Source organism: Taudactylus pleione, unplaced genomic scaffold (assembly GCF_031769625.1).
Source record: "Taudactylus pleione unplaced genomic scaffold, aTauple2 ptg000121l, whole genome shotgun sequence".
In the NCBI taxonomy this organism is placed as follows: domain Eukaryota; kingdom Metazoa; phylum Chordata; class Amphibia; order Anura; family Myobatrachidae; genus Taudactylus; species Taudactylus pleione.
The window spans coordinates 17,802,629-18,353,591 of NW_028284523.1; the positions used below are offsets into that span (position 1 = coordinate 17,802,629).

Genomic DNA, 550,963 nt, shown 5'->3' on the forward strand with positions numbered 1-550,963 from the left:
CACTTATTGAGTACTGCTACCCGTCGGCGACAGAACTCATTATTGTGTCTGCCAATGGTGGGGGTGTTCCTCACCCGGAATCCACGTGGGATCTTCTTTTCTCTCTGATATTCCGATAATGTTATCCCATGCATAAGAAAGTCTGTTTCCTTTTTCTTCATTTTAAGTAATTTAATATAAATATCCTCCGCAGTCATGTCATATTCCGAGTCATTAAGTCTTTCCTTGAACCATAGTGCCTCTGTTTCACTCTCTGAGAAGCTGAGTGTCTCTCCCAGAGGTAAATTTATTCTGTTGAACCCACTCGGTTCTTCAATTGGTACTTGGGACATAATGACAGGGTGTTGATTGCCCATAAATATATGTTAAAAAGTGCAACATCCAGTAAGGAAGTGAAAAACCAAAAGTGATACGTGTATAAAAAAATATATATAATAATTATGTCTTAAACTCCAAAAGAAATAAATACAAAGGAATTAAGACAATGTGCACACCTAAAAACTGTGTGAACCACACAGGCAAGTTCTAATCAAGGCCCTCATTCAGAGCTGCTCACTATTTGCGGTCGTTCGTTTTCTAAAAAGGGGTGGCTATTCACAAGAACCGTTCGCACTTTGTGGTCTGTTCACGCCTCTAAGTCTGAACGAGTGAGCAAAACATGCGAACGTAAATTTGAAAAATACGCCCCCTGGCCGCTCGCACCATACGTCATGTCCGCTATTTATTAGATTAATCGAGTACATCGACCAGCGTATGAACTGCTCGCTAATCTTGTTGTTGGTTTTTTCAACCACTATTTTGCGAGCAGTTCTGAGTTAAAAAAAACCAAGTGACGTGGTCAATGACGCCACTGGATTAATTATGCACTCCCTTAAAACGCCCGTTTTGACCTTTAAGCACGCCTGCGATCGGATTTCCACTCCCCGTTTTCAAGCACCTTCCCCTGTTACCACCCACATATGCCTCATTCTGTCACTCAAATTATCAGGCATTCGCTATTTTGCGAGCACATGAATTTCGACCGCACTGACTGGTTTGCGCATGTGTATAACGATCCGTACACATGCGCAGTTGGGCAAACATCGCTCGGAGCGAACGAGCTGCCGCTTACGAGTGGCTCTGAATCAGGCCCCAAGGCAGCAATCAAAAGAGATCCTGGACAAATGAGTCTCTTGGAGGTATATGGAGGTATTATGTGATACATCACTAATTGATAATAACACTTAGGGAACTATATCGTTACTTGATGCTGTTGAGCTGACAGAGCAGTACACTTTGCTGAACAGAGACATAGTCTATCCAGTCTTAGACATACTATAATAGATCATGTACCTGAGAGTCCCCGGGGAGGAGATAGACACAAGAAGCTCCTACAAAGTGAGGCTAAGTGGATATTTATGTTAGATACGGTCAAACCTAGAGGACTTAATGACCATCTATCTTTTGGTGTATTTTTGTGAGATGTCTGCTGTTAGACATCATTCGACTACTTTGATCTGACATGTGGGTATTTTGTGATACATCACTAATTGATAATAACACTTAGGGAACTATATCGTTACTTGATGCTGTTGAGGTGACAGAGCAATATATGGTATTGTTTAGGATTTTGATGAGACAATAGGATGGTGCATTTACTAGACAGATTTAATATGATAACAGTGAATTAGCACTCTTTGATGTTATCGGCATGATCTTTGCTTATGATTATGACTTAGGTACCTTTTCAATAGTGTACTGTGATTTTGATATATATATTTATAAATGCTGTAACTTTTGTACTAAGCATACTCAAATTTGGATGTAACAGTTTGTAGCTATATGTTGATGCTTGTAGGGATTAATGTGCTATTTGATGTTGTTACACGTAGGGCATTTCTAATTATGAGACGCCGTGGTGTAGCCATGATAACATAAACAGTGCCAGGACAACCTTTTTCTACTAACACCGGTAGTCCTGGGGGTGTTTTACGACACAGGGGACACACTTTTTGTACGTACACCGGTAATCCTGTGAGTGCTTTACGGCACCGGGGACACACATTCCGGAGTAACACCGGAAGTCCTGCGGTTGCGTGTGGAAGGAGTCCAGGTGATCCCGGCGTCTCATTATGTTTCTGGGGTATTTAAGGTATGACTAATATATATATTCAAAGGAGGAGAGAATTGGGTGATGAAGTCAACACAGTGTGAATTGTCATTAAATATTAAAAACTTTGGGGAGATTTATCAAAGCTTGGAGAGAGAAAAAATGGGGAGAGATAAAGTATTAACCAATCAGCTGCTGTCATTTTACAAACTGTGTTAGGAGCTGATTTTTTTGTATTTTACCTCTCTCGAAGCTCTGATAAATCTTCCCCTTAGGTTTTTGATCTTGAATAGTCTTTTAAACTTGCTCAAGGATGATATATAACTTTGTTTATCTATCTAGCTATCTATCAATCTATCTATCACTGAAGAGTGATAAAAATGTCATCATTATGTTGGAATGTAATGTCTCACCCTTCCCACCAGTGTCAGTAATGAGTCTTCCAGAGAGCTCTGGAATAGCATACATTAATAGTCTACAAACCTATATTATTTCCTATATTTATTCATCAAACAACACCTCATGATGAAAACATAGACACTACTGAAAAACAACTTCACAACATTTTTTACAACCAAAATTGTCATACAGTATATAAGAAAGGAAAAAGTCAAACAGGGATGAACAGGCCACACACAAAAAGACAAAAAAAACACTCTGTAGGGGAGAAAAGGTGTTGACGTAAAAAAATTTACAATATAGTAAAGAAAAGAAGCATTAAGGAATTTTTATGCATAACTTATTTAATAAAGTGCTGGTAAAATAAATAGACAGTTAAGGGGGGAGATAAATTATGTAAAAGGAGGTAAAAGAGGAGGGAACAAAAGATTAGGGGGAAAGATGAACAGAGAAAAGAGGAGAGAGAGAGAGAGAGAGAGAGAGAAAGACAGAACCTTCCCCTAGACTATGAGGTAGCAGACCTCAAACAATGAAAAAGCATAGTTTGTTTATAAAATCTGTGTGTTACCTGATGGCAAAATGATGCAGAGCACTTATCATATTTTTGTAAGTCAGTGTAGGGACTGGCCAGAAGGGAAGACTTTGGCGTATTTGGTTTGCTTGGCAAAATATTGCAATGTTTTGGAACAAACATTCAATGAATCACTCCATGACATGAATACATAATACATCATACATTGGTGACCACACATGATATATACATCATATGATATATGATGTATATATAATTCGACAGAACAGGAAAGCACTTATAGAGTAGTAATTCAATACTCGATGATTGGTGAAATATATGGTAATAATTATGTATATTTAAAAGTAGATTTTGTGAAGCTGATCTGAATCATATGACGTTTATGGTGTAGTCCTCTCTCAGGATTCCCATAAACCATTACAGAACCAATTATAAAAAAATAACTTGACACAAACCATATAAATAAGATATAATGGTTCACCCAGGTCTTTATTAAGAGTATCCAAGAGACAACTGGAACCATGGTATACAGTCTTCTTTGGTGAGCGAAACATGATCATCAAAAGTGTTTTGCTTGGAAACAAATTTCCTATTCCTATGGATAAATTTACTAAAGTGAGAGTTTTTAGAAGTGGAGATGTTGCCCGTAGCAACCAGATTCTTGATTTTATCTTCTAGATGGTGCTAGTTAATTGTTAAGTAGAATCTAATTGGTTGCTATGGGCAACATCTCCACTTCTAAAAACTCTCACTTTAGCAAATATACCCCGTAGAGTGGAAGAATGGAGGATGACAGACACATACAAATTATGTAAAGGGTGTTTTCACATTCAAATGACAGATTGCACTTATGAGTCTGCCAGGAGATATTTCTCTTGCAGATGCCTGACTCCTGGTAAAGAATATGCACTGATGATGATGAGGAGGATTGGCAGCCATTTTTGATTGTCTCAGAAAGTCTGATACTGTCACGATAATTGCTGTGGCTGCCACAATGTATTCACATTACTTAATTTATATTTACAATCAGACTATGATATGGTATATTTGATTTTTTGACAGCATAAGAAAATGGATGTCCTTAATTTTATTTAACATTGTAAATGTGCCTTAGTATTTATTAATGACTCTGTCCTAACACAGATTTATGGATATAACATTTCATTAAAGTACAAAATATTGTACTATTTGTGTACTGGCACTGTACCATATAATACTTACACTGTCAAACTACATATTCTGGTTTCATATACAGAATTTGTATTCTTTGTACCTGGGCTTTTTATCTTCCTAAAGAGGTATCGAAGTTCCATTTGAATAAAGAGATTGTCATTCCGGCCTTCCAGTCCTCAGACCTCTTTGCAGGTGAAGCCTCTCTGGATGTAGTTTGTGCTATTCGGATATACGTGTATCGTACAAACTCCTTTAGGAAATCAGATTATCTTTGTGTTGTATGGCTTTCACAAGTGAGGCTGGCCAGCTAACAAACAGACTGACTTGATGGCTCCGCATGACAATCTTTCAGACCTACACACAAGCTGATCTTCCTGTTCCAAACAGGGTTACAGTACATTCTACTCAGTCTGTTGGACCCTCGTAGGTGGTTTAACATGGCGCTTATGCTTAATAATTGTGCACCATTATCTACAAAGGCGTTTCATCTGTAACCATGGTGGATGGTCTCCCAAAATGTACTTCATCAGTTACTCGCATATTACCCTCTTTGAAGTGTTTCCACCACTGAAATACTGCAGCATGGCTAATTGTTTCTCCACCGTTTGCTTGATGCAACATTTCATGAGTTTCATTACCACTTTTTCCAAGTTCAACACAAAATACAATCATAGATCTCTGACATAATTTCACAGACACGTCTTCTTCATCTATCATGATGAAATGTATGAAGATCATTACAGTGAGTGTAATGATCTTCATACATTTCATCATGGTAGATGAAGAAGACGTGTCTGTGAAATTATGTCCCTCACTGTGACCAAATAAAGAAGACTACGGCAGTCCAACCACAGGTTCAGACACATCGATGTATGAACTTCACAATAACCAGTAAAGCATTGTCACATCTAACTATGGAACAGAAAAACAAGGGCAGTCATTTCAATCAGCCCTTGTATCTAAATAGATATGTATGCAAGCACACGAAATTCAGGACTCACAGATACCGCTATATCCAGGTGCAATAAGTGATCTGACAAAATGCTTTTATCCACCTCCAATTTCTTTCAGTAGTTTCCTCAGGAGCTAACATAAGCAACTTTACTGAAAGAGAGTGTTTTTGTTTTTTCTTTTTAGGATATCAGATTGGATTCAGTGAGTTTGCACTGTAGACTTGTTATGGAAACCCCTCTGGAATAACACAAAATCACAAGGACATGAAATATTAAACACAAAAATATTAATTAAGGGTTGGAAATAATGGCAGGATAATGCAGATTAATTTGAAAACAGTGAATAAGCAGGGTACACAGCAACCATGCTGGAAATAAAGAGCTAGCATGAATAAATTACTGCAGACCGGTAAGTAAAAAACACAGGTTTCTAAATTGTGATTAAGATAAATGGTTCAGATATGCAAATAAGTCCATAAACTTTTAGGCTGGAGACACAGAGCTTGTAGGCAAGGCAGACACCTGTTGGACCTCTGGCAAGGCATACTCCTCTTGGACCTCTGGCAAGGCAGACCGCTCATTGACCTCTGGCAAGGCAGACCCCTCTTGGACCTCTGGCAAGACAGACCCCTATTGGACCTCTGGCAAGGCAGACTCCTCTCGGACCTCTGGCATGGCAGACCCCTCTTGGACTACTGGCAAGGTTGACCCCACTTGGACCTCTGGCAAAGCGAACACCTCTTGGACCCCTGGCAAGTCAGACACCTCTGACAAGGCAGACACCTCTTGGACCTCTGGCAAGGCAGACCCCTCTTGGACTACTGGCAAGGCAGACCCCTTTTGGACAACTGGCAAGGTGGACCCCTCTCGGACCTCTGGCAAGGCAGGCACCACCTGGACCTCTGGCAATTTGGAAGTGTTTGGTGACTGAACAACCCTAAAAGAAAACACACCTGAACTGGCGGCAGCACGGTCCTTAGGCCTGGAGGCCTGGGCATTAGGGTCCTAAGTCCTGAAGACCAGGACATTAGAGTCCTCAGGCCAGGGTATTAGGGTCCTCAGGCCCTGAGGCTAAGGCATTAGGGTCCTCAGGCCTGGAGGCTAGGGCATTTGGGTCTTCAGGCCTGGAGGCCAGGACATTAGTGTCAGTTTACTGATAACTCAACACCTTTTCAGGAATAAGTAGGAGACTTGAAACCCCTCCTTGAGGCAAAATACTTGGCAATATATTCCAAACCCCTTTCTGGGGCATGATACTCACAGACCACTCCTGAGGTGGAATGTTCTGAGACCCTTCTTGAACTGAGGCACTGGCAACCTCTACTGGGTCTGTGGCTCTGTGAGTATACTTCGGCTGGGCAGCACTGTGAGAAAACTCCAGCTGGGCAGCACTGTGAAGAAACTCCGGCTGGGCAGCACTGTGAGAAAACTCCAGCTGAGCAGCACTGTGAAGAAATTCCCACTGGGCAGCACTGTGAAGAAATTCCCACTGGGCAGCACTGTGAAGAAACTCCAGCTGGGCAGCACTGTGAAGAAACTCCAGCTGGGCAGCTCTGTGAAGAAACTCTGGCTGGGCAGCTCTGTGAAGAAATACCAGCTGGGCAGCTCTATGAAGAAACTCTGGCTGGGCAGCTCTGTGAAGAGACTCTGGCTGGGCAGCTCTGTAAAGAGACTCTGGCTGGGCAGCTCTGTAAAGAGACTCTGGCTGGGCAGCTCTGTGAAGAGACTCTGGCTGGGCAGCTCTGCGAAGAAACTCTGGCTGGGCAGCTCTGCGAAGAAACTCTGGCTGGGCAGCTCTGCGAAGAAACACTGGCTGGGCAGCTCTGCGAAGAAACTCCGGCTGGGCAGCTCTGTGAAGAAACTCTGGCTGGGCAGCTCTGTGAAGAAACTCAGGCTGGGCAGTTCTGTGGAGAATCTCCACCTGGGCAGCTCTGTGAAGAAACCCTGGCTGGGCAGCTCTGTTTAAATTTACAAACAGTCCCTCCTTGGGACCAGCAGACAAGACACAATGTCCCTCCTTGGGACCAGCACACAAGACATGAAGTCCCTCCTTGGGACCAGCAGACATAATGGCTTCTTCTGGAACTGTGCAGAGAAATCTCTTCAAATAGAAGAATGGCATAATTGAGTATTCCAGGGAGTTCCGTTTTATTAGATAATCCATAATAACAGTAGTATCTTGTTTGTTTGGGCTGGTCATTCTGTTATGGAATCCCCTCTGGAATAACACAAAATCACAAGGGCATGAAATATTAAACACAAAAATATTTATTGAAGGTTGGAAATGATGGCAGCATAATGCAGATTAATTTGAAAAAAGTGAATAAGCAGGGTACACAGGTACCGTGCTGGAAATACAGAGCTAGCATGAATAAATGACTGCAGACTGGTTAGTAAACACAGGTTTCTAAATTGTGATTAAGATAAATGGTTCAGATATGTAAAAAAGTCCATAAACACAGAGCTTGTATAGGTAATACCTTGATATTGCAGGCAGGAAGATCCAAATGAAAAAGACAGACTACCAAATACTTCCATAGGCTGGAAACATGGCATGGCCGGCGGTTCTAATGCTGACAGCGGTATCCTCGCAGAGGAGGAAATCCCGATCATCAAAAGTAAGAATTTACTAACCTAATTCTACACCCTAATGCTCCCTTAGGGGTGCCTAACCCTAACCTCCCCCCCAAGTGCCTAACAATAATCCCCCCTCTAAGTGCCTAAACCTAAGTCCCCCTTCCCCGCCACCTAATCCTAAATCCCCCGGGAGGATGCCTAACCCTAACCTCCCCCTGGGGGTGCCTAAACCTAACCCCGGCTTCCCCTAGCCTAAATCTGACCTCACGTGGGGGTGCCTAACCCTGAGACCCCCGGATCCATAAACCTAACCCTCTCCCCGTGACTGTCCTTTGATCGGTAAGCCAGGTGTCGTGCTCCCGGCGTAGGTAAAATGACAGGGTTCGGGATTTCGACGCCTGTCATTTAATCCCTCACCGGGATTAGTCAATCAGGAAGCCGACGGTCGGGATTCCGTCCATTGGCTTCCCAATGCTTGTATGGGTAATACTTTGGTATTGCAGGCAGGAAGAATCCAATAAAAAAGACAGACTACTAAACTGGACCACAGACCAAGTGAAATGCAAGGCTAACACACAAACAGGCAAACAATGACCAGCACTCATTGCTGGTTGCAGACTGCCTATAAGAATGGCAGACAGGTGTGACTCAAGGTGTAATAATCACAGACTCACCAGAGAGCAGCATCTCAGGTCAGGACAAGAACATATCTGATAGATCTGGTGAAAAGGCAAACAAAACAGAAAATACAAACAGACAATACTAACAAGACTATACTAAATGTTTAATTATATTTATATCATAATGTTGGCATCTAATAGGTTTAATATGTTTATTTGATTTAATACAATTTATTAGTTGTTTATACTGAAATTATTAAAATAATTAGAGATTTGCGGGTTTGGCTTTATTCGGTTCTTATCACCAAATTTTTGCAAGTTCTCATATTTCTCTTATTGGCTATCCAGAACACGTGACAGCAGGATAGCCAATATGATGCTGTTTTTGAGATCCGATCATATCCGAGTAAAAGTGAACCACACATCTCTAAAAATAAACCTTTAAGCACATTTATACATACTGTAAACACTGGAAAAATGTGTAAAAGTGCATAACTTTTGCAAACTTTTCATTTGTTGCACTTAAATTTACAATCTATCATACTGGTAAAGCATGATAACTCATGCAAGATGGGTTATGTTGGCGCATAAATTTTAATTCAGCAATTAAAAATGTAAGAACTCAGTGGAGGTAACAATGTCTCTTTATAGTTTTAGGATTGAAACTTGCTCTGAGCAAAAAACTTGTCTCATGAGAGGCCAATCCTATATAAAACTCTAAAACTACAATGTGCACACACAAAACATAAATAATTGTGGATGTTGTGCAAAATAGTAGGTGTGTCTTCATGTAAGTTACATGTCCTTTCAATGCTCGGAGTATCACCCCCAGCAAAGACAAGCAAATCACATTTAATAATAACACACAATATTATACCCAGCATATGACTGACATGCTAAAGCAATACTAAATGATTAGCTTGTTATACACAGCAAATAAAATGACCATCATTGTCATACATAGAGTATCCAACAAATAAAAGAAATCGATCAACTATGGCAGAGCCATGAAGAAAACCTTCAACGCCCAAGCACCAATTTTGACCAAATATTTATTCCCTGCTCCCCATTTTAGAACCCTACAGAGGTGTTCTCACCTATTCTCTTTCTGCCATAGCCATATGTTGAGACTGCCCTTCCCCAGCCGGAAATACCAGAAACAAGCCACGGCCGAAATGGGGTGGCCCAGCCACCAGAAGTGACGCACTCAAAACAGGCAGCCCTCCAGCACTAGTCATAACCAGGGGCGGATTTACTGTTAGGCAACCTAGGTGTCCGCCTAGGGCCGGGTGGGAACAAAGGGCCCATGTATGAAATTCTGCCCTGACTATCACAAATGCAGGCTTCTCTTCTTCTTTTTGTAATGTTCTACAGAGGCTCCATTACTGTGCCTCTGCAAAACATGTCCCAGAGGAGCACCGCGTGACATACTGATGTCACGTTGCCCCGCCTCACTCTTTTGCACTCTCAGTGCACAAGCCCAGGCTCAGCCCATCCCCAGCAGTGAAGTGAGAACCGAAGTAAAGCAACTGCAATTACAGTGATGAGACGCAGGGCTTCCCACATGGCCTTCCAGCACCTGTAAACATTGGTATCGCCTTAATGCTGTCTTCATAACAGTCCAAGGACACTGACAGGAGATACTGGGGAGCAGAGAGGAGCAGAAGAGTGAGGAGCTGAGGTTAGTTTTAGTGCTACAAGTGTCCCAAGAAAAAGGGGAAGGTGGGTGGGGGGTTGTTTGGAGGGAACTGGTGAGATGAGAAATGTCTACATTGCTATTTTTTTTCTAATGGTGACAGTGACATAGGGGAAGATTTATTAGCCTTTAGACACTTGTGCCAATATATGATTATACATTGTATAGTATAACCAGGCTCAGTATAGTATACCCAGGCTCAGACTGTCTATTGAAATTTCTTGCACAGGGGAGAGGGGTTGTTTGATGCTTTCCACTCCCATCTGCTCCTACGGGGGATGTGGGGGGAAGGCTTGTGTGGGGGGAGGTGAGAGGGGTCTGCGGGCAGGGGATGGGGTTTGTTTGTTGCAAGCATATGAAGACTGTGTCTTGTGCTGTGTTAATGTATAAAAAATGAATACGTCTGTGTCAGTAAGAAGTGTCAGTAAGTGTGTGTGTCAGTAGGTGGTGTCAGTGTCAATAAGTGTGTGTCATTAATACCCCTTTCAGACAGAAAAACAAATTATTACTGTAGGTCAAACATTTCTACCCAGTAATTTGCTTATCAACACGGGTCCTTTTTTTGTCAGAAAGGGACAACCCTTCTCGAAATTCCCAGGACTTTAAACCAGGAATTTACCAGGGTCAGAGCCCAGGAATTTCAAACTTGGTTGACCCTTTCATACAGTAAATTACCCATGTTAATCAGCAAATTATCGGGTTGAAATGTTTGACCAGGTAATTTGCTCTTTTGTCCAAACAGGGGTACAGGCTGGGACCGGCAAAACGACCCGGCATGCAAATCCCGGGTAAAAGCTGGCTTTTCAGCTTTTTTTTGTCTGAAAGTGGCATAAGTGGTGTCAGTAAGTGTGTGTGCCAGTAAGGGTTATTGGTCAGGAAGTGGTGTCTGTATCAGTAAGTGGTATCTGTGTCAGTATGTGTTTGTGTCTGTAAGGGGTATCTGTGTCAGTAAGGTGTGTTTGTCAGTAAGTATGTATTTTAATGTGCCAATCAGTGGCATCAGAGGTATCTTTCAGTATGTGGTATCTGTGCCAATAAGTGTGTGTCAGTGTTTGTATTAGTGTGTATTTTGTCTGTAAGTGTTATCTGTCAATAAGGGGTGTCTGTGTCATTAAGAGGTTTTTGTGTAGGTGTGTCTGTAATTGGTGTCTGTCAGTAAGTATATTTGTGTCAGTAAGTGGTGTCTTTGTCAATGAGTGTGTTAGTAAGGTGCATCAGTAACTTTGTATGTGTCAGTAAGTGTGTCTGTATCAGTGTCAGGGCTCTGTGTCAGAAAGGGGTGTCTGTGTCAGTAAAGCAGTGTGTGTGTGCATGCAGCTACTGAAGGGGGCAGTGCATGTATGTATGTGGCTATGGGGGCAGTGTGTGTGCGCAGCTATGGGGGCGTGTGTCTGTGTGTAAAATTGCATGCACTTGAGGGAGTGGGGCCCCAAACTGATAGCTTGCTTAGGGCCCCATGAGGTCTAAATCCACCTCTGGTCATAACCATTTCAAGCAGAGCAGCTCATAGAGAATCTCTTGCACCGTAAGTGCAACCACTACTGCTGAAGTTGGGGGTGTGGCTCACACAGTGCGATCCTCGGCCATTGCCTAAATGATGTATAAAGGTGATACAGAGGACAGGATGGTCCCTAGCTCATGTCTACAGGCTCCTCTACCTGCTGTGTGCTGCAGTGGGATTCCAACCTGACTGTCCCACTGCAGTGGAGTTGGTGTCTCCAACAAACAGCAGCAGCCTGTGGAATACCAGGGGATACAGGAGATCACTGCTCTGGGTAAGGCACACTGCAGGAAACTGGGGCTAAATAAAATTATTGTGTTGGTACTAATGCTGAAACTGGGATTGGGTGCCTGATGCTGCAGATTCTGCCCATCTGATAATGTCTGGACAATGAGGGGGTGGGCAGCTGCGGGCACAGAGAGGTAACTGCAGAGACCAATGGTTCAGAGAACCACTGCTAGATTATAGGCAAATGGTTATAACTTGCAGTTCAGTCATTAAATAGTATAGAGATAATCCTCACTAGCAATCATTTAGCTCAGCAGCTGCAGAAAATGTTCTCAGGCAGTACTGAAAATAGTTCTAGAAGTTATTTGGAACCATGTCCTAGAGTTCTCAAATAAGTTCAGCAGCAGCTTGCCTAGCCCCCATTTGAGAAATCATGGACATGCTAAGAAGTAAAGCTGGGTATATCTGTCTAATCTGTCTGGTGGGAAGGAAAATCTGGTAATGTATGGGAGCAAATCCCTGGAAGACAGACCAGATCTTCCTTTCCACCAGAGAGATTGGACAAATATATCTGTCAGTGTGTATCCAGCTTAAGTGGTTACATTGATGTTGGTGTTACATGAAAGTCAACATAGTATTATTTGATGAGAACTATTAGCCCTATTGCATGCAACATTGATTTAGTCTTCTAATACAAAACACCAGGGCCGTAGCTAAGGTAGTGCAGCCAGTGCCATCGCACAGGGCACCACAGGTCAGGGGTTTGGGCCTGTCAAATTTCTGTTTACTATCATTCTTGCTTGTAGCTTCCTCTTATTTCATCCCCAGCATCTCCTGGCCTCTCCTATCTCTTCTCTGGCCCTTCCCGATGAAGCCATGGCCCTTTTTTGGGTGCAATATGTCCCTTTGAAAAATGAGGGGGGTGCCAATGCTCTTTCTGGCACAGGGCACCAAGAAGTCTAGTTACGGCTCTGCAAAACACCTGGATATATGTCACTTATGAATTGTCATACTCTATGTACTCCACTGCACTGCTGGTATTGATTTTGATTTAGGCAAAATGTACATGCAATGCTCTAGGATGTATAACCAAAACTGCTCTCCATGCATTATTCAAATATCTGACTGATCTACCATATATTGTGCATGTACTGCCGCAGCTGAGTGACTGTTACTTCCTCTGTTTCTTCACAGGAGATGAATGGACAAATGTCTCCTTCCGAGGGGAGGAACCCATATATTGAGTTGCCATACACTGACATTTCTCACAGTCAGTGGCGTAACTAGGGCAGGGCGGGCGTGGTTCATGCCCTGGGCGCCGTCGGACCGGCGGCGCGGGGGGGCGCCGCCGGCTACGGTACCGGCCCGCCCACCCTAGTTAGCCGGTGTAGCGCCGACCGCAATGAGAGCGGTCAGCGCTACACATTTACACAGGACCGACGCTAGGCTTCCAGCGCCGGTCCTGTGCTGCACGCCTGAGCCCGTTCCCTCAGGCTGTGCATAACACAAGCATCGCCGCCAACGCTGGCGGCGAAGCATGTGTTAAACAGCAGCCAATGAGAGTCAGATAGACTCTCATTGACTGCTGCAGCACCCACTGCAAGAGCCGGACTTCCATCCAGCTCCTGCAGTGGGTAATGGGACTGACGTCATGACGTCTGTCCCATAATGCTGAGCGCGCCCGCCTGGGCGGGAGCAGCGTCACCAGCAGGAGCAGGAGCAGAGATTCAGGTAAGTATATTTTTATAGATATATATATATATTGTTTTTTTTAACCTATCTGCACAATGGGGGAGGGGGATGGCTACGACTGGGGGACCTCTACTGGGGGAGGGGTGGCTACTACTGGGGGGACCTCTACTGGAGGGGGTGGCTACTACTGGGGGGACCTCTACTGGGGGAGGGGTGGCTACTACTGGGGGGACCTCTACTGGGGGAGGGGTGGCTACTACTGGGGGCACCATTGGGAGGACCTACTCTACTGGGGACTACTACTTGAGGGGAACTACCACTGGGTGCATTATAAAAGGGGCCTACTAGAGGCACTGCACTCAGGGGACCACTACTGGGGGAAATAATAGGAAGGGCCACTACAGGGGGCACTGTATAGGGGGGATCACTACAGGGTGCCTGCATAAGGGGACCACTACTGGGAAAACTGCATGGGGGGGACTACTGCTGGGGGCACTATATAAAGGGCACTGCATAGGGGGGGGACTACTACTGGGGGCACCACATAAAGGGCACTGCATAAGGGGATACTGCTACTGTGCGCACTGCATTGTGGGGACTGCTACTGGGGGCACTGCATAAGGGGGAACATTATGTGAGGCACTGCATTTGGGGGGCCACTACTGGGTGTACTGAGTAAGGGGAGCTAATTGGGGGCTGTATAAGGGGGACCACTACTGGGGATACTGTATTAGGGGCACTACTATGGGCCTGCATAAGAGGGACCACAACTGCATACTGGGGGTACTGTCTAAGGGGTACTACTGGGGTTAAGGTGCATATGGCAAGGAATGTTCAGCGTGAAAATAAAGGGGTGTGTCATGTTGATATGCCCCATTTTAAGTGACCGCGCACATATCGGTATGTTGGGGGGGAGGGGCTCCATTTTCAAATTTGCCCTGGGCTCCAAATACCCTAGTTACGCCACTGCTCACAGTGTATGCCTATATCATCTACTGGGTGTCAGGCTGCCAGATGAAATGTCTGTGCTGTGTATGCCCAGCATTAGAACCATTATAAAGACCCTGGGTGACTTTGGACAATTTATTTTGTACTTGTACCAGACATCAAATTATAATGTAAGCTTCCCAGGCTTATATAGAAAGTCAGAGAGAATTGTGTATGTACAGTATTACAAATTAATATTTTGTTAGGGCAAGTGCATCCGTGTCTTGCTTGTCGTGTGCAGATACAGTATGTGTCAGTACTTTCCTGCCTACATATTTGTTTAGTTGTCATTTTCTATTATATTTGCAGCAGTATTTTCTAGAGATGAGTGGGTCTGGTTCCCTGAGTTCAGGACGCACACAAAATTCATGATTCGGGCCAGGATCGGAGTCCGGCTCGGGTTTTCCCACCTGACTCAGATTCAAAAACAAGGCAAAACATCATACCGCTGTCAGATTCTTGTGGATTTTGGATACTATAAAGGTACCCAGTCATCTGTGCCATTTCACAGAGTGAAGTAAACAGACATTCTGGGGGGTATTCAATTAGGCTGCGAAAAGTCAAAATCGGAGATAAATTATTGCCGATGATGTCATTTTCGCATGTTTCAATTATCCCCATATTCAATTTCAAAGACTTTTTGCAGGTTTTAAAAGGCCTTGAAAAAAAATGGGCATAAGTTTTCACCATGTTTTACATGGTGAAAAAAAGTGCAGAATTGGGGTTTAGGGGTGCAGGCTTAAAAAAATAGCCTGCACCCCTGGGAATGTAATTTCAAAATAAACTGTGTCAAAAAAAGTGAAAAAAAAAATAGGGACACCCCAAAAAAATGAATGAAAAACTTGGGGTGAAAAAAAAATGTGGAAACTTTGTTTAAAAATAGGGAAATAGTTTCAGGTGTGTTCTGCAAATATGCGGCAGGTGTTTTCTAAAATAGGCTATTAGCGGCAGGTGCATTTTTGCTGAATTTAAAAAAAAATTACTTTAGGGACTTAAAAATATGCTAGTACCCATTTTCATGTACCCCAAATTTGATGGGACCACTTAAAAAAAAAAACCCCAAGTACTCTCCTGCATCACTTCTTCAATGTCGGGAAAAAATACTTGCCAGGCTTTTTAAAACCCTGACTTTCATTTGCAGACAAAAACAGGGGTACCCATAGTTATCCACCATGTCTGGACATCTTTAGGGGGGTCCTACAATTAATTCCCGAAAATTACCATTTTTTTTCGTAGCTCCCAATTCGCCGGGTCCCATTTTTGCTGATTTTAAATTGAATACAGGGATAAAGCAGGCACGCACCCGATACTTTATCCCTGGAAAATCTCCGTTGTAGAGCGAAAAGTCCAGCACAGACTTTTCGCTCCCATATTGAATATGACTCTCTGTGTCTATCCAGGGGTGTTGTGTCTGTCCAGGGCAGGGGTTGCTGTGTCCATCAGGGGTGTCTGTGACCATCCAGGGGCAGTGGCTGCTGTGTCCATCCAGGGGCTGCAGTGTCTATCCAAATGCAGTGGCTGCTGTGTACACTCTGGATCAGTGGCTGCTTTTTCCATCCAGGGGCTGCTCTCCATCCAGGGGCAGTGACTGCTGTGTCCATCCAGGGGCTGTTGTGTCCATCCAGGGCAGGGGCTGGTGTGTCCATCCACGGGTTGCTGTGTCCATCCAGGGACAGTAGCTGCTGTCTCCATCCAGGGGTGCTCTGTCCGTCCAAGGGTGCCCAGTGTACCGTATCCCAGTGTACTATATTATTATATTTTTGATTGTGTCGCTGCTAGTCAGACCGCAGTATAATATTTATTTTAAACACATACTGTGACATTGCAAGTGGAACCGCAGTGTAATATACACGTATTGTGACCCTGTAAGTGTAACCGCAGTGTAATATACACGTATTGTGACACTGTAAGTGGAAACACAGTGTAATATTCAACACATTTGGTGGCACTGTAACTAGTAGCACAGTGTATTCATACAAAATATTGTGACACTGTTAGTGGTAGCACAGTTTTATTCATAAAAAGTATTGTGACACTATAAGTGGTAGCGCAGTGTTTTATTCATAAAAAATATTTTGACACTAAGTGGAAACAGTGTAATATTCAACAGCATCCAGGGGTGCTCTGTCCGTCCAAGGGTGCCCAGTGTACCGTATCCCAGTGTACTATATTATTATATTTTTGATTGTGTCGCTGCCAGTCAGACCGCAGTATAATATTTATTTTAAACACATACTGTGACATTGCAAGTGTAACCGCAGTGTAATATACACATATTGTGACACTGTAAGTGTAACCGCAGTGTAATATACACGTATTGTGACCCTGTAAGTGTAACCGCAGTGTAATATACACGTATTGTGACACTGTAAGTGGAAACACAGTGTAATATTCAACACATTTGGTGGCACTGTAACTAGTAGCACAGTGTATTCATACAAAATATTGTGACACTGTTAGTGGTAGCACAGTTTTATTCATAAAGAATATTGTGGCACTGTAAGTTGTAGCGCAGTGTTTTATTTATAAAAATATTGTGACTAAGTGGAAACACAGTGTAATAGTCAACATGTATTGTGACACTAAGTGGTAGCGCAGTGTTTAATTCATAAAAATATTGTGACACTGTAAGTCATTGATATTGCAGTGTAATAATGAAAAAGTGGTACAAATTGATGTGCGTGCTGTACCCCAATTTGTTCGTGTTTGTTGATGATGTGGAGAACGATCAGTTGAGAGGAGAGAAAGAATCACATACTAGTGCTGGAGCTGCTGCCAGTCATGATGATACTAGTCCATATACATCTACATCATCTACTAAAGCCAATGCCCACAGGCATACAGGGCTTACATCAGGGCATCTAAAATTAAAGAAGCTATCTTTTACACTGGTAAAGAAAAACATCAAAGGGAAAGTTAGCTGCAGAAAGAAATAAAATTGGCAATATGCCTTTCACCACATGAAGTGGCAAGGAAAGGCTAAGGCCTTAGGCTTTATTTATGTTGGTTCTGCCTCTTATGATGATGTAAGCACAAGTAAACATGCTGACAGAAAACGAGGATGTTTCTGTGGAAGTGCACTAGGATGAGGAGGATATTTGTATAGCTGATGCTAATAAGGATGTTAATGATGAGGATGTTGATGATCATGTTGTTGATGAGGATGTTGTTTGTGTAAATCAAGTACAAGTGGAATAAACAGTTGTTGCCCAAGATAAGGAAAAGCCCATTGTCTATCTGGGTATAAGACAAAAATCAACTTCTTATTTCTACACAAATCCGGACAACAATTTTCAAGCCATCCCTACCCTTTGTAAAGCCAGAGAAAGTAGAGGTAGGGACCTTAAACATCTAGGAACCTCCTCCCTGTTAAGTCATCTGCAGTGCATCCATCCAAAAAGTTTTTGTAAAATTCAGAAACTTTGGCTAAAAAAGTAACAAGCAGTCCAGTGTCATCTAGCTCCCTTATCTCTGCTAGATCCAAGCACCTGCCATCTTTTCCACCAATACCTTCATCAACAATATCCTCAATCATGAAGCGATTGGTTTGTTTGGCCCCCAGAAGACAAGCTACTAATGGGCAGCTGATATTGCTGGCAATGATCACTACATGCACAAACTGGCTTTACAGAGGCAAGATGTTGTCACCATCATCATCTGATTTCTCACCCTCATCAGTGTCTACATCATAGTTCTTCAAAAAATATTAATTTGTCCCCGCTGGAATCCACCATTACAGGTGCCTCTGTAATTTTTGGATGTAACTGTTGATAAAGGTCTTCCTCGTGGAATTTGTAGTTTATTTTGATGAACATAATCTTTTCCACATTTTGAGGAAGTAGCATACTATGCTGACAAGGTACCTGACTGTGCTGAAACTCTCAATACAAACTGAAGGGTGGGCAGATCAAGTGAAGCAGTTTTTGCATGGGTCTCCAATTTGCCTTTTTTTTCTGCTAGTAGTGAAACATACTGTCTGACATGCCTATTTGGACACAATCATTAAAAATAGCCCTCAACCATTCTTTGAATGGTGACCATATCAGATGATGTCATGGTAGAGGTCTCATTCATTTAATTGTAGGTAATTCCTTTAGACCTGACCAGATGTCAAAACTTGGTTGTGTTGACTCATCTACATCACCAGAGGGTCTTTTGAGAAAATTTAGTTTTTCCTTGGCAGCTGCATTTGCTGGAAAAACTGAAGTAGGAGCCATCATTGCATCATGTGCCACTAGACTGACAGTTTGCTTACCAACAGGTCTTTGCATCTTTTAAGATCTGTGTCCATTGGGAAGAAAGACACAATGTATGACTTAAAACTAGGATCGAGCATGATTGCCAAAATGTATTAATCCAATTGGATGGTCCTGACAACCCTTGGTTCCTGGTGAAACCAACAAAGGACTTGATCTACAATTCCAACGTACTTTGCAGAATCGCTTCATTTCAGATCCTCAATCAGTTTCTCAAGTAGCTTTTCCAACAGTCTAATTAGGAGAATTACCTGACTCAAGCTGGCAGAATCTGAAGTCACTTCACATATGAATACTTTGAAGGGTTTCAGCACTTTGTACAACACGGAAAGTATTTTTGTCTGTGCTTGAGTAAGGTGCCTTCCTCCTCCTCCTCTTCCTCTGTCTTAGGGCCTGAATCAGACCCACTCGCGAGCGGCTGTCCGCTCGTGAGTGGGTCGATGTTATGCACTGAGCATGCGCACGACGGAGGGAGCTCCGTCGTGCCCATGCGCCAGACGCGACGAGCGAAGGAAAGTCCTTCGCTCGTTGTGTCCGATCAAAGGGGGCGTGCTGTCAATGTTTATTGACAGCACGCCCCCTTTGGTGGGCGTGCCTCCCTGATGGGGGCGTTCCCACGGGAACGCCTCCCGTCAGAAGCCGGCCCACTGACATCACTAGTGATGTCAGTGGGAGTGATTTTGGCTCTGATAGAGCCAAAATCACTCCGGAGCTTGCGGTTGAAAACCTCAACCGCAGGCTCCAGCTCGCAAATTCGATGGTCGCGATGGTCTCGACCATCGCGGCCATCACAAAGCACGCTCGTATAGCCTGTGGGTGGTGACCCACAGCTATACGAGTGTCCAGGAGGACGCTCCATGAAAATGGAGCCCGGCCCTCATTCAGAGCGTGCCCTCTGCTCAGAGCGTACGGCTCTGAATGAGGGCCATAGTTCGCTATGTAGCTTTGGATGGATTTTGCTGTTCCTCCATCTGCTGAAGCATATAAAGGGTGGAGTTCCACCTTGTAACTACCTCTTACTTCAGCTGTTGGCAGGACAAATTCAACATTTCTTGCAGGTGCTTCAATCTTCTACCTGCACCTGCTGAATGGCAAAAATGTATAGAAATTTTTTGGGCCCCAGAGAGCAGCTCCTGCATGGACTTGTCATTTAAAAAAACCTCCACAACCAAGTTGATTGCTTGAGAGAAACATAGGACGTGTTCGAATTCACCGAGCTTTAATGCTCTCGCAATGGTGGCATTGTCAGAAATTAGAAATCCTAAGGATTGGGTTTGCAATGACTTCACTGAGTTTTTTAAAAAACTTGTCAGCAATGTGCTTCTTAGTGAAACCTGTGATATGCAGAGTAGCCTGTCTCTGAATTAGATGCTGTTTCTTAGATGCTGCTGCTGCTGCTGTTTATGGCACTGAAGGCAATACATCCACCCAGGGGGCTGTTACATTCATGTAGTCTTGCATTTGTTCTGTTCCACTTGTCCACATATTTGAGGTTAAGTGGACAATGGGCACAACTGCATTTTTTTAGGACACTAAAGAAGTTTTTTTTACTGTCCCTATATAGGCTGGGAATTTATTTTCTAGTGAAGTGGAATCTAGATGGGATTTGGTAGAGGGCACACAGGAGCTCAATTAACTGTCTAAAGCCCACTGCATTATTGGTGGATATTGGATGCACATCTAAACCAGCATAGATTTTATGGCATCAGTGATTCGCTGTGCAACTGGGTGACTGCTGTCATACTTGCTCCCCCTTGCAAAGGATTGTCCAACAGTCAATTGTTTTTTTTTAAATACTATTAGTAATCTTCATGGTCCCCTTCTGGGATGAAGAGCCACGCTCGGCAGCAGCAGGCGTAGCACTTAAGGATTCTTCTGTGGCAAGGACTGATGTGAATTATTTAAATATTTTTTGTAATGCCTCCCCTCTGTCAGGATCTGCAGCTTCCAGCCTGAGGTACTGCATTAATTACTGCCTATCTGTGGGCAGGGTCAGATGCATGCTGATTAATTCTCCTCTCTGTGAACAGCACAGCTGCACACTGGTCTATCATTAAGGGACTCTTGCTCTGGTTGGGCCTTTTTCCTGTTAAAGTCCAGCCAGCCCTGCAATCCATGCCGGTTATAGAAGTGTTTTAATTCTTCCAGTTCCTGTCTCCTGCATGTCAGTCGAGTTCCTGAGTCAGTCTTGCTGTGTTTCATGTGTGCAGTTTATTCCATCCAGGCGGCTCCACCTGCATCTCATCCACACGTGCTGCTTGTTCCATCTGGGCAGCATAGAGCACTTCCTACCTCAGAAGCATCTGTCACCATCTGGTGGCTTGTGTCAAAACGACAGCACCAGATGCAGTTTAGCGTTCCAGGTGTGCACTGTTGCACAGAGTCGCAAGTGTCATCCTGGCGGCACTGGTAACTGCTCTGCATTCCAGGTGCGCAACTTAGCACACCATTGCCAGTGTCATCCTGGCGGCGCTGGCAGCAAATTTGCATTCCAGGTGTGCAATCTAGCACACAGTCTCCAGTGTCATCCCCGGCAACACTGGAAGCCACTCTGCATTCCAGGTGTGCAGATCAGCACACAGTCGCCAGTGTCATCCCGGCGGCACTGGAAGCAACTCTGCATTCCAGGTGCACTATTAAGAACACCGTCGCCAGTGTCATCCCGGTGTCAATGGTAGCAGCCCATTGTTTTTGTTGCATACATCACCTGAGTCTCATCAGCCCAAAGACTGCAATGGTCCTGGGGCCCCAGGTCACTATCAGCCCTCAAGGCTGCTGCAACAGCCCAAAGGCAGCTTCACACCATTAGTCCCTTGGCCACAACTATAAAGGCTACAACCAGCCCTCAAGGCTGCTCCAACAGCCCAATGGCTGCTTCACACCATCAGTTCCTTGGCCACAACTATAAAGGCCACAACCAGCCCTAAAGGCTGCTCCTACAGCCCACAGGCTGCATCACACCTCTTGCCCTCGGCACAACTAGTCAAAACAAAAAATCCCCAAGGCAACATCGACAGCCCAATGGCTGCAACCAAATACTTAACCCTTGGCCATGACTAGCACAATACTTTCCAGCCCTCAAGGCTGTCATCAGTTGGCTCTACATTAATACCGTCAATTCCCTCCAGGGAATCACAACACCCTCCACCTGAATAAATATGCTTTGGAATAAAAAAATTAAATTAAATTTACTACTAATCAAATTTTCCTTTCCCTGAATTCAACTACATATGTACTCCAGGCCACTTGAACTAATAAAATCATTTGTTCCCTGATGTGCCATGTTGGAAGTTGAAATGCTACAGCTGCTGCAATCTTTGATATGCGGTTGCTGAATTCAGAAATTGTCCAGAAATGTTTATGGCCACAGACAGCATCTCCTGCATGCCCCTTTAATTTAAAAAATATTCTGAACCACCAAGTTGATTTTGTGGGCAAACAAAGGACATATTGATCACTCATGCTCTCCCCTCCTCCCTCATAAATTTGCTTTGGAATAAAAAAATATTTAAATTTATTACAAATCAACCCTTCCTTTCCATGCCTTCAACTACATACATACTCCATCTCCCTCAGGCCTCTTGATTAGGGCAAACATATATTTCCTCATGTGCCATGTTGGGCGTTGAACTGCCACATGTTTGTGCCACCCACTGCAACCGCTTAGCTTAGTCAGCCAGCTAGCTTGGTACAACTTTTGGGCCTAAACTGGATGAAAACTCTATTGAGAGCTGTGGGGTGGTCAAAATTGACGGGAAACAAGTGGAAATTAATGTTTTTGAGGTTAATAATGCCATAGGAACAAATAAAAGCCACATGTTGTAACTTTAGCAATTTTTATCTGTTTTTGAATGAAAATACAGATCTGGCAAAACATGGGTCACTCGGCACACATCCATAGTATTTTCTACATTGCTACATTTTGTTGTAATCATTGCTGGGCTTATGTTTGTGAAACATCTTTTTAAGACACTTTAGGATTAATTATGACGTGGGAAATCCACTTTTACATGTTTGTGATTTAAGTGTAGTTCATTCTGCTTTTGCATGTGCATACATTCTCTGTACAGGGATGTGTTTATAAATAATATGGTAGATTAGTGAGAATGGAGTCTTTGGTGGTGCCCCAAACTAGTAGATATTAGTTGGGTAATACATAACTAGGTAGGTATATGGTCTGCACATGGCACACAGGAAAAAAATATCAGAATAGGGTTCATGTCAGTCTCATATATAATTGGGCAAGAGGGAGTGGTGACTCAGAGACCTGGAATTTGATTGTGAAGGGTCACAGAATGTAAACAGGCAACAGTTTTATGCATAGACAGTAGAGGTGTCATTTTTAATGGGATACACATCTGCTTTGTTCTTTCACTGAACTGAATTGTTTAATCATAATGGGACTGATGCAGAGTGCAATGCAAGTTGGCAGTAATAGCTCCCGCATTGTGTGTTTGGAACTAAAAACAGATATTTGCCCTCATGTAGACTTGTACTATATTCATCATTCCGACTGGACTGCCACAATCCGTATGCTTGGCTTCATAGCCATCATTATTATCTGTGCGCACTTGCTTCAGCTATAAGCATGGTGCAAGAGATCCTCCTGAATATACAGGCATATTTATACTTATGTGAAACCCTGCATAGGGTTGTACATCTTTATAAGTATAATGTGTACTATGTCTACTTGTTATTCATAGAGGAAACAATTCCCTGTAAGATGTACTGTCATAGGTCCAGGGAGTATTTTAAATGTCAATACCCTGGAGCCACAACAGACTGGAGCACATAACATTAATGAAATACGTGGCCCATCCATTGTTGTTTGTCCCACCCACATGAGGCCACTTCTGAAAATATTTGCAGGGCCACTTGAAAACCTTTGAGTAACCTCCAGGTTAATCATGATGTCCAGTGAAACCACACTGCCAGAGGTAGTGAAGCTGCATCAAAGGACACAGCCACTGGCATCTACACACCCAGCAAATGGGGCCATCACATCCCCATTTCTGTAATGCTGCTCTTAACCACCCCCAAATGCCAACAGCATTTCAAACATGCTGTGACTTTTGGGGCACTGCAAGTGACATCTTAGTACCAGATATGCACACACGCAGTGCAGCTCCTGAGCATGCACAGATCTGCCAATACTGGCAGATTGCATTAAGATCAATTTGGTGACCAACACTGAATCAGCTCCAATATGCTGTGGTAATTCAGCAACCTTATCACTTTTCATTGCAACATAGTAACTGGGGGGGAAACCCACTCTGTGATAATGAGTTATTATGTAAAACTGCAACCTGCGCTGTAACAGGGCTTAACGGCCCCCTGTACTGCTCCCCCACACTGCATAACATCATGACATTATGCCAAGGGAGCGTTGCCACCAGAGAAAAACACCATGCGCTGTGTATGGCGGCACTGCACGCACACCCGAAGTTACGGACCTGACTGCCAATACTACATGAACTCATTTAAAAAATGTTTCAGGAATAATTGAGTTTAACAAATTGTATTGAAACACAGTTAAACGTCATATTTAATTTTCTATTCCCTTCTGATAAACTAACTATATTTTAATATACATTATTGAAGGCAAACTAAATGATCATCCTAATTGTACTCACTTATCTTCAGGCTGAGCCCTTATTTTACATTTGTCTGTAGGCTAAAAGATACATTTTAATAATGTGATGTCAGCCTTGCATTACAATTCTCATATCTGAATGAAAGAATTAAGTATTTTTATCTATTATGTGCCATACCACGTGCATAGTTTGACAATTTATGAAGAACAATTATATTGAATTGCAGTACAAGTTCTTTTTAACCTCAGTTCTGAATATGGTAACGTTGGCATTTTCATGTAGTATATTTTTATACTTAATGTTAATAATTATGCTCAATGTATGCTTTAATCTTCTTTCCAATATTGCAATGTACAAAAATGTGGAAGCAAATGAATTGATCCTGGAGCGTGTGTGCATTCAAATATTCTTTCTTCTGCAGTCTATGGCATCTCCTCACTTTTTTACTTTTGGCTTTTCCAAAAAGCAGGAAACAACCATTTTCTTTCCAATTCATCTGAGTGCATATGTACCAAAAATCAGTTAATTTTAAATTACAGATGTGTCTTCATACACCTAGCATGTATATGCAATATGACAAGAGACACACATTGTGACTGATACACTCTGAGAGGAGTAGAGTACAGTATATGTAGTCAAAGTTTGCATATTATATACATCGGAAAATCATCAAAAAGCTGTAGTGTATTAGAGACACTAGGATGCAACCGCAGAGTTGGTTTCATACACATACAAATTGGTAGATTAAGCACAACAGAATGGGACTGTGGAAAGCTGTGGCTATTCACATTGGAGCCCTATTTGACAGATTCAGACATAGGGCCGTATTCAATTTGAAGCGCTCAGTCCGGATTCACGGTTATTTACCGCCGATGATGTCATTATCGCCTGTTTCAGTTTTCCTCCGTATTCAATTTGAAAGACTTTCCGCCTAGGTGGAAAGTTAATGCAATGTAATAGGCAGAAAAGTATCGCCTATGAATAGCAGGCGTTAAAAAGTGCAGAACTGAGGTTTTGGGGTGCAACATTGCGGGACCCCCCATGTAGCCTTCAGATAGTCCCCCAAAGGTAATCTGTGTCAAAAAATTTTTGAAAAACACTTTTGGACACCCCAAAAAAATCACTTTAATTTTGGGGGTGACAAAAAAAAAATTGAGTGACAAAGTTATAAACTAGCGAACTTTACTCTGGGGGGGGGCCCAAGTATGCCCCAAGTGTTTTTTCATTGCAGCTGCTTGCGGCAGGTGGGTTTTTCACTTTTTTTTCAACTCACTTTAGCAACTGTAAAATATGCTGACCCCCATTTTCAAGTACTCCAAACCTGATGGGCATAGTTATTTTTCCCCAAAAAAATGTCTAAATGCTCTTCTGCAGCACTTTCTTCCAAGCCGCATTTATGCACCTGCTGCGGCTATTACAAACCCCGACTTCCTTCAAGAAATAATAATGGGGGTACCCATAGTAATCTCCTATGTCTAAACATCTTTAGGGTGTCCCCTGGAATATATTCCAAAAATTCACGTTATGTTTCTACCTGTAAAAAAACGGGATAAAAGTTTTAAAAAAAATGACATAAGGTCCCCCTCCAAAAGCCAAACCAGCCCCAGGCTTGACAACCAGTGGTGGTTTCTAAAAATATGGGGAACAAAATGTGTAGGGTTCCACTGTATTTTAGAAACCTACACTAGGCTGCAGGGACTAGTGCTGGTTTTAAATAAAGGGGGCAAAAAAGACATGGGGTACCCCCTATATTTTAGACCAGCACCAGACCCAACCGACTGGGGTGTAATGCCACAGCCCGGAGACCCAATCACCAGGGTTCCAGGTCTAAAGCATTAGCACCCCAAGTCATTCAGCGCAAGCCGGTGATCCTGCTGGAGGCAGAGGACCCCCCAAAGAAGCCAACCCCCTCCTGAGCACCCCAGGCTTATGCTGAAGCCTCGGGGCTCTTCCCCATACCCCTGGAGTGGTGGGTATGGGGGCAATGGGGGGCCAAATAATGTTAGACTATTGTACTTTACAGTGGAACTACAAGTGCCAGCATGCCTGCCATTTTGCACTTGTGGAACTACAAGTGCCAGCAGGCATGTGGCACCTGTAACTTCACTGTAAAATAAATAGTAAAAAAAAAACACAACACACACACCGTCATTAGTATAACTTTATTTCACACACCTACCCATTCACACATACTTACGTATACCAGATGGAATATCCATAATGAATGGCCCTGCAAATAAGAATTCATACACACCTATATCCTTGCGCTGGTCTCCGTAGCATCACTGTGACTTGGCAAAAAAAAAACCTACTCTATTGACCACATGGACACAGGATGTGTATGTGTGTTGCCACACATACACATCCCTCCCGAATGCCAGCTGACGGTACTGACCAGGGCATTGCAGTCCCATCAGCCAATCAGCGGCCGCACTGACTGTAGAGCGCCGCTTACTGGCACCAGCAACTGACAGTTCCCATGTGGGCTGACTTGCCCATGTGGGAGCTGTCAGTTTCGCCGGAGCCAATCAGTGAGCACTCTACAGTCAGCGCGGCCGCTGATTGGTTCTCAGGACTGTTAGCTCCGTGCATGTTCCGGCAGCTGGCATTCGGGAGTTATGGTTATGTGTGGCAACACACATACTGATAGCTAGTGCGTGGATTGGGTTAACTCATTTATTTGTTTTGCCAAGTCCCAGGGATGCTGCGGAGACCAGCGCCAGGATATAGGTGAGTATGAATTCTTCTTTACAGTGCCATGTTTTTGGATATTCTACTGGAGAAGAGGACAGATTCATCTGGTAAAGGTAAGTATGTGTGAATGGGTAGGTTTGTGTAATAAAGTTATACGGTCATGGTGTGTGTGTTTTGTCTTTTTTTAACTATTTATTTTCCAGTGAAGTTACAGGTGCCACATGTCTGCTAGCACTTGTTGTTCCACAAGTGCAAAATGGCAGGCATGCTGGCACTTGTATTTCCACTGTAAAACACAATAGTTTTACATTATTTGCCCCCCCATTATCTCCATACCGACCAAGCCAGGGGTATGGGGAAGAACCCCGGTCTTCAGCGTAAGCCTGTGGTGTTCAGGAGGGGGGAACCCTTATTTGGGTGGTCCCCAACTCCCCCGAGATCACCGGCTTGCGCTGATCGATTTGGGATGCTAATGCTTTGGACCTGGAGCCCTGGTGATTTGGTCTCTGGGCTGTGGCAATACACCCCGGTCGGTTGGGTCTGGTGCTGGTCTTAAATATAGGGGTTACCCACATCTTTTTTGCCCCCTATATTTGAAACCAGCACTAGTCCCTGCAGCCTGGTGTTGGTTTCTAAAATACGGTGGAACCCTACACTTTTTGTTCACCATATTTTTAGAAACCACCACTGGCTGGCAAGCCTGGGGCTGGTTTGGCTTTTGGGGGGGGGACCTTATGTCATTTTTTTTGTACATTTTGACTACTTTTTTTACAGGTTAAACAAAACAGAAATTTTTGGGAAATATTCTAGGGCCTCCCCTAAACCTGTGTAGACATGGGGGATCACTAACTCCTGAAGGAAGTTGGGGTTTCAAATAGCCGTGGCAGGTGCATTTTTGCAGAATTTTTTAAAAAATGCGTTTTGGGACTTAAAAATATGCTGGTACCCATTTTCATTTACCCCAAATTTGATGGGACCATTTTTAAAAAAGAAAAAAATAAGCTAAATGCTCTTCTGCATCTCTTCTTCAAAGTCAGGAAAAAAAAAACACCTGCCGCAGCTATTTAAAAACACGACTTTCTTTTGCAGCCAAAAGATCCCCCATATTTGGACATCTTTAGGGGGTCCTAGGATTATTTTCCGAAAATTCAAGTTTTTTTTACCGCCGATCCAAGTATCGCTGGGTCCCGTTTTCGCCTACTTTCAAATTGAATTCGGGGATATGCGGGCAAGCGCACAATACTTTAACGCCTGGAAAACAGGCGAAGTCAGCGTTAAGTCTGGGCCGCGTTAAGTTAACGTGGCTCGGCTCAAATTGAATACGGGCCTTAGTTGCACACAGATGTACAGTGGCGTCCTTACCTTTGGTTGCACCCGGTGTGGGTGTACAAAAGTGAGTGCGGTGCAGCCGCATGCGCCGGGGAAAAGGGGTGGGGCCTGGAAAGTGGGAATGGCCTCATGTGTGGGGGCAGGGTCATGCACCCGAACCCCAGGTTTAGTGTCTCCGGGGGTCCAGGAGGTGAGGACTGCACCCGGGGACCAGAGTGCTTGTAGTGCTGGCTGCCTCACTGTGAGAAGAGTCGAGTGCTGCACATAATTCTACAGTGCAGAACCTAGCTCCTGTCACCAGTGGGGAGTCTGCACTTTGGTGTCACCCTTCTGCGGGTGATACTCGGGTGCGGCCTGCACCCCCCACAAACCCTTGTGTCGCCATTGCAGATGTACAAATCACAGTAGTTTGTGTACACTAGCAATACAGTTTTGTCACTTCCGGTAGTTTTATGTATGCCAATAAGATGCACATTTTGAATTGTCCAGGCCCTGGTGCACCAAGATTGGTTATTTGGCATGACTTGAGCAACAGTCTATGAGGACACATGTATGCTGATATCTAAACTTGTATCATCACTAGCCTCAAAATCCTACACATGTATATATAATGTACTATATGAATATTAGATGTACAAATGAGTGAAATGATTGAATGATTTCTTAATAATTCAATAGATCTTACTTTATTATGTGGTCTCAAATTTTTGACAGAAATACTTGAAGCTCATTTGTAATAAAATTGGATTAGTAAATAATATGACCAAATTCTACAGACTATTAAATTATAAGTAAAATGTGACACCATTCTAGTAACTCCTACCTGAGTAATGCATTGACGCTATATATTTTTTTATTTTTCCAGTTATGTCCAACCATTTTACACTCCATTATTGTTTTCCAATATATACAATAATTGTGACACACAAACTACAGAAAAGGTAAAAACAGCACTGTATTTGTCATGCTCATTTGTGAAAGTGGCGCAGTTATAGGCAGGGAAGGGGACATTACATCACTGGGCAACATAGTAAATTATAGGTCAAACAATAATGATTATTTCTCTCATGACCTTCTGAACTGAAAGAGGGTTGATGCAAATATAGTGGGTCACATTGAGCCTGCTCTTTGCTGATAGGACATGAACATGGGTGCAGTTAGTGTTGGAATTTCAATACACTATGGAAGTTCTAGGAGATAAACTGTAGGCCAGGTGGAAAGAATGGGTAAAACAGTTACTGTAAATGACTGTATAATCCTGTTTTTCAAAGGCCTGGATAAAATTGATTCAGTTAGAGACAGAGTGGCTGTATATGTAAGAGCTACATTAACCCTTTATTGGTGCTGTAACTGCCCTCAAAAGTTTTCAGTTGTGACAATTTCTAAAGGTGCCAGTGTGCCACCATTATTATAAGCACAGTGAGTAGCAGCAGTGTTTAATTTTTTTTATAAATAAAGAAATAAAAAAACTTGTGTGTGTTGTTCAGGCACTGTGTTGTAAAATAACAACATTTATTAGGTGCCAGTGATTCACAGCAGTGTGTAAATAAAAACAGAAAAAGTTTATGTTCAAGGTCAGGGAGTGGCACTGTGTTACAATAATGCTCAGTAGGTGCCATGCCACCACGTTAGTAATATACTGTAAGAGTTGTGTGAGTCAAAGTGTGAAGTTGTCATAATTTGTTAAAAAATAGAATTAAAAAAATTCTAAAACTTGTGTGTGTTCAGGGCCAAGTAGTGACACTGTTACAATAATGCTAAAGTAGGTGCTGTGCCACCTTGTTAATAAAATATGCACTGTGAGTCAATAGGAATCACAATCAGTCTATAGAGGAGCTGGAGCAAAAACTAAATACTAGTGCTGTGGCTGCTGCCAGTCACATAACACTAGTTTTTCAACATCTTCTAAAGCCGGTGCCCAAGGGCATAGGCAATTTAAGAATTGGCACCTGAAATCAAAACAATATTTCACAATGTTAAAGAAAAATACCACCTCTAATACAGGGAAAGTTTACTGCTGGAAAACATAAAATTGCCAACTTGCTATACACCACAAGCAGTAGCAAGGGAAGGCTTAGGCCTTGACCTTTATTTGCAATTGGTTCTAGAACTGCTGACAGTCAGGCATCTTCTTCTGTAGCCTCACAAGTAAATGCAATACCTTCACACTCAGGGGTAAATTTACTAAAAATCGAGTCTGGGAGAGTTTGATTTTTTTTCAACTCGATTAGCTTCACCTAAACTTGGGTGATTTGAAGCTCCTGAGACTCACAAATTTACAAAGAAGTGAGCTTAGCTGAGAGTGAGATGGCCGATGGTGAAGTAGAACGAGATTTCTTTCCTGAGTAGCAGGTTTTTCAGGAGATTTCTCTCCCGAGTAGCAGGTTTTGCAGAAGATGACTCACTCAAGATTGCAGTGTCTTCTCACTCCAACCTCTCCCAAGCAAGCAGCCTGCACATATCAGTGAGATATGTGTAAGCTGCTTATGTTGTATGTGTAAAATAACAGGTTAAAAGTGTAAATTATAAAATGACATGCCCTCCCCCCCTAAAGGTTAACCAACCCCGGACTTGCCAGCCTGTCCTGGTTTCCAAAATTACAGGGAACAAAATGTGTAGGGTTCCACCGTAATTTAGAAACCAACACCAGCCTGCAGGGTCAGTCCTGGTTTTAAATATAGGTGTGAAAAAATTGTGTAGGGTTCCCCCTTATATTTAAAACCAGCACCAGACCCAAAAATGGCCAGGCTGTAATGCCACAGCCCGGAGACCAGGGCTCCAGGGCCAAAGCATTATCAGTCCAGACCGGGGAACTCAGAGGAGGTGGGGACCCCCCCCAGGAAGGGGTCCCCCTCCCTGAAAACTCCAGGCTTGGACTGAAGCTCAGGGCTCTTCCCTGCACCCCTGGAGTATTGGGTATGGGATAGTAAAGTGGGGAAATAGAAGTAAACTATTGAATTTTACAGTGGGACTACAGGTGCCAGCATGCCTGCCCTTTGGCACTTGTGGAACTACAAGTGCCAGCAGACGGGCGGCACCTGTACCCCCACTGTAAAATAAATAGTTAAATAAAGACAAAACACACATGTCAAGTATAAAACTTTATTACATACACTTACCTATTCACACATACTTACCTATACCAGATGCTTCTATCCTCTTCTCCAGTAGAATCCATAATGACTGGCCCTGCTAAAAAGATTGCATACTCGCCTATATCCTGGCACTGGTATCCGCAGTAATCCATGGACTTTGGAAAAAAAAGACGAGCTTACTGATCCACGCACCAGGTATCAGTATGTGTGTTGCTACACATACTGATACCTCCTGAATGCCAGCTGATGGGACTGCATGGGCTTTGCAGTCCCGCCAGCCACTCAGCAGTTCTTGAGTTTTGCCAATGGTGAAGTGAAGAGAGTTTGCTAACTCTCCCGTATTTTCCCGTAGCAAAGGAGATCTCTCTCCTGAGATTGACATTAGTAAATTTGAGAGTGGGAAAAAATGCCCAAACTCGCTACAGTTTGCAAACTCTCCCAAACTCTCAGCTTAGTAAATTTACCCCTCAGAGTCTAGAAAAGGTGTAAAATTCAAAACAGGCAAGTCAATGAAGAAAAGAACACTAAGGCTGAAGAAAAAACTGTGGGCATGATTTAAGAGTGGATGGAATTGCAAACTCACAAAAGAGGCTTTGCAGTTCTGTCCTGCTAAAACTCAAATACTGCAGGAGGCGTCTGAAGTGAAAAGATGCCTCCTGTCAGCATATTCGATCCCAGCACTGTGAGTGAGTTTACAGCCTTAGATCACCATTGGTTAGCTGAATAAGCATGTTTTTTATCAATGGATGTTGACCATGTCATTGTTAATCCCAGAAAATGGGGGCATATCCGTTTTTGGGAATGCAGACCATCCCTGTCCCTGTCAACCAGACAGAGGCAAAGGGGAGCCTGAGAGCGATCTCAAAGGACCCATTCTGCACACACACAGAATGTGTACTGCGAATGCTCAGATTCCAGATAATTTGGAATTTGCATGAATATTCCAATTTCCGTCTTCAGACTCAGTATGTTCAGAAACATCACAAATCCCTGAGGGTTTCTAATGCCATCCATATTAGCTATGTGTGAGTCTGATGTTTATTATACTGTACTCGTAGAGAAGATTTCTTTCACCATTTCCTTACCTGATGCAAATGTGGAGATGAGCAGCACAAGTATAGATGGTGACAGAGAAATCGAGGATGCTTTTGTTCAAGTGCAACAGGATGAGGAGGATATTTGCGTTGCTGATGCCAGTGCTAATGATGATGTTGATGATGAGAATGTTGATGATGAGGATGTTGTTTGTGTAAGTCAAGCACCAGTGGCAGCAGTTCTTGCACATAAGAAGAAGGCCATTGTCATGCCTGGGCATAAGACCAAAAAATCCACATCATACAGTACAGTATGTGTGTAATTATTTTTACCCTAACATCAAAAGTCAAGCCATCTGCAGCATTTGTAAAGTCAAAAAAAGTAGAGGTATGGACCATAAACATCTAGGAACCTCCTCACTGTTATGTCATTTGCAGTGAGTTCATTCAAAGTTTTTGTCAAAATCTTCTGAAATAATACCAAGCAGTCCTGCATCAGCTAGCTCTCATCTCTTAGCTAGATCCCAGCACATGCAATCTCCACTACCAACACCTTCATCATCAATCTCCTCATAGAGGTAGTACTCTTGCATCCAATTTTATAAGGCTGACTCCTCTCTTACCCATGATTTCTCAGAATAATCCTTGAGCACTAGTCCTGCTGCTGCTGGGAGTGATTCTTCATTCCAGAAGGTGACCAAGAAGACTACTTGCAGTTTCAAACAACAATTGACTGTGAACCAGAAAGCTACCATGCAGTTGCACAGCAGATCACTGAAGCCATGATAGCTATGCTAGTATTAGATCTGTGCCCAATATCTGCCATTAATGCTTCTAGTTTTAGACAGTTAATTGAAGTCATGTGTCCCTGCCATTTTACCAGTAAAGCAATTCCTCATCTGAAACAGGATGTTAAAAAAAATGTATTGGCCTACAAAATACCATTGAACCCACTGTCCTCTTAACCACAGATATATAGACAAGTTGTAGTGGTCAAAACTAAATATTACATGACTGTGGCAGCTCACTGGTTGGGTGTATCATCTTCACCAACAGCAGCAGTATGTAACACAAGACTCCAGCTCATTCACTGGCTTCAATAAGAAGCATACCGGTGTCAACCTGATAGAAAAGCTAAGGGATGTCATAGCAAAATGGACTCTCCTAAGGATTTATTATTTCTGATAATGCAAAAAATATTGTGAGAACATTACAAATAAATGAATTTTAACATGTTCCATGTTTTGCAGACAAAATCAACTGGGTGGCACATAATTTTTGTCTGTGGCTCAAAGAATTGCAGGACATTTTTGGCATTCAGGAACAGCATGTAGAAGATTGCAGCTGCTGCAAGAGCAGTACAGTTTGCTGTGCCACCAACTAAAGCAAAAGGAAGTAACAAGGTGGATTTTCACCATTTATATACTTCGTCAAATGAAAGTACAGCAACATGCCATCAAAAAAGGTAAGTGAGTAAGCGCTCCAACTGTTGGGGTAAAAAGTCTAAAAGATGCTACAAAAATCCTTTTTATCTTGTTTCAAGACAGTGAACATGCCATCAAAACCTACACAACAAGCCATGACATAATGAGTGGAGGGGGAATGTACCATAGTCCATCACAGTATAAAATACTTTCTATTTCATGCAAGGTACTGAAACCATTTGAAATAGTCATGTGTGAATGAGTTCAGACTCTGCCAACTTGAGTCAGGCAATTCCCTTTATTAGACTAATGGAAAGTCAGCTTTAGAAACTGTAGAAGGAAATGAAAAGAAGCAAAATCTGCTAAGTATGTTGGACTGGTAGATCAAGTTCTTTATTTGTATCACCAGGACCAAAGGGTTGTCAACATCTTGAAATTGCATTACTACATTTTGGCTACCATAATTGATTCTAGGTTTAAGTTGAACATAATGTCTTTCTTTCCAACTGACAGATTTTAAGAGCTTCCAATAGGTTCTTGTAAGCAAGTTGGCAGCTTAAGTGGCACATGACACAACAATGTCTCCTCCTTCAGTTTTTCCTGCAACTGCCAGAAAAAAACTGAGCTTTCGCAAGAGACTCACTGGTGATGAGAATGAGTCAACTCAGCATAACACAACATTTTAAAATCTGATCAGGTCGAAAAGACTTGTCCAAAAGTAGTGACACATCTACAGTGACTCAAACTTATAAAGCAACAGTGTACAAATAAGCATGGCAGACAGTCCCTTTGACTACTGGGAAAAAATGGCAATTTGGAGCCCCTTGTACCAACTCGCTATGCTTTATTTTAGCTGCCCACCCTCCATAGTGTATTTGGAAAGAGTATTTAGCAAAGCTGGCAACCTTGTGAGCAATCAGAGTAGGAGCCTACTTCCTCAAAATGGGGAAAAGATGATGTTCAAAAAAATGAATTACAAATCCGATGAGGAAGACCTTTTCCACCAATTATGTCAAAGTAAAGATAATTCTGTAGAGATTAGTTAATACTGTGTGAAGATGATGTTAAGACTGATGATGAGGATGTGTCACACGCTGGCCTGGAGACCCCAGAATCAGACCCCGTCGCTTACCTGTGCGTGCGCTGACCCACGCTATCTTCCGGCTCCCGCGCTGTACGCTCCTTCCTCTTCTCCCAAGGCAGTCTCCGCTGTTGTCCTCTGGAGGGTCCCGCTGCTGTGCTGCTCCCATGCCGGCTCCTGCTGACCGCTGGTCCCCGCTGACTACCTCCAGGAAGCGCTGTCCTCCGGTCCATGGGCACGGCCATCTTGGATTGCCCATGTGACCCCACTACCACCAATGAGGAGCCTTCTCCTTCTCTCTCAGCCTGTCAGCTCCCAGTATCCACTATAAAGGATCCCCAATGCTCACACAAGTTGCCAGTGCAACTAGTTTCTTAGTTTAGCTAAGCAAGCCTTCCCACTGTGCTCCAGCCACTCCACGTAGCCACTCAGCTACCAACGGCTATCCAGCCGCTCCACGTAGCCACTCAGCTACCAATGTCTACCCACGGCTATCCAGCTGCTCCACGTAGCCACTCAGCTACCAACGTCTACCCACGGCTATACAGCCTCTCCACGTAGCCACTCAGCTACCAACATCTACCCACGGCTATCCAGCCACTCCACGTAGCCACTCAGCTACCAACGTCTACCCACGGCTATCCAGCCGCTCCACGTAGCCACTCAGCTACCAACGTCTACCCACGGTTATCCAGCCACTCCACGTAGCCACTCAGCTACCAACGTCTACCCACGGCTATCCAGCCGCTCCACGTAGCCACTCAGCTACCAACGTCTACCCACGGTTATCCAGCCACTCCACGTAGCCACTCAGCTACCAACGTCTACCCACGGCTATCCAGCCGCTCCATGTAGCCACTCAGCTACCAACATCTACCCACAGCTATCCAGCCGCTCCACGTAGCCACTCAGCTACCAACGTCTACCCTCGGCTATCCAGCCGCTCCACGTAGCCACTCAGCTACCAACGTCTACCCACGGCTATCCAGCTGCTCCACGTAGCTTCCTAGCTACCACGTTACAGCTGCATTCCTCAAACTCCTGTCAGTTCGCTGCACCCTCTCATGTGGAGAAACTTCATTAAGCCAAGTCTCCTCCAGCGAGCGTCTGCGCCAAGTAATACAGATCCAAGGCCCAGTCCAGGAACACAGCTCCTAAATTCCACGTTTGTGACACTTTGCCCTGGCCAGATGGACTCGGCAAGTGGTCAAGGATCTGGGGTAGAAGCCTTGCAGGATGTACTATCCCGTCTGGAAAGACAGGAGACCTCTCAGGCTCAGCTGATCCAATTTATCCAAGATATGTCGTCACGCCTGGACAACATTCAGTCCTTACTGGCTCATACCGCTCCCGCTGGCTCCCAAGCCGCCTCTCCTCCTGTGGTGTCACCTGCTCCTCCGGTTCTACCTCCTGCTCGTCTTCAGCTCTCCCCTCCGAGCAAGTTCGATGTCAACCCCAAATTATGCAGGGGTTTCTTAAACCAATGCGAAATCCAATTCGAGCTACAATCCGCCAACTTTCCGATGGCCTGAACCAGGGTGGCATATATCATCTCTCTACCCTCTGGCCAAGCACTCGATTGGGTCTTGCCCCTTTGGGAGAAGTCGGATCCCCTGCTCTCCAACTACCCCGAATTTGTTGCTACATTTCACAAAATCTTTGATGAACCCGGAAGAACCACTTCTGCATCAGCTGATATTCTACGCCTCCGTCAGGGCAGCAGGACCGTCGGCCAATACGTAGTCCAGTTCCAGACTCTGGCTTCAGATCTCAATTGGAACGAGGATGCCCTCATCGCTGCCTTCTGGAGTGGCCTTTCTGAAAGGCTCAAAGACGACCTAGCTTCCCGTGACCTTCCAACCAGTTTGGATGGGTTAATCTCTCTCTGCAACAAGGTGGATCTCCGTCACAGGGAGCGCGCCTTTGAAAGAGGCAGATTTGATCGTGGAAGGCCACGTCCAGTTTCCCGCTTACCCTCTCCTCCTCTGGCCGAAGAACCCATGCAGGTCAACCGCTCTCATTTATCTGCTGAGGAGTGGCAGAAAAGGCAGAGGCAGAACCTCTGTATGTACTGCGGATCTCCTCAACATTTAGTTAAAACTTGTCCCATTCGTCCGGGAAATGCCTCCCCCTAACTTATGAAAGAGAGGTTAAGTAAGGAGTTGCCATTGAATCACAAAGGAAGTCTGATTCCACCATCCAGGCTCATTTAAAGTGTCCTCGAGGTTCCAAAGCTGTATTAGCTCTCCTGGATTCCGGAGCGGCAGAGAACTTTGTCACTACTGACTTTGTCCAGAAGCATCAAATCCCCATGGAAGCATTGCCTCGAGTCATCACTTTAACCGCCATCGATGGTAGTCGCATTTCTAGAGGAACCATCACCCATCGTACAACACCACTTAAACTTACCATTGGGGTTCTCCATTTCCGAACAACTATCCTTCCTAGTGATTCCCAAAGCCTCTCATTCTTCAGTCCTCGGATTACCCTGGCTACAGAGACATTCACCACAAATTGATTGGACCACCATGCAAATAACCTCCTGGGGTTCCAATTGCTTCAAAGGCTGCCTTCAGCGGATAATACCTATCAGATCTTCCATTGTACGGGATTCTACAGACCTGCCCAAAGCCTACGATGGGTTTCAGGACATCTTTAGCAAACAGAGCGCAGACCTGTTACCTCCCCATCGTGATTGGGACTGTCCCATAGATCTGATTCCCGGGAAGAATCCTCCTAGAGGCCGAACCTACCCTCTATCTCTCCCTGAGACTCAGGCCATGTCGGAGTACATTATGGAAAACTTAAGTAAAGGCTTCATTCGACCTTCCACGTCTCCAGCAGGGGCTGGATTTTTCTTCGTAAAAAAGAAAGATGGTGGCTTGCGCCCATGTATTGACTACCGGGGTCTTAATGAAATAACTATTAAGAATCGCTACCCTCTTCCTCTCATTACAGAGTTATTTGATAGAGTCAAGGGAGCCACAGTTTTTTCCAAACTCGACCTAAGAGGAGCCTATAATTTAATTTGTTTCCATCCAGGCGATGAATGGAAAACGGCCTTCAACACCAGGGATGGGCACTACGAGTATCTTGTTATGCCCTTCGGCCTCTGTAATGCTCCGGCCGTCTTCCAGGTTTTCGTCAATGAAATCTTCCGGGACCTCTTGTACAAGTGTGTGGTCGTTTACTTAGACGACATTTTGATTTTTTCTCAAGACCTCCAAACTCATCGAGACCAGGTCAAACAAGTCCTTCTGAGGTTGCGGTCCAATCAACCGTTTTGCAAATTAGAGAAGTGTCTGTTTGAGGTCTCAAGTGTACCATTCCTGGGATACATCATCTCCGGAACAGGCCTTCAAATGGATTCGTCAAAACGACAAGCCATTCTCGATTGGTCTCTTCCTTCTTCCATAAAATCCATACAAAGATTCCTAGGATTTGCCAACTATTATCGCAACTTTGTAAAAGGTTTCTCGACTCTGGTAGCTCCGATTACAGCCCTCACCCGCAAGGGAGCAGATCCAACTATATGGCCCGTCGAAGCTACCTCTGCATTTCAACTTCTTATGCAAGCCTTCATCTCCGCTCCCATCTTAAAGCAACCAGACTCCACCTGGTCCTTTATCCTGGAGGTGGACGCATCCTCTGAAGGTGTCGGTGCAGTGCTCTCCCAGCGATTTAAAGATGAATAACTTCATCCCTGTGGTTTCTTTTCCCGGAAGTTTTTGCCTGCAGAAAAGAACTACACCATTGGAGATCAAGAGTTACTCGCCATGAAACTAGCCCTCGAAGAATGGCGACATCTTCTAGAAGGAGCTCATTACCCCATTACCAATTTTACTGACCATAAGAACCTCCTTTATCTTAAATCTGCAAATTGCTTGAACCCTCGTCAAGCCCGGTGGGCAATGTATTTCTCAAGATTTAACTTCAAAGTCTCCTATCGCCCCGGTTCACAAAGCCTCAAAGCCGACGCACTCTCCCGTTCCATGACGAGTGACCCTGATCTACCCATGGAACAGCCCCAACCAATCTTGAATTCAGCTTTCTTCGCCTCTACCCAATTATCTTCTATACCCCCGGTTGGGAAGACTTTCGTCGCTCCGGAACTCCACAAGAGGTTACTGCATTGGGCTCATGCTTCCCGGTTCTCTGGTCACTTGGGTATGGATAAAACCCTAGAATTTATCCAGCGGTCCTATTGGTGGTCTTCGATGAAAAAGGACGTCAGGTCTTATGTGTCTTCATGCATCAAATGTGCCCAACACAAGATACCTTGGCGGGTTCCACACAGTCAACTCCAACATCTTGCAATTCCATCTAAGCCATGGACTCACCTATCTATGGATTTCATCTCTGATCTTCCTCCATCTCGGGGCCACAACACAATTTGGGTTATCGTGGATCATTTTTCTAAAATGGCTCATTTCATACCACTTACTGGGCTTCCGTCTGCACCTCTACTCGCCCAGAGCTTTATAAAAGAGATCTTCAAGCTCCACGGCCTTCCTCAAGAGATCATCTCCGACAGGGGAGTACAGTTCGTAGCGAAGTTCTGGAGGTCACTCTGCTCAGCCCTTCAGGTAAAACTCAAATTTTCTACCGCTTCTCATCCCCAGACCAACGGTCAGACCGAAAGGGTCAATCAAGACCTGGAACAGTTCCTGCGCACTTTTGTCTCATCCTCCCAAGATGACTGGATTGAACTTATTCCTTGGGCCGAATTTGCCCACAATAATCATTATCACACGTCCACCAGCTCAACTCCTTTTTTTACAGTTTTTGGTCAACATCCTCGAGTGCCAGATTTCCCTCTTCTTCCAACATTAGATGTGCCTGCGGCCAAAATGTCCCTTCAACGGTTCTCCAACATCTGGGAAAAGGTTCGTTCCTCTCTGACTAAAACGTCAGCCCGGTACAAGAGATTTGCTGACCGCCAAAGACGAGCGGTTCCAAATTTCCAACCTGGGGATATGGTCTGGCTCTCTACCCGAAACCTAAGACTCCGAGTACCCTCGATGAAATTTGCTCCGCGATTCATTGGTCCATTCCCAATCATCAAAGTCTTGAATCCTGTGGCTTACAAGTTAAAGCTTCCTCCATTTCTTCGCATTCCAAGTTCTTTCCATATTTCTCTTTTAAAGCCACTAGTCTTAAATCGATTTCAGAAGGTCCTGCCTAAAGCTTCTAGTGTTCAAACACAGCAGGGAGAGGAGTTCGAAGTTGACAGAATCTTAGATTCCCGTTGTCGATACAACCATCTTCAATACCTCATCGACTGGAAGAATTATGGTCCGTAGGAACGAATCTGGATAAATGCCTCCGATGTCCATGCACCCCGTCTGGTCAAAGCGTTCCATATGAAATTTCCTCATAAACCAAGGAAGTGTCCGGTGGCCACTCTTGAAGAAGGGGGTACTGTCACACGCCGGCCTGGAGACCCCAGAATCAGACCCCGTCGCTTACCTGTGCGGGCGCTGACCCACGCTGTCTTCCGGCTCCCGCACTGTACGCTCCTTCCTCTTCTCCCAAGGCAGTCTCCGCTGTTGTCCTCTGGAGGGTCCCGCTGCTGTGCTGCTCCCATGCCGGCTCCTGCTGACCGCTGGTCCCCGCTGACTACCTCCAGGAAGCGCTGTCCTCCGGTCCATGGGCGCGGCCATCTTGGATTGCCCATGTGACCCCACTACCACCAATGAGGAGCCTTCTCCTTCTCTCTCAGCCTGTCAGCTCCCAGTGTCCACTATAAAAGGATCCCCAATGCTCACACAAGTTGCCAGTGCAACTAGTTTCTTAGTTTAGCTAAGCAAGCCTTCCCACTGCACTCCAGCCACTCCACGTAGCCACTCAGCTACCAACGTCTACCCACGGCTATCCAGCCACTCCACGTAGCCACTCAGCTACCAACGTCTACCCACGGCTATCCAGCCGCTCCACGTAGCCACTCAGCTACCAACGTCTACCCACGGCTATCCAGCCACTCCACGTAGCCACTCAGCTACCAACGTCTACCCATGGCTATCCAGCCGCTCCACGTAGCCACTCAGCTATCAATGTCTACCCACTGCTATCCAGCCGCTCCACATAGCCACTCAGCTACCAACGTCTACCCACGGCTATCCAGCCACTCCACGTAGCCACTCAGCTACCAACGTCTACCCACGGCTATCCAGCCGCTCCACGTAGCCACTCAGCTACCAATGTCTACCCTCGGCTATACAGCCGCTCCACGTAGCCACTCAGCTACCAACGTTTACCCACGGCTATCCAGCCGCTCCACGTAGCTTCCTAGCTACCACGTTACTGCCGCATTCCTCAAACTCCTGTCAGTTCGCTGCACCCTCTCATGTGGAGAAACTTCATTAAGCCAAGTCTCCTCCAGCGAGCGTCTGCGCCAATTAATACAGATCCAAGGCCCAGTCCGGGAATACAGCTCCTAAATTCCACGTTTGTGACAGGATGATAATGATGTCATCTTCCCACTGTAGAGAAAAGATCATTAAAAAAACAACAGTTAGCTGCCTTATGCCCATTGGTAGTTTGTTTTGTGGGGGCCCAAACAAATCAAGCACTTGAGCCACAAAAGTGGCATTCCCTGTAGTTTGTTAAACTGTGAGTGTCCTTTTTAATATACAACATATGTGTGGCAATGTTTCATAGATTTGCTATATTCTTTTAAAATGCTGTGTGCTTGTGCCGCTGCTCCATTATTTAGTAGCCAGCCAGCTCACTGCAGCCTTTGGCCAATATTGGTGAACAATATTGTAAGGTGGTCAAAATTGAATGGAATGTTATTGAGGTTACTACTGTAAGGACAAAAACAAGCCCAAGATACATAATTTTTGCTGTTTTAAGCATAATTTTTAAAATACAGATCCAAAGCCAAAACATGTGAGAGTGGTTTTGCAAAACCAAAATATTAAAGTTAATATAGATCAAAAATTAAAACACAGAATCAGTGAACATCTCTAGTTTAAGAAGAGGAGCATGAAACACATTGTGCATCTTCTAACTCCACTTGCAGAAAAGAAACTATAGTAGCTTGCATGAGCCTGTAGGAATCTTTTGCTCTTCTGTGGGGTGATGCTTTCACTCATAAAATTTTAACTTGTGGTAGATGGGTCGGAGGAACCTGTGCATTTTAGAGGACCTCAACTGATAGCTACAGAAAATATAACCCTACTATACATTGTTAATTCATTATTTAAGTATTAATAATAGGCCTTGAAATGTATTATACTATATAATGGCCAGGGGGACTGTATGGTTTTATTAAATGGTATAGTTCCATTATTCAGACATAAGTTGACCAAATGTAGTTGTCGAATGTGTGCTGGGGCATTGCTTTATTACTATCAAGGGTCCATTATAATCTTTATACACCACTGAATTGTAATCTTATTACTCCAACATTGAAACTGCATTTGATACTAGTAGTACAATAATTTAATTATAATGTAGAACAAAGCTTATTTATTCAAGAGATTAAACAGCGCTGTTCCTACAGAGTAACAAAATATTTCACGCTCTTGCCAATGTAGAGCATTTCAGAAAATAAAATATATTTTTTTAAATTCTAATTATGGATTCTCTTCTATACAGCTAATATATACACAGGTAGTAGTAAACCAATAAATTAATTAACCGAGTAAATGATCTTGCTAAAATCCAAAATGTAAACTATTCAAGCTAATAGGTGCTTTAGGTGCCATCATGAATATTTTGTTACTACTTAGAATAATATTTGGTCTACAATTACATTTTTTATGTAATAGCATACCACTAATATATTGTATAATAAACTATGTATTTAGTAAAAGACTCTCCACATTTAAAATTATTGCAGCATCACTATTATAAATCATAAATAACAGCAGCTATAGAATATGGATTTATCCTTAGCTGGAAACCTGCAGTACAGTAAATATGCCTCAAAGACTAAGTGAAAAGGAGCACTGAAAGCAATTTCACTGCATGACCAAATAACATTTACTTTATCTAGTATACTGTACCTTACTTTAATTTGATAATGTTGTCACACAAATACTGGCACACTACTGTTTATACATAACCATATAAAGAATATAGAAAATATATTGACACATTAACAGATTTTATTTTGTCATTCACTCCTCTTCAAATGCCTGTTTATCATTTACAGAGATGTAGGAAAAATCCTAAAGTATTTTGGTTCTGTTTGGTTTTGGATTTCTTAAAAATACTGTAGGAACAAAAACAGACTTTACCTGTTTAACATCTTAAACATTTAAAATTTTTTAAACATTTCTGGTCACCATCTCACTGTAGTGACCTGGCTGGCTAAACTAAGTGAAAGAGTAGTGATAAAAAAACAAATCACATCAAGGAAACATAGTGTCACACCAGTGGCAGACAAGATGTCAGTATAAAAACTAGACGACCCAATAGAATGTGTTAAATTTAATCTATTAAGAACTAGCAAGGGAATATTTATTAAAGAGTGGGTTTATAGAGGAAGATCTTGCTCATAGCAACCAATCTAGAAGGTGCTAACTAATGATGAGTAGAATCTGGTTGCTATGGGCAACAACTCCACTTATAAAAACTGACACTTTAGTACATATACCTATGGCCTAAAAGTAAAAACCTAATAGAAAAAAATATAATATATTACCAACAGACTTCTTTAACCAGCAAAACTGAAATCACAGGCCTCAGGCCAATACAAGCAATTCAAGCCAGAGTAACAGGCTAGTACAAGAGATTGATAATTGATAGTTAATTATTAACTATCAATTAAACCAAGCAACATAGCAGCACAAAAATGCATGGCAGTTTAAAAGAATATAGTACATTTTGAAACATAGTGACTCAGCAGTGGCAGACATGATGGCAGTTTAATAAACAATACAACCATATTCTGTATAATCTTTTCATTAATCAAGAACTAATAACCTAAAGTTAAAAGCCTAGTAGAAAATATAGTATATTATCAATGCACTTCTCCTAAGCCGCTAGTTTGGATTCTGCTTGTGGTAGCAAAATAGTTGCATTAAAAATTATATGGCATCCCCCCAACAAATCAACAACCAGCCCTGGATCTATGACCCTGGTCTGGTATTGAAAACTATCAGGATCCTCATTGGCCAGTGAAAATCACCAAGAATTCATTGAAATGAATGGCCATTGCACACAAAGTACAGTAAAGCTGGGTACACACTGATAGATATATTGCCCATCCGTTTGAAAGGTGCATTGCTGGCTGTGTACAGCAGATATGTCTTGTTCACAGACATTTTCATCTACTGTGCAGAACAGCAGGTGGCTGACATATCTGAAAGATATTTTGGCCATCTGCTGGTGTGTACAAGGTACCGCCGATTGCCCATACACATGCTGCAGCACCTATTGATGATTGACAGCTGAACTGAGCGTGCAATAAATGCCCGCCCATTTTAGCTCTCAAGCACGGCACATCAGGCTGATGAAATGGTAAGTGTGTATACACTTACCAATTGTCAAATAGGTAAAATGTTGTTTTGATACAATAAAACAATAATTTTTTTGCAATTAACATAAGTTTTATCCTTGTCTGTTCCCTGCTTGATCTGGTGAGTGTTTTGAATGATTTATTTTGAGAACATGGCACATATACACATCAGGAGTCCCCACCTCTAATTTTAAAATATATTTTTATAATAATGTGAAATGGAAAAAAAATTGAAGTCCACTTAATGTCAATAAGACAAATTACCGTCAGAAAAAAATATATACTCAATATAGTGTTGCAGCCTTGTGGTGCGGTAGGTGCCAATGGTTTTCCTGGCTTTCTACTTTATTGAAGACGAAACCTATTTCTATGTTATTTGTTTAACAGAGAAATAGAGGTGCATCTATTAACATGTCTCAACATTTCCTGAAGCATAGTGTACAGTACTTTGTTGTTAATGATTGTTCACATATAACTCAACTGTATTTTATAGATCTTTATCACTTTAAATAGTGTAGGAAACTCAGAATTCATGCAAAGCTAATAGTATGCATAAACAGATTCATTTTGGACTCTAAATATCATAGAGCATTTAATAGGCTTTTGAAATGCGTATAATAAATGCCTATATGTATAAGTTCTCAAATACACATACTGTATAACTATTATGGCTTGATGCTTCCTATGAAGCAGTCCCAGATGCTCAACATGTTGTAAAAACACACAAATTGCAGTTGTGTACAAATGTTGTTTTCAATACTCAAGGGTCTAGGGATGTACAGTTTTGTATTAGAATTTTTAAAATATATTTTTATAAGTATTAATTATATCAATAATTATATTGATTTTTATAATAATTGTGAGAATGGATATTAACTCATTAAGCCCTGCAGCCAAAAAGGAAATAATTTTTAAATTATAATAAAATAAGTGATGGGTGGATTGGAAAAAATTCTAAATGGCAGTAATAGCAATTACTGCATAATCTAAGAATACATTTCTGGGGGGTTACATTTCAAGAGTGGGACAACTGACTGAGGTTTATTCAGGGCCCCAAATGGAAATGGAAAAAAATGTCAAAACACATTAGGCAAATAGGTGCATAGGGTAGTCATTGAAGTAATTTTGATCTGGGTTGGGACTATAATTAAATGTATATGATAATTAAAATTATCTTATTAATTAAGAAAAGAAGTGGCAGCTCTATATTAATTATATTGTTAGGCAGTCATTCATTATGTATTCTAAAGACAATATAGTAAAGTCAGAAGGCAGATAGTAGGCTAGGGTGCATGTATCACAATACCTTTGATATTGTGTCACTGTCAAAACAAGTGACTGGCTGCCACTCAAAAGTTGCCCACCACTTGACCAAACCTCATTGATTCTATTAGCTGAATAGAAAAGAAGACACTCACCAGTTTTTAAATTATTATTTTTTTACTGTATCATAATTGCATCAAGACAACAATGTTGAACAGGTCACTTTTTTGTTTCAACAGGAACCACTATAAAGACATTACACTTATCTCAAAGAACAAAAAGCATTTTGACCCTGGGGCCAGTTTATATAATCAGAAAATCAATGCCACATGTTGGAATCTTGATAGAGAACTGGAAGTGAGTGGATTTCAAGAATGTATTAACAATACTGCCTTTGAACCTCTATATACCCTGCTTATACCTTCTAATATACTGCCTATAAACCTCTAAGGATGACGCTACTTTGTGTACGCAGTCATACAGTAAATAAATTATACAGACCCAAGTACAATTGTACATACGCAGCGCTCTCTGGTCGAGATGTAGGTATCAGCAAGAAACCCCTCGTCAATCAGCATTCAGCATGAAGACTAGGAACCCAGGGTCAGAGCACACATATTTATACCCCCCAGGAATAAACAACACAATAGAGAAGTTTGTTGCTAATACCATTGGTCCTAAAGGAGAGGGCATATGTTACAAGGCATTTAACAGGTTGGTTCAAATAGACACAATCCAGCCTCTAACAACTGGTGGTCTCTGGTTTCCCGCCTCATGCAAATCCTAACAGTTGTTCATATAATGTACATTTTGTTGCTTGAAGTCTCTGCAGTCCATAAGTTGAGAATGCATGTTGCGATCTCTCCATTGATATTACCGGAATACTGTTGAGAGAGTACACATCAGTACAATACCAAACATGGCTTATTTATCATGTATAAAACCTTAGTTACGAAATAACCTTTATTTCCTAGCAATGATAATAAATGTGCATACTCGAATCTTATACCTTAAAGCTTATGGAACCTTGTATGTGAATATGTAATGTGTGAGTAAGTGGGGTTTGATGTAAAGTTAACTTGCGGCAGATGCGTGTGCATGGAGCTAATATTCAGCATTTTCATACAGGGTCTTATGCATTCGCTAATATGCAACTAGTTAACAGCGCAATTGTGCATATTAATGTGTGTATGAGAAATTATGAAAGATGCAATCGCATGATGCTAATAGTAATATCGCCACATGTACTAAAGTGTGAGTTTATCTAAAATGGCGCTTAGGCGGCCAATCGCAAAATGGCATCTTGCGATCTCATTTTAAACGGATCTTGCCTCAGCCAATTATCCAGCTTTGACAGTATCCAAATGTACACAGTTAGAAACAAGAACTGGAAGAACTCAGACTTCAAGTCTGAGTGCATCAACAAATATAGTAGAGCAACAGTTTTGAAAAAACAGATCATAATGCCACACATCAGCATCTTGAACCTGGAGCCTAAGGTGGGTGGACTTTTGCTTTGTCTCCATGTGTACAGAGATTCAGAAACTGTAAATGTTTTTCTTCCAGTCTGAGTGCATAAACAAAGCTTTATAGCATCAGGGGTCTATTGTACAGGCTATAATGCAAAATATGAAAAGATTAATGTAGTAACAGTAATAAATTAATAACAAAGACCATGAACAGAACTGTTCTGTTGGCAGGAAGTAGATACATACCATGTGACCTACTTAATGCTTGGTGACAACTATGGCCCTCATTCAGAGCCATACGCTCTGAGCAGAGAGCACGCTCTGAATGAGGGCCGGGCTCCATTTTCATGGAGCGTCCTCCTGGACGCTCGTATAGCTGTGGGTCACCACCCACAGGCTATACGAGCGTGCTTTGTGATGGCCGCGATGGTCGAGACCATCGCGACCATCGAAATTGCGAGCCGGAGCCTGCGGTTGAGGTTTTCAACCGCAAGCTCCGGAGTGATTTTGGCTCTATCAGAGCCAAAATCACTCCCACTGACATCACTAGTGATGTCAGTGGGCCGGCTTCCGACGGGAGGCGTTCCCGTGGGAACGCCCCCGGCAGGGAGGCACGCCCCCGGCACGCCCACCAAAGGGGGCGTGCTGTCAATCAACATTGACAGCACGCCCCCTTTGATCGGACACAACGAGCGAAGGACTTTCCTTCGCTCGTCGCGTCTGGCGCATGCGCACGACGGAGCTCCCTCCGTCGTGCGCATGCTCAGTGCATAACATCGACCCACTTGCGAGCGGACAGCCGCTCGCAAGTGGGTCTGAATCAGGCCCTATGTCTCTTTAATATAGTGTTTCAGGCGTACCATGCAGAGGTGGCCCATTAAACATAGCTGGAAATGCTTTGTTGAAGGCAAGGGAATCTCTACCACTAAATGCATAAAATAACCCTAAAGCATCTTCACATTAAGATGTTTCCCATCTTTTTTCTACCGGTTTTTGCTTTCAGTGTTTCTTGTTGTTTTCCTCATATTATACTTTGCTTTTTTTCCTTTACCATGCTGTTTCACACATATAGATTCTCAAAATAAGTTCTTAGATACCCCAATAACTACCCTCCACAGCCCTTGGACTAAATGGGATCAAGTTTTCTTATGTTGTGTGTTTGATGACAACTGGAAATGAGAGACTACATATAGAATGAGGGTAAATACTTTTAGATTTTATTTATTAAAAAATTAAGCTTGAAGTTACTGAACAGTATATGAACCTATTGAAAAATTAACCTAAGGAGGGCTGAGTTAATAATGGGACTGATAGGACTGCAGCCCCTGGCTTCCATATAGAAATAGGTCCAGCAAAATGCTGCTGCCCATCTGGCCGAATGGCATCCCACCAGCTGTTGCAACTTGTCTATGTCACATCACTGGAGTTTTGTAGATTCAGATTGCAACCCTTCAAATTATCTTTAGCAGTAGGAAATTAGATGAAGCTTGATGCATTTATTAATCTCCTTCTCACGGGAACCAGTTCTTTAGATGGTGTTAAGACATTTAAACTGAATAAATGTGGGTATCAGAACAGCCTTAGCAGTAGTGTAGTCTGAACGTAAACTGCAGAGAGTGACAAATACAGTCTTATTGGGAATGCTGGTCTCAGGATGTAAAACAGTGGAAGCCAGCCATAGGTGGAATAGGAGTGCCTGTAGTACCTGTGACAGCTAGCAGAGGGTGCAGATACTGGATGCTGCACATGGCTTTAAGAAAGCAGCAGGGGATATTGAACCTGCATGCTATTTGACACCCACTAGGATAGGTGTGAAGTGTATGAGCAGTACAGATAAGATAACTGCTTGAAGACTGAATCTGATGAAGATTATATTTGGCACTCAAGCAGGGGAGTAGGGAGGGTGGTTCCAGTGGAGCATGAGCTCCAGGCGCCAAAAAGACAGAGGGCACCATTCAAGTTTCTGGAATTCATGTGGCACTGCACAGTATGACGGCCATCTGTTTTCTCTCGGTTTGTTTGCTCTATAACCTAAATAAATTACGGATCTGAGATTCATTTCTATATTTCATGCTCCCTCAAACTGCCCAGATTGCCTTCCCTCCGGCCCCCCTCTTCTGTGATCATCTTCTGTCACCTTCCCTTTCCTGTCAGATTGATTACATTCACTTCACACCTCTTTAATTCCCTCCTCTATATACCATGGGATTGGTTCTTTGTCCCGTACACTCCTTTCTTTTTGGCTTCTGTCACCACCCATCTCTGATCAATTCTTTGTTCATCCCCTCTCCTTTCTTTGTGACTTCTGTCACCACCCCTCTCTGATCAACTCTTTGTCCCTCCCCTCTCCTTTTTTATTGGCTTCTGTCACTACCCCTCCTCCTCTCCTTTTCTGATTGGCAGTTATGAGTTTAAAAAAAGTCACTACTTTGCTATGTAAAGTAATGAGGTGTTCCCAGGCATGACCACAAAGTGTTGTTTGAAAGGTCTTTTAAAAAAAATATTGTATTAGGAGACCTGAAATAATAATAATGGTGATAGACAGAACATGATTAGTAGTACTCACATTAATATAGGTGCAATGTATATTTGTGAAGTAGGAGCATAGCTGAGAAGGAAGCTTTCCATAGGTGCTCCACTCCAGGGAAAGCGGCTTGGGGCAGTAATCATAGTCATAAGCTGTACACCCTGTTGAATTTCACTCTAGCACATGTATTCTGTCAATTTAAGTTAAAATATATAATACAATCTGCTCTATTGACTAATAACAATGATTCAAATGAGATAAAAGTCAGATCCTAGGTGCTATACATAAATAAAGAAGTGCCAAAGCAGCTACTCCTTAATGTCAGATAGTGTGTCACCCAAGCATTCTATTCCCCCAATGGGACCTCAATGACCAGCATGATACTGCCACTGTTTGCTGTTTTTCTCTTACTTTCAGTATTACCCCTCAGGCTGGCCATACCCCACTGGCACAGTTGAGTACAGGGAGGGGGTGCTACAACATGCACTTTCTTTGGACGCCATGTTTCCACGCTAATCCTCTGCACTCAAAGTGACTGAAGACCGAGACAGATGCAGGTAACTGGATACTGAGTCAGACACATAATGAACTTAGTAATGCAATTAGCTGGAAAGCGAGTGCCTGATGGATGCAATTGCAGACCCACACACTAGCCATTGTGCAAATCCATCCATCTAAAATTCTAATGCAGCAGGAGGCATCTGTAGGAAACAGACACCTCTTTGCTGCATCTGCATTCCAAGCACCTACCGAGGTTGCAGCCTGGGATCACCAATGCAGCCATTTTGACAGATGAGCACAATGGTTGCTCCTTTGGCCAGGCTGTGGATGTTAAAGCTTACCACAGCCTGGCCAGTTCCTAGTCACTTGGGAATCTGGGAAAACTGAACCCAGTGATGCAAACTCTGGGCCTGATTCAGAGCCGCTCGTAAGCGGCCGCTTGTTCGTTCCGGCTCGTAATATGCATGCGTGAACCAGTCAGTGTGGTCGAAATTCATGTGCTCACAAAATAGCGAATGCCTGATAATTTGAGTGACAGAATGAGGCATTTGTGGGTGGTAACAGGGGAAGGTGCTTGAAAATGGGCAGTGGAGATCTGAACACAGGCGTGCCAAAAGGTCAAAATGGGCGTTTTAAGGGTGTGCATAATTAACAAAGCAGCATCATCGACCACGTCACTTGGTTGTTTCTTAGCCTGAACTGCTCATATGATTGTGGTAGGAAAATCCAACCACAAGCACTGTGAGCAGTTCAGACACCTTTCGATGTACTCAATTAATCAAATAAATGGCGGAGATGGCGTAGGATGCAAGCGGCCAGGGGGCGTTTTTATCAAAATAGCGGCCACAGGTTTTGTTCACTCGTTCAGACTTAGAAGCGTCAACAGACCGCAAAGAGTGAGCACTTCATTTAAATAGCCAGCCCCTTTTTCAGAACGACCGTCCACAAATAGCGTATGGCTCTGAATCAGGCCCTCTGGCCCCAGCCCTTCCGGAAAATGGATATGACATGCCCCCATTTCCATGAACATTGACCAGCTATGCCCTTGCTCCAGCCCCCAAATGCTGCAGTATGTCAATCATGGTGCAGCTTGGGAGGGTCTGTAGGCAAGATGTGCAGACCACTCACCATCGGAGATAAATTCTAACCATCAAGTCAGCCTACATCTCTATATCAGGCCCTGAGTTAGATGCAAGGGGTGTAGTTAGCATCCCGATGCACTGATTGCTAGTGCTCACATGCCGAGTGCCGAAATACTGACAGGGGTCGGAATCCAGGCTCAACAATACCAATGGCAGTGATCCCAAAAGTAAGTTTTAGGGTTAGGAGTTAGGGTTAGGCACTAGGGGGAGGGTTAGGGTTAGACTGCAGGAGGAGATGGATAGGGTTAGGCTGCAGGGGGAGGGTCAGGGTTAGGCTGCATTGTGCAAATGGGTTGCCTGTTGCTGTCAAGTCTCTTCAATTCTATAATTCTGCAAAATTGTGCACTACACCAAAGGGCTATCTACTATCTGTGTATATTTTTACACGTTTTCCTTCATCTAATAGGCTTGCCTTTGGTAGTGCCTTTAGTTCTGCTAACTGTGCTGGAAAAAAAACGGATTGAATAAAGTTTTTTGTCATATACCAAAGAATACCCTGATTTTGGTTCCCAGTGTCTTTCTGCCTATGGCAGCTACCATCAGCATAATAAACCATGTCATGGTTATGAAGTGGTACCTCTTACAAATCTTCCCTTGGAGTTCATCTACACACATTAAGCAATCATGTTGGGTTATTATTTTCCTCTCCTGTTCCTCTCTCTGAAATGCATCAGTTTCTTTAACAGATAGTAGAATAGCTGGGTTCAGAAGCATTACATTTGATCATAGTAATGTAAGTAGGCATAATGAGGTCTAGATCCTATTTTTTTAGGCATGCAGCAGTCACATGTCAAGTTTTCTTACAATTTAGTAGAGCTGCTTCTGCATGTGGGAGATACACTTTAAGACTGCAATTCAAAACAATGTTTGCAGATTTGTCGACAAGCATAGTGCAGCTGTTGCTTTTGCCCTAAGACACGTGAGTAATTCCTTTGCTACTGGGTCTAATTGATCTTGCATACTGGAAATATGGATCTATTTGCTGGTCTTGTGTTTTAACCAATAGTTCCTGAATTACTATAAAGCATTCACTTTTCTGCTTCTGGTTTTAATTTAATTATATTGAATCAAACATAAGTATCTACTGAGCATGTAGATCACCATAAAGATAGCAAACACATATGTCTCAAAAGGATCCAAGATAATAGCATATGATAATAATGCTAGGGATTCAATTAGTGAAGGTATAATGCAGCATCGCATATAAAAAAACACTTCACTGATTGAATCTCTAGAATTAATGCCATATGATATTCTCTTGGATCCTTCTAAAGAAGTGGTGGGATTTAACATAATGAAATGCATTAAGGCAACTACCTACCTAAGAAAGCCACCTACCTGGACACTTTGGTCCCTTTCACTCTTTTATCTAGACCAGAGATATTGTACCTAGTTATTTCCGTCACCACTCACTGCCAGCCATCCACCATACTGTTAGGAGATCTTGTTTAAGGTGACTGGATGGACAATCTGGTTTATTTCAAGCTAGTAATGCCTAATATTATTTGCTGGTTATTAATCTGGATTTTACTTTTTGTACACATTAGACTATTCATTTACTTAGAATGTGACTAGTTACTAATTGACTATTTGAATTATTAATGGTGTTGGACTCCTCTTAGGTGATGTATGTTTACTATTAATAGTTATTTTTGTACTCATAGTTGGTTATTTTATTATCTGTTTAGCATTTACATAAACAGTATTTTAACCAATCTTTATTTATATCTATTTATTAACAATATTATTATTTTAGGTACAGTATATATTATTTTGAAACCATTATTGAAAATTTTAATTAATTTGTAGCCTATTTCAATTCTAGTACTTCATCTCCTTTTGATGCTTTATCACAGTTGAAGGTCATCTCTGACACTATGCAGTATATGGGAGTTTAATCGTAGCCTCTCCATTACACCAAACCCTTTCATAATGCAGCATCACATAAAAAATAACACTTCACTGATTGAATCTCTAGCATTATTGCCATATGTTTTTCTCTTGGATCCTTCTGAAGAAGTTGTGGGACGTACCATGATGAAATGCATTAGACGCCATCAAGGCCTGGCCATTCACACAAACAATTTCTCATAGAAACATTCTCAAAATATGGCTGAATAAATATCCTCAAATGTAAACTCTAAAATATCAATAATAATAGAACTTAAGTTAAATTGATTATTTAACAAGAACAAGCCAACAATGACACACAAAGGCAGATGACCAGACATGGAGTAAATAGAGTTAATTAAAAAAAAAGCTCTTGCCACAGTTGATCCAGGTACCCCAGCTCAAAAGTCCTCCTTCCTTCTTTGTGTGTCAATGGTGGGTTAATCTCGGTAGGTACCTCCACAAAAAATATTATGGAAGAACAATGGTACACAATGAAGTCATTTTAATATTTATGTACATCTGTACAGTACAAGCAAAATCAGATATGCAAGATATTTGTCATACAGTCTGTTATAGCAGGTTTGTTTAAAACATATTGTATATTAATAAAAGTTTCTAATATACACCCCTAATGGCAATCTCCCAATCTCATGGTTATGACTAAGATATCAAAAATAGGGCTAACTCCTCTATTTATTCTAAACGTTCCCAACCACAAACTATCATAGGTCTATTATTCTCAAACAGCTGGTGTTTGTTTCCAAATATATTTATACAAGACAATCAAAAACAAAACATTGGTGCAAACTTAGTTTTCAGTGTTATACCTACAATACCATAATTTTCTGGATCATTTAGCTTCCTTTTTGTATTAATTTATCCATATCAAAATACCTGGAGACTGAGAGGGTATTTATCAAAGTTAGGAGAGAGAAAAATTGTGAGAGATAAAGTACTAACCAATCAGCTTCCAATTTACATTTTGCAGGCTGTGTTTATAAAATGATTGTTGGGAGCTAATTGATTGATAATTTATTCTGTACTGTTTTATCTCTCTCCCATCTATGATAAATACACCCCTGAGTCATATGCATGTAACAGAAGCAGGAAGCAACTAAAGTCAAGAACCAGGATACTGATTTCTAGGAGAGATGTGTTGTTCTGGCAATGCGCATAGTGCCAGACATTGTTTAAGTGGGGCACTGCTTGAGCTGTAGGCAAGGCAGATCATGTGGGAACCTGGTTGCTGAATGCAGTGATGTGAATAAAATCCAAAGTGGAGATGCCCCTACACCACAGCCACAGGAACCACCAGAAAGACTTCCATACCCAGATGCAAATGTGCAAGTCTAGCTGCAACCAGGGGGGCACGTATGGTTGTGAGATGGCACTACTGGACCTGTTAAGGGGGGTTTAGACCATGATGCATGAAAGCCAGCTTGTTAATTTCTTCAGTTATTATTAGAATGACCACTAAATTAAAATTTTAACTTTAATGACATACTGTATGAACCATATACAGAATTTAAAAAAAAAATGATACAATGGTGGTGGGTGAATCTAATCTAACTATATATGTTGCCATTAGAGATATTTAATACAACTTTTGAAATATGTTTTTTTTAAATACTATATCTAATTAAGAATTAATACACATTTATTCACAAATTAGCTACACACATTAAAAGGAATGATGATACAATGATGATGCATGAACAAGTGGATCATATGTCTGTTTTGAAAGAGAATATAAAAGGAAGTTGTAAGTGGTTAGAGGGTGGTACAAGTCCATATGGCCCCCTTAATATGGAACTGGTTGATAGGCAAGGGGTGGAACAATTAACTAACATATTAGAAGGAGCATACTTATTTGCTTCTACCAACTAAATTGCAAATAGGTATAGAAGTTACAGCAATTCATTAACAAATGCATAAATGACCCATGAGAGACAAAATTGCTAGTCACAAAGATGTGGAATATGTGGCTTCAGGGAGGTCACTCTGTGCTAGAATGTGATGTCAGCTTGCCATTTAAATTGTATTTTACAATGACATACAGCAACATGAGCAAACAGAAATATATTGTACTGCTCTATCAACACTGACAAATTAACACCTGGTGCACCCATAGACACTTATGTTAAATTATTAGATTTAAATATCACATACTTAGCAAGAGGTTAAATGTTAATGTACGCAAATATGCACAATTCTAATACAAATTTTTCATTCATGCCAATTTCATGGATCATTTTCTGCCAACGTTTAGTGTCTAGTCTGAAAATATTCTGAGAAAAATCTCCCTTTTATTTTTTGCTCTATCTTAAAATTTGCTGAACAGATTCCTCTGAAAGTTTCCAAAAAATCACCTTGCCAATATTGCTTTGCATGCCAATTTCATGCAGATCTGTAGTACTATTCAAATATTATTACATCTGGAAATAGAGGAATATAATTGAAGGCTCAGTCAAATGTTCATTATACTGATGGCTACCATGTCGAGTGTAATATCTGTTAGTAAAATGTATCCGATTAATCAGTGTGAAATTGTTATTTAAAAAGTTATATAACAATGTGCTGTTAGCATATTTTATAAAATAATTTTCATTTTTTTATACATTTTTATTAGATTTTCAAAGTTATAACTGGGAATGTACAGCAAATGTGAGGATGTAAATTATCATTTCCACCAAAAAATAAATGGGAAAGTGAATATACAAATATAAACAACCAACCAAAATAGAAACCCAGCACTAGAACTCCTGAATGAGCCAAATGACCATCTAAAGCACTAAAACACTACCTGTGATGACTGCTGCTCAATTGCTAGTAGGGAAATAACTGAAACCCTAAAACTAGAGAAAACAAGGAAATAATTATAGGCAGCACTGTCAGTCACTTGATATTTATTAAATAACACACATTAAAAGCATACAATAATAATCACACGGCCGGTCTATATATAAAAAATAATAGCACATGAAAACACAAAAAAATTAGGACTATCATATTATAATATACATTAGCATTAGAAACTGACTTTCTTTATTTTGTTTTTTATTATTTTACTTTAAAGCACAAATAGGAACTCTGAAATTATCAGTCATCTACAGATATATAAATAGTTGTTAGTAATATCTAATCAATGTTGTATTTCAGGGGCTACATCATGTATTTACTAACAGATTATTTTTTTAATGTTAATAAATCAGCAATTTAGCCTCTGAAACACATCAAATAAAAATTGGATAATATTGACCTTCAGTAAAATTAGCCCTAGTTCATCTAACAATGCCTATAAAAGTTAGTCATTCAGTTTTTCCTCAAGTAGTCAATAATTATTGGGCTTTTTCCAGCTAATCAGACATAAATTGAAATTGTGCTCCAGGTTTTTATTAGAGTAAGAGAGAAAAGAGTGAGTGTTAGGAATAACTTGGCAATGTAGCTTCCACTATTTAGAAAACACAATCAATCCCTTAATAATTCCCACCAATCTCTTGTTGCTCTACTGCCACAATAAGCAGGAGCAAGGTCTTATTCCACAGTATTAGCTCACCACTCTTTAGATACAGTGTGGGATCCCACACTGTCTTGCAATGACATCCTAGTTTCAGTCCAATACAGGGGGCTCATTGCGTTTTCCCACCTATAGCATTCAGCTGCTTCATCAGAAAATATAAACATATAGCTTACATATCAGAAGTTGAGATATGGAAAGGATTAGATATCACAAGGGCAGATGAAAGTTGGGTGGACTTTGAACCTTTGAAAGAGGGAGAAGGCAGTATATGCAAAAACAGAAAGAAGAGAAATGTTAGTACTGGAGTGGAAGGGGATATGGAAAGAGGGGACTGCTGGTAAAATATGCAGAGCACCAAAAAAGGTGAAAGCCTAAATAAAGTTAATTAAAAACCTCCGTATGAGTGATCAAGGCAGACCAAATACCATTGATTTTTTTGGGAATATTCATGGTGATAACTAGTGATATACTCTAAGTGATAGGTGTGCTAAATGGTGTTGTGTAGTGTGGAGGAAGAAGGGGGAGTGACTTATAGTGCCCGATTCTGATCACTTATCGTCCATACATAGACTGGACTAAATAATAAGAGAAATAAACTTTTACGGGCATATAGGGCAACTTACTAATGTGAGTTTTATCATATTATTTTTCTGGTTACAAAGATTGTATGTATGTATATATATATATATATATATATATATATATATTCCTGGTAATCCGGATCGTATAAAGAGACCTTTACATGCTTATAGAGCATTTTTCATATGAAAGCGGGCAACTTGATTTGCATAGACCTCTGCAAACAAAAATAAATACAGTAGAAAAAATAGAGACTTTGATACTGAAAGGTTTACCTTTGGAACCCTAATTACTGAATGTTTGTATGTAAACATCAGTTTTGTTTTAAGTATCCTAGCGCTGAGGTCCACTATATATTTCAATTAATAGACTTAGGGCCATATCCAATTAGAGGCGAAAAGTCCGTTATTGGTAATAATTTATTGCCAAGGACATCATTTTTGCCTATTTCAATTATCCCCGTATTCAATTTCTAAGACTTTTCGCAGGTGCGAAAAGTCTTTGTTAAAAATCGGGGATAAGTTTTCACCATGTAATACATGGTGAAAAAAAGTGCAGAATTGGGGTTTAGGAATAAAAATAAAAATAAAAAAATAGCCTGCAGCCCTGAGAGGGTCCCCTAAAAGTAATCTGTGTCAAAACATTTTTTTTAAAAATCCTCAGGACACCCCAAAAAATGTACTTGAATTTTAGGGTTAGAAAAGTGGAGGACAAACTTCTAACCTAGCAAAATTGATTCCTGAGGGGTTCCAAAGTATGCTGCAGGTGTTTTCAAGAATGCGGCTGGTAGAGAGAGGTGCATTTTTGAAGAATTTTAAACAATGAGCTTTGGGACTTAAAAATATGCTTGCACCCATTTTCACGTACCCCAAATTTGATGGGACAAGTTATTTTTCCCCAAAAAAAACCCTAAGTGCTGTTCTTCACCCCTTCTTCAAAAGCTGCATTTATGTACCTGCTGCGGCTATTAAAAAACCCTGACTACCTTCAGCAGCCCAAATCACCCCCGATTTTGCCCCCATAGTGATCCCCCATGTCTGTACATCTTTAGGGGGGTGCCAGGAGGATTTCCCAAAAATTCCCTGAACTTTTCCATACTTACCTTTCCGCTGGGTCCCGGTTTCACCGGATCCTAATTGAATACTGGGATAAAGTGGGCACGCGCCCCGATACTTTATCCCAGAAAAAATGGTGATGATGGCAAAAAGTATGACCTCAGACTTTTCGCCTGTAATTGAATACCCCCCTTATATGGTATTTGATGTATTCCAATAGAGGAACCAGCTGCTGAGAAGAATTGTGGTGCTTGCAAGGATTGGAACACATTTTCTTGTAATTATATTATAATGTTTGTTTGGATGTAAAGTAAGTCTTTTGAATTCATAATCACCATATCCTTATGGTAACAGTTTGTGTTACTTCCCAATAACCTCTTCTATATAGCATCAACATCCTGCTGCCATACTAGCTCTTCTCTTCTGCCTCTGTTGCACCATCTGTCAAGAATTTAAAGTAAGTTTATCAACACAATCCCCCAACTAGTTTGCCAATTGTCATGCCCTGGTAGTAATTGTATTATCTTATATAAACAAAGTATATTTAGCAAATAAATGTTGTAGATACTTTCCAACAAAATATTTGATCATTTTCAGTTGTTTCTCAACACTAATACACATAAGAATGTGTAAACTACTGTAACATTACACATTATTTTAAGCAATGAAAACATACAAGGATTTTGGATATTGTCAGGCAAACAGCAATATACCAGTAGAATTTAATTTTTTTTGCAAACAAACATGTTGCTGGATTGTCAACAAACATTGTGGCTTTCACCAAAAACTTTGCTTTACACTGTTGACTTATTTGACTTAGGCAGAATGCACAATCCTGGGCATTTTGGTTTAGGCATTAGTCAATATAGTTGGACCTTTATTTTCAAGGCATGCATTGGCAATTTATTCATAATCTGAAATATATGTAACATGTTCCAGGCTCTATTGTGTATGAATTATCAAATGAAAGCCGATTTTCTGTACTAGCAACAAAATGCTTAGCACATCATAAGCTTTATGCAAAGAGGAGGGTGCATTTAAGCCTGGGTATAATGATTGGGTATAAACATGAAAACAATAAATTGATGCATTACTACCCTCACCTCACCAAATTCATCATGTTATTTTTTTTTTAATTTATGCAGATGTATGTTTTGTCTACCACAATATAATTATAATTAGTTAAGAAAAATCAGAATGATTGTATTACTGGAACCTACACAATTTTGCAGCTATTTAACTCTTATTTATAATTATTAAGTAGCATTTTCTACTTTGGTTTACAGAAAAAGCTACATGTCAAGAATTATGTCACAAGTGGAGTCAAATCTTGAAGAAGTGTGGAAATCTTTAGAACACTTGAAACTATTTCAGAATTGACAATGAATGTGAGTCCATATACCAGAGAGATATATCAAGATTGAACACTAGTAGTAGGATATCAGAAACTCAAGATTGTACTTGAGTAATAGAATGTCAAAATTCAAGATTGCCCGCTAGTAGCAGGATACCAAGAATTCAGGTTTGCACACTAGTTGAAGAGTGCCAGAAACTCAAAATTGTACACTAGTAACAAAATTCTAAGAACTCAGTATTGCAAATTAGTGACAGTGTGCAAGGATCTTGGGATTGCACACTGGCAGCAGTGTTCCGAAAACTCTGGATCATTCACTATGTTGAGCATAGGCAATCAAGCTCATGTGTGTGAGAAAGGAATGATGTGAGAACAGAATGTATAAAATAAATAATTTTACTAATATTGGGTACATAACACATACATATTAAAAAATATGGAAAACACAATAGTGTTATAATACAAAGGTTGTTTTGGTGGCCAATTGTACAGTATATGAAATTTTATATATTAAAGTTAATTGGTGTGTAAGATATGGTACAAGTGAATATTCATTGTACTTTACATACAGTACAATTTCAGTACCATTTCCCTTTAAACTATTGTTTATTTCATAATGTTAATATCAGGTGACTATTAGGTTATGAAGCCAATATAAGTAAAGTTATCTATTTACATTATGTGCATATGATACATTATGTGCATATATAATTCCTTTTTCTTCTTCATCCACTAGGGGACACTCAGTACAATGGGGTATAGAAGTGGGTTAACAGGGTCCTGGAACCTTTAATAAAAAAACTTGAATGATGGCTAGCCCCTCCCCCTCTATGCCCCTCCCCAGGTCAGTCTAAAAATTGTGCCCTGTGTGCTGTACCTATGCTCCTTTAGTCACACTTAAAAACATAATTTAGATCTTCAATAAAATGAGGATACAGACAGACAGCCCACTACCCCTGCCTGTCTGCACCGATGGAGCTGCCGGGTAGACCTCCCCACTACTGCCTGCAGTCTGCGCTGAGGTCTCCAGCTATAGAGACCTCAGTCTCTGGGGAGCCCTAGACGCCCTGCATGCGGTGCACATTGCGGGCTTCCCCCAGCTAAAACCCCACTGCCGGCAGCTATGGCAGATGTCAGGTTAGTGCTCCTGCCTCCCAGCAACCCCAGTGCTTCTTCAGTAGACACATGGGGCCATTTTAGAAGGGCTGCTCGTGGAGGCTGCACAGAAACGGCTACAATAAGGCCAGTATAAGTTTTTTTCAGGCTCTTTATAGCTCTATTAACTAGAGCTGCATATTGTGCATAGCAATCTCCCTCTCTGCCCCCCCCTTTTATACTGTGTTGTCTCTGTACTGTCCCCTCACCTACTGTGTGTGTGTGTGTGACAGAGTGCTGCAGCATGGCTACCAAGGGATCAAAAGCTGCACAAAAATCCTTTTCATGCAAAAAATGTGCAGAAAAGTTCACACAAGAACAATCTAACTCTTCTCTGCTGTGTGAAAAGTGTGTGTCTCAGCCTCAGGTTGCTGACACACCATCCCAACCGTTATGGTCTGATCAAATAACTTCTGTTATGACAAAACTGTCTGAAGAGCTTGCAGCGACAGGGAAGTGATCAGTCATAGATCACCTGAACCAGATTGGCACATTCTTTAGCCAAATCTGTGGAGGGTCTTACTAAAGCTATGTCTCAGGCCCCTCCTGCTGCCTCATCATATAATGTCCCTAAAAAGAGACTTATCCAGAATCCCTTACATTGGGATGATTCAGATGATGATGAGGTGCAGGACCCAGAAGAGGGCAAGGTTCAAGATGAGGTTCAGTTTCATGATGAATCAGAACCTATATCACAGGGCGTAGATGCATTGATCACTGCAGTATGCCAAGCCTTAAATATAGAAGACTCAGAGGTGACTTCAAAACCATCTATTTTTGGTAAGAGATTTAGACATGCTGTCACTTTCCCAGCTTCAGAAGAGTTGGATGATATACTAGCCTCAGCGTGGAAACACCCTGATAAGAGGTTTCAAATTTCTAAGAAACTTTTATCTCATTATCCATTTCCACCAGATAGTAGGAAATTATGCAAAACACCACCAGCTGTAGATCCCTCAGTATTCCGTCTTTCTAAAAAGACAGTGCTTCCTGTACCCGGGGCTGTTTCCTTAAAGGAGTTCTCCGACAGAAAGCTGGAAAACATGCTAAAGTCCATATATACAGTGGCAGGAGTATAATTGCGTCCTGCAATGGTTAGCTGTTGGGTAAATAAGGCTGTGGAAGCCTGGGCTACACAGCTCGCAGAAGGTCTCAGGACCGGAACACAGACTGAAGATCTTATTCAACAGATTGAAGAATCAGACACTTTCCTTGGGGAAGCTTCTAATGACATATGTGGTCTTTCTGCTAGATCTTCGGCTTTAGCTATATCAGCCAGGAGAGCATTTTGGCTGTGTCAATGGCATGCAGATGCAGAGTCCAAGAGAGCAGTAGAAGCTCTTCCTTTTACCGGGGATGTTCTTTCGGAACGGAGTTAGATAAGTGGGTCTCACAGGCTACAGGTGGGAAATCGACTTATCTACCAACTGCGGCTCCTCCCCCTAGATTTCCTACAGCAGGACCCTCCTTTTGGTCCTTTCGTGCCCTGGTAGGTTTAGGGGATGCTCCAGAGGAGCTCCGGCTTTCACCCATGAGTCAAGAGGCCTCGGTAGAAATGCAACATCCTCTACATCCGGGTCCCTGCAGCACAAAGCAGCAGCAAAACCCTCCGCATGACTCTCTCCCTTCTCAGTTCGGGGATCACAGGGTGGGAGCTCATCTTCTACACTTCAGGGAAGAGTGGATCAAGTCTTGCCAGGACACCTGGGTCAGGGACATCATTACCTATGGTCTGAAGTTAGACTTCAGAACAGATATGCCTTCTCGTTTTTTCACAACCAGTTTACCACTGGTATCAGAAAAGTGAGGGGTTATTCTAGATGCAATGCAGAAGCTGTTATTGTTCCAAGTGGTAGTGAATGTTCTGACCCATCAGAGAGTTCAGGGTTTTTATTCCAGCTTGTTTGTGGTGCCCAAGCTGGACGGCTCAATGAGACCCATTCTAAATATCAAGGATCTAAACCCTTATCTTCGAACCTTCAATCTGTTATAGCAGGACTCAAAAAAGACGAGTTTCTTGTGTCCCTAGACATAAAGGATGCCTATCTCCACATCCACATCTGGCCTTCTCATCAGGCATTTCTTCGATTTGCGGTCCTAGACTCGCATTTGCAATTTCAGGCCCTACCTTTTGGTCTTTCATCGGCTCCAAGAGTATTCACAAAAGTCATGGCCGTCATGATGGCCCTGCTGCAACTTCAGGGGGTAGTCATCGTCCCATACTTAGACAACCTCCTGATCAAGGCCCCGTCGGTAGCTTGATTGTTAATAGACATTGAAATAACACAGTGGCCCTGATTCAGAGCGAGACGCTCTGACAGAGCACTCACTCTGAATCAGGGCCGTCCCTCCTCCTTTTTGGAGGAGCCTCCTGGCCACTCGCATAGCTGTGGGTGACCACCCACAGCTATAGCAAGCGGTCAAAATGATGGTCGCAATGGTCAAGACCATCACAACCACCGGCTTGCGAAGAGACCCTTGCGGTAGGGTCTCGCTGACGCAAGCCCTGGAGTGCTTTTGGCTCTATCAGAGCCAAAAGCACTCCCACTGACATCAGTAGTGATGTCAGTGGGGCCGGCCCCAGATGGTAGGTATTCCCATGGGAATGCCTCAGTCTGGGCAGCCACGCCCCCAGCACACCCACCAAAGGGGGCATGCTGTCACTCACCATCGACAGCACGCACCCTTTGGTGCGAGACCCATAATGACAGCTTGGCCATCGTTATTCGGGTCTCGCGCATGTGCACAACGGAGCAGCCACCGTCGTGCGCATGCGCACTTGGTCAACATCGACCCACTGGAATATCAAAAAAACTGAAGACAGGAACTGAAATGTCCAAAAGGTGGTGCACTAGAGAATCCTTATATTACATTAAAACATAACTTTTATTATTATTCAATAATATCAAAAAATTAATAGCGAAAATTAGTTAATAACATAAAGAGTGTGACAGGAAAATAGAGTATTTGTGTTAAAATAAATGCAGCGTCCTCGATACACTCCCAAATTTTTTATTATCAATTATATGTCGTTATTAATTTCTATCTATGTTTACAAATGTTGTATATCTTCTACATTTGGCATGAGACTATTTGTCATGTCTCAAATGACAGGTTTTATAGGTTAGAGAAATAACGTCATTTAATAGATCAGCTAGTATCTGGTATATTATATTCAAACGTGACAACTAGGCAAAAGTAGTTTCTAATGAAATACTTGGTTCTATATAGTTCTTTACATTGAATAACAGGGATCTGTTTTCCAATACAGAGTATATAAAACTAAACAGTTTTTTGTATTAAGAGTATATCTATTTTTGTACACACTATTGTCAGTAAAGAGTTGATAAGTGGTTCTGCTGGAACATTATTATCCTAATAGTGAATAATTTCTTAAGTGTAATTGGTGCTTTCACATATCAGTTTATATTAATTAGAAGTAAATGTTACCATATATTCTATAAACTGTTTACTCAGATTTGCACAGACTTTTATTCACTATAGTGTATACTGTCTGGTTTCTAGTAGCAATGCCTCCTGGGAAATGAGTATGCAAATCCTTATCAAGTATTCTATCTTAATGCCTCCATCTTTCACACTGGCAATGGAGGTCCTGTAGAAACGATTATACATGGTTAAATATATTGTTATATTATTGTCTCCTGTTTATGTACAGGGTAATAGAGTGCTCCTATAATAGGTCTGTCATATATTTAATTGGACAGCAGTTCACAAATAACAGTATTACATGTGTAGCCTAGCGTGGCTTACAATGTCAGTAGAGGTTTAATACTATAGCCCTCTCAGGAAGTCTGGCAAAAATTGTACTATCAGGTACAAGTTACATATAAATCTTTTCCAATTCTAACTGGCTATCATCTCATTTAAGTATATCTTGTATATTATAACAAGGTGGGAGAAGCGAGGCGTGCCGCACAACCAACGCGGCATTTCGCTAAAAGCTTTTTCAAGGCAAACCGAGTAACATGCCGGACCTGCCCTATATGCACACAGTGATAGTATTGGACCAATCGGGGACAGGGTCATTATTGCCAACCAATCCTGTTAGGGTATCTCCATAAGTCTCGGCTGTGCATCATGATGGATTTTCACGGGTTTTAATCACATATACTATACAATTGGGCTCTTTTCACAGTGTCTGATTTTTTTTATTAGGTGTATAGAATATATATGTATATATGCATGTATACATATGTACATTGGTGTATCAACTTGAAATATAATTTTTTAGATTACTTATAATATAATATCCATTTTATAGGTGTAGACAAAGATTGATATTATAAACTATATGCACTTTAACACAATTAGGAGCAATTTCACAAAATAGGTATATTAGAACTTATACATATTTAAATTAATACAATAGAATTACTGTGGCGTGAAGATATATTATTTATGAGTGGAATTTCTAAAAGTATTAGATCTAATACATCACATTTACGTTATAATAATTATATGTGAGAAATCATGTATTCTTAATAAATAGATATTTACTTACACAATAGGCACAGCAGCACAATAGAAATAGATTTGATTTAAATCTTTTGTATAATATTCATAATAATATTTTTATATATATTCTTTCATTATTATATTTTATTATATACAAAATATTAAATATCTTTATAGAATATAGGTGTTTGATTGGGTCTGTCTGTTCCCTTTATTTATAAATAGTGAAGGATCTATTTATCGATTATTGATTAGTGAACCTTAAATTTTGGGTTTTATGTAATAACTCAATATATTGTACCTAATGAATACATAGGCATTTTGGATAGTAATAAAACGAGGTTATATTATCCTCATGTCTCAAAGGATATACATTTAGTAAACATCAAATGCTATTAAGAGATTATAATATGAATACGAATCTACTATCGATTGTCTCAGTCTGGACACAATCAATAGTTCAGGGTTCTATTAAACTCTCCACTACTTACACTACACAGCCTTAGGCATGAAGGTACCCGTCCATCATGATGCACGGGCGGGACTTATGGAAATACCCTAACTGGATTGGTTGGCAATAATGGCCCTGTCCCCGATTGGTCCAATACTATCACTGTGTGCATATAGGGCAGGTCCGGAATGTCGCTCAGCTTGCCTTGAAAATCTTTCAGCGAAACACTGCGTCGGTCATGCGGCACGCCTCGCTTCTCCCACCATGTTATAATATACAAGATATAATTAAATGAGATGATAGCCAGTTAGAATTGGAAAAGATTTATATGTAACTTGTACCTGATAGTACAATTTTTGCCAGACTTCCTGAGAAGGCTATAGTATTAAACCTCTACTGACATTGTAAGCCACGCTAGGCTACACATGTAATACTGTTATTTGTGAACTGATGTCCAATTAAATATATGACAGACCTATTATAGGAGCACTCTATTACCCTGTACATAAACAGGAGACAATAATATAACAATATATTTAACCATGTATAATCGTTTCTACAGGACCTCCATTGCCAGTGTGAAAGATGGAGGCATGTAGATAGAATACTTGATAAGGATTTGCATACTCATTTCCCAGGAGGCATTGCTACTAGAAACCAGACAGTATACACTATAATGAATAAAAGTCTGTGCAAATCTGAGTAAACGTTTTATAGAATATATGGTAACATTTACTTCTAATTAATATAAACTGATATGTGAAAGCACCAATTACACTTAAGTAATTATTCACTATTAGAATAATAATGTTCCAGCAGAACCACTTATCAACTCTTTACTGACAATAGTGTGTACAAAAATAGATATACTGTTAATACAAAAAACTGTTTAGTTTTATATACTCTGTATTGGAAAACAGATCCCTGTTATTCAATGTAAAGAACTATATAGAACCAAGTATTTCATTAGAAACTACTTTTGCCTAGTTGTCACGTTTGAATATAATATACCAGATACTAGCTGATCGTTTAAATGATGTTATTTCTCTAACCTATAAAACCTGTCATTTGAGACATGACAAATAGTCTCATGCCAAATGTAGAAGATATACAACATTTGTAAATATAGATAGAAATTAATAACAACATATAATTGATAGTAAGAAATTTGGGAGCGTAACGAGGATGCTGCATTTATTTTAACACACATACTCTATTTTCCTGTCACACTCTTTATGTTTTTAACCAATTTTAGCTATTCATTTTTTGATATTATTGAATAATAATAAAGTTATGTTTTTATCTAATATAAGGATTCTCTAGCACCACCTTTTGGACATTTCAGTTCCTTTCTTCAGTTTGTTTGGGTCTGAATCAGGCCCAGAATCTTCTCTTGCAACACGGGTGGATTCTAAATTTCAAGAAATCTTCCCTGATTCCAACACAGCGTATGCTATTCCTGGGCATGATATTGGACACAGTGGAACAGAAGGTGTTTCTGCCCCAGGACAAGGTCTCCTCCATTCAAAACATGGTGCGCCTGATTTTGCGGCATCGCAGAGTGTCAGTACATCTCTGTATCCACCTGCTAGGGAAGATGGTGGCGACTTTCGAGGTGATTCAGTATATGAGGTTTCACGCCCACCCCTTTCAGTTGGACCTTCTTTCCCAGTGGTCAGGATCCCACCTATTCCTCCACCAGCGAGTACTTTTTTCTCCCCATACGCGTACATCTCTCATTTGGTGGTTGAATCCATCGCACCTGCTGACAGGATGACGATTCACAGTATGGAATTGGATTCTCCTCACCACAGACGCACGTCTAAGAGGGTGGGGAGCAGTGACCCAGGGAAGACATTTTCAGGGGCACTGGACTCAGAGGGAGGCAGGTCTGCCCATAAATATTCTAGAGCTAAGAGCAGTATTTTATGCTCTTCAGCTAGCGCATCCTCTGTTACAAGGTCAGGCATCCGAGTACTGTCGGACAATGCAACAGCGGTCGCTTATATAAACAGACAAGGCGGCACCAAGAGCAGAGCCACCATGAAGGAAGTAAGCAGAATCCTGCTTTGGGCAGAGGAATTTGCAGTGGCGATCTCTGCTATCTTCATCCCAGGAGTGGAAAACTGGGAAGCCGATTATCTCAGTCAGCAGGACATTCATCCGGGGAATGGCCGCTCAATCCTCAGGTATTTCAAAATTAACTCTCAGGTGGGGTCATCCACAGGCTGATCTCATGGCATCGAGGATGAACCACAAACTACCAATTTGCTGTTCCTGGACCAGGGACCCACAGGCAGCAGCAGTGGATGCACTGACAACACTGTGGAGGTTCCACTACGTATACTTATTCCCTCCTTTCCCACTAATTCCTCGCTTACTTCAGAGAATCACACGCGAGAATGTCAGAGTGCTATTCATAGCACCAGATTGGCCCAGATGAGCATGGTACTCGCAGATAAGGTATCTGTTGGTAGACGAGCAGTGGCCGCTTCCTCTTCAAGACAACCTCCTTCTTCAGGGGCCGTTTATTTATCAGGACTTAAGGCGGCTTTGTTTGATGGCATGGCTACTGAAAGGGCTGTCCTCAGACAGAAAGGAATCCCATCAAGCATAATTCCTACCATGATTAGGGCTCGCAAGGAGGTTTCGTCTCAGCAATACTATCGAATATGGAAAGCTTATGTCACTTGGTGTGAAAGACGCAATTCACCTCCATCAGTATTTAAGGTATCACGTCTCCTTCTTTTCCTTCAGGCAGGCTTAACAGCGGGGCTTCGTCTGGGTTCCATTAAGGTACAGATATCCATGTTATCCATTTTCTTTCAGAAGAAATTGGCCTTATTGCCGGATATGCAGACTTTTCTGCAAGGAGTAGTCAGGCTTCCGCCTCCTTTTGTGCCTCCTATGGGACTTAGATTTGGTATTGGCTTTTCTCCAGTCTGAAACCTCCGAGCCGCTACAGAGGGTGGAGATAAAGTACTTAACTTGGAAGGTGGTTCTCCTTTTGGCACTTGCCTCAGTGAGGCGTGTGTCTGAACTGGGTGCTTTATCATGCCGCCCTCCTTATCCACGAAGATAGGGCAGTATTACGTACACAAAAATCCTTCCTTCCAAAGGTAGTATCTGCCTTTCATATCAATCAACCAATTGTGGTCCCTGTGTTTAAGGAGGAGTCTCCAGCTTCTAAATCCAAGACGTAGTCAGAGCCCTCCGGATTTATGTCAACAGGACTGCTTCGCTCCGTAAATCGGATGTTTAGTTTGTTCGTTTTGATTTGGCCCGACCAGGTTGGTAGGCTTTCAAACAAACTATTTCCAGACGGATACATCTGACTATCAGACAGGCAGATGTGGTGGCTTCCAGACAACCACAGGCTTCCATTACAGCACATTCTACGTGCTCGGTAGGACCTACATGGGTGGCTGCTCATGGGGTTTCTTTAAACCAGCTTTGTTGAGCAGCCATTTGGTCCGGCAAGCACACGTTTCTAAGATTCTACCATTTTGATACTTTTGTGGTCCCTGCTTCAGAGTTTGGCCATGCAGTTTTGCAGGGTTTTCAGCACTCTCCCACCCGGGATGTGAGCTCTGGGATGTCTCCATTGTACTGAGTCTCCAGTGTCCCCTAGTGGATGAAGGAGAAATTAGGATTTTGGTACTTACCGATAAATCCCTTTCTTTGATTCCACAGGGGACACTGGACTCCCCACCCTGCACTGCTCTACCTGCATTTGTTATTATTTCCAGATTCAGACAGTTGTTTATGTTCCTGTTATCTGATTGGAATGTTGGTTTGTTTTTTATTAACCTTCTTTATATATGAATGCTGTGGCTTCTCTGTCTCCTTCTCTTTACTTTTCAGCTCCCCTTGGGCACAGTTTTTTAGACTGACCTGAGGGGAAGAGCTAGCCACCACTCAAGTTTTTTTATTAAAAGGTGCCAGCTCCCGGTTAACCCACGTCTATACCCCATTGTACTGAGGCTCCTGTGTCCCCTGTTATCGGCAGGTACCAAAATCCTAATTTCACACTCATGAGCTTAAGCACTAAATCACCTCATTCTACTTGTATTGATGTTTCATAGGGCCAGACACCATATCAGGGAGAGCCGCTCACCTACACCTAACTTTAGATTCTGCCACCTCCTTGCACAGGCATCTACTGTATGTTTTTATACTATAAACAGTATACCAGTAACTCAGGAATATGCACTAGGAAAAATACTAGGAACTCAGAATAGCACAGTAGAAACAGGGTACCAGTATTGCACACCAGATGTCAAGAACTCAAGACTGTGCAGTGGGTAAAAGGTGCTAGGAGTTTATGGGTGCACACTGGGAATAGATTGCTAGGATTTAAGAATTGTACAATGGGAAATAAATGCCAGTAACTCAAGATGGATTTGGGGGGGAGAGAGTACAAGAAATGCAGGATTACAAAAAAATGGGAACAGGGTTCAAGGTACTTGTGGTAAGCATATTCAGAATGTTAAAGACATGTATACTATAGCTCATTCAATGTTAGGGAATTGTACAGGATTGATTAACCACTGAATTACTGGAATATTAGAAATTCAAGATACAGCATTATTTATTGCTTGTGTATGTTTTAGCAATTATAAAATATATACTCAGGAGTTAGAAGAGCTTCAAGTCATGGCAAATAGCTGCAGATGATAAAGCTGTAGTCACATTACCAAACAGTATTCATCTACCTTGTAACCTGCTACGAAAATTATGTAGTAAGAAGCTTTTATCTAGATTTACTAGTTTTACTGTTTGCCCTTCCAAATTCTGCATACACTTATATATTTATTAAATATAGTTATTATAGGGTCTGATTTAAAATTGCACACTATTGCAAATCCTTTGCGACTTTGTATGCAGCAGCTGTGCAGTAATATGCTAATGTGACAGGAGGTGTCTTGCTTCTGTGATCCATTGCTGCATCTGAGGAACATTGTCCATCTGAGTAATCCTCGTGTTACTCAGGATGGTTGTGAAATTCATGCTTCTGGGGTTGATGAATCTGCATCAGACACTGACCCTGACATGCCAAGAAAACATGGTTGAATCTCCAACATTTTATGGAATCCCCCTTCCCTACACTCATATGGAAAGCAATAACAACATGGAGAAGCCTAGGTAATATCTGCATGGCAGGTCTACCAGGCTGCCGGCCACTCCATAGAAATTAATGGGGAAGCAATGATTGGCTGAGAGTACTGCTCCTACTCTCTAAGCCAATCAGCACTTTCCCATTCATTTTAATGGACTGAGCAGGGGGGACTCTATCACATTTGTTGAGGCTATGCTGCACACTGTGCACAGAGTCAGTCTGTGTGGATTTTTTCTGTTTTGCCAAATGTCGGGATGCTACAGTGAACAAAGAGGAAACTATCACCGCATTTTACAAGTAAAAAAATGGTCAAAAGGGATGAGTAGGGATTTTTTTTAAATAAATGTATACAAATATTCTGTCTATCTTTTATTTAATATTTTTTTACAGGTGGACTACAGGTGCCAGGGGCACTTAATGTCTGAGCATGCTGGCACTTGCCATTTTACAAGTGTCATCAGGGCTTATGTATAGCCATGGCAATATTTCTTAACAGGTATATAATCTGCTACCTAGATAGTGAGAGGCTGACTATGGAGACTGTCATACCCTTTGCCAGCCTCTCACAGGTGGTCTGCAATCAAGGCTGCTAATCAGCTTCTGTCTACCAGACAGCAGCTAATAACCTAGTACATTTATATTTCTATTTAACAATTTCCAACATTTTGTCACAAAATATACATATATGTAATGGAGAGGCCTCAGCGCACATACACACAAAAATAATTTATCAAATGTATGTTCATCACCTTATTATGTACCAGGTTGAACTGAATACAAAGTAAAATCCAATATATTGACCTTTCATACAAATTGATCTTACAGTTTTATTGCATTAAAAACTGTTTCAGTATTTTATCAAGTGTATCATTTAATGAGAAAGCATGACAATAATTTCTCAACATGTCAAGGTTTTTATTGGTTCTTTATAAAAAAAAAAGAACCATACTATTAAATTATTTGATTCCAAAGAAGATGAAATTTTTTCTTCCACTATCTTCAGATGATCACATTTATTACATTAATATACCTTTAGCGAGAAGTAAAATAATCTGTGGCTTTATTGAGTTGTCAGTCTCTGATCCTGACAGATTTGTGGAATATTTTACACCATTGAATGCAATACTAGATATCTATCTATGCATCATTTATTCAGGTATAAGACAAGCTTTTATCTCTGTCTTGGCGTTACACAATGGAAAACTACAAGGCTAGATTCATTGATTTTGGAAAAATTGATGCATAAAAACTCCATTTTGGAATAAATTATTTTCACTGTTATTGATACAAGATCTGTTATGTTTCTACATTGTTCGGTATAAAGAAAATACAAGTAAATGTGTCTTATTGACTAAACCATTCAAAGGAAGCTGCAATAGAGAACTCTACTTTGATTACAGTCAGCATATAAAGTCAGCAAAGAAAATTTTCAATCTGCATCTTACTATATATCTAAGGGGTAAATTTACTAAGATTCAAGTTTGGTCGAGATGACAATCTCAGGTGAGTTTAGGCATGTTTTTAATCTTGCAAATTTACTAAAGACAAACTCAGGTGAATTTGGGAGGGAGTTCTCTCTTCTCACTCGTAAAACTCGGGTGAGATTGCAACTCGAAACAACTCACCATTTACAAATTTACCCTTTACAGTTTGTACATAGTGGTGGCAATAAGTTTGTATACTTTACCGATATTCAGAATAATAATGCCTATCAATTTTCTCTTTTTTTTTTTTACAGCAATAATGCATTTTGTGCCCAATCTCTTAGTGACTTCAATCAGCTGCATTATGAAAAATAATGGAACAGCCCACAAAATGGTTGTCTCTTTTATGGGTGCATTTTAAACAAAATGTAACAATTAAAACAATGATAATGTAAAGCATCAAACTTCTAATTGCCTTATTAATGGCAGAAACAATTTTTTTAATTTGAAAACCTAACACCCTACATTTTGATTTGCTTTGCTATAAATAAATAAATAATAATAATAATAATAATAATAATAATAATAATAATAATAATACTAATACAATAAAAATAATATGTATAATTAATAAATAATACATTATTTACATACTAGAGTAAACAAATTAATGTTAAGTTCTTTGCAGAGCATCTAATGTAATGATATTTCAAATAGTCTAATCAAGAAACATGGGTAACATCGTAGGTGCACTGAGAAAAAAACACATCAATCACACAATAAATATGTGTAGCAAACCTCACTCTCCAGTCACACCTGTTTGTCTACCACAGGCCCGCCAATGTACACCTTTCCCTATATGTGCCCACCTGGATCATTGTTTCTATAACTGGTGCATCCAGTGACATAGTAGTCAAGATTGCGATCATCAAAAGAGTCTTTTCAAGGGCTCACCACCAACTATAAAATCTCAAAACATAAATAGCATATAGAAGTAAGGCATCTCTGACACAATTTCAATTTATAAAATGGATTTTATTTTCTTAAGTATATAGGGTAAATAATGAATCTCTGACAATACCATAAATAACAAGAAAGTATAGGTGGTCTAAAATGCGTAGTAGTTCCTAATACCAGTATGCTTAAAACAACATGAAAGTACAAAACAAAATGGACAACATAAAAATTGTATTCCAATTGGGATCTGTGCAAATGATATGCTCTGTAACAGCGACTTATTGTATTAGCATTTGATTCAATCTTGCAAAGTATATGGAAGTATATAGAATGGGTGCAATCAATTGACCTGTGTGATCCTCCCCAATCTTCAAGTTAGGTTCAAGTTTGAGATCATGTCTGGATGTTACTCGACTGGCTATCTTATCTTGTTCTGTGTGAGCTTCTGTGCTTGAACAATATGATCTGTACCAAGGCTTTTATGCTATATTATTTCTTTATGGCTATATTAATTAAGCTTGTTCTGAATTTATTTGCTTGTTAGAGACCTTGGGCTTGTTTCACATTCCAATTCTGCCAGCCCTACCTTCACAAGTGCTTTCATTTTCCCTTTTGTTAGTCAGGTATTGGCCGGTGAAAGAGCCACAAGCTGCGATTCCCCAAAGCAAAGCCTGTTGTCTTGTGGGGATCTCAGGTGAATATCAGAGTTCACATTAGATTACGCTATCCAGGTTAGTTAGAGGCATTCAATATAAAAATTTATTTGCACCCCTTGCATTGCAACATGGACATGGTTTGTTCCAGATACAAAGGGCCTGATTCAGAGGTGGACACAGTATAAATTTCACACGCAAGTTGCAGATGCTTTCAGTCTATGCATGCACCTGAGCTGCATCACACGTGTCCCAATGTTTACCACTGGTGGACGCAAAACAAATTTGGGCATAGATAAAGCCCAGTTAGTTGCGGCATTGTCACAAGCGTGTCACAGCCAATGGCCATCTATTTTTGCAATTGCCTAGGTACCGTTGACCATGTTCAGACAGACATTCTGAACAACCATAGGGATGCTCTAATGCCCAATGATATGACCAATGTGCATCTAATGGTGTGACTTGTTACGTAAAGTGGCGGATTAGTGATGCAGCCGGTGAGCATCTATGTACAAATCCCATCGTCTGTGCCATTAGCGTAGAAAGATGCAGTTGAAAGAAATGCATAATAATTGTTAAATTATCTAACAAAGCCACCATTATACAGTACTAAGATGTGGTCGAAAACTGGTAGAAAAAAAACTTTACCTAAAATCCAAGAAAAGATCAGAGAATATTATTTTTAAATGAGGTGAGTTCTGCATTGCTAGTCAAGGTGACCTTAGAAGTCTTACAGTAGGACTACATGTCAAGCCAGAATTATGGTTGAGGATAACATTCATTTTTCAATATTTGATCACTATAGTACATTAGCCTTTGAACGAGAGATGATGAAATCCATTTTCACTGAAAATTCTAATAATTTTTCACATTTAGCACTGTTAAATAAATTCATGAATCAGCCTTGATCCAAACAAAATATGGAAAATAAAGATTTCTACAGTAAAATCAAACAAATTGCAGTTAAAGAAAAATGAGCCATTCCCATACTAACATCATCTCATTCTCATAACCTAAAACAAATACATTGTAGCCAGTTTAATATTATTAATTCTTATTGTATGCTTGCTAAAAAAAAAATTAACAGTCATTTTACATCTTCAACACAGTTTTGCAATTTGATTTGCTAGATAAACAATTAATGGACTAATTTTCTATTTTCCAAGAACTTCGATTACATCATGATATATTTTATTTTGGCCATCCTTTCACATTTGTTTTTTCAAATACATCAAAATGTGTTTCAAACAATTGTATTAAACTTGATAATGATTACGACTGAAACTTGTTACTCTTGTAAAAGGCTTATTCAGTCAAATATCCAAACAGATGGTTTACATAGTTGTCACATATCGTACACTAATTGTTACATATCATTGTCTAAATACCTTTTATTCAGTCAAACTGTGCAATAGGTGATACAATTAAAACTAAATACTGGAACTCTAGTCATTAATTAGAACCACAATATATACTTAGTAAAATAGTAATTAATGAACAAAAATGCAAATATTTACATTTAATTTCAGCATTGTACATTATAAGCTCTGAAGAAATCATAACATCTAAGAGCAACAAGTATAGAGAAAGAGTACCCAGATGGGCTGCTTTCGCTACACTTGTTGCAGAAAAGAAACGTAATATTTGTATTTAATTACTATGTGGAATTGGGAAGCTTAAATTGGTTGTGAATAATTGTTTGCATAGGTGATACAATTTATTGTAATAAATATTTCATTAATGTTATACCAACAGCCACTGGAAATTGTTCTGTGTGATATAGCAGGTGAAAGACTTAACAGCACTTTTTTACAGAGTAATGGATAGGTGTATAAATGACAGATATATTTTTATAAAAAGTATCTAAAGTTTACAGCAAGAAAAAAAACACATACCACCCAATCATGTTTAACAAAATAGATAGGAGAGAACATCTTTAAGGGTCAAAGTAACCTACCTAGAGTATACACTAAAACATTGTGTGAAATAACTTTCTCCAGCCAGTTGCCAAATCAGAATTACAAACTTTATGGTCTACTAAGATTTATAACATGTCAAGCAGTTCTTGTCTTTACGAGGTCCGGGATGTCCTTTGTGTTAGCTGCAGTGGGGGGTTAGGTTTAGGTTACATAGTGGGGTCAGTGTTAGGTTTTGGGGAGGGAGGGTTAGGCACCACTGGGGGGTAAAGTTTAGGCACTAAGGGGGGAGGGTTAGGTTTAGGCACAAAGGGGGAGAGTTAGGGTGCATAGGGTTAGGGTTAGGCTACAAGAGAGGAGGGTTAGGGGGATAAGGGGGGAAGGTAATTATACTCACCCGACCCCTGTCGGGATACAAGCCATCAGGATGCCGCTATCAGTATTGTGACAGGAGGCTTCCTGACAGCCGGCATTACATACTGATTCCATACTTAAGTGTGTAAAATGAGACAATGTTTTCCAATTAAACTACAATGTTAAATAAACAGTAAAAATGTGTTATTGCTGCAAGTTAGTATACACAAGAGGTAGCATTTTGATCATCACTGATTGTATGATGTTATTAGTCTTGAATTTGTTTTAATGGCTCTCCTCTTCATAGCATCGCATAAATTGTACAATGACATTTGTTATTCATGTGACTTACAAGATTTATAAAGGACTCTGCACCATTAAGGTACAACTAAATTAAAATCTCCCCAGTTTTTTTATATTTCTCAAAAATGCTTAAAATTTCAGAAAAGTATTTTATGAATGTCTATCAAAAGCTGCAAAACAATCATTCCACCTCTTCTCAATAGTGGCCAAGACTGTGCAGAGATAAAGAAAATATATTTAATACCAAATCACACTATGATAGCCATTTGTAATATGAATGAATATTAACAGCTATTTCATTAAATTGTTCAGTGTATTTCTGTTACCCGGGAAATCTAATATTAGTTGCTCTGACTCTATCATTCACAATGATTCAGAGTGTTGCAAGATAAAGAAGTAGCATGATCCATCCTCCTCCTAAGCAGCTTCTCCAAGATTACAGCTTTAATAAGGGGGGTGAGGGGCATAGACACAGAAATTAGAACATTACTACATATTACTTGGGCTGTCTAAGGTACAGTATATTTAGCTCACAGCATATCTATACATTCACTTGCTCTTTAAGCAAATTCAGCTCAAATGATCAAAGTTCTCCCTTCCAAATATACTGCAATAATAACCAATTACAAAGAAAAAAGATCTTTATACAAGTGCAAGATAAAATTACATAAGCCCATTTTTCTTTGACTTGCAGATAACAAGCACAGCTTGTTATTGTTCTGCAAAGATGCCATGTCAATATAACCAGCATGCAGCATTTTATTTTTCTTCTTTTCTTCTTCAATGTAGTGATTAAATCAGCACTGGAATGACTTAAAAAATACTTAATGTAATAGTAGTAAATAAAAGATTTTCAATATAAAAAAAATATATAAAAACTTGTGGAATTACTATAATCGTGATTATATTTCCATTTATATTTGGGGCCAGCCTTGACAAGTTTTGAAAAAATATAATAATAAAATAACCCCAAAGAAGCAGGTGTTGGAGGCAAGCCCCCAATGTGGATGGGGCAGAACCATCTGCTCCTACCATAATGTACCACTGGACTCACATCAGGTAGTAGGCCATTAGCAGAGCACTAGTCATTCCTATACTAGCCCCAATCCCCCTCACTCCCTGCACATATGACATCATGCTGTCTCAGAAGTGAGCCTAGTACAGTGTATCAGGCAGATCTGCAGACTGCAGGGTGACACTCCAGTTACACTGGAAGCCAAATACAAGTGCCATTGCCTTGCACAATTGCACAATGGCACCTGTCACTTACTCCTAGTTACAGACCTGCCATTGAGTCTTTTTTATATAGGGGTTATACTTGTGCACTGAATATTGGTGATGTTAATAAGGCGAGCTACAGCACAGATAGGTGAGGAGCTCAAGTCCGTACCTCCTGGGTATACTCCAGTATCCCAGCTCCTGGCCCCACAGAAGATACCCCGTGCACTGTGATGCAAAGACATTTGTTCATCAATACACTAGTGAGCAGCTAAGTACAATATCTCCAAGATCAGCAGGATGCTGCAGTCTGTACCTGACTTTAGCGAGACTTATAAACTGAGCTACACTTCACCACAGTGTGGATATTATTATCATTAATATTATCCAGACGTGTCACTTGCACTGATTAGTGACACCACCTTTTCCTGAAACACAGTCAATAATTCTGGATCTGCAGTCTGTGGTACCATCACATACAGGGGTCTATTTACTAAGCAGTGTTAGGAGATAAAGTGACAAGTGATAAGGTGCCAGCCAATCAGCTCCCAACTGACAGTTGGGAGATGATTGGATGGAACCTTATCACTTTACACTCTGTCTCCTAACACTGCTTAGTAAATAGACCCCACAGTATCATTGTTTATTACCTATTTCATATCACTTATGGATGTACTCAATTGTACATGCATTCACATGATTACAGTATATCTATATTAGTGTTGTTGGACAACTTTGATCTGAATATTGATACACAGTAAACATATATTCTCTTCATCTGGAACATTGATCAGTTGGTCATTTTTCATACAGGTTGATATATTATCCTCCTGCCCATATTGTCCTGCAGAACACACAGGGATCATTAGTATCGGTGCACATCACTGCATTACAACTCAAACACATACCTCTACTACACTGCCATTTGAGTCTGTCTGGCATAATTTGGAGCCAATCCCACCCCAAAGAGCACATAAAAGTATTTCCAAGTGAAAGCAGTCAGAAAATAAACAAGTGATTTTGTGGAACCATCATTTTCAGCATGCCCTGTAAACCATTGGCTGTGACATACCAGAAATTATATAAATACAAGCTATGCATGGGGCTTGTCAAGTCTTGTAAATGTTGGACCCCAGTTAAAGAAACATTTGGGATGGGCAGTGACAAACACAGCATTTTGAAAGGGGGGTTTCCAAATCCTTGGTTACCGAACCAATGAAAAAACATCTAGCCACAAATAAATAGATAAACAGACAGATAGATAGATAGAAACAGCTTACACAGGATTAAGGCCCACTACAGTAAAATATGCCACTCAGCCTATGACGGGGTACTCACACACTGACTGACACAGACACCTCTATCACTAAAAAACATGAATGCAGCAGACAAATAAATCCCCCCAGTAGTGGTCCCCCTTTGCAGAGCCCACAGTACTAGTCCCCCTTATGCAGTGTCCCCAGTAGTACCCCTTATATAGTGCCCCCAGTAGTAGTCCCCCCTATGCAAGGCCCCCCAGTAGTGCCCCTTTTTATAGTGCCTCCTGTAGTGGTCCCCCCTATGCCATGCCCCTTGTATAGTAGTCCCGCTATGCAGTGCCCCCAGTAGTGCACCTTATATAGTGTCCCAAGTAGTAGTCCCCCTATTCAGTGCCCCCAGTAGCGCCCCCCTATGCAGTGCCAGTGCTCCTTACATATACACAAACACAAAAAAAAATCCCGCTCCTGCCACTGTCAGCTCCTCCCGACCCGCTCTGCACTATGAGAGAGATGTCATGACATCTCTCCCATCACCCACTGCGGGGGATCCAGAAGGTGGAGCTCATGAGTGAGCTCCCTCCGTGGACACAGCAGCCAATGAGAGTTCTGTCTGACTCTCATTGGCTGCTAAAATAAGCACACTGCCGCCGGGTAGCACGAGCGCGTACTGCCCGGTGCTGGTGGTGGTGTTCTTGTTAGTGTGTAGTGTGACCATACTCACTGTGGTCCACACTACACTTAGTGATCGGAGGGCAGGGGGGTACTCAGACACCCCCCTCTGTGCGCGCCTGATGGGGTATAACTTGTGATATTAAACCAAACACAACAAACAAGTGAAGTTAAAGCTTTAGAAAATATAACAGAATCAGGGTAAAGACTACAATATCATTTTCAAGAGATTTGAGTTAGTTTTAAAAAAAAAAAAAAAAAAAAACACTATCAATGTATAAGCATTTTTTAGGACATTTTCAAACTTTTAAACCAATTTACCTTCAAACAGAGACCCTACTTTCTGAAAGGGAGAAAAGAGAGAAACTGAGGTTGAAGGTTTCCACCTACAGTTTTGTAAGGTTTTGCTCTCCTGTTACCAGCACAATGACTGAAAGATAAAAATCAATTCTTAGCAGTGTGTCTGGAGTGAGCGGAGGTCACACCTGACAGAGATAAACAGAGCCCAGGCAGATGTGAGGTGGCACACATCATTATCTTAGTGATCTGATTACAGCATTGAAATCAGAACTCTAAAATGTGATTTACAATACCTTATTTTTATTTAATATATTGTATATTTAAATGATACCACTACAATGCTGTACAAATAAAAAAGGTAGCAAATGTTTGCAATTTATTTCACCCCATTAACTTATAGGTGTATCACTTAGAAAACTTGACTACAAGCTGCCAAGTAATAAAGGTTTTCAAACAGTAACAAATAAAAATGTTTCAACACTACCACAATGTACAGTACATTAAGAAACACAATATAGACCCTTTGCTCGAGCTACTAAGCTACAACCCAGATTTGCATGAGGTGTATGATATTTGACACAGAAATAACCTATGGAGGTACTGTAACTCTTCGAACAGCCATCAAGAAAGTGCCAGGTTCAACTGCAAAACCATGTCTCAAAAGCCCACTTTCAGGGTGTCACAACCGGCAATATAGACCACAGACTCAGGGCCCGATTCAGAGCCAGACGCTATTTGCGCTCGCTCGTTCAGATAAAGGGGCCGGATATTTAAATTGAGCGCTCGCTCTTTGCGGTCTGTTGACGCCTCTATGTCGCTATTTTGTAAAGGCGCCCCTGGCTGCTCGCATCCTACGTCATCTCCGCTATTTATTAGATTAATTGAGTACATCGAAAGGCATCTGAACTGCTCGCAGTGCTTGTGGTTGGACTTTCCTACCGCAATCATGCGAACAGTTCAGGCTAAGAAACAACCAAGTGATGTGGTCAATGATGCTGCTTTGTTAATTATGCACACCCTTAAAACGCCCGTTTTGACCATTTGGCATGCCTGCGTTCGGATCTCCACTCCCGTTTTCAAGCACCTTCCCCTGTTACCACCCACAAACGCCTCATCCTGTCACTCAAATTATCAGGCACTCACTGTTTTGCGAGTGCTCAATTTCCGACCGCAGTGACTGGTTGGCGCATGTGCATTACGACCCATACGCATGCGCAGTTGTGCGAACATCGCTCGGAGCTTACGAGCGGCTCTGAATCAGACCCTCAGACCCCATCACTTATATGTGCTGGTGCTGACAGGCTGTCCACATCTAGTATCACACTTCCTCTGGTCAACGTCCTTCATCACTGTTCAACTTTGGATATCTTTTGCTGGGGCAACTAGTTCTCCTTGTCCCTACCAGTGCCTGCATGCTGTCTGAGCAGGCTGTTCCAGCATCCCATGTGGAAGATCTCCTGCCGACTCCGGTGATTGACGCCACCATGTTCAGTTGAGTCAGCTGAATACTCTACCATCAACAGCAAGTTCCCTCCTGATTCTGTGGCCAATCATCTCCTAGCCAGTGGTATAAAGGGTAATGCTGGCAAACTACCAGTGCAATGTCTCTCTATGCTGTTTATTAGAGTTGAAGTCATGTGGTCCCCAGTGTCAGTTTTCTCAGGTGATCATGCGTTCCAGTCAACAAACCTTGTGTTCTCCATCAGAATTTAACCTTAGTACAGCTGTTCCAGCAGCATCCAGAACCACCTGTACCAGTCTGGTGTCCAGCCTCAGTACCGCTGCTCCATCAGCATCTAGAACCATTGGTACCAGCCCAGTGTTCAGTCTTGGTACATCTGTTCCATCAGTGTCCAGAGCCACAGGTACCAGCTCGGTGTCCAGCTTCAGTACCACTGCTCAATCAGTGTCCAGAACCACCAGTACCAGCCTGGTATCCAGCTAAAGAACTGTTTCTCCATCAGCTTCCAGAACTACTGGTAGAAGCCTGGTATCCTGTCTCAGAATAGCTGCTCTGTCAGCATCCATAACCATGAGTATAAGCTTGGTGTCCTTCTACAGAACCACTGCTCAATCAGCTTCTGGAATCTCTGGTACCAGCCTCAGTATCACTGTTCTTAGTGTACAGTACCATCTATACCTGTCCACTGATCAGATACAGAACCATTGCTACCACTGGGCTCAGTACTACTAGACCCAGACAAGAGACTAGTATTTATCCTCAGTGACAATTCCTAATATACAATTATTTTGCAGCTATCTATGAATCTAGTCCTAGTTTAGCCTTGTCATAATTCTTTACCCTGCTCATGCACAGGAATTTAATCAAACTGCCCCTGGCTTTCTCCTCACAGCTTCCACTTCCACTCCATACCTCGAATGGGAACACAAGCCAACCTAGTCCCAGCTGTGACAGTTTGCACTGGCCAGATGGACTCAGCAAGTAGTCAGATTCTAGGAGCATACTCAATGCAGAATTTAATGAGTCGCATGGAGAGTCAAGAAGTATCATAGAGACAGCTGGTACAATTTATTCAAGAGATGTCAACTTGTTTGTATTCCATTCAAGCTACTCTTAATGGAAATGTTACACAGCTCCTCCTCATTTAGATTCTGCTTTTATTTTGCTGGTTCATTCTCATTTGGCTATTCCACCATCTAATATTCAGTTTTCACTGCTTACTGAACTTGACAGAAACCCTGAGTTATGTTGAGGGTTCCTAAAGCAGTATGAGATTCATTTTGTGTTACAAGCAGCAAATTTTCCCTGAGCAGGACTCGAGTGGCATATATAATTTGCCTACTCTCTGGACAGGCCCTAGATTGGGCTTCACTGCTTTGGGAGAGGTTCAATCTACTCCTGTTTAATTACACCAATTTTGCAGCTGTGTTTTGTAGAATATTTCATGAGACTGGTAGAACCAGGTCTGCTTCAACTGATATTCTTCATTTACATGAGGGTAGCAGGACTGTTGCATAATATGGAATTCAATATCATATCCTGGATTCCATAGTATTTTGTAATAAAGACGCACTCATTTCAACATTCTGGAGTAGACTTTCTGAAAGATTAAAGGATGATCTGGCAACTTGAGATTTTCCTTCTAAATTAGATAAACTCACTTCCCTCTGTAATAATGTTGACCTCCATTTCAGATAACAAGTCTTAAGGAACATATCCACTACACGATAGAAATGGATGATTGAATGATAATGACATTGTTATTGTTCAATCATTCATTAATCATGCAGTGAATATGCTGGCAATGACCACTGATGTGCACTTCTGCTGGTCATTGTCAGCATTTGTCATTGCCTGAACATACTGCCCAACCCGACGGTATTGTCAGGTTGTGCATGTTTGGGGATGAGGGAGGGTGCCTGCACTGAATGACATATTGTTCAGTGTGGGCACAATATCCACTGCACAGTATAATGAACGATTGAATGATAATGATGTTGTTATCGTTCAGTTGTTCATTAGTCGTGTAGTGGATAAGCACCTTTAGAAAAAGGCTGGAATGATCGCTTCAAGTCTTGACCAGTTACTTACCCAAATCCGCTTTCAACTTCAAGAGAAGAACCAATGCAGATAAATAAATTTTAAACTTCTGAAGAACAACAATTTTAATGTTGAGAGAATCTATATCTGTACTGCGGCTCTTCTGAGCATTTGGTAAAATCATGTTCTCTGCAGCTGGAAAACTCCAAGAGATCAGACTGTACCATTTTGGTGTCCCTAGAGCATCCTTGTTCTCTCAATTTTTTTTAGCCATTTTGGAATCTGGTGTTGTGGCAAATTTTATCACCTTAGACTACTTACAACTTCTAACCCAAGACTTGTTGCAAACTGTTTCACTTTCAGCAGTAGATAGGAAGCTCCAAGTAGAGGTTCTTCAGTCAGAAGAAATCATTTTCCTGATAATTCCAAAAGCTTCCCATGTTCTGTATCTTGGGCTACCCTGGTTACAGAAGCATAACCATCAACTGGATTGAATAAAGCTTCAAATTACCTTTTGGAGTCCACCCTTTTTTTAAACTTGTCTTCAGTGAGTTGTTAAAGTGCATCCATTTGAGATTTGTCATCTAGAACAAATACCCCTGGCTTACTAATCCTTTTTGGATGTCTTCAGCAAGTAGGGAGTCAATACTGTACCTCACCATCAAGAATGGAACTTTCCAATGGATTTGATACCAGGGAAGGCTCCTCCAAAGAGATTGCTACCTGAAACTCAGACTATATCAAATTTACAAAAAAGGCTTCATTAGATCTTAAACTTCTCTCTACTGGAAGAAAGATGGAGGACTATGACCATGCATTGATTACAGGGGTCTCAATGGCATACAAGTGAAAACTTTGTATCCTTTACCATTAATTACATAGTTGTTTATTCAGTTGAAATTTGCTTCAGTCTTCACCAAACTTGATTTGAGAGGTGCATACAATCTCATCAGAATATGTCCCGAAGATAAGTGGAAAACCACAGGGATGGACATTATGAATATCTAGTGATGCCCTTCAGTCTGTCCAATGCTCCAGGTAGGGTCCAGCACTGTATTAATGAGATATTTTGAGATTTTATCTACAGATGTGTCTGTCTACTAAGACAATATTTTGACTTTCTCTCAGGATCTGGAAACTCACTGTAAACAAGTGAAGGAAGTTCTCATCTGATTACCTACCAACCAATTGTTCTTCAAATTAGAGAAATGTGTCTTTGAAGTAACCTCCATACTTTCCTTGGGATACATTATTTCCAGGTCTGGTCTTCAAATCGATCCCAAGAAACCTCAAACAATATTAGATTGGTCCTTACCTACTTCTCTTAAGCAGTCCAAATATTCTTTGGTTATGCCAACTACTACAGGAAAATTTTCAAATGCTTTTCCAAGCTCACAGCTTCCATTACTGACTTATTGGTCCGTAGAAGCCTGTTCAGCCTTCCAGCTCTTAAAACAAGCCTTCATTTACATTCTGGTGTTGAGACAACCCAACACACTAGTCCCTTCATTCCTGAGGTGGATGTCTGCACTGAGGGGGTTGGAGGCATACTCTTTCAGATATGAAGATGAGAAACTACATTCATGTGGCTACTACTCTCATACATTAATTCCAGCAGAAAATATCTACTCAATTGATGAACAGGAGTTGCTTGCAATCAAATTGGTTCTGGAGGAGTGGTAATAATTTCTCAAAGCTGCTAAGTTTTTTGTAACAGTATTCACTGATCACAAAACTGTGTTGTTTCAAAAAACAGCACAATGTCTAAATCCCAGACAAGCCCGATTGGCAATGCTCTTTCATCTAGGGGCACAAAATTGTAAGACAGACATCGTATCTCACTCTATTTTCATTGAAAATGGTTCTCAAGCTCTGGAAAAGAATCTGATCCTTGATGCAGCCACCTTTGCCTCAGATAAGTTGTTACCTACACTGCCTCCCAGGAATTCCTTTGTCACTATATAGAACTATGAAAAATACTTCTTCATTGGGCCCTCACCTCATATTTCTCTAGACATGCAAGAGTCCAGAAAACTACATATTTTGTTCAATGTTCCTATTGGTGGCTCACATTGAAATCAGACATACAGGAATCATCTTGAGTCAAATGTGCCCAACAAGGTAGTCTCCCGCAGGTTAGCTGCATCCTATTTCCATCCCACATTGTCCTTGGACCCATCTTTCAATTAACTTCATTACAGATCTTCCCTCAGCTAAAGGTCACAAAACTATCTAGGTCATTGTGGATCATTTTTCAAAAATGGCATATCTTGTTTCACTTATCAGACTGCCATCTACACCACAATTAGCTGAATTGTTAATTCTGGAAATCTTCAAACTCCATGGCCTGCCTACTGAAATACTCTCAGACAGGAGAGTTCAATTTGTGGCAAAATTCTGGAAGTCTCTTTGCTCAATGTTGCAAGTGAAACTTAAGTAGTCTTATGCCAATCACCCCCAGGCCAATGGGCAAACTGAATAGTTGAATCAGGATTTAGTGACTTTCCTATGTTATATTGGGAGAAAGATGTATTTCCTGCACTGGATAGAAAGATCAATTTATAGTATATTGATAGGAACCAGAAATTCTATCATATTGTATAGATAATGAATCTCTTAACTGGAGGTGCTCCCAGGAATTGAATATCAGGTACTCAATACAAAATAGTAATTAGCCAAGACCAATTTGCAGCAAGAGATTTCTGTGTGGGGAACTCTTTTATTACATCAGTAATGTGATATGAAAAAATATATATTTTAAAACATTCATTTTAAATACTTTTTCCCTTAAAAAAAATGGGGTATAATGACTCTGTTTCGATCAAATGTGGTGGAGTCACTCCAGGATAAACATGTGCATATACAAATTTTTCACATTGTAATTTTCAGTATATGTTAGTAGTCCCTCTCAGAAGAAAACATACCAATGTATCAAATCTCAGTTTATAATATAGTAGATAGGAACTTACATAATTGACGAATCCTTCTGTTACCATTAGGTTGCTAGTGATTCAATAATATTCCAGAACATTAGTTATATCAAAGCACAGTTATGCACAGAGGCATCATCAAACATTATGCATGTTGAACATATATATTAGCCCATGTAAATTAAAGTAAATATTAGCAGACTGCAGTGTACTGTACACACATCACACTCCAATACATAGCATTCCTAATTGACATATATTCTCTTCAAGAGATAATATCTGGATTAGAGGAATGGCCTGGTGACCGGTAACATAAAAATATTAAAAAAGGATAAGAAAAGTACAGTACCTTAATTCCGGACCATTCTTTTTTCAGAGGTCATCGTGGAGCGTACCAGAGATTAGAGAGGGTCCAAGATCAGTGCTGATTAAAACAACAGTAAGCGTGGGAGATTTAGAGCCCATAAGTGGTGTTAGGTGGTCCCTGATGCCATGAGCGCTGGGAATGGTCTCAGCACACCATAGTGGATATTCCAGAGATACCAGTGAGTCTGGGAGGATTGCTGACTCGAAAGACCTGCCGTTTATGGTTCTCTTCTGCAGTCGGGACGGTGACAGTGAAAATGACAGTGTGAATAATAGAAGAACACACACGCCAAAGATTAATTTATTATACCCTTTACTCATTATAGTAAGAGAAGGCTCACATGTGTATGTTGTTTAATACACTGCAGTCTGCTACTATTTATTTCAAGTTACTTGGGACAATGCATAAACCTACAGTATATATGTATTATCTGATTATGTCTCTATGCATAACTGTTGAACATATTATGTCACAAAATAACTAATGTTTTGGAATGTCATCACATCACTAGTGGGCTAATGGTAACGGAAGGATTTGGAAACTATGTATTTTTTGTCAAACAACATTTTAGACTATCTGGATATGTCTTTTTTCTAATTGAGATAATTGATGGTACTGAGGTTGCAGTGCAAATGATAAAAGGACACACACACCAGATATTTATTTATTACTTAACCAAGTGAAGAAACATTTACACAGATTTTTGTAATATACAATCTGCTGACACCTAAATTGGTTATAAAAATACACATTAAGTTTGATGAATCACTATAGATGATCTATACCAAACCTGCCTCTACTCATTGAAAAGATTTTTTCAGTATTAATATTTTCACCACTTGTAAATGTATTTATATTTAATACGATATCTCTTTTATATATTTTTGTTTATGCACATGCATATGCTTATCTAGGGATGACTCTACCACATTTGTATATGCACATGCATATGTTTATATTGGGGTGACTCTAAAACATTTGATCGAAACAGAGTCATTATACACCATTTTTTTAAGGGAAAAACTATTAAAAGTCATGTTTTAAAGTATTTTTTTTTTCATATCACATTGCAGATGTCATTAAAGAGTGCCCCACACACGAGTCTCTTGCTGTAAATTGGCCTTGGATAATTATTATTTTGTTTTGGATATTTTCCTATGTTTATAAGTCTCTTCATTTTAAGACTATTGGTAGGAACAGACTTTGCCCATAACAACTGCTACCACTCTTTCACCAATTCAAGCCCATTCCTGACAGTTTATGGACTTCATCCATGAGTGCTAGAATTTCCATCTCTGCTTGATTTTGGCCATCCATCAGTAATTCTTCACTCCAGTGCTTCACAAAAATCTTGAAGGATGTGCATAGAGCATTAGAAAAGTCATCTGCTTGGTGCAAATTTTCTGCAGATCGGAGGCTCTGAGCTGTCCCAAGCTTTAAACCAGGGAATTGTGTATGGTTGTTAACCCTTAAGCTGCATCTACAAGTGCCCTCAATTAAGTTCATCCCACACTTTATTGAACCCTCTGGCTTACAAACTTAATTTGACAGCTTTCCTCTGCATTCCAAAATCCTCTCTCATCTCTCTTCTAAGGCCATTAGCCCTGCATCAATTATAGTCATCTCTTTCACCAGCACCCAAAGTTCGAAGCCAGTAAGGAGTAAAGTTTGAGATAGAGAGAATCCTGGACTCTCACTGTCATTAGGGATGACTACAATATTTGATTGACAGGAAGGGATACTGGGCCTGATTCAGAGCTGAACGCTCGGACTAGAGCGCTTGCTCTGAAACCGGGCCCTCCTACCTTTTTTTGGAGCGTCCTCATGGACGCTCGCATAGCTGTGGGTTACCAGCCACAGCTATAGTGAGCGTCCATGATGATGGTCGCGATGGTCTTGACCATCATGACCATCGGGCTTGCGATGGAGACCCTGCGGTAGGGTCTCGCTGCCGCAAGCCCTGGAGTAATTTTGGCTCTATCAAAGCCAAAATCACTCCCACTGACATCACTAGTGATGTCAGTGGGGCCGGCTTGAGATGGTAGGTGTTCCCATGGGAACACCTCCATCTGGCAGACACGCCCCCGGCACGCCCACCAAAGGGGGCGTGCTGTCAATCAACATCGACAGCACGCCCCCTTTGGTGCGAGACCCAGAGCGATGGAGAGCCCGTTGCTTGCCGGGTCTCGCGCATGCGCACGACAGAGCTCCCTCGTGCACATGCGCACTGGACAAACATCGAGGCAGCCATGCGGTCGTAGACCGTACGGCCGCCTCTGAATGAAGCCCTATATCCCGCACTGTATCCAACCCGCAATGTTTCTGACCTGCAGGTATGGAATGTTATTTTTATGTTTGGGGAGATTTTGAGGAACTGCTCAACAAAAAGGCTGATTGATCGGGGCTTTACATGGGCACAGAATGCAAGTCATCAGTGGCCCAGTGCCCCTGGAGGGAAATACAGCTTGAACACTGAGAATAGGCATGTTCTGGGGGCATGTGCACTAGTGTAGGAGGCATTCACATCTGCTATTGCTGCTTAACTATGACTACTTTTGTTTTGAGCATGGATGATCCACGCACGATTCTTAGTAGATTTCTGTGATGTATTGTTATCTATTGAAAGTACTTGCAAGTTACTTTGATTGGTTATTGCTAATTCATTACTAATTTGCAAAACATTTTTAGACAGAAATAACTGCTGTGTGTTTGTGCCGCTGGTCTGTTGCTTAGTTTAGCCAGCCAGCCTGTGGCCTAAGTTGGTGAACATTATTGTGAGCTGTGAGGTGGTCAAAATTGACTGTAAATGAATGAAAATTAATATTAGAGATTAATAATACTGTAGGAAGAAAAATTATGTGATTTTAGCAGTTTTTACCAATTTAAAAAAAAAATACAGATCCAAAACATGTGAGGGTGGTTTAGCAAAACCAGAACTAAAACATAAAAACATGACATTTAATCCAGAAACAAAACACATGTGTCAGAACTTCTCTAGTCCAGAACCACCAGTACCAGCCCAGTGTACAGCCTCAATACTTCTACTCCATCAGGGTCCACAACCACCAGTACCAACCCACAATTAAGCCTTAGTACTGCTGGTCTAACAGTGTCCAGAACCATTGGTACCAACCCAGTGTTCAGCCATAGAATCACTGCTCCATCAGCATCCAGAAACAAAACACGGGGGTCAGCGCACATCTCTAGTCCAGAACCAACCAAGTGTTCAGCCTCAGTACTGCTGCTCCATCAGCATCCAAAACCACCAGTACAAGCCCGGCATCCAGCTTCAGTAACGCTGCTTTGTCAGTGTCCAGAACCACCGGAACCATCCTGGTGTCCAGCTAGGGAACCGCTCCTCTCTCAGTGTCCAAAACTACCATTAACAGCCTGGTGTCCATCCTCTGTACTGCTGCTCCTTCAGCATCCAGAACCTATGGTATCAGCCCAGTGTCCAGCTACAGAAATGCTGCTCCATCAGCATCTGGATTCTCCAGTATCAGCCCAGGGTTCTGCCTTTGTACCGCTGTTCCTACAGTGTCCTGAACCATCTATACCTGTTTATCACTAGAACAGGAACACAAGTCAACCTACTCCCAGCTGTGACACAGGGTAATGACTCATATGATGTGTGGCCCTAAAAGATCAGTCACCCATATGTGGGGTGGGCTGTAAATAAGGAACCTCAAAAAAATGCAAAGAGGAAAGCATAGTCTTCCAGTATTCTGACACCCAATGAATAAAATGTATTCGTAAAGAACTTTATTTTGTCCCTATGAATGGCTTTGATGCATTGACGGGCAAAATTGTAAACTGAACCAACAACCTAATTAGAAGCTTTTATGGAGCACAGTCTACAGGACCTGATACTGAAATGGCTACATAAGCACCTATAAAAAACACTCAAGTTTTGATCCTGTATCACAAAGTTCTCTATCAATTTGCTTCCGTTGAATGCTTGATAGTTATATACTGTAAATGAATGTTCCAATAAAGCAATCAAATATTTCTCAAATATAAGGTGTGAGATGGCAGTACTTAAACACCTAAGTCAATAACTGACATAGTGATACACCCCACTGTTAAGGGAAGCAGAATTATAATCCTTGATACTATAGTCTATAAACAGATTTACTGTACAACCAATTATGTATAGAGATCCTACTACAGTATTTAAACAGCAATTGGATGGGCTTCTGAAAGCAATTGGATGGGCTTCTGGTATATACTGTAAAAAAAAACAATAATTCACTCAAACAGGCAAGCACACATTCAGGGCTGGCTCATAATGCCATTCCTGTTTAAACTTCTTTAGATTCATAAAGACCACATTTGGCTGCCAGGCCGGCCTATTCTATCACTCTATTATGGAGTTTCACAGTACTTGGATTAGAGATATGCGGTCTTGGTTTTCTGAAAACCAAGCCCACCCAAACTTCCAGGATTCAAGTGAATCAAAGCAGCAGTTCAGGTTTATCTGCCTTGCTCGTATTCTAAATTGAGGCAAAACATCATCAACCCGGCGTTGGATTCTTGAGTGTTTTGGATTTTATACAAGTTCCTCCTGAGATGATTCAGGTGCAATTTCATACTGACTACAGTCTGCATAGCTGTGCTGAGCAATGTGTCCATCCTCTCCACTTCCAGTGGCTACTGATATTCTGTGTCCACTCCAGTCCTTGTGTCCAGTGGCTGCTGCTGTGCCCATCCAGTCCCTGTGTCCAGTAGTGGCTGTGCTGCTGAGTCCATCCTCTCCACCTCCAGGGCTGCTGCTGTGCTGTGTCCACTCCAGACCCTTAGTGTTAAACTGTTAATATTGACCAAGCTAGATTTACAGTATAGGCAGATATCAAATCATTGTTTATTATTTTTTATAGTGCAGGAATTATTATTAATATTAGTAGTCTTATTGTCACACAGTGGTGCTGAACTGTGACTCAACAGGCCATACTCCACTTTGAAATAAGCAATGTTATTCTGCAGTTGTCATTTGCAGAAAATTTTAATAAAAAATAAATATTTATACAACCTGTGTGCACTGTCCCACAGTTCATTTGTTCACCTACATATAAACGCGCTGTGTCTCTAACTCTCTACATGCAGTGTGAGCAGAGATTGTACTTCATCTGTGTGCTGTCCCCAGTTTTTTGTTCACATACATATAAGTGCTGTGACTACATGCAGTTTTAGCTGATCTGCAAATTAAAAAAGTAGAACAAAAATTTCTTCTATTGCTTGTACTATGTCTGTGCATTGTCCCAATTGCATTTTTGTTGACATACATATAAGCGCTGTGACTGCATGCAGCTTCAGCTGAATTGTGAATTAAAAATATTTGAAAAACATTGATTCCTACTATTGTTTGTACTATGTCTGTGCCCAGTGTGTTTTTTGTTCACCTACATATAAGCACTGAGACTGCACGCAGTGTCAGCTGAGCTGCAAATTAAAAGAAAGAGTTGAAAACAATGTTTTCCTATTGTTTGTACTATGTCCATGTGCTGTCGCTAGTGCAATTTTTGTTCACGTATATATAAGTACTGTTACTGCACGCAGTCTCAGATGAGCTGTGAATTAAAAAAAGTATTACATTTTTTTGTCCTATTGTTTATACTACATCTGTGTGCTGTCCTCCAGTGCATTTTTTGTTCATGTAAGCATGGTGACTGCAGTGCCAGCTGAGCTGCAAATTGAAAAAAGTTAAAAAATATATTTTTTTCTATTGTTGTTTGTACTACATCTGTGTATTCATTGATAACTCAATATTGATAATGATCATTTTAGAGAAGAGCAGAACAGCAACCAAATACTAGCACTGCAGCTGCTGCCACCAGTCATCATGACTAATCTGATACTAGTCCTTCAATGTCATCTACTAAAATGTCAGGGCATCTGAAATAAAAAAAAATCAATATAACAGTCATAAAGAAAAATCACCTCTAATAAAGAGAATGGCCCTCATTCAGAGCCGTATGCTCTGAGCAGAGCGCACGCTCTGCATGAGGGCCGGGCTCCATTTTCATGGAGCGTCCTCCTGGACGCTCGTATAGCTGTGGGTCACCACCCACAGGCTATACAAACGTACATTTTGATGGCCGCGATGGTCGTGACCATCGCGACCATCGAATTTGCGAGCCGGAGCCTGCGGTTGAGGTTTTCAACTGCAAGCTCCGGAGTGATTTTGGCTCTATCAGAGCCAAAATCACTCCCACTGACATCACTAGTGATGTCAGTGGGCCGGCTTCTGACGGGAGGCGTTCCCGTGGGAACGCCCCCGTCAGGGAGGCACGCCCCCGGCACGCCCCCACCAAAGGGGGCGTGCTGTCAATCAACATTGACAGCACGCCCCCTTTGATCGGACACAACGAGCGAAGGAAAGTCCTTCGCTCGTCGTGTCTGGCGCATGCGCACGACGGAGCTCCCTCCATCGTGCGCATGCTCAGTGCAGACCATCGACCCACTTGCGAGCGGACAGCCGCTCGCGAGTGGGTCTGAATCAGGCCCAAAGATTTTTGCAGAAAAATCTAAAATTGCCAACATGCCTTTCACCACATACAGTGGCAAGGAAAGTCTCAGGCCATGGCCTTTATTTTTGAATGGTAGTTTTGAAACTGCTGTCAGTGAGTAATCATTTATCTCTCATAATGATGCAAGCCATCCTTACTTAGAGTGTAGGAAGAGGTGTCAAAGAATTAAAGCCAGAAAATCACAGCTAAAAAGTAAAACCACTAGAAGTAAGCCAGAAGAACAAATTATGTGTTCAGAAATGTCACAAAACCCTGAGGAGAGACTAAGTGTGTCTGTTAGTGCTATGTGTAAGTCTAATCTTTCTGTACTCATATAGAAGCCTCCTTCCTCCATTTCTGCACACTCTGCCAATGTGGGGATGAGCAGTAAAAGTCAAGAATTTGCTGACCTAGACATTGAAGATGCTACAGTAGAAGTGCAACAGGATGAAGGGATATGTGTGCAGCTGATGCATGCGCTAATGAGGATGTTGATGATGTTGATAATGAAGATGTTCTTTGTGTAAGTGAGGCACCAGTGGATGCAGTTCTAACCCATGATAAGAAGAAGGCCATTGTCATGCCTGTGTATAAGTTGAAAAAAAATATTTTTACCCAAATCCAGACAACAATTGTCTTGCCACCTGTAGCATTAGTATAGCCACAAAGAGTAAAGGTAGAGAACCTCCTCCCTGTTACATAATTTTCAGTGCATGCATGAAAAGTTTTTGTCAAAATCAGAAACTTATGCTAAAAAAGTAACAAGTAGTCCAAGATCAGCTAGCTCCCTTCTCTCTGCTAGATTCAAGCAACTGCAATCTCCACCACCAACACCTTCATCATCAATATCCTCAATTATGATCAGAACTAGTTCTGCATCCAAATTTGACAAGGCTGACTCCTCCCCTATCCTGGATTACTCAGAAGAATCTTTGAGAGGTAGGCCTGCTGCTGCTGGGGGTGGTTCTTTTTTCCCAGAAGGGGATCAAGAAGAATAATATTCGTAGTAGTTTAAAAAAACAATAGACTGTAAATCTTTTATAGAGGAATCAAGTATGACAACTGTTACCCAGTTGCACAACGTATGATGCCATAACAGCGGGTATTACGTAATTTGCAGTGAATGCATGAAAAGTTTTTTGTAAAAATCAGAAACTTATGCTAAAAAAGTAACAAGTAGTCCAAGATCAGCTAACTCCCTTCTCTCTGCTAGATTCAAGCACCTGCAATCTCCACCACCAACACCTTCATCATCAATATCCTCAATTATGATCAGAACTAGTTCTTTGATAGAGGAATCAAGTATGACAATTGTCACCCAGTTGCACAGTGTATGATGCCATAACAGCGGGTATTAGTTCTGCATCCAATATCCACCATTAACCACTTGCCTGGCACGGTCGTATCAGATACGACCATACCAGACTGGGCTTTCCCTGACATGGTCGTATCTGATACGACCAGTCAGAAATGGCCACTAGGCAGCTATGGGAAGTTAATATTCTCACTGCCACCTATATCAGAGGGACCTTCTGGTCACTCTACACCTGTGGCTCCCCCTCCTTTGTGTCCCGATCACTGCTGGCCACAGTGATTGGGCACCGCCAGCATCCCACTCCCAGCGAACTTCCATGGGCTAGCAACAGTGACCCGATCACTGTGGCCAGCAGTGATCGGGCAGCCATACCCACCACTTCAATAAGAAGCAGCAGCGGCGGCTCTGGTAGCCGCCGCTCTGCTCTGTACCCGGGCCGCAAGTGGGACATCCTCCAGCTGCGGCTTCGGCTGTACAATGATCACATAGTGATCACTGTTGTGTAGGAGCAGCAGCGGCGGCTCTGGTAGCCGCCGCTCTGCTCTGTACCCGGGCTGCCAGCGGGACATCCTCCCGCTGCAGCTCCGGCTGTACAGTGATCACATAGTGTCACAGTGATCACAGTATCCGGGCTGCCAGCGGGACATCCTCCCACTGCGGCTCCGGCTCTACAGTGATCACTATGTGATCACTTCTGTGTAGAAGCAGCACCGGCGGCTCTGGTAGCAGCCGCTCTGCTATGTTCAGGGCCACTCCCTCTGGCCTCTGCAGCTCCTCCTCCTCCCTAATTATGCCCTTGTGTATAAGGGCCAGGCAATAATATATGTGTATATATATGTGTATATATATATATATATATATATATATATACACACAAATATGTGAGTGTGTGTGTATATATATATATATCTATATATATATACACGTGTGAGTGTATATATATATATATATATATATATACACACGTGTATATATATACACGTGTATATATATATATATATATATATATATATATTAGGGGTGAGCGGGTTCGGATTTCTGAAATCCGAACCCCCCCGATCCGAGGCCGATCCGAGTCAGGCTCAACTTTTCCCGCCTGACTCAGATCTGAAATCGAGGCAAAACGTCATCATCCCGCCTTCCGGGTCTCGCGGGATTTGGATCCTATATAAGGTACCCACGTCGGCGCCATTTTCTCACTCGGCTGTGGACAGTGAAGAGGGAGGGTGGGAGTTAGGGCTGGCTGGGCTGTGTAGTGTAGTGAAGTGTAGTGCAGAGTAGTGTTGTGCTGCGCTGTGCTGCTGTTGTCCATAGGGGCTGTGTCCATTACTTCAAAGTCCATAGGGGCTGGCTGTGTTGTGCTGTGCTGCTGTTGTCCATAGGGGCTGTGTCCACTCCAAAGTCCTGTGCAGTGTCCCAGTCCTAAAGGGGTGCTGTAGTGTTGTACTGTGGGTGCTCTGTCCATCAGGGGTGCTCCCCCCAAGTGCTAAAAAAAAAATATTTTTTCTGTGTTTGTGAATTGTGTGCACAGTAGCCGCATGTGCATCAACAAAGTAGTGCCAAGCATGCGCCTGTTTCATAAGTAAAGGGCCGGCTGGCTTGACCGTTAAAGGGTGCAGTAACCCCCAAAGTACACTCCAAACCAAATAAAAAAATATTTTCTGTGTTTGTGAATTGTGTGCGCAGTAGCCGCACGTGCATCAACAAAGTAGTGCCAAGCGTGCGCCTGTGTCATAAATAAAGGGCCAGCTGGCTTGACCGTTAAAGGGTGCTGTAACCCCCAAAGTACACTCCAAACCAAATAAAAAAATATTTTCTGTTTGTGAATTGTGTGCCCAGTAAACATAAAACTGGGTCCTGCCTTAAAGAGACAGGACCACACCCAGGGCTATCAGTTAATAAGCACCTGGAAAAAGAAAAAAGTTTGTCTTACATTTGAAAAACAGGGTGCCCTAGCAAGTGTGACCACAAAATCTAAATAAATGACAGTTTTATGTTTAAAATGTATGCAAGCTTGAGGCCAAGATGGCAGATCAAGTTCATTTATCTGAGAATCAGTGTAGGGACTTCAGTCGCTCAGCGGGGCTCACGCACACGCCGGACGCAGCACATGTGCAGTGCACAATCATCAAGCTGCTTGCGAGCAGCTCTGAATGAGCTCCAATGTACCTTACTTCAGCACAGTGGAGAATACTTTCCATGTTGTGCAAGGTGCTGAAACCCTTCAAAGTTGTCAAATATAAAGTGAGTTTAGACACTGCCAGCTTGAGACAGGTTATTCCCTTAATTAGACCTTTGGAAAATCAGCTTGAGGAACTGAAGGAAGAGCTGAAATTAATTGATTCTACTACATATGTCGGATTTGTAGATCAAGTCCTTTATATGCTTCAACAGTTGTTGTCAGGGTTGTTAGAATCTTTAAATCAAATCAATACATTTTGGAAACTGTGCTTAATCCTAGGTTTAAGTCATACATTGTGTCTTTTTTCCAGTGGACAAAGATCTGAAGAGTTGCAAAGAGCTGTTGGTGAGCAAGTTGTCAGCTCAAGCTGAATGTGACATGACATCTCTTCCTTCAGTTTCTTGGGCAACTGCGGATGCCAGGAAAAAACTCAGCTTTCCTAAGAGACCCACTGGTGATGCACATGAGACAACACAACAATTAGAGATCTTGTCAGGTCTAAAAGACTTGACCTAAAATTTGTGACACAGTTACCTCGACCATGACTCAATCTGATACGGTCACCATTCAAAGAATGGATAAAAGCTATTTTAATGACAGCATCCAAGTAAGCACGTCAGATGGTCCGTTTGACTACTGGCAGGAAAGAAAAGCTAATTTGGAGGCCCTTGTACAAACTGGTTGTGCTTTACGTAACCTGCCCACCCTCTAGTGTGTACTCAGAAAGATGTTTTCAGCACAGCTGGGATCTTTGTCAGCGATCGGGGCAGGAGGTTACTTCCTCAAAAGGTGGAAAAGATGATGTTCATCAGAATTAACTACAAATTCCATTAGGAAGACCCTTACCGGCAATCACATCAAAGTCCAGGCACCTGTAATGGTGACTTCCAGTGGGGACAAATTAGATGATGTCCACACTGAAGATGAGGGTGAGGATGAAAATGGTGACAACAATCTTTCCTCTGTAGATCCAGTTTGTATGTGGAGATCATTGCCAGCTGCCTGTTGGTAGCTTGTTTTGTGGGGTCCAAAATATACCAATCACTTCAGCCACAAGTGGCAGTCCTTGTTGCGGAAGTGATTGGTTTGTTAAACTGTGCATATCCTGTTTAATATGCAACTTAAGGGTGGGAGAGCCCAAGAACAATTCCATCTTGAACCTCTTTTCTTTGCATTATGCCTTGTTTGGGGCATTGCTTATTACATAGACAACAAACATATTTCTAGTTTACTTAAATTGCCATCCTGTCTGCCACTGCAGTGCCATTATTTTTCCTAGACATGCCATGTTTTAAGTTAAACTGCTACATGTTGGTACCACCCACTTTATAACCAGAAAAGAAAACAATGTTAATAGCCAAGGACTCCTCACAAGAATTGACAAGAAATCAAGAAAATTAATAGTTGCACTGCAGAGCTGGAAACCCAAAATCAGCTCATCTTACATGAACAAATGAAAAAAAAAATATTATGCATCAAATAATTTAGGAGGCTGACCTGCTGGCCATACTCTACCCCCCCCCCCCCCCCACGTGCCTTTAACTTTGCTTCAGAATCGAATGACTAATTTTCAAAAAGATCATTCACACACCCTCCCAAAATCCTGCAACCTTTGACCTACAGACTCAGGTCTGAACAAAGCATGCTGGCCTGTACTTCTGACATTAGAGGAGGAGCAAGGGTTGGGGAACTCATCTGCTAACATTAAAAAAAATCCTGAAAATGTTTGCAAATGAGATGTACTTATTGCAGAACAAAAGTGAATGTGCAGGGATACATACATTGCCAATTCATTGCATTGGGTACCCTTTTTGACATCACATATTTCATGTATTGCCATGAAATAGGTACATCTTGTTAAACTGCTTCTAAAACTAAATGAAACAAACTGCTAGTTGATGTAATTTAATAATTTTGTTTTCTACAATATTAAATTTAATTTAAGTTTACTTCTAGATTCTTCCCCTTCATTGACCTAATTTAATTTTCTCATTACTAAATATAATATTCTAAAGTTATGATTTATTACATAGTAAATCCATTACAAAAACAAAATCAGGCATTAATGATGCAGTTCATAGAAAAGTTTACATTTCTAAAGAGATAGCTAGCATCATTTAGCAATAATTAATGAATTGTAATCTAAGTTTCACAGTTTGAATAGAATTAATTAACACATTTATACAAAAAAAATATTGAACATGAAAAACTGTAACCCAGCAGACTCTCTGATGTTAGTTTAGGTTATTTAGTAAACATTCATTTCAAGTTTTTATTTTCTGTGTGATGGTAATTATGCTACAATCATCACTGCAGGGTTTATTCTAGAGTGGGTTGTACATCTATTTCCATTTGTACTACAAATGTGCACATCATACACTTACAACTCTATATGACTAAAGAGGTGAAATAGGGAAAGGAAAAGGTTAAAGCTGGCCACATATCTAAAAATTATCTGTCCAACCAGCCAACTGCCCAACCGTCCAACTTGTCTGTCCAACTAAAATGCTTCCCCACACATCTAACCAACTTTTCATCCAACCAGGCAACCTGCCAACTTTTTCAACAGACTAGCCAACTTCTGTCCAACTTGTGATATCACAGAAGTAGGCAGAGACTGCCTGCCTACTTCTGCATCTTTTGAATAAATATATTGAACACACACACATATATGTGTGTGTATATATATATATATATATATATAAAAACACACACACAAAATATATTTCTATATATACATATAAAATATATATATATATATATATATATGTGTGTCACACTGGACAGTGCCGAATGAGGGGAGGAGAGTTGGGATGGATAGGCGGGTATGTAGCCATGATGATCAGGGGGAGGGTGGCCAGGTGCAGTAGAAGTCATATGGTCATAAAATATATATGGGCCCATTTATCATTCAATATTTGCACTGTATTCCTACGAAAAACATTTTCGGGGGATAGCCGCAAATATTAAGTATTCTCCAATATCTGTTGCTGTCCCTCCATTTCCGTTGGCAACGCAACCCCCATTAGTTTCTATAGGGGATGCAATGTTGACAGATTTATTAAGTTTCGGAATGCGAAACATTCCAAAACCTTGATGTGCGCGGCATGAGCCTTCTGAAGATGGTGTAAGCCACTGTGATACACATCACAGTGTTCCATAGGAAAAATCCCTTGGCAATGGCTGCAGCACATGCGTGGTCTGCAGACCGCACATGCACAGGATCCAAGCCCAGGAGTGAATTGACCACTGTCTCTGCAGGTGGAACTTCATACATCCAGGCAGTATGATCGCATCCTGCAATGCAATCATGGGCGCTAATATGGTGCATTGCAAATCCGATCATTACTAAATGGGCTACACACACATATATATATATATATATATATATATATATATGTATATATATATATACATACATATGATCCATAGGGATGTTATTATGAGACCAGTAGTCTCAATTCCAACTGCGGAATCCCAGCAAGAGATTTAACATAGGCATCAAAATTCTGACGCCTATGTTAATCCCGACACCGGACCGATCGCCCTCCTGCCGGTTAAGTACAACACTTAGACCGAGGATGGGGGGGTTAGGTTTAAGAATCACCGGGGGGACTTAAGGTGCCTACACACTAGGCGATGTGGTTACGATCCGATATTGTTTCCGATTTCCCTTGAACTTTTCCCGACACTCCAGGACACAATGTGCAGCAAAAGCTGCATGATGTGTCACAAAATCTATCATGCATGATCTAAAGATTTGTCAATCTTTAGATTGTGCAGGATAGCAAACAGATGCTTGCACGGATCAGGGATATCTGTGATGCATGTATCTGTCTGTAAAAAAAAAAACCACAGATGCATGGACGGGGACAGTTAGACCTGTCTGTGCTGCTGTTTAAAAAAATGAAGACCTGTGTAAAAAAAATAAATGGCGTGACCCCTCCCCCAAAAGATCAACCAGCCCCTGGGTTTTAGTGACCCAGTGCTGGTTGTGCAAAATATGGTGGATAAATGACGTAGGGGTCCCCCATATTCTGTGCAACCAGCACTGGGCTCTGATCCGGTCCTGGTTCTGGAAATATAAGGGGAAAAATGAGTAGGGTCCCCTTATCCAGAACCAGCACTGGACTTTTTCTAGCGGGGGGCTAATGCCACAGCCAGGGGAGCCCTTTCACTGGGCCACCCAGCCAAAGCATTAGCCCTGACCGCTAGTCAGCCCAATAAAGGGGCACCTCAGGCACAAGATGATAGTCTGGGGCGATCCACAGTACCCCTGGGCGGTGGGTGCCAGGTTGATTGTGTATAGTTTGTGTAAAAAATAGATGAACTAATATTGTCTTTTGCTGTGGAACTGCAGGTCCCAGCAAGCCTCCTCAGCATGCTGGTAATTGGAGAACCAAAAGTACCAGCATTCGGGTCATTACGAGCCCCACTCGTACCTGTAGTTCCACTGCAAAAGCAATATTAAAATAAACACATCATACAAAGTATAAGTTTATTAAACATACATGCACTCACATGTACACACACATGCACAGACACATGTACTCATACTCACCTATGTATCCCTGTAGCATCGGTCCACTTGTCCAGTAGGGTATCCATAGGGGACTTGTTAAAAAAAATACACTCACCGTCTTCTATGCGAAGTTCGGTCCACCGTCTTCTATGCGAAGTTCGGTCCACCGTCTTCTATGCGAAGTTCGGTCATCTTAGTTCCAAAGTAGGCATTACAGAAATCGCGGCGCCACGAACGAAAGTACTTTTCTTTAGGAATGGTACTTCCCGAATGAGAGCTTAGCAGTGGGATTTCACCATGGAAACCCCGCCGCTGAGTGTTCATTGGCTGAGACGTGAGCCCTCCGCCTCTCAGCCAATGAACAGCTCTCACCATTGAAGTCAATGGTGAGAACCGCAATGGTAATTCAAGGTTAGGGTAGGCACCCCCCCGGGCAAGATTAGGGTTAGGTACCCCCCGGGAGGGTTAGGGTGCAGGGTGGGGGGGTTAGGTTTATGCACCCATGGGGGGAGGTTAGAGTTAGGCAATAGGGGGAAGGTTAGGGTTACGCACCCATAAGGGAGAGTTAGGGGGAGGGTTAGTATACTTATCTACCCCAGTCGGGATCTCCTCCATTGGACACATGCTGCCAGGATTTCAGCTGCCGGCATTTCAATCCCATTCCGATCCATTATATATATATATATATATATATATATATAGAAAAAGGGTACTGTTAATAGCGCTACACCAAGAATTATCTGTGTTTAAGTCCTTTAAAATGAATTCTTCCAAAAATACACTCCCCGTGTGACAGGTGGCCGCCAATTTTCTCCTGAGAGACTGTTGCTGTATTGTCTCAAATAGTAGTAGAGTATCTAAAAAAGGAGGTGAGAAAAGGCACTCTCTGGTGTAGTATTTTAGAAATATTTCAATTTTCAAGATAAGTATTTCAAGTACCTTCATCAATTAAAAAACAGGCACATCAGGGGTCTTAGTGTGGAGCCAGCGTGTACTCGTTCTCCAAAAGAATTCCAGAATCGACAGATAACTTTATCAAGTGTGCCCTCGGAATTCTGAAACAATCACTTTGGTTCCACTCCTCCCCGTACATTCAATGGTGGAGCCTCCTCACACCTCCTCTCGCCCTGCCACTACTGCATCCAAAAACATCAAAAAACATCCCTTTTTGGATGCAGCAGCGGCAGGCAAGAGGAGGTGTGAGGAGGTTCCACCATTGAATGTACGGGGAGGAGCGGAACCAAAGTGATTGTTTCAGAATTCCGAGGGCACACTTGATAAAGTTATCTGTCGATTCTGGGATTCTTTTTGAGAACAAGTACACGCTGGCTCCACACTAAGGGGGTCATTCAGACCCACTCGCAAGTGGCAGTACGCTCGCAAGTGGGTCGATGTTCCCCACTGCGCATGCACATGACGGAGGGAGCTCCATCGTGCGCATGCGCGATACCCAGACTGTGACAGCCAAGCTGTCACTCCGGGTCTTGCACCAAAGGGGGCGTGCTGTCGATGGTGACTGACAGCATGCCTCCTTTGGTGGGCGTGCCGGGGGCGTGCCTGCCAGATGGAGGCGTTCCCATGGGAACGCCTACCGTCTGAAGCCGGCCCCACTGACATCACTAGTGATGTCAGTGGGAGTGATTTTGGCTCTGATAGAGCCAAAATCACTCCAGGGCTTGTGGCAGGGAGACCCTACTGCAGGGTCTCCGTCGCAAGTCTGATGGTTGCGATGGTCAAGACCATTGCGACCATCTTTTTGGACGCTCGTATATGCTGTGGGTGGTCACCCACAGCTATACGAGCGTCCAGGAGGATGCTCCATTTTAATGGAGGAGGGCCCTGATTCAGAGCGAGCGCTCTGGTCAGAGCATCCGGCTCTGAATCAGGCCCTAAGACCCCTTATGTGCCTGTTTTTTAATTGATGAAGGTACTTGAAATACTTATCTTGAAAATTCAAATATTTCTAAAATACTACACCAGAGAGCGCCTTTTCTCACCTCCTTTTATATATATATATATATATATATATAGATAGATAGATCTCTATATATACGGATAGATATAATATAGACACACACACAATATGGTACCAACGGGCAGCAGGTCCAACAACCTGAAGAGGGAGGCCATCCACAGCACCCCAGTGGCTGTACTACAGGGATCGGAGGTTGGTCAGTCAGCACCTCAGAAAGTGTCACAGAAGTGGCAGGAGGAAGGTCCAACACGCACTGGCTTCATCCATGCATCGGAGGATTGGGGCGGTGAGGTACCAAGAGCAGCAGTGCCACCTCTAGGGGAGGTCAGGGGTCAGTGCCACTTGTACTGGGGAGGGGAGGTCAGTGCCACTTGTACTTGGGGAGGGTCGGTGGTCAGTAGCACTCATACTGAGGGAGTCGGGGGAGTGTGCTCGTGGGGGAGTTGATAACGGGCTGGCAGGGGAGACTGAAGGTGCTGTGGAGAGGTGTGCTACCGACTTCGATCCATCGCTGCTGCTACATGTTCCAGCCGGCTCCTGCATCTCCTGACAAGTCCGGTGCTGAAAACACAGGACCCACTGCTGAGGACTGAGGACCCGCTACTGCCGGCGCTAGACACACAGGACCCAGCGCTGATGACGGAGGACCCTACCGAACTGAAGACAAGGGAGACAGGACTCTCTTCTGCTAAAATGTGAGTGTGATAAAAGTAGGTGGACACTGCCAGCCAGTGTCCACCTACACTAGAACATGTTTGATTTTCACCAACTAGTTGGAATGACCGTTTCTGGACATTTTTCAGTGTGTGGGAGCAAACGGCTGACTATCGTTTGCTCCCACACACATGACGATTATCATTTCCAACAAGCCAACTAGTTGGCTGGTTGGAACGATATAGTTCTGATGTGTGGGGGTCTTGATGGCCCTGTTAACCCCTTAACTGGCAAATATTTGCTCCCAAATTTGTATTTTTGTTTATTATATGTAAACAATTGCCATTTGGGTCTAATTCAGTAAATAATTATAAACCCATACATTTATACAGTTATAAAAATTATGGTAATAAATATATACATATATATATATATATATATATATACTAGGGGTGAGCGGGTTCGGATTTCTGAAATCCGAACCCCCCCGAGCCCCCCCGATCCGAGTCCGATCCGAGTCAGGCTCGACTTTTCCCGCCTGACTCGGATCTGAAATCGAGGCAAAACGTCATCATCCCGCCTTCCGAGTCTCGCGGGTTTTGGATCCTATATAAGGTACCCGCGTCGGCGCCATTTTCTCACTCGGCTGTGGACAGTGAAGAGGGAGGGTGGGAGTTAGGGCTGTGTAGTGTAGTGTAGTGTAGTGTAGTGCTGCTGTTGTCCACTACTTCAAAGTCCATAGGGGCTGGCTGTGTTGTGCTGTGCTGCTGTTGTTAATAGGGGCTGTGTCCACTACTTCAAAGTCCATAGGGGCTGGCTGGACTGTGTTGTGCAGTCAGTTCTCCATAGGGGCTGTGTCCACTCCAAAGTCCTGTGCAGTGTCCCAGTCCTAAAGGAGTGCTGTAGTGTTGTCCAGGGGGTGCTCTGTCCATCAGGGGTGCTCCCCCCAAGTGCTAAAAAAATAATATATTTTCTGTGTTTGTGAATTGTGTGCGCAGTAGCCGCACGTGCATCAACAAAGTAGTGCCAAGCGTGCACCTGTGTCATAAGTAAAGGGCCGGCTGGCTTGACCGTTAAAGGGTGCTGTAACCCCCAAAGTACACTCCAGTCCAAACCAAAAAAAAAATTATTTTCTGTGTTTGTGAATTGTGTGCGCAGTAGCCGCACGTGCATCAACAAAGTAGTGCCAAGCGTGCGCCTGTGTCATAAGTAAAGGGCCGGCTGGCTTGACCGTTAAAGGGTGCTGTAACCCCCGAAAGTACACTCCAGTCCAAACCAAAAAAAAATTATTTTCTGTGTTTGTGAATTGTGTGCGCAGTAGCCGCACGTGCATCAACAAAGTAGTGCGAAGCGTGCACCTGTGTCATAAGTAAAGGGCCGGCTGGCTTGACCGTTAAAGGGTGCTGTAACCCCCGAAAGTACACTCCAGTCCAAACCCAAAAAAAATTATTTTCTGTGTTTGTGAATTGTGTGCGCAGTAGCCGCACGTGCATCAACAAAGTAGTGCCAAGCGTGCGCCTGTGTCATAAGTAAAGGGCCGGCTGGCTTGACCGTTAAAGGGTGCTGTAACCCCCGAAAGTACACTCCAGTCCAAACCAAAAAAAAATTATTTTCTGTGTTTGTGAATTGTGTGCGCAGTAGCCGCACGTGCATCAACAAAGTAGTGCCAAGCGTGCGCCTGTGTCATAAGTAAAGGGCCGGCTGGCTTGACCGTTAAAGGGTGCTGTAACCCCCGAAAGTACACTCCAGTCCAAACCAAAAAAAAATTAATTTTCTGTGTTTGTGAATTGTGTGCGCAGTAGCCGCACGTGCATCAACAAAGTAGTGCCAAGCGTGCGCCTGTGTCATAAGTAAAGGGCCGGCTGGCTTGACCGTTAAAGGGTGCTGTAACCCCCGAAAGTACACTCCAGTCCAAACCAAAAAAAAATTATTTTCTGTGTTTGTGAATTGTGTGCGCAGTAGCCGCACGTGCATCAACAAAGTAGTGCCAAGCGTGCGCCTGTGTCATAAGTAAAGGGCCGGCTGGCTTGACCGTTAAGGGTGCTGTAACCCCCGAAAGTACACTCCAGTCCAAACCAAAAAAAAAATTATTTTCTGTGTTTAGCCGCACGTATATATCAAATCGATATAACATAAATGGAGGACCAAACTTTCTCCGATAAAAATAAAATAGAGAAAGATCAAGAACCACTTCCTCCTAGTGCTGAAGCTGCTGCCACTAGTCATGACATAGACGATAACATGCCATCAACGTCGTCTGCCAAGGCCGATGCCCAATGTCATAGTAGAGGGCACATACAATCCCAAATGGCAAAGTTCAGGAAAATGACCTTGAAAAAGACATTTAAATCAGCTGAAGAGAAACGTAAACTTGCCAATATGCCATTTACGACACGGAGTGGCAAGGAACGGCTAAGGTCGATCCCTAGTATGTTCATGACTAGTGGTTCAGCTTCACATGACGATGGAAGCCCTCCTCCCACTAAAAAAATCAAAAGAGTTAAGCTGGCAAAAGCACAGCGAAGAACTGTGCTTTCTAAGAAGATATCACAAATCCCCAAGGAGAGTCCAAGTGTGGTGGTGGTTGCGATGCCTGACCTTCCCAGCACTGGACGGGAAGAGGTGGCTCTTTCCACCATTTGCACGCCCCCTGCAAGTGCTGAAAGGAGCACCCACAGTCCACTTGCTGATATGCAAATTGAAGATGTCACTGTTGAAGTACAACAGGATGAGGATACTGGTGTAGCTGGCGCTGAGGAGGAAGTTGGCGAGGAGGATTCTGATGGTGATGTGGTTTGTTTAAATCAGGCTCCGGGGGAGACAGTTGTTGTCCGTGGGATGAAAAAGCCCATCACGGTCATGCCTGGGCAGAAGACCAAACATTCCACCTCTTTGGTCTGGCAATATTTCTATCCAAATCCGGACAACAACTGTCTTGCCATATGTACCATATGTAAAGGTGAAATAAGTAGGGGTAGGGACGTCAACCACCTAGGAACATCCTCCCTTATACGGCACCTGCAGCGCGTTCATAAAAAGTTACTGTCAAGTTCAGAAACTTTGGCTAAGACCGTAAGCAGTCCAGGGACACCTAAATCCCGTTGTCCTGTTGTATCCAAGCGCCTGCAAACCACACCGTCAACTCCCTCCTCGTCAATTTCCTCCTTAGTCAGGATCGGAAGTAGTCCTGCAGGCCATGTCACTGGCATGACTGACTCTCCTATCCGGGATTCCTCTGGAGGATCCTGCATTGCTACGCCTACTGCTGCCGCTGCTGCTGTTGCTGCTGCTGGGAGGCGTTCATCATCCCAGAGAGGAAGTAGGAACACCACTACTTTTACTAAACAATTGACCCTCCAACAGTCCTTAGCGAGGAGGATGAAGTACGACAGCAGTCATCCTGAAGCAAAACGTATAACTGAGGCCTTGACTGCTATGTTGGTGTTAGACGTGCGTCCGGTATCCGCCATTAGTGCAGTGGGATTTAGACAATTGATGGAGGTAGTGTGTCCCCGGTTCCAAATCCCGTCTAGATTCCACTTCACTAGGCAGGCGATACCGAGACTGTACAGAAACGTCAGAAAAAGTGTCCTCAGTGTCCTGAAAAATGCCGTTGTACACAATGTCCACTTAACCACGGACATGTGGACAAGTGGAACAGGGCAGACTAAGGACTATATGACTGTGACAGCCCACTGGGTAGATGTATCACCTTACGCAGCAACAGCAGCAGCGTCACCAGTAGCAGCATCTCAGAAATGCCAGCTCGTTACAAGGCAGGCTACGCTGTGTATCACCGGTTTCAGTAAGAGGCACACCGGCGACAACCTCTTAGAGAAGCTGAGGGAAATCATCGCCCAGTGGCTTACCCCACTTAGACTCTCCTGGGGTTTTTTGATATCTGACAACGCCACCAATATTGTGCGGGCATTACATCTGGGCAAATTCCAGCACGTCCCATGTTTTGCTCACACAATAAACTTGGTGGTGCAGAATTTTCTGAAAAGCGACAGGGGCGTGCAGGAGACGCTTTGGGTGGCCCGAAAAATTTCTGGCCACTTTCGCCATTCAGCGACTGCGTGCCGAAGACTGGAGCGCCAGCAAACACTCTTGAACCTGCCCCGCCATCACCTGAAGCAAGAGGTTGTGACGCGGTGGAACTCAACCCTCTATATGCTTCAGAGGATGGAGGAGCAGCAAAAGGCCATACAAGCCTATACATCCACCTATGACATAGGCAAAGGAGGGGGTATGCACCTGACTCAAGCGCAGTGGAGAATGATTTCCGTGTTGTGCAAGGTTCTCCAGCCCTTCGAACTTGCCACACGTGAAGTCAGTTCAGACACTGCCAGCTTGAGTCAGGTCATTCCCCTCATCAGGCTTTTGCAGAAGCAGCTGGAGAAAGTGAAGGAGGAGCTAAGACGGAGCGATTCCGCTCGGCATGTGGGACTTGTGGATGAAGCCCTTCATTCGCTTTGCCAGGATTCCAGGGTGATCAATCTGTTGAAATCAGACCACTACGTTTTGGCCACCGTGCTCGATCCTAGGTTTAAAGCCTATGTGGTGTCTCTCTTTCTGGCCGACACAAGCCTGCAGAGGTGCAAAGACCTGCTGGTGAACACACTGTCAGCTGAAGCGGAACGTGACACGTCAACGGCTCCTTCTTCATTTTCTCCTGCAACTGGGGCTGCCAGGAAAAAACTTAGGTATCCTAAGCAACCCGCTGGCGGTGATGCAGGGCAGGCAGGACCAAGTTTGGACATCTGGTCCGGACTGAAGGACCTGGCAACAATTTCTGACATGACTACTGTCACTGCATATGATACTGTCACCATTGACAGAATGGTGGAGGATTACATCGGTGACAGCATCCAAGTAGGCATGGCAGACAGTCCATACCTGTACTGGCAGGAAAAAGAGGCAATTTGGAGGCCCCTGTACAAACTGGCTCTATTTTACCTGAGTTGCCCCCCCTCCAGTGTGTACTCCGAAAGAGTGTTTAGTGCAGCCGGGAACCTTGTCAGCGAAAGGCGTAGGAGGTTGCTTCCACAGAATGTGGAGAAGATGATGTTCATCAAAATGAATTATCAGCTCTTCCAGGGAGACCAGCCTCCAGAAGGTACAGAGGGACCTGTGGTGGTGGATTCAAGTGGGGACGAGTTAATACTTTGTGAGGATGAGGATGTACACACTGAAGAGGGTGAGGAATCGGTGGATGAGGAGGATGAGGATGACATCTTGCCTCCATAGAGCCAGTTTGTGCAGGGACACATTAATTGCCAGCTTGTTTTGTGGGGGCCCAAACGAACCAATCATTTCAGCCACAGTTGTGTGGCAGACCCTGGCGCTGAAATGATTGGTTTGTTAAAGTGTGCATGTCCTGTTTATACAACATAAGGGTGGGTGGGAGGGCCCAAGGACAATTCCATCTTGCACCTCTTTTTTTTCTTTGCATTATGTACAGTTTGGGGCCTAGTTTTTCAAACTGCCATCCTGTCTGCCACTGCAGTTTCACGCCTAGATGGGTCACGTGTTTGTGCCGCCCACTCGTGTCGCTTAGCATAGTCATCCAGCTACCTCGGTGCAACATTTTGGACATAAAAACACTATTGTGAGGTGTGAGGTGTTCAGAATAGACTGGAAATGAGTGGAAATTAAGGTTATTGAGGTTAATAATAGCATAGGAGCAGAAAAACCTACAAATTCTGTGATTTTAGCTGTTTTTATGCTTTTTTAAAAAAAAATACAGATCCAAAACACAAAACCCAGAACCCAAAACACGGAAGGGTGGTTTTGGCAAAACCAATCCAGATCCAAAACACGAAGAAAGATCCAGATCCAAAACCAAAACACAAAACACGAAAAGTGGCCGGTGCACACCCCTAATATATACTAATGTACATACTAATATACATACATCATAAAAAAATGTGTAACTGTATAAAACAAGGGTTGGAAGGGAGAGGTGTGGTGACAATATATGGCCATACAGGGTATCAAGGCGCTAGGGGCGGATTGGCCGTAAACTTCAGTGGGAACTTTCCCGGTGGGCCGATGGCTCAGGGGGCTGCTGGCTGCACATTTAGTATTTTTATACATATTTGTATTAAACTTTTTTCACTGGCCCTGATCGGCACTTCCGGGTACAGCGGCAGATGCGGGGCGTGCCATAACACAGCAGGGGAAAGCAGTCTGGCCAGAGTACAGGAGGAGGGTGAGGGTGGCCACTGCCCCGCCTCTCTCCCTCCCTCCCCCACCCTCCCCCTCTTACCTCCTCCTCTCTGCTTGATGCCGGGGCTTTGACGTCACAATCTAGTGACCAGCCCCAGCGGCGGCACGAACACCTGAAGAGAAGGAGGACCTGGCCTGCTGCTGCCTGCTGTGCTGTTACTGATCACAACAGGATCGGTGACTGGGTGAGTCACTCACAACAGTCCCTCTCTCTTCTCCCTGTCTCTCTCTCACTCTGCTCCCAGTCAGTCTCTCACTCTGCTCCCTGTCAGTCTCTCACTTTGCTCCCTGTCAGTCTCTCACTCTGCTCCCTGTCAGTCTCTCACTCTGCTCCCTGTCAGTCTCTCACTCTGCTCCCTGACTCTCTCTCACTGCTCCCTGACTCTGGACCTGATTCAGACCTGCTAGCAAGCACTGAGCACTCACAATCGGGTCGATGTTTGGCCACTGGGCATGCGCACGACGGAGCCGGCTCCGTCGTGCGCATGCGCGAGAACTGGCTAGCGACGGTTGCTCCATCGCTCCGGGTCTCGCACCAAAGGGGGCGAGCTGTTGATGGTGAGTGACAGTGATGTCAGTGGGAGAGCTTCCGGCTTTGTTAGAGCCGAAAGCTCTCTGGGGCTTGCGGCCACAAGACCCTACACAAGGGTCTCATCGCAAGCCCGATGGACGCTATGGTCTTGTCCATCGCGACCCATCAACCTGGCCACTTGCTATAGCTGTTGGTGGTCACCCACAGCTATGCGAGTGGCCAGGAGGCCGCTCCAAAATAAAAACACCCCGATTCAGAGCAAGCGCTCTTTCAGAGCATCTGGCTCTGAATTAGGGCCTCTGTCTCACTCTGCTCCCTGTCTCTCTCTCTCACACTGCTCTACACTGATGTACTATAAGGGAAAATCTGGTAAAACTACAGAAAATGCTGTTTTCGGCAGTTTTACCACATTCCCCATATGTACAAAGCACCGGAATGCGGTGCATTCTAAATCTTTGTCCCGATGGGTAACGCCATCTTCAGGTGGCATTACCCAATAGCAGCCTATGGGCATCTTATCGAGATATTTCACCTTGGGAGGGATCCAATCAGATCCCTCCCATCACCCCCCACAGTCCGTGTCCTTCTGCACATGCGCAGATGGAGGGCAGAGGGAATTCTGGGAGTTAAACCCGGAAGTCCCTCTGTCTGGAGCCATCTCAAAGGACAACTGTTATCGGGAGAGCAGTCCTTTGTGATACTCCAGGTATATACTGCGGTAATCAACCACAGTATGTACGGGATGTGCCACATCGCAGATGCAATGCTAATGCATCCCACCCCTTGTCTCTTTATTTTCTCCCTGTCTCTCTCCATACTCACCTTCCAGACCTCCAGCATCTCATGGTACCCTCCTCTTCCTTAATTGAACATTGACTTTATAGCCACTACATGTTGATGACATTGGCTTTATTCCTACATAAACAGGTGGCTTCCAGACCATGTGATCTCCTGCATGAGTAGTGAATACCGACTTAAGATGCTGCCTGTCCAGAAAGGATCAATTTCTTCAGATGTTCCGTGTTGTAGAGAAACCATACAGGTAAGAAAATGCTCATTCACATGCTCGCTCTGTTTTTTCACTGGAGAGAGGGACTAGGGACATGCCCATCAGCTCCCGGTGCAGTGGGCATGCCCCAGCATGACAAAATGGGGGAAGAATGGCCCGGAAGCACAAAGCCACACCCCTTGTCACAAAACCACGCGCCTACGGCGCGCGCACATAGGGCCACTTTAACTGGATTTTCCATGGTCACTTTCATTTCCCATTCCACCCCTGCAAGGCGCTATATGAGTTTGATTCAGAGATGGATGGCAATGCAAACACAACTGGATACTCTCACGGATCACAGCTGCTAAAATTTCTAATGCCTTCCAAAGCATACCCCAGCATAGGGATGTCCAATGCTGCCTTCTCATATCCATATGACAGTGTAAACATCGATGCACATCAGGCAGTCATGCAGCGTGTAGGTCAAGTCTGACCAGCCACAAACACTGCAGCTCTCCTGACACACTGGGGGAGATGTATGAAGCCCAGAAGCGGTATCAGCGCATGTTATGTGCGCTGATACTTCTTCTCTACGATGTATGATCTGGGGTCTGGGCAGTAAATGACAGGGGCGATATGCGCCTCTGTCCTTATCGGCGCTGCGATCTACAAGATAGCAGCGCCAATAGCCTGGGCAAACGGTCAGATCACCTTATCATTCGACCCGCTGTAGCTGTTGTTATCGACAGCTACAGCCCAGCGCTAGCCCCACAGCAGGGACAGCGCTGTCCCTGCTGTGGCTGCTGCCAGCTCCAGGCTGCATGTGGGGATCTCGCGATACTTGCGAGAATCTGTGCATGCTCAGTGGAGCGGGCCGGGATTGAGACACAGCGCATCAGCACTAGGCTAATATGCTGTGGTCTCTGGTGGGAAGCGTCGGAGGGGGGAGTTAATGCTCCCCCTCTCCAGCCGATGAGATGTTCTTACATCTCATTGGTAGTGCTTCCTGCTTCGCCTTGGTAAAGAGGCGAAGCGGGAAACGTTATAGCGGCACGATAAGTGCCACTATCATACATCTACCCCAATGAGAGGTCTCATGCTGCACAGGAGATCACAATAGTTAATCTATGCATGCACACAAAACAGCATTTTCTAACCACCCCCCCTTTCCATCCCAAATGCTGACTACGTCAGTTTGTGCATGGTCCCTGTGCGTGTGTGATATCGTTGCAATAGCTGCGTGTGTGCAGTGATGTGTTCGCACATGTGCAGTAGCAAACAGTCGCTGAATCTGCGTAAAAATTGCCATTGGAGCTGTCTCTGAATCAGGCATACAGGGTAACAGGAAAGAGTGTCATGTGTGCCCAGGTGACGTTAGGTGGTGACAGGTACTATATGGGTGCACAGGGTGACAGGGGAGAGAAGATGGGTACTTTATGGGCACACAGGGTGACAGGGGAGAGGAGTCATGTACTATATGGACACAGGGTGATGGGAGAGGAGTCGGGTACTATATGGGCACACAGGGTGACGGGAGAGGAGTCGGGTACTATATGGACACACAGCATCATAGGGGTCAGGTATTATATGGGTGCGCACCTTGGGGACACATTGGGTAATCAGCTCATTCCCCATCTCTGACCCCAGCTTTCCCCGGAAAATGGTTTCATCTATAAAAAAAATATGAATACTATAAATATAAAATATTTTAATAGTTTATCCCTGGGTTTGAACCCTGGACCATTGCATCAAGTTACCTGCACTGTAACCACTAGCCCAACACGTCAGCTGCTATTTATATACTAAAAGAAGAAAAAGGCTCATCCATCCAGGTGCCATCAGGAGGGGAGGTGGGTGAGGATAGAGCACATAGCCAGGCCAGGAGTTGTTTGCCGCTTGTGGGAAGGGAGGTGGGAGTAGTCTAGATCACCACCTATACTGGGTTGGAGCCCTGTTTGTACTGGGGGGAGGGGGAAGGGGAATTGGAGGAGTCGAGGGTCAGTGGGTGAGGGGCCACAGGGCAAAGTGTGATCGCGAGGGGGGGCAGGTGTGATTAAGGAGGGGAGGGGGTGAAGTGTGATCATGAGGGGTGAAGTGCGATCGCGGGGGGGTGGGAAGAGTGTGATTGTGGGGGGGTAGAGTGTGATCGTGGGGGGAGAGGGGTAGAGTGTGATTGAGGGGGGTAGAGTTTGATTGTGCGGGGTGGAGGAGGGGTAGAGTGTTTTTGCAGGAGGTGGCGGGTGGGAAGAGTGTGATCACGGAGGGGGTAGAGTGTGACCGCGGGGAAGAAGGAGTGTGATCACAGTCACCCGAGGGAGACTGCAGAACCCAGCAGCACTGACCAGAGGGAGGAGGAGGCTTCCTTCATGTCCCTTGTGGCCAAAGAACTCTATGCGCCGAGGGGCAGAGACCTGGTTGTGTGCACCGGGGAGACAGCAGGGGCGAAGAGCGGGTTGGTAGTTGTGCAGTTCCGTGATGCACAAGGTGATTGTGTAAATGCTCCTGGGGGTGATCGCAGGGGTGGGTCTGTGAGCAGTGAAGGTGTCTAGTGAAGGGGACTTGTGCTGCTGCCGGGAAGGAGGGGGTGAGGGGGTTGGTCCTACTGACTGAAGTAGACACCCCTGCAGACTGGTGAGAGACTGGTACAACCAATCAACTAGTTGGGTGGTTGGACAGAAAATCTTTACATGTGTATGCAGCTTAAGTTGCGTCCCTAGTGGATGTTCACGTGGTCGCTGCACGCTGTGCAGTTCCTGGCTTCTTGACCTTTGTTCCTGTGTCCAGTATCCTGCCATTGTATCCCTTTGCTCCCAGTCTCAGTCCACTGTGTCCTCCTGGATTCTGCCCAGTTCCTATGTCCATCCTTACTCTGCCTGTGTCTTGCCAAGACCCTCCAGCTTACCTTTTGTGCCACCTCCAGTTTGTGTCTAGTCCAGCGTGTACCTGTGGATTTATCCTGCCTGTTCAACTACATCAAGTACTGGTTCTGCTACAAACTCCAACCTGCATCTGTTTGCCAGTTCAACCATTTCAAGTACAGATTCTGCTACAAACTCCAACCTGCATTCACCTGTCAGTTTATCCATATCAAGTACTGGTTCTGTTACAATCTCCAACCTACATTCACCTGTCGGTTCAACAATATCAAGTACTGGTTCTGTTACAAACACCCACCTGCATCCTGAGTAACTGATCTGCCACTATCAAACCCATTTCCAGCATTGCAGGTTTAACAGTGTTCCCACCTGCATCTTGAGTAACTGGCCTGCCACAATCAAATCCATTTCCAGCATTGCAAGTTCTACAGTATTCCCACCTGCATCCTCAGTAGCTGGCATGCCATAATCAAATCCATATCCAGCATTGCAGCTTCAACACAATTCCTACCTGCATCCTGAGTAGCTGGACTGCTACTATCCAGATCTACATCCTGTCTGTTTCTGTGCTTTTCCACCTGTGCCAGTTGATGCACACTCCTGCATCAGCTATTAACCCCTACCTTGCTTGCTGCTTTACTCCAGGTAAATTATTCTCTGTGGATCCCTGCCTATTGCATAAGCCCCATCAGCGAGCTCTAGGGGTCTCATGCAAATAGTGCAGGTACTTTCATAACACTTTATGCCTATATCAGAAGCTGGTGATGGATGGCATTGCAAGATAAAAGAGGGTATAAACCCCGAGTAAAGGACAGTAATATACACTGCCTGTCAAACAAACACAATCTGGCAAAGCCCATAATGAAAATTGTTTTATGACCCTCCCACTCACATGTTGAATATTAAAAAAGACATGCAAAGTTTAAAAAACATGCACTTTAGCAACATAGACTGCCAATTTTGTACAAGGGGTTACAAATTGCCTCTTTCTCCTCCCAGGATTCAAATTGCGTGACATACTAATTTGTACATTTTCATTAAAATAATCCTTCACCATTCTATTGATGCTTACTGTATCAGATTGAGTCATGGCAGAGGTGTCCATAATTGTGGACAATTCTATTAAGCCTGACCAGATGTCATAATGTTGTTTCACTCTGGTGCATTGAGTTGACTTATCATCATCAACAGTGAGCATCTTGGAAAAGGTCAGTTTGTTCCTGGCAGCAGCATTTGCAGGATAAACTAAAGCAGGAGATGTGTCATGTGCCATTTCAGCTGACAACTAGCTCAAAAGGAACTCTCTGCATCTCTCAAGATCTGTGTCAGTTGGAAAGAAAGACATAGAGGGGTATTCAATATGAAACGTTAACTTCACTGTCGAAGTTAACGTTTCATATTGTAGTTTTTTTCTGTGTTAAGGTATGGTGCACGCTCCCGCTTATCCCCGTATTCAATATAAAATTAATGAAAACGGGAAACTCTAAAGTTGGATTTGCGTAAAGTTACGAATTTTTCCTTAAAATAATTGTAAGACCCCCTAAAGTTGTAAAAACAAGGGGGAACACTATGGATACCCCCGTTTTAGCCTTTAATTGAAAGTCGGGGATTTAAATAGCCGCAGCAGGTGCTTTTTTCCTGACATTGAAGAAGTGATGCAGAAGAGCACTTAGGTTATTTTTTTCGTTTTTTTAAGTGGTCCCATCAAATTTGGGGTACATGAAAATGGGAACTAGCATATTTTTAAGTCCCTAAAGTAAGTTTTTAAAAATTCTGCATTTGTGCACCTGCCGCTATAATTCTATTCTAGAAAACACCTGCCGCATACTTGCAGAATAGCCATGAACCTATTTCCCTATTGTTAAACAATTTTTTCCCATTTTTTTTTTCACCCCAATTTTTAAATAAATTTTTTGGGGTGTCCCTATTTTTTTTTCCAACTTTTTTTGACACAGTTCCTTTTTAAATGTCATTCCCAGGGGTTCAGGCTATTTTTTTAAAACCTACACCCCTAAACCCCAATTCTGCACTTTTTTTCGACACCGATTCAATGGTGAAAAGTTATCCCCGTTTTTTATCAAAGACTTTACAAAACTGCGATAAGTCTTTGAAATTGAATACGGTGTAAAAGTAAAACCTGCAATAATGACGTCCTACCTCCGATATTAACGCAAAAACGATGTTATCGCACCCATATTGAATACCCCTGATAATGTACAACTTAAATGTACTATTCACAGGGTGTAATACAATTTGTTCTTTGACAGGTATGTATGTATATATGGTTTTAAATGAAAGTGATTTCATCTTTCATCCTGCTTACTGCATCTACACTCTGCATAGAACTTCATGCAATCATGTGCAGTTTTAAATGTATGTGATTTCATCTTTTGCATATATATGTTATTACCATGTATAGGCTATATTGTTCAGTAAAGCATAGTTTATGGTAGATATTTGACCTGGTTTTTGCTCCAACTTAGAGCAAGTTATCTCCTTTGATCAGCAGACCAGTTGACTCAATGTACAGTAGCCTGTCTTAATTAAGGATACTATTCCTTTAGATTCAGTCTAGGGGCAGCTGTGGCTGTTTTGCAGCTGTGGTTAAATGCATGTAGTGTTGAATCACAAAGGGCTCTATTTACTACAATCCGCATATTGAATGCGGATTGTAGTGTGATATTACCGAGTGAATTCGCATTGCAAATTCAGGCATTATCACAGGAATTTACTATAAATCCCTTGCAGGGACAGAGCTTGCGATAAAGCTCTGTCCCTGCGGATCCCATCCGCACTCTAGTCGCGGTATTTTCGGAAAAAATACCACGACTAAGAGCCCGCGCATGCGCCGACCCACTGTCGCTGCTACCCCCCACCGATGCTAAGCCCCGCCCCCCGCGATCGCGGACCACCATGACCCCCCCTCCCCTCCTCCCTTCATTACACTTACCTGCATCCTCCTGGCCTCCGGTGATCTTCTCCGTGCTTCCCGATCAGGTGATCTCCCATACTGCACTGGGACCTGATCACCTGATGACCGGGCCGCAGTTCACTATGGGAGACCAGCTAACCGGAGAGGAGCCATCACCGGAGGCCCAATCGCCGGTCCCTGGATTCAGGTAAGTAAAAAAAAAATGTTTAAATTTTTTTTTTCTTTTTTTTACAGCAATCAGCTTGCGGTCTGTTTAGACCACATAGCTGATTACTGGTACCGGCTCCAGCCTCTGCTCTCCCCGTTAGAGCAGAGTGGGAGCCCGGTAACCATGGGAGACCCTGGATAACACCTCCTCCAGGTGGCGTTATTATCACAGAGCTTCCCCCGGTATTTTTTTACAATGTATTTTTAGTAACTCTGGTCGGATCACATTTCCCATTACAATTATGGGAAATGCGATCTGCTTTACTAAAAATAAGTTATACTAGGGGTTGGAGTAGAATTGTCCTGTAATAACTACAGGTGAAACTAAAATAATGTGAAAAGGGTGTGAAAACACCCTTTTTCACTTTATTTTAGTAAAAATAATGTTAATAAATAGAGCCCAAAGTGTGCTAACATAACAGTAATTAAACAGTTGAGCAAACATTGACCAACATCTAAGGTAATTTAAGATTAAAAAATGAATTTCTTTAAATTTTGTCTAAAAATAACTTACCTAAAACTCACCACATTTACACACTTCTTTTCATCAAAACACTCCTTTGTATTTTCTTTAAGGATACAACATCTTGAATACTCCCTGCATCACACTCCTCTGTGCTCATTGCAGCCCTATTGATTCACTGCCTTCCTCTAAGAACTCATGTGCTTTATTCTTTTTATCATACCATGGGGTAGATGTATTATAGTGGCACGTTAAGTGCCACTATAACGCTTCCTGCTTCACCTCTTTACCAAGGCGAAGCAGGAAGCACTGCCGGTGAGATGCGTGAACATCTCATCGGCCGGAGAGGGGGAGCGTTAACTCCCCCCTCCGGCGCTACCCACTACAGACCACATTGCATCAGCCTAGTGCTGATGCGATGTGTGCCAGGCCCGGCCAGCTTCATTGAGCATGCGCGGGATCTCGCAAGTATCGCGAGATCCCCGCATGGAGCCGGCAGCCGCTGCAGCAGGGACAGCACTGTCCCTGCTGTGGGGTTAGGCTAGCGGCATGCTGTAGCTTCGATAACGACAGCTACAGCCAGCCAAATGGTCATGTGGTATGACCGTTTGTACATGGCCCTGCCGCTCGGCGCTGCTATCTTGTAGATAGCAGCGCCGATAATGACAGGGGTGTGTAGCGCCCCTCTCATTTACCACCCAGACCCCCGATCATACATTGGGGAGAAGCGGTATCAGCACACATAACGTGCGCTGATACCGCTTCTGGGCTTCATACATCTCCCCCATTGACTATTACAACCTCATTGTGTCACCATAACAAGCTTTTACATAACTCCTACAACTATATTTACTTCTCTCTTCTTCTGCTTTTACTAGATGGTAACATATCACTAAATCCAGGCCCCACACACCTATAGCTGATTTTCTATGGAAAATATATCCTGCAAACCTCACATGTCCCCCATCACCCTCAAAATCATTAAATGTGCTTTATGGAATCCACACTCATCATTATTTTACATCTGATCATCTCTTTACAATAACTATTTTCACCAATTTCTACATTTACATGAGACTGCTGGTTCACACCTTAACCAAACTCTTTAAATAGCCCTTGATGAAATGGCTTCAGCTACCCATCAAACTTCACATAAACTGAAATAACATCCATGGCTTTCCACAGACAGCTACAAAAACTGTTGCGTAAAGTAGAATGTCAGTGGCGTAAATCTCTTACTACAAATTACTTCTTCACATACTGTAAAATAGGAATCCAACAATCTCTCGTCCTAACCCTCTGACCCACGGTCTTTGTCTACCCCATCTGTGTCACCCCTGTCTGTCTACCCCTCCCCTTTAGAATGTAAGCTCTCACGAGCAGGGCCCTCTTCCCTCATGTGCTTTTCCTTTCTTTACTTACAGTGCCTTGCAAACGTATTCACACCCTTTGCATTTTTCATGTTTTGTTGCCTCACAACCTGGAATTAAAAGGGATTGTTTGAAGGTGTGCATTATTTCATTCATAGAACATGCCTACAACTGTGAAGTTGTGTTTTTTTTAAATCAACATTTAGCACAACATAACGGAAAACTTCAGCGTGCATAACTATTCAACCCCCTATGAGCTTGCCACATCTTGTCCCTGGGATTTTTGCCCATTTCTCAAAGCAAAACTGCTCCAGCTCCTTCATGTTGGATGGTTTCCACTTGTGAACAGTAATCTTCAAGTCTGACCACAGATTCTCAATTGGATTGAGATCTGGGCTTTGACTAGGCCATTCCAACACATTTAAATGTTTCCCCTTAAACCACTCGAGTGTTGCTTTAGCAGTATGCTTCGGGTCATTTTCCTGCTGGAAGGTGAACATCTGTCCCGGTCTCAAATCACAAGGCAGACTGAAACAGGTTTTGCTCAAGAATATCACTGTATTTAGCACCATCCATTTTTCCCTCAACTCAAAACAGTTTCCCAGTCCCTGCTGCTGAAAAACATCCCCACAGCATGATGCTGCCACCACCATGTTTCACTGTGGGGATGGTGTTCTTGGGGTGATGGGATGTGTTGGGTTTGCGCCAGGCATAGCATTTTCCTTGGTGGCCGAAAAGGTCAATTTTAGTCTCATCTGACCAGAGCACCTTCCTCCATACATTTGGGGAGTCACACACATGACTTTTGGCAAACTCAAATCGTGTCTTCTTATTTTTATCACTAAGTAATGGCTTTTTTCTGGCCACTCTTCCATAAAGCCCAGCTCTATGGAGTGTATGGCTTATTGTGGTCACATGCACAGATACACCAGACTCTGCTGTGGCACTCTGCAGCTCCTTCAGGGTTACCTTTTGGTCTCTTTGCTGCCTCTCTGATTAATGCCCTCCTTGCCCAGTCTGTGTGTTTTGGTGGGCGGCCCTCTCTTGGCAGGTTTGCTGTGGTAACATATTCTTTCCATTTGATGATGATGGATTTTATGATGCTCCGGGGGATCATCAAAGATTTGTATATTTTTTTATAACATAACCCAGAATTGTACTTCTCAACAACTTTGTCCCTGACTTGCTTGGAGAGCTCCTTGGTCTTCATGGTGTGATGCCTCTTGCTTAGTGGTGTTGCAGCCTCTGGGGCCTTTCAGAAAAGGTGTGTTTATATTTACAGATCATGTGACACTTAGATTTCACACAGGTGGACTTTATTTCACTAATTATGTGACTTCTGAAGGTAATTGGTTGCACCAGAACTTTTGAGGGGCTTCATAGCAAATGGGGTGATTACATATGCACATGCCAATTTTCAGAATTTTATTTATAAAGATTCTTTTTTATATATATATTTTTCTCATTTCACTTCACCAAATTAGACTATTTTGTGCAGATCCATCATATTAAATTCAGATAAAAAAAAAAATTACAAGTTATAATGTAACAAAAAAGGCAAAAAGCCAAGAGGGGTGAATACTTTTGCAAGGCACTGTATATTGATATCTACTCTTAACTCATTACAATAGCACCTAACCCTTGACAATGTCATCCTGCTACTGTTGCAGTAATGTTTATATACCATGTACTTGTCCTGCAATGTCTTGAACTGTACGAATGTCACTATTTTCTTGTTCTGTTTAACTGTTTATGTACTTTGTTATGTGCTGCGGAACCCTTGTGGTGCTATATAAAGGATAATAAAAATAATAATAATAATACTCATGTAGCAAATCAGATACATGTGATTTGATAAACTCTTTATATCTTAAAAAATAAAAGTACATTACATCCTAAACACATTCACAATTATCCCATGATAAACAGTGTTAAAGACACAGAAAACAATAACTTTCCTGCTTCATAATAGCTGCAGCGTTGATCATTTCTTCAAAATCTGCAGTATGAGTCATACACTGTATTGTTCATAGCACCACAGCTGTATGTATTTGTTTGCTTAGAAGGGCATTTAAATGCATACAGTAGTTGTTTCTTAATTCATGATGCAGACCTATTGTTTGCATGTGCTTTGTGCAAGTGCATTATTATTAATAATAATAATAATAATATTTAATTATAATATCTTTAAAATCTATAATTTAAATATGTGTAAACTTAGTAATGTGCATAAATACATACAGTACATAAGTCACTATCATCAGCTAACAAAAATTACAACTTGCTTCATGTAGTATTAAATCTAGCATTAGAAAATGAACTATGTCCAGATGCATTCAAGACTAAATAGAGCACATCTCAAATTAACTTGCTTACTTTGCACATGCACATCCTTACTACTGATCTTGTGTTGGTCTGTAGCAACAGCTGCTGACTGAGTAATGCTTGAGTAGCCGTACTAGGGACTGTAGGTGGCACTATAATGTACAGTCTCTAAATTTGTGCAAAGTAGTCAGATGTACTGTGCACTAAATTATACAGATATCGCTTTTATATTTGGCAACGTCTATTAGTCTTTGTCTACTCCTCATCCTTTTCCAAGCTGCTGAAGACAACCCAGTGAAACAATAAAGGAGCAGTATAATTTAAAATGTTAGACTAGATCTATAATAAACCATAAAAAAAAACACAAAAATCCAATTTACAGATGTGTCCACATACATTCTTGCTGTAGTCGTGTCAAACAGCCCCTCTTGGCTCACCAGGTCCCATTCGACTCTGCTAGGCCGGGCATCTTTTTCACCTGAAAATGCATCTTAGTTGAGTGTGATGTAAGGGGAAATTCAATGCATTTCAGCCTATGATGCTAGCAATAAAAACAAATCACCCTATACAGTAAGTGATCTTTTTGAGAAGTGACAACTGCAGCGTAATAAGGAGACTGTTATTCCTTTAATTAGCAAAGTGAACAGTGTTATATTTCACTTAATGCATTATATATTCATAAAATCTTACAGATAGGCTAATAACCGGCTTGTTTTTAAACAGTTATTTTTATTTTACAAAGCAAATTTCAAAATCAATACAAATCTCAGCATTGGCATAGGTATTCCTATAAACAACATAAGAATAACATATCTTCTATATCATATTTTCACTTTGGAGAATAATTAGTATTTAGAAGCATAGATTAACCAATTTTACTCACTTGAATTCACAAGTTTATCATAAATGCACTCAGACTTTAATTAGGAATGTTTGCTCTTATTAGCATCCATTCTGTCAGATTCTATTAATAAATAATGGGATGTAGTCAGGAAGCCTTCCCAACACTGAAAGCCCAGCATGGGACTAAAGGTAGGCATCTAAATACCGTCTCCTATCATTATCCCTACGCCAAAATCCAGACGCCTGGCATACTGAACGTAGGAAAGCCGGGCATTGGAAGTTGTTAGTCTCAGTGGGGAGGGTTAGGTTTAGGGACTCCCTGGGGGACTTAGGGTAGGGGAAGGGGGGGTTAGGATTAGGCATCCCCAGGGAGAGGTTAGGGTTAGGCACCACTAAGGGAGGGTTAGGGGGGGAAGAGGGGTAGGGATAGACGACTTACCTCCCTTGTCGGGAGCTTCATCTGCCGGCCTTCCGGCGACAGGATTTCAACTGTCGGGCTTCCATCCGGCGGTATTACATACCCAACCCATAAATAATATATTTAAGTGCAATAGAGTTCTGTTTTTGTTTTCTGATACTCACAAGGGGTGGCCATTCCTTATTGAAAATACAATATATGAAGGGAGTACTATTAGGTGCAATGAGATTTTTTTTTTGTCTAAATTGACCTAAAATAAAAAACACAATTGTATGAGATTTTACAGTCCGTAAAAAGTAATAATATACTTAAGGAATTAGCAGAAAGATATTCAGTGCTTGAACCTTAGACCAAATATCTGAGTTTTAGTTCTAGGTCCTAGATACAGCATTTCATTTTATATTATTTTATTCCAATTATCCTAAACTCTAGGACTGCTGGAATAAAATTAAATGAAACTGAGACATAAGAATGTACTATCATGTTTATTTTATCCAGGTTCCCACCAGCCAAATTGAAGAGTAATGTCTTTGACAAACACACTCCTTAAAGCCTAAATAGGATGCATCATTATATAGAATCATTATTGCCCACCCTGGCCTGATCTTTTTGCAAGTGCCTTCATGTAAGTTGCATGTTTTCTGGGTTCATTCATAGCTTTCAGTGCCTCTCTGCGATCAGAATCTCGGTGGAATGTGCTGGGTGCATTGCTAACCATACAAGTAGGATGGGCATGGTCCCTGAACAGGTAACTGGTCAAACATATTGGTGGCTTTCACAAGGAAACTCCTCAAGGTGGCTTAGGCTGCGCTGCACCTAATATGCAGGTCATGGCCCTCTAAGTGTGTTTGGGTTTTTTGGACACTGGAGGAACTGAAGGCAGGCCACAAAATGGGCACCGTGAGGCATATTGAAGAGCGGTCACCAGGCAGGCAGTGCAGTACCAGGAGTTGGGAAAAATCAGGTCAGAGGGAAGCCAAATTCAGAATAAGGAAGTCACTAGAAGCAGTACCAAGGAGCAGCAAGGAGATTGATCAGATGACCAGATAAGAACACAGGTAAGTATGCAGGGAGTTCAAGCAGAAGAAATACAGACAGTGAGCCTAATACTCTGGCAGATACTTCTTTATATAGTGAGAAGATTCAATTTGGTGCCACTGTGATGTCATATTCTGGCATGCAGCACTTTGAGTAAAGGATCCACTTGCATCAGTGAAGCATCACAGTGGCAGGTGCCCGCTAGCAGAAGGCCAGAACCCACCCATAACAAAAGTATTGCTGACACAGGGGGACCACAGCCTTCACACCCAATAACAAGGGGCCAGACTCTGGTACAATGTAACAGGTGCTTGTATGCTAAAAGACTCAGGAACCTCTAAACAGCATTTGCTAAAGCACTGGGAGATAGTTAAGACAAATCTATTGGTACTAACCCTGCCCCTTTCCAGAGGTAAGCTCAATGACAGACTGTAGGAGAAACTGCAAATCCCACTTGCCAACATTTAGATTGCATACTCCAATCACATCATCGTGGGCCCTGCTCCTGCTAAACAAACCTCAATTTTCAGCTTGTAAATTCCAGGGTGAGGCACAATAATAGAGTTAAACACAAGTCCTGTCTTCAAACCACTGGCTGCTCACCACTTGGGAAGTGGGAAACATGTGGATACTAGCTTTCTAGCATTGAAGGCCAGGGAGAGCTCACCTAAATTTGCAAATTCTCAGGACATTCCAGGAGAGTAGGTAAGTATGCTGCAAATGTGCCTGTAACCACTTTTACAAGTTAATGTGTTATGTATAACAGTTATGATGTGACTAGGTTGTCTTGTTGATAATCTGGAAATGGCTTTGATAAAAACATGTTGCAGCTTCTGTTTCTTTCACTAAACAGACAGTTAGAGCCATTTGCTGCATTTGGTATTGAAAGGAAAGAATGAGGCGACACTTGCATCTGAATGTCCAGGCTTTCTCTTCCAAAATGATGAGAGCTCTAGCTCCTTGTATAGTTATCAGAATGGATCCTGGGAGGGCACAGCTAAGGATAGTAATTCCCATTGTTAGTGTTATGGCTATTTGGGGAGGTTGTGTGATTGCAAATTGCTAAGCAATTAGTGTGACATTCAGATATGGAATTAAATTTTTCAGGTCCTAATTACGTAAACCATCAATATGTAATATCTACTTATTACCAGAAAGAAAAAAACGGTCTTAGCCTTTTTTTTTTTTTTAATGCTGGCAGATTTCTGTGCCCCAATACTCATATTCATCCACCCATAGTAGGAATACAGAAAGTATCTTGTTTTATCTTTCCTACAGATCTTCTAACTGGCAACAAAAAGTCACCATACATAAGGAATTAAATTGAGCTAATCCTGCTTCTCTACACATGAGCCTTTGTGGCCTTTGCACAAATCCTGGCCTTATGACATTCACGCTTCAGAGTGAGAGCATTATTATATATGAAAGCATGATTATTATGCTAATTACATGACATTTGCCATGGCTGGGTATCATTATTGTCCTTGTTTTTTTCTGGTGATTGCATGCTTTCATATATTTAAGCACTGCCTAAATTGTTACATGCTGATATTCATTTACTTGACTGTGAACTGCCGCCGCTGCTGGAATTTCTGCAAGTCTTCCCATATTTTTAAAGTGGCAATCAATTTAAAGGCAGAAACAAGCTGGTTTTGTCTTTAAAATGATTAGCACTTTAAAAATAAGACTCACAGAAGTTCCCAAAGCAGCAGTAGATCGCAACCTAGTACATTAACCCGTGTGAGACTGCCTGATGTTTTAAAATAGCAGTCATTTAAAAGGCAAATCAACCTGGTTTTGCCTTTTAAATGACTGCTACTTTAAAATATTGGGCAGTCTTGAACTGGAATCAACAATGCTTGAAGTCCACAGCCTATTACATATACTGCAAGGGGATTTATGTAATAGGTTGCAATCTGCAGCTGCGAGTTTTCCAGTATTTTTAAAGTGCCAATAATTTTAAAAGCAAAACCAGCTTGTTTTTTTATTTTAAAACAACTGCCACTTTAAAAATATGGGAAGACTCACAGGAGTTCCCACCGCGATGGCAGATCGCAACCTATTGCATAGGCCACAAAGTGTCTATTTTGAAATTTGTTTCTGTATATTGTTTCTATCTTCAGACCATTACAATCATCAGAGTAGTATATGCTCCTGGACACATTTATTGTCACTTTATATACAACAAATATGGGTGTATTTCTAAAACTTAATCAGAATATTGTGTGTGTTATTTTAACTAACAGCCTTGTGGAATAATCAAAAGGCACCTAACTTAATGATCCTGCTGATAATTAGTGCCAGGCTTTCTGGAACTATCATATAATGATGAAAGAACCTAAGTAAAGATGTTCTAAAACGTTGAAAGCACCTTGGGGTCTTGTATAATATATCACAGTCGCCAGAGTGCCGTCTTCACTGGAAAGTATATAGTGTTACCAATTCATCTTGAGAGATGACAATTAAGGAGGGCACTGAAAGAAGGTACTCTAAACAACATGGGAGTGCCAGCAACGAGAAAGAGTATAAATATATATATATATATATATATATATATACATATGTATATATATACATACATACATACATACACATACCCACACAAAATACCCCAAATGTATTCAGCAGCTAGACATCAATCCCAAACATACAGCCAATATCACTAAGAACTATCTTCAGTGTAAAGATGACTGAGAAGTCCTCAAAGTGATGATATGGCCCCCCACAGAGCCCTGATCTCAACATCATCTAGTCTGTCTAGGATTACATAAAGTGACAGAAGGAATTGAGGAAGCCTATATCCACAGAAGAAATGTGGTTAGTTCTACAAGATGTTTGGAACAACCTGCCTGCCAATCCTTTCAAAAACAGTGTGCAAGTGTACCTAGAAGAATTGATGCTGTGTTGAAGGCAAAGGGCGGTTACACAAAATATAATTTGATTTAGATTTCTCTTCTGTTTATTCTCTTGCTATCATGCAGCTAGCTGGGGCCCAGCTACTGGGATTTGCTTGAAGGGCAGGAGGATCATGGATGAGAGATTTGTAATGGGGCTACTGTAAGCATTAACAGCAACATGTTCCCAGGGCTGGGGCAACATTGCATTTTTTTTGCAGCCTCCATGCAACCCCTCCCCAGCTGCTGAACATGGAAATGTCCTCTTTGCACAATGAACCATGTATTTCCTGGGCTTACTGTTGAGCTTCCTCACTGTGGTATGCCTGTCCGAGAACAGCACTGATTTCCATGGGAGGTGCCTCCTGTTCACCGAGGGTGTGTGGCTGAGCAGGAATATCAAACTGGAGAGGGAGCACTTCACGATGGAGGAGTGGTGGCTGGAGTCAGCCTGCAGGTTCAGAGTAAGGATGGACATCGAAATTTAATGATTAATAACCATCATTGTTTTTGTTCCGATGGTAGTGTTTTACCATTTAATGGTGTTACCATTTGTTTGCGACCATCAAATGGAAATCATTCAATGGTGTTCCAATGGCTGTTTGTTTTTTATAAAATTCCTGACAGCTATGCCACCCCTGGCTCCTTCCTGGCTACTGTGTCTGCATCAGGACATCTTCATGGTTTCATTGGAGGTGGTCCCTTACTCTTTGTCTGCCTCATACATGACCCTGCTCATTCCCTGACTCTCCCCAACCCTCTCTAGGCTTCTGCTAAGCAACAAGGCACATGCTATATCTGTTTGCCTCTCACAATCTCAGTGAGCAAATCAGAGCACAGCCCTTGGCCCTGCAGCAGCCTCTCACACAGCACAACAGTTTTTTATGTGACTAGTTTCATTTCAAGCTTCAGTTTCAGATGCTCTCTTGCTTTTTCAGTGCCTTGGCCAGCTACTATAAAGCAGATGGTGCAAGATTAAACACTGCATGACTACCTTTTGTCAAAGATTAATGGTTCATACACCAAAACATTCATCAACTAATTCTTTATAAAATAGGAAAAACCCCATCAAACTCTGGACCTCATTCAGACCAGCTCACTAGATGCGTATGCTCGCACCACGCATATGCAAATTTCGTCAGGTAGGTGATCAAACAGCAAGGCATAAGCACCACCCACTGTGTCTTGGCGTGCGATCACTTTGTGTATGTAGACGCCCACTGGCCTGTCTTAAGATGCCCACTTGCGCATGTCATCTCCAGGAAGTGTATGCAACCATTGGTACATCGGTTACCATCGGATGCGATTGCAGTGCTTGAGGTTGACCATACCCTTCTTCAAGCACTGTGAGCATTCAGTGTAAAAACAAGCCTGGTGACGCATACAATAACACTCCCTCTGAATTTTGCATGCCTCTAAAATGGCATTAGGACGCTCAGGCATGCCTGCATTCACACATCCACTCCCCCGTTATTAATGGCCACCCCCTGTCTCCACCCACAAACGGTTTCGCCTGTCAATCACTCTCCTGGGCTGTCTATGCGCAGTGAGCGAATGCATTCTGATCTTTCATAGTAGTTCACGCACATGCTCTGTGATGCGTATATATGCGCAGAATGTGAAAATTGGCCAGCTACAAGCGAATGCATCCTAGTGAGTGGGTCTGACTCAGGTCCTCTGTCCCGTGTTTCAAGAGATTAGCCTGAACAAACAGACAGACCGCTACACCAGGGACTTTATTTTACATATATAGAGATGATGAAAAACAACAAATGTAAATTGCATTATTATATATAGTAAATATAGCTTTGTAAGATCCAGTATGCCACACAAACAAAGGTAGTGCTCACTCTACATCATCTCCAGTATAAATTGAAGAACTTTAAGCATTTAATTTTTCAGACTTCTGAACTTAAAGAAAAAAAGGTGATTACATTTTAGACATCAAAGGTTTTCATACATCAAAATATTGGTTTATATTAGGGATGAGCGGGTTCGGTTCCCTGAGAACCGAACCCACCCGAACTTCGGGGATCCGGGGCGATCCGAGCCCAAGCTCGGATCTCCCTGTCTGCCCCGGATCCCTCTCCCGAGGCAAAACCTCGAGATCTGCTGTCGGATCTCGAGGTTTTGCCTCGAGCGGCCATTTAAAAAAAAATGCCTTTGCCTTTAATGGGCAAAGTGCTGATTGGCTGACAGAGCCGTCTGTCACGGCTCTCAGCCAATCAGCATTATGGTGCTCATTTGCATGTAGCACGGACTCGTGAGATCCGTGCTACATGCATCTGTGTGATTGACAGTGACACAGAGCACAGATGGGTCAGTGAGACCCGTCTGTGCTGCTGTGTATTTCAATGACACAGATGCACGCACGGACCAGGAGATCCGTGCTACTTGCATCTGTGTCATTGACACAGAGCACTAACGGGTCCGTGAGACCCGTCTGTGCTGCTGTGGTAAATAAAAAAAAAAAAACCTGTGTAAAAAGAGAAAAAAATGGCGTCCTCCCCCCCAAAAAAAGAGCAACCAGCCCCGGGCATTAGTGACCCAGTGCTGGGTGTGCTTAAATACAGGGGACAAACGACATAGGGGTCCCCTGTACTTAAACACAACCAGCACCGGGCTAGTCAGAACCAGAGCTGGTTGCCAAAATACGGGGGACAAACGACGTAGGGGTCCCCCGTATTCTGCGCAACCAGCTCTGGGCTCTGATCCGGTCCTGGTTCTGGAAATATAGGGGACAAAAAATGAGTAGGGTTCCCCTGTATGTTCCAGAACCAGCACTGGACTTTTTCTAGCGGGGGGCTGATGCCACAGCCAGGGGAGCCCTTTCACCGGGCCCCCCAGCCGCAGCATCAGCTCTGACCGCTAGTCAGCCCAGGCCGGGGATCCCTGGAGAGCTGGGGACCCCCCCAATAAAGGGGTCACCCTCTCCAGGGCACCCCAGGCCCAGGCTGATAGCCCGGGGCTATCCCCGCCACCCCTGGTGGCGGTGGGTGGCGGGTTGATTGTGTGGTGTGGTGTAAATAAAGAATATCAAACATTGTCTTTACAAGTAGAACTGCAAGTCCCAGCTAGCCTGCCCCGCATGCTGGTACTTGGAGAACCACAAGTACCAGCATGCAGGGCATTAAGGGCCCACTAGTACCTGTAGTTCACCTGTAAAAAAAATGTTTAAAAAAACACAGGACACACACACCGTGACAGTATAAGTTTATTAAACATACATACACACACACACATGTACACATACTCACCTATGTAACCCTGTAGCATCGGTCCACTTGTCCGGTAAAGTATCCATAGGGGACCTGTGAAAAAAAACATACTCACCATCTCCTATGCGAGGTTCTGTCCTCTTCGTTCCAAAGTAGGCATCCCCGGACTTGGCAAAAAAAAAAAACGAAAACGCGATCCACGAACTTAGTACCGTTCTATAGAACGGTACTTCCCGAATGAGAGCTTAGCGGCGGGGTATCACCATGGAAACCCCGCTGCTAAGCGTTCATTGGCTGAGAGAGGCCATCTCCCGTCTCTCTCAGCCAATGAACGGCTCCCTCCATTGTAGTCAATGCTGGGAGCCGCAAGGTTATTAAAGTTTACCCTGCGGTTCCCACCATTGACTACAATGGAGGGAGCCGTTCATTGGCTGAGAGACGGGAGATGACCTCTCACAGCCAATGAACGCTTAGCAGCGGGGTTTCCATGGTGATACCCCGCCGCTAAGCTCTCATTCGGGAAGTACCGTTCTATAGAACGGTACTAAGTTCGTGGATCGCGTTTTCGTTTTTTTTTTTTTGCCAAGTCCGGGGATGCCTACTTTGGAACGAAGAGGACAGAACCTCGCATAGGAGATGGTGAGTATGTTTTTTTTCACAGGTCCCCTATGGATACTTTACCGGACAAGTGGACCGATGCTACAGGGTTACATAGGTGAGTATGTGTACATGTGTGTGTGTGTATGTATGTTTAATAAACTTATACTGTCACGGTGTGTGTGTCCTGTGTTTTTTTAAACATTTTTTTTACAGGTGAACTACAGGTACTAGTGGGCCCTTAATGCCCTGCATGCTGGTACTTGTGGTTCTCCAAGTACCAGCATGCAGGGCAGGCTAGCTGGGACTTGCAGTTCTACTTGTAAAGACAATGTTTGATATTCTTTATTTACACCACACCACACAATCAACCCGCCACCCACCGCCACCAGGGGTGGCGGGGATAGCCCCGGGCTATCAGCCTGGGCCTGGGGTGCCCTGGAGAGGGTGACCCCTTTATTGGGGGGGTCCCCAGCTCTCCAGGGATCCCCGGCCTGGGCTGACTAGCGGTCAGGGTTGATGCTGCGGCTGGGGGGCCCGGTGAAAGGGCTCCCCTGGCTGTGGCATCAGCCCCCCGCTAGAAAAAGTCCAGTGCTGGTTCTGGAACATACAGGGGAACCCTACTCATTTTTTGTCCCCTATATTTCCAGAACCAGGACCGGATCAGAGCCCAGAGCTGGTTGCGCAGAATACAGGGGACCCCTACGTCGTTTGTCCCCCGTATTTTGGCAACCAGCGCTGGTTCTGACTAGCCCGGTGCTGGTTGTGCTTAAGTACAGGGGACCCCTACGTCGTTTGTCCCCTGTATTTAAGCACACCCAGCACTGGGTTACTAATGCCCGGGGCTGGTTGCTCTTTTTTGGGGGGGTGCACGCCATTTTTTTCTTTTTTTACACAGGTTTTTTTTTTTTTTTTTACCACAGCAGCACAGACGGGTCTCACGGACCTGTCATTGCTCTGTGCCAATCACACAGATGCATGTAGCACGGATCTCCCGGGTTCGTGCTACATGCAAATGGGCACCATAACGCTGATTGGCTTCCTGTCTGCCACTGCAGTGCCACTCCTAGATGGGCCACGTGTTTGTGCCGCCCCCTTGTGTCGCTTAGCATAGTCATCCAGCTTCCTCGGTACAACCTTTTGGCCTAAAAACAATATTGTGAGGTGTGAGGTGTTCAGAATAGAGTGGAAATGAGTGGAAATTAATGTTATTGGGGTTATTAATAGCGTAGGAACAAAAAAAGGCCCATTTATGTGATTTTAGCGTTTTTTTTTTATTTTTTAAGAAAAAATCCAGATCCAAAACACAAAACCCAGAACCCAAAACACGGAAGGGTGGTTTTGGCAAAACCAATCCAGATCCAAAACACGAAGAAAGATCCAGATCCAAAACCAAAACACAAAACACGAAAAGTGTCCGGTGCACACCCCTAGTTTATATTGACTGCTCTTTCAGACCCTAATATGTTCCTTGTATAATATGTTCAGTTCTAAAAGAAAAAAGGAATAAATGCCCTAAATCTGGCAACAACAGGTGTTTTCACAGGAGATAGGGATTTACCCTATTTATGAATCCCCCCCAGCCAGCCATAGCAATCACTGGCTACCTCTGGCGATAGCTTCCCCATACATATTTAACAATGGAAGCAGTGGCACACGTGCATCTGGATGTCCTCCTTTCTGACTCTGGAAGTCATAGTCCATCCTTCCAGTGCAGTGCTTATCTGTTACTCAGAGACAGTGCATGATGCATAGGCATGAGAACAAGGTGGAAAAGCCATGTTTCCTTATTTTTGCCAGCCAGAATTTTTGGGGAACTGTGCATATCCCAGCCATCCTAATCAACTTTTATACGTAAATTGTGAAAAAAAAAACATTATTATTGCTGAAAATTTACAAATAGACGCCTAAGTATTTGCTTTGTTAGATAAAGATAACTAGTAGTTAGTTGCTCCCCATTTGTCTCAAATAGCTTGAATTTGTTAGAGAATGAGCTCAACAAGATGTGTAACCGAGTTGTTGACCCAAATCATCTTGATTGAATATAATAGTTCTTCTAAATAAGCTGTTGTCAGATCTTTAATCTACTGTACTCCCCCATCTAGTTCCATCAAGGCTGGATTGAATGGAGACAGGGCCACAGAGGGGGAGGGAGAGGATACTCTTTACCTGAGCCTGTTGGAGAGGCCAGGTGGGGGCCAAGGTCCTACAATCCTGCCCCCAACCCATGTAAAAAAATGCAGCCACTTAGGGCAGGGAGAGAGAAGAGGCTGCTGCTGCAGCAGCCTCTCTCCCCAGCCCAGCACACACTGCTGTGTTCTGGGCTGGGGAGAGAGGTTTCTGGAGCAGCAGTCAGTACTCTCTCTCCCTCTGAGTGATCACACTTGCGCCCCCCACACCTACAGGGTAAGACACCGATGCCTCCTTGTATGTGCATACTGTTTTCTTTTTATGATTTGGGAGGGGGCCTGGCCACTCCTTCATGAGTTGGCCATGCCCCCTCCCAGTACTGAGGCCAGGTGATGTTGTTGGCAGCCCTGGAAAAAGATGGAGTAACTGAGGCGGCTTCTGCTATTCTTTTTCACTTTTGAATGTTTGCTTTGCATTTTCAGAAATACATTTAAACTGTACACTAATCACACTTATAATAAAGTAATGGCTGATATAATTTTCCCATGATTAAAACATAAAATAAGGCTGTAGTTATTCTGTATACATGTACTTTTTTACCTGGACCAGCAATTTACCATCAGGCACAGACTAATTTTCCAGGGACGCCTCAAATAAATGGAACATGGAAGTGCACCTATGCATAAAAGTAGGTACATATACACAAAATGAAGTTCCTTTCTGGGGAACTTCTGCACACTGGCTGCAAAATCAAGCCAGTAGCAGATGATATTATGGGCAAATGAGTTGACTGCATGGGGCACAGTAGCTGTGCCCAAGGCTTCAACAATGGGGCAGATGATTTATTGCTTTTGGCTGTTGAAAAAATGGTGGCATTGCCTAAAACAACAATTTCTCTAGACCATTCTAGAAAATGATAGCTAGAAGAACCTGATTGGTTACTTTGGGCAACACCTCCACTTTTCCATTTTAGAAGTTTAGTAAATTATCTCTGTTCTTATGCAGTATGTAAGAACAGGCATTACACTTACATTGATAGGCATTGGACTTGGTCCCATTATAAAGCACAAGTGTCATACAATGACACCTTTTATATACTGTACACTGACACAATTAATGAAAATAACATCAACATGAACATTTACTAGAAATAAACTTTAAATAGTATAAAGCTGGGCATCCACTATACACTTTTCTGTCAGATATCTGTCCAATATGGCTGGTTGGAATGAATACCTGGTAATGTATGGGAGCAAATGACAGTCAATCATATGGTTTTACACACTGAAAAAAAGACCAAAAAAAATTGTTCAAATTGGTTATATTTCTGTGTTTTAACCGATTTGTCTGAACAACCATTTTTGACTATTTTCCAGTGTTTGTGAGCAAATGGACGATTGTCATTACCAGGTTTTCATTCCAACCAGCCAGATTGGACAGATATCTGACAGAAAATTATATAGTGGAAGCCCAGCTTAACTAACCTTACACCTCACAAGAACAAAAAATAAGAAAAAAGACAAATATGCCTTTGTCGGGGCACTCTTGAAAAGGATATGATATGTAAATGATTAGTTGAAATGATTAAACTTGACGTTTAATAAAGAACCTTAAAATAAGTTCTCTCCTCAGGGAAATTTACTGTATATACAATAATATCATAAATAATAAACAATCAAACAAAAGGTAAAAAACTGATAAAGTAACAGTTGTGACCAAAAAAGGGTAAAAAACTGACAAAGTAACAGTTGTGACCATTCAGGATCAAGTTATTAAATAATAAATACTATAAACCTTGCATATAGGGACAGAGGGTTGCAAATAATATGGTAGCAGCCTGATCTCAGTGTTAGAATTTGAAAAGAATACAACACTTATTATCATAGGCATATGTTCCCAATCATTCAATGATCAGAGTTAGCAACAAAACAATTAGTATCTATCAACATATGTGTTCCCATAAAAGGACAGTTAATACTACAGTGATAATCCAAAAAATGAACAGTGTATACGGGCGCCTAGCACTCTACCTTTGCTGCAAACGACTAGTCACAAACGGTACCACCCTTCAGTACTAAAACATATATTATAGAATAACAAATAGTGACTTGTCAAGTGTGCACGGTGCTATGTAAGAAAAACAATAATAACGGTACTTCCCAAATAATTTCCTGTCGGGGTTCTGTGTGTAGTTGTCAAATCTCACCAATGGAATTTTCATTAATATGAAAAATATAAAAATCGTCCAAACATAGTGTAATAAAATCAAAACTCCAAATGTATTCACAATATTTTCCAAAAAAATAATAAAACCAGGTTAATATACTTTCTGTGTTTCCACGTGTACACAGCAATATCTGCATCCAGTACAAGAAATAATTCTTTTATAAAAAAATAATTCACATATGAGGGTTGCTGCTCCTCATTTTAATAATAAATGGGGAATTACCGGAAGTCCCTAAATTTAGGGCTTGTAGTTTTAAAGGTGGAGGTCTCTGGATGGCCTCTCCCTTTTAAGTCCTTATTCGGGGAACTTCCTTCCGCAATTCCACTCCAGTTGATAACCCTGTCACAGCTCTGCCAACGCGTTTCAGGAGACCACTGCTCCCTTCCTCAAGGCAATGTGACACTCACTAAAAATGGGTCATCTTATATACCCTCTCTTGTATTAACTTCCGTGTCATAGGTCATCAATAATTAACTATTCATATAATCCAAATAGTCCTTTAATTATACTCTCTCTATACTCCCGAGTAGTATGCCCTTACTATAATATTAAAATACAAACTTCATATAGTTTATCACAATACTATTCAATTATTTCTTTTGATGTTACCGCCGAACCGGAAGTGTATCTTCCCGACTTCCGGTATCCGCAATCCCTTGTACATCAGTAATTTAGTCCATCTGTGCTGTCTCTCAAGCGGCGATGATCCTGTCTTTATGCCTTCCGGAGGTCCAGTCCACTGCTCCCTCCTGAATCAGCCGCGTCCCCACTTCCTGCCTGTGAAGTGCACACCTGATATGCAGAACTTCCGATCTCTTCAGCCATCTTTTGTTTGGCAAATGCGTTACTGATTAGGAGGATCAGCTGCCATTTTAATAGCAAAAAGATTGTCTTGTTGTAAAATCCTTGCACCTTATTTATTATACAGTTAGATGGTCAATTCATATAGTTTATCTCGAACTAGCTTCTGTTTCCTCTCTTTTCAGAGGATATCTCACTTTATAACTGGTGATTTTCATATTATCTGCATTCCCACCATTCTTTTATAAGGAGAAAAGAGATAGATTAATAGAGGAGGGGGGATCAATAATTTTTCCATCATATTTATAGTCAAATATGTCACCTAAATGACAATAATAATGGAAATATAGATATCCATAAGAGAAAGTGACTAGTGCAAATATAAAGTGACAAAGAGATACATTATACTATAAATTAGTAAGGTTATAAAATGCGAAAATATAAGAATAAAGGATCTCAGGGCCTGATTCAGACCCGCTCGCGAGCGCACAGCACTCGCAAGTGGGTTGATGGTCCCCCACTCTCGCGCATGCCGGTGTGCGCATGCACGAGACTGGCCAGTGATGAGCACTCCATCACTATGGGTCTCGCAATAAAAATAGGGTGACTGTCAATTGTGATTGACAGCTCGCCCCATTTTGGAGGCGGGCAGGGGGTTGGCTGGCCAAATGGAGGCGTTCCCAAAGGAACACCTGCTGTTTGGGGGCAGCCTCAGTAGTGAGCTTTCAGCTCTATTAGAGCCGGAAGCTCACTGGGGCTTGCGGCAGACAATACCCTACCACAAGGGTCTCGTCGCAAGCCCGATGGTTGCGACCATCGCGACCATCACCTGGCCGCTCGCAAAAGCTGTGGGTGCTCACCCACATCTTAGCGAGCGGCTAGGAGGCCGGTCCAAAAAAAAATGCCGCCCTGATTCAGAGCGAGTGCTCTGAAAGAGCATCCGGCTCTGAATCAGGCCCTCAGTCCCTAAACACTCTGTTGAAATCACAGAGGGCTGGGGAAAACACACCAATGATGAGCCCGAATTGCTTGTGCTCGTATATAATCTTAGAAGCACAAAATATTCTGTAAATTCTGTCGGCTTGCTGCAGCAAAATGGTCTGGAGTAGCTATCATTAATAATAATGAAGCTGGTAAGGATAGTTAATCAATATGCATTATGCAATGAGGCAGAAGTTTAAAAAAATAAAAGTGACTGTTGATCCCAAGCAACAGGCAAGTAAAAAATGATGATCATACATTACCACAGATGATGCAAGATATCGCAATGAAAAAGCATTAATAATGTGTACAGTAAAAAAATCTATCACCTAGATAGGGATATTTAGGAAGCACTGCTGAAGAAAGTGAGGCCTGGGGTAGAAGAACATGGAGTCACCTCTGTTTTCCCCTGTCTACATCAAACAAGGGATGAGCGAGTGAGTGCGACATTTTAACCCAGGTGAAACAACAGACAGCACTTCTGCTGTCTGACATAGTAGCTGCGTCTCTCCCCTGTTACAAACTGGCATTGCAGGGTGAGTCATCCGCTAGGCACTCAGATGAGAGAGCACTTAAGAGAGATAGAGAAAGTACCTGTTAGGTAGATCGATAGACCAGGCCTGCAGTGCGGTGTGTTAGGAGATCCTATTGCTGTATGCAAATGAGAGGATGCTCGTTTCACCGGGAAGGCTTGGTCACCTGATCAATAAGTAACATTTGTCTGTGTCATATAAAGGACTAGATACAATAACCCTAATCGCAAGAAATTCTGATGGGAGACACCAATAATCCTGGCAGAAGACACTCACACATTAAGGGTTTTGTAGCAAAACATACATGAAGCAGAAAAATAACAATGGCTAAATGTGTAGTTACAGCTCTGGCCCCATGTATGACTGTCTATCTGTGCATCTCCTGTATGTTTGTGATGTGGAGGCAGGTGGATGTCAGAATCATCATTGTAGTGCAAAAATTAAAATTAATTTAAACCTATCAAAATTCATGATGTGCAAGGGCCAGGCAGCCTTGCGGCCATTCAGGTACATTTCCATAAAGTACCTCCACATCTAAATTCTCATTTCAGCCACTACACATACATATATAACAGATATCACTAGTTCTTTTTCATATGAAAACTTATAAGGTAGGTTTACCTGGAAATTCAGTCAATACAATAATAAACTGTTTGTAGATACTGTATGCATGTAAACGGAAAATTAAAAAGGTATATAGGCCATTTCTGAAATTCAAAAATGCCTGCTCTCACATACTGTACATTTTATGAGCATATTTGTATACTAATTGCACTGCAAGATGCATGCTCACTCCTATGTCCTTGGCACTGCACAGGCAAAAGGAGTATCTGTCTACATTTGCAGGATTGCGGGTCCATCTACAGACATGCATTCCTACTCTGACATTGCTAGGCTTACTGATTACCTCAGCTTGTCTGTGAGCATGAAACTGGAATGTGGGAGATGGATCATATCAGCTATACTGGGAGCTACAGAGATTGCTACAGAAGAGTCCCTCTTTACAGGCCAGGACAATTTGCCTGACCAATTTCTTAGCAGTCAATTTGGTAGACAAATATATTAGCTGGGTCTGAGCCCCCCTAAATCTCTGGACCCATAGCAATGGCACCCCTTGCACCCGCTATAGCTACACCCGTGGTCTAGATCCATGGTCAAAGCAACAGGAATAAGCACTTAATATATAGCTGACTATGGTCAAGATGATGTTTTTTGGGATATATACTGTACCTCGTGCAATTAGGCATTTTAATTATTTTCCTGAATGTAGGTTAAAGGATAGGAGAGCAATTTATGAAACAGATGGGTATTTTGTAGAACTATCAAGAAAGTTACAGATTATTCACAGTGCCATAACAACAAAAGTTAGCAATGCATCTATAAGTTATTAGACAATATCACTGCGGAAAGGTGATACAATTAGAACTGTGAGTTTATGCTATCCAGTAAAGGGGATATGTGATATCGAATTGTCAAATAATTATTTGCTTATATTCTGGATAACGTACAGTAGACATTAAGGCTGAACACTTTAGAATACAAAATTAGCATCAAGATGATAATTGCATTTACCGTATTTGGTTATGTGCTCTAAGGAAATAATTATTTTATGCAGTGGTGTAACTAAACATTTGTGGGTCTCATAGCTTTTTTTGTTAGGACTCCCATGTATTAAAAAATTAACATAACAATGGACTTTGACAGAAGGACATGTCCACCAGCTGCAGGTCCAGATAATATTAAAGTTCTGTATTTGATTTTAAGGATACATACTAATTGTTTTCTAATACAGTATACAGTAATTGCTTATCAAATACTGTCAATCACGTGTGCATGTGGTACCACTTAAATTTAAGTAAAGTATGTTCTTTGACTAAGAGGTGTAGATGGAATAATAATAATAATAATAATAATAATAATAATAATAATAATAACAATAATAATAAGCTGAAAAAGGCTCCAGAAATGGGAATGTGGAAGTAGACCTTTATAGCAAGACCAGCAAATTTAATTGGATTTATGTATAGAACTTACAGAATGTCCTAGAAGAAATTAAAATAAAGAAATAGAGAATAATAATAAAGTGCAACTGCAATGATAACAGTAATTTAATCTGTAATAAAAAAAATAAAGTTTTTTATAGGATTATGTTTAATTGTTGATGGCCATAAAAACAGGTTAGGCCTGACAGACAAAAATCTTGTGTACAGTACTGCACATGCATAATAGGTTTGCTCTTTTTTCTCTCACTGGTGAAAGATATAAATAACCGTATACGGTAATCCTCCAGAAAGAGGAACATCTACGGTAATGGCATGGTAAATCTATGCTCTTTTGAATACTTTCCAAAATACATAATTGACTTTCACACTTTATAGAAGCCTCTGGATCGTATTTTTCCCTCTAATGAAAGTGATTCTTATGACATATTTAAATGTTTTATACATTGAAACAATTTAAGATATTGAAAAATAGCCATGTTAACTAACAAACGTATGGAATTTTCTTCTGCAGCATTTGGATCACATAACAATAATAGTACAATATATATTTTAAAAATATATTCAAAACACAATTTTTACACTTTCTTCAGCAAAACAACTATTGTTTAAAATAGGTTTAATTCATTAATAATCTGGAAATCTGAAAATTTTGGGTGTCACTAATAAACCTCAAAATAGCATGAGCACACAATATGTATGAGCAAAGGCCCTCATTCAGAGCCGCACGCTATTTGCGGTCGTTCGTTTAAAATCAAGGGGTGGCTATGTAAATGATCCGTACGCACATTGCAGTGTGTTCACACCTCTAAGTCTGAACGAACGAGCAAAACATACGCTCGTTTATTTGTTAAAAACGCCCCCTGGCCGCACGCATCCTACTTCATGTCCGCTATTTATTAGATTAATCGAGTACATCGACCAGCGTATGAACTGCTCGCTATTCTTGTGGTTGGTGTTTGCTACCACAAATTTGCGTGCAGTTCTGGCTATAAAATAACCCAGTAACGTGGTTAATGACGCTGCTGTTTTAAATATATATATATACCCATAAAACGCCCGTTTTGACCTTTAAGCACGCCTGCGTTCGGATCTCCACTCCCCATTTTCAAGCACCTTCCCCTGTTACCACCCACATACGCCTCATTCTGTCACTCAAAATAGCAGGCACTCGCTATATAGCGTACAAAGGATTTTCGGCCGCACTGACTGGTTCGCGCATGCGTACTAAAAAGCGTACGCATGCGCAGATGTGCAAACATCGCTCGGAACGAGCGTACTGCCGCTAACGAGCGGCTCTGAATGAGGGCCAAAGTTCCTTACAAGGCACCCATTCTGAAATTTGATGCAAAGTTTGTGCTTTTTTTATATGATTTTATAGCAGTCAGTATGGTATGAGAGTTAAATTAACTTGTTGGAAAACATTAATAAGTCACCTTTAAGTACAATCTTCTACCAGGTTAGAGACAAGCAAGTACAATCTATTCTTTTTATCTCCTTAATTACTTCTTTTATATAGCTCATTTATGCATTAAATAACAGTAAGGGGGACAAAGAAAAGTTTTTATTTTACAGGTCACATTTGATATTTACATTTTATGGTTACACTGGTTGATCATCACATAATCAAGAGCTTACCTTGCAATTTGTGTCTCCACTGCAACAGATATCCCATTAAAAGTACCATATTAGTTGTGTAATTATCACTGACATGAGCAAGGTGGTGGCAACTGTGTGTATATTTTGATCATATTATTTGTGTTACAACAAAGCCATAATACCCACCCTCCATTTCATATGATTTCTGGGAGCATTCAATGCCACTTTGTTGTTTTGATTCTTAGTATTCTCAGTGCTTAGAGTTTGCACCTGCATTTTCTTTTTTAGGCATATCACTACAAGTCTCAGTATGGTAGCACCTTCACCCCCGCTTTTCCTCTGTATTTGTGTATATAAAGTACACTTGAAGGTAGAGACTCCATCTGCCTGGTACTAGCACCCCTTCCATCTGCCCTTAGGTGATTTTAATTAGTACAGGTCTTTGCATTGCTGTCCCTCCATTAATATGGACACTATTATAGGTAAATCCTGGATAATTTGATATAATGTTTTTAGTATTAGGGATGTTAGGGACCCATCTGATGGAGTTTACCATGATGTGGTAGGTTGGTATGCATTTTTGGCCAAACGTGCTAAGAACCTTACAAATACTCCATGTTAATTGTAGACTTTATTATAATCATTTTGATTTGATTATCAGTATTCTTAGTGCTTACAGTGTGCACCTGCATTTTTATTTTCCTGCATGACACTTTGATAGATGCGATATCATGATCAAGAAAGGACATGTGCATTGCAGTGGCAAACGCAGGATTTCTAGAGGGGAGTTTCCAAATGCTTGATTTTAGAGCAAATGTGGCCAGTCCATGAAGAGGGCAGAATTAGTACTCAACCAGTTTTATTATGTGTCATACAAAGTGTATTGTGTATCCTAATTCCAGCATATACAGGACCAGCGATCACAATAAGCCATTAGATGTGGCAGTAGGGCCATCCTTCCTGAGCTGGATGTTTTTATTTTAGATGTGGGCACCATTCCAGATTATTGGAGCAAGTCCGGGAGACTGGAGGAGCAGCAGAATAACCTAGCACTGCCTTGGACATATATGTACATATTGGGCTCTATAGCAGTGCATCCCTAATAGTACATGTTTTCCAGATCTCCTAGTTGGCGCACAGGTTATTTATTATTGTCTGATACATGTTAAAAGATCCACAGGTGGTGCTAATTATTTAATTTGTGATACTGAGAAGAACATGCTACACTAGCATAATTTTGTTATAGTACTATTTCTACTGTGGTCATGTGTATGCCGGGGAGGGGGGTTTCCATGCAGATGTAAACCCCCCCTGCGTTTGCCTATGCATTGTGCATCCATTTTCTGTCACATTTGCAAGTAACCCTTATAAGAGAAAGCAAAATAAGTACTTTTGTGGGGTAGATTCACTAAAACTTAAAAAAATGGAAAAAGGGTGATGTTGCCCATAAGAACCGGATTCTAGCTATAATTTTCTAGAATGTACTATAAAATGATAGCGCCAATCTGCTTGGATAAGGGCAACATCCACATTTCCTTTCATGAAGCATTAATAAATATACCCCTGAGTATCAATACTCACTATATATATATATATATATATATATATATATTTATGTGAGAGCAGTGTGGTTAGGTCAGAGCGCCTTAAAGTGCTTTGAAGTGCAGAAAATGTGCAAACATCACTGATTAAATAAATAAATAACGCAGTGAAACAATAAAATCGTCTATAAAATAGATCTAGACCATAAGAGAGTAATTAAAAATATACAAATTTTATAAGAACAACCAACATAAAAACATGAAAGGGAAGACATGAATGACATTGGTAAAAAGACTATACAAAAAGAAATAAAAAATATAAAAAATAGAGATAAATACACAGTTTGAAAAAAATGAAAAGCTTATCTTATTTCATATATATGGAGGATATGGTCAGGTGGGGTGCAAGCTCCCAACCTTGCACCCCATATAACACATCAACATTTTCCTCAGCAAATATATTTGTAATGGGGCTATTGTAATGAAATTTGTATCAAATGTCAGCAACAATACATGCAATCCACACATGCAAAGAAATCAAACCATTGATCCATAAATTAAGTTATGTGCAATAATGTGAAATGACACAGGGAAAAATTATTGAACACATAAAGAAAAGGAGGTGCAAAAAGTCATGGAAAGCCAAGACACCAGCTGAAATCTATCAGTAGTTAGACAACAATCACGCCCCTTGTCAGTGCACATTAATATAAGCTGGTTCAGTCACAATTTATGGCCTATAAAAAGATGTATGATTACCAAGGTGTCACACAAGAAAAATGTTATGATGGGTAAAAGCAAAGAATTCTCTCATGACCTTCACAGCCTTATTGTTGCAAAACATACTGATGGCATTGGCTACAGAAGATTTCTAAACTTTTGAATGATCCAGTGAGCACTGTTGCGGTAATAATCCGGAAGTGGAAACAACATCATTTCAACATAAACTGGCCACAAGGTGCTCCTCGCAAGATTTCTGACAGAGGAGTGAAAAGATTTATCAGAAGAGCTGTCCAAGAGCCAACGACCACTTGTGGAGAGCTTCAGAAAGACCTGGAATAAGCATGTACAATTGTTTCAAAGAAAACAATAAATAAAGCACTCAACCGCCATGGGCTGTATGCATGCTCACCACCCAAGACTCCATTGCTGAAGAAAAAGCATGTTGAAGCTCTTTTAAAGTTTTCTACACAACACTTGGACAAGCCTGTGAAATACTGGGAGAATATAGTTTGGTCAGATGAGACCAAAATTTAACTCTTTGGATGCCATAATACACACCATGTTTGGAAAAGAAATGGCACTGCACATCACCCCAAAAACACCATAACAACAGTGAAGTTTAGAGGTGGGAACATCATGGTGTGTGGCTGTTTTTCAGCATATGGTAATGGCATACTTCATTTAACTGAAGGAAATATGAGTGGAAAAATGTACGAAGACATTCTTGTTAAAAATCTGATACCATCTACCAGGATGATGAAGATGAATGAGGGTGGACATTTCAGCAAGACAATGATCCCAAACACACAGCCAAGGACACTCTCAATTGGTTCATGGAAAGAAAATAAAACTGCTAGAATGGCCCAGCCAATCACTTGATTTTAATCAAATTGAAAATCTATGGAAAGAATTAAAGGTTAGAGTTCATAGAAGAGGCCAATGTAACCTTCAAGTTTTGAAGACTGTTTGTGTGGAAGAATGGGCCAAAATCACACCTGAGCAATGCATGCAACTAGTTTCTCCATACAGGAAGCACCTTGAAGCTGTCATTACCAACAATGGCTTTTGTACGAAGTATTAAATAAATTTCAGTAAGCTTGTTCAATACATTTTCCCTGTGTCATTTCACATTATTACACATAATTTAATGTATGGACATCTATGGTCTCCCAGGACAGGTATCCATGTGTTTTGAGGTGTCAGCAGAGGTAAGTGGAAGTGAGGCAGGGGTTCCAATGCGTTTCACCTTGATAAAAGCTTCCTTGGGGCAGTATTCAATGTATGTCAGAGAGAGCCCTTATATACCCTATTTAGCTCCCTTAGGAGTAAAAGGGGCCAAACTCATCTACTTCCAGTCCGCATTACTCGCGGACCAGATGTATGCGTCACTTCCACTTCGTGGCCACTCAAAACTGGAAGTGCGCATCATTTCTGGTGGTCCATGATGCTGGAAGTGTATAGCCATGCGGTCTCCACTCTTGAAGCTAGTGGAGACCCATAGGCCAGTGAGACACGATGTCTCAATGCTAAACTGTGATTGGCCCTTATTGGTCAGGTACAAATATGTTTCCACATTCTCCATTTTGTTGGAGTACACTGGCAATATTATAAATAAATAATTAAAATAATTATAAAAAAGGTATATAAGGGTTGGGACTATGACTAATAATATGGGAATAGATTACATATTAAAGTGTATCTAAAATATATATAAGATATAACAACATTAATACCAGAGAGCAATACTTAAAAAACCGTGATTGATATATACGCTAAAATGATTATTACACTAAGACAATTAATATGCTAAAAAACAATTACAAACAATTAATACGCAAAAAAGATGCTAAAAAGTAATATAAACCACCGTTACTTTCGTAAACATACTTTCAACAGACATTTTGACGTATTTATATTTAGAGACCAACATTTCTCTTTGTGACAGAAGTTTCATGAGGTCTCCACCTCTGGGGCCCAAGGTGACCTGATGAAACTTCTGTCACAGAGAAATGTTTTGGATATATGAACTAAATACACTGTCCCCATTGGGTCACAATGAAGGTTATGAGATAGCGCCCTTTTTGCGACCCCCTTCAAAGTAACTTTCTAATATTTTATAATACTTGATTTACTTTTCAGTTTTGTATATGTGTATCTTTTTAAAGTCTTTTTTAATTATATTAGTGGGATTGGTCTCTAAATATAATATACGTCATGTTGCCTGTTGAAAGCATGTTTACGAAAGTAAAGGTGTTTTTTTTACTTTTTATCGTCTTTTATGAGTATGACATTTTTTTAGCTTTTTTGTTTTTCTAGCATATTCATTTTTTTTAGCGTATTAATTGTCTTTTTAGCGTAATAATCAACATTTTAGCATATCTATCAATCACGATTTCTTAAGAATTGCTCTCTGGTATTAGTGTTGTTATATCTTTTATATATATATATATATATATATATATTAGATACATTTTAATATGTAATCTATGCCGATATTATTAGTCATAGTCCCAACCCTTATATACCCCTTTTATAATTATTTTAATTATTTATTTATAATATTGCCAGTATACTCCAATGAATTGGAGAATGTGGAGACATATTTGTACCTGACCAATAAGGGCCAATCACAGTTTAGCGTTGAGGCATCGTGTCTCACAGCCTGTGGGTCTCCACTAGCTTCTAGAGTGGAGACCGCATGGCTATACACTTCCGGTGGCTATACACTTCCGCTGTAAATGACGTGCACTTCCGATTTTGAGTGGCCGCGAACAGGAAGTGATGCATACATCCGGTCCGCAAGTAATACAGACTGGAAGTAGATGAGTTTGGCGCCTTTTACTCCTAAGAAAGGAGCTAAATAGGGTATATAAGGGCTCTCCCTGACATACATTGAATACTACCCCCGAGGAAGCCTTTATCAAGGTGAAACGTATTGGGACCCCTGCCTCACCTCCACTTACCTCTGCTGACACCTCAAAACACCTGGATACCTGTCCTGGGAGACCAGCCACAGAGATCTTTATAAGATAAGCACTTTTCTACATTATGTCAATTTTAAATGTTTATTGTATAAATAAATTTCAGTTAAAACTTACTACACTATGGTAGCAAATCCTTTGCATTATTAAGTTGCCAGAATATTGTATCTGTGACATACATTGAGTCCAGGACAGAGGTGTTACAGGAGTGAAATGTATAGATGTGGAGTCTGGTGATTGCCGCAAATGTTATATGATATGCTAACATAACAACTCTACTGAACACAGGCGCCCAAGATGGCTGCCCCACCTTTTACATGCTCCTGAACATCACCATAAAATAGCTTAAATTCTACAAAAGTGACATTAGAAGCACAAGAAATATCCAAGGACTTACCTTTATCTTGTACTGCACTACATGGACATCTCTCCAAAAACAACAGATTGCATCCATGCACTGAGATTCACATTGGATTGGATTGAAACCTCTGCCCTCTCCACCAGTACCCAGACTGGCATTACCTCTGCAGTGGACACCCCATTGCAAGGTACTGTGGAATACAAATTATCTTTGGCTCCAGCTCCCCCCTAAGACATAATTCAGCTGTGTCTGCTCAGCAAATAGCTCTGATTTCTTGCATTAATAATCTAAAATACAGTATCTCCAGTGTCTGAAATCTGGAAGTCTGGTCATTTTAAAACACAAGATCCCATTTTTTTCCCCTGGAGACATGTTATCTTTACCCTTGCACAGAATATCTACTTCAAAAGGAGTCTCACACTGGGATTTTCACACCTATACAATAGGAATGGCTTCTAACACCTGTCCACAAGCCTGCTTTGCCCTGGAATACTTTGTGTAACTAAATCATCAACTGAAAAGACAAGTTAGCTTAAAAACAGAAAAAAAACTACTTGATCTTCTCTCATCATTAAATGCAATTCATGCTCTCTCATCGATGACCCAATGTATTTTTACACCTCCAGCTTTATGCTTTCACTCCGCCCACCATGAGCAGCAGTTCCTATTGATCCAGCACAGGCATCCATTCTTAAATCCCTTGGCATTTTCAAAAAAACTCAACGGGGCAGTCATGGAAAGCAAGGACGAAAATCTCTTATCCACTGTAACCACGTAAGTTCCTTGCCTTCAGGTTCACCAGCTTCATATAGAAGACAAATCGAAGTGGTACTTATCAAATGGCCCTGTGCTTGGAAGAACAGATCATTAAACTCCCGCTCTGTGACTGACATCCCCAGAGCTCCCACACTCAATATAAAGAAAACTACAGGCACTCCGGGATGCCCAATCAGGTCTGTCCTTTGTAATGCCAGATCTATAAGAAACAAGACTGCCACAATTGCTGACCTTATTGAATCTGCAGATCTTGCCTGTATTACAGAGACCTGGCAAGACGCACATGCAGCACCTATCTTGGAAGCTGCAGTTCCAACAAATTACTCTGTCATTCACAACCCAAGACTTAACCGCAGGGGAGGGGGAGTGGCCATCTACTTTAGAAAAGCACTTAAACATAGGGTCCACCCATTGGAAATGACTCACTCACTTGAGTGCATCGCTGCTCTGAGTTCTACAGAATTAGGATTCAGAGTACTTCTCATTTACTGCCCCCCTGGAGATGGAAAGATATTTCTACAAGAATTTACAGATATTGTTGCTGTACTAGTTCTGGAGCATCAAAGATGGCTGATCCTTGGGGATTTCAATGCATGGGTTGATGATGAGCTCTCACACCTTGGCCAAGATCTCCTATGCACAATGAATGCTCTGGGCCTCTCACAAGTCATTCCTTCGGCTACTCATATAAGTGGTCACACTCTTGATCTTGTCTTCCAGATTGGATTAGATGTCTCTGACCTAAATATAAACCCAGTCACATGGTCATACCACCACTCAATTCACTTCTCAGTTGCAACCCCGCAAAATGGAACTTTACCCATGGAGTTGACAAGGTATCATCCAAGGAGGTGCATGACTCCCCAGGCTCTTGAAGCAAACATGGATCTTTCTGCAGTAATGGGGGCCTGTGAAGTTCCTTGTTCCCTTGTCCATTACTATAACAGGGATGTGACAGCTGCAATGGATATTATTGCCCCTGTGCATATACGGCCCCTCATGCCACACTGTCAAGCCCCTTGGTTTGACAATAGTGTTAGTGAACTCAAGAAAAGGGGGCATAGACTTGAAAGATGATGGAGGAAGACGAACCTGGTAGAGGACAAGTTAACACTAATCAAGCCTATACGAGAATATCAATCAACAATCACCTGTAAGAAAACAGAGTTCCTTTCAAATGAGATCAAGGTAGCAAACAATAGGCTGGCTCAGCTTTTTGTACAGTGGAGATGCTTTGCAAACCAGCATGCCTGCAGCATGATGAAACCCTCTCCCAGTCAAGATGCAATGAGTTTGCAAAATTCTTTTCAGATAAAGTATCCTCCATCCAGGCTGGAATTCCCACAGTGCCATCAAAGGAGTGCCACACTACCAAGCCTGCCAAGGTAAGCCACCTGTCTCCCTGGAACAGCTTTGACATAATGGATGTAAAAGACATTGCTAAAATTATCAGAATGTTGTGACCCACCACCTGTGATCTGGACCTTGCCTCAACCAAGCCTCTCATAGGGTGTATAGACATTACTGGCCCTGTAATTGAAAAAATAGTTCAATGCTCTTTGCAAACAGCCATTTTTCCAGAACCACTAAAGGAAGCAATTGTTAGACCACTTCTTAAAAAAACTAATTTAGACCCCGACTGCATGACCAACTATAGACCAGTATCAAACCTTCCATTTCTAGGAAAGGTCATTGAGAAAGTGGTGGCAATGCAACTGGAAACCCACCTGTCTACCCAAGATATTTATGATCCATTCCAGTCAGGATTCAAGAGAAGACATAGCACTGAAACAGCCCTGGTATGTGTGCTTAATGATCTTCTGATGGCAAGAGACAGAGGTGATTGTTCAATCTTAATCCTTCTCGATCTCTCAGCAGCATTTGATACTGTGGACCATGGAATTCTAATTGAGTGCCTGAAAAGTTTCTGTGGACTGAATGGCACAGTCCTTAGATGGTTCAAATCATTTCTCACTGGCAGGTCACAGAGAGTTTCTTCTGAAGTAAATTCTTCATCACCAGTGTAACTTCCATGAGGTGTCCCAAAGGGTTCTATACTATCTCCCATGCTTTTGCAGTATACAAGCTACCATTGGCTGAAATAATCAGACATCATGGCCTGGTCTACCACTGCTATGCAGATGATACACAGATGTACCTGTCCTTTGCTCCAAGTACAAAGGACCCAATAACAACCCTAAATGTCTGCCTAGCTGAGCTTCAGGAATGGATGAGTGCCAGTTGGCTGTGACTGAACCCTGATAAAACAGAGGTTCTTATGATAGGTCATAGGACAGGGCTACAGCATAGCCAACCAACAGGACTTACGCTTGGGGGTTCAGAATTACAAAACACTAAACATGTGCGGAATCTTGGTGTTGTCCTGGATAGTGGCTTGACAATTAAACATAAGGTATCAGCCACAATCAAATCCTCATTCTTTCATCTGAGGAACATAGCCAGAATCAAGCACTTAATTCCCTCAGAAGATCTGCCTAAAGTCATACATGTATTTATATCATCACGCCTAGACTACTGCAACGCCCTCTACCTCGGTCTCCCAGCAAAAGAATTACACCGCTTGCAGATGGTACAAAACGCAGCTGCCAGGCTATTAACCAACCAGCCCCGTTCCAGCCACATAACACCCATTCTCTACTCCCTTCACTGGCTTCCTGTCAGATGGCAAATTGCTTTCAAGATTGGATTAATAACTTACAAAGCCCTTCATGACCATGGCCCAGGGTACCTGAAGCAGCTTCTGATTCCTTACTGTGCCACTCGATTACTGCGATCCGTTGCCGAAGGACTATTAACAGTACCTAGAATCTCACAGAATTCGTCTGGGGGTCGAGCTTTCAGTTTTGTGGCTCCAACCATTTGGAACTCACTTCCACGCACAGTTTGAGAGGCCTCCACTCTAGAATCCTTCAAAAATAGACTCAAGACTCACCTATCCACCCAAACATTTCACTAATCCCTTGTTTAAGCTTATTTTGTATTTTGTACTGTAAATGTAAAGCACTTTGAGTCCTTTAAGAGAAAAGTGCTATATAAATAAAATTATTATTATTATTAACAAGCGTATACAGGGTAAACATAAATATTGGAATCAAACATTATTCTGATTGGTTATCTTAACTACTACACTATCAGGTGCTTGCTTTTTCTCTTTTTCCATACATATATATATATATATATATATATATATATGTATATATATATATATATATATATATATATATATATAATTTTAGAAGCAAAATATAAGAATAGACCTTTTATATAACCTTCTAAATCAATGGGGCATGCTGCACTATCAATAAAAGCCCTTAGAAAATTTAATATTTCTGTAAATTGAATTCGACTAAATTAGAAAATACAGGCTTTTATTTTCCATCTCAAAAATACAATCTACATATTTTCTAATGTTCAGGATGTTGTCAGTTTTGAAAATCAGCCCTCAGAGATCAACCTTTGCAGATATCATATGCTGAACTGTTCATAATAAAATTTATTTAATATTAAGTATGTAAATAAACATGTACAAGGTCTTAACTCTGGTGCAAAATTCTATTGCAATTCTCAGATCAGTTTTAAGAGACATTGGGGGAGATTTATCAAACCTTGGAGAGAGATAAAGTGCCAACTAATCAGCTCCTAACTGTCATTTTTCAAACACATATTCAAAGAAGAAGAAAAGAAAACCCTTGCTGGGGGCACTCTTATGGGATAATTGATTTAAATTACAGCATAACCTTTATTAGTATCCACATTAAAATAATTTGTTGAAAGGGCTTTCAAAAACGGTACATACAACGCAAAACACTGATATGTACGAATAAGTACAAAGAACAAAAAAAATTATAATTGAGCTCCTCTTGGCAGTTTCATCAATTCCAAAGTATCACAAGAGTAACTAATCTCTGGATTAATTCTGATACATTGATTGTGACCATACTGTCATGAATTGGTGCCAAATTCTTACATAAAAATAGGTATGGAAGGCATCCGTAAAACAATAAATAGTAGTCACATTTGTACACTGTTTTTTAAATTAGTGCATTGCAGTACATATCATGTAGTTAATACTAATTTGCTAAATACCATTTGAAAATAAGTGTCCTTAGCAGGAACGCATCAGAGTATTTCTCAATAGACAATCTAAATTATCCTAACATCATGCAACATGTTTTACTCTGTGCTGCTGAATAATGAATTCCAAACCGCTTGGGTAGGTCATGCCCCTCAATTTAGAGAGTGCTGAACCACCTACTTGATAATGTGGACACACTGTTGGTAAAGTTGGTACATACATACATATTAGGCTATAAATAACATATCACTGTAGTGTGTCTTATCATCACACAGCCTGTCTCATATCTGTGTACAACAAAAAAAGAGCCTGGGCACCTTTATCTATATACTTTACTTTGTTTATACAACTGCCATCTTTTGTAATTTTGATGTTGACAAGATATGTGTGCAATGACAGGCCTCTATGGAATGTGAGAAGTAACCGTGCTGGTTTAAATTACTGTATTGATAAATATGCAAAGCTGCCTCTGAGGAATTAACCTGATGAATATATGGAGATCTGGAAATATTATTCTAAGATATCTCCAAATTTAGCAATATCCATGCTATTTTCTTGTTGTAGACAGACATGAGACAGGCTGTGTGATGATAAGATACACTACAGTGATATGTTATTTATATCCTTATATGTATGTATGTACAAACTTTACCAGCAGTGTGTCCACATGATCAAAGGAGGGCATGACCTACCCAAGCGGTTTGGAATTATTTATTCAGTAGCACAGAGTAAAACATGTTGCATGATGTTAGGATCATTTAGATTGTCTATTGAGAAATACTCTGATGCGTTCCTGCTAAGGACACTTATTTTCAAATGGTATTTAGAAAATTAGTATTAACTATGTGATATGTACTGCCACGCACTCATTTAAAATACATTATACAAATGTGACTATTTATTGTTTTATGAATGGCTTCCATACTTATTTTTTTGTAAACATTTGCCACCAATTTGTGACAGTATGGTCCCAATCAATGTATCAGAATTAATCCAGAGATTAGTTACTCTTGGGATACTTTGGAATTGATGAAACTGCCAATAGGAGCTCAATTATAATATATATTTTTTTATTCTGTGTACATATCAGTGTTTTGTGTTGTATGTACTGTATTTGTAAGCCCTTTGAACCAATTATTTTAATGTGGATACTAATAAAGGTTATGTTTTAATTTAGATCAATTATCCAATAAGAGTGCTCCCAGCAAAGAGCCTTCTTTTTCTTCTTCTTTGAATATATGTATCTCTGACTCAATGGAGCACCACCAACCGAATACACTTATCACAATTGTGTGATTATACTGCATGTACAGTAGTTGGTACAATATCAATTATCACTATCCCATTTTTTTTGTCACTTTACGACAATTCAGAATAGTCATTGTTCTGTACCCTGTGCGAGCCCCTAATTCTGGATTTCTTATTTTTAAAACAGCCTGTAAACTGGCAGTTAGGAGCTGATTGGTTGGTACTTTATCTGTCTCAAAGGTTTGATACATGTCCCATATTAAAAAGCAGCACATTGGCATCAGAAGACAGTATAAAGTGGAAACAATTATAAAAGAACAATACAGATTTCATCAGAGCTATATAAATCAGATGAGTCCTATGTAAATCCATATCAATCTTTTAAAAGGTATACTGTATTTTACAAACAGAAAACAATACAATGAGATTCATATGCATAACTATATACATGGATTAAAATAACCCAGTTAGGTTTGTCCACAGACACTTGTAATACATTTTGAAAAGCATGATGTAAGAAACTAATTAGCCATGTGAAGAATAACTCATTGTGATTTCTTAGAAAAATTTTTTTCATGTACACATATTTAATTGTAATAAAGTCTATGCTGAGAAATATAGATTTCAATATCATCTCAACAATTTATAAAATCCCAGTGTTATTTAAATTTCATTGATGTATAAAACTATATTGTTAACAGGACAGCTGAGTTATGATTAAGTTTTGAACCAATATTTTAAAAGTAAGTTTAGCTCCCTGCACTGGCATTAAATCCTTTACTTGTAAACCCTCCTAATACATACAGTATATAGCTCATTATGTATTAAAATTTCTACAATTTCGAACCTCCCATTGTATTTGGGCTAATAAACACCCTCAGATTAAACTAATACTATTGCAGCGTACCTCTTGGGGTGATGAGTTGGGCCTTTCTATTGTGTCCTCCCTACTCTGGCTTAAAATGGCTCGCCATCCCTGGACCATGGTGTCCCACCTGATAGCTTCCCATTTCTTGTTAATTTGGGACAAAATTAATAGAAAGTTTAACTTGGCCCCAGGCCCATCTCCCCTATTTCACAATCCCGATTTCCCTTCAGGCAAAAGTAGATAGTTTTTCTGGTTATGGAGAGAGAAGAAGATTCTGTATCTTAATGCAAGAGCATAGAGAGCTGTCACTGGCTTGCGGGAAAGAAGGGGGTATGACCTAAGTGTGGGCCACACCCCCTTCAAAATAAAATCTAAAAAAATATTTTTTCAGTGTTGCGAAGCTGCACTTTGCAGCTTGCTGGGAAGAGGGTGCTGTAGGCCCCTCAGCCAGGTGCAAATCCAGGGGGGTGTGGTCAGTGTGATCATTCCCCCCACAGGCAGAGGAGAGTACTGCAGCTGTTCAGCAGTAGTGAGTAGTCTCCCACTGCAGTACAGCTCACAGCAGAATGTGATGGGCTGCTGACAGATAAGAGGGAGGAGGTGGTGTTGTCGGACACGGGTCCCCGCCTGGTCCCTCCAGGTACCTGGCCCAGGTAATTAGTACCTGCTCCCCCACCATCTTGGCACCCCTGCCTTAACAACATTACCAATTACACTAATTTTCCCCAGTTCTCTCAGATCCAGGCACACATGACAGTTCCAGGATTTCTTCCGCTTTCTGCAGCTAAGGCACTTTCACTCTAAGGTGAAAACTCTTCTTGTTAGCAGGCCTCTCACTATTTTAGAGGCTCTTTGCTGGAGATGCTGCTTAACAAAAAGTTTCCTCTCTGACATATATGCATTGCTTGCTGAGGAGATACCTCCTATCACCCACAGTGCAACTTTCATAGTGCGCCCACCATGGCTGCCTCACCTGGTACACTCGTGGATGGGATGAAAAATACTTGGACCTGACTAATATGTTGAGACCCTACTCCTAGCATCAGGATGCTGCAACCACCCATTTTGTGTCATCTCTTCTAGGCATAACCTATTCCACCCAGGGTAATCCTACGCAGTGCGCCCAAGATGGCTGCCTCATTTGGTACCTTTGTGGGTGGAATATATAACCCATGGAAGTTATTTCCCAAAATGTCTGCACCAACCCTGCAATATGCTTATTGTGCTCACTAGGTTTCTGTTGATTTTAATTATCTCGGTGTGGTTTTCTATTTTTTAGCAACACCAAATCCTTGTACAATGTACCATGTTTTCTGATGTCTGTAAAGCGACTTTGAGTCCTATGGGAGAAAAGTGCTATATAAATAAAATTATTATTATTATTACTGTATACGGGATTCCCATAAATCAGGCAGGGAGACAGAGTTAGGATCAAGCCTGGTTGCTGAGGAGTGGTCTAAGATCTGGGATAATGTTGTCTCCAGCTCAAATTTTATTAAAATATAAGAGAATGTATAGAAACTGTTGTATAGGTGGTGCTATGTACATTCCTGGCTGTGAGCAATGCACCCTGATACTTCAGATAAATGTTGGAAAGGGTGTTCTCAAGAAGGCACCTTTATTCACATGATGTGATCTACTTAATAAAATGTATTTAAAAAGAAGAAAATATCCTATTTATACTGTACTTTAACAATTCAACTTTACTATACAACAACTATAGAAAAAATTATGGATAATCATGACAACAGTTAATATAAACAAAGCAATTTATTTTTGGGCATATGTAAACTTATCTATTGATTGTTCCTTTCTTTTAGTATGCTTTTCTTTGTTAATTTTTTTCCGTACCATGTTTGTTTTTGCCATCTAAGTAATAATTGGCAATAGACAGATTTTGCCCAATAACATATCTCATATATATATTAGGCTTCAGATTCTGATATTCAGAGCAGACAATGCATAGCATCCAGATACTGTTAAAACCTCATCATTCCAATATCTTTCTCAATTGAAATCATGCAGCTAAACAAAAAATAGATGGATTTGTCAGTGTAAGAATCCATGATCAACATACCAGTAAATAAATCATAATCAGCAGAGAGAAGACATGGTAATATTAGCATAGTATAAAATAATATTAGCTACATCAATGATCTATGGAAAATGCTAACAAATTGTTGATAGCCAAATCATTAACAATGAAAGTCCCAATAATATTTATGCTGAGATGAAACAATAACTAAATATTTCAATTACTGACATCCAACACATGCTGTAAAATATAATAAAACACTAAGGCACTAACTCTTCATTTGAGACAATGACAATTAAATTGACAGAATTGTGAAGCGTTAACTAAGGGATTTTTTTAATATATATTATTTTCTTAGATACAACTGTAAAAATATATATGTAACAATGTAATACATATTATTAACATATGGTAATCAGGAAAATCTTGGATTACTTTTGATTTCCAGAGAATACTAGATACTTTACCTGCACTGCAAATTGTGATTTTGTTTACTAGAGGTATAGGCAAATTCAGGAAGGGGGGTTCTGGATGCCTGGAAACTACCCTCCTCAGTTCACATCATGATGACCACAGAACAATTAGCATATATTAGTAATGAAAATTACAAATGAAATAATTAGCACCACCTGTTGATCTCTTAAAATGTGTGAGCCAGTAATGAATACACTTGTGCACTTTCTAGGAGATCTGGTGCACTGATAGAGATGATCTATATGGTCAATTATCAATACTTTATAATAATTCACTATCCAGTGCAAAGGAGACTAATCTGTACATATATGTCCAGTGCAGTGCAAGGTTTTTTGCTGTTCTCCTAGAGTCACAATCTTGCTCAAATGATCTGGAATGGAGCCCACATCTGAAATAAAAACATTCAACTCAGGGAGGATGGTCCTACTTCTGCATATAATGGCATACTGTGATCGCTGGGCCTGTATATGTCAGAATTATTACATACTGTACAGTATATTTCATATGATGTATATTATAGCTGGTTAAGTACTAATTATGGCCTCTTCATGGAGTGGCCACATTCGCTTTAAAATCAATCATTTGCCCCTGAAAGAGTCCTATTAACGAACAGAAAATCAAAACTAAACTTAAGAAATCAGAACTCTCTGCATTAGTATTTCAGCAATGCTAGAAATAAACAATATTGCAATTACTGCATGTTTATCAAAATGAGACATTTTTATTATAACTATGTCTTTTTTCTTTAAATAATGAACATATACCACTGTCATACATCCTCTTTTAGCCTAAACACTCTGCAACTTCCACTTCTATACTAGTAATGTAATTAACAGTGGGTGTGATATATTAACATAGTTCTATTTACTGTATGTAACTATGCACAACAGAGCTACCATTGTGACAATTGTAGTGTACAGTAAAATTTCCATCTAGGTTATAAAACTAAAGCAGGGTACTTTTTTAAATTTCCTGGGTCTTTCAATATAATTTATTACTAATTCCTATTAACATTACAACTATGAATTTCACATTTAAGTTTTGTTGTTTTACAGCATTTCTCAACTCACTTTAATCTAAAGAAATCCCAGATGTATATGTGAATCTTGGAGGTAACTTCAGTTTCAAGTGAATACACCAGCTAAATAAAAATCATTAATCGTGCATCAGCATTAATAAGATATAGGGGGAGGTGTAGCAAACACTAAAGATAGATAAAGTGGAAAGAGTTAAAGCATCGGCCAATCAACTTCTAACTGCCATTTTAGAAGCTGTTTGTGTAAAATGAAAGAAGCTAATCGGTTGGTACTTTATCTCTTTCTACTTTATCTTTCTCCAAGGTTTGATACATCTCCCCCACAAAGAGAAAATGTTTGCTGGGAAAACTGTGGCTTGCTGATTTACATAATAACAAAACAAAATATTTAAAAACAGAACACTTCATAATTAGACTTCTTGTAGAATACATTCAAAATGTTAACACTGTTTGTATTGTATGACTCATATGTCAAATTCAGAATACCTGAAAATACTACAGATTTACCTGAATAAAGATGGTTACATCAAATATAACATGAACATAGAGTAAAATACAAATATCAGATACTGTATAACATAACCTTTGATTTCATTTTATAATTGGGCACCTACAGTGTAAGTAACCACTCAATTACCTGTTCAAAACAGGAATTGTTTTATTAAACTTTGAAATTTCAGTACATTTTAATCTAAAAACTGTTTCAGATAGTATTTTATCTATCAAAAAATAGACTGATCTAATATTTACATGTATTAAGGATTATTTACAGTAACTTGCCAATAACAGTGTCTGCATTATCCTGCTAAAATGTATGATATAATTTCAAATGGAAACTTTGAACTGCTCAAAGCCCATGGATATACATTGTTTACACATTAAGCAGGACCCTGTACAGCTAATGAATTAATAAATGTAAGAAAAATAATAATTGTAGTTTTTATTTATAAGGCGTATGTATGCAAATGTATGTTACTAACCATCAAAACAAAATATACTCATATCTGACACTGAGTTGGGTTGAGGGGAGAGCCATTGCTCTGAACCTTTCCTTTAGTGCTCAAATACAAGAACTGCCAGTAAGGACTGTACAACAAAGGCAAGGTGAGAGATGATTTGGCTTAAGTACAATACCTCCTGGCTGTATCTGCAGTGCACATAGGAAAATTGAGATGAGGGAAGAGGGGGGGGCACGGGGCGGGGGGAGTCAAGTATGTCTGGTTGCCTACAATTACCAAGGTGGCACTAACAGGCTCAACAAGTTGTTGCAGTTATGCTTCCTCACATGGTGCTCTAGCTGATTAGATAGATAGATAGATAGATAGATAGATAGATAGATAGATAGATAGATAGATAGATAGATAGATGTAGCAAACTGGACAGCTCTCAGGAAATATTCAGCAAAGTATAAACACTGACACTGCAGTGTGTGTATATATATATATATATATATATATATATATATATACATACACACACATATAAAAAGGTGCTTGCCCTCATCCCCACCACATATGTCCCTGTCAAGACCCTATACGTACTAGGGTTTTCTTCATGTCCCTAAATACACTGGTCATAGTGTGACTTTTCAATCCATGCTAGAAATAGATAAAAAAAAATATTAGAAAGTAAAGCAATAAAGGTATGCCAAAACATATTTTGACATATCTGAAATCATTATTTTGTGGATGCTACATTTCTATGAATGTATTGTTAAGCAATAATTCACCATGTACTGTAAAATACATGGTGATTGGTCTCAACTGTGACTTCTAATATCCTTACAGTTCACAAAAAGATTGCATTATCCAATATACCATGAATCTCTATAGGGGTAATCACCCAGCTGCACCGGTATTCTTGGCTTCTGTGGAAGAAAATTCCCCATTAGACTGAATACTGAACATTAAAGTGGTTTTCTACTCTTGGATGGTTTAAATTACTGGCTTGTATATGCTCTCTAACAAGAATTACTACTATGATTTCTGGCTTCCTTTGTGCTTTTAGCAATGTATTAGGTCACCAGGCAGTGTGCTTTCTGCAGTGGAGAAGAAAATCGTGTCCATAGAATATACTTTTGTTGTATAATGTCATTTTAATGAAAATTAACAATTCAGAATGTATATCAATGTCAGAGTAAAATGAACAGAAAGTGGTTTTAATAAATGTTGAAGGGAACATATAAATATCAAAAATATAATTGATCTAAAGGTGATAATATCCCTTAAATCATGGTTATACTGTAACTATATATAACTTTTGACTTTGCCCTCTGAATGTGTCAGTTTCCTAGCAATGGGTTCACAGCAGACAGCAACTTAATACACAGAAATGACTTAACCCAATTTAACACATAAAATATAAACATGTCTATGATGTAAGAAAAATTGCAAAACTATAATTATAATAATTATCATTTAATGAAAATATAGTAAAAGCTGTCACTCACAAATCTCTGGTGTTGTTTTCTGATTCAAAATGCAAGAATAGTGCTTTATATTTGTTTTAATAAGTGTCAATTAAATTTATGTACATAATTTTCCAAAACTGCATTAATGGCACATTCGAGTGCAAAATCAATTGTAACAAAAAAAAAATCTACAAATAAAAACAAGTTAATATTTTTCAGATTTTTTCCAGTATATTTGTTATCTTGTTTTTAATTACAGTACATGATAGTTAAAGCCAGAATAGGGATAATAAAAATTGATTCTATAACTTATCTATTGAGAAAGTTTTACTCAGTAGCTTGTAACACACTTTAAAGCTCAGAACACAGACTATGTTTTCTATCAACAAACTTTATTTCCCATTTATAAATCATTGGTACCAACCAACCTTTCATTGTACGTGCCACAAAAAGATGATTACAGGTTTCAGTGAACAGATTTTTCTTCTCACCTCTAACCTCTCCATTTCCCACGAAAGATATCATAGATCCTGCCAATTGTAAAGGTTAAATCAAAAGGCCACAGAGCACAGTACACATAAAAAACAATTTAATAAACCAGTGCTTTAACCTATAAATTTTTGTGGGAATTCAATCCCAAAAGCTTGTTAGAAGGAAACATTTCAGGTGTAATTTAATGGACACTTTCCATTTTGTTTAAGAACATACACTAATGCTGGCCTGTAAACTTTTTCAGCCTATATTAAAATGAAATGCCACGCAGTGACTAAACTGTTGTTTGTAAAATGTGATAGTCTAAGCAATAATGAACCCAACTGAAAAATAAAATGTGTTGAAGGACCGATGGCCTTCTGTCCCAGTCACAGGTCTTCTTTGGCACTTGAGAAGGGTCACAAGTAAGTTGCTGTTTTATTCATATAGAACAAAATTTACAAAGCCATTCATACATTTTTTGTTTGTTTTACTGACTTCAAAAAATGGGAATATTCAAAATACACTTTTACCCCACTTCATTCTTTTGTTATTTACAGATATATACAAGAAAAATGTAAGAGTTTTTTTTATTTTTTTTAGTTGTATTAAAAATCTCTGCATGTTTTTTTTAAACTATATAGATGTTCCATGAGAAGGCTCAATGGCTTCTGGAATGGGTCCCCCTGGCATGGACTGGAATGACATTGGCATGGGTGTTTTCACTGGACTTTGACGAAATAGTCCTCCATTTGGCGATCTGTGTTTACATTGTATAGAGGGCATGGTGGCTGAGCTGCTAAGGGGCAAGGGTAAGTTACTGCCTGATACAGAGGTAAGTGTCCTAACACCACCGTGACCAGATTGTTCAGGTAAAAATGTGGTGACTGAAAGCTGAGTGTTCTGGTATTCTCGAACTTGCTCCAAGGTTTGACCAGATGACATTCCTCCAATCTCCAGTGCTGATATTTCGATTGATGCAGTAGAGATTTGCTTGTGGGCCATATCTTCATCAATTAAGCTGTTCATACGTCTGTGTACTTGTTCCAAATTAACTTCTTTATCCTACAGAGAAAAGTCAGAACCAAAAGCATAAGGTACAATAACAAAAATATATATATTTATTAAAAATAGTAATGAATGAATATACTTAAAATTATATAGGGTTAGTAATTAAGTATTTTGTCCTATAATAAATTTCTTTAAAAAGTCAAATATTTTTTTAATAACAATGTTTTTTGCACAATAAAGATGTACTTTAAAATAAATAAGAAGAATTTAATGCTAAAGTGAGTGGATATTCCCTACAATTTACAGGAAGCAATGTTAGCACACCTGTGTGTTGATATGAAATTGGTGGCAAGTATTGGTTGAATTTGTTGCAATGATTTATTTCATTCGCTTCAGATTCTAAATCTATTTTTTGTTTACATATATGGCCTGATTCAGAGGTGGACATGGTGTTGGTGTCTGTTGCAAGCATACAAACAATTTTTGTCAGTCTGCACATGGGTCTGAGTTGTACTGTGAATGGTCACTGCTGAAAGCCACAGAACAAATTTGGATGTAGAAAGATGCAATTTCAGTGGGCATTCATGGGTGGTAACATGGGTGTAGTTGGTCAGACACTGGCATGTTGCAGGCAGAGGCACTTTAGGAGAGGTAAGGGCTCGTATGCAGGCACTTATCGGGCCCCCTCCTCTCTGCAGTGCAGTAGACTTTTGCACACATGGTGCATTCCCGGGACATCTCTACTGCGCATGCACAAATCACCAGGGAAATGGCTGTGGTGGCCATTTACCCAGTGACTTCTGCAGTGCTGCAGCCAGCGTCAAGCCGAAGGAGAGGTAAGTGTGTGACCCCCCCCCTAGACCCAGGGACCCATGTGCACCACACACCATGCACCCATGATAGATATGCCTCTGGTTGCAGGCCTGCCATCGTCAGCAACTGCTGCTTTTGTCGCAGTTGCACTGATTTCAGTGACCACGTTCGAGTGGACATTTTGCTTCTCCATAGGGGTGGTGCAATGTTTGATGATACAACAGATGTGTGGTCAATGGTTAGTTTTAATACACAAAGTGGTGGATTAGTGCTGCAGCCAGTAAGCATCTTTGTATAAATCCCATCGACTCTGGCATTAGGATGAAGACACAGTCATGTTACAGAAAAAGATGAAGTCCACCTCTGAAGCAGGTCCATAGTAATTATTTGGTAGCAAATTGGAATATATACAATCTTCTATGTCAAAACACATTATCAAGAAAGCTTCCAAAACCAGAAATAAAAAAAAAAAGTGCATCAATGCTGCTATTAATTTTGCCACACTGATACAGCACACGGATAGGATCACTAGGTGTTTCTTCCTAAAGTTACTGAGTTTTATTATATTTTGGGAATAGTATTCAAGATGTTGGAAAAACTCAATTTCTAGAAAGCATTCTAGATAATTGAACGCACACTCTTTTACTTTATGGGAAACAATGAAAAACTAGAAATCCCAAAATGCTAATTTTTTCATAAAACTTCCAATAACTCTATAAAGTTATAAGTAACTATTCCAGATAATGGTGATGTCATTTTTCTTTCTAGGTTTCCTTGAGAGTATAGTGAAAGCAAACATGAATGTTATTGTAGGTCTGTAGGAACATAAACTGGAGACTGATTTTACTTTTTTTTTTTAAATTGCAACATTTTATTTTATAAAGAAAATCTAAAAATTATTGGATCATTAGAGACAGCAATAATATTGCTCAGTAATAGATCAGGTATCAAGAAGACCAAATAGTAACATAAATATTAGTTACTAATGAGATTTAGGTCTTGTCTGAGAAATTCAGACAGCCCATGAATGGACCTACTTTAGGCCCCCTACCAGGAGGAAGTCACTTGCGTTATCACTGTGACAGTATCTTACAATGATTAAGTGCCATGTCATTGAAAATATATTGTTAAAAATCTGAATTGATCAATATGGGGGCTTAACAGAAACCAGACAAAACAATTTGGAACCTGTTACATGATGCTAGAGCTGAAATTATCAGCAGGAACACAGCAACTGCAGAGCTAATGAAATTAAATAAGCAGACATCAAGCATTTGGTCACTCGTCAAATAAAATGTCTACTATCGTGATTCTTAATTCAGGGCTCTCACATATAAATATCAGGAGCTTGATGTAATTCCATCAAATGAATAAATAAGAATGATAAAACTAAAAGCATTAAAAAAATAATCTATGGTATATATAATTCTTTATGTATACATTCAACAGCTCAAATACAAGTGCAACACAAAATGTAACCAGGCACTGATTCGTGTAACCCATTTAGAGTATGCATTGAAACTGCTGACTGTTACAGCACAAACATTGAAGTCACTTGTCAACCTCCATCATGAAATGTTTGAAATATGTAAATCTATGCATTGTCAAGACAGTTTAGCAAATAATATTGATGGTTTACTCTATGGGCATTCGAACTATGAACAAACCAGTAAAAGATTCAAATCTTACACAAAATAAGTCTCTAATGTTGGGCACACACATGTAAATGGTTGGCCAGTTTGTCACAATTCAAAACACTAATAGCACGCTATTGGCTCAGAGGAATTAATGTGCCGGATGCTCACAGACAGGGTACACATAGCCAAGAATAATCCCAAGAACTACGCAAGACACAGGTAAATTTGAATATGGAGGTAGATAATTGGTAAACATAAGAGTGGTCTCTTTGCAGTAAATGGCTGGTATTGGTGGATCTCTATACAGAGTCAAATTTAAAATGGGTGCAGCGTGTGCGGGGCACATGGGCCCCTGGGTCCAGGGGGGCCTGCACCGCACACCCTGTACCCGTATTATACTTACCTGAAATTCCACGTCGGCACCGGTGTCCATTTTAAAAAACATCTGGAAAATGACCACCACGGCCATTTTCCCATTGACCTGTGCATGCGCTATAGACTCTGGGCACACTCTAGTGCTCAGAGTCTATAAGTGCGGTGCTGGGTGCGCACCGCTCAGTACACTGCCGGCTGCCAGATGGAGAGGAGGAGGCCCATGATGCAGACTGCACACGGGCCCCCTCCTCTCTAGAAATGCCCCTGTCTCTATATAATGAATTGCTTGCAATGTGTGTATTCTCTCTCCCAATATTAGCTACAGGATGACTCCTCATACTCCTAGTCTAAGAATATATTTATTTTTCAGATTATAGATCAAAAAACATAATTGTAAAGGTTGATAGTCATGTGGAATAACATGATTTAAACAAGCTGTTCCCACAATTGTGATTTTGAGACTATTTCAGTTCAATATTCTTATTAAAGAAGAGAACAGTAAAGAAAAAGACTTGTCTCTGAGTAGATTCTAACTAGGTCTAAGGTCACTTATTTAGTACAAGTGTACTGTACATGTAACTCAGTTTTGGTCACTAACATTATGAGAATAACATTAATTTGTTACAGTATTACATAATTGTGAATTTCAAATTTCAAATAGGTTAAGTGAAGAGTGTCAATGCAAGATTCATTCATTTCTTCAATCTCCAACTTTACCTGACAATTTAATGAAGAGCATAGTACACAATTCAGAAAAAAAGATGACCTTTTTTTTAGAAGAAAAAAAAATTGAAGAGTTCTCATAGTGTATTCTTTAATCTTCTTGTTGTGAGATTTGGGATACATCAAAATACCTTTTTTATGCTATTTCAAATGTTATTTGTTGAAATTGACAGTTATCTATGATAACTTATATTTTTTAAATCATATTATAAATTAACTTTGCCCCAATAGAGTCCAAAAGGTAAACTAAGACTAGTCTCAAATTATTATTTTTTTTACAGAACTAGTTACTGTTCTTAAAATATTCTTATTAATTATTGGATATCCATACAAAATAATGATAGTGTAAAAAGAATTTAATAAAATCAATAAACAATTTTAGCATGCGCTGTACAGATACCTGTGTCAAGCAGTTCACATTTGAATGCTCTGCCCATTCAAGCAGGCTAAAACTTTTGTATGTAATCAAACAAGTAGTGTTACAAATTATTTTTTCTAGTATCTTTAAATTTCCATTTGTTCAGTAATCTTGGTGACAGTTTATTGGGTGTATCCATGCGCTTGCCATCAGTCAGGGGCATAACTAGGTATATGAAGGCCCCATAGCAAAAGTTTGTAAGGGCCCCTATGTACCATCCAATGGTGAAAATTTATAACACACATGTAACTTTGACAAGGAAGATGGGCCGCTCTAAGCCCCATAGCAGCTGACCCCCTTACACCTATGGTAGTTATGCCCTTGTTGTCAGTCTAATTGCATCCTAAGCTATTAATATGCCCTTCAGAGGGATTCTCTTTGTTTGGCACTGAAACTGATTCCATATGTCCTTTTAAGAAAACATTTCCCTTCTGGTTACTTATAAAAATACATGTAATTGTATATATTTTAAACTACTTCCACTATGAAATGAATATGAACATTTTTCTATCTAACAATATGTAGAACCAAAGTTGGTTAGCTTCATTCAAATCTGATTTATCAATGTATTGTACCAAAATGCAAAAACAGAATTTAGTGTTGAGTGAGCAGATAATTAAATGTACTTAAAAAGGTACAGGAGCTCCGCCATTACAGTCCAGGTTTTAAAGGACATCCATGCTTGAGTCCAGATTGTTAAATCAAATTGACTGAGGTACTAATTAAGTCACCTGTGCTCAAGCATGGATATGTTTAATACCTGGACTGTTATGGCAGAGTTTGGGAACCACTGATTTAAGTGGTTGTGCACAATTTAGTAGGTGGACACAGTGCTTTTTTATTCCTGTAAATGAGATGACAGAGATCCAACACTTTTAATGGTAATAATTTTGTACATATCAACATTCATACATGCGAGATAAAGCTGTAACAAGTCCAGTATCTGGCCTGCCCAAACACTCCCCCCAGTATACTGCAAAGCACAAACACTAGGACAAAACTCCACCTATACACAAAACCCCCACTTTCAAAATCTGCAGTTTGGGGGGTATGCATCCAAGTGCACTTTATACAGGAAAGCACATATAGGTGAACATGTACAGTACAAATCAATAAAAACACTACAATTTGACCCTGGCTTTAAAGACCATTCCAATGGTTATATTTACTGAAGTGAGTTTTTAAAAGTGGAGATGTTACCCATAGCAACCAATCAAATTCTAGCTATTATCTTCTAGAAGGTGCTACATAAATGTTAAGTAGAATCTGATTGGTTGCTATGGGCAACATCTCCATTTCTAAAAAACTCTCTCTTTAGTAAATATACCCCTTAATCTCATGACATTAAATATTTACATGAGTTTTTTAGGAAGAAAATAGAAAGTTTTACATCAAATAAGTTGGTGAGCCAATAGTGATAAATAGGCAAGAATGCAAGCTTGGGTGGTCCCGCCAGGATTGGATCCCCAGCCAAGGCTGAACATAAACTTCTCGGAGTCGGATTCTCACGGGACTTGGACTCTATATAAAGGCGCCATGACCATGGCTCAGTGCCTTTTCACTGCACACTGCTGTATGCTGCGCGTACTCTGCTGTGTTCGGGGTTGTGTTAAACGTCAGGCGGGCTGTGTAAAGGAGGCACACTACTATTTGCTGTGCTGACTCTGCATATAACATTTAACAACTGTGCTGCTGTGTCCAGAGTCTCACAAGGGACTGTGCTGTAGCCAGTGTGTATAGGGAGCACGCTGCTGTATTCTGTGCTGACTCTGCTATATATATATATATATATTCAGTTATTAACTGTGCTGTATCCAGAGTACCCCACTGTATATACAGTACAAGTACTGTGACTCTGCTGGCCGTACCCCACTGTGTATACAAGTACTGTGACTCTGCTGGCCATACCCCACTGTGTATAAAAGCACTGTGACTCCTTGAGCCGTACCCCATTGTGTATACAAGCACTGTGACTCTGCTGGCCATACCCCACTGTGTATAAAAGCACTGTGACTCCTTGAGCCGTACCCCATTGTGAATACAAGCACTGTGACTCCTTGGGCCATAGCCCACTGGGTATACAAGTACTGTAACTCTGTTGGCCATACCCAACTGTGTATACAAGTACTGTGACTCTGTTGCCTGTACCCCACTATGTATAAAAGCACTGTGACTCCTTGGGCCATACCACACTGAGTGGGTATGAGGACCCAAGAGAATTCCATCTTGCACTACCTTTCATTTCTGCCACTGCTGTGTGGCAATGGGGGATATGTATTATAGCGGCACTTAATGTGCTGCTATAATGCTTCCTGCTTCGCCTCTTTACCGAGGCAAAGCAGGAAGCACTAACAATGAAATGTATTAACATCTCATCAGCTGAAGTGGGGGAGTGATAACTCCCCCCTTTGGTGAGCCCCGCTAGAGACCACAGTGCATCAACCTAGTGCTGATGCGCTCTGTCTCAGTCCCGACTGGCTCCACTGAGCATGCGTGGGATCTGTCAAGTATCAGGAGATCCCACATGCAGCCCTGGAGCCAGCAGCCCCCGCAGCAAGGAAAGAGATGTCCCTGCTGTGGGGATAGGGCATCGCCAGGCTGCAGCTGTCGATAGCGCTAGCTGCAGCAGGTGGAACGGTCAGGCGAAATTACCAGCCCAGGCTATGTGCCCATCATTATCGATGCTGCTATCTACAAGGTAGCAGTGCCGATAATGACAAGGGTGCATAGCGCCCCTGTCATTAACCACCCAAAACCCCCAATCATACATGTGGAAGAGGCGGTATCAACGCAAATAATATGTGATGATGTTGCTTTGGCAGTTCATACATCTCCCCCAATATTTCATAGATGTGCTTTAAACTGCGGTGTCGGTGCCGCTGCTCTGTCACTTCGTAATCAGCCAGCTCACTGCAGCCTTTGGCCAATAATGGTGAAAACTATTTTGGAAGCGGAAGGGTGGTCTAAATTGACTGTAAATGAGTGGAAATTATTGTTATTGAGGTTAGTAATACTCTAGGAACAAAAGAAGTGCAAATTATGTGATTTTAGCTTTTTGTAAATGTAAAAAAAAAATCCAAATCCAGTCATAGCTGTTTGGCAAATCCAAATATGGACGACAAATCAGAGCCAAATCCAAATCCAGCCAAAATTATACAGCGCACATTTCTATTAGAATGTGGCATGCACAAACAGTATTTACAAAAACCACAGTAAAGGTGACATCTTTGCACAAAAATTATGAGCCGCACTTCTACATTTTTTCAGGGTCTTCAAACATGTTGGGAGATTTTGTTCAATTTGAAGCCACCAATCACAGTTTTTATTTTATGTTTTTTACATATTTTTTAACACAGAGGCAGGCTACTTTTTCTGTTTTAATTGATAACTCAGATGTTCCACAGCATCTTGAACTACCATTTCAATAAAATTCAGATGGTACTGTACATGATGCAACAGTGAACAAAGATTATTTTATATTAAACACTCACTTGTTCGATACACTAACTGTCAAAAGCCGGCATGTCTCTGGACTGGAATCCCGGCAAATGGGACTTAAACACACTAGCCGCAGCTAATAGCAATGAGAGCACAGCTGACAGATCCCTGTACCTGGATGTATGTATACTAACCAGTTACCAGGTTTCTGAGGTTAGGAGACCTAGAATAGCCACGTTGCTGATTACCTGCTGCGTTCCCAGGCACACATCATCTAGATATACAGTCTTGGGAGATAGAGGCAGATCTGAACTATAGCAGTGGCACCCTGCGGGTAATTATATGTATTGGAACTTTCTCTGTAAGAACATCACTGTACTGAGACATTGGGGTAACACTCAGTTACTATAGTGACTAAGTAGGTCAACTCCATGTGAGAACTATTGATGTTACCAATCACAGAGTTTGATCCAGATACTGAGGATCTGTTCTATTTTACCAATGGTACTGTTTCACCTAAATCTTTGTGACTGTAGCCAAAGTAATATAATATATATAGTGAAATAATACAGTTATACTTAGCATCATGTTGACACTCTGAAGAATTTGGCTGTTGTTACATATTACAATGTTACTAACATTAATTATAGGCAATGCTGATTTTTAAATGTGGTTATGTATAGTATTTTAGTCTAATATTAATAAATATGCATATTCACTGATGAAAGCTATTATTGTCTTGACTGAGACACACCAGTACAGTTATTTATTGCTTTTTATGCTGACAAGTCTGAAGAGTCTGTCTGGTTAGTAGGTGGACAGTCTCTTTCTAACAAAGTATAAAGCAAAAATTACACCTTGGGGCACTTCTGACAAAAGCTGCCATCCCGTACCTGGTCCAAAAGTAAAGATGGTGTGGTGACTGGCACTAATGTAGTGAAAATAATATGAAAAAGTAACTTCCCCGAAGGATTAGAAACTTCAGATATATCCTTACAAGAGTCATAAGGATGACTCAGATATACAGGAATATTATAGCAATGTTAGGCAAGGAGAACCCCCTAAGATGTGCTGCTCACAAAGTATATACTTGTTTGATGGAGTTCAGTACCACCATTGCCTCTCCATGAATATGTAAACGATGATAAACTCCAAACAGCGGAGGGAAAATCGCACTAATTATGGGATACGTGGTATAACAATTTATTTCAAAAGCCAATAGTTAAGAACAGAATAATGAAAGCAAACAATAAAAACAAAATAATAATATCCCAGACCACTGCAGTTAGATCCATATTGTATGAAAATGGTTACTGGGCAGAATATAATGGAAATTTCGGACCCTCAGCGTAACTAGAAACTGTTCCGCAACTGGCAGAAGTTACTTTTTCATATTATTTTCACTACATTAGCAGCATTCACAACACCATATTTGCTTTACTATGGTGTCTTTCTGGTCAATGCTTTTGGTGTCTGCACTGTGCACTGACATCATCCCTCTTTTTATGGCTCATCTGCATCACATGACATGCCAAGAGCCAGGGCCATAATTAGGGGTTTGCAAGACATGTCATCACCCAGGGTGCAGGGCCCTGGAAGTGGCACCTGAATTTTGCTGGCAGGGTACCTGGAACAGCATCCTCCAGCCTGTTGTGCTGTTACAAAAGTGCCCAGTGCATCCTTTGGATGCTCCAGGCAGGCACCCTGCAGTCTGTACAGCCACTGGGAGAGTTCTAAGGATGCTCTAGGAGCTGTTCCCCATGGCCAGCCAACATGGTCCACTTGCTGGGCGCCCACTGAGATTTTGTTACCAGTGGACAGAAGAGCAGCCAGGCAGAGTGGAGGCAGCAGATGCAGCAGCGGGGTTTAAGGTAAGTAGAATTTTTTTTTTGTAGGTGGCAATACTGCTAGGGGGCATTATATTAGGGGCACTACTACTAGAGGTCATTTCTATTAGGAGCACTACTACTAGGGGGCATTTCTATTAAGGGCACTAGTACTAGGGGCATTACTATTGGGGGGACTGCTGCTAGGGGGCATTTCTATTAGGGGCACTAATACTAGGGGGCATTATTATTAGGGGCACTAGTCCTTGGGGGCATTACTATTGGGGGCACAAATACTGGGGCATTGCATGGGGGCACTGCATAAGAGGCACCACTCCTGGGGGCACTACATAAGGGGCACTAGCACTACTGGGGAAAAGTGCATAAGGGGCATTACCACTGTGAACACTGCATAATGGGCAGCACTACAGGGGGCACTGAATAAGGGGTACTACCACTACTGGGGCCACTGCATAAGGGGCACTACTACAGTGGGCATTGCATTAGGGGCACTACCGCTGTGGGCATTATGTGTAAGAGGCACTACTGTTGTGGGCATTGTATAAGGGGTACAAATATGGGCATTGTGTAAAAGGGGCACTGCTGTGTGTCATACATGGATAAGAGACACGACTATGTGGTGTAATGTGAATTGGTTGAATCAAAATTGTGCTATTGTGTGGCGTATAGCTTAGTGGCCCTCGGGCTTCGTTGAATTTTTTAATGTGACCCACACTGTGTAAAAGGTTGAAGACCCCTGCTCTAGGCAGTGCTTTACTTCCTGGTTCTGGCAGCACAACCCCTCTCATACAAAATCGACCTGCTACATCACTGCCAAGAGTTGTGAGCCATTACAGAGAAGCTTTAAAAAGTTGATAATAATCTGTAGGAGAATAGCTAAAGAACAATAACAATAAGGTGTGCGCTCAAAATGGTAATTAACTTGCTATTAAAAGATAAATATAAACACATTTGTGGTCTACTGTTTATCTGCATGGGAATGCAGACAAAGCTCAACCTAAAATATACCTTCATCCGAAAACTCTAGTATTCAACAATTTAAAATATTAGCACATTTGTTCACTGAAATACTACAAAATTAAGAACTAATTATATATAGAAAACTATTGCTCTAGTTATCTCCAGCTGGATTAAGATGTGGCAGTTGAGGAAACAATGATGAAATGTATAATAGCCAAGGAATTATGGCCTTATTTGTTCCCAGTAATACTACAACTATACAGCAGAATAAATTGATCATCAGATTCATAATCCCCTCTATTCAAAGGTTATACATTTGGTAAAATCCAAGTTTTCATACAGTATATAGTGGTCTATATACTAAACCTTGGAGAGAGATAAAGTGGAGAGAGATAAAGTACCAACCAATCAGCTCCTGTCACTTTATAGGCGGTGTTTGAAAAATAACAGTTACAGTATGAGCTGATTGGTAGGAACTTTGGGCCTGATTCAGACCCGCTCGCGAGCACTCGCAAGCGGGTCGATGGTGCCCTAGTGCGCATGCGCATGATGGAGGGAGCTCCATCGTGCGCATGCGCGAGACCCGCATAGCGGCGGCCAGCCGTCGCTTTGGGTCTCGCACCAAAGGGGGCGTGCTGTCGATGGTGAGTGACAGCACACCCCCATCATCACTAGTGATGTCAGTGGGAGTGCTTTTGGCTCTGATAGAGCCGAAAGCACTCCTGGGCTTGCGGCAGCGAGACCCTACCACAGGGTCTCGTCGCAAGCCCGTTGGTCGTGATGGTCTTGACCATGGCGGCCATCATTTTCACTCGCATAAGCTGTGGGTGGTCAGGGAGGCCGCTCCAATTTTAGGTAGGAGTGCCCTGATTCAGAGCGAGCGCTCTTGTCAGAGCGTCCGGCTCTGAATCAGGTTCTTTATCTCAATTCACTTTACCTCTCTCCAAGGCTTAGTACAGTGGTTCGCAGAACTGTGCGCTGTGGCACCCTTGGGTGCTTCGGGACACTTGCAGGGGTGCCTCAGGTTGGTGGTCCAGCACCAAATCAAATTATTTATGGTCAGTGTAATGTAAATATGTGGACAAACAGAAGTGCAAACCTGTCCACCACCACAAAACTGAACCTAACGATGACAGGTAAGCACAATTTACTTCACTTTATTACACTTTTTTCTGAATTTCTCAATAACAAACTTAAATTTACGGATGCCGTGAAAACAATGGTAATACTCAAGTGTGCCGTGATTCAAAAAAGTTTGGAAACCACTGGCTTAGTACATAGACCCCAAAGTGTGGAAAGTCCTTCTGCAAAATAGTTAGAGGAAAAAAGAAACTTGAACAATGTATCATTAGAACTGCATGCTTCAACTCTAGGTTATGTATGTTATGCTGGCTAGAGTGCAGAATTTATTGTAATGTTTACATAAAACAGTAGCATTGTATTAATGAGCAACATGAAGCAGGATACTTCAATGGTAATAGAGGCATACACTTGTATAAAATTATAATCAATTAGATAATACTGAGCATTTATGCTTTATTTAGCATCATTTATATAAATGATGTAGAGATAAAACACATTTCAAGTACCTACAGAATACAAAATCATTACATTCTTATTAACCTGAAAGTAAAGCAATTAGTATATTATTCATTAATTGCTTTATTATTACATTGACAATGTGAGAATTTAAAACTAAAAATAAATTATGTACATTAAGATAATTGTAGAGATTTTCAACCAATTATCTACAAACAAACTTCACAGTACTCATTTCTGTGCATGAATATAAATACAATGTTTTGCTCAGTTTATGGTATAACTTTAACTAAACATTACTGATGTATTTTATCTCCAATTACAATCAGCTCTATTAAACTAGAAAGAAAATAGGTGACATTACAAAAAATACAAGCATATTTTTAGCAAGGGTCATTAAGCTATGACTGGAGCCTGAAGACAGTTTATGCCTGATATTTAAAAGGGCAGTGCTTTTACTAGCCATATATTGCTAGTAAAAGCACTGCCCTTTTAAATATTGGGCATAATCAATTAGTTCAATTCTGTGCAATGGGGGGGGTTCTACAAAATACATTAATGCAGATTTTCCCAAATGCAGTCCTCAAGGCTCCCCAACAGAACAGGATTTAGAGATATCCATGGTTGAGCACAGGTGACTTAATTAGTACCTCAGTCGATTTGATTTAACCACCTGAGCTCAACCATGGATATCTCTAAAACCTGAACTGTTGGGGAGCCTTAGGGACCACGTTTGGGAACCTATGAATTAATGCACTCATGGAAAATATTACGGAAGCTGTTGAAACTATCATTTTTGCACACTATTATTTAATATATGTATAGTTATTCTTTCTTATAAGAATGGACATGTGTATATTACCTCATATTTATAATAAGTTGAATATTCAGCTTACCCAATACATCTTGTTAATTGATTTAAAGCTTAGTGCTAAATATACCAAACTGTCTCTGAAAACATTACTAATAATTTATGCTTTTTTTCTCTTCATATCCTTATCTCATAGATATCACTTCTGATCTGTGATTATTATTTGTATTAAGAAGTTCATGTGACATTCTTATATGGATTTCCAGCCATCTATTGGCTAATGTCATAATGGTTTATGTTCCTTTGAAACTATTCATGATGTGGAAAAGATGCAAACCAGTTTTGTAATCGTTTCTTGTAAGAAAATATTTAGAACAAATATGTAACTGTTTATTTATCTATATATTTTTGTTATATATACAAAAACTTTTCTGACTTTGCACTCACAGCATCCAATGTTTAGCTTGTTCCAATGCCTTCACAATGAGACACCAGTCTCTATGCATTATGCATACAAACAAATCCAGTGCAGCACTCAGAAAACTTGAACCAGGCTTAGACAGCAGGTAAGCTCAATTGACATTTCAATATTTATTCATATTTTAATCAGGATATAAATACACAATAAAAAAACATCTGATCTTTTATCCCCCCAACACCACAAGTGAGCACGTCTGCCACACACAGCATCCCTGCCAGCTTCCAAATGCTTTTGGATATATATATTAATATATATATATATATATATATATATATATAATTATATATAAACTACAAAAACCCGGCACTTTTTAAAATAAACCAGCAGCTGGTCCAGGTGCCCGAGGCAGGTGAATGATGAGATGGCATATGCAGGAGCAACACTCCGAGCACTTTCATTAAACCACTGCTACACAGTAAATCAGGTCAATGTATCAATCCCCTAGTTGTCCTGATGAAAGGGGATTGAAGGTTCCCTGAAATGTTGACCTGACTCACTGTTTAACGGTGGTTTATATATATATATATATATATATATACATATACACATGGATATACTGTGTATATATATATATATATATATATATATATATAAATAAAATAAGCAGGGAGTTGCTCTTTACACACATTAACACATAGATGATTCCTCTTATTGCTGTTCTTGGTATTTCTGTTCCAAGCTTATATATTATGATCTATCCACTTTTTATTGTTTGCAGGGAGCAATACTTGCTGTGTTTACTAATTAAAGATGATCTTGAGCTTTCTTGCTAGAACAAAACCTTAAATAGCACATAAGAAAGACTACCACATGTCTATAGCATATTTAATTTTTTTTCCATAAATCTGTTTTACTAATATTTAAAATGGATTGTGGAAAGATACAATAAAGAGAACTCTGCATTCTGCAATGCCAACTTTAACTGCATTTATTCCTGGCTCAAGCTGGACTCATCACTGAAAATTACTGCATAACTGACACTGGCTGTGACACCAACATAAAACATTTGTGTTGTTAAAAATACATAAAATATCAGCATTCAATTCATATAAAATTTCTGTTTTATGGCATCTTGCATTGTCACCCACAGAAGTCAGTTGTTTAGATTTATTGCATGACAAGTTCTTCAAGGTTGTTGCTAGCTGACTGTGCTCAACCTAGTAAATGTAAAACCCCATTTGTTATATTCTGCCTTACTGTAGTGAGGAAAATACATTGTCAGTAATCATTAATGATGGCTGCGAGTTGTACAGGCTTATACACAAGCCAGCTGGATGGAAAGCTGGGATCCAGATGCTACAGTAGAATGTTATTGTTCAGTTAATGGTGCAACTGGGTTACATTCTTGCCAATTCTAACAGTACCATTGAAGTACAGGAAGGGTCAGTGCAATCATTAATGCTAAACCAAAGCCAACAGTTGTAATACAGTGAATGCAAGTAGAGTTTCTACTTTAAACATTCAATTACACGGACTATAAGATTGTTTTATGCTTTAATTATTGAAGAGATTTTTTTCTTATAATGATCTAGCTGTATACCTCAGCATATGCACTCTTTGAATTTCCAAGTGCATAGACATATTTTTTTAAGCATTGTTAGATAGAAAACATTTAATGTTTACTATATGTCAATTTATAGTTGTGGGTGGGGGGGCGTGGTATCATGTGCTATACAATATCTTTGCACTTTATGTGCTTGTTTAAAATTCAATTTATATTCTATGCTAATGGAAATAGTATTTTACAGGCGAGATACAGTTAACAGCCAGAAATTGAAACAATATGGATAGAGAAGCAGGAGTATCGCTTACCAGCAAGACCTGTCTGACATCTGAGTCTTGCCGCTGCACCCTTCCTGGCCTCCAGCACTGTGATTCATCACTCAGATCTATAAAGGGGTTTGGTACAGTACTGTTGTGGATTCCTCTATGGTCAGGATTCGGGTCTGCAGTGAATTGTTGTGCTGCATGGGGACCTGGCCAGTGACATCATCCTGTCCAGATGGCTCCCTCCCTTTGAAGTGCCATGGATATTAGCAGTAAACAGTGTGCATTTGCAAGCATTAACCCCGCTCTACATCTTTTAGAAGTACTAAGTGGCTTGACATCTTGTCTGTGCCTCTGGGCTGGAGCTAGAGCCACTCCTGCCTTGATAAATTCCCTGAAACATCCTGTTGTGACACAGCATTCTTTCCTCTCTTAGTTCCGATGGAAGCAAGGCCCATCACGTCTCCTCTTAGGCAATAGGGAAAAACAACCAGCAGGAGGAGCTGCTCTTACTAGACTGAGTTATCCAGGATATCAGGCTGCCCAGGCCTTCAGCCTACTGCCCCAGCAAAGATAGCTGTTGGTCATAGCAGAACATCTCACGTCTAATGAATCTGTCTTGTTCTTATCAGTGCCATCAAGCATCTGACTATCTGCTTCCTGTAAACATCACATTTGACCTTCTAACAAATGTCTATGGCCTAGTCACAATGTGACATATACTTTAGCCATGATTAGAGGGGGCAGTGGCGAACATCTGTGGTCTTCATCCACTCTCTGGACTTATGTGATGGAGAAAGACAGTGTTTATGCAACCTGTTTGTTTTTCAATGGACATTTATTATGGCTCTTAAGAGGGATACAGTGAAGGTAAAAGATATTTCCACTCTTAAATCTTCCCCAGTTCCTGAAGCATGCTAACTTTGACCCTGATCCCATATGACAATTGACTACACTTCCATCTAAGGAGTAAATTTATTAAGAATTGAGTTTGTCGCAATTTTGCTGGTGAACAAACTCTCGCACATTTACAAAGGATCGAGTATCGAGTGTATACAGTTCTCAGATGGTGAATTAAATATTGTTTTCTCTGGCGAGTTCCCAGGGTCTGACTGCAGCCAAATTCTTCCGAACAAGCAGCCCACACATCAGTAGATATGTGCAGGCTGCTTGTGTGTTTTAAAAGGATCTAAATGGTTAATGTAAAAAAAATAGATTCCCCCCCAAAAAAAAAGCATAACCAGCCCCTGAGAAAGTACTGGTTCTAAAAATAAGGGGATAAAAAAAGAATAGGGTTCCCCCATATTTATGGAACCAGCACAGGGCACCCTGAGCCAGTCTTGGTTTTAAAAGTATGGGGAAAAATGCGTGGAGTTCCCCCTATTTTTGAAACCAGCACCCGACACAATTCGAGCCAGGGTGTAATGCCACAACCAGGTATCCTTTCACTGGGTCACCCACGCCAAAACATTGACACCCTAAGCTAGTCAGCACAAGCTGGGGATCTCAGGGGAGGTGGGGATCCCCCAAATAATGGGGTCCCCCCTCATCAGAGCACCCCAGGCTTATGATGAAGCCTAGGTCTCTTTCCTGCACCCCTGGCTGGTGGGTGCATAGGTAATAGTGGTGAAAATAGAATTAAACTATTGTTTTTTTTTACAGTGGAACTACAGGTGCCAGCATTCCTGCCCATTGGCACTTGTGGAATCACAAGTGCCAGCAGGCAGCCAGCACCCATACCTCCACTGTAAAAAAAAATAGTCCAAAAAACACAGTACACCCAAACACTGTAAATTTTTAAAGTTTATTACACACCTAATACACTCACACATCCTTACTTTCTGCCAGATGTTTGGTCCTCTTGTCCAAGTAGAATTCCCATGGCTTTACCAGTGAAAAAAAAACAATACTCACCAACCTCCTGGAGTCTATCTCTGTCCCCTTGGCCATTAGGGTCCAGGGGTCTTGGCAAAAAAACAGACTACCCATACCTGGTCGGACATGTATAGATGTATGTATTATGACATTCATCTATACAGTGAAGAATGACAGAAGACACGAAGCTTCTGTTATTCTCCCGGCCGCCAGCCAATCAGAGGCTGCTCTATATTTAGCACATGCTGATTGGCTGTGACCCACATGCTGTTGACTGACAGCCATGTGGGTCACAGCCAATCTGTAAACAGCTATGGTCTCACAACCCAGTGATGCAGATCCTTATAAACAAAGCTCATCAAGCCTCATGCCCCAATACAGGTTCTGCATATGTGAAAGTTTGCTGCATCTCTTTTGCTATTATGCAGCCAAAATGACAATTTATTTATTACCATTTATTTACATCACGCACACATTTTGCACAGAGCCTACTTGGCCAGTTCCTGCCACAGTGGGTATAACAATCTATGGGCCTGATTCAGACCCGGACGCTATTTGCGGACGTCGTTCCAAAAATGGGGCCGGCTATTTAAATTGAGTGTTCACTCTTTGCGGTTTGTTGACACCTCTATGTCTGAGCGAGCGAGCGAAAAATGCGCTCGCTATTTTGTAAAGATGCCCCTTTGCCATTCACAACACACGTCATCTCCGGTATTTATTAGATTAATCGGGAACATCGAAAGGCATCAGAACTGCTCACAGTGGTTGTGGTAGGATTTTCCTACCGCAATCACTGCGAGCAGTTCAGGCTAAAAGACAACCAAGTGACGTGGTCAATGATGCTCCTTTACTAATTATGCACTCCCATTAAACGCCCTTTTTACCGTTGGGCACGCCTGCTTTCGGATCTCCCCTCCCCCTTTTACCACCCACAAACGGTACATTCTGTCAATCAAATTAGCAGCCCCTCGCTGTTTTGCGAGCGCACGATTTCCGACCGCAATGACTGGTTTGCGCATGCGCATTACGACCCATACGCATGTGCAGTTGTGCGAACATCACTCAGAGCGAACGAGCGGCCGCTTACGAGTGGCTCTGAATCAGGCCCAATGTTCCCTACCACATGCACACACTTACACACTAGGGTTAATTTTGTTGTCGGGAGCTAATTAACCCACCAGTATATTTTTGGATTATGGGATGAAAACGGAGTACCTGGTGGAAACCCATGCAAGCACATGGAGAAAATACAAAATCCACACAGTTAAGTTCATGATGGGAATCAAACCCATGGCCTCAGTGCTGTGAGTCAGTAATACTAATCATTACACCATCCATGCTGCCCTAAAAGAAAATATTTCTGGAATAGATAGCAAAACATATTCTACAGGTATGTGCCAGTTTCTGGTTGCAGGGGGTATTCAGAGGTCAAATCAATCTTCACAGAATAGTGTTCCGAAATGACCTTGGACAGATATTCAATACTGCTAGTGTAGACAATTCATTGCAGCAAAGACTAGCATTAGATGTATGCCTAAGGGGTCTATTTACTAAGCAGTGTTAGGAGACAGAGTGAAAAGTGATAAGGAAGTGATAAGGTGCCAGTCAATCAGCTCCCAACTGTCATCTCACAGGCTGTGTTTGAAAATTGATAGTTGGGAGCTGATTGGCTGGAACCTTATCACTTTCCTATCACTTTTCACTCTGTCTCCTAACACTGCTTAGTAAATAGACCCCTGTGAATGGTACCGAGTTGCTATATGGCATGAGTATGTCCAACCTTTGGCTTTCTAGCTCTCCAAACATCTATAATTTGTAAATCCACCAAAATAGACATGAGAGAGTTGGTGGCTGTTTAGTTTCCAATAATAGAGCAATAATTGTATAAAAAAATGACCAACACATACAGTATAATTTGAACATCTGGGGCTTCTGCCACAAATTGCATACAAGTATTTATTATAGGATAGGGAAGAGATAAAATGGAATACACAGTGCCCTTCTTGGTCTGTATAGACCTAATCAACTTGTATGTCAGATATAACTTAATCATGCTTAATTATAGACACTTGGAGTATAGAGACAATGGTACATTTGGCTTAAACGTGGCTGTTTAAAAGTCCCAACAGTATGCTGTAACTGTATATGCTGGTATGCAAATTAAAAGCATTAAAAAAAGTGTTTTTAAACTTTCACTATTTTAAATTACATGTTAAATGTAGATAACCATTATAACAAATATGTACTACTGTAGTTTCTAATAAAATAAATTCAGAATTGTATAATTTATTTTGTTATCAAATATCATGAAAATAGCACAGAAAGTACCTACATGCTTACAGTATACTTTCGCACGTGACTGCACAAACTATATAAATACTCCAGGGGCTATTTTTCAAGGCGATAAAAAAGAAAATAAGGTTTTAAAAATGGATTTGAACAAACAAAGATTCCTGGAATTAACCTTGATAGAGCCAAAATCACTCCGGACCCACAGCTATATGAGCGTCCAGGAGGACGCTCCATTTTCATGGAGGCCGGCCCTCATTCAGAGCGTGCGCTCTGCTTAGAGCGTACGGCTCTGAATGAGGGCCATAGAGGGCAATTTGGGATCAGATATGATGGTATGGTAAGGTGATCTGAAAAGACCTCAAATGCACTTCACTGTAAATCTAAGAACCTACAGTACTTAATACAAAAGTTATTGACATGCCTCTGCTATATAGAGGAATTGCTTACATTCCAATAGGTTTAGCAATGATGGAGGAGAATGGAGGACCAGCATGGTAAAGCTTTAGATCAACAGTATGTCTACACATACAATTTATATCTGTTTTTAAAAAGAAAATAAGCACATTGGTCCAATCATGTCAAATGTCCTGGCAGCCTTGTTATCCTCATGTGTCCCTATTTGAAAAACAAAATAAATGCCCATAGGTACTGTATTTATTAACATTTAAGAATTCCATTCAAGTAAATGGAGGGGCATTTAAGAAGAACATCTAGGTCATCCAAAAAACATTGCTCTGGTCTCCCCCTTTAGACTTTTTATGGAATGCACTTCCAAATTCGGAGAACTCATGGTAACAGCACATCAATCACTTAAAATGCAAACCAATCTGGGTTTCAGTTTAAAGAGCAATCAAAATATTGATTGCTTTAATTGTATAAGAGAGAAAACTATTCAATATTTTTACATGCACAATATTTGAAAATACTATCTTCATTTGTATGTTAGTGCTTTGTTTAGAAACAGCTGCTGCACAAAAGAAAAACTCTGAAAGGTTAGCTTGTTAAGAAGTTTAATTGATGGAAATGTATGTTTGCTTTATGCATGACAACATTCAGCATTGCTGTGCTCAGAATAAGATTTTTTTCTGTTTGTTAGTTTTTTGCTTTGCTCTGCTTTTTAGCAATGCAAAACGATCGCCAATTGTCACATACGTTTAAACAAAACAAAAAAAACCTCTGTAATTACTGTATTGTGATGAGATCCATAACAAATTTCTGTTATATATTTGAATTACATTGAGCCACCAAATCTGCATATCACCGGACAGGAGTTTTCAAAATAAGATCACAAAGTTAATCCAGTGATTTCAATTATCCCCTTGATTTGCAATCTATTAATCATTCTGCATATGGCAGACTTATTTTAAGTGCACTGGTGTGAAAAGCATGAAATGCTTAATCATTTTTTAAATGGGGAAGTGTATCGTGAATCTGCTTACACTTCTAAGCATGAAACACCTACACCTTTTGCATTTATAACTGTCATAGCACAGTTCTATTTGCTGTGCAGGGATATGCATTATTGGTGCATATACTCTATGCTTATACTATACCTCTGGCCGAAAGACCTTTTAGAATGGTGCTGTAGGTTGTCACTGCATAACTAATCTACTAATTGGGTTATTGCTTCTAATGATACATGTCCCTAAGGTACCTTTTATATAATAAGAATAGTAGTTATGGACCTCTTTTGGTGAATCCTGCCGACAGCGATTGCTGTTCCACCATAATTCCAGTGCAGCTACCAGGCAAGCAAGAAGCAATCCTATTGCTAGAATGCAGAAGACTCCAGCAAAACTGTGCAGCTTTAGTGCCTTTCCATCCGTTTGTGCATTATTATGACTGTTTAAATCACATCGTCCCATCCGTGGCCACCACTTTTGTTTAAGAACATCTAAATAACCAGTGTCTTGAAATTCAAGAATTCTGAAAAACAAAGAGAATATATTGTACAAAGCGGTAAGTTATGTGCATGATTTGGTACAACTATCTTAATGCTTTTTAAATTAGTTGATTTTGGCATCCTTTCCACAGTGAACCACTATACTGCAAATACTGTAGGCAGAATATATTCTGAAAACATAGCTGATAGCAACCCTATTACAATACTGGTATGCCCTTCAATTGACTAAAGCCCCATAAACAGTTCAGTTACAGTTCATAACTGTAACAAGAAATTCTGTTATAGACAGACTAATCAGACACAGTCTTACACTAAAATCATGTCAATGTATCAGCCAAAATTTGTACTTAAAAATTATTCTCTACATTATTGCAAATAGCTTATACGACCTATAGCACTGTATCAATTAGGTAATACTCACTGATTGTGCTCACTTTACACTGTATTGTATATTATACTAACTGATGTACATTGTAATCAAAGTTAGCTTCTTACATTATATCCACAGTCAGTGCTTATGCAACCAAATGCCCAGCTTCCCATTACACTCTACAGACACTGTAGTCACTATACCCAAACTTATAAACATACAACACAAACTCCCAGTAAATGACCCAGAAGTGTTTAAGATAGTAAGTGAGCACAACAGTTGCTGCCATGTTCAATCAGCCTGCTACCTAAGCATCAGTAGCTTATGTGGGGGTCCCCAAATATTAATTGTTGTGAACTCCTCTATACTATATTTATATATTTATCAGCGAAATATACAGTGGATGTCTTTGGATCCGCGATCTATCAATCAGATGACATGACAGTGTTTGGGGACAATTGCACAGCAGCAGTTTCGACACTAATGAGACCAGTGAAAGCCTACATTGCTGGGTTCTGTCCCGGCAATGTTACTGTGCTTGCATGACTTAAGATTGTGCATACTCATGGTGAAAGCCAGAATATGACTTTAGTTATTGGAGTCCATCTCCAAAAGCTTGATAAATAGGACAAATACAAAGGTAGTATACTCCTGCCATTAACATGATATCTGAGAGGATATTTACCTAATTTAGTTTTAATCATGTGGAAACTGTTATTTCTGTAAGAATGTCAGGACCAAAAGCACTAGATAATTAGGCCCCTTAAAACATCAAAATAAGATGATAAAACAAAAAATTGAGGAGAGGAATATCTACATGCCTCTTTGCATCTGTAAAAGTCAGTTCTTGTGCAACCAAATGCCCAGCTTCCCATTACACTCTGCATTATTGCAAATAGCTTATACCACCTATTATAGCACTGGTCTCAGATATCATGTTAATGGCAGGAGTGCACTACCTTTGTATTTGTCCTATTTATCAAGCTTTTGGAGATGGACTCCAATAACTAATGTCATATTCTGGCTTTCACCATGAGTATGCAAAACCTTAAGTCATGCAAACACAGTAACATTGCCGGGACAGAACCCAGCAATGTAGGCTTTCACAGGTCTCATTAGTGGCAACCAAATGCCCAGCGACATTAGTGGCAACCAAAGGCCCAGCTTTCCATTACACTCTACAGACATTGTAGTCACTATACCCAAACTTATAAACATACTACACAAACTCCCAGTCAGTGACCAAGAAGTGTTTAAGATAGTAAGTGAAAAGAACAGTTGCTGCCATGTTCAATCAGCCTGCTACCTAAGCATCAGCAGCTTATGTGGGGGTCCCCAAATATTAATTGTTGTGAACTCCTCTATACTAGATTTATATATTTATCAGAGAAATATACAGTGGATGTCTTTGGATCCTCAATCTATCAATCAGATGACATGACAGTGGGCATGATTCAGACTGGTCGCAAGTGCTGAGCGCTCGCAACCGGGTCGATGGTGGCCCAGAGCGCATGCTCACGACGGTGCCGGCTCCGTCGTGTGCATGCGCGAGACCCGGATAGCGATGGGCAATCCGTTGCACTGGGTCTCACACCAAAGGGGACGTGCTGTCAATGTTGAGTGACAGCACGCCCCCTTTGGTGGGCGGGCTGGGGGGGTGGCTGCCCAGACGGAGGCATTCCAATGAGAACGCCTACCATTTGGGGGTGGCCCCACTGACATCACAAGTGAGAGCTTTCGGCTCTGTTTGAGCTGAATGCTCTCTGGGGCTTGCGGCCTCGAGACCCTACCACATGGGTCTCGTCGCAAGCCCGATGGTCGCGATTGTCTTGACCATCGCGACCATCATCCTGGCTGCTCCCATTAGCTGTGGGTGGCAACCTATAGCAATGCGAGCGGCCAGGAGGCAGCTCCATAAAAAAATTAAAAAAACGCCCTTATTCAGAGCGAGCGCTCTGTCAGAGCGTCCGGCTCTGAATTAGGGCCAGTGTCAGATAATTATTCCCCTTAAAACATCAAAATAAGATGATAAATAAGATGATAGAACAAAAAATTGAGAAGGAGAGGAATGTCTACATATCTCTTTGCATCTGTAAAAAAATGTATATTTAAAAAACAACATTTGCTTGGATCAGCACTGCAAATTCTAAACCATATCTAAACAGCAGAGAAGTAAACAAGAGGAGAATGTGCTCATAGCAACTTAGCAACTGGCTCTCGTCTTCTCCACTACACACAAAATGCCCTTACTAAAGTCAGCAATGACTTGCTTGCTGCCAAATCTAAGGGCCACTACTTTCTGCTCATTTTCCTTGACCTCTCTGCTGCATTTACTGTGGATCTCCATCTCCTTCTGCAAATCCTTCACTCCCTTGGTCTGCATGATAATGTCCTCTCATGGCTGTCCTCCTATCTCTCTGGCCATTCTTTCTTAGTCTTCTCTCATGACAATACTTCTCTCCCACTTCCTCTACCAGTAGATGTTCACCAAAGTTCTGTTCTAGGAACTCTCCTATTCTCCCTTCAAACATCCTCTTTAGGTGAACTTTAATCTGTCCTCAATGCTGCTGCCCAGCTCATCTTCCTCTCCAAATGTACTACATCTGCCTCCCCTTTACTGCAAGCCCTTCACTGGCTCCCCCACCCCTTCAGAAACAAATTAAAAATGATCACACTCAATTACAAAGCCCTCACCCAATACTCTCCAATTTACATCTATGACCTTTTCTCCCTTCACATTCCAGGCACACTTCTTTATCAAAGCCTTCCAGCTCCCTTCCTAACCAACTGCCCCATGCTCACTGACTTTCCCCTCTGTGTCTCCCCTGTCTGTCTGACTGTTCCCATTAGACTGTCAACTCTCACTAGCAGAGCCCTCTCCCCTCATGTGTTTTTCCTTCCCTCACTTATAACACCATCTCCACCCCACTGACTACAAAGGCACATATCCCTTGGGTTCTACCATCCTGCTGGTCATTTGGGTATTATGACTGCTGATGCAGCAATGTTTATAAACCATGTCTATGTTCTGAAATGGTCTGTACTGTAAGTCACTTTTTTCTTGTTTTTATCATGCTGCATCTATTTATGTACATTGTAAGGCATTGAGGAGCCCATGTGGTACCATGTATGTATATAAATAATAATAGCAACCAATCAGCTTTGAGGTAGCATTTATCAAGTACATTCTATAGAATAAGGAGACTCTGATTGGTTGCTATAGGCAACTTCTCCACTCTTTAGAAGGTTAAATACATCTTCCACTGACCCAATGCTGATCCAAGCAAACACCTTATGAAGAAATGGGCATTGGTACACACTATTGTTTAAAGGTAATGATAGATAGACATAGGCATGCTGCATTTTTGTCCTATAGTCATTCTTTGAACAATTGTTAAACTTTCATCATGGCTTTCCATGAAAACCATTTGTACATAAATGAGTGGCAGTTACGTGTGAGGTATCATTGAAGCAGGGAAAGTACCTGTATGCACATGCCCTAAATCACATGACTGATGTATGATAAAAATGAAAAGACAGAAAGTAATGTAATTCCACTAAAAAGAAAAATGCCTGAACTATAGGGTCAGTTTTATGGCTCTACAAAACCCATTTATTTCAATCTATGGTGGCTGTGACTGTTTGTGGTTGGACTAGAATATGAAAAATATGCCTACTTGACCTTTCTTTGAGCTTCAGCAATTTTTTTTCTTTTTCCACTCAGCATTACAGCAGATGTGTATTTGACATTTGAATGCATTTTTTAACAAGCATGTTGTGTCAGATGGTTCACTTTTATAACAAGAGCAGGTAACATATTTACAAGGAGAAGGTGACCACAATAAGACAAATAAAGCAGCTGTTAGAAAAATTGTAACATGGAGAATTGAGAGAACAAACTCTAATTGCCAAATTGTTTCCATTAGTGGACCATGAAACTGCCTGTGCTTAAGAAATGGACCATGACTAATTTGTTTGAGTTTTGTATAATATATATATATTTACAAAGACACAGTTGGGTAAATCAGCTGTATGTCAATGTTTAGTGCTTGGATGGAGTATGTAGCTTGAGGTTGGTGTGACCGGCTACAGTTAATGGCTGATGTCTAGTCTACCTAGCTGGTCTATTTCTAGCAAGAGACAGGGACACAGGAATTTCTTGATGTTTTTCAGTTTGGTAATAAACAACTGTGCTGTCTGTATTATCATCCTGATGAACACATCTATCGACGTGAGATGTTGTTATATGGGACCACCTTTATCATATCTATATATATATATATATATATATATATATATATACATACATATACACACACACACACACTATATATATTTTTTTATTTTTTTTTATCATACTATCCCTTTAAACTGGGACATTCATAAATTACACAGGTTATTTGGCTGATTAAAACAAGATAGAATGCCAGCTAGAGCTGTATTCAGTTTGAGCCGCGATATTTTTTCGCGTCCTGGACTTTTCGCCTGTTTTGTAGGCGGAAAAGTATCGCGCGTGCCCACTTTACCTCGTATTCTATTTGAAAGTACGTGAAAACGGGACCTGGCGAAACTTTAACAGGCGGAAAGTACTGTCCGATTTGAGGAAATCAGCCTGACACCCCCCAAAAGATGCTCTGACATGGGGGTTCACTATGGTACCCCACCGATTTGGCTTGCTGAAGGTATTTGGTGTTTTTTTAAACGGGTTCAATAGCTGCTAAATAGCGTTTTTCTATGCGTGGTTCAGAATAGTATTCAGGAGTATTTTTTCCAGAAAATAACTTATCCCAGCAAATTTGGGGTACTTGAAAATGGGGGTCAGCATATTTAAAAGTTGCTCAAGTGAAGATGAAAAACCATGAAAAATCCAACTGCCGCAAGAACCTGCAATCAAAACAACACTTGGGGCATACTTGGGGACCCCCCCCAGAGTCAAGTTCGCTGGTTTTTAACTTTGTACCCCAACTTTTTTTGTTTCTCCCCCTTTTTCAAAGTCATTTTTTGGGGAATCCTTAAAGTGTTTCTTTAAAACATTTTGAGACAATTTACCTTTGTGAGACTGTCTGAAGGCTGCAGTGGGGGTTCCCGCAACGTTGCACCCCAAAACCCCAATTCTGCACTTTTTTCGCCTGCTATTCATAGGCAAAACTTTTTCGCCTACTAAATTGCATTGACTTTCCGTCTAGGCGGAAAGTCTTTCAAATTGAATATGGGGTAAAAGCAAAACAGGCGAAAATGACGTCATCGGCGAAAAAGTATCGCTGATCCGGACATTCGTCTCAAATTGAATACGGGCCTTAAAGTCAGCCAGCACCTGTGTAATTCATATAAAGGGGTCTACTTACGAATAATCGCAGACCAGCCACGATTATTATGTACACAGGGTTTTTTTTTTTATTTTTAATGAAAATATCCCCGCTATGCACAAATGGGAACTCGCTGGGACAGCAGTTTCTGCATAATTTTATGCAAAAACCAGCTTGATACATATGCCCCATAATGTTTTTTTTTCTTTTTTCATAAATTAATGGTGTATGATTATTAGTGCACAGAAATTCAGAATTAATATAATTCTACATTTAAGTGTCAGAGATTTTTCTTTAATATTACAAACAAAATAAAATTAGAAATCAAGTTCTATTATTGCAAGGAGATAAGTTGAAAAACAATGTGATGTTTTAGAGCACATACTGTAGTACAGTGATGCACTAGCACCTGGTTTTTATTTAATATAGGAAGTTATATTCCAGGAGTTTGGTGGGAGAGTAGTTGAAAACATTCAGCAGAGGGGTTAGTGGTTGCTTGAAATAGCCACTGACCAATCTAAAGCTAGACTTTTACATTAAATCAAGATAATTGAAAAGGATGTTACTGCATCAGGTTATTTCAGTCTGGCATGTGCCTATGTACACAGGGCCTGATTCAGACTTAGATAATATATAACAATATACCTACTGTTGCACTACAGTACACATTTAATATACATGTTTTCATTTTGTTCTAATGAGTGACCCATAACACTAGCTAGCATTATGATACTTAAGCTACAAAGTTTTAATGACACTTGGTATCTATGTTATATATTTCAAGATCATTGTTGTTGGGTTATTTGGTCATGGAGTACATAATATAAACTAACAGTAAATTAAAGTGTCAAACATTAAATGAATTGCAAGTTTGCAGAAACAGCACTGAACTCGGTTAATCTATCATTGAGCAATTGTAGCTTTAACCTTGTCTTGCTATTAGTGTTCATAGTGTTTAAGTGCTAGCTATTTATTTGACAGTAATGTAGGATTTTTATACTATTTAAAGATGTAAAATTTCAACCACTCTACTTCAGTAAGATGACAAGAACAAAGTTGATAATTTTCATGTTTAAAATGAACTAAAATTTGCCTTGGGCTAATATGGAGACATGGTACATATTACAGCAGCTGTTGACCTAATGGAATTGAAGTGGAGCTGAGCCAAGAGTTGAGGGAAACCTGGACACAAAAAGTTACCATTCTCATTTTAGTATTACAATTAAGAGAGCTATTATCCAAAAATAGACCAGGATTTAGGGAATTTGAAATGTTGGAAAGCAAAACAAAAAAATGGCACATTTTTGAATGGTAATACCTACAAATAGGTGAAGGAACACCTGTATAGAAACTAAGTAAAATTTAACAAGGATATTTCATTATAAATACGAGGGTAGTTCAATAAGTAAAGTAACAAGACATCTCACATGTGTAATGTTCTCTATTTTATTCTAATGTTCTGCTAGGCCAGAGCAGGTAGACCACTGCATCCCCTGACATCCATTAGGTTGCTCCTCATATCAGTCACACTGTCCCAACATCAGTTTATAAGATTGTGGGACTGGCGGAAACATGGTCAAACATTGACATGCATAGTGTGATATCTTATGAGCACATCAGTAGCTGAATTTCATTACCAACTAGTCGTGGTGTATGGTGATATCATGTCACAGAAATAGGTTTGGGTTGGGTGTACTGCCATTGATAACAGCAGGACAGATATTCAAGATGAGCGATTTGTGTTGCATTGAAAGTCTAATTCAGGAGGACAGATGAATTCAAGTTAGTGATACTGCTGACAAACTGAATATCTCAGTGGGTTCTGTGCATCTTGTGACACTGGAGACAAAGCTAGCTTCCATGGGAAATTGTCATCTGTGTTGGATGTGCTGGGCCGGCCAGATTGCTGCTCATCTTGAACATCCATCAGCTATTATCAAAGGCAGGGCACCAAAACCAAACCTGTTTCCGTGACATGATGGTGGTGATGAATTTCAACTGTTGATGTGCCCTTTAGGCAAATAAATCTAATCACACTACGCACCGCAATGATTGACCATGTTTCCGCCAGCCCCGCCATCTTACAACTGATGTTGGGACAGTATAACTGATATAAGTCACAGTCTAATGGCCGTGAGGGGAATCAGTGTTCTACATGCTCTGGCCTGGAAGGAAATTAGAATGAAATAGAGAATATTACACACGTATTTTTGAACCAACCTTGTGTATCTCATCTTTAACATAAGACATAAGAGTGTATTTTATTTATTTATTCTGATTAATCATTTCAATCATTTGCCCATTGCTCACTTTCAGCTATGTAAACTGCCTGAACAATGGTATTCTCTTTAAATTCAGGTATTGGTGCTGACAATGTGAGTTCTGCTTTTTGCACATTTTATTTTCCCCACAAGGCCTCAATTTTTATTTACCTTCAACAAGTTTAGCAGCTCTTTATCAAGCAGCAATAAAAAAAGTTCATTTCTGGGCTGCCAAACACATTCTCTCTCACCATAGAGGTCATTTGGCAAATGTAATTAGGAATCAGCAAGATTAAACTTGCTCTAGAACACTCAGCAAGCATTTCACTTAATATATTTATGTATCATGGCAATACTTTAGCAAGTTTGTCCCTCACTTAAAAAGATTATTGTTTGCCAATTTAACTTTTTCATTTATTTTAATTAAGCAAGGACATAAAATTTAGTTTCACAATGCATTAACGAAAAGTAAACATGGTAGGCTTAATTGTATTACCAACCCAATTTGGGAACTCAAGGTCCTCATAAGAGTTGAATTCTAAAACCATCTAAATTTTAAGTGATCAACAATTTCTAAGTTTATACTGCCAAGTGGCAGTGTTTTCCAAGGTAATAAACATTTCATAATTCAAGGTTAAACATTTTGGGGGTTTTTTTGTAAGTAATTTCCTATAACAAATGAACAGTATACTTAAAATCTATTAAAACACACTTAAATAGAAATAGGACTTATATTTTTCCGCTGCTCTCATCTTCGTCTCCTCATATCTTACCACAGTGACTGTGGTAAGAAATACCCAGCAACCATGTTGTGTATCTGAGATTTTTACTGTAGCACCAAGGCAATTATTGTCATATACTGTACATAAAAAATATCATATCTGTGTATTTTAAATATATGCAATTTTAATTATACCCTTATTTTGATAAACTGTAAATAAATTTGAGTGCTACTAGATTTAATTTTCTTGAACTACAGTCAATTAAATATTGTATTATTTAATTAGCACTTAGGTCCTGGGTTCATATACCTCCATGGCACTGTGTGTTGTTTGTATATCAGCCCCATGCTTGCGTGGGTTCCTATGGTTTTCTCCCACAATCCAAAAATATACTTGCAGGTTAATTGGCTCCTGACAAAAAAAAAAATAACCCTAGTGTGTTTGTGTGTGTACATGTAGTATGGAACATAGACTGTAAACTTTGCTAGGACAGGGATTGATGTCAATGTGTGCATGTAAAGAACTGGTAATAAATAATAAATAAAAATTTTACACACAAAGTTTTGGTCAGATTTTATTTAAGCGAGTTGTACTGTACAGCATGTACAAACTTTGTTTCACTCACCTCACTGTACTTTTTAGAAACCTGCCCCTTCCAATGGGTTGGGTACGGGATGCCGGTGGTCAGAATACTGACACCAGTATCCAGAATCCTGGCCTTATTAGGTAACTATCCTATAACGCTCCCTCTAACCCACTTTTCCTGCAGCCTATCCATAGCCCCTCAACTCCCGCAGCCTAACTCTAAGCTCCCTCTGCAGCCTAATCCTAACCTTAAACCTAACCCTCCCCCTAATACTTACCATAGGGATGTCAGTGGTTAGGATTCTCAAGCCAGTATTCAAATTATCGCAGGTTTTTTATTTTATATAAGGTGCCACAGATGGGACACGGTGCAATTTCCTTGTTAGGCACACTGCTGTATGCTGTGCTTTACTCTGTTGTATAGGTTGTGCTGTGTCCAGACTCACAAGTGGCTGTGCTGTTTAGTGAATGTATATAGGGGGTGCACGCTTCTGTATGCTGCACTGTACTCTGCTGTATAGGCTGCTGTGTCCAGACTAACAAGTGTCTGTGCTGCTTTGTCAATGTGTATAAGGGGTGCAAGCTGCTGTATGCTGTGCTGTACTCTGCTGTATATAGGTAGTGCTGTGTCCACCAGATTAAGACATTCACGTGCATATATAAGTCATGTGACTCCAAGCAGTTTGAATAGAGCTAGACATAAAAAAAAAAAAACTGTTGTACAGCTTGGTGTGCTTTGTTCACATGCATGTAAAAGCCCTGTGGATCCAGTCCATGCAGGAATAGAGCTGTGGCATCAAAAAATGTATTAAATAATTGTATTGTTTGTACTGTATGGTGCGCTTTGTTCACATGCATAAATAAACCCGCTGGCATCAGTCCAAGCAGGAACAGAGCTGCAACATAAAGCAGAAGTAATTGTATAGTTTAAACTGTTTTGTGCACTTTGCTCACATCCATATATAAGTCCAGTGGCTCCAGTCCACACAGGAATAGAGCTGCAACATCAAAAAATGTAATTCAATAATTGTACTGTTTGGTGTGCTTTGTTCACATGCATATACTGTATAAGGCAAGACAGTGAGGATAAGGATGTTGATGATGCTGTTTGTGTAAGTCAATCACCAGTGGCTTCAGTTCTTGCCCGCAATAAAAAGAAAGTGATTGTGATGCCTGGGCAAAAGATAAAAAAAGCCACCTCTTGGATTATTTTTACCCAAATCCTGACAATGTTAATGAAGGCAACTACTCCATGAGGTAGGGACATTAACCATCTAGGAACCTCCTCCATGTTTCAGTATCTGCGGCAAGTTCATGAAATTTATTTTACATGATTATAATGTAATTAACACCCTCCTCATCAACCTCCTTATTAGTGATTAAAGGTAGTCCTTCCAAAAAAATTGGTTTGTGGGGGCCCAAGTAAACCAAGCACTTCAGCCACAAAAGTGGCATTCCCTGTCGCTGAAGTGCTTGGTTATATAAACTGCGCATGTCCTAATTTTTAAAATCCAGCACAAAGGTGTTTGGGAGGGCCCAAGGATAATTCCATATTGCACCACTTTTAATAATGGGCTGTATTCTTGGGGTGCATTGGGGATGGTCTATTTTGCATAGACAAACATCACCTCTAATAATTGGAAAGTTTACTGTTGAAAAATATGAAATTGCCAACTCTGGAATCCACTATTACAGAAGTCTCTGTACTTTGCTGCATTGGGTGGCAAAGGTCTTCCTCACACATTTCATTAGTTGATCCTTCAAATGTTTTTTTTTTAGTAGTTTGCATAAAACAGAGAGTATTATTCAGTGAACACCATCCTCTCCCTATATTATAGCATCTTCTTCTGTAGGTTTTGATGGCTTGTTGCTGTTACTTCATTCGCTGAAGCATATAAAGGGTGCAATTCCACCTGGTAACGACCTCTTGCTTCAGTTGGTAGCATGGAAAATGGAACTGTTCTTGCAGCCGCAGCAAACTTCTACATGCGGTTGCTGAATAATTGCAGAAAATGTCCAGAAATCTTTCAGGCCACAGACAGTATCTCCAGCATGCCCCTGTCATTTTTATAAAATTCTGATCCACCAAGTTTATCATGAGGGCAAAACATAGGACTTGTTCAAATTCACCCAGCCGTAATGCTCTCATGATATAAAATGCATAATCGGAAATGGCGAATCCTGAGGAGAGTCTTAGCAGAGTAAGCCATCTTGCTATGAGTTTTTTTAACAGATTAACACTGGTATGGTTCTTAATTAAGCCAGTGATACAGAGAGCATGAATGAGCTGGTGAATGAGCTAGTGTTTGATGTTACATACTGCTGCTCCTGAAGACAATACATCCACCCAGTGGGCTGTCACAGTCATGTAAACTTTATTTTGACCACTACCACTTGTCCACATATCTGTGTTTAAGTAGATAGTGGATGAAATGGCATTTCTAGGCCAAGAATTATGTTTGTTTAAGGTCCAGGAACAGGCAAAAAATTTAATGTTTTGGTCAAATGGAATGGAGATTGGATTTGGTAGCAGGGACAAAATTAAAGTAAGTTACCCCCCCACACTTCATACATTTTCTCAGTCAATCAAACAGTTAAATTAATTAACTAATCAATCAATCCTTTTTTCTTACTTTTACAGGAACTAAGGCAGTATGGATGGTGTAATGGCTAACATTACTATCTCACAGCTTTGAGGTCATGGGTTTGATTTCACCATGGCCCTAACTGTGTGCAGTTTGTATGTTCTCCCCATGCTTGTGATGGTTTCCTCCAGGTGCTCCAGTTTCATCCCACAATCCAAAAACATACTGGGAGGTTGATTGCTAACAACAAAAAGATTAACCCAATTGTACATTAGATGGTACAAGTGGTTCTTATCTGCCATCAAATTCTGAGCTAATTCTTCTTTCTTTCTTTTCAGTACCTCAGAAGAGAAAAGGCAATAAAAGAAGAATGTTTGATCATTACAGTCCTCCTATGCCCTCCTTGATTAACAGATTTGGAAATAAAGAATTAAATTAACTTATGAATCAATCCTTCCTTCCTTCTGATCTAGTACTTAATTTATAAAAAAATTATTGGTTACTTTTTATGGGGTCATACAGTTTACTAAACTGCCATCCTGTCTGCCACTGCAGTGTCACTCTGATTCCTAGATGTGTCATGTTTAAAGTAGGGGTGAGCGGGTTCGGATTTCTGAAATCCGAACCCCCCCGAGCCCCCCCGATCCGAGCCCGATCCGAGTCAGGCTCGACTTTTCCCGCCTGACTCGGATCCTGAAATCGAGGCAAAACGTCATCATCCCGTTTCCGAGTCTCGCGGGTTTTGGATCCTATATAAGGTACCCGCGTCGGCGCCATTTTCTCACTCGGCTGTGGACAGTGAATAGGGAGGGTGGGAGTTAGGGCTGTGTAGTGTAGTGTAGTGTAGTGCTGCTGTTGTCCACTACTTCAAAGTCCATAGGGGCTGGCTGTGTTGTGCTGTGCTGCTGTTGTTAATAGGGGCTGTGTCCACTACTTCAAAGTCCATAGGGGCTGGCTGGACTGTGTTGTGCAGTCAGTTCTCCATAGGGGCTGTGTCCACTCCAAAGTCCTGTGCAGTGTCCCAGTCCTAAAGGAGTGCTGTAGTGTTGTCCAGGGGGTGCTCTGTCCATCAGGGGTGCTCCCCCCAAGTGCTAAAAAAATAATATATTTTCTGTGTTTGTGAATTGTGTGCGCAGTAGCCGCACGTGCATCAACAAAGTAGTGCCAAGCGTGCGCCTGTGTCATAAGTAAAGGGCCGGCTGGCTTGACCGTTAAGGGTGCTGTAACCCCCGAAAGTACACTCCAGTCCAAACCAAAAAAAAAATTATTTTCTGTGTTTGTGAATTGTGTGCGCAGTAGCCGCACGTGCATCAACAAAGTAGTGCCAAGCGTGCGCCTGTGTCATAAGTAAAGGGCCGGCTGGCTTGACCGTTAAGGGTGCTGTAACCCCCGAAAGTACACTCCAGTCCAAACCAAAAAAAAAATTATTTTCTGTGTTTGTGAATTGTGTGCGCAGTAGCCGCACGTGCATCAACAAAGTAGTGCCAAGCGTGCACCTGTGTCATAAGTAAAGGGCCGGCTGGCTTGACCGTTAAGGGTGCTGTAACCCCCGAAAGTACACTCCAGTCCAAACCAAAAAAAAAATTATTTTCTGTGTTTGTGAATTGTGTGCGCAGTAGCCGCACGTGCATCAACAAAGTAGTGCCAAGCGTGCGCCTGTGTCATAAGTAAAGGGCCGGCTGGCTTGACCGTTAAAGGGTGCTGTAACCCCCAAAGTACACTCCAGTCCAAACCAAAAAAAAAATTATTTTCTGTGTTTGTGAATTGTGTGCGCAGAAGCCGCACGTGCATCAACAAAGTAGTGCCAAGCGTGCGCCTGTGTCATAAGTAAAGGGCCGGCTGGCTTGACCGTTAAGGGTGCTGTAACCCCCGAAAGTACACTCCAGTCCAAACCAAAAAAAAAATTATTTTCTGTGTTTGTGAATTGTGTGCGCAGTAGCCGCACGTGCATCAACAAAGTAGTGCCAAGCGTGCGCCTGTGTCATAAGTAAAGGGCCGGCTGGCTTGACCGTTAAGGGTGCTGTAACCCCCGAAAGTACACTCCAGTCCAAACCAAAAAAAAATTTATTTTCTGTGTTTGTGAATTGTGTGCGCAGTAGCCACACGTGCATCAACAAAGTAGTGCTAAGCGTGCGCCTGTGTCATAAGTAAAGGGCCGGCTGGCTTGACCGTTAAGGGTGCTGTAACCCCCGAAAGTACACTCCAGTCCAAACCAAAAAAAAAATTATTTTCTGTGTTTGTGAATTGTGTGCGCTGTAGCCGCACGTGCATCAACAAAGTAGTGCCAAGCGTGCGCCTGTGTCATAAGTAAAGGGCCGGCTGGCTTGACCGTTAAGGGTGCTGTAACCCCCGAAAGTACACTCCAGTCCAAACCAAAAAAAAAATTATTTTCTGTGTTTGTGAATTGTGTGCGCAGTAGCCGCACGTGCATCAACAAAGTAGTGCCAAGCGTGCGCCTGTGTCATAAGTAAAGGGCCGGCTGGCTTGACCGTTAAGGGTGCTGTAACCCCCGAAAGTACACTCCAGTCCAAACCAAAAAAAAAATTATTTTCTGTGTTTGTGAATTGTGTGCGCAGTAGCCGCACGTGCATCAACAAAGTAGTGCCAAGCGTGCACCTGTGTCATAAGTAAAGGGCCGGCTGGCTTGACCGTTAAAGGGTGCTGTAACCCCCAAAGTACACTCCAGTCCAAACCAAAAAAAAATTTATTTTCTGTGTTTGTGAATTGTGTGCGCAGTAGCCGCACGTGCATCAACAAAGTAGTGCCAAGCGTGCGCCTGTGTCATAAGTAAAGGGCCGGCTGGCTTGACCGTTAAGGGTGCTGTAACCCCCGAAAGTACACTCCAGTCCAAACCAAAAAAAAATTATTTTCTGTGTTTGTGAATTGTGTGCGCAGTAGCCGCACGTGCATCAACAAAGTAGTGCCAAGCGTGCGCCTGTGTCATAAGTAAAGGGCCGGCTGGCTTGACCGTTAAAGGGTGCTGTAACCCCCAAAGTACACTCCAGTCCAAACCAAAAAAAAAATTATTTTCTGTGTTTGTGAATTGTGTGCGCAGTAGCCGCACGTGCATCAACAAAGTAGTGCCAAGCGTGCGCCTGTGTCATAAGTAAAGGGCCGGCTGGCTTGACCGTTAAAGGGTGCTGTAACCCCCAAAGTACACTCCAGTCCAAACCAAAAAAAAAATTATTTTCTGTGTTTAGCCGCACGTATATATCAAATCGATATAACATAAATGGAGGACCAAACTTTCTCCGATAAAAATAAAATAGAGAAAGATCAAGAACCACTTCCTCCTAGTGCTGAAGCTGCTGCCACTAGTCATGACATAGACGATAACATGCCATCAACGTCGTCTGCCAAGGCCGATGCCCAATGTCATAGTAGAGGGCACATACAATCCCAAATGGCAAAGTTCAGGAAAATGACCTTGAAAAAGACATTTAAATCAGCTGAAGAGAAACGTAAACTTGCCAATATGCCATTTACGACACGGAGTGGCAAGGAACGGCTAAGGTCGATCCCTAGTATGTTCATGACTAGTGGTTCAGCTTCACATGACGATGGAAGCCCTCCTCCCACTAAAAAAATCAAAAGAGTTAAGCTGGCAAAAGCACAGCGAAGAACTGTGCTTTCTAAGAAGATATCACAAATCCCCAAGGAGAGTCCAAGTGTGGTGGTGGTTGCGATGCCTGACCTTCCCAGCACTGGACGGGAAGAGGTGGCTCTTTCCACCATTTGCACGCCCCCTGCAAGTGCTGAAAGGAGCACCCACAGTCCACTTGCTGATATGCAAATTGAAGATGTCACTGTTGAAGTACAACAGGATGAGGATACTGGTGTAGCTGGCGCTGAGGAGGAAGTTGGCAAGGAGGATTCTGATGGTGATGTGGTTTGTTTAAATCAGGCTCCGGGGGAGACAGTTGTTGTCCGTGGGATGACAAAGCCCATCACGGTCATGCCTGGGCAGAAGACCAAACATTCCACCTCTTTGGTCTGGCAATATTTCTATCCAAATCCGGACAACAACTGTCTTGCCATATGTACCATATGTAAAGGTGAAATAAGTAGGGGTAGGGACGTCAACCACCTAGGAACATCCTCCCTTATACGGCACCTGCAGCGCGTTCATAAAAAGTTACTGTCAAGTTCAGAAACTTTGGCTAAGACCGTAAGCAGTCCAGGGACACCTAAATCCCGTTGTCCTGTTGTATCCAAGCGCCTGCAAACCACACCGTCAACTCCCTCCTCGTCAATTTCCTCCTTAGTCAGGATCGGAAGTAGTCCTGTAGGCCATGTCACTGGCATGACTGACTCTCCTATCCGGGATTCCTCCGGAGGATCCTGCATTGCTACGCCTACTGCTGCCGCTGCTGCTGTTGCTGCTGCTGGGAGTCGTTCATCATCCCAGAGAGGAAGTAGGAACACCACTACTTTTACTAAACAATTGACCCTCCAACAGTCCTTAGCGAGGAGGATGAAGTACGACAGCAGTCATCCTGAAGCAAAACGTATAACTGAGGCCTTGACTGCTATGTTGGTGTTAGATGTGCGTCCGGTATCCGCCATTAGTGCAGTGGGATTTAGACAAATGATGGAGGTAGTGTGTCCCCGGTTCCAAATCCCGTCTAGATTCCACTTCACTAGGCAGGCGATACCGAGACTGTACAGAAACGTCAGAAAAAGTGTCCTCAGTGTCCTGAAAAATGCCGTTGTACACAATGTCCACTTAACCACGGACATGTGGACAAGTGGAACAGGGCAGACTAAGGACTATATGACTGTGACAGCCCACTGGGTAGACGTATCACCTTACGCAGCAACAGCAGCAGCGTCACCAGTAGCAGCATCTCAGAAACGCCAGCTCGTTCCAAGGCAGGCTACGCTGTGTATCACCGGTTTCAGTAAGAGGGACACTGCCGACAACCTCTTAGAGAAACTGAGGGAAATCATCGCCCAGTGGCTTACCCCACTTAGACTCTCCTGGGGATTTGTGATATCTGACAACGCCACCAATATTGTGCGGGCATTACATCTGGGCAAATTCCAGCACGTCCCATGTTTTGCTCACACAATAAACTTGGTGGTGCAGAATTTTCTGAAAAGCGATAGGGGCGTGCAGGAGACGCTTTGGGTGGCCCGAAAAATTTCTGGCCACTTTCGCCATTCAGCGACTGCGTGCCGAAGACTGGAGCGCCAGCAAACACTCTTGAACCTGCCCCGCCATCACCTGAAGCAAGAGGTTGTGACGCGGTGGAACTCAACCCTCTATATGCTTCAGAGGATGGAGGAGCAGCAAAAGGCCATACAAGCCTATACATCCACCTATGACATAGGCAAAGGAGGGGGTATGCACCTGACTCAAGCGCAGTGGAGAATGATTTCCGTGTTGTGCAAGGTTCTCCAGCCCTTTGAACTTGCCACACGTGAAGTCAGTTCAGACACTGCCAGCTTGAGTCTGGTCATTCCCCTCATCAGGCTTTTGCAGAAGCAGCTGGAGAAAGTGAAGGAGGAGCTAAGACGGAGCGATTCCGCTCGGCATGTGGGACTTGTGGATGAAGCCCTTCATTCACTTTGCCAGGATTCCAGGGTGGTCAATCTGTTGAAATCAGACCACTACATTTTGGCCACCGTGCTCGATCCTAGGTTTAAAGCCTATGTGGTGTCTCTCTTTCCGGCCGACACAAGCCTGCAGAGGTGCAAAGACCTGCTGGTGAACACACTGTCAGCTGAAGCGGAACGTGACACGTCAACGGCTCCTTCTTCATTTTCTCCCGCAACTGGGGCTGCCAGGAAAAAACTTAGGTATCCTAAGCAACCCGCTGGTGGTGATGCAGGGCAGGCAGGACCAAGTTTGGACATCTGGTCCGGACTGAAGGACCTGGCAACAATTTCTGACATGTCTACTGTCACTACATATGATACTGTCACCATTGACAGAATGGTGGAGGATTACATCGGTGACAGCTTCCAAGTAGGCATGTCAGACAGTCCATACCTGTACTGGCAGGAAAAAGAGGCAATTTGGAGGCCCCTGTACAAACTGGCTCTATTTTACCTGAGTTGCCCCCCCTCCAGTGTGTACTCCGAAAGAGTGTTTAGTGCAGCCGGGAACCTTGTCAGCGAAAGGCGTAGGAGGTTGCTTCCACAGAATGTGGAGAAGATGATGTTCATCAAAATGAATTATCAGCTCTTCCAGGGAGACCAGCCTCCAGAAGGTATAGAGGGACCGGTGGTGGTGGATTCAAGTGGGGACGAGTTAATACTTTGTGAGGATGAGGATGTACACACTGAAGAGGGTGAGGAATCGGTGGATGAGGAGGATGAGGATGACATCTTGCCTCCGTAGAGCCAGTTTGTGCAGGGACACATTAATTGCCAGCTTGTTTTGTGGGGGCCCAAACGAACCAATCATTTCAGCCACAGTTGTGTGGCAGACCCTGGCGCTGAAATGATTGATTTGTTAAAGTGTGCATGTCCTGTTTATACAACATAAGGGTGGGTGGGAGGGCCCAAGGACAATTCCATCTTGCACTTCTTTTTTTTTCTTTGCATTATGTACAGTTTGGGGCCTAGTTTTTCTAACTGCCATCCTGTCTGCCACTGCAGTGTCACTCCTAGATGGGTCACGTGTTTGTGCCGCCCACTCGTGTAGCTTAGCATAGTCATCCAGCTACCTCGGTGCATTCTTTTGGCCATAAAAACACTATTGTGAGGTGTTCAGAATAGACTGGAAATGAGTGGAAATTAAGGTTATTGAGGTTAATAATAGCATAGGAGCAGAAAAACCTACAAATTCTGTGATTTTAGCTGTTTTTATGCTTTTTTTCAAAAAAATACAGATCCAAAACACAAAACCCAGAACCCAAAACACGGAAGGGTGGTTTTGGCAAAACCAATCCAGATCCAAAACACGAAGAAAGATCCAGATCCAAAACCAAAACACAAAACACGAAAAGTGGCCGGTGCACACCCCTAGTTTAAAGTTGAACTGCCAGATGTTTATGCTACCCACTGCTGTCACTTAGCTTAGTCAGGCAGCTAGCTTGGTGCAACCTTTTGGCCTAAACTGGATGAAAACAATTGTGAGCTGGGAGGTGGTCAAAATTGACTGGAAAGTAGTGGAAATTAATGTTATTGAGGCTAATTATTCTCTAGGAACAAAAAAGGCTCAAATTATTAGCTTTTTTGTACATTTTTTGAAAAAAAAATTAAAACCAGTCTCTATACCGTTTTGGCAAATCCACACATCTCTAATAAACATATATTATTTGAAATTTTACTGTAAACCATTGTAACAGGATTTAATTGTGTTTCATGTCTATTCTAGACCAACACTGCATTTTGTATGTGTTATATATATTATAAAAAGAAACTACAGTCTAAGAAAGAAAAAAATATATATCATACAAAAAATAATATAAATATTCTCTTAGAAAGCTTTAAAAATTGTAACATACCATATCTGCCTGATATATAATCAATAGGACAAGATATCAAGAGCTGCACAGATGCCAGATATAGTAAACAAAAATTAATTTGATACTTGTGATGTGATTTTAATGTCACGTGGACTGGGCAATCTTAAGAGATTGCTATATATGGATGTCAGCACTATCCCACACTTTCTAATTAAATGTTCTTGTTGAAACATGATACTGGTAATTAACAGTCAACTTTGTTGTCAAGTGATTCAAATCAGTGGCAGTGCCTGCGAAGTGCAGTTGGAAGGTCAATTTTCCCTCACACCCCATGAAGGTGAGCAGGGAAATTAGGGATGTTAGATGCCATATTCTACCATGACGTGCACAACTGAATTTCACAACCACATATTGCAGAGAACAGAATATGGCCCAGTAAATGCTGCATTTTTTTGTACTTCACTGTCTGGAATGTTAGAACATATAAAAATGAGAGATGTGCGGGTCCGGTTCTCAGAGCACCGACAACAACCAAATATAGGGACTTCTGAGTTGAACAGAGTCCGAATTCGGATTCACTTTGGGGTACCGAGTTGAAAAGAGTCCCGGGATAGGATCTTCCTGTGGTTCAGAACTCAGATTTAAAAACCGAACTTGGGTTTTGGATTGTATGCTAATAGGTCAAAATGACATCACTTTAGCTGTTTTTTTATTTTTGTTTAAAAAATACAGATCCAAAACCAAAATCTAAACGTGAAGATGAATCCGGATCCAAAACCAAAAACCCGGAGGTCAGCGAATATCTCTAATAAAAATCCTGATAACATATTAATCAGGCTAAAATAATCTTAGTCTTATGATAGCATAGCACTACTACAGCAAATGACATGTCCAATCCAAGAAGTAAATATTTTTTATATATATATATATATATATATATACACATACACTCCAAAAATATACTAGTAGGTTAATTGGGTCCCAACAAAATTAACCCTAGTGTAGGGAATTTAGATTGTAAGCTCCACTGGGGCAGGTACTGATGTGAATGGACAAATATTCTCTGTAAAGTGCTGCGGATTATGTGTGCGCTATATAAATAACTGGTAATAAATAAATACACAGGATTGTGTCTGATTCAATGTCAATTCATTCCTTCTCTGAGCAGAGTGAGCAAGCTGTCCCACATATGCTCCATGTCTCATACTCATCAGTACTACCTGTTCAACTCAAGATTTCAATCTGAAAGTCCCAGGTCTCTCATAATGATCCCACATGTACCTCAACTGCCACAGAGTGCACACATTCTATAAACAGCAAGCTCTGAATAAAGCACAATGAGCTCAGTCCTTGTGTCTGATTCGAGCTGACACTCTGCAACAAGGAAGAGAACATGCAGTTGAATAATTGGGAGCTCAGTGTGTTTTATTTCAAATTCACCACTGATCACAGTAGGGCTGTTTTAAACATATAGGGTGAGACATAAGACAGCATTATTCAAAGGTCACCATACTGTAGCAATAGATTTATATTACTTAGATTTTTGCTTTTATAATTTTGTAACTCAAACTTTTGTAACTTGGCTATAAAAGCTATATAAACAATGTGACATGAATATGTAACTTACATATTTAGAGGATCATTTAGAGTTGGACATGCATCTTTTGTTGTGTAAGACATGCATTTCAGCACCAGAATGAGCATGTGCACATCATGTATTTATTTTTGCACATCAAAAAGCCTTGATAGGGGTAATTGGGAATAGCATGGGTGGACAAGGGTAGACTGAATACAGTATGTGTATGTTCACATAATTGGTACTCAATTAAATGTAGATACAGCCATAGAATGCCTATTAGGATGCATTTCCCTTGCGGGGTCTGGAGGGCTGGTGCAATGACTCCTAATGATGATGATGATGACTATTGCTTATTGACCCCTCCCAGCTGAGTACTTTATGCTGAAATGTGGTTTGCACATTTATTGACAACTGTCAAAGCAATATTCATTCTTGTGTGTAGGACACTTTATTACATTGTTATATTGTGTGCAAATAGGGTAATGCTGCTTTAGCATTTACAACTAACACACCAAGCCAAATATCTCCACTACTGTGGGGCATAATATGCACACTTATATTTCTGACAAAAGTCTCAAACAAATTCAAATATTTTACACAAAATTTAATCTTAGTAACTTAACATTATGCTACAATTTTGGGGAGAAGCAAACCATAATAATTAAACTTTAGTAAGGGATAGATGTATAATGCACCATTGTTGTTGAGTTAATTCATTTAATAAATTAGGTTTTATTCACTGATAATTAACTAGTCAAATATGTACTCAGTTAATCTTTGTACAGAGTGCTGTATCTGAGCAGAGTATTGGCTTATTTTGATAGTGAATCAGTCAAATATTTCTACAGTTTTTAGCAGAATGATTTAAGCATGAATTGCAATTGGATAAAGTAGCAACATATATTTGACTACTGAATCTAATTATTTATGAATCTGTGAAGCACTGATCCACAAGAGCAGACACAGTCATACTAGAGTTTCTCATCTTTATAACTTATATATTCAACTTTATAATGGGTACAGGTTGTGTGGTGCACATTAGGGTGGGTGGAAAACACCAATATTGCGAGTTTGAAATTCCAATAGTGCAGAAAAGTTGTGGGTCCATAACAGTAACTTGTGTGCAAAATTACAACTTAGTTGGATAATTTTTACTATCCCTAGCGAGCACTTGAAGAAAATAACCATTGCATTGTAAGTATTCGATGGTAAAAACTATTTAAATGATTTGCATATATAATCTTTGCCGGTGTCTGAATCACTTTTAGATTCACTACAAGAATGTTGCAGCTTGCAAGTGCCAGCCCATGGAATCATACACTTACTGTACAACAAGTCAAGAAAGGTTCTTCTTTCTGAACGAGAGTTTTTGAACAACCAACGAACTTCCAGGATTATGTTTAAAGGATGATAGATGTTAAGGCAACTGAAGCACTCAGAGAGCATCTAAACAGGAAAGACACACATGTACCAGCACAGACTGATGACTTAGCTCTTGGATCTTTCACTGCATTCATCTGTTATTCAACTTTCACACGTAGGTTATATCACACAGCATTCTTCTTGTGAATCTAAAAGTGATTCAAATACCAGCAAAGATGATTTTAAGCCAAGAAAGCTTGAAAGCTCCACATCACAAATGCGCATTAGTAGTTAGTTATCATTGCATCAAAAGTTTCAATGGTGGAAGTCCTGCCAGCATTCGATGGTGAGCTTCCGTTGTCCATACCTGAAATAGTGCCAGTTGTTCTCTGGAGCACACGCAGCAAAGATGGCATATTGTGGAAAATTGCCCTATTTTGGCCTTTTTTCGGGGGGAGGGGGCACGGACACCCTCTTAAATGTCAATTCCAAAGATTTGTATCTGACTGAGTTCAAGTGAAGCATTTTCACCTAAAACAACTTCTTTGTTAAAAATATGTGCCCCAAAACTGCTTTCACCTGATTACAAAATATTCTAATCTGTGTCAATTTTTTTTCTACCCACCCTAGTGCACATGAACCTCTGAGGAAAGGAGGGGGCCACACCACTCAGCCTGACTATACTTACCTTTCCGGTATCCTGCAGAAATCACTGGAATTATGGTATTTGTGTCATTTTCCTGGAGAGATGTGCATGTACATTAGACTCTGGCCCAGTGCACGCACAAGCATGAGGAGGAGGGACCTGTATGAATAGTGCACACAGGCCTTCTCCTCTGTTTAAAATGTTTCATAGCCATAAGCCTCATGTAAGTCTGTAAAATTGAAAGACTTGTTTAGAATGCTGTAAAACCACAGAAAATGCAGACACTGTGGTTATAGCTGTATTTGTATTATTATTCAGTGAATAGACTGCACCCAACCTCGAGAACATTTACTAAATAATCGATAGCAGACGTGGTAGACATACAGTACATTGATATTATCTCTCTTTTGTCATAGATGTTCCCCATTCACGATTAGACATGGTCTAGACTCCTGTCAGCAAGGAGCATCATCTCCTTTGTTACAGTACAAAAGATGTTAACTTGAGAACAAATGGACGAAGACTTCTATTACCTCTGGGAGAAAATATCTCTATACGGACTGCCATGTTGGAGAGCTATCCCATAGCCTTTGCTACTAATGCTGTTTCCGATGACAGTCACTGAGCATTCATCATCTGTGAGGGCTGCGTACTCTACTACTGTCACATCCCATAAGAATGCATAGTTCCCTTTCTTTGCCTGAAAGTAAGCAAAAATAGACAGGAAAGGAAAACAAACAAACAAGATTTATTGTACATTGTGATAAGTAGATAAACATTAATAACACAAAATGCACAAAAGCGAGGGTATTTTATATTACATGTTTAAAAGGAAGTAGGGACCTGTTTTGACATAGAAAAAATGTTGGGCTCTTAATTGACTACTTTCTTACATTTATTTTCAATTTTAACATATTAAACTTTATTCACATGAGTATGGTGTGTATTGCATGCTGTTCTGTTTATAGCAAGTATTCAGGACTTTATTGGAGTATTACTTTTTTCATATTTGTATATAAATAATAAACACAGAGCAACAGATGGCTCAAGGATTAAGCAGAAGAGAATGTGAAGTTGCAGGCCCTGGTTTTATTTAGTGTATATTTGCATAAATAATGCATGAACATGAATTCATCAGTGGCATGATTTACTTGAATGTATAGGCTGCTTTATCAAACCAGAGAATCTGTTCCAGAAAACATGAAAGTACAGCACCAAATGAAGCAAGCCTATTCTGTTTAGCACATATCTTATTACTTCAGAAAAAATATGCAGGGCAACCAACATTAAATTAAAATTACAGTTACACTTCTTAGCAAGTATTTACTTTGTGAAATATCATTTAGACTAACATGCACAAATGCTATGTTATTCCATGCTGTTACAGAATTTATTTTCATATTGTGACCTTGTACAGCAATGTAGAATAGGGAGCATATTATTACATGCAAATTATAATAGCTTAGTAATGTTAATATACTGTACATAGAATCTCCTTGCAAATGATGTCTTACTGTGAATAATGATTTTTTTACGTCATTGCTTAAAATTGATGAGTTCTGATATCATCACATCAATGAATGAACAGAAGAAAAATAATGCAGCCCCTACTATAAATTATCATGGATAGCAGAAGTGACTTTGATACAGGTCACAGAAATCCAAAGCATTATGGCCAATACCCTAGTGCTTTTATATGGCTACAGAACTTCCAATAATAGCTACTGACTTCTGAAGTATGCATTACATTACTCTGAAGGTTTTTCTACAGCCCAGATACAGTTGGTGTGATTTTTATAGTTGGCCCAAATTCTAAACACTACTATGTAAAAAGATACCATCTTATAGTGATTATCCAGCTTAAAATAAGCACTATCAGTGCTAGTTCCTTTGTAAGAACATTTTAAATGTAAAGTACAATTCTTGCACACGGATACCATTCGAGATCCTACAATGTTCTTCCCAGGCCATTCAATTGTCTACATTGTATGGTTCTTTTTAGAACAAAAGCACTCTTAGTGGCATATTTATTATAAGTAGAATATGTATGAGTGAATCCAAAAAACATAAGCATAAGATCCAACAGGTGTATTACTTCACTTGAAATAGTGCCCCTTAGCTTTCTTAAAATAACAGGCTCTGTTAGAAAATTAATTTCCAGTACCCCAGAACCTTATTTCATAATGGAACACACACACAGAAAAAACTATTTGCAGTCTGGGGAGGGAGGTGCTATGAGCCCGTCAGCCTGGCGTAAATGCAATAGTGTGATCTCTCACCACCACGCAGAGGAGAGGAGACTGCTGCTGCTGCTCAGTGGCAGCAGTCTCAATGCTCCCACTGCAGCCCAGCACACAGCAGCATGTGCTGGGCTGCTGACAGGTAAGAGGGAGGGCCCCTCCAACTAGCCTGGGACCAGGTAATTAGTACTCGCTCCTCCCCTCTCGATGCCCATGGGTGCAAGTCATCCATCAGAAACAGCCTTGTATTCTCCATACCCAAAACTCAGAATCGCAAACAGTCATGAGACAGGGCTCTTGTGTATTGTCCACCAGTTTTCAGCCCATTTCCCAAAAAACAAGATCTGGCAGAGATCATCGCTACTTAAATATTACATACACTCACTTCTACGCATGAGCTGTGCGATAACAATCACTTTTTGTGTCTGTGAGAAGAGAGCCATCAGGCCCAATGAGTAATGTTTTTGAGTAGTTTTGTCTGTAGTTTATAAGGAATGGACACCTACACAACAGAGGTTATTTTAGTCTTTGGCAAAATTGAGAACATTTTTTTTCAGTTCCTTAATATTACAACCAATATATTCCTTTTACTTTTCACATGAAGAGGGGTATTCAATATGAAACGTAAACTTTGCTGTCGAAGTTTACGTTTCATATCAGAGTTTTTACCTGCGTTAAAGTATCGGGCGCGCGCCCGCTTATCCCCGTATTCAATATGTAATTAACGAAAACGGGAGACTCCGAAGTTGGATTTGCGTAAAGTTACGAATTTTTCCTTAAAAAAAATCGTAGAACCCCCTAAAGTTGTAAAAACATGGGGGATCACTATGGTACCCCCGTTTTAGCCTGTAATTGAAAGTCAGGGATTTAAATAGACGCAGCAGGTGTTTTTTCCCGACATTGAAGAAGTGATGCAGAAAAGCACTTAGGTTTTGTTTTTCGTTTTTTTAAGTGGTCCCATCAAATTTGGGGTACATGAAAATGGGTACTAGCATATTTTGATGTCCCTAAAGTAAGTTTTCAAAAATTCTGCAATTGTGCACCTGCCGCTATAATTCTATTCTAGAAAACACCTGCTGCATACTTGTAGAATAGCCCTATTGTTAAACAATTTTTTCCCATTTTTTTTTTTTCACCCCAATTTTTTAATTAATTTTTTGGGGTGTCCCTATTTTTTTTGTAAAACTTTTTTTGACACAGTTCTTTTTTAAATGTCATTCCCAGGGGTGCAGGCTATTTTTTTTAAGCCTGCACCCCTAAACCCCAATTCTGCACTTTTTTTAGACACCTATTCAATGGTGAAAACTTATCCCAATTTTTTATCAAAGACTTTTCGAACCTGTGATAAGTCTTTAAAATTGAATACGGTGTAAAAGTCAAAAGTGCGATATTAACGCAAAAACTATGTTTTCGCTCCCATATTGAATACCCCTAGAAGTGTTTTAAAAATACATTTGAAGTATTACAGGAGATGAAACATTACTGAAAAAATTCACCACATTTATAAAAGCAGTCTCATACAGTTATATTGTCAACAATTTTTAACATCTGTGTAATTTTCATTTGCATTATCCCCCCACTTGTCAGATTAGATCTATTAACTTAATGAAATATTGGTTATTATAAGTTATATCATTTAGCATTTTGTCTCTGACAATTTCACTATACAATAATAAGAACCTTTTTATCATAACATAAATATTAACATGCATTATAGACAATACAATCTGAATGTATATGTTATATTCTAATTGTAATACAATCCAACAAGATGTTGCATGACAATAGAAAGTAAAAATTGGGATGGTTTTATACTTTTAATAAAACCTAAATGTCTTCCCACCCCCATATTAAATACAGTAGGAGAATGTTTTATGGCTAATAATATTTAAATGGTCTTAACCACTTAACTGACGTGGTCATATGGGATGTGAACACGGCCAGCTATGATTCAGCTGACAAGGTGCTACTGCACCACCCCACTGTGTTTTTGAAGAGCAAATTTGTTCTACACATGTGCAGAACGGATCTCCTCTGACTCCCCAGGCTTTCCTGCAGACCCCACAATTTCTGACCGGTTTTACTAAAAAAAAACATCAGTTAAGTGGTTAATAAAGTTGAAATCATGAATTCACTAATTCAACAATATATTGTTATTATTGACTTAACCAATAGGTGTTGATATAAGGGACAGCAGTTTGTAATGTTCATTCAATGAATAATTAACCAAACTCTGGTTTATTAAGGCAAAAGGCAGCAGAACAGGTTGCAGGATAACAAAGGGTTAATACAGGTGTGCAGTAGGTACACAATGCAGGTATACATCAGGTACAAAAAATTTAATTTAGTTAAAATTGTTTATATGGTGCTGTGTATCTTTTTTCTTATGAACATTATCAGAGATGCTAAATCAAAAGACTGCAATGGTTTTAAAAACTAAATTTCAGTGGTTGCAACTCATTGGGTTTATTTGAAACTCTTCTGTATATTCTAAATTTGTTATCAACTTTCAGACAATTTAATTTTCTTCTAAAATCAAAGGTTCTTTGCTTGATTCATATTTGAAAATAAACACTGAGTGGGAAAAGATATCACCAATTAAAGCCCAATTTAGAGCCAATCTACTGTATGGGATGAATTCAGTTACACCCGATAAGTTTTCACGGGTGAAAAAGGGAGGCAAGCCTCACGTATTATTGCCCAAGGCTATTAAATTAGACTCCCTTTTTCACCCGATACCTTTGTTAACAGAATCCGTGAAAAGTTCACGGATTCCTGCATTATCAGGGTCATGGCACCTGTTAACCACTTAGTTATTGCGGATTTGTTTTCACTACTTGTGCATGGGTGAAAAAAAAATCCCCTATAAGTGCTGCAATTTGGGGCTAATTTAATATCCCCCTAAATGACACATAACTAAAAAGAACTGATCATATTATAGATAAATTAGCAAATTAGTTTTCTTTTTGTTTACTGGAACATACAATATTGCATTATTGCAAATACTCTGAAAGGAATAAATTTGATTTGGTCCACAAATCAGGATAAATTGGAAAAATACTAGCTACAATTAGAGAAATTAGTTGATTTGATGTAAACCATGTAATGAATAAATTGGACACTTTTATTGGTTAATTATTTTTCTTCTACTATTTGTATTATACAGCCAGATAAAAACTGAGATACTGTAGAAGCAAGAAAGTAGAACTAAACATGTTTACAGATTTGTGAACAACTAATGATTTATTAAACAAATTTAATTAGAGCAATTGGCCAGATAGTATGAAACATGGAAACAATTATTTGTCAAGTGGAAACTTTATTTATTTTTTAATGTTGATTAACTTTTTACTGTACATTCATTTTTATTCACAGGTGTTTGGTGCATGTCTTACATATTCCCCGCATATGTGCTATTTAGGGGGTCCTGTCAGTTTGAAACAGAAAACCAGAATTCAAATGAAGTTTGCCTTGCATATTACTGCTAACATTTATTTTATTTACGGCACAAAATGTAGTGAGACTGTAATGACGGTAATTCATATGACACAGTAGCAGGGCCAAATTAAGGTCTGTGGGGGCCCCTGGGCAACAAACTTTCGAGGGCCCCATTAGTAAAATTAACAAAGTACGTATGTGTGTGTATATGTTTTGTTCTATATTGCAGTATTTTACATTCCAAAGCATATAATGAACTTGTATTTTTAGGTTTTATATAATATATATATATATATATATATATTCCATAGACAAAAAAACCTTACTTCACATGTCCTACTAAGGCTGCTTAGACATGATCTGAAAATTCACAAAACCTATTGATTTTCTGCAACTCAAACTTCAAAAAGCAATGAAATTATGATCATTAAGGCTGACGCCTTCATGGATGTGTTCCTTGCGCAATACAGATATGGTATGCCATCACACCCTGTGGTTAAGTGCAGATGCAGCACTCTCACAGAATGAGGTTGCTGTCACTCACAAAATGGTGAAGCTGCTAATTCACAGAATTGTGTGCTCATTCTAATACATCTAAGCAGCCTTAATGGAACATGTGAAACCATAAGGTTTTTAGTCTATGGAATTTCTTAGCTTTTTTAAAATGTATTAACTATCAGGGTTTGGATGAGCAAACCAGGCCATCTGCAGGGGAGAAGGGCAACAAAATGGTACACTAACACAGGAGGTTGGTTTGGGAGGTGCAGAGTGCGAGATGACTGTAGGCGTGTGGGGTAGCAGCAGCAGCGGTGGTGCAGAGCAGTGGCAGCAGTGCAGTGCAAAGGGAGAATCAGTGGGTGACAGAGGGCTCACTGTTAGTTTGTATGCACCTGAGAAAATCAAATCAATAAGTCACAGATGCACGAATGCAGCAGTGAAATCGATCTACGCATGTTAAAAATTGAATGTGTAAATAAATAAAAAAGGCGTAGCCCTGTCCTCCTAGAAGACAACCAGCACCCGGCTTTGGAGCCAAAATATGGGTGACAAATGATGCTAGAAAGAGTCTGATGCTGGTTCTGGTAAATACAGGGGAACCCAATGCATTTTTCCCCCCTGTATTTCCAGAACCAGGTCTGGCTCAGAGCCCTGTGCTGGTTGCACTAAATACGGGGGACCCCCTACAACATTTATCCCCCATATTTTGGCAAACAGGACTGGTTTTGAATAGCCTGGTGCTGGTTGTGCTTAATATGGGGGACTCCTATGTAATTTGTCCCCTGTATTTAGCACAACCAGTACTGGGGCTCCAAAGCCTGGTGCTGGTTGTTTCCTGGGGGGCGGGGCCACAACATTTTTTTATTAAACACAAAAGCAGGTATTATGGATCTACCAGATCCGAGCCTGCATTCTGTGTGCTACTACCTCCCCCAGGTCCTAAAGCCTGCTCCACCGCCGTCCACACTGCCACCTGCACTGCCGCCGCTAAAGCCCACTACTGTTCCCGGGTTCTGGCAGCAGCTAACACCCGCTACCCCCCCGCGCCTTTCTACCAGCTCCCACTGTAACTAACGCCAGCTTCTAATAGCTTTTGAGGTGTAGCCCCTTGAACACCCTGCACCCCTCCGGAATTATCTATGGAGAAATAAAATTTTTTAGAGGCAGCCTTAATATAAGGGCACGACTGTGGTCTGACTAGTCAAAGTCTCACAAGATTTGACATCATAAACTCACAAGACTGTGCCACTCACTGTAATGATTAGTGAAGCTCCTTGGCGGCAGTTGACAGAAGGATTGTAGCAGAGATAGTGAAGCAGGGGCAGATTGAGATGGAAAACCAGCCAGGGAAACTTTTGGAAGCAGCCCTAATGGGGACAAGTCTGTTGAAGGGGTTGGGTCTGTGGAGGGGGTACATTCTCCTCATAGGGTCTGATCAGGCCTGATTTGTAGTCAGAGGCAGCTGCAGCCTTCCTTGCATCTTTTTTTGCAGTTGCGTCTGACTCTATGCTAACATAGCTATTAAACTGGCATATCAGGGGCAAACAAGCCTGTGAGTAGAAAGCACTGTGGCTCCATATTCAAACAAGGAACCAGCTTCTGATATCCTTTGGACATACTTTCTTCTATCATGCTTGCTTGCCACTGATATGCCAGCTTGTAACTTTTGTGAGATACATGTCATTTATCTAAAGTGAGAGTCTTCCTTATCTATGTGGTGGTTTCACTGATAGGGAACCTATGAAGAAATTGATCCTACCCAGATGGTGACTTCAGTTGATATTCTTTATTCACATAAGAGTTCATATGGTCTGGAAGACTCCTGTTTGCAAAGGAATATAACCAAATTCATAATCAGTAACAGCTGCTACTGCAATTCTGCAAATGCAGCAGGAGGAGTCTTTTGCTTCAATAATGCTTCTGTGATCTGCTGTTGCATCCGAGGATGCACCATCGGATCACTTGCATGAACACTGACCATCTGAGTAACACTAAGGTTAATCAGATTGGTCGGGATGTTAACACTGCCGAGGTCCCCATATTGTAGAATGCTGCCCCTCCCTTAAACAGCTGCAGCCCATCAATCAATTGATTGGCTGCATCTTAGGGGGCACTGAATGTGAGGACATAGGACCCATTCTGCACATCGCAGAATGGGTTCTGAGTATTCATATACATCCCATCAGAGATGTATGCAAACCATCAGGTTTCCATATATCCCTGAATGACCCTCTAAGTATTTAGCTGTTCTTTAGATATATCCTAACTTTACAACCCACAGTACAGAGGTAAGAGGCACAGGACAGTAGGGACAAAAAAGTAAAGAGGACATAGAAATTAGGACAGGACAGCAGTGACAGTTGACAGTGGCAGGATAGAGGTGACAGGGCCAGGACAGAACAGAGCGACAGGGGTGCAGGTACAGGACAGAGGTGACAGGACCAGGACAGAGGGGACATGGAAAGGACAGGGGTGACAGGGCCAGGACAGAACAGAGGGGACAAGAGATAGGGGGTGACAGGGACAGAAAAGAGGTGACAGGGCCAGGACAGAGGGGACAGGGAAAGGATGGTAGTGATGGGGCTAGGACATAACAGAGGGAACAGGAGAGAGGGGGGACAGAACAGAGGTAACAGGGTCAGCATAGAGATGACAGAACCAGTAAAGAAGTGACAAGACAAGTAAAGACTTGGCAGGACCAGTCAAGAAGTGACAGGCCCAGGGCACAATCCTTAATTCAGCAATGGTGGAAGTGGTTAAGTCGAAAGTCAACTAGGTTAAAGGACCTCTGATGTCACAACCATGTGACCTGAAGCGGAGCAAGGTCAGCTCAAGATGGACTCAACTTTACCCTTGTGGGCTTGATTTGGGTGCATTGATCACTCCACGTGGATAGTAAAACTGCTAGCCAACTGACTTTACCCCTCCCCCTGCCATTGTGGGTCACATGGTTGTGGCATCAGAAGTCCTTCAGCTCAGCTTGCACACTTAATATCTTTGACATTGCCTAGTCTTTGGGAAGCTGCCTTTGTGCCCTCCCCCTCCTCTTAATCTGGCCCAGCAATCAACATGGTAACTAGATAGTTAGTCACATACAACAGTAATAGAGTATGGGATAGAGTACTTTGTTGTTGTCATATGTGATGGCTTGTCAGACGGCATGCCTGAGCCTTTGAGAGTATCCCAGCAGGCTCACACACACATGTCCCTACAAGCCCAGCAGCACACTGTGCAGTAGCCTCACCATACTCAGGGACCCCCTTATGCTCCTCTTTAGCAGCTCCTCTCCGGCAGTCTCTCTGCATGGCATGATGTCATGACCGCAGCACCAAAATATACAAAAATAACTATATTGCAGTGGCTAATGTTACAGTGGGCTCCTCTGAACGGCGAACTCTGCCTGATTGGAGCTGAGCTCCGAATGCGGCAGCCAGCTCCACAACAGTGTGAGGCAGGCTGGCGGCAAGCCGCAGGGGTCCGGCCCTGAGTGAGCTCTCCATAGTTCCCACTGGTCCAATCCCCTGCTGCAGCGAAGTGCTGTACTCCAAATTTAGTTAGTAGTAGGGGCTGGGGACAGTGTGTGGGGGCCCCAAATTGTGTGGGCCCCAGGACGACCGCCCCTGTCACCCCGCATATAATCCCAACCTGCACAATAGTCTACATTTTATTTAAATAAGCAGACCTAGTTTAAGAGGACCTTTATTCCTTTCATCCAATAAGCTACATTAAATATGCATTTTGATGAATGTGTTAAAGGGCTCTAAATTAAAGTATAAGTAGAATGTCCTCATTTTATGGATAATTAGTATGAACTCCTATTGCTTCTTCTAAATAGTCAAGTGGTATAACCACAAGTGCAATAAACAATGACCAATTATGACCCCTATCACTGAAATACAATAATAAGGCTCTAAAATGACTTATAATAAACATCATGTAAATCTTCTATATACAAATATAGAAGATTTACATGAATATTTATGCTAATGACAAAATAAGAAGTCTCCATCCCTCTTATTTTGATAACAGAAAGTACAAGTTGTAGCATATACAGTAGCATAGCAAATAAAATAAAACAAAAAAAAGGTAAAAATTAAAATAAAGAGATAAATTACAGTTTGGTTTGTTAATTAACTGAATGAAGAATAAGGGACGTATGCAAAACAGTTATAATGGCTAGTTACTGCCCCATCAGTTCATGCCTTAATACAGTCAATGAACAAATATAGATTTGCCAGTAAGTCCTCAAAGGGTAATTAGCACTAAATCAAACCAGTTTATGTCCAGTTAAATTAATACTAAAGAGAGTGTGTGTGTGTGTGTAGTAATTAGAAATTAACTATTCCCCTTCTCTAAATGAAATGTCTCAAACAACAGCATAGGTTCCACACGAAATGTATTCTAACAAAACATATTACCTGAAAAAGTAAATTCACTACCTTTAAAAAGTCACTCACAGAGCATCCAGTTCTAATCGGGCTCTTCAAAATGTATATAATGTAAACTAACAGACCACTTCAGTGGAGTCCACATTGGAAGTGAATGAATGCATGATGGCCTTGCCGTTACTGTGATGTGAATCTGGTTGATTTCGTCCCCAGTTGTACTGCAGGAATATATGACTATAATATAAAGACAGGTGCTATAACTCCTCCTTTTAGCCCAAATAGGCAGCTTGTAGTCAGTGGTCGCATCCTTCCCTGCTCTTACACTATTCATCAGCTAAAGAGCTTGTCTGGAAAATGTTTTATATGCTACAACACACACTTTCTGCATTCAAAATGGAGAGACAGAGACTCCTTACATTGTCATTAGCATAAATCTTAATGAAACTCGTATTTATAATATACATACATAATTTTTACACAAATATTTTAGCACCATACTATTGTTTGTCCCTTATAGTGGGTTATTATAGTTGATTGCTTACTGCTCTTGGGGTTATACCACTTGGCTATTATCTAACAAGGGAGCAGGAAGTTTCTTTCCATATACCCCTGACAGCTGCAACTAACACATTCTTCGAGTATAGCACATGTAGACAATCTCCATTCTATAGATCCATTAAATCATTACAAGCTGGTAAACAAAAGGTCAACTATTATTTTTAAAATTTAATTAGGGTACATAATTGATTTAATAATGTTGGTAATTTCTCTCAGCACCTTAAAATAGAGAGGAGGGGGACGAGAGCAGCTTACTACATGAATTACAGTCATCAGGAAACTAACAAAGCAGCACTGACCACTAATATTGTTGTTGTCCAAATGTTTTTATTCATTTGTGAAACCTATATTATAGTAAATGACAAGTTGGAATTAACACGTATTTTTAAATATTGTATTGATATTATGATTCAACATTTTCATTATCCCTTAATTCCCCGCAATAAAGTTCCCAGTTTGGCAGATAACACTTTGGAAACTAGTACCAACTTTACTCCATTATGCGGGCGGAAACTGACATTTTGGCATTAAATATATATTACAATAAAGACCATCCATCCATGCTGTTAGTTTAAGAGTGGTAACAGGCTCCAATATGAAATATGAAAATTTAAAATGGCACCCGCAGTCAGTGTAAAGCATGCTGGGAATGCAAATGCCATTTTAAATTTTTATCTGCAACCCATTGGGAAACAGTGGCTTACAAATGCCACTGCTTCATAAATAAAGCCATGTGTATTCTACACTTTGAGATACTTCTAACAGCTGATTGTATAAAAAGTGAGGGGAAAGGGGGAATTGAGGGGAAACCCCAAGCACTGGTACCAATATTGGTATTATTATGAGACAGCAGAGAGAAAAACTCCTTAATCATGAAGTCATAATTGGGAAGTAGTACCCAATATGTGATAGGAGGTGCACCCAAAGAGTAAACTACATAGTGAAAGAAAGGAAAAAGAAAGTACTCTATATTGTAGGGGCACAGTTCTCTGCTTTAATAAATAAAACTTAATGTTTATTTAGAAATATAGATAAAATAAAATTCAGGACAGACAAAATGGAGGACAAACAACATATATATAGTTAAGCAGGGTATTAGAGAATATACCAAATTAAATAACCATCGGATGGTTACCTGCTAGTGATTGGGTATGAAAACAAAGTCTCTTCTTAATACAAATGAGATAAATAGAAGTCTCATATAAGGATATACAACATACAAGAGACCAAAAAATAGTCACAAATGATTTATATTGTGTAACCAAATACAATGAAGATAGGTTTTAAGACATCACATATGGTCTCTAATAGTTGCAAAAACATGATACATTATAGCATACCCATAATAAAATCTGAAAATAGCCTGGGTGAAAAATCTAATGAAATAACAATAAGTTTGATAATCAGAATAATATATATCAAATATTGAAACAAAACGCTGCTACATCTAAATATTGTGGTGGAATATGTCCACCCACCAAATACCCTCTGTATGTCCCTAAATCAATTGCTCAGAAAGCATATATTGCCCAGCAAAAATTGCGGCATAATACATCATACATGTCCAGATAAATGAGTCGTTCGTACAATGCTGAATTATGAAGACCACAGCACAAAAATATTCACATATTCAAAATTTCATATAAATCATAAAGATATAGTGAAAGTTAAGGACATGAAGGAACATACAAAAAATCAGGTATTATACTAAAATAGAAATAGAAAAGTAACCGCTCACTTATTAGTAAGGGATAGGTTGCTGCTATACTCCATGTACATAATGTAGTGAATGGAGCATGAGCGGACCTAACTCATATACCATGAGGGTATGAAATATAGTCAGATAGATGTCCAAAGTGACTACCCTGTCAACTCCATAGATAGCCTGCTGTGTGAAGCGCAGGCTACCCAGCGGAACAGTGAGAGAATATGATACACCTGGAGAACAGATAAGAGTGTTCAGTGGTAATAGTTAAGTGATATAATATTCCTGGTGCCAGAATAAATGAGAGATTTCCCAATCGTTGGCTCCCCGGCACCGCTAACACTCCACTTGAACCCAAAGGATTGAGAAAAAAGGAGAAAACATCACTGGGTCAGCAAATGACACGACTCACCCCTCTGATATGAGATCACAGTGCAGGGGGAACATTAAATGAGACTGTGCTGCCCGGGTGTCCCTCGAAAAGAGTAAATACCTGATACCAATAGTGGCTGTGTAGCAGCAATGTTGTCCCGACAGCGTGAGTCTCCACGTGCACTCCGGAGACTACCCGGAAGCAAGACGCGCGTTTCACCTGACACGGCTTCGTCAGTTGGATCCCTGATTGTATAGCCTACCAGTGATACTACAGAGCTGCCAATCAATTGCACCAAGTGAGCCACAATCTTTCTTTTTTGTCATAACTCAGTCCTCTTAAGCACTATGTGCTTGTGTGATCACACTATAATGGGCATTGGAAAAACAATGCTAGTTGAAAAAAGTCAAGAACTTGCCTTTTGCCTCATCTTAAAGAGATTGTGATCTGAACGTGTGCCAGCTGAATAGTGTACTTCATGAGCTCTTTCATAGAACTCCATTATATTTTGACTGAATGCTTGAAAAATATAAATTGACACAAAGTGAAAGCTTGTTAGAATGCATGAATTTAAGGGTACATTCACTTATTCTATAATGTCAGGGTTCAAAAAAATAACATATCAACTAGCTTTTGTTTACACTTTAAACATTTGAGAGTCAATGCCAGTGTGAAAATGGCCTTATTCTTGGTACACACTTGTTGATATATCATTTGTTCGATCAATGAACGATATATCGTGAGTGCATCATCGGGAGTGTACACCCAATATGTTTGTGAATAACATCATTCACAGACATATCAGGTTGACCCTGCAGCACAGCCAATGCCGATATATTTGAAAGATCATGTGTGTGCAGGCAACCCGCCGACTACCCGTACACTTGCTAGAGAGACCAATAACACGGGCATCTCAAATGGGTGGGCAAATTCTAAATGCCTCAGAAAAAAAAGAAAAAAAAAGATTCCCTCCAGCTCACTGCAGCAATATCAACAAAAAATACTTAAATCCTATATGATAATAGAGATTCAGAGGTATTAGTTACATACATTTGCAAATATATGAATAAGCACCAGGCCATCGTAAAGGCTCCTCTATAATGGCGTCCCTAACATTAAGGGGTTCATGTCCGAGACGCAAGGTACCCCAAAAAAATTCCAGCCAATGACCATCCCCAGGCCATCACACGAAAAGGGGAAAAAATGTGATAGTGAAGTGTAAAGAATAGATGTGTAAAGATAAATCAATAAGTGTTAATGAAATGAGAAAGAATTAAAATGACATAAATAATAAACAAACTATTTATTTTTCTGTGGTTCAGTGTAAACCCTACCCTTTACAAGCACCTGTGCTATGTCATTAAGCTGATATGAGCGACCACCATATTTTTTGGTTAAATTCTAAAATGCCCGTCCAGTTGTTATGGATTATATTAGGCCAGACATACTGATTCGAGTTTCCAATTGATAAGTGTGTATGTAACTTACCAATAGGCCATTCGGACAGTGGATCGGTCTGCTAACTGATCCTTCGTTGTAGTGTGTACCCAGCATAGACAAGATTTTATAAATATACATATGTAAATACTTGTAACACATGCTCCATAAATAAAACAAATGAATGGACTGTTGGATAGAGCTCAAGACAGGGTTGGGAATCACAAATTAATATCATTGTCTACTAATCATCTTTGGCTAGGAATATCTTTAATTTCTCTACAGGAGTAAAGATGGAACATTTATATTCCACTGAACAGAAACTAAACTTCAAATTATGAGTCGGTAGTGTTAATATTTTATTTTGTTTGAACAGAGTCTTCTGTATATACTGTTCGTTAAAAAAAATGTGTTATCAAGTCTACAGCAGAAAGATAAACTTCTCATTATAGCTCCCAGCAATTATACCTTTTTAATGATGTACGCTATGTACTGTACTTCTTCACAAAGGAATGGTCTTCCATCATGTTAACAGACTTTATTGAAGTTCATCACTGCTTCCTAGCTTGGGATTTTTATTTGGCCTCTCCTGTACTTCTCTGATATGCGTTCTGTTCAAATCTTGAATATTCATCTGATATTTTTCTATTCCATGTACGGAATGAATTTTATGAAACGTTTGAAATTACTGTCAGTAGTTTGTAAAATTGAAGTTTTGCTTCTGTGAAAATATTTAGCCCTGTGTGGGTTAGGGGCTGGTCAATAATAAATAAATATATTTCTATTAAAATATTGATGCCGCTTCTTCACAGTATGCAGAATATATAATTACAGAAAATTACTCCCAAGCTGGGTACACATTATATGATATATTGTACTATATATTGTTCCGACGTGGATCAGAACGATATATCATACACATTTTGTAGTGTTTACGCCCATGATGTCATATATCATATAATGTGTAGCCAGAACATGCAGTGTGTATGGCATGCACAAAGTATCATTAAATCACATTGCACCATCAGCTGGGTCAGCTGTGTACCAAGATTTACATAACTGTTTTTACACAATAATATTACTACCTTCCACCAAATAGGGTTCTATATAATTCATCTCTGTTATAACAAGGAATTGCAGTCATAGGTAATGGAGGTAAAAAGAGAATATGGGCAATACTGACTAAGCGGCAATTTCAAAACTGCCATGTCTATCTCTGATTTTGTATTTAATAATATTGCCCCTTTAAATCCAGTGCCTCAAAACTTAGTGGCTTTTAAAATTGCAATTTACTACATTTAGCCCTGCGTCTCACAGTAACAAAACAAGTTAAATAATTTAAAGAGATGACATATTTGTGTCTATTGATGGTACAGTATATGTACCATCAAGGGTACAGTATATGCATGTCCAACACCCTGCATTCAAAAGAGTTGACAGTATTTCTTCTTCATTAAGATTCTGACCATTCCCCAAATTGGAACAGTTACTCAGTAGCAGCCTGAAATCCCCACATCAGCCAGTAACCATGAAAACAGATGCCATCAGTTACAACCTCAAGGCACAGCATGCTGAGCCATATAACTGGGGTAAACCTGCAAACGATGTCTATGTTCTAATGACCCAGATATAAGCTTTCCAACTATTAAAGCCATGAGAGATTAAATAAAAAATAGACATTGAAATGAGTGTCATTATACCATATTTTATCCCTAGTCATAAAAATAAGCATTTGTTTTGAGAGATGCTTATCTGTTTTGCAACTGAACAATTACATATTAAGTAGTTTATTAAGAAATACATGTTTATTGAAAACTCTGCTTAAACTGCATAGACTGTATAGACTGCATGTATGTATTCCAATGAGCACACAATTCTGTGAATTAGCAGCTCCACCATTTTGTGAGTAACAGCAATCTCACTCTGAGAGTGCTGATTCTGCAGTTAACCACAGGGTGTGATAGCATACCATATCTGTATTGTGCAAAGAACACATTCATTAAGGCATCAGCCTTAATGATCAGAATTTCATTGCTTTTTTAAGCTTGAGTGACAGAAATTGAGTAGATTTTGTGAAATTTCAGATCATGTCTAAGAAGCCCTAATAGGACATGTGAAACTGTAAGGTTTTTTGTCTATGGAATTTCATTGCATTTTCATCATTAACCATCAGGGAGCACCAAACCAGGCCACCTGCATGGGAGAAGAGCAACAAAATGGTACAGTAGCGCTGGTGGAGGAGGGGACAGCACACAGGAGGTGTTTCAGGGGTGCAGAGGGAGAGATAGCTGAGAGGGCAGGCTGCAGGTGTGTGGGGCAGTGGCAGCAATGGGGCAGTAGCGGGGGTGTGGAGTAGTGGCAGCAGCAGGGCAGTTCACAGGGGCAGCAGTGGGGGAGAGAGAGGCTCACTGGAACTGATGGTTCCAGTCCTGAACAGTTTTCTTAAGGATTCTACAGATGGAACGGTGTGTTCACGATGCAATATTGTGAATGATTTCCCTTGAACACTCCACGACACTCCAGGACATGATATGGTGCTTAAACAGCACATTTTTACTTAAGAACTATCGTGCAAGATCAGTGAGATCTGTGATGCAGGCATCTGTGTAAAATAAATTATTAAGAGATGCACAAATGGATCAGTGCAAACTGTGTGGCTTGCATTTTAAAAAAAAATCAATAAGACACAGATGCATGGACGGATCAGTGAGATCCGTCCAGGCACCCATATGAAAAAATAAATTTTATATATATATATATATATATATATATATATATATATATATAAAACGTGTGCCCCCCACCCCAAAGAAACAACCAGCCACGGCTCTGGAGACCAAGTACTGGTTGTGCTAAATGCAGGTAACAAATGATGTAGGGGTCCCCCATATGAAGCACAACCAGCACCAGGCTTTTAAGAACCAGTCCTGGTTGCCAAAATACAGGGGATAAATGACATATGGGTCCCACCAGCACTGGGCTCTGAGCCCGTCCTGTTTCTGGAAATACAGGGGAAAAAATGGATAGGGTTCTCCTGTTTAAACCATAACGAGCACCGGATCCTTTCTAGTGGGGGGCTAATGCCATTGCCAAGGGAACCCTTTCACCATGTCCCATAGACCACTAGTTGGACCAGGCCGGTGGGATCTGTGGGGAGGTGGGGACCCCCCTAATAAATGGGTCCCCCTCTACATGGCACCTCAGGCCTAGGCTGATAGCCCAGGGCTATCCCCATCACCCCTGGGTGGTGGGTGCCGAGATGATAGTGTATTGTGTTGTATATGAAAGGTAAAATATTGTCTTTTGCAGTAGGACTACAGGTACCAGCAAGTCTCCCTCGCATGCTGGTACTTGGAGAACCACAAGTACCAGCAAGTGGGGGATTAAGGGCCCGCTGGTACCTATAGTACGCCTGTAAAATAAATATTTAAATAAAACAGGAACACACGATTGTTTTAATATTTTATTTTCCTGCACCTTCACCTGGGGGGTGGCAGCCTTTGAACTTTTACATGGCTGCCACCCCCTCAGAACTTCCACAGCATCTTCACCTGAAGAATGCCACCCATCCAGGACTTCCCTGGTGTTTTCTGTCTTCTCTGCTACTTCCCCGCCATCGGACGGCCATGCTGTTGCTTCGTGCTGGCTTATATAAGCCAGCCGAGAGTCGGGGTGAGTTGTGATTGGCTAGCGGTTGCCATTTTTACATTTCAAAAATGCAGCTGAGACGCCATTTTTGAAATTGACACGGAAATAACCTAAAGTTACATTTGTGGTTCTCACCATTGAAGTCAATGTTGTCAACCATTCATTGGCTGAGAGGCAGAAGGCTCATTTCTCTCATCCAATTGGCACTCAGCACCAGGATTTCTATAGTGAAATCCCACTACAAAGCCATCATTCGGGTAGTACTGTCCTTATAGGACAGTACTAATGTCCGTGGCTCGCGAAATTCATTATTTTGTTTTGCCAAGACCCTGGATTGCCTACTTTGGAATGAAGAGGACTGATCCACACATAGGAAGAGCAGAGTATGGATTTTTTTATTACAGGTACCTATGGATAATCTACTGGAGAAGAACACAGATGGGCTACAGGGATACTAGGTGAGTATGTAAGATAGAATGCGTACATGTGTGTGTGCATGTATGTGTTAATAAAATTTTACTGTCTATGGTGTGCGTGTCCTGTCTTTCCTTTAATATTTCTTTTGCAGTGGAACTACAGGTACCAGTGAGCCCGTAATGCCCCGCATGCTGGTACTTGTGGTTCTCCAAGTACCAGCATGTGGGGGAGGTGGGGGTGGTCCTGCAGTTCCACAGCAATAGACAATATTTTTACTACAACAAATGCACCACACTACACAATCATATGGCACCCACCACCCAGGGGTGCAGGGGATAGCCCCGGGCTCTCAGCCTGGGCCTGGGGTGCCCTGGAGAGGGTGACCCCTTTATTGGGGGCCCCTAGCTCCCCAGGGATCCCTGGCCTGTGATGACTAGTGGTCATGGGTGATGCTTTGGCTGGGAGACCTGGTGAAAGGGCTCCCCTTGCTGTGGCATTACCCCCCCCTACAGCTAGGAAAGGTCTGGTGCTGGTTCTGGATAATACAGGGGAATGCTACACATTTTTTCCCTGTATTTCTAGAGCTGGCTCAGAGCCCAGTGCTGGTTGCGCTTAATACAGGGTACCCCTTTGTCATTTGTCCCCTGTATTTTGGCAACCAGAACTGGTTCAGAAAAGCTCGATGCTGTTTGTGCTTCATATAGGAGATTCCTATGTAATTTGTCCCCTGTATTGAGCAAAACCAGTACTGGGTCTCCAAAGCCCGGGGCTGGTTGTTCATTTTTGGGGGAGGGTGCAGGCATTTTTATTTTTACACAGGTTTTAATTTTTTTTTTAAACACAGCACAGACGGATCTCACTGATCCTGTCCATGCTTCTGAGTTTTATTCATACACAGATGCAGGCATCACAGATCTTCCTGAACCAAGCCTGCATCTGTCTGCACTAATGCCCGCTATCTCCTCCAGGTCCTGCAGTCTGCACCACCGCCACCCACACCGCCGCTAATGCCCACACCACCGCTAATGCCCACCACCTCCCCCGGGTTCTGCAGCCTACACTGCCGCAGCTACCGCCAGTTACTTTCCCTGAGTCCCACCGCCACTACTGCCCACAAAAGAAAGCCATCTTGTTGCACCTAAGTGAAGCCACTTTGAGTACAACCCCTGCTGTGGCTGTGCAACAAGTTGAAGCTTCCTATCTGTATAATGGCGCAATTGTGAAGTAATAGTTTAAAAACTGTAACTTTCTAGTTTACCTGTAACCCAAAAGCACCTACCCTGGAACAATAGCTACCTATTAAAACAAACCACAAGTCTAAATTCGCCCCATACCCTGACTTCCCAAAATCCTCCATAAAGAACAGCAAAAAATTGTTCAGAAAAAACTGACAGTTGGAACTTTAGATTACTCCAAAATCCTAATTTTTTATTTTTTTAACCTGAAATTTGGCATGCAGCACCAAGCTCCAGTTCAATGCCAAATTTCAGCTTGGTATCTCTAAAAGCTTTTGAGGTGTAGCACCTTAAACACTATGACCCCCCTCGGGAGTTCTCTATGAGAGAATGCAGTTTTTTTTATTCTGCCTTAATATAAGGGCACTACTGTGCCTTTATAATCATACTCACAAGACTTTGTTGTCAGTTTGTATACAGTATATACCTCCAAAACTAATTAACAAACATCTTGTAAGCTTCCCCACTCATCCACTTACACTCTGACACAACGTACTCCTTTTTAATAACCTCTGCTATTCAAAAAATATTCACATACTCCCCTTTAATTTTTTAATGCATAGTCACCAAACAACAGTGGTATTAGCACACTATACCCATCTCACCTCCCTAGCCCATGGCCAAAATGAATGTGGACCTTGTCCTTACAGTTGGCCCATTTACTTTTGCCAACCATATGCCTATGGAACACAGAAAACACTGAAATTGAAGCATTAATTGCAAGCTATGTAGGCAAAGAAAGGTAGAAACTAGGATATCCAGATTTTTTTGGTTTGGAAAAGTTATATGCTATGGTGATTATAAAATATTTTGCTTTATCCATTATGCTAGTAAAATTATTAATAGTGTACTGGAGATGAGATATTAGTACACCAGTATTTACAAAATGTCAGTGGTACATTAATACATACAAGATGCATAGAGATCCCAATCTTGACATAAGAGAAATAGATTTAATTTGAAAGGGCTCTATTTATCACAATCTGCATCTAAGATGGGAATGGGTTGTGATAATATCACCCATATATTTGAATACATCTCAAAGATGTAACAAATTTTGAATGCAGGGACAGGGCTTGCGAGAAAGCTTTGTCCCTGTGAATCCTCGCCGTACATTTTCCGATGTGTTTTTTGCAAAAATACCCTGACGTGCGCGCCTCCAGCAAAATCCACCCCCCCCCCCATCATACAAGCCTTAACAGGTCATGTAGAGAAACAGCTAAATGAAGTGTAATTTCTACAAAGCATGGACATTACCTGGTACTCATCATATTTTTCACTGATAAAGTAGGTAAATAAATAGGTCTAGTTTTAGTGCACCAGATAATTTAAATCATGTCTTTATAGATGTGGTTATGTTTTACAAGCTTAAGTGGTCTATATACTAATAATCGCAGATCATCAGTTATTTTAATTTTGAATAAAAATATCCCGGCTATGTACAAATGGGAACTTGCAGGGACAGTAGTTGAACATAGTGTCAGCTTCTGGTGTCAGCCAGGTGGTTGCGAAAGAGAGATGGAAAGATCTCTCTCCTGCATCAGGCGCTTCCATAGGCTTATAGTAGTTTACATGATCTAAAGATGGTCTAAACTACAGGGGATAACTCTGAAAAGCTTTGCTTTTGGAGTTTAGTACATAGGGGTCAGATCGTAGCACCTATAGATAATAATGGGGACTGCGATCTGAAGTGCTAATTAGCACTTTGCTGGAGATATCTGGGAAATTTCCTGCATTATGCCATTAGTACATGGGAACGATACATAAAATTATTCAGAAACTACAAATTCTGCATTATTTTATGTAAAAATCATCTTGATACATACTGTAAGTCCATAAATCTTTTAGACATTGCAATTTATTTTTCAGCTACGTTATAGGTGGAATAAAATAGTTTATCAGCTACATAGCAGCAAGGAATAACTGTTTTGCAAAATGGAAAGCTAAAAGAAGTCCAGTTTGTATGGTATGATGAGGTTAGAAGCAATGAGAGAGGGAATAAAGAGACTAGAACATTGATAAGCACAATACAGTAATGCTGCCCAAAGAATTTTTCAGGATGATACAGTAAGTGCTGGTCCTCAAGGCCACCATCAGGGGGGATTGCCGTGACTGGAGCCCAGGCCAGGAGTGAGTTGACTGACAGGCTCAGGCTCAGGATGCCTGCCTGCTACTAATACTGTCCACTGCCCACTACTACTATCATCTTTGCTCCTACCAGCGCCACGCTCACTACTGCCCCCAAGCCGCCAAATAATAGAAGTGCCTCGTGTGTCACTTCTCACCCAGCTGCCCAGGGCCACCCTCCTGCTCTGCCTCCTACCTACGTCACAGCCAGCCCGTACAAAGTTCTTCTTCTTAGCCATTGTTGCATGACATCATGCTGCACCTCTGAATGAGGGAGGAGCTGTGGTGTGTGAGGATTGAGGAGCAGCCAGAACAGAAGAAGAGTGAGGTAACTAAGGTAAGTGTCTGGGGTTGTGGGGAGGCCAGGGCAGGGGGACCCTGCCTATTTTGGTAGTCCCAGGCCCAATAATTTCTGATGGCAACTCTGCTGGTCCATAATAGCGGTGCTTCCATACATTGAACATTGCATGGGTATGATGTATAGTTCACTGCTTGGAATCAGCATCATGACAGTTGGGAAAATCAAACATGTTTGATATTAAAATTTTAAAAAATTTTGATTTATAAGTGTTGGACGATTATTGGTTCTGTACGGGATGCTGGCACTCGGGATCCCGGTGGTCAAAATCCCAATGCCGGCATCTCGACCAGTTTAGAATGCTGATGCCCCCAGTTAAGAAATCCTAACCAAATCCCTATCCTTAACCATAACCCTCCCTCCCTGCAGCCTAAACCTACCCCCCAGCTGCCTAACCTTAACCCCTTACCTTGCCCCCAACCCGAGTACTTACCTGCAGGATTCCAGTGGTTGGTATGGTGGCACCAGTATTCTGGCAAGTGTCAGAATTCCAGCGTTGGCATTCTGACTGCCGGATTCCAAACAGTTGGCATTCTGATTGCATCCCATTCTGTACATTAAATGTTCAGAATGGATTGGATACAGAATGCCGGTGCTTGGGATCTCAGCAGTCAGAATCCTGATGTCACCATCTTGACAGGGTTAGGAAACTGTCACTTGTCGGTCAGTATCCTAACTCTACCCCTCCCTCATTGGTGCCTAAACCTCACCTCCCCATCCAGGCAACCCTAAACCTAACCCTCCCCCATTAGTGCCTAACCCTAACCCTCCCCCTAACCCCAGTATTTAACATCAGGATTCTGGCGCTGGGATTCTGACATGTGTCAGGATTCTTGCGCCGGCATTCTAAGTCCAAGCGTCACAACTATTTGAATTTTGACCGGATCCCGTTCAGAACTTTCATGCATCAGAGGATCTGAATGATAATGTATTCTAGTTGTTTCTAAAAGACGGCAGACAAAATAGGATTATTACAATCCTATTTCAGCTGCCGTCTTTTAGAAGCAACTATAATGGGGAAATGCATGTATGGGAAAAAGCAAACTATAAGATATATAAAATTTGATGTTCGGAGTTCATAAAATGTGGTCTGTAGGCCCAGAGCTGTAGACTTTTTGGTGCCCTGTGCCAGAAAGAGCTTTGGTGCCCCCCTAATTTTTCAAAGGGACATAATGCACCCAAATAAGAGCCATGGCTTCATGGGGAAGGGCCAGGGAAGAGATTGGATAGGCCAGGAGATGCTGGGGATGAAATAAGAGGAAGCTACAAGCAAGATTGATAATAAAACAGAAATTTGACAGGCCCAAACAGTGCCCCTTGACCTATGGTGCCCTGTGCGATGGCACCGGCCACACTACCCTAGCTACGGCCCTGTGTAGGCCAAATGCTATTATACAGGCCAGAGCTATTTGAGATGACTTCTAATATTCATAATAATTTAAAGTTAAGGGTCCATTATTCTTTATAATACACTAGTTTGTACCTAACTAACTTTGGAGAACTCACAGTTAATACAGTACAAATATTATTTACAGGAGCTTAGACATTACTTTTTTCTAACAATAAAAGCAGTTTATGTGAAATGTGAATAATAATTTGTGGAGTTACATTTAAGAAACAATCTAAATATATTTAATGTGTGGGAGTTTTGCTATTCAATTGGGTGCAGGGTTTTTAATTTTTTCAGCAAAGGAGATTTTTTTCTTGCAGCCCCAGAGCACAACCAATTTTTCCAAAAATCCGTATTTTTAGGAAAAAATGGTCAAGAATTACTCTGGGACCCTTGTGGCACCCATCCCCCTAAAGACTAATTAAGCAATTTGAAGTTTCCAATTAGTTTAATTAGTCAATAATTACTCTCCTTCCAAAGCTCTGTCTTCATTCAAGTTGTCGGTATCTGGTCTTCTGCAGCAGTGTGTGGTAAGCATGTGTAAGTATGTGTGAGTGTGTGTGACCCCCCCACATCCATGTGTGCAAGCCCCCCCTGAATCAGTAGCAGGGAGAACTACATCTCCCAGCAGCCACCTTCCCTCCCAGCAGCGACCCCCATAGTACAAAAATGTAGGGTAGTTGACTAGGAGCGTGGAGACTACCAGACTGGTAAGTTGCTTTTTATTCTTTTTCCTCACACCGCCGGGTTTCCTAAGCAGAAAACCTAGCATGCATCTCTTTTTAATTGGATACCACGGGTATTGGAGCGCGCATGCCCATAGTAAACCAAAATTGGGTGTAAGGTCTGCAAGACTTTTTGTGGTTCAAACCTAATTGAATTTTGCCCCATAGTGCATTCATATGTAATATTCTGTAGCACTGAACTTACTATTAAAATTAGGTAAAAATATTGTAATATTTGCTTTTTCTACAGCACTAGAATAGGCTTAGGGCTTAATAATAATTTCATCGAACGAAAGTCAATCACTTCCTATCTAACTGCAAGAACGCTCTATATTAAAAGTTAGATATTCCCTGCAAATTATTGATGCTATAAACCATTGATAAACGCCTACACAGCAGGGAAGAATCAATGCAGTTCTCATAACAACAGCTGCAAAAAAACTTTAGCAGTGATAATTAGCTAACATTTTTTTGCAATTGCCTCATACTGTTTTAAAGCCACAAAACATTTAGTGAAAGAATTAAAACACTGTGTCTTAATCAAAGTTCTAATAAAAAGCAATATTTGTTTCCTGAACAGTCTCCATCTGCTTATCCAGTATAATGGAGAGAATCTCCAGCTATAAGGAAGAAGATGAATGGGATCTGTCATTCCTTGTCTTACATTCTAAAGATCTCACCTACAAACATTTTGAAGCTGTCTGCCCTTACATTAAAAATATCATTATGACTGATAATCTTTGGCTTTTAAGTTGAATAATTCTCTGTGCACTTTTTAAAAAGCCAACCTTGAAATGTTCTGCCAGAAAGCATGTTCTCATGTCAGGATGTTCTATTAGAGTCTATGTTTAGCAAACGGCAGCCTTTTATCTATAGACATATCTAGACAAGATAATTGTAATAATTCCATCAGAACAAAATGAAAGCTTTGAGAAGATTACATTCTAAATAAAAAATGCTTATTTATTTGGATTGTAATGTCACCTGTGCCCACTACTCACTTTCCTAACTAGCCTTACTCATTGAAGAAGCTATTTTATACTTAAAGAAAAAACATTCATCCGTATCTACAATTTCTCGTCTCCTTTTCTTGCCTTCTGTAAAACGTTCTAGAATCTTGAAATAAGACAGGAAACTCCAAGCTTCTTCTCTGTAGCCACAGAGCAATTAAGACAATAGCACACCAAGGGCTTCAATAAAACTACAAGCACTTTACAGAAATGGTTTTGGTCTCAGACCACATAACATTTGAAAAAAAGCGTCTACTAACAAAATGTGACACACTGTAAAGAACATTTTTCATTCTATTATTCAAATCACAATGCATAAAACCACATACTAATCTTCATGCTTTTCTCTCAAAATATAAATATATATTGTTTAATCATGAAACAATGTAAATTGAAATAAGCTCTATTTAAATATAAGAAAGACCACAAAAAGTGTGTCTTTAATCCCTTTATTCCCTTCATCCCAAATAGCACTGCAAATAATACTTAGATGTACCCGGTACAGCTATATCTATAAAACGCTACCATAAAACTACAATGTACCATACTATTACACATTATATTTCAAAGACATACTATGTTGATGTTTTAGGGGTGATTTAGTTGAATGTAAACATCATTTTGTGTATGTGCAAATATTCATTTTCATATTAACATATCCATGTATCTTCAGGTACATGGATTATAACTAATGCTAATAATGTTTGGGTTCAGAATGATCATGTTTATATGTGGGTGCAGAAATTATGCTTGATAATAATGTATTTTAAAGATGTGTTTAACACAAAATACGACACATCTCAAGGGAGCATCCTTAACTTGTATTGCCCTTTACCATGATTATGGCTTAATAATAACATATAATTGTTGTCATCCTAATATATGAGTTCTTTATCCTGTGGTTACCATATCTTGAGAATACTAGTTCTCGACACCTGGCTTGAATGATTTTATGCAGAGATGCCAGTGCGCAGATGACTAATCAACCATGGTTTATGGCTCAGCCATCTATACTTTAAATATTGGCAAAACATGTATTAATGAATATTTACTGTAAGAAATATTAAACAAAACTATGTTTTATAATCCATATATGGGAGTACTGCAGTATATATTTGTAAGTACGGAAACACGTGTCATCTACAAATAACAGCACTATAGAAAAAATAGAGGAATTACATCTTTTTCTAAGGACCATATTTCAAAAATATATTTCTTATGTATATGTGCATAAACTCATTCTGTGTACTGCATGTAGAATTATATCTATATTATGTTCTCAAAGAAAAATATTATAATTATAAACTTTCTAACCAGAAGTACTGTAATTTTCTACACAAGGCAACAACAGTATCATAATACAGATTAGAATGCCACACTCCTCTTTGAGCGACCTCACAGTAAAGGAGGCTTTTTGGGAAAGAAGTGAATGTTTAAAAATTATGTATAATGGTTACTTTTTGGGGTTAGCCTCCTACTGAGAAGCTGTTCTCATTCTAACGGTCCCCCTAGCAACATGTTATATAAAAAATAAGCTAGATTTCAGTGTTTCATTCTGTTTATTTTAGGAACAGATTTGTATTTGCATTTCTGTATGTAATTTTTATATTGTAGTATATAAATAAGAATTGTTCTAAACTCAATTTACTAACATTCTTTATTTGTGTTTTTAACAAATTAATGTTCCAGAGAGGCATAGTGTTTAGAACACTATAGTTAGGTCAGGTAATGGTTTGGTTATCAGTCATTCTCATTAAATTAGGTTGAAATTGTGTTTTGAGATATGCCAGGGAGTAATTGAAGACTTTGTCACATTGCCAGCTTGAAACCATATTTACTGATTGGATAACTGGTAAGTTAAGATTGAGTGTGAGAATTCTTTTGGGAGAATTTAATAACTTTAGACAGATCAGTTAGTTTTGTTTTGATTAACCCTTTCACAATTCACTCACCATGCATTCCCAGGAGGGTCTTGTCTCGATGAATTGACATTTGCCATCTGAATGCTACAAACCAGCCTCCTAGAATGTAAGCTTATGAGCAGGGCCCCCTTACCTCTTTTTATGTCTGTTATTACCCAGACTCATCTTATTACTTTTTTCTTCCCAATTGTAAAGCATAAGAATATGCTGGCACTAATAAATAAATTAGTCCAAGGTGTTGCTATTGTTTGATTACTGAAAAACACAATATTAGTACATAGTGTGTGTGCTACATATTTAAGTAGTATAAATGTATTTGCATCCAACTCTAAAACTAACCCTTTGTGTTATTTGGTTTTGAAGATGTGGTTTTTGGTTTGTGTTTTTATAAATCATTTAGTTACATATCTGGGGAAGTTGTTTAAAAGTTATTTAAAGCAAACTCTTTTCTTCATATGCAAATTTTTTCCTACAGTATTTTTAGTTTTTTATCAATCTGGGACCCAGAGTCTGGGTAATTATTTTATTGTATGGTTATGAATTAAAACATTTTGCATACCTTCCTAATGCCCTCAGTAGGGCTGGAAACACAATTGTCAGCGCCATTGTTTCTGCTAATAGTCCTCCATAGTTCTGCAAATGTGCTGTCTTGCTCCAAAGTGTTTGTTCCTTTTGCTTTAAAATATTCATATACAGCTGAATCTTTAACTGTACCATATGATAAATCCATTTGTTTGGCCAAGTCTTGAAATGTTCTACAAAAATATCATAAATAAGAGACAAAAAGGTTAATTTTTTCTACAACAATAGTGAAGCAAGTCATGACGTCAAGCAGTGAAGTAATTTAGGGCACAATGCAGAAAAAGTCAGTGTTATATCCAGGCAAAGGGATCAATCATTTAAATTCTAACTTCAAGAAGAATTCATCTGTAAACTACAACAAGAGGTTGCAGCCATTGTGTACGCCCAACAACCATTCATGACAATTGTAATAAGTTCTTAGGGAAATGATACTTTGATTTTGGTTATTTTGTGCTAGTTAGATGTAATTGCAGGAGCTGCTGACCATGGAAGGTGGGTGCAATGCTACACCTGAGGAAGTATGTGGGTGTAATTCAATTTAGGGAGTATGACGGTGCAACGCTACAACTGAGGTGCTGTTTAAAGCATAACTGGTGAGTAGTTAGATGGGGTTGCTCTATTGTTAGTGTGTGTGTACAGATAGTTATGTTCCTTAGTGTGCTATGTTTTGTGATGAGTTATGTGTTGTATGTAGTGAAGGAATATTTTGTGTCTGTTTGTAATGATAAAAAAGACAACTTTGTCTTTTAAGCATTACAAACACACACAACATATTCATTCACTACAGACAACACATTACAAAACATAGCATACAGGCATACAGTGCTAATAACCATCACCATTTATCTGTATGCACACAAACAATACACCAACCCCATTAACCATTCATCAATAATACTTAAGGGGATTGATGGCCTGCATTTTAATGAAAATTATTTCAGACAACAAAAATGGCTGCCTCCTCTGACTATAAGTGATGGGTCAATTTTAAAATTTGAAATCATATTTAAAAAGTTTATTTCTGTAATAAAATATGATAATAAAATAAGTATTTTTTCACCCACTTCACATACAGTAGTAGGAAATTTTTTTTCCTTTTGTCATTCTTTTTAGTCTGAAAACAAATACAAATTCTTATCCATATTTAATTTTTACAATTTCAACTAAACAAGTTATGTTACCAAGGTACATTAAACAAAAGGTACATTAAGCAAAAATCCTGCTTAAGAAAGATTTGTATAAATAAAAAAGCATAATGTTCATTTGTGAATATGGCTATTGAGTTCTAATTAGATTTTATTAAACAAATTAATCACTTTAAGAATAATCATTAGCTCATCTTTGGGATTGACTAAAGAATAGGTTATTAATAGGTCTCTTGAAAATACAATAGGCAGACAGTAACCAAAAGGCTAATGAACCAAGTATAATTTTTTTTAGAAAGGTTTTCTCTTTAACACAGTCCATAACACATTTAAGGTAAAGATTTATAATTATCCCATTTAAATTACTTGTTGTAAAGTTGATAATAAACATCACAATGAAGCACCATGGCACACAGCCCAGTACATGAAGGGCCCACCGGGAGAATGAAGTGATAGGGTCCCAGATTTAAGGGTGTGACCAGCCTCTAAAGGGGCTGTGGATATCCTCCACAGAGGCTTGGCTAACCACTGGACTGGGCTCCTTAAAACTGTATATATAGTTAATACTGCTGGTACATGCATGATAATGTACAAGATTAATAACAGCAATGCATTGTACAAAATGCACCATAGTCCTGTGCAGTATAATGTAACATATGTATAATGCTTAGTTCAAGTGCACAGTCTTGAACCTGATCTCTAGAGTAGGCATTGGGGCTCACCAGGGGATTCCTATGTACCCCTGTGGGCCAGTCCAACCCTGAAACAGATGGTTTAGGTCACTAGTATTCCAATATTTTGTGACCATTGTGTATATTTTGAATCTACTTTTAATGAAGAGATTTTTGGTATGGATCAGCATAATTTTGTATACCAAGGCCCTCATTCAGAGCCACTCGCTAGCGGCAGTACACTCGTTCCAAGCGATGTTCGCACATCTGCGCATGCGTACAGTTTTTAGTACGCATGCGCGAACCAGTCAGTGCGGCCGAAAATCGTTGGTACGCAATATAGCGAGGGCCTGCTATTTTGAGTGACAGAATGAGGCGTATGTGGGTGGTAACAGGGGAAGGTGCTTGAAAACGGGGAGTGGAGATCCGAACGCAGGCGTGCTTAAAGGTCAAAACGGGCGTTTTAAGGGAGTGCATAATTAATACAGCAGCGTCATTGACCACGTCACTTGGTTTTTTTTAACTCAGAACTGCTCGCAAAATAGCGGTTGAAAACACCAACCACAAGAATAGCGAGCAGTTCATACGCTGTACGATGTACTCGATTAATCTAATAAATAGCGGACATGACGTATGGTGCGTGCGGCCAGGGGGCGTTTTTATCAAATAAACGAGTGTATGTTTTGCTCGCTCGTTCAGACTTAGAGGTGGGAACAGACTGCAATTTGCGAACGGATCATTTGAATAGCCACCCCTTGTTTTTGAACGAACGACCACAAATAGCGAACGGCTCTGAATCAGGCCCCATGATTTTATGAGGATCCTTTGGAAGTACAGGTTGAGTCTCCCATATCCAAAATGCTTGGGACCAGGGATATTTTGGATATTGGAATATTCCATATTTTGGAATAATTGCATACCATATTGAAATGTCTTAGGTATAGGGCCCAAATCTATACACAGAATGCATTTATGTATTATATACACCGTATACACACAGCCTGAAGGTAGTTTTATACAATATTTTCAATAATTTTGTGCCTCAAACAAAGTGTGTGTACATACATGAAATTCATTTGTGTCATATACACCTTACACACACAGCCTATAGGTCATTTTATACTTTAGTTTTAATAATTTTGTGCCTTAAACAAAGTTTGTATACATTGAACCATCAAAAATCAAAGTTTTCACTATCTCATTTATGCTAAAAATATTCTGTATTTCGGAATATTCCGTATTTTGGAATATTTGGTTATGGGAGACTCAACCTGTACATGTTTTACATCTGCTAGGAGATATTACTTTATTATTATTATTATTTAGTGACCTCAACATCGGTTGGTCTGATCACATGGGATTGCTTCTCCTTCCCTACGGATGACAGTCCGGGGATTGTTGAGGTGGCAATAATTAATATCACATGTTTATAGTATTAGCATAGTTCATCTAAGGCTCCCTTTTTTATCAATTGTAATGCCCTCTGGGTGACATTAATTGTGATGACTATTGAAATTTGGACCTGTGCAATATTTTCATGATACTGAATGGCGAATGTGATATAGTTTGAGGGTACTGTGCTGGGGGATGTATCTTACCATGCAGTGCATCATTAATTTTGATTTGTATTTTATATTAAGATTTATATCTCCTGAATTCTAATATGAAAACAGTGGTTAGTTTGTTATTACTGTGGTTTATTGATTATGTGTGTCTTTTTTGCCATTATTATAATGTACACCATTCTTGACTTTCTGTATATGCCTTTTGTTTTTAGTCACACATAGTCACTGCGGCTAAGGGTCGCCATCAGTGGGCGCCGCCGGACTGGACCCGGAAACCGCAGTCATGCACATGGGGTGGTGAAGATATAAAGTAAGTGTCTGTTTTTAACATATTGTGTATCCTGATAACGATGTATTAAACATCAAAATTTGAAGCATCTGTCCTTCTGCTTGTGTGATTATTACATCAGAGTGCCGCCGGTTTGTGTTGTGCTTTTAGAAATATATATATATATATATATATATATATATATATATATATATTAGGGGTGTGCACCGGCCACTTTTCATGTTTTGTGTTTTGGCTTTGGATCTGGATCTTTCTTTGTGTTTTGGATATGGGTTCTGGGTTTTGTGTTTTGGATCTATGTTTATTTGGAAAAAAGCATAAAATCACAGAATTTGTGGGTTTTCTGCTCCTATGCTATTATTAACCTCAATAACATTAATTTCCACTCATTTCCAGTACTGTATATCCTGAACACCTCACAATATTGTTTTTAGTCAAAAAGGGTGCACCAAGGTAACTGGATGACTATGCTAAGCGACACAAGAGGGCGGCACAAACACGTGGCCCATCTAGGAGTGACACTGCAGTGGCAGACAGGATGGCAGTTTGAAAAACTAGGCACCAAACAATACATAATGCAAAGAAAAAAAAAGAGGTGCAAGATGGAATTGTCCTTGGGCCCTACGACCCACCCTTATGTTGTATAAACAGGACATGCACACTTTAACAAACCAATCATTTCAGTGCCAGGGTCTGCCACACAACTGAGGCTGAAATGATTGGTTCGTTTGGGCCCCCACAAAACAAGCTGCCAATTAATCTGTCCCTGCACAAACTGGCTCTACAGAGGCAAGATGTCTTCCTCATCCACCGATTCCTCACCCTCTTCAGTGTTGTGTACATCCTCATCCTCACAGAGTATTAATTCATCCCCGCTAGAATCCACCACCACAGGTCCCTCTGTACGTTCTGGAGGCTGGTCTCCCTGGAAGAATTGATAATTCATTTTGATGAACATCATCTTCTCCACATTTTGTGGAATCAACCTCCTACGCCTTTCGCTGACAAGGTTCCCGGCTGCACTAAACACTCATTCACAGTACACACTGGAGGGGGGCAACTCAGGTAAAATAGAGCCAGTTTGTACAGGGGGCTCCAAATTGCCTCTTTTTCCTGTCAGTACAGGTACGGACTGTCTGACATGCCTACTTGGATACTGCCACCGATATAATCCTCCACCTTTAAGTAAATGGTGACAGTATCATATGCAGTGACAGTAGACATGTCAGAAATTGTTGCCAGGTCCTTCAGTCCGGACCAGATGTCCAAACTTGGTCCTGTCTGCCCTGCATCACCGCCAGCAGGTTGCTTAGGATACTTAAGATGTTTCCTGGCAGCCCCAGTTGCGGGAGAAAATGAAGAAGGAGCTGTTGACGTGTCATGTTCCGCTTCAGCTGACAGTGTTTTCACCAGCAGGTCTTTGCACCTCTGCAGGCTTGTGTCGGCCGAAAAGAGAGACACCACATAGTCTATAAACCTAGGAACGAGCACGGTGGCCAAAATGTAGGGGTCTGATTTCAAATCCTGGCAAAGCAAATGAAGGGCTTCATCCACAAGTCTCACATGCTGAGCGGAATCGCTCCATCTTAGCTCCTCCTTCACTTTCTCAAGCTGCTTCTGCAAAAGCCTGATGAGGGGAATGACTTGACTCAAGCTGGCAGTGCCTGAACTGACTTCACGTGTGGTAAGTTCGAAGGGCTGGAAAACCATGCACAACATGGAAATCATTCTCCACTGCACTTGAGTCAGGTGCATACCTCCTAATTTGCCTATGTTATAGGTGTATGTATAGGCTTGAATGGCCTTTTGCTGCTCCTCCATCCTCTGAAGCATATAGAGGGTTGAGTTCCACTGCGTCACAACCTCTTGCTTCAGGTGATGGCAGGGCAGGTTCAAGACTGTTTGCTGGTGCTCCAGTCTTTGGCACGCAGTCACTGAATGGCAAAAGTGGCCAGATATTTTTTGGGCCACCCAAAGCGTCTCCTGCACGTCCTTCTTGTGTTTCAGAAAATTCTGCACCACCAAATTTATTGTGCGAGCAAAACATGGGATGTGTTGGAATTTGCCCAGATGTAATGCCCGCACAATATTGGTGGCGTTGTCAGATATCACAAATTCCCAGGAGAGACTAAGTGGGGTAAGCCACGATGATTTCCCTCAGTTTCTCTAAGAGGTTGTTGGTGGTGTGCCTCTTACTGAAACCGGTGATACACAGTGTAGCCTGCCTTGGAATGAGCTGGCCTTTCTGAGATGCTGCTACTGGTGACTCTGCTGTTGTTGCTGCATAAGGCGATACATCTACCCAGTGGGAAGTCACAGTCATATAATCCTTAGTCTGCCCTGTTCCACTTGTCCACATGTCCATGGTTAAGTGGAAATTGGGTACAACTGCATTTTTAAGGACATTGAGGGCACTTTTTCTGACGTCTCCGTACATTCTCGGTATCGCCTGCCTAGTGAAGTGGAATCTAGATGGGATTTGGTACTGGGGATACACTACCTCCATCAATTGTCTAAATCCCACTGCACTAATGGTGGATACCGGATGCACGTCTAACACCAACATAGCAGTCAAGGCCTCAGTTATCCGCTTTGCTTCAAGATGACTGCTGTCATACTTCATCCTCCACATTAAGGACTGTTGGAGGGTCAATTGTTTAGCAAAAGTGTTCCTACTTCCTCTCTGGGATGGTGAACGACTCCCATCAGCAACAGCAGCAGCAGTAGGTGTAGCAATGCTGGATCCTCCGGAGGAATCGGGGATAGGAGAGTCAGTCATGCCAGTGACATGACCTGCAGGACTACTTCCGATTCTGACTAAGGAGGAAATTGACGATGAGGGAGTTGATGGTGTGGTTTGCAGGTGCTTGGATACAACAGGACAAAGGGATTTAAGTGTCCCTGGACTGCTTACAGTCTTAGCCAAAGTTTCTGAACTTGATAGTAACTTTTTATGAATGCACTGCAGGTGACGTATAAGGGAGGATGTTCCTAGGTGGTTAACGTCCCAACCCATGCTTGAGAAGTGTTATTAATTCTATTCTATTCTATTAAAATCAACCCAAAAGCAACTTGAGAGCTTGCCCCTTGTATGCAAGTTTGTTGATAATGTTGTTGTTATATCCATGTTCTCAAGTGCCTGCCGTTAATTTTTGGTGAGATAATTTGTGTTAACAGTCCTATGCTTCATGTTTTTATTGTCCAGTATGTCTACATCTTGTGCTACTATGTATATGAATGTGGAGATGCAATTACACTTCAATATATCTGAGGTAAAATTTAGATTTGCAGTTGTGTTCTATGTGTATAATTTGACCTTGTGTGGTGAATGTTGAGCTGTTAGCAATTATTACAGTATTTATTTGTTAAAGTATTTCTTGAGAGTGAGTTTTCTTACAAAATATTTTAAGACCTAATAAACATCAAATGTGTTAGGTTGTTTGGGGGGTGCAAACTTTCGTCCTTATATAAGATAGCTGTGTGTCTTTCTTCAAGTGTGGGGTCACTAAAGGTGGGTACACACCTAGCAGATATATCTGCAGATTGAGTGAAATGCAGATATATCTGTAGATGATGATCATTCATATACACTGAATAACTATCATTTTCCAGGCAGCTGTGGGTCCCGCTGGCCAGAGGCGGGTCCGCCGCCCTCCCTGTGGCTGCCGCTGCATGTGTACGGGCGGGTAGGCAGACCAACCGTACACACTTGCCGATGGACAGATATATCTGCAGATATATCTGTCCATCAGGTGTGCAGCACAGCTGATGTGATATGTCTGTGAACGACGTTGTTCACTTACATATCTCTGGTACACACTGGCCGACAGGCACCACATATAGTGTATTGGCCAATCAATTGATAGGCCAAAATATCTGTCAGTGTGTACCCAACTTTAGGCTAAGATAACATGTTTGTTAGGGCAGGTGTAGTCTACTGTCGGGTGACTTGTCCTTATTCTTTTGTTGTGTTGCCCTCATCTACATTCTTATCTTGTTTTGAAGCTTTTCTGTTCTGTGTTTGTGTTGGGTTGGTGGGCAAGTGACAGCCAGCAAGCTTGCCTTGAGATCTTAAAAATCCTCTCCCCATGATTTGTTGTATGCATTAATGGTGTCATGTATGGGGATTTCTCTCATTGATTTGTTAGCTCTGTTATTTGATGATGTTTTGGATCTCTTGGTTATTGTCTGTGCTTGAAGGTTTTGCTTATTTATGCATTGCTGTTTGTTGGTATTCTCCTACAGTAGATTCGGTAAATTGGTGTAGTGTACTACAAAATACTGAGAAGGATGTGTCGGTGGATGTAGCATTATCAGAGGTGTCTGTGACTTTATTGTGGTGAGATTATATCAGGAGTGTTGGTGTCACATTCTCTTATAAAATTTTGTTGGTATTTGAGGCATTGTTGTTTTTATATTGGTATATGATTAGGTCTGAGTTTTGAGTGTTAGTGTCAGTCTTTTAATGCCTATGTGATAATGAGTTGGTGAATGAGGAATATCTTCATTGTGTGCTTGCCTATGTTGTGTTGCTCCACTTGTCTCTATAAACTAAACACGAATAGTGTCAAACTAATAGGCACAATACAAACTACATTAACCACATCACAAACAACCATGAGCTGTGGCCCTGCAAGTGAATTCCAGAGGTATGAGAAATGAATGTTGCAATTGCATTCTAAGTGGCAGGGAAGGATGCACACTGCTACCCAATCATACTTCCAAGCAGGAACGAGTCAGTGTGGACTCTGGTGGTGATTAGCAATACTGGTAAGCTTATCCAACATTCATGTGGGATGCTGACACAATCTGGCTTCTTTCCACCACTAGGATTTTCCACATATGAACATTGGTGCACCACTCCTGGGTACCACACCTCCCCAATTGTAGAACTACATTGAACATAGCGGTGTATAGCTAATATGCATATTACAGGTGTTACCTGTAGGAATCATCCCAATTCCCTCACAAGGGGTCCTCTAGATAGATCAAATAGGAGTATACTAGTTTCTTATTGGTATACAAGCATAAAGGTGCTCCTTGAAGAATCAACCCAAAAGCAACTTGAGAGTATTGTGTTTTACACAGTCACACACCGCCTGAAAACAATGCCATTATTAACATAGAATACTACAGTGCATTCTCAACTCAACTTTTCCCAGTCAAAAGTTAAATCATTTAATTACAATTAATGTTGAAAAGTCGATACTGAGTGTCAACTTGTAGCATGTCATCATTGCAAGAATGTTGACATAGAATTTTCCATTCTTTTAAGCCATAACACCAATCCTAACCTCAGACTAAACCTAATTTAAGATGTTAACATTGTGACTGTCGACATTCTGGTGTCAACATTTTGAATGCCAACATATTGACTACATACCCTTGAAAAGTTTCTGAGACTTCCGCGCAGAGTTTGTGCTACTTCAGTCTTTGCATTAAAAGCAAGAAATTAACATATATAGTGATGTGATATGCTATTATTCTTTTTCTGTGAAAACAATGTTTTACTGGAGAGAAAGTGTTAACTTTTTGTAGGTTTTGAGCTTTAATTATACAACTTGGCAAACATGTCCACATTATGTTCTTTAAAACTTTAAAAGTAGTTTAAAAATACTTTCAACCCACTATAATTGTAACTGTACAGTAGCTTCAAATGCCAGTCTGCGTACTAAATAAAACATTGGTATGGAACCTGTATTTAAATAGAAGCAGATGTTTCAAGGGGCTTAAACATTTCAAAATAGAAACAGCTTGTGTATCATGGTTACTTGCTGTCTCTGAAATCAGGTCTTATTGTAAAGTTTAGTTACAGAATTATCTTAATGGGGAAATGGCAATTATAAAATACCATACAGAGATTATAGCAACAAAGTCAAGCATATACATTACTGCATAACATTACTATTAGATAATATATAGAATGATACTGTTATAATCATGTATCCACTCTTTAGAGACATGTACTTTTCTTTTCCTTAAAGAACTTCTGCACTGTTCAGTTACACAAAAATTGTTTTTGACATATAACACAATGAGAAGAGCATATGCTCTGCCCAGTTCTCCTCTTCCACCTTCTTGTATTGAGTAGTTATGTGCTCTCATCTCCCATCAAGTACTCGCATGTTCAAAAGTGAGACTGGTTCCTGCTCAGCTGAATTCTCTCCTGACTGTTTGGCCACATATGTTAGAGGACAGAAAAACATCCTCTGTATCAAGGTACTCTTACATTATACACAATAATGTATATGGAATAGAGTAGTGGGTTGTGTTCTAAAGGGACGGGTGATGATTTGTGGAAGAGCCACAGAAGTTCCAGCCTAGAGAGCAGGTATGAAGGGAATAAGAATTGCAATCATTTAATTATTTACATACTGTAAGCACTCCACCTTGTGAGCAGATTAAAGTACAGTAATAATGCAATATATACATATGGCAGGCATTTATCCATGAGCTGAATTATTTCAATGTACATTTTATTGTACAGTATCTTCTAAATATTTTAGATGGTTCTCTGGTTGAGATCATAGAACAGGTTGTGGTAAGGTGCTCTGAAAGGAAAAGAAAAAAATTTGAAATGGTACAGGAGTAGGTGATCTATTTAATAGTGAGCCATAACCCCTTTATCACTCATTAAAGGGGTTATGAGCTCTGCTATGTAAGCTTAGATTGCCTCTGATTGTGACTGCAACAATGACTCACTTGCACATGGAGTAAGCTTACTTCCAGTCTTTGCAGAGTCCCTGCTGCGAGAAAATGTAATATGCATGCACAGATAGCTGTAGTGTATGTAGAGAGCTGTATGCATTGCTCAGCAGCCCGTCGCCGTCAGTGGTAGGCTGCCAGAAACACAGCGGAGTACACAGCCAAAAGTAGGGACTTCATGGGATCTTGTCAGAGAGGTAAGTTATGCTAAATACCAGCTGCATATGCATTAGTATCACTGTCATACTAAGCACAATATGCTGCCAAGAATAAGGATCATTATTAATGGAACCATATATATGGCAGTAATATTGCAGCATGCTCTGTCACTGTTATAGTTCACTTATTTTTCCAAATTGAAGCTTGCACTGTTAGAAAGAATGGGCTCCCTTTGTTAATGCTATTACAGTGACCAAATACATAGTACTAGTACACAGTTGTGTATATACTATAGATCTATGGGATTTTTTATGGATTTCATTGGTCCATGTTGGCCCCTATACAACATTATGTAACACAAAACCTAAAATAGAATAACTGTAACCATTATTATCCTACAACTGTACAGTTAATTGCTAATAATGGGTTTCTTCCCACAAGACCTTAATATTGGAAACCTGAGATCGTGCTGTCAGCTCTGGGCCACTTGCTCCCAAGGCTGTATGTTGTTGCCCTTCTGAGATCATGGAGAGAGCACTCCAATGAAACCTAATTTTTGATGTCAATGTATATTTGATGCAATTATATCATTTCCCCTCTACACTGGTATTTTATTTGATTAAGAACTTGATAATTAATGTAAATGAGTAGAAATGTAAATTGTATATGATATGGCTTAATTCTTCACATCTCATACTTTCATTAAAACAGTTTTATGAATCAGGTTTCAGAACTGCAACACAAACAGAGCACATGAAAGGAGTGTGAAGTAAAACACATCAATGAAAGGCTGTCATAGTTACCATCCAGTTTATGTTTAAAGGATTGTTTTTGATTAATGTCTAAGAAAGCTAATTGGTAGAGATATACACGATTACATTTTCTCAAGCACTATACAGTACATTTCTAAAAATACTTTGTGTCGGTTACTAACATCAAACCTGCTAATGCTAATTAACTATTTGCAAGATGACAATTATTCAATGGTGATTTGAAACTTCATTATTCTGATTAGTCACAGATTAAATTCAGCATTGAAACTGTACATCAGTGAGGTAGATCTTGTTACTCCACTTAATACTGAACTGTGGTACGTCAGCTATAGTATATATACACCTTACAGCACTTGTGATTTACATTGTGATATTTATAGTTGGTTCAGGGACTATTTTAAGGAAGTTCCCATGTACGGTTTCAATGCACACTACAAAAGAATTGTCCCAAGTTCATGATACAGTAAGATACTTAACAAGAAAAATCAATACTTCAACAGGATGCGCTGTTAACCCCCCTATTGATTTTATTGGATCTTGAAGCCAAAGCAAGGGCTGCATTTAAGTGTGATTAGACCTAAATTCAGTGGAGCAGCAAGTTACAATAGCTCTTGTTTTATCTGTGAAGATATAGACAAGCAAGGATTTGTCACACTGGCATTGATCATGTGTAGCAGCAGAACAATAGTGGAATCTCTACATTTACCAAGTATAGTTTATTAATGTAGATTCTCACATAAAGTACCCAATTACCCACTGCATTGTTTAACTTGGCAATTTGTGTATTGAAAAAGTATAATGAGAAAAAAAGCAATAATTCACAGAAAAACGTGAGTTGTTTACCAGTTGAGCTGCCTATAGTGTACTTTCAAATGGTGTAGAGATCTATATGATAATTTGTACAACTTCTATCAAAATAACAATAATAAATATTTTTGGAATTGTGCACTCTGCAGGAAATCATTGTAATTTCCAACCTGGAATTAATTTATAATAGTCCATTGTTCACCCTTCATTTTGACTTTGATTATGGCTTTGCTAATATTGTAAGAGTGCTTTAGAATAAAACAAGTTTTCAGGTTATTAAAGTAAACTACAAAATGCCTCTTACATCCAAAAATATTTATTGTAGTTCTATTCAAGACTGACTTTGTAGATGGCCACATATATGCCCAGAATGACTATGGTAGCAATGGCACAATCCTTCTTTATGATCATTTTTTTGGATTTGCTTATTCAATGCATCAAATAGGATATTTCAGTTCTCTTCATGTAGCAAAACATCATTGCAATAAAACTAAAAACAGTATTTTCAGTATGTCTGATGCATTTAATATAAATTATATATTGGTAATGAGCAATGATTATTTAAAAGTTTCTGTAGCTGTTGAGACAACATATATACATAGGTCACACCATTTACAGAGATGGGTGTTGCTCTCCTAGCAGGAAAAATAAATAAATACAGTATTAGAAACACTCATACATTGGTAAAAGTATCATAGAGCATGGTAAAATAGGTTTGGCTTTACCATGAAAATGTATCTATTTTGTAAAAATGATAAAACCAAAAATATGTTGCTGTTAAATTATTATTCAGGATTATAACTTTTTAGTACACAGTAGAGAGGAATAACATTTTCAAAACTGTTCTAAGACATATTTGCCATGTTCTGAATTTGGCAACAATACATTGCAGAATTATATTATGTGAAGCTGAAACCATCTATTTACATTACTTTACTGATATTTGCATTTGCATTATGGCAGTTAAGAATATTCACATTTAATATTTAAAGGGAAAGACAACTGATTGTATACAATAGAAATTAATTTCTAGTCCTATTTTGTATTTGTGTCTGTATTTAATCATATTATACATGGAATTTGTAATTTTCAATTTACTAATAACTGTCCAGACACTTCATTATGGTATTTGTTGTGTACAATTTAGGTAATGTGAATTTAGCATGTACTAATTACACTGTTAAGCCATATACCTATACTTTTGTGATGCCTGGCATAAAATGCAGTGAGAACTGCATTTTATTTTTGGATACATTATACACCTGCACTTTGATGGAAAGCGCCACCAACTCTATATGAGCCCTAGAGTGTAGAATGGTAAAGCAAATCAGAACATCATGCCAGACTGTCATAATTCTGAGAAACATCCTATTCCACCATGAATTAGAGTGACATTTTGTGGCAAGTCCACTTATCTCTAGTGCACATTATTGACAATCATTTTGAGAGTTGAGCTCAAGAATACAGCTTATTAAATCACTAGAAAACAGTGTTAACACTGAGAATCTGTATCTCATTAAATTAGGGGTGAGCGGGTTCGGATTTCAGAAATCCAAACCCCCCCGATCCGAGGCCGATCCGAGTCAGGCTCGACTTTTCCCGCCTGACTCGGATCTGAAATCGAGGCAAAACATCATCATCCCGCCTTCCGGGTCCCGTGGGTTTTGGATCCTATATAAGGTACCCGCGTCGGCGCCATTTTCTCACTCGGCTGTGGACAGTGAAGAGGGAGGGTGGGAGTTAGGGTTGGCTGGGCTGTGTAGTGTAGTGTAGTGCAGTGTAGTGTTGTGCTGTGCTGTGCTGCGCTGTGCTGCGGTTGTCCATAGGGGCTGTATCCACTCCTCCAAAGTCCATAGGGGCTGGCTGGACTGTGTTGTGCAGTCAGTTGTCCATAGGGGTTGTGTCCACTCCAAAGTCCTGTGCAGTGTACCAGTCCTAAAGGAGGGCTGTAGTGTTGTCCAAGGGGTGCTCTGTCAATCAGGGGTGCTCCCCCCAAGTGCAAAAAAAATATTTTTTTTTCTGTGTTTGTGAATTGTGTGCACTGTGGCTGCACATGCATCAACAAAGGAGCAGCGCCAAGCGTGCGCTTGTGTACCATTAGTAAAGGAAGGCTGGCTTGTCCCTTAAAGGGTGCTGTAACCCCCAAAGAACACTCCAAACAAAAAAAATATATATTTTCTGTGTTTGTGAATTGTGTGCACTGTAGCCGCACGTGCATCAACAAAGTAGTGCCAAGTGTGCGCCTGTGTCCCATTAGTAAAGGGCCGGTTGGCTTGTCCGTTAAAGGGTGCTGTAACCCCCAAAGTACACTCCAAACAAAATAAAAAAATATTTTCTGTTTGTGAATTGTGTGCACTGTGGCTGCACGTGCATCAACAAAGGAGCAGCACCAAGCGTGCGCCTGTGTCCCAAAAGTAAAGGGCCGGCTGGCTTGTCTGTTAAAGGGTGCTGTAACCCCAAAGTACACTCCAAACAAAATAAAAAAATATTTTCTGTTTGTGAATTGTGTGGGCTGTAGCTGCACGTGCATCAACAATGCACGTGCATCAACAAAATAAAAAATAATTTTCTGTGTTTGTGTGCACCTTAGCTGCACGTATATATCAATATAACATAAATGGAGGACCAAACTTTCTCTGATAAAAATAAAATAGGGAAAGATCAAGAACCACTTCCTCCTAGTGCTGAAGCTGCTGCCACTAGTCATGACATAGACGATAACATGCCATCAACGTCATCTGCCAAGGCCGATGCCCAATGTCATAGTAGAGGGCACATACAATCCCAAATGACAAAGTTCAGGAAAATGACCTTGAAAAAAAACATTTAAATCATCTGAAGAGAAACATAAACTTGCCAATATGCCATTTACGACACGGAGTGGCAAGGAACGGCTAACGTCTTTCCCTATGTTCATGACTAGTGGTTCAGCTTCATATGATGATGGAAGCCCTCCTCCCGCTAAAAAAATCAAACGAGTTAAGCTGGCAAAAGCACAGTGAAGAACTGTGTGTTCTAAGAAGATATCACAAATCCCCAAGGAGAGTCCAAGTGTGGTGGCGGCTGCGTTGCCTGAACTTCCCAGCACTGGACGGGAAGAGGTGGCTCTTTCCACCATTTACATGCCCCCTGCAAGTGCTGAAAGGAGCACCCACAGTCCACTTGTTGATATGCAAATTGAAGATGTCACTGTTGAAGTACAACAGGATGAGGATATTGGTGTAGCTGGCAGAGGAGGAAGTTGGCGAGGAGGATTCTGATGGTGTTGTGGTTTGTTTAAATCAGGCTCCGGGGAGACAGTTGTTGTCCGTGGGATGAAAAAGCCCATCACGGTCATGCCTGGGCAGAAGACCAAACATTACACCTATTTCTATCCAAATCCGGACAACAACTGTCTTGCCATATGTAAAGGTGAAATAAGTAGGGGTAGGGACGTTAACCACCTAGGAACATCCTCCCTTATACGGCACCTGCAGCGCGTTCATAAAAAGTTACTGTCAAGAACACTGTCAGCTGAAGCGGAACGTGACACGTCAACAGCTCCTTCTTCATTTTCTCCCGCAACTGGGGCTGCCAGGAAAAAACTTAGGTATCCTAAGCAACCCGCTGGCAGTGATGCAGGACCAAGTTTGGACATCTTGTCCAGACTGAAGGACCTGGCAACAATTTCTGACATGTCTACTGTCACTGCATATGATACTGTCACCATTGACAGAATGGTGGAGGATTACATCGGTGATGGCATCCAAGTAGGCATGTCAGACAGTCCATACCTGTACTGACAGTAAAGAGAGACAATTTGGAGGCCCCTGTACAAACTGGCTCTATTTTACCTGAGTTGCCCCCCCTCCAGTGTGTACTCCGAAAGAGTGTTTAGTGCAGCTGGGAACCTTGTCAGCGAAAGGCATAGGTGGTTGCTTCCACAAAATGTGGAGAAGATGATGTTCATAAAAATGAATTATCAACTCTTCCAGGGAGACCAGCCTCCATAACGTACAGAGGGACCTGTGGTGGTGGATTCCAGTGGGGACAAATTAATACTCTGTGAGGATGTGGATGTACACAACACTGAAAAGGGTGAGGAATCGGCGGATGAGGAAGATGAGGATGACATCTTGCCTCCATAGAGCCAGTTTGTGCAGGGACAGATTAATTTCCAGCTTGTTTTGTGGGGGCCCAAATGAACCAATCATTTCAGCCATAGTTGTGTGGCAGACCCTGGCGCTGAATGTATTGCTTTGTTAAAGTGTGCATGTCCTGTTTATACAACATAAGGGTGGGTGGGAGGGCCCAAGGACAAGTCCATCTTGCACCTCTTTTTTTTCTTTGCAATATGTACTGTTTGGGGCCTAGTTTTTCAAACTGCCATCCTGTCTGCCACTGCAGTGTCACTCCTAGATGGGCCACGTGTTAGTGCCGCCCACTCGTGTCGCTTAGCATAGTCATCCAGCTTCCTCGGTGCAACCTTTTGGACATAAAAACACTATTGTTAGGTGTGAGGTGTTCAGAATAGACTGGAAATGAGTGGAAATTAAGGTTATTGAGGTTAATAATAGCATAGGAGCTGTTTTTATGCTTTTTAAAAAAAAAAATACAGATCCAAAACACAAAACCCAGAACCCAAAACACGGAATTGTGGTTTTGGCAAAACCAATCCAGATCCAAAACATGAAGATCCAGATCCAAAACACGAAAAGTGGCTGGTGCACACCCCTAATATATATATATATATATATATATATATATATATATATATAGTGGCAGAGTAAATCTCACCAGAGGTTAATTTGTCAAGCAAGGCTAAGACATTTTAATCCTTTGCTTTATTAATTACAGTAGAACCTGCAGATGGTGTTTAATAACTGACTGGTCCCAACAGCAGGTTTCAGTCACTTTACCTTAATCAAACTCCTCGTAAAGTTGCCATGGCAATCATATAGCCTGAATCAAACACATCTGGTTGGTGACTCTTTCCTTAATTTGCTGTAGTAATAAAATAACAAACTTCTTTAACTATTTATGCAGATATGTTACTTTTCATGCCAGCTACATAATTTCTCATACTTTGGGAAGTTCTATTCTCAATATCACTTGATAGAACAAAGAAAACTTTATTTATTTAAATAATCCAATCAAGTTTGCATATTGTGCATTCCCTATAACTTCACTGATTGGTGGATTTAAAGCATCTTTTCAATTAAATAGATTTTATTATTCATAAATGTTTTATTCATAAAAGTTAATGAAAACTTTTGTTGTAATTCATGGCCGCATGTTAAAATTTTAGACATCTCAATCACATATTTAATTTTTTTCCTTATGGTTACTAAGCTTATTAACCACTTGACGGATATTTTTTTTTAATAACAAATGGCCCTCAAAAACTGATATTTTTGTTTTTTTATGGTGCCACACCTCCCTCCATGTCCATAGGCCCCCATTATACTGCTCAGCCCCCTTTAATAATAGACCCCCCATTGTCAATGAAACTCCTTTAACATTACCCCAGTGGTAATAGATCTCCAGTTGTATCCAGTAATATTACACTGGGATCTCCTGCTCCCAGTGTAATATTATCTAATTTTTGAACCCCTTCACCTCCCCTTTGACTGGTGTAAGTATTTATGCTATTTCACCCCCCCCTCCAAACAAATCTACTGGGGCGTTATTCCCCCCATGCTCCACCCACAGTGCCAATGAAGTCATGCCCCCACCCCTATGAGGCATTACCCTTCCCCCACCACCACATGCAGACTGCAGCAGAGTGTGTATAAGGAGGGATAGATTACCTGTCAAGAGATCAGTGCAGAGATCAGCCAAATAGTACTCGATGAGAACGAAGTTCCCCTTTGAGCACTTTTGTCCCTAGCACATGCGCTTGGCATTCACATGGCAATCAGGGGTGCAATTCCAGCAGTGATATCGGTGGTCATGGACACTACATCACTGCCTGGGGTTTGGGGTGCCAGACGAAATCCATTTGGCATACAGTATGTGCAAAATAGATATCCTGTTTAAAAGCCGGGGGATGCAGCAGACATGTGAAAAGATGTGACCATGTCAACTAAAGCCCAGCTCGTTGCTGTCACATTCCAGTTAAGTGGTTAATAGAGAAGATTGCATAATTAAGTGATCAGTGTTACTATGTGCAGTGTTCTGATATTTTTTTACTAATTACCTGTACACTGGTAGTTTATGAAAGGGAAACTTCAACTAAAATTAAATTTCTCACCCAACCAATCTACTTTATTTGATTGTTTCAACTTTATATAATGAACATCATAAAAACCCATTAAGGCTTATGTAAATTTATTTTTACAAAACGGTCAAGTGACGTGTATGGGTATGTATGATAAATGTGTTTGTATGTATATATGTATGAAGGAGGCTGCTTTGTATCTATCTTTTATGAACTTGCCAGCTTTTACTCAGATACGCATTTAGTACTTTTTTACTCTTTATTCAATGTGAGGTGCTTTTATGCATGTTGCATAGTCCAAATAGGACTAAAGATTTGTTACATGCATTGTAGTTTTATATGCACTTTTCTTTTTATACAGTATGTAGTCAATGTCTAATTAAAAAAATTGTATGCATTCGATAGTCATATGAAATGTTTATTTATAATCAATTGCTGTGATTTTGCTGTGATTTTGCACAAAAACAAGCACTTTCCTATATATAATATTGCTGTTGAACCATATCTTTGCACTTTATTTAACTACCTCATTCTATAATTAGCACTTTAACTAATTACAACATCATTTTCTATTTGTTATCTGGTATATTTAAGCACAGAGGGCGCTGTAATACAGTTTAACATTTTTGATATATATACAGTCAGGTGCATAAATATTGGGACAGAATTTTCATATTTTGGCCTCTATTCACCACCACAATGATTTTGAAATGAAACAAACAAGATGTGATTTAACTGCAGACTTTCAGATTTAATTTGAGGGTAATTACATCCAAATCAAGTGAACGGTGTAGGAATTACTACTATATGTGCCTCCCACTTTTTAAGGGGCCAAAAGTAATGGGACAAACTAAACAATCCTAAATCTAACTTTCACTTTTTAATACTTTGTTGCAAATCCTTTGCAGGCAATTACAGCCTGAAGTCTGGAATGCATAAACATCACCAGACGCTGGGTTTCATCCCTGGTGATGCTCTGCCAGGGCTCTACTGCAAATGTCTTCAGTTCCTGCTTGTTCTTGGGGCATTTTCCCTTCAGTTTTGTCTTCATCAAGTGAAATGCATGCTCAATCGGATTCAGGTCAGGGGATTGACTTGTTCATTGCATAACATTCCACTTTTTAGCCTTAAAAAATTCTTTGGTTGCTTTTGCAGTATGCTTCGGGTCATTCTCCATCTGCTCTGTAAAGCGCCGTCCAATGAGTTCTGAAGCACTTGACTGAATATGAGCATATAATATTGCCCGAAACACTTCAGAATTCATTCTGCTGCTTTTGTCAGCAGTCACATCATCAATAAATACAAGGGAACCAGTTCCATTGGCAGCCATACATGCCCATGCCATGACACTACCACCACCATGCTTCACTGGTAAGGTGGTATGTTTTGCAGTTCCTTTCCTTCTCTTCTCTTCCCATCACTCTGGTACAAGTTGATCTTTGTCTCATCTGTCCATAGGATGTTGTTCCAGAACTGTAATGGCTTTTTAGATGTCGTTTGGCAATTTGTAATCTGGTCTTCCTGTTTTTGAGGCTCACCAATGGTTTTTATCTTGTGGTGAACCCTCTATATTCACTCTTGTGAAGTCTTCTCTTGATTGTTGACTTTGACACATATACATCTACCCTCCTGGAGAGTGTTCTTGATTTGGCCAACTGTTGTGAAGGGGTTTTTCTTTACCAGGGAAAGAATTCTTCTGTCATCTACCACAGTTGTTTTCCGTGGTCTTCTGGGTCTTTTGGTGTTGCTGAGCTCTCCGGTGCATTCTTTCTTTTTAAGAATGTTCCAAACAGTTGATTTGGCCACACCTAATGTTTTTGCTATCTCTCTGGTTTGTTTTGATTTTTCAGCCTAATGATGGCTTGCTTCACTGATAGTGACAGCTCTTTGGATCTCATATTGAGAGTTGACAGCAACTGATTCCAAATGCAAATGTCACACCTAGAATCAACTCCAGACCTTTTACCTGCTTAATTGATAATGAAATAACGAGGGAATAGCCCACACCTGTCCATGAAATAGCTTTTGAGTTGATAGTCCCATTACTTTTGGCCCCTTAAAAAGTGGGAGGCACATATTGAAACTGTTGTAATTCCTACACCGTTCACCCGATTTGGATGTAATTACCCTCAAATTAAATCTGAAAGTCTGCAGTTAAAGCACATCTTGTTTATATCATTTCAAAACCATTGTGGTGGTGAGTAGAGACCAAAATCTGAAAATTCTGTCAATGTCCCAATATTTATGGACATTACTGTATATATATATACATATATAATATATATCTGCATGCAAATATATATATATATATATATACACATTTTACACAATCCTAATGGTCCACACTGACTCCATTTTTATTAGCATCTGCTGGGGTGCTGCTCCAATTCCTTGTTGTCAAGGGTTCCGTACGATTCTCAGAAATAAGGGGTGCACTCACCAGGCTTGAAGTAGGCAAAACATCTTTATTCCAAAATCACAGGGCACAATTAGTTCAACGATATTTCGATCCCCCTATGGATCTTTGTCAAGATGCTGATTCAATGACCCTCTATACCCTTAATATACCCCATCAGTATTAAATAGCCCATCCCTAATTAGATTATAAACCCACCCACATTAAAACACAGACCCTATCATATGTTAACTCGATTGACACATACTGTACACACCAGCTCCACTCCACTGCCGCGCTCCACACAGACGCTAACTACACAGTAACCATGGTGTAATAGGCATGCCACCATGTCAGTAATCCCGCGATTACATGCAGATCCTGCAGTCACACGATCGTGGCTGTTGCCGCCGATCTAGTAACAACCACAGTATAATGTTGCCAGGCAACTGATGCCATACACATTGGGTCAGTGCAATAGGGCATATTTCATCACAGGAATCTGTGTTCATATTCTTTTTACTGGTTATGACATTATCAAAATAAGTGAAACCCATCAACTCACCGCTGTGCACTCTAATAATGAAGTTTATTATCACTATGCTTGAACCATATATACAATATGCCATAATCGAGCTCCAGTTGTAATGTGTTCACAGGTGAAATTTTTCATCATCCACACTTTGGCCACAAGATGAAAATTAAGCATAGGTTAACTTGCAAAAAATGTATATAGAAAATATAGAGTGCACCTCTTTATGCATGTGAATTTTATATATATATATATATATATATATATATACATACATATTATACACACACACACTGTATACTGCAGTTGGGCAGCACTCACAATATGCATGTAATCATAACAGCCCTGGTGCTTTCTGTAGATTCATGAGGCTAGGTGGCCAGGGAACATGCTTGAGGCAGGCAGGCCGACCACCATTGCTAAGAGGAAATAGTATTTAATCTGTCTTCTTGTCAATTAACAGCAGCAGAAAGCAAAGTATCAAGTTGTGGTTTAGCTTTTGTCCCTACATTACAGTTTGATGGATTACAGTGGGAAGTGGAAAAGTATCCGTTAAGCAAGCAATTACGTTTACATGAACACTTTAATGGGCGTAAGGCGCAATCTATATCACCAATGTCTGAAAATCTGGTTCCATTGTCATTGCACAAGTTGCAAAGAAAAGCAGTGTTTGAAACCACTGTACCGTACCTCTGGCAGTTCTACTCTTAAGACTTTTTCTATGATGTTAGAACATAATGTTGCCAAGGTTGATTCTCCACTTGCCTTACAACAGAAACAATGTATGAATTTATCTGAATCTGAATATCAGGCATTACGTGATTTGTCCTAGTACACTGACATCATTATATGTCCCACTGATTAGGACGGGGCTATAGTGGTGCAATATTTGAGTGTATATAAGAATGAAATAGAAAGACAATTAGCGGATGTATACAGGCGGTTAGGTGAGGATCCTATCAATACATTCAGTAAAGATTTATATAATAGATTAACTTTGGCAGTTGATGAGGGGATGATTTTGCAAGCTTTAAGTGATGTATTATTCATTAAAAATCCTGTGCCATCTCTGCTCTACACACTGCCAAAAATATGCAAATCCTTACAAGATCCACCGGGGGGTCCAATAAGTGAGGCCCAGTGATCTCTTTTCCAGCCTATATCAATGTATTTGGATACACAATTGCAGCCATGCATAATGGGACATCCTTGATTTTTGCTTGACACCACTGCTTTTTTAAAATAAATTGATGCAATTGGGTGACATTCCTATAGGTAGCTATGTTTGCACTATCGACATTTATAAATTGTATACAGAAATTCCTAATTCTTTGGGGCTGTCTGCGGTATGCAAATTGATTGAAGGGAATCCATTGTATTCTGGTCCTCCTAGCAGCCTCATTTGTGATTTGTTAAAGATGGTTTTAACCAGCAATTTTTTTTCTTTATGATGAAAGATTTTATTTTCAATAGGCAGGGTGTATGATGGGGTCAGTTGTGGCCCCATCATATGCCAATGCCTTCATGTTTTGAGCAGAGAATGATATATTCTTTTCCAACACTGATGTATCTGGCATGATACTGTTTTATGCCCGGTACATGGACTATTTATTTTTGATTTGGACATGGACTAAGGTCCAGTTTGCGGCCTTTATTGAAAAAAATAATTCCAGTAAGAGTCCGATTAAGTTCACATATAACATTGATCCTGCACCAGTGAATTTTTGGGATATGCAGGTGATTCTGTCAGGGGGTAAGATCTCTACTTCATTATATAGTAAACACACTGATAGTTACTCTGCTACATTGTGCAATTTTCATTCCAGACCTTTGAAGTATGGATTGCCACATTCCAAATTCATATGTGTAAGATTAATTTGCAGTGGCTTAGCTTCAGCAAATCACCATATTGATATCATGGTTACAAAATTTGGTGATACAATCTATCAGCTCTATTAAAAAAAAAAAAAAACATGCTATATCAATGCCTACTGAATGGTTGTTGACATCTAGGGAGAGGCAGGATGGTGGTACATGCATGCCCTGGGTACAAAAGTACAATGTGGTTAGTGATGACATTAGGGGAATATCAAAGAAATTGTGGCCTATTCTTCAATCTGATTTTGATTTGAATTTGAGTAACACAACAATGATGCCATGTTACAGTAGGGGTTGTAATATAGGTAAATAAATAATGAAGACTGATGTAACAGGTTTAGGCAAAGATGTATCTTCACAATTTGAAGGCTGCTTCAGATGTCTAAACCATCTTACATGTCGTTATCTTACAGTGGGTGATAGTTTTTGTCACCTACATAGTGGTAAGAGGTATTCTATACGTCACAGGGTAACCTGTAGTACTAAGTACATAGTGTATATGCTTTCATGTCCCTGTGAGTTGTTATGTCGGTAAGACTGACAGAACCGTCAGGTAACTTCTAATGGCACTACATCGTAGTGCCATTAGAAGTGCTTTGAATACAAGGCAGAGTGACCAGCCTATAGCGCAGCACTTTGCCCAGGCGGGACACAGCTTGGCAGCTTTATGCTATATCATAATTGACCACATTCCCTTCTCACTAAGAGGAGGTGACCGTTCCCTTAGGCTTTTGAGATGCGAATCCCAGTGAATTTTTAGATTAGGGACATTATCCCCTAATAGGTTAAATGAGTCTCTGGGTTTGCATTGTTTTATGTGAGGTCTTACATTCAGAGTATGCTGCTTTTTGCATAATGATACATTATATGTGTGATTGATCCCTATTGCTAGATTATGTATAACATATAATACGCTTATATTTCTGCGGTTTGCGATTAGTTTATTTATGGTTAATTCTGGATTATATGCAATGCACTTATATAATATTGTCATACTTCTTCTGTTTGTAAGTAAGCTTTATTTGTGACTTATGCTTTTCCTGCTGGTGGATCCACTTTGTATATTTGCATGTTTTGTTAATGGTTTCCATGGTAACGAGCTACAGAAGCTACGTCATCGGTAGGTGTCTAGTTCTGGGTCCTGGATGCCGTCGATGCAATCAGTGATGGTATGTAAGGTACAGATGTGCTCTCTTGCATCTTTGCTGATCGCGTTGCAAATGTGCACACGCATCATGCCATGCGATTAGCCGTGGGCACCACACTACACCATGCCACACGCTGCAATCCTATGGAGTCACACAATCGGAAAAGATGCAAGAGGACACATCTGTAAGCAGATTTTAGCGTTTGTATCCCTGACGACGATGTAGTAAACATCGACACATCAGAACAGTGGTGCGTCCTGTGTTATTTTCATTACCTGACTGCCGCAGTCATTGTTATATATATATATATATATATATATATATATATATAATATATATATATATATATAATATATTTTAACTGAAGAAACTAAAAACAAGTGATGTGGAGTACAAACAAGTTCCCCCGAATTTTGTCTGCTTTACAAATGGTTGTGTCAGAACATAACAAAGAGATAATGACTTTCCTCGAAGTCTCAAGGGCCAATAAATCTTTACACAGATGAAAAATGAAAGCCAAATTTGTTCTACATAGGATATGAAGACAGGAGTGGTATACAGTATGCAATATATAGGGCAAAATAACTGAAAATTAATCCCTTTTGCTACGAAGCAATATTAGCATTTAAAGCTTAAAATCCCAATTAATTTTATAGCATGTGTCTTGAAACATCTAAATGATGTAAGTATTTGTACATAAATATTATGAATTGTTTATGTAATCTTATAGAGGTGCAATGCAATGAGAGAATAATTTTAAGAGGATGGCATATTGCTTGGTTTTATTATTTTAATAAATAGTTTCAAGAGTTTATTAGGAATTTCTATTCTAGCACTTTCATTGAAGACTCCCAAAGTGCATATAGCATATAAATAGCTATTTTCTGTTTTGTGTATAATGTAAGCACCAGATGTATAATTTTACTTTAGGTCTCTTTAACCACATAATGATCATATATCACATCCTGTAAAATTAAAATTCTCTTACTCTCAGTAGCGAGGAATACTCATTCCATAATGGATGCTATTTTGCACAGCAAAAACATGGACATTGCCAAATAAAATAGGCCCACTTGTTTGGCATTGCAATATCATTTGCAAGTCTGTTATGCTGGAATCCCAGTTCATAATTATTCCATAGTATCTTGCTTTATACTTAGAAATATCACTGTACAATGCAATATCATTTAATTATGATTTTTAAATCTCTATAATATCAATACCTATAACAGCGCAAATGCCTAAAAGCAGCTGATGAAAAAGGTGAAATGTTAAACACTAAACACTACAATTTAAATGTCACAATATTTAAAAAACATTTCTTATTTTAATGCAAAAGTTACCAAGTACAAGTTTCAATTTTAAATTCACCATTCACATTGACAGTTACTGTACCATGCTCTATAATCATTTAAGCTTAAACAAGCTTGAATATGTATGTGTGGATTACTTGAATTTAACTAGAATATTTTGGACTAAAGATGAGAATTTGTCACAAATTTGCAAACTTTGGACTTTGTTCAATGAAACCATTTGAAAACTACTTTTGAACAGAGGTAAAACTAATGGCGGTGCAGTCGGTGCAGTGCACCAGGGCCCCTGACATGTAAGGGGCCAGCAGATCCCCTGGACAGATCAGATCATCATCATCATTGTTGATCCACAGTGCCGGCAGCTGGTAGCAAGTGAGGATTGGCCACAGGCTGCAGGTTTTTTTCAATCTATATATAGTAGGGGCAGCCAGGGACAATCCATTAATAAATTGGAGGCTGTGCCATCATAGATATACTTCCTGATGGCTGGCCCTTCCCTCGGGCCAGCTACCTTACAACGAGCAGTCCAAATCAGCATAGGCTTGATCCATCACTTCTTTTTCGCCAGCACCCAGCTCAACCAACTACTCAGACTCCTCCACTTGTAACAGGCAGCAGTGAGCGTCCCACATCACTTTACGGGATGCCTTACCCAAGTGTAAGGAAGCAACAGCAAATGAGGACGAGTGGATACTCGGAGAAGCCAGTGAATGAGGACTCTGCGTGGAGTGACATCTTAGTCAGCCTGATTCACTTGCTATGGAACCCTAGGTTTCAGCATGCTTGGCCAGCCTTTGTAGCTCTGGATGATGCTGGAACTTGTAGTTCCACAACAGAATGAGATGCACATTAGTCAGGTTACACAGCGGATGTCATGTGACACAATATTACCACTGAGAGGGGAATGGGGAGCACTGAGAGTCAGAGGGGAATATGGGGGATCACTTAGAAACAGAGGGGAATATGTGGCCTGAGAGAATGAGGAGAATGTGAGGGAAATCACTGAAACAGAGGGGAGAATGTAGGGGGGGGGGGAGTTACTGACAGACGAATGTGGGAGGATCACTGACACACAGAGAAAGGTGTGAGGGGGATATTACTGAGGATAGTGGGGAATGTGGGAGGATCGCTGAGAGAGGTATGTATAAAATATATGACAATTAGTTTTGCACTGTCAGGGTATTTCATTATAGTACAAAGCATGGGACACTGTAGGTTTCACTCTACCTTTACTTGGCTAGTCAGCCACACAAACCCCTCCCACCTAAGGAAGTACTTTCCAACTTTAAATAAACAGGACTGGCATCACGAGCTTCATCCAAATGTCATTATATAGTGGTACTTTTATTTTAAAATGCTTCTGTTAATTTACTTTCTTAAGCTGCATACACACCGTACGATATCTATGACCGATATCTATATCGTTCAACGATATATCGTTCATATCATTAATTTTCATGCAGTGAACGACCAACAATGCACGCTCCAGCATGAACGATTATGATATCTATGATCGTCCGTACATGCAGGCCAACTTGCGCGATATTGTCAACTTTGCCTGTTCAGAGATGTGACAGGATGACTTCACTGAAAGATATCTTTCAAGTCATTGGTGGTACAGATCGTTCCGTGTGTATGCAGTCCTAATAGTACAGCTTGTTTAGTTTAAAGGGATAATAGAATATTAGTTGATTATTATTTGATTAGAAGGGACACAGATTATTATTATTATTAGATTGATGGGATACAGATTATTATTATACACTGGGATGCTGTCTGTATTGTTTGGCAGTCATATTGAGCACTACAGTGGGGCCTAGAAGACATAGGCCCCAAAGCATATTTTTGCACCTGGGTCAACCACTTACAAATGCCACCACTGAGCGGGACTCTCAATTCTATTAACCTGTTAAATTCTAATGGAGCCCATACATCTTTCCTGTATCAGGTTCATTCCCCATTCTGGGTCAGGGGATCGGAAGAAATACAAAATTTTGGACAATCTAAATTCCCTGATTCTGACCCAAAAATGGTTGGAATCGGTGAGTGGTGCATATTCAACATGTTGAATTTCCCCAATTCTCAGACGAATTGCTGATCATTGATGTTTGCCGATCGGCTGACTGGATCGTGGTGGCCACATGTGGAATAGGGCCATAGATGTATGGCCCGTTTAAGTGTGGGGAGAACAGTTCAGTCTTGAGAAAGATCACTATGTGATTGAAACATGTAGATTGTGTAACTTTTTTCCTTTAGTCTTAGCACAATCCCAAACAGAGTTCATACTAGGTGCAAGCCATCGAATTCCCAGATATATCTGACATACTTACAAGATTCACACGGTATGTCTGTTTTTTATGGTAGGGCCAATTGCTACACATGTGGATCCATTTTTACTGTATTGATGTTTACATTTTAATCTGACAAATAAAATGATTAAGTTTAATGCACTAGAACAGTGTTACATTGTTCTTTCTGTATAACTCTACATGTGAGGTTTTATGGAACCAGGAGGAAAAACATGAAAATGTCAGGCTAGATTTTTAAATGTATTTAGAGAATCATCTTAAAGAAACACATCAGGCTTTCATGTGATATTCTGATCCCTCACTGACTTTTTGTAAGTATAATAACAAGACAGTTGCTACTTTGAAGTTATTGCTTTTGAAGATTAACCCAGAAGGGATTCTCAAGCCTACTGGACTTTTAGTATATGGTTGTTATCATTACAGTATTGCTTAGCTAGGTACTGACTCAGACTTCGTGGGCAGCAAACTCAGGGCGGGATGTATCAAGCAATGCATATTGCATGTGATACATCTCGCCACTTACCGCATGCATCGCACGCACGCATGCACAACTTAACCGACAAGCGAACAAAAGCCATTTATGTGCAATATGTCTTATACTGTGCAGAGACAAATATCCTATTAGTTACTACATGCAATATGCATGTAGATTTGTATTAAAGCCGCCAAGAACAGCTCTCCCAATAAGAGCTTCACTTTGCGATGTGTCAGTTTTATGACCCGGTAGACCTTCTGCACATTCAGGGATGTCAGCCGACGCATGTGTGAGCCGAAAGTGACCCTGGGAGGACCCTATATGACCACTCTCAGAGAATGAAATGAAAAAGAGGCCCATAGGCTTCTATTAGGCATCGCCATCTGTAGATGGCGTCGCCTATCAGGTACAAGCTCTGAAAACAGTAACTAAGAGGTTTGTTTACTAGGCAGTGGCTTACAAAAGCCACCTCTTTCTGGTTTGCATAGGCATAAAATTTTGGGCCTAAACACACAGGGAATAACTAGCATTGATCCCCCAGGAGCTATTCAATTAGCCTCGAAGCCACCAGTCATCTGAGGCAAGAGAACAAAAATCTTCAGTAATCATCCCCTTTATCATGATCGCTGCCACAAAAACACATAGGTCTGTGACCTTTTTATGGATTCTTTGTGTTTTCATGCAAAAATAGATATTTTTTCATCTCAAAAATCGGGGGCTAATTGAATAGCATGAAAATAAAACATTGCAAAAAGTGAAGAAAAATCGCAAAAATTTCCCTTTTTTCGCACACCAAAAACCTATGGGGCCTACTTGAATTCCCCCCTAAATCTTGAAAAGTATGTTGTATCAGTAAGTAGACTAAACAATACCACTTTGTATAATCTCTACATGATGAGTGACACTGCAGTGAAATGATTACCCAATCATAGTTTAGAGTAAGACAGGCTGTTTTGTGTGATACAATATTTAAGTTACACATTTGCTTCACAATTCTGCAGTATAGTAGTGAATTTACTGTACATTTTGCAGAATTTATAGCCTGGAAAAAGAGCAGTTGTGGAAATGGGAAATTCAATCTGCTGTGTTGTGTGTTTGGGGCAGCATTGGGAACAGTTAATATATCATTAGTGAATCATGATTAACTTTGCAATGAAAAGTGGAATGAGGGAAATATTTCATTCTAGAGATTTGAAACTGTTACAGGTCTCTAGACACATAGGATACAATTAGAAACGAGTTCTATGACCATATTAAAGCAGAAGTGCTTTTATACAGAACTCCAAGGAAATGTAGGGGGCGCTTTGTTCCTTAGAATGAATGAACATAGCTTCTGACAAGTGAAATTGATGGACCCAAATCTGGATGCCCTTTTTCAGTGTTTATTTCTGTTATTACATTATTGTAGGATGCCAGAGCCCAATTCCACCCTCCTCAAAGTCAAGCAGCCAGCCACAAAGAGAAACCATATAGATGCCATCCACTACATTATTTGAATAGCAAAGCTAAAAACACAATGTAAATTCACTAAGACAGGATCAACTTTGTTCGACTATGCTTCTTGAAAAGATTAACAACAATAACAATTAACAGTAACAATTTCCACAGATTAGGGGGTCTATTTATTACAACGGTTCCCAAGTGTGCACCATGGCTACCAGGGCTGCAGGTGGACGGTCTGACAGCAAGTCAACTGATCGAGCCATGCAATGCCCTCTCTAAGCAGCCCACGGCCCTATATACAGCACAGCCGGCCCCATGCTGTGATGCTAAATCTCACTGATTGTCAGAGTTGTGCTGCCCCGCTTCCTCCTACTCTTCCCAGACTTTCTTCTTCCCGAACTCTCTATTTTACACCTTTTTTTATCATTACAATTTTGATAGTTAAATAAGCTGTATATTTAGCACTGGTGTAGGGTGGAAGGGTATATTGCAGACCATAGATATTTTAAGTAGAGATAATGGTCCTCATTCAGAGGCGCTCGCATAATGCGAGCACTCGTTCTGAATGTGGGCGGCCGCTTCTCTTTTAAAGTACGGCCTCCTGGTCGCTAGCTAAGCTGTGGGTTACCACCCACAGTTTTAGCGACCGACCAGGTTGATGGGTGTGATGGGCAAAACCATCGCGACCATCGGGGCTTGCAACGAGACCCTAAGGTTGGGTCTCGGCAACCGCAAGCCCCAGGGAGCTTCCTGCTCTGTTCGAGCAGGAAGCTGCCCACTGACATCACTGCTGATGTCAGTGTGGCCACCCACAAAATGGCATGTGTTCCTTAAGGAACACCTCCGATTGTGAAACCACCACCCCCGCCACGCCTACAAAACGGGGCGAGCTGTCAATCACCATTGACAGCCGCCCCTTTTGTAGTGAGCTCCGAGCGAGAGAATTTCTCTCTCGCTCCGGGGCTTGCGCACACGCAGTGAAGCCGCTGCGCATGCGCAGGGCCTGAACATTGATCTGCTTGCAAGCGCTCAGCGTTTGCGAGCGGGTCTGAATGAGGTCCAAAGTGCATAAGACTTATCCATTTTTTTCTTATGCAGTTTATCTTTAATTAAAATATCTAACAATGAAATAATATTACTACCATGGCCCTCAATATTACCGTCCACCAGTAAGCCAGTGCTAAATATACTGTAGTCAGAAACAGTTGGGGAAGTTGTAAGAGGAGGTGATATGTGCCAAATGTGCTATATCCAGCACTATTTGACACAACCAACCTCAGTAAGGGCTAGATGTACTAAGCCCTAAGCCTTCGAGAGTGATTAAGTGGAGATAAATAAAGTACCAACCTATCAGCTCCTGTCATTTTTCAAACACAGGCTGTGACATGACAGTTAGGAGCTGATTGGCTGGTACTTTATCGCTCTCCACTTTATCACTTTCCACGGCTTAGAACATCTCCCCCCCATTCAGATAATGTAGAGAAAAATCACTTTTAAATCTCTCAGCTGCTAACATCTAATGATTCTGACATAATCATTCAGATAAAATGATCATCACACTTTTGTGGCTTATTGTTTTTCACATATCAGCAGGATTACCTTTTGGCTTGCAGTTTGCAGGCATTTGATTATTTCTGTGGCACATATAGGAACCAAATGTATGCCACTATTTTCTGTTACTAAGATTGTGATGCTCATTGCTTGCGAAATGCTGTCTCTGGGCCTGATTCAGCTATGAATGTTTTCGCACAGATGCTGCTTCTTTATGCAGTGGGTGCACTAAAATATTCAAAAGCAGCAGGAGGAGTTTTGTTTAAAGATGCCCATGCCGGCTTCTGTGATCCGATGCTGCACCTAAAGATGCAACATCAGGTCAGCTGTGTGTACATCGGATATCTGAGTAAGACTCAGGTCACTTAGGATGTCTGGCAATTCACACTGTCGTGGCCTGTAAAGATGCATCCAACAACACAGCCACTGACTTCGGCATGCCCAGAAAACAGAGCCGACAGTTTTCTGCAAAACTGACCATTGCTGTCCCCAAATGCCATGCAATGCACATGAGCAGATTTATAATCAATGGACATGTGTGCATAAACATCAAGTTTACGCACGTCACTGAAATAGGCCCTCTGTATTCATGTTTAATGACAATTCCTGCTTGTATTTGACCATTTGTAAACCAAATAAAGTTATTAAAATGAGTTAAAAATAAAGTTTTTCTTTTTGTTTTCCAATGTACTCATTTATGTAAGTCTTTATAATGTCTACTTAGATGTTGTGATAGAATATTAGGTATTTCTTTTGGTTTCAACTGCTTAACTCCATCCCCATAGAGGTCTACAGGCAGGGCTGCCATCAGGGAGGGACTCTAGAGGGAGGGGAGAGAGAAGGGGGCCTGGCCCGGGTGGCAGTGGTGCTGCACCAGTAGTCAGGGATGGATACAATCCTGCCGGCCGCAAGCTAAACTGAGATAGCAGAACAGCAGCCAATCAGGAGTGGCCATAGCGACCGCTCCTGATTGTCTGCCATCCGGTGCCATATTTGAAATGTCTTGCAGCATTTTAAGTCAATTCACCCTGCCATCCCTGGAGCTTGGCTGCCGATGCAGCACCGTTTCCACCCGGGCCCCCATCTCTCTCCATATTTGAAAAGCCAGCTGAACAAACCACTAAACAAGGTACCCAAATCCCTAACCTTCACATGTAATCCTCACCCTTGTTCCTGTCAGCTTTTCCTGCTTTATGTCTCCCCCCTTGCCCAGTCAGCCTTCCCTGCCTTATGCCTCCCCGTCTGTTACAGCCTTATCTGCCCTGTGCCCCCCCCCCTAGTCCAGCCAGCCTTCCCAGTCCCCCCCAGTCTAGCCAGTCTTCTCTGCCCTGTGCCCCCCCTTTGTTCAGCCAGCCTTTCCTGTCCCCCTCCCAGGGGGGCCCTGCCTATTTTGTCAGTACTGGGCCACACAATTTCTGATGGCAGCCCTGTCCTAGGTATGGAACTATACTTCGACATAGACTTTAGTTTTCACCCCAAGGTATTGCCAAGATTGTCATTTTAAGATGAAAAAAAGATGCAAAACAAAAGTGTAGTTTTTATATATGTTGAGTCAAAAGTGTCTCAAGATGAATTTAAAAAAACATTAGTGCTTGCACAATTAGTATGTTCACTCCACAAAAGTGGAGAAATGTGATTTGAAAAAGTGCCTAGTAAAAGGTAGTAACATTATCCAGTGTTTAAACACCACAAAATGTAATGAATGTTATATAGAGAAGACAGAATAGCATTTAGAAAGTTATTACCAAACACGAAAGTCACATTTTCTATGTAAAATGCAATTAATTGCAGACACAATTACATCTATTGTTTCCTCCTTGAAATATTCAAATGCTAATCTCATTTACTGCAGTAGTTCAAATGAAAACGTCAATTAAGGTTATACAGGTCAACGACATGCAAAAAAATTACATATGCGTGCTTACCAAAAAGAAGTATACAAAAGAATGTATGCCCTGCAGCTGTAAATGAGTATTTATTCAGCAGTCTTGATAAAGTCATGCTCTCTTGTTTGTTAGTATGTTGGTTTGCAAATGTATTACCAGCCAGCTCAGCCTGAACTACAGAATCATTCGATGATGGTTACTAATGCAGCTAGGCAGAATGGAAAATATCTAAATGTTTGGCAAAGAGGCCAACAAGCTTGATCTTTTCTGGCATTATTGGTAGGGCAGGCTAGAGAAAACCATAGTCAAGCGGGTAGCTGTCTTTCAACTTTGGGTTCGGTATACCGGCGCTCAGGAACATGGTGGTGAGAATCCTGATGCCAACAACCCAATAGGGTTAGAATACTGACACCTGCCATAAGTACCCTTACCCTACCTCTAAACCTAACTCTCCCTCCCCGCATCCTAACTCTAACCCAACCCCACAGTCTAACCCTAACACTCCCCCTAGTGCCTAACCCTAAAACTAACCCTCCGCCCCACCCCAATACTTACTGTTGGGATGTCAGCATCGGGATTCTGACTGGTGTTGGGATTCCGGCTCCGGTATTCTGAGCGCCGGCATCCCGCCTACATTCCCCTTCAACATATCTGGTAATAATTCTATTATACGAATGCAAATAATGAATGCTTTCAAATACATTACAAGATGCACAGCCACAGTATAGTCTTAGGAAAACCCATTAATATCAATCTGCACCTAATTTTTTTGGACTGAGAAGAAATGGCATCAGTAAAAACATGAAAAGCTAAATTATCATGTGTAATAAACATTTATAAAGAAATGCCTTCACCTCATCAAACTCCTCTCAATGATCTTTCCACCTACAAATTCTGCTAGCTTGACCTTAAAGTGTAGGCATGTAATTTCACAAAATAGCATTTGTCCTGCAGTCTTCCGTTTATTTTTCATTTGTAAACAGCTTTAGTGCTTTTAATCTATCAAAGTCTAAACTGTCTCAATAATTTAAAAGCTCTGTGTTAGTAGAAAGTTTTAATACAGGTTATTTGCAGGCAAATTGTACAGATTTCAGAGTTGACCATTACATTGTTATGGATTACTCTATTCTTATCAAGGATTACGTGAATGCTCTTACTTAGGTAGAGTATATTGTGGGGCATATCCAATTGAAGGCAAATTTTTCATTTTTCCTGCGGTGCAAGGTATTTCCCACCAATACCCTATATACTTACATGTTGGAAAACATCCACACACATATAATATAGACAGCAGAATTAGACCAACTCATGCAAAATCAATAGACCTTGCTTGGAAAATATAAACAACACTTAAAACTATCTGCACAGAAACCACTGGTTCTAAAGATAAGAAATGGAGGGAGAAAGCAGGGTGGTTGGTGATGCCATTGAGGATATCAGGTATTCCTATCCTGTGTGATAGTGTCCTGCACTTGAGGAACAACTGCCACTTGCATGTGAAATGCCTCACACACCCAGAGTAACAATATACTGTAATAATATATTGTACCAATCAGTTTGTCATGCCAGAGAACAGGTGTGGGAGGCTGAAGAGGAGATTTGAGAGGCCTGAAGGAATTTAAGTGGCTTGAGCCAGGAATTCCTCATGTATTGATGTGAGGAGGTAGAGACATGGCAGTGGATAATGGGCCCAAAGACGGAGGACAGGAATAAAATGTATTTATTTAACAACAAGTTGGAATGAGACTGGATATATAATACTGAAGGAATAGGCAGAATTGGATTGGGACCAATGATGCTGGATTGAGAGCTGGATTGGTTTGCAACCGATATTGAAGAACTTAATTGATATGAGTCCGATGATAATGAATTTATGAACTTGATCGGTTAGGACTGATGTTCATAAATTGAAAAACTTGATCAGTTGGGAACAATGTTGAAGAATTTATAAGAGTCCGATGTTGGAGGCATCGGTTAGAACTGATGAAGGCTGTAAGAACAAGTCTCAGTGATAAAACCAGACTTGTGTGCAAGATGGGATAGGAGACTTGTTTACCAGATTTAGGAACTGGATATAACGGACTGTGGGACTAATTCTGCAAGGAATGCACGGATGCAGATGCATGCAATCGGCCGATGTTCGCGATCTGCGCATGCGTCTGGGTCGCAGTGTGTTAACTGCTCACTGCATCTGCAATAGTGAGCGCAGAGAACACTCAAACCCAGGGAAAAGTGATTGACAGGAAGTGCCGTTTGTGGGTGCATATGAGGAGTGGTCAGCCGAATGAAGGCGTGCCAGTGCGTTCGCACCCCGTTACAGGGGCGTGTATAAATTATCCACTGAGATGCCGGTTGCAGCCTGGCATCCCTCTGTGTGCAGGAAGTCTCAACTCCTGCAGCAGGGTCAGGTCTACCTTTAGTCTGCGTGCTGAATCAGGCCTTGTGACAGTTCAGATACAGAATACCTGGGAGCTCAGCACAGAGCTGTAGCTTCAGCAGAAGCGATGTTGTACTGGCAACAGAGACCAGTCAGGAAATGCAATATATAGGGAGGATCCCCAGGGATTGGATGCTGCAATCAGCTGGTCTGGGAGCAGCACTCTGAGTAGATAAAGACCGTCAGGTGACAGAGTCCAACATGGCAGCGCCCATACTGTGATTTTGGAGGTAACTCTGGCTTGCAGCTTGTGTGCCATCATGCTGGGAAGACACGCTGTAAGCAAGGAGATGCAGAGAGCCATCTCAATGCTCAGTGACAGGGCTCTGAGCGGACGGGGCTGGAGCAGCACAGACAGACCTCAGTAGCAGCTGGGAGTGATGTGCAATGTGAGCGGGCCTCTGTGCTATCCATGAGTGATGTACAGCGTGAGCGGACCTCAGCGCTAGTCTGGACAGGAACCGGAGAGGTAAGATAGTGGTTTTTAAGGGCAGGAGCATGACACAGTTGTGTATAGGTTAACTGTTGGTGACCAAAATCCAGTTCTTGTTAACATAAATTACAAAATATCTTTACAGTATTTATTGACAAATATTTTAATGGCATGAATATCATGAATTAGGAGCAAAAAATAAATTATATTTACATTTTGCAGGTTATACTTTGCAGGTGGTCGTCAAGTTACTATTAAATAATTAAGTGGATAATTCTATATACAGTATGCTTCACCATTATTGATTGTCCCAACAGACAGACAGATAGATTATTTTAAAACATAAGAGACATGTGAAACATTGCTTTATTTGCAATAACAGAACAGTGTACATTAAAATGTCTCTCCTTCCACATGACAAATACTGCATTTAGTTTTATAACCATTGCCAAAGAGGAGTGTTTTGTTTTTTATATCAGTATTCCTGTTTACCTCCAAAGCTTTACAAGTAAAGACAACATAATCTTAGTACTGAATCTCATAATAACATAGTAACATGGTACAAAATCCAAGTCAATACCTGCAACAAACACTCAAAGCAGTAGTGTATATTATGTAGCAAAATGGAAGTCTTTCTAGAGAATGAATCCATTTTCTCAGTTACTGCTATGAGTCATTCAATATAAAAGTGTCATTTCAACCATTACCTCTAAGCTGCTATTAAATGGAATCATGGAAATTATGATTGGTTTACTGCACCTGAACTGCTGAGATTATTCTTGCTCCTATTCTGAACCCTAGCTGTACTGTGCTTTCTTTATGAATAATATAGCAGGTTAGCATCAACATTACATATAGATATGTGTTAGAAGTTAGGCATCCTAAATAATATTAACAGTGCAATCTCAACCCACCAAAAACTGTGTTTATATTCGTAATCCACATAAAAATACCTGCATTGTATAGAGCTGAAGTGTGTTGTTATCGAAAGAGGAAGCTATAACAGGACAGCGAAGATATAGGACAGAGGAGTAGAGTTGAGATGAGCTGCTTTGGATGATTATTTGCATATTGTCACTGTGTACTTGTGGATTTCAGGGGAGGAGAGGTGCATGCAGTAACGTGGGAATGAAAGTTGGAGTATGGCAAGGCAAGGGTGCGTCCATCACGGTGGGTGGGGATTTAGGAAATTTAACTTATGTGGCAAGAGAGTAGGAATGACTGTTAATGGGAGTGTTGAAATGACTCAATATGAGAGTAGCTAAATCAAATGATAATAACTAAGTGAGCCAGGAACAAAGTTGTCATGGACCTTGGAAATTGTACCTGACAGCAATATGAGGGTTTAATAGACAGAATTGATGGCTGCGTGGGTGGCAAATAGTATTTTTGTGGTACAGTAGTATGCAACATTTTGCAGGAGCAATTCCAATTGGTAATTCAGCACCGTGCTGACTGTGTTAGGGCTGGTGTCACATTATAACCAGGGGACAAATGCTGCAGGTCTACAATTTACAGAGAAACCAACCATATCCTGACTGCCTCCAACCATGCTCATGTCTTCTCTTTGGAAGCAACCATTCACTGTATTTTAGTTGAACATATAGTAAAATATTTATTTATTTCAAAAGTAATTGGCTTTGCCTCCCAATTATGATAGAGTTCATTCTAGCACCCAACACCTGTCAGAACCCCTGTAGTTCCTCTTTACTGCCTGTGGTGTCGCTCTCTGCTCTGGTGCTTCTAAGCACACTCAACTGATGCATCAAACTGCTAAGATACAGACCAGAGTATGCTAGAAGCTCCAGTGCAGAGAGACACACCCCAGTCAGGAAAGATGAACTGCATGGGTTATGACAGGCGCAGGGTGCTAGATTTAACACTATATGAAGTATAGAAGGTAAGATACACATTCATGGTGTCACCCCCCTCCCCTCCATTTGGGATGTTGCATGTCTGTGAGGCACATATTCTGAAGTATTGAAATCATTATGCTTAACAGATATTTTGTATTGAAAGGAATATATTTGAATTATTGTATCAGTCACCTTGGAGTTCTATGCCGTATATGGCCCCCAGAATCATTCGGTCTGGCTCTCTGAGCCTTTTTCTGCTAGCATCCTCTGGCTAGCAGGGGGCCTATAATGGTGCCCTGCAGCCAGATTCTATGCAGCAGTGCCGCCTGAAGCATCCTTAGGACGCTCCAGACAGTCACACTACTACCCATACAGCTCCCAGGAGCATCCTCAGGATACTCCGGGCATTGAGAAATTACCAGTGATTGTGGCCCCACCCCTATGTTACATCACACAGAGGGGGCGTGGTCTGCAACTGGCCCGCAAATAATATTAAATATATCAAAGTGGCCCGCGGGAGAAAAAAGTTTCCCATCCCTGTTTTACATTAACACAACTGGATTTATTCACCAATACAGTATCTTTCTTATTTACATTGAGGTTATTTCAACCTTAAGTCCTTATGGAGAAAAGCAGTATATATAAAAAATATGATTATATACTAGATACAATGGCCTCATTTAGAGTTAAATCAGGTTAAATGTTGTATAATTGCACATTGAAAACCATGCTGGATTGAAAGGGGGACCAATGCAATGTATTTATTGTTTTGGCATGCAGGTACAATTGTGCCTGATTTTGCATACAGAAATACTGGGCTGCTTAATTTTTGACACTGTGAGTTATGGGGCATATTTATCAATTTGCAGATAAATGCCCCAAAACCTAATGTTCTCAGAGAACCAACAACAACAACCAAATTTAAGGGTCGAACTTAGGGCCTGATTCAGAGTTGGGAATAGAGAGAGAGAGAGCACTTAACTGTGTACCTGGACAAACCATGTTGCAATGCAAGGGGTGTAAATACATACATTTTTTGCATGTAGTGTAAATATTGACTGCTTTTGCATGTAGCCCACAAATACTGCACAGCTTTATTATTACACTGCACTTTAGTTGTCAGTTTGGACACGTCCCTCCCAAATCTAAATCTCTCTGCACATTTTAAATCTGCCCCACCTGCAGTGCAGCATGGTTTCACCAAGATGATCAGTTGAGAGAAAGATCTCTCTCTATTCCCAACTCTGAATCAGGCCCATAGTCCCAGTTCAAATCATCCCATGGTTCTGAACTCTGATTTAAAAAACAAACTTGGGTTTTGGATTGCATGCTAACAGGTCAAAATGACATAAGTTTAGCGGTTTTTATTTTTTTTTAAAGAATAGAAATCCAAAACCAAAACAAGTAAGTGGGGTTTTGCAAAACCAAATCCAATCATGAAGATGAGTCCGGATCCAAAACACAGGGGTTGTTGGTGCACATCTCTAGCCAAAATAGAAACTGATTTAGGGGCTATAAGGTCCCCCATCCTGGGGTAGCTGTTCCAATAAGCTAACTTTCACTATTAGATGCAAAAGATTAAATTGGTAGGTTTCATACTGGCAGTATAACTACGTATGTGCCCTGTGAGGACAGCAGGACGATCCACATATATCCATCTTCGTGTTACAGTCAGTCTTCCCAGTCAATCTTCCCACAGGTAGTAGCAGGCTAACACCATCTGAAGATGGTGTTTGTTCAACAGTCAAGCTCTGAAAATGTTCCCTTTTTAAGATTGATATCACAGTCTCCATACATTGTATAGATATTGCAGTGTACTCTCATACGCAGGAGATATTTGAGCTATCTTTTGCTTTAGCAGCTTAATAAATAGCCTCCTTATTTAAATCAGTGGTAATCAAGCAGACACTACTGTATCTCCATAATTAATAGGGTAAGTAGGACCTCTAGACCCTAAATCATTGTGCACATTTTATATTTGCCACATAGTGTTGTTTTACCAACACGAGAAATTGCAACTTCTCACCTAGTTTATGCCTAACTCTATATTAGCCGCAATTTGTATAGGCTAGCACTGAACAAATGCATTCAGCAGGGCTTAGAGACTCACATTTCGACTGTGGATATTTAGGCATAAATGTCATTCATAACATTATTTTGGGTATCAATTAGAGAAATAGGATATAATAGCTCGGTGCCAGAGAAGGGAAATTTTGCACCCTGTGCCAGCCACTAAACATGTAACATCAATATGTAACACTGAAGTATAGCACTGCTTGGAGCTTCTTTAGGCTTTTAAGGCTGCAGGGAGCCCTTTCAAGCACTCTGCCAGCCAAATGCTCAAACACCCATAGTCATGGCTCTGTAGAAGTCTATATTTTAACATAATATTTATTGAAAGTCCAATGTTGATAGGAAATACGATTTTAAATCTTGATAATTAAATGGGAATAGAAATTCAATTCTTCTTAAATAATAAGTAAAACGTACCTAAAGGAAAAAGACAGGTAAACACAGGACTGATGCAAGCCCTGAGAAAGCACCCTCCCCCTCATAGTTACCATCGGTAACTGCCTAGGTTTTGCTAAATGTAAAAAACCAGCCCTTGTTAAGTACTGCAATTATTCACCTACACAATTTAACAGTTTTCAGCTAGGAGAGTTTTGAAAAGGAAAGTTACTGTCATAGATTGCAGTACATGATAAATTATGATAAATGTCACATTCCTAGTCTATTTTTGCTGCTCCATCTTCAAAACACTTGTGGCCAAAGCTAGTTAAATATCCTTTCAATATGCTACAACTTTAGTTCATATTAAGGCTAAATTAAAAAAAAATTCTAGTATTTTGCACTTCAATAAATTGAGCTCTACATATGCTTATATACAAGAACTGCCAAAATGTAATTCAATATATTCTCCAGTTAATTTACAGTATTTCTTTGCTGAATATGAACTTTGAACAGATTCTAATCAAAAATTCAAAAAGTTCAAGAACAAAGCTTTATCTGGCAAACGCTTCGATTTAAACTTCTTTAAAACTTTTGAAAATTCCTTTTATCTGCCCTCATTTCACAGTATGCTGCTTAATTAACAGTGAGAATGATCTAACAGTCTGAGCTCCATAAAGTTTGCTGCTTCTGTACATAGCATGTTTGATGGCCAGGAGCAACAATATATTCAATTCAGCAGTTTAACCTTATATAAAATGGTCATGGGCTATAATTTGCTCTGTGAAGTAGAGCCATTAATAGGCAAGGTAAAAGAAAGCTAAGGACCATTTACAGTGGCTTAACACAGATTTACAGTGTGTAACACATTAGCTGTTGTACACTGGAAAGAACATTCAAAGACTACAGTACATTGGTTCATACCAGTCACGGCTTAAATTGATCTTCAAGTGTGTTGTGGGCTCTAACCTTAAATGTGTGTTCCACTTTTGGAAAACACTTCTTCAGTGTTTACTGATTACTACTTTATCTTCCTAGCATTTCCATAATGAATATATGTTAATTTAGTTGTTTGTTTTTTGCTTAACTGACTTATGTGGTTGGTGAAATTTTAATAGTTACACTGATGGACAATGGCAGCAGGTGGCCATTGTACAGAACATGTCTTTGGGCCTATTGATCCATGTTTCATAGGAATAACCTGGTTGGATATACTGAACAAATCCGGACACATATGAATTACACATGGACCATGCACTGTACTGCAATTAGTCCACAACATGCATGTGGAATAATAAAAGTACAGCCATGCACCATATGTAATTCATATTGTATGTGTCTGTTCTATTAAACCTACTTTTGTTGATAGCAAAAATTTTATCAGGAATATGCTTTTCATCTTACCTCCTTTCTGCATACCCAATATGCTGTTATTTTCAGTTTTTGTTATATCATTAAATCACTATAAAAAAAGCGGAATTAACTGTATGAGCAGAGATGTGCTATAACCGTTAGTGGCCAACCAACGGTTTTAATTTACTGTGGTTGGCATAGACAACAGGGGTTGCCATAGACAACAGCACCTATGTAGATATTTGCACCATGTTATTCAAAATTCTGCACAGTGCAAATGGAAGAATGCAGCTTACAGAGACAAATGCAGCTATTCATATACATTATGGTTTGAGTGCACTCTTGGAATACCCAATGTGCCTTTACCAAATGAAAATATAATTGTATTCCTTTTTTTTAGAAAAAAATTATATTGAAAAAATAAAATGAAACAAAGATATTTTGCAGCATACAGAAAAATAGGGGTGTTTGCATGCAATTTTCAATAGGATCAATGATTTATCTCACAGCTTTGGGAACCTTTGGATATGTGTATGTGCTAAATAGATATATTGAGGGTTTACATAACCTGAACCACCAGATTTATATGATAATTGAGGTGGACACATAAGAAAATTATATGTCAAGTAGTTCCTGATTAACATGGTTTAAATCTTTTTTAGGTTAGGGAAAACAGCAGATATTACATGACAAATGTGGTCTGGGACAAATGTGCTGCAGCTTGAATGTCTGTACGGAGAATAATTAATTGCCTGTGAAAGATTTATAAATGGTGGTCCCAAGCAAGGTTATTGGTTAAAATGCAATTAGCTGTTAGGTGTAGGAACAACTTTATCTATTGCCAAAGATATAATAAAAGGCTCTGAAACTGCAAAATGTCAAATCTCCCATGTGGCATTTATCCCAAAAACTGCAGATGAGTACTGTGTCTGTGGGCCTTTTCACATTACAATTCATACGATGTTATGGTTTCTCAATGTGATTAGAACATAGGCCCTGATTCAGATCCGCTCGCTGCCGGAGGCGTTTTTTTTTCTTCTTGTGACTGGCCTCCTAGCCGCTCGCTAAGCTGTGGGTTACCACCCACAGCTTTAGCGAGCGGCCGGGTGATGGTCGCGATGATCGTGACCATCGGGGCTTGCGACGAGATCCTTGTGGTAGGGTCTCGTCTGCCGCAAGCCCCAGTGAGCTTCCGGCTCTAATAGAGCCGGAAGCTCACCACTGACATCACTCGTGATGTCAGTGGGGCCGCCCCCAAATGGCAGGTGTTTCTATGGGAACGCCTCCGTTTTTTGCCAGCCACCCCCCCGACCCGCCTACCAAACAGGGCAAGCTGTTGATCAACATCGACAGCCGCCCCTTTTGGATGCGAGCACCAGAGCGAGTGATTTCTCGCTCACTTCGGGGCTCACGCACGCCGCACTTGCGCACTGCCCGGCCATCGACCCTCTTGCGAGCGGGTCTGAATCAGGCCCATAGTCCATAAGACACAGGTACTGATTACAGATACAGCAAAAAATATTCAACTACATGGTACCTTACACTTAAACTTTTAGCCAATCAGAAAACAGGTAAAGATGAAAACTGCCTGCTGATTGGTACGGGCTTGCTGTGTAACACTATTAGTTTATTTGATTATATCTGTATCCTAGTTTATTATGTGTTTATATTTTACCAGCCTTGCTCTGCATGCTGTACAAATGGCAGCGGGTACCAGGGATTACCTGCTATGCCGGAGGGATGGGAGGGATTCCTAGGAATAATTCCTATGAATCAAAGATATTTATAGTTATACCACAGAGTATACTTTCCTCCTGACTTTCAGGAGAAATTGACATCTACTCTACTTACCAGGCAAAAATGGAAGGATATATCTTCTAACACATGCCATGTACTCTGATACAATTAAATATAGTTAATACTACACAGTAGTTTAGAGTGACATAGTGCCAACAACAGAGAGAATGGTAAGGATACAGAGATTACAACATGTTGAGCTGCCTGCTGTCCATCTTTCTGCTCATCATAACATCACTGACCTTTACTCCTCCGTGGGCTTTATTTAACAAGAAATACTAAATACCAGCAGCATATTTAGTTTAGTGTCACTGTGATACTTCCGAATATGCTGCAAGCATTTAATATCACTTACCTGTCTGGTGAGGTCCAGTGCTGTCTTCCTCTTCTGCGGAATCCTCTGCTGAGTTGCCAGCAGCCTAATGCTGCCAGTGACTGGTTACTGACTAATGCACATGTGCGATAACAATCTGTGCATGTGGGACACAGCAAAGTCTGGATAGCTTGAGACTGGAGAGGTTTTGCTGGTAAATAAGGACAATACAATTTATAGCATGTATAGCTGGATCAAATGGTAAAGTCATAAAGCTTAGCTTACAGTTCCACTGTTTGCCAAATACTGAATGGGTGTCTAACCCCTTATAGCATCATAGAAAAGTGCTATTGGGGTTTGACTCATTTCTTAATGGAGCCCCTAGTAAAATATGGAGCAGTGTGAATCCATGAACAGCCACAGATCCCCACACATGCAATACACTGTACATGTATGTGTCCTGCTGACCAGCCGTCATTTAAAGCAAGAGCGGCCCAGTAGGAAAATACCACATTGCCTTCTTTGGCAGCCTTCTCCCGTAATAAATATAAGCAACCTATTGTTTTTGTTGGTCTAGAATTTGTTTCTTTTAACTGTTATATGATAACATATTTTAATCACTACAGTCAGTAGAAGATAATTTAATACTTTTGATTAAATCTTTCATCACAGGATTCATAATTGCTTAAACTTTATCTTTGGACATAAGCACTTATTTTATATACTGTAACCTCAAGAAGTAGTGTAATTACATGTTTAACTGAGATGAAAAATCAATTTATGTCAACAGTTAGAAACATATAAAAGATAGCTCAGTACAGTTTTTTTTATCTACAACCATTTCCTATTTAATCCCTGATACAGAATATGAGCAGAATGCCAGCAATAAATAACTATTCAGAGTTGTACGCTACTGCACAGCCGCTGTGACTTTTTACACAGTGGCTGTTCAATAATATGCTAATGCTGAAGCATGTAGGAGTCATCTTGTGCAAATAGACACCTCCTGCTGGCTTCTGTGATCCATTGCTGCATCCAAGGACGCAGCCATCGGATAACTTGCCTGAACATTGAACATCTGAGTTACCCTCAGGTTACTGAGATTGGCCATGAAATCTACAAAGAAGATGCAGTCACTGGCTTCTGCGAGCCCAGAAAATCGAGCCGACATGCCGCCGTTTTCAAGAATGCTAACCGTTGCCGATTTTCTCTGCTCTCAAAAAGCCGCAGCTTTTCAATCATGCTGTGTCTTAGGGGACACTGCAACCATCGTCGCAGACACTGATCGGCACTTGTGCAGTACATATCCTGCACATGCGCCGATCGGCCACCATCACAGTTGTACGCAAATCATCAGGCCCTATTTCACCTACTATTATGTATGTTAGGGTTAACGAGTCATACCTTAATGAGCAGAGTAATACAATTGTAACTGATCTTATACTTCAATTATTCAAATAGACATAATGTGGCAAGTGATTGAAATAGAAGACATGTACCATCTTGCATCTCAAATTTACAATATGGCATATAAGTTCATCATAAAATTATGCCTACTTGTATTATACACACGTACTGTAGGTGGTTCTAAATTCAAGGCCATAAAAGTGTACTTGTGGATCACAAAATCATCATCTTGGGAATCTTTGGTCAATCTATATATATGCTCTTTGTCTACATGAATACAGTACACATATAGACACTTTGGTTATTTAGATGAGCAAGCATGAAATATCTTTGATATATAGAAATGTAAGAATAGTTAAATACTAATTTCATTTTAAACAAAAAATTTGTTTTTGTTGGAATTAGGGAAAATAAATAAAAGCATTGTTTTCCTGCAATACTCAGAAGCACTCAGCCCAATTAAGCTGCCTATTCACCCAAATCAGAGGGCAGAAAAAAGCAGAACATACAGAGTTTATTTTAGATTACTTAATTCCACTTAATATTGCCCTTTTAAGTGGAGAGAGATAAAGTACCAAAAATCAGTGCCTGTCATTTTTCAAACACAGCCTGTAAAGTGAGTTAGGAGATGATTGGTTGGTACTTTATTACTCTCCACTTTATCACTTTCAAGGCTTAGTACATCTCCCTAATATGAAAATTCACCCATATGACGAGTTACACACAACTAGGTGACTGCACTGTCCCTACATAAATGCTGGCGCCTGGCAGAAATAGCAATCCTCATTATCTGCATGCATTTGTACCAGCCCTGTACTAGGTGCAAGATATGCATCTAAATTCTGTTGGATTTGTGTGTATGCACAATTCTGCATAGCTTCCAATTGCATCTACACACCCTTGTCACACATTCAGTTCACTTAACCCAAGTGGAGATGCATGTGACTCATACTCTCGGCTATAAGGCAATCACAGTGCTAAAAATGTCAAGATTCATATGCAAAATGGACCAGCATTCAACTGTGAATCTGTTCCTTGCCGCCCGATTCAATGGTGCACGTAATGTCGGTGCCGCACGCAAGTGGCCAATGTTTTCAGCCTGCGCATGCAACAAAGTTGCACTGCACATGTGTCCTGATGGTTACCGCTCTAAGACACAGATCGAAATTACAAGTAGAGAGACACCATTTCAGTGGGCTTTGCAGGGAGGTAACAAGGGGTGGCTAGCCAGACGTGGGCGAGATTGTCTAAAGACGCAGTTGCACTGACACTAGAGGCTATGTTCAGATGGCAAAATTGCACCTGCCATACGGAAAGTGTAATTTTTAATGTTGCAACTGATGGTGCAACGATTGTGTGTCTTTGTACGTGTGGCGACAAAATACCTCCGCTGCCAATGTGCATATCAGTAGGTCGAGAATAGGTTGCGGCATTTGCCTAAAGATGCAGATGCAGTTGCATAAAAAGACTGCATCCACCTATGAATCAGTCTTTAAGGAGATACACAAGATCCGGTTTTTAGATTCAAGTTCCGAATTTGGCAAGAAGACCTGAGTCAGGACTCTGTTCTACTCAGAACACCAAAATTCGGGTGTGTTCAGTTTTCAGCAAAACCGAACTGCTCAACGCTAATTTAGGGTTAAAGCCGCCTTAGGTATCAGAAATTATTCTACCCAACAATATTGATTATGCACCCCCCTGTGCTCCCTTTCCTCTATACACCAGCTGCGTGTTGTCCATTATTTTTACTGTGCAAATAAGTTACTCCCTGAGCAATGTCTAGTTTGCATAAATGGTAAAATGCAGCCACAGGTTCATTTTAAGCAAAACTGTAAATGTACAGTCACAGCAACCAATCAGCTTTTATTGTTTTACTTCAACTATAGCAGTCAAGTGGTATTAGGAAATACTAAAATCACCAGAATGCTACAGCTGCTGATCTGTACAAATATATTCCTTCTATGACAACCATATTTGTTCTGTCTATGAAGCACAGTGGTCTATGGGCATATTAATCAAAGCGGTTAATAGGGCTGCACCATGAAGCATAGTGTTACAGTTTGTCCCTCTGTTAAGTCCTCAACTAGCTGGATTCACAAGGAGAGGAGTGTTGCCTAGCAACATCATAACATTTCCTGCTGCATGATTTTTTTTTTTTAGTACAGGAGTTTGTACAGTGGGTGAGAAGCAGCCTTTTATATCAATTCATTATGTCCAGGTTAATTGAGGAAGAGAGTCAAATGTAAGTTTATGAACAGACAAAGATCACCCACATGAAATAAACCAAGCTGACGTCTATGGAGAATGGAAGAGTGTAAATTGAGATAATTGAAATATCTGCTTTGTCAACCTATCTAATGAAAGGAAGTCTCTCTCTGCCAGCTCTTTATCTTGTTTTTAAATGATATATTTTCCTTTAAGTCCTTCTTCCAAATTTGAAGCATGGTTACTAGTTAAACGCAATTTACTACTTAAATACAATTAAAACGCTGGCAAGATTCATTTAGTGTACTTGGTTCTTAAAAATCATGTAGTCAATATATAGCATCTGAGAAAAATCGAAACATAAAATGCTCTTCATGATACATCACTTAGCTGAAACTGTCAGGTCTTCGTATTTCTTTTTTTAAACAGTGAGGAATAGTAAATGATGTAAAAAAGTTACAACCCTGTACGGATTCTTATTGCTTCCAGCAGCACTGATGTACCTGTAGCTGTGGCACAGCAGTGGTGTAAAAGCTGTATGTAAGTCAGCCCTGTGGGATATCTGATTCCTCTGTCTCCAGACTCGCGCCTCTCCAATCACAGATTGCTTTCTGACAGTAAACCTGAGTTTCTTGTGCTTGGACTCCAATTCTGATGCTTCTTTATCACTGTGTTATTGAAGTCATATTACCTAACACATTATCAGCCAACCTCTTTTCTGAGGAACTGGCATTACCAGTTAAGCTATCTGTTCTATTTAATACTAATACGGCATTAATTAAAGAATAAAAACAGACGTAAAATATACAAGTATATTTTTCCCTGAGTCCTGTAGAGAAGAGATGTTTACAAATCTAATTATTCTCAGACACTTGAAAAATATAAAAAATCTAAGTTATAATAAATATATAAATTCTAAAAAATATAATATTTTGTCCTTAAATTAAGCTAAGATGGATGAAAAATGTGTACCTATTATAAGTTGGTGAAGATAAGCTGTACAGTAAAACATAAAGCTATTCCTCACAACAGTCAGAGACTGATATGGTTAATTCACATGCTTACAATGGTCTCCTGTCCAGTCTGTTCTCTTGTTCCATAGATCAATGATCTCTATGTATGTATCTACTGTATCTCTCTGCTGTTCTCATGTCAAAAAGCGGATCAAGGTACAAACAGATAGGACGACAAGCATGCACATATGCAGTCTGATTTATAGTTGAATAAACAAGCAACTACAGTACGTGGTACATTTAAATGCACTTTTCTATACTGTATATACATTAAAAAAAAGTCACATTCTAGTTTATGGAAACTTATTCTTGTAACACCTGGAGGTGGTTACTGCTTTTCCATATATTAATATAATTCAGAATATGTGAAATCAATGCAATGTTTACCACTTTGTTTTTTGTATCTTATATTTTTCCCCAGGGTCCTGCTCTCCAGCTTATTTATGCAATAATATGCATGGAAATGGAAAGGAGTCTATAAGGGACAATATAAGGCGTAATAGATGTAATTATGGAAGTTATCAGGATTCAGGGGACTTAGAAAAGCAGCAGAGAACAGGTAAAAGGAAAGCAGTCACAGGTCCGTACGTTTACATTTACAGTATTTTGCTCCAAGAAATAGCATAACTCTATGACTAGGATAAGTTTCCTCTCTACTAGGAACATTACGAAGAAAAGTAGATGTTTTAATGTTTTGAGATTAGAGGGAATTCAGAAGTGGATGCAGTGCAGACGTTTGGGTGGTTGAGCTATAAATTGCAACTGCGCATCCGCGAAAAATCCAAGAAACCCATACCACACATGACTGATGGTGTGTCCATGGTGGAGTGCTCTTAGCCACCAGTGGAATTGCACTGCGCTTGGATAATTGTAGTGGTCATCTCAGGGTTTACTCAGTCTATCCACGCTATTACAGAACGTGAATGCCAAGTCTGGATTTGCATATTTTCACTAATGAGAATCCGTATCACAGCCGCACAGGAATTGTAAGCACCTCTAAATCAGGCCCTAAGTCTGCAATAGGGCTATTGCAGACTTAGGGCCTGATTCAGACATGCTCGCAAGCGGGTCGATGGTGCACCATTGCACACGCACGGCATGCGCACCGCATGTGCTCGAACCCCTGGAGCGAGTGAGAAATCACTCGCTCTGGGGCTCACTACAAGACGGGGCGGCTGTCGTTGTTGATAGACAGCTCGCCCCGTTTTGTAGGCAGGGAGGGGGGGTGGCTACACAAACGGAGGCGTTCCAAAAGAAATGCCTGCCGTTTGTGGGCGGCCCTACTGACATCACTAATGATGTCAGTAGTGGACTTCCTGCTCTACTAGAGCAGGAAGTCCACTCGGGCTTGCGAGACCTGAGACCCTACCACAGGTTCTCCTCGCAAGCCCGATGGTCACGATAATCGTGACCATCGCCAGGCCGCACGCACACGCTGTGAGGCCGGTCAAAAAAAAAAAAGGGACGCCCTGATTCAGAGCGAGCGCATGCAAATTGCATGCGCCTCTGAATCGGGCCCTTAGCCTGGGTCTGTTTGGAATGGGGTATATCAGGGGCAGACTGACTTACAGAACAGAAATCAGTATAGCTTCCAAAATCACTTGGTTTTCAGAGATCAATCAGCTGCAAATGGATATGCTATTGCAGCTGCTAACATGTTAGCAGCTATGATAGCTGTAATGTGGTAATGCAGCAGGAAGAATCACGCCTCCTGCATGCATTACTGATCTGAGCTGCATCCAAGACCGCAGCATCGGATCATCTGCGATCCTTTTTGCTGGCTAAGTGACCATGGGGTCACTCAAGCTGGCCACCCCAGATGAGTTAAAGAGGCCAGGAAATCTCCATCAGCCGACAGAGCTCTTGGCATCACCACTCCCCCCCAATGGCAATGACACGCCTATGTTTTGGGAAACAGAGGTCATTGTTTCCCCCTCTCCACCCAGAAATGACAGAAGACTGTCAATCACCGACAGTCTGCTACCACACTGCATGAAGGCTTGCAGACCCATACTGCACATGCGCAGTATGGTTGAGGTGCATGCAAATGTGCAGATTCCCGATAGTCAGGAATCTATGTGATCCCTGTCACTGCATCTGCAGCTAAATCACCCTGCGGACCAACATTGAAGACCATGTCTAGCAGGGCTACAATCAGGGAGGGGAATGCACATTTCCAAACAGAAGTGGGCTCACCCGCAGTGGTGCTGTGTGACTGCAATCAATCTGCCCTGCGGTTTGTAATCTCCATATGCTAAACTTTTCTGGGATCAACAATTGTGGATTGATTATGCTGTCTGCCTCAGTCTAAATGTATTGAGCGCTGAGCTGCTCATGAGCATTCCAGACACTATGATAAGATGGGGTGGCTGCTGTAAGATGAGACAGTGAATAAAATGCTAAAAATGCACACTGTTTAATGTCAATCATGCAAACACAGAGGGCTGACTAACTCCATATTTCATGTTTGCTACTGTTGGAAAAATGATATGACACAGCAATTTGGAAGAGATGAGAGTGTGACAGTGTGTGTATGAAGCCAGCTCCTCTACCCTAGAACCTGTATAATTTAAGTGTCCCAGTTTTATGGGATTGTGTGACAGCGTGTGGCCCTGATGAAGTTCAAACCTAGGTAAAGCCTAAGCCTGGTCAAACTACACCACCATGCTAATTTTGATGAAGCTATGTACAAAAATGTTTCTGTGCATAAAGACCACATAGACAGACACATATACTTTCCACACATTATATATATATATATATATATATATATATATCCATACTCAGCAGCACTCAGTGCATAATAAAGAGATCAGGCAGCAAGAACTATACCGCTGTTTCAATACTCAGTCAGACATTTTTGTCAGGGTGCACCACAATGTCCTATTGAACATTGAAACGTTGGTATACTTCTTGCTGCCTGGTCTCTTTATTATAAGTTGTTCAGTTTTTAAGAAAACCGAGCACACCCAAGTCCCAGTTCAGAATCACTTTGGAGTTCTGAGTCCTGATTCAGGTCTTCTTGCAATTCGGATTTAAAAAACAGATCTCGTGTGTTTTGGATTGTATTAAAAGTTCCTCCATTGTGATTTCAGGTGCTGTGATGTGGTCAAAATTTACTAGCAATGACTAGAAATGAATGTGATTGATATTAATAATAGTACAGAAAAAAAACAGGTCCAAGTTATATGGTTTTATTCATTTTTATCAATATTTAAAGAAATCCAAAATCAAAAGTGAATCCGAACCAAAACACTTCAGGGTGATTTTGGCAAAACCAAAACCTTTGTGGGTGGTTTTGTCAAAACCAAAATCTTTGACGGTGGTTGTGGTAAAACCAAAACACAGGGGTCCACACACATTGCCATTTATTATGCACTGAGGACCTCATTCAGAGTCGGTCGTTGCGGCCGCATGGTCGTACGCCACCGATGTTCGCTAAACTGCTCATATGTAAAGTTCGCAATGCGCGTGCGCAAACTAGCTGCTATGATCAGAAATTTCTCTCTCCTTGAACATAGCCAGGTCGGTAGTTTGAGTGACAGAATGAGTCGTTTGTGGGTGGTAACAGGGGAAGGTGCTTGAAAACGGGGGAGTGGAGATCCGAACGCAGGCGTGCCTAATTATGCGAACGGCATTTTATGGGAGTGCATAATTAACAAAGTAGTGTCATGGCACACGTGACATGGGTGGTTTGTACACTGACCTGATCGTAGTGCTTAAGAGAGGGTATGGTCAACCTTAACCTCTACGATCAGTTCCGATGGTTACCGATGGTCTTGATTAATCCTTATATGGCCGGAGATGACGTGTAATGCGTACGAGAATGGGGCGTATTTTTTGTCTTACGGCCGCATCCTCCCCTTGGTCGGCCAGCTAATGATCCGATCTTAAGGACGCAACTTGCGAGTGCATCATTTGCATATCCGTCCCCTATTCCCTTACGACCGTGCGGCCGCAACGACCGACTCTGAATGAGGTTCTGAGTGCCGTAGATTTTTCTATGTACCTGTTCCCCATGTGTGAAAATTGGCTGGAGGGCACCTGCATTTACATGGACTATGTTATACTACGGTGATTAAGAGGACGGCTGAATATATATATATATATATATATATAATGAATTTAAAAATACTTTGTACATTTTAAAAAGCATATCATTATGATGTACAGTTAGATAATCATATTTGTTCAGCTCTGATAGAGATGACAGTGACAAAAATGGTTTCAATTTACACGTTTCCAAATACTATGATAGACAAAGGCCTGTCTAACAAACTAATTTACTACTCCATTTCATTCCACCTTTTATTCCCAGGTACACTGTGGTTCATTAATACACAAAAGACAAATACAATTTATCTAACACCATCAAAGAAAGCAAAAAGAAGGTACATTAATTTCTCACCTCCCTGACAACACTGCAATGCAGTGGTTCCCAAACTCTGTCCTCAAGGCACTCTAACAGTCCAGGTTTTTAAGGGATATGGTCAGCATCCAGGAAGTTTGGATGCCAGTCTCAGAATCCCGGCTCCAGAATTCCAGCAGTTGACACCCCGACGGTAAGTATTAGGGTTAGGTTCAGGGTTTGGCACTAGGAGGTGGGTAAGTCTTAAGCTATGGGGAAGAGGGTTAGTGTTAGGCTGTGGGGGGGGAGAGTTCGGGTTAGGCTGGAGAGGGGAGGGTTAGGGTTAGGATACTTTCAAAATTCTGTATGATGACCGCCGGCATCCTAACAGCTGGGATCCCATACCCAACCTGTTTTTAGGATATCTATACTGAAGCACAGGTGACTTAATTAGTACCTCAGTCAGTTAGATTATACCATCTATGCACAAGCATGGATATCCTTAAAACCTGAACTGTTAGGATGCCTCAAGGATCGAGTTTGGGGACCCCTGCTATAATGGCTGCTGGTTGTACAGTACTTCAAGAGAACTCTAAAAACACACTATGGTGATTCAGTTAATTTTTCTCAACTATGCAATTAACACAACAACTCGTTGAATCAAAACAAGCAGATGCTGGCCATGCCTGTTATTTGATGTGCCCCATGCATTAATATGCTCAAATACTCCCCAGATGGTTAACAATGTCATTATTGTAGGCAGTAGAAAATGGAGGACAAAGTATGTTTAAAAGTATTTCAGAGTGTGATGATTCCATTATATGAAAAGAAGACAAATCCAGTAAAATATAAATGTGGTTGGCTAAAAAATTCTATTAAAAGGTAATCAATATATTTATTTTATGTTGAACAGCAGGATTGTAAACCATATTTAAGATATGATACTTTTAGTTCTGCTGCTACTAAATTTACTCTGACTAATAATAATTGTATTATTCATAAGGTAAATAATAAGAATGTGGTTACATTTTTGCAGATTGCCATTATTTTACTTTGTACATACATTTGTATTGAACCAATTTCTGAATAAAATATATTAGTTGATCAGTGCCTGTAGACACATTCATGGAAATATATAATATTATGTTTGGTAAATATTTGAATGTGAATAATAAAAGCATTTTATAGATCCAGTGTGAAAAGTAAGTTCTAACTTTGCTCCATATGCAAGCCAATTACATCAAATGTTATAGGCTGAAAGCAAAGCTGAAGTCATCCACAATACTACTATTTATTAATTATAGTTGTATTGATGTTCCCTTTTTAAATAGTGATGGACTAAACCCAATTATTCTATTTTATGGATTAATTTATTTCATTAAAGCCAAACCTATACACTAATTTGCATATACAATTGGCAGCAAAGATGGTGTAATGGTAGCATTACTGCCTCACAGCACTGAGGTCGTGGGTTCAACTCCCACCACGGCTGTGTGGAGTTTGTATATTCTCCCTGTGCTTGCGTGGGTTTCCTCCGGGTACTCTGGTTTTCTCCCACACTCCAAAAATATATACTGGTAGGTTAATTGGCTCCCAACATAAATTAACCCTAGTGTGTATGTGCATGTGATAGAGAACATAGATTGTAAGCTCCACTGGGGCAGGGACTGATGTGAATGGCCAACTATTCTCTGTAAAGCGCTCCGGAATATGTGTGCGCTATATAAATAACTGGTAATAAATAATATAAAATTTAAGAATAGGTGCCACAATGATAAACTCAGTAAAATCCTAACCTGGCTAAAAACAATGCTTACTGGATGAAATTATATATTTTTCTTAGATTGCAGATTTGATGCAATCATAATTTTCAGACTAGCTAAAGAGACCTAAACAGAAAATTATTAAGTACAGTGAGACCTAAACAGAAATGCTGTGCAAACAGAAATCTACATTGTACTTTAAATGTTCAACTTTAATATTTAGTGAAGCAACTAAAGTTAAGAGGATACATTTTTTTTCATATTAGCTATATGTTTTTTTGTGTTTTTCTAAATACAATTAATCTCATAACATCAACTGTACCTTATGGGGTTGTCCATTCTTGACACAGTTAAAAATGCTGCCAGGTTTGCTGTGTAAGAAGAACATACAATAAGGGTAAACAGCCACCAGCTCCCCATCACGATTCGCATTGCCACTGAATTTGCAATGGATTCGCCACCTAAAGAAGTACAGGTGAGAATATTTTAATTCAATTAGTAGTAATAGAGGTTTCTTTGTAACATATATAAATAAATAAGACAATTAGAAAGAATTGCTGAGAGCCATAAATACACTTGTTCCAGTTAATGAGAGTAACATGTTTTATAACAAAGGTCATCTCTCATTGGGTTGTACATTGTGACCCCAAAGACATTTGTGCTCAATGAAGCATGGAATGAAACATCTGCACATGAGATGATGGAGGCCACAAGGTTATAAGCAAGGTATAGAAGGAACACACATTTTATATTTTTTACTGCAACAATTGTTTTGGAACAATAGGGTTTTAGTGAAAAAAGATAAAATCAAATCTGAAAAGCAGTAACATTCTAAGCAAAACACCCAGAAATCTGCTCATTTTCAATAATTGGTAAAAGCAGATTAAGTGTTATTAGATACAGAAAATATGGGTTTTTCTAGTAATCTTTATAAACCATCTATTTGCACAGCCTATGGAAAGGTAATATTCTGAACACAGTAAATGACAGGAGATAAGTCCTATGAATGGGGCACTCTACTTCTTCTATTCTGTATTTTGATCTTAATGTGCATCAATAACATCAACTGTTTTGATTCTTTTTATAGGGAAAGCCCAAAATAGATTGAAAGCTTGTAATAATGGTCATCTATGAGTTATTGATTTCCAACAGTAGTTGTACAGGATAAGAATCATTCAAGGCAATGAAAAAGGCTTAAGCTTTGTGAAAAGCATTGTAATAAAGAGGAAGGTTTGAATAGCAAAAGATTTAGTAAGGAAGAGAGCGGAGAATGGGAGAAATGGGAAGAAAGTAGTATAATTATTTGAAGATTACTCACAGTAAATATAAGAGATCTTACTGGCACTACTATTCTCCACTTCAGGTCATGACCACATCAGTGACATAGACCTGTGTAGATTTGCATTTCTGTGAACAATATTTTTCTAAATACTAATATAACCTTTTTCCTCCTAAATTTTTGTACAACATTCACCATTGCAAAACTTGTATATGTTAGTGATTGTTCTGAGCTGCCCAAATTGCATTTACCATGTAGAGTTTAGTTAATATTTTCCCAACACACACACGTAAGTATGTATAGATATTTATATATTTGTTTTGAGAACGTTATTAGTTGCTTTTATGAAAGGCAACCTATATTTTGGGTTTTCTGTTCTATAACTTTATTTCAAGAATACGAAATGTCCAAAATTAAAAATTTCGCTTTCGCTGTAGATGATATAATAGTAATATATATATATATATATATATATATATATATATATACACACAGTAAATTAAAGGAAACTTACCTCACTAGCATATAAGACCACGTCTCTCATGATGATGATGAACAGTGGCTGGTGGTGTGTCATTGTTTTGTTTTTAGTTTAACACTTTAATTGTTACCCAAAAGTAACTTTGTATTGTGTGGAGTATTGCAGAAGTAAAATGTACACCGAAGAAAGGAGGGGAATCTACTAGAACTGTGAAATGTTTTCTTTTTGGGGGACAGAAGATGCAACATTTCAAGATGGTGATATTTAGGTATGAGAAACAGAAATATAATTAGCAGAGTATTAAAATTATTAAGTTGAAATGTAACATTAGTAATTGTTAAGTTTAGCACAACCTACAAGTGCTATTAAAAAGGCAACAAAAACAATAACAAAAACTAATAAAGGGAGTAGTTTTATATAATAATAACATAATTTAAAAACATTTTATTTGAAAATTTTTATCATACTTTTCCATTCTAGGAAAAGGAAGTTCTGGTAGCACCAATAAATGGAATTATTAATGTACCTTGTTGAACAAATGCCCCATACACAATCCATATGGCACTATGCAGAGTAGATGAGGTAGATGGACTGGCTTGGGATGAAGTTTGTGCTCTCACTGCCTGGATACGATTCAAAACAAATATCAGCACCCCAACCACTGGTATGACTGCTGCAATGCAGGCCCAGACGGCAAAGTCAAAGGGAGCAAAGAGTGAGAAAATGTTTATTCTTTCTTCTGGTTTTTTTATGAGGATTCCTACTGAATAATCCAAGTAACGCTTGCTGAAATCCACAACGCTTTCCCGTTCTGGTGTAATGGTGATTGCCGATACTGCAATATCTGCCCTCTATGGAAATAGGGAGAAACATGCATCCACAAGCATCAATATTCTACTCACTTAACCAATATAATTTATTTAGTAACATGGCTAAGAAAATAAAGATATGCTCTAAAGATGGCCATGCATTTTGGTTGCTTAATTTGATCATTGTGCTGTATGTAGTCTCATCCTTTATGACAAAAAAAGACAATCCTGTAAGTGTAGATGAATTTTCTTTGCACAGCAATCGGCTTTAGTGCACGGTACCAGAACAACCAGATCAGTGCAAGTTGACCACTCAAATATGCAGCTGAATTCCTTACATATGTAGTTGTTTAGAGGCCTGTGTATTAATAATGACAAAACTGTTATAATTGTAATATAATTGTTCATAATGAAAATATCCCCGTTATGTACAAAGGGGAACTCAAAGAGACAGCTGTTGCAGTATTCGCTGTGCCTGTGAGTTATATCCCCGGAATATAGTAGAAGTATTTCATGGTTGTTAAAAAATCTTCTCCTCGGGAAGCTGACACTATGCATGTGCATAGTGTCAAGTTTTGGCTGTCGGAGGAGGCTGCAGGAGGGAGATCGGTAGGAAGAACTCTCTCCTGCTCCTGAAGCTACATAGGCTTACAGCAGTTTACACCATCTTAAGATGGTGTAGACTAATGGAGTCAAACTAATTAGCACTCTGCCAGAGATTTATGTGAAATCTTCTGCATTGTGTTATTAGTTCATAACAATAATTCATAAAATGATGCAGTAACTGCAATTTCTACATAATTTTCTGAAAAAAAAGGTTTGATACATGGGCACCTTAGTGATTGTGCCATATCATTTAGTGTAGGCAGGTTAGGCCATAGAAACCAATTAGCTATTGCCATTTGCAGTTTCCATAAGCACATTTTATTTACTAGATATTATAAATTGTGGGAACAGAGATGACACCCTTTTTCACATTTGTAAATATAATACAGACAGAATATATACACAAATGTCATAGAAATTATATTTTTTTGTAGTCAATGGTTTATGTGCGATAGCACACAACAGATACACAAATACAGCATATAGCCATTAAAAGAGAACTATACCTCATAACTAAAAAATCTATACCATAAGTGATTCACTGTTACAGAATTTTACTTATGTGGAAATAGTCCAGGCATGCTGTCTTCAGTCTTTCCAGAAGACTGTGGTCAAGTGAAAATACTGTAGGCATCTTTGCTGGAGCTAGGAGAGTATTGTCAGAATGCAACAGACTTCAAGGGAGCTGCTGGTTCAGGTGTAACATCTGACCCCAGTTAGTATTTTATTATAGTGTACAACTTTTGGAATTCTATTGAACAATTAATTTTAATTCAGGTTGGAATTGACCAATGATAGGCTGTCAGATTTTTTAAATAGAAAAGTTTTATCACTATACAGCAAATTAACAACACCTCTAAGGAATCAAAGTATCAAAAACATATGAAATAATGCTTGTTTTGTGTTGCTACATTAAGGGATCCTGACACTCTTTCTAATTGCTGCCCGCTGCCCAATCTCTCTCCCTCCATGCCACCTTTCTTTCCTCCCACTCCCTGATTGTCCCATTTCAGTCTAGCTCTCATCCTCTTTACTCCACAGAAGCCAAATCCAAGGGCCATCACTCACTGCTCATTCTCCTTGACCTCGCTGCTGCTTTACACTGTGAACTACCCACTCCTCCTGCAAATTCTTCACTCCCTTGGTCTGCATGATACTGCCTTCTCCTGGCTCTCCTCCTACCTCTCTGACCATTCTCTATTTCCTCTCATGATTCCACATCTCACCCACTGCCTCTACCAGTATGTGTACTCCAATGTTCCTGTTCTTAAACCTCTTCAATTCTACCTTTTATACATCCTATTTAGGTAAGCTCATCAGCTCATTCACCTAATATCATCTCTATGCTGATGACACTCCTATCTACCTCTCCTTCACTGATATTTCGCCCTCTCTCCTAACTCATATCTCCAGTTGACTCTCTGCTATTTCCTCCTGGATGTCCCAGCACCTTCTTAAACTTAACTTTGTTTAAGACTGAGCTGATAATCTTTCCACCCACCCAAATAACCTCACATCCCACAATTTATTTATCTATTGACAGCACCACCATCTCATCAAGTGTGCTGTTTTCGAGGACTTCTTGACTCCTCCCTGTCCTTCAAACCACTCATTCAGTTACTTTAACAGCCTGCCATTTCAATCTCAAAATTATATCCAGGATCAGATCCTTTCTGACACTGGAGGCAACTAAGACCCTCATCCACTAACTGGTCATCTGTACAATGGACTACTGTAACCTCATATTATCTGGCCTCCCTGTCTTCCACCTGTCTCTACTCCAATCTGTCCTCAATGCTGCTCCCTAGCTCATCATTTTCTCCAAATATACTACATCTGCCTCCCCCTCTCCTACAAGCCCTACACTGGCTCCCATTCCCTTTCAGACCCCAATTTAAACCACTCACAGCAACTTACAAATAGTTGCAACATATATCACATATAAAAAAGTATAATTATTGGAGAAAATAAAAGTATTACTGTACAGGTGGACAATTGATTTTAATTTTAATTCACAGTTCCCTAATATCACTACTATATTTTATAGTTTCACTGCTTAATATTAAAATTATATTTTAGGGTATATAATACAATAAAATTTATGTTCTAAATTAAACATTCACTTTTTGATGCTTTAATTAGACAATAAAATGAGTAAGTACTGTATGTTAAAGAGGAGTAATGTGCACTGAGTAAAGAAACCCCTACTTTTCTATTTTCTCTAAAAAGCCCTCACCTAATCCTCTCTTATTTACATCTCTGACTTTATCTCCCTTCACACTCCCACCTGCCCATTTTGCTCTACAAATGAATCCCACCTCTCCTCCCAACTGATTACTGCCACCTAGGGAGAAAATAAAGCATTATCCACTCCATGCAACTATTTTTACCAATGCTTTGAAATTTGAGGCTGAAATGACAGCTGTGTTCATAGCCCGTTTAAAGTTGATTAAACCGCCTCAGGACACTAATCCTAAGTACCTACTGTAGTTCACTATAAGAAAACTAAGAAGCATAAATGAGGAAAAAGTATCACAATGGAGGAAAAAGCAGCAAAACTGAGGAAACATAACGCAGTCTGTGTAAAAAGACAATAGACAGGTTGGATATGAGTGACCCTCGCCGTGCATTATTATGCTTAATCTGCAACTGTATATAAATTATGTTGCTACAAAAATACTACTCCTAAGTACTCAGCACACAATAAGCAAAGTAAGAGGAAAAATTGAGGAAAAAGTAGCAAAATTTAAGAAAACGTAGCAAAATTGAGGAAGAGGTGTACAGCACGGGAATCATGCCAGATGTTTTGCACCATATGGTGCAAAAAAAGATAGTTGTATGGAGGCACATTTGTAGCTTTGGAGGGGGGTGAGTGGGAGAACCGGTGATAAGTTACAATCATAAATATATATTATGTTCATCACTTAACTGGTTTTGAATCTTTAACCAAAGAAACACTTTGTTGTAATTAATGTTGTCTTAGTTGTTTATTACCTTATTTATGAGCTCTCCAATCATACCATTCCAAGAACCATTGGCAAGTGGGTGTCCATACTTTCCATCAGGAACCTGGTAAATTTCATACTTAAAGCCAAGGTTCTGAGATAAGGCATCCAAAACATCGATAGAAAAACCTTTATATTTCTTTGGCTGTCCGAGTATGTTTTCTGCAACCATTACAAAAGGTTCTTCCTAAAAAAAAAAGATAAGAAAATGCATTGAGTTCACAATGAGGGATTTACTAAAAAATAATGTACTGTTAAACAAGATGCCCACCAATGACAAGATGCAAGCATTGTTTTGCATCTCTCTGCCTCTGTATGGTTGAAATAAAAGAGTCATCAGCATTTCCGCAACATTATTGAAAGAAAATGATGTGTCTCTGCACATAGTTTTCTTCTGCTTCTTTCATACCTTTTAGTTTTTTCAAAAAAGCAAATAAAAAAAATCATACAATCGGCTATGTTGAAAACAGCAGCAATGCACATGGACAGTTGTATTTTTGCATGTGACTGCTTTTAATATGCATTTTAAATCCATTATGTTGCACAGTTAATGTGCAGTTTACATGTAGATATGCACAGAAACAATATTTTAAAACAGGTATATGACTGATATAAGAAATGCACCATACTTAAGAAAAACTGTAATTTAAGAAAATAAAATACATATATACACTAAACAGAACACTTTTTTTTAATTGCAGAAATAATTGTTTGCACAGACTGTACTCTACCCTAATATTGGTGGCTGACCAACAAATTCTGCAGAATGTGACATGGAATGAGATGAGCATACTATCTTTATAAACTCACTTAATAAAGATGGGAAGTAGTCAACATTCATGTCATAATTCATAATGCAAAATGGTCAGAATGTCAACATTAAAAATGTTGACATTCAACATGTCGTTATATTTAACATGTCGACAGTGACAAAATGTTCACATGTTCAAAATGTCAACAGTGTGTGTCAACACATTAGGGTTAGGCAGCAGTTAGGGATATCTGCAATTACAGTTAGGCTAAAATTTGAATGCTGACATTCTGACGGTCGACAATTATAATGCCAACCTTTTGAATGTCGATATTCTGACCATGTCAATATTATGGGGTCAACATAATGAATACTGACATAACATACTGAGCCCATACATCCAGCTGATGTCTCCCAGTTGATAGGTTAGATACAACTGCCGGAAAAATATAACAGTAATATGCAAATAATTTATGAAACAAACAGAGGGATATGGATTAAAAAAAATATGTCCTTTGCTTAGAGGTAAACTGCTGTATATGAAGTGCTTTCAAACAATATCCTTATTTGTCAATTCAATGTATTGTCTTGCAGCCACTGCTTTTGATCTACTAGAGATTTTCTGACTTTTCTACTCCTGACATTTTTATTTCTTTGCCAGCTCATCTGTATGCATTCCATCCATGATAAAAAAAAACTATTTAGCTCTAGTTTCAAATTAAAAATATTTATAATATTTAAATAATTCAAATACAATATGTAAAGCAACAATAAGAGCAGTCACGTGCAGCATTGATCCGGAGACTTTCTAATGCTAGGCCCAGTGTATGTGGCATGTCCACAAAGACCTGTTTGCTAGGGAAACTTAGGGGTGTATGTACTAAAGTGCCGGTTTTTAGAAGTGGATTTGTTGCCCATAGCAACCAATCAGATTCTGCTTAAAATTTGTCCAGCACCTTCTAGAAGATAATAGCTAGAATCTGAATGATTGCTATGGGCAACATCTCCATTTCTAAAAACCCACATTTTAGTAAATATAACCACTAGAGTTACTGTAGGACAAGGTCACACAAAACAGCTAAAGCACTCTATTGTCATAAAGGTGGAATGCTTCCCCTGTCACTTGAAAGCAATTAATCTAAGAGCAACCTGCATGCACCGTTTTCTGAGATAAGTCATGTAAAGGAGGAGAACTTACCTATAGCTTCATAACACTGATCAAGCTTTTGTGAATGCTACAACTTACTAGATGGAGAAATGCACCATTCATGCTCTCAGGTGTAACACCCCTTCCTAAGTTATTAATCAAAAGGTACATCAATGCTATATCTACCAGTCATTTCCTTTGGTAAAGTGAATTTAAGGTGAAATGATGGAGCATATGTAATTATGTAGCTAAGGTCATTTTCAATTTTCCTCTCTACTGTACTTTTCAACAGAGAGAATGTCTGGATTAAAAAAAACAAAACTAATTTAAAAAAGCTTAAAAGTCTGTTCCATGCCTGTTTTGTGTGATAAAGGCAAATCTTTTGTGAAATGAATTTTGAATTTTAAAATGGTTCGTTTTTCATTCGCAGCTAAACAGTTAACAATGAAGATATATTGTAGGGCCTGATTCAGTAAGGATCGCAAAAATGATCGTGGCTGCGATTACACACGCAGTCTCACTGCGATGATATGCTAATTCATTGCAATCGCTATGCCATCGCAGCACTACATACGGATGCCCACCTTACCTAACACTCGTCCGTAATGTTTAGCAACACTGAGAAACCATAGGTAACATCGAGTACCATCGTAGCCTTACGCACACTTGCACAAGGTCAGACCTTACTCAGGAATTGCTAACCTCATCTCACACAGTGAAAGGCCAAGCTGCATATGGCATCGCAGTGGTTAATTTATGTATGCCCCTGCAATTGCATATAAATGCACTGGTATGCCTGTGTTTCTCTGACCACCAGGAGCGGATTGGCCGTTGAAGTCAGCGGGTAGATTCCCGGTGGGCCGATGCACTTGTGGGGCCGCTTCACGGCCAGCAGGTTTTTCTTTTATTTTTTGAATACATTTCCATTCTGAAAGTGACTCAGTCAGCCTGCGGGGCTGAGAGGCCAGGAAGACAGGCGAGGCAGGCGGAGCTAAGGCAGTCAGCTGACTGGGCTGAGACTCCAGGCCAGGCAGAGCAGACTGGAGAGGCGGGCAGCGCCAGCGTAGCAGATGGAGCTGAGGGGCATAAAGGTAGGTACAGGAAGCGCAAGGGCACTGCACAGATCTAACAGAGGGACCCGTTGATGCTGATGGTCATGGCTGCAGCCTGCTTCTCACTCATAGACACATGTTCTGCCTGTGAGTCAGAAGCAGTTTGGGCTGGAATCATCAGCACCAACGGGCTCTCTGTCAGTTTTCATCAGATCCAGCCAGGTTTTATATGGGGGCATTGGTGGTGTGTGCTCCCCTCCCCCACTCTTGCAAGGGACTTCAGGCTCTGAGTTTCACTTTCCTTTCCTCTCCTGACTCCACTACACATTGCCGTCTCCTACAGCACCTCCTTCCCCTGCTTACCCTGGCTGGGATACACAGGCAATCAGTTGTACCTCTGCTCCTGCACTCCCCATGTGTGCTTCTAAACCCCCCCCATGTGTGCCTCTGCCCCTCCATGTGTGCCTCTGTCCCTCCCCCCTCCATGTGTGCCTCTGCCCCTCCCCCCCATGTGTGCCTCTGCCCCTCCATGTGTGCCTCTGCCCCTCCCCCCTCCATGTGTGCCTCTGCCCCTCCCCTCTTCTATGCCTTATTCCTTTTTGCATCTATACCTTTGCCTCATACTCCATCTGTCCACCCCAATATGTACCTGTGATACTTCTCCCTGCTGGGCCTTTGCCATCTATACCTTTGTCCCTCTGCTTGATTCCCCATCCAGTACCTCTGCTACCTCATCATGTATGCATATTCCATCCCCCTCCTCCATGGCTGGTGACTGCCATCAGAAGCGGCGCAGAGCACAGAAGCAAGTCCGTGTACAGCACCACATCATTCATCTAAAGGTTGGGCAGGTAAGCACAATTTTATGTTAATAATTTTATGTTTCTAGTTTATGTATTTATATTTTATATGTGAAGATAAACTTCTATACTATATTTATACTTATTATTATAAAATTGAACCCAGATATAAATGAATTGTGGCACCTAACATACACGGCCAGTGTCCCTGCTCCAACTGCACGTGCGATGCACATTAGGTGTTTGCCGCATCAATGGGAATATAGAGGACCAGGAACTAGGGGGGAAAGTATAATGGGAGAGGACAGGAGAAGCAGACTGGCTGATGTGACCAGCAGATGCCGGGTTCATTTAGTCACTGTGCGTGTGTGTATATTTATATATATATATATATATATATATATATATATGTGTGTGTGTGTGTGTGTATATATATATATATATATATATATATTAGGGGTGAGCGGGTTCGGTTTTACTCGGATTTACTCGGATCTTTAAATGGCATTTTATTGGCTATCGCCTATCATGTGTTTTGGATAGCCAATATAATAAATCCGAATTTGCGGTAAAGTAGCGATAAGAACCGAGTAAATCCGAGTAAAACCGAGCCTGCACATCCCTAATATATATATAAAATCACACATGCATGCAAAAAAAATAGATATGGATAGGGAATGTGGCATGTCGGTGGGCATGTAGGTAGATTTGGGGGTATGTGGTGAGGTCTGAGGAGCATCTGACGCATGTCAGTACTATGGGGAGTGCATGACACTCACTCTGGGTACCAGGGCCCCATGGAATACCTCTGCATCCACTGGATCAGTAGTGGGGGGGACAGGACACTGATTCATCTGTACTGGGCCCATCATGTCTGATGAGAGCCCATGATGCAGGGGATGCCGTTACTATGTGGCCCAAACTGCTGCTGGGGCCCCGCATCCCCTGCACACGTCATGCTGATAAACAAGGGAAAAAACTGGCAGTGATCGCATTAAGTGCATGGCGGCAAGGGACTCTTCACTAAAAGCTGAGTGGGTCCTCCAGAATAATTACTGTAATGCTGCCCCAGTGCTGGGGTGAACATCCTCCAAGGGGTAGTAATTACAGTGAGGGGTAATACTGACAGAACATTAATTAGTGAGAAAGTGTGACATATTAACAAGGGGAATCTGTACTCCCCTCTCTATATACCACCCCCTATCTCTCTCTAACTCTCCTGTCTCTCTTTCTCTTCTTAGGTATTTTCCCTTTACCTCTTTTCCTATCTCTGGGTCTCATTCAGACCCACTCGCGAGCGCAGGACGCTCGATGGTACCCAAATGCGCATGCGGGGAAGCCGGGAAATGCGCATGCGGGGAAGCCGTTGCTCGGGGTCTCACAGCAAAGGGGGCGTGCTGTCGATGGTGAGTGACAGCACGCCCCCTTTGGTGGGCGTGCCAGGGGCGTGGCTGCCAGACGGAGGCGTTCCCATGGGAACGCCTACTGTCTGGGGCCGGCCCCACTGACATCACTAGTGATGTAAGTGGGAGTGATTTTGGCTCTGATAGAGCCAAAATTACTCCAGGGCTTGCGGCAGCGAGACCCTACCGCAGGGTCTCGTCGCTAGCCTAATGGTCACGATGGTCTTGACCATCGCGACCATCATCATGGACGCTCGCTATAGCTGTGGGTGGTAACCCACAGCTATGCGAGCGTCCAGGAGGACGCTCCTAAAAAAAAACCCCCAAAAAACGCCCTGATTCAGAGCGGGCGCTCGTTCAGAGCGTCCGGCTCTGAATCAGGCCCTCTGTCTCTTTCTCTCTAGCTCACATACTGTACACACTCTGTCACTTTGTTTCAATAAATGTTCCTGTCACTTATGTAGCGTAACTGCTCCTTTCTGTCATTCCCATCCCACTGAGGGGGAAAGAGTGTCATCACCTGCCCTAGTATATGTGTACTGTAAATAAAGTGTATGCCCTGTCACTATGTGTAGCACCTGTGAGGTGTCAGTGTGTCTAAACAAATATTTATTCAAAACCTGCAGACATTTTCCGCCTACTTCTGTGACTTCAAAAGTTAGAGAGAAGTTGGCTGCACTATTTTAGTTGGACAGTTGAATTGTTGGAACAGAGGGGTTGGGTACAGGATCCCGGCGGTCAGGATCCCGGCAGTCAAAATCCCAACATCGGCATCCCAACAAGGTTAGGATGACAACACCTTTCGGTAGGTATCCTGACCCTCCCCCTTCCCCTAGCCCTCCCTCCCCGATGCCTCAACCTAGTCTCCCCCTCAAACACCATAAACCTAACCCAACCCCCTTAGTGCCTAACCTTAACCCTTCTCCTAGTACTTAAGCCCCAACCATCCCCCTAGCCCTGCTACTTACCTTCAGGATGCCATTGGTCGGGATGCTGGTGCCGGGATTCTGACAGGTGTTGGGATTCCGGTGCTGGTATTCTAAGCCGGCATCCCCTGTGCCGGGGTACTTAACGTATTCCAGAGAAAAGTTGGTCTGGTGTATGGCCAGCTTTAGCCTTGCCTATCAATGATACCACCAGGTATAGTGATGTAATAATCCCGCCTACTTTGGTGTTTTGGTTCTGCCTACAGTTGATTTGGTGCCGCCCATGTGAGGCCACTTCCAGAAAATATTTCCAGGGCCACTTTTAGTTCCCAATCCGCCCCTGCTGACCACCCCCCTGTCACCTCCCACAAATAGCACTTCCTGTCAATCACTGTGCAATGGCTCTGCATAGTCACTGCTGTGACTACATATGCAGAACACAACAATCAGCCAATTGTGTGCATTATCGCAGTTGCGATCCTTGCTGAATCAGGCCCCTGGTCCATTGGAGGGAAACATAGGCCTTTCAAAGGTACATTGGACTGTTCATCTTCTAGAACAAGGGTGATCAACATGCAGCCTTCCAGCTGTGGACTTACACATCCCAGCATGCCCTGTCACAGTTTTGCTATTAGGGCATGCTAAAACTGTGGCAGGTCATGCTGGCTTGTGTAGCTCCACAGCATCTGGAGGGCAGAATGTTGAATACCCCTGTTTTTGCAACAAAAAATGTCCCAATCATAAAATATGTGAATATGATACCCTAAACACATTCTTACTTTAAAAAAATGGATACTTTCACTGCTAAAGTCAGAAAATGCAATGGAAACAAAAACGTTGTTTTTAACGCTCCAAAAATGTTTGGCTCTCCCTTTTCCTAAATTACCCAAATACAGCACACTTAGACCTTTTTCTTGCCTCCTTGGCATGGCCATACTGTCATCAGGAGACCGGGAGTAGGAATTCCCAATAATGACAGTATTGTATTGATTATTTTTCCTGATTTACAGTAGTGAATGCCAATTGGCATTCACTAAATCTTAGCTGCCCATGTATATTGGAATGAAAAGCATCAAATGCAGCCTAGCACTTAAGGATTCTTCTGCGGAATCCTGGTTAGGGAAGGATTCAGTTAGTCTTATCAAAAGTGAATACAGGGCTATTCTGATCATGATTGAGGATATTGATAATGAAGGTGTTGGTGGTGGAGATTGCAGGTGCTTGGATCTAGCAGAGAGAAGGGAGCTAGCTGACGCTGGACTGCTTGTTGTTACTTTTTTATAGCGATGGCTCTTTTTAAACATGGTACAATTAGGGTTAGGCATAGAAAGTGGAGGAGATGTTAGAGGTTCAGGGTGAGCAATCTCATCAGCATTTTTGACTGGCCAACAGTGCTGGGTTCTGCTTTGTATACTGGTCTTTAGATGATAGAGCTTTGCATTCTATATCTAACAATAGCTTGCATAAATTATATATATTTAAGCAATAAAGACTTCACTCTCTGAATAAAACAAAGACAGGATTGAAACTCATACCCATAAACGGGCATAGCACAAGGCTCCTACTTTCTTCACCCAGTGCATGATATTGCTGGAGACATTTTCACATAGAAAAAAAAGTTCTTGAAATCAAATATTTACATAAATTCCCTTACACTAGAACAGCAGCATGATAATAAGGATTCTGAAGTTATGTATTAGATGTAAAAAGGAACATGTTGTTTTGTACTTAGCAGATGCGTACCAAGATAGTCACCACTTTCAGCGTTAATCCTTGCAGGTCATTGTCAAGTCGTTTCTCTTGCAAGCTTCCATTAAGGCCTCTTAAAGAATCCCAGGTTGCCAGCTATAACAATAGAAGACATTTTAAAATAGCATTACTTAGTTCCTAAATGATTCTGATGCAGCTGGAGAAAGGTAAATAGATGCAGGCACATGTCACCTCAAATTATCTGTGTTGTTTCTGTGTCATATTCAGCAAAAGAAAGAAATAAACTATTGAAGATATAACAATTATATTTGTACATCAATACACAGTGAAGCAAATTCTCACATATAATAACAGGTTAAATGACTGTAGGCCATGGCTAGTGTAATAGCTTCAGTGTAAAGATAGGTTTAAAAATTTAAAATAAGTGCCAATATTTAAATTCAAACTTTAAAAGGCAGTGTACATTATTCTTCTTTGTTTGAAAATGTTATATTATACAGTATGGCTCATGTTATTTTATATGGCAGATTTAATACAGTAGTTACATGCACTTAACCCACCAGTAACTGCAATTGTTATTTCTCCACCTTATTTATCAATTGTTCTTAGGCTGTAAGCTCACTTGGGTAGAATATGTTTATATTCTTTTTCATTGTTTTATTTGTATCAACGGGATGCAGTTTATATCCTGGGGGTCGGGATGCTGGCTCTCAGAATGCCAGCGCTGGAATCCCAACACCAGTCACAATCCCAGTGCCAGCATCCCGATGGTCAGTAGTGGGGTTAGGGGGAGGGATAGGCACTAGGGGGAGGGTTAGGTTTAAGCTGCGGGGGGAGAGGAGGTTAGATTTAGGCTGCAGGAGGGGAGGGTTAGGTTTGGGCTGTTGGGGGAAGGATTAGGTTTAGGGGTAGGATACTTGCCGACAAGTGTCAATATCTTAACCCTGTCAGGATGCTGGAATCGGGATTCTGACGCCATTCCATACCCAACCCGTATCAACATGGGAATGCACTAAATGTATATTCATATTGTAGACTATGATTCAATATCAAACACTTGCAAAGTCATATTAAGATGCATGGGACTAAAGTGTAATGACCTGTTTCTCATTTTGGATCTGAATGAGAGATGCATGCTATTTTGATGTCTCACGCAAGCAAGTAATGAGTTCAAAGATAGCTGTGGTGAACTGCGCACATCCAGGGTGTGGTGTTGGTGGAGAATGATGTGGAAGGGGTTTAAAGTGGGGTAGGGGAATGGGGTACTGTGTCCAGATGGTTAGATGGTGTGGGGAGGTGAGGGGTTAGGCGGGAGGTAGGGGGGTGTGGGGGTTTGGGAAAGCTGGGAGGAGGGTGGGAGAGTTTGTGTGGTGCGGGTGGGTGGGGTAAAGGGGTTGAGTGTGTGGAGTGCTGCTCTGTCTTACTGTAGTAACAGGTCCTGTTATTGGCAGAGTTGATAGTTGTTGGGCAGGAGCGCTCTCCTGTGGATAGTGGATTAGCTGGGTGATGGGTTGTAATGTACTGGGGGTGGTGGTTGTGTGTGTGGGTGTTAGCGAAGAATGTGGTGTGTTGTACCATAAAGGATGACAGACAAACAGACAACAGATGATGGGGCCAAATCGTTTATTGAGAGGCACAGTACTTCTCCGATAAGGTCTGGGGTGGGGGGGTTGAGATGTGGATCTGGTGGAATGGGTGATAGACTTTGCTTTATTTTTAGTCTGTGCATGCATCTGAGTTGCACTGTGCTGGCAATTTCAGTGGGTGTATCTGAGTGATAACAGGGGGTGACCAGCCAGATGCGGGGTGATGCTGCCATGTCGTGGTCAGCAACTGCTTCTTTTGCCATTGCTGACCACGGCAGCCGATGGTGCATCTTAATACACAAAGCGGCAGATTAGCACCAAAGACGATGGGTGTCTGTGCAAATATCCCATTGACTGTGGCATTAGCATAACAACGCAGAAGCATTGTGGCAAAAGACGCCATCACGGCAGCTTTACACCTTTGACTCCTAAAAGTGATAAGAAAGATGCACAGAAATTTGTTCTTGGATTAGTGTGGTAGGATCCCAAGGATGGCAGTTTCCTCAATATTGTGCTAAATATCTAATAAATAAATAGGATTGCCTTATATTCGTATTTCATACTGACTGTATATGTAATACACATGATCACTGCTTTTTGTGATGGAACGCAATGGTAATGAGTAGCAGCACCGTTGTTTTTTTCTAGAAAAAAAGTTCTTCTATTGTCATTGTATATTTTAGCATCCCTGCTTGGTACTTGTATCACCAGATTCTTCCATTCCAGCTATTTTATAGACCAGGTAGACACTTACATGGCCACAGGACCTTTAGACTGACAGAGGTGAGGTTAGGTAAGTACTGCATGCTTCATTACTGTGTAGTAAACATTTGAGACAGGCAGCACATACTGTAGCTAAACTGACTGAATAGAATCAGAAGGCTGTACATTATGCTTAAAGACAATTAAACTCTAAGGCAGAGGTGGCCAAACCGGTCCTCAAAAACCCCTAACAGAGCATGTTTTCCAGACCACCTGTGGATCTGTAAAATGTGTCAAATAGGAATGAATGCATTTTTTAAAATGTGACCATACTCACTACACATGTGAACCAGCTAGGTTATCTAGAAAATATGAACTGTTAGGGGTCCTTTAGGACTGGGTTGGCCACCCCTGCTCTAAGACTTTGACGAATGGTGTTTGTACCCTTTAAGCTGTGTATGTGTTGTTTTTTGAGTTACCTCTCTAACAGCCAATGGTATTGTAGTTGGGAATAGAATTGGGGTTTTGTAAGTGGTATAGGCATGATTCAAATACCAGTATGTTTCATTGTTCCAGAATCTTCTCCGACCCTCCTGCCCTGCTGGTTCTACTACACTGTTGTCTGTCAATAGATCTTATTGACTGTTATTTATACAGAATTATGTTATGTGTTTCTGGGGATTAATAAGTCATTCGTCATCAGGGAGTTTATCAGTACAACCATGCAACATATGTAATCCATATATGGCCAACTATAAATGGTATTTCCTACTCCAGAGAACAATAATATTCAGGGCTAGACGTAAAGATTGTTGCCACAGCTACGTGATCAGCGGTGAAGAGTAGACAGCAATGCCCCCACCACTAGAGGGTGTTGTATGCTGTGGTGACCAGAGTTTTACCACCAGCCCTTTATTATACAGTGGCATCTGAAACGCACCGTGTATGCACTTCTCTGGTTACCGCATACAGTAGAAACGCAGATCCATTCAATTTTGAGGGGCTTTTCTGTGTGGTAACTGGGAGTGGCTAACAGATATGGACATGGGAGTCTCAGCAACTGCACCTAAAGAAGCAGTTGCACTGATACCGACAGCCATGTTCAGAGGGACATTCTGCTTGTGCCATAGGCAGGTGAAAAGTCAATTTGTGCAGCTAATGGTGCACCGATAGAAATATGGTGCACTGATAGATATTTTTATTTTGCTAGTATACAGCTGCTCTCTGGATATAGCTCTGTCTAATGTGTTACATGAACACATCGGTGAAATGCACATTTGAATGGAGGTTAGAAAGATAAATCACTGCATTTTGTAAAAGGTTTATAAGGATGCATACAAGCCAATAAATTTATCGGTAGATTGGAAATTATCTTCCCTGATAAGAGAAATAAAGACTTGTAATAAGTTACATTTGGGAAGATGATCTTCTGGCTTTGAGTAGATATAAAATGTCAAAATCATCACTTATCTATTTTCATTATTAGTATGCCTAGCGAAACAATATATTATAACGTGAACTAATCCATATTTACTTTTTTTCTGAGACCTCTCAAACTGAAATGATAAAGCTGTCACATCTCTATATTTTATGGGCTAGAAATAAACACCTTCCTAACTCCAAGCAGAATATTTTATATATATCCCACATTTCTTGAACAAAGACAAGCAAAACTAAGCAAAACAGTCCATCAAACAGGAAACAAAAATGTCAAGATAATTTTATGGTTTTCTGTATTTCAATTCAGCCGTAAATTATCAGTGTTCCTCTCATTGCAGGGATGGGAATACTCTCCATTGATCAGAAATAAAGACTCCTTACAACTGGAGAGATGAGGGGAGATTGAAAACAATTAAATACTTTACTGGAAAGCTCTCATCTAATCCCATTGTTCCAGATCATTTTATTTCTGCATAAGTGCAGTAAGCTTAGTTACAGTGTATCAGTTGTCCATGAGTCTATTTTGTACATAACCAAATAAATGGTAAATAATCAATCTACGACACCTGTAATTAGAGATCAGCAAAATGTTGAAAACTATATAGTGGAATATTCACCTCATTTGGTTATTGGTCTTAAGTGTTCCAAGTCCTATCTTAACCACACCACTTAGCAGAATGAATTGAGCATAGATTTCCCTGCTCTATTTATTAACAGTTATTAATATAGCACACACATATTATGCAGTGATTTACAGAGAATAATTAGACATTCAAATGAGCCCCTGACCCAGTGGAACTTACAAATTGTGGGGTCTATGTACTAAGCCATGGAGAAAGATAAAGTGGACAGAGATAAAGTACCTATGAATCAGCTCCTAGCTGTCAGTTTACAGGCTATATTTGAAAAATGACAGGAGCTGATTGGTTAGTACTTCTCCGTCCACTTTATCTCTCTTAAAGGCTTAGTACATAGACCCTTATATAGCCTATCACTTGGGCACACACACTACGGTTAATTTCTTAGTCAGTAGTCATTATTTAACCTATCACTATGTTTTTGGATTGTGTGGGGAAACCAGAGAACCCTGTGGAAACACACAGAGACATGGGGAAAACATACCAACTCCACACAGAGTGGGTGCTGGTTGGAATTGCTCCTATTTACTCAGTGATGTGATGTATCAATATTACTGTACTACCTCTATTCATAGGCTCTGATTTCCGCAAAGTATAAATATACAGTATAAATATAGTGTGAAGTGACATCCAGCAGAATGTGGGAGCATATCTTGAAGTCCTTTGCACCATGCCTGGTACAGCACAAGATCTGATTTGCAGAAAATTTCCCCACAAATCTACTTATTTCTGCACATATAGTAAGTAAATGCGCATACAACTTTGGTGAGGAAGCTGCTGTACCTCACAGAGAGTATTTGACACCATCTCTTGGACAGTCAGAGGTAGACAGGAGATTCATGGCTTTTGAATCCCTTTATATCAAACAGCTCAATATTTGACCAATTACTTTTGAAATTTATTTCATAAGTCATTGGTTTTGGGAAAAATATTTGCTAAAGCTATTTCTGGGGTTTTTTAATGCTTGCGTTATTGAATCTCTGAATATGGGCTTTAGATAAGCTATAGCTTTATTTTATTTTTCCAGCTAAAATAATGTTTGAAGGACATGACAAAAGGCAAATCTATAAGCTGAAAATAAAGTATTTACTTTAAATCAGAATGTCAAGTTTTAATCAAGTATAGAATAATTATTTCAATCTTTATATTGAATTTTATCTGCAGTGAATATGCATTAAAATGAGTTTTCCTTTTATTTTCCATATTTCATTCCATTTTCCAAGAGGAATGAATACTAGTAACATATATACATATTATACCCTCCCGGGGGGTACACATAACTTAATTTATGACCAGCTATGGTTTGGTTTCTTTGCATGTGTGGACTGCATGGGTTGTTGCTGACATTTGGTGAAAATTTAATTACAATAGCCCCATTACAAATATATTTACTGAGAAAAATGTAGATGTGTTCAATATTTATTTCACCTGCTGTTGGTGCTAAGTCTATACTAGTTAATTTTTTATTGCATGAACTTTAACTAAAGGTTTTCTATTGACCATGATTATAACACTCATCTGAGGGGGTCCAACACAAAATTTGGGGAAGGAGGACTGGGAATATAGGTTAATTGGCTTCAGAGTAAGTTAACTAATGTTTCTGACTGGCACCTCTAAAACAGGGAGGTTTATAAGAGGAGGGCCCCGTTTGCAGTCTACGTGCGGGCTGCCCTCCTCTCCGGTAGTGTAGCAGACTCTGGATTTGTGCCAGAGTCTACTGCGCATGAACAGATATCCAGGAACATGGCATCCGCGCTATGTCCCAGAGAGTTATCTATTACGTATATGCAAATCTCTGGGAAAATGGCCGCCACACCATTTCCCCAGTGATTTCTGCCAGCAGTGCCAAATGACATAGGACTTCTGAGAGGTAAGTAGAATGCAATACGGATGGTGGGAATCCTTGCCTTTCTATTGTGGTGTGGAGAAGAAGTATGCTGAAGAGTCATGCCACTATGAGAGCAGACTCATTACATCATGCCACAGCCAGGTGATAGTGGATGTGTGATACTGCAACTTATATTAACATATATAGATTTATTCAGGGTACCACATTTGCATTGAATGTACTACCCATTCCTCATTTTTGCATCATACAAAAATAAATTAAACAGATTTTCTAACGGATGCATAAATGTATTTTTCACATGCTCTGGAGCATATAAGATAATCCAATTTTTCTTAAAGTCACAAAAAAATATGTTTTTTTTACATAATACACATTTTCCAAGTAAACCCTTTTCTCTTCTCACTGGTAATACATAAAAATATCCTTTGCTGCCAGGGAGACTGAAGTGGTGACCAAAAATATGACTGCACAATTTATAGGCTTAGAAAGCACTTGCCAGAAATCATCAAGCAGTGATTGCCAGCATCTCTCAGACAGAATGATACACTGACAATAAAAGTAAATTGCTAGAGTTGCATGGTGCCTTCATGATGCAAAATGAATTGTTGCTTCAAATCTAAAGAACATAATCTTACATTTAACTTTTGCTTTGTATCAAAGCGTAAAATTGTTGCAATAACCCAAGATGACACAATCTCTTATTTTTTAATGAAGTCATATCTTTGCTTCCCTTCAAAGTTTGATGTAAAAACATATGAAACACATCTAGACTGTCGTAATGCACCTTGAAGAGATAGATGGGGTAAATTTACTAACTGTTGGTTTTAGTTTTAAACCAAAACCAACAGACAATGATGGATATCACTGTCATTAAGAGATGCAAATACCAGCTATTTATCATCCATCGAGTCGAGGTCAGTAGTTTTTTACAGCTCTATATGCCATCTGGTTTGATCTTCCAGTTCAAAACTGATGGCAAATAAAAGTGTAAAGATGATGGCAAAAAGTTTAAAAAGCAATGAAAGTGTTAAAAAATTTTAAAAAAATGCACGGGGTCCCCCCCAAATCAGTAACCACCCCATTATCTTTCAACCTGGGCTGATACAGGAAAATAGGGGGAAAAGTTGGCACAACATCCTCCCTATTTTTCTATAACTGGCACTGGAATGGACCAGCTGGGGAGATAATGCTATAGCAGGGAGACACACAGTTAACTAGCCCCAGCTGATCAGGGACCCCAAAAATAAAAGAGTAGCCCCCACCTGAGGATCGAATAACCGTGGGATGAATAGCCATGGGGTATTCCCCAGACCCCTAGTGGCAGTGTGTGATTTGGAATACAGGTAACAGCACTCACACACCGTATGTTTTAATCCCTTAATAAAATATATATATATAAATAAATAAATAAAAAAAAAATATATATATATATATATATATACATACAAACACACACACACACTCACCAAACCCTGGGATGTGAACTTTTTCTGTCCATGTAGGCATTCAAACATCAGAAAATAACATTTAAAACAACAAAATAGTCACCTTGGACAACACTATACACAGTGCTATGCATAAAGGTTATTACCGGTCACTCTCATAGGAAAACAATAGGTGAATCACTTGTTGATCTCCTTGCTATGTGTAACCCAGCTATAGCATTATCCCTCGGCTGGTTCAGCCCAGTGCTGGCTATGGGAAAGTAGGAGGGACCTTACAACAAATTTTCCACCTATTTTCCTGTACCAACCAAGATTGAAAGGTCTGGGGCTATTTATTGATTTAGTAGGGGTGACCCCCACACTTTTTTTTTATTCAAACCATTTCATTACATTTTAAACTAACAAAGCCTGCAGAGATCATAGTGATCTGTGCAGTGCTTCTAGAAATTCACTTGCCACTGGCAGGTCCATTGTTTAAGATGGTTTGCCATCAGCTTTAAAATCAACCATTAGAAAATCCCCAGTTTGTATGGTTGTCTAAGTATCGATTGCTGGTCCAATGCTCTAAAGTAGGGTTTTAGGTTGGTTTTCTTTCAGTTTTGCAATTAGTAAATATGCAATTTTGGTTGGTTTGATAAAATTAAGATAAACACGTAACCGACCTTTACTAAAATTACTCACAACTGTTTCACATTTCTAGGATTTAAAGTTTTATGTAGTTTTGAGTTTTTAAATTTAAGGTGTATGCCTTGACAAGCTCCTCATATCATTATTTTGTGCTGCTCATAAACCCCAAATCAATACTCTCATTACATGATTAATACAATAATGTGACAAAATCAACCTTAGAAATGCTAATATGATTAATAAACATAATAAGTTGATGTAATCTTGTAGATGTTATAAAGATTGTACATTACAGCATTTACCTTTTAAGGTGCACAAAATTAATATTATATGTCCTTAGTAGTTTGTATACAGTATGGGATGATAAGGATAGCATTTCAGTTGTCACTTCAGGCAGTAGCATGGTTAGGCACAAACTAGGCAACTCTGACTGCCTATCAGCACACACTGCCTAACAGAACACTATCTGCCGCTGTCAATGAATTGTTGCCTACACCTCAGTCTCTACTCGCTGTTCTTAAAAAAAGGTTTTATTCTGTCCAGTGCTTATGTAGAAATCATGCGTACTCACCAATGCAGATTCAAAGTGATGCTATAGCAAACACAAAATGCTGATTCACTCACGGAATCAGGATCAGATACTGCTCATGATTATAATTTTAGGTTTGTAACACTCATGGTCAATTGCTGATGCTGTGTTATTAACTACTTGACATGTAAAATAAACAAAAATGACAATACTAAAATGAAAATACAACCATGAATTATCAATTTCAGCGGCAGAAAAATGTCAAACAGAAATTCTGACTGACGGGCACTGCACTGCAAGGTAGAGTACTATATTAACTCTTAACATGATTTTGAGTCTCCCCTTTATCAGTTCTTCACTCTTGCATATATGTCAAATTATTTTTAATATTTATACTTTAACAAAAGGTAAGGCTCTATTCTGACTTAACCTTCACTCAAACATTAATAATGTTCTGGTACTTAGCCCATAATGTCTATTGATAATGGTATAAATGACAATTGCCAGTGGGTAGAAAATGAAATTCATCATTTAGTGCATATAATAGTTATACGATGGACAATTAATAATTACATGATTTCCAAAATGATTTATCACAGTAAAATCACAACTATGGCTCAAAGAGAGTGCTGGGTCATGGCAATAAAAATAATAATAAATTAAAATTCTAACTATTCACTAGGTCAATAAAAGTTTCCCATATTAAGAAATAGGAGCCCTCAGCAGCATCGTATAATAGAACAACAAATATACTGTAAGAAATATACTATCACAAAGAATCCTTTGCCAAACAGAGTTCACTATAGGATCAGATTGTGGACAACATTGATGGATTGATGCAAGATAACGATGCTGGAGTCCAGGGCAGTGGACTAAGGAAAAAAAATGGAAGCTCAGACAGAGTAATGGATGACATGTGTTTATATGTTGACTTATTGAGCCAAGACAGAGCTGCTCCTTCACAACTTGAGCCCAGATATAAAATAAAAATATTGCACAGTGCATTATTTTGTACATTAAAGAAGTGTAGTTTTATGTGAATTAGAATGTAAAACAAAACTAACATAACAAATGCTGTGTATTTTATTAATTAACTCCCTTCTTTCTTTATGCAGATCTATAGAAATTCCAGGCACGGTTTCGGCCAAGCTTATCCTTGATAGATTCTGCAATTTCTCAATGTTCCCAGATGCTCTTCCTGGAGTTTGACAGAAGACTCCTGCCAATGCCAGTTTTCAACACTGCTAAGCTGCATCAACAGCTAGAAACTTCAGGAGTTTACATTGGAGTTAAAAGAACCCCAGGGGAACAGGAAGCTTTTCCTGTACTGCAGATATAGAACCCACTAAAATAAAAAAAAATGTTGGAAAGCATTTTATCATAATATAGCTACTATACCAAGCAAAGAATTTCAAATACTGTAAATGCAAAAAGCCTATGCAGGATTCTATTCCTTTGAAGAGTGTATGGTTTTCATGAAATGTAATGAGCCATCTACTTATCTCGCAACATACCAAAGACTTGGGACACACAAGACTTGTTATACAACAGTGTACCATTGACCTCAGACCACTTGTATGAGTGCGCCATTGCTGTTGGACCCCAAAGATATGTTTTCTAATAGAATGTATTACATACAACAATTATTATTTAAGTTACGACTGAACACTACCAATAATTGACAAAAAACAAATCCAGACATGAATGGTACAATAATTTGGGCTATTTACTCAGTCTTCTACTAAATTTCCAGGGCATACTGCAAAATTACCAGAAATACTAGTTACAATCCAATCAGGACAGAATGTATGTGTGGTCATTTAATGATCATGCTAATAGGCTCAAGTTGTATGATCAAAGTGACAAATGTCTGTTCATTTTAGGAGTTTGCATCTTAACACTGTGCAAAATATTACAAAACCATAAAACCTGCTCTATACTGTAGTTTTACTTAGTAGCATCAGCTATGGCTGGTGTCAGATTAGTGAAATAGCAAATTAAACTGTTTAACAATTACATCTGGATAAGCCATCAGAAAAGGAACAAATCTGCAATTACCTGGAAGAATTATGCCCTATTGGAAGGGTTAAAACTTGCTGTAGCATGTTATTTTAGGGAATTGTAAGGTTGCGTCTTAAGTCACAGTGGTATCAGTGCTGTTCTAAACACTTTCTACAAGTGTAATAAAATCTCTTTTGGGCACAGTCACTGTTATGTACTGAAAATGTGTTATAATTAAATTTAGTATAATTACTTTACAGAGTGATCAGTGACAGTGCATTGTTCAGGAAGAATTAATCCTGGGAGCTTTCCACAGCATTTTTGTTCCTGGTTCTAAATGAGATTTCAAAGAATGTAATTTATAATAACTAAAATCCCTAACGCGCATTTTAATATATTCTATCTTTGTTACAGCAGTTCACTGGTGAAATCAGCCTGAATTAAAATCCTCCTGAGTCAGAATAAGTTACCTATATTCAATCTTGTTACCAGTTTTAAATCAGAATTTAATAATGAAAGTTAATGATCTCATATTTGTGTTTCTAACATTGAAAATTTGTAGTAAGAAGCCTCAAGTAGTGATTAACACGAAAATGTATGAGCAAAGAATGTAACTGCACACTTGCATTTTTACATTTGTATTTTGAGTTACATTTTAAGAAACTTTCAAGTCAATATCTAGCAGAGGGTTTTTCAACTCCAGTCCTCAAGTACCACCAACAGGTCATGTTTTGTGAATTTCTTTAATCATGCACAGGTGAGTTAATTTTTTTGCTAGGTTAGTAATTATCTCACCTGCTTTCACAGACAGAAATCCTCAAACACATGACCTGTTAGGAAAACTTGAGGATTGAGGTTTAGAAGCACTGAACTAGCATATGGATGCTGCTGAAGCAAATATATGTCAATTATCATTATAAACATATGTCTAGTGCACAAACACCTCCAAAAGTAAAGCTGCAAACACACGTAAAGATTTTCTGGCCAGCCAATCGAACTAGTTGATTGGTTGGAATGAAAATCTGGTGCTACCTTGAATTATATTGGACTATTTCTCTCTATCTTGGAACTGTATGCAGCCTTTGGAGGATACCTTATAATTGTGCTTCAACACCATCTCTGATGGTCTGGATGCCAGAGAATGTCACCAGGAATGAGTCATCCATTATTGGTAAAGTTCTGCTGCCCTGATACAATTCACCATTTCAATGAGAGTCAGTCTTAATACCATTGACTGTAGCTATTAGTAACTAGGAGCGGATCAAGTGGATCTCTATGTACTTTATTACAATAAGCCTTGTGCCTTATTCTCAGAGCACTTGTTTCAGCTCATTCAGAACAACTATTTATGTTTATTTTTATTAATGCATTAAATAATTTTTTAATTTGTTTCAACTGTCCAACAGTGTTATATTTTTTGTGGTTTATAGCGCAGGTGTTCTACCTATTTACTATTACTGTACCTTAAAGGGTCTGACAACCCTATACACCCACAGCTTCAGGTAAGCGCGTTAGAATTTTTTTCTATTTAGAATTGCTAAGATGCATGCAGGCAGCTTTGCAATTCCATCCTTGCAAAAATGCTAATGCAGCAGGAGGTGTATGACAGCCCTTGCTGCATTTGTGATCCCAGCACTGCGACCGAGGTCACATGCTGGGATCACCATCGTGACCATCGACCACTCAGACTGGCCGGCTTGCGGCACAGTCCATTGACACAGTCCCTGGCTTTGCCACTCCCAGAAAATGAGGCAAACACATCCCCATTTCCAGGAATGCCGACTGTCCCCACACCGCCCCTTAAATGCCTGTGCCTGTCAATCAGGCAGAGGCATCAAAGGGGCCGCATGCGATTGTACAGGACCCATTCTGTACACTCATAGAATGGGTCCTGCGCACACACAAATTCCGAATAATCGGAAATCTGCCTTCAGCAGTGCACTTGCGTGCAATGCTGAATCAGCCCCATTGACCACTTACCCTGTGGGACATAAGCCACTAACCTAACTTTTGAAGATTCCACCTTGACGGGTGGCAGTCACTCTTTGAATTTCAGTTGCACTGTCTGCTGCTGCTCAGCTCCTCACTGTCTCAGCTGTATTCCCTGGGGGCCAGTTGGTGACGTGAATCCCACTGATGTCATTGCTGAACAGCCCCACCCCCCAGGTACACTCTGACTGCCATGATCATTGGCTGCACTAAGGGGTGTGTGGGTGCATGACTATTGGCTGTAGACAAAGGGGGAGAAGTTGCCTATAGCAACCAATCAGCTTATAGCTATCATTTATCTAGCAGAGTCTAAAAATGACAGAAGTTGGTTGATATGGGCAACTTCTCCATTTTGTATCTCTCTGACTGTATGAGGCAGCTATGACAAAGTCAGTATTTATTGTAAACATTTTAGTAAAATCCATCTTGGGTACATACATTTCCCTGCAGTATGTGTTATGCTTCCCAAACACCTAGAAGAGAGCAGTAGCAGCAAATGAAGTAGTGACTAAGGTGTTACATGCTTCCTTTGACACTAGACAACTGCAAGGTAGTCGCAAGCTCTGTACTGTATACATTATATGCTAAAATCGTGGGTTGCCAGCTCAAACTTGTAATATCACAGCTTGCCTGGCAGTTATTGGCAACAATGATATTGAGAGGGTACAGTATGTTCTTTATAATAAACCCTGCATTAGAGCAGTTTATCTTACAGTACTCATTAGGTTACATATGTGTCTTTTTATTGCTTAGCTATTAATGATGGAAACAATATGCAATGAAAGGAATATGTAAACTTGATGAAAGCAACATGAGCACATTGGGTTATCACTAATGCCTGCAAGAAGTAAATGGACTAATCTTTTCTGTCCGCTTCCATATCATTCCCTTGCAGGTATTACTTCATATCACTATTCTCCAGGACAAATTACCCTTCTTAATCTATTTTTACCTGACACTGGACAAACATCCTATTATAGAAAGAGCAAGAAAATGGAATCTAATAATGGAATGTACAAGAAAAAAAGATACACATTTTAGACACACTTTTCCCTACAGCTATAATTTATCATAACATGGGAGCAGGTGTGGAAAATAGGTACAGGCTGTTATCTTTCTTCAAATACTTACGTACAATGTTTTTTTAAAGAAACAGTTGATCCGTGTACACTATAAGGCAGACCTATATTAAACATTAGTTACATTGTTCATTTTCTTCTATTAAAGAACCAGAAAAAAACACAAATCATAGCATCAAGACAGACAGGGCTGCTTATATCTGAGCAATAGCTGTTGTGGCATAATTAGCAATTCACTTCTGTGACAGCAAAAACAGGCTCACAAATCAGTAATGCAAGATAGAGAAGATCTAAACTTTGCAACAACCTTTTAAAGATGCAAAGGGTCAATTTTCCAGAAACTTTAATCATCTATGTAGTAATGTTCACACAATGTGCCTGTGAGCACGAAAAGAATAAATAAAGTAACTATATATCTGGTGTTGCTGTAATGTATTAGTCCCATATTGTTGTGCATCATGAAGATTAGATAGGTACAGGACAACAGCGAGGTATAAGTCAAAGTATAGTTTGCACAATTTACTTGACATCTCCGGGTCTGGAAAGAGGGAGGGCTGTTTTCTCCATTCCAACTAACAAGCTGCACAACAAATACAGGTCCTGATTCAGAGCCGCAGGCAAAAAGCGAGCGCTCGCTCTGAATCAGGGTTGCCGCATGTTTTTTTAAATCCGGCCTCCTGGCCACTCGCATAGCTGTGGGTGACCACCAACAGCTTTTGTGAGCGGCCAGGTGATGGTCACAATGGCCGCGACCATCGGGCTTGCGACGACTCCTGAGGTAGGGTCTTGTTCCCGCAAGCCCCAGTGAGCTTCTGGCTCTAATAGATCCGGAAGCTCACCACTGCCATCACTCGTGATGTCAGTGGGGCCACCCCCAAATGGCAGGTGTTCCTTCGGGAACGCCTCCGTTTGGCAAGCCACCCCCCTCCCCGACCACCAAACGGAGTGAGCTGTCGATCAACATCGACAGCCACCCCATTTGGATGCGAGCACCGGAGCGAGTCATTTCTCGCTCGCTCTGGGGCTTGCTCATGCGCACTGCCTAACAATCGACCCGCTTGCGAACAGGTCTGAATCAGGCCTACTGTCCTTTAGAAGAGTTGTGCTTGCAGAATATCAGTGCATTCCATTTCATAAACACCATCAATGTTTCTTAAAAGGCAACAGATTCTGCAGTGTTGTATGAAATACACAAAACATAAGTGTACTAGCTACATTAAACATATACATACACAAAGGAACAAGAATACAAATAATTGCATTAGTGTAAGAAAATACCAAATACATCAGAAGACTAAAGGCAATTTAAGAAACCTTTCAGGAGGGCAATGAAGTGAGGATGGGAGAGGAGAGGAAGAAAGATCACTACTCATTAGAGATAACATAGTACCAGGGTGGGAACAAATTAATAGAGTACATTCATGGTAAACAATTGTATTGGGCAGGTGGTATAAAATGATGAAGTTAACATAGAATGGGTTGGAGTAGGAAAAACAAGAAGAGGTTTAAGGAAGCACTAGAAAGATTGGAGGATATAGGAGTGTCAGACACACAGGAGAACACATTCAGGGAGGAAAGGTAGATGAAAGGGTCATCAGCATTGAGGTGAAACTGAAGTCTGAAGGAGCAACCAAGTTGACCAAGAGAGTTGGTAAAAAAAAGAGAGAAGCAATGGTCCAAGAAAAGAACTTTGGTAAACCCTGATAGATGGAAGAGGAGGAGGTGGGCAAATAGCAAAGATGCTTTAAGAGAAGTAAGAGGTAAATCAGGACAAAAAAATAGTACCATAAAGGTGAGGAGAGTGAAGGGTGTCAAGTAGTACAGGGCTACAAGAGCAGCACAGGCGGTGTAATGGTTAGCGTTACTGCCTCACAGCACTGAGGTCATGGGTTCAATTCCCACCACGGTCCTAACTGTGTGGAGTTTGTATATTCTTCCTGTGTTCGCTTGGGTTTCCTCCCACACTCCAAAAATATACTGGTAGCTTTATTAGATCCCAACAAAATTAACCCTAGTGTGTATGTGTGTGAGCATATCATAGGGAATATAGATTGTAAGCTCCACTGGGTGGATATGAATGGCCAAATCTTCTCTGTAAAAGCGTTGCGGAATATGTGTGCACTATATAAATTACTGGTAATAAATAAATAAGTAGCATAGTGTAGTCAACCAAATCAAAACAGATGAGAAGTTAATGTATCTGAACAGAGAGAATGACCTTTGTCAAAATAGATTGTTTGTAACCAAACATTATGGGGGCAGTCTCAATGAAGTCAAGAGGGTAGAAACCTTATTGGAAATGGTCAAGGAGAGAGTAAAGTTTATTAAACAGCTCTAATCTAGTTGTTTGAGAACTATGGAAATGAAGAATAGGGATGTGGGGCTGTAGATAAAAATTTTGTTCTTAATATTGGGACTGATAAGTGCATGTTTGAAGGTGAAAGGAAATATGTCAGTAGAGAGAAATAGGTAGAAGATATAGGTTTGTTGTCTTCATTCATCAGGGGATAGAATGTAAGAGGACAGAGTTAGCCATGTCCAGAGTACAGGTTGTGGGGGAAGAGGAGTGAGAAGACCTTGGAGTCTCTGACAAGAGGAAAGGTAGTGGGGTGGTTGCAAGTGGGGGCTTGGGGTGAGGAAGAACTGAAGGGAGGAGTACATTTTCACAGGGCAATTAAAGATGGCAGAAGGGGGAGGTGGTGGGGCTATGAAAATATGACAAAAAGGAGATATAAGTTGATGGACTGAAATAAGATGAGGATTTTGAATAGGTCTGTTTGGAATGAGAGAGGGCAGTATGATAGGAAGACTGTATGTAGAATACATTTTGTAGATAAACTCAGAATCAGAATGGGATTCCCTTCAGAGGAACTCAGCAAAATTGTAGGACCTTTGCATATTATAGTGAGCTTGGAGTGTCAGGATTTGTATTTTGAACAGAAGTGATGTAGCAGGAGTAGCTTCAGCCATGGCTGCTGTTACAGCCTCAATGCACACAGCATATATATATATATATATATATATATAGACACACACACACACATATACACAGGACTATTTAAAAAAAATAGGTTAAGGAACTGGGAGTGGTGCTATATAAAAACAATTGTATATATATATATATATATATATATATATACTATATATACATATATATAGTATTTAGAAAAAATGGCACTCAAAAAGAACTTAAAAATAAATTAGAGGATCTTAGGCGGTCTGTGCCCCTGTGACTTATGTTATAGAGCTACTCAGTCTTAAATGGATAAATAATGTGGAGGTACAGTAATACTGAGTGCTAGCAAATACACAATATGTGGAACATGAAAAAATTGAGATGTGAAAGAATTGTGATAGACTAGAAGCAGAAATAAATAACAAAAAATAAAACAAAGTAAATAAAAGATAAAATAATAAAATAAAATAAATAAAATAAGGCACAAACTGACACTTGTAATGTTTACACTCTTAAGGGCTCCAGCCGATATAGAATGGCGGATGGTATTCACAGATCTTTCCCTATGCTTACTGATTACTGCAGGTTCTTCAGACCAGTGCTTTGGTCCTCCACGGTCAGTGTTGTGGCGGTGATCTTCACAGCCTCAGCTGTGATGAGTGCCAATGACGTCAGACGCCGAGCCACTCTGCTTACTCCTTGCTATGGCCCATTGCCCAGCGTAGTCCAATGCGCTTTGTAGCAGTTTGCTACTTTTTCAAGGGTAATTGGGTCTGTTGCTGGTTCCTCTTTTTATTCAGTATTTGTCAAAAACTTTATTGTACACAACGGAAGTTAAAAACAGGAAGTGTCCTTTAATAAAGCGGAAATCACATGTTTCTTTTGATGGCAGTTACTTTAAATACAAGGTCGTTTGTGCTCTTTACAAAATAAATATGATAAAACTAAATACAGCAAACTATAAATAAGTGTAAATATAAAAATCAGCCAGCAACCCCGCAGCAGTCGGCTGCAGCGCTGGGAGCAAAAGAGAAGCTGCAGTTCTATGTGGAGATGTGTCCTACTGGGGACACTTCTCTGTACAGCGTTGGCTTGACTGAGCAATGGGTGACATCAGTGTATATATATATTTATATATATACATACAAACACACACACACATATATATATATATATATATATATATATACATACACACACACACCGATGGACTACTGATGTTGGCTTTCTACTAATAAATCCTTATTATATTTACAAGTCTCGTGAGTGCGCTCAATATGTTCATATTATATATATATATATATGAGGTATGTCTATAAAATAATAAGACTGATTCCACCTAGTAAACAAAGCAGTCATAATAGAATGTAGACAAAAATGCGCAATAAAATAGAGAGTGCAGCCACTAATCGTGTAAACAGGTAAACATCCACTAATTACCCAAGACTTACAAAGAAAAATATAGAAGGATTACACCAAATAGTAAAGCGCTCTCTAAATACCACATGCAATAAAATTGAAATAATCACCCAGAATGATTAATCCTGTACAGATGTCTAGGATAAATGGTCACAGGGTTTGCTTCTCCTTTAAATGATAGATATCTTCAAAACCTATCTCCCATAGCACTGCATATAATCAAATATACAAGTGCAGGTGGGCAATAAGAAGAAAACAGAACACAGTGTAGAACACCTTTGACACATAACAAGTATTTTAATAGAACAGGTTTACACTCACAAACATAGATGGAAATCAGGCATATAAATGAAATCCTGGGATGTCAGCACTGCAGCAAATGGGATGTAAACTCTGGCAGTCCTCAGGTGTTTAAAAGGACAATTCCTTGTCAGCGCTCCGGACACTCCAGCCAGAATCCAGAATGTATTCACCAAACAACAAGTGCAGCAAAGCAGGAGTCCAAACAACATAGAGCCATGCTTAACGCGTTTCAGACTTTCCAAGTCCTTCGTCAGAAGCGTGTACTTGGCTCTTAGATAGAAACATAAATACCCTCCCTAAATACTTACACAAATGTACCTAATCAACTCTAATCAGTGTCCATGTCGTGCTGTTAATACAATGATCTCCACACAAACAGAAACCAAGATGGCTGCCATGCATTCCACTTATGTTCCAGCAACCAGGAAGTTGTTATACTGAAATCCATGCTTCTGCAGTGATCTCCACAAAAACCGGAACTAAGATGGCCGCCATGTGTTCCACTTGTATTCCAGCAACCAGGAAGTAGATACAAAGCAGGGAAATAAAGGAATAGCTTCACAGTAGTTTTTCTCCATGTTAATCCAGCACAGCCATCATATCATAACAGGAGTTCTCATGGATAATATAAATAAATGTCCATCATTCATAAAACGTCCTCAAAGTAAAAATGAAAACACATAAAAACAATAATTAAAAACATAATAAAATAGGATAAAAAATACTGACATACTCAAAAAAGTGCAAAATGCATATATAAAAGGTGCAGGATGCATAAATAGAAAAAGATATAGAATGTCCAGTAGTATCAAGTGAGGAAACATTTTAATTCAAAGTCCCCGTTCAGTCGCCCGGGAACAAGGGTTCCCAAACGGTGGATCCATTTCATCTCAGCTTGAGATAGGCTTTTTTCAATATCCCTAGTGCGCCATTTTGGGGTAATTACCTGAATACCCCAAAAATTAATAATGAAACATTCTTTTGACTCATGATGACTTTTAAAATGGGCAGAGACAGTATGTGTCTCTCTGCCTTTATGGATGTTATAGACATGTTCTGCCAATCGTGTTTTCAAATTTCTACATGTTTTTCCGACATAGCTTAAGCCACATGCACACTCTAGAATATATATAACATTCTTTGAGTGGCAAGTGACAAAATCCTTAATTATGTAGGTCGCTCCATTAACCGCAAAATGGGATAGTTTACGCGTGTTTGATTTACATGTTCTGCACATCAGGCAATCACCACAACGGTGAAAGCCCTTGGTTCTCACGCTTTGTCTAATCTCTGGGTCCAGACAACTTTTAACTAACAGATTTTTTAAAGCTGGCGCCCTTCTATAAACAAAGGTGGGTCTATCCGGAATAATAGGATCTATTATGGAGTCTTGTTTTAACAGTTTCCAATTCCTATTACAAACCTTCTCAATATCTTTGAACGATGTACTATATTGACTTAGAAAGGCCCACTGAAACTTATCATTTTTCTCTGCACCCAGTGTATTATCTTTTGGTTTTAATAAATCAGACCTCTCTATAGAGTTAACTTTCTCTCTAGCTTTATCAAGGAGGGAATTTGAATAACCTTTAGCTCTAAACCTTTCTGAGACTTCATCTAGTTGCCTTTCACATACATTATTCTCAGTACAGTTTCTTTTCACCCGTGTAAATTGGCTAAAAGGAATCCCATCAAGCCAATTCGCATGGTGCAAACTGGTTCTCTCTATAAAACTATTCGAGTCTGTTAATTTTCTAAAAGTTTGAGTATTCACTTTATCATCCTTGACATAAATACTAAGATCTAAAAACGATACTTCCATTTCATTAAAAGTAAAAGTGAGTTTGATAGAGAGGGTATTGGTATTCAGCTTGTCACAAAAAGACACCAAAGACTCCCTACTACCTCTCCAAACAAAAAATACGTCATCTATAAACTGTTGCCAGGACACCAGGTTCGCCTCCAGAACACCATTATGCCAAATATGATGCTCCTCCAAGTAGGCCATAAACAGATTTGCGTAACTGGGGGCGAACCTGGTGCCCATAGCTGTGCCAACTCGCTGAATATAGAACGATCCATCAAAGTAAAAATAATTATTAAGTAAAATAAATGTTATACTTTCAAGAATAAAACCTTTAAAATTATCACTAAAATCACTCAATTCCAAAAAATAGGAGACTGCCGTGATGCCATTGTCCAACCCAATAATGGTATATAGTGTCGTGACATCTGCACTACATAGATAGTCACCTTTAACCCAAGTATATTCATTAAGCTTTCTAAGGACATCTCCTGTATCTTTAAGATAGGCCTTTGTATTTTTCACAAGAGGCTGTAAATAAAAATCTACAATCGCTGAGAGATTGCTAGTGAGGCTGTAAATCGGGATGCAACAGCCTCACTAGCAATCTCTCAGCGATTGTAGATTTTGGGTTGGACAATGGCATCATGGCAGTCTCCTATTTTTTGGAATTGAGTGATTTTAGTGATAATTTAAAAGGTTTTATTCTTGAAAGTATAACATTTATTTTACTTAATAATTATTTTTACTTTGATGGATTGTTCTATATTCAGCAGGTTGGCACAGCTATGGCCACCAGGTTCGCCCCCAGTTACGCAAATCTGTTTATGGCCTACTGGGAGGAGCATCATATTTTGCATAATGGTGTTCTGGAGGCGAACCTGGTGTCCTGGCAACGGTTTATAGACAACGTATTTTTTGTTTGGAGAGGTAGTAGGGAGTCTTTGGTGTCTTTTTGTGACAAGCTAAATACCAATACCCTCTCTATCAAACTCACTTTTACTTTTAATTAAATGGAAGTATCGTTTTTAGATCTTAGTATTTATGTCAAGGATGATAAAGTGAATACTCAAACTTTCAGAAAATTAACAGACTCGAATAGTTTTATAGAGAGAACCAGTTTGCACCATGCGAATTGGCTTGATGGGATTCCTTTTAGCCAATTTACACGGGTGAAAAGAAACTGTACTGAGAATAATGTATATGAAAGGCAACTAGATGAAGTCTCAGAAAGGTTTAGAGCTAAAGGTTATTCAAATGCCCTCCTTGATAAAGCTAGAGAGAAAGTTAACTCTATAGAGAGGTCTGATTTATTAAAACCAAAAGATAATACACTGGGTGCAGAGAAAAATGATAAGTTTCAGTGGGCCTTTATAAGTCAATATAGTGCATCGTTCAAAGATATTGAGAAGGTTTTTAATAGGAATTGGAAACTGTTAAAACAAGACTCCATAATAGGTCCTATTATTCCGGATAGACCCACCTTTGTTTATAGAAGGGCGCCAGCTTTAAAAAATCTGTTAGTTAAAAGTTGTCTGGACCCAGAGATTAGACAAAGCGTGAGAACCAAGGGCTTTCACCGTTGTGGTGATTGCCTGATGTGCAGAACATGTAAATCAAACACACGTAAACTATCCCATTTTGCGGTTAATGGAACGACCTACATAATTAAGGATTTTGTCACTTGCCACTCAAAGAATGTTATATATATTCTAGAGTGTGCATGTGGCTTAAGCTATGTCGGAAAAACATGTAGAAATTTGAAAACACGATTGGCAGAACATGTCTATAACATCCATAAAGGCAGAGAGACACATACTGTCTCTGCCCATTTTAAAAGTCATCATGAGTCAAAAGAATGTTTCATTATTAATTTTTGGGGTATTCAGGTAATTACCCCAAAATGGCGCACTAGGGATATTGAAAAAAGGCTATCTCAAGCTGAGATGAAATGGATCCACCGTTTGGGAACCCTTGTTCCCGGGCGACTGAACGGGGACTTTGAATTAAAATGTTTCCTCACTTGATACTACTGGACATTCTATATCTTTTTATATTTATGCATCCTGCACCTTTTATATATGCATTTTGCACTTTTTTGAGTATGTCAGTATTTTTTATCCTATTTTATTATGTTTTTAATTATTGTTTTTATGTGTTTTCATTTTTACTTTGAGGACGTTTTATGAATGATGGACATTTATTTATATTATCCATGAGAACTCCTGTTATGATATGATGGCTGTGCTGGATTAACATGGAGAAAAACTACTGTGAAGCTATTCCTTTATTTCCCTGCTTTGTATCTACTTCCTGGTTGCTGGAATACAAGTGGAACACATGGCGGCCATCTTAGTTCCGGTTTTTGTGGAGATCACTGCAGAAGCATGGATTTCAGTATAACAACTTCCTGGTTGCTGGAACATAAGTGGAACGCATGGCAGCCATCTTGGTTTCTGTTTGTGTGGAGATCATTGTATTAACAGCACGACATGGACACTGATTAGAGTTGATTAGGTACATTTGTGTAAGTATTTAGGGAGGGTATTTATGTTTCTATCTAAGAGCCAAGTACACGCTTCTGACGAAGGACTTGGAAAGTCTGAAACGCGTTAAGCATGGCTCTATGTTGTTTGGACTCCTGCTTTGCTGCACTTGTTGTTTGGTGAATACATTCTGGATTCTGGCTGGAGTGTCCGAAACGCTGACAAGGAATTGTCCTTTTAAACACCTGAGGACTGCCAGAGTTTACATCCCATTTGCTGCAGTGCTGACATCCCAGGATTTCATTTATATGCCTGATTTCCATCTATGTTTGTGAGTGTAAACCTGTTCTATTAAAATACTTGTTATGTGTCAAAGGTGTTCTACACTATGTTCTGTTTTCTTCTTATTGCCCACCTGCACTTGTATATTTGATTATATGCAGTGCTATGGGAGATAGGTTTTGAAGATATCTATCATTTAAAGGAGAAGCAAACCCTGTGACCATTTATCCTAGACATCTGTACAGGATTAATCATTCTGGGTGATTATTTCAATTTTATTGCATGTGGTATTTAGAGAGCGCTTTACTATTTGGTGTAATCCTTCTATAGTAAACAAAGCAGTCAGAGCTGGTTCTAACTGCATACATTGTAACCTTGAACTTGTCTGAAACTGCATGACAAGCAGCAACACTCTATGACGTTCAGTTGATTGTGAGTCGCCATTTAATTTGGTTGTGTTTTCTGTAGAGTGCCAAAAAAATGCTACGTGTCTTTTTGAAATTTTTAGTAAGGAATGTTGTGTTGACATTCTGCAGCAACTTGGCACAGATCCAAACCCGTTTCATAAAGTAATCACTTATGATGAGACCTAGATCTTCTAGTACGATCCTGAAACCAAAGATCGTCAATGCACTGGAAAACACCATCATTACCAAGAATGAAAAAAGCTTGTCAAAATTCAAAGCAATGCTCATTGTTTTTTTCGATATCAAGGGTGTAATTTTGCAAGAATGGGTTCCAGAAGACACAACAGTTAACCAGCATTAATATAATGAAGTTTTGAAAAAGCTGAGAGAGAAAGTCAGAAAGAAACGGCCGCAACTGTGGAAAAATGGTTTCATTCTTCACCAGGACAATGCGCCTGCTTACAAAGCACTTTCTGTGAAGCAGTTTTTGACCGACAATCACATTACTACACTTGAACATCCTCCATATTTGCCCGATTTAGCACCTTGCAACTTTTATCTTTTCCCAAAAGTTAAATCAGTGCTTAAAGGGACACATTTTGAATTAGTTGATGCTGTAAAGAAGAAAACGGCAGATACGTTGAAACAACTAACAGAAATGGATTTGCTCCATGCCTTTGACCAGTGGAAAACAAGACTACAGCGATGTATTAGTGCAAAAGGGGAGTATATTCAAGGGGACATACATTAAATTTGTAATACCAATAAATAAAGATGAGTTATTTAATCAGTCTCGTTATTTAATAGACATACCTTGTGTATATATATATATATATATATATATATATATATAAAAATATGCAAAAAATGGGGTGCACTCACCAGTCTTCCAATAAAATCCTTTATTTAAATGTTACATAGCAGCAGGTATCATAGTATGTCGACGTTTCGGTCCCAAGTGTGGACCTTTGTCAAGATGTATTACAAAGTACTGACAACCCATTTATACCTTCACAGTACACAGAAACACCACCCACTCTAATTACTAAACCCACCCCTAATTAACAAGTATAACATAGAAACAGACTATAAGCATAAAAACAATACCTGATCTGATGGGTACACACCTTATATATCACATATTAATCTAGCATAAGTATATCCAAGGCATATATACACTTTAGAGTCAATTACAATAACCTGATGCCGCTGTAGAGCGTGGTTAAGCTGTCCAGCCGCATGCGTTCCACCTAGGAAACACTTCCGGTCGGTGGAGCGCATATCCGGCTGAGGTGTAGTCATAGAAACACAGCATGCAAAATAATGCAGGAAGTCACCTGACCACCGCGGCATGTTACATCCACACTACATTAAAGTATAGGTGATGACAATGTGCGTTCCACCAAAGGAAAACTTCCTATCGGTGAGACACAATGCCCATCCCATTATCACCAAGGCAACGATATAAACAATCAAGATAGTGATCCATAGTGCTTTCAGGTATCAAACAACTGTGCAAACATCCTATATTGAAAAATATTATACAAACAACACATCAAAGTAAAACTTAATATCACAGGCTAAATATAGCACTATAGGCAAAAGTTGATAAATAACATGCCCTATTCATTATAAGCCACATAGAAAAAAGACCGCAAAAAATAATGAAAAAAATGAAAAAAATACAAAATGTTAATGAAAAATATTTAAAATAAAGAAAAACGTATATCCATTGAAAAATATATTAGCAACAATCCAAGGTCGTGCATCCCAAAGAGAACCAAATTTATTATAAAAAAAATACCATAATGTATTGCCTCATTGAGGCCCCGAGGCCAAATGGTGTCCAGTTTGTTAATCCAAACGGCTTCTCTCTTTAAGAGCATTTTCGCTCGATCGCCTCCTCTTCGGGGTGGTGGCACCCAATCGATGATCATACATTTGAGCGATGCTAACAAATGATGGGCTTCAAGAAAGTGCCTGGCTACTGGTTTATCGGAATCCATATTCACTAATGCACTGCGAATAGAAGACCTGTGATTCGCCATGCGTTCTCGAAAAGGGCAAATAGTCTCCCCAACATACACCTTTGAGCATGGACAAGTCAAGATATATATCACATGGTCTGTAGTACATGTAACCCGATGTTGAATCTTGATTCTTCGCCCTGTGTGGGGGTGATGGAATCCTTCCCCTACAGACATGCTCCTGCATGTGGTACAGTTGGCGCATCTGAAGCAACCGGTTTTTTGATATGATAACCATGTTGAGCTGTCCCTCATAGGATTCAAATCTGGACGCATCAATATGTCCTTCAGATTGCGACCACGTCTGTAACTAATTAGCGGTCTATTTGGTAATATATTACCCAAATTCGGGTCTGAAGAAACCAAGTGCCAGTGCTTGTTAATGGCTTTACGAATGTCCGTACCCGCTGTGTCATAGGTAGTCGTGATGACAAAAGGATTCTGGGGCCTTTTCTTCTTAGCAGTTTTTTTATCACCAGTCAAAAAGATGTTTTGTGCCCTAGCTAGGCATTTATCAATGGTTGGTTTGTTGTAGCCTCTTTCCAGAAATCTTAGTTTCATATCTTCAACCTGAGTTAGTGAATTCAATGAATCCTAATTATTACGGAACACTCTCAAAAATTGAGACACTGGTAAGCTCCGTTTTAAAGATTCTGGATGGTTGCTCTTGAAAAATAATAATGTGTTGCGATCTGTAGATTTTCTATATAGCTTATAACCATACCCAGAGCTGGTGGCATAAATGGTAATATCTAGAAAATCTATCTGTACCTTACTGTACTGCATTGTGAACCTAATAGGTGAATCAATTTGATTAAGAACCTGTATCATCTCAAGTAGAGCTTCTTCGGCTCCATACCAGATCAAAAATACATCGTCAATATATCAACGGTAAAAAGCGATACTATCTCCAAACGGTGGCAGGATGTGAGTATTCTCATATCTGTCCATATATAAATTGGCATATGCCGGGGTGATGTTACTACCCATTGCCGTACCGGCCGTTTGGAGATAGTATCGCTCACCGTATCGAAAATAATTACACGTTAGTGATAGTTCCAAAAGACTCATCAGAAATTCAACTGGTGGCATACCGTCATGACTTTTAGTTAAAGCATCCCTGGCTGTAGAGATGCCTCCTATGCGTGGTATTACAGTATATAAGGATGAAACATCCATGGTTACCAAAATACCATTATTTAGTGGAGGTAGGACCTTTATTTGATCGATCAGATCCTGAGTATCCTTTAAGTAACTATCTATACAAACCACCGCCTTCTGTAAAAATATATCGACATATTGTGCAACTGGTGAAAATAGTGAGTTACGGGCTGAGATTATGGGACGCCCAGGCGGCTTATCCAAAGTCTTATGGATTTTGGGAAGTAGGTATAGAATAGGACAAATAGGAAAATCAGTTTTCAAAAAACCTACAGTGTCACTATCTATCCAACAGTTGGATAGAGCCAAAGATAACAGTGAATCCAATCTACTCTTAAAGCCCAACATAGGATCCCCCTGTAGTATTCGATAGGTGTTGTTATCACTTAGTTGTCTTAATGCTTCAGCATCATAATCTCTAGTATCAAGTACCACTACTGCTCCACCCTTATCAGCCGATCTAATGGTGATAGAGGTATTGTTTTTCAAAGCTTTGAGAGAAGCTCTCTCTGCTGATGTCAAATTGTATCTAACTCTAGTTTGCTGTTCGATAGATTCACACACAGTATGATCCAACAATCTATTAAAAGTTTTAATGCTGGGGTTTTGAGATGGTGGATCAAATATACTTTTTTTCTTTAATTTAGTAATCATATTTTGTTCTCCCGTGTCATCTTTGAACTTCTCTTTTAATCTAAGTTTGCGATTCAATTTGTATCTATCAATAGACCATCTAAAGTCATTGAATCTGGTGGTGGGGACAAAAGAAAGTCCTTTAGATAAGAGACTCATCTCTGAACTACTTAGGATATGGTGGGATAAATTAATTACCGCCCCCTCTGTGTTTTTACTTGGGTCACTTTTTTCTTTCCTTTTGAATTTGCCCCGCCTTGGGTGGGGCCTTCTGCGTTTAAAGGAAACGTGCCTACTTGAGACCTTGTATTGGCCCTTGGTAGAGGTGGTCTTGAATTGACCTGAGGATCTGAAGAATCGTGGTCAGAGGAAGTGTAACTCTCCAATTGAGATGGTTGAATACGAAATCTTTGATTTCTAAACCTCTGAGAGTAATTATCGTTCCCAGTCAACCATCGATAAACATGATGATCTTGATAATCTCGTGAAACCTTTTCTAATTTGGCACGTTTAAATGATATTAGATCCTTGCGATATCTGTCTACCTGTTGTTTTAATTTATCTAGCCACTGTTCTGTACTATCATTCTGTAAAACATTAAGTACCACAGGACGAAGAGCAGCAATATCTGTCCTGACTTTCTTTAAATCCACCCCCACCTCTTCAATGACCAATAATAACAAATCAAACGAACATTTGTTTAACACAGAGCACCACCTGCTGCAGAATGCTGGATTATTCCTACCAATAGTAGGTATGTTTTTCAATCTAAATCCACGTGGGATTTGTTTGTTACGAAAATAATCTGACAAAAATTGTCCATGTAACAAAAGATCTATTTCTTTTTTCTCTAAATATAAGATCTTATGGTATATATCCAAAGCACTCTCAGCAGGTAATGTCTCAAAATCATTAGTAGCAAACAAAACACGTTCAGCATCATCATCTGTAAGGGTTAATTGCTCATGTTCTGCATTAAAAAGAAGTTCAGCTGACACCAAATTCTCCATTAAAGGAATACCTCAATGCCACCAGCTCTCAAGCATGTACGAACAAAAAAATAGAAAAATAAGAAATAAACACAATAATGAGCCAAAAAATGAAAAAATAAAAATAAATAAATGAACTAATAGGATGTTACACAGTCAGAAAAATGAGTTGCATCTACTAGATAATTCCATATGTAGAAAGCAAAAAATCATCAGCACAATTAGTTGAAAAAATCACGGGTGCAGGACAAACATGCCAGAAAAATAGAAACTTTCCGCATGTATAATACAGTTCGGGTTGGTCCACACTCACGTCCTCATAGTTAAATTGCTGGGGTAGCTTACCCAAAAGGAAGTCCAAAAACCACCCATAAAGAACAAAAATATGCAAAAAATGGGGTGCACTCACCAGTCTTCCAATAAAATCCTTTATTTAAATGTTACATAGCAGCAGGTATCATAGTATGTCGACGTTTCGGTCCCAAGTGTGGACCTTTGTCAAGATGTATTACAAAGTACTGACAACCCATTTATACCTTCACAGTACACAGAAACACCACCCACTCTAATTACTAAACCCACCCCTAATTAACAAGTATAACATAGAAACAGACTATAAGCATAAAAACAATACATAAGTATATCCAATCCTAGGTGGAACGCACGCGGCTGGACAGCTTAACCACGCTCTACAGCGGCATCAGGTTATTGTCATTGACTCTAAAGTGTATATATGCCTTGGATATACTTATGCTAGATTAATATGTGATATATAAGGTGTGTACCCATCAGATCAGGTATTGTTTTTATGCTTATAGTCTGTTTCTATGTTATACTTGTTAATTAGGGGTGGGTTTAGTAATTAGAGTGGGTGGTGTTTCTGTGTACTGTGAAGGTATAAATGGGTTGTCAGTACTTTGTAATACATCTTGACAAAGGTCCACACTTGGGACCGAAACGTCGACATACTATGATACCTGCTGCTATGTAACATTTAAATAAAGGATTTTATTGGAAGACTGGTGAGTGCACCCCATTTTTTGCATATTTTTGTTCTTTATGGGTGGTTTTTGGACTTCCTTTTGGGTAAGCTACCCCAGCAATTTAACTATGAGGACGTGAGTGTGGACCAACCCGAACTATATATATATATATATATATATATATATATATATATACTGTGTGTATTGTGGCTATAAGAACAGCCATGGATAAAGCTACACCTGTAGTATGTGTCTGTGTCCGGAGGGATAAATAACAATCCTCTACCTGTATGATTACAAAACATATATATTCAAGCTCAGACTCTGGGACATTTATTAAGATTTATAATATATCTTATTAAGATTTCTCAGCAGATTTTTTTTTTGAAAACTAGAAGTGTTTAGCTACCTGGAGGTTACTAGATTACTATAAATTCTCATTACCATACTATGAAATTATTTTTGTCATCAATTATCAAACTTCTGTTCCCAGCACAGTGGCTCTAATAAGAGCCCCACTGTAGAGTAAAAAGTAAAGTGATAGTTTACACTCTTACTATACTTTACTGCTGGGTTCAGGCCACACAGATACATACACATATAATTGTTCACTTTAAACACGCATATTATTTCATTTAAAGTGCACCTAAGTATACCAGGGATGCATTGTGAATATCACATTTAGGTCATCATCATAAATATTTTTACAATTATATAATGCCAAACCAAAATAGATAATTATAAAGCACTTGCTTCGTAGGAAAGAAGTGTACCAAATTAAGACTACATAGTAATTGATCAGCAGAGTTATAGCATCATAAACGGTTGATAAGATTAATACATAAACTGTTTTTAAGTGCTTATGCTGGTCATTAAGAATTGAGTATTTATATATTAATTATAGTGATATTTACATGGCTCATGTTTCAAGTTGATGCAAATTAACAATTACTGGGACATAGTGTATTAAGCATACTGTACAGTAGATCTGGTGTAATGGTCATCAGAAAGCTATTATGTATAACAGTCTATGAGGGGTATTCAATATGAAACGTTAACTTCACTGTCGAAGTTAACGTTTCATATTGGAGTTTTTACCTGCGTTAAACTATCTGGAACGCGCCCGCTTATCCCCGTATTCAATATAAAATTAACGAAAACTGGATCCTCCGAAGTTGGATTTGCGTAAAAGTTACGAAAAAATTGTAGGACCCCCCTAAAGTTGTAAAAACATGGGGGATCACTATGGGTACCCCCGTTTTAGCATTTAAATGAAAGTCGGGGATTTAAATAGCCGCAGCAGGTGTTTTTTTCCCGACATTGAAGAAGTGTTGCAGAACAGCACTTAGGTTATTTTTTTCGTTTTTTTAAGTGGTCCCATCAAATTTGGGGTACATGAAAATGGGTGCTAGCATATTTTTAAGTCCCTAAAGTTAATTTTTAAATATTCTGCAATTGTGCACCTGCCGCTATAAATCTATTCTTCAAAACACCTGCCGCATACATGCAGAATAGCCCTGAACCTATTTCCCTATTATTAATCAATTTTTTCCCATTTTTTTCACCCCAATTTTTAAATACATTTTTTGGGGTATCCCTATATTTTTTTAAACTTTTTTTACACAGTTCTTTTTTAAATGTCATTCCCAGGGGTGCAGGCAATTTTTTTTAAGCCTGCACCCCTAAACCCCAATTCTGCACTTTTTTTCGACACCTATTCCATGGTGAAAAGTTATCCCCGTTTTTTATCAAAGACTTTTCAAAACTGCGAAAAGTCTTTGAAATTGAATACGGTGTAAAAGTAAAACCTCCGATAATGACATCATAGCTCTGATATTAATGCAAAAACAACGTTTTCGCTCCCATATTGAATACCCCTCTATGCATTATACCTGCTTGGAGTATGAAAAGATTCAAATATGATGAGCTCCATAAGCATAATTTTAAGTTTAATCAATGCTCACATTTTTAAAACCAAATTGTTTGTACAATTGAAATTTATGACACACTCTCTAACTTTAAATATAATAAATAACTAATTACATTTACAAAAGTGTTAAATGTTTAATGAATATAGTGGCTTTAACTAGAGATGTGCATTTCAGTTCTCCAGAAATCCGAATCCACCCGATTTTCATGAATACGGCTAAATCTGAGTCGCGGTTCTAATCTCCTGTGTAGATCCGGGTACATCTGGGTTCTGATCTTTTTGTGGTTCGGAATTCGGATTTTAAATCCAATTTTCGGATTTTGGATTGCATAAATTACATGATTTTAGCTGTTTTTAAAACTTTTCATCTATTTTTTAATTAAAAAATCCAGATCCAAAACAAAACGCTTGAGGGTGGTTTGCAAAATCAAATCCAGATCCAATGTAATGTCAATAGGCCACGAACAGGCAAATTTTTTTTTTTTTTTTTTTAATTATCTGTTTTACTGCCAGCTTGAACTAGGAATTTGAGCGTTGAACTGCAAACCAGAATGAACTGGTATCAAACTCCTGATTATACAGCAGAAAATTAAATGACATAGGACCTTATTCAGACCCGCTCGCAAGCGGGTCAATGTTTGGCTTTGTGCACGCGCAGCGGCCGCACTGCACGTGTGCAAGCCCCGGAGCGAGAGAGAAATTCTCTTGCTCCGGGGCTCACTACAAAATGGCCGGCTGTCAATGTTGATCGACAGCTAACCCCGTTTTGTAGGTGTGGCGGGGGGAATGGTTTCACAAATGGATGCATTCCCAAGCGAACGCTTGCCGTTTGAGGGCGGCCCCACTGACATCACTGGTGATGTCAGTGGGAGTGCTTCCTGCTCTATTAGAGCCGAAAGCTCTCTTGGGCTTGCGGCAGACGACACCCTAACTCAAGGGTCTCGTCGCAAGCCTTGATGGTTGCAATGGTCTTGACCATCGCGACCATCATCCTGGACACTCGTATAAGCTGTGGGTGGAATGAGCGGCCAGGAGGCCGGCTCAGAAAATGGAAGCGGCCACGCTCATTCAGAGCAAGCGCTCGCATTTTGCGAGTGGCTCTGAATGAGATCCATTGAATCTTCAAAATTCCACCAATTTTCAAAATAGTTAAAGTTATTTGAATATCCCTATTAGGGACATACGGTATTGAAAATGGGCACTTCAAATAACATTGAAAAATTATGTCATTTTTATAGTAAAATCTTGCACTCACAATCATCTTACATATCAAAATATAAATACATAAATGTATTGCTTCACTGATCACATCACAATCTATTTTGTAGTACTTTGGTTCATACAGAAGTTATTCAGTTCTTTTATCTGTTTCATGACACCAATATTTTTATGTATCCATCTAAACTTTAAAAAATGTGTTTGTTTTTTAGTCAAGCATACAGGCGCACTCTTAGGACTGAGATTCCTGTTCCTTAGAAATCGTCCCTACACAACCACTTCAATCTAGATTCGCCTTGTCCATATCTGCGTGTATGACACTAATCTGGTGGTGGCACAGTCTCCTTGGGGTGCCGTCTCTGAGTAGAACTGAGGACTAATCATAGCATTGTCAGTGATCAGCAGCAAGAAACTGCTTAAAATAGAAGAAATGACAAGAGATGTCAGTGACCTATGAAGGTGGCTCTGAGATGTAGGGGGACACAAAGCGGCAATAAGAAGCATGAGAGAGTGTTTTTATTGGGAAGTAATGACATTCAATAAAGTGAGCAATGAAGTTGACAGTGAGAGGTTAAAATGTATGGCAATGTGAGTCGACAATGATGATAGGGATGAAACAGTAATGAGCATTACAGGAGAATGGTATGCATAAATATATGCTAGCTTATTAGAAGAGATATCTATTTACTCAGGGAGGTGTGAACATGAAAAAAGAAAAAATAATATATTTACGGCCACGAACACAGAGGGCGATGAAGTGGCATGGTGGGCAGGCTAGTGTAGTCACTCCCCAAAGCACAACACACAGGGAGAGAGAGGACTGACTGCTGCTGCAGCATCTTCTCTCCTTAGCCCAGCATACAGTGTGACAGCAGCATGTGTGCTGGGCTAGTGAGAGAGGCTGCTATGAACTACCACATTTGGGGAGTGAGCTGCAGGATGTGGGTCCCTCCAAAAGGCTTGGGCCTGGGTAAATAATACCCATCCCCACAGTTTTGGTGTCCCCAGTTGTGACACGAACATGTTATTTTTGCATCACACCCAACCTTCACATTCATAGAATAGGTGTGCCGCCTATTGATATAAATTTCAGAGCCATTCTAAGGTGGTCTCAGCCCACTGTGTGTGCAGTCTATAGCTCCCAGGACATTAGGTATGCCTACAAGACTATAGAAAGCTACTCATATCTTGTGCCACTGTGACCGGGCTGGGGAACCAGATACAGGTAAATGAAGGGTTCTTTAGGGCTGCCAACACCTGGGTGAGATGACAGGAGAAGGTTGCTTGTGAAATGCCCATCACTCTAGAGGCAGCTGACTGGAAGGAGCCAGTGGCAAAACATGCAGAACAGCCAGTAACTGATATGGCACATGACCATGAAGTTTCTCAGCTGAGTCTTGACAAGGTCATAGAGGTTCATTAAGTTGCTATGTTTGAGGCAGTACATCTATGACCTCCCCATAAGATACTCAATTGAGATTTAAACACCTATGAAGGAATCTAGGCCTGTTTTAGCTCTGCAGCATCTCAAATTGTATTCAATTTTGCTGATTCTTCTCTGTTTCTGCCGCCTGGGTCTTTTTATTGAGGTGTTGGAGTGCTGAGTATCTAATATGAGTGGGGAGCACAGAGCAAATGCCTGCGTCTGTCATATTTCTTACAGCCACAATGCTGCAGGAGAAGTACGTACAGTAGTTCTCTTATTTGCATCATGATGAAGAATAATATGAGCACTTTTGGTAGACTATTCAGGTGTGATTTGTTAGTAAATCAGGGGTTTATATTGTTGTCTATATAAAATAATCTTTGATTGGTTTGATAGTCTAATGCTATTTATTAGCATCTAAAATCAGGTTTTTAATGCAATTTTCCATCGGACTTGCCTGTAGTAAATCTATGGATTTATCAATGGAGAATAGCATAGAACCCAAAATCATTGTTTAGTAAAATTACTCTGAGTCACAAAACTTATTTTTTAAAAGTGTAATTGTCTAGTTCTTACCTAAATGAATGTCAGTCTTTTTCATTGAATACAATAGGTGCCACTGACAGATGGGATTGTTGGTGCCCGCACACTTAGATGAGCATAACCATTATTTTGGCCTGCTTTTTGTGAATGTCGATGAAGTGTTGACTGGTTATCGTAAAATAATGTGGCAATATTTAGATTCTTTCACACTTGTTTTTCTGTCTCTATTATATGACTTATTCAACTACGTAAAAAGACTCTTTCCTAGCTCATAGGCTAAGTGATGTCTGTTTTGCCTTAACATCTCCCACCATATGAGAGATACAGCATAGGAGCAAATTACAGTGATTACATTTTATACCTAACACAGACTTATCCAGATAAAATTATTCAGAGAATACTGTACATAACACACCTTGCCAACCTTAATGACTGAATCTTGCTACCAAAAGCTATGCACTAGTTGCAACACCAGTGCTCACCGGTTCATGAGAAATGACTTGCCCAATATTTTCTTCCCATGCATCTGTCTACTTCACCAAATTTTTATATTGGACATTACCGGCAATACTTATGATTAAACAAAGGAAAAGGATTAAAAAATAAAATAAGAAACAATTAGGAATGCAGTCAGGATGTTGAGTTTATCTATGTGGATATGTGGACAAACATATGGCTAACACCACAGTGTTGAATTTTATGATGTCGACGTGGTTTAAATGTCAATTACTGAAAATGTAGACATACTGCAGTCAAAATGTCAACAATAGAAATGTTAGGGTTACCATTCAATGTCAACTTTTTGGCAGTGTTGACATATTCCAAGTCAAAATTGTGCATGTTGACAATATGAACATGTCGACATGTACTCTGTCAACATGTTGTAGTCTAAATCAGTGGTTTTATTTTGTGGATTTTCTTTATGTGGATGCAGGTGTGATATTTACTGACTCAGCAACATAGATTACCGTAACTGGCAATGTTTAAAGAAATTCACACCAGTTAGGGGTATTTTAGGACTGGAGTTGATACGCCCTGGTCTAGTTATGATTGTCGACATTATAAATATTTACAAATCAAATCAAACTCAAACAATTAGGCTTTTAACCTTGCTAAAAATATTAACAATGACTTCTTTATGGGTGAACACCCACAAACATTATTTAATGCATTTGGCTGGGAGGCTTGGCTGCAGTGGTACAGATCTGGCTGGAGATAGCTTCATGTAATTGATTTAACATTGATGGATGTGAACCAATCTAGCCTAGTATCCCCCACTGTTGCCATGCCTGTTACTTTATTGAGATAAATCATGTAATTCATCAAAAGTATCTACCTCTTATAAGTGAAGCTTGAATGCAGACAGTGAACATCAACCAAGAAGATGTACCTCAACTGTGATAAGTGAACTGCAATCAGCAAGTCTTTTCTACCCCGACTTCTCTGACACACAGGCAGACATAACTGTCTAGTCTGATGACATGAGTCACATGGGGTTTCTTGTAAGAATTTTGTCAAATGAATTAATGAAAACTTTAAAAAAAAAAAAAAAGAAAGAAAAGTTTTGATAATAGCAGTTTTTCTTCTAGGTCTTGCAATCTACACCTCTAGAGTAATTTCCTGCATTTTTATTTGAATAATTATATAATTTTCCTCAATGGTTTAAGGGCCTATTTCTGAGTATCTTGCAGCTCCTTATTTGGCTGCATTTGGAATATGGACATTTTGCTAACAGAAAGCTAATGCAACTATATACATTTGTTTATGCATAGGCATCGTGCCGTCCCACCACTATCCATTCACTGATAAAGTCGTGATTCGTTTTAGGACTTACACCTATAATATGCTGATTCTAAGAGATTCATCTGAAATAGGCATCCCCTGGGCATAAGCACAACTCTACATATGATGCAACTCTGGATACACACCCAAACACACGCAACTGTCCTCTCTTCTAGTAGCCTCTCATTTGACATTCAGGAATTCCCATGTCACATACTGATAGAAGCGTCTAAAATGCATCTGACTGAGAACTGCCCAGACATATGCATGATGAATGCAATCTATACAGCACATGCTCTGTTTGTTCCAATTTGATAGATAGGGCTGCATATGGAGCTACTGTACATGTGACTTAAATCAGTTCATCCATTTACTGAAGCAAGCACATGTTTATTGTATTGTCATGTGACAGGAGCAAACATTTTCTTCAAGTAGGCAAAAATGACAATACTGTCGCAGGACATGAGCTATGATAGCCTAAGGATCCCATGCTCAGGAAAAACAGGCAAACAAGTAGAAATAAAATGTGGGGAACAAATGTTACATTTTAAAATAGCAGAGGGGGTGATAGTAGTGATTATCTTGTGCCTATGAGTATTTTAGCCTTACATTCCCCAGGAAGCCCCAGTGCAATTGAAGGTGGTTACTGAGCACCTTCAATGGTTGAGTTTGCCCAAGTTCCCCTTTTGCAGATAACTGGGGACATGGTCTCCCTGATGTGTAAATAGGACTTTAATATTTTCTTTTTACAATGCTCCAGAAATGGACTGTAAATCATTAGGATGGTTAGAATGTGATGCAACTGGTCTGATCTGTTTAGTGTGTGACTATATGGATTTAGAGGGACTTCTGATGTCTGAAATCTGGAGACTCAGATAATATCCAAGAAAGGAGTTAAACCAGGGGTACCAGTGGTCTTCAAGGCTCCCCAGTTCAGGTTTTAGATATATCCATGGTTGAGCATAGGTGACTTAATTAGTACCTTAAATTGATTTAACCATCTGTGCTCAACAATGGATTTCTCTAATACCTGAACTGTTGGGGAGCTTTGAGGATTGCGTTTGGTAACCTCTGGGTTAAACCAAAGCAGATAATTCTCTCCCAAGCTATGAGACTGAGAATATATTGTCTAATTATGTACTATCACTTGTACTGGAAATCTCCCAACCATATCTGCAATAGGAGATCACAGAAGGGTTTGAGGGAGAGGCAGACATTGCCAATGTAGAAAATGTAGAAGGAAAGAATTTAAAAGTGCGGAATGTGTGTTATATAAATAAATGTTAAAAAATAAATAACACATAAAATCAAATTAATATACATCATTTTGGGATACCTAGCTCTTCTTCGTTAACAGTTATATTAAAAAATGTATACCGTAGCTGTAAAGTATTTAAGATCAGTTCATACTAAGTATTATTAAGAGTTTATTCTAGCAATAAGGAATTGAAATGGAGTGTGATATTTTCTAAATTTTAACTATTTGTCACATTTTTATGCACTGAAAAGTGAAGAATAAATGTAGAATGTGCAGGTATGAGGCTGGACATAGTAAATCTTATCAAAAGCCCTAGGGTGAAAGCTATTACAAAAATAAAATAAAAAAAGTTAAGGACAACATTTTTCACAGAAATTAGTTTCTGCACTAGTAAAATAAGCTGTGTGCCAATGAATACTGTATAGTTATGTTTTCTGCAAAACTTGCTTTTGACAGGATGAATAAGAATTCCTTCACTTCAGTCAAGAGGTTAAAAAGTCAAAATTGGTCACACAACAATGAATCTTGCTAAACTGCCAGTCTGATGTACAATCTGAAATGTTACCTCTTTCATCCACTATAATAATCAACATTTGTGTTGAATATACAATACATTAGTATTAAAAACATGGTACAAACCATGAGTCTCAGCTTAATTCAATTTGTATTTTATTACATCTTTACATATTAATCTCCATTAAAAAAAAAACCAAAGCATCTCATGAGTACCATGCCACTAAAAAGTACAAGTTCTAAAAGGGCTCAACTTTGTTCTATTTTTGTGCTATGCACTAGGTCAGAAGTACTGCTTCAGTTATGAAAGTTACACACCTGCCTATGTAGTTCTGTATGTACAGCCATGGCCAAAAGTTTTGAGAATGACACAAGTATTGGTTTTCACAAAGTTTGCTGCTGCAGTGTTTTTAGACCTTTTTGTCATATATTACTATGGTAAAATTACAAGCATTTCATAAGTGTCAAAGGCTTTATTAACAATAACATTAAGTTTATGCAAAGAGTCAATATTTGCAGGCATGCTGTCAATCAACTTCTGGGCCACATACTGACTGATGGCCGCCCATACTTGCCTAATCAATGCTTGGAGTTTTTAAGAATTTGTGGGTTTTTGTTTGTCCACCCATCTCTTGAGGATTGACCTCAAGTTCTCAATGGGAATAAGGTCTGGGGAGTTTCCTGGCCATGGACCCAAAATTTTGATGTTTTGTTCCCCGGGTCACTTAGCTATCACTTGTGCCTTATGGCAAGGTTCTCCATCATGCTTGAAAAGGCATTATTCATCACCAAACTGTTATTTGATGGTTGGGAGAAGTTGCTCTTGGAGGATGTTTTGGTGCTATTCTTTATTCATGGCTGTGTTCTTAGGCAAAAATGTGAGTGAGGCCACTCCCTTGGTTTAGAAGCAACCCCACACATGAATGGTCTCAGGATGCTTTACTGTTGGCATGACATAGGACTGATGGTAGCACTCACCTTTCCTTCTCTGGATAAGTGTTTTTCCAGATGCCCCAGACATTCAGAGAAAATAACTTTAACCCAGTCGTCAGCAGTCCAATCCCTGTACCTTTTGAAGAAAATCAGTCTGTCCCTGATGTTTTTCCTGGTGAGAAGAGGCTTATTTGCTGCCCTTCTTGACACCAGGCCATCCTCCAAAAGTCTTTGTACTGTGTCCTGCGAACAGTAAAGCATCCTGAGACCATTCATATGTGGGGTTGCTTCTCAGCCAAGGGAGTGGGCTCACACACAATTTTGCCTAAGAACACAGCCATGAATAAAGAATGGTACCAAAACATCCTCCAAGAGCAGCTTCTCCCAACCATCCAAAAACAGTTTGGTGACAAACAATGTATTTTCCAGCATGATGAAACACCTTGCCATAAGGCAAAAGTGATAACTAAGTGGCTCAGGGGACAAAACTTCAAAATGTTTGGTCCATGGCCAGGAAACTCCCCAGACCTTAATTCCATTGAGAACTTGTGGTCAATTCTCAAGAGTCGGGTGGACAAACAAAAACCCACAAATTCTGACAAACTCCAAGCATTGATTAGGCAAGAATGGACAGCTGTCAGTATGTGGCCCAGAAGTTGATTGACAGCATGCAAGGGTGAATTGCAGAGGTCTTGAAAAAGAAGGGTCAACACTGCAAATATTGACTCTCTGCATAAACTTAATGTAATTGTCAAAAAAAAGCCTTTGACACTTATGAAATGCTTGTAAGTTAACTTCAGTATACCATAGTAACATCTGACAAAAAGGTCTAAAAACACTGAAGCAGAAAACTTTGTGAAAACCAATACTTCTGTAATTCTCAATATTTTTGGCCATGGCTGTATGATAAAAGGTACAGTAGTATAATTTGAAAAAGCAAATGAGACTACAAAAACCATTACAAATTGTTTTACTGTTAGCAGCTAGTGATTGAGCTGTGAGTTTTTACATCCAAATAAAGCATTTTATTTTATTGACTACACTCTTGTCACAACTTGTAAACATTCAAACAAATAAAACAAACAATTTGGTGGCTTATTATTAAAACCACAAAAATATAAATTCCATTCTGAGGCAGCAATAAAGCACCTAAAAAAATCAATATCAAATACTACATGAAGATTTTTCCAGTAACATTAATTTTACTGAATCTCAGACACAATATTTAACAAGCTAGAGAAAAAAAAGTGTCTATCAAAATATTTATTATGTCTGTATTTTATTACAGGCAATCCAAGATATATTAATAAACAAATGCCAGGGATGAGCAGAGAATACAAACTATGTAACAAAACATTCACAGCAATACCCTTTAGCATACTAGTTTGATACCTTGGGAATTTTAACAAAAGTAACCAACTTACAGATGTCCACTGCGGAACCGCCCTTCTTGGCGCACCAGTTCCCATGCACCAAATGTTTCTTTTGCTCTAATGTGCATCTAAATCACTCAAATTAAACAATCAGATGTGACTAAACTGCTTAATGAGACTGCACTGATTAATTTGATATGCAACACTAGTACATTTCTGTGCAAATGAGTCTGAACCTGTATACAAAGTGCTACGATGTAGCGACTGTGGCTTTCTTTCATTTCAAGTTCCGTTGCGCTTCATCTGAGACTTTGTATATATTTAAAACGAATTCCTGTCCGATTAATGTGGCAGCCCTGTGTCTCTGGAGTGATGTTTCACTGTCTGCAGTGAAAATAAGATGCAAATTTAAAGAAAAAGTCAGTATGCTAAACTACTTGGTGTGGCTCACCCATGCCGGATGGTGTATTGAGGCTTGGTGTATGATTACACATCTGTAAGATTACATACAGAATGACTATAGAGGGAAAACTATTTTACAACTGATCAGAGAATTAGGCACCTCATTCCTGATTTCCCAGTGAATTTTCCCTGTAGTACAGTGGTGCTTGGAAGTTTGTGAGTCCTTCAGAATTTACTATATTTCTGCTGAAATTTGGACTAAAACTACCTTAAATTTTTACAGAGGTCCTAAAAGAAGAAACAAATCAAACAAATGAGACAAAAAAATAAGACATGCTCATTTTTTTTTTAGGAAAATTATCCAATTTCACATATCTGTGAGTTGCAAAAGTATGTGAACCTTTAGGCTTAGCAGATATTTTAACGGTGAAATTAGAGTCAGGTATTTTCAATCTATGGGGTGACAATCAGGTTTGAGTGGAAAACCTGTCTTTTTAAAAGAAAAGGGATCTATCAATGTCTGATGTTCACAACAGATGTTTGTGGAAACGTATCATGCCATGAACAAAGGAGATTTCTGAGGACCTCATTAGAAGAGTTGTTCATGCCCATCAGGCTGCAAAATATTACAAACCATCTCTAAAGAGTTTGGACTCCACCAATCAACAGACAGATTATGTACAAACGGAGGAAATTCCAGACCATTATTAGTTAACCTCCCCAGGAGTGGTCGACCAACAAAGATCACACCAAGAGCAAGGCATCTAATAGTTTGCAACATCACACAGGAACCCACGGTAACCTCTAATAAACTGAAGGCCTTTCTCACATTAACTAATGTTAATGTTCATGTGTCCACCATCAGGTGGACAATGAACAACAATGGTGTACATGCCAGGATTGCAAATACAAAGCTGCTGCTCTCCAAAAAGATCATTGCTGTAGTTTGCAGTTAGCTAAAGATCACCTGGACAAGCCAGAAGACTATTGGAACAATGTTTTGTGGACAAATGAGTCCAAAATAGAGCATTTTGGTTTAAATGAGAAGCGTTATGTTTGGAGAAAGGAGAACACTGCATTCCAGCATAAACACCTCATACCATCTGTGAAACACAGTGGTGGTGATATCATGGTTTGGGCCTGTTTTGCTGCATCTTTGTGAAATGGCTAGTCATTTTTCAGCATTTTACAATTTCATATATTCATTTTCTAATGAAGTTTGGGGCAGATTTTTGTTCACATACAGAAGCAGCCATTACAAAAAGGCATATGATTGCATAACACAGTTAGGATACTTTTTTGTGGTTAGTGATCTTTTTGTATTGCAATCACACTTAAATGCAATAGTAGGCATATGATGTACACACACACAATGGTTTCTCTTTTATGACAGCTTTACCAAAGAATGGACAAGGTCTGCAAAACTTATAGATGTGGGATGTGGAAGAATGTGGATGACCCAGTGACAGCAGGTCAGGGTTTCCTTGCTGTGCTGAACACACTGCCTATGAGTAGAGGAAGAGATTGTGCTGACCAATAGGAGGGAGCTTGTGACTTCCTACTAGTCTTCTTGACTAGTAACTGTGCTTTGTGGCTGAAGTGTGGCAGGAGAGCCAAGCAAATTTTAGTTCATGGAGACCCTATTTTGGAGGGGATTCTGGGCCTAGCACATTGGTAGAGTATGATTTTAGGTGGAGCAACCAATCGCTAATAACTTACTATACTATGGTCCAAGAAACTACTTTAAGTTGGAGATGTATCAAGCCCTCTAAAAAATGGAAAATTGGACAAGTGGAGTTGCCTATAGCAAGCAACCAATCAGCTCCTAGCTAGCATTTATCAAGTACAATCTATAAAAAAGATATGTAGGAGCTGATTAGTTGCTATGAACAACTACTCCACACTTTAGAAGACTTGATACATCTCCACCTAAGTATCACTTTCATAACTCTCCTAGACCAGTACACCTCAAACTCAGTCCACACGGCACACTAACCATCCAGTTTTTAAGAATATTCATGCTTGAGAATAGATGATTTAATTAGTACCTAAGTCATTTATATTTAATAATCTGTGCTCAAGAATGGATATCCTTAAATCCTGGACTGTTAGTGTGTCTTGAGCACCGAATTTGTGAAGAATCATCCTAGACCCGGTAACTCTGTTCCTGACCTTGACTCTGCTTGCAGCAATGTAGCTAGTTGTCACTAGTCTGTGAAGGAACCCTAAAAATATTAATGTGTGCTTAGGTCAAGGTGGTATTTATCAAAATCTGTTACTACACTATGTTTTATTTGTATTCCATTTGGTTCTTGAACATTAACAACCTACATTTTCTTAAAATTCACTTATGATCTTGGACATGGCAAAAGTAAATCAAATATTGTTGCATTGTTTTGCTCATGTCTATTAAAAATATATACATGAAAGAGGGGTAGATAATTGGGCTCAGTTGACACAAATAAATAATTAGCAGCTGATATATAATGTTAATCAGTGGTGGGGCTGTAGCACAGTCCAAAATTCAAATAGGGGAGTCACATCAACTGCCAGTGAGTCCCGGCCTGAGATGTTTGGCAGCATTTGTGGAGGCAGTTGGTGTGGCTCCCCTTTTTGAATTTTATACTGTGCTGCAGCCCCACCTCTGGAGATGCTACTGATCTTAATTGACTAAACATTGCATTCTGAGGATACCTTGCTAGCCATGGAAAAATGCCCTAACAATACTATGTGGGGCCTATTTATCAAGTCATTTTATTTCCATAAAATTATGTACATAATTCTATGTATTGTTGATATGTACTAACAGCCTTTGCAGAGGTTTTTACAGAAATCTCCTGATAGATGCTATTTATAATGGGAACTACGGTCTGACCCATATGTACTAAACTATTTAACCCTATTGGTTTAGGCATTCTTCAGATGTGAATATAGCTTTATGCCAATGGAGGCATTTTGTTATGATTCCTCTCCAGCAGCCTTTGTCTGGCTGTGGCCCATGCGCAGAGTCAGAAACTCAGGAGAAGTCTTTAGAAAATGTGCCATTGACGCAGCCATCTTGGCCTTGTGGCAGGTCTGACTAGCCGCAAATACTGCAGATCCTGACATGCAGAGAGCTCTCATGCTGCATATGTAATTGCAATGGCTAATTTATGTACACCCATGTAACTGAATTTAAACAGTAAAACACACCTGCATTGATGTGACCACCTCCCATTATCCCACCCAAACGCTGAATAGCCGTCACTCACTTTGTGAATCGGTATCGGGGTGCAGGGGGAGGGTAGCATTAGCTAGCGGAGTTAGGGTTAGGCACTAGGGGGGAGGGTTAGGCACCGGGGAGGGAGGGTTAGGAATATGGTGCAGGGAGGGGGAGGTTAGGTATAAGAACTAGGGGGGAGGTTAGGTTTAGGCAATAGGGAGGGGGTGTTAGGTTTAGGGTGCGGGGAGGGGGAGGTAAGATTTAAGCACTAGGGGGGAGCGTTAAGTTTAGGGTAGAGGTTAGAAAACTACTCACCACTGCGTCATATGGGTGTCTGTATTCTGACTAGTGGCATCCCAAAAGCCGGGATATCATACCCAACCCATTGAGTCACCTGAGTGCAATTAGCTACCCCCTCTTCCTTATACCTGTTTTTTTTGGGAGCATGCAGCCCTCCCTAGGTAAACTGCTGCCACTTGTGACACTAGACAGCCTACCTCTAATAGAGCACCACTCCCATATTGATCATCAGTGGTTCGGATGCTATATAAAGCAGTGACAGCAAATTAATTGTCACTTTAAATGACACAAATTCTATCAGTTATTTACAGATTATTTATTTTAAAAGTCAGAGACAAAATAAGCCTTAGTTATTGACCTTATTTTATTTATTTTCAACAGAAAATACTAAATCAAATTATATTATAAAGTAAAGTATACCCTGTGTACAAGAACACCTGCATGGTTTTTATGAGCATAAGTGGTTGGTGTACGGCTATATACTGTATGCTGTTAGAATGGAATATAATGCACAAATAGCAAATGAGAACTTTTATTCTGTGGCCAGGTCACTAAGGAAAACATGAGAATATTTATTGCTTAGCAAACACACAACATAACCCTTAAAATACAAAATATATATGGTTTAAAAAAAAAATCAGTATAATACCTATTTAAAAGACTGAATTTCCTCATCTAGTCTTTACACGCATTGTCGAGTTTTCTAAACAACCTGGACATTTTTCAGCAGGGGAAATAGTCTAAAATCATTTGCCACAGTGTTGCTTTTATGAAATACTGGAGTAATAACTACCATTAATATTCATTCTGCACCTTGTTATGGTCCTTGACAGACGGTACATGAGTTTTCAGTGCATTCCACATGAATACATGATGTATGCTGTCAGGTTAAAGCAAATTTTCCAACATGATAGCACCTTGTTTTTGATTAAATAACAATCCTGCTTTTCAAGTGAAAAATTATAATTTCGGGCTTTTAGCCCTAATGTCTATGGGAATTAAATAATAATGCGCAAATTCAAATATTTATAACTTTTTTCTTTCTTCTTTCCATTAAGATGGAAAATATTTCAGGAGAAGTTTTCATATGCTATTGTTATAGCTGGGTGCACATTTAAAGCTTCACAAAGAGAAATATGTTTAAAACATTACAAATCCAAGGTTTAAATAAGATTTGTGTTCTAGATTGGATAGGAATTGTCCAAGCATTACCGTATGTAGGAACAATATCACCTTGGTAATGTGCTTATTTCTAATAACAATGTCAAAATATAGACATTTATGTCAGATCAGGGAAATAAAAGGCTTCAATTGAGTAAGTAGGGCGTAACAGCCAATTTCCTCTATAAAAACAGTCAGTAAAGTTATTCAGTAACAGTGTTCTAAAATAGTAGCCTCTCCTATTTTCATTAAGACGCATTGTATTGCCTATAAAATTCTCAGTATGTGCTATTTACCAAATACAAATAGACAATGCTGTCTTGTCTCCCGGTGAGAATCATTTTATTATTACCACAGGGTGAGCAAAATGAATTTTTTTCTAACAAGTTCAGCAAGCAAATCAATGGCTCTATATTGCAGGAAAAGCATATTTTTTCATCTGTGAAATATATTTCTGCTACTGTTAAGGCAGTGACTGCCTTTAAATGTTACTAAACAATTCAAAATGTAGTCTTACATTGTAAAATAATATTTAAAATCTAACATTCTGTAAAGCTATTAAGCACTATTATAAGTATTTAAGAACATATCTTATTTCTCAGATTGCAAAGAGAGAAATTGTTATAAATCTAATTCTACCACATAACAGAATAAAAGGGTAATTTTTGCATCTACTAATTTGTTTGGTGGGAATATGTTGTTCAAAAGAGCTTATGACCCAAATGTAAAAGGCTCTGATTTGCTTGTCCTGCTCCAGTTCTGGTAAAAGAGCTAGATATAAAGAGACAATTTGCTTTATGAGAAAAAAAAATAGTTTTTGCCTTTAATATCTAGCAGCTTTCTCGCTGGAATCGTGCTGGGACCAGTAAATTGGAGACTTACATTTTGACCTATATCTCCCTTGTTTTACACAAATAGGAGCAGTACTGTAGATGCAAATAAGAATCTCAAACAATAAGTGTGCAGTATATATATATAAAATGGTCAGCTACAGCTGGGCTCGACAAATCCCAGGGGCCAGGTCGCCAAGACTTCCAGATTTTGCTGCCTGGCTACCAGATATTGCAGTGAGGGAGGAAGCAGATCCTCATCAGCTCTGGTGGAGATACGTGCCTATAGTATTGCGGTGTTCATATCATGCACAGGAGTGCATGTGCTGAGTGTTGCCTGCGGTGACTGCTGTGCCTGTGTCCGTGTCTGTCCCGGCCTGTGCTGACAACTCCTCTCCATCCTGGCCTGCTGTTATCCCTGTTGTCTGATCCTCCTGTACGTTCTGGCTATCTATTGTTTCCCATCTCCGGCTGTATAGAGCTCTCCGGTAGTAGGGTCTATGCGTGGCCAGGGATTGCGGAGCAGCTTCAGAGGGATAGTGGTGTGACCATGAGGGGAGAGGGGTTTTGTTGTACTTTCTGGCATCATTATTTTATGTGAAATGTGGTCCGTTATTACTGGAGGATGGAGCAGGGGAGCTGTGCAGAGCAGTGAGGAAGCCTCGATTTTACTGTATCCATTCAACTGTGACCATTTTGTGGACTAGTATAGTGTGTATAACAGTTGCATAACACATAGAGCTGTGCTCCTCATTCACTCTTGTAATTTATTTGGGGGAGCGGTGGTCTGGCTCCTACAATTTCATCCTGACTCCTAGATTTTAGAAAAATTTGTCAAGCCCTGAGCTACAGTAAGTTACAGTATGTGAGTGAATTCAAATTCTTTCATATACACATCAGAAAAGTTGTGTTCTTAATCAGATGTGAAAGCAGCACTCCTTATATACAATGTAAACAGCACAATGCAGGTGCCCTTCAAACTGGGATCCAAACAGGACCCAGTAAAATATGTAAGGATGATCGGTGGAACTCAATGCAATCACAGGAGACCGTAGTGGATAGTTACAAACATTTAAATGTTTATATCAACATTTTCCTCATGGTACATACATATAATACAAAAATACCTGTCACCAAGAACGTCCATGGTGCCAGGTCCTGAGACCCTGCACTGCAGTGCACAGTAATGTCATAGGTCCCACGAAACTCTGCATCACAGAGGCCACACCACACAAACCAAAAGAAATAGGAAGTTCAAGGAGACCATACACATTAGCCTCTGACACACAGCTGTGCCATAAGTGGCTGCACTTAATACTAGCGCTGTGAACAATAATGAATGAGGGACAGCACAGAGTACGGTCATAGCATAAAGAAAAAGCATATTGGCTATGCTAGTATTAATTGCATTATAGACATTTACGGCATACCTGTGTGCCAAAGGCTTCAGTGTATGGTCTCCATGACTGCCACCAGCCAAACACTTTTTATTTGTTTCAGTTCATATGGTAGGGCCTCCGTGATGTCACTGTGCACCGTGGGATCTCGGAAGTTGGTGCCATTGACGATCTTGGTGACAGATATTTATACTGGTAAGTTTGTACTTTATGTATGCACCCTCGGGAAAATGTAGATAAGTTTGAAACGTTGGTAACTATCAGTTACCGTCTCCTGTGAATTATTTGAGTGCCGCCAGTCATCCTTATATCTACAGTCTATTTGGACACTTGTTTCGATGGCACATTTTGCACTTTTTTTTTTACATACAATGCTGTTTGCGAACACAGAAATGTATTTGCTTCTATGTTCCCATGTTGTTAGATCACAATTCACTAACTGTGACTGTTTCTCATTTTAACTAAAAGTGTATAAATGGTTTACAAGGATTGTAAACAAAGTGTCTATTTTGAAATCTGTTCTATTGTTTCTATCTACAGACTGTTGCAAGCATCAGAGAAGTTATCATATGCTTCTGGACACATTGTTGCTTGATATACAACAAATATTGATGTCTTTCCAAAAAATATTCAGAGTTCCATGTGTTGTTTTATATAACAGCCATGTGGAATGATTACAAGATGACACCTGCTGATAATTAGTGCTGGATGGTTTGGAATCACTCACTTTGTCTATGAGATTTATATTGACCCCTTAAGTCACTGCAGAAGAAAAAGAGGAGGGATAAAGTTATACTCTATGTACTAAAATATATGTTTTTGTCTCCGCTGATGTTCTGGGAATTAATATAACCAAATTATTTTCAAGTATATAGAAGTAGAAGCAAAGAAAAATATTAATATGGTTTCCAAATCTATATACTGTATAAAAAGCCATCTTAGAATAAAACACATGTAATTTATGTGATAAATTCCAACTAAAAAAGACCATATGTATACTGTAGTGTCTACTGAGCAGGGCTGCCATTATGAATAGCAGGGATCAGTACAAATGAAATAGTTATGGCCCAAAAATCCAGATACACACAACCAACAAGAAACTGCTTCCTAGTCACAGGCTAAAGTGTTCCTGTGACTTATAAGCAGTTCACAGGAGGGATCATCCAGGCAACATCCAGAACTCACTCCATTAAAAGTGGGTGAAGGGAGGAGGTGGACCTCGGAGGTCCTGCAGATCCCATAGTAACTGCACCCCCTGCTCCCATGGTAGCTACGCCCCTGAGAAGTGATGACATTCAGTTATGAACAGAACAATTTCCAGATCATACCACTTTGCCAATATTTTATTATTAATAAATATGTTTCTAATAATACAGAAACGTTGGGAAAGCCCTGCTACTGAGTGCACACTATTCTGAAATTTACAAACTCCTTTTACATGATATTGAAATTGTATTTTAAATAAGGCCTTTAGGAGAGTTGATAATACAAAATATGAATGTGCAGATGAAAGTCTGCGTGTGTTGGTATGATGCACAGGGTGCTCATTGGGGCACAAGTCACCCATGTGGTCATAGTGACAGTGCGCATGAAAATGTTCTCCTATTAATCAATGGAACGTGCACTATTATGCACACTCAATTATTGCAAACTCTACAGGTCCTAAACCATCTAAGCGTAATGAAGCATAACAGACATCCAGGAGGGTGGTGACTGTTACAACATGTTTTAGGTCATTGGCTAAACTATCAGCATGGTAGGGAAGCTTGTGCAGTTTGTCTTAGTTGTTCTATTGGATTACTGGTCTCTCTTGTGATTTATAAAAATGTATTATTTTCTCTTAAGTGTCATTACATTTGTTACGGTCTAGATAATGCCAAATATTGATCTTTTCATAATAATCAATCAAGTTTTGATTAAAATGTTACAATTCTTTGTGTGGTAGCCTAATCTTGCAAACACTTTGAGAGAGAAAAAATAGCAACAAGCGAATCAGTGTTTTCAAATCTATCAATGTCTAGGCTGTATTTTTATTCTTTTTCTGTTATGAGAGATGATGCTTGTTCAGTAACTTTCCAGGGTTTGAATCGTTTTTCGCTAAGTGTGATTACAGATTGTAGCTTCCAGAAATGCTTCTTAAATTACACTGAAACCTACTTTTAAGTAAAGATAATATAATATGGTATTTACCCGCCGCACATCTTTGCCAAATGTCTCGCTGTAACTGGTTCCAAGAATTTCAAACTGTACATGAGGATTGGAGCCATCCTCCCTGAACTCCATAGTCCCGGTTAATCCTGTTATGCGACCCTGAAGAAATAGGATTTACAATAAAAATTACAGGCAGCATTTTTGGCATATTGAAATGTAATTATCTGCAAAACAAAGTTTATGAACTGTGGCCTTGCTTCCATCATTTCTGTGAAAACATAATTTAATTAGCAAAGCACTATTGTAGAGCCATAAAAACAGGATAAGAGCATAAACTATTGTGTGTAAAAGGAACTACTACCATGACAACCAAAAACAGATTTTAGATGAAATAACCTGATGGGCATATTTAAGAAAATAAATCAGTTTTTGTTACATTACCATTGCAATAATTGTTTAAATTAAACATAGTAAATGACAAAAATGAATGATTAGGGTTTTCAATGTGACAGCATAGGGATTATTATTATGATAAATGTCACAAGTGAATGAGTGGCATCAAGACTGAAAACATTACAAAAGTTAGATAAGGTATTATAGGACTTCTAGGTATTAGAATGTGAGTTTAGAGAAATTATTACTTTACATTTTGCTTTCAGTGTTTACATGTGATCTGCATGTGTGCTAAAATGATAGTGTTATGGCAAACTGTAGGGTAATGTGGGGTTAAAACTTGCCAAACTGTTGCACCTTGTTTTCAGCTTTAATGGACTGTAGGTAAGATACTTTTGATCTTTTAGATATTCAGCACTTTCCCATTTTCAAGGAGAGGTGGGTATTAGTCACATTTAAAGAGATGCACTAATAGTGCCTTCATGTAACTAATGGTAACAAAAGTATACCCTCCAAAGAGTGCCCAGTGAACCCAGAGCTTGGGAGAAAGCAACAAATGGGTTAATACAGGGAAGATGTAATCTTCAGATTATATATCCAGTAAATAGGCTCCTTTATTGCTATCCATTATGGGAAATCATTGTCTGCAGACATCATGTACCTACCACTGGCAGGAGGTCTGATATGGAGATGGCTGGTGCCCATGCCATCATTTAATTGAGGAGTCAGGGACTTAATAAAAGTCTTTGCCCAGGAACTGGAGAGTGGCATCTTGAAGACCAAACTGGCTAGGGGATATATATCCTGCTGGGTTATAAGAATCAGAAGCCACAGAGAAAGCATGCGAAAGCCAGAGCTCATATTTCTCTTTGTTCCCTGCAGGTTCTCTAGATGTGTGAACTAAATATGTGATGACATTGATGCTGGTCTGTATAATATGCCATGCCAGCAGGAAAGGAGTTCCAATAAATCAGAATGTGCTGAAAGTGGATACGCCAGGGTTGGCTTTAAGAAAACAGGTATCATACGTAATGTATGGTATTAACTGTGTGATGTTCAACTGTTGTAATGTGATTGTTTTAACACTTCATAAAAGCACTTTAGCACTGTTGGTGAGGTGATTTTCTGTAAAATAAACTTTAATTAACTAAGCATTTTTGTTTAGCTATTTACCTCGGTATGACAATATTTCTGTTTACATTGTACTGTTTGTAGGTGAAAAGCTGCGAGCAGCCCTCTGAGCGCTGATTTGATGCAGGTGTCATTCATACATTATGCAGACAATAGTGATTGGACACCCCAGCGCAAGTGAAATGCATACCATGCATACCATTGCAAATGAGTTCCAAATGGCTACTAATGTGGTGGTTGCAGTTCTATGGAAACAATGAGTGTTTTTTATCATGATGACAATTCCATCTGTCATGTTTCCAGGGCAATGCTTGACTGATATGCAGAAAATTTGGTAACCCATATGGACTGGCCAGCTCAGAGTCTAGATCTTAACCCCATTGAGACCCTCTGGGACAAATTGGAGCCACGGGTGTATTCTAGGGTGACTCGACCATCTTCAGTGTCACAGTTGGTTGCTGGACATAAGACAGAATGGCAAAACATATTGCCTGCTTTTGAGCAGGAACTTGTAGACAGTTTGCCAAGAATGGTTTCTGCAGTGCACAAGGTGGACCTAAAAAGTAATGATGTCAATAAAATCTCAAACTATTTGTTGTCAGTGTCTAATTACTTTTGTCTACATTGTGTAGTTATCTCTGGTTATGCTCTCCAATGGTCAGTGAGGGTAAACAGCCTATGGCAATCCCAGTATTATGATTTAGACTTAAGGATTTAGCCAATGAAGCTTGCGGCAAAGAAAGTAAATACTATTATAGAACAGCTTTATCTTGCCTTGACTGACAAGGTACGCTTCTAGTTCTAAAGTCCAGTTGCTCTAGTTTGGAACTGGCTTTTTGTAATTGTCTGGGACGAGTATCTCATTTGTTTGATGTGCAGAGCGGAGATATGTGGATGTACTTGAGGTAGTGCACTCTGACAGATCCATAGCAACTGGAAAACATGTAGCGATATTGATCCGTGATCACATCTCTACAGCTGACCAGAGTACAGAGTCGCCCCTCTTACCAAATTGTCCATCAACTTTCAAATGGCTTAAAAAGGAAAGAATAAAATACATCGGCAGGTTAATTCTTATAGGACACTGGCAATTGTACCTAGCTAAGCAACTATTCCATATAGTGCTGCTACAACCTAGTATGCAGCACAAGGAAAAGCAGTCACTGCCTTTATCTAGCGTTTCTATCAGGTAAAGAGAGTTGCCACAAGAAGCACTCCAGTGATTGACTTTCACTTTGGATAAGAGAAGTTACATCAGAAGTGCCAGACGCTACTGCAGAATTTGGTGAGTATAGGTGCGGGGTGCCACATAATATGTATTACTCACAAATTTACATCCCTCACCATAAGTGTACATAGCATACCATTAACATTAGGAGAACGTATAGTTAATGACAAGATCAATACCATAAAGAAAGACAATAACTCAAAGATTGTCGTACCTACACGGGTGAGAAGATGATTGGGAACCCATGCCTCCTAAAGATCTCCATACTCAGTACACATTGCAACATAGGTTTTAATGCACTTTTCAATTTATCATTGTATACAAGCAACACCTTTACAGACAATATCAGTATGCAGTGTCTGCATTTACACACACTCTCACAGTATTTAAGCTGAGTGCATCCCCCATTTCTCAATACAAAAAATTATTATTTGTGTGAGTATGGCATAAATAATCACTGATATTGACTTTGGAATGTGAAAAGTGCCAAAATAGACTTCATAGTAAAAGGGGTAACTTAAAAAAATATTTTTGTTCTTATCCTCCTGCTTTTTTGCTTTTATTATTTTTGTCAACTAGCTTCCACGATACGGGTACTGTGGCCTGACCTAGGTTTATTGGGGTTTGCCCTGACATTATATGGTTCTTCCTGGTTTCTGGACCCTCCCCAGGAATCATCCACCCTATTCACAGTTATACTTCTGCAGTGACAATGGGAAGGATGATTTTGGGTACTGTGGCAAACGCTGGGTATCAGGCATTTAATTAAAGATGCCTGCATTAGCCAGGGACCTTGGGAGTTTTGTTAATGTGCAATGCTAACTTGTATTGTTATTGATACCACATGAAGCCAGGTGGGTGCGCATGTAGAAATGCTATTCTGACAGGTTACCAGAAGTTCCAATGAGGAAACAAACACTTAAAAAGCACATCAAATATTTGGGATGAGGAGAGAGGGAAGGCATATGGGACAAGAGGAGAGTGGGGTGGCATTTGTGACAAAAGTAAATGAGGGCCAAGGGAAAAAGTATGCTGTGACCCAGGGTCAGGTTAGAGGTGTGTACGAGAGGACCAAATCAGCCTCAGTTACATAGCTACATAAATTTGTTACTTGGCATGCTGCATAATGTACATTTGACATGTAGTTAAAAATCAAATGTGTGGCAAGTGCCAATGGCATATGCACAACGCAGGGCACCATATCATAATTTCCCTGTGTGTCAATATACTGTAAGCAGGGAAGAAATTGAACAAAACAGGAGGTGGCAGAAAGAAATACAATACTACAGTATAATTTATTTTAAGGACATGCTGAAATAGAAATATGTGTTAGGGAACCTAATAGAGAACTGATTTTCTGTCTACTCATCAAAGATTCCTGATCTACTTTACAGTATCGATTTTATTTTTATAGACCAATTGACATGAATGTTAAGATATCAGATGTATTAATGGAAAGGGTTTTTTTAGGTCAATGACTGTGATCAATGAATTTTATTATAGAATAATTAATTTCTACTTATTCTTTGCAAAACAAATATAAGACATTGGTCAACATTAATATATTTACCTTTTTTATAGTGTCTAACATGGATCTTCCACCATTCCAGGGTTTTGTCGATTTTCTCATGCAATTCAAACTTGCCATACTGTGCCACTTTCTGTCTTCTAATTTTCTATGGAAAGCATTTGCCAACATCAGTACACTGTCATACAGGTATAGGTTGGACACCTGCAAATAATAAAACAGGCTTAATTTTTTTTTCACAGTAAATTCCACTCAGCATCATTAGCACGTGTCCATTTATCATGGAAAGAAATCGGCTTTTCTTAATACATGTAAAAGGTAAAACACCATGAACTGTGATGTATCATAAAAAAAACAAAGAAAATTGACCTTTCAGTTACAGTTTCAGATGAAGAAAGGTAAATAAGCAGTGTAGTTAGGTAATGGGAAAACTAGTAGAATGCTTTGTTGCATAGAATTGGGTAGCAGAAAAGAGTGCGGTCTTGGGTCAATGGTAAGACGTCCTCTTGAATACTGAAGACCTTATATCCAAAAATGCAGGATTAAACAGAAATAAATCTGAGACAGGCTACTACACAGGGCCGTAACTAGGGTAGTGCGACCAGTGCCATGGCACAGGGCACCACAGGGCAGGGGGTGCTGTTTGGGCCTGTCAATTTTCCTGTTTATTATCATTTTCACTTGTAGCTTCCTCTTCTTTTATACCCAGCATCTCCTGGCCTCTCCTATCTCTTCCCTGGCTGTTCCCCATGAGGCCATGGCCCTTTTTCAGGTGCACTATCTTATGTCCCTATTTAAAAATTGGTAGGGGGGCGCCAATGCTCTCTCTGGCACAGGGCACCAAAAAGTCTAGTTACGGCTCTGCTACTACAGATGTGTCCTCATGCACTGTTACTCATGTCGCCCCAAATAGCTCACAATGTGTGTCTAATGAGCACAAAAAAAACTTCTGGTAGTGACAAAACTGTATTGCTAGTGTACACAGACCACTGTGATTTGCAAATTTTGTACATCTGTGTGCGACACAGGGAATGATTCAGCAAGGATCACAATTGCAAAGCTGCACGCAGGCTATAGATATGATGTATGCACGCAGGCAGCTTTGAAATTCCATCCTTGCTATTATTCTATATGACACCACCCTGCTGCATTTGCTATACCAGCACTGTGACGGAGGTCACAGTCTGGGATCACCATTGCAACCATCAGTGGTCAATGGTCGCGATGGTGGATGGTGCTAGGCCACCAGCCAGTATTGTAAGCCTCAGCTCTCAGAAAATGGGGTGTACATGGCACTGTTTCCTTGAACGCCAGCCACCTCTTAAATGCCTCAATCAGGCAGAGGCACAGAAGAGGCTGCGTGCGACTACGCAGGATCCATTCTGCACACCCGCAAAATGCGTCCTGCGCATGCACAGATTCCCAATAATCGGGAATCTGCGATCAGCCCTGAATCTGTGCAAAAAGGGCTCAGTTGCATATAGCCTCTGCTTTCTTTAGACCAAGTTCCATTGTGGTTAATCTGCAACTTTGTACGTGTGTAAAATCAATTCCTGTGCAGTTTAAGTCTGTAGTACACAGTGTGTGGCTATTTGCTGATCCTGTGATGAGTATAATACTCAACATTTAAAGAAAGAAATGGTAAACTACTCTTCTCGAACCATATGGCATATATCGATTCTAGGTATATGGGGACACATCTATAAAATGTTGTGTGGGATTCTTTCCCAAGGGGCCTCATTTATCAATGATTTGATCATTCACAATGAGTCATAAAACATGTTGCGTATGATAAATGGTGTTCAACTTCAAGCCAATCAGCTCCTAACTGTTAATTTTTAAACAGATGGCAGTTAGAAGCTGATTGGCTGGAGCACCATTATCATACGCAACAAGTTTTATCACTCGATGTGAAAAATAAAACTCGTTGATAAATGAGGCCACTTATCTACAAAGACTTCAAGAGCTGAATATTTACAGCTTGGAGGAGAGTGGGAACAGGTGATGTGATAGACTCATTAAAATGTATCAATGGTGTTAAAAGAGTTGACAAATGCAAAAATATAAGGATTGGAATAAGGAAGACTGAAAGGTAACATGAGACAAAAAAACACTGATCCATTAAATGGTCTCCCAGCAGTTGTGGTGTGGACTCCTGCACATATAAAATGAGTGAGGCTTAAAAACTTACAATTTTGTAAACAGATATATATTGCCACAATGGCAGATACTACCACAAGAAATCACCACATTATGGCAATACAAAGACACATATTATAAATATATATATATATATATATATATATGTATAGAGAGAGGTGCAGCACTCCTGGCGTCTTAGTAAGAGATAAACTTTCGTTAGGCCACAATAAACGGCATTGAAACGTTGCCTTTTTTTGCATGCTGTCTAAGAGTTTATCTTTTACTAAGACGCCAGGAGTGCTGCACCTCTCTCTATACTTTGAAATTTCCTTTGTGCGGGCACCCCACGCTGTTATACTCCATGAGGGGGAGCCGGACCCTTTGCTCCATATATATATATATATATATATATACACACATATATATATATATATATATATATATATATATATACACACACGTATATATATATATATATATATATATACACACATACAGGTATTTATGTATATAAAACACACATTTACATGCATACATATGCGGAAAGAATGATACTGGGATGTGGTTTATTCAATCCCTGGAATTGTAGTTTTTTTAGTGGGAACTCATACAAAATATAAAAACATGTTGTTATAGACAAGGCATAGAGAGAAAATATCAAGATAAAAAACATAACACGATAATACCAACACTCCTCCAGATAAGCAAATAAATAAAAAGAGAAGCACACACACATAGGGCCTGATTCAGAGCTGCACAAAAAGTACTTGCAGCAGGGTCTACTGGTGATCGCCCGTCTGCCTTCAAACTCCTTCCCCTGTGTACATCCGTGCGGCTGAATGTGCAAGGACTGATATGCCCACTTTTAACGCCAACGCACACTGTAATACAGATTGGCATTTGGCAGGGGTAGTTTCTCCGACTGACCATGGTATTTTATATTTGCAGTTGTGCATTTTTGAATGCACCCTGTTGCATTGACATGTCGGCAACAATTTCATAATACACACACCCTACGGACCATTTTTTCATGCACTACTAGCTATCTCCCAGTCACCATCCAGAATTGTTATCACTTTGCTACTACCTTTCTGTCTGACCCGATTGCTACTGCACCTTTGTGCGTACACTCTGTGTAATTCATGTGCCATTGGGAAAAAAATATATGCAAATGTACAGTTGCACATAATCAGCCAAAAATGTGTACATCGCCATTGCATGCAGCTTTCAATCAGGCCCATAACAAATGAGCAGATTAAACAGGCCTCAACACATGTATGTAACCTGGCAAGATAAATTGCAGCCTAGGTTCAACTTCAAATGTGCTGCGTCTCAGGAGCTGTGCGTTGGATAGTCTGTATTATGGGAGCCACCCTTGGGCTGCATTTCATCTTTATCGGTTCATTTGTTTCTCTGCATTTCGGACTTACACAAATTTATTTGATGTGCTATTTGAATTTATGCCAGTGTCATGCATGTTTTTTTATTCTAATTTAAAATAAAATGATAATGCACCTCCTGTTTTTCTTCTTTTTAAACTTGCCACACACTGAGGTGTCCTGCTGGTATTATAATTGAAGAGTTGGATCACCAACAAAGACCCTGAGGAGATAAAAGGGAATTCTCTTTGTACAATGCTCTCAAAAACCTATTTGTATGGGGACTTTGAGATCCTACAAGCAAATTGCATACAGTGCATCCGGAAAGTATTCACAACGGTTCACTTTTTCCACATTTTGTAATGTTACAGCCTTATTCCAAATGGGATGAATTAATTTTTGTCCTCAAAATTCTACACACAATACCCCATAATGACAATGTGTAAAAAGTTTTTTTGCGATTTCTGCAAATTTAATAAAAAAAACCAACAACTAAGAAATCACATGTACATAAGTATTCACAACCTTTGCTCAATACTTTGTTGATGCACCTTTGGCAGCAATTGCAGCCTCAAGTCTTTTTGAATTTGATGCCACAAGCTTGGCACACCTATCTTTGGGCAGTTCTGCCCAATCCTCTTTGCAGCACCATCAAGCTCCATCAGGTTGGATGGGAAGTGTCGATGTTCAATTGGATTCAAGTCTGGTATCTGGCTGGGCCACTAAAGGACTTTCACAGAGTTGTCCTGAAGCCACTCCTTTGATATCTTGGTTGTGTGCTTAGAGTCGTTGTCCTGCTGAAAGATGAACTATCACCCCAGTCTGAGGTCAAGAGCACTCTGGAGCAGGTTTTCATCTGGGATGTCGCTGTACATTGCTGCATCCATCTTTCCCTCTACCCTGACTAGTCTCCCAGTACTTGCCACTGAAAAACATCCACACAGCATGATGCTGCCACCACCATGCTTCACTGTAGGGATGGTATTGGCCTGGTGATGAGCATTTTCTCCAAACATAACGCCTGGCATTCACGTCAAAGAGTTCAATCTTTCTCTCTCATGGTCTGAGAGTCCTTCAGGTGCATTTTGGCAAACTCCAGATGGGCTGCCATGTGCTTTTACTAAGGAGTGGCTTCCATCTGGCCACTCTACCATACAGGCCTGATTGGTGGATTGCTGCAGGGATGGTTGTCCTTCTGGAAGGTTCTCGTCTCTTCACAGATGAATGCTGTAGCTCTGAAAGAGTGACCATCGGGTTCTTGGTCACCTCCCTGACTAGGGCCCTTCTCCCCAGATTGTTCAGTTTAGACAGTTGGCAAACTTTAGGAAGAGTCCTGGTGGTTCCGAACTTCTTCCATTTATGGATGATGGAGGCCTCTGTGCACATTGGAACCTTCAAAGCAGCAGATATTTTTCTGTACCCTTCCCCAGATTTGTACCTCTAGACAATCCTGTCTCGGAGGTCTAAAGACAATTCCTTGGACTTCATGCTCGGTTTGTGCTCTGACATGCACGGTCCTTATATAGACAGGTGTATGCCTTTCAAAATCAAAAGTGTGGGACCTTATATAGACTTTCAAAATCATGTCTAATAAACTGAATTTACCACAGTTGGACTCCAATTAAACTGTAGGAACATCTCAAGGATGATCAGTGGAAACAGGATGCACCTGAGCTCAATTTTGAGCTTCATGGCAAAGGCCATGAATACTTATGTACATGTTTTTTTAGTGTTTTTTTTATTAAATTTGCAAAAATCTCAAAAAAAACTTTTTACACGTTATCATTATGGGGTATTGTGTGTAGAATTTTGAGGACAAAAATGAATCTATTCCATTTTGGAATAAGGCTGTATATACAAAAAAGTGAAGTGTTGTGAATACTTTCTGGATGCACTGTGTGTAAAAGGACTAAAGCTGGGTATAGACTATGCAATATGTCTAAAGATATATCATTGTAACTCAGATCGGAACAATATATCGTGTGGATCATATAGTGTATACGTCCGATCACTAGTGCATGGTGGTTGTTCATCGCATTGTCCCATCCACTGTGCTGCACAGCGGATGGGACAATGCAATGAACAATGTAATTCTGCTAAATGCAGCATGGAACGATATATATTTTTCAGTCATGTAGTGTGTACGGCTGTCTCGATATATGTTCCATCGCATCATGTTGTCGCTCTGTACACACATCACATAGTGTGTACCCAGCTTAAGGTTCTGTTTTCAATAATGTCTCTATTTAAATAAAAAATACATATTTAGTTCTATAGATCACAACAGTCTATATAAATGTATTCAGTGTTAAATGGGAAGTTATATGCCCTTGATTTGCTCAAGCTGCAATCTGTTTTGTTGTACAGTAGTGCCATTGCATTAATACTTATGTCCTAACATGCCCCCTATTCATTTCACACATATTGCTTGTCACTAATCCCCACCCCCTAACTATTGAATTAGCAAACCTGACTTAGATTGACAGAATAGTTAAAGGAATTATGGGGTAGAGAGGAGAAAAACGGCACCTCTATTGAATGTTGAGATCTGCAGGCGTACTCAGTAGCATCATCACTAAAACTATATTCAATACGTTTGAAAACTATAGTGACATTTGACAGACAGTTGTAGTTTAGATTTATTTTTAACTTTTTTTTTGAAGCACGAGCATCTGTTACAGACACTACAAATAATAGATACTACATATGTAATAAGTTGACATGGGGATATTGATTACAATGTTGTTGCAGGTCATGCAAAAAGAACCATAGATGAGAAAAAGAATACATAGTGCTAGACACAATAAGGAAACCCACTTGAGAAATCTACAAAATATACAAGATAATGACTGCACATAACACTTAGATTCACCACAACTATTTCTGATTTGTCCAACCAAAAAAAAAGGTGGGAAGCAACTACTGGGCAGCAGCCTCCATTCCTTGAAAGCTTACACTAACCATTGTTATATATATATATATATATATATATATATAAATATATATATATATATATATATATATTTTATGTTCAACAATACTATTATGAAATAAATGCGATATAAATTGCACACATATCTGTGTTTTAATCATATACAGCAACTTAATTCAGCGCCGGTATACACTTTTGTACATATTCTATATTTCATTGGGGCTGACAACCCCTACTGGCTGTTTTAAATAACAGCGCATTGGATAATTTTTTATATTTCTATTCATGTCACAAAGCCAACGGTGATCAGGAACAATGAGGAAATGTACAATGGGGGGCTTGGGGTTATTAGAGGGCTGAGTATCAAAACAGAATGTGGAGGCAGATATACAGTGTGAAGCAGCGAGCACTGATATAAGAATGAAGTTATTAGTTCTTGGAATGGTTTTCTTCCTAATACATAGATGCAGCAACTCACTGTCCACATACCTATGGGGTGAGGAGTGTGCAGCATACGTTGATAATATACCCACCTCACAAAATAGGTCTTGAATTGTAAAAGAACAAGAATCAGGACTACCCTCACGACTAAAAAATCTTAAATGTAGGGAGGGTGGGAGGGCAGAAATAGTGCTGGTATCCTCAGAAAGGTATGCAGGCATGGTAACACACTCAAAGTTCAGGTTGAGTGGGGCAGATACATTAAACTCAGAATTACAATGTAAATGAGTTGGAATAGCTGGGCAAGGGGCTTGGGCATTCAATGGGATCGGGCCAGGATCTACAGTATAAGAGGCGACCAGCGATTAAACCAGTCATCTAGGTAGGGTATTAGGGTCTTCGAAAACTCCATCCCCAATTGAGTAGTGAATGCTGTAAAATCAGATGCTGAAAATATGGCCTCCATTGCTGATTAAATGAAGGAGATGGGGGAACAAGTGTGTTATAACACAAAGTGTAATTTATATAACAGTTAAAAAACAGTTGAACAAACATTGAACAACATCTACGACAAGGTAATTACAATATCATTCCTTACCAGTAGTTTGTGTGTATCAGAAACTTCTATTAATGATCTCACTCCATGGAATCATCTCTAAGACTACTACATCCTTTACTCTCCCTGCAACTCATCCTTCTGTACATATTGCTGCCTCATTACTTTCCTCTCCTCTTACAAACACATATGAGCTTTTAACTTATCTATACACACTGACCCGTAACATCCACAACATCTTGCCATAAAAAACATTCAGACAAATCCCACAAATATATTTATATCTCCCTCCTGTTGCTTCTATTAGCTGGTGACATATCTCCAAATCCAGGCCCAACCCACATGCCACACCCACAACGAACTATAAATCCAGCTAACCTTATAAACATTGTGTGCCTCCCTTCACCCTCCAAGTCACTAAAATGTGCCTTATGGAATGCACAATCTGTCTGCAATAAACTAACATCCATCCATGACGTCTTTATTTCAACTAACCTCAACCTTCTGGCAATAACAGAAACATGGCTAACACAATCAAACACTGTCTCCCCTGCTGCACTTTTACATGGTAACCTACACTTCTCACATACCTCCAGGCCTAGCAATTGTAAAGGAGGTGGGGTAGGAATATTACTCTCCCAATCTTTTACATTCACTGTTCTCCCACAGGTACCTTCACTTACATTTACATCATTTGAAGTACATTCTATCAGGACTTTCACCCCTTTCTCTCTGCGAGTTGCTGCTATCTATCGCCCGCCTGTGCCACCGAAACAATTTCTGGAACACTTTTCAGCCTGGCTCCCTCACTTCCTATCCTCAGACATCTCCACCATCATTATGGGTGATTTCAATATCCCCATTGACAGTCCACAATCTGCTCATGCCTCCAACCTCCTCTCTTGGCCTCTCCCAATGGACTGACTCCTCTACTCATAAGGAGGGCCACTGCCTTGATCTTGTATTTACCAGACTATGCTCAGTTTCTGATTTCACTAATGCTCCTTTCCCTCTCTCTGATCACAATCTTATCACCTGCACACTTTCCTCCATTACATCAACCTCAATGTCAGTGAAATCAACCAAACCTCCTAAAATCCGCAGAATATTAATGCAATTAACTTTCTACAACTATCTACCTCTCTACAACAACGACTCTCACCAATTTCTGTGTTCACTTCTCCTAAGACTGCTGCATCACACCTAAACCAGATTCTAGTGAAAGCCCTCGATGAAGTAGCTCCAGCTACCCAACACACACCACGTAGACTTAGACGTCAACCGTGGCATTCTAACTTAATAAGGCATCTACAAAAACTCTCACGTAAAGTAGAATGTCAGTGGCGAAAGTCTCGCACTCCACGTGACTTCCTCACATACAAGTCTATCTACAACTCTTATCGTACTGCTCTGGACACTGCCAAACAAACATATTTCCAATCTCTTATCTCTGCTCAAGCCTCTAACCCCAAGCGACTTTTTAATACATTTAAACTGCTTCTTACCCCTCCCTCACCCAAGCCACCTGCTACTATCTGTGCACAAGATCTTGCCTCCTATTTCAAGGACAAGATTGATAATATCCTAAATGAAATGTTATTCTCTTCCTCAGCTAGTGACCTACTCAATTCCCTACCTGAACCCTCTGGCACATTCTCTTCATTTGACCCCACAAATGAAGATGAAATATCTACACTCTTCTCATCCTCCTACTCAATTACCTCTCCTCTAGATCCTATACCCTCACAAATTAGTAAAGCTCTGTCTCCTGTGCTCATCCCAACCCTAACTAAAATCTGTAATCTCTCTCTTTCTACTGGCATCTTTCCATCACTGTTCAAGCATGCAGTGATTACTCCCATTCTGAAAAAACAAAATTCTGACCCGAACACTCTCTCAAATTACCGTACTATCTCCCAGCAGCCATGCCCCTCCAAGCTACTGGAGAGACTTGTCTACACCCACCTCACCCACAACTTATTGGACCCACTTCAGTTTGGCTTTTGTTCCCAGCACTCCACAGAGACAGCACTGACTAAGGTAGTAAATGATTTGGTCACTGCCAAGGCTAATGGCCATTACTCACTCCTAATTCTTCTAGATCTCTCTGCTGCTTTTGACACTGTTGACCACTCTCTTCTCGTACAAACATTACAATCCCTAGGTCTCAATGACACAGCTCTTTCTTGGTTCTCTTCCTACCTATCTGATCGCTCTTTTTCTGTTCGTTTTTCTGATTCTGCCTCCTCTTCGCTACCTCTATCAGTTGGAGTACCGCAAGGCTCTGTCTTAGGTCCTTTGCTATTCTCAATCTATACCACCTCTCTTTGCAAACTAATCCGCTCTTTTGGATTTCAGTACCATCTGTATGCAGATGATACTCAAATCTACCTATCCCCTCCAGATTTATCACCATCTGTATTGGTCCGTGTCACTGAATGTCTTTCTGCCATTTCATCTTGGATGTCATCTCGCTACCTGAAACTTAATATTTCTAAAACAGAATTAATTATATTTCCACCAGCCAATAACAGTTACCAATCTGATCTCTTTATCACTGTTGATAACTCAACAATCCACCCCACCCCACAAGCTCACTGCCTTGGTGTCATCCTTGATTCTGAACTGTCCTTTGTTCCCCACATTCAATCTGTCTCAAAATCATGTTACATACATCTAAACAACATATACAAAATTCGACCATATCTCACACAAGACACTGTAAAAACTCTAATCCATGCACTCATTATTTCCCGCATTGACTATTGCAATAGTCTCCTTACTGGTCTTCCCAAAAACAGGCTATCGCCATTACAATCCATTATGAATGCAGCTGCGAGGCTTATCTTCCTTGCCAAACATTCATCGTCTGCTGCCCCACTCTGTCAGTCCCTCCATTGGCTGTCGGTTTTCTACCGTATTCAATACTAAATACTGTTACTTACACATAAGGCGATTAACCGAATTACACCAACATACATCTCTTCACTCATCTCAAAATATCCCCCAACCCGACCTCTCCGCTCAGCACAAGATCTGCGTCTCTCATCCCCGCGCATTACTTGCTCCCATTTATGGTTACAGGACTTTCTTCGGGCTGCACCCACTCTATGGAATGCCTTACCATGCACAATAAGACTTACCTCTAGTCTTCAATCCTTCAAGCGTTCCCTGAAAACTCACCTCTTCAGACAAGCTAATCAGATTCCAGAACTGACCACATAACCTTCATAGCTTCCATGTCTTATTACATCCCCTCTCACAGTCCACACATAACCTCACATATTGTCTTTCCTTCACATACTCCTGACATTTGGCCGATATTCCTGTGTGACTGGATCATGCAGCCCACCAAGAAACTCTGCATTCTGGCCAGACCAAATTGCAATATATATAGCACCTATCCTTGTGTATCAATGCCTATTTCCCTATAGCTTGTAAGCTTGCAAGCAGGGCCCTCTTACCTCTATGTCTGTCTGTTATTACCCTGTTTTGTTCTATAAATGTTTCCAATTGTAAAACGCAACGGAATATGCTGCGCTCTATAAGCAACTGTTAATAAATAAAAATAAACAAACAGGGCCACCATCAGGGGGGGGCTGCTTGGTTTGTTGTCCCGGGCCTGGAGAGAGAGGGGGCCCAGATGTCAGCAGTGTGTATTAATCATTATACTGGCAGCCAGGGAGAAGACTCTGCACAGACAGCATTCCAAATAAGTTGCCAGCTGCAAGCTAGTTAGAGCTCGTGGAATGGCAGCCAATCAGGAGCAGCGGCTCCAGATTGAGTGTCAATCTGCGAGCAGCCAATCAGCAGCAGCCGCTCCTGATTGGCTGTCGGTCCGCAAGCAGCCAATCAGCAGTGGCAGCTCCTGATTGGCTGTCGGTCCGCGAGCTGTGATTGGTTCACGGTCAAACCATAGTCAAAATGCCACCAGCACTCTTTCTTTTCCCTGGCTGCCAGTGCAGTACACACTGCTGACATCCTTGCACGGTTTTGTCCATGCCTGACTGGCTGCCAGTGACAGGTAAGCACACTGACCCTTCTCTGCACCCCCTTTCTAGTCCAGCAAGCCTTCTCTGTGCTTCTCCCACTAGTATAGCAATCCTTTCCAGCCCTGTGCCCCCTAGTCCAGCTAGTTTTCCCAGCTCTGTGCCCCCTCTAGTACAGGCAGCCTTCCCAGCCCTGTGCCCCCTAATACAGCCAGCTTTCCCAGCCCTGTGCCTCCCCAGTCCATTTTTCCCATCCTTGTGCCCCTGATGTCCAGCCTTTCCTGCCCTGTTCCACCCCTCCTCTACCATTCTAGGTCCACCTCTCCCAATTGATGCCCCACCCCTGATGTAGCTCCACCCATATTATATACAGCTCCACCTACCTATGTCCCATCCCCCTACAAGGGGGCCCTACCTATTTTGTCAGTGCCAGGCCCCACAATTTCTGATGGCAGCCCTAATGGGGAAGGATACATCCCACAAAGAGCCAGACAGGGGGCTATAGCAATCATATTTACCTCTAGGTGGCAGAACAAACCCTTCAACAACAAACTAGCTGAAAATGTATGTGGAAAATCTTAATGAGTACAATAAAAATAACTTAATGATAAAAGAAGATCTTCACAATATCATATGTATGTGTATGATACAAATTAAGTGTAAAACAAACAGTGTGATGTGTGAGTCACAAAATAATGTAGAGTGAAATCCTTTATTATATAATTGGAGATTAGAGCATGAATTCCATAGAAGGATCACATAGGGAGGAAGAAAGGAGGCTGAGAGTAGAAAAGGAGAGAAAGGAAAAGGAATTGTGGGAATAGAGGAAAGCACAAGAGGAGAGTAAGGAGAGAAATGAATGGAGAGCTGGTTATAGGGGACAAAGACACAAATGGAGGGAGGGCAATAACAAAACAAGGGGAGGGTAGGAAGAAGGCAATGAGTAGAAGAGTATAAAAAATGTAGATCTTTGCACTTAATTATATGAGAAGATTGATATAAATGAAGTACAAATTACACAATGTATAAGAATAATTTTACTTTTATTAATAATTGATAGGTTGACCAGTCAATAAAAAATAAACAAACTTAAAACATTCACAATAACAATAGTACTATGTAATAGTTATTATGAGACACAATATCTCAATATAAGGATGAATTGCTGATAGAGGTGGATCCAAAAATGTATATATAAAAAATAAAAAAATCTAAAAATATATCCAATGAATGTAGTGTATACAATATTCCTAGAAAAGTCCACACCTGCGTGTAGTTCTATTGCATTGTTCTCACCAATATAAAAGTGCTTTGGTGCTCAATCAAACCTGCTTCGTAGATTATTAAATCCTGAGGTAAACCTCATGCAAGAATAGATAAGATGATTTTAGATGCGTCCAAATCCAAAAGTAATGGGAGCGTGCAGGTGTTGGAGGAGGCTGTTGCACCCAGAGACAGATAATGCAGCGGCTCACCTTGCGGTGCAGTGATATTGTTCCAGCCGCATCCACCGGCCTCTACTCCGACTTCCAGCGTGCATCCACCGGGATCGCTGATCTCACGTCCCGAAATGTTTGGCAGGTGCTCAGGTATTTCCAGGTAATCCCAATGTATCCAAAAAGAGTTCCACTGATGCGTTTCACTCCACAATTCTGGGGCTTTATCAAAGAGTAGGAGAGGCGAACAAAAACCTGATTAAAGGGGATGAGGGGACTAGCATGAGAATCCCAGAGCAGCAGTCAATGTCTCCAATTTCACCAGCATACGATGCAGTCAGAGCTCTGCTCCTGATGATGATATGTAGCAGTCCCAGTCACAACTGCAGAATAGCAGGAGCAACAGATAGATAGCTCCAGCCAGCCAGGGATAGTGAGCACCAGCCAGCCGGGGAATACACTGATCTGGATAAAAGGTGGCAGCAGGGACCGGGTGTAGGACTGGAAATCCTTCTTCTTGATACAGTAATTCCTGTTGATTGCAGCAGCACCAAGGAATCTACCAGACTGAATAATGATCTATATGACCAGAGGGAAAATTGCCAGGCAGCCCCAACCAGGACTCCTCAAGTGCAGATAGATGAAGCTTCAGACAGGAGCCAGTAGATGAAACATTTATCTCAGCACAGTGGCAGGTAGAGGTCCTGTCTGGAGGGAAGCAGCTTTCATCATCTCATCAGGTGGTGGGTCACCTCAGGGGAGGCAGAGGGAGAAATGGAACACTGTGTCCCACGATTCTGGGACAATAAGAATACCGCAGGCAACAAAACTCTCAGCCACATCAGGAGTATGCCTCTGTGAGTAGTAGGCATATGATCAGCACTTGCAGAACAGCCACCTCAACTCCACACTAATATCCTCGCACTCTTGCTTTGCTCAGCCACAGGAGGCTCCCGATCACACACAGAAGTTAAAAAAAAAAAAAAACCTGCACACCTCTGCATTGAGCCCACGAGACCTGTGTGTTAAGGTGCCCATACACAGGATGATTTTTTACATGATATGGCCAGTTACGACAGGTTGGACAGACTAATCCTGTGAAAATAGGTGTAGTTTGTGTGTTCTGCGACCCCGATGCGCGTCCCCGCCGTCGTCTAGTTGGATCGCAGATGAGATGGTTTTGCAGAGAGATCTATGATCTTTTGAGTACAATGTGATACACTTCTATGCATCTTATCCTATGAACGTAATGATCAATCATACACCATTTGACCACATCTTATGAAAAATTTCAAGGGCAATCGTACAACAATTGCACCATGTATGGGGGCCTTTAGAGCAGATAGAGCCGCGTGGTAGGATACGGTCTCAGGAGTCTCCTTGAAAGGACACGAAGATACTTCACAGCTGCACCGAGCAGGTGGGTACAAGGCTCTCAGTGAATAGGCGTAGGGGAGGCCACTTAAATAGGCCAAATAGCAGCTCTAGTGCCCCATGCCAAGTTTCTGGCCTGAAATCAGGTGGTCACACAGGCCATCAAATTTTATGGCCAGACTCCGGTGGAAAAATGCATCCCTCAGAGGGAATATATTTATTCTTCATCACAATGGACAATATAAAAGGCTGGTTTGTGGAGTTGAAAATGCCCTAAATACAGTGGATTGGAGTGGATTTCTAGATCCTCTTGCAGGAGAAGAGCTAAGTCGGCCATGTTAGATGCCCCGCCTACTGGAAGTCTGCAGTTTAGATATAATAATGCAGTTTAAAAAATGTATCATCTGCTGATTTTTTTCTTTGCAAATGTAAAGAGACAAAATAAAAACAATTAAAACAAAATCAAATCACATTACAGTATATCTAAAGTTATTTTATTCTGTGCATTGATACCGGCAGTACAATCGAGTGACAGCAAAACATCTTTTCATCATTGAAAAAACTTAGTGCTCCACTTATCCATGAGGTTAACTGTTTTTACATTCATTACATATGTAAAATCGGTTTCTGCTACAGTATTTATCATACATTACAGTGCTGATTTTCTGCTGCTTATTAGCAGTGCTTTTTCATTTACTTGCTCCCTTTAAAAATTTATTGGAAACTGTATTTAACAACAAGCGGTATTTTAAACTTACCACTCGTTGTCTTAATTGGAATTCTGCCAGATGCTGCAGCCTTTATATAGTGCAGACGAGCGCTAAGGTCCCAGTGAGGGAGGCAGCGGCATATGGGTCTTTGACTCTTTACCCACAATGCACTGCATAATCTCCTTCTCTTCCCCTTCCTCCCACTCTCTGCCTCCAAATATCCTCCCTCTCCCTCCTGCTTTCTGCAGGGGGCTTTCTGCTCTCTGGATCATCTTTACTCGCCTGTAGCCAGGGGGCAAAAAAACACTGCAGTGTCCATCAATAACACTACCACTCGCCGATGAGCAGGCCAGTGTTAAATAATGGTTAAAAAAGAAAAACAATGCGGCTTGTGTCAGTGCTATTTAACACCTAAGATAAAACTTGTTAATAAATGGAGCCCTTAGCAACAAACAGATACTGTAACTCTGCAGGAAAATCAATTAAACATACAATATCGCTCTAAAGAATTATTAATAAAAAGAAATTCCTAAAAAATAAATCCCTAGATTTATTGTATAAATGTGTCATTCTAACAGTTCTAAACACACTGAAAATATGTATAGTATATCCCAGGACACAATTAGAATAATGTGTTAGCTAAATTAATAGGATCTCCACTTTTCTGTCCAAGGGGCCGATTTATTAACATTATTTTTACTAAAATAATATGAAAATGGCTGTTTTCACACCCTTTTCGCATTATTTTGGTATCACATAAATGTATTAAAGAGCAATTGGAGTAGTTTTCTTGAAAAACTACCCCAAACCCTTCAATTCACATATTTTTAGTAAACAGATTGCATTTCCCTTACTTGTAATGGGAAATGCAATCTGTCTGGTATTTACTAAAATTTAAATGTAAAAAAAATAGGTGGGAAAGCACTGTAATAATAATGCCATCTTCAGATGACGTTATCAGGGCCTTCCCCCATGTCTCCTGACACCTGCTCCGCTCTGACAAGCAGAGCAGAGCCGGGCATCAGCCCCAGTGATCAGCTGTGTGGTCTAAATGGATCACAAATTAATCACTGCAAAAAGAAACAAAAAAAACCCCCACAAGTTTACAAAACTGCCACAGCTGCTACCTCCTCTGCCCTGGCACTTCTACTGCCCCCACCACCCACCTGCTGCTGCTGCCTGACTGTCCCACTGATAAAATCTGTGGCTGCTGTCCCAGTCTCCCTGCCCTGGTTCAGACTCATGTGTCCCAGGACGGCGAACCGTGATCTCCCCTGGCCAGCCGCAACTTTCCTGTACCTCAGCTGAATGCAGCATCAGCTGATCAGCCAGTCAAAGGAGATCACTGCTTGTTCCCTGGTACAGGTAAGTCTGAACCAGGGATAGCAGCCACAGGGGGGGTCAGCAGCGAGTGGGGTTGGGAGATTTCAGCGATGGCACACTCGGGCAGCGGCAGAGGAGGGGGCTTCAGTGGTACACTTGAACAGCGGCAGCATGGGGATAGACGGGGGATTTGCATGGACAGAGCTTTGTCACAAGCTATGCCCCTGTGATATTGCCTAATTTTGCAATGTAAATTTAGGTAAAAATATCACACTACCATCTGTATTTGAATGCGGATTGTAGTAAATAGGGCCCCAAGAAACCACAGGGAATTTTCAGAAGGACAGACTGTTCAACCATCATGAATGCTGTAGGGTAACAATTTAGACATGTAGTTTACCCAATACAGGAAGTACTGTACATACAGGTAATTTCAAAGGTAGAAGATATAAACTAGTGTATTAAAGGTTAGCAATGTATAATTATAGATTGATATTTTAGTTGTTATGATCAACCACTTCCAAATCATGATTATACTAAATGTTATGCAGTACATTTCTTAATGTTTTGATTTACATCTCTATAGGTCTGTGTTTTTCATAGATTGTATTTTTGTTTGATATTAATTAATATAATTGTCAATGACTTTCTAATAACAATAATGTTACATATGGGTTCAAGTAATAATTCCACTTCTTGTTATCTATACTAATATAATAAGAATGATGTGTCTGTTTGTACCAAGTTGGCGCTAAGAATTACTGAACTGATTTTCATGAAAACTCCATCATTTTGTAGTGGAAACTAATAGAAATAACCTGCACTATGATCAGTCAAGGAAAAGCTGAGCAATAACAAAAACAAAATGTATTTACATCATCAATGCAAGAGATAGGTGTGGTACCAAGGGCTCGATTCAGACCTGCTCGATAGGAAGCGTTCTCTCTTAGCTGGCGATGGCTCACAATGTGCGCATGCATCACAGTGCATCTGCGCAAACCAGTGCAAAAGATCGGGAAGCATTTGCTCGCTGCGCATAGACTGGCCAGCAGAGTGAGTGACAGGAAAAGCTGTTTGTGGGTGGTGACAGGGGCTGACGGCTAGAAATGGGGGAGTGGAGATGCGAACGCAGGCGTACCTGAGCGTCTTAACGCTGTTTCAGAGGCGTGCAGAATTAAGAGGCAGCGTCATAGTACACATCACCTGGTTATATTTCACACTGAAGTGCTCGCAGTGCTTGCAGTAGGGTATAGTCAACCACAAGCGCTGTGTTTGCTTCCGATGGTCTTCGATGTACCGATGGTTGCATACACTTCCTGGAGATGACGAGCACAAGTGGGCATCTTAAGACAGGCTGCATACACAGGGCGATCGCACGCCAATAAATAGTGGGCGTGCTTATGCCTTGTAGTGCGATCGCCTGCCTTGCTGTCACTTAGCCGAATTTGCATACGCATCGAGCGAGCGTACGCATCTAGCGAGCAGGTCTGAATGAGGCCCCATGTGCGCAGCTGATAAAGGGTGGGTGGAGAGGTGCTTTGGGCTCGCATTCACTTGAACAGGATAGGCTACATAGCAGTCACAGGTCACACAGTGGCATTGGTAATAGTGGTGGGTGAAGGCGCTGCTGCCACCAGTCTGTATAATGCTGCTGGTCACGTGTGCCACTCCCGCAACAGGGCCCCAATGCAAAGCAATACAAAAATGTTGGCAGAAGTGTTTTTATTGTGGGAAAAGCCGCGTACAACAGCTAGTAATCCTATAGTTGTGCAGAATTACTGCGGAAACTGAAACCCTGGTGTCATATTTTCTGCATACGGGTTGGCAGATGTAGGCAGATACATACCTTGAAAATGGTCATGACACGCCCATGGTTTTGTCGCCAACTCCCAGTTACTTCCCACAAATTGGCCTCTGTTAATCACTTCGGCTAACACGCATGCACAGTCGACCAATAATTGCTGAACTAAATAAATATCGGCATTGCATACATATGTGAATCAGGCCCATAGTCTGTTATTAAGCTTTTAAAAAAAATCTTTCACATAATCGCTATTATGGTAAATAAATATTTGCATATATCGGTGAATCTTACATAAATGTATTTTACCTTCTAAAGCTTACATAAACAAGGTACTGATTTGCAAATATAATAGTTCACTTTTTAATTGGTTTCTCTTAGTATGTGGTCAGTATTGTACAGGCATAGAAAGAAACAATAACAATTTAATGTCACATGTATGTGAGCAATAAAGCAAGTGAACCCATGTGCTTTAACAATAATCCTCCACATTATGCACATAATTACATACAATTATATTAGGGAACATAAAAAACTGGGGCAAAAGCCAAATTTGTTATCAAGTAACCACCTAAAGCAGTACTATTAACAATCAGCTTCAAATATTTTATGCAAAAGAAAAAAAAAAAACTAATAATATGTAACCTTCAGTAAACTTGCTGTTTCAGTGAAAACTACTATTTGCTTTTTATTATACCAGAGAAACTCAGCAGTTGTCAGAATAGAATTATATGTAATTATTTGCAATTTACATGTAAATGAAGCTTGGTGTACAGTTCAATACCTATTTATTCAGAGCTGCATGACAAAGAGCAACAGGAAATACTGTAGTAACTTTCCCTCGTTCTTCATATATGGTGTAAGCATATAAATTAATGTTTATGTTAAAGAAGTTCCATGATAGTTATCACCATAATAATATATTGCTCAATGAATAAAAACAGGCATGGCAGGAGATATGGTCAAGGTTATGAATAAATTGGCATGAATCAAGTGTGTAATCTAAACCAAATGAATAAACGCCATTGGTGCTGTCAGTACTGCAAGCACAAGAGAGGCAAACGATAATGATTGCCTTTTCTAGGGCCCTGCTCATTTACCAAACCAGAAGGTGGGAGGGATACTTAGATGCTAGGGATTATTTCACTTTGATTTGTATACCAAAAGTATCACACAAAAATGTAAAAAATATGAACAAAGAAAAACTAACAGGAAGTTCTCCCAAAGGCTGACGATTTAAGCATGAGCAACATGCTTAAACCACTAGGGGTTTTGAGTATTACCACTTTAAAAATGTGCTGGTAGTTGCCCCAGCTCTCATTTTAAACATAGTAAAATCATTTACTAGTTCTCTATCTTCATCAGAAATATTGTAATCCAATATATAAAAGAGATTTCAATTTTAGCCTTTGTTCATATTTGTTTATTAACATTTATAGAGTGCGCACAGTTTTTTGCAGTGATTTACAGAGAATATTTTAGTCATTCGCATCGGTACCTGCTCCATTGAAGTTTACAATCCATATTCCCAACCACATAGAAACACATACACTAGGATTGATTTATTTGTCAGAAGTCGATTAACCTAGCAAGACAATGTTTTGGATTGTGGTAGAAAAACAAATTACACAGAGGAAGCCCACACAAACCCAAAACATACAAACACCACACAGATAGGGTAGGAGTAGGAATGAAACTAATGACCTCAGTGCTATGAAGCAGCAATGCTAATCATTATGTCACCATGCTGCTTAATTAGGAAAAACATTCCTTCAATGGCATGCTAGCCTAGATTAACTAGTTCATGGGCAATGTATAATGGACTGAAGTAGTGTGGCCATGTTGCTGCTTTTAATAATTGATGATTTTTTGGGTAGTGGTTCCTCTGATTTCTTTTCCATTGTACAGCTATCAGGTGAGTTGTTAGATTGATTATCTTAGGTATCATCAAGGCTTGGAAAAGATCTGCTGGGTACCTTGGCACCTCACATATAAGTACTACTGTATGTCATTTTTCCCTGTTTAGATTTAGAAAAAGTCTATGACAATGTTCAACTCAACAATTTGCCTATACTGCTTTAGTTTTTTCATTCCTTAGTTTTTTAAATAAACATTTAAAATATCTGACACATACCAAAGATGTAACTACATTTGATATCAGATGTAAACCTCCTGTCAGTAAATGGGAGCTGTCCATATCTGTATAATTAATTTTGTTACATATCTGAGGAACTGAGAAACCATTCCCTTCTTTCTTTCTCTATTCACCCTTCATGCCACCTTTACACATGTGTCCATTATTGAACAGAGGAGCTCATTTAGACCCATTCGCTAAGACGCGGATGCACGCTATGGGAGATTGTTACCCGTCTGCGCATGTGTATGTAGCAATATACGCATGAGCGAACCAGTCACTGCGATCGGGAATTGTGCGCTCGTAGTACACAGACTGGACGCTACTTTCAGTGACAGATAGTGCCGTTTGTTGGTGGTAACTGGGGAAGGTGCTTGTGAACGGGGGAATGGTGCTGCAAATGCAGGCGTGTCTGGGCGTCAAAACTGAGTTTTATGGGTGTGCATAATTAGCAAAGTTGCGTCATTGTACATGTCACCTAGATGTATTGCACACTGAAGTGATCGCAGTGCTTGCGGCAGGGTATAGTCAACCACAAGCACTGCGATCGCATCCGATGGTGCTCGATGTACCAATGGTTTCATGCACTTCCAGGAGATTAAGTGCGCAAGTGGGCATCTTATGAATGGCTGGTGGGCATCTGCATACACATAGTGATTGCACGCCAAGACATAGTGGGCATGCTAATGCCTTGCTGTGCGATTGCCTGCCTTGCTGGGCGTGCGCTGGATTTGCATAGGCTAGGTGCGAGCAAACTCATCTAGCGAGCGGGTCTGAATGAGCTCCAGAGGCCGTACTGTGTAAGAAACAGTGAAATGGAGCTTGGCATCACCCAAACCTCTAAGAAGGATTCTAGCTATGTAGACATGCCTCAGGCATAGAGAAGTTGTTCACTGACAGGGGTGTGGTATATTTTGTCGATGCTCACAATGTCAACATACATTATGTCGATATAGTTGTAATGTAGACACTAGCCAAGTCGACATTTTCAACATTTTGACAATGTACTTTTGTCTTGATTCTATCCCCAACCCTAATGATTATGTCGACATTATGATAAATTTGGCATTTCCAATGTCGAAATTAATTATGTTGACATGTTAGCCATTGCAACGTGAAAGTCAACATTGTAACCGGAGACATTATGGGCTCGATCCATTTAGGTGCGATGGACATTAAAACGTCGGCAACGGCCCGACACATCGCACTATTCGCAGCCCGCTTCGCCACTGAATTCACCAGAATTTGCTCGCTGCCCTGTGGGGCAGCGAGCACTTTCAGGCGAATCTGGGCAGCCGTCAAGCACGGCCGCTGTCGCAATGACTCGCACACGCAAGTACATCGCACCTAATTGGATCGAGCCCTATGACTGCATACCACTTTACAGGGGTGAGAATAAACAAAGAATACACAAACTGTAAAGTATATATGCTGATGACTAAAAACTATATTTCTTATTAGTTATTAAGAGTTACATATAAATTGCTTCTTTATATGCACTTATTTGTCTACAGAACATATTTCAAGCTCCTTGTATCTGCTTACAAAAATGAGTGGAATGTGTAAATTGCATCATTATTTGATTAAGTCAACTTTATAGCGATTAAAAGATGATGAGCCCTTCCTTCCTCCTGCAGAGCAGAAACTCATTTGCATATTTTTTATATAATTTTAATTATGTTACCCTGTAAAATTAAGTCTCATTCTATGCCTAATGCTTGGTCTACAAATGTTGGCACCACCACAAATCCTCTATGTCCACCAACAAAGTCATGCATTTGTAAAACCAGGTGTAATAGCAGAAACAAAGTAGTAAGGTGTTAGAAAGAGCATTTGCACTTTTGTAATTTATGTGATTGTTAATTGTAAAACTCTATGAAAGATGATAGTTAAAATTAGGCATAAAGAATAGAATTTTAACATGTTTTGACAATGGAGTATGTTTCCTTTGCTACCCATAAATTATCTAGGGTCAAATTAGCATACATTTTCTCTCATTGCGTGTTGCGGAATACAAATTGTTTATCATTTTTAAATATAGTAGTCCTTCCTTGCAGCAATCCATATTGGAAAACATGCCTTTGGTCTATATGATCACCAAGATGTGGTACCTCTCAAGGTTTTTGCTGGGTGCACTGCATCAACAGTCCCGAGTATCAAACAGCAACCCTGCTTAGGAGTGCTCATGCTTACAAATCGTGTAGGGCTCTTATCTGTATTTATTAAGCCTCTTTTACACTGGTGAGGCATACAGTAGGTGTCTTTATAGAGGCACCTATCTCTACAGGTAGTTCTGAGCTTTATCCTGTTATCTTAACAATCTCTTCACCTTTTTTGAGGTTTGTAGGGACCCTTTTACTGTTTAATAGTCATTCTGTTAGCTGAGGTGAATCAGGTGTAAAGATGCAGTACAAACCTAAATGTTGGAAGAATGAGCACAAAGCCTCTTAAGAAAAAAATCATACTCCCTTTCTCATGCCTCCAGCTCTTCCTCTTTTTGTATAGGATATGTCACATCAACAGTGGTTTACATGTGTACCTAAGGGCTGAGGCACACTCATCTTGGAGATTATTACACGGTTAATTCACCTGCACTCTCTATTTCTGTCTAGGAAGACACACACCCTTTAGATGCACCAGAGTTCTTGTCCCTTTATCCTGGTAGTCAAACTGTCAATGTACAACTTAGCACACAAGCCATCCCAGCACTGCTATTTTTATCATCCACACAATATACTGAAACTCATTCTCCATGTCAAATTCTATGGTAGTATGCATCTTGAATATGGCTCACTATCCTACAGCCACATCATTTGTTAATGATCAAAGGGTCTCACAAAATTAACTGAAGTGGGAACTCCAAAGTAACCATAATAATTTCAAAAAGTCCTATCTGGGCATTGGTATTGAATACATCTGATCACACAATGGTACTGGTAATTAGGGCCCTATTACTAATTCCAATCAGTCAAATTTTATAATAATAAAAGAAACTAGCAACTTGTATAATCCGACATTTTAGAAACCAGATCCTCTCTGGAAATAATTGATAAGTTATTCTGTATTGCAGATCAGATTCTTAAATGAAATTTGTATGAAGGGTTATATCAGGATTTTAGTCCAATGGTAAACTATTAGGGAACACCCTTAATTTATTTGTGGTGTTATTATGGTGCATACACAGATTTTCTGACAGATCTGAATGATAACGATTTTAAAAATCATTCAAATCTGAAAGAAAATCTGACATGTGAGACTGCAACGATGAACGATGTGCGTTCCCGATTGTCAGATAACGATATCTGACATCTGATGTGTTTGCAGTCAGATTTGGACGATTACATTCATTTTAATACTGTCTAAATTGTTCAAATTGTTGGTAAAATCGTTCAATCGTTCATCTGACATATCTGACCGTGTGTATGCGCCATTATCCTTCTGTCAGATACTTGTCATCAGTTCTGTGCTGTATTCAGCTGAGCCACTGCTAATTACACGCTGTTCATGTACTGCAGAAAAAATTCTAAAGAGTTAAGAGCTCAAATAAAGCAAATCCCCTCTGTGACAGACAAAAAAGAAATTACCTTACCTACCAGTCTGTTTTTCTTTCCCCTCTAATTACCTGCTAAATGCTTTGTGCATACATAAAGCAAAGCAAAAGCAATATATTTCTAAGCCCCTAATTAGGTTCAGTTAGGATTAAAAGAACCGAGTGCTGAGATTCAGGCATGTTCTGCTGGTCGTCTTCTCAGTTCCTATTTGTCTAAACAAAACAGCAGCTTTCTCTGATCATTCAAAACAAAAAACTACAGGAGCTTTAAATTCACAGAAAAGAAAAATCAGTACATTAGGTCACAATCAGCAGGTCTTCGCTGCTACTCAAGGCTGTATTTACACTTTCTGCTGCCTTAACAAGTGGGAAATGACCACTTATGTTCATTCAGAACATTATCCAGCATAGTCTCTTTTATTCAGGTGGTAATAATTGTCAGCTAGTAACACATTAAGAAAAGCTGCCCAAAAATTATTATTGTAAAAAATACAAAAGCATATTTAACTGCACCATCTTTATGACTGCACTCTCTGTTTTTTTAAATGTCCTTCCAATATCCCAACTTGCAGCACTACAGTAACTAAGATCAGTGATCTGTCATGTAACGTGGACAGGATCAGGGTACAATTCAGCCTACAGAAGCATGAGAATAGCAACTACTGAATTATCCAATAATGTTCCAAATTTGATATCCTGCATTTATAGTTTTATACCTGCTAGATTTGGATAAGGTGTTTAGAATTAACACAGTATACAGTGGACCAGAGGCAAATTAACTAAGTGCCCATGTACAGAAGCCCCTCCCCCCCCCATTTTACTGGTGTCCATCTTTCCAGTGATATCTTTTTAGAAAGATGGCACATGTGCAGATGGCTGGAAAGTCTCTGGCACAGTCCCAGAGAGATGCAATCTCCTTCACCGGTGCCACCTTTTTGAAAATATCAGACAGCGCCACTGGCAGAAGGTATGAGGGGTCCCCGCTGAGGCCTCCCTTTGCCCCAGGGGCATATTTGCACTGCACAACCAGCATCTATTATAGGAACACCCCTGCAAGGTACCTCATTTATGAAGTGCAAATCTGCTCTGATGAAGTACAGAATCCTGCTGGTGTTTCTGGAGTAGCAGAAGCATTCAAAGGTCTTTGAGAAGAGTTGACATTCAAAGGCCAGTGAGAAGTGTTGAGCAGCTTGCAAGTGCTCTTGGCACCGGTTTGCCTTGTGGTGTCCAAAACCAAGAATTAATTTTGCTGAGCAAGATTATTGAATAAGGAAGTGGAAGGTGATTTTTATTTTCTTTTCTTTAGGGATGTTCTTGCTTTGCATCCTTTTCCACTCTGCAAAAGGACATGAATCTTTGCATTGGCTCACGTCCTTATGTGTATAGGATGCCCCCTGCACTGTATGTACTCAAAGCAGAATGCATTTCTAAGCACACACTGAGCAACTAAAAAATATTGGCACAAAAGTGCAATGTATAACACAGTTCCTATTTTCCCTGAAACTCATTAAAAAAATAAATTAGGGGCAATACTAGTTGAATTTTGGAAGAAAAATTAAAACATTTCTATCATTAAAGTGTTGGTTCTAAAAATTTAGCAGAGTGGCTATTTACTTGGCATTCATACATATGCAGAAAGCATCTCTTTGGATTTTTCCATACAGATATGTCTCCTTACATCTATTGTACATACGCCATATAGCACACCCTGCAACTTGCGCTCTGCCGCGTGACTGCTTGCTGTATTAAGTCACCTTATGGCATATTGAGTCGCATCATAATGTACTGAGATGCTGGAAAAGCAGGACAGTGTAATACATATTTCTGCCCACCAGATGTCACTTTTCCTAAACTGCACTGCGCATGTGTAAAATAAAGTATACCTGTCATTCGGTACGCTGTAGTACAGCAAGTTCATCATGAATCAAAAGCTATAATTGAGTGTGTTGTAAAGTATTAAATCATTCAGTGTGCAAGTCCAGTATTTTCTAAAATATTGAAAATATTCTCTTTATATAGTACTGGGTTTTGAGAGACACAAATTCACAATTCATGCAATGCCACAGAGATTGTAAAGTGTGGTGGTGTAATGATGTACTTTCAGCTTGCAATGAAACTAGATGAATTCACGTGATGATTGTCACAGTACTGAGCTTACCTCACTGCATAATATAGCTCAGGGCCATAACTAGGGTGATGCAACCAGTGCCAAAGCATAGGGCACCACAGGGCAGGGGGCACTGTTGGGCTTGTCAGTTTTCCTGTTTATTATCATTCTCACATGTAGCTTCCTCTTCTTTTATCCCCAGCATCTCATGGCCTCCACTATCTCTTCCCTGGCCCTTCCCCATAAGGCCATGGCCCTTTTTCAGGTGCACTATCTTATGTCCCTAATTAAAAAAAGGGGGCACCAATGCTCTCTCTGGCACAGGGCACCAAAAAGTCTAGATACAGCTCAGCATCCACCCTCCTGTTCTCTCCCTGCACTGTGTCTGTCTCCAGGGTAAGTCTAGTTATGGCTCTGAGGGTTATTCACACCATCCACCCTGCCTTCATTTCTGTGCCATGCCAATAGAGATGGCTCTGCCACTAATGTTACAGACTTTGCCGCTAGCAGCTTGCTCAACATGACCCTAAAAAAATTGGTAGTTGCTCAGATCAGCTTAATTGCATAACACATGTGCTTGTAAAGGGCGGGGTTTACACTGAACTCAGAAAAAAAGAGATTTGTCCCCCAGCACACTGCAGCAAAAACAATACTTAAATCCTACATGATAATAGAGATTTAGAGGTATTAGTTACACACATTTGCAAATATATGAATAAGCGCCAGGCCAATTGTCAAGGCTCCACTATACTAAAAAAACATCCACATGGCACTATAAGCATCAGCACCTCCTCCAAATGCTGACTGCCTTCATGCCTCTCCAAAATTGCAAAAAACATTTTTTTGGGGGTGCCTTGCTTCTCAGACGTGAGCCCCTTAATGTTAGGGACGCCAGTATAGAGGAGCCTTGATGATTGGCCTGGCGCTTATTCATATATTTGCAAATGTGTGTAACTAATACCTCTAAATCTCTATTATCATGTAGGATTTAAGTATTGTTTTTGCTGCAGTGTGCTGGGGGGCAAATCTCTTTTTTTCTGTCAACATGACCCTAAGCAGTGAAGCTGTGTACTGTCAAGTCTCAATGTGCCTCAACATGCCTCCCTATACTATTTTCATGCCACAACCTTGAAGCCTATGACATTACTTGAGCTACAATGTAAGAGGACACATCTGTATTTAGCTGCACTGTTAGTTTGTGGAGGTTATCCGAGAGTGGAGGTGCCCCATAAAGTGTGCTGAGTTGACTATCTAGGTACATTCAGTGTGCAATACAAATAAGATCCAATGACAGCTTTAGGAGAGAAATTCATATATTAATTTGGCTATAAAAAGCATACTGTAACCTGGGTTGGTGGAAGGGTGCTGTGCGCCACCCCATCAGAGGCAGGACCAGACTGGCCAACAGTGGTATAGGGGAAATCCCCGATGGGTCTCATTGCCAGAGGGCCCCACCCCCTCTTTTAGAGGTCATGTTACAGACTGTGCACTGAATTGTACTTTATTACTCTTGTTACTCTTGTTAAAGTGAAGAATCATGTTAAACTATGACTCCATTTTGTGTTCAAATGCTAAGAAGAAATTATATTCTGTCAGACATTGTGCCTGAGAAGGGCCTCATTCCTTATCTATCTATTCTAGCTCTTAGGAATTTATTCATATAGAATAACTTATGTTAGCCAATTAAGACTATAGTAGAGTGTATTCATCCTTTGTATTCAATTCTGATTTATATGACAGGAAAGATAAGAGATTCTATAGGTCTATTGAGAACAGTGGTGTAAGTTGTCAGGGACTGCCTTATACCAAAGATTTATTGTCTCTAAGACCAGACATAGCTAATAAATCCATTGAGATGTCATATAGATTTATAGCTATAGATAGTAGTACTAATATTCATTTATTGATAAGTTAGGCAATACTGCCATCTACTAATGATATATCTAATGCTTCAAATATATTCATAGATATTATAATTAGATCAGATAGGCAAAACTATTGAGCATGTGCAGACTAGATTTCTTTGTCTCTATGTTAATTTGAGTGCTATAATATAATCTGTCTATCCAAAATAAAGGCAGAGAGGTTTTGGAAACACACAGGTCTTATTGTTTCCCATCATTCTCTGGCCATAAAATGCATTGTGTTAACTGGTGGCTAACCACTGTATGTGAGCTGTGGAGGATAAAGGGTCTATTGAGATCAGTGTTATCAATTTGGAGGTCATTCCACCGAGATCCCAAGATTGTACCTGTTGAAGGACATCTAGATACGAGGACATGGGGTCACAGACTCTAAAACTGCGCAGTGAGTAACTTTTCCTCTGACTTCTGTGTCTTCCTTTCTGCTCTGTCATCAGGTATGTATCTTGGTGTACTTATTATAAGCCTCAGTGATCAGTTTATTTCTATTGCTTTGTATGTGCTTTTGTGTGGTCAAGGTGATGAAATTGTGACTGAATAAGCTAAGTTGTTTTAAAAGTGTGTCAGTAATTCAATGGATGGTATATAGACAGATCCAGTGCTGCTGTTGTGACTAACGCTGGACAGCAAGATTAGGAGGCATGTCTATATATATTGTACTTGTTTAGCGGCTAGTTTTCAGTTATGTTAGAGTCATGATATAGATCTGTTATAAGTGTATGATAATAGTTACTTTGGTCAGGCCAGGAGGTATTAGAGGATATTTTCTTAATTATATAAGTATTGTAATGTGACATAACCTGTGATTATACCAACCTGTCTCAAAGTGCTGCAGTCAGACATAAGTATGAAGTATAACCTAAATGTATGTATTGTCATCAGTGTGTGTTCAGCTGTATTAGCAAGCAGACAAGGAGGTCCTTGTGTTGTCAAAGATATATATTTCAGAGAAGGAACAGGTAGTATATTTCTCAGTAGCTAAGGCAGTGTTATTGTCATTGTAGGTTGCTATTTTCCTTTCAGTAAACACCATGTGGCAGAATCTGGTCAGAAGTAGTATCAGATCTAGTAAATTAATCTCACAGAGTCAGATTTGTTCCAGGTTAAAAACATACTTACAGGTACTTAAGTATGGGGAACACAAAAAGTCATCCCTCAGGTGTGGAGATTCTCAGGACAGCCATGGACATAATAAAGTATGTCCACGGTGAGGAATCTTTGAAGGGAATGTGGATATCATTTCAGTGAGCGGGTATCTCTAAAGAGAACACCTTTGACTCGGTTAAGCTGAATAATTTAAAATGAAAGCATCACTGGTATGTGATGTGCAAAGGACTGACCCAGAATAATTGCTAGAGTATGAGACAGTTAGAGAAAATGGGAAAACAAAGATAGGATTTTAATGTCACTAACAATACTGAGACTACCTTCAAAAGGAAAAATAGGAACTCCTATTACCAACACTGGGTTTGCTAAAAATGCAGAGATGATACTCTCTGTACAGTGTGCAAAGCCCCTTGGTCAGTAGAATGCCTGTAGATCACAGAGACTTAAAAAGACTATTAAAGATTGCAGATGTCTAAATTGTGGATTTTGTAATGCGTCAGGAGATACCATATGTCAGAGTTGTGGTTTACCATGATCTGAGGTTTGTCCCTTTTGTAAAAGCAATGACTGTTCATATATAATTATTTTAAAATAGACAGACTTAGGGGGTTCCAACCAGTTAAAATATACCTGGAGATGCAGGTATAACAGCAAATCTGTGCACTGGTAAACTTGTGTTTTTATGAAAATGTATTGCCATATTTCTTACTATAGGGAACTGTTGGGTTTCATATAAACAAGTGTTTTCTTTTCAAAATGTATTTTCATAAGTATTGCCACTACTAAACCATTTGCATACATCTATTTACAGTTTCATCTTGTACTTTTTTGTTTATTGTAGCCATCAATAATGCATTAATCAACTCTAAAAAATATATTTTTTTATTCTAGTAAAAATATATAGAGAGAATTTCTATTAAAAAAAATTGTGTTTGCTTATAATAATGGAATGTCTGAAATGCCTAGTGTTACAGAGGCAACTTAGCTATAAGAATATGCATTTGTACTGAAGTAAATAAATATAAAAAATGAAGTGTTGTGTAATGGAATTGTTGGACGTAAGTGAGAATGTTATAAAATCTCAGTTTAATCCGGCATGTTTGGGAATTTCTATTCAAAGTTATGATGATGTTTTTAAAGGCAATTGATTTTGAATCAGATGAGCTTGAATTAGTGAGCTTGAAATATAGAGAAGTGTGTGAAGTTACACAGATATAATTTGACACTGAGATTTAGCAATGTAATTACATTACAGCATATGTGTGTGATTGTGTGATGAAAATGCCTGATGATTTGAAATAAAAGAGGAAAATGTTGAGACCGATTAATGCAGAGCATATATCCAAAATGCCATTGCTTTTTGTTACTCCTGAGATGAATGATAGTATGTCTGAATTAGAATTACCAAGGATTGTCCAGCTGGCAATATGTGATTGACGGAATGAAAATCAGGAAGTATTTGGTACCCATTAGAAGGGGTGAAGTCAAGAGAAGGGGTGGAATTGATATCTGTCTCATTGCTCAATGAGACATGGGAGTTGCCAAAGCCAGGGTGTGGTAGGTAGGTAGGCAAGATTGCAGTCACAGACCATGCCTCTGAGAAAGAAGACGATGCCTGTGAGAAAATTACATTGACATGGTGTGGGACACAAGCTGTAATTGTAGATTTAATGTAACATAAAAAGAAAAGGAAAAAAATTTGGTGATTTTCAGTTAAAAAGAGGGGTCAGTGAAAAGGACACTGACACTGGTGAAAAACAATGGTAGTGCTGTGCAGTTTTACAAACTAACTAGTAATTAGCTAACATTGTGAAATAGGAATTCAGATTCCAATGTACTCCCTGACAATACCTTATTAGTTAATGGTTTTTTTTTTTTTTAAGCAGCTGAAAGATGTACACTGAGATGTTACTTGCTGCAGCAATATCAGAAGAATAAAATGTTCCTGCAAATATAGAACATAGGTAGGAGAAGGGTTAGGCAGTACAGGTCTACTATGACTTAATACTCTGTAGACATAAAGATTAAGGGTTTGAGTTGGTAGAGCCCAAATAGATATGAATTTTTAACAGTATTTAATGTTCTAAATTTACTCCTTAGTGTGTCTATGTTATAAACACGGACAACAAAAACAACATAGACACCACTTAGCTGCCAGATTCACAAAGTATGGAGTAACATTAATTTAATATCACTATCAAAGCATGTATAGGTTTGAATACAGCTATTCTATTACTGCTGTGTCCAAAAAGAAGTGAAAAATAATGATGGAGATGATAGTGCAGGAGATCGCTATGGGATAGGAAAATAAAACAACCTTACTTATTCATTTTTTTCTCTCATGACCAGGATTGTTTTATATTAATGCAACGTTGTTTGATAGGTCATGTTATTATGTAAAGGGTGAGTTGCATACAGATTATGCAGATTTCATTGGATTTTTGTTTGCTGCTTTTCAATTGCTTACAAATTTAGTTTTAAATAAGGTTGAAGCACACACCAGAGAAATTACTCCAGAGGTGAAAGGAAATGCCTTAGTACCAAGCCACCAAGCAGGCCACAGTAAAACCCCTACCTTATAATTTAATACTGGTGGACATAAGACCACAGGTATAGGACCTGGACAGTCTTCAACAGTTGCAGGCTCAGGCTATAAGGACATAAGTAGAAACTTGGAAAAGACTAGGTGCACAACTTCAGGGTAATGGATGGATGGTTGAGCACCTTCTCTGTCTGCCATGTGCACTTTTCCCAGTCTTAGCCCAAATACTTCATTGAAACACTCACCAGTCTAGAGACGCTATGGTGATATAAGCCAAGAAGCGTTGGATAGCTCCAGGCTTCAGTCAGGCCATGCAGGCCTATGTTGCAGGGTGTGTAAACAGTAATTTGCACAAACCAGGAAAGGTGGTCAAGGTACCAGTAAGAAGGTACCCCACAGACATGTTATCCCTTCCAGAGATTATACTGTAGATTGATTTCATCCAGTTGCTTAAGTATTCTGGGTATGCATATGTTCTGGCATGTACAAACCTATTTTCAAATTGACCATGGCCTTGTAGGGCAGCAAATTCTAAGACAATTGTAAAAAAAACTGTTACAAGAAGTTGTATGCAGATTTGGGATACCAGAAGTAATTTTAAAATAATATAGGTATCCATTTCATAGGGGAGATACTAGGATGTATACTTGCAGACCTATGGATTTTCAGTCTGACATAGTTCTATTCTAGTTAGAACAGAATGTTATTTTCCTCAGTAATTGCAGCATGAACTTGCAGATTTGACACAGTATGTCATTCACTTGCAACAAGAACTAAACAACATATACCACCAGGTGTCTGCCTCTATTCCAGATCCCAATTTCTTAGGAAAAACCTGTTATCTGGAGCCTGGAGACTAGGTGGTTGTAAGGAAACACTGAGGAAAAGATTAGACCCATGATTCGAAGGTCCTTACCAGGTCATGTTGACTACAGTGACTTCAGTAAAATTGGCTGGCAAAGATACATGGATTCATGCTTCCCTTTGCAAGAAAGTTACAAAGGAAGCATTATCCTGTAATCATTTAATACTATGTAGAGATATAACCTCATAGGCACAAAGTCTGACAAAGGCCTTTGGGGATGCATAATGTGTTTTGCTATACTAATGGTGGTTATTGTGCTTTTATTTGATCACTGATAATTGATCCTATGAGATATGATCGGTGTCAATATTGTACACGTGAGATAAATACTGACAGTAGAGCTAAGAGGGAGCTTACTGAACCTTGGCCAAATACTTTTGTACAGTCACATTACAAAGCAGCCCAAAGTCTAGGACTAAAGAACTGTTGGATTTGCACACATTCACCAATAGCAGCAACATGCATGAATTGGGTAGGAGTCCCTCTTAATATGACTGAATTATAAGCCCTTGATTTTGGAAAAGAAGAAGAGTTCAGTAAGGCATTTGCTCAGCAGTCTGTGCCTCTTATGATGATTGCTATGGCACGAGATCCAGACTTTTGTTTTGAAACACCCATAACTAAAAAGCGTTACATAATCACAGGGTGGTTAGCAGAGACAGCCCAGGAATAGTGGAATTGGCTAAATGTGATCAATCCCCAGACCAAACAGGTATAACCCCACACCCACAAGTAGGGAAACATGCATTGATAAACTTTCAGGTAGCAGTGCATAATATTCCATACATGTTACCGGGAAGTATAAAGTATCTATATGAACGAAAGGTATATAAGTGGCTTCTATATGGTGGGTATGGTAACTGTACTTTAGACCAGTTAATACCTAAGTATAACCCTTTATACAGATTCTATCACCTAATGATATACAGGAGCTACAACAGAGGAGAAGGAGAGTAGTCCCAAGGAACCTAACAGATATATCATGGGTCAATAGGTGATGCATAAAAAAAAAAAGGATTTTCACTTGTTATAGATTTAGCCAAATTGTTAGATAACATTGCTCAATTGTATGATTGTAAAAGTTGCTTGTTGTAATTATATTAATGATACATATGACATAGATGAGGCCATTATTGACAACATATTAAAAGTAAGCGAGTTAAAGAATCAGTTTGCCAAAGATCACCATGACCAAAACAATTAATGTGTATTCACAATGGCGCTTATGGTGTGTCCTTAACAGTTCTAAATTAAATCACCCAAAGTGATAAATAATGATAAATCTTACTCTTCAGAGTAATCGTGAGAAGTACAATATTCTTCTTAAAAAGAATCTTTTCAGATTGAGATCAGCTTAAAGAGAATAACAAGAGAATCGCAAATAGTGCAACACTGTCTGTCCAAAATAAAGGCAAAGTGGTTTTGTAAACACACAGGTCTTATTGTTTCCCATCATTATCCGGGCGTAAAATGCAGTGTGTTAACTGGTGGTTGATCGCTGTATGTGAGCTGTGGATGATAAAGGGTCTATTAAGATCAGCGTTATCACTCTAATAGAGGGTCAGTTACCTTGTGGAGCAGGACCACTGATACATCAGTTCTTGCTTTGATTCTATAGAACCTACACCAATATTTGCCTAATGGTTAGCCAAGCAACTGTGGAGACTAGCCACAGCCCCTCTGGTGGATGACTACAACCGTTAATCATGGGCCCCAGTTACTGCATTCCCCTGGTGGGCCCTTTATTCCCCAGTCCGACACTGGTCTAGGTATACGTTTTAATTGCATTTCATAAATGTTACATTTTAATTTTAATGGACAGTGCTACATGGGATAATCTTTACTATATATTTGTGAGTGACACATGGATGTTTTATCTTTATGAGAATAAACAGGATATGAGTATACTGATACATTAACATAACTATAAGTATTGCTTATAGATGTTTATTGATAGTTAAACATTATTTTGACATTTTCTAAATTAAAATTTTATCATGGTAATTTTTTTTTTTTAAGTTTATATTGCTGTATATATATGTTGCCACATGGATACTGGTTCATGTGCTTAAGTATACTTATGATAAAACAAAATCATAAATATATTTTGCTTTCCACTTATTGAGGAAAGAAGAAATTATAAAATTATATACAACTATAAATGCACAAGCTGGATCTCTTTTTCAGGTGAGGCTTCTGAAGTACAGTAACATTCACAATAATCCATCTGAATTTTATGCCAATAGAGTTACTACTTTTGCGGACAGCAGGGTAATCTTTAAAGAACCAAAATACAGTTTATGGTGCAAAAATAAGTTTTCCCTGCAGTCAACATTCAGATTATTGTCCATATTCAATATGGGGCGAAAAGTCCACCGATGACGTCATTTTCGCCAATTTCCAATATCCCCATATTCAATTTCATTGACTTTTCGCCGATACGAAAGTCAATGTAAAAAAATGGGGATAATTTATCGCTTGCCTTTAGCAGGCTAATAAAAGTGCAGAATTGGTGTTTAGGGGTGCAGGCTTAAAAAAAATAGGCAGCACTACCCTGGGAAATGGTCCCTAAAAATATTCTGTGTTAAAAAAATAGTTCTTAAAAAAAATAGGGATACCCCAAAAAATAATGTTACATTTTGGGGTTTTGAAAAAAAATAAAAAAAATAGGGATCACACTTCTAAATTAGCGGAATGGAGTCCAGAAGGCTTCCCTTATATGCGGCAGGTGTTTTCTTCATTGCGGGAGTAGTGGCAGGTGCATTCTTGCAGAATTTTTAAAAATCATTTAAGGGACTTAAAAATATGCTTGCACCCATTTTCAAGTACCCCAAATTTGATGGGCAAAGTTATTTTTCCCCCAAAAAAACTTCTAAATGCTCTTCTGCATCACCTTCTTCCAAGCCGCATTTATGCACCTGCCACGGCTATTAAAAAACCTGACTTTCTTCTGCAGGCAAAATCGGGGATACCCATAGTGATCCCTGATGTGTGGACATCTTTAGGGGAGTCCTAGGATTATTTCCCGAAAATTCCCATTTTTTTTTTTCACGGATCCAAGTTTTGCTGGTTCCCGATTTCGCCTACTTTGGAATTGAATACGGGGAATAGCAGGCACGCGTGCCATACTTTTCCACCTGGAAAACAGGCGAAGGAGGCGAAAAGTCCAGCCTCGAATTGAATACGGGCCTATGTGGTAGATAGAAAGGCAGAGGGACAATTGGAAGGTGAACTACAAACAGGTAAGTCAGCAGGCTACTTTTGCAACCTTGTATCTTAAATTTGCTGCTTTCATTTGTTGTTGGAAGATGCAAGGAAGTGACCATCATACCGTGCATCTAGAATGTAACTAATCCTGTGGGACGATTGAAAAAACAGCTCTGCCTGGTAGCTGTTCTGAATCTCTTGTAACTTACTGCCTGATTCACTACTGTACGCAACTGGGAATATACTTGCAAGATGCCGATTGTTTCGCACTGTGCATGTGTACGCACTGCAGTGTGCATGTGCAAACCGGCCGCTGCGATGGGGACTGCGAGCACAGCGGCTACGCAGACCCATCGCGGAGAGATTGACGGAAAGTGCTGTTTGTGGGTGGTAATGGGAGGTGGTCGGGGAGAAGCAAGCATGCCAGTGCATTCTCACGCCATTGCAGGAGCATGCATAGATTAGCCACTGCAATGCCACATGCAGTCTGAGGTTTCATAGTGTGCGTGGAAGTGAGCAATTTCTGAGTAAGATCTGGGCTTATGCAAATGTGTGTATGGGTCCGATGTTACTGATTATTTTGCTATGTTGCTAAAGTATATGTATGTGAGTAAGGAGAAGTGGGCGTCCTTGTGTTAGGCTGTGATCGCAATGTAAATGCAATAATTTGCATATCACCACTGATACTAGCAACTGTGTTGAGTGTATATTAGCAGAATAACGATCCTTGCTGAATCAGGCCCTTAGATCTTCCACTAGCATTCTGTGGCACAACTCACTCTTCCCCCTGAACAGTGGGGGTCATTCAGACCCGCTCGCGAGCGCAGGACGCTCGCAAGCGGGTCGATGTTGCCCCACTGCGCATGCGCACGACGGGGGGAGCTCCATCGTGCGCATGTGCGAGACCCAGATAGCGACAGGCTCTCCGTCGCTCCAGGACTCGCACCAAAGGGGGCGTGCTGTCGATGTTGATTGACAGCACGCCCCCTTTGGTGGGCGTGACGGGGCTTGGCTGCCCAGACGGAGGCGTTCCCATGGGAACGCCTACCATCTGAAGCCGGCCCCACTGACATCACTAGTGATGTCAGTGGGAGTGATTTTGGCTCTGATAGAGCCAAAATCACTCCAGGGCTTGCAGCAGCGAGACCCCACCACAGGGTCTCCATCGCAAGCTCGATGGTCGCGATGGTCTTGACCATCACGACCATCATCATGGACGCTCACATAAGCTGTGGGTGGTCACCCACAGCTATGCGAGCGTCTATAAGGCGCTCCATTTTCATGTAGGAGGGCCCTGATTCAGAGCGAGCGCTCTGGTCAGAGTGTCCGGCTCTGAATCAGGCCCAGTGCTCATCCGTTACAGCTCTTTAGAGTCCTATGGGTGTCACACTTTTCCACCCTATTGTTGGTGAATTTGCTCCAAATTCATATGCTAACATCCAAATACTGTAGGCATATTTCCTTCCCTTGTGTCTGCACTAGGGCCAACCTCTGACCAAACTACTTTAAGTAATTGGCCTCGAAATTGGTATGAAATACCGATGGCTGAAACGCCGCCGGCTCTAATGCCGACGCCGGAAGCCCCAAGGGAGGACATCCCAAAGTGGCTCGCAAGTGTGCTAACCCTCTCCTGTCCCCCCTCTAACCCTTTCTTGTTGGTGCCTAACCCTAAAACTCCCAGGGTGGTGCCTAACCCTAAGAACCCCCCGAAGGTGCCTAAACCAACCCCACCTTCCCACACCCTAAACCTACGCCTCCCAGGGGGGTGCCTAACCCTATCCCCCCTTCCCCTAGCCTAACCATCCTCATCTGTATTTCAATGCTTATCTTTAGTCCTGGGTCGGCCTTCCACTGTCATGATTCCGGTTGCCAGCATTCCGGGGGGCGGTAAATTCACCGCATCCCATTGGCCTCTTATGCATTGTACATTATATTGGTTTTACCTCCCCTATTTATGCATCTCATATTATCACCTCTCTCAATGTTTTAACTATACCTGTTAACTATACTTCTGGTCTGTACTGCCTTTAAACTGTCAATTATAAAGCAATAAATTAAAATGATTTAAGAAAAAAATCTTCCACCAGCATCGGGTATACTATACTATCGGCAGAGCTACAAATGACCAGCTATGAATGGGAATGGGGTTACCAAAGAGAAGGAAAGACTAACAAAAAGTGGAAAGTGTGTGATGGGAGTAGAGAAAAGAACAGAGGGGAGACCTAAAGAATAACAAAGGGAGAAGCGAGAAAGAGCAATAAAAATGTTAGGGTAAAAGAGAAAACAGAAAATATAAATGAAAAAAAGAAACCCCAATAAAAGTGAAATTAGAAGACAACAAGCAGAATGGAGAGTGAGAAACAGAAATAATGGGAGATAGATTACAGCACACAATGGCAGTATGCACGTGAATAAGGTTGGGGTGTACTTTATATTAAAGATGTGCACCGACTCCTCGTGATTTGTTTTTGGTTCTAATTCATTGTCGTGTTTTGGTTTTTCCAAAACAATCCACACATGTTTTGGTTTTGGATCTGTATTTTTTTTTCTTTAATGATAAAAACACCTAAAATCACATACAGTAATTTTGGCCTGTTTTTGTTCCTAAAGTATTATTTACCTTAATAACATTAATTTCCATTCAGTTCCAGGCATTTTTGACCACCTCAAAGCTCACAATATTGTTTTCACTTTTCACCAATTTAGGCCAAAGGCTACAGCGAGCTGGCTGGCTAAACTAAGCGACAGAGCGGCACAAATGCACGGCGGTTTAAAAGAATATAGGACATCTATGAAACATTGCCACACAGCAGTGGCAGACAGGATGGCAGTTTAATAAACTATCAACATGTTTGTCATTATGCATAAAGACAGTCACCAATGCCCCAAACAGAGCATTATGCAATGAAAAGAGGTGCAAGATGGGTTCTTGTGGCCTCCCAACCACCATTATTTTGTATATTAAAAAGGATATGCAGAGTTTAACAAACCAATCACTCCAGTGACAGAGACTGCCACATGTGGCTGAAGTGATAGGATTGTTTGGGCCCAAATAAAACAAGCTACCAATGGGCCTAACAATGAAGGCAGCTAACAATATTGTTATTTATCGGCTTAAGACAGCTAACACTGATACTGATATCTTGCCACTATTGAGAAGAGATCATTGTCATCCTCCTCTTCACCCTCATCAGTGTTAACATAATTTTCACATTATCGTATCCCTTCTGGAATCCACCATTATAGAAGTCTCTGTACTTTGATGTAATTGGCAATAAAGGTCTTCCTCGTGGAATTTTATAGTTCATTTTGATGAACATCTTTTCCACATTTTGAGGAAGTAGCCTCCTTTGCTGATGGCTAGCAAGTTTCCCGGCTATGCAGAATAATCTTTCCGAGTACTCATTGGAGGGTGGGCAGCTTAACTAAAGCAAAGATAGTTTATACAAATTGCCGTTTTTTCCTCCCAGTAGTCTGACATGTCTATTTGTGCACTGTCATTAAAATAATCTTTCACCACTCTATGGATGGATGACCGTATCGGGGAATTCTTTTAGACCTGAACAGATGTCAAAATGTTGTGTTGACTCATCCGCAACACCTGGCAGTATATATATATATTGTTTTTACACACTGCTGAGACTCACTATAGTAATGGTGGCACACTGGTGTCTAGTCCACACTAATGTTCTATCCATGATGCAGATTTAAAGTCCTAGGAGGAAGGTTGTGTAGGTGTGTGTTTGTGTCTGATATATATATTTCTAATTATTTTTAACCTCTAGTCTAACTCTAATTAATATCTCAAATCTCAAGTGTCACTCAGTCTCCCACTAAAGTTACTGAACTAAATGAGGTCAGCACACAGCTCTCTCTGGCAGTCCTGCATGAAATGATCTACTGTAAGTAAATTGAGCTCATCACGGTCACACTGATCTCTCTCAAGGAAGTCATGTGAAATGGCATCCAAATTACCGCAGGAGGGACTTACCAAAACATGTCAGATCCAGCTCTGGGAAGACTACGTCTTGCCTCATTTTGGAATCCAAGAATTGTGGAGAGATCCGAGTCCTGACTTGGATTCACTTGGATTGGGTAAGTTCGGGTGAGTTTGGTTTTCTGAAAACCCAACTCATACACCTTGTTACGGTTTCCTAGGATACACTGTGTAAACCCCCAAAACTCAAAAGATGAGGTCTTCCGCCAATGAGAGTCACCCGCTGTTCCCTTAGAACGGAATATGTTCACCGGTATTTAGGTGGCTGCCTTGACTTTAATCCAGAGTAATAGAGGTTTACACAAGCCTCCTAGGAAGACCAGGGTTTAATGTGAAACCAATAAGAGCCGGTGATGAGGAATTGATATGGCTGGTACTGCCGTTGATGCTGATGCAGTGAATGTTGTTGGAGGAATTGATATAGCTGATTCAGCCATTGATATTGATGCAGTGAATATCCCTGGAGGAATATGGCTGATTCAGCCGTTGATGTTGTTGCAGCGAATATCGCTAGAGGAATTGATATGGCTGGTTCAGCCATTGACGTTTTTACAGCGAATACCACTAAAGGAATTGATTTGGCTGAAACGTCCATGGTGCGGCTTGTTTCGCCATGATGCGGCTAGTGCAGCCGGAGAAATGGATGCAGCCTGGGTGACCATGGTGCGGCTTGGTTTTACATGATGCGGCTAGTACAGCCGGAGGAACGTATGTGGCCTGGGTGACATTGGTGCAACTTAGTTTGCCGTGATGTAGCTAGTACAGGCGGAGGAACTGATGCGGCCTGGATGACTGTGGTGCGGCTTGATTTGCTGTGATGTGGCTAGTACAGCCGGAGGAACTGATGTGGCCTTTAATGACCATGGTGCAGCCAGATTCACCGTGATGCTGAAATGGACAATGTAACAGGAACCAGAAGGGCATCTACAGAGACGCTATAGCTGGCAACACCGTGAGGGCTCTGTCAGGCATAAAAAAGATCAAGTACCAATCAGAGCAATGGAAGGTCATCCCGTGTTTCCAGTAACACATAGAGTGACACGGCATCCGGATCGCCTAGCAGTTCCCGCATGGCAGGCTGAAGTGGTAGAAGCGATCACTGAAGCATTGGAGAGTACCAAGTCATGCCGGTGACTTGCAACACATCTCTACTTTATACATCTTTCCCAGAGTGAGAAAAACAAAGTAAGGGGAGAGTAAAGACAAACAGGTAGGTGACTGTACAGGAGTAAGGAGAATAAATCAAATGTTAAAGAGATACACACAAGATGAGGAGACACACACATCATAACCCTCAACATTTAGACAAGTAATAATAAACCCCACTGATTCACCCAAACTCACTACAATCCACTTAAACACCACTTCTATCATCCCAGTAAAGCCTACTTCTGGGTGAAACCTCCACTAGACGTCTTCAAATCAGGACTGTTGAGAGGGATGTACAAGAACGTTGAGGTAAGAGTGACAAACAGTGTTGTGTTCACCAAACAATAGGAGAGATGCTGGTAGAAAAGACAAGCAAATATTGTACCAAAATTTATATTTTATGGGCTTCATTTAAGAGTTAAGAGTATACCAGATAGAAGGTGGAATATTGCACTTTGGCAAAAACCATTTTACTTTGCAGTGTGGGCAAATTTAAAGTATATGGACACTTCTAAATTTTGGTACCAGCTCAACTGTAAAGCTCAGCGTTACAATTAGTTTTGGCATACATACAGTATGTTATCTGAGGCCATGTGTTGTATATTTGGGTATGTATTGGCATTGAGTGGCATGTGGAAGGTCTAAAGTGCATGTGGGGGCATTTTGGGATAGGTGATATGAGTGTTAACAAGTCATTTTTTTGACCTTATTTAATAATTGAGATAAAGGGTTATGTAAAGCTATTTATAAGGACCTTGTAGTGTATTAGGTTGCCCAACATCGGTATATGTAATTTGGCTGTATTAATGTCTGCCAGTGTACAGTATGTGCAACTTGTTTACTTATCAGATGAAAATAATAATAGTGTGGCAGCATGTTTTACCATCGTGGTTGCCTACGGAAACATGTAATCCTAAATACGAACTTGGCAACATTTGGTGCTTCAGGTGTGTATCAACTATAATTCTGTAATTTTTATCCAGCAATAGCCTTTTTACTACAGTGCACAGTAGAATTCTATTATAAAAAAATCTCACATTTATGACACAAGATTTGACAGCACATTTAAAAACTTTAAAAGGTATAATAATGGAAAAAATCAGAATAATTACTGTATATTTACAGTGAAAATATAGTACAGATCAATATCTACCAGACAACGTCTGTGATACATTCAGACTGTTGTGTAATTAACAGGAAGACAGATTACATAAGATATTTTTCTGTGCTACTTCTGTACTCAATATAATTGATATAATTGGTGTTTTACTGTGATACGTGCATTATTTGTTTGAGAAAATAAGTGTTTTTTTTAATAAGTAGCCAATTATAGGAACACAAGAATAATGTTATAAAGATTATTTTTGCTGAACAATTTGGATTATACATTTATATATTTCTAAAACACTTCCATCTGTGATGGACCAATAAATTGATTGCGCAACCACCATTCTGCGTATCACCATTCTGAGAGGCATGCATAGGGTCAGTAGCTACAGAAGTGTCCTCTTGCATCTTTGGCACGGATGCAGCAAATCGCTCCACGTAAGGCGCGAGTTGCGCACCCGGGTATGCGTGATTTTTTTGCACCCACAATCCATGGGATTGCATGGTGTGGATGATGCTGCGGCTTAGCATACCATGGTCCACTCACGCGCAGCAAGTCGCATGGAGCGATGCGTGCGCACATTTGCAGTCAAAGCGGCAAATGGAAGAGGACACATTTGTATTATCATGTAGGGCGCAACTCTCTTTTAGAGGTGAGTGATTCGGTTTTACTCAGTTTATTTTGCAAATTAGTGCAAGTTCAGATTTATCTTATTGGCTGTTCAAAACTTGGATAGGCGGATAGCCATTTAGATTCGGTTTTCAGTTCAGAAGTTAACCAAGCCAAAACCGAACCGCTCATCTCTAATCTCATCTGCTGGCCCATTGTGGTGTGCTGGGGGATTTTTTTTCTGTTTTTTGATATTAGGAAATATTGTCTCAAAAATATTTTATTATGCATTATTATTATTATTATTTTTTTAACAAGAGAACTGAAAGTCAGGGCTTCCAGTTCCGCTGAGTATCTGTGAACTGACAAGCTGTGTAAAGCATTTTTAGATCCACCAAATCTAGCCTACCAAAGCTCTAAAAATTCTGTATTCTTACCGCTGGCAGCCAGTATCACCAGGCAACAGAGTTTAATTGATAGAATATCAGCCCAAGCATACCTTTTAGTAAATGTGCTGGTTTTTTTATAAAACCTCTCACAAGATGATCTTGCTCATGTTTCCTGCAACACGGCACAGTTGGAAGCTGACAAATAAAATAAGAAAAGAAAAATGGAATGGCACTATGTACAAAAAGATATATATATATATATATATATATATATATATATATATATTCTTGGCTATTGTATGTATATGCAATACAACTGATGATGGTTAATATAAGCACAGCCATTACTTTTAATATTTAGGTACATTTATATACACCAAATATACCACAATCTTTTTGCACATAGCGCCATTTCACATTACCAGTTTTTGTTTGGCTTGCAGCTATTGGTCGGCCACTTTTTGCACAATTAGTGCTGTATATTATGAATGTTATCTTTTTTTATTAACAAGGTTCCCGCCAGTGCCTTGGATGTTATTCTATTAATAAATAAAATAACCTTAGTGTGTATGTGCCACTCAGTTCTTGTTAATATAGATTGAAAGCTCCTCTGAGGCAGGGACTGATATAAATGACAGAATTATTATCTGTAACGTGCTGTGTAATATGTGCACTATAAAAATATCTGTTACTAAATAAACACAGAGCAAACATTTTCACTTTAATTTTTATTTTATTTTCTGGGCTCAAGTTCCTAAGGATTATATTATACAGTATACAAATCCAGCAGCAATCACCTGTCCATCAGTTTCCAACAGATCACTCATATTCCTCGTCAGTCCTATCATCATTCATGAGAGTACTTATGGCCGTCCTGTTTTCCAGTTTCACCACAGACTTCAGTTCGTGTTCACAGACAAAACAATCTGTAATAATGTTATTGGCACCCTGTATGCCATATACAGGTGCTACAGAGCAGTGACAGTGCTGCCCCATAGGCCATACTCCCTGGATGGCGGCACCACTTGCCCACTTCCCAGTTATGGTCCTGGGATGAGCATTCACTCAAGGAGGTTTTTTTTTTCCCATGGATCCCCTCCACAGAACTCAAATCATCTACCATCATAAATCGTTCGCTACAGTCTATAGGAAAAGCGGGTGAACTCTGTAGATTCAGTACTCTTAGTTAAGTATGCACAGGGGAACCCCTGTATTTCAAAAAGGTGAACTACAACTGGCTTGATCAGTGTCATCTCTCTGTGTTTTAGTACACTTTCACATTTAGCACCCACTTCTTTATATTTCTCCCTGCTTGGATACACTTTTAACTAGGGGTGTGCACCGGCCACTTTTCGTGTTTTGTGTTTTGGTTTTGGATCTGGATCTTTCTTCGTGTTTTGGATCTGGATTGGTTTTGCCAAAACCACCCTTCCGTGTTTTGGGTTCTGGGTTTTGTGTTTTGGATCTGTATTTTTTTGAAAAAAAGCATAAAAACAGCTAAAATCACAGAATTTGTAGGTTTTTCTGCTCCTATGCTATTATTAACCTCAATAACCTTAATTTCCACTCATTTCCAGTCTATTCTGAACACCTCACACCTCACAATAGTGTTTTTATGTCCAAAAGGTTGCACCGAGGTAGCTGGATGACTATGCTAAGCGACACGAGTGGGCGGCACAAACACGTGACCCATCTAGGAGTGACACTGCAGTGGCAGGCAGGATGGCAGTTAGAAAAACTAGGCCCCAAACTGTACATAATGCAAAGAAAAAAAGAGGTGCAAGATGGAATTGTCCTTGGGCCCTCCCACCCACCCTTATGTTGTATAAACAGGACATGCACACTTTAACAAATCAATCATTTCAGCGCCAGGGTCTGCCACACAACTGTGGCTGAAATGATTGGTTCGTTTGGGCCCCCACAAAACAAGCTGGCAATTAATGTGTCCCTGCACAAACTGGCTCTACGGAGGCAAGATGTCATCCTCATCCTCCTCATCCACCGATTCCTCACCCTCTTCAGTGTGTACATCCTCATCCTCACAAAGTATTAACTCGTCCCCACTTGAATCCACCACCACAGGTCCCTCTGTACCTTCTGGAGGCTGGTCTCCCTGGAAGAGCTGATAATTCATTTTGATGAACATCATCTTCTCCACATTCTGTGGAAGCAACCTCCTACGCCTTTCGCTGACAAGGTTCCCGGCTGCACTAAACACTCTTTCGGAGTACACACTGGAGGGGGGGCAACTCAGGTAAAATAGAGCCAGTTTGTACAGGGGCCTCCAAATTGCCTCTTTTTCCTGCCAGTACAGGTATGGACTGTCTGACATGCCTACTTGGATGCTGTCACCGATGTAATCCTCCACCATTCTGTCAATGGTGACAGTATCATATGCAGTGACAGTAGACATGTCAGAAATTGTTGCCAGGTCCTTCAGTCCGGACCAGATGTCCAAACTTGGTCCTGCCTGCCCTGCATCACCGCCAGCGGGTTGCTTAGGATACCTAAGTTTTTTCCTGGCAGCCCCAGTTGCGGGAGAAAATGAAGAAGGAGCCGTTGACGTGTCACGTTCCGCTTCAGCTGACAGTGTGTTCACCAGCAGGTCTTTGCACCTCTGCAGGCTTGTGTCGGCCGGAAAGAGAGACACCACATAGGCTTTAAACCTAGGATCGAGCACGGTGGCCAAAATGTAGTGGTCTGATTTCAACAGATTGACCACCCTGGAATCCTGGCAAAGCGAATGAAGGGCTTCATCCACAAGTCCCACATGCCGAGCGGAATCGCTCCGTCTTAGCTCCTCCTTCACTTTCTCCAGCTGCTTCTGCAAAAGCCTGATGAGGGGAATGACCTGACTTCACGTGTGGCAAGTTCGAAGGGCTGAAGAACCTTGCACAACACGGAAATCATTCTCCACTGCGCTTGAGTCAGGTGCATACCCCCTCCTTTGCCTATGTCATAGGTGGATGTATAGGCTTGTATGGCCTTTTGCTGCTCCTCCATCCTCTGAAGCATATAGAGGGTTGAGTTCCACCGCGTCACAACCTCTTGCTTCAGGTGATGGCGGGGCAGGTTCAAGAGTGTTTGCTGGCGCTCCAGTCTTCGGCACGCAGTCGCTGAATGGCGAAAGTGGCCAGAAATTTTTCGGGCCACCCAAAGCGTCTCCTGCACGCCCCTGTCGCTTTTCAGAAAATTCTGCACCACCAAGTTTATTGTGTGAGCAAAACATGGGACGTGCTGGAATTTGCCCAGATGTAATGCCCGCACAATATTGGTGGCGTTGTCAGATATCACAAATCCCCAGGAGAGTCTAAGTGGGGTAAGCCACTGGGCGATGATTTCCCTCAGTTTCTCTAAGAGGTTGTCGGCGGTGTGCCTCTTACTGAAACCGGTGATACACAGCGTAGCCTGCCTTGTAACGAGCTGGCGTTTCTGAGATGCTGCTACTGGTGACGCTGCTGCTGTTGCTGCGTAAGGTGATACATCTACCCAGTGGGCTGTCACAGTCATATAGTCCTTAGTCTGCCCTGTTCCACTTGTCCACATGTCCGTGGTTAAGTGGACATTGTGTACAACGGCATTTTTCAGGACACTGAGGACACTTTTTCTGACGTTTCTGTACAGTCTCGGTATCGCCTGCCTAGTGAAGTGGAATCTAGACGGGATTTGGAACCGGGGACACACTACCTCCATCAATTGTCTAAATCCCACTGCACTAATGGCGGATACCGGACGCACGTCTAACACCAACATAGCAGTCAAGGCCTCAGTTATACGTTTTGCTTCAGGATGACTGCTGTCGTACTTCATCCTCCTCGCTAAGGACTGTTGGAGGGTCAATTGTTTAGTAAAAGTAGTGGTGTTCCTACTTCCTCTCTGGGATGATGAACGACTCCCAGCAGCAGCAGCAACAGCAGCAGCGGCAGCAGTAGGCGTAGCAATGCAGGATCCTCCGGAGGAATCCCGGATAGGAGAGTCAGTCATGCCAGTGATATGGCCTGCAGGACTACTTCCGATCCTGACTAAGGAGGAAATTGACGAGGAGGGAGTTGACGGTGTGGTTTGCAGGCGCTTGGATACAACAGGACAACGGGATTTAGGTGTCCCTGGACTGCTTACGGTCTGAGCCAAAGTTTCTGAACTTGACAGTAACTTTTTATGAACGCGCTGCAGGTGCCGTATAAGGGAGGATGTTCCTAGGTGGTTGACGTCCCTACCCCTACTTATTTCACCTTTACATATGGTACATATGGCAAGACAGTTGTTGTCCGGATTTGGATAGAAATATTGCCAGACCAAAGAGGTGGAATGTTTGGTCTTCTGCCCAGGCATGACCGTGATGGGCTTTTTCATCCCACGGACAACAACTGTCTCCCCCGGAGCCTGATTTAAACAAACCACATCACCATCAGAATCCTCCTCGCCAACTTCCTCCTCAGCGCCAGCTACACCAGTATCCTCATCCTGTTGTACTTCAACAGTGACATCTTCAATTTGCATATCAGCAAGTGGACTGTGGGTGCTCCTTTCAGCACTTGCAGGGGGCGTGCAAATGGTGGAAAGAGCCACCTCTTCCCGTCCAGTGCTGGGAAGGTCAGGCATCGCAACCACCACCACACTTGGACTCTCTTTGGGGATTTGTGATATCTTCTTAGAAAGCACAGTTCTTCGCTGTGCTTTTGCCAGCTTAACTCTTTTGATTTTTTTAGTGGGAGGAGTGCTTCCATCGTCATGTGAAGCTGAACCACTAGTCATGAACATACTAGGGATCGACCTTAGCCGTTCCTTGCCACTCCGTGTCGTAAATGGCATATTGGCAAGTTTACGTTTCTCTTCAGCTGATTTAAATGTCTTTTTCAAGGTCATTTTCCTGAACTTTGCCATTTGGGATTGTATGTGCCCTCTACTATGACATTGGGCATCGGCCTTGGCAGACGACGTTGATGGCATGTTATCGTCTATGTCATGACTAGTGGCAGCAGCTTCAGCACTAGGAGGAAGTGGTTCTTGATCTTTCTCTATTTTATTTTTATCGGAGAAAGTTTGGTCCTCCATTTATGTTATATCGATTTGATATATACGTGCGGCTAAACACAGAAAATAAATTTTTTTTTGGTTCGGACTGGAGTGTACTTTGTGGGTTACAGCACCCTTTAACGGTCAAGCCAGCCGGCCCTTTACTTATGACACAGGCGCACTCTTGGCACTACTTTGTTGATGCACGTGCGGCTACTGCGCACACAATTCACAAACACAGAAAATAATTTTTTTTTAGGTTTGGACTGGAGTGTACTTTCGGGGGTTACAGCACCCTTAACGGTCAAGCCAGCCGGCCCTTTACTTATGACACAGGCGCACGCTTGGCACTACTTTGTTGATGCACGTGCGGCTACTGCGCACACAATTCACAAACACAGAAAATAATTTTTTTTTGGTTTGGACTGGAGTGTACTTTCGGGGGTTACAGCACCCTTTAACGGTCAAGCCAGCCGGCCCTTTACTTATGACACAGGCGCACGCTTGGCACTACTTTGTTGATGCACGTGCGGCTACTGCGCACACAATTCACAAACACAGAAAATAATTTTTTTTTAGGTTTGGACTGGAGTGTACTTTCGGGGGTTACAGCACCCTTAACGGTCAAGCCAGCCGGCCCTTTACTTATGACACAGGCGCACGCTTGGCACTACTTTGTTGATGCACGTGCGGCTACTGCGCACACAATTCACAAACACAGAAAATAATTTTTTTTTTGGTTTGGACTGGAGTGTACTTTCGGGGGTTACAGCACCCTTAACGGTCAAGCCAGCCGGCCCTTTACTTATGACACAGGCGCACGCTTGGCACTACTTTGTTGATGCACGTGCGGCTACTGCGCACACAATTCACAAACACAGAAAATAATTTTTTTTTTGGTTTGGACTGGAGTGTACTTTCGGGGGTTACAGCACCCTTAACGGTCAAGCCAGCCGGCCCTTTACTTATGACACAGGCGAACGCTTGACACTACTTTGTTGATGCACGTGCGGCTACTGCGCACACAATTCACAAACACAGAAAATAATTTTTTTTTGGTTTGGACTGGAGTGTACTTTCAGGGGTTACAGCACCCTTTAACGGTCAAGCCAGCCGGCCCTTTACTTATGACACAGGCGCACGCTTGGCACTACTTTGTTGATGCACGTGCGGCTACTGCGCACACAATTCACAAACACAGAAAATAATTTTTTTTTGGTTTGGACTGGAGTGTACTTTCGGGGGTTACAGCACCCTTTAACGGTCAAGCCAGCCGGCCCTTTACTTATGACACAGGGGCACTCTTGGCACTACTTTGTTGATGCACGTGCGGCTACTGCGCACACAATTCACAAACACAGAAAATAATTTTTTTTTAGGTTTGGACTGGAGTGTACTTTTGGGGGTTACAGCACCCTTAACGGTCAAGCCAGCCGGCCCTTTACTTATGACACAGGCGCACGCTTGGCACTACTTTGTTGATGCACGTGCGGCTACTGCGCACACAATTCACAAACACAGAAAATAATTTTTTTTTGGTTTGGACTGGAGTGTACTTTCGGGGGTTACAGCACCCTTTAACGGTCAAGCCAGCCGGCCCTTTACTTATGACACAGGCGCACGCTTGGCACTACTTTGTTGATGCACGTGCGGCTACTGCGCACACAATTCACAAACACAGAAAATAATTTTTTTTTAGGTTTGGACTGGAGTGTACTTTCGGGGGTTACAGCACCCTTAACGGTCAAGCCAGCCGGCCCTTTACTTATGACACAGGCGCACGCTTGGCACTACTTTGTTGATGCACGTGCGGCTACTGCGCACACAATTCACAAACACAGAAAATAATTTTTTTTTTGGTTTGGACTGGAGTGTACTTTCGGGGGTTACAGCACCCTTAACGGTCAAGCCAGCCGGCCCTTTACTTATGACACAGGCGCACGCTTGGCACTACTTTGTTGATGCACGTGCGGCTACTGCGCACACAATTCACAAACACAGAAAATAATTTTTTTTTTGGTTTGGACTGGAGTGTACTTTCGGGGGTTACAGCACCCTTAACGGTCAAGCCAGCCGGCCCTTTACTTATGACACAGGCGCACGCTTGGCACTACTTTGTTGATGCACGTGCGGCTACTGCGCACACAATTCACAAACACAGAAAATATATTATTTTTTTAGCACTTGGGGGGAGCACCCCTGATGGACAGAGCACCCCCTGGACAACACTACAGCACCCCTTTAGGACTGGGACACTGCACAGGACTTTGGAGTGGACACAGCCCCTATGGAGAACTGACTGCACAACACAGTCCAGCCAGCCCCTATGGACTTTGAAGTAGTGGACACAGCCCCTATTAACAACAGCAGCACAGCACAACACAGCCAGCCCCTATGGACTTTGAAGTAGTGGACAACAGCAGCACTACACTACACTACACTACACTACACAGCACTAACTCCCACCCTCCCTCTTCACTGTCCACAGCCGAGTGAGAAAATGGCGCCGACGCGGGTACCTTATATAGGATCCAAAACCCGCGAGACTCGGAAGGCGGGATGATGACGTTTTGCCTCGATGTCAGATCCGAGTCAGGCGGGAAAAGTCGAGCCTGACTCGGATCGGACTCGGATCGGGGGGGCTCGGGGGGGTTCGGATTTCAGAAATCCGAACCCGCTCACCCCTACTTTTAACATGTCTACTTAGGTGGAATATACACGGTTTCTTTGTGAAGTATTGCACAATATGTGGGCCTGATGCAGAGGTGATGCTGCAATTTCCTCTATATATATGCAAATGTTAGTTTCAGACTTTCCCTGGTAATAAGCCTGTATCTGAATGAGCAAGTACTGAACATGCACCATCAACATACTGTATGCACCAGCCCTATGGCAGGTGCAGCTTCCTGTCTAAAACATGGCCTCTGTGCCTGCAGCTATGAGTCTCAGAAAACAGCCGATTTTACTAAGACGCCCGCAACACTCCCATAACTCACCCTTGAGAATATTTTTGCGTTCACTATGGGCTACCCTTTACTGCTCAGGAACGCAGATCCCTTTCCAGCCCATATCTGATACAGTCTAAGCAGATTGCAACAGCTTCTTTTTGCACACCCTCTATGTAACGCATGCATTGTAGGGTGCTCCTGACCATTTTGCGCCTGCACAGTTTTAAATAACCAATCAGCTACTTGGACATCAGCATTGTTTTTTAATTGCATACACCTCTGAATCAGGTCCTATGGGGGTATTTAATTCACGCGGCTAATTCCCACGCCGGAGCAATTCAATTAGTGGGGTTAACCCCATGTGTGAGCACCAACTGTCAGACTTTTCCTCGCAGCTCATGGAGGTGCGAGGTAAAGTTCGCGGAAAAAAAACACAAAATTGGGTTCGCACGCAGGGAAAAACACCATTGATTCCACAGTTTACGCAGAATCAGTAGGTTTCCGTGCCCGAATCCAGATTTTTCAGCATTGGAAAAAGGGTATTTAATTGAATAGCCTTTCCCCGCGCCGTAGGGATTTTTGCCGGTGATTAGTCGTGGGAGAAACCCCGTGGCTAATTGAATACCTCCCTATTGTTGTCAGTCACTTTGTTGCTGCTATTCCACTTATAGGTGCCCCAACTATATAGTTCTTTCTCTTCTCCTAAATAAACTGTCCATCAATACTGGGCAGCACCAGCTGCATATGCTGTCTTTGCAGGACACTTTGTATTATTTATCTATTGTGTACCAGTGATATACTTCCAATTTGTCCAGCACAGGATATTTTTATTAAAACAGAGGGACTGATTCAGAGCCGGAAGCTCTGACCAGACCGCTCGCTCTGAATCAGGGCCCTCCTCCCTCAACTTGGAGCGGCCTCATGGACACTAGCATAGCTGTGGGTTACCACCCACAGCTATAGCGAGCGTCCATGATGATGGTCGCGATGGTCAAAACCATCGCGACCATTGGGCTTGCGACGAGACCCTGCAGTAGGGTCTCGGTGACCGCAAGCCCTGGAGTGATTTTGGCTCTATCAGAGCCAAAATCACTCCCACTGACATCACTAGTGATGTCAGTAGGGCCGGACTCAGACGGTAAGCGTTCCCATGGGAACGCCTCCATTTGGCAGCCATGCCCCTAGCACGCCCACCAAAGGGGGCGTGCTGTCACTCACCATCGACAGCACACCCCCTTTGGTGCGAGACCCATAACGACGGCTTGGCCGTCATTATTCGGGTCTCACGCATGCGCACAACGCAGCTCCCTCTGTCGAGTGCATGCGCAATTCGGCACCATCGACCCGCTTGCGAGTGTCCTGCACTCATGAGCGGGTCTGAATGACCCCCAGAGTGCTCTAAAGATTCCATCCTACTAAGGGAAAGGAGTGTGTGTGGTGGAGAAGGATTAATTACAGAATAACTGACCATTAACAGATGAGGTAGGGGAGAATACAGAGGAACCATCAGTGATGCTACAGCAGGCACCACTGGCATAATAAGCAAAATTGTATATATATATTAGGGGTGTGCACCGGCCACTTTTCGTGTTTTGTGTTTTGGTTTTGGATCTGGATCTTTCTTCGTGTTTTGGATCTGGATTGGTTTTGCCAAAACCACCCTTGCGTGTTTTGGGTTCTGGGTTTTGTGTTTTGGATCTGTATTTTTTTGAAAAAAAGCATAAAAACAGCTAAAATCACAGAATTTGTAGGTTTTTCTGCTCCTATGCTATTATTAACCTCAATAACCTTAATTTCCACTCATTTCCAGTCTATTCTGAATACCTCACACCTCACAATAGTGTTTTTATGTCCAAAAGGTTGCACCGAGGTAGCTGGATGACTATGCTAAGCGACACAAGTGGGCGGCACAAACACGTGACCCATCTAGGCGTGAAACTGCAGTGGCAGACAGGATGGCATTGAAAAACTAGGCCCCAAACTGTACATAATGCAAAGAAAATAAAGAGGTGCAAGATGGAATTGTCCTTGGGCCCTCCCACCCACCCTTATGTTGTATAAACAGGAAATGCACACTTTAACAAACCAATCATTTCAGCGCCAGGGTCTGCCACACAACTGTGGCTGAAATGATTGGTTCGTTTGGGCCCCCACAAAACAAGCTGGCAATTTATCTGTCCCTGCACAAACTGGCTCTACGGAGGCAAGATGTCATCCTCATCCTCCTCATCCACCGATTCCTCACCCTCTTCAGTGTGTACATCCTCATCCTCACAGAGTATTAATTCGTCCCTGCTGGAACCACAGGTCCCTCTGTACGTTCTGGAGGCTGGTCTCCCTGGAAGAGTTGATAATTCATTTTATGAACATCATCTTCTCCACATTTTGTGGAAGCAACCTCCTACGCCTTTCGCTGACAAGGTTCCCGGCTGCACTAAACACTCTTTCGGAGTACACACTGGAGGGGGGGCAACTCAGGTAAAATAGAGCCAGTTTGTACAGGGACCTCCAAATTGCTTCTTTTTCCTGCCAGTACAGGTACGGACTGTCTGACATGCCTACCTGGATGCTGTCACCGATGTAATCCTTTAACAGACAGACGCACGCTTGTCGCTGCTGCTTTGAGGATTCAAGTGCGGCTACAGCCCACACAATTCACAAAGACAGAAAAAAAAAAAGAATATTTTTATTGTTTGTGTAGAACACTTTGAGGTGTCACCACCCTTTAACAGACAGACGCACGCTTGTCGCTGCTGCTTTAAGGATGCAGGTGCGGCTACAGCCCACACATTTCACAAAGACCGAAAAAAAGAACAATATTTTAATTGTTTGTGTAGAACACTTTGAGGTGTCACCACCCTTTAACAGACAGACGCACGCTTGTCGCTGCTGCTTTAAGGATGCAGGTGCGGCTACAGCCCACACAATTCACATAGACAGAAAAAAGAAGAAGAATATTTTTATTGTTTGTGTAGCACACTTTGAGGGTGTCACCACCCTTTAACAGACAGACGCACGCTTGTCGCTGCTGCTTTAAGGATGCAGGTGCGGCTACAGCCCACACAATTCACAAAGACAGAAAAAAGAACAATATTTTAATTGTTTGTGTAGCACACTTTGAGGGTGTCACCACCCTTTAACAGACAGACGCACGCTTGTCGCTGCTGCTTTAAGGATGCAGGTGCGGCTACAGCCCACACAATTCACAAAGACAGAAAAAAAAAGAACAATATTTTAATTGTTTGTGTAGCACACTTTGAGGGTGTCACCACCCTTTAACAGACAGACGCACGCTTGTCGCTGCTGCTTTGAGGATGCAGGTGGAATCTAGACGGGATTTGGAACCGAGGACACACTACCTCCATCAATTGTCTAAATCCCACTGCACTAATGTCGGATACCGGACGCACGTCTAACACCAACATAGCAGTCAAGGCCTCAGTTATACGTTTTGCTTCAGGATGACTGCTGTCGTACTTCATCCTCATCGCTAGGGACTGTTGGAGGGTCAATTGTTTAGTAAAAGTAGTGATGTTCCTACTTCCTCTCTGGGATGATGAACAACTCCCAGCAGCAGCAACAGCACTAGGAGGAAGTGGTTCTTGATCTTTCCCTATTTTATTTTTATCGGAGAAAGTTTGGTCCTCCATTTATGTTATATTGATATATATACGTGCGGCTAAAGCGCACACAAACACAGAAAATATTTTTTAATTTTTGCTGGAGAGTAGTGCACTTTGTGGGTTACACCACCCTTTAAGAAATGAGCCAGCCGGCTCTTTACTTATGGGACACAGGCGCACGCTTGGCGCTGCTCCTTTGTTGATGCACGTGCAGCCACAGTGCACACAATTCACAAACACAGAAAATCATTTTTTTTTTGGTTTGGACTGGAGTGTACTTTCGGGGGTTACAGCACCCTTAACGGTCAAGCCAGCCGGCCCTTTACTTATGACACAGGCGCACGCTTGGCACTACTTTGTTGATGCACGTGCGGCTACTGCGCACACAATTCACAAACACAGAAAATAATTTTTTTATTGGTTTGGACTGGAGTGTACTTTCGGGGGTTACAGCACCCTTAACGGTCAAGCCAGCCGGCCCTTTACTTATGACACAGGTGCACGCTTGGCACTACTTTGTTGATGCACGTGCGGCTACTGCGCACACAATTCACAAACACAGAAAATAATTTTTTTTTGGTTTGGACTGGAGTGTACTTTCGGGGGTTACAGCACCCTTTAACGGTCAAGCCAGCCGGCCCTTTACTTATGACACAGGCGCACGCTTGGCACTACTTTGTTGATGCACGTGCGGCTACTGCGCACACAATTCACAAACACAGAAAATATATTATTTTTTTAGCACTTGGGGGGAGCACCCCTGATGGACAGAGCACCCCCTGGACAACACTACAGCACCCCTTTAGGACTGGGACACTGCACAGGACTTTGGAGTGGACACAGCCCCTATGGAGAACTGACTGCACAACACAGTCCAGCCAGCCCCTATGGACTTTGAAGTAGTGGACACAGCCCCTATTAACAACAGCAGCACAGCACAACACAGCCAGCCCCTATGGACTTTGAAGTAGTGGACAACAGCAGCACTACACTACACTACACAGCCCAGCCAGCCCTAACTCCCACCCTCCCTCTTCACTGTCCACAGCCGAGTGAGAAAATGGCGCCGACGCGGGTACCTTATATAGGATCCAAAACCCGCGAGACTCGGAAGGCGGGATGATGACGTTTTGCCTCGATTTCAGATCCGAGTCAGGCGGGAAAAGTCGAGCCTGACTCGGATCGGACTCGGATCGGGGGGGCTCGGGGGGGTTCGGATTTCAGAAATCCGAACCCGCTCACCCCTAATATATATATATATATATATATATATATATTAGGGGTGAGCGGGTTCGGATTTCTGAAATTCGAACCCCCCCGATCCGAGGCCGATCCGAGTCTGGCTCGACTTTTCCCGCCTGACTCGGATCTGAAATCGAGGCAAAACGTCATCATCCCTCCTTCCGGGTCTCGCGGGTTTTGGATCCAAAATAAGGTACCCGCGTCAGCGCCATTTTCTCACTCGGCTGTGGACAGTGAAGAGGGAGGGTGGGAGTTAGGGCTGGCTGGGCTGTGTAGTGTAGTGTAGTGCAGAGTAGTCTTGTGCTGTGCTGTGCTGCGCTGTGCTGCTGTTGTCCATAGGGGCTGTGTCCACTACTTCAAAGTCCATAGGGGCTGGCTGTGTTGTGCTGTGCTGCTGTTGTCCATAGGGGCTGTGTCCACTACTTCAAAGTCCATAGGGGCTGGTTGGACTGTGTTGTGCAGTCAGTTGTCCATAGGGGCTGTGTCCACTCCAAAGTCCTGTGCAGTGTCCCAGTCCTAAAGGGGTGCTGTAGTGTTGTCCAGGGGGTGCTCTGTCTGTCAGGGGTGCTCCCCCCAAGTGCTAAAAAAAAATATATTTTTTCTGTGTTTGTGAATTGTGTGCGCAGTAGCCGCACATGCATCAACTAAGTAGTGCCAAGCGTGCGCCTGTGTCATAAGTAAAGGGCCGGCTGGCTTGACCGTTAAAGGGTGCTGTAACCCCCAAAGTACACTCCAAACAAAATAAAAAAATATTTTCTGCATTTGTGTGCGCCTTAGCCGCACGTATATATCAATATTACATAAATGGAGGACCAAACTTTCTCCGATAAAAATAAAATAGGGAAAGATCAAGAACCACTTCCTCCTAGTGCTGTTGCTGCTGCTGGGAGTTGTTCATCATCCCAGAGAGGAAGTAGGAACACCACTACTTTTACTAAACAATTGACCCTCCAACAGTCCCTAGCGAGGAGGATGAAGTACGACAGCAGTCATCCTGAAGCAAAATGTATAACTGAGGCCTTGACTGCTATGTTGGTGTTAGACGTGCATCCGGTATCCGCCATTAGTGCAGTGGGATTTAGACAATTGATGGAGGTAGTGTGTCCCCAGTTCCAAATCCCGTCTAGATTCCACCTGCATCCTCAAAGCAGCAGCGACAAGCGTGCATCTGTCTGTTAAAGGGTGGTGTAACCCTCAAAGTGCGCTCCACAAACAATAAAAAAAAAATTTTTTTCTGTCTTTGTGAAATGTGTGGGCTGTAGCCGCACCTGCATCCTCAAAGCAGCAGCGACAAGCATGCGTCTGTCTGTTAAAGGGTGGTGTAACCCTCAAAGTGCGCTCCACAAACAATAAAAAATTCTTTTTTTTCTTTCTTTGTGAATTGAGTGCACTGTAGCTGCACGTGCATCAACAAAGTAGCAGCGCCAAGCGTGCGCCTGTGTCATAAGTCAAGGGCCAGTTTGGACATCTGGTCCGGACTGAAGGATGTGCCAACAATTTCTGACAAGTCTACTGTCACTGCATATGATACTGTCCTCAAAGCAGCAGCGACAAGCGTGCATCTGTCTGTTAAAGGGTGATGTTACCCCTAAAGTGCGCTCCAACAAAATAAAATAATCTTCTTTTTTTCTGTGTTTGTGTGTGAAATGTCTGCGGAGTAGCCGCACCTGCATCCTCAAAGCAGCAGCGACAAGCGTGCGTCTGTCTGTTAAAGGGTGGTGTAACCCTCAAAGTGCGCTCCACAAACAATAAAAAAATTCTTCTTTTTTTTTCTCTTTGTGAATTGTGTGGGCTGTAGCCGCACCTGCATCCTCAAAGCAGCAGCGACAAGCATGCGTCTGTCTGTTAAAGGATTACATCGGTGACAGCATCCAAGTAGGCATGTCAGACAGTCCGTACCTGTACTGGCAGGAAAAAGAGGCAATTTGGAGGTCCCTGTACAAACTGGCTCTATTTTACCTGAGTTGCCCCCCCTCCAGTGTGTACTCCGAAAGAGTGTTTAGTGCAGCCGGGAACCTTGTCAGCGAAAGGCGTAGGAGGTTGCTTCCACAAAATGTGGAGAAGATGATGTTCATAAAATGAATTATCAACTCTTCCAGGGAGACCAGCCTCCAGAACGTACAGAGGGACCTGTGGTGGTGGATTCCAGCGGGGAAGAATTAATACTCTGTGAGGATGAGGATGTACACAACACTGAAGAGGGTGAGGAATCGGTGGATGAGGAGGATGAGGACGACATCTTGCCTCCGTAGAGCCAGTTTGTGCAGGGACAGATTAATTGCCAGCTAGTTTTGTGGGGGCCCAAATGAACCAATCATTTCAGCCACAGTCGTGTGGCAGACCCTGGCGCTGAAATGTTTGGTTTGTTAAAGTGTCCATTTCCTGTTTATACAACATAAGGGTGGGTGGGAGGGCCCAAGGACAATTCCATCTTGCACCTCTTTTTTTCTTTCAATTATGTACTGTTTGGGGCCTAGTTTGTCAAACTGCCATCCTGTGTGCCACTGCAGTGTCACTCCTAGATGGACCACGTGTTTGTGCCGCCCACTCGTATCTCTTAGCATAGTCATCCAGCTACCTCGGTGCAACCTTTTGGACATAAAAACACTATTGTGAGGTGTGAGGTGTTCAGAATAGACTGGAAATGAGTGGAAATTAAGGTCATTGAGGTTAATAATAGCATAGGAGCAGAAAAACACACAAATTCTGTGATTTTAGCTGTTTTTATGCTTTTAAAAAAAAAAATACAGATCCAAAACACAAAACCCAGAACACGGAAGGGTGGTTTTGGCAAAACCAATCCAGATCCAAAACACGAAGAAAGATCCAGATCCAAAACACGAAAAGTGGCCGGTGCACACCCCTAATATATATATATATATATATATATATATATATATGTATATATTATATAATATATATATATATATATATATATATATTGTGACACAGTTAGGTTAGGGGGTCCCTCTCCTGGGTAGAGGACTCCTTCCTTACACACACACACAGCAGCAGGGAAGCAGCACACTAGTCTGGATGCAAGTACAAGCTGGTCAGCGCCAGTCTTTTTTGTACAATGTCAGAAACATAAAGAAAACATAAATATAAATCCTTGCCCTGTCGGGGCACTAACTTCACAGGTAGTTCCCTCACTACCAGAACCTGGCAGGGCCTAATGCCCTCGCCAGCAACAAAAGCACAGCACAACACTCACAGTTAGGTATCCAAGTGTCTCTGAGCAAGCTCCCTGTCTGCTCTCCCAGGTGAGACAATCAGCCCTAAACACACTAGGCTTATATTCGCCACTCTCAGGTGAAAAACTAACAAGCCTGTTACCAGACTGCGAGAACCAAAACCTGGAGTGGCCGTGGGTGGAGCCCTCCCTCTCCTCTCACCCACAACCCCCAGGTCCCAAACCGGCTTTTCAAAAATCTGAAACTCAAGCCTGCTACACTGCAGACTTTCTCCTGGGGGTTTAAAATACAAAAGACAGGAATCTGGGACAAATGTACCTGCCACAGACCACTTTACCAGTGATCCTATCACATATCCCCCCCCTTTGTTTCGACCTGTGGGGCGGAACAACTGAAGCCCCCATACAATGAACGCGTGACAACGCGTCAGCATTGGCCAGCTGGCTTCCTGGCCTGTGTTCCACTGAAAATTTAAAAGTTTGTAACGCCAAGAACCATCTTGTAATTCTCGCATTACTGTCCTTATTTTCAGACATCCACTTCAGAGGGGCATGGTCAGTGATCAATTTGAACTTTCTTCCGACCAAGTAGTACCTGAGAGCTCCTAACGCCCACTTTATGGCCAACGCCTCCTTCTCCACTGTGGCATAGTTTCTCTCATGTACATTCAACTTTCTGCTAAGATAGAAAATAGGGTGTTCCTCACCCTCCTTGTTCTGGGACAGGACCGCTCCTATACCTACTTCTGATGCATCGGTTTGTACTATGAATTCCCTTTCAAAATTAGGAGTCATCAGGACTGGTTGGGAACACAACGCTACTTTCTACTCCTGAAAAGCTTTCTCTGCCTCAGGACTCCATTCTACCATGACTTTTTGTTTGCCTTTGGTCAGGTCAGTCAGTGGGACTGCCATGGTGGCAAAGTTGGGTATAAACCTCCTGTAGTACCCCGTAATTCCCAAGAAGGCTCTCACCTGCTTCTTATTCAGAGGCCGTGGCCAGTTTTGTATGGCATCAACTTTATTGAGCTGAGGCTTTATCAGGCCACTGCCAATGGTGTATCCCAGATATTTTACTTACTCCATGCCTAGACAACACTTTTTTGGGTTGGCTGTCAAACCTGCCTTATAGATGGAGTCCAACACTGCTTATACCCTGGGTAAGTGAGACTGCCAATCAGGACTATGAACGACCACGTCATCCAGATAAGAAGCCGCATACCGTCTATGGGGCCTTAGAATCCTGTCCTTCATTCTTTGGAAGGTAGCAGGTGCCCCATCTAGCCCGAAGGGCAACATCTTGTACTGAAACAAGCCCTCTGGTGCTGAAAAAGCTCTCTTTTGTTTGGCGCTCTTGGTTAACGGTACTTGCCAATACCCTTTGGTTAGGTCAAGAGTGGTTAAATACCTTGCCGTCCCTAGTCTCTCAATCAGTTCATCCACTCTTGGCATCGGGTAGGCATCGAATTTTGAAACACTGTTCAACTTTCGGAAGTCATTGCAGAAACGCACACTCCCGTCGGGCTTTGGAATCAACACAATGGGACTTGACCATTCACTATGTGATTCTTCAATAACCCCTAACTCTAGCATATTTTTAATTTCTTTCGACACCGATTCTCTTTGTGCTTCTGGTAACCTACAGGGCTTTAGATTAACTTTAACCCCTGGGTCAGTGATGATGTCATGTTTAATGACCGAGGTTTTCCCAGATACGTCAGAGAACAGCACCCTATTTCTAATCAGAAACTCCTTGACCTCTTGTTGTTGAATTGCCGACAGGGTTTTTGCCACTGTCACTTCGGGAACTAAGGGCCCTGGACTTACTGGAGGGTCTCGGACGGCCGACAGTACCGTTCTATCTTTCCAGGGCTTTAACAGATTTATATGGTATATCTGTTCCGGCTTTCTTTTCCCCGGCTGGTAAACTTTGTAATTGACCTGCCCCACTCTTTCTAAGATTTCAAAGGGCCCTTGCCATTTAGCCAAAAGTTTATTTTCCACAGTGGGAACCAATATTAACACTCTGTCCCCAGGAGCAAAGCTGTGTAACCGAGCATTGCGGTTGTATACCCTCTGCTGTGCCTGTTGAGCCTGTTCCAGGTGCTCTCTCACTATCGGCACTACCGCAGCAATTCTCTCCTGCATTTGAGAAACATACTCAATCACCGTTTTGTAAGGACTAGACTGCCCCTCCCATGTCTCTTTGGCAATGTCTAGTAACCCCCTTGGGTGTCTCCCATACAACAAGTCGAAGGGTGAAAACCCGGTGGAGGACTGGGGAACTTATCTTATGGCCAACAATAAATACGGCAATAAGTAGTCCCAATCCCTACCATCCTTGTCGACCACTTTCCTAAGCATGTGTTTTAACGTCTTGTTAAACCTCTCGACCAGCACATCGGTTTGGGGGTGATAAACTGAAGTTCTTAACTGTTCGATTTTGAACAGGCGGCATAACTCTTTCATGACTTTGGACATAAACGGTGTACCCTGGTCAGTTAGTATCTCCTTAGGTATACCCAGCCTGCTAAAGACATGAACTAGCTCTCTGGCAATGGTCTTGGTTGACGTATTGCGCAATGGGATCGCTTCCGGGTACCTGGTAGCATAATCCATTATGACCAGAATATACTGATGTCCCCTGGCAGACTTCATCAAGGGTCCAACTAAATCCATCACTATTCTTTCAAACGGCACCTCTATAATAGGCAATGGAACTAGTGGACCCTTAAAATGTGGCCTGGGAGCATGATACTGACACTCAGGGCAGGATGCGCAAAAGTCAGACACCTCTTTATGAAGCCCGCGCCAGAAAAACCTCTGCATTATTCGCTCAGTGGTTCTCTCTACCCCTAGATGGCCTGCCATTATACTGTATGTCCATGGGCCAGATCCAACACTGTTCTTCTGTAGACTTTGGGAACTATTAGTTGTTCCACAACATCTTCCCCCTTCCCCAGAAACTATAGCAGAACCACATGGTGTCTCGATGTTCACCTCGGCAGTAACATAATATTGAGTATCCCCATGTATGCAGGTCACACCAACAGTTTTCCCCTCACGCCGCAAGGGGTTCAACAGCTCAGCTTTTATAAGTGTCACCAAGCTACCAGAGTCTAACAGTGCTTCTACTCGGTTGCCATCTACAGTGAGTACACACATGTGCTTATCAGTCACAGCCTGCTGGTCAGCCGTACAGGCTATCTGTGCAAAGAAAGACCCCCTGCGGTAGACATGAGCAGTATCACATTGCATAGGTTCAGTTGTAAGTGCACAATTAGCGGCAATATGACCGAAGCCACCACATCGGAAACACTGAGTCATATTAATGTCTAGTCGTCTACGGGGCAAGAACCTTCCCGGCCTTGCAGGCCTGTCTCCAGGTTCTACACCCTCAGTCTTAGGTACATTCCACCGCCCAGCACCCTTCTCCCCTGGAACAGTCTTACCAGTGTCTGTGGGAGTTCGCCGGTGCGCCATCGGGGCTTGGTGGGGCATACTCATCAGCTCCTCAACCACCATGTACCTCTCCACCAGCTCGACCAACTGGTCCACGGACTTAGGGTCTGCATGGCTCACCCACTTGTGCAGAGTCGCAGGCAATGATCGCAGGTACCGGTCCATCACGACCCTTTCCACGATCTGTGGTCCCGTCAGTGTCTCGGGCTGTAGCCATTTTGAGGACAGATGGACGAGGTCATGCATCTGTGAACGTGGAGGCTTGTCCATATGGAACTCCCAGCGGTGGACCCATTGGGCACGAACAAAGGTGGTGACTCCCAAGCGAGTTAGGATCTCCTGTTTTAGTTTTTTATAGTCATTGGCATCAGCCAGGCATAAGTCAAAATAGGCCTTTTGTGGCTCTTCAGACAAAAAAGGTGCCACCAGACTTGCCCACTGCTCCTTGGGCCAACTCTCCCTTTCGGCCGTTCTTTCAAATGCGGTGAGATATGCCTCCACATCATAGCCCGAAGTCATCTTCTGGAGGAAGTTACTGGCTCGTACGGAGTGAGTGGTGGTGGGAGGACCAGTACCAACATCTCTGGGCCGGGCGATCAGGTGCTGTACCACCTCTTTTATGGCCTGGCTGTTTTCCGCTAAGGCCCAGCGGTTTTCCTCGATGGCAACCTGTTGTTGCCCCTGGGCTGTCTCCAAGGCCGACAGTTGCACCCTGGTGGATTCCTGCAGAGCCCTGGTAGATTCCTGCTGAGCTCTGGTAGATTCCTGCTGAGCTGCTGTAGCTTGGAGCAGGGCTTTAATAATGTCCTCCATTTTGTCCTGGGGTGTAGGTTGGAAGCTGAACCTTGCCTCTCTGAGCATGGGCTGACGCCTCCTCTATGGGACTCCAAGGACACAGCGTTATTTCCACACTCACAAATTGGGTGTCTGTCCCTTTAATTTTTAAACGGAAAGTTTTCCTCTTGCTGCAACTTCAGTGTGTGTGGTTGCCCGCATTCTCCACCATATTGTGACACAGTTATGTTAGGGGGTCCCTCTCCTGGGTAGAGGACTCCTTCCTTACACACACACACAGCAGCAGGGAAGCAGCACACCAGTCTGGATGCAAGTACAAGCTGGTAGGCGCCAGTCTTTATTGTACAATGTCAGAAACATAAAGAAAACATAAATATAAATCCTAGCCCTGTCGGGGCACTAACTTCACAGGTAGTTCCCTCACTACCAGAACCTGGCAGGGCCTAATGCCCTCGCCAGCAACAAAAGCACAGCACAACACTCACAGTTAGGTATCCAAGTGTCTCTAAGCAAACTCCCTGTCTGCTCTCCCAGGTGAGACAATCAGCCCTAAACACACTAGGCTTATATTGGCCACTCTCAGGTGAAAAACTAACTAGCCTGTTACCAGACTGCGAGAACCAAAACCTGGAGTGGCCGTGGGTGGAGCCCTCCCTCTCCTCTCACCCACAACCCCCAGGTCCCAAACCGGCTTTTCAAAAAGCCGAAACTCAAGCCTGCTACACTGCAGACTTTCTCCTGGGGGTTTAAAACGATTATTATATGGTCATAAGACTTTTTTATTGTTAAGCTATGATAACTGACATTCTATTCTAGCAAGCGTCTGATTCTAGCTATCATTTTATAGCATGTGTGAGATAAATTATAACTACAATCTGATTGGTTACTTTGAGCAAATCCTCAACTTGTCCTCTTTAGAAAGTTTGGTAGATTTCCCTTTAATCATTCTGTATTCTTCTTTGTCAGATCCCTTATGTATAGTGTTTAATAGCTATAAAAGGGGACTAGAAACATGTCCACCAAGGAAAGGTTTGGGATAACTCAATGCATTCAGTATATATACCTATAAACAAATATCTCAAAAGTCTTTATGATGGCCAGTGAACAGCAGAATTGTCTCTTTCTACCCTAGGATTGGGTTAGGATAGGTTCAGGGATGGGGGCGATTGAATTTTTTAGGATCACCGATCTTCTTGGTTGTACAGATGTGTGGTGACTGTGCTGATTAATTATATGCAACACTTGTATATCTGTGTGCGACCGAGTCTCTCAATCAGCATGCCTAGTGCAACGATGCCAGAGCCACAGCCTATTTCCACGCCAAGTTCCCTTTACAGAAATCAAATTAATTGGCACAATCTTTTGGTGCGTCATCGCCTGTGGCATAAATGCATTTTCAGCAAGAAAAGACGCCTGGCAAAAGTAGTGTTGCACGGGACCCGGTGGCTCACTCACCCCAGACATATCGTGCTGCATGGTATTTTGAGGCTAGATGAGCAAGGACACATCTGTATTGTGAACTGTGTAATCGCTGGATTAAGGACCTCATTCAGAGCCGCTTGCAAGATGCGATCGCTCGCTTGCAAAAAGGGGCCCTGTATGCAAATCAAGCGCTCGCTCTTTGCGCTGTAAGGACACCCTCTATGTCTTAGAGAGCGACGGCAGTTAGCGTACGCTGGACTATAAAACCTCCCACCTGTCACTCGCAGCAAACAATCTCCGGGAAGAGTCTGATTAATCGTGAACATCGAGGGACATCGGAGCTGCTCGCAGCGCTTGGGCTTGGCCTAACCTACCCCAAGCATGGCGAGCAGTTCTGGATAAAAAACAACCAAGTCACGTGTGCAATGACACTACTTTCGTCATTATACACACCCATTAAATGCCGTTCTGACAGTCAGGCACGCCTGCATTCGCACAACCACTCCCCCGTTGACAAGCACCTTCCCCTGTCACCACCCACAAATGGCGCAATCTGTCACTCAAAGTAGCATCCTATCTGTGTACTACGAGGGCTTGATTGTACAATGCAGATGCAAGTTTGCGCACGTGCACTGTGACTTAGACGCATGCGCAGACTTGCGAAAATCGCTCCTAACAAGCGAGCGGGTCTGAATGAGGTCCTCAGTACCGAAGCAGAGGATTTATTAAAGGGTAAAGAGCTCATTTTATTCATGTTTTCAAATGTTTAAACAATCTTTATAATGAATTACATAAAGTGTAAGATTTATTTTTTCCTACATCAATGGAATAGAAAAGCCCACATCTGGGTTTTCAACTTCATTGTACTGTACTGTACATGCGTGAGCGGGCAAGCTGGCTTCAGGACGCACACATCTGCAAAGTAGTTAATTTTCTTTTTGCATAAATGCACACACACGCAATCATTATTAAAAGTGCTTGCATACCAACCTGCAGCATCTGAAGATAACCTTCTTGGGGGTCGCAAGGAAGTGAAGCCACTCGATGGTTGTTACTCATACATCTGATATTACTGTCTTTTAGTAAAGGAAAAATTTGTCTTATAACTGTAATCCTTCCAAGAGCACTGTGTACAAGCTCCACTATTTCAGCATCATTGATTTCCTAAAACAAAAGAAAGAACAATTGGTGTTTACTGCCTGCTTGCTTCTTCACGCACAGTACAGCTGGAACATCACAACTCTAATGTTTTAAAAAGATTTGTGCGCTTAAGTTTGTGCATAAGCGCAACTGGCTGGTACTCTTGAATTGCTTGCACATGAGCAATTTTGCAAAAAAAAATATCTGCACTCAGTACTATAAGTAAGCTATAAAGAAATGGCACAAAAAGACAGTGGACAGAGAGGCATGAATTCTAGCAGCCTGTTCTGGCACCCAATGCACAAAGCATAAAAGCTTTTAGTAGTTCTACTAGTAAATTAGTCCATACACTTGAATCGTTACTTGGATATTACCCAAATATAAAATGATGGACAATGGACGACACATCTCTTCTGCTAATTGAAAAGAAAATACCTGCTCCATCAGTACTGAAACTTGCCTAGCGTGTTATATAGACATGTAACAATGCAGGAAAAAGTGAGCTACAGTTGTGATCAAACAAGTTGAATAATACGGAATGATTGAGGACCATCATGACTCACCTTTTGCGTTCTGGTACAGATTTAGGGCCTACACTAGAGATGGATGCAAGCGCTGGATCTGCGAAGTGGCAGGTGGGCATCCTGGCGCATTTGAATATTTTTGCAGTCGCTGCGTACAATGGCACAGTCATGATAGCATTTGCGTCCATCTCTGGTTCAGGACCTTAAAGGTCTATGCACTAAGCCTTGGAGAGATATAAAGTGAATGGAGATAAATTACCAACCAATCCGCTCCTGTCACTTTACAGGCTGTGTCGAAAAATGACAGTCATTTTTCGACATAGTCTGTAAAGAGACAGTTAGGAGCTGATTGGTTGGTACTTTATCTCCATGCATTTTCTCTCTCTCCAAAGCTTAGAACATAGAGCCCACAGTCAGAATTTCAATTTCGAACACGGTGACACATTGTACACTTTGTTATTACATTATATTGGTACCAGGTGTTAAAATTAAAATAGTGTATAATATTGGGACTGTTTGTAAAACAGTGCATCATTTTAAGCAATATTTCATTTATGAAGGATGTTTACCTATTTAAATGGGCATTTAGCCATTTTTCTAACTATTTACTGTGAAGTATGTAGTTACTGTATGTATTTTTTTTTACAAATGTTATTTCACTAAGATTTTTACTTTAGTGGCATGGAAGTGGGGTTTAGTTGCAGCTTAACTATTCTATTTAGCATTTATATAGTAGTAATATGTTGCACTGACCCTTTTACACCCATGCAAAGCTGGGTAAAACATACAAACTCTACACATACAGTGTCTTTATCAGAAAAGCCATGGCTAGTATTTTTTGAGCGATTTGAGCAATTGTTAACATTTCTTTAATAAAGCCATACTTTAAAAATGTATCCTTGCTTGAAGCAAATTACCACAAAGAAACATGAAACTACTTTACACCATAAAGAAACAAAACTCCATGTGAGAAGCAGATAGTTACTGACTTTGAAACTGCTGAATATATATTGTATAACTGCATACATCATTTATAAGCCTTTTCTGACTGACAGCTGCCACGATGATCTCTTTCAAAGTGGATGTTACTGCATTTTCTATTCTATTAGCAAAGGAAATGCCATCATAATATAAATGTGTTGTTCTGATGAATTTTTAATGTGAGACCCAGTATATAGCCTACAAGTAATATAAAGGGGTAATGTGCTAACCTATGTTGCAGCTGCAGTATATAGTATGTAATGAACTGAAAGCAGCAACCCTGCACAGCAAACTAATCTTCAACTTCAAACATATACTGTTAAACATTTTTTTACTGTATATTTTTGATCCCCAAGTGGATTTAATTCCACACATAATAAGCTTTCATTTTCATAACTTTGTAGGAGCCCTCGCCAGTGCTGTGATAAGAAACTGCCTTTTTATCACAATTTTATTAAGAAACTAACTAAATTGTATTTACTCAATTTTTAAAAAATCCCTTTTATGCCAAACTACCAGATCTCCTAGTCAGTTATTTATTTTTTACTAGAAAGTGCAAATTTTGCTTCAAATAGAACAACAAGTTTAGACTGCAAGAAAAAGCAAAAAATAAATAATGTACTTGTTTTATCCCTACAAGTAAATAATTTCAGAGATCCCACCACTTAGTATATTTTAGTACATATTTTTATTGATATGTATTTGTCAGGGGCATTTGTGCATTTGCATAGCGTTGGTTGTGTCACATCAGACTTTGACTAACACTTTTGACACTGAATAACTTTGACAGCAGTTTCTTTGAAAAAAAAAAAGAGTTTTATTAACAACTGAACAGTTCTGTTCAAATCTGTCACTTTATTTATTAACATTTTCTTATATAGCGCAACATATTCAGTTGGCTTCACAATTGGAAACATTAATAGAACAAAACTGGGTAATAAAAGACAGACATAGAGGTAGGAAGGCCCTGCTCGCAATCTTACAAACTATAGGTTCATGACTTTATATTTCTTCTAACACTTATTTTCAATGTATAGTTTTTTTATCCGGCTCCATAGCTTACTAATTACTTAAATACAATTAAAATGTATTATAATCTCAAAGAAATAGCACAATAAGCACAAAAGTGCTGGTTGTTTAAACATTTATGAGTCTATTTACTATGTTCCATTTAAGAACCAATAGATACAGCTACTGTATACGTAATATTTGTATGCTGCAATTTGCCATTTCAGGGCTTCACAGGTCTTCCATAGAAGGAAATTGAGTAATGTAATCTCAATATGGGAATACCTAGAATAGATTGAGCAGACACTGCAGTCCTCACATAAGGTTATGGGTATACAACAAACTGTGGAAATAGGGGACTGCAAGAGAAATCCTTAAATAGGACGACATAGTGATAACCCTCTCGTGATCAAAGCAAGGCAGAATAAAGGGTAATCGCTGATTCCAAAATACAGCCCCATAAACTCAGCACAGATGGTGTAATGGTTAGCGTTACTGCCTCACAGCACTGAGGTCATGGGTTCGATTCCCACCACGTCCCTAACTGTGTGGAGTTTGTATATTCTCCCTGTGTTTGCGTGGGTTTCCTCCGGGTACTCCGGTTTCCTCCCACATTCCAAAAATATACTGGTAGGTTAATTGGCTCACCACAAAATTGATTGACCATAGTGTGTATGTGTGTGAGCATGTGATAGGGAATATAGATTGTAAGCTCCACTGGGGCAGGGACAGATGTGAATGGTAAGATATTCTCTGTAAAGCGCTGCGGAATATGTGTGCGCTATATAAATAACTGGTAATAATGGTAATAATAAACTCGCTCATGAGAAGTGATTATCTGCATTCCAGGAGTTTTCAACTCAACCTTCAGCAAGACTTGTCCCCTGATACATATGTTTATATATCATAATATTAATAAGGAAGTTAGAGCAGCTATTATTATTTACTGGATAAATCATGTTATTTTAAACTGCACCAGCCCATGCAACAAGGTCAGATCTGAAGCAGCTAATAGTATTTTCTACTACAACTGACGAAACTCATACAAAATGCATTCCAGCATATGGCACCATTGAGTCCGATTCTTAAGTTTGTGATTTTAAGCAGCTATGATACCATTACTATAATGTGAGCATTTCAAAATTCAAAAACATGTGCCTCATTACTGATCATATTTCTAGATTGGTTAGCACCCACATCATGCTACAGCAAAATAATGTAATATATATAGTTGACATGATGATGTCAACATGCTTGGTATGTCTACATTTACCATGCCGACACAGATAAAATGTCAACATTATTAGAATGTCTACAAAACATCCCTAGTGGTCTAGCAGTGTCCTACCTGGTCTGGTGGCTCCAGCGGTGTCTTCCACATTTGGCGGTGACTCCCTGATGACTTCAGGTGGATCCTGCTGCACTTTCGGCAGTGAGTATATCACTATTGGAGCATACACACGGTCTGATTTGTCAGACTTGTCAGATTTGTCAGATGAACGATTGAACGATTGAACGATTTGAACGATTTTACCAAAGTTTTGAACGATTTGAACGATTGAACGATTTTTGACTGCATTAAAATGAATGGAATCGTCCAAGTCTGACTGCAAACACATCAGATGTCAGATATCGTTATCTGACAAACGGGAACGCGCATCGATGATCGTCCATCGTTCAGGTATGTTAGATATGTCAGATTTTCCTTCAGATATGAATGACTGAACGATTTTTAAATCGTTATCGTTCATATCTGAAGGAAAAATCTGACCGTGTGTACGCACCATAACCCTGAACCATAATCTCCCTCCCGAGTGCCTAATACTATCCTCTCATCCCGCGGCCTAACCCTAGTACTCCCCCAAGTGCTTAAACCTAACCCTCTCTCTGGTGCGTAACCCAAATCATCCCCCTAGTGTCTAACTCTAACCCTCCCTCTGATGCCTAACCCTGACCCTCCCTCTGGTGCCTAACCCTAACCCTCCCCCTAGTGCCTAACCCTCTCTCTGGTGCCTAACCCTAACCCTCCTCCTAGTGCCTAAACCTAACCCTCCCCCTAGTGCCTAACCCTAAAACTGAACATAAAAAAAATATAAATCTCAATGGAAAGTAACTGTCATACTTCTATTTAGTTGTCATAGGACTCTAATTGTGTTGTACTGTATATAATGTAAGTTAGAGACAATAATATTGAAACCTGAGAGAAAGGATATTTATGTGATTTTTGTCTATGAACAATAGGTGCACAAAGAATCTGAATGTAATTCAATAATGATGAAGAATATATGTTGCGCAATAAAAACTGGGTTAAGTATGAGATCCACAATTATTAAAAAAATGTATCTACCCTATGGTGCATCCACTCAGGTGCTGCGTCTTTGCTACCCCTCCACTTGAGCTGTCTTTGGTTTGGTTTCTATTGAGCAGAACAGAATGGACATTAAATGTAAATTTAAGAAAGTCACCATTGGAACAATAAGAGTGATGGGTGTTAATGTGTGTTCTTCTTGTTAAATTTGAATTTGTATGGTTAACTAATAAGTATTAAATCAACAGTAGACATATTCCAAATATTCCTTCAATGTATAATTTCATTTTTCAGTTGGGTTTGGCCAGGTTTGTCATTGTCAGGTAAGTCTAACAGAGTTAGAAAAATATGTCTTTATAAAAAAATAAGTGTATCGCTAATAACTCAACAAGAGACAGTGGCTGTGACCTTCTGCAGAATAATTACCTATTTCCTATGATGATCCATAGAAGGTCAACTTCTCTCTCTCTGGGGTATATTTATTAAAGTGTGGGTTTTTAGAAGTGAAGATGTTGCCCATAGCAACCAGATTCTAGCTATTATCTTCTAGATAAATGTTAAGTAGAATCTGACTGGTTGGCAACTTCTCCACTTCTAAAAACCTGCACTAGTAAACATACCCCTCTATGGAAGCTCTTATCTGTATTAGCCTGTGTACAGGGCTGCCGACAGCCGCGCCGGGCCCAGGTGACAAGGGGCATGGACTAATTGCGGGAGGCGTGACCACGCTCCCTTAGAATTTTAAAATATAAATATTTTTACGTAGTGCTGCACACTGGGGAGGGGGGCACTGTGTGCCCGGCACACAGCAAATAGGGGGCGCCGCAATCGCCCCCCCATAGGCAGAGTAGACTGCTCCAGCTGCTGTTTTAGCAGCCACGAGCAGTCTCCCAGTGCAGCCCAGCACACAGCAGTGTGCTGTGCTGCTCTGATGTAATAGGGAGGGGGAGCGGTGCCATACAGGGCCCCCGCAGAGCCCCTCCAGCAAGCCCGAGCCTGGGTAATTAGTACCCGCTCCCCCCTCTCGGCGCCCCTGCCTGTGTAGACCAGGACAAAATTGTCCTTCTGCATCCCTTGTCATCCCTTCTCTTTGTCTGCTAACCCAGATTTTAGCTGCCAGGGTATTGTACTATTTAAGGCAGAAATTTCACATTATAAATGCAAGGCTTAAATATGTTTTCAAGATCATTTAGAAGGGCTGTGTAATCTGAAAGAGATGGACTAAAAAGCTAATTTTAGAAAAAACGAATCTTTGCAATTTTTCCGTTGCCCTTCTCTGTACCTGATAAATTGGACAAATTGGTTATTATATATAACATCTGACCTAAAGTGACTACAGGCAGCTGATGTAAATCACAGCCAGAAATGGCCAGTGCAACTCGGCACATTTAGAACCTGGCAATACACTTGCAAATGAGTGAATATTATGTAACTTAAGCAAAATTAATCAAAGGAGGACATGATTAAAGGGATGGCTGAGAACAGTTAGACTGAAAAGGTCTTTATTATTATGTGAATGGAGAAGTACATTTGAAGGCTGAGACTCCTTCTACTTGGTATTTGCACCCCACCCATCTGCCCTTAGGTGCTTTTAATCATCTGCACAGGTTCCTGCATTGCTGTCTAAGTCCTGGATAAACAGACATAATGTGTTAGTATTAGGTGTGTTAGGGAGCCATCCTATGGGGTTAACTGTGATGCTGGTGCCATGTTTCCTGCATATGGGATCACAGACACATGATGTGACACCCCCTGAAACAGTCGAGACACACCTGCATTTTTAGCAGACACTGCCCGTTGCCTTACAGAAAAGCTCTCTTTCTGTTAATCACACTGCAAATAAAGACTTGCAACATGCAACTATGGTAATGTACTTTGACGGACACGCAATGGCAAAAAAATTGGTAAATTTGCCTAACATCAATAAAATAACCACTCTGACATTTTTCTGGGTGTGGATTAAAATATCTACACTATTTAGATAGCCAGTCAAAAGATGGACAACCAAATGGTAGACAAGCAATAGGTCAACAGGTACAAAAGGTCGACATGGGTGAAGTTTGACAGGTACAAAATTGACATAGTGAAAAGGTTGACATTGGAATGGTCAACATTTTTTTCTAACCCTAATCTTCAGCCTTACTCTAACACTGCCCTTGCTGCCTAACTCTCTGTCTTGGTGCCTATCCCTAAACGTTGGGGCAAGTGTCCTTGTCCCTCCTAGTGCCTAACCCTAACCGTCTCTCCTAGTGCCTAACCATCAGGGTAAGTGCCTAACACTAACCATCCCCTCTAGAGCCTAACCCTAACCCTCCAGTAAGTGCCTAACCCTAAAAAACATGTTGACCATCCCAATGTCGACCTTTTAACCATGTGGACCTTTTCTATCTTCATCCATGTCGACATTTTGTGTGTCAACATTTTCTACCTGTCAAACTTTTGTACCTGTTGACCAATTGACTGTCGACCATTTGATGTCTACCTAGACACTATTGAACTTTTCATTGTCTTTCTATTGACTGCCATCCCATTTTTCTTTCAATATTACAAATAGAGATGTGCGCCGGACCAATTCTGCTGGTGTTGGTCTTGGTTTTAATTCATCGTCTAGTTTTGGCTTTGCAAAAATGCAATGACTGCTTTTTTTTCTTTTTTTTTTTTAAATTTACAAAAAAGCTAAAATAACATAATATGGGCCTTTTTTTGTTTCTAGAGTATTATTAACCTCAATAACATTAAGTTTCCCAAAATCTACCCAACCATAAAAACAGCACTCCGTACCTTCAGGTCGGATACAGCACAGGTTGGATATAGTTCAGGTCGCATACAGTGCGTGATACAGTGCAGGTCACATACAGTGCGGGTCGGATACAGTGCAGGATACAGGCCTTCATTCAGAGGCGGCCGTATGGTCTACGACCGCACAGCCGCCTCGATGTTTGTCAAGTGCGCATGCGTCTCTGACCATCGCGACCATCACCCTAGCGGTCGTTAGAGCTGTGGGTGTAAACCCACAGCCTAATGACCGAAACAGAGGCGGGCGGTCAGGATGCAAGCGGCCGCCCAGTTTCTGAGCGACCGCTTGCATCCTCCGGCCGCCTCTGAATGAGGCCCACAGTGTGGGTTGGATACAGCTTGGGTCAAATATAGGGAGGGACAGGGCCGGAATGGCCATTAGGCACTTCTGGCAAATGCCAGAAGGGCCGATGGTCAAGTGGGCTGGTTTGGCCATTTGTTTGGATGCAATACAAAATGTCTTTCCCAAAATGACTGCCGCCTAAAAGAAGACATTTATTTCACATAAAGAACAGTAATGATACTAGAGGTCCCGCTAGCCCTCTAGTGTCCTCTGGCCATGTTCTGCCAGAGGACACTAGAGGACCAGTGGGACCTCTAGTATCAGGTACTGTCTGACATGCCCCCATGCCTGCTTTCTGTGAAGAACTTGAAATGCCAAAGAGGAGCAGCAGCGCAGGAGGAGACCCAATGCGACATCTGCATCTCCTGGACCCTGAAGTGGAGAGGAGAGGAGAGGGGGCACTGCCAAACACTATCAGGTAAGTGTGTGCACCTTATTTAGTTTATAAATCTGTTGCTCTTTACCCTAATGATAGACAGCTTTATAAGTATAATCAGTGTATCTCCCCATCAGTATCCAGACCTCATCCTCCCTGTAACTCCCAATCAGTATCCCAGCCCCCACCCTCCCTTTAACCCCCCACAGTGTCCCAGCCCCCATCCTCCCTGTAACCCCCAATCAGTTTCACTAGCCCCTCCCTCCCTGTAACCCCCCTCAGTATCCCAGCCCCCACCCTCCATGTAACCCCTAATCAGTGCCCCAGCCCCCACACTCCCTGTAAACCCCAATCAGTACCTCAGCCCCCACCCTTCCTGTAACCCCAAGTATCCCAGCCCCCACCCTCCATGTAACCCCTAATCAGTGTCCAAGCCCCCACCCTCACTGTAACCCCAAATCAGTGTACCAGCCCCCACCCTCCCTTTAACCCAATCAGTGTCCCAGCTCGCACCCTCACTGTAACCCCCAATCAGTGTCCCAGCCCCCACCCTCACTGTAACCCCAAATCAGTGTCCCAGCCCTCATCCTCCCTGTAACTCCCCCTCAGTGTCCCTACCCTCACCCTCACTGTAATCCCAAATCAGAGTCCCAGCCCCAATCCTCCTTGTAACTCCCTCTGTGTCCGAGCCCCCACCCTCCCTTTAACCCCCCTCAGTGTCCCAGCCCTCACCCTCCCTGTATCTCCCCTTAGTGTCCCAGCCCTCACCCTCCCTGTATCTCCCCCTTAGTGTCCCTGTCCTCACCCTCCCTGTAACCCCAAATCAGTGTCACAGCCCTCGCCCTCATTGTAACACCCTTCAGTGTCCCCATCACCCTCCCTTTAACCCCCAGTGTCCCAGCCCTCACCCTTTTTGTATCTCCCCCTCAGTGTCCCCGTCCTCACCCTCCCTGTAACCCCCAATCAGTGTCCCTGCCCTCACCCTCCCTGTAACTCCCCCTCAATGTCCCAGCCCCCACCCTCACTGTAACCCCCAATCAATGTCCCAGCCCCCCACCCTCACTGTAAACCCAAATCAGTGTTCCAGCTCTCACCCACCCTGTAACTCCCACTCAGTGTCCCTGCCCTCACCCTCCATGTAACTCCTCCTCAGTGTCCCTGCCCTCACCCTAACTGTAACTCCATTTAGTGTACCCATCATCACCCTCCCTTTAACCCCAGTGTCCCAGCCCCCACCCTCCCTATAACCCTCAATCAGTGTCCCTGCCCTCACTCTCCCTGTAACCCCAAATCTGTACCCCAACCCTCACCCCCTGTAACCACCCCAGTATCCCAGCCATCACCCTCCCTGTAACTCCCCCTCAGTGTCCCAGCCTTCACCCTCACTGTAACTTACTTCAGTGTCCCCATCATCACCCTCCCTTTAACCTCCCATCAGTGTCCCAGCCCTCACCCTCCATGTATCTTCCCTCAGTGTCCCCATCCTCATCCTCCCTGTAACTCATTTCAGTGTGCCAGCCCTCCCCCTTCCTGTAACCCCCCTCAGTGATCCAGACCCCACCCTCCCTATACCCCCCTCAGTGTCCCAGCCACCACCGTCCCTGTAACCCCAATCAGTGCACCATTAAAGTCTATGGGGAAGCACTGATTGGTTGAGAGAGCCATCTGTCATGGCTCTCAGTCAATCAGTGTCCAGTCCATTGATTTCAATAGGACTTTTGAAATTGGTGCCAGAGCCAAAACCAAAAGATCTGACAGCGAGATCTCAAAGTTTTGGCTCGGCTAGGGATCCAAGGCAGGCAGGGAGGCACGAGAATTGCCTCGGATCCTGGAAGTTTGTGTGTGTTCGGATTCCAAGGAATCTGAACCGCTCATCTCTAATTACAAACATTTACAACAACAAACCACTATGCATTCATCTTACACAATACATGAACAATGTTTTGCATTTAGCAACTATTGTAAGCTATTGGCCTTGGAATCACTGAAGTACTAGAAGCCAGCAGGTCATCATGCGAAAGATAATTAAGTGACAGCTGGGATGCCGCAGGTTCTACATTCTTGCTTTAAGACATTTCTAAGTCAACATGAGATATGTTCTATTATGCCAGAATATGGAAGAGCGAGGCATAATCACACATGAAAGCTAAGTTACATGTTTTAAATGATCTAAGCATCTGTTAATTTTAATATTTATCCATGAGGCTGTAAATAACTATATGTTAAACTCTCTCTCTACAGTGCAATCATACTTCATTTCACAGCAGTGGGAGAAACAAATATCATTCTCCATCTAGTAAATAAGCTGAAGTATCGTTCACTGAGACATCTGCAAGAAAACATCCCAAGAGTTGGTACTGAGCAAGTGGATGTGTCTTTAATTTAGAAACCCCACATAAATGATTGAATAAATCTCTAAGGACTTTATTAGAGAAGATTTTAATCCATATTCATGCCAGAAAAATAGGTAAATTGAATACTTTCAAAATAGATTCTGTTCACCTCTTCTAACATTTGTAATGCTATGTAGAACACAATAAAACCATAGGGATAGGTAAGCTGAGAGACGTACATTATCTAGAACATTAAAGCTGCATTTAAATAAATAAGCCTGCTATTTTAGAGGCAACATGATTCTTTGCATATGTACACATCTGATGATTTCCTCCTTTATCTTGCACTTGGTTTAAAACTTTAAAGATAAAACCAGTGATGTGGTGATATTGGGATCCATATAAGAGTCATAGGCCCGTATTCAATTAGGGAGCGAAAAGTCCGTACTGGACTTTTCGCTCCACATCGGAGCTTTTCTGGGGATAAAGTGTCGGGCGCGTGCCTGCTTTATGCCCGTATTCAATTTAAAATGAGCGAAAACGGGACCGGACAAATTGGGATCTATGAAAAAAAATGGGAATTTAGGGAAATGTGCCTGGGACCCCCCTAATTATGTCCAGACATGGGGGATCACTATGGGTACCCCCCTTTTTTGCCTGCATAAGAAAGTCGGGTTTTTAAATAACCACGGCAGGTGTTTTTTTCCCCGACATTGAAGAAGTGATGCAGAAGAGCACTCTTAGGTTTGGTCCCATCAAATTTGGGGTACCTGAAAATGGGTGCTAGCATATTTTTTAGTCCCTAAAGTCATTTTTAAAAAAATCTGCAAAAATGCACCTGCCGCTAATAGCCTATTCTAGAAAACACCTGCCGCAAACTTACAGAATACCCCTGAACCTATTTCCCTATTTTTTTTTTACTTTTTTTGACACAGTTTATTTTAAAATGACATTCCCAGGAGTGCAGGCTATTTTTTTTAAGCCTGCACCCTTAAACCCCAATTCTGCACTTTTTTTCACCATGTAAAACATGGTGAAAAGTAATCCCCATTTTTTTTCAAAGACTTTTCAAACCTGTGAAAAGTCTTTGAAATTGATATACGGGGATAATTGAAATAGGCGAAAATGACGTAATCAGCGATAAATTATCGCAGATTCCGACTTTTCGCAGCCTAATTGAATACCCTCACATAGGGGTAAATTTACTAAGATTCATGTCCCATTTTTCAATTCAAATAGGATCATTTTAAAAATCAGGAATTTATCAAGCTCTTGGTTTTGACAGGATCGTTTTGTTTGATGGTGTATTTGATCGATCCTGTCTGTATTGAAGCCTTGAGTTCCCTGCCCGACTTTCTCTGTGGAACAAGCAGCTTGCACATATCAGTGAATTATGTGCAGGCTGCTTGTTTTCTTTTTATATTTTAAGGGTTAATTTGTTTTAAAAAAATTGACGTGGGGTAACCCCCCCTAAAGCTTAACCAGCCCCAGAGTGGTCAGCCAGTCCTGGTTCCAAAAATTGTGGGGGAAAAAACGAGTAGGGCTCCACCGTACTTTAGGAAGCAGCACCTGGCTGCAGGGCCAGTGCTGGTTTTAAATATAGGGGGGGAAATGCGTAGGGTCCCCCTATATTTAAACCCAGCACCAGACCCAAACCAACCGGGGTGTAATGCCACAGCCAGGAGACCTTAAGCATTCTCATCTCAAGCCGGTCAAGCCAAGCCAGGGATCTCAGGGGAGGTGGGGACCCCCCAAAAAAGGGATCTGCCCTCTTCCAAAACCCCAGGCTTGGTCTGAAGCCCGACGCTTTCCCCAGCACCACTGGAGCAGTGGGTACGGGGGTAAAAAAGTGTTAAATAGTATTAAACTATTATATTTTACAGTGGAACTACAGGTGCCAGCATGCCTGCCCTTTGGCACTTGTGGAACTACAAGTGCCAACAGGCGGCTGGCACCAGTACCCCACTGTAAAATAAATAGTTAAAAAAAGACACAACACACACACACAATGTATATAGTATAACAGTATTACACACCTACCTCACTCACACATACTTGCTACCAGATGTTCACATCCACTTGTCCCATGTAGAATCCAATGGGTGAAGCTGAAATAATTAATCTATGCTCACCTCCATCCTCGCACTGGTCTCCGTAGCATCTAGGGGTCTTGGCAAAATAACAAACCGACTGACCCAAAGCCATAAGGACAAGTATTACTATGTGTGTTAATGGAATGCAATACAATTCCAGCACTCCCTACTAGACCAATTTTCCCAAAATTCAGAAAAGCCAATTTATTCCAATCTTCAAGCATTTTCCCACATCTAGAGTGCTCTAGATGTGGGAAAATCCATGAAGATTGGAATAACTTGATTTTTCTGAATCTTGGGACAATTGGTCTAGTAGGGAGCGCTGGAACTTTATTGTACTCTTTTAATTCCGTCTAAATAGAGTTTTTGTGACCTCTATTGAATTGCTCTAGCTGCACCTGTTATTGAAGCGCATTTTTATACATATTTTATTATTACTATGTGTGTTGTCACACACAGCAATACTGCTGATGGGCCTCCTCGGGAATTCCCATGGAACACCAGCCAATCAGAAGCCGCTTTACATGTAGCGGCCGCTCATTGGCTGGGACCCACGTGTAAACAGCCGATAGTGAATTCATTTCTAGAGATAGAAACGTCCAAATTTGCAGCATTAACTCACCCGATTTCAACCCCAAAAGATGAAAAAAATCACCCGAGTTTAATGATAGTAAATTCCCGATTAGCAAAAGCTATATTTTTACCCGAGATTGCAATCTCAGATCAACACGAATCTTAGTAAATTTACCCCATAACCTCTTTAGCCCTCTTTTTGACACTAAAACAGATTGACATTTGTTCAGTATTTAGCAAAAAGCAATAAGCTTACTGTAGCTTACAGCTGTTTATGACTGTATGGCTTATGCCATCTATAGGTGGCATAAGCTGTACACTTCCCATTGTCAGCAATGGGGAACCAGCAAATTATTTCTTGCTTCAGCAAAGCCTTCCAGGTTTTATCTAGGGGCTGATCCCCCAAGTAAAATTCACCACCACTAGTGAGCCAGTAAGTCCATGCGCTGCCTTCATTCTGGCAGTGGCTTCCAGTTGGAAACACTACTGTATCTGCTAATCACACACAGGACAGGCAGTCCCAGGTGAAGGCATTTTTGTCCCCTGGGTTTGCCAGTCCAGGTTGCAATAGGAAGCCACTTTTTTGTCTCGCTGTCAGCCATTCCCAGCATCTAGTGACTGCAGCCAGGGCTGTAGAGAGCTGGCCTGGGTCAATTACACTTGGGGGCAGTGGCGTAACTAGGGTATTTGGAGCCGAGGGCAAATTTGAAAAAGGAGTCTCCCCCCCCCCATGTGCACGTGCGGCAAAAAAATGGGCGTGGTCACTTAAAAATGGGGCGTGTCAACATGACACACCCCTTTATTTTCAAACTGAACATTCCTATCCATATGCACCTTAACCCCAGTAGTACCCCCAGTATGCAGTTGTGGTCCCTCTCATGCAGGCCCATAGTAGTGCCCCTTATACAGTATCCCCAGTAGTGGTCCCTCTTATACAGCCCCCAATTAGTTCCCCTTACTCAGTACCCCCAGTAGTGGCCCCCCCAAATGCAGTGCCCCACGTAGTGTTCCCCCTTATGCAGTGCCCCCAGTAGCAGTCCCCACAATGCAGTGCGCCCAGTAGTGGTATCCCCTTATGCAGTGCCCTTTTATATAGTGCCCCCAGCAGTAGTCCCCCCCATGCAGTTTTCCCAGTAGTGGTCCCCTTATGCAGGCACCCTGTAGTGATCCCCCCTATCTAGTGACCCCTGTAGTGGTCCCCGCAGTGCCCCTAGCAGTAAGCCCCTTATATAGTACCCCCAGCAGTAGTGTCCCCCCCTCCCATGCAGTGCCCCCAGTAGTGGTCCCCCTGATGCAGGCTCCCAGTAGTGACCTCCCCCCCCTATCCAGTGGTCCCTGTAGTGGCCCTTCCTATTATTGCCCCCAGTAGTGGTCCCCCGAGTACAGTGCCTCTAGTAATACTAGGCCCCTTTTAGAATACACCCAGTGGTAGTCCCCCCCAAGTAGTCCCCAGTAGAGTAGCCCCCCCCAGTAGAGGTCCTCCCAATGGCACCCCCAGTAGATGTCCCCCCCAGTAGTAGCCAACCCCTCCCCCGTTGTGCAGATAGGTTTAAAAATAAATAAATATATATAAAAATATACTTACCTGATTCCACGCTGCTCCTGCTCCTGTCCGCGATGCCGCTCCCGCCCTCCAGTCCGCCCGGGCTGGCGCGCTCAGCATTATGGGACTGACGTCATGACGTCAGTCCCATTACCCACTGCAGGAGCCGGACGGAAGGCCGGCTCTTGCAGTGGGTGCTGAGCGCTGGCGGCGATGCATGTGTTATGCACAGCCTGAGCCCGCCTCCTGGCGCTATTGGGCAAGCGCTCAGGGGGAGGGAACGGGCTCAGGCGTGCAGCACAGGCCCGGCGCTGGAAGTCTAGCGCCGGTCCTGTGCAAATGTGTAGCGCTGACCGCACTCATTGCGGTTGGCGCTACACTGGCTATCTAGGGCGGGCGGGCCGGTACCGTGGCCGGCGGCGCCCCCCCGCGCCGCCGGTCCAACGGCGCCCAGGGCACGAACCCCGCTTGCCCTGCCCTAGTTACGCAACTGCTTGGGGGTGTGGCCAAATCACAGGAGGCATGACCACTCAAATACAGAACTGTTACCAACAATGAGAAGGTACAGTATACAATATCAGAACTTTAGTTTTCCAAAGCAAGTGAGTGCTAGGGCTCTCATATTCTGTTGTGTGTTGGCCAGGCATCATCAAATACTTGACTCATAAATTATTCTATTCACAATGGTTTGACCCACATAAGCTGCAAGTACACTCATCTACTTTTACCCCAGCGAGGTCCTGTTACAGAGAGAGTATATAGTGTACACACCCTAGAGCCAGGGCAGCAGGTGTTGCTCATGTGCCTTAAAACACATATGGTAGGACTGTGAGAGTCCTCTACAAGCCATCATGGTGAGGTCTTTCCCAAACCAGAAAGTCAATTTATCAAGGTGTCAAGTATGTTTCGCAGTGAGGTATCACAACCCAACTTTGAAAGACACTTTTTTAGATGCCAAGACAGAAAGGATAGTCATTGACTTTTCATATTACAGGAATATTGAAGGCAGTGCTTGACAACTTTTAACTCTTCGCACTCCACAAGTACACAGCCTCACTCTCACTTTATCAGGCAGTGATGCTGCTTTAACCAAAAAGGAAGTGTCATCCCCCTTGTTAATACCTTTTTTCAGTCTCAGAAGCCTGTACTATAGGGGACTGGAATATGTAGTCTTTTATTCAGCGTTGTATTTCAGATTAAATTATTACTATTTTTGTATGTCTATGACCCCAATAAATATGCAAGTGAACACTCTATGCACTAAGAATACTGTTAGTCAAAACAATTATGATAAACTCTAGAATTAACATGGAGTTTAAATGAGGTTCTTAGCACGTTTGGCCAAAAATGCATAACCGTCTACCACGTCAAGGTGACTCCATCAGATGAGTCCCTAGAATCCATATTACTGACAGATTATATCAATTTACCCAGGATTTTCCTATGATAGTGCCCATTATAATATGTACACAGCAATGTAAGCACTGTACCTATACTTATTAAAATAACCTAAATCCATGGCAATTGTTTTATCTAGCATATTCATTTTTTTACTTTTTTATGCATGGCTCTACAAGTCTCAGCATGGTAGCATCTCATTATATTTAAAATTAGGGTGTGCAACCCATTCCCCCCACCCTTACCCCAATAGATATCCCCGATTTGTCCCTGACTAGGTCCGAGCCAATAACTATCACCCAGACTGGTACTATACTAGTGTCAAAACTGCGAGTGCTCAGATCCAAGTCCTGATGTAGTGAGGGCAGAGTCTAATATTATAATCACACTGAATATTCTAATATTATACCACTCTTCTTATTATAACATACACATCTATTTACTGCAAACACCTGTGGAAAATACAAAGTAGCTACGGGTCCCCTAACACTCTATTACAATTGTGCAGGCTCAGTGACACAAACTACCACTCAGTTAGTTGGTCTTCCCCTGTTTCTAGCAATAAATAATAGTTATAGTGTAACCTTAGTGACTAATAGGTTCTTCATAGGCTGGGTACTGGTTCATAAATGAAAATAACTAAAAAGGAACACTTTACGAATTTACAAAAGAAGTATAGTGCTCAGTTACAGAAATTATATATAAAGAGTTACAGATTACATAGACAAACATGTATTGCAATTCCAAAATAAAAAGGAAAAACTTACACAGAATAACACTCAGCTTTTGTGGAATGGGGAGCATGGCAGGAAAATACATGGCCAGGCTTCAATTGAAAATAAAAATAATTAATCCTCCAAGTCTGGCTTCAAACAAAAGGTTCCCATACCATTAATTAACTCTCCCCTGCTCATATAAATGTTATATCCCAGTCCATGGCAAGTGGCTGGCTAGCTATTTAACAGGGTCCAGACCAGCACTGCCCACATAACTTTAAGCATAAGTACAAATAGTTGTACATAATTTCCCCTGTGTAATAGCTACATTAAATATGGTATGTTCACATCAATCTCTATTATTTAAGCTATGAACTAAAGTGCAAAAAGTCATGGGATAGCAGTATGCAAAGGTAATAGTAGGTGGTGTCACCATACTGTGACATCTTGGAAGTGTCCAGACCTGTATCAGTTGTAATCTGACATCTCATTAGTCAGTTTGAACACCGGCTAGGCTGCTCATGGCAAGGCAATGTGAATTATCAGAGTTCAAACAGGGCATGATAGTGGGTGCATAATGAATGGGAAATTCCATTTCAGAAGTTGTGCGAACATTCAACATTTGATCTATGGTCTCACGTGTGTACCGGGAATACCTCATGGAAGCCATTACCACCCACCATGGCCAATGCAGTGGACAACCATGGGTGCTTAATGATCGTGACCAGTGTCTGGCAAGAATTGCCCATCGTAACAGACAAGCGACACTGGCTCAAATCACATCCACATTCAATATACGAGGTACCAGACACATATCCAGCAGGTCAGTGCAGCATTCTTTAGCTTTCATGGGATAGGGGAGCAAGAGACCTGCCCCTGTTAACACTATGACACCAGACACAGCGCCTCACCTGGGAACATGATGTTGCTTTTTGGACCCTGGAGGATTGGGAACACGTGGTGTGGTCCGATGAGTAATGGTTCCAGTTGTTTTAAGCTGGTGAGAGGGATTGGGTGTGACGCAGACCCCATAAGGCTATAGACCCCCAGTTGTCAACAAGGCACCATGCAGGCTGGTGGTAGTTCCATAATGGTATGGGGTGTGTTCATGTGGCATGGGTTGGGTCCACTGGTCCACCTGAACACATCATTGACCAGTAACCACTACATTGCATTGCTTGATAACCATTTGTAGTCCTTCATAGATTTCATGTACTAACACAATGATGGAATATTCCAGCAGGAGAATGCACCAATGCAATGGACCTAAGTTGTCCAGAATTGGTTTATAGAGCATTCTGGACAGTTTTGAAGAATGGTGTGGCCACCATGTTCACAGACATGAACCTATTCAAGCATTTATGGGATGTGGTGAAGAGGTCCATTTGCACCCAGATACTGCACCTAAAAATATCAGAGAACTGTGGGAAGATATCCAGATGGCATTGGTCAGCATCTCTTCAGAGGTAATGCATCCACTTGTTGAATTGATGTCACATCCAGTTGCTGCATTTTGCCTTGAGGGGGTCCTACACAATACTAGGCATCTATTCCATTACTTTTGGCACTTCAGTGTACAATAAATGAAAACACAAGTGTTTATGGATGTATGATTGGTTGGATAATTAATTTCTCTCAAACCAAGACTCACAAATCAAACCAGACCAGAGTATTAACTTCAAGTATATTTCTAGGATTTTAGATGCTCCTAGCTGTGGTGTAAATATCACTTTTAAGTCAAAAACAGATAAAATATAGGGGAGATGATTTCTGCCAATGGTTAGTCAAGCATTTTGTTTAGACAGCTGTTTAAATTTCCTCTACTGTGTTGGGTGCTGGGTTTTGCACCCTAACCACATTATTAGTCATATACCCTGTGGCAGAATACAATAGGTCTTCATAAATTTCAGCTCCAGGCCCATGTGGGCCTTAATCTGGCACTGGAGGATACGTGCTAATGTTGCACAAATAAAATATGTCTCTCTCTCACCAGTTCTGCTGATGCTAGGATGCAGCTCCCCCTCTGGGAAGATTGGCATAAGTCATTTGAATTGACTGTGAAACTCTTAGCTCAGGCTTCCCTTTTTATTGCCACTTGTATCTGGTGACTGTACTTGCTTAAGTCTCTTCCTCACTATATTCCTTCCAGTGGAGTCTCTTATTAAATACCTGCTGTTTCTTTACTCAAGGAATGTGAACCTATATCACTATTATGCTGCTTTTAATTTCCTCCCTTTGTCCCTCTCCTGGGCTCAGAACAACTCTTCCTTGCATTGCCTTCTGATATAGAGTAGGACTGTAATGTAATGTGATCATTGCACCAACCTAGTCTGCACCACCGATAATGTCTTCTGCAAGCATTTCTCCTTCTGTGATCTCCTAATGACTACTTAGGGAAAACAGAACAGGCTCTATTACTCCCATCTGAAGCATCGAGTGCACCACCTCCTGGATCGCTAGGGCCTTCCCTGGATTTGAAGGAAGGTCTGCTGCAAAGAACTGATGAGGAGGCCTTCTGCGGAAGGAGAGGGCATATCCCTGAGATACCACCTCCCTTACCCAAGTGTCTGTGGTGGTCTGGAACCAACACTGGGCATATCACAGAAGTCGGCCTCCCACCTTGGGATCCCCCAAGGGGAGGTCCAACCCATCAGGCTGAGGGTTTGTCGTCCGGCTTGGCGGCTGGACGTCTGGTACTCCAAGCTTGTTTCTTGGGTTTAGCTGTCTTCTTGGGGCCTGAAGGTCTCGGAAAGGACTGCACCTTAGGATTTCCGGGAGGGCGATAGGGCCGAAAGGATGGGTTTTTAGACCCAGATGGAGTCGGAGCTGAAGGTAGACATGCAGATTTGGCAGCCGCCAGCATGTCCACTATCTTGTCCAAAGCTGGCCCAAACAGAACCTGCCCATTATAAGTTAAGCATTCCAGGCCTTTCTTGGATTCAGCATCCGCCCTTCAAGAACGTAGCCACAAGAAGCGTCGAGCGGCACCAGCTGCTGTGGAAATCCTAGAAGTAAGCAGGCTCAAATGCAAAGCTGCTTCATTAATATATGTAGCAGAATCCCGAAGGTTACCCACTAACACCACCTGTTTGCAGGTACCCTCTGAAGCAAATGATGCTTCCAAAGCGTCCGCCCATCTTTCCATAGCCTGGGCCACCCAGCAAACTGCCATAGCTGGTCTAGATGCACTTCCAGCGAGGGAATAGATAGACTTAAGGCACACCTCCAGCTTACTGTCTGTAGTGTCTGTGAGAGAAGACAGATGGCATAGGCAGAGTTGCGCTCTTTACTAAGTGCATCACATGAGAATCCACCTGAGGAGGAGACTCCCATTTAGTGAAATAATCTTCCGCAAAGGGATATGCATGGGTTAAATGCTTGTGAGGCCGAAATCTTTTTCCTGGTGATTTCCATGCCTCCTCCATGTGATCAACTAGTTGACCAGATAGAGGAAAAACTGCTGCAGCTCCTCTAACCTCCTTAAAATAAACATGGTTAGGTGCTGCAGGAAGGTTGTCATCAGTAATCACCATGGCCGCCCGGACCGCCCGTATAAGACCTGGAATATAAATTCTAGAATTAACCTCTGCCCCTGCTTGAGGAGTTTCAGTGTCCGACAAATCTAGAATTTCACCCTCATCAGATGACCCATCATCGTCATCATCCTGTGTGGATGGATATGACAATAATGGTCTTTTAGCAGGTCTAGACTGATCCTGCTGAGTGTTCTGCACCCCAGAATTAGTCCATACAGGGTCTGTCAAAGTAAGGACAAGTTGCGGGGGGCACTGCATCATTACTATCGGCCCCGGAATCCCTAGAACTGGAGGCGGGACTACCACCTGTTGTGCGAACCCCAATTGTGGAAACACAGGAGGGACTGTCAACCTATTTACAAGGACAGTCAAGGCTTGCACAAAACAAGCCCAAGGTGGTTCATGAGAGGTGCTGGGTACAGAAGAGGTACCAGGAATGGCCAAACATGCAGCACATAAACCATCCTGAAGTACCGCCCCCTCCCCCACACCTGCTTTACTTCTGGAGCAGTAAAATAGGAGAGGTGTTCCTCTAAAAGAGTCCTCACTGGACATAGTGGTATGTGACACTTTCTCACAGTAAAAAATTTTAAACTGTGAGGCAAATTCCCACCCTGACAGTACTGGCACTGAGAGGGCTGGTCAGTAAGGAGAAATAGGGATAGCTAAAATGGCTGACAGGTGAAATGTTCAGGCACACAGCGCTAGCATAAAGGCACATACAATGCAGTAAAATGTTGCACTAAGTGCACTATCACTTACACAGACTTACAGCCTGGCAGTGATAGCGCTACATACTCTGACCTTATCTGGAGGAGAGGTATGTAAAGGGCACCCAGGTTCCACATCCCACCTCAGCATTCTGCACATAAGATGGCTGCCGGAGGATGAAGAGAGGCAGTCCTAGGGAGGATCACTGCCTCAGCCTGCCAAAACATCAGTGAGGCGCTGGAGAACAGTGATGGGGAGGAGCCTCCTGTACGCTACAGGGAAGGCATCCTCCCCTGGCAGGGCATTAACCCCCTGGGATGCTGAAGCGTGTTCCACAATGCTCCAGCCCTGCATCCCTGGTGGTCTAGTGTGAGTGCAGGCATCCGCCTGGCTCCACTATACTGCCGTCCCCAGGGAGCCCCCAGCCCTGAGGACGCCGGACTGTGAGACAGCGGGCGCCTACCGCAGACACCCGCTGCTTACCTTTTGCTGCCCCCCGTACGTCCAGCCATGGCCCCCGAGGGTTCCACTAGCTAGAACCCCCAAGAGCCCGCCGAGTTCCCCGGATCACTACCGGTGGTCAGCGCCAGCGGGGGTGTCAGAGCGGTAGCATAGACATCCGCTGGACTGTCCTATGCTACCACTCTTGAAGATCTTCAGGGGCTGTGTTACACACAGCCCCCCTGTGCAGTGACCCAGCTCCGGCCGAGCACCTACTGAAACTGAGGTGTCTTGGCCTGGGGGCGGGGTATAGGAGGGGGCCCGGTGCATCCTGAGATGACATCTTTAACTGTGTGGTGCCCATGGACAAGCCCATGCCTATACCCCAAGGTATCTCTGTGGATCCCTAAGGACCCTGGAGTAGAAAAAATACAATAAGAATGTGTCTGCACATGCGCCATTGGCTCACCAACGCCCCCCCGATTACCCTCCCTGTGACCATCTAGCAATTCCCTTCCCTAAAAATATGTGACTTGAAGGGATTTAAGTAGTTTTTCACATTATTTTAGTAAAAAATAATGTTTATAAATATGCCCCTTACAGTGGTCAAAAACACAAAGAACTATGATGCTATTTATATGTCTGCCTCAAGCTCTGCTGATCTAGGTGGAAAATTCCATATAATAATGAATATTTTCAAAAATTGCGGGAACATGTTGGTTTTAATATAGATTTTAATCTGCACCATTTATTGTTTTTTTTTTGTAATATACCTAATAAAGTGATATGTATTTCTTTAATGTGCTGTGCCTTACAAATAAGCATCTACTTCGCATTTGCTCTCTCTATGCCAAGTATATACAGACCTATAAAAAGACATATATATATCACAGCAAGCTCCTTGGAATATACATAGTTCAGCAAAAAAATAGAAAACTAAAGCTGTATGATAATAAAAATATTATACTTAATGTACCATGGGCAGAAAAGTAAAATTTGCATATTATACAGCCCCAAATGACCAACATATTATATAGTTCCCAACTGTCCAATATATTTTACAGCTTTAATTGCCCATCTTATTACTTTAATTTATTTGAACTTGCCACACTGCATTTTAATATACAGGATTAAATAAAAGCATAAACACACACTTTGGTAAATACATATTAATCATCCTTAGATATCTAGTCTCTACTTGTAAGGAAAATACATCTGTTCTCCTCTACAGGAAAAACTAATTTTAAGCTTCTGGAGCAAAGAATTGAATGTAGATCTCAAACCAGTGAAGCTTGGCAGTCCCAACAGGAAACATCAAGATCAACAGGAAGGAAACAACAATTTTTCCTCTTTAGATATTATGTTATCTAGAGAATATTGAGTGAAATGAAATAATCCAGAGAAAATATATTACAGGTGGATTGAAATATTATGGTAGCTCTTTAAGGTGCAGTTTGTGAATCATTCATATTCATTTTATTTTTTTGCCTCTTTTGTCGATTAAAATCATTGCTCAGTATACATTATTTGAGGATTTGTTTCCAATTTATTTGTACTTTTAAAGTTGATGTTTTCAATTATTATATTGATTAAAAAGTATTCCTATGACTTTTGTTTCTGAACCAATTTTTTTCATGATAGATTAATTCTGCAATTGCACCTAAAATTCCTTGGTTTAGAATGAGAAATATTACCATCATGACTTTGTGGGATGTAAATTAATTTAATATTTTTTTGTTCTCCATATCTTCATTTAATATAAGAACTTGTGTTTTAATTATTTTACAGTTGCATACTTAGGTGTATTAGGGTGCATGTTTTAATCTGCCTAAAGACTGGAGAAGCTGCACATGCAACCAATCAGAGAACACATCAGCTTCTACCTATCACTTTATGGAATGTACTTGATGAACTCCAGCTAGAAGCTGATTGGTTGCTATGGGCAACTTCATCACGTCTACTTCTCCACTTTTCAGAAGTCTTGATACATCTCACCTGTAACTGTTGTAACAAATATTAGTCAAATAATTATATACAAGCTGTTCAAAGTGTACGTTTAATCAGATGCCTAAAGTTTGCGTACAGTATTGATGGAGTTCAACTACCTCCTGTATGTAATGTCTCCATTGAAAACATTTAATTTGTTTAAAGGTGCATACCACTGGGATGAGAGTGCCAATTGTATTCAATGTATCATTGTATGAGTGCAAAGCCATTTGTATTTGGGTACAGTTTGAGTCAACCTGAACAAATCAGATCATTAGCATGTTCGCAGGGTTACAATCTGAACATTCAAAAATTCATATGGCTATGAAGGCAATGAGGATGGAATGCCACTACAAATATAATGCATGCTTAAATGCTTGTTGCAAAGAATAATAATAATAATAATAATAATAATAATAATAATAATAATAATAATAATATTATATGCTTAAAATGTTTTATGTGTTTCACTAAAGATGATTATGCACTTAAATGCAGTTTCATCTTGACCATTCTCTGTCATCACACTTTTTACATGATCAACGCAGATTTTTAATTTTACTTAGACAAGTGGGAATAATAAGTTGCACAATGATGGTGTATGCAAAGAGGATATCAGAGGCTATGGTACCAGATCTTTGGTGGCTTTGCTACACAGACCGCAGATCTCTGGATGCTATATTTTACAGACTTCCTCTAAATTCAGAATCCAGATCACTGACGGTAGGGATGGGCTCGGCCAGGGAGGCAGGAAGGCATCTGCCCCAGGGACTAATATGCTATTAGGCATTTCTTGCCAGCATGCATATGTATGGTGGCTAGGAAGCAGGCAGGGCATTGCAACAATTGGATCAGATTTGCAGCTTTCTCTGCCTGCCTCCTGGTTGCTGTAACTAGGGGTGTGCAAGCAGTGCAGGGCTTTGTGGGCGGCACCATCACTGTCACATGGTCCCTGCATCTGGCTAGCAGGGTGCCTGGAATGGATAATACTGACATGGACACCGCAGCCTATACAACTCCCCAGAGTATACTGAGTCTGCTAACCATCCTATTCTAAGTCAGACGCAATCTGTCTTTCCATGAAATAAGGCGGTGATAATGACATCACACAAGTGTTATGGGAGTGTCATAGGTATGTAGCAAAAGTTTTGTGTGTACGGGGTAGGGAAGCCTATTTCCAGGGCCGGCATCTCCACTAGGCAAGCTTAGGCAGCTTCCTAGGGGCGCCGACCACTAGAGTACGCTTATGAGTCTGCCCGGCACTCAGGCCCAGTGATCGCACCCCCCATTTGCCGAGCCCGCTGAGATTGTGTTACCAGTGGGTGCCAGGCTCCTTTTTTCCTCCCCACCCCGCCCTCCCCCCCCCCCCCCGGTGCCAGTGGCAACCGGAGGACGGAGCTCACTCCTGAGCTCCGGCTTCCGGGTCCAGCAGTGCACTATGGGAGTGATGTCATAGTTCCGAGGAGCGGGCACCGGGGATGGACAGCAGCAGGCACTGGAGGTGGGGTTTACGGTAAGTATTGGGGTTTTTTGTGTGTGTCTGTGCATGTGTGTGCACGTGAGGAGGCTTACTATTGGGGGCACTATAGGGGGCATTACAGGGGCATTACTACTGGGGGCACTACAGGGGCATTGCAGGGCCTTACTACTAGGAGCACTACAGGGGCCTCACTACAGGAGCCTTACTACTGGGGGCACTACAGGAGCCCACATGGGGGCACTACAGGGGCCTCACTAAAGGGGCCTTACTACTGGGGGCACTACAGGGGCCTTACTACTGGGTGAGCTACAGGGGCCTTTCTACTGGGGGGCACTACAGGGACCTTACTACTGTGGGCACAACAGGGGCCTTACTACTGGGGGCCAGTGGAGTAACTAGAGTATATGGAGCCCAGGGCAAATTTCAAAATAGAGCTCCCCTATGTGCGTGCAATGAAGGTGCATGTGCCAAAAAATGGGCGAGGTCACAAGGGGTGTGGTCACTTAAAAATGGGGCTTGTCAACATGACACACACCCCTCTCTCATCACTCTGAACATTCCTTTCCACTCCATATGCACATTAATGCAGAGCCCGCAGTAGTGATCCCCCTTATGCAGGTCCCCAGTAGTGCCTCTTATACAGTACCCCCAGTATGTAATGTCCCCAGTAGTGATCCCTCTTATGCAGGCCCTCAGTAGTGCCCCTTATACAGTACCCCCAGTAGTGGTCTCCCTTATGCAGCTCCCCATTAGTTCCCCTTACACAGTGCCCCCAGTAGTGGGTCCCCCACATGCATGCCCCCAGTAGTGCCCCATATACAGTGCCCCCCGTAATTGTCTCCCTTATGCAGGCCCCCAGTAGTGATCTCCCCTATCCAGTGCCCCTTATACAGTGCCCCCTGTAGTGGTTCTCCCTATTCAGTGCCCCCAATCGTCCCCCCCATACAGTGCCCCCAGTAGTAGCCCCGTCCCCAGTAGTGCCCCCAGTAGTGGGTACTTTCTGATGAAGTACCCCAGTAGTAGTCCCCCCCAGTAGTGCCCCCAGTAGTGGGTCTCCCCCCCGATGCAATGCCCCATTAGTAGCCTCCTCCCCAGTAGTGTGCCCCCAGTAGTGGTCCCCCCCACGATGCAGTGCCCCCAATAGACAACACACAAGTTTAAAAATAAATAATACCACTTACCTTAATCCCCGCTCCTGCTCCCACCACTGTCTGCACCACTGTAGTCCTCCCGGGCTGGCGCGCTCTGCATTGTGGGAGAGATGTCATGACGTCTCTCCCATTACCAACTGCAGGAGCCGGAAGACTTAGCTCATGTGTGAGCTCCAGCTCTGACTCTCATTGGCTACTGATTGACACACACATAGCTGCCAGGTGGCGGCGATGTGTGGGGAGCAGCAGCAGCAGCCAAATACCTTACTACTGGGGGCATCATATGGGGGCACTACAGGGGCCTTACTACTGGGGCACTATTGGGAGCACTACAACTGGGGGCACTACAGGGGCCCTTCCTGCTGGGGGCATTACTACTGAGGGCACTACTACAGGGGGCATTACTTTTAGGGGCCTTGTTACCAGGGGCATTACTACAGGGGACATTATTACTACTGGGGGCACTGCATAAGGGGCACCATTACAGTGTGCATTGCATAAGAGGCACCATTACAGTGTGCATTGCATAAGGGGAACCATTACAGTGAGCATTTAGAGTTTTAGGGGAACTACTACTGTGGGCATTTTATAAGACCTAAGTTAGGGGGGGGCTTAAAAATGTTGCTATGGGGCCCAAAAAGTTCTAGTTATGCCCCTGATACTGTGTGTGTATATGTATATATATATTACTTATATTCATATTGTGACACAGTCAGGTTAGGGGGTCCCTCTCCTGGGTAGGGGACTCCTTCCTTACACACACAGCAGCCAGGAAACAGTACGCCAGACTGGATTCGAGTACAAGCTGGTCGGCGCCAGTCTTTATTGTGCCAAACAGAAATAACAAAAAGAAACCATAAACATAAATCCTAGCCCTGGCTGGGCTCTAACTTTACAGGTGGTTCCCTCACTACCAGAACTTGGCAAGGCCTAATGCCCTCACCAGCAACAAAGGCACAGCACCACAACACTGCTTGTACCCTGGGTAAGTGAGACTGCCAATCAGGACTATGAATGACCACATCATCCAAATAAGCAGCCACATACCGTCTATGGGGCCTTAGAATCCTGTCCATCATTCTTTGGAAGGTAGCAGGTGCCCCATGTAGCCCGAAGGGCAACATCTTGTACTGAAACAAGCCCTCTGGCGCTGAAAAAGCTGTCTTTTGTTTGGCGCTCTCGGTTAACGGTACTTGCCAATACCCTTTGGTTAGGTCAAGAGTGGTTAAATACCTTGCCGTCCCTAGTCTCTCAATCAGTTCATCCACTCTTGGCATCGGGTAGGCATCGAATTTTGAAACACTGTTCAACTTTCGGAAGTCATTGCAGAAACGCACACTCCCATCGGGCTTTGGAATCAACACAATGGGACTTGACCATTCACTATGTGATTCTTCAATAACCCCTAACTCTAGCATATTTTTAATTTCTTTTGACACCGATTCTCTTTGTGCTTCTGGTAACCTATAGGGCTTTAGATTAACTTTAACCCCTGGGTCAGTGATGATGTCATGTTTAATGACCGAGGTTTTCCCAGGTACGTCAGAGAACAGCACCCTATTTCTGATCAGAAACTCCTTGACCTCTTGTTGTTGAATTTTTGCCACTGTCACTTCGGGAACTAAGGGCCCTGGATTTACTGGAGGGGCTCGGACGGCTGACAGTACCGTTCTATCTTTCCCCTTCTTAGTCACCTGATTTAACAAATCCTGACACATTGCCATGTGGGGATAGGACAAAGGACTATCAGGGTCTACGGGTTTACCATCAACTACTTTTACATTCTCCCTGGCTTTTACCAAAGTAGGTTCATTCAACTGCTCCACAGCAAAGACCTCTCTTCTGACCTCTAAATCAGGCAGACAATCAACTGGCCCAACAACACTTCCCACCTCAATGGGAGGCACATCAGTTGGCGGGCCACCGTCACACTCCGCATTCTCTAGTTTGCCAATCATAGTAGAAAAAGGGAATAACTCTGACTCAGAAGAAACTCCCTCCTCCACTACATCGACAACCTTCTCAAATGGATCGGGGTTGTTCACTTCTGGAACAAAACGGCTTTCCCACAACTTCCAGAAGTGAGCAAAGTCTCTCCCCAATATTGCATCGTACATCAGACCATGCACCAAACCCACAGAAACTATAGCAGAGCCACATGGTGTCTCGATGTTCACCTCGGCAGTAACATAATATCGAGTATCCCCATGTATGCAGGTCACACCAACAGTTTTCCCCTTATGCCTCAAGGGGTTCACCAGCTCAGCTTTCATAAGTGTCACCAAGCTACTAGAGTCTAACAGTGCCTCTACTCGGTTGCCATCTACAGTGAGTACACACATGTGCTTATCAGTCACAGCCTGCCGGTCAGCCGTACAGGCTGTCTGTGCAAAGAAAGACCCCCTGCGGTAGACATGAGCAGTATCACATTGCATAGGTTCAGTTGTAAGTGAGCAATTAGCGGCAATATGGCCGAAGCCACCACATCGGAAACAGTGAGTCATATTAATGTCTAGTCGTTTACGGGGCAAGAACCTTCCTGGCCTGGCAGGCGTGTCTCCAGGTTCTACACCCTCAGTCTTAGGTACATTCCACCGCCCAGCACCCTTCTCCCCTGGAACAGTCTTACCAGTGTCTGTGGGAGTTCGCCAGTGCACCATCGGGGCTCGGTGGGGCATACTCATCAGCTCCTCAACCGCCACGTACCTCTCTACCAGCTCGACCAACTGGTCTGCGGACTTAGGGTCTGCATAGCTCACCCACTTGCGCAGAGTCACAGGTAATGATCGCAGGTACCGGTCCATCACGACCCTTTCCACAATCTGTGGTCCCGTCAGCGTCTCGGGCTGTAGCCATTTTGAGGACAGATGGACGAGGTCATGCATCTGTGAACGTGGAGGCTTGTCCATATGGAACTCCCAGCGGTGGACCCGTTGGGCACGAACAAAGGTGGTGACTCCCAAGCGAGTTAGGATCTCCTGTTTTAGTTTTTTTATAGTCCTTGGTATCAGCCAGGCATAAGTCAAAATAGGCCTTTTGTGGCTCCCCCGACAGAAAAGGTGCCACCAGACTTGCCCACTGCTCCTTGGGCCAACTCTCCCTTTCGGCCATTCTTTCAAATGCGGTGAGGTAGGCCTCCACATCACCACCCGAAGTCATCTTTTGGAGGAAGTGACTGGCTCGTATGGAGTGAGTGGTGGTGGGAGGACCAGTAGTAACATCTCTGGGCTGGGCGACCAGGTGCTGTACCACCTCTTTTATGGCCTGGCTGTTTTCCGCTAAGGCCTGGCTGTTTTCCACTAAGGCCTGGTGGGTTTCCTCGACGGCGACCTGTTGTTGCCTCTGGGCTGTCTCCAAGGCCAACAGTTGCACCCTGGTGGATTCCTGCTGAGCCCAGGTAGCTTCCTGCTGAAGTTTGTTAGTCTCCTGCTGAGCTGCTGTAGCTTGGAGCAAGGCCTTAATAATGTCCTCCATTTTGTCCTGGGGTGTCGGTTTTAAGCTGAACCTTGCCTCTCTGAGCATTGGCTGATGCCTCCTCTATGGGACTCCAAGGACACAGTGTTATTTCCACACTCACCAATTGGGTGTCTGTCCCTTTAATTTTTAAACGGAAAGTTTTCCTCTCACTGCAACTTCAGTGTGTGTGGGTGCCCGCATTCTCCACCATATTGTGACACAGTCAGGAGTCTCCTGGGTAGGGGACTCCTTCCTTACACACACAGCAGCCGGGAAACAGTACGCCAGACTGGATTCGAGTACAAGCTGGTCGGCGCCAGTCTTTATTGTGCCAAACAGAAATAACAAAAAGAAACCATAAACATAAATCCTAGCCCTGGCTGGGCTCTAACTTTACAGGTGGTTCCCTCACTACCATAACCTGGCAAGGCCTAATGCCCTCACCAGCAACAAAGGCACAGGACAACACTCACAGATAGGTTTTTCCAGTGTCTCTGAGCAAACTCCCAGTCTGCTCTCCCAGGTGAGACACTCAGCCCTATACACACTAGGCTTATATTGGCCACTCTCAGGTGGAAACCCTAACAAGCCTGTTACCAGGCAGCAAGGCCCAAAACCTGGAGTGGCCGTGGGTGGAGCACTCCCTCTCCTCTCACCCACAACCCCCAGGTCCCAAACCGGCTTTTCAAAAAGCCGAGTCTCAAGCCTGCTACACTGCAGACTTTCTCCTGGGGGTTTAAAACACATAAGACAGGAATCTGGGACAAATGTACCTGCCACAGACCACTTTACCAGTGATCCTATCACAATATATACACACACACTTCTGCCTGTGCCCCCCTCTTCATACTAATTTAGCCCCTCAGGTGAAAATGACTTTGCACAGGTGGAGTGGTGGATAAGTTTTGTGTTTTAAATATATTTGTACATACATACACATATATACACATATATATATATATATATATATATATATATATACACAGAGCCGTAACTTTTTGGTGCCCTGTGCCAGAAAAATTATGGACAATGACCTGAAGCATACTGCAAAAGCAACCAAAGAGTTTTTTAAGGCTCAAAAGTGGAATGATATGCAATGGCCAGTCAATCCCCTGACCTGAATCCGATTGAGCATGCATTTCACTTGATGAAGACAAAACTGAAGGGAAAATGCTCGAAGAACAAGCAGGAACTGAAGACATTTGCAGTAGAGTTCTGGCAGAGCATCACCAGGGATGAAACCCAGTGTCTGGTGATGTCTATGCGGTCCAGACTTCAGGCTGTAATTGCCTGCAAAGGATTTGCAATAAAGTATTAAAAAGTGAAAGTTAGATTTAGGATTGCTTAGTTTGTCCCATTACTTTTGGCCCCTTAAAAAGTGGGAGGCACATATAGAATCCATTGTAATTCCTACACCGTTCACCTGATTTGGATGTAATTACCCTCAAATTAAATCTGAAAGTCTGCAGTTAAAGCACATCTTGTTTGTTTCATTTCAAAGCCATTGTGGTGGTGAATAGAGGCCAAAATATGAAAATTCTGTCAATGTCCCAATATTTAGTGGCACCTTATCACTTTTCACTCTGTCTCCTAACACTGCTTAGTAAATAGACCCCTAAGTCAGAGATGTGTTATAGACTTTTGTGTCAAACTTGAAAAAAATGGAAACGAAACTCATGTAATGTTGCAGCAAGCATACAGTGGAGAAACAATTAGCCATGCTGCAGTATTTCAGTTTTGGAAGCACTTCAAAGAGGGTAATACCCGAATGATTGATGAAGTGCATTCTGGGAGACCATCCACTATGGTTACAGATGTCAACATTGCCAAAGCTGTGGAGATGTTGCAATATGACAGAAAGTTAGCTTCACGTGAACTTTTGGCTTCACTTGGCATCTCATTCGAACAGGTTCAGCATATTGTGACAAAGGAAGTTAAAATGCATTGCGTGTGTGCCAGGTGGGTATCCAAAATTTTCATAGAAGAGCAGATGCGAAGACAAGTTGATTCAAGCAAGAATGTCGTTCGAATGTCGGACAGGATACCTGATTTCCTGACATCGATTGTGACATGGGACGAATTGTGGATTCATCAATATGATCCAGAATCCAAACAACAGTCCAGTCCATGCAAATTCACCTCCGCCCCTAAAAATTCTGTGTGATTCCTTCAGCGTGTAAAGTCATGCTTCTGCTGGCAGGGCCGCAACTAGGGGGGGGCTGGAGGTGTACGTGCATCGGGTGTGCCGCTGCACCCGGCGTCAGTGACCTCCTGCCCGGTGCCACAGGAGACTCTAATACAGGCGCCCGCTGAGATGTTATTACCAGCGGGCGCCCGACTCTTCTCTGCAGCACCGTGCTAGCCAAAGGCTGGAGTTCTGTCCAGAACTCCAGCTTCCGGCTCTCCCCACAGGCACTATGGGAGAGACGTAATGACGTCTCTCCCATAGTTCCGAGGAGCAGCTGGGAGGACCCAACGGTAGCGGTCACAGGAGCGGGGTTTAAGGTAATTCCTTTTTTTGTGTGTGTAAGCGGCACTACAAGGGTATTACCAGGGGGACTACAGGGGCATTACCAGGGAGCACTACAGGGGCATTATCAGGGGGCACTATGGGGGCAATACCAGGGGGCACTACAGGGGTATTACCAGGTGGCACTACAGGGGCATTATCAGGGGGCACTACAGGGGCATTATCAGGGGGCACTACATGGGCATTATCAGGGGACACTACAGGGCATTACCAGGGGGCTCTACAGAGGCATTAGCAGGGGGCTGTACATGGGCACTACAGGGGCATTACTAAATGGGCAGTACAGAGGCATAACTAGGGGTATTACTACATGGGCTCTAAAGGGGCATTACCAGGAGGCTCTACAAGGGCATTACTAAGGGGCACTACAGGGGCATTACTAGAGGGCATTACTATATGGGACTACAGGGGCATTACTATTTGGGCACTACAGGGGCATTACCGTATGGGTACTACAGGGGCATTACTATGGGAACATTACCATATGGCCACTAGTACAGGGGCACTACCTCAGCAGGCATTACTATAGGTGCACTACTGAAGGGGCATTACTATGTGGGCACTGCTGCGGGGGAATAAACAGGGGGAGGGGGGGCGCCAAATTATGGTCTTGCCCTGGGTGACAAAAACACTAGTTTTGGCCCTGCTGCTGGTCTTTGATGTGCACGGTTTGATGCTGCAGCACTGGTTTCCCCGTGGACAGACAATTAATGGTGACTACTATGCAAACATCCTGAAAACTCATTTGTGTGGAGTCATGAGGAAGAAAAGACCACATTTGTTGAAGAAACAGTGTTTTTGCTTCAAGATAACGCCCCGCCACATGTTGCTGCTGTTGCATTGGCAGCACTGACTGAAGTGAATGGGACAGCACTGGAACCCTCTCCATATAGCCTGGACTATGCTCCCTGTGATTTCTGTGCATTCCCAACCCTGAAAAATCAACTGCACGGAAAGAAGTTCTCAACAGATGATGATGTGAAAAATGCCACAGCTGCAACACTAAAAGTGATGACACAAAACAGTCTACTGCACATCTTTGAATCGTTGTTGAAATGTTGCAAAAATGTATTGACGCTACTTTGAAAAACAAATATGTTCAGATCCTTTGAAAGCATCTGATTTAGAATTTAAAAAAATCAGTCTCATTACTTTTTAATCAGCCCTCGTAGTATAAGGTTAGAAAATCTGTTTATGGAAAGTTATGTTATAACAATGTGTCAATATACAGTACTAATGTACATGCCCCTTTGGTGGTTGCACCTAACACATGTCTAATAAAATCATTCTTCATATACTGGTATATTTTGTAAACTATTTCATACTATGGGTCTGAAATGGGAAAGACCCCAAACAGAGTATATTTTGACAATCTTTTTTGCAATCCTTTAGGGAAGTGGTTCCCAAACTTGTTCCTCAAGGCTAGTCCTGCTTTTAAGGATATCGATCGCTGAGCACACATGGTTAAATCAAGTTGACTAAGGTATTAATTAAGTCACCTGTACCCAAGCATGGTTAACCTTAAAACCTGGACCAGGGGTGGCTAACCTCAGTCCTCGAGAGCTACTAGCAGTTCACATATTCCAGATTACCTAGCTGGTGCACAGATGTATTCTTTACTCACTAAACACATTTGAAAAGATCCAAAGGTGGAGCTAATTATTATACTTGGTATTCTGGGCCTGATTCAGAGCTGCTCGTAAGCGGCCGCTCGTTCGCTCCGAGCGATGTTCGCACATCTGCACATACGTATGGGTTGTAATGCGCATGCACCAACCAGTCATTGCAGTCGGAAATCGAGCGCTCGCAAAATAGCGAGTGCCTGCTAATTTGAGTGACAGGATGAGGCGTTTGTGGGTGGTAACAGGGGAAGGTGCTTGAAAACAGGGAGTGGTGATCCGAACGCAGGCGTGCCAAAAGGTAAAAACGTGCGTTTTAAGGTTGTGCATAATTAACAAAGCAGCGTCATCAACCACGTCACTTGGTTGTTTCTTAGCCTGAACTGTTCGCATGATTGCGGTAGGAAAATCCTACCACAAGCACTGCTAGCAGTTCAGATGCCTTTCGATGTACTCGATTAATCAAATAAATAGCAGAGATGACGTAGGATGCAAGCGGCCAGGGGGCGTCTTTACAAAATAGCGAGCGCATATTTCGTTCACTCGCTCAGACATAGAGGCGTCAACAGACCGCAAAGAGCGAGCACTCAATTTAAATACCCGTCCCCATTTTCTGAACGAGCGACCGCAAATAGCGTCCGGCTCTGAATCAGGCCCTCTGTGAGACCTGCTCTGTTGGTAGCTCTCGAGGACCAGGGTTGGCTACCCCTGACCTGGACAGTATGGGTGCCTTAAGGACAGAGTTTGGGAACCTCTACTTTAGAGAACTGCTATCTTGCAAAATAAATTCATACCCATCACCATTTCTTACTCATCTTGCTGATTACTTACAGTATGAACAAAGCAGTGGTTACATCACTCAGCACCAATTATACAGGTGATATAAAGGAATTCATATACCTGATCTCTTTCAAATACTTTACTGAAAGACACATCAAGTTCTGACAACAAAAACAATAAGAAAACAAAATTAATGTCTCTGGTTTATTCACTAGAGCTACTCACGGAAGGTCTAATAAAAGGAAAGATAGAATAAATACACTGGTAAATGACTTGGCTATACTCTATTAATGTGTGCCGTAGGGAGTTTAATCTAAATTAAAGTATTCAGTCTGCTATCATGAGGCCTGGATGGATTAGTTCACTGCATATGTAAATCAGAAGAGTCAGTCTAGCTGGTGCTGACAGTTCCACACAGAATACAGAAGAGATTTCATTACTAAATATCACAAGTTTTGTTTTTTTTCTATCAGAAGGAAAAACTAATGAAATAAAATGGTATTGGAGAATTAAATTCTCCACAAAGTGCTACCGCAATGTCCATTTGTGCACATTACAGTAAGGGATCTTGGCTCAAGGCCATAGCAAGGAGTGTACAACTGGTGCCATGTCCAAGATGCAAGGCCATAGCAAGGGGTGTGTAACTGGTGCCACATCCAATACGCAAGACCAAAGAGCATGGACACTACCCTAGCATGGGCACATTTCCACACTGTATATTTTATGCCATTAAAACAGAGGGCAATAAAAGTAATTGGTATCATAATGATCTGAAAGTGACGATAATATTCCTAGTGGATGCCTTATATTAATGTTGTACACAATATTCTATTTTTATTTTCTTACCTCATTTACATACACCCAGTGGCTATCCTTGGAAGCGAGATTTGTTTCCACTGCCTACAGGGAGAAAAAAAAAAAAACACATTAGTTCAGTCACAACAAATGTCATATTTTTCCCAGCACTTTCTAAAACTGCTTAATAATAGTATTTATAATTTTGAAGTTAGGGCTTTTTCAAAACTTACAAAACAAGACTTATAAAGTGGCTACTGTTGTCATAGAAGACATCACTTATTTTTTTCAAAGGTTGCTTTTAGGACACACAGAGAAAAGTATTTTCTACAGCAAACATAAACATACAGCACAATTAACCAGCGGGTTATAATCACAGCACACTGACATTACAAAAGAAGTATGTATTGCAGGCAATCAATTTTCAGAGTCTAGCATATAAAATATTTATTTCTGTTTCCTGACACCAACTTCTGTCATTTTAAGTACAATGAATGGTACAAAATACACAATACTATACACAGTAGTTGGTATCACTGATTTTTTATCTTCCCTTTAAGTGGTATACTTGCATCATTAATAATATATTTCCTGCTTTTGTCTCAATTGCACTATCTGATTGGAAACACATATTTGGAATTCCCTATCAGAGAAGGATAAAAAATAAAATGAGCTACAACCTTGTAGATCAGGGGTCAGGGAACTTATTTTACCTTTTACCCCAAACTATATTTAGATACGCTGACATTACCCCCTTGATTTGAAAGGAAGGAAATCCTATAGTAGTGCCCCCCATAGTTATGCCCCTGTAGCAGTGCCCCCATAGTTATGCCCCTGTAGTTATGCCACTGTAGTAGTGCCCCCATATTATGCCCCTGTAGCAGTGCCCCCATAGTTATGTCCCTGTAGCAGTGCCCCCATAGTTATGCCCCTGTAGCAGTGCGCTCATAGTTATGCCCCTGTAGCAGTGCCCCATAGTTATGCCCCTGTAGCAGTGCCCCCACAGTTATGCCCCTGTAGCAGTGCCCCCATAGATATGCCCCTGTAGTAGTTCCCCTGTAGTTATGCCCCTGTAGTAGTTCCCCTGTAGTTATGCCCCTGTAGCAGTGCCCCCACAGTTATGCCCCTGTAGCAGTGCCCCCATAGTTATGCCCTTGTAGTAGTTCCCCTGTAGTTATGCCCCTGTAGTAGTGCCTTCATAGTTATGCCCCTGCAGCAGTGCCCCCATAGTTATGCCCTGTAGCAGTGCCCCCATAGTTATGCCCCTGTAGCAGGGACCCCATAGTTATGCCCCATTAGTTGTGCCCCTGTAGTGCTGCTTGTACAAAAAAAACACTTACCTTAATCCCTGCTCCTGTATCCGCCGCCGTCCTGTCCGCCCGGCTGCTCCTCGGAACTATGGGAGAGACGTCATGATGTCCCTCCCATAGTGCGCATGGGGAGAGCTGGAAGCTGGAGTTCAGAAGAGAACTCCAGCCTCCGGCTAACGCGGTGCTGCAGGGAAGGAGCCGGGCGCCCGCTGGTAATAACATCTCAGCGGCCATCTGGCTTAGAGCCTCCCTGCGGCGCCAGGCTGGAGGTCACTGGCGCCGGGTGCAGCGTCGCACCCAGTTCACATGCACCTCCAGCCCTGCATCCATTACCCCCAGGAATTTCAGTTTTACCCCAAGTGGGGTAATTTACCCCTGTTCCCCAACCACTGTTGTAGATCTTTTGGGGAAACTTTGTGTCTCAAGGGCCTTGATGAAGTATTTCTAGGTACAAAATGTCAAATTAAGTGACTGCGTTATGCTATATGACTTACTTTACTGTATGTAATATCATGGAAGAAATGGGTTTTCCATCATTTACATATATTTTGATGAGATAGCAGCTTTAGGTCTCAGAGAATGAGTATTGTGCATTGTTACTCACTGGCAAGAATTTAACCACATCAAGCCCAAGAGAATTTATCTCCTGAACCCACTCCATCATTGCCTTAATACAAAATAATGAATGATCCTTAATTTTGTCAACCACCAGCGATATATTCATAAATTAAAATGTTTCAATTATTTCCATGTGTATTTTTCTACTGGGCAGGTGAACATATTATGTGCCTAGGTGAACCTTTAATTATTTATTAACAGTTCTTCATATAGGGCCTGATTCAGACCCACTCGCGAGCGGCTGTCCGCTCGCAAGTGGGTCGATGTTATGGACTGAGCATGCGCACGACGGAGGGAGCTCCGTCGTGCGCATGTGCCAGACGCGATGAGCGAAGGAAAGTCCTTCGCTCGTTGTGTCCGATCAAAGGGGGCGTGCTGTCAATGTTGATTGACAGCACGCCCCCTTTGGTGGGCGTGCCGGGGGCGTGCCTCCCTGATGGGGGCGTTCCCACGGGAACGCCTCCCGTCAGAAGCCGGCCCACTGACATCACTAGTGATGTCAGTGGGAGTGATTTTGGCTCTGATAGAGCCAAAATCACTCCGGAGCTTGCGGTTGAAAACCTCAACCGCAGGCTCCGGCTCGCAATTTCGATGGTCGCGATGGTCTCGACCATCGCGGCCATCACAATGCACGCTCGTATAGCCTGTGGGTGGTGACCCACAGCTATACGAGCGTCCAGGAGGACGCTCCATGAAAATGGAGCCCGGCCCTCATTCAGAGCGTGCGCTCTGCTCAGAGCGTACGGCTCTGAATGAGGGCCATAGCTCACACATATTATTCATCACTTTATAGACAACATGTAGTCATTCACATCAGTCCCTTCCCCTGCGGAGCTTACACTCTATATTTACACATAGGGGCTGATTCTGAGTTACACGAGGTGTCAATGCTGCACACAGTTGGCTGAAGTCTAAGCATGTGCCCCAGTCACGCAGCACATGTGCCCTGATAGTTAGCGCTCAGGGATGCACAGCCGCTCACAATAAAGATGGAGAAACTGTACCTGTCACAGCACTGGTGTAAGTTTCGATGGAGTGTCCGATGGTGCACCGATGATGAGTCTAAAGATGCAGTGAGACGAAAAAGCACTTCCGCAAATTGCTGCAAGTGGATTTTACGAGTATTACGAAACCAGCTGCAGCATCAGTATAAAGGCGTACATCCATTTGCCGATTTCTATGAGCAATGGAACGATAACGATATTGTTCAATCGCTCATGAATCGTGCATGAATCTGGCACATTAGTGTCGGAAACGACCAGCGATGCGCGCTCCCGTTGGTTGTTTCCGACTTCAATCATCTGCCGATCATGCTAGTCAACCTGACGATAACGTCAGGTTGAGCATGTTAGGGGATGACTGATGTGCCTACACTGAACGACTGATCTTCAGTGTAGGCACAGCGCAGACTGTGAAACAACTGCACGATTACAATTTTGTAATCATGCAGTTGCTTTTTGGTCTGCTAGTGGATATGCCCCATAAGACACAGATGCGGCCTCATCTACACGTGACTCACAATAAGCCACATAGACAAACATACACAAACATATTAGGCTAATTAGTTTCTGACTAAAAGCTATAAGTATGTTTTTGAATTGTGGGAAGAAACTGGTATACCCAGAAGAAATTCATGCAAACACAGAGAGAACATACAAACTCAACACAAACAGGACCCTTCTTGGATGTGAACCGATGACATAAGCACTGTGATATTTTTACTACACTTGCTTTTTACTTTTTTTGCATTTTTAGCTAAAGATAGTGAATTTTAACTGTTCAAATTAACATAAGAATACAGTATAACACGCCTAATGAGAACACACAATAATATAAATTAGAGAGGAGAGGGTTCGGATATCAGAGATCCGTACCCACCCGAACTTAGGAGATACAAGGCAGTTCCGAGTTGGCTCAGGTTTTCCCGCCTGATTCGGTTCTCAAAGCGGCATCATCCCACTGTCGGATTTTCGCGGGATTTGGATTGAATAAAAGGTCCCGCGATCGCTGCCATTTTTCATTGTGGCTGTGGAGAGTGAAGAGGAAAGGGGCTGTGAATGTGATAGCTGTGCTGTGCTGTTGTAATGCTGTGCATAGGGGCTGCCTACTGTTGACACTCAGGGGATGGCTGCTTAATGTCCGTAGGGGGCAGGGCTGGCTGTTGTCCATATAGGGGTTGGCTGGCTGTTGTCCTGTACACTCCACAGGGGCTGGCTGGCTGTTGTCCTGTACACTCCACAGGGGCTGGCTGGCTGTTGTCCATAGGGTCTGGCTGGCTGTGCCGCTGTATTGTCTAGGGGGTGCTCTGTCCACCAGGGGTGCTCTTCACCCCCAGTGTGATTTTTTTTTAAGCGTGTGTGCATTGGCCACACTTATCAGCAACATAGTTGCACAGGGGTGCTGCCTGTGTCATTTATCAAGGGGCTGCTGCCTCGTTCAGGGGTGCTCCCCCCCCAGTGTGAAAAAAATAAAGTATTTTATTTCTGTGTGTGTGTGCACGTTAGCCACACTTATCAGCAACATAGGTGTGCAGGGGTGTTGCCTTGTCATTTATCAAGGGGCAGCTGCCTCTTTCAGGGGTGCTCTTCAACCCCAGTATAATAAAAGTAAAAAATGTTTTTCTATGTGTGTGTGCACATTAGCCATACTTATCAGCAACGTAGATGTGCAGGGGTGCTGCTGTCTCATTCAGGGGTGCTTCCCCCCAGTGTGAAAAAATATGATGCATCTTTGAAGGCAGATGCACCAGGGCTTAAGTCAGGCCATGTAAAAAAAAAAAAAAACTTTTACCTTGTTAAAGAAAAAAAATCTAAAGCTAAGTCAGCTTTAGAGAAACAAAAAATTGGCAATATGCCATTTACTACACAAAGTGGCAAGGATAGCATAAGGCCTTGGCCTTTATTTATGACTGGTGGTTCTAGTTGTGATGACTTAAGCCCTTCTGCTTGAAGAAGAGATCCAAAAAAAATTTAAATTGTCTCCGAAAGTCACAGATACTGAGGAGAGTCCAAGTGTGTCCGCGGTTGCCATGTGTGAGCCTGACCTTTCTAGTACTGTGCTTGAAGAGGATCCTCCTTCCACCATTTGTATGCCCTCTGCAAATGTGGGGATGAGCAGCACAAGTCAATATGTGACGTAGAAATCGAGGATGCTTCTGTGGAATTGCACCAGGAGGATGAGAAGGATATTTACGCAGTTGGCGAAAACAAAAAGGATGATGAGGACATTGATGATGATGAGGATGTTGATGCCGAGGATGTTTGTGTTAAAACTGTAAATCAGGCAATAGTTGTTGCTCATGGTGGGAAAAATGCCAATGTTACCATGCCTGGGCAAAGGACCAAAAAATCCACATCTCATGTGAGGAATTATTTCCACCCAAAACCAGACAACCCTTGCCAAGCCATTTGTAACCATTGCCGTGTAACATTGAGTAGAGGTAAGGACCTTAACCATCTAGGAACCTCCTCCCTGTTGCATCACTTGCAGCACATTCATCAAATTGGAAAGGGTATTTCAAATTCTAAAACAAAAAAAAACGAACAACAATCGGTCCAGTGTCACCTAGCTGCTCCCTTCTATCTGGATCCAAGCACCCGCAATCTCCACCACCAACACCTGCTTTATCATCAACATCCTCATTCATGATCGGAAGTAGTCCTGCATCCAATTTTCTAAAAATGACTGACTCCTCTCCTATCCTTGTTTCCTCAGAAGGATCCTTGAGAGCTACACCTCTTGCTGCTGCTGGGGGTGGATCTTCATCCCAGAAAGGGACCAAGAAGACTACTATTAGTAGTAATTTAAACAAACAATTGACTATTAAACAGTCCTTTGATAAAGGAAGTAAATAACACAGTTGCACAGCGGATAACTGACGCCATGATGGCTGTGCTAGTATTAGATGGTGAAATAATAGAAAATGAGGATGATAGTGTGAAGGAAGTGCAAAATGAGGATGAGGGGAAAATTTGTATCCTATCTGACACTAATGAGGATGTTGTTTGCGTAAATCAGCAACCAGTGGCAGCAGCTCTTGCTCAGGATAAAAAGAAAGCCAGAAAAGCCACATCTTGGGTGTGGAATTATTTTAATCTAAATTCTGACAAAAGTTGTAAAGGCATCTGTTCCATTTGTAAAGACAAAATTAGCAGAGGAAGGGATGTAAACCATCTAGGCACCTCCTCCCTGTTACGTCATTTGCAGCGAGTTCATGCAAATTGTTTATCAAAATTATAATAATTTGAAAATTAATAACAAGCAGTATCATATCAGCTACCAGCAGTTTGCACCAGCACATGCAATCTCCACCACCAACACCCTCGTCAACAACCTCCTCCTTAATAATTGAAGGTAGTCCTTCCAAAAAATGTTTTGTGGGGGCCCATACAAACCAAGGATTCCGGCCACAAAAGTGTCAGTGCTTGGTTTGTTAAACCGTGCATGTCCTTTTTAATATCCCACATAAGAGTGGGTGGGAGGGACAATTCCATCTTGCACCTCTTTTGTTTACATTTTGCACAATTTGGGGCATTGCCGACTGACATTATTATAGTTTATTAAACTGCCATCCTGTCTGCCACTGCTGTGTGGCAATGTTTCATAGATGTCTGATATTTTTTTAAACTGCCTGCATTTGTGCTGCTGCTCTGTTGCTTACTTTAGCCAACCAGCTCGCTGCAGCCTTTGGCCTATATTGGTGAAAAATATAGAAATCAATATTGTGAGCTGTGAGGTGGCTATAAATGCAGGGAAATGCCTCAAAATGATTGTTATTAAGGTTATTAATACTGTAGGAACAAAAACAGGCCAAAATTATGTGGTTTTAGCTGTTTATATCATTTTTTGGAAAAAAATACAGATCCAAAACCTAAAACAAAACATCAAGGAAAAATATCCAAAACCATAGAAGATACAGATCCAAAACCAAAACACGGGGGTCGGCGCACATCTCTAATGTAAATTGCAATTAAAAGTTAATTAGTGATGAAAATAGATACTGTTCTGAATGCTACACTTTCGTTCCTAGCAGAGTTTCCCTTTCTAGGGCATTGTAGTGTGCAGGGGGAGATAAATTATACCATTTTGCTTAGGAAGGCAAAAAGGTTTGTATATAAAATGTATGTATATAACATAGTAACTTGATATTTTTATAGTCCAGTGTGTTATTAGATTAAAAAAGATTAGGTCAGCACATTTAAGTTTACAGTGTTTAACTTGCAGAGCCAGAAACTTGGTCACATTTTGGATACGTCTAGCAAAATATTTATTTTTCCCTCTTTTTAAAATCACCATGGGCTTTTTTCCTGCTCATTTCATGCCTGGAGGCATGCACAATGAGGCACTGCTTATTATACAAACTTGCAATTGACGTGTTTATTAAAATAAAAATGTAAAATACCCTAAAAGCATTTTTATTTATTGCTCTGTAATTCCCCACAGTATAATACGCTTCTACGAATTGCTCATCTTGCCCACTGTATCCTATGTGGTGTGCCCATACTCAAACAGGTCTTCAGACACTTAATTATTAGTTGTATTAAATTATTTATATATATATATATATATATATATATATTTACACACACACATATATATATATATATATATAAATATATATATATATATATATATATATACACATACGTATATATGTATGTATATATAAATTATACACACATATATATAGTATACACACATCTCTATATACACAGAATGTATTATCTATATTCTATAGTGCCATTATGTGCATTCCCAAGTGATACACAATCACATGAATCATGTAAACAATGAGGAAGGGGTCAACCCCTTTGAATAAAATACTATGGTTCTGACTATGATTATAGAGCTATTATATTGAAATTAATCTAACGAGTGTGCATCTGCATTAGAATATACTTCATCATTCCTCAGCTAAATCGGTGTGATGATAGCAAACAAAAAAGCAGCTGTCTTTCTTCTCAGTTCTTTCCACACACAGGTCTGCTAATGTACAACAAAAGCACAATAGTGGAATAATGACTGACTATTTCATATCTAAATTATGGATCATTTTCACTAAGACGCCAAAGGTTATCCTTCACGTGAAATTAAATGGATCATCTATGTATTTTCCTTACATGGAAGCACTTTCATAATTAGACATTACTGATGCATAAAGGATATTCAAGATGGAAATATTTGTTTGATAGAAATTAGTCACCTCTTCCATGTTTAGCAAAATAGGAGCTGCAATTTCAGAAGTAATCATGTTCACAAACAGTAGTGTGAAGGATCAAGACCACTCCTGACCCACCACCTCAACACGTGTTGTGTCTGCGGCTATGCGTTTCTCATGTGGAACGGAATTGTTGACCAAAACATTCAAAGTACCATCATAGAGTGGCGCATGAGCAATCACATTGTGCAGATCAGAAAGCTGCTGATCTGTATAGTGCGCTAATTAGAAATTAGTTGCCACTTCGGCGAACTGGTTGGCAACAGTAAAAGGAGCCTTACCTCATCTTGCATGTATCTGCAAATATACAGTATGACTATGAACTGGCTCTGGCAATTCATACATATACAATGTACATTCACCAATGATTCTCAGCAAATAGTTTCTCTGTTATGGGCCCCTGGCTAGCAACTTTCTCTGGTATAATAGAGAGAAGCTATAATAAAAGACTTACAGTATCTTCCTTTAATTAAATAGATGGCTATATAACTTGCACGTGGGCACTATCACACTGTGAATGCTGGGCTTGGCTTCATAAGCACTAGCCCTGAACTTTGGTTGTTCTTCCTGATCGCAAAACCCTGGAACTGAAGAAAGCCTGTCACTACCACTCCACACAACTTGGAAAAGTGGAGGCAGAAAGAAGAACTAGGAAAAGCAGAAACTAACACTCAAGGGTAAAAAATGAATTCCAGAGTACTAGCTAAGATATAAGAGCAAATAACAATCAGGAAAATAATACTATGCTAGACTAGGAAAAGAAGACATATATTAAACACAATTAAAGAGGACAGGCAACTAAGAAAAATATATGATAAAATAAAGCTATTAAATGTAAAGATAAAAAGCCCACAAATATAAAAGGATTACAACATACTGTATATAAAGATCCCTACACATATAAAATAGGCATATAAGCTAGAGTGGTGGTAACTTAAAAACTATCAGTTGTAAGTGGTTAATTGGTATTGTTTTGTACCCTCATTTGCTGAAAGGTATTATACTATTTGCATACAGTGTAGTAGTAGTAGAGGTTATATAAGTATTGTCTAGATATTGTATTGGTAAAATGTATTGTCACACATATAGCTATATTATTTTTGTGAGTAGTATTATTACTTATAAAGCTACTACCATAGGTATACAGTCTTCATAAAGCATACTCCAAACTCCCACAACTGGTGCAGCTTTATGTCATGGATTGGTAGGTTGCTGGTATAGTATGTCACGTCAAGTGCTGCTCTGTAGAGTAGAACACCAGTGAAGGCTGAAAGAAGGTCACCTGGGTCTGAAGGGTTAAACCCTGAAGCATTGGCTGGTTCTTGTAATGACATCAGGCCATAGGAAATTTATTTTTAGTGATGATTAGTTTTAGCACATAAGAACTGAGATGGGGGTATGGCCTCAAGAAATTTTCTATATCAAGTCTGCCCACATGGAGGCCTCTTTCAACTGAACCATCTCCACAATCTCTCCCTGACATTTTTTGGTTTATTGAGTTGCTATTTTTTTCTTGTACTGGTGGATGAGATTCTTAGAAAATGAGATTCTTAGAAAATGTTATTTATTTTCTTTTACAATGAATGTATCCTATTATATTGTGTTTACTCCAAAACCAGTCAATTATAAAATTTATAATGTAAAGAATTGTACTCTCCTTTACTAACATCAGCAAGTGTTTTTCATTTAATCAGATAGCCACCTGGCACGCTTCTCATTACTCCAGGACAACATGCAAGCATGCCCGAAGCTGCTAGACACATGTTGTTTTAAGCAAACCACACACTGAAATTTCAGGCTGAATTATAAAATAAATAAATTACTATCCTATAATGGATCATTAAATGGCATAACAAATTCAAGAAGAATATAGTGAATATTTGTCCCATCTTTCTAAATATGTCTTTCTAAATATGTTCATTCAACATAAGTATGGTACCTCATAGAAAACCAAGTCAAGATAGATCAATTCACAATGCTCAATGCAATGAAAAGCATAAGTACAGCGGGGCTTAGTAATCGCCTAAAGCAACATTCATGTGCAAATAAAAAATAATATAGAAAGAACAACATGGCTGGTTATATACAAATATGTTGTAATAAGCTATTTTTATCTGAAAGGCTGAAGGCACTTTGGAAAATATATGGTTTCTTTAGAAAAAATAAATTTAAGTATTAAAAACTGAAGCCATACATTATTTATTGTAGGCTTCATATATGTGTTTTCTTCATATTATTATAACAAAGGTTAAATTGGTTCTCCAGCATCTTGGAGAGGACAAAGCATAGCTTATTTTTCCCACTAGGGCTATAATAAATATTTAGAGGTAGGTATGGCCAATGAACATCGATGGTTAACATCCATTGATTGTTTCCCACTAATGGTCAAAGTTTTTTCCTTCTATCTGATCATTCTCTAAAATCTTTGACTGCCCGCCAATGATGATTTTTGGTTTTGCTACCTGTTGCAGTGGGAACAGAGCCTAGCCCTGCCACCAGCATTGTGCCACTAAACCATAACCCTGCTTAGGCTGAACTTTGGTTCAAAACAGAACACCATCTTTGGATGACATTAAGTCTGCTCACACTGGGGTAAAGCAGGGATGATACAGTTTTCACCCTGCTTCTACCACAGTGCATCGCTTTCATGGTTCCCAAACTCATTCTGTACATGCGTAGTGACTGCTTAAAGATGTCTTATGCATTTGTATAAGATCATAACATAGAAACTTGCATCAGTCCTATTGGCAGGTGAAGTTCCTCCATCTGATCATGGCCTCCTATGCTTGTGGCTGAGCATCTTGTAACGCAGATGCTCGCATTGACAGACCATTTTTGCATACACTACTAGCCACCTCCAAGTCATCGCCCAGGAACGCCCATCAGATTACAGTCTGTCCCGATCACAACAGCACCTTTGTGTTCACTCTGTGTAATGCATGCACCATAGGCATTTTCTGTCATTTTAGCTGATGAGCATGAACATCAGCATTGCGTGCGACTCACAATCAGCCCCAGTTTGTCAATATGGTTTGTTCACTTAACTTCTAATGTAATTTATGTTTCACAATACTTTCCGGGACTGATGCCTATAGACATCCACATGAGACACCATTCAGATTGCATTAATGTAAATGGATACAATAGACCACACAACAGATAAAGGGGTCAATCCAATTAGCCCCAATGTAATTGCAGGTGGGAGTCATAGAGGCAACTGCCATACTTTATGGCTGAGAATGGGCCATGAAGGGTGCAAGGTTAGGTGCCATTACTGGGGTTTTAATGCCATGGCAATGGCAACTTACACCCTTCACAGCTAATTGGATTGACCCCAAAGTGGAGTATAACAATTGCATCATGCTGAATTTTAATGTTGACTGTGACTGGAGTCAGACTGTTACATGTGGTAAGACTTCACGGGGTAATGTTTATATACATACACATCTTGTAACTTTCCTGATTTGTTGTCTCAGAAAAAAAAAGACCTATAAAAAAAAAAGAAATATGCACATTTCTGGTTATGCAGACACCTCAACAACCAGATTACTATGCAGAACAAGTAATTCTGCTACTTTCTTTGTTGACTGATTATAAGAGAATGAATACAGCAATAAGAGCCAATTTTTCCATGGCTATATAGCATACAGGACAAAAAAATATCCAGTTCAAGAGTACGTTAATTCTACATGATGAGCCCATATACAGTCTAATAGTTCATCTATATGGCAAATGTGGAAAACAAAAAATGTGTACTGAGTACTTTAGATTTAGACCTGGATGTCTTCAAGAGCAAGTTATTTTGCATTTGCTACAATTAAAATATCTGGAAATGAACTTTATCTTCTAGAACTCACAATGAGATACATTGACCATATCAGCTATGATTGTAATTATAATTAGTGATAAATAATGATACCTCTGGTGCAGACATTTACTGTCATAAAGGAGGTACTAAGCCTGTTTTGAGATTTTCTTCAAAGACTAAACAAGCTACATTGCTTTTGTGGAGTTGAAAATAAAAATCTTATATTTGTACAATCACTTTGAAACCTGTTTATTTTATTATTTTGCTCAATAAACCAAGCTTCTATAACTCACTGAGTTGTGTGAACTTTAAAATGTGCAAACAAAAATGTCTTACAAATGAATTACTAGCACAGTGAATGATTTTTCTTCAAGAAGTCATGTTGACAACAGCTTTGCAAAGAAACTGGGATATTGCAGTAATCTGGCGAAAGGAAAACCTGCTGTCATTATTATTGTTATTGCTGCCCACTTGTTTTAATATACTCTGCATTGGTTATGTTGAGAGCCGCTTGGAAGCAGCATGCGACAGAGCAAACCATGGCTCATCATAACAAGGATTTTCTGTGCCAAACTACAGTATCTGACAGAGGTCTCTTCACCATAATGAACTTTCAAGTACTAGATGCTGCACATCTCATCTCCAGCGATTCCAAGGAGCTGACTAAATCGCATTCTGCTTTTAATGCGGCATACTGTAATCACTATACCACATGGTTAAAATTTGCAGGATGCACACAGTGTATACATAAACGTACAAGTGTACTGTAATGAAACATTGCTAAGTAAATATTTGCTTCATATTTTATACCACATAAAGTAAAAAACCTCCTAAATAGGACAAGTGGTGCAGTTTACCATAACAACCAATCAGCTTCTAGCGATCATTTATTATGTACAGTTTACAAACAGCTATAATCTGATTGGTTACTACAGTACAGAAAACCTCTGCACCTGTTCTCATAAAAAGGTTAATCTCCTTTATCTACCATGTGAAAGTAGAAGCATATAATACTTCTGCATTTCTAATTGTGCATTATTAGTTCAATATTTCTTGTGGAAAAAACTGGGACTTTCCATGGAATTAGGCATTTTTGTTAATCATTTCTATTTATGAAAGTTGTACTACAACCTGGCAAAAAGATTTTACTAAGGTGACTCATTCAGAGTTCTAGGTTCTACTACATGCAACTGTCTTTACTGGGGTGGTGCCTTGCTAGTTCTTCACAGCAGAATTGGCAAATCAGTATTGTTTACCAAGTTAAAAATGGCATTATGCTTCAGGTACGAGAAGGATATACAGTATATCACATATATCTGCTGTTATAATACCTATAATTTTCTATGGAGACCTGCAGTCAATTACCAAGATCCGAAACACTTAGGTTTTCAGAGTTTGACCCTGATTGGTAAAATTACAAATGGCCCTTGCATTGGCCTAATGCTATACACATTTCAATGTGTTCATTGTCCAATCACATTTACCGGCCACCCTATCAGTACTTTTAGAATAATATCAAGCTGACAAATATGGGAAACCAAACTTGATTTGCTCAATTTATGGACTGCATCCCAATTGTGTGTGCTGGATGATGTTTAACTATTGTGATAGGATCACTGGTAAAGTGGTCTGTGGCAGGTACATTTGTCCCAGATTCCTGTCTTTTGTGTTTTAAATCCTCAGGAGAAAGTCTGCAGTGTAGCAGGCTTGAGTTTCGGCTTTTTGAAAAGCCGGTTTGGGACCTGGGGGTTGTGGGTGAGAGGAGAGGGAGGGCTCCACCCACGGCCACTCCAGGTTTTGGTTCTCGCAGCCTGATAACAGGCTTGTTAGTTTTCCACCTGAGAGTGGCCAATATAAGCCTAGTGTGTTTAGGGCTGATTGTCTCACCTGGGAGAGCAGGCAGGGAGTTTGCTCAGAGACACTTGAAAACCTATCTGTAAGTGTTGTGCTGTGCCTTGGTGGCTGGTGAGGGCATTAGGCCCTGCCAGGTTCTGGTAGTGAGGGAACTACCTGTGAAGTTAGTGCCCCGACAGGGCTAGGATTTATGTTTATGTTTTCTTTATGTTATTTCTGACATTGTACAATAAAGACTGGCGCCGACCAGCTTGTACTCGAATACAGTCTGGCGTACTGTTTCCCGGCTGCCTTGTGTGTAAGGAAGGAGTCCCTTACCCTGGAGAGGGACCTCCTAATCTGACTGTGTCACACTATGTACATTCTTCATAGAGATCTTGCTGTAAACAATCACTGAATTCAATGGCAGCTAGAGCATATTCCATACATTAATATATATTATCCTCATATAATCTTTGCTTGTCCATTCAAACAAAATATTCCCTGATTTTGTAGAGACAATCAAAACTTTTTAGTATCTTTACTCACAAATGTTTGAGCAGTTAAATGTTGATTGCGGTGTCATGTATTGGCCCTCTCCATTTTATACAACAGCAAGCTATATACTATATTATGTGGTATCCATTCAATTCTTAATCTGGATAGTTATGATTGAGAAGCCAATTTACAAATAAGCAAGCAGCTTAGTTCACTGGCAACAGAAACTGTTGATTGTTATCCAAGTCTAAGATACAATCTGTTTCTCTGTATTTGTCAAAGTTCTTTTTTCCAGTAAACAACATATGATAAATGTGAAATTATAGGTATTCTGCAATGGATAGTGTACACATATAACTATATAGGAACATCATATGTAAAATACATGTTTCCAACATGGCTGTTTTCATTGCAAATTTCTAATTGTAAATATGCAGCTTCATTAAAAGCAGAAAATACAAAACAATTTGTACTAAACTAATGAGGCCCATTATAAATAAGAGTTGTGCAACATAATTTAAAGCTTCTGTATGTAAGACATTTTGGTTTTTCTAGAGGATCTATTGGCCATATGGAGAAAAATAATAAATCTGTCTGAAATGGGCCAGATAGGGCTTTTCCAAGTTTAAGAAGCCACCCAAGCTGGTGACAGCTTCCCCATGTGCAGTATGGGATGTCCTTCTATTACTAATGAAATCCCAGGATGGCACTAGCAGAGGTAATTGCACAGGAAAACATACTTTAAACTTCCTATCGGCTGATGTATGAATTTGTTGTGGACCCGGGGTGGTGATAGGAGCAGACACAGAAGCAGACTTAAATGAAAAAGTGGAGTTTTTAATAAGTGACTTAGAAGACATGGGAATGGCAAATAAAAAGTCCAGGTATAGCACTAAAGTGCACTTGATAACTGTAGTTGGGGTTAATGGGAAATGTCCAGATAGTGACAGGCAGGAACAGTCCAGTAAACAAATATGGTGAGCTGTATGATGGGCTGTAACTGAATGCAGGAATAATGAGCTATAATGAGTGCAGGTATGGTAAGCTGTAACAAATGCAGGTAATGAAGTCCAGCTGGGAGTGAAGGGAGGCAAGGTGCAGGGAACAGCAGGTTCAGGTACTCAGGCAGGTGAAAGGTATGTGGAGGGTGCAGGGTAAATCCAGCAGGTTGGAGCAGGAAAGGTTCAGGCTAGTAGCGTAACAGACAGGCAGGCAGGTAAAGCACAGGTACTCTCTCTCAGCCGTAGCTGAGAAACATTGCACTGGCAAGGAAGGAAGGCTCTGGACCTTCCTAAATACTCAGTGCCGTGCTGTTACTGGCTGGAATGAGCACATGACCTATCAGGATTGGACAGCCAGAATCACATGGCGCAGGCAAGATGGCGGCGCCCATGCGAATGGAACGGAAACACCACCAGACCTCACCAGGCCTAGTGACAATGTGCCCGCACAGAACCACGCGCAGCCAATGCCCTCGCCAAACACTAGCACCACTGCCAGAGACCCCCGCCATAACGACCTCACAGATAATACCCGGTGACTACCATGCCGAGAAACCCTGGCCGTGACAATGTGAATACAGGAAGAGACATATCTACAATAAAGACATATTGGTGGGGAAAAGGCTCAGCTTTATTTAATTATTTATTGAAAAAAGAGGGAAATGGTATGGTGGCAAAGAAAGAACAGCCCTACACACAGATGTAGATGGGGGCCAACTGCCAGCCCATTATCAACAACTTAAGGTATTCAAACTCCCCTGCCAAAGACATGACCATTGGTGTCACTGATGGCAATAGAGTAGAATCAGTCTACCTATTTATTGGTGGAGAGAGCACCACAAGACCTACAGCAAGACAGCTGCTAACAACAATAGCCGTGGCAGGGGGTGGTACTTACAAAGTGCCAAGAGATATCCCAACCAGGAAATCACCATTAAATTCAAAGTACTTGGCCACAAAAAACCACCCATTACTATAATAGGACTAATCAAATTGGACCATAACAAGGGGACAACCCTTCAGTGTTTAATTCTTGCTCACAAATGTGTTCTGACACAGTCTAGTAGTTTAAATTCCACTAGGCATATCATTTCCATTCTGTCTTCCTATTGCTAAAATAAAGCACTGTAATTTGAAAAGTATATTACATTTATTGTTTTATTTCAAGAATTCTAAGAATCTTTATTATTTTAATGAATCTGCTACTATAAGGCTGGGCTTTCAGTTCAGTGCACATGTGTGGCTCGGCAAAGCCATGGCCACATATGTGAAATCTGAGTAGTGAAGTGATACAGTAAGTGTTTTCTTTAGTTAAATTGTGGTGATAGAAAATATTTAGCAAATATAGAAAAACTTCTATCACCAGATCTTGATAAATCTAACACTATTATTATAGTTGTACTACATTGCAATTCATCTTTCTCATCTCGTAGTCTGCAGAGTACAGAAACAATGTACAAAGATTGCCAACTGTGGAGTCCTCACCTATGCCACTTTTATTGGGGGAATATTGTAGGAATCGGTACACCGCCGGCCATTCTAATCCCGACAGCGGTAGCCCGGCAGGGGTGAAGATCCTGATCATTAATTAAGGTAAGTATCGCTAACCTTACTCCCCCTCTAACCCTCCATTAGGGGTCCCTAACCATAACCTCCCCCTACTCCGAAGCCTAACCCTAAGTCTCCCGGGTGGGTGCCTAACCCTAAGCTCCCCCCAGGGGGTGCCTAACCCTAACTGCCCCTTCTCCTAGCCTGATCCTAACCCTCCCATGGGGTGCCTAACCCTAAGTCCTCCTGGGAGCCCTAAAACTTAACCCTCCTCCCCCATGGCTGTCCGCGCCTGGCTTAAATTCTTTTGGTATGCCAAGCATCTGGCTCCCGCCGTAGGTCTAATGATAGGCATCGGGATTTTGATGCCTGTCACTACTACTTTGCCGGGATTAGACAGTCGGGAAGCCGGCAGTCGGCATTTCGACCGTCGGCTTCCTGACTGCATCCCATGTTGTAATGTATGATAAAAATGCATACGTACCAATTCGGTTCAATCACTGTAAACTAGTGACTTCAATAAGGCTCCGTATGGTCCATATTAACAAAAAATTTTATATTCTACAATCTTAATTTTGGTGAGCTCCAAAATGGTCTACCTCATGGCCATAAGGTAGCAGATGTACGGAAAAAAAGAAACAAAATATATATTCAATGTCTACTTTCTGTATCTTTTGCATTTTATATCTGTAACTAACCTCTGCTTAATATGTGTGCTGTACTGATTATTTAGCCCAAATGTGATATTTTCACCAAGAACATGACAAAACCAGACTGTTTTTTTTTCTCCACAGGAAAAAAATCAGCCAAGATAACTGGAAAACCTGACAAAGTCAAGTACAAGTTAATTTATTCAAATAATCTGAACTCAAAAGCCCAGCAGAAAGACACAGGTTTTTAAATAACTTCAGTTCAGAAGTATTAGAAAGCCTCAATGTAATTTAAAAAAAAAAAATTTATATGGCCAAAAAAATAAAGTAAATCATAATATATACAACTACTAACATCAGTTCACACAACTATTATGGCACTCAACAAGTATGACAACAAGTATATATATACACTATAACCTGTGGAAAATGTTCTTATAGTTATGAAAACCAGAAAGTATTTTAGGCATAATGCTTCAACTAGAACCAAATCTCCATTCATTCTGGATAATATATCCCACAGTTGTATATACAAAGATAAATCTTGGCATAAATATAGTAGCATTACAAGTGATCCCACACATGATTGGAGGTTTTTTTATTATCTCTAGTCAAAATGATCAAGCTAGTTACTTACATCAATACTTGTTCCTGGCCTGTTGAGTTCTAGAGATTAGAATATTATCATTCTAATTCATACTGTACTTGCCTACTTTAGGGATCTCCTGATCAGAGCCATAACTTTTGGTTAGATAGGATGGCACTCGCCAAGAGTGCTGGTTGAAGGGAAGGGCGCTCCCTAGTTCAGTCATACATTTAAAGTTCTACAAATTATGATGCCAGGGAAGGCTCTGCAAATTACCCCAGTCTTGCTTTTTGCTCTGAGATCACAAAGCCTACAAGATGTGGCCCAGAAATGCAGCATGTGTGACTTCATGATGCAGTTGTGTAAAATTTTAGTTAGTCAATTCCTTCACTTTGCCAAGGGTGCCTGACCCCTTAATTAAGTCACTGCTGCTGAAGGGGAGGTGCAAGTGGTAAGTGCAGGGAGCATGGTGGTGCAATTTACCTCATAATGGCCTCGGCCACACTGCGCAGTATCACTGTTCATGATATCATAAAGCAGGGCGATCACTCGCTTTCTTAAAAAGCGCGTCATAAATATTCTGTCCCACCTACTTCCCTATTGAATCGGGTGAGTGTACTGCTCTTAGCAGTCTGTGAAAACTCCCTGAAATTCAGGAGTTTCTTAGACATTTTAGTAGAATAGGAAAACATGTTTAAAACCTCAAGCTCACAAGTAGAGTCTAAGGAACGCTTTATTAGTTTGCTGATATGATTCAAATATTGAGCAAAATTAGATTTTTTTAATAGTTCTTACTGTTAATTTTGTGCCTCAGTTTGACAATTGAAATATATTTGTCTTACGGCAATGCAAAATATTCATGCTTCATAGCACATATTTTATATTAGAGATAAACTAAGTTTTCAAAACTGCTTAGTGAAATATTTAATTCTGAATTTGGCAGCAACAAAATTTGGCCTTAATTAGCTTTTCTTGGAATGGTAGAGCAAAGCGCAATGATTGTATCGTTGGAACTTTGCAGCTCTGTGAAACGGCTGGTTGTACCTTAAAACACTTTTGATAAACTTTTCTACTTTACAAGTGTCCCTTTTCAACAGGAGTCTCCATTTTAAAGAACACCACAGGCAAAGTAAGTATTTTATCTACACTGAGGTCGCATCAAAGAAAGATATTTTCACGATGACAAACATGCTAATTATATAAATTTTATTGCCTTTGCTATGAGTTAAAAAGCTAAACAATTTATTATTCAAAGATATACTGAACAGATGGCTTATTGTTTCAACAAAAATGGCACCTATGCAAAATGAGTCTGCTTTGAGGGCATACAAACATAACTCACTAAAAGCTGTGGTTATAATTCAAGCAACACATTTAAAACATATTCGAATTCAATCAACATTATTTGATGGTCTATGTTTCTAAAGCTGCAGTGTTTCATATTTAAATGTACAACGGTTAATTTCTGAGATTTTCACAGAGATCGCTGAAAGAAAAATGACAGTACATCATAAAGTAGTAAAAGTTAAACAAACTGAAATATTATTTAATATGTTTCAGTATCCCTTGAGTTGACCCCCTTCTGGCAGCTATCAATGTCAACAGTCATTTTTAATAAATATCTATTAACTCTGAAGAGTGAGATGGAACATTATGCCCATTCTTCCTTGTGAAATTGCTCAAGCTGGGTCAGTTTAGTGGAGGAAAGGCGACTGAGGTTTTACACAGACTTTCAATGGGATTAAGGTCAGAACTCTGTGTTTTGGATCACTGTCCTACTGATAATCAAATTTTCTCCTCAGTTTGAGTTTTATGACAAAAAAGGTAGAAATATTTTGACCAGTATTTGTCAGTAATGTGAACCGTTAAATTTAAACTAGGCAAAATGGTCTGTTTCTGCCGTTAAAAAGCCTTCCCATACTTAATGCTGCACTGCCATACCTACTCTGTCATGGTGTTATGTGGTTGCCGTGCAGTGTTTGATTTGTGCCATTCAGTATGTACAGTAAATCTTAGCATTTTAGTGGAATTAGACTATAAGTTTTTTTCTGCCAAATCTCTGCAGTATCTTCTAGATGGTGATATGTAAACTTTTTGTAAAACAATTATACATACTTGCCTACTCTCCCAGGAGTCACAGGAGGCTCCCGATTTTTCAGGGAACCCCCCACACTCCTGAAAGTGTAGGCAAATCTCCCGCATCCCGCCCACTTCCTAGTGAAGCGGGCAGGATGGGGAGATTTTCCAAGCAATTTGCGGGTCCGTAGGGAGGGTGCGGGGCTAAATGACGCAAATCATGGCATTTAGCCCTGCCCCCTCCTCGCGGACCCACAAATCGCGGGGCTTTCCTGTAAAGGGGGCAGGCCTTATGACGGCCGATGACAGCGGCCAGGTCCCCTCCCAGGAAGGTGCAGCAAGAAGTCGGTAAGTATGCAATTATATGATTTTTCAGTTGGAGGATAGTGCTGTGTTCTGTCTCTCTTTAAGCTACAGGTACCCCATACTGTATGGAGCAATGCTGATGTCACAGCACAACCTGGCCAGCCAAAATGCACTACTGTGCGGCTTGTCTGCGCATCTTCTTTGTACTCCATAACAGAGAATGTTACCTGTACGGAGACTGTATATTACAATAAATCCCCTAGTATTACCACTATTTCACCACTGCTGAGTATATTATAAGTGCCACAGCCACAATGGGCTATATATATGTACTGTAGGTATGTGATATTCCACTCTGCACACCAGGTACATTAACCCCATACATTCCTGGCAGGATCTGTTGTACAGTATGCCTGTATTGTATACCTACTGCATGCCAGCATTAACCCTGTGTTATCCTGTAACTTGTTCTGCCTGGCTAAATAAACAAAATCTGGTTAAGTTGTTCATCATGAGGACTGCTAATACCTATAAACATATATAGATTCTGCCTATATTTTGTGTGCTCTAAATGTCATTTGGCATGAGGCTGTATTCAAACAATTTTCTAATTTTTTTTCCACATTTTCATATGTTTTTGATGTGCATGGTATTCCGGGACATTAATAATTTTTGACATCCTCATGACCATCACTAATTCTTTTGTGCCACTCAAGCACATGTGAACGTGACATTCAATCTGCTCCGTAAGCCTCGGTTAGCGTACAAAAAGATTTGGTGGGCGTTTTGTTCAATTTAACAAAAATTTTAAATGAACACGTTGCTCTACTTTTGAACTAAGGATTTTTACGCTATGTGACAGAAAACTTTTTGTGGGAAAGGGATGAAACTTGTAAAACCGTTTTGGGATAGTTCAAGGTCAATGTTCCTCCACTCCCTTTTAACTCACACAGGATGTTTTTTTCCAAGAACAGTCTCATTATTTAATTGCCACCCCTCATATACTGTATATGCATACCACTGTTACACCTGTGCCCTCCTCTGTCTTATGCTACTCATTCTACCTGCTTCAATAATTCTAAGAACTGGTTAAGCTGTACCATGTGTGGACTAACTGCCACCAGCAGAAACAACTGCCTTACATTTTCAACACAATATGTACCTTGGCTAAGTATATTGTACAGTATTCAGACATAGAAATCTAACTGGAGGACTACTGTACCTAGCATGTCTGCTTGCACTTCACACTCAGCTGACAGGTCATAGGCTTAGTACCCAGGTAACCAGCATCATGTTAATTCTATACTCTGCCAATACATTATGGCACAGGTTCTCAAACTTGGTCCTCAGGACCCCAAACAGTGGATGTTTTCCAGGTCTCCTCGCAAAATCAAAAGTGAAATACTTAGCTTTACCTGTGGATCTTTTAAAATGTGTCACTTATTAATGGATACACCTTGTGCACCTGCAGGGTGACCTGGAAAACGTGAACTGTGTAGGGAGGATCAAATTTGAGAACCACTGCATTATGGGGTCAGAATGTTGTCACAGATTATTAAGCTAATAAATGTGACTTCATTACTGCCATCTCTAGTCCTCCTTTTGGTGATCTTGCAGCCTAGTGGGTGCAAAAAATGGTTTTGTGAATAGTAATTATATGATAGTAGAATGGATAATAAATTACACAGATTTTGGGAGATTTCTTGGTAAAAATAATAATAATGTACAGTTGTTATACACCAAAAGTTATCACTGTTGAGGAATAGAGTAAGTATTGTAGAGTTCATCATAATTGTTTTACTACTGTATAAGTACTCTTAGGCCCTGATTCAGAGCCGCTCGCTGCCTCTGCCCGCATGCTGAGATTGTGGGTGTTTTTTTTTTGTGTTCTCCGGCCACTAGTAAAGCTGTGGGAGCCCACCCACAGCTTGTGCAAGTGGCCAGCAGACCATTGCGATAATCGACCTTGCAATGAGACCCTACGGTAGGGTCTAGGCTGCCGCAAGGCCGAGTGTACTTCCTGCTCTAATAGAGCAGGAAGTCCACCACTGACATCAGTAGTGATGTCAGTAAGACCTCCCTACAAAAGCCAGGTGTTCCTAAGGTAAGGCCTGCGTTTGTCCAGCCACCCCCCCTACCCACCCACAAAATGGGGCGAGCTGTCACTCACCATCGACAGCCACCCCATCTTGTTTTGCGAGCCCCATAGCGACTGAACTTCAGTCGCTCAGCAGGGCTCATGCACGGTGCATTCGCAGTGCCGAAACATTGGGCCGCTTGCGAGCGGCTCTGATCAGAGCCTTAGTGCCTAGAGCAGGCCTAGCCAAACTGTGGCTCTCTAGCTGTTGTAAAATTACAAGTCCCCGCATGCATTGCCACAGTTTTATTATTAGGGAATACTAAAACAGTTGCATGGTATGCTGGGACTTGTAGTTTCACAACAGCTGGAGACCCGCTGGTTGGCCAGGCCTGGCCTAGAGGGTGCATTACTTTTACTTTTTCCTACCTAGCCCTACAAGCCTCAACATAATAGAAGCTCTTACAATGATTAAAATAGGGTATGCAGTGCAAAATCCCCCCTGTTCCTATGCATTTGTGTATATAAAGTATGTGAAGGCTGACACATCTTCTACTTGGCACTAGCACCCCTCCCATATGCCCATAGATGATTTTAATAAGAACAGATGCTGCATTGCCATCTAAAGATTAGGGAGCACTAATATGGTAAATCCTTAATAAATTGATTTAATGTGTTAGGATAAGAACTGTTAGGGACCTATCTAATAGGGTTCACATTAACATACATACATGCATGCATGCATGTAGGGGGGGTTTCAGAGTACCTAGAAATGCCCCCTGCCTATTTCTCCATCTACCTGCACCCCCCTCCAGCTGCTGCAGGTTGGCTTCATTTGCCGGGTGCCTGCTGAGATTTTGTTACCAGAGGGCACCCAGCTCCTTCCCCACAGCGGCAGCCAGCGGATGGAGCTCACTCCTGAGCTCCGGCTCCCGCAGTGAACACTGTGGAAGAGACGTCATGACGTCTCTCCAATAGATCCGAGGAGCATTCAGACCAGACGACAGCGGATGCAGGAGCGTGGCTTAAGGTAAGTATTGTGTATGTAGACACTACAACTGGGGGAATAACTACTGGAGTCACTACTAAAGGGGCATTACCACTGAGGGCACTAGTAAAATGGGCATTACTAATGGGTGCATTACCACTTGGGGCACTACTAATGAGGGAATTATTATAGGAGGCATTACTACTTGTGGCATAACTACTGGGGGTGTTACTATTGGTACTATTGGGGGGCATTACTACAGGGGGCAATACTAATGGGGGGCACTATTACTGGGTTCATTACTAATGGGGGCACTACTAATGGGTGCATTACTACTGGGGGCACTACTAATGGGGACATTCCATAGGAGACACTGCATGAGGGGCATCACTATTGGGGGCACTGCATAATTGGCACTACTACTGGGGGATTGTGTAAGGGGCACCACTACTGTGGACATTGTATAAGGGGCACTACTACTGTGGGCTTTGTATAAGGGACACTACTACTGTGGACATTGTGTATAAGGGGCACTAATATGGGCATTGTGTAAAAGGGGCACTAGTGTGTGTCATAACATGAATAAGGGACTACTGTGTTGCGTAAATTGCACTGGTAGTTTATATTTTGTTCATACATACTGTTACGCATTGTGCATAAGCAAGTTGTATGCCCAGATGCCTTGCTATTTATATCATTTATTGTTATTTATATTCAAATTTTTGAAGTACACAATAAAGTGAATGTTGCAGGATTATTCTGGTTAGACTTTTTTGTCATTGGTTCTGTAACTAATTATTTGGAAAACCATTTCCAAAATCTTGAGTTTACCACTGCATGGTGGATGGGCTCTTATGTTTGGGAAAATATGGTCTAATAACCTTATGTATGCTCCAAGTTAGTTACAGAGTTTATTATAATTGTTTGACTATCTGTGTTCTTAGTGCTTAGAGTGTGCACTGCATTTTAATTTTTCCTGTGATGAAGAAAATGTGAAATGTTTATTTAAGGATGGAGCTCATCCAGAGAGACATCAAGGTTTTATTTTCTTCTCTGATGATTTGTGACTAGCCATGGTAATGCAAAATTTTATTTAATAGTGAAACCTTTATATATGGGTGATGGCTTTAGGTTTACCCTGGTCCACTATAGCTGCTACATTGGTAATTTACTTATGATTTTCAAGGGGTGGGGGGTGTTGAGTATAGGTATAGGGCACACAATTTTGTTGGTCTTAATACTGATTTAAAACTTAATATGATTTAATATAAATATACTCGCACAATTAACAAAACCTACATTGGTTCCATTGAAATTAACCATCAGTATAGGGAACAACTGATAAAACAGTTAACTTTCATAAGATGGTATTTCCGAATAATTTTCTCCATTATAGAAGTGCCCATTATAGAGCATTAAAAATTAATATTCCAAAGGGTCATATTATGCAAATTAAAAGTAATTGCTCAATCAAGGAGTACCTTAAACTTCAAGCTAAGGAAATAATTGAAATAATTGGAACAGGATTATTATAGAGATTGGTTACTAAAGCCATATGAAGTTTGATAGAAATACATTTTATTTTAAATTGGATCCAATGGCTGAATTTATTTAACAACAGAGCTGTTATTATATTATTTATATTATCAACTTAAAAAATTGACCATGATGTTCTAAATTCCAATATAAATTGGGTGAAATATTTAAAGATAGTATACCCTGAATGCCAATGTACCCCTTCGATTTAATCATTTGGGATATTAACAGGTATTACATGTAAGCACACTATTAAAGGTGCTAAAGAAATGTATGCTAAAAATGAGCAATCTATAGTTTTGTTGTGTGTCTGCCACAATGTAATTGTAATCAGCAGTACATTGGCAGAACAACAAGTTTAATAAAGAGAGAATTCAGTGTACATCCATAGTGTGCTAGGCATTTTATATTGTCACAACAGCCTGATGGTCAGTGGTGAGGGACACCTACAGATGACCTCTTGGAGCAGTGATCACTTTAAATTCCTCTTTAGGCAGGAGGTACCAGCGGATCGATCTCCCACTAGATGACCTGAATGAGTGATCGGATTAAAATGCTATTTTATTAATTTGATTGTTTTTTTTTTTATTTTATTATTACTAAAATAGGCTCACATAGTCTTAAATAAGTATTTTTGTAAATTTTCTTGTTAGGTGAGAAAATCAATTAGCATTAGTGGCAAGTTACACCTCTGTCTCTGAATCCTTCTACATCAATATTGTTCAAGTTGTAACCATGGACATTCATTTTCCTTATGGCTGTGTTTTAAATCACAGCAGTAGATTACAATACTAGATCGTGTGTTTACTGTCATAATTTTCCAAGAAATGTTACTAATACTGTTTTCTAGTAACTATTATATTCATCTTTTATTCATAAAGCACCACAAGCGCTCTGTAGCACCAATCAAATTGCATATGACAAACAAGTTACATAAATACTAATTTATATGATACAAACAACTTTATGACTTTACGTAAAAACATAATTGCATTGTTCAATGACAGTTATGTAGAGAAGACAAAGGGAGAATGGCCATGCAGGCAAGAGCTTACAATCTAGAGGGGACATGGATGTATACATTTGGGAGAAGAAAGGAGAGTAAAGGAGGCCAGAGACTGGAGAGGGGTGGTAAGCTAAAAATATATTCTAATGCAAGTGCACATATGAAGGCTGGGAGGCTGGAAGAAAGTCTAAGAGCATATGAGTGCATTCCAAATATTGACAGCAATACAGGAGAAATACTAAAAATCAGAATGAGAAGATGTGAACTATCAACCCTAATGACAAAGTATTTTAAATGTGTTGTAATTGATTCATTATAAATATTATGAAATACACTGTACATAGGAAAGAACTTAATTTTATTATATACTACTGTAAATTATTATATATTGATATTTGATTGATCACCACTTTTATAAAGTTACCTTAAAGTTGGTCTAGTGCTCAAAATTCTTTTGGTGTAAAGCAATGGTTCTCAAACTCTGTCCTCAGGAACCCACACAGTTCACATTTCCCAGGTCACTCAGAAGGTGCACAGGTGTAGTCATTAATCACTGACATATTTTAAAAGATCCACAGGTGGAGCTAATTATCTCACTTGTGATTCTGTGATGAGGCCTGGTAAACATGCACAGTTTTGGGTCCTGAGGATTGGGTTTGAGAACCTGTGGTGTAGAGCACAAGAATTTGATTAGCTTATTTGATGTATAGCACCATGCTCTTTATGGTCACATGATTGCTTTAAAGCAAGATTATTTATTTTGTTGTATCACTAATACTACAAGTTTGTTATATCGACTAGTGATAGGATCATGCAACTTCAGTAAGGTGGTTATGAATTATACATTTTATAAAATTATACAATTCACTAATTTTTGCAAGTGTAAGAAATTGAAGAGTTTTGTTTTTTTATTTAAAAAAGCAATCAAACAAACAAACAAATTACCTTTTTTTGGAACTGCGGTCACTCTGTATATTAGATCCCTGAAACACTTCATTGATTTTCATAATGTAGCTGTAAATTGTATCAATCAAGTAAGTGACTCTAAAGGAATTCTTTAAGATGATCACATACTGAATTTGACTTTATGTCTTCAAAATCTTTATATGATGTATTATAATTAAGTTTCCTGTTCTGAATTGCCAGTGTTTGTCTTTTTTAGACAAGATTTGTTTTTAGTTAAATTCTGTTCTAAAGAATTTAATATTGTAGTTATTATGTCAAATAAGTGTGTACACATTGTAGTGATTCACAGCTTTACATTTTTTTAGGGTTTTTTCACAATTATTTTTGGTCCAATGCTCTATTTGTGTGGAATTTGTATGTTCGCATGGGTTTCCTCTGGGTAATCTAGTTGTCTCCTACAATCCAAAAATTTACTGATAGGTTTACTGTTCATTTGGTATGGATTATAATCTGTAAAATCCATTGTTGCAAGGAGTAAAGTGAATTACTACATTTTCTCTGTAAAGCACTGCAAAATATGTATTTACTATATAAATAATAGTTAAGAAAAAAATAATACATTGTATGCACTGTGAACAAAAAAGATAGCAAGTTCTGTATGTTGATGAATTAATGTCCATATATTTAAACATTTAGGCAGGGCCTTTATGTATTTTTGTAATAGTAATTATTTTAAATCCCCCTTGCACCTTAACTACTCCTTCAATAGTGCAATAAAACACACTGAAATTTTGTACTAGTAAAATATTACGGAATGTGTCATTATACAACATTCAGATATCTATCTCTATTAGAATATATATTTATTTATTTTAAAATTATATCTTCTGCAAAATTAAATGATGAAATGCAAAAATAAATGTCATCAATAAATTGAATATTTAGGCAGTAACAAAACATTTTCATTTAAATGAACAATGATCATGATTACCATGCATTACTACAACAGAAACAAAGTATTCAAATGGATATTTAGTACTATATTTATTATTTTAGTCCAAACTAATTAAATTGTCTGGATTATACAAAAAGGCCCAATGACATTAAAATTAATCTTGATGTACACAGGTCAGGTAAGTCAATAAAGTGTCAAGAAGACTATTAAAAAGTTAATTATCAATTGGTTGTCACTTTATTGCATATGCAAGCCTCTGGCAACACCTAATAAAAATCAAATAAATGCCTCTTAGATTGATTTTTAGCTAAGTGACTATAATGTTAAAAATACAATAAAGATTTTAAAACCAGTCTGCGTTTCTATGTCTCTATGTACTTTTGATTTTATTTTTTTAAGTGATTAGAGATGCAAATGGCTATAAGCTTTCATTTGAGAACATTTCAGTCTTGAATTATGATTTTATTTTCATTAATGAAGTGCTCTAGGTTGAAATGTATTGTTTTGTTTAAAGACAAGGTGCTTACAGTTCAGAAATGAACATACTGCAAACATTTAGCAATTTTAATGATACTGTATGACTGTTTTAAAGCACTCTATAGTAATAAAATATCAGTAGAACTCTCTAGAGAAATACATAGAGCTGTGCTTGATTGTTAAATATTTATTGACATAAAAAGTATAAATTAAGTTATATGTCCTAAGACAGAATGTATGCCCAGTATCACACTACCATCTTCCACTACAGTATATGCCACTCACAAAATCTAACAAGACAAAAAGGTCCCATGCCAGTGTTCGATGAAAGATGAGTTAACTATCATCCAACCCTTGTGTGTTTCCTATCAAAGCTAGGCCTCATAGTACAGGGACATGTCTTTAAAATAAGACACAAGCATTGGAATTTTAATTAGGACTTTGCAACAAAATAATAAAATTAAACACTCGTATTGAAAATAACAAATTGAAGGAATATTTAATCTTCTGAACTGGATTATTATACTGCTTATTTGCCTATAGTCCATAGGATATAACAGTTCTCATTAGTTCAAAGAAATTTGATTTGGATGAGAGTAAAACTAGTCCCAACCCTAAACCTACCATATTTGGTCAGTCACTATGCTTGTTCCTGCAGGCAATACCCAGTGGAATGAGTGCAGGATGTTAGAGATATGCTGTGGCTCTGGAGGATATGGGATAGTACCACCTGAAACATGGTTCTCACTTTGCCTTATGGGAGAAATAGCCCTACCTATCCCTAAGATCTAAAAAATATAAAAAAATGTAAGCAAAACTGTAAACCCTCAATTTTGAACTACACTAATCCTTAACTAAAACTAAAGATGTGCTGGTTTCGTTTACTGAAATACAAACACACCCGAATTTAGGAGTTACGAGTAGAATCATGTCCCAGTTTAGAATCAATTTGGAGTTCCGAGTAGAACAGAGTCCTGACTCAGGTCTTCTTGCAATTCAGAAATCTAATTTAAAACTGAATCTCATGTGTTTTGGATTGCAGTTATATTCCACCCTTATGCTTTCAGCTGCTGTGAGGTACTAATGGAACAAAAACAGATCCAATGTAAATTATTTTAACTGTTTTTATACATTTTTTAAAAATTCAAAACCACAACTGAATACGAACTTAAACACCTCAGGGTGGTTTTGCCAAAACTAAAACATGTTGATGATTTAGAACCAAAATGCGGGGGTATGCACACATCATTAACTAAGACTCTTACCTTAACCATGGTCCTTAAAATTATAATTGTATTTAAAATAGAGATAAGCAGTTTGGTTTTGACTTGGATCTTCCCATCAAGTTCAACTTTCATAATGAGGCAAACCGTCATCTTTTATGGACATCTGCATTGAGATGTCAGGGAAAGATGATGTTTTGTCTCGTTTGAGATTCAAACTTGGCATGAAGATCAGAGACAAAACCAAACCTATGATCTCTAAATTAAAAATGACAGATTGTTATGATTAGGAGCATGGCTACCCATCCCCTGCATAACCATAGTGATAGAAATGTGTCTTGGATGTGTGACTGTTGTCTGGAGCACAGAAAGATGTCACTGACAATGAGTACTGTATATCTCTGTAAGGAGGTGCATGTGTTTTATATCTTCTTTCCAATGAATAATCATTTTTTTATGCTCTATTTATCCACTCACTCTATTATGGATCCAAGAAAACACCATGTGGGACTAAGTGACAGGACAAATGCTATGGACACATATAGCTGAATTACTGTATCTTTTATTGAACTGGCTATTTCCATGATAAACGTCATTGACAACCTCTCTTCTGTAGCTACACATTGCTAACCAGGAAGCCACTGCCCAGAGCTTGCAGTTCATGTGCGGCTCACTGTACATGTGACTTCCGGTTTAATGAGGTCGATAACAAAGCAACTTCCAGGAATGCGGTCCACATGGCTCCATAGCAGAGGATCCTTCCAGACTGTCAATGGATGATGCCAGCAAAGATCTAGAGAGATCTATGCTTTAAGTACTCGACCGTGTTTGCTGGGACACTGTATTGGATTAGATACAAACAGAAACTCCGGATGACCACTTCCAGTTATGGGTGCTTTTGGCATTGAATTTTCCAATTAACTTACCAATTAAGTATGATACACACTAACATAAATACTGGCCTAAGTTAGAATCTTATCTCACAAATCCTGCTCCCTTTGAAGAAGTACAGAATGGACAAAACATGTTGGGTCCTCCTCCACCTACCAATATATGGACTAAAAACAACTATCTGATTGAGGGACTGCACTACCTAGCACTTTATGTGCCTTTTTACTCAACTAAGCTTTATTGTATGATGTATTCTTAACCTATTTTATAAATATTCTTGTACTGTATCCCCATTTTTTGTCTTTTTTATATATCCCCCTTTTTTCCCTATTATTATAATAAATGCAGTTTTTTTTCATATAAACCATATCCAGTTTTTTTATTATTATTATTATTTCATTTTTTCCACAAGAAGAGGGCAAAACATTGACTAGCCGACATAATACTGGACTCTAACAATTTTGTAATTTTATTTTTTATTCATAATTTTTATCTTTTTGGTTATTTTTGCACATTGGAACACTTTTCACTGAAATCAGGAATATATCCACTAAAATCTCTTTAAAGAAAATATCTGGTACACATATAAAAGAATTACCTGTTGTATGTCTACCCCTATTTACTTCATTTATTACACTATCAGGTGCTTTTTCCTCTCCCTCACTTTCCAGATTTACTTAGCTGTCTCGTCCAAACCAGCATTTTGAGTAGGGAGCTGCCACCTCTTATACACGGAGAAGTGTATTGTCTTCTATGAACTATGTTTATGGACACATCTGAACACTAATTGGGTTATTAAAGTATCAGGAAGCGCCAGGTGCCTAGAATATTTGGTCAAACTAGGATGGGCTGTATTGTGATGGTTATTATACATAATTGATATCACTTATATTATCTTGTCACTGATTTATATATTTTTTGTTGTTGCTCATTCTAAAATAGATTAATTATGTTTAAAACATGTGGGCTAGGACCTAAAAGGTCGGATGTTTGTAGTAAAATCTTTAATGTGGAAAATGCACCATCTATAGAACCTATCAGTGATAATATGGATACAATGTTTTGGAATTTAGAAAAATGTTTAATCAGGGAGATAAAAACCTGGTGGGATATTAAAGGTTTTGAACACTATTTACAGGTTGAAAGAATTCCGAGGGGACTTAGAATCATAAAAAAACAACTTTTGGCCTCGATAATAGTAATTTCATGGAGGAATGGGATAATAACCTACATGAATGCTCCATGAAAATAAATCAATGTTATCTGATATAGAGGAACAATCAAAAAATAATGAAGTTATCATTAACAAGTGTAAAGACAGTGAGGAGTTCAAAATAAATAAAGCAGTTCTAAATAAAAAATAGAAAGAATGGAGGAGGTGGTAATCAGGAATAAGCAGAAACAATTAATAGAGATAAACAAGATTATTTAACAAACAAATAAAAAATTGGTCCAGATATGGTCCCCGCAATAGAGATACGAGTTATTCTAGGAAATATAACCCCAGAGGAATAAATAACACCCAATACAAAAGACACCCAACTTACACTATGGGTAAATCACACAGAAAAGAACATATTAGAACTACTAATAGATTTGCTGTCCTCAATAGACCAGAATCCAGTAGTGTCAGTGATTTTTTTTATCCCTAACCACTACACCATACATAAGAGGAATACACTGAAAACATGGTTACAGGGAGAACATAGAAATAGAATCACCACAAAAACGAAGGTATGCAGAAGGAAGGGAAAATGGGGAGGGAGAAAGAGAACAAAAAAGAAGGTTCATCAGGTAATAGAACCCACTAAACAAGGAGTCTTTAATTTATCCTCCCATCCCCTTTCCAAACTATAACTTAACCTATTAAGCAAAGACTTTTTCGTTTGTGCCCACACAAAAGCCCAATAGATTTCAAATGTTTCTGGACTTAAATAAATTTGTTAGGAAACTAACACTAAAGAGACATTTTGCCAAAAATGGGAATGCCATTCTAACTAAATTTGCATCAACATCCAAAGTCATCATTAAAAAACACATCCAAATTGTATCCTCTAGAGTCCAAAGGCAACCATATCAATATTTTTAACAAAATGGTTAAAAAAGATCTTATAGATACCCAAGTAACTGGTAGTATTCGAGGTAATCTCACAAACCCTGAAAAACATGCCCTCAAAACCCTCAAAGAAAATGATGCATTAGTATTTAAACCAGCAGACAAAGGAGGAGGCTTAGTGATACAAAATAGAGAAGAGTATGTTAAGGAAGCCATGAGGTTACTTAGTAACATTAATTCATACAAACCACAATGCAAGGATCCAACAGAGACATATGTAGAAGACCTTAGGAAACTTTTACTTAAAGATCTCCAGTTAGAACTACTCACCAAAGATGAATATCAGTGTCTGTTAAACAATAACCCAGTTATACCCATCTTTTACCATTTATCCAAAATACATAAACTGTTAATAGATCCACCCGGTAGGCCCATCATAGCAGGTATAGACTCTCTGACTGCTCACTGTTCAGAATATGTAGACATTTTCCTGAAAGATAAAGTACAACAACTTCCATTGTACCTAAAAGATACATCTAGTGTATTGAAACTTATGAAGAATATTCAATGGAGAGAATCATTTTTGTGGGCTACCATTGATGTCTCTTTCCTAAATACTTAAATAGAGCGCGAGAAAGGTGTTGAGAAATATTAAAACAAGACTCAGAATTAGCAGCACCACATGTCAACTTCATCTGTGATCTTATCCAATTTATATTAACACACAATTATTTTACATTTTTAGACAAATTTTATTTACAAATGTATGGAACGGTTATGGGTACAATATTTGCACCTAGTTATGCAATATCATGGTTAAATGGGAAGATTTGTACATATATAACAACAATCCTTTTAAGAATATTTATTTTTATAAATGATATATTGATGATATTTTATTGATTTGGGACGGCACAATGGAAGATTTTAACAGATTTACAGATTTCATTAATTCTAACAATTTTAATTTGAATTTTACCTCTAATGTAAATAGCCAACAAGTAGCGTTTTTAGATTTGGTCTTATCTAATAATGGTGATAAAGTGATAACTAAGAATTATATTAAACCCGTTGACACGAACAGCTATTTACATTATAAAAGCGGGCATGTAAGAAGCTGGAAAAACAATATCCCATTTTCACAGTTCTATAGAATTAAATGTAATTGTAGCACAGATCCACTTTGCAAAGAACAAATAGGACTATACGCAGAAAGATTTAGAGAACATCAATATCCTGAAAACATCATTGCTGATGCTGTCGTTAGATGTGGAAACTTAAGTAGGGATGAGTTACTGGAGAACACTAATCAAAAGAGAAAAAGGGATATGAAAAATGTATACAAGTAGCCTTCATTACGCAATACAACTGTGAAGAAAAAGGATCAGGGGTACGATTAAGAAACTCTGGAACATATTGAAAATGGACCCTTTATTAGATGAAATATTACCAGTGCAGCCTCAAATCATCTTTAAAAAATCTATAAATCTTAAAGAAATTATTGCACCATGTCTGTTATCAGCTAAACAAGTAAGGGAAAATATAGCAATAAAATGTGTGGGTGCATTTAAATGTGGTCACTGCATTGTATGCAAATATCTCCACCCCAATAGGAAAGTATTTTTTAATCATGATAATTCAAAGGAATATCATATGAAACACTTTGTGAATTGCAATACTACCTCAGCGATTTATGTTATAGAATGTCCCTGTTGACTTCAATATGCAGGGAAAAACAAACATCCACTTAAACTTTGGATACAGGCACATATTAGATACATCAAAAACAAGTTGTCAACCCACTCAGTTTCCATACATTTTTTTATGAATCATAATTCCTCAGTAGATAATATGACATTCAGGGCTATTGAACATGTTACCCCGGGTAACATGTTCAATAGCCCTGAATGTCATATTATCTAAAAATTTATCCCAAAGAGAAATGTACTGGATTTACGAACTTATCACACTATCTCCACATGGTCTGAATGAAAGCTATGAGATTGCTCCACTTCTATAAAGAAACAGTCAAATTATCTACTCATATGAGATATACCATCAAGATACCTAAGGCCATAACATACTGAAAGTGCCCAATCTTGTTCGATCTTGGAAGCTATACTGTGTTGGGCCTGGTCAGTACTGGGATGGAAGACCACCCGAGAACACCAGGAGCAGTAGATATATCAAACAGTGATCTCATGGAAAAGACCTGATATTCTTTTAGGAGCAATCTCTTGATAAAGATCAAATAAAGATGTGTGTTATACTTGAGAATGATGGATGTGAAGAATATCCGCTTTGTTTTCCTTCTCTTTTTTATATTTTCTATATTATCAGGATTGTGTTTGTACATATATATATATATATATATATATATATTCATTCATCATGTTTTTCATGTTTTATTTGTATCTATGTTTCTATATCTTAAAGACAAAAACTAAATACTGAGAGACTTCACTACTAATAGATATAGAGTTATCTTTGGAGCTGATTAAATAGAAAATATTTTTGTCAGTTCCCAATGGCATGTTTTTGTGAATTCTAACAATAACATATTGCAATACAGGGATAATTTTATCTTTTTTGTATTTATTCATTTTTAAGCACATATATTCATGTGTTACTCTCTATGTAGATGTACTGTACATGTAAAAGGTGTTATTTTTATCTATCTTCTTTCCAATGACTAATCATTTTTATTCTCTATTTATCCACTCACTCTATTATGGACCAAAAAAACACCATGTGGGACTAAGTGAAGTTCACATAATAACTATGGACAGAGCAAATGCTATGGACACACATAGCTGAATTACTGTATCTTTTATTGAAGCTGGCTATTTCCATGATAAACATCCTTCACAACCTCTTCTGTAGCTACACATCGCTAACCAGGAAGCCACTGCCCGGAGCTTGCGGTTTACTGTACACATGATGTCTGGTTTAATGCGGTCGATGATGACGCCACTTCTGGGAATGTGGTCCACATGCGCTCCCCATTGGAGGATCCTACTGGACTGTCAATGGATGATGCCAGCAAAGATCTAGAGAGGTCTGCACTTTAAGTACTCAGCCATGTTTTCTGCGACACTGTATTGGATGAGATACAAATGGAACCTCCGGATGACCACTTCCAGTTACGGATGCTTTTGGCGCGGAATTTTCCAATTAACTTACCAATTAAGTATGATATACACTAACATAAATACTGGCCTAAGTTAGAATCTTATCTCACAACTCCTACTCCCTTTGAAGAAGGCCAGAATGAACAAAATGCATCGGGACCTCCTCCACCTACCAATATATGAACTAAAAACAAACTATCCTATTGAGGGACAGCACTTCCTAGCACTTTATGTGCCTTATTTACTCAGCTAAGTCTTATATAATATTTTATAAAAGCTAACTTTTTATCTTTATTGTATGATGTTTTCCTTGCCTATTAAATAAATATACTTGTACTGTATCCCCATTTTTTATCTTTTTTATATATCCCCCTTTTTTCCCTATTATTATAATAAACGCAGTTTTTTTCCATATAAAACATATCCCGTTTTTTTTATTATTATTATTGATTTTTTTCCACAAGAAGAGGGCAAAACATTGACTAGCCTACATAATACTGGACTCTAACAATTTTATTATTTATTTTTTATTCATCATTATCATCTTTTTGGTTATTTTTGCACATTGGAACACTTTTCACTGAAATCAGGAATATATCTACTACAACCTCTTCAAAGAAAATATCTGGTACGCATATAAAAGGATTGTATGTCTACCCCCCCATTTACTTCATTTACTACACCATCAGGTGCTTTTTCCTCTCCCTCACTTTATATATATATATATATATATATATATATATAGATAGATAGATATATATAGAGATATATATAGATATATATAGATATACACACACACTACCATTTGAAAGTTTGGGATCACTTAGGAATTTCCTTATTTTTGAAAGAAAAGCACTATATTTTTCAATGAAGATAACATTAAATGAATCAGAAATACACTCTATACATTGTTAATGTGGTAAATGACTATACTAGCTGCAAACGTCTGGTTTTCAACCACTTGCCTGGCATGGATGTAATTTACAGTCCACACCAGGCAGTTCTTTATCTGTACTGGACGTAAAATTTTGTCGAGATAGATAAACATGAGGGCTGCCACAGGAAGAGAATCTTCCTGCAGCTCCTGCTCTTAGAGGGACCTTCCGGTCCCTCTGCTTGCCAGCACAGTCTCTCCCTCTGTCTGCTGTGCTGCCAATCACTGCTGATCAGTCAGCAAAGCAGGACCCCCTACCCAGCGCCTGCAGAACTGAGCAGCTGCTGGGGAACAGTAAATTAACCCCCCCCCACGACCCTGACATACCTGGTTCCTGTATCCGGTCTCAAATTGATCATCATGATAGTCGCGATGTTTCTGATGGTGGTTCCGATGTTGTTATTGTAAAAATCGATATTTTTTAAACAAATCTTAAAATATATATATATATATATCTATATATATATATATATATATATATGTATGTATGTATATATATATATATATATATATATATAGGCCCATTTCCAGCAACCATCACTGCAGTGTTCTAATGGTACATTGTGTTTGCTAAGCACGTTAGAAGACTAATTGATGATTAGAAAGCCCTTGTGCAATTATGTTAGCACAGCTGAAAACGGGTTTGCTGTAAAACTGTCCGGAAGCTATAAAACTGGCCTTCCTTTGAGCAAGTTGAGTATCTGGAGCATCACATCTGTGGGTTCGATTATACTCTCCAAATGGCCAAAAAAAGAGAACTTTCATGTGAAACTCAACAGTCTATACTTGTTCTTAGAAATGAAGGCTATTCCATGCGAGAAGTTGCCAAGAAACTGAACATTTCCTACAATGGTGTGTACTACTCCCTTCATAGAACAACACAAACAGGCTCTAACCAGAGTAGAAAGAGAAGTGGAAGGCCCCGATGCACAACTGTGCAAGAAGACAAGTACATTAGAGTCTCTAGTTTGAGAAATAGTCACCTCACAAGTCCTCAACTGGCAGCTTCATTAAATGGTACCCGCAAAACTCCAGCGACTCCGGGATGCTGGCTTCTAGAAAAAGCCATATCTGATACTGGCCAATAAAAGGAAAAGATTAATATGGGCAAAAGAACACAGACATTAGACTGAGGTAGGTTGTAAAACAGTGTTATGGACAGATGAATTGAAGTTTGAGGTGTTTGGATCACACAGAAGAAAATTTGTGAGACACAGAACAAGTGAAAAGATGCTGTAAGAGTGCCTGACGCCATCTGTCAAGCATGGTGGAGGTAATATGATGGTCTGGGGCTGCTTTGGTGCTGGTAAAGTGGGAGATTTGTAGAAGGTAAAAGGGATTTTGAATAAGGAAGGGTATCACTCCATTTTGCAATGCCATGCCATGCCATACCCTGTGGACAGCGCTTGATTGGAGTCAATATCCTCCTCCAACAGGACAATGACCCAAAGCACACCTCCAAATTATGCAAGAACCATTTAGGGAAGAAGCAGGCAGCTAGTATTCTGTCTGTAATGGAATGGCCAGTGTAGTCACCAGATCTTTTCTCCCATAGGACTCAAAGTTGCTTTACATTCATTAGAAAACATGGTACATTGTACAAGGATATGGTGTTGCAAAAAAAAACAGTAGAAATCCACACCGAGATAATTAAAATCAACTGAAATTTAGAGAGCACAATAAGCATATTGCAGGTTTGGTGCAAACATTTTGGGAATTAACTTCTATGGGTTAAATATTCCATCCACAAAGGTACCAAATGAGGCAGCCGTTTTGGGCGCACTATGTAGGATTACCCTGGGTGGAATAAGTTACACCCAGAAAACACAAAATGGGTGTGGTTGCAGCGTCCTGATGCTAGGAGTACGGTCCCACCATAATAGTCAGGTCCATGTATTTTTCATCCCATCCTCGAGTGTACCAGGTGAGGCAGCCATGGTGGGCGCACTATGAAGGTTGCACTGCGGGAGATAAGCCATACAAGAATCCAAGGCATATATGGGAAAACTGACACATGTGGCAGTATACTATGTTATGCAAGAAAAGCCCATCAAACCAATCCAACTTGTGGGAGGTGCTTCAGGAAGCGTGGGGTGAAATTTCTTCAGATTACCTCAACAAATTAACAGCTAGAATGCCAAAGGTCTGCAATGCTGTAATTGCTGCAAAAGTAGCATTCTTTGACAAACGCAAAGTTTGAATGACAAAATTATTATTTCAAGAAAAAATTATTTCTAACCTTGCCAATGTCTTGACTAAATGTTCTATTCATTTTGCAACTAATTTGATAAATAAAAGTCAGTTTTCATGTAAAACACAAAATTGTCTGGGTGATCCCAAACTTTTGAACGGTAGTGACCTTTTTCCTAGCAGATAGTGGGACTGACGCTAGAGCTAGATGTGTTGCTGACGTCAGAGACACATGGCCTTTGGAGAGTTTTTTTCTCTCCCAGAAGCTAGTGGTGCCGCTATGCATTGTAAGTGCCAGTATGGAAGCCATGTGCTTCCGTTGTGTCCTTATATGCTGCGCCCACACAGAAGTTACAGATCCCTGTGATCCATTAGATGGGCGCAAGCGCGATAGATTTTTTTAGTAATGTAATGACCTTCTTCCCATGATTCTTGATTTTGTGGCACATGCTCATTGAAGTGGAGAAGACGCTGGATTTTCTCCAATTAAGGTAATTGGCATTATTTGGACAGGTATATAAGGGGGCTACAGTTGGCATCTAGGCATCCTCCTGAAGAAGTTCAGAATTGGCAAAGGAGCAAAAACTTTTTGTTCTAGTTTCTAGTTTTTGCTCCTTTGCAAATTCTGCCCTTTGTCTTATGTGTATAGCACAAATTTTTGGGTGCACCACCAATAATAAGTCATCAAAATAAAGGTTTTTCTAAGATAGTATATCTTAAATATAACAAACAATTTTTGCGATAGACTTGAATTTTGGTTTTCTAATTAATTTATAATCAATATTGATTTACTGTAACACACTTGTGCGGACTCTATTCCCTTTTTTTATCCTCCTGAAGAAGTCTGGCCCTTTGGTGTCTTGATGAAACGCATTGAGGCATCTCTGGTGTTGGTGGTCCATATCCTCTTGTCGATGGTCTCAACCATATAAACTGATAATTCTGTTCTTAGATGTATGTTATTTTGATTTTTTTTTAAATGTGATCTCAGATTTTATTACATATTGGTACTTCTGTTTCCATTTATACCCGCAAATCCATATGAGTGACATGGTGAATAACAGGACAAAGCCTTGAATGTCCTTTGGTATGCCTACATGCACTTTATTTTGGTTGCTGGTTACTGGTGCCAAGAGTTGCACTGAGCACTTTATATTTATATTTATGGTGAAGCACTTTTTGCACTTTTTTGAATGCTGCTTGCTAATTTGCACTTTTTTGGATATGTGGTACATTTAGATTATTCAGTGACACTTACAGTTTTGCTCTGATACACTATATATTTTATTGTTTTATTTAATGTCATGATAGATATATCTGGGATTTATGGATAGGAGTTCTCCTGATTGGATTAATTACTACAAGTCATCTTTGAAGAGTTCACACTAGATGGCGCTGATGCCTCACTACATCTGAACACGTATATATATATATATATATATATATATATATATACACACACATATATATATATATATATATATATAATTAAATGTATTCATAAGTAATATGCCACTATAAAATCTGTGCATAACCTGACTTCCAGTTCTGGCTACAGGGAGGAATCCTCTCTCTCCTCAGAGTTCCTTAGCCGACAGACTATTTACAGCTTCTCAAGGTTGCTTAGCAGCCTCCATTCAGACACAGCTTACCTATTAAACTCCTTTGGCTCTCCTTATGGATACATTTCTGGCCTCTGCTCCCGCTGCTAAAACGCAGCAGCACAGACAGGAGAAGCGCATTGTGAATTCCAACATGGTGCCAGATGCAGAGATTGAGGTGACTTCCCTGGCACCAAAGAAATCAGCAGCTGCGCTTTCTGACCTGGACCCTCTCAGGTGCACCATCAGTTAGGTGCCCTGGTCTCCTATAGTGATGTGGGGGAAGCTATCAGGTCCACTATAGATCCTTTTCTGACACAAGCAGTGTTAGACATAACTGCACAGCTCCAGCATCTTATACAGAGAGTGACTGATACTGAGCACAGAGTTGGCTTTTATCTCATAACATGGCATATATCCAGTGCTCTGTTAAGAAGCTGGAAAAAGAATACTACCAGTTTTGGAATAAGCTTGATGACCTAGAAAATAGGTCTCGTCAGAGCAATATTCGACTTGTCGGCTTGCCCAAATCCGTCTAGATTTGAATTGATTCATCTGCACCACGTTACCCATGTTATTGGGCATTGACACCAGACCAAGGGTCTCTTTATTCCATTGTATAAATTACCTGCATAAAGTGGCTTTCAGGACTAATTGTAGGAAACACCATTCCATCATGTGGAATGATCATTGCCTCTACATTCTTCAAGATTAATCCATTGAACTTATCAGAGCCCGGGAAGCTTTCTCACCTATTTGCTCACAACTGGTGCAGGAAAAGAGAAAATTTTCTCTAATCCACAGGTTCTCAAACTCGGTCCTCAGGACCCCTAACAATGCATGTTTTCCATGTCTCCTCACAGAATCACAAGTGAAATAATTAGCTGCACCTGTGGATCTTTTAAAATGTGTCAGTGAGTAATGACTACACCTGTGCACCTGCTGGGTGACCTGGAAAATGTGAACTGTGTGGGGTCCTGAGGGCCGAGTTTGAGAACCACTGCTCTAATCTATCTAGCTCGGCTCTGTGTATTTTCAATGGTGATACCTTTGCAGACTTCACTACTCCAGAGGATGCCCATGCTTTTCTTCAGGAGGAAGCCCACAAATGGTCCACAGATATCTCTGACTTGGTTTCTACCTTCCTCTTTGAATGATCCTTATCTGCAGGCATCTATGCACTTACATATGTTACTTAAGTGATGCTCACAGAGTTTCGGGTGATTTATCCGTAATATATTTGCTAGTTTGCTCTATTCATTATTTTTAAGTTCAGCCTATCTCTATACACTACCTGATGTTCCATTCTTATCATAATGTATGCTATGTTACTGACAATGCATTAAGTTTTCATGCTTCTATCATTATTTCAGATGTTTACATTATTCACTACTCGCACTAATGTGCTTACCCAGAAGTTCCATAAGGATGGTAAACTTGCCTCCCCCTAGTTTGGGGATAAATTTCACGTTAATATGTTTTTCACCCCTTACTATTTATTTACCTGTCACGTATGTCACTTACCGTATGTTTTTCCCTCCCTTACCCCTTCCCCTCTCATGATATATCTACTCTAATCGCTATACACTCAGGGCCTAATTCAGACCCGCTCGCGGATAGTGATGGGCAAGCCGTCGCTATGGGTCTCGCTACAAAGGGGGCGTGCTGTCAATGGTGAGTGACAGCATGCCCCCTGTGGTGGGCGTGCCGGAGCCGTGGTTGGCCAGATGGAGGCATTCCCATGGGAATGCCTACCGTCTGGGATCGGCCCCACTGACATCACAAGTGATGTCAATGGGAGTGCTTTCAGCTCTGATAGAGCCAAAAGCACTCCAGGGCTTGCGGCAACGAGACCCTACCACAAGGGTCTCGTTGCAAGCCCGATGGTCTTGACCATCGCAACCATCTTCCTGGCCGCTCGCTACAGCTGTGTGTGGTCACCCACAGCTATACGAGTGGCCAGGAGGCCGCTCTAAAAATGAAGAAGGACGGCCCTGATTCAGAGTGTCCGGCTCTGAATCAGGGCCTCAGTGTGCAGATACATTTTCCTCTTTTTCTATGAACTATTCAGAACCCCTTACATGGGTGACCTACTTTTTAAAATTCTCCTGGATATTAAATCACCACGAGGTGTTACTCTACCTCTCCAAACAAATTGTTGATATAGCTGTTGGTGAGGGTACACTTTTGGCCCCATGTTCTGAACCCTACTCCTCCCCCTTTTGTTGCAGGTCACATGGTTGTGACGTCAGAGGTCCTGTAGGCCACTTCATTCTAGATTTTAATATGGTTTCATCCCTCTTTTAGATAGATCCCATTATTCTTGTAGATAATCTGCTATGCCTAAATCGGGAGTCCCTTTATTTGCTTCCAGACTCCAGCTAGTAGATGTCGGAGGGCTATTCACCCCATGGAAAAGTTTTTTACATGCCTCTCAGCAGCCCATCAAACTCTGTCCAGAATCGTTTTGCTACTATTGTACGAATCTCTATTTCCTGAGGTTTCAGACAAAAACTGAACTTATCATATCCTCAGATCATGCTTTGATATGGATATCACTATGTATTATCTTAGATAGAGGTTCTTTTAGAACCTGACATTTCCCTAGTCACCTCTCCCGCGCTAAGAAATTTAAAAATAAGCTTGAAACTGCCTGGAGGAGTACAAGAATAACAATCTCACATAGGTTGTAACAGATCCTTGACTATTTTGGCAAACAGCTAAGATGGTTATTAGGGGGGCAATAACTTCTTATACGGCTGCGTATTCAAAACAATATTCTGCCTCATACTTAAAACTTCAAGTTGCCTTTACTGCAGCTTACCAGGTACTTAAAGCTTCCCCCTCCTCTGCTACCAAACATCAATATTTATTGGGAAAAAAATATTTTGAGAAGTTTATTCAGTCCATGGGAGATAAATACTAATTTGCTGTTAATTACAAAATCTGCTGAATGGCACCTGGCCACCTTTTATGTTTGCTCACTTATAACTCTGTCTGACTCTCTCTACATCAGATGCACAAATAACTGCAACTATGAAGGATTTTTACGAATCCATATACACCCATTCAGATGCTCCAACTCCACCACATATTGGCTCTATTTCTCATTATGCCCATACTTGGAATGATCTAACTTTTCCCCAAATTCCCCCTGTATTTGTACAAACTGTAACATCCCCTATAACACTAGACACAGTCCAAAGAACAATTAATTTTCTTAAAACTGATAAAGCTCTGCAACCGGATGGTATGGGGGGATACTTTTACTAACTTTTCTTGCCTAAGATTAGGGATACATTGGTAAAAGTAAAAAGCTTCCCAAGCTTGGACGAGACCAATCATTACCTGGTTCCTACAGGCCAATCTCTTTATTAAATTAAGACTATAAAAAAGATTTGTGCATAACCCCAAAATGTGCTATAATAATGGATCAATATGAACAAGATAATGAGGATATTCATTTACTAAATTAAAGGAATAATCTATTGGATGTACAGTAAATTCTAAGTGCAAGTTGACAGTCAGTTTCAATAGCGGCTTTCGATATATGGCACTAACATTGCATTTGTTGACAACTTGACACAACATCTGATATTCATTACAGCTATCTTCCTAGATTGTCTACAAAAACAAAGTAATACCATTTTTAGTTCTATTTTTACTCTTAACTGATCTTTCATATCTATATTACAAGTGTCATTAAAATACATTTGGATTGAAAATAGCAATTTACATTGTTAAAGTGTCTCACAGCTCGGAAAACTTGACATCTCAGTTCATAATATGTGACAAGTGAGATACTACTTAGAGATGTGAATATGTTTAACTATATACCACGTGATGCGTGACTGAAATCTATACTGCATTTAGAGAGGAAGAACATTGGACTTGATTTATTAATCAATATTTCCCTAGCTCTAAAAGTTTTTGCTTTGTTCAACAGAACTAGGCCATCTACCAGAATGGGGAGCTGACGAAGGCTTTATTAACATAAATAGCGCACACCTTATCCTGTTGTCAAACCTTTGTATAGACCAGTGTTGGCTAACCTTGACACTCCAACTGTTATGGAACTACATAACCCAGCATGCACTGCTACAGTTTTGCTATTAGGGCATGCTAAAACTGTGGCAGGGCATGCTGGGATATATAGTTCCACAACAGCTGGAGTGTCAAGGTTAGCCAACACTGGTATAGACCATTGATTGATGTATTCTTTATATTAAATCCACCAGCATAAAAGGGCATCACAAAATACCTGCTTATTTAAAAGGACAACTGATTTTCTGTGAAACTATGGTTTTGACACTACTGAGAAGTAACTCATCTAAAGGTGTTCGGTTTAGGAAATATTCATTAATATAATACTGTATATATAGCTCTATAAGATGTAGCTCAGATTATATACTGTGCCACACTAATAAAATAGAAACAGTCCTGTTAAAAATTGAAATCCATTGAATGAAGTTAATATCCTCACTCTTGTTTGCAATTAATATATTTACCAGACCAGTGCGGCTTCCAATCCAATATAAGCATAGTCAATAATACATAGTCCACGATCAATGTATAGCGGCCACACTCTAGTCTGTTAAGCAGCCGACTCCAAATAGGCAGTGAGAAATTAGTTGTGAGTCTATTGAGGACCGTGGTAAGAAGTGAGGATATGCAGGCTGCTTAGTATGGAAGCCTGCAGTGTTGTTATGTCTGGCTCCCAGGCTCTTCAGTCACCCACTCGTTATAGGGAGTGGGGGTATACATACTGTTAGTATGGAAGCCAGCAATGCTTTTGCTAAACCTGGCTCCCAGCTTCCTGCTTGCTCTCTAAAGCAACATGACACAATTAAATTACATTAACCATTTCAACCTTGCACAAGTTTTACATGTGTTATGAATACAAACCTTAAGGCCAGATATTCACTTTAAATACATGGTATACAAATTAGCCTATCGACATTCTCATGGTACTGAGTTTTGCAGACAAGCAATTCAAGTGGCTTCCAAATGCTCGACTATCTTTCAACCATCCCAAAAGATTTTTTTTCTTTTCTTAAGCCGTACGACGGTACGTTTACGACATCGTAATCGTACAGTCGTTTTCCTAAGGGTGTATTGCCTACACTGAACTATTGATCGTTCAGTGTAGGCACCATCAGTCATCCCCGAACATGGACAATCAGTCGTTATCGGCAGATTGACCAGCATGTTTGGGCGATGATTGATGTCGAAAACGACCAGCGGGAGAGCGCATGGCTGGTCATTTTCGACATTTACACCCCCGATGTGTGCCCTATTACAGAACGATTGCACGATTACAATGTCGTAACCATGCAGTCGCTCTGTGTAATCTGGTAGTGGATACCCGGCATTACTATTTGATTGCTATAAAAATAGTTGGCATCATTGGTGCCAGACTAGAGGCTACGGTCATAAATTTTGCCCAGTAGCAATTTCCTCCCCATCGCCATTATGGCTGTAAAGATAATGAGCCAGTAGACAAATTCAAACAGTGACAGGAAGCAGGAACCAATCCCCTTAACTACTTTATTTCTTGAAGGGGTAATTTTGAATGCCTGCTGACTAATGTACTGTAGTCATCAATTGTATTAGAGGACATAGATGGGTAGACTAAGGAGGCAGGGCCCTACTGTTTGGAGATGTGTATGTAAACATGCTACCTAAGTGTATGTATATATATATATATATATATATATATATATATATTTTATATATATATATACACTTAGGTAGCATGTTTACATACACATCTCCAAACAGTAGGGCCCTGCCTCCTTAGTCTACCCATATATATATGAACATCAATAAAAGTATCCTGCATGAGAACATAAATGGTATCAGAGTTGATGAATCAAATAATAGTGACAGAACCAACTATCTTAGAACATGTTAGAGAGAAAGTAACCTCCTATGATAAGGTAATTAATGTTGGTGGTGCTCTCCAGGGTTTAACAGCAAAATGTGCACATATCAAAACAAATACTCCTACAGAGAACCTAATACAAAGAGTCCGTAGGAGTACAAAGGAAAAAAAAATCCTATGTGGGAGCACAGACTTAAAAAACAGTATAACTATAAACAATTCAAAATAGGTAAAACTTAACTTTTATTATATTTTGAATAAAAGTCACAAGGCACCTAGGGCCTAGCAAGTATTGTCCTCTTCAATCAAACACCCTAAGGTCAAGCCATATTGTGGCAAACAGAAATATTATATAAAATATAAAAAAACTCTATGGTAGTTCATCAACACGTTTTACAAATATTGGTTGATATTAATCATATCCAAAAGATATATATACAGGCTGTTAAGACACAAGTTCCCAAATTGGTGAAAATATCAAAGCAGGTAATATAAAGCAGTCTGGCAGATTCCTGTAGTGTGTGAAAGTGGCAGGAGTAACATCGTACTTGCCAACTATCCCTGATTTTCAGGGAGACTCCCTGAAATAGGAGCAATCTCCCTGACTCCCTGAAGAGCCTAGCAATCTCCCTGATTATGTATGTAGCTGTTACAGTATTTTTAAAAAACAACATAGATATATACATTCAAATGGGATCTTTAGTATAATTTCCCTGCATTGGGTACAAGGCACAATGATCCCTATGGCCACATGCATTTTCTGAAAAGTGTGTTTTCATCAACAAGTAGATCTTGCTAACTGCTCTGGGGCTCATTTACATTTGGATGTACAGTATGTCAATTATATGACACACCTCTTAGATGTAGCAATAAACGCCCACTTGACAGCGCGCTCATCGTGTTACTTTCATAATCTCCCTGAAATGCTTTTTGAAAAGTAGGCCAGTATGAGTAACTGTATCCCTTCCACTGATTGCAACACAAAATTTGGTAATTTTTAATAATATTTTGTGTTGCAATCAGCGGACGGGATACAGTTGATATGCTACCTAATAAGGTAGTAGCTAAATTGCAATTAAGAGCTAATATGGCTAATATGCATTCTACATCGATTCCTCCAAAAAATGCATCTTACATTGATTAATTTAGTCATTTAATCAGCTACCCTCTTGTGCTTCTCCTTACTATAGTGTAATTTACTTCTTACTCACCACTAGGGCACCTAACACTTGGTTGCTTATGCTCTGTTGCTTATCTGGGTGATATGGTTGCTAATGTAGCAATATATATTATCCATGTCCTGTATTGTATTGTTCTGCAAGTCACTTGTATACAATTTGTTTTTGTACTTTGTAAGGTGCTGCGGAACACTTGTGGCGCCATATAAATAAATGATAATAATAATAATAATAATAATAATAATAATAATAATAATAAATTACAAAATAAATATACAAACTAATAATAATAAACCTTTCAAGATTGGGTAAATAGGAAATATAAACAGATCTCACAAATTCAAAATATACTAATTTACTCTGACAAAACATAAGTGCTAAAAGCTCACTAAGACATTGCAGATCCCCTAAACGTCTTTAAGGAGAAGTTTTGGCATTGGACCTAAGACCTTTCTGCTGGCAAGCAGTTTCTGGCACAATGATATGGAAAATGTTGTTTAGAATGTGTTAACTCAATGATTACATGTTTTATGTAGCTGCATGCACATATGCAGACCATAGAATGATATTCTATAATCATGTTTCACACAATTGCAACCTTTAATTAAAATCTAGTAAGACTATAGAAGCACTCATTAATAGTGATTGCTATCACGAATAGTAATTCTTACCTTCCTATGCTGTTTTGACTTGTGCTTTATTTCCACAAACAGATGGCAGGAAATGCATGTATTGTGGTGTGTGAATTGGATTTCACACACTGACTGTGTAAAATTGAATTTTAATCACTTGCCTGCAGATTGACAAATCTACCTGCACATCCCTTGTCTATCAGTGTAGCACGTGTCACCTGATCTAAGCAAATGATGAAAGTATTGTGCTATGACTACAGTTAAATTATGTTTTACTGAAAAACAAGAGGTGGATTTGTCTGAGAAAGCTAATGGATTGGCTCAGAATAAATGGTAAATGGAGAGGTTAAAATACTTTCAGTAACAAAGCCAAATAGCTAAAAAGGAATGTCACAATACTGTTGTATTAAAGCAAATATGTGGATATCAGAGTTTCTTGCAGTGTAAAAGGCAGTCTTTGGAAGTATAACTGCACCAGTGATTATGATTAAGATCCCTGAATGGATCGAAATGTCGATCTTCTGTCACCTTCCCTTATAAAGTAAATACTGCGTTTTTGTCAACAAATCTGGTAAGTGCCTGTCTTAATTTCTGACACACACACATATACATATATATCAGTGACGTGCGGTGAGGTAAATGGCTCGGGAGGCACTGGCTAGTATCAGAGCCAGATTTACAGAAACATATATGAAGCCAAGGGGTAAATGTGGGCATTATACAAAGGTGCAGCAGTATATAGTGCTGGAAATTTGGTCTGTTTTGATCAGAGATGTGAGGAAAAGGTAGACAGGGGAGGCAGTGCCTCACCTGCCATACACTGTTTACTCCAGAGTTTTGACTATAAAAATGATTAGAATAATATAAAGAAGATATTTATAAAACTTTTTCTTATAATTTTTATAGTCAAAACTCTGGAGTATATTTAAGTACAACAAGAAAGGCTCTGCCTAACCTGACCGCATTCCACTGATATATACAGTATACACATACATAAAAATAAAGGTCCAGACTGACTGAAGCTGGGTACACACCTATACAATCATTGGGCCGTTCATCCAATATCGAGAGAACGGCCGTTGATTTGTATAGTTGTGTTAGCCGATAAACGGCTTTTAATGCTCCTGCAACGGTCAGATCGGGAGGTCGCATCTTATGTACAGTTTAATATTTATTGGTTCGACCTCCCGATCCCATAGAAGCCCGTACAGACTGTGCTATGTTTGTACGGTATGTACGCAGCTGACAGGGGGTCACACTGGGGATAGACTGCATGGCTGATCGGGACAGTTTTACCCGATCAGCCTGCAATTGAGAAAGTGTGTACCCAGCTTTACTCTCTAATGCCCAGCCTAAACCCCCTGATCTAGAAACATGTATATGTCTTCCATGATGTAGGGATCGACTGAGCAGAGTTTTTTTAAATTTGACTCCTAAGGGAGTGAAAAAGGCTAAAATGTTTCTTGCTCTATGCAATGTCCTGACTCACTGACTGATGCCCAGTCCAAACCCTTTGACCTAGAAACAAAATTCAGGGAGAAAATTCTGTCCATGACATAAGCACCCACTAAGCAGGGATTTTTTTTTTTATTTGACCCCTTAAGGGGGTAAAAAGTGGTAAAATGTTTCCTCTCGACCAAGGTGATTGAGTGACAAAACAACATGTCCCAAGTGCTGTTGGACTGTAAGCTCATTGTCTGGGTTGTGTGGCAGCTTCAGAGGTAGGGCTGCAGCACAGTCCAATATTCAAATAGGGGAGCCACACCAACTGCCAGTGTTGTTTGGCAGCAGTTGGGGTAACAGCTGGTGTGACTCCCCTATTTGCCCCACCTCTGAAGCCGCCACTACTAAGGACTGAAAAAAAATGTAATGTACTATATATAGATACCGTATATATATTTATATATACGTCTCTGTGTGTAACAAATCACACCTGTAAACCCCCCAAATTAGCAAATTGCACAACAATAATTTTATCAAACCTGCCTGAATTATACTCATATTAATTAGAACTACACTATTTGTATCAGAAGAGATCCTGCCAAATTTTCATTCTATTCCAAAGTGTGTTCCAGGGCAAACACAAACAACTTTGTTATATGTGTTTTGCACTACATTGCTTGCCTATAAGTGCAATAATATATTTATACTAATAAAGCCTGAACCTAATTTGATCTATGAGGATTCTTCATTTGCAGTGCTCCCCTCTATACTATTTGTGGTGATTAAGTGGAACTGTATTAATAATTGATTAACATTTATTGAAATAAAAAAGGTTCACAAGTAACAGTGTAAGAAAGTTGCTGTAACCCACAATGAACTCAACTTTATTTAGTAATTAAGGGGTCTATGCATTAATAATCGCAGAACTGCTGTGATTATGTATCTATCTCGCTGGGAGTATTTTCATTTTTAAATGTAAATATCCTGGCTATGTACTATGTACGAAGGGGAACTCGCAGGGACAGCGTTTGCAGTAACCGCTGTCCCCGCGAGTTATATCATCGGCTTTAGGAGTAGTCTTTCACTTCCCCGGGGGAAGCTGACGCTGCGCATGTGCCCAACAGGGGCTGTGAGAGAGATTGAAAGATCTCTCTCCTGCAGCGGGAGCCCCCTTAGGCTAACAGTAGTTTACACCCTCTGAAGATGGTGTAAACTACCGTGGTTAACTCCAAAAAGCTTAGCTTTTTGGAGTTTAGTACATAGGGGACAGATCGTAGTCCCCATTAAAAATAAAGCGAACTGCAATCTGAAGAGCTAATTAGCACTTTGCCGGAGATTTCTGTGAAATCTCCGGCATTGTGCTATTAGTACATAGGCACAATACATAAAATTATGCAGAAACTGCAGTTTCTGTATAATTTTATGTAAAAATCAGCTTGATAGATAGGCCCCTAAGACAGCAATGAGAGCACATTAGACACTATTTGGCAAGCACTAAGAGGGGTATTTATCAAAGCTGGGAGAGTGATAAATTTGTAAAAAATAAATTACTAACCAATCAGCTCCTATCATTTTATAAACACAGCCTGCAAAATGTAAATTGGAATCTGATTGGTTAGTACTTTATCTCTCACAATTTTAGCTTTTAATAAATACCCCCTTAAGGCATCAGACATGCCTCAGTATAATATGTATCCTTGCCACAAAATAGAACAGCTCTTTCGGGGCGGGGGGATTCAATTCAGTGAAAAGTGCCTCTGATTATCACAATAACATCTGGCTGTTCACATTATTGCAGTACACAATCTTCATCAATCAACAAAGATAATGATCACTAAGTATCTTCTCCTGACCTGTCTGTAGGCATTTCATGGTCATTGGACTGTATTCAATCCTCAATCATTTTTTTATATAAAAGGGGTTCTGAGCAATGGGTGGTTTATGTGGTGGGGATGGTCGAAAGGCCCCCATCCATCAGCGATGGATTGCCGCAATCCTGTGATGCTGCAACCCAGAATGACAGGATTTCAAGAAGTCCAAAATTATGTATTTCACAGATATGACAATCACTATCAAAAAATTATCGTGACTGTCAAATCGGTGAAATGTAACATGTGAAATATCAGTGATCCTGAAACGGATCGCTGAACATCGATGGTCCCCGGTCGGCATTTCTGACCGGTGGATCGGCGTTTCCCATTTGATTGCAGGATCGCGAGATCCTCGATCAGATATCTGGGGGCCTTAACATAGTGTTTCCGAAACTCACTCTTCAGGGAGCACTAACAGTGCATAGTTTCCATTTTTCCTAGTTGGTGCACAGGTGTATTCATTACTAGCAGACACATTTTAAAAGATTCACAGGTGGAGCTATTTATTTCACTTATGATTCTGTGAAGAATGTTCGTTAGTAAGTTAGTTAGTGATCCCTGAGGAAGGAGTTTGAGAAACACTGATCTAACATATCTGGAAGTGTGGTATATACAATATAGTGTTTAACTAGATAGTGATCATAAAATAAAGTAACACAAATTCTTTAAAATGCTACAAAGCTTAATTAAAAGTAACGTTTCACATACAGTTTTATTTTGTATTTGTACTATTTACACTATCAATGTTTTAATAACTTTATTGCACATGTGGCAGTGGTGTTGAATGCAAAGTAAAAATAAATATCACATACTTGGCTCTGAAATATTCAAGTTGTGTCCAGTAGGATTTCTCACTGACTTAACTGGGCTTTCGCCTCATGCCGCACACAGCTGTGCCAAACACAAGGTGAAGAAGAGTGAAGATGGATAGAGGTTGAGGGACAGTTTGTTCAGCTCCAGGAGATTAATGACAAATCTCTATGTCACTGTAACACAGCTTCCGATGTAATACAGTTTGTAATAAGATGTTTATCTATATGGCTTATAGGGCTATAAACACATAGAACTTGACTGCAGATAAGAACCAATGGGCTCATCATCTACAGTAGTCTATTTTCCAATACTCTGTTTATTCTCCTGGGTCTTATTTTGATTTTGATGCATCTTCTCCTCTGACACACTGCTGTGGAAATCTCGCTATACAGTCTTACAGCCCAAACCTCATAATTGCTCATGTGAGGCTATACGTTTTTTTGCATTATGTTCAAAGGGATTAATATTGAAGATGTCTCTAGAACAAATGATACAATCATACTTATAAGCATAAGTCATAACATTTGGGATGCTTAATCTGTATAATGTAGCAGGGAAACAGTGTTTCCCATTAAATAACATCTGTCAGATGAGAAGTAATAAAACAAGGACACATGTAAGAGAGATACTCTATGTTTTTTTTTTTATTTTGGCATAAATATTTAAGTTTACTGATAATTGTCCAGGATATTTTTGTGTCACAAGTGTCACTGTTTCATTGAAGTAAATTCATATGTCATCACTTAGGACATAAGTAATACTCCTCTAGGGATGTAGTATTTAAGTCGACATTTAAAATGTTGACAACCATAATGTTGACACTACAATGTCGACATATTTGTCAACATTGTTGAAATGTCAATATGGACCATGTCAATATGTACAGAAAGTGGACATACTCCCAATGTCGACATTCTGCACATACCAGAGGGTTAGGCTGCTGCAGCAGAGGGTTAGGCTATGGGAGGAAGCGGGAGGGGGTTAGGCTATGGGAAGAAGGGGAGGGGGTCAGGGTTAGGGACTAGGGGGAGAGTTAGGGATACTCCCCACTGGAACCACCGCAGGATCAGATGGAAGTCACGGTCAGCTGACCGCCAGACCCGGAAGACATTGTTGGAACCGCCATATCAGCTGAACCAGATAAATCACTACTAAACTACCAGTAACATTATCAAAATTCTAAACATGTTGAGATTTGATCAGTGTCGACATGATGAAGGTCAGTGTGGTCAATGTCGATTTGCCAATCATGTGGACTTTCTCATGTCGACATGATAATTGTTGACAAAAAAGACCTAAGTCATTGATCTCATATAAATACATATATACATAAAGCTTCTGAAACGTTGATAAACAAAACTACATGTCAGTAGTGTTTATACTAAAGCCGACAGGAGTGCCACCTTGTTCCAATATAGGATTGTTCCTTTCCCTGCCAGGTAAGGTAAAAGGGCACCGGACGCAATTACATCTGATACAGCGAATGGAGTGCTGGCTCTTTGCATACTAATTTTATATATATATATATATATATATATATATAAAGATCCACAGACCGGCACTCAATAAATGATGCATACCATTTGAATTGCTCCGGTGCCTTCCTATAGGGTGCCAACAAAGTGTCCCAGATACAGTTCCAAAAAAAGGCGTCACTCGGAGACTTGAAATGCAGGTGAAAATTCAGTTTTAATGGTCGACGTTTCGGAGGACAAGCCCCCTTTCTCAAGACACTGACATACAAACATACAATAAAAACAAAGACAAATAAATACCTTACAGACATCATAGACACACCTCCCCGTGAACGAGGACGCCGCGCGCACTTCCGGCTAAACGGACGGACACACACGTGGACAAGTCACGTGTATCTGCATACGTCACCAGAAGGCGCCCAGGCATCCCCAACAACAGCCTATGCCGCTATTGCGCTGCAACCATGGCAACCAGTAACCACAAGGATACCAGGGCACGCAGACAGCAACACCAGCCTATTAGGAAACATAGAAATATAAAAACATAGCGCGAACAACATGAACACCATATAAATAATACTGTGCACTATTATGACAAATTATATTAACAAAAGAAAGAAAAATGCTATTACAGCCATTCGGACAGCTAAGCAATGGTATAATCCCTGCTAACATAACAGCCAATTTTTGTTACATTAGTTAAAGCTGTTAGTAAAATGTACATGATAAATGATGTAAAATTGCAGCAAATTCTCACCCCTTTTAAACAAGATATATCTTATATCCTATAACAAATGTCGCCCCAGGATGGTCACAGGCAAGATCCATAGTAACTTACTATATAATTAAAGAAAACTACTCAGTACCAATGATTCATTTAGTCCCCTAGGGACAACCGTGTCAAGCAAAAAAATCCATTTAGATTCAAGTTGCAACAGACGCTTAGATCTGTTGCCTCCTCGTAATGACAACGGGACGTGGTCAATAATACGGTATCGAATCGTGGCCACCCCATGCTTAGCCTGGGCAAAATGACGAGCCACAGGTTGCTCACTAGCCAAATAAATGTTCTATGGACTTAATCCTGCTTGTTATCGAGGAGTCATCCCGTGAACTAAATCTTACACGAGATAAAATTAAGAACTTTGAGACCTTGCATATGCCGTCTTTTGCAGATGATAAAGAAATTAACTGGTTGGATAAAATGAAACATCAGGTGGATCAGTACCGCCGTGATCTTGTCCAATATAAAAAGCAAAAACGAGAGAAGGTCCGACAGGATTATGATCAACATAAGGTGTACGGGTGGCTGAATAGTGGATTTAAATCTAACCCTGCCGTGTTTTCTAAACAGCGGAGATTACCATCTAGTTACTATGGCAACTCAAGTACCTCAGCAAGTGATAATGAAAGCTGGGCTGCTCCGGTTAGTTTTAAGGGTAACACACAGATCCCTTTAGGGGTCGATACATGTGCTTGGCGAGCAGGTACAAGACCCAACCCACGAGAAGGGGTGGGCAGACAAAAAGGCAGAATTAATACCAAACCGCCGAGAGGAAGGAAGATGTAATCTTTAATTTGTCATCGACCCCTCTTAATGATTCTGAAATCTCTGTGTTAAGCAAAGGATTGTCTTTTGTTCCAACTAACCAGCATGACGAGTTTCAGTGGAAAATTGACACCTTCAAATTGCAACGTACTTTGAAATTGAAGGAATATTTTGGTAAAAGAAATACTAGTTCCAGTGTGAATTCGGAGCCAGTTGTTCCATCACAATTACGTAGGATTGCTCCTCGTTCACAGTTTGAACCTCAATCCTTCAATGCGTCCATAAAAACTTTTACGAGACTTTTGGAACAGAGTACTTCAGATTCAGCTCCATTTGTGTATTCTAATTTAACAAAGGATGAATATAATTCCTTGATCTCTCTCAGTAAAAGGAGGGATATCATCATCCGTGGAGCGGACAAGGGAGGGTCTATTGTGGTAATGGACTTACAGATGTATAAAGATGAATGTAGCCGTTTGCTTTCTGATAAGTTGACATATGGTGCTCTTTCGTCTGATCCCACTGTATTGTTTAAAAAAGAGTTGGATTTTATTCTGTCTGATGCTCTGTCTATGAGATTGATTTCTGAAACTATATTTAATTCATTAATTGTTGAACACCCGATCGTCCCGGTGTTCTACACGATCCCTAAAGTACATAAAAATGCACAGAGTCCCCCGGGCAGACCTATCATCTCTGCCCGTGGGTCTCTGTGCCAACCCATTTCCATTTTTTTGGATGTATTTTTGCAACCATGTATTCAGAATCTAGAGTCTTATTTGAGAGATACTTCAGCTTTGTTGCTTAAATTATCATCGATTGAACGGGTACCAGATAATTGTTTCTTGTGCAGTATAGACGTCGCAAGCCTTTACACATGTATTCCACATGGTGAGGGACTTGCGGCGGTTAAACAACTGATTACCAATAATGCACTATATGAGGGCCCAAGTGTGCCGTTGTTTTTGAGTCTATTAGAGTTTACTCTTTTACATAATTATTTTTTGTATGATGGGTGTTTCTTTGTCCAGTTGGCTGGGTGTGCGATGGGGTCCTGTGTGGCCCCATCGTACGCCAATGCCTACATGCATCAGGTTGAACAGCAGCTGTTCTTCACTGATCCCAGTGTTACTCAGCATGTGTTTCTCTACCTTCGTTACATTGACGACATACTCATTTTCTGGACTGGGACGGAACAAATGTTTAATGATTTGATCCAGACACACAATTCGTCTGATGTGGCTGCAAAATTGATGTATAATATCAACCTCCATGAGATTACTTTCCTTGATGTCAGGATTGAATCTGTTTCTGGTCAATTACAGACATCATTATACGTCAAACCCACAGATCGCAATACTATTCTGCGACATAATAGTTTCCATCCTATTTCAACCTTAAACAGTTTGCCATACTCACAGATGCTCCGAGTATGTAGGATCACCAGTGAGAGTGGTGAGCTACACCGACAACTCGATGTTATGGTAAAAAAATTCATTGACAGAGGGTACCAACTCAATGAGTTACTTCAGGCCAAAAACAAGGCTTTAAAAATCAGTCGCAATGAATTGTTGCACTCTAGCTCTAAAAAATCTGATCAGAATGTGATCACATGGGTCAATAGATACAGCACGAGCAGTAGGTTCAGTAATAAAAAAGTCAAACAATTGTGGCCTCTGGTCCAATCGGATCCTGAGTTGCCTTTTTTGACCAATGGTAGAATTCGCCCGTGTTATAGCAGGGGCCGTAATTTGAAGGATTTTTTAGTAAAAACTGACATTACTGGTTTCTCTAGAGATACCCCGGTACATTTTTTGCAACGAAAACATGGTTGCTATAAATGCACGGGATGCCTAACCTGTAGGTATATGGTTGCGGGCAATAGTTTTTTGCACCCATATTCAGGCAAGAGATTTAAGATTTACCATCCATTAACTTGCAGTTCCAGATTTGTCGTGTACCTCCTGTCTTGCCCATGTGGGTTACATTACGTGGGCAAGACAGAGAGGCAGTTTAAGGAGCGCATGGCTCAACATCGATCCGCCATTAGGGCGGCTATTTCAATTGGCTCTAGTGAGCAACCTGTGGCTCGTCATTTTGCCCAGGCTAAGCATGGGGTGGCCACGATTCGATACCGTATTATTGACCACGTCCCGTTGTCATTACGAGGAGGCAACAGATCTAAGCGTCTGTTGCAACTTGAATCTAAATGGATTTTTTTGCTTGACACGGTTGTCCCTAGGGGACTAAATGAATCATTGGTACTGAGTAGTTTTCTTTAATTATATAGTAAGTTACTATGGATCTTGCCTGTGACCATCCTGGGGCGACATTTGTTATAGGATATAAGATATATCTTGTTTAAAAGGGGTGAGAATTTGCTGCAATTTTACATCATTTATCATGTACATTTTACTAACAGCTTTAACTAATGTAACAAAAATTGGCTGTTATGTTAGCAGGGATTATACCATTGCTTAGCTGTCCGAATGGCTGTAATAGCATTTTTCTTTCTTTTGTTAATATAATTTGTCATAATAGTGCACAGTATTATTTATATGGTGTTCATGTTGTTCGCGCTATGTTTTTATATTTCTATGTTTCCTAATAGGCTGGTGTTGCTGTCTGCGTGCCCTGGTATCCTTGTGGTTACTGGTTGCCATGGTTGCAGCGCAATAGCGGCATAGGCTGTTGTTGGGGATGCCTGGGCGCCTTCTGGTGACGTATGCAGATACACGTGACTTGTCCACGTGTGTGTCCGTCCGTTTAGCCGGAAGTGCGCGCGGCGTCCTCGTTCACGGGGAGGTGTGTCTATGATGTCTGTAAGGTATTTATTTGTCTTTGTTTTTATTGTATGTTTGTATGTCAGTGTCTTGAGAAAGGGGGCTTGTCCTCCGAAACGTCGACCATTAAAACTGAATTTTCACCTGCATTTCAAGTCTCCGAGTGACGCCTTTTTTTGGATCTATATATATATATATATATATATATATATATACACACACATATACACAGTATACACACACTGAAGTACAATATGGCAGGTCCACAGTTCTTGCAACAAGGATCTACTATGTGAAGAAGCAGGATAGTAAGAAGACAAAACTCCTTTAATGAAAAATACTTTAAAACATAGCTTTTAATAATAATATCTATAAAAATAGTAAGACTTCCATAATAAACAAATAGAAAGAAGGTTGCGTTGTTAGCACAAAACTAGGATCATCGTCTAAAGTAAGTATTAGGCAAGGATTTATCCGTAAAGCATATCAAATCCTTACAAATGATAGTAGAGGATGGCAAAATATTGATATGAATGTTTGGAAAAACAGTAAAAATGAAGTTATAATGGGATAATATTTTACAGTTCTTTACTTAGTTCGCAGCTGGTTATTTTTTAAAGTAAATAATATCTATACAGCATGTCCACATATCATTATTCTTTATATTTAAAGTGATGCAAAACACACAGAACCGCCAGATTATATAATACAATGTAAAAAAAAGTTCTCTCTTACACTAGTTAGCTCTTACACTAATGTTTTTATGTTTTAAAATGTTATACTTTTGTCATATCAAGAGACCGTCATTTAAGGTGTGCATGTACATCATGTTTGGACTACAATGTTAAAAGAGAAAGTACAACAGTAGTTTACAGAGTTAAAGCCACTTGTCTAAATGAAATTCATGTAAATGCAGTAAAAATTCAATTTAAAGCTGAAAGACGGAAGCAGCCCGAGTCTCCGCATTAGAATTGGCCTTATTATTTATACATTTGGCAGGCACCCAGAAAAATGTACAATCCTGCTATTCATTGTGTTCATATTTTCAAATTAGACTTCTTGTCAATAACAAATCAATAAACATATATTAATATGTTTATAGGTCAGTCAGAAAAGGCAAAAAACTATTTTAAACTTTGCTGTGCTGGCTGCTATCTGTAGAACAGATGAAAGTATTCCTGGACTGTAACACTTGATTTGACAATTTATACATAAGGAGAGATGATACTGCTAGAAGTGCCTAAAGGAGCCTTAGAGGGCCGCAAAACACCATGGAAAAGTCATACGTTCTACAAATGGCTGCAGGACAACAGATTTACAATACAAGTTCCTGACATGTCCTATACTTTAAAGTGGAAATGATAGACCTAGAGAACGCACAGCAAAGAACTATAATTAGGGGTTGACTTCACAAATGCACTGAAGACCACCCACTCAGTGATGGCATTATTAGAACTGTAAAAGTATTTTCTATGTATGATAATGACATTCAAGCTCCTGCTAATACATTAATGAAGATATGCTATTTCAGCAATGTGTCACTAAGGTGCATTAGACAGAGAGGTTCTAATAGCCTGAAAGAACAATGCAGGTACAGTAACTCTCAGATATTGAGGGATAAGTACTTAAAAGCATGTTGCATGCTATATGGCCCTGTGGTTGCGAAGAACCAATACCAGTGTAGTACTGACAGTGCTGTCTAAAGTTTTTAATTATGTGCTAAACTAAAGCTCATTGGCTAAATATTTCAATAGAGAACTTAATGGGGAAATGTAAAAGAATAAATAAATAAAACAAATAGATTTGTCGCATAGCACAATGCAAAGAGCATAGAAGTGTTTATTCCATAGAGATAAAATACTTGCTTACATTAGACTAAAGAACTTTGCATGTACCAGCGGTCATCTGTCCTTACAATGCATGGTACTTGCACTTTGGTGGCACTTGCACACTATTTACCTGTATCATACTTGTATATTTCATGGTACATTCCCCATACAGGCTGTATGGGGAATGTACTATGAAATATACAAGTGAATGCGGCATGGACTGTGGATGCCAGAGAGTATTGGATCATTATTCTATTCAGTGATGACTGCAAAAACTTGTTTGCACTCTAGGCCGATTTTCCACATTTTATCCATGACGTCTGCTCTATGGTGCATTAAAAGCAGGGCCTGTGCAACCATTAGTCAGCTGCCTAGGGCACCGGCACCTGAGGCTTAGGCTCCGAGCACATTAATAAAAAATGTCTCTGAAAGACACTGGCAGTGGGCATGGATCTTATAAGCTGTGGCTTCTACCCCCCCCACTAACACACTTTTAGCTGCACAGCCAGCAGCAGCAACATCATTGCCGTCCTCTTCCTGCTCTGGGTTGTGTCTGCTCTCTCCCCTAGGACCATCCACCATTCTACTATACTGCTGCTATTAAGTCCCTGCCCCTTCCTACTTCTCTGCTGATCCCGACATATTCCATATGCCCGACAGGGCCATAAGGTCAACAACCAAAATGACGACAGGGTCAAAATGTTAACAGTCATAATAAAATACAGTGGCTGCTAAAAGCCTGTCTGTGGCTCAGATGATGCTAAAATCTGATGTCTCAGATGCATATGAGCCTCTTGGCTGGGAACAGCAAAATAGTTTAATTAATAAAAAATGTTTGGGGTCCCCACCAAAACCATGGCCAGCCACGGACCTCTCAGCCTGGGCTGGTATTGAAAGATTGGGGGGAAAATGGTGTTGGTTCACCCCTATCTTCCAATAACCTACACCAGGCTGAACCTGCTGGGAGGTAACACAAGGAAATGCACAAAATGGGGTTCCACTGCTATTATGTTCACCAGCCCCAAACTGGTCAGCCCTGGACTGGAATCTCACAGAAAGTCAGGACTCCCTTAAAAATGACTGTCGAAATATTAATCCTGACTACATTTAGGTGTAGACTTTATGATTTGTTTATATTTCCAACTAGCTGGGATACCCGGTGTTGCCTGGGTTGACGACTGGACCCTGAAAAACACCTCAAGCCTTTGTTTTAATTGTCCTTGTCTATTGATCTTGAAAAGGACCCCACTGTTTACTAAAATGCATGCAAACAGTGGCGTAACTACCCTGGGTGCAAGGGGTGTGGCTGCTGTGGTGCCCGAGCTGCCACTGTGGCCCACCGCTCCCCCTGCACACAATCACGCACACAAGGTGGGCCAATCCAGTTAGGGCCACAGAGAGGGGCCTGGGTGTCAGTGGTGTTGATTTAGTGCCAGCCAGCCAGCTGATTACAGCTGGTGCACCAACAAGCAGACATGGGGAGAAAGCGCCACTGGTATAGAGGCAATCAGATCACCCGCAGCCAATTAGCAGTGGCGGCTTCTGATTGACTGCTGATCTGTGAGCTCCGATTGGCTTGCAACTGACACCAGACTCAAACTGCCCTGGCACTGTCTGTCCATATCTTCTTATGCACCAGCTGTAATTAGCTAGCAGGCTGGCACCAAATCCACACATGCTGGCTGGTGATGGCTCACAGGGGGAGGAGAAAGGCTGCTGCTGGAAGAACATGGGGAGGTGAGTTGCTGGGGGAGGGGCATAATGAGTAATGTTTAAGGTGCATCACTGGGTGGCGCAATGTTGTGTGGAATAATGTATTATAGGGGCACTACTACTATGTGGCATAATCGGTAAAGGGCATTACTGTGTAAGGGGCATTACTGTGTGTCACAATGTATAAGAGGCATTACTACTGTGTGGCATAATTTGTATAAGGGATACTACTATGTGGCATAACATGAATGGGCTCTGTGTGGGGGCAAATGTATGGATTGTTTTGGGGTTTTTTTACCTCTGGAGGGCCCTTTTAAGATCTTGCTATGTGGTCCCCATATTTCTAGTTATGTTTTTTCATGCAAACACAGAGGGGTGACTAATATAAAGGGTCACTTTAAAAAGGGCTAACTCGAGATTTAATATAAACTTGCATGACACTTTATCAGACTGTGAGGTTAAAAGAATACTTTTGTAGCTTTCACACAGGCAGACTTATTTGGGAGACTGCCAATTTCCACTTGAGCCAGCCCGGGAACCTGTGTCATTTAAGAGTGTCCCCAATTTTAGGGATTTTGTGACTCTGACAAATTTCAAACCTTGGCAAAAACCTAATCCTGGTCAACCTACACCACCATGCCAAATTTGGTGAAGTTGGTCCAAAACTCTAGCCGTGCGTAAAGGACAGACAGACAAGCTTTCTCGCTTATTATATAGATGTCTACATTTTAACTGGTATCATTATGACCCTATTAACATTTCTACCTACCAATATATTACTTGTGAACATTATGTCCATGTCTACATTATGTTCCTGTCAACATTTTAACTGTCTACATATTGTAATCCATGCCAACATTTTGGTTGCCTAAATATTGTACCTGTCGACTTTATGGTATCTATAATGTGAATGTCTAAATTTTGCCTGGCTGACTAATATACACAACCCTTGTGTACTAATATTGTATGGGGTGGGGGGGTTATATTAACATTATGGGTTGGGGTATATAGAATTTATTGTGGGGCTAGTGTAATGCTGTGTGTGTATTGTGGGAGATGATTAAAGGGTTGTATATAATAAGGTTTGTCCCTTTACCAACATGCATATGCAGTGGCTGCTGGGGAGATTTTTTTCATATACTGTATGCATGTATGTATGTATGTATGTATGTATGTATATATATATATATATATATATATATATATATATATATATATATATATATATATATATATTAGGGGTGTGCACCAGCCATTTTTCGTGTTTTGGTTTTGGATCTGGATCTTTCTTCGTGTTTTGGATCTGGATTGGTTTTGCCCAAACCACCCTTCCGTGTTTTAGGTTCTGGGTTTTGTGTTTTGGATCTGTATTTTTTGCAAAAAAGCATAAAAACAGCTAAAATCACAGAATTTGTGGGTTTTTCTGCTCATATGCTATTATTAACCTCAATAACCTTAATTTCCATTCATTTCCAGTCTATTCTGAACACCTCACACCTCACAATAGTGTTTTTATGTCCAAAAGGTTGCACCGAGGTAGCTGGATTACTATGCTAAGCGACACAAATGGGTGGCACAAACACGTGGCCCATCTAGGAGTGACACTGCAGTGGCAGACACGATGGCAGTTTGAAAAACTAGGCCCCAAACAGTACGTAATGCAAAGAAAAAAAAAGAGGTGCAAGATGGAATTGTCCTTGGGCCCTCCCACCCACCCTTATGTTGTATAAACAGGACATGCACACTTTAACAAACCAATCATTTCAGCGCCAGGGTCTACCACACGACTGTGGCTGAAATGATTGGTTCATTTGGGCCCCCACAAAACAAGCTGGCAATTAATCTGTCCCTGCACAAACTGGCTCTACGGAGGAAAGATGTCGTCCTAATCCTCCTCATCCACCGATTCCTCACCCTCTTCAGTGTTGTGTACATCCTCATCCTCACAGAGTATTAATTCATCCCCGCTGGAATCCACCACCACAGGTCCCTCTGTACGTTCTGGAGGCTGGTCTCCCTTGAAGAGTTGATAATTCATTTTTATGAACATCATCTCCACATTTTGTGGAAGCAACCTCCTACGCCTTTCACTGTCAAGGTTCCTGGCTGCACTAAACACTCTTTCGGAGAACACACTGGAGGGGGGCAACTCAGGTAAAATAGAGCCAGTTTGTACAGGGGCCTCCAAATTGCCTCTTTTTCCTGCCAGTACAGGTACGGACTGTGTGACATGCCTACTTGGATGCTGTCACCGATGTAATCCTTTAACAGACAGACGCACACTTGTTGTTGCTGCTTTGAGGATGCAGGTGCGGCTACAGCCCACACAATTCACAAAGACAGAAAAAAAAAGAAGATTCTTTTATTTTTTGTGGAGCACACTTTGGGGGTTACAGCCATCTGGCCCTTGACTTATGACACAGGCGCACCCTTGGCGCTGCTGCTGTGTTGATGCACGTGCGGCTACTATACATACATTTTGCACACAAACACAGAAAAAAAAGAATTGTTTATTTTTCGTGGAGTGCACTTTGGGGGTTACACCACCCATTAACAGACTTATGGAACACAGGTGCACGCTTGGCGCTGCTCGTTTGTTGATGCACGTGCAGCCACAGTGCACACAATTCACAAACACAGAAAATAATTTTTTTATTTGTTTGGAGTGCACTTTGGGGGTTACAGCACCCTTTAACGGTCAAGCCAGCCAGCCCTTTACTTATGACACAGGCGCACGCTTGACGCTATTTTGTTGATGCATGTGCGGCTACTGTGCACACAATTCACAAAAAAATATATTTTTTATTTTGTTTGGAGTGCACTTTGGGGGTGACAGCACCGGTCAAGCCAGCCGGCCCTTTACTTATGACACAGACCGAAGGTTGGCGTTACTTAGCACACAATTCACAAACACAGAAAAAAAAAAAAAATTTTTTTTGGAGTGCACTTTGGGGGAGCACCCCTAATGCACAGATCACCACTTGGACAACACTACAGCATATGGGACACTGCACAACACAGTCCAGACAGCCCCTCAAGACCTTGGAGTGGACACAGCCCCTATGACTGCAACTGACTGCACAAAACAGCCCAGCCAGCCCCTATGGACAACAGCAGGACAACAGCATCACAACACAGCCCAGTCAGCCCCTATGGACTGAGTGGTCACAGCCCCTATGGACAACAGCAGCACAACACAGCCCAGCCAGCCCTAGCTCCCACCCTCCCTCTTCACTGTCCACAGCCGGAGTGAGAAATGGCGCCGACGCGGGGACCTTTTATAGAATCCAAAACCCGCGAGATCCGGAAGGCGGGATGGTTTTGCCTCGATTTCAGATCCGAGTCAGGCGGGAAAAGTCAGGAAAAGTCGAGCTCGACTCGGATACGACTTGGATCGGGGGGGCTCGGATTTCAGAAATCAGAACCCGCTCATCCCTAATATATTTTATATATATATATATATATATATATATTTACACACACACCAACACATAAACCCGGCACTCCAGCGGTGGGTAATTGGATACTTGCTATACTGCTGTCCCTGACGAAGGGGGAAATCTTGAAATGTTGTATTATGCAATAAAGTGTCGTTTTAACTTTATCTACTAAAAATCTACTGAGTGCCACTCTTCTGTTCGTCTATTTTATATATATATATATATATATATATATATACATACACACACACACATATATATACAGACACACATATATACACACATATAACGTGGGTTTTGGATTGAATGCTAAAAAGTCTAAATTACGTCATTTTAGCTTTTTTTCTATTCTTTTTTAAACACGATCAAAAACCAAAGCCAAAACTTGTGAGGGTAGTTTTGCAAACCCAAAACACAAAGGTGAATCCGGATCCAAAGCCAAAACACGGGGGTCGGTGCACATCTCTAATTTTAATCTATTAAAGCAGCACTATTTATTATCGTTATAGACCTGACAGACTTTTGTTGCTTGTTGAATTTCTCTAAAATAACAAATACAGAGTAAGTAAAAGTTTACGTACAAACCCACACAGTTGAGCAGCTGCCATTAAGCAAACTGAGGGCCTGATTCAGAGCCGCTCGTAAGCGGCCGCTTGTTCGCTCCGAGCGATGTTCGCACATCTGCGCATGCGTATGGGTCATAATGCGCATGCGCCAATCAGTCATTCTGGTCGGAAATCGAGCGCTCGCAAAATAGCGAGTGCCTGCTAATTTGAGTGACAGGATGAGGCGTTTGTGGGTGATAACAGGGGCAGGTGCTTGAAAACGGGGAGTGGTGATCCAAACGCAGGCATGCCAAACGGTCAAAACGGGCATTTTAAGGGTGTGCATAATTAACAAAGCAGCGTCATCGATCACGTCACTTGGTTGTCTCTTAGCCTGAACTGTTCGCATGATTGCGGTAGGAAAATCCTACCACAAGCACTGCGAGCAGTACATACACCTTTCGATGTACTCGATTAATCAAATAAATAGCGGAGATGACGTATGATGCAAGCGGCCAGGGGGCGTCTTTACAAAATAGCGAGCGCATGTTTCGTTCGCTCGCTCAGACATAGAGGCGTCAACAGCCCGCAAAGAGCGAGCGCTCAATTTAAATAGCCGGCCCCTTTTTCTGAACGAGTGAGCGCAAATAGCGTCCGGCTCTGAATCAGGCCCTGAGTACGCTGCTGCTCCCATGGCAATATTGGATTGGGCAAACTAGTACAGCATGATGTACTGTATCCTCATAACTTTGGGAACCATCGGATTTGTGCTAATATATTTAGAAAACTTTGCTTTGTGTGTCATTTTATAACACTAACGAGTTGCCAAAACAGGAAAATCCCTTTTTTTGTTTTTGTAAACTCCCATCTGCAGTAACTTACTTAGAGGTCCTTGCAAATTAATGGCAAGAAAAACCTGATGATAGAAAGGTGAATACAGAAATACTTGATAGGAGTGAGAACAGACAAAGATGATAATTAGAGTTAACTGTTAAAGCAAGCTAAACACAAGGCCAGTAAGTCAAGTGGTATATACAGCATAAAATGTGTTAGATAATTGTATTTCAATAAATCATATCACTCTGTAATTGTATTTTGAATATTAAGTAATTTGAAAATGCTAAATGGTTGGATTATAAATACCTATAACATCTCAGTTGGCGATTTGAAGAGTATTTTGCATGTACAACTATATATAAAACACAAGTGGATTATATGTAAAAACCTCCAGTAAATAACGTCCTTATAAATGGCACATTGTGATCTCAATCTCACCATATAAAAACTATCCAAATCCAGCATGCTTTGATAGCACCCATTAAGACTTAAATTAAAATTGTGACATGAATGGGCCACTTAAGTCAGAGCACCTGGCGTGAACTCTCAGCAACCAATCATGCACCTTCCTATGGTACTTAAGGGTGTTCAGCACATCCTCTAGTGCCAGTGCAATGTATACACAGCATAGCTGTGTGAGAGTTCTCTGTGCTCCTTAGCTCATTTGTTTGCAGTTCCAGCCGTGACTTGTTTCCTGTTCTGTTTCCACTTAAGGCTGTTTCCGGATATCCACATCTAGCCTGCCATACCCCAATACTTACCTCACTATTGTGACTTTGGGCCTGATTCAGACCCACTCGCGAGCGGCTGTCCGCTCGCAAGTGGGTCGATGTTCTGGACTGAGCATGCGCACGACGGAGGGAGCTCCGTCGTGCGCATGCGCCAGATGCGACGAGCGAAGGAAAGTCCTTCGCTCGTTGTGTCTGATCAAAGGGGGCGTGCTGTCGATGTTGATTGACAGCACGCCCCCTTTGGTAGGCGTGCCGGGGGTGTGCCTCCCTGACGGGGGCGTTCCCAAGGGAACGCCTCCCGTCAGAAGCCGGCCCACTGACATCACTAGTGATGTCAGTGGGAGTGATTTTGGCTCTGATAGAGCCAAAATCACTCCGGAGCTTGCAGTTGAAAACCTCAACCGCAGGCTCCGGCTCGCAGTTTTGATGGTCGCGATGGTCAAGACCATCGCGGCCATCAAACTGCACGCTCGTATAGCCTGAGGGTGGTGACCCACAGCTATACGAGCGTCCAGGAGGACGCTCCATTTTCATGGAGGCCGGCCCTCATTCAGAGCGTGCACTCTGCTCAGAGCGTACGGCTCTGAATGAGGGCCTTTGTCAGCTCTACGGATTCAGACCTCTCTCCAGTATACAGACTTCTGTTCCTCAGTTAACCCTCCTTTGGACTTTCTGCTTATCTGCCTGTCATTGATTCTCAGCCTCACTATTTGGATTTTGTTTTTTCTGCCAAGACATTTGTTTCAGCCTCACATCACTCTGACTTGTTTATTTACTGCCTGTTACTTGTTTACTACTATTTCATGAATATTAATAATCCAATTAAACCTGCTGCATTTCAATACTGCAAACCCATTCCTTTCTTTACTCCTGCATCCACCCCAGGTTCAAAAAATAGTCCAGACCTGACAGTGAGGTTGCACACATTGGGTCTATTCCCAGTGAACTGATAGTTGTTTGTTATTGCTCCTGGTCATTACACTTATGTGCAAGCATTCCACAGTGTCACTTCCTGCTTTAGCAGACATGCTGGAGCTACGCATTGCAGGTTACCTGCAAGTGTGCAGAGGACTGGGGGGTTCCACAGGTAGTCCCTACTATGTAAAAACCAAATCCGAGGAGGAGATGCATGCTAAGGGACTGTCCATCTGAAACCACTCCATGGTGGAAACTTGAAAGCAGTTTAAAAAAATGCAGAACAGATGGTTTCTCTCTCATGGACAGTAACGAGTCCGGCATATCTCTGGTTCGATTGTTTGCTGGGTGTGTAATTAAACATGTGGTTACTGAGCTCAAAATCTTCCCACTTTTACTAGCGTGAAGAGTGCATTGAAATGACTGACACCTCTGTGACAGATAAAGTGGTGAAGTTGCCCATAGCAAAAAATCAACTTCTGTCATTATAAAGACTGTGCTAGATAAATGATAGATAAGTGTTGATTAGTTGCTATTGACAAATTCTCCACTTTATCTCTCAAGAAAGTATATTACATCTTCTCTAAAGACACTTGTAAGATTTAGAAATGCGTAATATGCACTGTGGAGAATCCCCAGTTGTTTAGCCACTTCTGTTTCTGGTTAATTTGCTTAACAATGAAATTCAGCCAGTGTAAATTAGTCAATGTAATGTCCCTGTAGAGACCCCTCAAAATGCTGATCAGCAGTTCACAATTTTTTTTATATATATTTCTCATAATTTACAAATGGAAATTAATCATGCCGAACACATTAATGCAGATGTAGACAACACTGCATCAAAATGTACATTACTGTGTTTAGTTGGTTAGGAGATCAAGGGACACAAATATTTTATGTCATCTAGATATATGTTTGTGTACCACCAGCAGGTCATGTTTTGTGGATCTCTATAATCATGCACAGGTGAGTTAATCTATTTTGCTTGGGCACCAATCATCCCCCCTGCTTCCACAGACCGCAATCCTCAAAACATGATGAACAATTGGGAAAACCTAAGGGGTGATGTTGAAAATCACAGATTTATTTATTTATTGGTCTAAATAGTATTATCTATAAATGGTATAAAATAAAGTCCCTGGTAGGCATCTGTATGTTTGTTTGGGCTAATCTTGAGAACCACTACAGAGATTTTGATGCAGTTTTCACTATTCTATAGAGCATGTTTGAAGGAAGGTTTAATTGTATGAAACATTAATGTATGACAAAACGGAGCCAAGCAATGTCGATTTTGGTGAACCAAGTCAATGAAAAAATGGATGTCAGACTGCTTTTTTGGCTTATGCTGTCTAAACAATTAAAGTTATATCGTGAAGATAGACTTTATTTTATACCATGTAGAAATTGATACATCTTATCTGGTTTCTCCAGAAAAATTGATGAATGCCCTATTTACTGATAAAAAATTAACATTTTTCCCTTTAATTACAATTCCCATTTCATTTATGTGAAAAATTATTCTTTAATTTCAAACAAGTCCAAATCCCGGGAAGAGTCTGCTTTGGCATGGCAATAAATAAAGCACAGGGACAGACATTTAACATGGCAGGAGTTGACTACTACTGTAAGTAGAAACTGTTTTTCTCATGGACTGTGTGGCCCTTTTGCACGTCTCATCATAACTAAATCTTTTTGTGAGGTCATCAGGAGGAAAAATGACTAATGGTGTCTACAAACCAATCTTATAAGTCCTCGGATATAAAAGACTATTGTAGAAACTTCAAAAGTACTCCCGTACCCAAAGCTGGGTCGGGTCTCTAGTTTACTTACTAGTTGTTTTATCAGGTGCTGCATGATGGTTCTCTTTTCTTTTCTCCTCTCTCTCCATTTTGTCATCTTTCTCTTCAGTGCTTACTCCTCTTTTTCTCCTCATTTATCTCCTCCTCTTACTCCATCTCTTATTGACATCTCTCTTCCTTCCTGTCTAATCTAATTCTCCCTCTTACACTGATCCTCCTTTTATCTCCTTTATCTCTCTACTGCCTTCTCTCTCTCTTCACCCCTCTACTATCTGGTAATTTCCCCCCACTGCTGTCCATCTGTTTCTGGCCTTAGTCTCTTTTTAATTGTTTACACTTCAGAACATCCTCCTCCTCTACAGGCCCATCTTCAGCTCTTCTAGTATTTGTCACACTGACCAGACACTGGCTGCAGCACATTCTCCTCCTCTACAGGCCCATCTTCAGCTCTTCTAGTAGTTGTCACACTGACCAGACACTGGCTGCAGCATGAGCAGTGAAAATGTCACTGCAGTAACACATGCTCCTGTGCCTGGATTGTATTTTTAAACTTTATATGTCAGTGTCGATAATGTGAATGTCGACATTCTGGACATGTCGATATATTGGTGTACCACACCCCCCTATGGTTGGTTGACCCCAGATGAGATAGGTACATGTTTGCATTACAAATGTTTAAATCTTTCCTCTTTTATATTTCCCCAAGGCCTAAAAATTTCTAATTGTATTACTTATTACTCCCATTGTAGCCTATGAAATGAACTCATGATGATTGCATCACCTGGTACTTTCACAGGTAGGATGACCTCACCTCACCTCAAGGATGATTGGAAATAAAAATTGCTCTTTAAAATATAATGATACCCCAAAATAGACCAGTTTGTAACTGGCTTTTACAATGCATTATTTCCTTGTTCAAAATTTTAAATCTAACACAAAAAAGCACCCTCTTTATTTAAATTATCGTCATTAATTTTGTGCTAATTTGTCCTCTTTCTTTTCTAGTTGCAATAGGATGTAGTTAGCAGACCAGCGTACAGTGTGCCACCTGTCTAAATCCCAACGGTAGAAGCCCGACACAGCACTTAAGATAGACGTAGAAATATCGACGCTTATCTTAATTCCGACACTGGAATACAGAGAGACGCCAGCTCGAATGAGGTAAGCCAGGGCAGCATCTTAGCTGTTGGCCGCAGAGGGGGGGGGGGGGAGTGTTAGAATTGGGCAGCAAAGTGGGTTTAGTGTTTGGGGAGGGAAGGTTAGGGTTAGATACCACTGGTGGGGTTAGGCACCAATGGAGGAGGATTAAGTTTAGGTTGCGGGGTGCGGATGGTTAGGCTACAAGAAGGGAGGGTTATGGGGAGAAGGAGGAGGTTTAGTATACTTACCTGCAGGGCCGTAACTAGGGTAGTGCGACCTGTGCCATTGCACAGGACACCTCAGGGCAGGGGGCACTGTTCAGGCCTGTGAATTTTCCTGTTTATTATCATTCTCACTTGTAGCTACCTCTTATTTTATCCTCAGCTTCTCCTGGATGCCCCCGGAGAACCCCTGTCTCTTCCCTGAAGCCATGGCCCTTTTTCAGGTGCACTATCGTTATGTCCCTATTGAAAAATGTTCGGGGTGTCAATGCTCTCTCTGGCACAGGGCACCAAAAATTCTAGTTACAGCTCTGCTTACCTTACCCCTGTCAAGACACCAACCATCAGGATGCCACTGTCTGTACTTTAACAGGAGGCATCCCGACTGCCGCTATTACATACCCATTCCACTGCAATTGATGTGTTAAGTTGTTCACACTCAACTGCACTGTGTCCAATGAACAAACCAGGTGTACAGTATGAGTTGTTAGTGTACTCTATGCCTAGTTAGTGCGGCACTATTCAACATACTCTTATGGTGTGTACACACGGGACGATCTACAACTATATCGTTATATGATCTCCCGGTTGTGCTGGATGATTGATATCGATCATCCAGCACACAACCAACTCACCGACGACTATAGCAATCCACGATCAATGATCACGGGTCCCTATAGTAACCTGGTCGGTATCGACCAGGTTGGCCTGCATGCACGGTCGATGGACGATATCGATATCGTCCATACGTGTCCGCTCATCGCAGGTTGTTGGGCACCGAAAAATGCACAATATGAACGATAATATTAGGATCATTATCGTTATCGTTCATATTGTCCAGTTTAATCATACCATGTTTATGCACCGTTATACTGCTAGTTATTTAGTGCGCACAAGTTGATCAATTTGGTATAAAATGATCCAACTGGCAAAGCAAACTGCTGCATGGATGGGCAGCTTTATGACAGTGACCGCAGGAAACTAATGAATGTGTCATCAAATTCAGTACCATCCATCCTACTAGTATATAAATATCAAGAAGGATCTTATATTAAACTTAATTACAAAAGGTTTACTTTTGTTTACAAATTGAATGCAGTGTCAGCTAGACACATCTTTATTTTAGGATGTAAGAACTCCGATGAAGTTGTGTGTGTAAATCTTACAAAGCTAAGTTCTGTTTAAAAAAAATATAGTTTTTCCATACAGTATTTACAACAAAGGACTATTACAATTATTGTATAGTTCAACCTAAAAAGTAAATTTTTTATCCACTTTCATGTAATATGATGTTGCAGTTTTCTTAATTAATATATTCCCTAAGCAGAGATAGTGAAAAAAACTGAAATATTTTGTTACTGTGTTACTTATCTGGAAATCTGTGTAGTACAAAAATATATTCAAATACACTGCAATTAATTTTCCAAATTTAGCATAAATGTGAAAAATCAACCCAATATTATATGCTGTGTCTGTTCATTCCATAACTATTTTGCATATAGTATTTTTTTATCAACTTTGAAACTAAGCCCCCAATGTGTTTTTTCCTTCCACCTACACCACTTCACAGATTCCTTATCACATTAATATTCATTATTTAAAATAGCATTGGCACATTCCAAAGTCAAATGCCAGAGGCGTTATAGTTCCCCGTTGTCACACTCTTACCTCAAAGTTTCTGAGTTCCTAATTTCTATCTATTCAGCCTGCAAATGTATTCTACATGAAAACTAACCTGCCTAATTTCAATGTTTAGATCTGGTGCTGGAATGGGGACTGCTAAGTGCACTCTAAACGGGAGCGCTACCTAATTCATTCTCAAATAGATTCATAATGAGCAGTTATCCACTTGTACAATATAACTGATCTTTAAATGAAAAACATGAGACCAATAGCAGGGCTATAATTTTTCATTTTCAAACTAGTAATGTTACATTATATACACACACACAGTATATATATATATATATATATATATATATATATATATATATGTGAGAAAAAGGTACTAATCCCAGCATTTGACCTATCAGACGTTTCTGTATATACTTTAAAATAATTCAAAAAATGTTCTGCTATGGTTCTGGTCTCCCAGTGGCAGCTCAAGTCCTCCCAAATGGATCCTCGTTGTGTGGTCCCAGAGTATTATGAAAGACAAAAGGTGAAAGACAAGCGCCTCTTAGCGTATTATGTTCATCACGGAATACCCACACCATACGTAGCCAGTATGCGTACCGTTAAGTGCTCATCCAATAGCTTATATGAGATCTTTATATCATGCCTGAACCTTTAGAATGGTGCTTTAACTCCTCCAGCGAGGATATATGCCAGAAGGAAAATATTCACATAGTGTATTACTATAGATAATTTATTCAAAAACAATAACACATATCTAAAAAATGCATAATTACATCAAAGAACAACAAAAAAGCTTATCTGAGAGAATCAGTGTGTCAAACAACAGAGGTCCCCACTTCCTCAACGCGTTTCGTCGCTTACACCATTACGGTTGGACTTCGTCAGGAGGATCACATTCAGAAGGAAAATATACCACCTTATATACCCCACTTCATTATCCCATATGACCATAATAATCCCCAACCGGATTTCTGATTTCGGGCGCCATTTTGGACATCATCGCGCATGCGTGGGATTCACCGCACATTGCGAGTGTACACACTGATGTCTATTAGTAAGCTCCATTTTAGACACTATCGCGCATGTGCGGGACTCTCCACGCATCTTGAGTGTGCAAACAGGTACTAGATTGTGGGCAACATTTTAATCCCCCTCGCGCATGCGCAGAGGTCGGCGCACACCACAAATATTATAACAGGGCTTTACTCTGCCGCATGAAACTAAATATTGACATTAACAATATATAGTCCCTTGCCCTTCCCAATCACATCAGCCCAATACTATTTACTATAGATCCGATGTGATTCCCGTTACTAGGGGGAGAAAAACAACCGCAGCCATTTTGGTATGGTCCATATTAATAAGTGCATGGGTGCCGTTTTATCAGAGTATTTATACTCACTCTATAGAATGGGCACAAGGGACCCAGATTGCGTGTGGTTAATCACAAAACCACCATGAATAAATACACAGAAAATAACAATATAAAAAGCTCTTATATGTTGCTAAATAAATAATTAAAAATAACCCTAGGAATATGCTAAATAAATTGTCAATAGACAGTGAACCTATTTATACCTTACAAATTCAGTATATAAATAGTAATAATATTAAGGGATTAAAAAATGTTTTGTTTTTAAAAAAAAAAAAATTTAAATTACAGAAGGGAGATGAAAAAATATTAATATACGATCATGTTAAAATACTCACTATAAAAATGGTGCAATCTCGTAAGACTCATTCAACCCATATGGTATTAGTGTGTTCAAAGTATATATCCAAAATATCTCCCTTTGCGATAGTTTCTTCTCTCTATCGCCACCCCTATCAGATAATTATACTAATTCAATAGCTTTGAATTTCAGCCATGATGGGTCAGCGTTATGATGCTTAGAAAAGTGCTTAGGTATGGAATGGTTCTCAACTCTATTTCTAATACCCCTAAAATGCTCTTGTATATGCAGTTTGAGATTCCTCTTAGTTTTACCTACGTATTTGAGTTGACAGGGGCATTCTAATACATAAACCACCCATGCGGTGGTACAATTCATTAATTGATTGATGTTATATGATACTGTATTATTAAAATTCCATACTTGATGATTTTTATTATCTACAAATTTACAAACGCTGCAGTTATTGCACTTAAAAAAGCCTTTACTTTTCTGTATCCACAATGTATTCCCATTGGCCCTAGGTTTCAAAGTGCTTGGTGCTAGCTGATTCTTTATATTCCTGGCTTTTCTAAAAGCTATATTGGGTCTCTCCGGCAAGATACCATTGAGTATTGTATCGGTCTTCAGTGTATCCCAATGTTTATTCATAATTCTTTTAATTTCCTTTTCTTTACTATTAAATTGAGTCACAAAAATTATCTTATTATCGATGGGAGCCTTTGATTTATACTGTAGAAGGGTATTTCTATCCAATTCATTTGCTCTAATCCTTGCTTTATTGATCACTTCTTCAGGATAATTCTTCTCACGAAATCTCTCAGAATAAATGTCAACTTGATTATTAAAAACATCTGTGGAACTACAATTCCTACGTATCTGACAGAACTGGGAAAATGGTATATTGGTTTTCCACTTAGCTAGATGTCCACTGTTGAAATGTACATAACTGTTCCCATCTACCCCTTTAATATGATTCCGACTAACAATGCCGTTAGTGTCACTACCAATAACCAAATCAAGATATTCGATCTCCACTTTACTGAATTTATAAGTAAATGTTAGATTATAATCATTTACTTTCAATTGGTCCATAAATTAAAAAAATTCTTGTTCTGTCCTGTTCCATATAATTAAGATATCGTCGATATATCTAGCATATAATATAATATGGTTCTTAAACAAATGGTCCCCATATATATGTTTCCATTCCCAGCTGCCCATATGTAAATTGGCAAAGCTGTGTGCAAATACAGTGCCCATTGCTGTACCTTCTACTTGAATATAAAAAGATTCTAAAAATTTAAAATAATTATGACATAAAATAAATTCCATCAAGGAGCATATAAAATTCTTATGTTCCATACTAAGACTCTCATTCTCATCCAAAAACTCTCTACAACTAGAAATCCCTTTCTCATGTGGAATGGACGTGTACAGCGACTGTACATCTATTGTCACCCAATATTATTACTATCTATATACTGAATTTGTAAGGTATAAATAGGTTCACTGTCTATTGACAATTTATTTAGCATATTCCTAGGGTTATTTTTAATTATTTATTTAGCAACATATAAGAGCTTTTTATATTGCTATTTTCTGTGTATTTATTCATGGTGGTTTTGTGATTAACCACACGCAATCTGGGTCCCTTGTGCCCATTCTTTAGAGTGAGTATAAATACTCCGATAAAACGGCACCCATGCACTTATTAATATGGACCATACCAAAATGGCTGCGGTTGTCTTTCTCCCCCTAGTAACGGGAATCACATCGGATCTATAGTAAATAGTATTGGGCTGATGTGATTGGGAAGGGCAAGGGACTATATATTGTTAATGTCAATATTTAGTTGCGTGCGGCAGAGTAAAGCCCTGTTATAAAATTTGTGGTGTGCACCGACCTCTGCGCATGCGCGAGGGGGATTAAAATGGTGCCCACAATCTAGTACCTGCTTGCACACTCGCGATGCACGGAGAGTCCCGCGCATGCGTGATAGTGTCTAAAATGGCACTTACTAATAGACATCAGTGTGTACACTTGCGATGTGCGGTGAATCCCGCGCATGCGCGATGATGTCCAAAATGGCGCCCGAAATCGGAAATCCGGTTGGGGATTTATTATGGTCATATGGGATAATGAAGTGGGGTATATAAGGTGGTATATTTTCCTTCTGAATGTGATCCTCCTGACGAAGTCCAACTGTAATGGTGTAAGCGACGAAACGCGTTGAGGAAGTGGGGACCTCTGTTGTTTGACACAGTGATTCTCTCAGATAAGCCTTTTTGTTGTTCTTTGATGTAATTATGCATTTTTTAGATACGTGTTATTGTTTGTGAATAAATTATCTATAGTAATACACTATGTGAATATTTTCCTTCTGGCATATATCCACGCTGGAGGAGTTAAAGCACCATTCTAAAGGTTCAGGCATGACATAAAGATCTCATATAAGCTATTGGATGAGCACTTAACGGTACGCATACTGGCTACGTATGGTGTGGGTATTCCGTGGTGAACATAATACGCTATGAGGCGCTTGTCTTTCACCTTTTGCCTTTCATATTTATATATATATATATATATATATATATATATATATGTGTGTGAAGCATGGGTTTCAATTCAATTAGGTGTAGGAAGAACAATATAATAATATAATAATAATATAATAATATTTTATTTACGCAAAACACCAGAATAAACTTTACAATTACCAGAAAAAAACAGGTAATTTCATTGTTGCAGTCCTGAGTAAGTCTTTGGTCGCTCAAAAAAGGCTGTGGGAACTGAGATGCTGGAGCCATATTTCTTGCATATGGGATTGTAGCCACAAGCTATGACTCGCCCCAGAAATGGTCACAATACGCTTGCATTCTTTGCCACTTTTCCCCATTACCGCCATCAAACACTCCCTGCCTGTCAATTACACTGCGAGTAAATAGTAATGCGAGCGACTATGGTAATGTACCTTGGCTCCTGTACAATGCAACTTAGACACATGCGTAGATTGCCAATTATCGCTCAACTGTGAAAAAATCGGCATAGCGTACAACTTGAATCAGGCCCTATATACCTTATTCCATTTTTTCCATTGAGCCTTAAACTTATACATATGAATGATAATATCCAAGCTTCACACAACTATTCCACACCTATCATGCAACCAACGTAGGACAACGGTTTAACATTGTCCAAAGCCATACTTAAACCTCTAAAGGGTGAGTGTCCTCCTAATTTTCTTCAACACTGACATTTTGAGACAGAGTACGCTATATTTTGCCATCTTCATTTCTTTCATAAACTTTTTGGATATCCATTTGGAGACCCTTCAAAGAAATCATCAATTTGAGACAGCAGTGAAACCTATATCCATTTTTCAGGGGAGCTTAGATAACTTGAGTTGTTGGCGATGGGTTGCCAGTTGGTCTCCATCTAAGCCTTTGGTTGTTGGTGATGGGCTGGCAGTTTGCCCCATCCAGACATTGAGTTCTTGATGATTGGTTGGCAGTTGGCTCCCATCTAGGCCTTGAGTTATTTGTCATGGGCTGGTAGTTGGCCTACACTTTTTATTGGATTTTTTGGGCAAGAATTTGATGCTGTGTATAGTGCCATTCTTTTTTTGCTACCATACTTTTTCACTCCTTTGAATAAAAAATAAAGCTGACTCTTTTCCCCACCAATAGATTTACATGTCTTTATTGTAGATGTGTTTTAATGTATTCACCTAGTGTAGAAACTTAGGTTAACACCAACTGATAAGAAGTTTCTTGAACCCAATACATAGTATTTGAGCAACCATAGTAAAATATCAATTTGATACAATTACATTTTGTATGTTGGAAATTTCTCACACTTTTAACTAATAACTCTGAAAAAAACATCATTCTGCTATGTATGTAATGGAAGATCAGCCCCTGGAAATATTATTATTATTATTATTATTATTATTATTATTATTATTATTATTTTAGGTCTAATCCTGGACTTGCACAATAGATTGGCTATGAGCTTGGCTTGACATTTATTCAATGTTGCTCCATACCCATTTATCATATGCTTAAATACAAATGTGATTTTAAAGCTATTACAGTGTATTACTTTCACAGAGAGTACTGAGGTCTCATTTTTGTTTGGTTTAGCTTCTTGACAGTGAAAGTACATTTTAATGAAAGACTCAAAAAGAAAAGAAGTGAACACTCAGGGCTCTAACGAGCATTACAGGTTACTACAGTATATCGAAATTTACACAGCCTCACCACACAATGTGCCACGTAACTGTTTTACCCACTTAGAAATCTTAAATTGAATTACTATTACTGATTGACAGTTCCACTTTTAAGTTTAAAGAGGTGTCCTCATATACCTATCAAATTTTTATGCCATACAGCATAAGACACATAGTGTGACATAGAGGATTAGTGGTTTTGTTGCAAAGGAATTGTTATAAAATTTTAAATTAAACACAAAGATGCATGGCAGTGCCAGTGTCCATGGAACTTACCCATGCTTGTAGTTTTGTAACATTAGCGAGGCAACTAAGGCTGAGTATATACTTGCACGATGGGCAATCTTGCTGATGGTCGGGGTGATTTACTTTCACCCCGAACCATTCAAGAGTGCCTGTACACACTACCCTATGTAATGGACGGAATGATACTTTGTTCCTTCCTTCATTATGCTGCACAGCCCTGCATACGATATTGTGTGACTGGCTGCGGTGCACAGCCAATCACACAATAAGGGATGCAACCCACAGGAGCATGCAATGGGGCACACACTGCACAATATGCCCAATTTGCTATTTCGATTTGCCCGGAAATAACAAATCAGGCCGATATAGTATATAGTGTACCCAGCCTTAGAACACATCATTTGGGACAAATTCTGTTGCGAAATGCATTGCGGGCTAAATTGCAAAGTCTGTGGCACACCAAAAAGGGTTACTTGGTGCAATTTGAGGATAGGTATATGTGGACACATCTGTATTTCTGACTCCATTGGAGGGGACCCAGAGAAATGACAGGAGGTGTCCATGACTTCCATTGTGATCACTACAGTACTTAAGCCAAATGAATTAAAGAATGTGGAAGAGGGACTGTCACTTTCATCAACTATTTAGGATAGCACAGAGACAGTATAAATCGAGTGTGTGTGAATTTAACACAATACAGCCCTTAATGAAATCTACAGATCAATGACCTGGTTAGCTTTTTAATTAATGCATTAAAACATCTGAAAGCATAATTTATTCTCTGCTACAGACTAAATATGTATTCACTTAATGGATTTAAGACTCAATTCAGGTTATATTCCTGTTTCTATATAATCACATCATGGATTTGTTTAATCAAACTTGTTAGAGTTCCTCAAATGCGTCAGTAAGTTTCATACAGATTGTATAATTATATTGTTTGGATAAAAAGATCCTACATGACCTGTTTACCTCCTAAGAGATGCAGCCAATGTAAATGTAATAAAGGGGGTTACATTATATCTAAGTTGGTGATAGAGAAAATATTCACAAGTTGCCATGGTGATATAAGGCGACAGAGATTGGAAACCACTTTCACTTCAACATTATGTCCTCGTAATAAAGAAATTAAGCAACTTACACATTATCATATATCACAACCAAATCATCTGTTACAGTTTTTAAAGCACAGCATGAAGATTTTGGAGGTTTATGTGGACTTAATATGACTACATGAATTTAAATAACATTTTCATGTATTTGGATTTAAATTAAAAAAAGTTTTACTTGTAAAATATTTGCTTTAATAATATTTAAGTCACAAAGTGTGATATTGAAACTACCAAAGAGTTAAAATGCACCCAAAGCTATCATGTAATGTGACACACATGATTTTTATCTGGGAGTGCCAACTACAGGCTATAATAAGAGTAAGATAATAAAAAAAAATTCTTTGATTTGTCTCCTCAATTTTCATCACAACTACACGGTCAGAATGTCAAACAACCTTTTAAGGTCATCTGTAAGTGGAAAATTAAAGGTAATTGAATTGTAAAAAAATGTTTGCGTCCTTACAATAACTTTAGAGCTTTAGTCGCTATACAAATATGATTCCTCACACCACGGAAACAAACCATTAAGCTATAAAGTAATTTTTTGGGGTTACACTAAATGCTTAAAACTCCAGAGAGAATTGCAGTAGAGTGTGTTTTGTTAATTTTTCCTGTTTGCTCCCAAATGGCCCCTCCCCCAAAAGAAATGTAGTTACTAAGAAATTATATCTATAAATATGAAACTGGATCCCATCAAACTAAATCTGGTTAAAATGAAAAACATGTGGTGCAATATATAAAATACCATATACAGGTTGAGTCTCCCATATCCAAAATGCTTGGGACCAAGGGTATTTCGGATATCGGAATAATCCGTATTTTGGAATATTTGTATACCATATTGAAATGCCTTAGGAATGGGGCCTAAATCTAAACACAGAATGCATTTATGATTCATATACACACAGCCTGAAGATAATTTTATACAATATTTTCATTAATTTTGTGGCTCAAGGAAAGTTTGTGTACATACATGACATTTTTTTATGTTTCATATACACCTTATACACACAGCCTGCAGGTCATTTTATACTTTATTTGTAATAATTTTGTGCCTTAAACAAAGTTTGTGTACATTGAACCATCAAAAATCAAAGGTTTCACTATCTCAGTCAAGCTAAAAATATTCTGTATTTCGGAATATTCCGTATGTCGGAATATTTGGATATGGGAGACTCAACCTGTACTGTAAAATGAACAGTGATTATTAATTGAATAATTAAAACAGATGTTCATAATGAGTAAGAACTTGAAACATTGGTTAAAAAATGCTATTTAGGCTTAGACATGCACTACAAAATAATTAACTAAAGATTGACGTTACAGTTTTTGCACAGCATATAAATACAATTTTCATTATTTAACATGCATATTTAATGAAATTACTAAAGAGAAGTTAATAATCATATAATTTGGAGTTAATTCACAGACATTTTATGGGGCATAGTTGAAAAAAATAACTGATTTTACTAATGGACTTAAGGGTCTCTGCCTTTAGCAGATACCCCGATGTGACCAGAACCGCCGATATTAAGTGCAGATTGACTGTCATTGCTGTTCGCTGATCCATCGGGAAATCAGAGACATTCTTCATGTTAAAAATCCCTGAATTGCTAATCCCGATCATATTTTGGCCAGAATCGGCAAATCAGGGAAATCTAATATGTTTTATTTCAGTGATGCTCCGACCCCAGCGTCTGGGGATCAGGGAATTGCCCCAATCCAACGTAGATTTATGGGAGCCTTTACAGACAGGGACTGATGATTATTCACTTTGTAGCTTTTTTTATTGTTGTAGTAGTCTTTTACTGTGACAGGCATGGATAATTCATGGATAATATAAATCATTTCATATGGACCTAGGGTCTCATTCAGACCCGCTCGTGAGCGCAGGACGCTCGCAAGCGGGTCGATGGTGCCCTAATGTGCAAGCGCACGACGGAGGGATCTCCGTCGTGCACATGCGCGAGACCCGCATAGCGACAGCTAAGCTGTCGCTATGGGTCTCGCACCAAAGGGGGCGTGCTGTCAATGGTGACTGACAGCACACCCCCTTTGGTGGGCGTGCCAGGGGCGTGGCTGTCAGACGGAGGCGTTCCCATGGGAATGCCTACCGTCTGGATCCGGCCCCACTGACATCACTAGTGATGTCAGTGGGAGTGATTTTGGCTCTGATAGAGCCAAAATCACTCCAGGGCTTGCGGTCACCGAGACCCTACCGCAGGGTCTCGTTGCAAGCCCAATGGTCGCGATGGTCTTGACCATCGCGACCATCATCATGGACGCTCGCATAAGCTGTGGGTGGTAACCCACAGCTATGCGAGCGTCTAAGAGGCCGCTCCATTTTTAGGTAGGAGGGCCCTGATTCAGAGTGAGCGCTCTGGTCAGAGCGTACGGCTCTGAATCAGGCCCCTAATACACTTAACTTTTATGTTCACTTTATGACATTTACCTTTGTTTTACAAAAAACATAGCGTGTGAATAGTACAATATCAAGTTTTATTACAATGCGAGTTAGATTCAAAAAGACATTCATCTTTTGGTGATTTGAGCACTTCAGTTTGATTCACAACTCAAAAGAAACCATTCAGTTTTGCGATTCAATGGCAATTAGGCCACTTAGTGCTCTTATTCAACTCAATTATCTTCTGGCAAGGTGTGTCCTTTTACACCATTCAATAACTGTCCATTTGTTTATGGAATGAGAATAAGTATTAAGAAACCACACAAGCAAAACAATGAAACATATAGAAATATAGAATGAAAGAAACTAGAATTTGATGAAATCAAAATAAAAACAGATTCATTTGGTGTTCCCTTTTCAGTCCGAATTAAATTAGATGCAGTAATTTACTACACTGGGAAAAGGGTGGCAGCCTCGAGCTTTAACGCTCGGAGCTATTCAATTACAGTCCCTTTTCCTCACACAGTAAATTACCTGCTAAAGCGCATTAACTCATAGAATTCAGGCTAAATTCCTGGAGCTATAGATTAACACATTTGCAGAACCCGCAATCAGGGCATTTAAATTTAACCTGTTTGAGCCTTCTCAGGCTTGAACTGAAATCTGTCTTACCAGCCGATTGAGGGTTACCACCAATTTCATTCTCAAAATACTGTAAACATACTGTCATCATAAGCTCTATTAATAACTTTGTTCTGTTTAATATTTTTTATTGTATAACATCTGTCCCTTCTCTCCTGTAATGTATAGCCATAATTTTAGCTGCTATGATGTAAGAAGAAAAATAAAAACTTCTAATGCAGTGACAATATTAAAGAATCGTCAATAGTATATATTTTCCCCCATTTATTCAACACCTTGCACTTTGGGAGTTCTGTTGCTCCAACAACCACTGCTAGCTATTGAGACATAGTTGCCTGTTTTCATGCTGCTGCCTCTGGGAGGGTGCAGCCATCTGATAGATCCTGGGGGGCATGATGCCACAATTGCATCATTGTGGTCTCACCCCCGCTATGCAAAGCCATGATTTCTGGCATTATAAATCAGGGATTGGTGCCATAATGATGATGATGTGATTCAGTGCAAATCATATCGTCAAGCAGCCAGGACTGCCCACTTCATTTGGGAAATAGACCAAATCAAGGGGCCACAGGGAGACATGTCTATTCTTCCGCGTGTCCGGGAGAGCCACCCTAATTTCAGGAGTCTCCGGACATGCCAAGTAAGTATACACTGAGATCGCTTCTCTTAATTATTCTCACGGGTATGCTTCCTGGAGAACTACATTAAAAATACAAAAAAATATTAATTTCAAAGTCATGAAACCTTTAAATGTTCTCCAACACTAAATGGAGAACAAGAAAAACCATTTGTCTTTGTCAGCTATAGTATATCAAGACAAGGACCTCAATATTTAGGACTCCACATTCATCCTAAAGGATAAGCATACAAGCAGGGGGAACCAACATACAAAGAAAATAATTCCTTGGCTATCCATCCTCTATAACATGATTAGGCATTGTGTGGCACTCCAAATGCTGTGGAACTAAACAAGCATGCTGCCACAGAATTGGCCTGCAAAACTAAGACAGAACATGCTGGTATGGTTGAGCTTATTTCCCCTTCATGCTCGGGACCTGGAAGTGACATCAGTGAGGGCAGAAGAGCAGTTTCATACCCATTAAGGGCACCTAAAGAAGAAAGTTGTCCCTACCTAAAGAACAAAGTTGTCCCCTTGTGGGCTCGCTGCGCTCGCCATGCTTCGGGCTCGGTGGCTCGTTGCGCTCTCCACTCGGATGGTAGGGAATGACGCTGGACACTGCCTGACGACATCAGGGTCCTCCCCGTGAAGGGGATTTAGACATTACCATGCTGGTATGTGTAGTTCTACAGACGTTGGAGTGCCACTCGTTGCCTACCCCTGATCTAAAATACTTAATTGCAATTGAAATTCCTCAGTGATTAATAAATACAATAGATGACATATTGCTGGGTGTTACATGCAAATAATATTACTTACTTTAGCTAAGCAGCATGTTGCACTTTTACAGCTTGATTGTTCAATTCTGGAAAGTTGTTAATCAGCAACCTTACTTGAAGGTACTACCCAAAGTAAAAGTAGAAGTCTTCACCTTACACCAAATATAAACCTTATAAATACTTTACTGTTTTGTTTGCTATTTCTTTAGATCAAGGCTGCTGTTAAAAGATGAAAAGAGGGTTTTTAAACACTGAATAAATTTATTGCCACCGCTAATACTCTTTTTATGATATCTTTCTGTACTACTGTATATAGAATAGCCATCATGCTCTCTCTCAGACGTACAAAGCACTATGATCCTGTTTGTAATTTCAAAGCACCACATGATAGGTGATCTTTAAAGGCAACAGTGAAATTATGAATAAAACAGGTGTTTCTGCTCCACATGATCTGAATCACAGATAGCACAACCACGCTGAATATGTCAGTTCCTGTGAAAAGTGCGCGCCACACTCACCTAGAAACAGTGCTTCAGAACCTGTTAGAGAGATATCAAACGTTTGAGAGAGATGAAGTTGCCCATAGCAACCAAACAGCTTCTGACTGTCAATTTTTACACTGTGCTGGATAGATGATACTGTAGCTAGAAGCTCATTGTTTGCTATGGGTAATTTCTCTACTTTCTCTCTCTCTCTCAGGTTTGATACATATGCTTTACACAGAGATACCAGGTTGGGTTTTTATGTTTTGTAGCTTTAAATTTATAATTAAAATCTATTAAAATAAATTACAGGTTTAATAAATGTGTTTTATACAGATTAAATGTTTTCAAGGCTGGAGCATCCATGATTGTTGCTAAGAGTACAATGAAATGTAAATCCTGGTCCGGTTGTTTGCTATACATAAATAATAGAGAATTTCTGTCATGAACTAGTGTTTTCATATCTGTCACCCTTCCATTCGCTATTTCATGTTCTCTCTGAAGACAGTGCACATAGGCATTTCAGAGATGGGAATAATGGTACAGAAGTTAGGGAAAGTAGTATTATCTTTTATTTATAAAGCATTAAATATTACACACGATTGTACATAATAAAAGGTGAATATTCAAATCACTGTATCCCTGCTCTGTCATTCTTAAGCTGGCCACACACTAGACCAACTTTCATCCAACTAGTTGATTGGTTGGAATGAAAATCTGGTAAGGAATGGGAGTAAATGATGATCAGCAATTTGCTCCTAAATGCCAGAAAACAAATTAAAATAGTTGGTCAGACAAGTTTGTTAAATGTTTGATCTAAACAATTTGTTCAAACAACAGTTTTTGTCCATTTTCCGGCATTTGGGAGCAAATTGGAGCTGATTGTCATTTGCTTTAATTCCTTACCAGATTTTCATTCCAACCAATCAATTAGTTGGCTGGTTGGATGTAAGTTGGTCTAGTGTGTGGCCAGCTTTACTCTTAAAAGCACTGTGTACACTGCACCATTAGCTCTTCATTCCTAGTGAATAGGTACCTCCCCGATGCCCTAACCAAAACAATCTAGTGTGTGGACACAGTAGTGTGTGCCACAGTAGTGAGTGCCACAGTAGTGAGTGCCACAGTAGTGAGTGCCACAGTAGTGTTAAGCTGGCCACATGCTAGACCAACTTTCATCCAAACAGTCAACTAGTTGATTGGTTTGGTGAATGTTTGATCAAAACAATTTGTTCAAACAACAGTTTTTAGTCCATTTTCTGGCATTTGGGAGCAAATTGCTGATTGTCATTTGCTTTCATCCCTTACCAGGTTTTCATTCCAACCAATCAAATAGTTGGATGGTTGGATGTAAGTTGGTCTAGTGTGTGGCCAGCTTTACAGTATTGTTTTGTAAAGTGTCTGAAACTTGTACAGTTTTTCCTCAGCTCTTATCAGTCAGTTCCCATGACTGACACTTACTGTCTACAGTAAGTCACTACTTTCCAGGTTCATACTGATTACATAAACATCCTGACATATCCATAAAGTAAATCTTAGCCCATGCAAAATGGACCTTATCTGTCTTTTTAAAAAGTGAGTAGTTCTGTTCATTTATTTAAATTTAACATAAATTTAATCAAATGTTAAGAAACACAGTCTGTATAGATGGAAAAGTCTCTGGACACTTTATTAAGTGCTGGCTGACTACCATGGGCGTTGTAGTTCATTAATAACTGGGAAGCGCATTCTAAAAATGAATGTCATATTAAAAAACAACCATCAGTTACCAATATTGTTATACCAACAAAAATAAAGGAAAAACACTTGTAGAAAAATATGGCAGCAATACAAGTGTTCTCATGTAAACAACAATGCTTGCTATGCTATTAATAATTTAGCAACATGTATTAGCAATCCAACTGAGAAGTGAGTGGGTGTACACAAATGTATGCCAATACAGCAATTCTAGTTAAGCAATTATTAAAATTTCTTGTTCGCTGTTTAAAAAGAAAAAAAAAAACCCATAACAGTTCTCATCGTTTTAATAGCAATAAAGTGACATTCATGAATAGAGTAGAAATACGTGTGAGGTTAAACCTGTAAATCACACAAAAGTTTAAGACACCTATTCTCCTTACTGTCCAATGTCCATACACCAAAACACAAACCTAACTTATACCCCTTTCAGTGCTTTCTCACATAGCTTAAATACTTGGAATTTTGCTGGTGTATGTGCAACGACATGGGTCAAGACTGTGGGCCTGATCCACTACTGATTGCAACTGCGCATGCAATAGTGTTTACGCATGCAGTTCAACTCCGAGTATGCTAACCCATTGCGATCGCTTTGCCGTCGCAGCACAACATAAGGACGCCCACTTTACTTTACAAATATCCGTAATGTTAAGCAGGATTGTGAAACCATTGGTACAATCAAGTACAATCGCAGCCTCACGCACATTTGCACAAGGTCAACCTTACTCAGAAATTGCTAACTTCATCGCAAGTTATGAGTTCTCAAGCTGCGTAAGGCATTGCAGTAGATAATATATGCATGCCCCTGCAACAGCACTCAAACGCACTGGCATGCGTGCATTTCCCCGACCACCTTCCCGTCCCCACCCACTAATGGCACTTCCTGTCAATCACTCTGAGATGGGTCTGCGTGGTCACTATGATCGCAATCCCGATCACAGTGGCTGGTTCGCGAACTGCGATGCATAAGCATGCACAGTGCGCAACAATCAGCCGATTGCATGCATATTAGCAGTTGCGATCCAAGCTGAATCAGGCCAACCCAGGTCAAAGTCCCGGGTCCATGACCCTGCTCAGTATCAGAGTTATTCCTGGGTCCAACCCAGGTTGCCTCTAGTCTGAATGGCATAACCCAATTTGTTTTGACCCGGGTCATGCCTAAAAATCTCCGATTGGCCGGCTCAGTGGTGCTTGATGATGACATCATCTCCAAGCATCCACTGCTGCCTGATGGAAGACACAGGTCAATGCAAGACCCGGGTCCAGTGTGAAGGGCGATGCCCTGGGAATAACCCTGGGCATCACCCAATTGAAAAGGGGGTAGCCTAGATTCAACCCATGCACAGTGTCCTGGGTTCAAGCCGGGACTTAACATCTGAAAGTGGTATAAAATAAAGACACAAAATTATTCTGCTGTAAGAGATAACAGCTTTAGAATTCTTAATATGGTGCAAAGAAAGCATGTGCAATAATCACCAACAGCCAGAAGTACTATAAAACACTGGGTTGGCTATACCTATGGAAATGGAGAAACGACCTCCTTCTTTGACTCAGCACTAGACCCCCCTCTCACGGATGGTGTCACAGCTACAGGTGTCTCCGAGCATAGGAAAATGCTCCCAACAACTCCTTATACCACCTATGACCAAAGATCCGCCAAAGTGAGGTTCCATGCCCTTAACAACAGCTCCACCATCTTAGTAACCTTGTGAACTTTTGCTAATTCCTAAACAACTTCTGGACACATAAAACCAACCATACATCAGTGAGATGAACACCATCAAAATAATTTGAGCCCTCATCATACCAATATTGGGCTGTGTGATATCACTATATCACCACTTTTTCCAGACACAAACTTCCCAATAATCATCAATGACCGCCCCCACCAAAACTGACTGGGAATGACATTGTACTAAAACACTTGTGTAAGGCCATCTATCCATAGTCATTGCTATATCAGCCGTACTATGAACAACTTTATGGTTACCCACATCATTGCTACCAAAATGAATGACCAGAACACCAGGAACACAGCATTTACAGAGACAGATTTAGATGTAGCCAAACCATGTATCAAACACCCAACCAATGAATATATTTTTCTCCAGTGAAAATAAACTTGTCTCTTGCCATTAGAATGTTGGTGGGCTAATAAATCTAGAAATGACCCATCTACCTTGACTCTAATCCATGACTCCGTTCCGCAAAGGACTTGTTTAATGTTGATCACTACCCACACCACCAAAACACAAGCACTAAAGAAGCAAATAAACACATCACTGTCAAACAGTGAATGGGTTTACGTAACCCATATGAGCATTAGAAGGAAAAAATCGTGTAAAATTCCAAACCCTTACAGCCAACGATGGTAAACAACATTCACCTACAGTTCATCCCAAGGGGGGTGCCAACGCTATGTTATAACAATAGATGTTCTATTTAGAAATGACAGACTTCCAATTGCCCAATTATTTAATGTTTTTAATCAAGCAACACGTTTCTGATGTGACATAGCCACCAATATCATATCAAGCCACTTGGACATCCTTAAAACATGGACTGTAATGGAGTTTGGGAACTTCTGCCCTAACTATTTACCTATTGCAGACAAGCTAGAAATTCTGCTTTACGTAGTACTGCCTCATAATACTCCGCTCTGCCCTCTTACCCAGCTCCCATATTTGTGAAGTAGTACCTAGATGGGTGCTGTCTCCAGCACTGCATGCAGGGGTGATGAAATTTGAAATAAGCCCCTCTATTACACTGCCCATAACTGAATGCAAAGCTTCTCTCTTGCATGCCAGGCCTCCCCTAAACATGCAGTACTACACCTCACACAAACCTGCGGAAACTCCAAGTAGACTTATTCAGAATCCTTACACCAATGGTTCCCAAACATGGTCCTCAAGGCTCCCAAACAGTTCAAGTTTCAGAGATATCCATGGTTGAGCACACGTGACTTAATTAGTACCTCAATTAAATTGATTTAACCACCTGTGCTCAACCATAGATATCTCAAAAACCTGAACTGTTGGCCAGCCTTAACAACCACGTTTGGACCTCTGCCTTACACCCAAACTGCTACACTATGAACAATATTGCTTCATCCTGAATTGTTCAACATATGCTCTACTCACATTCCATTCAGATTTCATGGATATCACTTGCATTTACCTAATAACATTATCTTCCTGCAAGGTCTCATTCCGAGATAGCTGGCTGAAAAGGCATAATATATTCTAACCAATTCAAGTACATCTTGTAAGGCTTCTCATCTATCCCACCCTTAATTTTAGAGTCACTCAACTATTTTAGCATATTCTGTAATTGAAAACATAGCCATATATTTCCCTTTCTTAAATTAATCAAATTTTTGTGTGTAGCCCAATGGCTCCTAAACTGTGTGCTGTGGCACCCTGGTGTGCCTCAGGGCAAGAGCACCTTGGGTTGGTGATCCAGCATCTAATAAAATTATTTTTAGTCAGTGTGATTGGCAGCAGCCAATAGCACTGGTTTTGCCTATCAAAAAATATATGAACAGAAAGAAGTGCAGCCCTGTCAACCACCGCATAACTGAATCTAAGGGTGACATATAAGCACAATTTACTTCATTTAATTTTTGCTAAATTCCTCAATAAGAAGATTTTGACCCATGGGTGCCATGGAAAAAATGCTGATACTCTTGGGCACCACAGATCGACAATGTTTGGGAACCACTGGTGTAGCCCCTAACAACTGCTTTATTAGCAAAATGCACCATCTCACCACCTACTCTTTGGCTATCACCAGGGTTGACCCTGTCTTTGCTTGAAGTTCATTTACTTTTAGCCACAAGATGACTCTCTTCTAACCTGACAATCATAGTGGGCATAAACTGTGATCCAGGCAAACACTCACTATCACTGGAAAAAAACCTCTGCACCCTGCAAAATGACAATGAATTAGTGGCAGAATCACTTGCTAGGTGTGGCAGGGTGCTGGTTGTCAGAAAGGAAATGTGAGGGAGAAACCAGATGAGGGAGAAGGAGGGGCTGCAGGGTACCAAAAAAATGTGTCAGTAAATTATGTAGAGAGGGGAAAATGATAAAATATAGTTTGGCTGGAATAAAGTAGTAGAGGAGCACCATAAGAGAAAGGGGCATGAACAGTGAGAAAATGGGCAGTGGGAGAATATGAGCTGTGGATCAGAAGGGTATGGGTAGGTCAATATATAGGTTTCCCATGTTTTAGTAAATGAATAACTTCCCCAGGAGGGATAGGTGATGGGGGGGGGGTGCAGAGGTGATGGAGGGGGGCGCAGAAGAGATGGGAAGGGGCGAAAACAAATTTCACTGGGGTAAAATATATTCTTCAGAGGTAAATTGTATTCCTTATGCTGGGCATACACTATACAATTATCTGCCAGATATCTGTCCAATCTGGCTAGTTGGAATGAAAACCTGGTAATGTATGGGAGCCAATGACAATTGTCCATTTGCTCACAAACACTGCAAAACAGACAAAAATGGTCATTAAAACACAAAAATTTAACCAATTTGAACAATTGTTTTTTGTTCTTTTTTCAGTGTTTAAGACCATATGATCGCATGTTATTTGCTCCCATACATTACCAGGTTTTCATTCCAACCAGCCAGATTGGACAGATATCCGGCAGATAATTGTATAGTGTATACCCAGGGCCGCCATCAGGGGGGGACTGCCAGGCCTCCTGTCCCGGGCCCGGAGAGATAGGGGGCCTGGGTGGCAGCGACGAGGAAGAGCATCAGCGCTGCTGCATTTGCACTACTATGGAGCCGGCCGCAGCAGCCAATCAGGAGAAGCCACTCCTGATTGGCTGCCGTTCCGCGAGCTGTGATTGGCTCGCGGCCAGCTCAATAGTATTCAGCTGGCCGCGAGCCAATCACAGCTTGCGGAACAGCAGCCAATCAGAAGCGGCTGCTCCTGATTGGCTGCCGTTCCGCGAGCTGTGATTGGCTCGCGGCCAGCTCAATAGTATTCAGCTGGCCGCGAGCCAATCACAGCTTGCGGAAAAGCAGCCAATCAAAAGCGGCTGCTCCTGATTGGCTGCTGTTACGTGAGCCAATCACAGCTGGCTCCACACATCTAATACCGCAACGTAGATGATTTTTCTCCGGCAGCCGCCCGATGCATTCCGCGCCGCTGCCTCCCTGGCCCCTTTCTTAGGTAAGTGTATGTTTGTGTTGGACCTGTCTTGTGCCCCTACTTGAATACAGCCAGCCTTCCCTAAGCCCTCTTCTTCCCAGCCATCCTTCCTTTCCTGCCCAACCCCCAGTGCAGCCAGCCTTCCTTTCCTGCCCACCCCCCAGTTCAGCCAGCCTTCTTTTCCTGCCCACCCCCCCAGTGTAGCCAGCCTTCTTTTCCTGCCCACCCCCCCAGTGCAGCCACCCTTCTTTTCTTGCCCACCCCCCCAGTGCAGCCAGCCTTCTTTTCTTGCCCACCCCCCCAGTGCAGCCAGCCTTCTTTCCCTGCCCCCCCAGTGCAGCCAGCCTTCCCTGCCCACCCCCCCCAGTGCAGCCAGAGTTCCTTCCCTGCCCACCCCCCCAGTGCAGCCTTCCTTTCCTGCCCACCCCCCCAGTCCAGCTAGCCATCCTTCCCTGCCTTCCCCCCAGTCCAGCCAGCCATCCTTCCCTGCCTACCCCCCAGTCCAGCCAGCCATCCTGCCCACCCCCCCAGTCCAGCCAGCCATCCTTCCCTGCCCACCCCCCAGTCCAGCCAGCCATCCTTCCCCGCCTACCCCCCAGTCCAGCCAGCCATCCTTCCCTGCCCACTCCCCCAGTGTAGCCAGCCTTCCTTCCCTGCCCACTCCCCCAGTGCAGCCAGCCATCCTTTCCTGCCCACCCCCCCAGTCCAGCAAGCCTTCCCTGTACTACCTCCCCCTTCTAATCCAGCCAACCAGCATGTCTTCTCTGACCTAGTCCAGCCAGTCTTCCCTGCGGCACCCCTATGTCTAGCCAGCCAGCAAGACTTCTCTGCCCTGCCTCTCCCCTAGTCCAGCCGGCCTTCCCTGCCCTTTCCCCCCCCAGACCAAACCATCCTTCCATGCCCTTTGCCACCCCAATCCACTTCCCTGCCCTGTGCCCCCCCTCCACCATGTCTAGCCATCCCTGATTTACAAACCAATTGAGGTACCATCCCCAAAGTAGCTCCACCCACATTATCCACCCAAGTCTGCCCTATACCCCGGGGGGCCCTGCCTATTTTGTCAGTACCGGGCCCCAAAATTTCTGATGGCAGCCCTGTGTATACCAGCATTAGTTAAACTATATTCATGAGGTAAAATATATTATTTTGATATATAAGTGACAGATAACATCAAACTCCTACTATGGTGAAAAATCATGAAGCCAAGATGCCTGGATACAAAACATCTGCTCTTATATATCCTCCTATTCACTAAAGCAGGCCTGGCCAACCTGTGGCTCTCCAGCTGTTGTGAAACTACAAATCCCAGCATGCCTTGCCAGAGTTTTAGCATTCCTTAATAGCAAAACTGTGGCAAGGCATGCTGGGACTTGTAGTTTCACAACAGCTGGAGAGCCACAGGTTGGCCAGTCCTGCACTAAAGTCCTTCTTCCTACTTAACCATTAGATCCTGCAACTCCTGAAACTACATAGCAGAATAACTTTTACCCTTAAAGCACCATGGACCTCATTCAGAGGTGGACGTTAGTTGCAAGCGGTCGCCCTGAATCAGGGTGGCCGCTTGCATCCTGAACGACTGCCTCCATGTCGATCGCTAAGCTGTGAATTAACACCCACAGCTCTAGCGACCGATATGGGTGATGGTCGTGATGGCCAAGACCATCACGACTATCGGGGCTTACGACCAGACCCTAAGGTTGGGTCTGGGCACTTGTAAGCCCCAGGGACCTTCCTGCTCTGATTGAGTAGGAAGCTCTCCACTGACATCAGCAATGATGTCAGTGGGGCCGCCCCCAAACGGCAAGCGTTCCGGCGGGAACGCCTCCATTTGGGCAGGCATGCCCCCTGCCTGCCTCCCAAATGGGGCAAGTTGTCAGTCACCATCGACAGCTCGCCCTGTCTGCTGCGAGAACCCTAGCGATGGAGCGTCCGTCACTAGTCTAGTCTCGCGCATGTGCACGACGAGCCGGCTCCGTCATGCGCATGCCCAGTGGGGCAACATCGAGTCGGTTGCGAGCGCTCAGCGCTTGCGACCGACTCTGAATGACCCCCCATCTGTAATGTGCATACATCCCAACTCAAACATGGTATGTAAACAACATTGGTTTTATACAGCCCTCAGTAGTATGGAACAACAAAAGTCAAACTTATAGTAGTGCTCTCAGAAATAATGAGGTGTATATAATTATGTTCTCAACAAAGAAAACAAATGAAAGTAGAATCAGTTGGAAAGCTATATACACAAATTGCTAAATGATTGCATGTACAGTAGTTACATACTTACTGTTGTTTCATAGTTATGCAGGTTTACAAAAATGTTCCAGGAAGCCCAAAGTTACAACCTTAAAATATCTAATTAATTGATGAACAGAAAGG

At 40.8% G+C, this 550,963-nt stretch overlaps 1 protein-coding gene across 1 annotated transcript; it reads right to left on the reverse strand.

Moving 5' to 3' along the window:
• Positions 1–159,672: 159,672 nt before the first annotated feature.
• GRID1 (glutamate ionotropic receptor delta type subunit 1) lies at positions 159,673–486,413 on the reverse strand. Its single transcript, XM_088472239.1, has 13 exons — positions 486,303–486,413; positions 456,693–456,746; positions 421,015–421,188; positions 355,597–355,758; positions 351,314–351,433; positions 301,554–301,655; positions 293,721–293,918; positions 289,838–290,162; positions 287,874–288,012; positions 232,913–233,108; positions 205,418–205,584; positions 181,833–182,073; positions 159,673–161,225 (listed from the first exon to the last, which is right to left on the reverse strand). The coding sequence occupies exons 1-13, from the start codon at positions 486,411–486,413 to the stop codon at positions 160,797–160,799; spliced, it is 2,418 nt and encodes an 805-aa protein (XP_088328365.1). The 3' UTR covers positions 159,673–160,796.
• Between the last annotated feature and the right edge of the window lie 64,550 nt (positions 486,414–550,963).

Coding starts and splice junctions, on each gene's coding strand:
- GRID1 (XM_088472239.1), bottom strand. CDS start 486,413: ATGACGGTTTGCCTCATTATGAAAGTTGAACTTGATGGGAAGATCCAA. Junction 456,747..486,302: donor TTTTAAGGACCATGGTTAAG/GTAAGAGTCTTA, acceptor TTCTCCCTGTAG/GCAGTGGAAACAAATCTCGC. Junction 233,109..287,873: donor AGAATGGACAACCCCATAAG/GTACAGTTGATG, acceptor ATATTTTTGTAG/AACATTTCAAGACTTGGCCA.